Below are 509,457 nucleotides of genomic sequence, written 5' to 3'. Positions count from 1 at the left end.
CCAAGCAAACCTACTCCGGAACAGGTTTGGAATCCCTTATGGATTCTCGCTCAAATGCAACAAACGATTGAGTCGGAATCGGTTGTTGCCTTTGAGCTGGAACTCATAATGAATCCATTCAGAATTCCAAACCGATCCCGGAATGGGTTTGACTGGGCCATACTGAATCTATTCAGGATTCCGAAGCGGTTCCAGAATGATTTGACAGCGTAAAATTAATGCGTTTGTAGCCTGTTTTTAGAGAAAGGCCAATAAGTCAACGGCCAGTATTTACTTTGTGTGGTTCATTTGTACTGATGTGATCTGTTGTCAGCGAGTAATGGTTTGTTCTAAATTTGTCACCATGACAGTAGGCCTTTGGTTCCTATTAAAGAATAGGCATATTTTATATACAATAAAATTGGTTTTGATTCAATATTTGGTATGCATTGATTCAAATATTTGTTATGTTTAAAACAATAAAAGATATTATTTGATTTAACATAATTGTTTTTTGTATTGAACATTTGACATGCATTGATCCAAATATTTTATTAGTTTTATTCAACAAAACGAGCTCATTGATTCAACAAAGTTGTTTGTTGTTTCGATTGTTGTTATGATAAAATCAATAAAAAAAATTTTTGGTCCAACTATTTTCCATATTTGATCCAATAAATTCTTCAGAGTTATTTCAACAATTAATTTATTTATATAAACATGTATTTTTTATTGAACACAGAACAACTTGGTAAATTTATTATTTCAACCCTCATATTAGTTGACATTAAAAACTATTTTTCTGCGTGTACGTGGACTTTTCGTTATATTTTTGTCTTTTATAGAAAAGTAAATAAATTTGTATCGTCATTGATGTGAATGCTTACCTTCAATTTTTTTCAAGATTTTGATATAGTCAAAGCACTTATAACAGCATAGTGTGTGATGGTAATAATCATCAAAAAAAATCAGAGGAAATCGTGCGAAAAAATCCGAGAATAATTTTTCTATCTGAATCACTTGATTCAATCTTCTGTATCATAGTCAAATCTCACTAATTTTGGATTTGAAAGCTTTGAAATTATGGGCCAATTCAAGAATCCATAGGTTACTTCAATTTTATGTTGTAATGATGAATCTTTAAAACGTAAATATAAAAGATCATAATGTCGTCCAGAAAGGAGATATTTCCATGGAAATTTCACAAAAGACTAAAGAAGTGTATGATATTCGGTGGTTGAAGTTAGAACGATTTTCATTAAGTCCTTCTTCGCCAAAGTAGTTTAACACAGAAAATTTTTCTGAAAACCAATTTTTATGAAATTGTTTGAAAAAAAATTTGGAAAGTCCACGTGGACATCGTAAGGAGGGGGTAGGGGTTATTGGAATTGTCCACGCTTGTCCACGGAAGGGGGAGGGGGTTTAAAAAGAAGGATTTTCTGTCCACGTGGTATATGAACGGCCCCTAATTTTGCGAAAAAAAATTCGCATGTGTGTTAAATTATGTAAATTTTGAATATTATCATAGTATATGTAGCCTAATTTTCACGGCCTTATAAAGGGTTAAGTTTTATTGGTCAATATGTATAACTGTCAACCACACACTTAACGAGGTTCTGCCCTACTTTTTATATTTTGGCTTAAGATAAAATAATAGACACTAGAGTCTATCCCAGTAAAGTTCAGCCGGAATTCTGGCTGGTTCTAATTAGTTAGAATCGGTTGTGTCACTGAAGCCGGAACACTAACTAGGTTTTGGGTGACAGCTTTACTGCCTATAATCGCAAGTCAGTCCCATGTAGATATGGAATCCCATAGAGCATGGGACTGACTTGCGATTATGGGCAGTTTACAAAAAATAAGGAAACCTGCGTGAATGTGTTTCTATATGTGGCCATGTTTGTTTTTTTGTTTATCTGTGATGCTATTGCAAGAGAGACAAATTGCATTATCGTGACCGAACGATCCGGGTGCTCTGAATCATTTTTTGTAGATTTCCAGTTCACTCGTTCTTGGTTTGTAATACTCCATGCACATCGAACGTCCACCACACGCACTTCTTTCTCGATTGCACGCAGTTAACGATTATTTAGTTAACTACACCACTGAGAACTGACATACAAGTAGAGTTTTCAACTTGTGTAAGAAATTAAACTGTCGCTTTGAAATGACAACAGCAAATAGCAACTTGCCACCGGTCGGCGCTTAGATCGGCCAGCAATCGCTATACGGGATTTGTATGCAAACTTGGATACAACGGTGACTCACGCAAACCTGTATACGATGGTGATTTTCAACGCATTTTCATTTAAATTTTTACACAGGTTTTTCGGGAAAGTTTGTTCTAGCTTATATGTCTGTTCTCTGTGACTATTGTCGCGCTTATAATAAAATCTCACATTGCGGGCGTCTGAAAGGCGCATCAAATATAGCCGCAGTTGCTCCGCAAGCAGATTTCAGTGGAGCTTTATTTTTCTGCTAGCTGTGTGCTTTTCGAAAGCTTCAAGGAAAAAGCTGCCTATAAATTTATATAGGCGGCTGTCACGCGCCTATCTCAATTGAGCTTTCATATAATCGCATATCGAGCGATTATCCTGCAAGGCACAATACACTAACTGGAGAAAGTCTTATTCGCAGCCGCAACATGTAACTAATATCGCTATCATATGTGTCCCAAAATATTTGAATTCTTCGACAACTTCGTACCATACTCGATTTAAGATCCGTCCTAATGCAGAATAAGACCCTTAATAGTGTAGCCCTACGTCAATACTTCGTGCAACCACATAGGGTTATTCTTTGAAGTGTTACATTTCTTATAAAATAAATAATTGGAATCCGCTCAAACTTTCAATATCTGTCTCCGAGGCCCGGAGGGTCGCGTCCTTTATACCAATCGACTCAGCTCGACGATTTGGGACTATATCTATGTGTGTGTATGTATCTAGAAATAAGACCAAAAACATGCAATCATCGATTAACGCAAAAACGGCTAAGTTAAGGTCAATAGCATCTTCGGAGAGTTTATTGGATGTAATATACCTTTTCTTTTGATATTGCGTTTTCACAGATTAATCCCCCTATAAGTGAGATATTTTCATAAAATTTCTTTAATGTGGTTATATTGAGATGATGTCTTGAGCAAATTTATAGCTCTTTCTATTGCAAACATTTTAGCTAAAGACACCAAGTGTCTATTTGGTATGCCTTAAAAATTATAGCATGTTATTTATTATTCAATATAGTAATGATCCGTTTAAATATACCAGAAACCGGAAACGATTATTGCATTTACGCCGAAATTTTGGCACAGTTCCAAACCAAATCTCGTCTGGTTTCAACTGGGATATAGCTATATCAATCCGATTCCGGATCCAGTTGGGAAATCTGAATGGATTCAATACGGATTCCAGTTCAAATGGAACAACCGATTCCGACTCAATTGGTTTCGAAATCTGTTGTTGCATTTGAGCTGGAATCCATACTGAATCCATTCAGGATTCCAAACCGTTTCCGGATGGACTGCGCAATACCGATCAAGCATTTTTTTCAGGGATGGAGATACGTATGGATAGTCATCTAAAGAGTGAACATTATTGATGTGCACTTCCAGAATTGTTGTTCCATAAGATTCCTCTAGGAAGAAATGACATCGATAACTACGTCCATGCCAGTGATGTTTGCTTGTAATTCATGTTTGATATTGGTGGAACTTTGTATAGGAACCGAAGTTGGCACTTATTTCATTAGTACGGCATCTTGCCTGTAATGAATCGCGGAGTCTCGAGATTTTTTTCTGCCGTCGAATCCTTTGTAACAAATTTTGCACTACATTGCATATTTTTCTCTTGACAATGCTAATTCGTGTCCCGATGAAAATAATCCACATAGATTGCATTTCAGCTTTAGAATCACAAGTGACTTGACTGGTTTCAGCAACTCGTTACCCGTGCGCATCGCTGCAAAGAACACTTTTCATAGTCCACAGAGGCAATTATTTCTTATTCGATCATTTTTATTAAATTACATAATATGCAATAATTTTATTATTTTCGTTTGCCTCCTAATACTCTGGATACTTTTTTTTAAAAAAATATGTACAACAACCATTGAAAAAAACTTAAGCATGCTACCGAGCATGCTCAACAGTTTTTACCTTTTGCTCAACTTTCGCTGAGCATTTACTCAAGATTTATAGCTTTATTCATACGAAATGAGATGTTCGAAAAGCAAACACTCAAATTTAGAATGCAACTGTCAAAGCAAAGTTTTATTCATACCAACTTGAGTAAATGCTCAACGCAGCTGCTCGACTGCTCGAATCTCAAGAAGCTGAGCAAATGCTAGTTTTTATTCATACGGCTTATTAGTGTTGGGTAAATTTGGACTCCCTCTCTTTCGTTTTTCGTTGAATAAAGAAGATTGCGAAGATTTCAGATTACCTTCTGCTTCTGCTGGTAATGCAAGTTTTGTGTGTACACCAAACCGCCTGGTTGCAAAAACCAATAACAACCCAGTCAAAAAGGGTAAGTTGCTGGCTAACGGGGGGCTATTTGTCAACTCGGATGCGCTAATTGCCCTTCAATTTGCCAGCCAATTGCTGGCAATTAGGGGGCTTTTCAAATGCAACATTTGGGCGATTTGCCGCTGTCATTTTTTAACCGCTCTACCCGACCTTAAATCGCCCAGGGAACGCGCCATTTAATCGACCTTAATTGCCTAATATGAAAATTACAAATATTACTTATTTTCGGATTCATTATCTACTCACATAAACTTATCACTACACCAAGTAATCACCACCAAATTATAGGACGAATCAATGGTTAAATTGGCTTTGCTCACCAAAACTTACCACAATCTGACTTTTATTAACGGCCAATTTCTTCATTGGATGAAAACCGGTTTTCGTTAAAAACCAGTTTTCGGGTTGCTGGTGACCAATTAGCCGAAAACCGGTTTTCAACGAAAACCGGTTTTCATCCAGGTGAAGAAATTGGCCGTAAGAGTTTAGGTCAGATATCTTGTTCCACTATATTTACACACGGTTCTTCAATCTCCCACATTCGTTGACTAAATGAAGTGCACTAGACAAACAAAATACAAGCGAGAACACACCAATCATTTAAAAAAACTATTTTAAGTTTAAGCCAAACATGAACCGCTATGTTTGAAAAACGCAAATACAACCAAGTCCTTTTCAGCCGCCAGAAAATTTGTTGAAATTGCCTTTAAATCGCATTCGCAAATTGCATTTGTTCCTAGGGGCAATTAGCACAGGCGAGTTGAGTTAAACGTCAAACTGTTTAAATCGCCTGACCATGTTCGTCCGCCTTTTTTGACAGGGAAGCAAAATAATTTGGTAAACCGTGCAGCCAAATTTACTGTTTTCCTCTCCGTGTGTCTTTGTATTTGAAACATCATCTGTGGCCAACTACTCATTATCGCGCCATCTACACGTCGATTCGTACATGGATCTTTCAACGAAACCCAGATAAGCTCATCCGGAATTCTGGCTGGTTGTAATTCGTATTCCGGTTTCATTGACAAAACCGATTCTAGTTAGATTCGGTTGTGTCACTGAAGCCGGACCTGGAATACAATTAGTACCAGCCAGAATTCCGCCTCATTTTCGGAACAATTCGATCATGAATCGACCAAAGGGCCGAAGTCGCAATGATATCGAATCGAGAAAAATAACTTTGAAAATTCGGTTCAGAAAATTAAATCGTATTTTAACAGTGTTTGCATACTGCGCCTTCAAATGTATTGAAACACTTTGAAACAATACTAGTTTTCGGAAGCATAACTAAAATGTTTTATATAGTAACGTTTTCGTCGATAAAATTCAAAACAGATTATTTCGCCGAGTGTTGTTATGAAATGTTGATTAGGCCATTTTTGAGTCGCCCTCTTGTTTTGACGACTCTTAATTTCGCCCTGCAGTGTCGCCAAAAAACAAAAATCAAATGTGGCTTTCGCCGTGCTCGCTGGAGGGGAAAATTTGTTATTCCCCCTGGGCGTAACAAGCACTTGGTTTTTGTTTAGGGCGATTCTGTTTACGGACCTTGTAAACAATGATGCTGTCAATTTCGCCTGTATACACTACCATAGAAATGCAGAGGCGTAACCCGCCTGGCTTTTTGTTTACAGTTGAAAGTCGGATCCGCCGTTTTGTTTTTTATTGATTTTCATGAAGTGTGAAATATTTATAAATGAGTTTTTATATTTTTTATAAAGTATTTTTACTCCTCTTTCAGATATTAATCAAATCTCTGTTTGTGTATATTTGTTAGTTTCGCCCATTTGTCGGTTCACGATCGAATTGATCCTTACATTTGAAATGGGCTAGCTGCCAAAGGTAAACATTGAGAAAATTGCTAAACAAGTTAGTCAGTTTGGCCTCAATAATATAATATCTTTGCAAGGAAGTAATGTAAATAATCTAAGAGTAAATAATAGTAGTAACCGCGCTGGAAATTCTGTACAAACAATGGAAATCGCAAAGCAAGACATCAGTAAAACTATCAATTGTGAAGCGTTCATTTCAGATGCATTCAGTTCGAATTGTGGTCCAGAAAGTAAGAGCAGTCATCTTTTCAAAGATCCCAACTCAGAACCACCAATAATAATTATTGATCTTAGTAGTTGCAGCGAATCTAATCAAAGGTAAATATTACTGTATCGTATTAATAGCTCCAGTTCGCTAACGATTCCTATATTTTCAGTGAGAAAACATCGGGTGCCCTCCTCGCACAGGATGATGCACAACAAAATAGCAGTCAACCACATGAATGTGAAATTTGTGGCAAACGATACCTTCATAGGAGGAACCTTGTCCAACACGTCAGCGTACATCGCGGCGAGCGGCTGCTCAGTTGCGAATTCTGTGATAAGACTTTTATCAGAAATTCTAGCTTATGGGCTCATCGGTATACCCACACCAGGCCGTACAAGTGCACCGTATGCGGCAAAGATTTTTCGCAAAAAGTCACCCTAAATGAACATATGTCCATTCATACGCGAGACTATCGGCACAGCTGTGATGTGTGTGGAAAAGGATTTAATTTCGGTTCTCGTTTGAAGGAGCACAAACGTACGCATACTGGGGAGCCCGGGTGAGTCAGTTCCTATTCGAATGATAGTTGCATAATATATTTGGCATATTCTCAGCAAAAAGAAAGTGAAAACCGAACCAACAGGAAAAAACGCGCAGAACAACGGGGATTCATCTCTTAACCTGCCGAAAGCCTCTCGCATTTTAACCAACGATTCTAAATGGTTACACAAATGCAAGCTTTGCAACAAGCGGTTTCTACAGAGGGATCAATTTGCCGCACACGTCCAGACACATCTCGATAAACGGCCCCTCAGTTGTGACATCTGCGGTAAGACATTCTCCAGGAACTCAGCTTTATTGATTCATCGGTATTTACACACCGATGAGCGTCCGTTCAAGTGCACCATTTGTGGCAAAGATTTTAAACACAAAAGTAGACTAACTGTACATATGGCTTCCCATTCGGGTGAGTTTCCACACAAGTGCACTATATGCGGGAAAGCCTTTGTCTTGAAAAGTAACCTTTCCTCACATATGTCCCTTCATACGGGTGATCGGCCATTCAAGTGCCCCCTTTGCGGCAGAGATTTTGTTAAAAAATATCTCCTATCCTTGCACATGTCCGTTCATACGGGTGTCTATCGGTACAAATGTGATGGGTGTGGTAAAGGATTCAATACTAACTATCGTTTGAAGGAGCACCAGCGCATACACACTTGTGGGCAGCTGCACAGGTGAGTCGATTCATTTTTTATTTATATTGTCTACAATCTGCTAAACGTTGCCTATCTTTTCAGCGAGAACGTCCCTGTGGATGACCATGATATGGATGATAAGCAAAATAAGGGAAATCCACCCAACTCTCTGCAGCCAACATCTCAAGTCTCAACCGTCGATTCCACTCGACCATACAAGTGCGAATTTTGTGACAAACAATTCCATCGTAAGAGCAGTCTAGTTCAACACGTCCGGGTACATCGCGGCGAAAAACCATTCGGTTGCGATATCTGCGACAAGGCATTTTTCAGGAAGGACAGCTTATGGAGTCATCGACGAACACACAGCGGTGAGCGGCCGTTCAATTGCACGGTGTGTGGCAAAGATTTTGCTTTCAAAAATGTCCTCACCACACACATGTCCATTCATACGGGTGTCTATCGGCACAGGTGTGATCTGTGTGGCAAAGGAATACATTCCGTTTCTCGATTGGAGGAGCACATGCGTACTACGCATGGGAACGGGTGAGTTCCTATAATTACTGACTGAATGGTTTAATGATAGAATATGAATGAGTTAGCCTCAGTTTGCTCACATTCTCATATTTTCAGCGAAATGAATTTGCAAAGCAGCAAGAATTCACCCAACAATATGAAGGTAAAATCTCCTATCTTGCCACACGAATGCGAGCATTGTGGTAAACGATTTATTCGCAAAAGCCGCCTTGCTGAACACATCCGCTCACATACCGGTGAACGGCCGTTCAGTTGCGATGCATGCGATAAGACTTTCATTAATAGTTCAAGTCTTTATGCACATCAGAATTCACATAGCAGACCGTACAAGTGCAGCATATGCGATAAAGATTTTACCCAAAAAGTTAGCCTAACCACACATATGTCCCTTCATACCGGTAACTATCGGTACAGTTGTGACGTTTGTGGTAAAGGTTTTAATTTGGAATCTCGATTGAAGGAGCATTTGCTTTTGCACAAACATACTGGTGATGTAACGCATAGGTGAGTTTGTGTTTTGTTCTTTTATGTAGTTGCTGGCTAGATATTGCCAGATGACACATCTAGTTTGAAACCGGTTCCCGTATTTTCAGTGAGAATACAGTGGCAGAATACAACGCACAAGAAGACAAGCAGAGCAATGAGTATCCCCACAACATTGTAAAGGTAGAATCTCCCATTTTATCCATCGAATCCACACAAAGGTAAGAACGTTATTTGGTTGGTAGGGTGATGAGCCTATTTTCACCATACTAAGCAAGGTGCCTCACTAATTCGGCAATTTCTTGCCTTACAATCAATGGAATGCGTAAAAATTGACATCAACCGCTTTGCTTCGTAGTTAAGAACCAATATAGTAACACAAATGCGTTGAAAACAGTAAAATTCTCGAGTTTGAGCACAATGAAAACTCGAATCGAGTGCCCCTATTGTTGCGCTACCATTTGACTCAACGCGTTGAACAAAGATGGCAGACACTGCTCTAACCAACGGCTTCAAATGGGTAGGGTGATAATAGAAACATGGCGCGAATAGGCTCATCACCCTATCTGCTAAAAGTTTAATCGCTAGTCAGTGACTTTATCTGAAACATTATATAACTACGCAACATACATTTTTTTATAAAGGTTTCCATACTTTCAGCGAGGAAAATCTCTCAACAAACGATGCAAGTGACGACGTGCGAAACGACCAACAACCACCTAGCCCCCTGCATGAAGCATGCCCCATTCCATTTATCGATTCCAAACGGCCACATGAATGCAAACATTGCGCTAAACGATTTCTACAGAAGTGGCACCTGGTCGATCATCTTCAGACACATAGCGGCAAACGACCATTCAGCTGCGATGTATGCGGTAAGACATTCGTCAGAACTTCTACCTTGTCGATCCATCAGAAGACTCACACCGGTGAGCGAGCTTTCAATTGCACCGTATGTGGCAAAGATTTTACCTACAAATATAGTCTAACCGCACACATGCAGATTCACACGGGTGAGACACCGCACAAGTGTAACGTGTGCGGCCAAACTTTTGTCTACAAAAATGGTTTAATCGCGCATATGCCCATTCATACTGGTGAGTGGCTTTACAGGTGTACCGTGTGTGACAAAGGGTTTGCCATAAAAAGTGCCCTAACCGACCACATGGCTCTTCACACGGGTGTCTATCGGCACAAGTGTGATGTGTGTGGTAAAGGATTCCATGCCAGCACTCGTTTGAAGGTACACAAACGCAGGCATATTAATGATCCATCGTCCGGGTTGGTCAGTTAATTTCCTTTCGGGTAGTGATGTTAGGTGTATTATTTTTAGTTTGTTATCGATTCTTCCGCTTTCAGCGAAAAAATAGGTAGACCAAATACGGGACACAAGCTAATCTAAAAGATTCTACAATAATTGTTGTCAATTGACTGAGCCATGTGCAGTTGTGTTAGTGCGAGATTGAGGTTAAATCTGATGGAGAATCGTGCGCATCGCGTAAACATATATGTCTATACACATTGCAACTGTGTTGGTGTCCTAGACGTTAAATAAGTCAATGGTAATAATTTTAATACAATGTGAACTGAATTCTAGTACGAATAAGTTATCCCACTTTGTCAAATCCTATACCAATTATAACAATAAACGTAAATTTTAAAATCATGTTGCGTTTTCAATTTTTTAGTTGAATTTGTAAAATTGTGACGGTTTGTTAAAAAGGAGAGGAACAATAACAAATTTCGACTACTTTTTATGTAGCACAAATCTACAATTCGAACAAATTTCAGAGCTTTTTAATTTTGCTAAATTATGATTAATGGCTCGGCTAAATATACAGAATGTGTAGCAAAATCAACTTAAAACTTAGAGGCCCGGGGGCGGCTGCTTTTGTATTGAGCTTTTCCGGGAGATGTAAGGTAAATTGTTTACATACAAATAATATTTCGTTCGCGTATCACAAGGAAATATTCTTTTTCAACACTTATCACTTTACACATTCTATACACTGAATAACCTTCTGTGTGTATTTTTAGGTAGTCCCTTAGTGAATGCATCTGTGGGCTGATCGATACTTGGGATGATCTGTAGCTTCATTCTAGCTTCTTTAATGGGTTCTCTGAAAAATATCCATACCAAGGAAGGGTGACACTCCCCGTACAGCGAAAGACTTCCGGCCGATTAACCTGCTACCCTGCGTAGGAAAAACTATGGAGTGGATGGTCACCAAATCCATTTTGATCAGCGCCAATTCGCCTTTCGCAAGGGTGGAGGGACTGAAGCCCATCTTGAAGCTTTTGGAGAAATCGTTCGACAACTATACTGGACATCGCCAAGGTGTACAACACAGACTACCGCTTGAAGCTTCTCTGGCAACTAGCTGGCTGGAGAGTCAGCGGAAACCTTGGGAACTACATCAAGGACTACCTCAACAATCCTGTCTAAACTAATAATAATAAACATATATAAATTGGATGGCGGATCTTTTACAGTGTATTAAATCGCAGAATAAACAAGTGCAATATGTTTGAAAGACCATCCCGAAGAAAGTTAACCGGAATGAGAGAAAGTCCCCATGGCAATCCGTCGAGTTACGACAACTTAAAACAGCAAAGCGAGCCGCCGTGAGAAAATTCACGAAGTACCGAACTCTGTCACTCCGGAACTACTATGTGAGGCTCAATTTCGAGTACAAAAAGGTGAGCAAACATTGTCACTCACGTCACAAGCACAATATACAACGGAAACTCAAATCGCACCCGAAATCTCTATTGGAGGCATATAAGCGAACAACGCAAAGACTTTAGCTTTCAGTCGTTGATGACTCTGAATGGTAAAATGGCTACCAATAGCAATGAAATCTGTCGTCTCTTCTCCATCAGGTTCGCCAGTGTTTTTAGAGCAGAAGTATTAACTCCTGAGCATGATTTCGCCGCCGCCAGAAGCGTTCCTTTGTAAATACAGACTTTTGGTCAAATGGACGTGGATGATACGGTGATTACCCGAGCAGCCCGCCAGCTGAAGTCAACTCACAAACCGGGACCAGATGGAATACCGTGCGTTCTTTTGAAGCATCATATTGACCACTTGCTGTCTCAACTTCGTCACCTTTTCCAACTGTCCTTATCGAAATGGGGTTTCCCCTCGTGCTGGAAATATGCGCATGTTTCCTGTATATAAAAAAGGTAAAAGAAATGATGTTGATAACTACCGTGGCATCACATGACTATGTGCTATTTCAAAACTGTTTGAACTTGTCGTCATGGCGCCTCTTTTCACCCACTTCAAGCAATACCTCAGCGATGACCAATACGGTTTTATGCTTGGTCGACTACTACGAGTTTGCTATGCCTTGCACCTTGTACATCACTGCGAGCATGGCGGAACGGAATCAAACGGACGTTATTTACACTGATCTATCGGCAGCATTCGATAAGATTAACTACGATATAACTGTTGCAAAGCTGCGGAGACTAGGACTACATGGCTCACTCCTTAGGTAGTTCAACTGTTATCTTACCGACCGGTGGATAAGTGTCACTATAGGCGATTTCCAGTCAGATAGTTTCAATGCTACCTCCGGTATCCTACAGGGGCGTCACCTTGGTCCGATAACTTCTCTATTATTTTTCAACGATGTGAATTATGTTTTGAAAGGACCTCGCCTGTAATTTGTCACCCGTGTTAAAGATCTTGGAGTCATAGTGGATAACCAACTCACTTTTAAGCAGCTCGTCTCGTTCATCGTCGGTAAAGCATCACAAACGCTGGGCCTCATCATGTGTCTAGCTAGAGACTTCACCGACGTATAGTGCTTAACGTCGCTATTCTGCGCACTTGTACGCCCAATCATCGAGTTCAGCTCTACAGTGTGGAGTCTTATCTACTTGAACGATGCGGAAAGAATCGAATCATTGCGCGGCTACGAAAACTACGAAAGCCAGTGTTTACTCATCGACCTGGAAACCCTGTAAACCCGACGAGAGCTCCTGAAAGTGTTCTTCGTGGCAGACGTTCTACAGAATAGAATCGACTGCTCTGCCATTCTGCAGGAAATTTCAATTAATGTGCTCCCCAGGGCCCTGAGGAACAGGAATTTGTTGCGGTTGCACTTTCGTCGGACAAACTACGGGATGAACACAGCCATCAACGGTATCTAGAGAACTTTCAATAGAGTTGCTTCCGTCTTTGACTATCATCTCTCACGCACAAGGCTCCGTCGTTTGTTTGCAAGTGTGCTGTCAGCATCCTGATTCTGAAGAAAAGTGTTATCTTTATTTGTTATCATTTTGACCTTGTTATTTTTGTGTATTTTAATGTTATTTCAATAAAGGTTAATGCTGTTATTTATTTTAATTATCGAAACATCATTGGAGCTTCACAAGAGCCTGTTGATGTAAACAAACAATGAACAATAAACAACAATAAACGATATACTGTACCTTCTTCGATTTTTTCACCCCATCAGAATCGAGAAAATTAGATTGTGTACATTCGGCTAATCCTAGCAGGCGTTTCGTTAAGAGCTAAGAGGATCTCTCTCGCTCAAATAATTGCGACGTTGGCTTGATGCCCAGTTTACATTAGTGCTGGTTGCCATCTGCTGGTGCCAGCATGCTGGCAACCAGCACGCTAAAAGCATAATGTAAACGCTTGCCAGCAGCTGGCACCACGGATGGCATGCGTTTACATTAGGTTTTACACCAACCGACGTAACCCCACAAAATGAGCCGGATGAACTTCGTTTGACAATACTCGGTGGTTTGTTTACATGGAAGTTACGTGAGTTCGAATGTAATAGATGAGCACCCGTTGCACTCGCACTCACGCAACTGACAAGGTAAACAAACCACCGAGAATTGTCAAACATGAACTTTATTCACCGTGAGTTCATTCGTGTCGTCATCTTGTAGAACTCAATTATGCTGGTAGCATGCTGGTTGCCAGCATGCTGGCATCAGCAGATGGCAACCAGCACTAATTTCAACGCTACATGAAGCTAAATACCGAACAGACCAGTTTAATGACAAATTTGAAAGTGACAAGACGTATATAAAGAATTCTAGCATTGTTACAGTCACGATACCGACAAATCAAGGATTCCCGCACCGGATCTACACTGACACTTCCAAACTGCAAGAAAGAGTCGGAGTGGGGGTCTGCGGAATAGGAGTTGGTCTGGCCAATCGCCTCCCCACAAACTGGTCCTTTTCGGCAGAAGCTGCTGCCATCAGTCTCGTGATTGCAATGAGATCAGAAGGAATACTTTGTCAGTCTAATTCGAAGACTCGTTTCGCTTCTCAGCCACTGGTGATTTATTCTTTGGCCACTTGAAAACCTTTTTTGTTTACGTCCCAGTTAAACTCATTCCGGAACCGCTCGGATTTCTAAATGGAGTCATTATGGATTTCAAATCAAATGCAACAACCGATTCCGACTCAGAATCGGTTGTTGCATTTGCTTTGGAATCCATAATGACTCCATTCAGGATTCCGAATGGTTTGACCGGGGTGACGTGTCGTTTCAGCACATGACAACTTCCATCGCTTAGAGTAAGACTCCTATTATTCTCCCTCATGACTGTTACTGAGTAGGGGAGAAACGTGATTCTCCCTTTCCACGAGTTTGGTACTCTACTATCACCTGATTACCAGGTTTAACTCGACACGGGCGAGCACTACGACGTTTGTCTTCCCGTTTCTTGCTAGCCAACTTTGCTTCACGCTCCTGATTGATTCTTTTTGCTTTTGTGGTTTGGGTTTGGTTCGTTGTAAATGTCAAGTGAAAATACTGACAGGATCGCCGGTATTTTCACTTGAACTTCCGTGCCATAAGGAATCAACCCAGTGAAGCGGTTAGCAACACTCCTGACTGCGTCTTACCTGTTTAGCGCTAATGATCCAAATGTGACGAGTAATGGCGGTTCATCCTGTTCTCGAACAATGTTGCCATGCATGGTCGACTATGTTATGTCGACCACAAGTGTCATGGCACTTAATGAGAGGGAGAGGGAACGTCACACCACCATTTTATCCAGATTGTAGGGAATACGTTCGATCCGTTGGCCACGATATGCTGGGTTCCCGGTTACTGCGGATTCAAAGGGGAATGAACAAGCGAGCTCATTGTCAGCTTACGGAATGCAGGCCCAACAATTGCTGACGAAATAAGTCCCATCGACGGATTTAATCTGCCACTTCAAATCAAAACCCTTAGCTCACTTCATTAGCCACTGGAGGAACCAACTCGGTCGACTCCAAAAAATCAAGGCAGGACCGGAACGATGGGCCGACCGGGATAACGGAATCGAGTAGAGACCCCTCTCCCGGCTGCACTCAAGCTAACTCCCCCCGTATGCTTGGTATGCTAAACCAGGCTAACCGTGGAACATAATCTCCCATGTCTGAAATTGCTGCTAGTTTTTAAGATTACCGGGACCAGGAACCACTTATTTCGGATTTGTAACAGCACCCTTCAAGGGACACTCTCAGGCCTTTACGAGGAAGCTTAGGAGAGAAAGCTGATTTTCCTCTTTCGAAAATTTATAGGCACATTAAAAGATGTTCCCACAATGGGATGGTCAGACTCTCGATCTTTAGTCGTGGCGTAGCGCTGTTTTGCATTTCTTATCGAAGCGTTTCTTAAAAGAATGTTTCATTTTGTCTGCACATAATTTATATGCGGGATATGTCGAGTGATCATGCGGAGTCTCTCCACAGTAGAAAAACTTTTCATGATTCTCTTAACATTTACCACAGCGTGCCTTGCTTCTACAATAAGTCACTGCATGCCCAATTGTTTGCAACAACGGCAGTTCATGCCTCGCGGCACAAAAAGGCGAACAGGTAGACTAACCCCGTCCAAAAGATCAAAGTTTGAAAGAGCAGTTTGGGCGAAAGGTTCGAAAAGAGGCTGATGGAAAATAAGTTGTTTTCATATACTCCTTGATTTTTCCTGAACGCAATTGCTTGCGAACTAGAATTTTCACTGGCCGAAGCCAAGGGATCTTGAAGAATCGAACCCCATACTTTGCAATTAAGGCCTCTGTTGGAGACAACACCATCAATCTCTACTTCCCGGACGGGTACATAGACACGATACTTCTTCGTACACGGCCAAGTGGTATTTAGTTAAATCTCGCATATATTGATGGCGTTAAGGGGTTATATACAAAGTTGGAACTCAAAAAATGGGAAAAAAATTATTGAATATTCTGAAAGTACATACTTTTGAAAATATCTGTGCGAAATTTAATCTAGATCGGAGCGCCAGATTTCAAACTGCAGCCGTTCGCAGCGCGCAGGTTCTTCCGCGAATGAAATTAACACAAAACTTTAAATGCAATTATCTCGGAACTAAGTTTTTTTTGAAAAGTACCGTTGCGGTGAACGTGATATCTCAAAAACTATTCATCCGATCTTCATAAAAAAATTTTCAATAGGGATCTTTAATTTGGAAAAATTGTGCCAGTTTTTCATATGTATTGGTAGCGGGTATCCTTACCAGTACACTCATATCATTCTTAAACCCTTATTATTCTTTTATGATTTTTAAATTTAAAAAAAAAACAAATTAAACTCAACCAGCAAACTGACAGTTGTCCTACTAAATGACGTATCTGCAAATATCTCGTTCGCCTCATTGTTAACCGGGACAGCACCCCACACAGCATGATCTGGTACTTTGTCAATCCGCTAGCAACCTGCCATCCCAAGTTTCATCTGCAAACTATGGTAGATCTGATAAGGCAACCTATAGGGTCGTGCAAGTCGCATGGGTTTGGATGTGTTATTGTCCTAAAAGGAAACAAACTAAAAAATGTTTTTTTTCAATAGTTTCGGGCCAAAAAATTGAAAAAGGACTGAGATATTAACTCACGGTACTAATCTGCATCAGAATATGCCTTAACCCGCACACCCCTAAAGATCCCTATTGTTTGTTTTTATATTCTCGTGTACTTGAACGGTTCCTTGTTCAACCAAAAATTTTTGATTCTTCTCAATTTTTTGGTCAACTTGTTTTTTGCAGGAAATTTTTTTTTATTGGGAAACCGATCCGTTCAAGTACACCACAATACATTTTTCTTCAATAATCTTTTTACTTTTTTGATTTCTGTTGAGCGGTTTGGCTTGGAGAGCGTTCACCGCAAACCTCTGTCAAAAACACGCTTGAGGGGATAGGCCATAACTCCACCAACCATGAATATTTTTTTTTACTTCAACCTGTTTTTTCGAACTTCGATAGTACTACTAACGAGCTGTTTTCCCCTTTTTAAATAAAATTTGCATAAAGCACTTTAAAAAAATCACGAACTTGGCTCACTTTTTCGCCACAACTATGTATATAACCCTTTAAATAACTTATCTTTGTCCTCATTCAAGTTTGTTATGAATATATACTAAACTCGTTAGTGATACTTTTTGCATGTTTCAGGCAACTAGGCTCCCCTCATTTTCATAAAGTTGTGACCTAGTTTATGTACAGAGAATAGATTTGGTAATGGCATGACGGAAACCATGACACAAAATAAAAACAAATATCTCCTTTAATAAAACCGTTGTGTAGGCGTTATTAAAAGGAAATTGAACATAATTATAGAACACGGGATTTTTGTTCATGGTCCTGTTTTTGTAGCGTAAAAACGTGATCCAGAATGCATTGTACTTTATTCACGATTTCGGAAGCATTTTTTTCGTGTAATGGTACTATTTTAACGCAAAAAAAAAAAAACTAACAGGGCAGGGAATTTTGAAACAGTCGTTTTACAACATCGCGAGTATGAGTGTATGAAACTTCATTTATCCTTAATAGAATGAAATAATCTAAAATCATCGGCCAACTTAAATCAAAAAATATAAATGGTCTAAGATGACTGCCCTGTGGGATCCCTAAGCTCACAGTGAAAGATGAGGTCTTGAAATCTCCTATTTTCGCTATTTTCATATCCCTTCCAGTTAAGTATCTAGTGGATATCGATGAGGTGCATCCACTCACCGCAGTAGTAGTCTTTACTCAGGGTGGCGATTCCTAGAAAAAACCTGGAAAATCAGGGAATTTCAGGGAATCCTTGTTGATCTGGAAAAACCCTGGAATTTTCAGGGAATTTGTATTCAAATCAGGGAGAAATTTCGACCTGGTGTTAATAATTTTTTATAAATGCGACTGGAAAATATTGGCTCAAATATTCGGTTGAACGCACTTATTCCCTTCAACACATTTTATAGAAGGGAGAATTACTATATTACTATATTTACAACTTCTCACAACCATGGTTATATGGGTCATCCCCCGTCAGATTTACAACCAAAATTTGAATTCGTTCCAAAATTTTTTCTTGCATTCTTTAGCTAATAATAATTGACACGTATTTTTTGTTTTGGCTGAATATGATACTTTTTTCAAGTTATTAGATTTTTAACCTTTGAAGTTTATAAAAACGAACATTTTTGAATCACTGATAACTCGAAAAGTATTTGATGCATGGAAAAAAATATTATTTACAAAAAGTTGTTTTTGCATGAGCTTACCGAAAAAAACAAAAATAAATATTTTTGTTATATAACTTATGAAATCTGCAATTATTATAATTATTATAAATAAATTGATAAAATATCAAGAATCATGTTTAATCTTTTTTTTGTGAAAAAATCTGGAGTGGATATCAAAATACTATGCGAGATATTACAGTTATAAACTAAAGACAATCCAATTTTACACTAAACGACCAGTGACCTGTTATAATTGTATTATCTCGTAATGTAATGGAAGATCCATTCCGAATTTTTTACCTAATCTAAATGATTTTAAAAAATAATAAAATGCTTTTGGTTCAACTTAAAAAAAATTGCTTCTAGTATTTGCAGAATACATAAATTACATAGCAAAAACAAATATGCATTGCAAAAACAATTTCGATGAGCTCAAGCGAAAAGGCACTTTTAATATTTAATATTTTTTCTACAAATTGAATAGTTTCTGAGTAGAAGATTCTTTGATTCCAGTGGATACTGAGTAGGTGTAATTGCCTACGGGTCCGCTACCTCCCCCCCCCCTTTTGGCCTTTCATACAGTGGTACGCTGAATGCAGAATTGTAACGAATTTTGAGCGTACTGTTAAGTGGAGCCGCTGCAGAGCAAGACTCGAGCTAGGATGGTGGCTACCAACATACATACATACAAATTGAATAGTTTCTGAGTTATCAGTGATTAAAAAATGTTCAATTCAATAAAGTTAAAAGTTTTACAAACTAATAAATTGAAAAAAAAGAATCGTATTCATTAAAAACAAAATTTAGTGCGAAAAATTTTCAGCTAAAGATCGCAAAAAAAAATTGGTTGTAAATCTGACGTGGACTGACTCATATATAATATTTAATACGTATGCCAAATTGATTTATCGACGGCCTTGTTGTGATTCTTCTGAGTCTGTAAGGTAAATACATATAAGTACGCTTGGTGTGCACAGGCCGTTTACTTTGACACGGCTCAATGCATTAGCTTGGCCGAGCCGTGGGTATTTTTTTATGTTTACAAATTGTAGACGAAACAGATGGGTCAATAATGTGAGAGATACAGAGTGGTAGAGTAATTATTCCTATTAAATCGAACATACTGTTGATAATCTAGTTGCATTTCCAAAATAATAAAGCAATAAATTCTTTTAAAAAATGCCGATTCTTGAAATAAGTCTTCATGACCGTATAACAGTATATCGCACTGTAGCTGATCTCTTGTTTTGCGGCAGCTTATTTTTTGCTTATATGACCAATTTTGGGGTTTGTAATCAACTAATTCTCAACGGTGTAAACATGTTTTATTCAAGTTCTTTCAAGTACTAGCCATCGAGTTAATTCTAAGCGCAACTCAATTGCACTCGCGTTAAGTGCTAGTCCATAGCGGCATTAGGTAACGCACAGCTTTCATATCTGACAGACAGAATTATTAAGCAACTAAATAAAGTTGTGAAGACCGCTCCTGGGTCAAATTATCAGATAGATGACGATTGTTAACAATCTCTGCGACAAACCCAAGAATTTTGACATCCATATTGCAAAGATTCTTTGAAATTTACAAATAGTATTTCAAAGCTGGGACACACCTCCAGGACCGGTTGTCCGGAAACATGATCTCATATGATTCCTTATAGCAGGTTTAAAAAAGTAGATGACTTCCTGATTCCAAACCACCTACAAATATTTGAATATGTTTAAAATTATAATAGTAATGACCATTGCCCTGTCAGTCTGCTATGCGGTAGAAACGACCAAAAAGTTCCCATCAGGCCCATTTACTACATCTTCAATTTTATCTCACTAGAATTTATGCCTAGTGATGTACTATGATGTCATTAAGTTTCATGTTCTAGTTATGAAAAGCAAATTGTAATTTTAAATGAAATCTGGAAAGGTACTCGCGCACTATGTCGTTACCTAACGGTTAAACACTCAACTCCACTTAAAAATTCAACGTTTTCGATATGGGTTTCCGTATATAATAGAACTACCTGAGGATGACTTTCGCAAGCTCCAGTTTCAATATCGCCTTCCGCTAACAGACTGGCGGATACGACAATATTTAAAACCAAGAAATAGTGTATTTAACCGAAGTTTGCCTCCCTTTTGCTGCGAAGCTTCACTCATCTCACAACGTGCTGCTATTGCCAGATTGCATTAAAAATCGCTTTATTTATTTATTTGTTTGTGTTTATTATATTCCAAGATGGAATTTCCAACTGACCTTTTCACTGCCATTCAAAGCATAATTGTCTTATGTATAGAGGGAATCTCATAGAACATGGGAATACGAATACGATCTTAACGGCATTTTAGACGGTACTTAATTTCTGAAATGACGAATTGGTGGGAAATGGCAGGCAAATGAGAGACTAAAAAACTGTTTGTCTCAAATCACAAGTAATTTTTTCAAAAACCAGTTTCTATAATTTGTTCGCAGACCTGTCTGTTTTTTCTTGTGATTATTCGGCATTTTCTTGAATTATGCCCCTATTTTAAAGTTGTGAAAAAGTGCTGGATGATTTTGTATCAACAACGCAATCATTATTTACCCTCCGGAAGTCGCGGAAATGGCCCACTGAACGAGCAGTCGCTGGTGCGCTCAGACGATTTCGCTAAATTTTCAGAGCAGCGTGCACTCAGTGCACTAGCATGACTTCCGGAAGCTTCAAAAGAAGAATCCAAATCTAACCAGAACATAAAAAGCGGATTATAACTGCACAGAAGTGGTTAAACCGTTTCTGTAAACAATCTTCTTAGTACATATTCTGGGATACCTTCCTGTTGGTATGAAGTTTTTACTGGTTCACCCACTGTTGCAGAAGACCTGCTTAACCAATTATTTCTTGAGAAACTTAGACTTCTATATCGTTCAGAATTACTTTGATACTTCATTTCGCTACATGCCATGAAGCTTGGTTGAAGTCTTCTACGTCCAAGTTTTGTAATCCATTGCCACACAGGAAAAATTGGTAGAATATCCACGTTACAATTTTCGAAGAAGTGTTTAGCCCTCATATTCTGCCTATCACTATAATTCGAAGTAATCAATACCTTCAATGACTTCGTTCCTTGATGATGCTTCGAATTATGCACAAACACATTTGACGTTTTTATTTTATTATTATTTTATTAGTGTACGAACAGAATGTTTGTCTCACTATCGAATCCATTTGGTCGTTTCTTAAGATTGTATATTGCATTTCTTTTTTATGTAGCTGATCGCAATCGAAGTTTTGGAAACAGTGTGAACAGAGCTTGCTGATTAGCTATTAACTATTCCAATGAGATATCTTTTGATTTCCGTTTGGACCGCACATATTATTTCTAATACGCATTTCATTCGACCCATTTTTGAAAGCGCATTTAACATGTCAACGAATTATGTATTTTGAGATTAAAAAGACATACGTCCATATTTGTGAAAAATATTTCATTTTTGGTTGAATACATCAAGAGATCTATGTGTTTTTAGGTTTCCATATTTTGTCGCGAACAAACTTTACATTGAAAATTGATGTAAGAATGGGTTACGACCACCTTCAAGTGTATTTGGAATATGATAGAGTATGTTAAAACGGTGCCTACTTAACCCTCCGGAAGTCGCGCATATGGCCCACTGAATGAGCAGCCGCAGTTGCCCAAAGACAATTTACTAGCTTTTCAAAGCAGCGTGCACTCAGTGCACCAGCGCGACTGCCACAAGGTTAACGGAAGATCCCAGACTCATCACCATTTCCACGCAGACTAAAATACATAACACTATGAGAAAATTCATCCCTAAAATGTCAATCCGCTAATTTTTCCAGAGCACTAGCTCCTCCTTTTATGCACGGTCCCATACATTTGCTTGTCGGTCATCCCTCGGGCCTGGTAACAATTTTTCACTAGTGGTCTATCCTCAGCTTACTTGTGCATATGCCAGAGGCGGCCTTATCGCGAATACTATCACAGCCTCAACCAAAACTATATTTAAAATAACCGTTATATTAGACGAAGCATTGTTTTCGAGTGTTATGTCTGTTGGTCTGTGATTTCCATAAGCACCACGATGAGTATGCAATACATTGATTCAAGATTTGTCACAATCAGGCCTCTAGAAAACATAATTTTATTTAAAATTTTAGAGGATGTAACTTGTTTAGATTTAGAAATATTTAAATTACATGGCATTTAAAAAACCAAAAGTGGTTTGATTGAAATGGAAGATACAAAAGGTTTAAAACTAACTAAAAATGCAAAAATGGTGTAAGCTCAAACGATAGACATTGAAAAATGTGAATTTAATTTGATTTGTTTGAGCACTCTGGAAAATTTTTCATTTTCAGAAATGAGTCGACACCCTGTTACTGCCGAGTTCAGTCACAGAAGGTTGCTCTGTAGCTAAAAAGCTGATGGTCTGTTATACACGCAAGATGCTGATTCAAAAAAGTGACTCCGTTATGCGCAAAATTCCAGTGATTGCAATGATAATGTGAAAGCACAGACTAACAGACATAACACTCGAAAACAATGCTTCGTACGCTTTAACCAAATACAAATAATTTGTATTTGCTTTAACGGTCATTTCAAACATATTTGTAGTTGGTATTGTGATCGCATTTGATATTATAGCGCCGCTGACATATAAACAAACATATGGGTGAAAGAACATTAGTGAAAAATATTTCCTATGTCTAGTGTTCCGGGAAAATTGCCGTATCGATATTCTTAGCGGAATTCCCTCATAGTGTTATGTCTGTGTTTATAAGTTCAAAACACAGCAGAATTGGTTTCGGTCTTGATTGAAACGTCCCGGGCATAGTTATAGATGCCAGGCCTTCGTGAGACCTTAAAAAGTAAAGTCTGGAGGGGTTTGTTTTTGTAGATTTGTTTGTTGACGTTCCCAAATGTGAGGAAGACCTGAATCATTTGACCACGTCAGCAAAACTCTTGCCAGACAATGAATTTTTGGCTATCAAGTAAACTTTATATACGTATATTCCAAACCGTTCTTTTTTTGCTGAAAATAAATTGAATCGAAATGTTCAATCGATGCGTTTCCTGACGCTACTTCCTTCCGATTGTTGTCTGAAGCTCTTGCAGCATTTTGAGCACATGGAATACCAATCAATGTACGAACTGCTCTGCTAACAATGTCAATATACAGCCTTATACTACGTTCACACTACGAGTTAAAACGTGTTGTTTTAACGCTATCTTGATGGCGTTTTTCTTGTTGCCAATTATTAAAAAACATAGTATTATTCTGCATTACGGCGGATCAGATTTTCGAACGAATGTGGTTCGATCGAAGTAGGCTCCCATTTGGTTTGGCTGTCGTTCTTGAGAATACAAATCACATTCCTTCGAAAAAGCGATCCGCCGTAATGTAGAATAAGACTGATAAACTTGGCACCATAAACGACTTTTAATTCAAATTTTTGCCGTTTACTAACGCGCTTAAGAGTTACAAATATTTGAACGCCCCTATTTTTTTTCGAATACAGACTTTTGTATGTATCCCGGCGCTCTTGGCCCTGACCCCAAGGTAAATGTTTTTGGACTACTTCAATTGTATTATTCAATTCATTTTCCAAAATTTGTAGACACTTTAACATCCATCTATTGGGTGGAACACTGGCTGATATAAAATCATATGTCGGTTAAGAAAACTACTCATCAAAATAGTGTCTATTTCTTTATCCGGTTTTTACACTAGGTTTTTTAAGCGACTCTTCCGACTTTTTTTTTAACTCAATTGAAACATAGGTTGTAGTACCAATCAAATTTCGTTCGTATCCTCAATCTCGTTATAGGGGAAGGCATTTGTGGTCGAAGCAAACAAATCTCCATTTACTCCACTGCAAGGAAAAACAAGCGCAAGTGTGGGTGATACTTGGTATGAAAAAGATTTCCCTTCCTCAATGCCCAAAGAGAATATTTTACATAACCATGCAGTAGGTAGCAATTTACCTTTCCACATCGGTGAAGTACCCCATCCGAAATCCGGGTGGCCATTTTCTAACGGCTCTAAATGAAAAGCACTCGTTCGGTTTTCGAATGGCTCGAAATTCGTTACTGAAAGCACTGTTGTAGAAATACGGACACAAACCATGGGAACCTTTCGGATACGCACCGGCAGCAGGTTGATCGCGGCCACAGTTTCCCATGTTCCAATCTTGATGGCATTCCCGTCGAAACGTACCGATATCGCTGCTGGTGTGAATACACTGCACGTTGCGTGCAGCCTGTTGCGGATTTTGTACAGAGGTTGTCGTATCCGAATCGAAACCTGGACCGGCTGGTTCACACACTGGGGGAAATGATTAAACATTAGTATTTACATAAATCTGAATTTTCGCTATCTGTTAATACCATCTATCCGTTCAAGCCTTTTGGCTCCAAATCTACGACCTGCCTCCATAGCTGCTTGTGCGCCGAAACTGAATCCGAATAGAAACCCGTTCCTCGGATGAAATCCCTTGGAATCCAAGACGTGCAACTTTTGAACTAAATTCTCAACGATCAAGTTAAAGTGCGGTACCAGCCCGGTAAAATAATCGTCTGTAACGGAAAATATGCTATAATCCATACAGATGAGGCAGCCGCCTCGATGAGCCGTAAGATTGGACAGCATATCCACAATCCAATCGGTGCTGCAAGTCTCGTTCCAACCGTGCACTATTATTGCATACCTCTCGCCACTTTCGCAGTTGTAGTCTTCGAAAAATATGCTATCACTTGGCTTATCCTCGAATCTAGCAAATTATTGATGAAATTTTGATTAGTTACCATAAAATTTCAAAATTAAAGAACAGTTCACAACTTTCCACTACTAACTGCACTGAAAGCGTAGCCGGCTAAGGTCATGGCCAAAGCACAAACGATCCAGAATTTCGTATGCACCATCATCATCCAAGTTCACACACCGCTTACTGAACTGTCAACATGCGTGTTTCGAGTGTAATGGTCTTTATATAGTCCCATTTGTGGATGAAACCCTCCAAAAATGTTCTGTTTGACCCAAATCGGGTTCCACCTGGTGAGTGAAGTTTATCTCTCTTGAAAACTGGTTATAAAGTGTTTAAAGTGAAGAGCTGTGGTTTATTATCCAGCTCACGATTGTGGGAGTCTGCTCTGGAAGCACGTGTCGCATCGTTCGACCGCTTTTCTCGCTGTTAGTCTCGTGACTGTATTGTGATCTGGTATGCAATGCTGCAAAACGGAGTTCACTTGTTGGTAGGTATGTGATACGTTGAAAGTTTTATTGGGGGTACGTTTGTCGAATTGCCTTTTTCCTAGAAGAACATATTTAATCTAACTATACTTTGCTCACTCATTTGGCATATTTCTTCTTTAACCTGTCTGATGAAAGGAATGTATTACATAACCTGCATGGAAGAACGACGGTATCATATTGCCATATAGATATGGGACATTCCACACGAAGTAATCAAGGCACGTGTAATCGACCTTCACGGATTTGAACCAAATTTGGAGGAATTGTTCATCTAGGGCAAATATATTAAAAGTCAATGTTTTGTGTCAATTGAACCACCCCTCGGGTCATGGGAGCACCCCCCGTTTTGGCAAATTGCCAAAACCCTTGATTTTCTTTTGATCATATCTCAGGTTCTTTTTACTCTAGAATCAAACTGCAAGATGGCTTTTGAAGAAAATTGTTCAAGGAATCTAGAATAAATATTAATTTTTGGCGGTAGTGCTGCCAACTCTGCGATTTTTTCAGTTAAATATTAAAAGGTTATTTTTCTCTAAATACATATATTTTAATTTTGAAAATTCTAATGCCATCGTGTTCCTCAGACATATTTACATAAAAAACACATATAATCTCGATATAATTTGAGCGGATCCTGAGATACATCGTTTTGAAGCAAAAAACTCGCCATTTCCCATATAAAATCGTAAGCGCACAACACTAAAAAACCAACTTAAGTATTCTGAGTTCAAACATAATTTTTCGTGAAGACGATAAATGATGAAAAACTACGTGGATTGGTTCTAGTAGTTCAGGGTAGATTTTTATGACTGTTTGAAGATTTTCTCAATTTTGGCCAATAAAAATAGATTTTTATATGAGAAAATGCGAGTTCTTCCCTTCAAAACGGTATATCTCAGGATGTGCTTATATTATATTGAGATGATAAGTGTTCTTTATGTAAAAATGTCTGAGGAACACGATGGCATGAGAATTTCCAAAATTAAAATATATGTCTTGAGAGAAAAATCAACTTTCAATATTTAACTGAAAAAATCGCATAGGTGGCAGCACTGCCGCCAAAAATTAATATTTTTTCTAAATTCCTTGAACCATTTTCTTCAAAAGCCATCTTGTGGTTTGATTCTAGAGTAAATAGAACAGGAGATATGATCAAAAGAAAATCAAGGGTTTTGGAAATTTGCCGAAACGGGGGGTGCTCCCATGATTCGAGAGGTGGTTGCAATTGACACAAAAATTTGGGTTTTTATAGATTGGCCATAGATGAACAATTCCTCTAAATTTGGTTCAAATGCGTGAAGGTCGATTTCAAGTTTGCATCTTTTTTTGATCACTGTACATTTATACCTACCAGAGTAAAGTCAAACAGTAAAATTATAGCAAATAGAAATTATATTCTCATATCATCATCACATTAAAATTTTATTTTAATTTCAGTTTATATTGGTTAAATATGACATAACTTTGGTTTCATTTTGCTGTTTGTACATACTTTGTTTTTCTAAGATTTTTTGTTCATATTCCTATGGCAAAATTTCAAATTTAGGTTTTGGTTTGTGATCAACAAGAAATGAGTTTTGAATTCACTCTCATTGATAGCAGAAATACTTTGCTGCATGATCTCATAGCATAGTTTTTGTGCGCTCGCTTTTGATCTTTTAACCATTCAAATGATAGCAACCTGAGAGATCATTTACCTGCGACCAGTGATGGCATTTCACCCTAGTGATGCACTGGCGCGTTAGTGTGATGCCTACACAGAGGATACAATGATCACACACCACAGAAAAAAGCAGAACGCTCTTTCTTTCGGAGCTGTATAGACCGATTTCAAGTGTGCGCTGGTGTTGAGGTAGTTGGGTGCGAGATAACCGTGCTCTCTTGCTCTTTAAATTCTCTGTGGCGCGCTCAGATAAAGTCACCACCGCGCGCGCCCCAGAGTCGCTGTGGTGTATTCACTGGCGTGGTTTCACTGGCGTGTGATCTTTGGTTTGTTTTCGTCTTAAAAGCGGCATTGCGAGTGAGATTGATTTGATTTGCACAGATTGTTGCGTTGTGTTGTGTGAATGGTGGTGGCTTATTTCAAGCTTATATGATTTTCTACTGAAGATTTCATACAAGTTGCTTGGTAAAGCGAAGGAGTTTATAAAGTATTGTTACACTACCTACAAAACTAAAAGTACTCGGTCCTCGGAGCAAATTGGGAAAACTTTTTACGTATCATCGTATAGAGAGTTTTATAATGACCAGAGGCACCTGATATGCAAACTCGTGTTATAAGTATTAATAGTTTTATTATAACTTAATCCTACAAGTTTAAAACGAAATCTTAGATTTCGTCGACAGGCTTGACATATTCAGTAAAATTAGGTATACGCTTGTGACGATAATTAATTTACATACAACATCACAATTGAGCGTACACCCGTTATTCATTTGTTTATTTGTCTATTATTTTGCGTGGAAATCGTTTAAACAGCTGGCGAAAGCGAATGTTTCAAGAGCATGGGAGCTAGGACCGGGATTCTGCGCGTCAATGAGCGAAATAAATTGGCTCAGTTTCGGGGTCAAGAAAAAAGGCCACTAGTGTTCACGCTTATTTTAAATGAACAATGAATCTTGTGTTCCATAAAAGGATGTTATAAATGGGTCAGCAGCAACAATGTTTATTATACGTATTCTAGATTTTTGCGTCAGTTTGTATTTTAGACCGTAATTATAATGCACGGATTCATTGCACGTAATATCAACAGCAAAACAAAGTATTAGGTATCTGGTAGTATCTGTCGGAATCTCTGTCAATCTCTATGAAATTTTCGTATTTTCAAGTAACAAGTAAGGTGTTTCCTCAAGTTTAAACAAGCGATTTTTGTGTGATAAATTATTCCTCATTAAAACTTTCTTGAATGAGGTGTTTTATCAAAAAGGTAGTGCTGGGAAAATATCAAAATATCAATGTTCACAACAGAATCTTTTCATCGCCGATTTTCTAATAAAAAGTTGACTGATATAAAATATCGCTACGGAAAAAATCGTCAGTGAACTTCAAAAGTGCCGATGTTTGGGAACATTATTCGGTTCAAGCAAATATCGGAAGAAGAAAAGATCGCTTGCGAACTTTTATATGAACGAAAATATAGAAGAAAAATCGCCTTATGAAAACATCTTGCACGATCTTCGAACAGGGGATTTTCAAAGATTCCAAAAACCTGTAGATTAACATGATATAAAAAACTACGTTCTATAATATTACGGCGATAGCTCAATAGGATAAAGCGTCAGGCTACTTTAGTGTCAACGAAGCTTTCTTCAGAAGCCATCGTGTAAAAAAAAAATTCGTCAATCGACAGAATTAAAATGGGAAAGAATTAAAATGGTGCTTGATTTGGTATGTTGTCAAAATATATATATATATATATATATATATATATATATATATATATATATATATATATATATATATATATATATATATATATATATATATATATATATATATATATATATATATATATATATATATATATATATATATACATATATATATATATATACATATATATATATATATATATATATATATATATATATATATATATATATATATATATATATATATATATATATATATATATATATATATATATATATATATATATATATATATATATATATATATATATATATATATATATATATATATATATATATATATATATATATATATGGAAAAAAGCAAATTCTGGCATGGTGGCCGGTTCTTAACAACCAGTTGTTTGTAGGACCGAGTATGAAAGTTTTTTTTATTTCGATTATAGAGGTCAGAAAAATCTTTTGTGAAAAATTTCTAACCCTATGTGCGGGATCGGGACTCGAACACTGGTGCGCTGCGTATAAGGCAATCGATTTACCAATGCGCTACGCCCACCCCCTGTATGAAGGTTATATATAGTTGAGCTAATGTATCTATAGTTGCATGTCCCATAGGAGCCGTAATTAGCAATGGCTATATTAATGATACATGGTAGTGGTAATGGTACAAGAAGTTTCACATACATAAATTGGTTAATAAACAATCAACATTTTTTTATCATTTTTGGGATTAAATGCTTTCGTTTAATATATTAACATCGCCCATAGAACTTTTCATCGATTTTTTAGCAGAATTTTCACTCAAATATTTTAGTTCTTTGCACACATACCAAAGATACGTTGAACGATTTCCCATATTTGCAATTAAAATTCTAGGGCAGTTCATGAGACACGTAGAACAACTTTCAACATTCTGCTTTTATTGCACTATATTATTAGTCTAACTAATGCTATCGTTGTAATGCAGTACACGTGTAGATTTTAAAAAAAAATATATTAGAATTAGAACGAAATATTTTTTTGTATCGCTACGTCGCTCAAGAATAGCCAAAAAAGCGTAAAATATTTGGCTTTTACTGACCCAAGCATGACTAAAATGCGACTCACACATTAAGTGCGGAACTATAAAACTATTATGTATTTACTTTGTTAGCATTACTAGAGCATTCAAAATTGATAAATTTTGAGAAGAAAATGGAATATGTTGAGGATAATTAGTATTGTCTGATATAATATTACTAAATATCCATAAAAACTTATTTCATCAGGAATCAAATCCTATATTTCTGTTTATTAGAAAATTTGAATCACCTAATTGGACTAAGAATAAAAATCACGGAAGTGTACTCGATTCGAAGTGTATGCATGAATACTTACAGGTGAATTGACTAATATATGTATAGAATACGAAGTTTACGTTAATTTTTGGGATAAACGTAGATCGTATTCCTTTTTCGGATCGAAATGAAAACAAAAGCAAATCCTCACGTCACGAAATCAACTATAGGTTCAAGGTTTACACAAGAAGATTTTTATTCGGTGAGGTCATAAAATTCTTCTGATACATAAACTTAATATTATAAGTTTTACAAATTATAAAATCACGGTAAACAGATAAACGTTCTTTGGAACAATTTAGTATGTACTGCAAAGACGGTGGATTTGCCATTTTGAACTTCTTTGCTATACTCGAACCCGAACATGTTAGGGTCTAATTTTAATTCTCTCTCTTATTATTCCATCGCATGGAAATTCGAGAGAAAACCAGCTAATTTATTTAAATGATGGCACAGAAGAAAAATGCCGTCAAAAGAGTCCAGAACTAATTATTGAGGGGTTACACCACTATAGAGCACGAAAAATAGGCATATTTCGGGAATTTATCTTGACGCAATAATGAGATGAATCGAGATCTTGTTTAACTTTCCGGCAGTGCACGCTGCTCTGAAAATCTAGCGAACCCGTCTTAAAGCATCAGCGGCTGCTCGTTCAGTGGGCCATAAGCGCGACTTCCAGAGGGTTAATGAGATATATAACATTACATTATTGCAAAAAAAAAAATGATTTGTTCGAGTAATTTCGTCACAAGATGGCGGCTGTGCAGCACTTTCCCGTCGGGGAGTTTTTTTTGGAAGGGGTCCACGGCCGGAACTCTATGTCCCGTAATTTTTGATCCAGAGCCAAAAACCAAAGCTTTTTAAACTTCTTAGAACGACAGCAAGCAGCATACGTAAGATTTTTTCTATGTCTTGATTTTTCGGGAAATGGTACATTTTTAGTCGAAAAACGCTGAAAATGTGTTAAAAATCGACACAAAATTTGCTTATTAAAAAATTATGCAATGAAAGAATTAAATCCCACGTACATCGCTGGAGAAAGTTATCTTGAACATGCTGTAAAAATTTTAGGCTGATCAAAAATCATTTGTTCGAGTTACATTTCCGGCCAGATCAAACAAAATTATTTCGAGAAAAACACGGTTAACGTTTTTATACTCGAGGTATACATAAGAGGCGCTGCGAAAAAATATGAATATTTATTTATTGTTTTCGCGATTCATTTTTTGGAATATCATTTTCAGCATCCTAAAGCGCCAGTAAACAAAATTCAACCAATAAATAAAAATTAAATGTTTTAAAAAATCTACAGTGCTGTAACCCCTTGAAAACACTGTACCGGTCAAATAGAAGCGCTTCTAAATTGGCACGTCATTATTTTTAATAACGCGCTACAGAAAAAAAACAAGTAACAATGTGAATTCTCGTGAACGTTATCTTGTTTTATGTGGACTTTATCTCGGAAAAGTTGGACATCGGATAAGCCTCTTCTCGCGTGAGTGAGAGAGAGAATTACAATGCCTGCGTATGATAATAATCGAAAACGTGTGTAATACCAGGACATTACTTGTAATGGATCACTTTACTTTTTGGCGTCGCCAAATTCGCAATCAAAATAAGTTAACTTACCATTGAGTTATTCAGTCGAACAAAAATAGGCCATTCCTAATGTGGATGTACAAATCCCGTCTTACATCTGTTATACGATTAATCTGATACTACAGATCATTATAAAACTTTGTTTATACCAGCCGATACATTGATACGTGAAACGTTTTCCTTGTTTGCCCCTAGGCTCGAATACTTCAGGTTTCCCACGGGCCACGGTAGTGTAACAACACTCTATAAACTCGCCAGCTTTACCAAGCAACTATGAAATCTTCAGTAGAAAATCATATAAGCTTGAAATAAGCCACCGCCATCCACACAACACAACGCAACAACCTGTGCAAATTAAATCAATCTCACCCGCAATGCCGCTTGTAAGACGAAAACAAACCAGAACAACACGCCAGTGAATACACGCCAGTGAAACCACGCCAGTGAATACACCACAGCGACACTGGGGCGTGCGCGGTGGCGAATTTATCTGAGCGCGCCACAGAGAATTTCAAGAGCTCTTCTCCACACTCTAGATCGTTCCAGTGTTGGGTGTATAAAAATTTACCTCTGCCATCAACGTGCGCTTACACATATCAAATACGGTGGTGTATATGAACGAAAGAGAAGCGCTCTCGTTTTGCTTGCCAGAGTGTGGGGAGTAATTTCAATTTCTCTTTACTGCACAGAGGATAGGGACATCACTGCCTGCGACATCACAACATCAAGTTTTGTTTTTATTTTAATATCAAACTTTGTTCGGGAACGCCATCCCCAGAAATATACCATCTGAATATTTCGGCATAAAGCCGAAATTTTTTTATGAGAATTCTTTTTTCCAAACGTTCCTTTGATTACCACAACTTCTAGTGAAGTTGGAGTCAAAAAGATTTACATCTAATAAGATAGAATACCTCCTGTGTCCGGCAATATCACTACCGTCCCAACGATCGGTTTACGCGTAGCTGAGAGCTGTAAAATTATCACTTTACATTTCGCTAGTGTGCGTGTGTTTTCATCTGATAAAAATCGGTAAATGAGGTTGAGAATGATCCTCGCTTCCTCGTGTGTACATTCCCGCTAACGTCGTCGAGATTGGCGGTGTGGTAACCGAAGAATCTTTGACTATCGCTTATCTAAAAAATAAGGGGCCTTATTAAAATCCTTTCGCAGGTCGAAATGTTTTTAATCCGTTTTTCACTGAAAATACCGAGGCAGTAGATTGCATCTTCTACAAGAAGTGAGAATGAAACACGTCTAGTGGCCTGCTCTTCTGCTAGATATAGCAACACCAGCGCAATCCACTCTCCAGGGGATTTTCAATGAAAGACAGCATAAAATAACCAGTTGCATTCAGGTGATTTCACCCTTCGAAATCATTTCGGTTGGTTTCGATTTTCTGTTTGCATATATGTTCCTGAAGTCATGAGTTGCAGTAATTGTAAATAGCTTGGTCAACGAAAACCTACTGTTGCAACAAAATGAAGTGCTCAAAAGCAGTGACGCATGCAAAGATGACACATTTAGAAGCTTAAAATGTTACCTTTGCGGTGGTGATCACTTACGTGTAATTGTCCAAAATACAAGCAGCGTTCACATAAACTAAAGAATTCCTTAAAGCTACCCAAAGGCACTTTTGCAGAAATTCTGAAATTGTTAATCCGAATCGCATTCCGTTTTTCGATTTATCTGACTATGATATTCCTACTCTTATTGCCAAAAGGAAGAGAAGTGCTGCCTTCCTGGGCCGGATAAGATCAACATTTGCTGAAAAACTTGCCTGATGCAGAAAAGATACCTTTGTTGACTTTGTTCAACTGCTTTCTAGAGCAAAACATTATTCCGGAGAAAAGTTATCGTCCTTGTCAGCCAGAAGTCTGGTAAACCATTTCTCGTGTCGTCCGATTTCTCTATTATTGTGTACACGAAAATAGCTAAACTCTTCATCGATTAAATAACTGGACACTGCCAGCGCTCGCTTCGGCGATTGGTAATGCTTCATGTGATATCCGCTTCTTAGTGGTGAGCAATAATTAGGTTTACCTTCAGCCGCTTGCTGATCATTTCGTCTGCCTTCTCCCTCGCTTGTGTTTGTGTTCATGTCCTCGTCGCTAGAGCTTTGATTTTCGCTGTTACATGTTTGGTGCTTTTTTGTTTTCGAGTGACTCTGGTATAGCCGTCTTCTTGCTCGCTTATTTCCTTTCTAGGTATATTAACTATTCGTTTAGGGATAGCGTGGAGTAATGTTTGTCCGCCTTTTATTTTTTGGCCGGCGCTCTGTGGTGTATCAGCAGGCTTCGAAGTCTGTTTGATGGCGACTACCACGTGACGTAGTTTTCATCGTGCATTAAAAAACCTTCATGCCCCTCATTTTAAAGATGTATGTGTGCAGCATCATGCCTACTGTTTGATTTTGGCGTTTTTAGCTCTTCAGTTGTGAAAATGGCTTCGAAACAAGAGACCAAATTTTTTTTCGGGCATTGCGAGAATTCGAACTACTCACCCGTCAAATTGGCGAAATTGTTAAATGTGGCCAAATCAACCGTCGTAATAACAAAAAATGTTTGGAAAACATTTTTCGATAGCCAGAAAGACTGGATCAGGAACAAAACGAAAGCCGGAAGCCACAAAACAACGAAAACAGTGACCAACTGTTTTAAGCGTAACCCCAATTATCCCGTCTCAGATGTCGCGGGATGCTCGCAAAGAAATATCTCGCGTGACAGAATATCTGTTCCTGTGGCTTGAGGAGTGACATTTATATCGCAACCGGGATCATCAACCAGCATATGCATATGCAGGGGTGCCGTCTGTTGCCATTCCTCAAGCAAAACATTCGTTCCGTTTTGTTTTGGACAGATTTGGCATCTAGCCATTACGGAAAAAGGCAATGGAGTAGTATCCCGCGAACAACGAGCCAAACCTCCATCCAATAGAAAAATATTGGGCAATCGTCAAGCGAAACGTTAAGAAGACGCGAAAGCTAGTTGTTAGGAAGATGCAGTTCAAGACATACTGGCGTTCTGCGGCGAGGAAAGTGACCAACGAAGCTGTTCAAAACATGGTGGAAGAAGTCAAACGAAAGACTCGATAAATCGCATTCGCGGAAAGGAAGCTTGAGTGAATATTGTTCATTATTCTGTATGAATTGAACTGGCAAAAGAAACATGGTTTGATTTTTGAATGAAAAGTTTGACCGATTTACATGAGGGATTGGCAGCACTGCCGAATCGCTCGTGTTCATTCAATATTTTTTAAAGTTTAACAGTGAAATATAGTAAATTTAACAGAGAATCGAAATTAATCGCTTAGTAGGTCGTTTCTCCTGTTGTGTTAGGTGTTAGTAGGCAGAAATATCGCGAGTGTGGTGTGATTTGACGTAGTGATTTTATCGTCACATCCGAATTATTTTATTGTGCGTACATCAAGGCACCAAGAATACGCCCGCTTAGCTTCCACAGCGCTATCTGAACTTGACTAGATTACCCTGATTGTGGATGGAGGAGATTTCTTGGCCGAAATGCCATCAATTGGGTCATTAAGCTATATATAGTTTTCCGTTCCATTCGATAAATTTTAGGTCCAATATACATAATATAACATGATTTCAAAAAAAAATTCGTTGTAATACGTAAAAACGATTGTTTTGTTTTTTAAAATAAATCTAATGTAAACTTGGCAACCATACATAGGAAAACAGCGGTTGTTTACATCTGGCCTATCAGGACAACACCCAAAATGAAAAAAAACTATATGCAATGTATGGTGTTCATCTGGGACGGGACCTGCGGAAAGAAAAAAAACGCGTGTCAAATTGATCCAGCACGCAAATGTCAGATTGAACCGGCTGTCCTCAGAGTGATTAATATGGGGAGTATTTTATTTGAAATTGAGAAAATGCTAACTTTTTTTCAAATATATCTATAAATTAATCATTAGATCAGTAATGATAGTGGAGATGGTAGTGCTTTCATTAATTTCGAGATCGTCAATTCTTGTGAACTTCTCCCACTGTTCTCTCAAATCGGGATTCACCGGAAAATGGTGCAAAGTTATATCCGGATTTTTCGCTTTACTACGACCGCAATTTTCTACCTTGCACTTCATGATAATGGATTCACGAAAAAAATGAAAGTTCAATTCTTGTTTGTTCTTTAAAAAAGTCATGTCATTTCTTGAACTACACCAAGTATTAGTGTGTGTGAAACGAAGAAGTAAGATATAACAAACAAAAAGAAAGAATAAGAAAACACGAGTCCGCAGGTCCCGTCCCAGGTGTTCATGTCAAATAAAAATAACCCTGTGGAAAAACCGAGAAAACATGCCTTATTTTTTTCTGACAGGGCATCATTTGTCGTGAAATTCGATATGTCAAACCCTTCCTATAGTGTCAAATCCAGACTATCAACATATTTCTTTATTTTAAATTTTAATATTATTTTCACGTTTCCTGAGTTGGAAAAAATATTGTTGCAATCACGAAAATCAGCTTTATCGATGTAAGTAATAAAAAACGACTTTTTTTTCTCATTTAATGACCCAATTAACTAATTCAGAGCAACACGCTGGTGAGATCGTTTTGTGTTGTTCTTCAATGTTTAAATATTTTACCATATTGTAAATATATGCCAGAATTAAAAATATTGTTTTTCATTCAGGAAGTGCGAATATATTGCACATATCATATTGATACGTGGATGTATTCGCGCGGGGATTATTGTATATGAAGGCGGCCTCAGAATGTACGTGTATGAACAGGCATTCTAGAAATGGGGTCGTTGGATATACAGTATACTATCGCCTTTCATCTCCAGGGCTAAACATGTCTTCCATTAAACACTGCCGGTCAGTGGGGGATGGTTTGTATAAGCACACACACACATATTCATTGCATTTTGATTGAAAATTCCAAAATTCTCCAAACTTTTAACCTCTTTATGCCTATGTTGTTCATAAACAACATAGTTTTATAATGGCTGTATTAGTAATCTTTAGTTTAGACAAGATTTGCTCACAAAGACAGGTAAGTCTAATAATTGGGACTACAGTAAGGACCCGTTTTTATCAGCTCCTTGGTGAATTTTATGCTGATAAAACCGTGACATTGATAAAATCGGGACGTATATTTTTCATTCTTTTTAAGAAATCGAAGCTCTTAAAATATTCTTCTTTAGTCCCTAGATATAGCCTCATAACTTTTCTTGATTATTTAGCTTAAGCTTCCCTTAAGGGGATCTGACAGTGGAAAATATAAAACAAATTTTTTTTGCCCATTTCGGATCTCTAAGATAAGGAAAATATTCACAAGAAAGTATTTGCTCGAATTCAATTTGGTTCGTCTGCTAGAGCCCATCAAACTACCAACTATCAATTTTCATATGAAGCTGATAAAATCCGGTCAAAAAACTGATAAAATCGGGGGTAGCTAAAATCGGGTGCTGATAAAATCGGGTCTTCACTGTATTACCTTTCATATGAGTACTAACAGTTATAAGTAGTATTCGTAGAACTGAAGTTATTGTAATTAATCTGAGTGGCTTCCGCCACAGTAGTGCTGCCAGGGACATTTTCAGTAAACGGTGAACAATGGAATTTTGACAACATGTTCGGTTTCGGCTAACGTGTTAAAGGCGTATAGCCAGAAGATCTTAATCACTCATGCTAGGAATGGTGGGTATTAAATGGTGTAATGAATAAAGTACGTTGTGATGATTTAAAAGAAGGCGTTATCTTTCGGGACCAGGTTGTCTGCGTAATACGAGTATGGAATCCAAGTGCGGTTTTACACTCGTGGAACGTAAAACACTGTTGTATGAAACTAAATGGCTCACTAAGGTTGTCGGTTTGTGGACTGATTTACTACAGCGGGTATATGTTTTGGAGAGAGGACACAACAGAAGACATGGTTTAGAGATGAAATACACCACCGGGTAAATACAGTGTCACAGTGTGGGCAGAACAAGTTAGCAGCACTTCAAAGTCGAAGAAGAAACCCTGCGAGGGTGGCTGCTCAGACGATATTCGCCTGAGCAGGTTAATTATAGGTCTATTCCAGTACCAGGAGAAACTGGAAGTGCTCCGGAGAAAATCGTTCCTGTACTCTCTTCTTCTCTTTTTTCTTCTTCTGGTAGCAAACCGGAGTAAAAAAGGAGCAAAGATTTTTTGCTCCTGTTTACTCCGGAGTGACTTCCGTGTACTGGAATAAACCTTATGCTACTGGACAGCGAGTAATAAACATTACTCAGCTGTAGAGAAAAGTGTTTGTGTTCCTACTGTGGGGTAATTTTTGAATTTATCCTCTGTCAGTAATACATATTGTTGCTGACATATCTAGCCAAACATATCAAATGGTCCTAAGTGCAAATGCCAGTTTCTCTTTGTTTGCTTTCTCTTTCGCTAATAACTCGGCAGTTTATACGTTTGTTACTTATCTCTTAGCACAATAAGATAGTCGAAATCAGAGTTTTTCGATATATCCTGAAACAATATTGAAAAGTTTTATAATGACGCCGTAACATCGAAAGAGAAAGTAAACAAAGAGAGGCTCTCATTTGCACTTAGGACCATTTGACATGTTTGTCGAGATATGTATTGTAGAGACATCAAAAAGAATGGACTTGACATTTTACGGTTGTAACTGTCTGTTTCCTGGTAATGGAAAATGACAGGGATGCTGCTAGTGGGGTATCTGCCAACAGACTGCTGGAAAAATTCGATGTAGGTTGATGCCTTTGTACGACAACGTTTGGTTTGGGTTTGTTGCCTATGGCGATACAAGTAAATGTAACTTATTTTATTTCCCACAAAATAAAGTACAATACACTTTACATGAAGATATTCTGAAGAAAACCATTGTATTGTGAGGAAAGCATGAATAATGCATAGAATGCTAGTCTCGTACGTCTATGTTAACCAATTCGAAGGAAATTTATAAATTAAGTGGATATTTCATCCGCATTTACTCGGAGAAGCATTTGCTCGTTTTTAGTAGGGAGGTGCAAGTAAATTTATTTTTTTCTAATGGCTTTAAAATTTAGGATTTTTTTGGCAAAACTCGCTACCAAATAAGATTGCTTTTAACCAAGAAACTTAATTGGTGTTCGTGAGACCGGTCGACAAGAGCTCAATAATTTAGCACACCATGACCAATAGACATGGAAGTATTTTATTACAGTTCATCTTTGACAGGGGCAGATCCAGAAAAAAAAATCGGGAGAGGCCTGAAAATTCGATTTTAAAATGAACATTGTACAATTCATAATATACAATAATTTTATTTAATGAATATCAGTTTTGTTGGTCAAATTTGGGTTGGATTTTTTTTGAGTTTGAAACTAATATAAAATTGAAACTAATGTAAAATTTCTCAACAAACATAATATACTTGAAAATGTGATATAGTGTTCTTTTCGATGTAGTAATACCTTGGAAGACGAGCTAAGCTTATTTATTTACTCAAAATACTTTGTATTTCGATTCATTTTTATTTTACAGGAAGTTTGTCATATTTTCTTTCAACTGGTTTACTTAAATAGTCACATATTCTAGAGAATATTTTAGAAGATGCAGTATTTTTTACTCATTACTTTACTTTAGACTATACGATAGGGTTTTGTATTTTGTTACTTTTCTAATCTTACTTGTTTTATTACACTTTCTAACAAGAGTTTCTCTTTCGTTTCTTCTCGAAAACGAAAAAAATGCATCGCATTCAAATTTTCCATTTTGTACAAAAATATTAAATTCAACACATTCCATTCTAGCTTTCTTGTATAAAATAACTAACCTAGAAACAGTTGAATCAATGAAACAGCAGTAATAAAAATTATTTTCCTAGTCTCTGTCCGTAAACTTTGAACAACTTTAGGTTTAGGTGCTACTCGGTGTACGCATCCCTCGTGTTCTGCCCAGTCAATCGAATAAACATTTAAATATATAATATCTAGTTGGAACATTTCCGTTTCGTTGAACTGAAGCCCAATTGGCTGTGACCAAACCAACGCGCCAATATTCGTTAGCTATCTCTGTTTCAGTTTCTTTTTACTTATCTATATGTTTTAGTGTACACGCGATTCGGGTCCGCAGTAACCTTAGAGGTCTTACCGTAAAGATCGTGTTTTTCTTCTGTTTACTTCTTATTTTGGTCTGTACAAACTAGCTTACAAGATAATAAATAATGGGAAGCGTCTCCACCAGCTTCACTCTATAACTGCAGAAGCATGAGGGCAACACCGCCAACGGGCACCAGTGGGTAGTGCTATCTGTCCAGTAGGTGCTTCACCAGCAGGAAGAGCAGCTGCTTCAGGATGAACCTCAGGTCGACTGTTTCGAGCAGTGCTGAGAAGGCACACGATCGCTGATAAATTCCGTACGGATTGGCTGTGCCTGGAAATGAAGGAAGGGAAAACGATTTTAATTGTGAGGTTGTAAAAGGAAGTGCCCATAAAACAAAAATGTTATCTTTGAAAATGTAGTAGAAAATCCTCGAATGAGTTTTTTTATTTCGATTATAGAGGTTTTAACCTTATGGTCATTCGCCTCTTTTCGGGTTAGAAAAATCTCTTTAGAGAAATTTCTAACTATGTGTGGTGTACGAAATCGAACCAGGGTGAGCTGCGTACAAGGCAATCGATTTACCAACTACGCTATTCCATTCCTCGAATAAGTGTTTCTAATACATATTGACAAAAATGTGATGTGACCGTTCCTGAAAAAAATATATGGACAAATCAATATTTTTATTGTTACGAGGCATAACCATGCATTCGTGTTAGCTGTTTAGAACGTGCAATGCGTCTCCTCAAACAATAACACCGAAAAGGAATTATTTGTGAACCTTACACGGCTGGTGTACAGAATCAGTTTGTGTCGTTACGTGCTATCCAATTATTTTCATTTTTGATAGTTAGGGATAGAATAGCAACACAACGAAAACCCGGCTTCAAAAACACCCGATCCAAGCAATTTCGTGATTGGTTACGGCTATTTTTTCATGCAAAGAGCCGCAAATTTTGAACAGAAAGAATTGTGATTTTAGTCGGTTTCCATAAGTCAACCTTGTTGAATGGACGGAGACCACATTTCAACATCGGGAGAGAAGGTAATTATTAGGATTTAGCCGGCTCCTTGGACTGACTGTAATAATTAGTTTGTACTGCTCTATGCTAGTAACGAGGGCCAATCGGACCGAAAATTTCCCACTTAGAGAATATTTTCTTTGGAAAACAAATTAGCCCTTATTAGCGCTATCAAACCAACCGGTGAACCTTCACCAACTATTATTTTTACTTTCGACGGGAATTCACACATATGAAAAAAACCGATTTTAACTGAAGCTTTCATTCCTGATTGGTTCCCGCTAATAACATGTACCGAGCCGCAACTTTTCAACAGTTTTCGTCCGAAGCTCCACCTTTTTGATAATGGAAGTAGACTGATTTCATTCAATGGCCAGCCCATTTGGCTTCGACCGTAAACTGAACTGAGAGTAAAACTGGGGGTCGTATGCAAGTGCGGCATTATCATTCGTGCTGGCTACACCACACATACGCTCGTTATGTCTGGATGTGGGTAAAGTGGGAAAGGTGAAGGGAAAACCGCTCGTTTCGTGCCGGTCTCCAGTTTCCTGTCGCTCGAATGCACCGTCTGCTGAGAAAGGCATTGGAGCTGGCATGAAACGCAACCTGTGGAAACAAAAAGACCAGGATTGTCCCTCGTCAGCTGCAACTGGCGTTTCGAAATGGCGAAGAGCTGAATAAATTGCTCTCTCCTGCGTGACACACATCCACACATCCACACCATTCTGCTGCTAAAGCAGATCGAAAAAAATAAGATTTTCTTTGTTGGCAGATGAAATAAGAAATCAAGAAGTAAAATCGAACCTGCGACCATCGCATTCGCATGAAGAGTTTTGATTTGACATTTCTTTTCTCTTTCCTTGTCGAAATATAGTTGAATTAAACTACAACTTCCTTGAAAACCACACACCCCGAACATCTTCTCGCAACATATTTGTCTTCCCTGTATTTTTCGGGTTTGAATTGCAGAAATTCAATACTGTCGTTAAAAACATCAACTGTACTACTAATAAAAAATAGCTCAAATTGACCCCCTAGTTTTAAGAAATTAAAATGTACAAAATAGGAAATTAAAACCTTCAAGCTAACGCAAATGTGTCTTATCAAATAAATGAACCGAATAAAAAAGTAGGTACAATTGAGGCTCTGCCTTATTTCTTGAGAAATACACGGGAATCTCTGATTGCTGTGGTAGAGAAATCATATTACCTGACCATAGTGTGCGTTTCTGTTCATTCTTCAATTCCGGTAAACGAGAGAGTGGCTAAAACGGGTGCATTAAATGGTGACATTTTCGAACGGCCTATCACTTTTAATGATTCTTTCAGTGTGTCTCATCATAGAAACCTCAATAGTCGGAAAACCTCTTTGAACAATAGGGTCTGGTGTGATGGACACAATCCATTACCTCTGAGGTATCTAAGAAAGCATGGTTCTAGGGATTGGATGTTAGATTTCATTCGCATGATGTCCAGGCTCATCGCCCTTCATGCTGGATGATGATCTCTTTTATAATGGGCTAACTGATGGTAATCTTGGCGTTTGTGTCGGGTATTACCAAGACATCTAGCACGTTGTTTGGTCGTGTGCTGCATAGGTCATTTCAGAAAATAGACCTTTCTCGTCAAATTTTATATGATAGGATGCTTCCTTTTTTATCCCCAATTCGTTACTGCCTATTGCCCCGATGATTTGGTACCTCTAACTATTGAAAAAATCAAAAATAGTGCAAGCTGCTCATTTAACCCCATATTCTGAATACCTATCTTGCCTTGTTTCCCCATATTTTTACACCATTTGGATGAATTTCCTGTGGGGAATACTAAAAGGATGCCAGATCTGCATATATATTAGTAAATCTGCAGATTTTGCATTTTCACTGCAGATCTTTTGCAGATTACAAATATTTAGCAGAACAAAGCCTATGCCAGCCAATTTATACACCAGCCCTCAACATTTTTGATCATTTAAATTATATACATTTATTGAAGATTTTTGTAGCAATCGGCAGACTTTTATATTTTTACTGTAGGCTATTGTTTAAATAGACCTGGCATCACTGATGCTGAAATGATTCCTTCCTTTTCCCTATCAATAATATTGAGCATTGTATGAAAATGTATAACCGCACTTTTCTGACAGTTCGGTGTGCTTGTTTACACGGACTTTTAAAATTCACATTACTTGAATACTTTCGATGCTCTTTGAAAGAATATCAACTCAAGAGGGATGAGGATTGGAACAATGGTAACCTGGTTCATACATTGACCAATCGGCGCTGGATGTAAAACCCGGTGGCATATTCTGAATCGTAAGATCAAGCATTGGGCTATAAAACGATTGCTTTCTGGATGATGGATAAGGATTTGTACACATTAATTTGTTTGCTCGTGGGTTAATTCCTAACAAGATGATCCGATTGATTATTCATTTTTAGGTGGTGAAGTTTACCTGAACTTTATAGGTAACGAATTCGGTCGATGATAAGTTGTTGAAATGATTTTGATCGTTCAATGCCCATATCGAAGAGCGTTTCCATTGGTCAGAATGCCTACCAGCGTATGATAGCTGCAAACATGAGGACAACAAGGTTATCGCTTTCGAATGGAACAATTATTTATTATTCGTATTCAAGTTCCATTACAGCAAAAGTTTCGTCGATTATCGCATTGTCGTTGATTTGGCCGGCAAATGCAAAATAGCGCTCGGCACTGACGATAAGGAGTAAGAAGGATTTGATTGGAGTGATAATAATAATGCAGAGCATTATACATTCTGGTAGAATATCAGGGAGGAGAAATTATATGTAAATTTATATTATATCCCGAGTAGCCATCATTTTGGCACCGCAATAAAGCTATCTGCTATCTTGTTCAAATTGGCACGAAATAACTAGGCAGCGAATGATAAATTTCATAGTCAATTTATTTACTTTTTCGGAAGGATAAGTAATTAGTATGTTGTGAATATATGTGTCGCCGGTGCCGTGTGTTATGGTGGTACCGGACGGAACCGTTGGTCAGCAGACCGTCCTTGTCGTACTGGTCATAGATGCGAGGTTTTTTCTCATCTGATAGCACTTGACATGCTTCGGAGATCTGTCTTAACGCTCTCTACTTAGCGCAGGATACGCGAAACCGCTGCTAGCTTTCGAAAGAAAATTCCTAGCTGCTGCTACTCTCAGTCTCTCTCTCGACTGAGGACTACAATTTCGGTCGATTAAATTATGCTATGAAAATTGTACTTCCTGGAATTTAATCTAACGAGATCAATTCATTGTAAGGAATTTCGCTGCGTTCCAATATTGCTTGCCTCTGTAGGTGATGATGTGTGTGGATTCACTTCGACAGCCAGCTCTTATGTTTTGGGTAATTTTGCTATCTTATTCTGCTGAATAAATCATCTGCCTAAAGCCTCTACGTTATACTACGGTCACTTTAAAAACGCCCTGCTATTTAATCTTGTAGCTCTCGGCAAGTCAGTTCTGGCACTCTTCTCGACTATTCCTGGCATTATACCGCTGACGTCGCACTTATGACGGTGATCAAGCTTGGCGAGAGTGGCAGTGGTTTCGTCGGAATTATTCACTCGACAAGCAGTAAGTGCAAGGACTCTGCTATTTATGCCTGAGCTCCTCATTGAAACCTTCGTCCTGCCGGAGTGTTAGCTTCGTCCAATACCGGAGCGTATTGCTGAACCGAAGCAGTCTGCTACTGGTGCTTCGGAATCGCTGAATATTCCCGCTAGCCGAATGTCCAACGTGGCCGAAGGCAAACCGATTGCAGCAACACCACCAGCCGTAGCTGACCTTTTAGCGACAGACGAGTGCGGCGCAGGCTGGACCATCGGTTGACTCGGTGCCGGACGGGGCGAAACAGCTGCAACAGGAGCGGACCTAGTATGGGGTGTAAAGGTCATCAATTGCCATAGATCACCAAAATGCTCTGCGACTAACATTGTGAACAAAACAAACCAAATGAAATTGATCGCAACAACAATAAAATAATCTAAATTCTACCCAAACATTTGAAACATTTGAAAAGGGTCTAACTGCCAAACGTAAACCTTGAGAAAAAGGCAAAAGAAGTTTTGGTCGAATTCATTATAATTCTATTTAAAAATTTAATACTGTTTTATTTAGTTTGATTGCGCATATTGTTTACATGAGACACTCCCCTTATTCGTTGAGTACGTATTTCACTGCCTTTATAATCCTTTTGGAATCAGTTACAATAATCCTTTATAATCATTTTATAATAAGCGTATTGCTAGTTAGAACTTTTATATCAGCCGGGCCCTTTTATAATTTGTTATAAAATCATTATCTAAATTCTTCATAATCCATTGTTACGTTATATTTATGCACATGGCCATGCACAGTTTTTAACTGGGACGTGACGTGTGGATACGAAAAAACCTAATGTCAATTGCAGCCAGGGGGAGCTGTCAAATGCAGCCAAAGGGAACCGTCAAATGCAGTCAGGGGGAACTGTCAAATGTAGCCAGTCCATTTAAAATGTGTGAGGAAGAAAGAGTGGCTATGCAAGACAAGAGATCAAATGATCAGAAAAAAAGAAAAAAACATATATCCACAGGTTTTGTCCCAGGATTTTAATAGAGAACATGAAAATTCGATTTGTTTGCATTTGGCAGTGGGCCTTTTTCAAATGTTTGGCTAGAAATTCCTTACTTCTACAATGAATCATGTACAAGAAAAGTAAAAATGTTAAATTTAACGGAACAATGTATGATGCCGACATCAAATAAAAAATTACAGCTGAGCGACCTTGTTTGGAAAGTGTTAACATTTGGCAGCGAACCAAACCAAGTTTCTCATACTATGATCAAATCAACAAAAATTCCAAGACCATGTAAACAATCTCTCTGAACTGTCAAACAAGTGAGGTTAAACATTATCATGCAATGTTCTCCACCGAGAGGTTCACTTTAGTTTGTTTACATAACCAATGAACTTTGTACCGCGACTCACCACTTCATTTGCCGCGTTGCCAGGAACTCAAGCAAAAATATACAAAACAGTGTTGCCTAAACACACATTTTGAGTCCCACCATTCTTGCAAAGGTGAAAAAAATACTCAACATTCTTGCATTTTTCAAATTTCAAAAAATCATAAAAAAATCACGATAGCTCCAAATAGTCTCATTTCAACAGCAATATTCTTAAAAATGTGTAGTCTTTTGAATAAAAAAAAGAAAAAAGGGGGTTAGGTCGGACGAGAAAGGTCTATTCGCTACCCAACGTTCCAGTTCGTGACATTTTAGCAAATCGAGACCTCTCTTATCCGTTGTTGACCAAATTTAGAAATCCATAAATGTACAAGTTTGACTCTTTTTCTTTCTGCAATGCAATGGTTTTTTCTTTGATTTTTGAAGGCAAACAAATTTAACTTCCAACTATTGCAAATGGCCTTCAGCATTAACAACGCTTTGAGATTACCAGACATTGTACATTGAAGGTTTATTGGCAATTTTTATGTTAGTTTAGTTTTTTTACAAAATCAGCAAATCAAACCTGAACTGTCTGATTACATTTGGATTCTTCTACTTCCTGAACTCCAAAAATTGTTGAAAATTTCCCCGCTTATCCGAATCCTTCGAAATGGTTGGAAAAAAAAAGTTTCGCCATTAGCAGCATGTTTCGTTGTCGTTTCTCAACCATATTTCCGCAAGTATCTAAACTGCAGGAGAAAAGTTGCTTCCAAAATGGAACATGTAAGTGAGAAGAACCCTCTCATGTCGCTATGGCTGGTTTCGGCAAATGGACCAAGCACAGGCTAATGGACCAGGGGTGAAAGATTGTCAGAAGAAGCAAAACAAAAAAAAATAACGCTTCCTTGCGAAAGTGGCACGACATTCGGTTAGCTCTAACTTTTTCTCTTATGAAAACAACAACCGGATTAACACCAAAGCCAGTCCGGGCAGTGCAAGAAAGGAAACTTTTTCAATAGAAAAGTTTTAACTAGTGATTCCCGCTTTCGCACCACCGAGAGTGGAGCTACTGGCGAAAATATATATAGAGACGTTACATTGGAAAAGCTGAAAATTCATGGTGTTGCACACTGCTGGGACGTTGAAATACTTTCGAAGGATTTGTTGCGATAATCAACTGTGCCTTATAACTGGATGGGTTAGTTGTTTTTTACGATTGAGGATTACTCGCGTGGTCGTTATTGCTTTATCTAGTCGTTTCCAGACGGCTGTGACCATGCGACTGAGTCATTATTGGCTATTTCGATTGATCTCAGAATTGGTAACAAACGGATGGCTATTAAATAAAATTGTTATTTTAGTTTGTCTACTTCACTAGCGAAGCGACGGAGGCTTTCGGCTTTCGAATTAAAAAAACGCAGTTAGATATTGATGTTTATTTGTCGGAGAACTCAATGTTAAATTATCTTGCTTTAACCGAAGACTGCATATCAAGAAGACTGGTAACTCTGTCCAGAATCTGGAGACAGTAACAGCCACGCCACTTGCGGGTAAAGGTGGTACTTCCTATAGTGATGCGCACACACATATACACTTTTACATTAAGCTTCCTACCTTCCTCCAATAGAGGCGCTGTAACCTCTGTCGCTTCTCTTTTGTATGGGGGAAGGAAAGAGATATCAGTGTTCTTAATATGTAGTCTGCTTTAACATTAACGGTTACCACATCACAGCTCATACAGAGTACGAAATTACCATCTCGATCGCAGTGGTTAGATACCTATGATAATCATTCAAGGCTGGACGGCGTGGAATGCTCTTTTTTCTGAAAAGTCCAGTAGTTCTCAACAGAACTATTCCGGATGTGGAATCGTCATACGAATTAAAATTTTTCTCCCTAAGTGGAATTTTTTTGCAGGCAATCTCCATCATCCTCCCGCTCAAACGCCATCGATCTATATTTACCAGTTTCACACACTGGATGTAAGGAATGTTATTAGTAATTGCTACATCTGCACTGCCGGACCGTTCCTCTCACTGACTTAAAGACAACTGGATTGAGAGGGCCGTACGATCGGTCGTCTGTCTTTCCAACCCCGCACATAGGGTTAGAAATGTTTCTAAAAGAGACTTTTGTAACCCGAAAACGGGCGAATAGACCATTGCACGAAAATGTATAACCTCACTTTTATGACAGTTCACAGAGCTTGTTTACATGGACTTAGAAATCGAACCAAGCTTTTTGTACTGGGTGGAATCAAAAATTTTCTAACACCATGTAAACAAGCTCGCTGAACTGTCATTTTTTCGTGCATTTTTACTCATATGACGTCATCTTGCAATGTCCCATGCTAAGGGTTAAACCTCTATAAACGAAATAAAAAAAAACAAATAGTGTCTCCGTTTTCTGGAGCTAGCGTCAATCCGGCGCTAGCTTAGTCCTGTCACTGAGTTAGTGTCGGATTCTGATGAGACGAAATCGAAACGCAAATTCCATAACTAGTTCGAAAAAAATAGTATTTCTTTTGGGGTTGCTTTTTAACCCGTTTTCCCCAACTAGCAAAACATTGAACAATGATTGCGAAGGAAACACTTACCATTTAGAACGTGTACGGAGACGCTGTAGTGCTGATTCGGTCCAATCGAGCACGTGTAGCTGCCGGAGTCCTGTTTGTTCACTTTGGCCACGAACAGCGTAGAGTTGGCACCGACGGTGGTGAGATTCGTCTTGACGCTGCCAGTCGAATGGGAGAAAAGACAAAAAGTAGAAGCAAAAAAAAACATCAGTTAGGGGGTCGGTAATACATATTGCACTGGTCGGGTGGCAGTGCGGGGGTTTAAATGGCAATTGGAGCCTGAAATAAAAGGATATCGATAGTTTTCAGTCCGTTGTTGTGTTTTTTGGTTTGGATTGTGTTGTATACGTCTTGGCATTGGGCCAAGGAAAGCTGTGGAATGTTGTCGAAGTTCGGAAATTTACTAGCGAATCGGAGATGGTTGGTGAGGAAAATGCTTTAATGAAATGGTGCTAAAAGCGATTTTCTTTTCAATTTGAGCCGAGAAAGTGGGGTGATTTGGATAGCATTCAGTGCTGAGTCTGTTTTTTTCTCAGCTTGCTTGTCGTTATATCATAACCATTGTGAAGGGCACATGATTTGACCTAGGCTTCAGACTTGATGCCAGTACGAGTTGCATTGGCATTTTTCAATTGAAAGAATGCCAAACGTAGTTTCACTAATGATGCAGTAGTGACTTTCTGATATAGTAAAGAGCGATGTTGAATACTGCCCATAAAACCATTGTGTATCGTGGAAATCTTGAAAAGTATTGATAATATTAAATCTTTACACTAGAGCCGCCTAATATTTACATATTTCGATATGATATGTAGGGGACCGCGGGAACCTTCTCTCCCCTAAGGAAAAAAATTGGGTAAGCACCAAAATTTCTCCCTAGGGCGAAAATATTTGGTGAAACCACTGTTTGTACGTAAAGTTCACAAATCCTAACTTAATAAAGTCAAGGGTGCGTTTCGACTTCGTCTCATCAGAAGCCGACACTAATTTATCACAGAGAACAGACGTCCATCTTCAGCATTCAACTTGTGTAAAAATCTCTAACGGTTTCGAAGGTAGTTGGGATATTCAAACCAGGTGCGAAACTGTCGTCATGTTTTTTTTTGTGGCCAAGTTCAACTGAATTGACAGCGGTTATTCCTCTATCCAGTCAAACTAGTCCGGAACCGGTTCGGACTTCCAGTAGAATCCAGTGAATCCCAGCTCAAATGCATGAACCGATAGAGTCAGAATCGGTTGTTTTCTTTGAGCAAGATTCCATACTGAATCCAGTCAGGATTTCGAACCGGTTTCGGAATGGACTTGACGGATAGTTGGGATAAGTTGGTTTGGCGGCGCTAGTGTTTATCGTATATTAATTCAAATGTTTACACACGTTTTTTAAATATTTTTGTTCGATCATGGATGTCTGTTCTCTGTGAACTTATTATCGTAATAGATTAGGCGCACCCATGCCTTTGTTAAGTTAGGATCTGTGCCCTATACGTACAAAAAATGATTTCATCAAATATTTTGGCCCCTGGGCAGGAAATTTTGGAACTATGAAACTATAAAACTCAAAACCCATGAAGCTACTATTAACCAAACTACGTTATGCACCCACAAGGGGTAAACTCCTACGTGTAAGTATTGTAATCAGAGAGCGCACCGCGGACAACCTTGTGCGGAAGATACAGAGGAGAATGCATCTCTACCGATTGCCAACGCATCCACGACAAACCAACTCAAAAAAGAGTTTTCAATACCAACATCTGAACCACAAACGGTTGCCAAATTTGTGGCAGCTCTTCAGTCCATATTGACAACTGCCAAAGCAGCATCCAGCACCCCAAAAACCGCTGTAAGCAACATCGGTGAAGAAGATAATAACAATAATGACGGATTTACATTGGTCACCCGTAAGCGCAAGAAGCATGAAAGAACATCTGGTCACGAGCACCAAGGCACTTTTAACGATGATGACCTTGATGTGGAGGACAGGAGAGAATTAAATGGTCCCCATGACGCAGTAGGCGAGCCGCGAAAGAAGGTCTCCGCTCGCAATAATTTATTTTTTACATATTGTAAACAAATGAAAGATCAACGGCTCCGTTAAGCTACCGCTATGAGCCGTGTCAAATAAACTAAATATAAAAAAAATCACTCGGAGTGATCGGTTTTGTTTTACCCCTGGCTCTGTTCTTGGTTGAAGAAGCAAGTGCTTGCCCTAAGCCACCCTGACCTATTTCACGCTCGGTTTCAGCCACCGATAACCGATATGCATTCCCAACCCAACACTCCCGAAGTGAAACTACCCATGAATCCCTTCCTTATGAATAAATCCGTGGAGCAGGCAATAGGCGGTACAGCTCAAAACGCGGTTATAGCTATAAAAGAGGCCAGAGGAACGCTATATGTTTTACGCGTTTCTTCGGAAAAGATCCTCAATAAACTTCTTGCGATGAAAACTCTGATCGACGGCTAGCCATTCGAAAAGATGCTCCTTTTACGATTGTAAACATTGACAGCCAGCTACTGCAAATTGTTGCACGATTAGAAAGATTAGATTGCGTATAAACCGTGAAAACACATAATTCCACGCCGTTTGGAATTCCGCGCACTCTGAACTATTTGTCAAATTGCATAAGCAGGCTTGTTAACAAAACTCGGATATAGTGCTAAATATTGACTAGAATAAAGTTTATTATGACAAGCTTTTAAATTGAGCACTATTTGAATTTCTGTATAAGGCAAGAGCACTGCACGCTTAGTATATGTCGGTTTTGTAAAATGTCGGTTTTGTTGAGATAAGAGTACATTTACCCATGAATTAAACACATTCGTTTCTTATTATATCTTTTGCTAGAAGAAACAATTAAACACATTCGTTTCTTATTATATCTTTTTTATCTGAAGAAACCTACACAGTAGCAATAGGACAAAATGTCATGAATTTGTCTTCCAATCGGATGTCAATTCCTACTAAATCACATATTAGTCTATCAACCATAGAAGTATCCATCAATGATTGCTTCAATTTTTGCTCTTAGGTTAAGCCTCCAAAATGAACTTAACTAAGTTAGTGTCGGATTTTGATTAGACGAAATCGAAACGCAAATCCCATAATTAATTTATTCAATTTGAATTAAACTTAATTACCTAATCATATGAATTTTTTCGATCTATATTTGCCAAATAAAACTACCACTATAGCTTGAGCTTGTGCGACCGCCCCTGGCTGCTACTCCGTTGTCGTTCTGGACTAGCTGAAGTTGAACAGGGAATCAGTAGATATTTATGCTTGGGAATAGCGAAACATCTTTCAATGTGCAACTCCTGGTAATCCTAAAATGTTTTATTGGTCAATACCGGCGCCGGCAAGGCCCGAACGTAGATCGCGGAAGGAAACCGAGGGAATGTTAGTCCGATACTTGCTTTTGCTAGAGGCCGTATATACTACTGCGCACTCCACAAGTATCACGGGAGGAGGAGATATTTGTTAGTAAGTATAGAAGTTGGATTTTACATCTTCTTTACCGACGCCAGAGAGGTGACTTCACTATCTGGACTAAATATCGATACATCAACTCATGGACCGAGGATCAACGGCTTTATTTCCCTTCCGAAGGAAGCCGAAGGAAGACCATTCGCCTTAGAAAAATCTCAACGACCTCGGTTGGGATTGAACCCAGACTAACTGGAATGAGTGGCGGTCACTCAACCACCAGCGTCGTCGAACCGAATTTGAACCGAAAATAACTGAATAAATGCGCTGCTGCGAACTAATAAAGAACGATGATCCTAAAAAGATATTAACAAATGGGATGAGTTAGCAGTGGACATGAATCACATAAAAATAATAAGCACAATGAACACATGAACATTTATTTTTATATATGAAATCAAAATATCTACTCCAGATCAAAATCAAACAGATAATCTTCTCAAATGAATCACTGAATCGATTAAGAGTCGATTTTTTTTTCGAGTGAATCAGACACGATTCGCTCACTAAACTGAATCGTTTTGCCCATCTCTACTTTGCACAAATGTTTCAAATCTCAACGAAACTAGTAGACTAAAAAAGTTACTTTCGAAATCAAAAGACTTTCACGTCAGTTCGATTAGAACTGCTAATGGGGAATACTCGTCCGACAAAGATGTAGTAGTCAACTGTCTTTTTGACACACACACTTTCCAGGTTGTACGGAGGCATCACTGACGACTGCCCCTGAATTCTTTTCAGGTAGTTCTAATTCTTGGGCATTTACTCGTAGAATTGAGCGACCGAAAATAAAAGTCGCAAAGACAGAACATGCTTCGTAAAACCCGTATCAAGTATATTAGAATATAAAAACCGGATGTAAACTTCAAGCATAAAAATCAGACTGGGACATTCCTTTGTAAGAGTCGTATAAAAAAACCTACAGTAAAAAACCGGATAAAAACATATCCGACTCTTACAAAGTAGTTTTTATTAGCCGGCTTTTAATCTTGAACAACAAGATGCTCCTACGAGCGATTTATTTATTTTTAAACGATTTTTATACTGGAGGTTCATCCTTGCCGAGTTTTACGGGTGAGAACTTTTAAGAGATTCTTATGCTGAAGGATTTCTGTCCTATTTTAATGCTTGAAGTTTATTTCCGATTTTTATATTCTAATATGTTTGAAACGGGTTTTACGAAGCATGTTCTATCCTTGCGACTTTTATTTTCGGTCGCTCAATTGTGACAACCGAATCGTTCAAATGGCCGATTGAAAGTTTTTCCCCGTATAAGTCTCCGGGAAATGATGGAGTCATTTCAGTTCTACTACAAAGAGAGGGGCGAGCGTAGCGTAGTTGGTAAATCGATTGCCTTGTACGCAGCGCATCTGGGTTCGAGTCCCGACCCCGCACATAGGGTTAGAAATGTTTCATAAGAGATTTTTCTAACCCGAAGAGGCGAATGACCTTAAGGTTAAAACCTTTATAATCAAAATAATAAAAAAAATACTACAAAGAGGATATGAACACGTCAAGCGTATTTTGAAATTCTTACTTGTAAGCTTGCAATAGGATACATTCCATTAGCGTGGCGGGAAATAACTGTAAAACTCATTCCCAAAGATGGCCGTGTCAGTAACAAGGAGGCACAGAGCTCCTCCCTCAAATCAGTGGAACGTTTAATAGACCACTACATTCGAGATGTTAGCTTGGGCGAGCATCCGCTGCATGCAATGCAATATGCATATCAGCAGGGGAAGTCTACTGCCACCCTGTCACACAATGTTGTCTACAACATTTAAAAGGCTTTTCCACAAAAACAATCAAATTTAGAAATTTTTGTCGACATTGCAGATGTTTTGACAACGTGTCTTTAGAACCCATTTTGGAAGAAGCGAGAGGTCATAAAGTACATCGTTAAGACAAGTAGAGATAAGGAAACTGAATGTCTGTGGATATCCTCAAGGTGGTGTGCTGTCACCACTTTTATGGAACATTGTCACCGATGGCTTGTTTTGGAGACTTAATGAGCTTGGGTTCCCGCCATATGGTTTCGCCAATGAATATAATTTGATGATCACCGGTATTTACACACCAAAATTTGTTCGTCGATTTCAGCAAAATTTTGCTGAATTTTCATCAGCTGAAAGTTTCAGCAATGTAAGATGCCGAAAAATCGGCAATTTGAATTGAACCTTATTGACAGATTCGCTTTGCTGAAAATTCAGTAAGTCAAATTGTCAAATTGACAGCGCAATTACCGGATTTACAGCAATCTAGCCCGGAATACTGAGAATCCGGCAATTGCGCTGTCTATTTGACAATTTGAATTGCTGAATTTTCATCAAAACGAATCTGTCGAACAGGTTCAATGCAAATTGGTGATTTTTCGGCATCTTGTATTGCTGAAACATTCAGCTGATGAAAATTCAGCAAAATTTTGCTGGTATTCGGCGAAAAGAAATTGGTGTGTATGTTGTTGAGCAATGGTGTCTTCATGTTAGACTATCAGTTAATGGAAAAAAACATCAATGGTGCTTTTCACGCAACGAAGGATTACAACCGAAGCTCGTCCGTTGCAGTTCTTTGATTCTGAAAGTATTGTCGCAGATCGAGTTAAGTACGTTGGGCTAATTTTAGACCTAAAACTTAACTGAACAGCTCACATCGATTACTGAATTAAGAGAGCGTCTATGGACTTTGGCCAATGCAGATGAACTGTCGGAAAACCATGGGGCCTTAAACCCATGTATATTCATTGTATTTAGCGCGATTCTGTGTGGCATACAATTGGTACCTCTACAGGAAATTTAGCGCAAAACTCGAATGGAATAATTAAGCTTTTCAAATGCTATCTACCTTTAATGGATACCCAGTCATTCCGATATTACTTGAAATAAATGGGCGAATGAATATACTAGAGCGGGCGCTGCGACTGACTTTATTGGTCCAGAATTAAACTACTGTTGGATTCAGCGAGTAAAGGCGCTATAACTTAGGCTCATTAGCCAGGACAGGGCTAAACAATTCTGTCCCATCCCATCCTAGGAACCTAGGACCAAAGGAGTGACATTAACCCTCTTAGCCAAGTCACTCCCAACGATTTATCAAATCCCCATCAAATTGAAACGGTCGGTACGGTTGTCCACGTTTCTTCCTTATTCAAGGTTTGAAATAGTTCGTTGATTAAATTCTTCATTAAATGAATAATTTAATTGCCGTGTAATTTTAATTCATCTGTACGCTACACAGTTGGCCTGGCCGCTTTAATGATTGTGTCACATTTCATATGTACCACAAACAATAATATTGACAAGAAAAACTGTAGGCGAACGTCTGCAATTTTCCAGGATCCCTACATGTATTGACTGTGTATGTGTAGACTATACTAGACTAGAACTAAACAACTGTTGGATTGGCTCTTAGACTGCATCCGAACGATTGGCGTAGCTTGCAAGTTTGCGTTCAAACTAAAACTTTTCTGCCGGATATGAGTCCGAAAATGCTAAAACAGTGGGTTCAAACCTTTTTCGTTCCAAGTATTCGGAAAGGAATGTTGATTCCCGTGATATACCCCTTCCTGAAAATTGCTTACCATCATTACCCTGTCAGAAAAAAATGATTTTCTATTTGATGAAAAACCATGATTTTGCAATTGGCAACCTGTTCCTGGGCAATCTCAGTAAGCATCTTAATTTTTGATACACTAAACAATATGTAAAGACAAATATTGGACTGGGGCTGATTTCACCCCCGGTTGAAAACCACTGTGTTAAAGAATTTGTTGCATTTTTCCAAGTAAAATTTCAGTATTCTAGTCAGGGTTCTGACTGGATATTGCAAACTCAATCATCATATGGCTACTATTCAGCGTGCTGAGTATTATTCGTGTATTCTTTGTGAATCCGATTACGGAACTACCATTTGATATATATTTTCCCTGCATTAATGTAATTGCGTATGAAATGCTTTCCAAAATGTTCGATAAATTAGTCCTGTTAAATCCGAAGCGAAAGGATCTTTTGCTCGTTTTTATTGGTTGTTTAAAAATATCAATCTAAAAATGCAAAAATAAAATAAAATTTTATAGTTCAATACAACATTTATTTTGATTAAAAAGGCCAATCTTTGAAGTACTTGTTTTAAACGAAATAATGAAAGTACGATAGTAGAAATGGAACATTCAATTAAATGTCCTAAATATTAAAAAAAGAAATATTTGCAATCAGAACCGAAAGGCTGCGATAAGAAGCTCAACCACACAACAACAGTTTCAGATAATAGGAATTCAACAGCAGGATGCGCAATTAGGCGTCTATTTTCAGTAGCTATCATTTCGGCATCCCACGTAAACTCAATGATAAATCATTTATCATTCCTAAAATACAACCATAAACATTTCGATTAAAACCCTCCGATCGTAACATTCTTATCGCACTTGCTACCCCAATCCTGACTTGTGTACTCGCGTGCGCGTTCAATTTTCAAAAATAAAACGATCGAAGCCTTTTGTGGCGTTTCCGGGAAATGCCACCTCAGCTTTGCTTACCTGATGCCACCCCGCTGCACGTCATGATTCAGTATGTTCTCGTTGTGAATCCAGTAAACGGCGGATCGCAGCATCGACATGTGGCGTATTCGGCACATCAGCTTTATCGTCGACCCCACCTCGTAGTACTTGTCGTACAGCGGTTCACCCTCTTCGTCGACGATCAGAACCTCCGGTGCTGGAACGACAGAGAGAGAGAAAGGAAAACCATACAAATAAACATAAACATATGAGTGCTGTATGTATGGCGATGAGAGTGCCTTTCGGCGTACGCGGAAAAGCGTATCCTGGGCAGTTAGTGGTTGCGGTGGCAGCGGGGGTGACCACACAAAGGATGCCTCACAATACAATGGGGCGGTGCGGTCTAAAAGTCGGATGAGATACTGATAAGACGGGCGGGGGGAAAAAGCTGAGATGACGGATTTCTGCTCTGGTTCTCAACCGCTTCAGGCTTTTCACGACGTAGGTTGAATGAAAGGGGGAAAAAACTGGAGAAAATAGATATTGAAATCAGACCATAAAAATTCATCCTGCTTGGGTGAGTTTCTTGGTATCCTGCCGACAGCCGTTCTTCGTTCACAGATTTGGCGAAGGTTCTTCAATGGCGGACTAAGGATTGCGGGAGGAGCTGCTGCACCATGTTGCTATAAACTCATTTCCCTTTTTTTCGCCGTTAGGAATCCGAAGTGCTGTTTGTTTTATGATACACATTCTCAAGCACTCCCAGGAAGTCCATTCACGTTGGAGTGGAAAATTTGTTCGCATCAGTTAGAGGAGACTGATGGCTAAGATGAACTATATGTTGAAATGATTAATCATGGTTAAATTTTTGTGTGAAGCAGCAGAGTCAGTGATGTAGTCAGACATTTAGATTAAAAGGGGTTCGTTCTATTGTTTAATGGTTGTAATGTGAAATGTTTAACCATTGGGCTGAATGCTACCGATTCAGCGAAACTATAGCTATATTTGAATAGTAGAGGCTGAACTCGAAATCATTGCCCTACAGTAAATTTGCTATTGAATGTTGTGTATTTATTGAATGAAAACCATATTGCTTATCCTTTATTATTTAGTACCATATTTGCAGATCAGTTTTAGCCATGTTTTTAATACAGTTTACATATATGGGATCAATACTAAAATATTGATTGCTACAATTCTCAAAACTGTCGAATAATGCCATCCCTAAGAACTTGTATCCATCCGGACATTTTTTTGTATTTACTTCCTAAGAAGCTTTCTTTATGTAGTATTTGTTTGCGCCTACATCCAATCTAACACCGTCAAAATAATAGGGTTTCATTATATACATAGCAATCGGTATTCTCTTCAGTTCAGACTCATTGACTCTAGTTCTAGTGAGGATAATTTACCTTCCTGTCAGTAGTATATCGTCGCCGGGTTATGTTTCGGTATAGTTCACACCAGATCAGATACGTTAATTCTTTTATACGTGACATGTTAAATCGTCGCTTTGTTATTCTGTGCGTCGTGATAGTCAATACGTGGGTCCATTAGTCCGCCACTAATTTTGTCAGTCAGATCTAAACGGCGTTCGTATCGCTTAATAAACGGAAAAGTGTGAAAGTAGAATCCAACGAGCTTATCTCCACCGATAACACGAAATATCATCAACAAACCCGACAGAAACTTTGATGTGCGAAATCGTGTTGGTCCTTTGAACCGGATCGTCGATGTAAGATTTCAGAAATGTATTGGTTCACCGCTGTCGTGATACGAACAAGGATAAATCGGTCAGTAAAAAAGTGATAAATCGACCTTCATTGCCGTTCGCAATCGGTCGGCGAAAAGATATTTTTGTAACGACGCACGTCACCATAAACTTCTCTGTGTGTGATAATCTGCCTCGGCAAATGGTTTGCTGCAGTAATTCAGGAAAGCAGCGCAAACGCAAAAAAAGTTCTAACACACGGTGTGGGAAAAAACTGCTTTTTTCGTTCTCGATTTTTGTACTCTTGTTTGTCCCTCCTTAACATAATTACATACGCACCAGAAGTTACAAGAGGCAAAGCGGGTAAAATGTGTTAACTTATCAGTATGTGAACAGTTGCAATCGAATTTGCCCACCCGCAACATATATCGTCTTGACCCGTCTGCGGAGCGAAAGTCGGTACAGCAGAACAGCTGCCTAAAAAATGTCAAACGGTATCACTGAAAAACAACAGAAATTGGCTATCCCGCTCGGTCTGTGTAATTTGATCGAAATCGAGTGCATTTTGTATGTCAAACTTAATCAGATTGGGCATTTTATAATGCTGTGTTACAGTTAGGTTCAATCACTCGGAGCCATCTGTTGTCTTCAACACAAGCTTCGCATTTAGAAATCCAAACTTAGGCTTGGTCCACGCCACCGGCATATCTTCCGAAGGTCCGCCTTAGCCATCTGGTCAATACAGTCCCTGGTTTTCGCCAGGCCTGTCTTCGCGCCCATGAGTCGTCCTCAGTGCAAAGGTTACTCGATTTTTGGCGGCCCTTCTTTAAGTCGGACGTTGCCTGCGTACTTAAAGTCAGGTGACATAATCGATAGGCAACCATAGCATCAGGAGGTGAGTCCGATGCTCGACTGATAATAGCCCGTTCACGATTTTGAAATCGGTTCAGTGAGCACTACGATGGATCTAGCATTCCGCCATAGGTGGTTTCGGCCACGAAGGTCGACACAGGACAATTGATTTTACCGTTTCACAAACATTAACCACGGACTGTCCAAGCTAAACCTAAATACATCTGTCACTAACACTTCACTTTGCCGGTCCTAACCGGGGACGTTCCACCAAGTGGTGATGCTCCCCTGGCGGCTTCTAGTGTAAGAGACCCAACCTTTTCCCGGGTAAGCTCGTCATCTGGTACACTTAGTTCAGAACCGTCTGCTGTTTGTATATCTTCCGTAGGCATTTACAGCAACATCGTTGGAGGTTACGGGTACTTCCACCCCACTGCTTTGACGATAAAACGAACAACACTGGGACCAGACGGAACCCATCTGCTTGAAGCTGCAGGAGATGCACATATTAGATACGACGAATCCGGCATCATGGTTTGAAGACCGATACTCGTGGGATGCCACCATCGGAGATTACATCTACAGGACAGTGGGTCTAGCGATCCGGGTCGATGTGTCATCCCAACCGATATCTCTGGAAACCGAAATAATATCCGCCGCCCGCAGTATTGATTACCTAGGCCAGTGCAACGTAATTTCTCCGGCAGTACTCGGGATATGGGCTTCAAACTTCAGCGGATCATTGAGAAAGTTGAGACCCCATCATCATCATGGAGATGTACACGGACACCGCAAGATGTGGCTCACGTGTATGCAGCACGCGAGGAAAATATATCGTAGAAGTAGTTAAAAACAATGGCGCCATTGTTCTCAGCGATGGCAGTTCTACATTTCTCCGCGGACAATCGAAATTCGCCAACACTATCTGCTTGAGGTTATTCGCAGGATCTTGTCGGTGAGAGCTCTGCGGGAGAGTCAACGCCCTAAGCGGAAAGCGGCGACATAGTGGCTGCGCAATGGTCGTTAACGGGTTCACAACGATCGATCCCACAACCATCGGTAACGAGCTAGACAGGCACTTCGCCTCGCTGTCCGCAGATGCCACCCTCCCACATGTTTTCATGCGAAGTAATCAACCAGAGTAGGCCCATCCGTTTCGAACCGGGCTCAGAAATGGATATAACGACTAACTAGACCATTACTGGAAGTGATTTTTGTGCGCATTGGAATCGGTACGTGGTAAGTCTGCGGATTGGACGACGTTGACTATCCACTACTGTGACATTCTCCGATGGTAGCCAAGCGGGCGTATGATTCTCCTGCTTCGCTAAGACGACGAAGTGAATGGTGAACAGAGGACTGATGAAGGAGCGTAAATTCTCAGATCAACGACAGTTCGCATTCCGACATGGAGCAGGAACGGGGGCCTACCTCGTCAGCTTTGGAGAGGTGGTACGTCAATCCGTAACCGACGACCTGCACGACGATATCGCTATACTCGACGTGGTGAAGGATTGTAATACCATGTGACGTCACGAAGTACTGCAACAACTGGCCAACTGAAACATCACCGAAAACATGGGTTCCTTCTTGAGCGACTACTATCCAACCGCATCTTCCGGGTGGAGATCGGAGGTGCCGAAACTGACGCCTTTTCGGAGAACAACGGGGTCCCCCGGGGATCTATCCTCGCTGTCACACTGTTCCTTGTGTTCCTCTTTATTTGCCAACCTGTCGGGGATCTATCTACGTCTTCGTCTACGTTGATGATATCGTGCTGGTAGCGATGGGGAGGATCATCGGACGAACCCGTCGTAAGTGCGGTGAGCCGATGGGCAGTATCAGGCGGATTTAACATGTTACTCGCTAAAAGCATGATTGCGCACTGCTGCAGCACGAACCATTTCGCAACAATAAGCCCGATCCTGCTGGATGGGGCGATCGTTCCCTACTTCAGAGAACCAAAGATTCTCGGGATAACCATAGACCACCGCCTCACCTTCGCGTCACGCTTTCGACGGACCAAAGTCGACTGCCGGAGCCAGTTGCGACTAATTAAAACAGCTCCTGGCACAAGCGCTGCAATCGTCGTACTACACTGAACATTGGCTAGGTACTGGTTCACATTAGGGCTAGTACTGACGTCCTGCAATATAAGAGCTTTCATCCATTTTAAGCGCCCTATACCATGGAAAAATTCGCGCGTCTGCTCCTCAGCACGCCCGCTGAAGCGACCTGCGTGGAGGCAGGGATTCTCCCCCTTCGTTAGGCGGCTCGCTCACCATCGATAGAAGAGTACTGGGAGTTTTAGAGCGGACAGCCAGAGAGGACTGCTTCCTGTTACAAACAGTCAGCGAGACCCATCAGTTATACGCAGACGTGGATCTTCTCCCAATCGCTCGTCTGCGCCGAGTTCGTGATCGGGCCTTTCACAATCGCGGACACAATCTGGACGCAAGTCTGTGGACAGAGCTGAGGGCCGGCGTTGCCGGCAGTGAGGCCGAGCCTAAATATAACCAACAGGTATAAGAATCACGTGCAGATATTCATCTACGGCTTGGTGTTCTCTGCCGAGACGTCGACTATCGCGCTCGCTTTGATTCCGAAACCGGTAGATAGACCTGTCGTTGTACTGTCTGACTCTCTGGCGGCTATATCCGCTCTTGAGTCGGGAAAATACCGCCATCCTTTCATCCACGCTGCTATCGAGGGCCACAATTTGTTAGGTTCTCGGTAACGGCAGCATCGACGGCACCGAAAAGGACGACCGCCTGGCAGCCAGGGAGAGACACACCAGCCGACGTCTTACCTGACTTGTCCCGGCCGCAGATATCGTGGGCCAGCTGAAGTCCGTGATTACCGAAGCTTTCGTATGTCATTGGCGCGGCAGTACTGGACACCGTCAGCGCGTCAAATACTCGCCCGACCACTGGACAAACCGGACCGACAGAAGGGAACAACGTGTTCTGTCGCGGCTCTGAGTTGGGTACACGAAGGTCTCTCATGCCCACACCGTATCGCGTGTCCCCTACCATTATGCGTTACTTGTGGAACATATACTAGAGGACTGTACGGAGTTCGGTGACCTCCGGCAGCACTAGACACTATCGTTTTCCATTCACCAATGCAACGACCCCATCCGAGAAGAAGTGTTACCGTCCTTTCTCAAGAACGCGGGACTTTTATACCAGCTGTGACGGATTTGATTAAAGCGCTTCTCCAAGAACAACATACCAGAACAATAGTCGTATAGCAAACCAATAATGGCATTAGAATAACCATTTGAAAATTTCAGCAATTCGTTTTTGTTCTTTAATTCTCCCAATACGAATGACCTATGTGTTGAAGTTGTTACTGCCTGGCCCTTGGGGCTTTAATTGCTATATGATAAGAGAGCAAGTGAGAGCTCCACCATCGAAAATGGTGTTTCGTTCGCGGTATCGTGAGAAGACGCGGTGCGGCAGATCTTTTGTGCCGGGGCGGAATCCGGACAAACCATCTTGACGAACTTAAATATCCAGCGGTTTGCATATTCCACGTCCTCGCTAGTACTATTTCTGTTTTGCATACGTAGCATACCTCAAAGAGGCGCATCGATGTTTCTCTCTAGAAGCGCGTTCGCGTTTGTGTAGTATTTTCGAAAGATATTATTTGAGGTGATTCCTTAAAGGATACCTTCTGACCTTTACAATGAAATTTAGGAGAAGCAATGTTTCTTCTCTTTCTATTACTTCTAGCTACTCCAGTAGATGTTCCTTCTTGTGGGTAATCAGAGTCGTCCTCGTCAGTGAACAAGAGAGTAAAGAGGTGCGTTAAGAATGGTGGCGTAGCTTTCTTTAGCATTTCTGATCGCTTGGAACGTTCCTTGACGGATCGTTTAAGTTTATCCCCGCATAGCATGTACGCGGGGCATGTCGAGAGATCAGGCAGATTTTCCCATGATAACGCCTTCAACCTCTACCCTAACTGCTGGAATATACACATTGTAGTCTCGTGTAAACTGCTCGCAGCAAGCAATATCGTTTGTCTGTTTTGAGTTGGCTAACCATACCCTGACCTTGTCCGGGCAGACCTTTAATATTTCGGTCACAGCCAACAACCGTTCTGTCAGATCCTTAGAAATCTGCAAAAGGTTCAGCGATTTATTTTTCGACCGGAAGCAGACCACATAAATATTTTTAAAAAGATAAAAGTTAACCTAGCTTCAAATCGGTTTTCAACGGCGGGCTTCACACCAGCACGCAGAAATCGTTCCAAAACCGGCAATATCAATCACAGCAACGTGGCACTACTTGGACAATTGACATCCGGGAACGCTGCGCCTAATTGTTCACTGATGATTCACTGGCGAAATGAAGGCACCGAGTGTGAAAACAAGCTATTTTTTACAATTAAAATGCACAGCAGAAAACTGACAGCAAAAAAACTAAAGAAGTGTATGACATTCTCGGGTTGAAGATTGAACGATTTTCCTTCTGCATTATAGTAGTCTGTCACATTGAAAAAAAAAATTTGGAAACCCATTTTTTAAATTACCCGAATTTTTTTCGGAAAGTTCACGTGGATATCGCAGGGAGGGGGATAGGGGTACAGGAATTGTCCACGCTTGTCCACGGAGGGGTTCAAAATCGAAGGTTTTTTTGTGCACGTGGTATATGAACGGTCCCTTATTAGGGGGAAATACAAAGACTTCTGACGTGCCCCTGTCTGGAGCCGCTTGGGTCCCCAGTACTCTTAAAGAAATTTTATCTTTACAAAAAATTGTACAAAAAAAAATGAATTCACAGCAGTAACTCGAAAAGCACATAAGCAAATCAAAACAATAGTTCGTAATCAGTAGCGATGGTAGCAAATGCGTACTATACGACGCCCTAAGCAGTTTTGAAAGTTATTTTATTAGAAGACCCACTACCCCGTAAAAAAAACTCATTGAGTCGATTCAAACAAAAAAGAGCTTTCAGCTAAAATTTAAATTTATTCTGAGAACTTTAGAGTACTGAAACGGCTAATTCACACGATTTTTTTTCGAATAATTCATGCATTCATCCAAGCGATCGTCGTTTAATCCCTCGTGAGCGCCGTAATGTGTTTCTCCCTTACGCCGAAGACAGACGTTTCCAAGACCGTATAAAAATCTAGTAAACTAAGAATTTGTCCCGGAGCCAGTGACGAAGCAAGGATGTTAAAAAGAAAACCTCTTGACTCCGCACAGCTCGTGTGCATCGTGCTGCTGAAAGCCAAGTCCAGGGCCTTGATTATGAAAATGGCAGCAGTAGCATAAAATTTCTTTATTGTTTTCGCACGCAAGTATTTAATTACACTGTACTTCCTCGTCTGGGCTTCTCTCTGTTGGTCGGGGAACAGTGCGTGTATATGGCTGTGTCTGTGTTTGTGTCTGTATGTGTGTACGTGCGACTGACTTGTGCAATACACAGCAACGAGCGACTAATTGGTTGCAGGATGTAAATCTTATTTTCCCTTCGGGGATGGTGATGGTGTGAAAAAGTTTACCGTTTTCTGCTGATGAGCTCTCCTCTGCTTTCGAAGGCTCAGAGATGCCAGATTTGCAGACAAGTCTGCAAATTCGCAGACTTTTAATTTAAGCTGCAGATTTTTTCGATGACGCAGATATTTGCAGATTTTTTAGTTTGGCTGCAGATATTTGCAGATTTTTTAGTTTGGTTGCAGATATTTGCAGATTTTTGAATATAAAGGCTTTTGGTTACACTAGCTTTCCTGACATTTTTTGTTCTTCCCAGACTTTTAAAATTATTATTGCAGACATTTGAAAAAAGTACCTGGCATCTCTGCGAAGGCTTGGTGTGCTTGCTTAGCTCGAAGAACCATGAGCGCGGCATGTTGTTTACTCGTACACGAGCGAGAGGCAGCCCGGCCGGATGAAGTGCTATCAAGATTTACTACACTTGTAGGGGACAGATACGTAACTAGCGAAGTTTTATGAAAGCCACTGCTCAGTAGCATAATGAACGTGCTAACCATGGTATTTAGGCTGCCGCTGAAGAAGGCCATTCATATTTAATCTGATTAAGGGGGGTAACTAAGGGACTTACACATGCATATTCGGGGGAACTTTGGCGGCTGGGAATATGAATACATGATTGTCGGGAGTTCAACATCTATCTTGGTAAGGATTACAGCTGTTCGGCTTACTCCAAATAGGGCGGTTAGTTCCGTCGAATGTTGCATACTCGTATCGAGACGAAAAGCATACATGAAGCAAAATTTACTGCTATTTACTGTGGAGAAACTAATTGAAAATTATACCGGATAATAAATCTTCAATTAATTCGTATTCTCCGCATCCATTGCCAGTACAAACCGGCTCGCAATGCAGCTTCCAGGAAAGATAGCCACCAAACAGCCCAAAGTGAACCTTTTTCTCGCTCCAGTCATTCAGTAGACCGAGCCGAAAGACCTATATTATTTACAAATCCGTCTGAAGGAAAAAAAAATAGCTATGATTTATGACCTCCTGGGTACCGGATCTACTAAAGTGTCAAGAGGCACAGCAAGAGTTAGCAAACGAAACTGTCAGGATGGTATGATTCATTCAAGTAGAATTTTCTTCAGCTTTCTTGATTCTTAAACAGAAATGCTCTTAATAAGGGCAAATTAAAATATTCACTACATCTTTTGCGTTCGGTGTACACTTGGTTTTACACTTCCTAGTGCTCTGCTGTTGTTGCTACTACTCGCGGGTAGGAAATTGAGGAGGAAACGGGCGGACGGAAGGAACCACGATGATAAATCATCCGGAGGTTCAGCGAAACGTTTGCGACTCTAATTTAATTTTGCTCCGTTTCCGAGAAGTTTTGCTGCCTACCCTCATCAAGCAGCCAGCGCGGCAGGAAACGGGGCGTATTATGTATTGCTCGTTTGCCACAATTGGTAAGTTCAATCGTATTGTGATTGGAAAGTGGAGAGTTTGTTTGTTTCAACAGGTTGATTTATTACTATTCTATAGGGTATTTGGTTCATCAGGAATCTCTTGAGGGGTGACATTTAGCATTGTTTTGTTGTACACGTATGATGAAATTTCACTCAGTGTAGTATTATTGAACTAATCGGAAACATTTTGTTACAGCTTCCGGTGCTCATTTGCATCTAATCATTGTCGTTTGTTCACAGTGTTAGCGCAAAAGATCCATTTATTCATGTGGAGAAAGAAGAGAATTGCTAATAGAAATTCGGATCGGTAGGATGGATTCGCTTAATTCGTAAGCAACCCATTTTCCAAGATTCGTGTGAGATTGAGGTTAAATCGGGTGGAATTTTTACCAAATGAGGTTAAATCAGATGGAGAATCGTACACATCGCGTATACATTAATATCTATATGCATTACAACTGTGTTGGTGTCCTAGACGTCAAATAAGTCAATGTTATCCTCTAGTAAGATATATACGGAGACGTTATCTTGAGCCAGCGAAACTGTTTTGGGAGCACTGCTAGGTTTTAACAATGGAATTGAAGGTTGCCATTTTGTCTGCTTTTCTCTCCGCATATCTCTCACTGGAGGATAATTAGGCAATTCATGAGACGTTTCTGATCAGCTGATTATTTCTTGTTTACTTATTCTGACGTTACTCCGAGGGGTGCGACGTCCGACAATATCGTTGACTCGATCCAACATCAAACGAATCGGACTAACAAAGTTATTTGTCGGACGAGTTTTTCTGTTCGCAGGAGTAGACTTGTTGACAGAACCCACCGCTGAATTGTCAAACAAACGTCTAATGGATTGCCTAATTAGGGTAGTCTGAACTGCCATCTACCAGAAAAAAATATAAAAATAAATGCTTACTATCGGTACTATACCGTACCGTGAGAATTGAAGTCTTCTCGATGCCGACAGGAGTTCCGCAATATCACAAAGTTGCCGGTTCACAACCTAGGCCCAATCAGTCCTGCACTAAGTTGAATTTCTGGTTGAAATTTCTCATGAGATTTTTGGTGTTCCAGAAAGCGTTGAAAAATACTTGTTCCATCTCAAATTTCTAAGACCAAGAGCTGTTTACTTTATAGTTTTGAGGAGCAGTGAAAAATGTCCCACATGGGGATCATCAGAGTCATACTCTTCCTTACCTAAGACAGCATGGTGATTTGTCGTGGTGAGTGGCTAAGCTGTTTTATTAGCATTTTTGCAAAAGATTACTTGGAGCGTCGTGTAAGGCAAGTGTAGGCTCAATTTTTAGCATTTCCAATGCAAGAATCATTTTCATGATTCTCCACGCAACTGTCACTTCGAGCCTTATTACTATAAAGGCTCATTTGCTTGTAATTAGAACAATGCTGCAATGCGTGACACGCGGTACAATAACCGATGATGGCAGATGATCTTTGTCGAACAAGACGTAACTAAACGCAAGGTAGTCCCGCTTAAGGTTGGGTGATCATATCAGGTGAGTAAAAACCCAGGACAGTGGAAAGGGTGCTGTCTCCCACCGTTACCTTTCAATCAACTGTTCCTTCTCCACATGATTTCGGCAGTTTAAAAGCCCTAAGGTCTGGCAGGCAGAGCTTCGGCAGAAAAAAAGTTCTGGAGGTCTGAGAGGAAGAGTTCTACGAGAAATTCTTTCGTCGGAATTCGATCACCACTTTTTCGGATTTACACACACCAGCTCTAACTAAACCATCATCAGCGAAAGTCTCGTGCTGAGATTATCTGTACAGGTTCTTTGAGCAGTTTGCAGCACTAAATATATGTCATTGATGTAAAGCAGAAACTTCTACGGTCCCAAGTAGCTTCCCTGCGCTATACCTGGCAATCTCCAATGACAACCATTATCTCTCGATCTGAAAGCTAGGATCGAAACAGCCGCAAAACCTACCGTGGTTTCCAAATTTCTGCATTTTATCGTTTGTTATTGTATATCCACCGAATCTTGCGATTTGTTATTTGGCGTAAAGATCTTATTTCTTTTTGGAAATCCATTAACTGCATTGTCTGTTGTTGCTTGGGGATTACTTAGTTCGTTTTCTCTTGGTTTATCGTTTCGTTCATGCTATCCTTGCTTTATGAAACCTACGAGTCACGATCGTGTATCCGTGTTCTTTGTCATTTACTTTATTATTAGTAGTTGATTGGGAAGTAGTAGGCGCATCACAATGATCGGACTCGATGTGCGTAAGTTCCTTTTTCCAGCATTCTTTGGTGCCTGAGCTACAACTCCGGTTGTTTGTGATTTATTTGATGTTGATGAGGACTGTGTGATGGGTTTACTTGTTGTGGATAATGATTCGTTAGAGGTTTGTGTGCATAGTTTCTCGTAGTGTGTCTTCTTGTTACAGAACTGGCCCGTCGGGGACTGTTCTTCATATGTGTACAGCGTGATTTGGGATTTGGTTACAGCTTCTATTGAAAGTTCAGAAATGAAGGAATAGATTCCGTCACTCGCATTTTCACGACACGGAAACCGTTGGAAATATTTAGAAAAAAAAATCTCTAAGTTTCAAGCTAAACGGATACCACCCTTACGTGTTGCGACATGATGATTGTAATGAATTTATTGGTTGTACCCGGGTATAGGTCGTGCCGACGCATATCACTCTTATCATTGTCAATATTAACGGGTATCTTGATTCTAACATTTTCATGCTCAATGACTCCTTGCAGTTGTTTTCCATAGCATAGCTTTCCGCCATGGCCAAAGTTTTAAACGTTATGAGTACAGCATAACGAGTGTAGTGGAATTGTATGACGACGACTTCCGTAAGTCTAAACTGCATTTGCACCTTCAATAACTGGCGGAACAGACAGCTATTATATTGTACCGAAGATTGCTCAAATTTTGCTGCTGTGTTTCAAACATCTTGAAATAAACGATTGATCTCGCACCGACAAAAGTAACGGTGCTTTATTGTTCACACTGGCTTGGGACGACTTACGACGACAAGCAGAGCGACTGATTAGATACTGACCCTGAAGTGATTTCATAATCACCAGCTCGAGAGAGCGCTCAATGAAGATATTTCACGAAAGTTGTTGATGTTTCGCTATTTATCTTTTTATGGAGTGGATTTTAAGTAAGACGCAAAAGTGCCACTAGCAAGAGAACCCAACAAGGAGCAGAATCACCAAAACGTTGATGTGTCTTCTCAGAGGTACCGTAAACCGGGGTGACATTGATCACTTTTCGACGTAATCATTACATATTTTTAGACGCAACACATTTTCTTCAAGTTTAATCTTTTTAAACCATGTACTAATTTATGGAGAACAAGATTGGATGATTTCACCTAAAATTTTCCGCTTACAGCTATTTTTCCAAAAATGATTTCAAGTTGAAGTCCGTTTTCGTATTCCGGGGTGACTTTGATAACCTACATGTGCACCCACATTAAGTTATCGTTGTCAATGTTTTTCATTGATATGTTTGCTTAAACTGATTCTGGATAGATATTCATTGTTAAATAGATGTTAATTGGTATTATACAAAGTATTTAAATGTACTGTAAAATTCGAGTAACCGAAGAAATAAAATAAATAAAAGATTCTGAAAACCTTTAAAACTGCTAAAATTGTTTTATTTCAGTGCTTTATCGATGTACAACAAGTTTCATCCATTCGACCACGTTGGAATATTGAACAATAAAAAAAATGTTGCGAATTAAAATTATTTCAAATAATTGCCAACTAGTTTTACAAAAAAATGTATGTAAAATAAACAAGCTCTTAAAACTAAAGTTGGCACATCCCAATCTAAAGGAAAATAACAACACGCTTGTAATTTATTACTTTTGTTCAAATCTGAGATTTATTTGTTTTATAAAAAATAGACACTTTACGAAGCTTCGTAAAAATAAGGTAAAGTCAAATTTCGGTTTTTTGTAGTTTTTGTACCCAAAAACCAAACAATATACTCAACAAGTATAACAAATCAGTATTTTATAAGTTTAGAGTAAAAATCAGTTCAAATTAAAATGATTCGGTAGATTATTCTGGTTTAATAAGCGATCTACGAAAAAAATTTCGAGTGATCAAAGTCACCCCGCTGATCAAAGTCACCCCGGTTTACGGTACCAAAGGGAATTGTTCGGGTCCCAGATTGAAAGACGATTTAAGTCGAGAAGAAGCAGCCAGAGATTAATCTACAACTGGAATAGCCTCTTCTCTTTTCAATTTCCATGTAAGAAAAGGAAGTCGAAAAGAGAAATAACGAGGCACTCTTGACAGATTAAAAAACCATCGGAATGTACAATTGGGAAATTTGAGTGCATTAAGTTTTTTTTTCGGTCATAACTGCGATATGGAGCGCAGTAAATAAAGAGAAGATTTAATAAACAGAAATATATTATGTACTTCCCAGGACACTAGGACAGTCAATGAGAACCAGGACATGTCCTGGGAAACCAGGACTTATGGTCACCCTAGCTAAAGGTCACCCGACACGAGTTCGAAGGAGCATACCATTTTGTCCCATGCAGTGCGATTGTCGTTCAAAATCCTCTCTCAGTGAAGCGATAGGTCTTTGAAAAAGACTTCCCCCGTGCTTCAGTGGACTCACACAAGATAAATTACAATTGGTGACTACACCATCGATCTCAACTTCTTGAGTGGACATGTACACGCTGTAGCTCTTCATAACGTCGTTTGCTTGTTTTCGACAGAATTGCACAACGCCGAGCTTATTATGGGGAACTTTCTACACACGTCTTCCCTAGTCGGTCATAATAAATTAGTATACAAGATGCCTATTGAAATATTTAACAAAAAAAATCTGCTCCGACAAAAAAAATTGTACGCAAAGGAATATTGCAAAGAGCAGTTATTTCTACAGCGAGGATGGAACATGCATGAACATCAAGACGATATATGCACTTAGAAGCGATTGATTTCAATTTCGGATTTTTTTTTCAAGAAGCTTCACCAATCTGACACTTTTCACTGTATCTTAATAAAAAGTAATAAGAAGAGTTGCCAGACTTCTAACAAGTAGATTTCATAAGATTGGAACACTTCTCACTTCATATTCCTGCATTATGAACGAAATGAAAAGGTGGCAATATAGTTGCTACTGCCTTATGCAGGGTTAAAAATATTTACATTTCACAAGATACACATAAAAGGAGCGTCTCGCTTCACTTGAATTTACATTCAGAAACATGTAAAAGTATGCGTCGTCCACAATTCTCCAGCTTATTCAACCGAGTTATACATCAAATAAGACGCAGTATTTTATTTTGCGACATGTAACTACATTATCAGACGGAAAATTACGTCGCAATGTTGTTTACGTCAAATGTAATTTTCATTTTTTCTAAGTGTGTAGTTTTGTCCGACTATTGTTCAAAGACCCGTCACTGTGTATTGGGGAGAGTTTCGTCAACGCTAACGATGCCACACGATTTGATGAGCAAGTACGAGTAGAGTTTCTTGAGTCATGTTTTTGCTATGATTTATGATTTGGTCCTCAATTAATTCCCGAAACAAAATCTTGGCTATGGGCCTGGATCAGCCAGACCAGGGTCCTCCATTAATTCACTTTAATAAATTTTTATTTGCTGTAAGAATATCCCGGTCTATTAACACCGAAATACTTTCCAGTGAGGCAATAAACTGTGCTGGCTAGATTAGCTAATTTATCTAACGAATATCAAAACCCTACACCAAATTCTACTATTACGTCAGATTATAAATTCAAATTTTTTAAAAACTTCACATAACAATTGTGAACTTCTTACTGCACTGCAACCACCGGCTTTCTGTGGTCGCCAAACTGTCAAACAACGGTCTCGCTCCCATTTCCAGCCCGGCGAATTCATATTCAAACAAAGCGGGCACCAACTTTCAATTCAATTCTCGTATTCCGCAGAGCCAAATTCGATTGGCCATTCAGTTCAGATCGTCGTTGTTCGTTAAATCGTCTCTGACACAGATTAGACTGAACTTTTTAATTATTCTATTTCCCCATAAATTCACCGGCGCGTACAGTAGTGCACCGCACCAGGGAAGCGACGGCCGATCGACGGACCGACGGCACACTCACTTCGGAAAGCGAGAGAGAACCCTCCCGTCCGGGTGGACATTTCCCACAAAGGTCTACTTTAAGTGCTACATTTACGTCGGAAGTGGTTAGCAACAATTTATTTTATCCCTAACTGGAACAAACCGCACCGTGTTTTTGCTCCCTTCTGTTGGCCGTGGTCCATTTTTCTGCACTATGGGCGGTTAGTCAGCATACAGTTGACCAGTCAGGCAGGCTCGATGGTTCGAGAAGTGTCCTGATGGTGGCCCAGCCAGTGCCTCCGGACAATGGAAATGAAGAGAGCAAAAAAAAAAAAACACGAAACTTTTCAACTTATTTCTGTACCGTGAATGTAACTGGGGGCCTCTCGACATGTGCTTGTTCAGTTCTCCACGGGTGGATGTCAATTCTGGAAAAATCGATTTACGAGTGTAGAGCAAACATTAAAGTTCGGAGTGCAGTGGATGTTGACCGGATACTGGTGGTAGGTATATATGTGCATGGTGGGTGTGGGTCGGAAATATATACAGTTTGAGGCTGCTGCTACTTGATGGCTTTGAATAGTTGGTGGTATAGCTTCTTGCTATGCTTGCACTGTTGAAGAACAAGTTTGGCTTGAGTTCGCAAATCAACTTTCAAGGAGTGGCTATTGTCAGTGTCTGTTAGCAGGAGATTACGGAGATTTAGGAAAGACTATGTCTGGTCAAAATAGGAAAGCCCGAGAAGCTTTGTGCTTCCATTCCGGTTAGTTCTATCTATATAGATCAAAGCCAACTGCTGAGATTTGTTAACTTAAGGAACACATTGTCTAAATCAGCAGGATACGTCGCACTCTAAGCGAAATGATCATTTCTGAAATAGATCGACTTGTGCCCATTTTAAAACGAATCATTTGCGATAATGATAATCACGTCGGCTGTTTATTCCGGGGCGGAAACATTTAGCAAATGGATATGGAAATGATTTTCTTTAGTACATATTTACAGATGTTTTCTTCGACAACGACAAGATAATAAACTTTTATTACATGGTTTTGACTTTGGCTGCCCAAGCGGCAAATATTTCATGGACAGTGATTGCACCCTTAGTAAAATTAGATCTTTTACCGAAGAGCTGACCAACACAGTGCTTCTACTTTCATCGACATTCAAGCCTTAAACTACATACCACTCTTCATTCTATTCACAGTATCTCATTGAAAAGAGGGATTGAATTACAAACAAAAATAAAACATCACCAACAAGAAAACCGCAGAAAAAAAGATCCCATGTATCGAGAAAAAACAAGCCACTTGTTATTTTTTTTACGAACTCGACCCCACTTTCGCTGGCTGGCTGGAGGTAAAATGGGTGGAATCGAGGGAAAAAAGAACAACTTTTCAAGTGATGTTATAGTTGACAGACGGAAAACTTACTGCTGCGAAAATATGAGAACTCTCTCTAGAGAGGAAGGAAAAAAAAGGTGTTTTCAATACGCTGCAGAGGTGAGAGGCGAATCACACATTGAAGTGGTTTTTCGAGGAGTGAGAAAAGCTCTCGAATTCGGTACAATCTGAATGATGGAAATATCGATGGGATCTTTAATGTTCGCTCGATGTGAATTTGTTGAAAATGTGATGTTTTGTGTGTAGTTTGGATTATTAGCTTAACAGTTTACACTATTAAAATTATCATCCAGATTTTTCGAATCTCCAAACGATTTAATGTTGTTGTTGTCAATAAATATCATAATGGACTTACTTATTGTGAAACTTGAGGAAAATAGTACCATCTCTAGATTCGAGGTATTGTTTAAATCTTCCCATAACGTAACATGTGGGAATATACGCTTTGTTTCGGTCTCGATTTGTGCTTTCTTTCCTTGTGAGAATTTAGCACATTGTATAGTTCACACAGTGTAAGGTTTAAGAAATAGCCCACTGTATATGCTGAATCGGTGCATCGTTGGAAACCGAATTAAAGATTCGTTTCAGTTTTTCAATTTGTTTTCAAACAATTCTATAATTTCCTTCCTGTCTGTGTGGGCACTGAGGGTTTTTCCTGAAAAATCGAAGGAAGGATGGTCGTAGCAGATTGGAGCTCCAAGGCTCCGATTGACTCGGATTTATAAAGGTTCGCTCGGATGGACTCAAGGTCGTGATGATAAGTTTGAAACAGGCAAACGATATTGCTTGCTGCGAACTCCTCAAGAAGACGTATCGTGTCTACGTCTCAGCTCGCGATGTCGAAATTGACGGGGTGGTCACCAATGAGAGTTGGTGTCGGTTGCACTGATTCCTACCGGTCTATACTATGTTCAACGATTTTACGCAATTTAGGAGTGATTCTGCCCAAGAAAAAAGTGGTTGAAGACAAACAATTGTAGTTTTGATGGATGTATAATTGGTTCCTAATCGTGAGTAGTGTAAAGCATAATGTCTACAAAAGTTTTTTCGTGAAGCGTTTTTAATATACAAAATTTGGGCTTGTGTGAATATTTGATAGTGTGAATATGAACAACAAAATGACTATTAGTGATGATGTTGTCAAACAATATGAGTACAATATCAGTTATGTAGGTTCTTCGTGTGTATAAGTGCTTTAATGGTTCCTTAGATTTATAAAACAGGCAGTGCGACCAGATTAGACAACTGTTCATAAAAAATGGGGCGTGCTTCAGCATTACCAGATATACCGGTTTGTCGGTTTTGTACCGATCTCCATACTCAATACAAATGAAGCTTCTAATAATACTGATTCTTATACCAATATTTTTAATGATAAGAGTGTATGGTTATGAGAATAACCTCTTTCTTAAAGGAATCAGAAATCCGTCTTGATTCTGGCAGATTCCAGCTCAAGTGCAGAAGCTGATTCAGAAACTAAGTTGAGCTCACTGAATTTCTGATGCCTAGTAGAAAATGATTATAGTTAGCCACAAACAGTTTACATGAAACCCACGCATTTAACTCAGGTCAGGCGTTTTGCCTACTGCGCTATGCCCTCCCCTTTTATTATATATTTACAATTTTTAGCAGAACATTTTCTAAGAGGTAACACAAAGTATGCGAAGCTACTTCACCCAGTAAATTCCGAATCAAAGATGAAGATGTTGCAATTTATTTCCTCCTTTAGATTAATGGGTTTGATGGTATTAGAAACATCATCAAGCATATTTCGTGCATCAGTTTTAAGGAACCTCTGACAGACAATTGCTTTAAGATGATTATTAAATTATGCCTCGATAGTGGTGCATCGAGGAGACCGAGAAGATCGGGAAGGTTAGATTGGATAAATTAAGGTATATTATTAAGGATAAATTATCCATTCCCGGTCAGTATAGTATGAAAAAATTCTAATAGAATGCAATTGTCGTTAATGGTAAATAAAAATGATTTGCTGGCATTTAGACGAATTCAACTAGTTTGATTGCATGTGTTCTTTTCTTCTACTTCATTAGTTTGCTTTTGTTGTACTTCTATTAGTTTGCTTTTTCACAACTCATGTATACCAAAAATAATATCGGTCAATTTATACGCTTCTACTTAATCTTTTTGCATCTTTTTATCTTCATTCGGTATATTATTTTTCCTTTTTTTACAACATTTAAAATTATTTCTCGCTAACACTCACTAACATAATCATTTGCATATTTTCTCATATATACTCACATTTCCTCATTTCACACGTGCGAACGCTCGTGTCCTTCGCGATAACACAAGCTTAGCCACAAACGCGAACATGCAATTGCAATTATCCACACATTTTTACGTCCGCGATCTTGTCAATATTAAAACACAATTGTAATTAATTGAAAGTTTTGGCACTTACAAATTTACAAACGCGGTCTCAAACATTAGCCCACTGTTCGCACGATCATGAATCGGTCCTCGGTCCTAGAAGCCTACACTTATGCCTTCAGTTGGACCATTCAATAAAATATCTCCCATATCCACTAGAAAACACGCTACATGGCGACATGACTGGGACTCTAGTGGCATGAGGGGTGCTCTCTCCTAGTAAAGGAACCGAAAATGAATCATCAGCATCAAACCCACTAAACAGCACATTCCATGGCGACATGACCGGGAACTCTGATGATACGGGGCATCTTATTCTAGCATCTGAACCATACACTGCAAATTAAGTACCAGATTCACAGCCAAGAATACAGGCGAATATGCGAGTGGCATCATGGTTATAAAATCGAATTTATGCAAGCGTAGGTACATATACGCTAGCACACGCGACAAACATGTTAGCATACAAACGCTCGAGCCCTTCGCGATCATTCACCCACACCTGCGCCCGCGATCTCGCGAACAGGATAACACCCCGACGACTAAGTGAACGTTTTAGCCCTTATAAATTTACAAACGCTTCCCATGGCGACATGATTGGGAATGGTATGGGAGAACTCATTCCATTGTAACATCTGAACAATACGCTGAAAATTATGTATCAGATTCACGATCCGCGCAATCATTCAAGAACTTACACGAATATGCGAATGAACACACGGTTATAAAGTCGAATTTATCCTTGGCGAAGTTACACACTAGCATACAAGACAAACGAATGACCACGCGATCAAGACAAGACCACGTAGGTCAGATGAAAAATATTAAATAAGTAAAATAATTAATAAAATTATTTGATTTGGTAACAGTTTGCACATGTGGGATGAAACGCGAAATTTTTGCGACAGTTAATTCTATCAATGAAGACATTTATTTCAAAGAATGCTTGGAGAAACGCTTGTTGCATTTTTTGAAGAAAAACAATTGAATGGCACAACCCATATTTTTTCCGATATTGACGTTTTTGCATTTTCAATAGCTCAAAGTAATCCACGTGGATTGTCATATTAAAAATTTGAAAACAATTTTTTGATTTTTTGCTCTTAGCAGTTGACCATGAAGGTAATTCTAGTACTAACTAGCGTCTGAAAGGGGCTAACCCCAGCTTGCGTCTTATGGAATTTCAAGTTTTCTCGTTCGTTTTCCGAGGTTTTAAGAAAAAGCAGTCCATCGATTTGCAAATTTTATGTTGTAGCTCACATATAGGTAAACTCGATAAAAAACTATTTTTAGTTGGATTGCATTGTACGTTGACGTTTCGGCTCAAATAGTCGTTCCTGAAGGTGAGTGCCGCTCACGTACTTGCTATGTATGGCTATTTTCTATCTAATATATATTTCCTGCACGAATTTATATTGCTGAGTGTATTTTGTCGAAAATTCCAGTGATAGTGTACTGAATCTACATTGAAAGTAAACCGGACAATAAGGGATCAAGTGAAAAACGGCACATTGTTGCAGAAAATTAAAAAAAAATGGAATAAATTATTATCTTTCGTTATAGAGTTATGTGGTCTTCGGAAAAGTTGCTGAAAATTCATTTTCAAAAACTTTGGTGAGGTGAATTTTTAGCAAAATACATATTTTTTCAATTGTTGATAATGCTGACATTTATAAATTATATTATGAATCCTGGGTAATCAAACACTACCATGAATCCCCTTCAGATATATCATGAAAGATTTTTCATACCTCGGGGCAGAAAGGGGCATAACAAGACATTAATTTTCGAAAAGTACACTAATTTTCAAATGTCATTTAAAATAGCACAGGTTTGCATACAGTTTTCAGAATTGATCGTCTATTTAACCTTTAAAATGCTGTAAAAATATATATTTTGTCCTTTAGACTTAATATTTTGAAAAAACTCTAGTAGAAAATTGTTAACTCATGAAAAATTCAAAATAAAATTTTGAGGTTATGTCCGGCTAGGCGACACTGTGCAGCGTGATATTTTCGCAACGTGCTCTAGAAGGAGCACAAATCTAATACACAATGTCGTCGTATTTTCTTAATTAGACCAGTAGAAAAGAAAGACACCGAAAGTTATAGCTTCCCTAGCAAAACATGGTCCTTATAACAACCATCTAATTTCCCCTAAATTTCTACACTATCCGGACGTTTTCGTGTAGGTGCTAACTACGGCAGCACAGAGGAATTTAATCAAAAGTCACGAGATCTGAGCTAGTATCTTTGTGATTCGAGAGAACATTGCTTTGCGACCTACCGGTTTCAGACAAGCTTTAGGCTGGATCTTGTGCGGGGTTGCCAGATTGTGAATGGTAATTAATTTAGAATAAAGTAGACTGTCTCGAGGAAACGTGATTAGCGAAAAGATTTCTGTAGCCTACAGTCTGTCGGGGAGATAATTCTTCATTTATCTTATAAGTAAAGATGTTAAACTATTTTATTGAATATGTACAGCTTACAGGTTGTATCTAAATTGATTTTAATACCCTTGCTATGCTGCTTAAAATGATTTTGTAATAAAACTGCTATGAAAAATGTGCAGAATACCTACCAGTACCTGCGAAAGGAGGCTTCGAATCGAGTGGTCTTTATTTTTTTACTATCTTCTGAGCCAATATGTTGAACAGGGATAGCAAGTACTGCTCTAACTAATGGAATAAAAAGCTTAAGGGAGATGAGATGAATGTATGATATTCTAACACAGGGGTTTTCAATTCTCTTTGTGCCACGGGTCCGTTCGAAACCATCCTTGGTTGATGCGGAGCCTCTCGGTTTATGATACATTTTGTACACACTCAATTTATTCTGTTGAATCTTAGCATATTTCGTCTCGTCTGCCGAAATCCGCATAGCCTAGCACTCAGCGAGCATTTCTTTTGTTCAGTGAAAGTCACGTTTGTTTTACTGAGACTCGGAAAATATATCGCTGAAAATTAGTAATTATTTTCACTTTGTCTGAGGTATCAATTTTAAAATTTGCTGTTCCAATGTGCCGAAATCGCCAAACTGAATCAATTGTGATTGTAAATCATATATTATTCTCACGCAAAGCAACATGAAATTTCAATAGCCAATATTCAATAAAGCAAGGACTGATTTTAATCGCCGTTTCTTTTTAAATCGAAGTTATTAAATATTTCCATGCTGATAAGACAGCCTAAGAAAAGACTTTGAACACACAAAAATATCTGCGAACTTGAACTACAAATTTTTATTAGGCCCAAACGATGAATACATTACAATGGTGATAATAGCCCTATTTTTTTTCTGAATATCAAAAGTCTCATGAATAGGTTCCTAAAGAGAATCAACAATTTCGTTGAATTCAAATTACTTTTGGATAATGGTAATGCATTTACATAATTAACAATAAATTCGTAACGAACGTGATATCCATTATCCATTATCGCATTATCCGAAATAACGGTCACTGCGATTACTAATTTGTGCCCGAGAAAACACGACCTATTGATTGCACCCATTGATTAACAGTGCATCTCTAAATTCCACCCGACATAGTCTATTAACTCCGAAGCTCCGTCGAATAAATCAATGTATCGCACGACTTGTTACAAATGAGACAACAAACTCAATTACCCTACCCGTCCCTATTATATCGAAACATGATATATTAGTTCGATTGCGAAATTCCACACAAAAAGCATGCTTAGAACCCATTCATCATAATCTATTACTATCACCAATCCACTCGAGAGCTATTGACAAGTAGGTTTTAGTACACGATGCAAATTAATTACTCATGTTAAATACTAAATCGGACACCCTCGCATTGCTGGTAAAAAAGAGACTGTTTGGAATAGATTATTTTCACTATCTGTTTTTTTATTATTTTTAAAGGATCAAAGCAAGTCATTATCAAAGCCTGCTGCTCCTATCAATTGACAGTGTAGATGAAATGGTTGATGCCCAGAATAAATAACTCACAGGTCACAAAGCATCGTCGCACGGACTCGCTGTGCTCAGTGCAACAAATAATAAATCAAAGCCTTTGCTGAAGTAGTAGGTACCCATCTAGTCCACGTTCAAATTTGCCATCCATTTTACATAAAAGCTATAGCTGTGGGACGGTGCAAGCTGGTACTACTGGTAGTTATGTAGGTAGGTAAATTCAAACATTCACAACTTCAATCGGAATCAGAATCCGAACGAAGCAACATTCGGTACCTATCTGTTCCGCTAGAACCGTTGAATGTCACAGCCATGTTTTCGTTGCTTTCCGTGTACAGTACTGGTCCCGGACCATTCTCATTGACTTTGGAGAGGTGTGCGGGTTTTGTACCAACCTATCTTTTTCCTACGATAGTGGTCCAATTTTCACTCTATCATGCAAGCTAACACGCTTTGGACGGAAGTGATAGGCACTGCTCTTTCTCGGAGGTATCGATAACAACAGAAACATGACGAAATTGGGAGCATTGAGTATCGCTTAAATAATGGTTGAACCAAATTAAAAAAATAATTTTAATGGTATCGTGGATTATTTTCTTGATATTTGGACTATCCAAAAATCCTGCATTCGGTTTTAAAATGAGTGTCACTGAAAACTAACTGTACAACTCTTTCGTTGCGTTGAAATGCAACTTGCTGATAACTGACCTTTCAAGCCACAGGAGCAGACGGCCTGCAACACGAGATATTTCTTTGTGAGCTTCGACAGTTTAATGTATTTAATAATCTCTACCACCTTTCCGCTTCTAGTCCTGTTCAGAAAGCTGTTTAAAGTATGTCTTGGCCCAGGTACACACTAAATTATTGTTCAAAAGTCGAACTGACAAAAAAACTAATTTAAACAAGAAAGGTGCACAAAACTGGAACTCAACCAAATGTACCCGATAACCACGCTACGGCCCTGTCAGTCCCATTCAAATTTATTCACAATAATTGGTGTCGTTCTCGAATGTAAAAAGGATAAAAGAGTAAATAACGAACATACTTGAGTTGCGCGACACGAACATTTCAACTGAAAAAGATTTCAAATAAAAAAATATCAAAAATTATTGCACACTTTATCGTTTGTTTTCTCAGTTTCAAAAAAAAACATAAATGGGAGAGGTTACATTCAATGGCAATAAAGTAGGTCACCTCTTTAAAGGTTTAGCAAACATTGTGATCTAGATCTAGATCGATTATCATCGAGAAGACAACTCCATGCCGAACAGTAAGAATTCGATTCTTCTCGGGGCAGGGAGGAGTTCAGCATTTACACAAAGTTACCGTTACCTAACCTAGACCTAACCAATCCTGCACTAAGTTGAATCTTTGGTTGAAATATTAAACCACTTTAGATGTTTAGTGTTGGTGGAAGCGTTTGAACTCCTTGATTGATCTCAAATTTCTTATATCAGAGGCAGTTTTTTTCGGCTTTGTTTCAGCTGTATCTCGAGCTGTTGTACTTAATGGCTTCTCAAGGGAAAAAAATGAGTCTTTACAATAAATTTCATCAGCCTATAGTTTTTAGAAGCAGTTACAGTCCGCACAAGGGAATCATCAGGGCCGTACTCTTCCTGAGCCAAGCTAGCTAAACGATATATCGTGGCGAGTGGTGTAGCTCTCAACAGTATTTCTACAAAACAGTGCTTATAGTTTTATTTAAGAGAAGGCTTCAGATTCTCCAGGCGTTGTTTATACGCGGGGCATGGTAACAGATCATGTGAACTCTTCCCACAATATGCACATTTTTCAGCATTCAGCATTTCTGCGTCGAATCTTTCGCAACAAGTCTTTGATAACGCATCTTGTTCGACATTAATTTTATCACCAGCTGGATTTTATTAGAAGAATTTACATTTGCTAAGTTTTCAGTTGTCAGTGAGAATTCGGTCGAAACGAAAGAAATTCACCAATCCACCAACCTCAAGCGGTTAAGTAGTGATCGTGACCACCACTCACTCCATTGGATCTGGGTTGAGTTCCAGCCGAAGTCGGTAAGATTTTTTGAGGTGAAAAATATGTGGTCACGTTTTCCTTCGGAAGGGAAATAGAGTCGTTGGTCCTGGTCCATGTGTTGATGGGCCTATATATGGGGTCCAGATGATGGTGTCACCTCTCTGGCGTCGGTGATTGGCACTCAGTGCGGACAGAGGCCGACGGAAAAGAAAAACAAAAAAAAACAAAGACGCGCAAAACTGAGACTGGAAGACCACGCTACGGCTCTGCCTTTAGCACACAATCAAACTTCGTCAGCATCTTCATGTACAGTTCGTTCTCAGGTCGGCTTATTTGGCTTATCGTCACGATTTGAAGTCACCATCTTCTTATAAGTCAACAGTCCGGCTGGTTTTTTAGCTCGATGAATCGTTGTAGACGAAACTGCCAGCTTGCTTGCGCGACATGTCGGACGGAGAGGTTGGGGTTCCGCTTGAAACAATCGGCCACTCTTTCCGACGTTTTTGTGGCCTCCGGTTTTGTCCGATACAGTCTTTCTGGCTATCGAAAAAAAAAAACGATTTTCGAACACTTTTAAAATATTGGGCACAGTTAATTTGGCCACATTTAACAATTTCACCAACTTGGCGTGCGAGAAGATCGGATTTTCGCGATGAGCGAGCAACATTTTGCTCCTTTTGCTTCCGTGTCAATTTCACAACTGAAGAGCAAAAGTCACAATCAAACAGTAGGCCTAAGCTCGACCCTCATTAACAGAAGACAAAGATTAAGCCCGTACGATATTAAGCCTGTTCTAATGACCCTGCCACTTCTAGTTTTCCGATCTGTTTACTTCACATCCTTGCTCTCACTTGGCATAATGTTACACTTACATGTTTCAAATGAATTATGTGTAGTTTTTTCAATGAGAGATGAAAAATGCGTCAAGTTGAAGTTGACTAATGTTCGATCGCATCACCCTTTAAGATCGTTCTGAGTCTTAAAGATGGCAATAAGGCGCACATGAAGGTTATGTTGGATACACAGATAAAAATATTTTGTAATTTTAAGTTTATTTTCATGCACATATTGGGAGCATAAATATAAATGTAAAATTAAGTTTCACCACAAATACACATGACTTGTCGTGCTTTCTTCAACGAATTTTATTATAATTTTACACGTGGATTGAAAATTACAGTTTCTTCAAACGGAAAACGAATGCACTTCAATGTATTTTTACTCGAATATTGTTGTAAAATGAATGACATGTAATATTACATGAATGAAAGTGTAAAATTGTATGCTGTTTGATGCTCCAATTGATTTGAACGTAATTTTCAATCAAATTTTGGATTCAATCGCTGTATGTTTACATTCGTATTGATTAACATGTCGTGTAAATTTCATAATTTTTTGGTGTGTATAAATGCAGCCGCGTCAAATAAACTTAACTCAGAAATCCATCATTCATATTTACTTGCAAATAGCGCTTTTGACGCTTGTCTTAAATATAAGCTCACAACTCGTGATACCTGTACTGTTACAAGCAGTCCGTTTGTTAATAACATTTTTGCAAGATCAATCAGTAGTGATGACAATTAGAAAGGATTTGCACTATCTGTGACGAAAGATGTGTTAGATGTAACTTTCTGCTCCGACAATATTACATATGAGTAGACCAACTGGCTTGTATCTAATGAGTTTGATCCTTCGGTTTTTTCTTCATAGTTTGGATAAATATCGTCATATATCATGATTCCAAATCGAATAGTAGCGGCATACGAAGAGGCTTATCGAGCTTCAAGTTGATCGTGATTCGTTCCAGAAAAACCTATTGGTGGAAATTTCAACTAATAAAACTAGCGTTTGATAATAATAATAATAATGTTTTCAAAGCAAAAACATGAACAGTCGTACAGAACTGTGAAAGGCTGTTCAAAAGTAATTATCTCGTTAATTTTGTATTTTAGCTATGTGCAAGAAGGTTTGGACCAGACAAGTTCATGTTCCAGATTATTGTCTTGGTAAGATTTTAGAAAATAGCGCATCAAGAAACGTTGCTAAAGATTTTGAATTTTCCTATCATTAATAGAAGGTTTTTCGTGGAAAAATTCCAAAGGAGGTTTTATTAGACTTGGTCCAAATGTCATTCAATACATTAATACAAATATAGTTTCTTGATTTTTTTGTCAAATAGTTTTTTCATTGGACTTTTTTTTTTATTTCAGTTGAGCGGTTCGTCTGGTTATTATTTAATTCGATTATTTGGCACTGCTGATTGCGTTAGCTTAGCAGGGCCGTGGGTCCCTTGTATATTTACAATACATAAATAAGATAAACATATGCTTGTGGGATCCTAGACACGCGATTTGTTTTTTCGTGTTGACATCTTATTTCTCAGAGGGGACCCATTTTCAGAGCCGCTGCTTGCGGGTCAGTTTGTCCGCTTTCGTTGGATCTATCAAAGTCGCTGTCTTTGCTATGGATCTTTTGTAGTTCACTGTTGGGTGTTTTAGTTTGTCTATTGGCTTAACGGATCACGATAGTGGACGGCGTCGGTGGTTGAGTGGTAAGTGTGACCGCAACCCATTCCAGTTGTTCTGGACTCAATCCCAGCCCCCAGCCGAGGTCGCTGAGATTTTTCTGAGGTGAAAAAATCTGTGGTCACATCTTCCTTCGGAAGGGATGTAAAGCCGTTGGTCCCTGGTCAATGAGTTGATGGGTCGATATCTAGCCCAGATAGTGAATTCACCTCTCTGATGTCGGTCTTTGGCTTCGTAGCGGAATTAGGATGGTCTCTATACTTACTAACAAATATCCTTCTCCCGTGATACTTGTGGAGTGCGCAGTAGTATATGCGGCCTCTAGCAAAGGCAAGTTTCAGACTAACATTCCTTCCCTTCCCTTTCGCGATCTACATTCGGGCATGGCCGGCGCCGGTATTGTTCAAACATTTACAGGATTATCAGGAGTGTCACATTGAAAAATGTTTCGCTACTCAAAAGTATAATTATCTACTGATTCCCTGGTCCAGATCGATAACGCTAGTGATTCAGCTAGTCTAGATCGATAGCAGAGTAGCAGCCAAGGGTGGTAGCACAAGCTCACAAACTGGTTTTACGGGTCACGATCTTGTAATGGTCTTGTTAGATACCTGCTTGTTCGTTGCTGGTGTTGTTTGTCAGTTTAGTGGAACTATATACAGTCTCAGTTGAGTGAATGAATTCTGAATGAAATTTGTTTTCTGTACAGCAGTTAGGGTGCGAGCAATCATTTGTGATTAAGCTGATATTGATATTGAAGGTTACATTTGATTTTGCTGATTTTCCATGGTGTGCCGTCTGATTGCAGAACTGGCACGTAAGGATCTGACCTTGATGGGTCTGCGTAATTTAAGTTTCTTGCGCTTTGAATTGTATAGTCAAACAAGAACACCGTTGGGAACATCCGAGAAGAAGTGTAATGGATTTTTAGAATATTGACATGTTGTTGCAATTGGCTTTCGGAGGAAACGTGGAGCTAGATTGTAGCGTCGTACCTCTATTTTGTCACTTTCCATATACACGGGAATTATGCAACAAGGTCGACATGGGTAGGAGCACCTTCTACCTTCAACATTTCTACATATAATAATGTGCTATGGTTGGTGAATTAATTTATGATTTCGATGAACTAAAGGCATTCGAATGATTGTGAAACTTCAGTCAGCTTGGAAGTGAACGAATGAGGGAGGTGTTAAAACATAATTCTGGAGCCGCAATATTCAATCAAGTTGCAACGACTTTTATATACAAGCTTGTATACAATAAACCTTTCGTTTCGAGATGCGCAATATATACCCTGGTTTTTTGGAAAAATTCGCGTTGAAATAGGCAACTGAATTTGAGATATTGTATCACCGCTCGCAGCTCTGATTCGGGCAGAAGAAGAAAACAAACAGGGGGAAGCTTACTGGTTTTAGATTAGATGGGAATAATTAAATTTAAACAGTTATCGTTTTTAGCAAATGATAGACAAAGTCCATTCAATGAAGATCACTGAAAATGAGGACGTCACAATCAGGTACCCGGGATGGTTTTTCTTGGAATGGTAAAACATCTACTAATTGGGATCTGACTGTTTAGTTTAAGACCAAACAACATGCTCAATGTCTTGGAAACCCCCTCCACAAGCACAATGACCATCCTCTACAACTAAAAATTTGCAGAAATTAGTGTCCGTCGGATGATGATTGAACCGTGCCTTCGTTGAAAATTTAGGAGTTGAGTCCAGCCACCGTGCCAGATCTCCATTATTTAAAGATGTTTACTAACTGACAAGTGTCTTCTGTCAAGATCGTGCCTCAATTCAAGCTATATCATTTTCTCTCTCATTACACGGAATGAGCTTTGAAGTATGTGTTTTAGTGTTTCGCATAACATTTCAGTAACTAACAATAGCTTAATGCTAGTTGGATAAGACTAAATCTGCACCAAATTGGCACTAGACAGACACTAAAATCCAAAAAGTGAACGCTAAACAACTGACTTTTACCGAGTGATGTCTCGATAGTAAACACAGAGGATTTTAGTGTCTAACTAGCGCCAATTTGGTGCTGGTTTGGATTCATCTAACTAGCATTAAACTGGTGGTAGTTACTGACGAGGAGAATCCGAAACACTTAAAAATATACTTTACATCAGGTCTTGTGTCCTTAAGCACAAAAATTGGTCTTATCAAAACTTTTTCCCAATATGGAAAATTTGCATGAGTTTTGGGTCGGAAGTCACACTAAGGTCATTTGATTGAAAGCAGAGTAAATAAAAATAAATAAATAGAATATAATGATGCGTCTGACGGATCTTGTGTACGCGATTTGTTACTTCCCGTGATGGAGATCCATAACCTGCGTCACCTTGTGTTGTATGGAGTTCAATAGACCAGTTTTTACTCATGTTATCATTTTCGATGTTCGACGTTTTTGTTGATATTGTATAGGTTTCACGAGTGGATGACCTTGATAGTTTGTCGACCTATGGGTCACGTCGTATATCCATATTTTTCGTCATTTACTTCAGCGTTGGCGGTACTGGCTGTTGGTTCGGAGTAACTAGGCGCAGCACAGTGGCCGGAAACACTGTGCGGAGAATTTACTGTTCCGGCATACTTTTCCGCCAGACCAGCAGTATCGCTTGTTTGAGATTTAATGCCGGTGAAGGTTGTGTGTGACATTTCCTTAGTAATTTTGGTGCATTGTGTTGCGTTGTGTGTTGCCTTGTTACAGAGCTGGCACGTTAGGGTATGTACACAGTAGATTCAGTTGAGAAAGCATAGGTGTGGTAGCCTGCATTCCCACAATACTAACGCCGTTGTAAATAATTCTCCGTTAGGTCGATACCGTTGTTGACTAAAGCTGATAACGGTCCACAATTTTAAGAAATGTTTGGCACATTTAGCAGAGGAAAAAGTGTAAAATCACGGCCCCATATTGACCACGGGTGAATGGCCAGATCGAAAAACAACCTTAAGCAACGAATGAAGAAGTACCCAAACAAATCAGTGTCATAAGTATTTAGTGTCCAATAAAGTCGATAATTCGAAATACCGTATCCTCCATAGTGAATTACTCTAAAATTTCAAATCAAACACTGGCCAATCAAAACTGCCTCCTGAACGACCCAACAAGCGCTGCAACACTATAGCAACTAATAAATTTTCAAAACTCATCTTATCAACTGTAGAAGCTTGTAAGCCCAATTTAGCTTTCCCAAAAGATCAAAAAGTGAACCCGCTGCTACGCCGGAAGACTATCAACCCTCCTTTGTTGCAGGGACAGCAGAAACCGAAAAGTTTTCCTCGCTCAACACTTTCGAACGCCTTTCTGAAGTGTGAGACCAAGTGATGTTGCAGCCGGAAATACATCCGCATACAATAAAGGGCGAAAATTCACGCCACAACGACTTCAACTGTTTGTTGTGCTGTTACTGTTACTGTTGGTTGTTAGCCCGGCTGCTGTTGTTTTCTGTGTGTGCTAGCACGACGACGACGACGACGACAGCTCTGAAGTAAATTTTCGGAATTGCTCTAATTCTAGCTGGTGTGTCTAGGAAAGGACCATCCACGGAATTAACCAGTAGCCCGTCGCTCTGGTCTCTATTTTTTGTTTGGTTTTTTTTGTTGCTCCACTAACATACTTTTTGCACCACGGGAACAATAAAAACAAAGAGGGGAAGAATCCATCGTCAGCTTCGCGAGATGGATGGCAAAAGTGACGGATGGTGTTGTGTTTTAGAGTAAAAGGATAGAACAATAGAAACCTGACTAAATGATATAGGACAGAAATGCCTTCGGAAATTATTTTACTGTACATAGTGTCGTTGTTGGTCGTTGGTAAACTTTCAAACTGTTCACTTGAGAAACAGGAAAAAATGCATTACGCCAGCGAACTATGGCATACACGAGCAGATATAAAGCTATGAAACTGCGCTAGTTTTAAGCTCGCTCTGTTTGGGTGTGTGCGAGTGTATTGTGTGTCTTTTGTGATTACCGCATTCAACTTCTCCTTTCAGTCTGAATTAACAATTAGTTTTTAGAGTGTTGACTGTATTTTGACCGTATTCGTTGTATCATCATTCCCCATTTACGGCCGTTGGATGGGGCAGTATCGACCATCTTCGTTCTTCGCATTGACTCAAATGGCACTCGATTGGAGTTTTTCTTGCGTGTATTGGTGTTATTATAAGGAAGCAAAAATATTGCATATATAGGTACATTAATATACATACTAGCGATTGTAGACCGAGTAATACGGTCAAAATAATGCGACTTCCTAATGCGACCATCATAGGCTCATAACTCTACTATATTATTCGTTTGATGCTGTCATATGGATCATATGCATCAAATGGTTCCATAAACATAGTGTAATCTGTAAAGAAAATTTCGTTCCCAACGGACATATATACAGTCCAATTCAATGCCAGGAAACTAGTAGAAAACTATCTCGATGGCGTTGGAACTTTGTGGCCGCCAAAATAATTTGTAATACGTTGTCTGTTGTGATTAAGGTCATGGTAACTGGTATACAAGTGCAAAAATTATTTTTTTACAAAAACGTCGTTTTACGGAGGAGTAATAACTAACACAAAATATATAACACTTTTCTGGAATCAATTCCCGAGGTTCTATATTGTATGTCGTTTATCCCAGAAAAGAGACGGAAGGTTCCACTTTGAGCAATCATATCTCAGGAATGACTGCATCTTTTATAATAAAATTTACACAGTAGTTGTGTCTAAAAAGTATAACAACTATGATCAGTTTCAACGTTGGGAAATGTAAAGTTTTTCTTTCCACGCATAAAGATAAGCCGTACACAGGAGTAGTAGTATTTTATTACAATCAAAAGGTCTAAAAATAAAACTTTCTCATTTCTTTTTACGTCATAGTACAACATATCAGTACTGTTCACGAGCAAACTGTAAAGCCGTTAGTGAAAAAGCCGCCATGTGGCTGAATACGTGGCCGAAGTCCTTCCACGGATAAGATTTGACAGAAGCCCCCTTATAACCCATCGAATAGTAAGGGATACAGAAGAAGGCAAATAAATTGTTAACAATAAATTTGATTTACAAACTACGCCATTTCACAAATCAAGTTTTCGGCCGAGATTCGCTGGGCCCCCGCCCGAATGCTGCCGGGAGTTGCTGCTAACCTTTTATTGCCCATCTAAATGGATCTTTTCTGGATGGGTCGTTCGTTGTTGGGTTTCAGAGCGTTGCTCGGTGAAGGCGAAATGGCTCATCTCGGTGCAGACAGCTGTTTCTTTTTGTGAGTTTTTTTCCCCGCGATAGTCAGTACGTGGAAGATAGCTACTTCTAAGTAACTTTCGTTTTTTTTTGCTGGCACGCCTTTCCTCGTCGCTGTTATCTTCTGATTTAGTAATGGGAATTAGATGAAAAGTTTGTCTTCCTCTAGCTTTTTGATATGTTCGGGGACAACGGAGATAAACCGAGCAAGTTTATCGCATGGTATCAAGGGTATCGGATCACGATGGCACGGGTAATGCTGAAATATTGCCTCGTGTGTTTTACTTTAGGTCGTTATGGAGAAATGTGAGCAGTGGAGAGAAGGGTTTTGACGATTTTTGAGTGCCGTTGAAAGTGATAGACAGTTTCTGGATGTACTATATATTTTCAGCTTCTAAGATTCACAATAATAGCGAAGCATTTTTACATTTCTTACAGAATAAATTGAAGAATTTGAATTTGCTCAAACTTGAAGCTTCAAAACTGTGGCTCTGTATGGGATTCACTTTTGGGTCTAATCACTAAAATAACTTATTTTCCTTATACTTCTACCTATTTTTTGCCACAGAACGGCATTAAAGTATTGCTTCGTGAGGAGGCTTATTGTTCATCTTGGCATCTTTTTCTATTATTTATAAATTTTCCGCGGTTAACGAGAAACGGAGTTATTTGTATATTATTTTCTTAGTGCGCAATGGCTGGGCAATCAGTGTACTATATGCCTAGTACCTCCAAACCAACAGTCAGCTACACAAGCGAAAAAGCCTATACCTATGAAAACACAATAAAGTATTCTTTGCATTTCCTTTTGATTATGTCCATATGAGCCCTCCTGATTCACTCTAGAATACCAATCCGTCTTTCACTTTTCATATCTTTCGTTTCTTTTATTCATCAATTTACCGAAAATAGCCAACAAAATCGATAAATTATAATCATAGTCCGTGAGCGCAACAAGCAAACAAGAACATGCAGCCATGGTACGACGATGATGATATGGACGGTAAAGAAGGAAATAGCGGACTGAATGACCTCCTAATATTTAACCTCCAATACCGAAAATGATTTCCTTAGAAAAATTTGATTTATATACAGTGGAAAACTGCGTTCACTAGATCCAACGTCACAATTTAGTATTCTTTTCCTTTTTAATATTCACTAATAAAAAATATTCTTATACCAATTTTTCGTATATATTTAGCAATAATTTATTATTTATTATTTAATTGACTCAGGAGCCTTTCGGTTGTAATGGGTTAGGGTCAAGGTTAGGACATAAGACATAATATATTCAAGTACTGAATATAAACCAACAAAGCTGATAGTTTTGGGCGACTCGTAAGATCAAGATGGAACAGTAGCTGTAACAGTAACGAAAACTGGCAGATGGGATACTAGTGTAGACATATGTTGATCAAAAAATGTATTATTACGATGAACTACATTTTTAATCAAGAAATCACGAAGAGTAAAATACAAACACTTCTATTCAACCATCTTCTGACTGAATAGGGGGTACCTTCTCTAGAGTATCAAAATTATTCAATAGCCGGTTGACATTCGATCACAATGTCGAAAAATGTATCGAAATACTTTATTTAGCAGGCTGTCTGTACCTGTGGAAACAAAAAAATATTTTCGTGACAAAAGGCATAATCAATAGTAAAATTTATAAATTTTATAAAGCGTTTTGGGAGCAGCACAAAAAAGGAACTCTATTGTTGCCAGTACAAGCTTCATGTCCCTATTCTTCGAATGGTTTAAGTGGTACTATATGCACGTCCGTATCGTAGGGTTGGCCGTTCGCTCGTTTTCTCAGTTTCATAGAAACATAAGTGGGTCCGATATGTGGTCATTGGCGGTAAAGCAAAGCACCCTTAAAGCTGTAGCAAAGATCGTGGAGTAATCTAAAACAATTATCACTTAGAAGTCAACCCCGTCATGCCGTACGCTGAGGACTGAATTCCCCTCGATGCCGGGAAGAGCCCCGCAATATCACAAAGTTTCCGGCGCTCGACATAGACCCAACCAGTCGGAGATTCTTCGAGTTGTTATATTTGTTTCCATATGGAGATCATCAGGGTCACACTCTTCCTGTGCCCAGATTGATTTGTGGTGGTGAGTGGCGAATTTCTTTCTAGTATTTCTGCAAAAGAGTGCTGGATTCTCCTCACAATAGATGCTCTTTTCAACAATCCCGATGTCTCTGGTTCTCTGTGCAAATATCATATTGCTAAAATGGCACATTTTCTTGTAATTAGTGTAAATAAATAGAAATGTAAGATTCTACCGTGGCATAAGTAGTTTATCCCCCGCATCTATACTATTTAAAATAATTGTGAGAACTGTCGTATTTTCTTGCACAAGAAGCTACATTTTCACCGATCAACCTGGATTTATACTCGGACGATCTGTAAACACAAATCTTACCGATTTTACGCCATTCTACATTTCGTGGATGGAGTAAAAGGTACAAATTGATGCAGTGTACATAGATTTGCAGGATGCTTTTGACAATTACTCTTACCAATAATATCACGGCTTGGTGCATGGCGGAAGTTGTTGACTGGTTGTACTTACTTGTGTAAAACTTAGCGTGTGCATTTGCATTTCTTCTCGGTTTACGAACAAATCTGGAGTCCCTCAGGGTAGCAACATGAGACCACTGCTCTATCTGCTTTACTTCAATGATGCTTCTTTGTTGCTTGGTATTGCATGCAAACTGGTTTACGCAGATGATTTGAAGCTATACCTGGCACTTCGCTCTATCGATGACTGCGCCCGTCTTCAAGGGCTTTTGGATATATTCGTTGGCTGATGTTTGGTGGCATTTCGAAAAGTCATTTAATTACTTCCCACCACATGATTAATCCGATACATTGCGACTACAAAATCGACGAGTACAGGCTCAAAAGAGTAAATCACATTAGCAACCTCGGCGTTTTGTTAGATGCTAAGCTAACGTTCAATCGCTCAGCGTTAATCTCAAAAGTAACTCGACAGATCGGGTTTCTTTCAAAAATCAGTTAGGACTTTAAAGCTGAACGCACACGAGGCGACAGGATACACGTCACAACAAATATTCACTATGGATTTTGTTCTAGATATTTCAACGCGGCCACAGCAACGGCGTTGGAATAGATAGAAGAAAATGTATATTGAATATTTTTTGTGGCGTGGTGGTCTGTCACCTCGTATGCGACAGCTTAAGGATTCTCACCAGTGCAGCAAAAATTTAATTCATCCAATCGACACTGAATGAACACAGCCAATCAGTTGGCTACGGCAAGATTCAAATATATTTAACACATCGGTTGCTATTGAACTAATGTTCGGTTCCTGGCTCTTCATTCACCGTTGTTTTTAAATAACTCGCAGTTCATGTGCAACCTCTTTCGTTTGATCCTGTCATATGAAAAGATACCGCTGGGTCACACCAGTCAAATAAGATTCGGGCAAACAGTCGAACTTATCCAAAGTCCTAGGTGATAGGTAACGGAAATTGACGATGAAAGCCATTTTGGAATCCAAGGCTTTCGGTTACCACAAAACAGCGAAAACCACCGTCAATATGGGTGTCATGTGAAAGAGGTGGTCTAAAGATGTCGAAAATTGATGATTGAGGCCATTTCGAAATACAAAACGGCGGTTGCTGAAGTGATAACCATCATCAATATGAAAACAACTATCAATATGAATATCATTTGAAAGCGGGTGGTCAGCAGATGATGGAAACGAATGATTGAGACCATTTTGAATTCTATCACCTCAAACAGTGAAAACTTCAATATAGGTGTCATTTGAAAGGCAGCATATGCCGGAAATTGAGGATTAAGGCCATTTTGAAATCCAAGGCGGTTTCCGATAATCAAAAAAAACTGGAAATCATCATGAATATGGTTGTCGTTTGAAAGGAGCTGGTCAGCAGATGATGGAAATTAATGATTGAGGCGTAATTGAGTACCAATACGAGTTTGTAAGGACACACACACTGTTGTCCCGTGTAGTGCGAGTGCCATTCAAAATTATCGCTCAATGAAGCAAAGGTTACTTGAAACAGCGATCCCCATGATTCAGTAGATCCACAAACTCTAATCGATGACCACACCATCGATTTCAATGCTGTGAGCGGATACATAGACGCGGTATTCCTTCATAAAAGACTTGTTTGTCGCCATTTATGTCATTTGCATGCTTTAGACAAAATATTACCCGCTAAACCCTTCCTTCACCTGAGATTAATTCTCAACTCCGCATATAGATATTTTCAGAGGTATTGGATCATTTATTTGTACCTTTTATACTATACTCCCACCAACCCTAGTCTTAATACAAACTCAATTCGTCTTGAACTGTTTTACTAGTTTAAGTTGGTCTAATGATGTCCCTAAAATAAAAAAGAATAGTATGAAAATTGCTCCTTAGTTTATAAATGTAGCTTTCAAATAATTTCATATTGCTATCCTCTAGTTTTGAGAAACTTAAAATGTAACATGCAAATAAACAAAAAATCTGTGTTTCACTTGCATTGTCAAAAAGATGGGTGCGTAATATTTGGGTCAAAATCGGAATATTGTAACGGCACTTGGATTGGAGAATCTAATGATTTACACTGTAATCTAGAATCGTTCAAACTGTCTCCTCAGTATACTGGATCAAAGTGAAATTCAGTTTGAGTCAGTTGTATGTTATACAAATTTTGTTGTATTCATATGTCTTTGCCGAAACTTTTTAAACCTCCAAACAGGGACATTGCAGTATACATTGCTTACACCGGTTTGTTTGTCTTAAAGTGTTACAAGGCACAAAACGGAGTCTCAGTTAAGGGTACCAGAAGATTGTATGCAGCAAATTCGAAGCATTTTCTCCCCAAGAACATGAATCCTTTGATCCAAATTCCCACTTCATTATGGCCGACTAGGTATCGATTGGTCGTAGTTCAACTACGACCAATCGATACCTAGTCGGCCGTAAAGAAGTGGGAATTTAGAAATATCAGAAAAAAATGTTTTTAAAACTCTTAATAAAGTGGCATAAAATCTGGAGCAATCATGTTTTTACGTTACGGAAACAGGACCTTTAAAAAAATTCATATTATTTATAAATTGTTCATTTCCCCTTCAGTAACGTCACCATAACCATTTCATTCAAACATTTAGGAATATTCAGAGTCCGACTATTCGATATGTACTTATTCACGATTTATTACATCTTGAATATGATCTAGGTTTCGTGGCTGTGAATTAGTTCATAAAATCAAAACATGTTTTCTCGTGAAATATTTCACGATACTCATAATTTTATTTATGAATCCTTTCAATCATTGTGAACTAGTTCATGATTACTAACATATTAGTAACGATTCAATATCCGTGCTCGTGAAATAGTTCACAAAATATTTCTCATGTATACGTGAATTGATTCATCCTAGTGAATTAGTCACGACTCACCTTTCTTGCTCGTTCACAAAATAATAAAATATTATTCCGGTATTCGTTAATTGGTTCATGATTCCTAGAAAATTAGTCACAACTTACCATTCGTGCTGGTGAAATAGTTCACAATATGTTGAAATAATGTTTTCGTTAACTAGTTCATGATTCCTAGAGCAATAGTCACTGCTGATCATTTGTGCTCGTGAAATAGTTCACAAAACGATAAAATATTACTCATGTATTCGGGAACTGGTTCATGATTCCTAGTATATTAGTCATTACTCATCATTCGTGCTTGTAAAATAATGAAATGTTATTTTTTGGAAACGTGAACAGGTTCATGATTTCTAGAATAATAGTCACCATGAGTGCCCATGAAATCATTTACAAATTCATAAATGATTGTCCATGTATACGTTAACTGGTTTATGGTTACTAGTATAATATTCACGACTGATCATTCGTGCTCATGAAATAAAATATAACGATAAGGTGAATATAAATTAAGAAACTCGTGACCAAAGTTTTAAAAGCATGAATACCGTTGGTCAACTCATCAATTAAATATCACGGTAACAGCAACCTAGGAGGCCGTGAATAGGTTCTCGGGTCCGTGAAAATGAATATCTTTTCCAGTCGAATATTGAAATTGAAAGATTTTTCGCAACAATCAGATAATAATATATTGATAGCAACTAATATCGATTTTCCAAAACAGTATTAACATCTCTGGTTGAAGCTCAGTACCAGTAAATAAAAGTGCCTGTAAAGCGGGACAATATAATTTTGATTGTCTTTAAGTAAAATCTTTGATTTACAGTATATGATGTTGAACTGTTATTAAAAATAAAAACGAATCTTAATGTGAAGGAAGTGACATACATACAGTTACACCACGTGAGAAATTGTGCATAGATAACGTATAAAAGTTTAGATTGGGCAGAAAAAATCATTGTGAAGAACATAATGAGAGATGGCGTTTGCTCACGGGTTGCTTACATTAATATTTTATTGCGCCTATCACCAACGTTTCGAAGGCCTTCATCTTCAGGGCAAAAAAACACAAACAAGAATGCTCTGAAGATGAAGGCATAGACCTTCGAAAGGTTGGTGATAGGTGCAATAAAATATTAATGTAAGCAACCCGTGACCAAACGCCATCTCTCATTACTGAAAACAAAGTAGTCGTTCATCTTTCTATTGTGAAGATTAACATGCAACACGGTATTGTATACAAGGTGTTTGGTTCATGGTTAAGAACCTCTCGAGAGATGATTGACTGTCATATTTGGAGAAAAAAATCGTTCTACACATACCTTCAAATCTCAACCGTTACTAAGTCTTAAAATAGCTCTAATTCCAAAAATAAACTTTATATTTCAAATATTTTGGATCAATTGAATAGGTGAGAAAATTTTACATTGAAAAATGTTCTTAAATGTTTGAGCTAATGAGGTTAAGTAACTTTTTCACTGTAATTTATTTAAAATTTAACAATTTTGATCGATTTTTCGTTCATTTCGCGAAAATTCTAATAGTTAACATCACCGTTTCAATATTTCAAATTTTTAGTCTTGAAGAGTTGTATAATTTGTTTTTTGACATGATACACTTATCTTGTCTTGTTTTCATGTGTTTGGGTTACTGAACTTGGATATTTTTATCTCATATTCACTAATACTAGATCTTATTGAAAAAGTATGGCACTTATTGTACCTTTTCTTATTTTTATTCGAAAGTTAGGAAAACTTTGCAGAGAAAAATGTATTAATACCTTTCAGTTAAGTGAATTTAGTATTCTTTTAGAAGTTAATTAGTTTAAAGTTAGTGTTATTATTAGCATTTTCGTTATTTTCTTAAAATAGTAAATAATAAACTTCACCATTATTATCATGGAATTAATGCATCTCAGCAAGCTCTACAATTCTTCCTTTGACTCCATTCAATTATCTCTTTTAGTTTCGAAGCAAAATCATTTTTATCTTCTCGTTTCATATGCAAAAACAACGATTTCGAACCCACTGCATTTGTGATGAGGCCATGCTGTGTTAACTATTAAATTGCAGCGAAATGAAAAGCGATAGGGATAAAGTGTCAAATAATAAGTTGTAGAGAAAATTAAGGGGCAAAAAATGAATAATGTGACGATAAATTTAGTTGATTAATAATTAGAATAATTACAAAAATCACCAACAACGCAAATTTTGAGTTATTTTACTAGTAAAAAGTCATGTAGTACACTTAACTAAAAGATATCTGTGCATACATCGAAAGGAAATTTTCTCAGCTTTCCAATGAAGCCCTGGTAATAGCGATATAAAGCATATTTTTTAGATTAGAGTCTTTTAAGGACTTGCAAGTCAATTACAGGAAAAGTTTAGAAGTGAAATTACAAGGAAACGAGAAGAGATAGGAATATTATGTTGAAAAACAAATTATGAATCGCCCTCAAACCCAACTTTTGGATAATAGGTATTGCTATAATCATAATTCATTATTTTGAGAAAATTTACAAAAACCTCATCAAAAACACTAACTTTTAAATACTTTACAACTAAAAGGTAATTAAACTAATTATCTGAAAGATATGAGAACATTATTAAATAGAAAATTTTCTCACCTTTCCAATGGCACTAAAAGATTTAAAATACGAGATATATGTTTTGAGTTAGAGGTGTTTTAAGATAAACAAGTTTTTTTGCACGAAAAGTTCAACTCTGTAACGGTTGAGATTTGATGGTATGTATAGAACGATTTTTTCTCCAAATATGACAGTAAATCACCCCTCGAGAGATTCTTACTCATGAACCGAACACCCTGTATGAAAACATTAAAGCTAAGATCCTTAATATATGAATAACGATAAAACGTTGTTAAAATGCGTTTGGCAAATAACGCTGTTCACCTTGCCTGGCTAGATTCTTACGTGCTAGCTTTGTAACCAGACGGCACATTGTGGAAAACAATGCTTCGAAGTTATTAAGAAAAATCAACCTACTGCAACCAACACCAAAAGCAGTTTTCAACGGTTGATAAGACAATCAATTAATCAACGAATAATTGCTTTGTATATCGAAACTAACTTTCTGTTCCAACAACGAAAGAACAACGATTGGTCTAGTGTCTCCAAACCAACAAGCAGCACAATAAATGTCGATAAAGAGATATTTAAAACCCGACCCGATAAATAGCATAGATAAATAGCAAGAACTCCAAACATAATGAAAGTTGTACCGATCATGACATGAACGTGAATGATTACGCGAGAGAAGGCAAATAGGCTAGTTCCCAAGTTGTGTTGGATGACACAGGTAATGCATCACCACCACGAAAAAAGTTCTCACACACAAGACCCTCTGATCCGCAGTAACTTTGTGTTATTCTTTTAGTTTACATAATGTAAAAACATGAAAGCTCCACGGCTCAGTCATGCAAACGCATTGAGTCGTGTCAAATATAACAAAAATAAACATTGAAATTGATGTTACGCCGTAGGGTGTTGCGGATTTAACAGTGGTCGGTGATATGAAAAAGGTTGAGAACCGCTGATTTAGTCGATATACTTTCTGCGAATCAGTGTATCCTCAAATTATGAACAAGAACCATAACAAAAACTAGACATGTCCAGAGTAACCCAACCAAACATTGGAATGTAATGCCTTGTATATTTTTGGCGCAAACTAGTTTTTTGAAAACACAATCAGTTTCATGAATACAAGGTTTATTATCCATAATTTCAGGAACTTGGTCACGATTTTCGTAAATCATTCAGTTGACGAAATCGTGAATTTATGGACGGTTTTTTCCCGTGTAAGTGACGGATGCGACTGACATGCTTAGGAAGTGGATTAAAATTAAATAAAATAAATGAGAATGGCTTCCGACAGTACAAATTTTTATGGGTGGTGTGAAGTGAAGTACCAAGTACCAAGAATTGCACCAACCACTATTCAATAGTTGATCCAATATATGTAAGCTGTGCAAAATTCATGTATAAAACGGCTCTACGAGCTGCGTCTGTTCGATTGATACAGTACATTTACTGTGTTACAATAATTTCGTTTTCACCCTTTACCATTGACCAAGCTTCAAATTTATGCGTGACAATTCGGAACTAAATTCTGCATAGGTAGATACCATACCTAGTCATATTTCAAACGATAAAATCAGAAGGAAATCATTTCAGTCTTCCGAACGGCAGCCACAGACTCAGGTACTTTTGAGTTATGAACGAATATGTTTCACAACTTCCGTAGCTCGGGGCTGCATCCATTTCTTGATTCCTTCTTCTTGACGACAAAGCCACCAGTACCCATGACGTGGGGGTTGAATAAGTTAAAATAAGAACTTTCTTCCGACCTGTCGTCGTCATCACCAGCAACACCACCACCGTCACCAAACCAAACAACATCCGATAGAGAGAGAGAGAGCGAAAAAAAGACTGCAAACTATGCTAATTTCCAGCGGCTTTGTGAAGTGTCAAGAAAAATATCTCCGATATGTTAGCATGCCCTTTTTGCCGTTGCGCTCCGGATATTAGTCAAATTTCACTTTTACACACATGTATGTGATGCTTTCTGGCGCCAAAGGCGCTGGGTTCGAGCATGTGGCTTCCGATATGTGTGCAGGAATGGTCGTATCAGTGATTTATAGCATATTTGATGCATTTTGTGTACGTAATAAATATCCGGAAGGGGATTGGAAAGTCATGTGAATGTGACAGATGGGAAGATAGCAGAGCGCGTGAGTCTGGTTATTCAGTCACGATCGTTCTAATTCGCCCGTCGCTTCGGTGTAACTGGCGAAGCGTAACGGTGATGTGTTTGAGACAGAATTACCACAGCTACATTCTGGGAAATATGGTAAGGGCGTAAATTGAAGCAGTAATTGATTTGAACCGAGATGAACATTTTCGTGGAAATTGCTAAAATTACATTTAAAGGAAGGAACTCGATACCAGCTGGTTTGATTCTCATCAGCGATGAATTTGAACGGTAATACACTTCTTAGAAACATTTCCGCTACGGATTTGTGTTATATAGAATTTTTAAAATGGTTTCTGGATCTTATGATTCATTTAAAAAACTCACCATTCACGTGCAGATAGTAGATTATCACTTTGGGTGGATGGGTGGAAATCTGGCACTCGTAGACACCCTCGTCGTTTTTGTTGGCAGCCGCAATTTTCAAGCGCCAGTTGTTCGGATACTGGAACTCGATCGTGTACCTAGGATCACCCGAGTATGTCTGCTTCCCGACTGTCAACAGTTGTAGGTCTGTTTCGCCGTGTTTCCGTCGGACCCACGATACCTGTCGATAAGAAAAAAAAATTGAGAATGTCAGTACTTTTCGTCAGATTTCTGTGGTGTATGATGTGACAAAAAAAATTTATTGACTAACCGTTTTATCCTGAAGTAAACTTATCCTACAGCTAAGAAATAAATCATCGCCGTTCTGAACGGTAATGTTGGTCACGTTGTCCGTTTCGAAATGAGGGCCGTACCTGGAACAATAAATCAGAGACAACCAACGTTGAAGTGATCACATTCCGAATTAAATGAGCAATAACAAAGCATTTTATAAATGTCTGCAAAATTACATATCTTAGTTCTGATTTGGATTTTGTAGGCGCATGGTTTTACTTTTCTTATATATTGGCAGAGAAATAGATTTTTCAGGGCCTCCAATGGATGGAGGCTCCTCAGTTTGGGTGTTCTTTAGTTGGGCCGTAACTCTCTGGATATGCAAATATGAGCAAAAAATTGCTTGGACAATCACTCAAACAATTGTTAAAGATGAGAGCAGTTCCCCTTTGCAGTACTATCATCCCTTTTGGCAAGTTTTTGACATATTCATTCTATTAGTTCGGTATAATTAAGATAGCTGTTTGTATCACCACAACACATAACATTCATGAACACTAGGGCATTGCAAAATTTTTTTTTGAATTTTCAAAGGCCCCCCTCTTATATTGTGACAAATGTCCAAGTAAGGTCAGATGCCAAATTTCACATCATTTGGACAATTTTAGACCCCCACCCACTTCGCTTGAAATTTTTTGAAATTGGTGCTATGGGAAAATATGGAGGAAAAATACATTAAATGCTATAACTTTTGAAGTAGCAATCAGAAAATAATAGAGATATATGCACGAGAAAATGATGAAGTTTAATATGAATGACAAAAGGCCATATAACCCCAACCTCACGTATTCGGACAAAGGTCAAAAAGGCTCCGATCGATTTTTGAGATTTTTTCACATTAGAAAAACTACAAAATATGTATGATTTGCATCACGGAGCAGAAAAATCATTAAAAATAGGGGATTTTGGGCCCAAAATGACCCAGTACCCCACTTTTCCGTATTTTTCTAGAAACAATATCTCCATTCAAATACTAAGATTATTTCCTTTCAAAAGAGGTATAAATTGTAATTTTCTGATTGCTACTTCAATAGTTATAGCATTTAATGTATTTTTCCTCCATATTTTCCCATAGTACCAATTTCAAAAAATTTCAAGCGAAGTGGGCGGGGGTCTAAAAAATTGTCCAAATGATGTGAAATTTGGCATCTGAGCTTACTTTGACATTTGTCATAATATGAGTGGGGGGGCCTTCGAGAATACAAAAAAAAATTTTTGCAATACCCTAATGAACACATTACTAGCACATCTGATAGTTTTGGAAAAAAAACATTGTACTGGATTTCTTCACTTGCAACTACTCTTGCCTCATATCTGAGACAAAGTACGGATTTATGCCTGAAAAATCAACTTCTGCTAATCTTGTATCGTACACACCGTTAATCATCAAGTCCTTACAAGCACGGTAACAAGTTGATACTCTCTACACTGACTTCTCCACTGCTTTTGACAAGATCAACCACACAGATAGAAGTTACCAAGCTACACAGGCTTGGATTTAGTGGTTCCTTTCTTGATTTACTTCAGTCGTGCTTAACTGGAAGGGACATGAAAATAGCGACAATAGGAGACTACAAGACCTCTTCTTTCACTGTGAGCTTAGGGGTCCCACAGAGCAGTCATCTTAGACCATTTATATTTTTGCTTTATCTAAATGATCTGTTCATTGCAATGATTTAAGTTCGCCGATGATTTTAGATTATGTCACCCTATTAAGGATGAAGGAAGTTTCATACAGTCATACTCGCGATGTTGTAAAACGACTGTTTCAAAATTCCCTGCCCTGTTAGTAGTAATCCTAGTGTTTTTTTTGCGTGAAAATAGTTCCATAACACGAAAAAAAAATGTTTTCGAAATCGTGAATAAAGTACAATGAATTCTGGATCATACAAAAACAGGACCATGAACAAAAATCCCGTGTTTTATATTTATGTTCAATTTCCCTTCAATAACGTCCGCACAACGCTTTAATTAGAGGAGATATTTGTTTTTGCTTTGTGTACTTCAGTTATGTTTTCCACCATGCCATTACAAAATCTATTCTCTGTACATAAACTAGTTCACAATTTTATGAACACTACTCATAAAACAAATGGTTTACTCGTGATTTTATTCATAGATTTAGGAATATTATTCAGAGTCCGACTGTAGGATGTGAACTGATTCATGATTTATTTCATCTTGAACATGATCTGGTTTTCGTGGTTGTGAACTAGTTCACAAAATCAAAATATATTTTACCGTGATCCAGTTCACGACTCTTAATATATTGATCACGGTTCCATATCAATAATGGTCCCGACTCGTGAAATAGTTTGCTAAATCGGAAAATAGTGATGATGTATACGTTAACGGATTCATGATTCTTAGCAAATTAATCACGACTTACCATTCATACTCGTGAAATAGTTCACGAAATCGAAGAAAAGCACACAGATAATTGCACTGCGAATTTATATTTCAAATATTATATTTATATTATGGGGCCTTTCACATTGCGTGAGTGCTACCTCAATCTTCATTATCACACATTGCTTGACCATTGAACGAGACTGAGAATAATTTGGTGGGTTCAGCTCCTTTAGGATAAACTGTGCTCAATTGCCGTTGAACCATTGTCGCAAGTTCTTGCTACAATGGTGACTGGCTAGATCTGGCCAAAACGTAACTAGACCATCATGAGACTTAGTTATGGCCAAAATCTGTTCGTTATGGGACCCCATTCTTAACACTTAGTTTTATCTGTCACAAAAACTCTGTTTTTCTTGCCACAGAAACAGATCTCTTGCAGCACCATATTTTTTTATTTTTGTGAAAGTAAATTTGAATCTGACAGGAAACTTGCCGCTAGCAGAAGCCTTGTAAAATTTGAGTTCCAGGATTTCTTTAAAATTCGCTTCCGCATAAGGTTTATCGTCCTTCAAGACACATCCATTAGGCTTCATCACGACCGTTACCGGCATACGTGTTCGGATATTGACCGCTGTTTATTGATTGGGACTTCGGTTGGGTTGTTTATTTTTTGCTATTATTTCTGCCGTCTATCGTGGGCTTTCCGGTCTACGGGGGGATTTTTTTTCCTCGATGGGGAGTCATTGTCAGGTTTGCCCTCTGCTACTGGTTGACTGGTTTCGCCTGCTTTTTCCCTCGCTCGTCTTTGCGTTCATGTCGTCGTCGATAGAGCGTCTTTGGTTATAACTGATGTTTTCTCGGGTGACTACAGTATAGTTGTATTCTGTATTATTTAAAACTTATGTTACCTATTGGTATGAGGATACCGTGTAATATTGTTTGTCTGGCAACTACTTTCTGAACAGTTATTGTGTATCAACAGATGTTGAAGGTTGTTTTTTAGAGTTGGTTGTAGTAGATAAATTTGCTATACTTGTGTTGGCTTACCGCCTGGCTACAGTACTGGTATGTGGGTGTCTACCCAGAGTGTGTGCATAGCGTTCTTTGGATGTAGTTAATACCTTGAGATGCCCTCGAAAGTCAAGTAAGAAGGCCATTAGCATTACGTGCCATTTGAGCCAGTCGCTACCGATTCCTGAAGAAGGAATAGGTTTGTTCAGCCGCATTCGCACCCCCCGGAAACCGTTGAGTATCCAAGGGAAAACATTTCTTCATGTGCCGTTTGTGACAGATTCCCTCTTCTCCATAATTCAATCTTGAATCTATTAACCATTCAAATGGCTACATTGACTGATTAACCTGAGTCAAATGCGTCGTATTTACCTTAAAACAACAACTAACCAAAAGCGCCAATATCACTATAGCTATATTCTCCGTAAATATGCATTTGTTTGTTAAAAAAATTACTAATAAAAAAACTAACCATCAAACGTCTGATTCAAAATTTAAATTGCAAATTAGAGATGTAAGCAGGTATTGTACCGCAGGGGCCAACACAATATTCCACACACTTCACAAATCCCCAAACATTTATACTGGTTGCTACCAACACGTACGAATCAATCGGAACTAGTTCTGAGCACTAAACTTTATATTGGCCGCATCAGATCCAAAATCCGCAGTGCCTCGGAGCGTCGCCTCGACAGACGGACCAGGTAATAAAAGCCAGAACTGTCCAGAACTCGCATTCATTCCAGTAATTCCTGATTACTCCTTTGGTATAGCACCCAGCCACGCTGTCCCATAGTCAGCATCCAGACGGCGTCACTGCGGATTAATTATGGATTAAATATATTCTCCATACCGCGCACATTCCGATTCGTAACCCATATCGAGGCTGCGGAAGCTATCGAACCGTCTAAAAAGGTCATATATTCAGACCTCCGCATTGGCACGTGGTGGTGAAGATCACCTGAGGAGTCCCGGAGACCTGCGACTAACACCGACCGCCTTCATAACGCGGAACAGCAACGAGACAACACGGAGAACCCGCGATAGAGGATCGTGTCATCTTTACGGGCCCACACACGTAACACACACTACATGATAGGGTCAACGTGAGTAATCTTGTACATGCTAACCATAAAACTTAGGATAAGGATTTAGAACTAGGGAACTTAGATTAGAGATTTAGAATAAGTTCAATCAATGAATATATCAATATTAGGTTACTCGCATTCAATTTTGTTATTATTTCTCTCAATATTCACTATTTTCCCTGAGAAGATAAGTTATAGTGAAATCTAAAAATATATTAAATATCTATAACTATCAATCTTTTAATCTGTGCTAGTGCACAGTGCCAAATCGTGTAGGCTGATATCATATCATATCATCGTCCATATACATTGGATCTTAGTATTAACGTTTTCATATTCGATGTCGTGTTGCATGTTATTCTTCGCTACGAAGTTTTCTGCCTCGACTATAAAATTGAATCAGTAGTATACTCCTTGTATGATGTAATTGTATATGTGACACCTTTGTAAGCTCTATTTCACCTTTATCGACTGTTCCAGGTCGCGTACTGTTGATCTAAAACGAGTCTGTTTAACGTGAATCACTATTGTGTTATACCGCAATGAGCGCAATTTATTTTGTGATTCACTCATATCACTCACAGTATGGAGACAATTGGTCTTCGCTGTTTCTATAATTTACACCAGACTTCCCATGAACATCGACAATTTTGTACATGTGTACAAAATTTGTGCACGCGTTCAACCTCAAACATGCTTCGTACCGATGTACAGGTTCGCCTCGAACATCGAACCCAAGCGAACGGTGTACAAACTCTAGCTCAAACATCCGTGTACGCACACCGGGTGCGTACACGACAACGATTTGCACAAGACAAAAAGAGTCAACGCTAATGATGTTGAGAGTGAGAAAGAGAAAACTAGTGCCTCGAACCTACGTGTACGTACATGGGGCTCGGTTGTGCAGGCGAACAAGTGCACGTGTTTAGGTACAAAATATCGTGTTTGAGTTCGTACACGAAATGTGGGTATAATATGAGCGCAGAACCAGAGCGAACATTGTGTGCGATGTGCATATGGGAAGACTGATTTACACAAGACGGAGCGGCGCGGGTAGTTTTTGTTCCTTTGTCTACCGTTAACGGACAGTTTGCTTTCTGACTTCTATTTATTTATTTATTTCTTCGTCTTTGACTATTTGTGCCATACAGACTGTTTCTTAAACTAGTCTAACTCTGCTTGATTACAAATAATAATAAAACAAATAAAGAAACAACGCTACACAACATTAAGCAATATTTCATAGTAAAATTTATAACAAAATTCAGCGTTGCGGCGGCTCCCATATTTCGAATTTCTCGTAAAATTCTCGGAAACAGATTCCCTTTGGCCACGTCGATGGAGACAATGCAGCGTTTTTCAATCTCGCGTCGATTCCTACCTTGAATGAAATGTACGGCATCGATGACTGATCCTTCCATTCAGGCACTAGCTTTTTCACGATTGCATTATTTGTCCCAAGCGATTCGGCAACCAAGATTGAAATATCCCTTTCATTCGCTGTATTTTTGACGCGAGTGAAGAATAACCAGCAAAGATTGCTCGATTCCGAAGCATTAGTCATTTCACGAATAACCCTACACCCTTGTTGCAAACGAGTAGACGACATCTGCGGTATTGATTGGGCCAGTGGTGAAATTTCTTCAGCAAATAAAAATCTATCATCGCGCGAACGGGTCATTTCGGCAATCGATTCTTGAATAGCAGTTATTGCATATTTCATATTTGACACTTCTTCGATAAAACCAGCACTGGGTTTTTCTGTTTGAGTGTCTACATTAACAGACACAGTAGCAGCACTAGCAGGGGTAAGTGAAGCGGCATCGGCGATCGTTTCACGTTTATCTCGAAAAGTTTGAATCTTGCGAACATCGACCAGGATCGTTGTACAGGGGCTAACATCCACCAGATATTCCTGTGCTTATTGCAGCTTCTTACCTCTGCTATTGTTAGTGTAGCACATTTGGCATGATATTGATCCGAGCAGAATCCATCGCAGGCAATCATCTCGTCACCGGCCGCAATAGGCAGAGCACATTTACAACAAAACATCTTCAGCTAGCACGACTTGTCCAATACTAGGCGGGTGGCGACTTACGTTCTGTAGCGTCTAATTGTATCACCGTATAGATGTAGTAGTGTCAAATGGCAGTTCGTTTTACAACGCAGAAAATTTTTATCATCAAATACTACCGATGATGCAAATATTTGATCCGGAAAGAGTGCACTTCAACTGGAGTCAAGAAAAGATAACACTAAGTACAATGTAGAGAGCGATCACGCAATGATTTTAAACGATAATCGACAGCAGCTCAGATCACAAACAAGCAGGTCAGAGACACAACGCAAAAATGAATTCTGATTTGTGTGAGATGAAAAAGACGGCATAATCCGCTAGTTTTTTATTTGTATTATAGAGGTTTTAACCTCTATAACTCGCCTCTTTGGGTTAGAGAAATCTCTTTTGGAAAAATCTCTAACCATATGTGCGGGTTTGGGAATCGAACCCAGTCGAGCTGTGTACAAAGCAATCGATTTACCAACTACGCTACGCCCGTCCTTCAGTAGTTTCTTCTCATGCTCATTCGAGAACGGATGGAACAATTTCGTTGCTCGCAGGCATGGGAAATATCGCAACTCGAACCATTCGTCCGCCATTCACAAGTTTTCTTCGCTTCTCATGTATTCTCCTTACAGAGAAAATGAGGCAAGGCAACCTGGAGCAGGGGACGAAGCTGCGCTGAAGCTGCAACATCAAATAGGGAGGCCAATCCATTGTTTTTTGTTCTATCCCTTCCCAGCATGGATGGTGCTTCTCGATTGGCGCGTTCGCCTTGGATTTTCATCAAACATTTCCATTTTGATATTATTTTCCCACAATACAATAAATACTTGGATAATAATTTATCGTTTATTGGATAACCGATAATCGTAGAGGGGGCTGGTATCCACTTGGAGGATGATTTTACTTTTTTTTGCTCCGAATAAACCCATTCTAGAGGCCCTGTGAAATCCGGCTGCAGAAGCCATGAATTGATCCACTGTGTTTCTACTTTCCTGACGTACGAAGTGACAAAACAGGAATGTCTTCTTCATTTTCTACATCTTTCTACTTTTGTGAATTAAATTAGTAAGTTATCTCTGATCATACTTCTTATCTATTTGTAATAAACCTGCTTCCTTCTCATTATAGTTGTTAGAATAATAATGAACGACGCGCGCATGAAATTGCTAGTATGTCCGCCATGCAAAGTAAGATATTCACTAACAGTTATGCTTATTTTGGGCCGCTCAAAATTATTTCATATTGTCGTCGCGAAAACAATTGATGCCTAGTTGAATTGAATTATTGCGTTACCTTTTGCTTGCTGTCTTCTCTTCTTCTATTTGAATTAATTTGATATATATTCTGAGAATATTGGAAATAGTATATACAATTTATCGCTATTTGTCGTTATATTGCTAATCTCTATATTTAGGCACCTTATGAGTCTCCGAGTCCGGATTCCTACAGATTTTTTAAATCGAATACCTGACTCCCTCCTCTCAGACACCTGTGGAGTGAGCAGTAGTATATACGGCCTTTAGTAATAACATGTGTCGGACTAACATTCTTTCTCTTTCCTGCTGTGATCTATGTACGGGTTTGGTTGGCGCCGAATTCCTACTATGAGCTACCTCAAATGCACTGCGTTGCCATGTGAAGAACGTTTGCGATCGAATATTCTACGCTGCTCTTAGCAGTTCCAGCTTCATCGTTTATGCACAGTTTGCGCACCACTTTGACGCTTTTTTAATCCCTTTCACTTGGTATGTTATTTCTTCATTGTAGTCAAGGAGCACCTCCAAATGCATTCTGCTACCAGCATGGAAACAATCCTATACACTTCACAATACTGTCATCCCAGTATAGCCAGTACAAACCTGAAAAAGCTTTGTCACATTCAAACAGCTAGCTGAAAATGATGGTATTGACATATACCAAAACACGATATAAAATGCTTGAATATCTATTATTGGAAATAGCAAAAATCACATTCAAAAAGATTATTTGTAGTATCCTGGCAACGGGCCTGAACTTAGTCATCAGTCGCAAAATTTAAATTTTCCTCCATGATTACCGATTTTTGTCTGTTGTTTCATCACGTTGTGATATCAAAAGGTAATCGAACAGCGACTAAAGTGTTGCTACTAATTGCAACTTCAAGTGCCTCGTTAGAACATAGCATACAACCGAAGAATGAATGCATAAAGTTATATCAATAGTTCAATCCGTTGGATACTAAGCGTGAACGTATTTCAGAACGATAAAATCCTCGAAAATATGTCGATCGATGATTTATAAGCGTTCAAAAGTTACTATACTTTTGCGTAACCTACTTCTTTTCGTGGATTTGTGTAATGTACCTTTTTAAATTAGCTCATATTCGATAACAATCACGTACTACCTGTGCGCGCATAGTAGTATCAAGCGTAACCTTTTCCTGCCACTTACTGTATAATAGTGAACGAAGTAGTCTGCAAATGACACGGAAGCTGGTTTGCACCTGTGAACCCTTTCGTAAGCAATAACGAATAATCTTAAAGACATCTCCCCGCTTACCAACCGGCACTAAAAGAAAAACTTGCTCTAAAGGACACTTTTCACCTTGTAAGAAAGCCACTTGCCAAGCTAAAGCGCAGCCTATTTGAACTACTGTTACTTCCATTTTTTGCCGTTATGATTGTGTAATTGCATCCTTTGTCTAAATATTTAAGATAAAGCTTTGGTTGTTTAAACAATAACGAGATAGAGAGCGAGGGAGAGAGAAGATGAAGTAGAAAGGTCAGCACGCCTCTTCGACTGTGCGGCTGCTTTGCATACCGCACCGGAAAGCCTGCGGAAAGAAGGCACATTGAAAGAAAGGGTCGGCCATTTCGTTTTTATCAAAAGTCGTAAAATAAATTTTATGCTTATTTTCCAGCTGAGAAACCCTGCTCTCGGATGCAAAATGCAGACTCCTTCTGCGCTTGCCGTTTTGGCTTTCGGGAGGGGGGCGTGGGAACCGTGGGCGAAATCGGTGACCTGCAGGGTGAGTGTGTATCGTGCCGTGAAAAAGGCGGTAATTGGATGCCTCCTTCAGTGTGCACACTATTCGTCCGTGGTCCGAGAGTTATTATAATGAAATTTTAATGCTACGCTAAAGGGGTTTCCCACACAAGCACTGGGGCAGACTGGGCATCCTACTTCGTGCACGGGTAAGCTGGTCCAGCCGGCACCTTCGATGTGCTGCTCGAGCTGGCCGATGTAACAGTGATGTTGCACTGTAAAATTGGTGTTTGATCTAAACCTTCCATTGAGATCAATTGTTGTAAATGCAAAGGGTTACCAGGGCCGTTGGGGTTGAGGCATTTTATTCATGAGAATGAATTTTTTATTTTTTTTTGCAATATTATGTTGAATTTACAAACCGTGCGCGTGGAATTAATCGGACGCTAGGTCGTTGCTATTTGCCGTGCAACATAATCTAGTTAACCAAGCTTTTTGTGCTAAACAAGTCGTATATTTATTTTAGCACTATTACAATTACACCGGGCGACGTTGAAGTATGTTTTGCACCATTCGACCATCTAAACTGCAATTGGTTGATAAAACTGTGGTTTCCGGCTACGCGACGGAGAGAAATGGTGCACAAATCGCACAGGTAAATTTTTTATTTATTGCTCAGATTGATAGTATATACGAACATAAGTCAAAATTTACCATCACTGCATCAAAGTACTGAAAAAATGAAGACATCGGAGTGCCATAATCAATTAGGTTCCTTACTAACACAATTAACCTCACTTTTCTTGGCAGTTCACTGTTACATACTGTTACATGAACTTAGAAAAATTTTGTGAACGACTACATTCGCTCGAAGCAAAGAATTCTTCTAAGTCCATGTAAACAGTACAAGCGAACAGTCAAAAATGAACACACGAGTTCTGTTGTTACGTCAGCGTAAAGTATTCAATTTGAGTTCTACAAGATGACGACACGAATGAACTCATGATGAATGAAGTTCATGTTTGACAATTCTCGGTGCTTTGTTTAATTAGGTTTTACACCAACCGACATAACCCCGAAAAATGAGCCGGATGAACTTCGTTTGACAATTCTCGGTGGTTTGTTTGCATGGGAGTTACGTGAGTTCGAATGTAACAGATGAGCACCCGTTGCTCTCGCACTCACGCAATTGACAAAGTAAACAAACCACCGAGAATTGTCAAACGTGAACTTCATTCATCATGAGTTCATTAGTGTCGCCATCTTGTAGAACTCAATTCGTCTGTTGCGTGAGTACGAGTTCAACGGGTGCTCATCTGTTACATTCGAACTCACATAACTTCCATGTAAACAAACCACCGAGAATTGTCAAACAAAGTTTATCCGGCTCATTTTGCGGGGTTATGTCCGTTGGTGTAAAACCTAATAGTAATGCCCGGTTTGCTATGATTTTGTTCCACTGTGCAGTGATACGATTCCAAATGTTGCTCATGGGTTCCGTTGCGCTCCTGGCAGAGGTTTCGTATTGTTATACCTGCTGTACGGTCAGAAGGGTATTTAGTCCTCGTGGTTTTAGCTGAATCCAACATTAAAAGGATTCCGGAAATTGGAATCATTATGATGATGAACGGTGACGGTTTGACTGTGATTTGTGATGCACAGAAACAGTTCCATTTTCCCGAAAGTTTTCCAAATGGTTTAGTTATCAGTACGCGAGTTCTCTAAATTACGGGTTGGCAAGCGTGAGTAGCAAGAACTAGTCGTGAATTTGAATACCATCTAATCAGAAACTCGATTAATTTACGGAAAGTGGAAAATAAATCCCCAGCTACAACAATGTTTAGAGAAGTTCGTCTGCTGATGTTAATCTATTGATTGTCAAATTACGAAGGAAAAAAATAGTTTAGAAATGGCAATCTACTCGAAACATACTGCAACCAAAGATACTAGTTACAGTAAACTGGGAAATCGTACAATAATGATTTGCTTCGTACATGGTTTAGCTATTTTCGTCCGCATCCCTTATCACTTATGTTTATAAAGTGATTCATCAGCAGTGCTATCTTCGAAAATGAACCACCTCGGTTATGCAACTAATCTTTTCCGATCTAATTTAAATGCAAATAACTAAGCAGTCTTCATTTCGTTATATTCTAAATATTTTGTCGTATGTAATGTTCTTTGATTTGATGGCATTGTAAGGGGACACGTATCCGCCGGTTGATGTCAATCAAGCTGACATTTCTTTAGACTGAGCAAACTAATTTCTTTGTTTGTTTAGTGTTTATTTGACCAACAAGGAAAGTAATCCACTGGGTATTTATTGCGCTTGGGGAATACGCATGGTCTTGTCTGAGAAAATGTTGACTTTAGAATTATGTATGAGGGTTGAGCATTAACAATGCGCAAGACAAATTCAAAACCAGTTACCTATTTTCGGCTGTCACATCAGCACGAAGATCAAATGTTTTATCGTCCTATTCATTGGATTACATTTAGTCTATTAAATTATCAAAAAATTATATTAATTATTCTTATTGTATTGAGTACTTGCATATGCTTTGGAGTAGTACATGCACCACATTACTGTCACGGTAACTTCAGTTCTTCATGAGTATAACAATAATGTAGCTTGATTATTGACGCAAAATGTGACAAGCTGGTTTCTTTTCGTTCTTATTGTTTTCAATCTTGTTCTAGTAATTAGCGTTAAAACGCGCATATGTCATCATCACACGACACACAAAGTTAGTCGTTTCAGGTACGTCGGTAGGATTTACTTTATACCGTTTAAAACGTACCTTAGATAGCATAAATGCGCGCGAATAATTATAACATAAGAATCAATAACCCGCAGAGAAAAAAAGCCAATACATAGTTGTCATTAATAATAATAATAAAATTTATACGCGATAAATAATGCGTGTATTGCATAGATATATCGACAAATGTCTCGAGACACTATGAGTGATCGCTTTTCATTATATTGTATTGTTTTTGGATTGCCGTTTTTCGCCAGAATTGAGGAGCAAGGAATAAAAAAATGCCGTTCGATTCAATCAAATATATGCAATACTTCCGACTGTCAGCTGTCCGGAGCTGAAGTTGCTTTTTTTTACAAACCGAGCATTTCAAAATTAATTCAATAAACGAAAAATCTATCATAAATTCTCGGCAGCCGGCTACCCAGAGCAATACACACATGATAACACTACTGATAGTTGCATAGATCATATCACTCATCAAGGTGAATCCAGAATTGTGTAACTCTTTACCCCATCCTACTAACAAAAACTTTTTCTCGTGACAAACGTGGAGATGTATAACACCCGAGCAAAGTCGAACATCAAAATTACAACAAGTAGAAATCATATTTTGATAATAGCATCAAATAGAAATCTTATTTTGCTATTAGTTTTAGATTTTTAAAATATGATTTCAAATTTTGATCTCATTTTGCTATCCTTGTTTCTTAGAAGAATTTTCTATGTTTATTTTTCTTTGATGAAGCATCAAAGTGAATACATATTTTGCTATCAATTTTTTTTTCAATATCTCAATGAGCTTTCAATTTACTCTCACCTTATAGCAGAATTAGTTTTCTGTTTGATGTCATAGACAATATCAGGTTTAGTTTTCAGTTTGTTGCCAGACTCTGCTCGGGTACCCAGTGTGCTTTCTGATTCTGCTCGAGCAAGCGCAAAGCGAACGACAAAAACTATTACTTTTATATTGTAAGCGGTGTCGTAACAGCCGACAAAAACACTTAATTGAAGTTCTTGCCGCGGTGAATTATTTCTTGAATTAATGAGTCTCAGAAGCAATAAGTGAAGTTTGGGTTTTCGGATGTCGCCTTTATCGAGATCTGTCATATCAGACATTCAATGCTGATAACGTTAAATAAATTGGTCGATACAAAAACATTAACGTAAACCACGTGACCACGCTATAATAAAGATCTTCACATACATGGACGACGAGACACTCGGGGTTCGGCTATATAATCTGGCACCACTTACTTGCACAGAGGCGATCAAATGCATGTCATATTGAGGAGAAGTGGAATCCATTACTTTCCGATATTTTAAACGGTGTTTTGTGGTATGAATGTGGACAGACCCGTTACATTTTCTCGAGCCACTCAAGCACCGAACTGCTATTCCGAGCAAATCTAAGACAAGACGTGACAATCAGCTTCTTATTTTTCCTTCGGCATTCTTCTGTTCGCACATTTTCACCCTGCCGAAATCTTCCGAACAGTTGCTATTTTCATTATTGAAAATGGAGTCTTGTTAATTTATGTTATGCCGGCAATATTTTGTATCTTGTATCCACTATATTGACGAAGGGCACCGTTTTTCCATGTCATGGGTGTTTATTAAGGTTTGATGGAGCCATTTTCTGAAAAAAATTAGATTATGGTGTGGTTTCTATCTTATTTTTGTTAAAGTTAATCTACCAAGCATATGGTAAATGCATGATAAATACTATACAACACTGTCAAACATCATTTCGCTATCCCTGCAGTAACATTGCCTACGGTGCAAAAAGTCAGAATCAACCAATCAGGAGCTGGGCTATTCTGACGTAAAATTGGAAAAAAAACGGCCCCCTATTGTCATGTCTTGTCTTAGGAGCAGATGAAGAAACCCCTACTGTAGCCATGATCATAGTCCAAATTCACCCCCACTGCATGTGTTTGGAATGGGTGCAACCTTTGAAAACACTACCACCATGGTCTGAAAGATCCCATTTTAAAACTACATTGTGGTGCATTTCATGGTGTTTTGATAATTGTAAAATTTTGCGCGGACCATGTTCATGGTATTTAATGAGGTTGTATGGTGTTTGAACCCATGAGAAGCAGCATTTTAGTCGCTTTATGTGGTTAATATTTAATTCGGGAGTGACCGAATGAAGATTTATTAAATTTTAGGCTTTTGCTATCTGTTTCATTAGAACGGGTTATTCATACCGCCCGCCGTTTTGGCCACTGGTTACGGCCGACGCTCAAACGAAGAACGATACCTCATGTCCCTTTTAAAAGGCCCTAATCAGTGGCCGAAACGTCGGGCAATATAAATCATTCGTTCCAATCAAACAGACCGAAAAAACCGAACAACCAAAAAAGCTAATGTTTAATGTCCATGAGAGTTTGAGAACGACGTGACGATACAGCTAACCGACATCAAAAGGGAATCACGGAGAGCGGCTAAAATGTTGCGACTGGTTGAATCTATACGTTAATAAGCTGAGATTATTTTTTCAATTTCGTTGTTTGCACTATATGGCAGTCTCTATTTCTTGTTACATTTTTTATTCGTTAGAAAACAAAAAGATAGAGATGATCAGAACACAAAGAGAATGGAAAGAAAAAAATCTATCAATTGAAATCGATTTAAGAGCACCTCTTCAGTCTTTTCTATACACTTAATACGAGTGCATTCGGAATTTCTCTCATTTCGATTCGAATTAACCGACATTCTCGAAAGCACCCTACGTCTTCGCTTTGACACTTTAGGTGCAACAATTGAAACTGTTTTCCAAATTATGGTAGAACAAACCTGCAATCAAACCACCAGGAAAAACCGCCGTTGTCAAAAGTTTTGCAAAAGTTTCACAAGAATGAGATAAATTTCAGTAATTTAAAATCAGAGGTATATAAAAGAAAGGAGAAGCGAGAGCTATGTGCTTTCTTCCATCTGTCGAAAGTAAGTGATGTTGAAATTATTGAGCTCATCCATAGTTTCAAGTTATTTTGGTAGAGTCATTAATAATACATTTAACAAACTTTATGCAAATCAGAAGATATCAGCAATCAGTGTTGAGTGATTTTCTATCGATTAGTGTTCAATTTTTGTAAAAGTAAATCGATATTGTTATGCTTGAATTTTTCGTAATCAAGTTTAACACAGTGACCAAATAGTTCTCCTTGAACATTATACGACTGTTAAGATCTGACCAAATAAACGGTCACGATTCGAGTCTGCTTTCTCATCTCGTACAGATCAGAAGTCAAAAGCGCACCGCTTACGAGCAGTATACGAACGAAAAAATACTACCCGCGCCCACTTTAACGTGTATGTGGCTTTTCGCAGACCCGCATTAGATCTACAGTGCGTGTGGTGGAATGGTTGATCAAGTTGACAAGGGAACTTGTGGTTGCAGAAGTGTTACACATACAACTACATCATACGAGACAAGTAAAATTAAAAACGTTCAACTCCCTAGCCAAGACAGAAAGCTTCATAGCGAAGAACAACATGCAATGTGATATCGAATATGAAAACCAAGATCCTCGTGTAGAAAAATGTAGATGCGTTTTCTTTAGTTGTTTTGATGCATAACTTACCGTAGTGTGCCGTCTGATTACAGAACTGGCACGTTGGCGTCTGCCCAGGGTATGTGCATAGGATACTTTGTATGTAGTTAACACCTTGGGATGACCTGCCCTCGAAAGTCAAGTAAGACGGTATAGGTTGGTTCAACCGAATTCGCACTACTCGAACACCGTTTGCCAGGGTAAAAATTTCTCTAAGCGTCGTTTGTGACGGATTCCACTTCCTCATTTTTCGACATAAATCGTTCGATGTAATCCGTGCTAGCATGCCAAATCGTGTAGGCGAATTTCCGTCAAATCTAGGTTCACCAGGTTGGGGGCAGTTATGCGCATAAAGGCTGAATATGCAAGATATAAAAAAATAATTTTCCGAATCTCGTGGGCGCACGAAACATTTACTGCATCACTTACTGCAGCTGTCAGTTAATTTCTTTGGAAAACAAATAGCTTTTCCGTTCTGGATCTAGCGTCAATCTGGTGATAAGTCAGTAGAAGATTAATTGTTTTTTGATTAAAGTTATTTTAATATTTGATTCTATCCGCCTCTTTTTGTGTTTTGGGTTAGAAAAATCTCTCGCCCTATGTTCGAGAGTTGAGAATAGAACCCAGGGGAACTGTATATAAAGCAATCGATTTACCAACGACTTTATTCTTGTCCCATAAAGAGTGGATTCTGATGCAATGCAACCCATGAATATGGGTGTCAAAGCTCATCAGATTTTATCTTATTGTCCGACGACCGCTTTATGACCTAACCCCAGAGTAGTCATGGCAAAACTATTTTCTAGTTACTACTATGTTCCTATTCCGAATACAACTTATTTAGAACGACAAAATCCGAGGATTTGTTAGTTAGAAGGCCTCGGAATCGTATACAAACGACACTTTTTAGGACTTAAAAGATCATTCAGCAATTCCACAAAACAATTCCACAGATTTTCACACTCTTGCCTATGCCGACGCCAGGGGAAAACTCACACAGTTTGCCCCAATCGCATGTGTCATAGCTGTGGGAGAACGGAAAACATTTGACTCTGACTTTGTTCACGTTTGCCGAGCCCGATCTCTCCGAGTGGATGACGACCGATGATGTAGGTGTGCTCATCCATTCATGAATTATTTACGCTTTTTAGTAAATTTGAAGCCATTGTCTTCTCCTCACCGCGGACCGAACGTTGTGAGTTCAAAATGTTATCTACGCTGGATGTCAGTGCGGGAAAAGCAAGGTGTGCACACGAGCGTTGTTTGCTCATAAGCGAGGAATGTATCCCTGATGCTAGTGATTGATGAATGTTTATTTTATTCTTTGCCGTTCGTTAGTGTTGTTTTCCATCATAACGGTGCCCTCCTCCCATCCGGAAGACTGTTGCATGGATCACCCTCTAAAGTCCCGAACAGAGCGCTTCGTCGTCGATGTAGCGACAGAGTCTATTTTCAATGTTTCGAAGCTGTCGTTTGGTTCGATACAGATGGATAGAAATATTTTCAAAACAAAGCTTCGACGATCCCCCAGTGACGGTGCCTTCTGTCTAATGGCATAAAGATAGAAGTGTTCATGTTCAGTAGCTGACAAGCACCGTTTGTGCCATTTGACTGACTGTACAGGATTTGGCTTAATTTATCTTTTTTTCATTTTGCCACAAATGAGTTTTAAATGTTTATTAAAGATAATATTCATCACGCTGAGTGGAGTGGATTAATTCAACATCCCGTCTACTTCTGAGTTCCAGGAATTTATTGCGGGCCCTTGGGTACACATAAACACATATCCATCGTACAGATGTTCGGGCATGCGATGACATGTATGCAAATTCCCGTTTAGTGAAATTGAATGAATAAATTATTGGGGTACTGTTATTTTTTCTCTGCTTTTCCTGGAACGGTAAGCACTCGTGGACGGTGTTTTTTTTGCTCGAATGGCACCACGTAGTGACAGCAAGCCACCCGAAGGTGGAAAACGTGAACGCACAAAGTCATCGGAATAATTTCATTGAAATTTTAAATTTGATTATGCTTTATTTATGAATATTTGATGGATGCTGGTGGGATTCGCTCCGGTTCTCTGTGTCATGTAATGTCGCGTTCATTTTTGCTTTGTTATTGTAGATATTTTTCCGCAACTTTATCAGCCCGGAGGGAATCCTGGTTGGGTTCCATGTAGACTACATACATCATATGCTTCAGTAGCGTATATTTTACTGTGCGTCTGCGTTGTATGTCGGATGTCAGTTTTTTTCCCCATAAATTGTGCAAACAAGCAATATTTGTTGTGGCAGAAAATTAACCTTCGATAAATTGGATTCCGACGGCCGCTGTGAGTAAGTTGCAAAATACCCATCACTGGATTTAATTTTTTAAGGTCAAATGTAATATTTGCATTTTTTTACAAATTGTAAGTGAGCCTGAACAAGTGACAAGTATATGAACGTGAGTAAAGCCATGTCAAGTGATCCTCGAATTTTTCGCAAAATCACCGATCTTCATGAGGTATATTTTATTGTATAGGGATTATGGTGATTAGCTTTTGGTATAAATATTTCGTTACAATTCCTTTTTTTATTCAAGATATTAACCCTTAAACTTTATTGCATGATCAAATTGAAAATTTTATATCTCAAAGACTACTGAAGATAATTCAATGAATTTTTGCACAATTATGGAATGATATTTGCATTATCTTATAAAAATATTTTTACTTTATATTTGTGTGAATAACAGTACTTTTCATCTATTTAAAATTTTCAATTGTATTTTTTCTTGTGTTCTTCACGCTAAAAATTTTCAAAACGATTGTCAAATTATGCGAAAATTTTTCACCTTCAATAATCTGTGTTGATAATTTTTCATTTTTGTTCCTATCGAGAGTTATAGAGGATTTAGTAACAGTACGCTCTTTCAACGCACGGACCACTTTGATGCAACCCGCGAGAACGTACATATTGGCAACGCCGCACGTCGCAACGTCCTAATGCGCATTGCTTTGAAGGAGCGTATCTCATGTTCAAAATTGGCATCTCTGAGATTAAAGCAAAAAGACAAGCTTTTCTTTATGGATAATTGAAAGTGATGTTTTCTGAGTAATTTGCATGCTCTTTAGCGAGATTATATTGTTCAGGATCACTCAATACCTCGGATAAGCGGGCTCGGATGTTGCCAGCCGCTGAGTTGAGCAGTGGGCATGTTTTAACCTGCGTTGACATATTTTTCGCAAATTGACAAACTTCACCACTTTTTATTTTCAGTTGGTTCTGTCTGAGAGGTAGCACGGTATATTGCGAATCTTTTCTTAAATCCACATAGTGACTTTTAAGCCATGCACCATCGAGTCATGCGTTTGTTTTTGTTTCGATCGCACTTGGGTGTTTTCCATATAGAGACAACTCGGCGAAATGCTATATTATCTCAAGATAGACAATATTTGCTCAAAAAAACATTCGATTGTTTTATGTTATAAATATGGGTCGATCACACGAATGATGTTTTCCGTTTAAAAAATATATAAACATGTTCGTCGTATCATGGTTTTGTGGCATCCATGTGGAGTGATAAATTTAAAAATTATATTGGTCAACACATGTGTAGCATATGTCGTAATGGGCGCAAAAAATGCAACGAAAATAAATATGGACATGAACAAAACACAATTTTCGTTAAATTTTCAATTTTACATCCCATGTTTATAGTAATGAGTTCCTCTATAACACGTTTAACATATAGGAAAATTTACACGTTTAATTTTTCTTATAGTGTTTGCCAAAGTAATGGAACTGAAATATTGAATGACTCAACAGGTACATGCGGAAAACTGAAATTCGACAAAAATAAATAATATCTTACCAGAACTTGAAGAACCACCAATTAACAGAATTAACAAAAGCAATAGTGATAAAATATACTCCAACATCGATGCGATTGAACAACAGATTTTATGTAAACTTTTTTCAAAAGACACATCGTTGTTTAAAGGTAATATCACTCGGTGAAAATAAAAACGTGAAATAAAATGCTGTTGGCATAAGATTTTCCATTTTCATATATTAATGTTGAAGACTAGAAAAGAATTTGGATGTAACGTAGATGTAATTTGACTAACAAAAGTGGTTTTAAAGATGTTAATTGTTAGTAACGTTAAATTAGAATAATAAAAAATATATTAAACAACTAGAATTTTTGTTGTACACTGCGGTCAAAAAAATTCAACGCTTCTCAAAATATCCGGAAAAAATCACCTTCGAGAATCCGTATTGAAAAGTTTGCCCTTTTGCACTAATCGAGAGATGTGGTTTTTTTAGCCATGCGATGCGCACTTCCCACGCGATGCGGATTCTGACGTAGCGACGTGCGACATTGCCAATATGAAGGTCCTCGCGGACTGCATCAAACTGAGCCGTGCGTTGAAAGAGCGCACTGTTACTAAATCCTTCATAACTCTCGATAGAAACAAAAATGAAAAATTATCAATACAGATTATTGAAGGTGATAGATTGCCGCATAATTTGACATACGTTTTGGAAATTTTTAGCGTGAAGAACGCAAGAAAAAATACAATAGAAAATTTAAAATAGATGCAAAGTACCGTTATTCACACAATAATAAAGAAAAAATATTTTTACAATAACAAAGAAAAAATATTTTTATAAGATAATGCAAATATCATTCCATAATTGTGCAAAAATTCATTGAATTATCTTCAGTAGTTTTTGAGATATAAAATTTACAATTTTATCATGCAATAAAGTTTAAGGGTTAATATCTTAAAGAAAAAAAGGAATTTTAACGAAATATTTATACTAAAAGTTATTCACCATAATCCTTATACAATAAAATATACCTCATGAAGATCGGTGATTTTGCGAAAAATTCTAGGATCACTTGACATGGCTTTACTCACGTACGTATCGTCAGTTTGTGCGACAGCAGATAAGTGGAATTCGGTTAGACGAATCAAATCGCCATCCTTGGGTTACTAAGGTTTGATTGAAGAATTTGGCAAGAAGCTTCTTGTAAAGTTTTTTCCATTTTATGCTACGAAACATATCAATCTGCGATTTTTGCAAGTGCTTGTCATATAATTTTCTGTACTCGTTTTGCTGGCACCAATGGCCAATGCACTCTTGCACCTTTATCGATTTGACAGATGCAGCAAAGTAATTGTAATGCTGACAGACGAGAAAGTGCCCGAATTCGATTACATCTTGCAGGTTCTCTGCTGATCACTCTAGTGAATCTCTCTTCTACATGCCCAAAATCTGCCGTTTTATATCTGCCTTTCGACGACAACATGCTTGTATAATCCGTACAGCTCGTGGTTCATGCTTCAGCGGCATTTTCCATTTTCTTTCCTCCATCCGAGTATTGATAGCAGAATATTCCCTGACGAAATTTATATTTAGTCATCTGAGGGATTCCATGAGAAACCGGGCGACCACAAAATATGACTATCGTCGATACGAACGAAACTTTGAAGTTGTTTTCGGTTTATGAATCTTCGTCATTTTCTTTGACAATTGCAATATTTTGATACAAGATTCTCCATCAACAACAATAGGTTTTTCAAAAGGCCGCAAGTTCTCTTTTGATATCAAGGCGATATTATAACCATTTGAAAGCTACATGAAAACAACCAAAATATGATTTTTAATTAGTTTAATCATAAGACCCTATGGTTGAATAGTGTTGTATTTTGATTGTTTTCGTATTGCTATCAAATGTTTTACAATATCACCTTGATGTCAAAGGAAAAGTTACAAAATTTGCTATGGGCATTTTGAAATATATATTATTATTGGTAGAGCAACTCGAATAACTTCTGAGGTCGTAATAAAACAAAAGAATTGTGTTGTTAAAACAAAATCAGAAATATCTCGAGCACATTTCAGAAATTTTTTGTAATTATCATTTTGATTTTAAATAGCGTTTAGAATCATATTCTTCTCCATAATCCAAATACACTGAAAAGGTTTTTTTACGTCTGTAAAAAGATAAACATTAGTTTTTTGATATTTTATGATGGGGTAATGCGAATAACTTTAAAAAAGACATAATCACACGAATTAACTATTTTTGTTGGAACAAAATTCAAATTTCTCGAAAACTATCGCATTTTGGAAGATTTTTGTTAAATACATTTTGATTTAAAATGATACTTAGAATTATATTCTGTAATAAAATTACAGTTTTGTATGTCAATTAGTACGAAATTTTAAAATATGTATAAAGTTATTGTCAGAAAAACTTTTTTACCGATAAGCTCTCCATCATACAATTACATCCAAAGTGTTTCTTTTATCTTTGGGTTTTTGTTGACAAAATATAAAAAAAATAGAAAAAATGTTTTTTTGCAATTTAAATTTTTAACACAAATTTTTGTTTTTGTGAAAAATTGCACACGAACCAAAAAATTAAAACTATTGCACGTAGAAATGTTTACGCCCTTTTAAAAAAATTCTCTTGAGTCTGATTGTGGAAAATGTTTAGTCTTCCATGCCGATGAAACGTGTAATGTTCCATAGGAATACAAGATGGTCGGTCACGATTTTAAATATTTTCGGACGGATCTTCGTGGAATACCTCATCTGCGACTGATCTGTGATCGACGTAAAGTATTCCGAAGTTTTCCAAGAGGTCGACTGACAAAATATTCAATATCAATGGGCGTAAGCAGAACGTGGAAAAGTAGCGTATAAGCGATATTGAGTGGCGTTTTGTCTCGATAATTATCTTTCGATAAGTCACATGAGGCCACATTCGTCCTTTTTCTTCAGTTCCCGAATATTATTTTACACTTCCTCTAGCGTGCTAATCCAGCGTTTTTCAGTAGCTTTCAACTGACTACACTGTCCCGACATGTAACCACTGCGAGCAATAAGCTCCTAGCCTGTTTGAGCTCATCTGTCGCTCGTCTGCATTTCAGATCGAACCAGTTGAGGAATTCCACGAAGATTCGTTCGAAAATAATTAAAATCCTGGCCGACCATCTTAGATTCCTATGAAGTTTTACACATTTCATCGGCATGGAAGACTAAACATATCCCACAATCAGCAAGATTATTTTGAAACAAGAGCAATTTTTTAAAAGGGCGTAAACATTTCTACGCGCATTAATTTCAAAAAAATTATGTTCAGTTGCTGTATTTTATACAGCAAAACTTTCTGAGAGCGAGTTTCAGAGAATGAATATTTATGTACGAAAAAAATATACACTGAAAAAAATGCGTAATTTTCCACAAAAACAAAAATTTGCGTTAAAAATTCAAATTGTAAAAACACCCATTTTTTTATTATTTTTTTATATTTTGTCAATAAAAACCTCAAGAGTAAAGAAACATTTCTAATGTGAGTGTATGATGGAAAACTTATCGGTATATTTTACAGAATACAGAATATAATTTTAAGTCTCATTTTAAATCAAAATGTATTTAACCAAAAAGCTTCTCCATGAACCAAATACACTGAAAAAAATTCTTTTACGTCTTTAAAACGATAAACATTATATTTTTAACATTTTAGGATGAGGTAACGCGAATAACTTTAAAAAATGGCATAATCACACGAATTAACTGTTTTTGTTGGAACAAAATTCCAAATATCTTGAAAACTATCGCATTTTGGAAGATTTTTGTTAAATACACTTTGATTTAAAATGAGACTTAGAGTTATATTCTGTAATAAAATTACAGTTTTGTATGTCAATTAGTATGAAATTTAAAAACATGTATAAAGTTATTGTTAGAAAAATTAAGTTCGATAAGTTCTCCATCATACACTCACATTCAAAATGTTTCTTTTCTCTTGAGGTTTTTATTGACAAAATATAAAAAATAATAAAAAATGGGTATTTTTACAATTTAAATTTTTGACGCAAATTTTTGTTTTTGTGGAAAATTACGCAACATTTTTTTCAGTGTATATTTTTTTAGTACATAAATACTCATTCTCTGAAACTTGTTCTCAGAAAGTTTTGCTGTATAAAACACAGTAACCGAACAAATTTTTTTTTGAAATTATTGCGCGTTGAAATGTTTACGCCCTTTTGGAAAATTGCTCTCGTTTCGAAATATTGGTCATATTTTGTGGTCGGCCGGTTTCTCATGGAATCCCTCAGTTGTTCCACTGTTTTCTTCGTGCGTTATACAATACTCATGAGACTGATGTTACGACTGCCTGTTGAATTTTGTACGTCGTTGCACTCAGGGAATAGGTTGGTTGTTCGCCAACACATTTTTTTTTCTAAAGGTAGAGTTATTTTATATATAAAATAAGAAATTTAAACATGCATAATTGACGTTTATATTAAAATATATTTTTTATTTAAAATTTTCATCTTCCTGAATTTTTCCAAATGTTTCAAAAGCGATTATTTTTTTTCCAAAAACGAAACTTTTAGATCCAAAATATGGCTTATAAGTAAGGCAAATAACCCAATTGTTATGATAGCAGGTGACCACATAGAATGGTATTACTATAGTTACTTGCATACTATACATTATTTCTACGGTTAAGTAGAAATTTGATTTGTATTCTTGATATGGAGAGGTCAATTATTTTCTTGTAATTTCACATCATTCTATTGATGGGGTTATCTTTAGCATAGTTTGTCCTAAAATATTTTTCTTGAAATAATTCAACAGTTCTTAGAAGACGGCTAGGTACATAAAATTTTATTTTCAAAAATAATGATGCGGATTGTACATGTTAAGAAATGATGTCGTTAATAAACCAAAGCATGGCAAATTCGCGGCGTTCTTTGAGTGTTTGTATATTGGCGAGCATGCAACGTGCTTTATACGATGGAAGAGGGAATGTCGGCCAGTTTAGTTTACAGAATATGTATAAATGAAATTGTTTTTGGACTGATTCAATGCTTTCTTCGTACAGGACAGTGTATTGGTTCCATACTACGCTGCAATATTTCAAATTGACATATGTATTGTATGATGATTTGATTGTATAAGAGTTTTCAAAATTATAGCTGAAGCGTTTAATAAAGCCCAACATACTATTTCGTTTATTTATTATTGTATTGTAAAGTTCCACAAATGTATACTTGGACTCTAAGATTACACCTAGGTCTTGTAAAATTTTGCATTTTGCTGCAAGTTGGTTTCCTAAGTGTATGTCTATGGGTATATTTGAAGTTTTTATGCTGAAGGTTAACCTATTGAGTTACATTTGTTACGTAAAGTTGGAGTAGACTTTTGCTACACCATGTGTGGAATAGATTGATTTCATTTTGGAATGCTTCCGCGTCTTTGAAATTTATTTATTTCCAAGTTTCATGCCGTCTGAACATATAAGCACTTTTAGATGTATGAATATAAAGGTGATGTCATTTACGTACAAAATGAAAAGAATAGGTCCTAAGTGGGAATCCTGGGGTACGCCAGAGGTGATGGTTCAGAGAGTCTATTCTGAAAGCGAACCGTTTGTACGCGTTTCGTTAAATATGATTCAAGCGATTTCAAGAGTTTATTTTCCATGCCATATTTATGCAGTTTGAAGAGTAATCACGGTATGCAATACGATCGGATACTTTACTAAAGTCTGTGTAGATGATTTCCGCATGGTTCTAAAAGATTCGATGTTGTTGGACTACCTTTGCGGTTTCCTTGTGAGTACCGAAGAAAGTAGAATCAGTTGTTATACATTTTGCTTATTTGTTCATTTCTTGTATCTTCACCAATAGACCTCTTGGTCCCTATGGTGGTTGCTTAATCTAATTACATTTCAGGTTAACAAATATTTTAGCTTTCATCGAATTCCTCGTCAGGTTGACGTGAAAAGCCATCGCCGCACTGTTAGAAATACGCTGTAGTCCAGTAACAACGCTTTGGCGATCATAGTTGGTTCACCTGAACGGAGCTCGCAGGAGAGAGTTATTGCGTAGAACTCGAAAGCGGGCTTGAAGATCCAGTCGTCCGAGGATTGTAGGGCAATCCACCCCGGACAGACAGTAAGTCCAAGGAAAACAGGGCTCGAGAGCAGCGCCTCCGTATGCCTGAAGTGTCAAGCTGTATTAATTGACAACCGTTTTTGCAGATCGGCAGCTGAAATCTGTTTTACCAAGGAATATGTCGGAGGGCAAAGCGTTGAACGGCCGCCGTTCTGATAGTACGGATTCCAAGCAGTAGAATAATATTCTAGTATTGAGCGTACCAGTGCGCAATAGAGTGATTTTAAACAGTTTACGTCCCTAAAGTTTTGCGCTATTCAGAAGATGTGTCTTGGAATGCTCGAGTCGAAGAAATAACAGTTCCTGGTGGCGTTTCCGCGTGTACGTAACGATTGAGCATTTACTCGGGTTTAACCGTTGTGTGTCCGACGCGGTATCCGGGTACCTTTTTAAGTTTCAATTAATTAAATTCCAATGTTTTATCCATAGCTGGAAATTGAAACTTTGTGACATCTTAGAACTTCACTAAGTCAAGCTTTTGGGTTAATAATATTGTTGATATAGTAAGGGTGGGAATGAGGAGGGGCTCCTGAATTTTTTTACTACGTAACAGGCCGACGTGGGTACCCGGATACCCACAAAACTAAAATGCCCGTAACTAAGGTAATATCCAACCAATTTCGATACTTTTGGCCGTTTTGGATTCAGGAACTCATCCACTTTTGGACTTGGTAAAAATGAATCGGGTTACTTCATTCGGTTCCCAGGAATCCGGGTTTCCGGAAGCAGGTTCCAGTGCTGGGGTACTATTTGCGAACTTCAATGGAATACTAGGAATATGGCTATCAAAATTCCTGGAATTGCATTAGTAAGCTGTATCTCGTGGTTTTGGATCCATTTGGTGATTTGACCCCGGAACGGACATTCCTGAGCATGTTCCCGTGGGGCCGTGAGTGGCCATTCCATTCTAATTCCATTTTTCAAATTGCGATAGGGTCCCGTAACAATAAAAAACAGACTTCCGAGACAATTTGAAGAGTTTTGATACTCATATTGCTAGTACATTATTAAAATTTACAAATCATATCCTAGTACTGGAACAATACTCCGGAAAATCCGGATTACCAATAATCAGGTCCATTATTCCGTTTCTACTGTACAGAATCAAAAAGTGGACGAGTTCCTGAATCCAAAATATCTAAAAGTGTCCAAATCGGTTGAAGGAATCCATAGTTACGAGCATTTCAATTTGTGGGTACCCGGGTACCCTCGTTGGCCTGTTAAAGGTGTCTTTTTTGTTGGACACATAACTGTTAAAATTATTTTGCTTAGATCACACCACGTACTAAAGCTCTCCAGTTTACTCTGAAGAAACTCGGCATCGGTTTTATCCCGTATTTGTCGAAAAACTTTCATGTCGTCGGCGAAAGAAATAATATTGATGTCATTAAAGTAGAGGAGGAATATAACTTGACCAAGATGGCTTCCTTGTGGGATGCCGGATGTATCGAAGAATAGCGCAAATAGACACTCCTTAACGCTGATTTGAAGTTGCCTTCCATCATGGTTGGAACGAAACCAGCGCAGAAATTGTCCATGAATACTGAGTTTGTTCAGCCTCGCTATTGTGATATCATGTTTGATTTTGTCGAAGGCCGCATATAGATAATTATATAAATCTCATCGGTTTACAATCCGTCAGCGAATCCATCGAGTACATACGTTGTGTTATGAACGAGAGCCGGTTGATCGTTGTCGATCTTTTAGACATAAAACCGTGTTGGTCATCTGTAATGCAGTGTTTGCAGTGAAAGAAAATAAAGTCTAAAACAAACCAGCTCGAATAGTTTTGATTCGGCCCTTAAACACGCGATTACCCGATAATTATCGATATTCGATATCTAATCGTAGAAATCCATTAATTGCTCTAACATCACGTCAAGCCAGATAAGTTGAAGTGGCCCAGTATAATAATATCAGCAGACGGGGTGGCGATGAAAGAAACGGACGAAAGATGTACACCGTTCAGGCAGAAATTATGCAGGTGGAAAATACACGATACACAGGAACAGACTCCAATCGGAGTTTCACTGAATTCCACAAATGCACACAGTTCGTCCATCGATCATCATTGGTCACTTGGGCTTTTATTTCATGGCGCACAGCGATAAGCACTCCACCACCTGATGTCTTTTGGCTGTTGAATGCATTGCGGTCACAGCGGTAGACATCAAATATTGAACCAAACCCCTCGCGAGATAGAGTACGGTTGTCGAGCTACGTTTTAGTCAAGGCGCTGACATCATAGCAGCCCGTGATCGTGGGCAAATAGCCGTCCGTCGATGAGTTTAAGCCACCAACATTCTGGTAATAAACCTCGATGTTATTGGAGGATGGATCAGGTTCAGTAGAGAGCGAAGCCATGTTACCGTTTTGAGCGTGTAGGAAGATATTTTCGTCAATCGCACGAATAGTATCGGAACGGCTCACGGTCGCTTGGTAGACTATAGTTGGGGACCGTCGTTAGCGAGAGGAATAGTTGACATCTGGTCACAAGATGTCGGAGCATAGGGTTAATTACTGGAAGTGAAGAATATATCTGCGCTTGAACTCTTTGGATTAGATGTATACTTGCCATGTGTGCCGGGTTGGAAGACCCTTTCACCCATCCTATACACAGGACCGGGACTACTGATGATCGCTGGTTGCAATTGCTCGACTATGGCGGGAGGGATCGAGAGCTTCCATAGTGACAACAGTGGTGCGTTTTAGTATGCGTTGAACCCCGATAGTGAAGTGCGATGCGGGGAGTAGGAACGGGACTGTAGTAGCTTACGACGAGAATCGGACGATGAGCTAGAAGCGTGAACCGGTTCAACCGTTGAATCGCTACAATTTATGTATTACTAGCAGAGAAAGGCGGCTTAGAAGATCGATTCTCCTTCAACATATATAGGACCGGGACGAGCGCTGGCGGCAAGGGTTTGACTGCAGCGGGGGATCGAGGGCTTCCATAGTAACAACTTTGTTGCGTCCCAGTATGTGATCATTATCGATACTCCTTCACAATGGCGGTGTAACTTAGAATAGTGGCATTGCCAATCGTTGCGGATTTATCTGCAGAGTCGTTGATGGGCCGGGTTGCATTAGCGGAGCGGGCATCAAATGCTCTGGGTACGGTTAAATTCCCTGAACAGTATGCCTTGTGGCCATGTGTCAGGGTTAAGAGTTGCATCACGGTACTTTGAGTGAGCTTCAACTTTGAAGGATATGAAGTACAAAGTACAGAAGTCTATGCCTTTTTTAATAAGCAGAAAAACCTTTATTTCCTCGTTGCAATTTAGTGCTTCTTAGGACATTTCTTCAATGGATTTTTTGCTAACACTGGAATGAAAACGGGAAAGATACAACCAGAGCAACGGCGTAGGAGGTGGAACCGTGACAATGTTCCTACTATCGACTAGCTTTCCGCCAACAAGAATATTGCTCGGATCAGGGCCATTCTCGCAACGACAATTTCGAGGTGGTTGAGAGGTACTGGTATTTGGCCGGACTGGAGTAGCGAGAAATTTTGCTCGCCGTTTAGTTCAGCACAGACGTCATCCGTTTTCCCAGTGATAGCAACGATAAAACCTCCAAGCGAAGAAACGGTGTCGCGAAAGCGAGCATACTTCATCAGTTTGACACATTCATTGCACATACAAAATAAATTTGGGTTTTCCGCAAGTGTTTTTCTAGAACGGCTTGTTAAATTGTTTTCCATATTGCATATGCATATGAATTTTGTTTGTAACAAAATGTCTGAAATTTTTACTAAATACGAAAGAGAAGCACTTTAGTTGGCATCAAATAGGCGAAAGTGTGCATTGTTTTCTTTTGTTAACTGCTATTGCTGCTTGCTGATGACATATCAAGCAATTTTGACGTTGTCAAACTGACCGCCATCGATCGATGGAAATATGATGTTGCCTATTGTCAAACTCTGTATGTAGAGATAGGGATGTCAGTCGCCTGGCAAAAGCTCATGCACTTGCCATCTTGCCACAATACGTGCCGATCTGAGAATGCGAATAATGAAATATAGATGGCGCTGCGTTCGGTGGCAAGTTTTGGTGGTTGAGTCACAGAAGTTCACTTGATTGCGTTCTTCGCTGTTTTTTCGCAAACAAAAAAGCAAACAAGAGACACTTTTACACTGCATAATAACAATGATAAAACCAAAATTCCCTGTTGCTTGATACGATAAACAACGATAAAACTTCACAAATCTCGTCAAAAATTAAAAGTAGCTGGAGCGATTGATGTAAACAACTAATAGGGAAGAATACACTGAACCAAATGAATGACGAATTCAAATTCCAGATGTCGCAAAATTTGTCTCCAGCTCATGTTTGTTTTGAGCTAAATTCATGATTTATTGACTAGAAAATCAAGTTCAACCTGAAGTTATTCGCATTACGAAATATGGACTACGCTACTACATTAGCATTTCTAAAAATCCTACCCTTACAAATAACCACAGACAAATCAGTTATCTTGCAATCTGCTAATATAGGAATACCCTAGCTCTACTTTTCCAGGCTCATCCACAGCGCTTAGCCTTTCAAATACCCCAACAAGCTTTGCTCTGTCACCGCAGACCGTTTCATGGCCGTGTCAGTCCGAGACAGTCACGGTCAAAGTTTGGGAAGTACTTTGAAAGCCGAACAGCAGCAGACTCAAAAATGGAAATTGTTTTTGTTGAATTCAGAATCACTCTTCCGTGAATACCAAAAATAGCTCTGGCTTTCTTGTCACTGTCTGACTGTTTTTGTCGGCATCATCGCCAACAACACAACATCACCGGCGGTAGTAGACAGTTTAAGTAGTGACAGCGACAAAGCAAATAGCTATTTTTGATGGGCTTTGATGATTAGCAGACGCTTTGATGAAGTATAATTGAGTTTGAAAGGATGTTTTTTATGAATGTGGTAATCAAAATGCCCCTGGATTTGGCCGTCCCAATTTCTTTATGCATTCCATCCACTCGAAAACATAATATCACTACGTGGCAATGATCCAAAAAAGATTTATTCCGTCCGTTTTTTTATGAACGAGGACAGTTATTACTACAGCAGTAACAGAAACAAAAATACACGTAGGCAGGATTTCCTGGATATTTCAGTCAATCGTTCTAACCCCTGGAACCCCTGGAGGCAAGTACATCGTTGGAAAGTTGCCACCTTCCGCAGTTCCTAGTGTGTGGTGCTCTCATCCTACTCACCCGGATTGCGTCATCAGACGGGAAGCGACCGGATCAGCAACGCTGATTCATCACTGTCAGCCGATGATGCATGGGTTGGTGGCTGGCAGCCGATATTTGAGTTGTCGATTATGCTTCGATGAATAAATCGTATCAAATCGGAATGCCACTTTTCGAGTGTGTGGATCGGGTCGCGGCTCGCGCCAGCAGCGCAGTGGAAGAACATGTCTTTCGCCGTTTAGCTGGCTTGCTTGTTGCCCTACAGGATTAAGTTGATTCGGGTTAGAGTTGATCGGCGAGAGAGAGTGATGCGACATAGAAAAATGACATCCGCTGCTGATCGGCAGAACAATCGAGAAACCGGAAAATTAGAAGCAACATTGCTCTCGGGGACAATCTATTTCTGTTTTCCGATTGATTCGATGATGATTTTCTCACTGATATATGTACGGCATTTCACTCCTAGCAACGTTTCATCACTGAAAGCCATTCGATGAAGAAAATAACAAAACAAATTTTTGTTTTCCTAATTAGTTGATTTCAACAGAAAAATGAATAACGTAACTAAATTTTCTCTTAATTTTGAGAGATTCTCAAATAATAGTTATTGAAAATTATTATTGATTTTGATTCAAGACGCACATCATACGAAATGACAGCAAGTAGCTAAGATGCACACCTTACTGAAATACATCAAGGTAGCGACAGCAACTATGTTTATACACGCTGGGCATAACGGTTAAGCACGTAGGTAGTTGTCTCAGCTTGGAAAGCTTGTTTTATCCTGGACGCAACTACCTGAACCAGTACACAAAAAAAACAGAAATTCAACTGACCTCATTTTGGTTTTACCTAGTTTTTCTTTAAAAACATTTCAATAAAGGGATGATTTTTATTGACATTTTTTTCAGTACATGTGCACTGAAAATTGAAAGTATTGTCGAAAATTGTCAAAATCATTCTATTTCGGATTTAGTCGATTATATAATAACATTTCAATTATTAACCAATGTAATATGCAATATGATAATTATTTTTCATCGTTTGAGATTCCAAACTAGATGTGGAATAAGTATGAAGTTTTTTTTGTAGTGCTGGATAATGTTTGTGACTAAATAGAAAAAAAATATACCTTTATTCTAAAATTCAAATCAATCAATTTCCAACAATCCTTAAATACCTTTGGCTATTTCGTCTCATTTAAGATTGCAGTTTATAAAAAGATAACATTATGAGAAACATAACTCTGTATTATATTTACGTGTGAATTACTGACATACGGAATTTTTCAACAATTTAATTCCATACCTTTCATCCGTCGGTCGATGAAACAAAACGTTTGAAATATCCTATGTTGTATTTTACGATGAAGCAGTTTAATTCAACGATGAGATTAGTTGAATTCTAGTCGTTTGTGTCTTGGCTGAAAAGGTAGTGTAACGGCATATGCAATTGTGTCTGGACTAAAACAAGCGTTACAAGCTGAGACAAGCGTTTCAAGCTTTAGCTCATGTAGCTTTTCAAGTTTTGTGCTTTAGCTTTTTAAGTTTTGTGCTAGGATGAAACGTTCGTGTCCAGACTGAAACTGACAGCATCAAACCAACAACGTTGGATTATTGTTTTCAACAAAAATTTAGTTCGCCCAAATATTAACTAGACGAAACCAAAAACTCAACTAATTTTTTAGTTGAAATTGTGATGAATCGGTTTTCCGTGATTTGTTTTCTTGAGGACTCTGTGATAAGGACATTTGTTTCGTCGTATTTCCAACGCCAAGCATCAGCGCCAACATAAAATCAATTTGTTTCCCATCCCGTAAGGGGATCTCGTTCAAACGAATTGTCGTCTGTCAAGAAGATTGAAGTGTAAATGACTCTTCTGACATTCTCCAGACTAGATCACGAACTTTGGTACACAAAATAGACCACAATGGTGAATCCCAATTCCCATTTCGGTGCTTCTCTGAACACCCTTCTCATATGTACATTGTACCGAAGATTGATCCGTCGGTCGCTTTTCAAAGAACAAGAATCGACCAAGTGGCTCCATTATTGGGCTCTAATAGATTTTTCGAGAGAATCGATGTCTTGAAAGTATTCAACGTTTTGTGTTTGGACTCATCCATCAATGCGGGAGCAGTGTCAGCATTTTTATTTGCTTTTGTATGGTATTGGCTATAAAGGGTTAGGGGAAATCGACAGGGCTGGATTCAATCGTAAGTGTTTCAAATTCATTTTTATTGAAAATTTATTTTGAATTGAGAGGAACCAATATAAGTGTGAGCACACTAAAGTAATTTATGTAGTCCCACCCTACGCAGTTAAGTATGCTCTACAGACGTCCAATAACGCCATAGTCCCTCTATATATAGTCTCTTTAATCAGGACTTACATTGCTTGGTTCGTCCAGCCAAAGGTGTAGCTTGGTCAAAACAACATGTAGTTTATTAAGCTTGTTGTTTTCCTCATTCCGCTCGTAGCCAGTTTTACTTTGCAGATAATTATCAGCGGACAAGACAATTGCACGGATGGTACTTCTATTCGAATTAAACTAAAAAGGGATTTTTCGCTTCTATCATCAGTTAGGAAAAGGAAACTCAAAGTTTAGTAACCTAATATCGCAATATTTCACAACACAAAATCTCAAAAAAGATGCACTGTTCCATTGGATAACCAAAACTACTTCGATCGGTATTTGCTATAGTAGATTAATAGTCAACCGACCATGTCCATACTAACTTAGGATTTGGGCGAAAAAAATCAACTGTCAATATTCATTTTAAGTGAAAAATTCGAAAAATGTTGTGTGCTATTGTTTTATAATACTTACACGAAGAAAATTGATTGTCTTAAGTACACAGTGTGGTTTGAGACTACTCAAATCCAAGTTTCAGGGTAATGAAGGAAGGAAGGGGGTTATAGCACAATCTACGTTCAGGCCTGGTCGGGTCGATTTTTAGATTGCTGAATCTATAACTCTGAATTTTTGGATATGCCAATATTATTTGGAGCTTTTGAATCATTGGGATGATTTTTTATACAATTTGACTTTGGATCATTCTAAGTTTTCTTGGATCGTTAAATTTAATTTTTTTCTATCTTAGAAGCTTAGAAATGTTGAATAAGTAATAATAATCGCATCGACTAACAATCGGGCCACTATATGAAAGTAAAAAGCTAGTACTTTCAGTATGTTATGATGTTGTTTGCTCCTTTTTGCTCCTTAACGAATTATTTAAGGTGGAAGTTACCCCAAAAATATCGTAAAATTTGGAATATCTTTTTAAATTCAACAGATAGGAAGTAACTATGTTCGGCAAAAATATGTGTTTCAATACCACAAACAACTTTGTGGAAGATTCTAAGAAGATAGGAGAATGTCTAAAAAAATTATCATGAAAAAACTAATTTTAAGGGGTCTTCCATATAATATGTTCCATAAGTAATATTTGCTACAACTTTACCGAAGACACAAAGTCTCTATCTAAATTAGTTCGGAAAATAAATTTTGTATATCACTTATAGGTGACATAATCACTGAAAGTTATACTTCTGTGGATGCGCAATCATAAGAACAACAACTTCTCCGAACAAACTATACTTCTAAAGTCAACGGTTTAGACGCTATTAATTTTGAGCACGAAAACGACGTTATAAAACACTGTGCATTGCAATAATTTGTCTGTTTCGTGCGAGTTAGTAGCGAATGCACATATTGTAAAAATTCGTTGGTGGCGGATCGACTTGTCATTCCGTTTATATCAGCCCTTTTCGGGGTTCTAGCATAAAGTAAAGCATATTTTTGAATATTTTTCGTGGCCGATAGCAACAGTGAAAATTTGAATTGCATTCGATTGCAAAATGTTTGCTGGGCGAACAGTAGACAACCAAGGAAATCGCAGATATGGCTGCTTTACATCATCATATTAATCGTTATTTACGGTAATCGTATCCTCTACGGAATTGTTGAGAATAGGTCGTGCAAAAATCAATTTATTTCATTCAGCACAGCGGCAATAATTTACATTGTAAAACAACACGACTACTTCAGCCACCTAATATTTAGATACAGTACAAGTATTTTTCGAGAAGGAAATATTTTTCAAGCTGTACGCGGCTGGTGGATGAATCAGTTTGTGCCGTTATCTGCTATCCAATTATTTTAATTTCTGATAGTTAGAAAATAGCATACACAAAGAAAAACCGGATTTTCAAACACCCGACCGACGCCAGTTCGTGATTGATTACCGCTAATTTCATGCACCCAGCCGCAAACCTTGAACAGAAAGAATTGTGATTTTATTCGGTTTCTATTGATCGAGCTTGATGGAGGGAGACTACATTTAAACATCGGGATTGTTAGGATTCAGCCGGCTCCGTGGACTGACTATAATAATTATCTTGTACAGCTCCGTGCTAGCACAGAGAACAGGCGTCCATCGTCAGCATTCAACTTGTGTAAAATCTCTAACGGTTTCGAAGGTAGTTGGGATATCCAAACCAGGTGCGCTACTGTCATCATGTTTTTTGTGGCTGAGTTTAAAAGAATTGACAACGGTTATTCCTCTACCCAGTCAAACTAGTCCGGAACCGGTTCGGACTTTCAGCATGAATTCCAGCTCAAATGCATCAACCGATAGAGTCGGAATCAGTTGTTTTCTTTGAGCAAGATTCCACACTGAATCCATTCAGGATTTCGAGCCGGTTCCGGAATGGATTTGACGGATAGTTGGGATAGGTTGGTGTGGTGGCGCTAGTGCTTATCGTATATTAATTCAAATGTTTACACACGTTTTTTAAATATTTTTGTTCGATCATGGATGTTTGTTCTCTGTGGTGCTAGTAACCAGGAGCCAGTTGCAACAAAAAGCTCCCACCTAGCTATTAAAACGTCAACCAAGAAATCAATTTAAACGTATTTTCCTTCATTACCTATATTATTTTTATTTCTGACGAGTCGAAAATAGCATACACACACGGAAAACCCCCATTTTAACTACTCTGTCTGAAGCTCATTCCTGATTCTTTCCCGCTAATTACATGCATCGAACCGCAAATGATCAACAGTTTTTGTTCGAAGCTGCTCCTCGTTGACGATAGAAGTAAACTGATTTCATTCTACGGCCAGCCCATTTGGCTTCTAACGTAAAGTGAATCAAGTGCAAAATTGGGCTTCGTATGCGAGTGTGGCATCATTCGTGCGTAACACTTGTACTGTCAAAATGGCAAGGAAAAGAAAAAAAATCCCACTTGGCTCGTGCCGGTCTCTAGTTTCCTGCCCATCGTTTGCTGAGAAAGGGTCACTACGCCGACCGTGTCGGTGCCGAATAACAAGAAGATCAATGGAAAGCCTGCGCAACTCAAAAAGCTAAGCTTCTTTCTAAAAAAAGGATAAAATCGCACTTTTTTGGGCGACCATTTTTCTCGCATAAAGAATTAAAATGTTTTCACTACGGGCTACGGCGCGAATCATTCTTCGCTACAGCTGCTGATGCTGGCTGGTAAATCGCACTGTATACGAGTAGGGTTCGCTAAATACGACAGTCAAACGAATGATGAGAAAAACCGATTCACGCGAATACGCACTACTATCGCTCTCTCGCTCGTTTTCTTGCCATGTGCCTTTTCATTCCTTTCTGTTACTAATACTAGCATGACAAAAACGGTCCCAAAGCCGTATTTAGGAAGACAAAACTACACTATTCTACAATATTATGAAACAATTTATTTGAAGCAACCTTGCTGAACAATCTATATGACTATCTCCAAGGGTAATTGTAATTTGTTTATTGAGTGCTTTAACCAGATGGTCATTCGACCGTATCTTCAAGGGTTCATGTGTTATGTTTTTTTCAATATTTAAGGTTGGGTGGCTCTTGAAAAATAGGGTTTCTTTTAATATCTTTATGTGTTAATTTCTTGCAAATGTTTTGTTCTAGAGATTTGGAAATTCGACACAGATTTTTCATTAGGGCCTAAGTCGCAATGTACTCAAATGGAGAAAAATCAGTTTCAATATTCGGCGATGCTTTTCTAAATGTAGTTTTTATTGTTGGTATAAATTACTTTATGATCATGTTTTCCCTGAAGCATCTTTGGTTAAACCTTATGACAATATAACAAAGAATTTAATTCCTATGTGCTTTTAGTGGGTAGAAACTAAAAAAATGCTTACGCCCAATTTGCATTCCAGTCGTGATTTCGCTCTTCAGCAACCACCATTTGCGAAAGGGCTACACCGTGAACACAATTTTCAGAAGGGCGTGGTAAATGGGCTAAACTGACTTTATCTTGCTGGGTAGGGCTGGGTAAATGGGCGAGCTTGACAGTATACTTTTTAATAGGGCTCAGCAAATGGGCGCATATAAACCCAATGCAAATGAAAGGGCGCGCGCATCTTTTCTCCGAATTTCCTAAGAAAAGAGACGACAACAGGCTTCTTGCTCTTCTTAATTTTCTCGACTTGGCCCTGCCGTAAATCTGAAGACAACAAGCGTTAATCGTTGCCAGATTCCCTTTGAATGCTTCTTACAATTGCCGAAAATAATTGTACCTAAAAGATCGCACCTCTACCAAGAATTTACAATGCTAGCTGCATTTAAAAATTAAATTAAATATTTATTCATGTCTCTCTTAACAATACACGTAATTATATCGTCATTCAGGTCTTTTATTCAATTTGCACGAAATGTTGATGTGTGTGAAAAATAGCCAGAGTAGATTCAGCAGCACTGTTTTCCATCCCGATTGTAAATATAATGAGCGCTCATGACTGGCAAAATGACCAATCAGAAGCTGGTTCAATATTGAGGTTAGGACTGGATCAAATTAGCTACGCGATTGTCTTCTCTTCTTTTAGCGAATTTCATGAAAATATCGAAATATTCGAATGTACAATAACTATAGAGTAGACATGATCATAGTAGATATTGCTAATCATTTATATAATAGAACTGCCGTTTAAAGAATAATTTTGTGAATAATAACCATACGCCCCGGTTCTGTCTAAAAATGTAAGTTTAGCCTTTATATTCCATATGAGAAGAAGGGCCTAAGTCGAAATCTCGAAGAAAATGCATGTTTCGCCGTTTTGTTTTCTTTAATTATAAATGGAATTAAAAACCATTTTAACTAATTTTCACCTCAATCTTGTAGTATTTTTGTCGCATAATGTCATAATAGCGAAAACGCTGTTTGTTTACATTTGCGATTTAAGCCCTAATGAAAGATCTATGTCGAATTGTACATTTTTGTCGAAGCTCTTTTATTTTCACAGTTACAAGCAATTTTCAAAACAAAAATGGTTTTTTTTAAAATTATATATGTATCTACGAAGATTGCAAATAAATTTTCAATATCTGTCAATTTCATTTGAAAGATTAAAACTTTGTTAGTTTTCAGTGAGAGCCTTGTTTCTTTAATTGTTTTACCAATTTAAAAAATGGTATATTTTTCAACAAAAATCGTTCATAGCTTTTCGATTTGATGAGATAATGATTTTATTGCTTTAGAAAAAATGTACGCCATATAAAGTTCTGAAAGTATCGCGAACAATGTATTTACTATTAATTAATATATGAAATATGCAAATGAAAACTAGTGATTTTTAGGGATCACGTGCTCATCGTTAAATCTCTTATGGTAAATCTACTCAGAAATTGTCAATTTGTGTGATAACGCTGAAAGTAACCGGCAATTCTGTTGGATATGAGACACTTTTTGAAATAGCAGTCTAACGTACATCTAAATGTTAACAAGAATTTACAATAGTGTTAATAGCGAACTATTGTAATATAAGCTGTAAAGCAGCTTAGTATTCGCATTTCAGATGTTTCTTGCAGTATCTTGGCGTTTGTATGCTTAACTATTGTTAACCAGCATTCAAAAATCAATTTAAAAACATTTTGTTAGCAAACAGTATTTTGAATGCACAACACCAGTGAAAAATAATTTTATTGGTGGTGCACTAATGCTGTCGTATATTTTGCCAAAAGTGGCTTTTCAATAGCATTTGAAACTAGTTGGTGATCACGTCGTCGATCTCTACTTTGTGGGCGGGGATGCAGACATGGTGGTCCTTTATAAAATACTTTGCCTGTTCTAGGTAGGATAGCACAATACTGAGCTTATCTGGGCGCACTTTCGAAATACCGGCGCGGCTGAATATTTCTGTGTCAGTTCTTTGGAATGGGCCTTTTTCAAGTAAATTGATTTATTCACGATCCTTAAGCTCGATACAAAGTGAAAAGTTGAGGAGACAGAAATGACGAGAGATATAAGAAATTGGAAGACGAGTGAGGCGGTAGTACAGCAAAAATGTGGTCACCTTTCTTTTCTTGATGTATGGCTTTTTTTCTCGTGTGTAAAGATATTGGATGAGAGCATTTGATTTGAGTTTTTCGTCTCAAGTTGTATCACCTGACGAAGTGGAAGGAGATGCAACCTTGCATTTAATGCTTTCGATGGAGTACTTCGCATAGCACCGGTTATCGCTCCACAAGCAATCCTTCGAAGTTTGCCTAGCTTTTTTGAGATTATGTCTCTTTTGTTTTAGGCCACGTAACTAGCGAGACATAAGTTAGTCTTAGTTTGACTGAGACCCCATTTTTACAGCACACCCAAAGAGTTCTAGTTGCCTTGCCTATAACGTGCCCAATGTGTGCATTCCAGTTTAGTTTTGTGTATTTGGCATCAATCCCAGATACATTACCCTAGAAGATATTTCAATTACTATTCCGTTGAGCAAAATTGTTAATATGGAACATTTCCTTATTTGAGTAAATGGGATTATGATTGTTTTGGAGGGATTTATGCTCAGGTCCTCCTTTTTACATCACTTCGAAATTAACTTCAATGCAGATTACATTGTATTTGAGATAACATAGTCACATTTTCCCCTCAGGAGGAATATAACATCATCCGCAAAATCCAATCACTTCGTATCCCATTTCAGTTAATGATTCCAGTAGCTCGTCTACAACTAATGACCACAATAAAGGTGATAGAACTCCGCTTTGAGGACGTCCCGTATTTGTTTTCACAGTCAGTGTCGTATTTCTAAACGTGTTAATTATTTCACGGTTTATTAGCATTGAGTTGATCCAATTTATTTTGCAAATATCAAACCTATACTTTCTTATAGCATTCCGCATTGAACTATGATATGCTTTCTCGAAAGCTCCTTCTATGCCAAGAAAAGTCGCAAGTGAGATTTCTTTTGTTTCAATAGAATTATCCAGTTTTCCAACCAACATGTGTAATGCAAGTAATGTTGATTCGTTGCTTCGGTAGTCAAATTGAATTTGGCTCAGTGGAGATTATTTCATGTACTATTTCGTTAGCTTTGATACCAGTGTCATGTGAGTCAGGCTCTGCTTCAATTCGATTTTGGGGTCGTATATGTTTCTTGGGAATTTTTTTTTTAACTTCTATATGTTTATTACCTTCACCAACAAGCCCCTTGGCCCCAATGGTGGTTGCTTAAACTAATTACATTTTAAAATTGACAACATTTTCGCTTTTATAGCATTCCGCGTCCGGTTGAAGTCGAAGGCCGTCGCCACACTGTTAAAAATTCGTTGGAGTCCGGTTACAGCGCTCTGGCAACCATAGTTGGTTCTCCTGAACGGAACTCGCAGAAGGGAGTTATTACGTAGAGCTCGAACGCGGGCTTGAAGATCCAGACGTCCGAGGATTGTAGGGCAATCCACTCTGGCAGAGAGTAAGTCCGAGACGAACAGGGCTCGAGAGCAGTCCCTCCGAATGCTGAGTGTATCGAGGTGTATAAGCTGGCAACGGTTTTCATAGCTCGGCAGCTGAAATCTGTTTCGCCATGGGAGATGACGAAGGGCGAAGCGTATGAACCTGCGTTGGACAGCCTCGATTCTGTCAATCCCGTTCTGGTAGTACGGATTCCAAACAGCTGAACAATATTCTAACGTTGAGCGGACCAACGCGCAGTAAAGCGATTTAAGACAATATACGTCCCTGAAGTTTTTCGCTATTCGGAAGATGAACCCAAGCTGTCGTGATGCCTTATCCACGATGTATGACGTATGTGGTTTGAATGTTAATGCCGAATCCATGATGACTCCGAGATCTTTGATGTGAGAGTGTCTTGGAATGCTCGAGCCGAAGAAATGGTAGTTAAACTGAGTCGGTTGGCGTTTCCGCGTGAACGTAACGATTGAGCATTTGCTCGGGTTTAAAACCATTCTGTTTTGATCACACCACGTGCTAAAGCTGTCCAGATCCCTCTGAATTTATGGTGAAAGTTCCATCGTCCTTCTTCACACTACCTAATTCGCTTGTATGATCTTTTGAGAGAGTTTTTGTAGTCCTGCAATGACGACAGTTTATTCAACCCGCTCGCACATCAGCCTCCATCCCTTTCTTCGCGAATCCTAATTTCTACGTTATATGTCGAAAGAGATTTTATATACTCATCCCACTGTCCAGTCCTTTTATCCCGGTTGAACAGTTTGCTAAGAATTTTCCTGAGTTTTTCTAGAGTTTTGTTCCACTATGGTCCTTATTGGATGTACGCGTTTTAGCTGGACAGCTTGTATTGTAAGCGTCCATAAGTTTAGATGTTACAATATTTGACGAGATCTTTGATTCTTTTCTGGTTTGAATTTCTCCTGCAAAACATGCTTTTGCGCCCCGCTGTTGAGAGCAGAATGTATCCCAATTTGTGTTTTTAGGATTTCTGTAGACTTCTGTTAGGGTTTCACCCGCTTTATATTCGAAGAGTATGTTCGTGTGGTCTGATAAAGAAGTTTCACCATGCCAGTTTATGATGTTCTCAGAGAGTTTTGTACTTGAATTGTGATATTCTGTCTAAAGCAAGCAAATGACGTTAGTGTTGACAACGCTTGTATAAAGGACTACCGCGTCTACATATCCGCTTACAACGCCGAGATCGACGGTGAGGTCACCGATTCGAAATTGTGCGTGGATCCACTGAAACACGGGGTTTACTGTTTCACGGTCCCTTTGTTTCATTGAGTGAAGGAAATCGCACTGGATGGGACAAAATTGTGTGTCCCTTCAAACTCTAGGGTCCTAGGAAACTAAAGCGTTCCATTTAAAGACGATCTAAGAACTTTTGCAGAAAAAAACTAAAAAGAGCTACGCAACTCACCAACAATCATTATGCTTTTTTGGAAGAGTATCACTCTGATGATCCCCATGTGGAAACAGCAGTTGGAGTTAGAACCTGAATCAGTTTGTTCTCGAGCACAAATTGCATTAGTTTTGCAACCCTTTGGTGTTTGCATTCTCTTCTTTTTCTCTTGGAAATGGTACATTATCTTGACTTATATCATGGTATATCCACACAAAAATTAAAAAAGCCGGTTATGATTTCAGCGCCCCTCTGAGGCTGGCGCCCTTGACGGAGGCCAATCTGGTCAACCGGACGCCACGGATCTTCGGATTCCACCTGGTCTATAGCCTGTAATAGACTTATCAGTCTTCTAATGGATCACAGCCAACATGATAGGCTCGTTCGTACAAACCGAAATTTGATGACTGAAGCCCAGTAAAACTTCAGCGAACTTCAATCAACTGAAAATCTTTCCAAACCCCTAACCGTTGAAAACCCAGCAAAATTCTGCCAAACCTCTCGGAAAAAAAATCGATGCGTAGAGTGAACAGTCCACCACATCACTGACTTATAGTGTAAGTGGGGGTTTTTCCACTACTCTGGTTCTGATTGCCCGGCGGACCCTTCTTTTCAGGGCGGCCTAGGTGCTGCTAGCGGAATTTTGGATTTTCGTATATAAACAAACAAAAAGAGAAAAAAAAAACAAATAAATAAACTAAATTTACCAACTTTTACTCTCCGATTCTCCTTTGCTGCTGATGCTGTATGCTCTGCTGTCGCTGGCGGAATGGCGGATGGTCTCTGCGGCGTCCGACTGATTGGGAGCACAACGGCCAAGTTCCCTCCCTAGCCACGTGGCGAGTAATCGTCGGGTCCACTCACTTCCCGTGAATGGCCCAGGTATGCACCGCAGTAACATACCTCAGGGGGAACCTTTGTCCGCCCTGCTTCGTTCTTCTTGTCTATTAACTGTAAAGGAGAGCTAGGCTCTGATCCTCCACAGTGAGAACGGTACTGATGTCACTTGGGTCCTTTTTATTTAGCCAGGGAAACGAGTGGCTCCTTGGCGGTTAGCTTCCCGATTCGGCGACCCTACACCAGGACTTCCCACGAATACCCGGATCACACACCGGCATTTGTGATGGATTTAATTTGCCGTCGCGCACTGAACTTTTGTTACGGTGGCGGGAAACTGTCCGAAAAAAGAAACAAATTTGTGGACGTCTGTTCGTGGCAGTGGTCCGTCACTTTCTGTCCTATCACGATGGCCGCCTTCCGCACTCGATCAAAACAAACACCAACTACCTCGCCGCACAGCTATCATCGATCCGTAGCATTATCAGCACACATTTTGCAGCAAAAAGAGAGCAGTGGCCTATCTAATCCCTATGTTACTTATTCACAAACATAAAACAAAAATTATCTATACTAGCTGGACGAACAAAACCGTTTACATAGAGCATTGCATGAAAATAACATCTCTTTTCTGATAGTTCAGAGAGCTTGTTTACATGGACTTTTGACTTTTGAATTTTTGATCCCACCCAGTACAAGAAACTTGGTTCTAACACCATGTAAACAAGCTCGCTGAACTGTCATTTTTTCGAACATTTTGCTCTTATGACGTCATCTTGCAATGTCTTATATGCGAAAATGACAAAATTTACAAGAAAAAGTGAACGGTACCGAACAGCGGTGAGCATAATTTTATATGTCAACAAATACACTCTACGGGGTGTATACCCACAAATAGGTATATTTCCACCCAGTGCTAAATTATTAACCTGACGGGTTATGGTATAATGAAGGAAGGACTTCATACTGGGGAGTTCGCCTAGATACTTCCCCGGGCTCCGTTAGCGATTGAGAATACTCAAAAGTTCCTCAACCATTGAACCATAGCACGGGTCGCATGAAACTATGAAATTGGGGTTACCTGTTTGGTAGGTTTTACTACCGGAACAGGTGACCTGTAGTGCAATTCTTAGCCGGTTTTAACGACCGATACTACAGGGTTTGTCTAGGCTGTTCTAGGAAAGAAGCTGATATTGAGGGTCAGCTTCCATAGTCGACCGAACAACCAAAATTGGATTGTGCTTAAGTCAAAAAAGTATCGACCTCGCAAGGTCTTTTAGCATACATACAATTATGAGCGTTTGATTTCGTTTTACTCCAAATTTTATCGGGATTTGTCAGATGGTTCACAAGCTAGCCATATTTTTGAAACAGCCAAAATTCACGTCCTCCAAAAATTGGTAGCAAAAAAAATTGTCTAAATAAAAAAGTTGCATCTTATGTTCGGCTTTCCAACGTCTGTTGGTTCTTTCAATATTTTCATTCTGTAAAAAGTTACAGTTCCAAAACAAAACCCAGCTCACAACACAGCTCTCTCCCATATACAGGGTGTTTGGTTCATGGTTAAGAACCTCTCGGGGGGTGATAGACTGTCACATTTGGAGAAAAAAAATTGTTCTACACATACCACCAAATCTCAACCGTTACAGAGTTATTGAACTTTATGTGCAAAAAAACTTATTTGTCTTAAAATACCTCTAACTCAAAAAGTATACTTTGCATTTCAAATATTTTAGGTCCACTAGGAAGGTGAGAAAATTTCGCATTGAGTGATGAGTTTAAGTAGCTCTAATTGAAAAAGTATGGCACTTATTGTACTTTTTTTTTCTTTTTATTCGGAAGCCAGGAAAATTTTACAGAGAAAAATGTATTAATACCTTTCAGTTAAGTGAATTTAGTATTCTTTTAGAAGTAAATTAGTTTAAAGTTAGGGCTATTATTAGCATTTTCGTTAATTTTCTTAAAATAGTGAATAATAAACATCACCATTATTATCATGGAAATAATGCATCTCAGCAAGTTCTACAGTTCTTTCTTTGACTTCATTCAATTATCTCTTTTGGTTTCGGCGCAAAATCGTTTTTATCACATCGTTTCATATGCAAAAATAACGATTTCGAATCCACTACATTTGTGGCGAGGTCATGCTGTGTTAACTATTAAATAGCAGCAAAATGAAAAGAGATATAGACAAAGTGTCAAATAAAAAGTTATAGAGAACATTAAGGGGCATCAAATGAACAATAGTAACGATAAATTTTGTTGATTAATAATTAGAATAATTAAAAAACTCTCCAAAAACACAAATTTTGAGTTATTTCGTTAGTAAAAAATCATTTAGTACACTTAACTAAAAGATATTTGTACATACACTGATAGAACATTTTCTCAGCTTTCCAATAAAATCTTGTAAATAATGATATAAAGCATATTTTTCAGATTGGAGCCTTTTAAGCACTTGCAAGTCGGTTACAGGAAAAGTATAGTAATGAAATTACAAAGAAATGAGAAGAGATAGGAATATGTCGTCCAAGAACAAATTATGAATCGTCCTAAAACCCAATTTTTGGATAATGGATATTGCTATAATCATACTTCAATTTTTCGATAAAATTAGCAAAAACCTCCTCAAAAACACTAACTTTTAACTACTTTACAGCTAAAAGGTAATTAAAACTAATTAACTAAAAGATATGTGCACACCATTGAATAGGAAATTTTCTCACCTTTCGAATGGAACTAAAAGATTTAAAATACAAAGTATACTTTTAAAGTTTGAGGTATTTTGAGACAAATAAGTTTTTTACACAAAAAGTTCAATAATTCTGTATCGGTTGAGATTTGATGGTATGTGTAGAACAATTTTTTTCTCCAAATATGACAGTCTATCACCCCCTGAGAGGTTCTTAACCATGAACCAAACACCCTGTATATTTGGCCTAAGCTGGTTTTTTGAAAACACCCGTAGTTTTACATGTTACTACGTTTTAATTGCCGCAAGGTTGTATTGTATCATGTAATCATGATTTCAGAAACTTGGTCGCGATCTTCGTAAACCGTTTGTTTTTTTTCATGAAGATTTTTTCCGTGTGTAGACGTGAATAACATAATTTCAAATGAGGGTTAGAGTAGAGTGGGGTCAAATATATTCCGTTTTCTTTGGAGAGCTCGTGCGATGCTATTTGGGAAGTTTATACATCTGGCTAAATATTTTTCAAGTTAAAACCAATAAGGCGAAGGTACTTTTTTCAATATTTTATTAAATTTGGGGGTACGATAGGTACGATGAATATTCGAGGTTAAATAAAACAACGTACATACCTTGAAAATTATCGGTTCAACTTATATTTGAAGAGTATGAATACTGCAAATTATTTAAAAAATAATATCAAAAATAATAAATACAATCCATTGACGTCATTCAGGTAAGACAGGAAGTGGCAAATGATGTGAAAAATTATCGGATGGAAATATTGAAAAAAAACATGTTTTCTCAGCAGCTGCATCTGGCTTTGCACTTAAAAATGACTTCTGCGGTTTCCTCATCGTCGCCAGAGCGTGGAATTGTAGTTGTGCATTCCGGCTCACGTCGTTGCTTAGCTGTGTGAAGATCACGTTTGCGCTTCGGAGCATTTTTTTTGGATTCCTTATCCTTCTGTTTTTGTCGTTTATCCACTTCAACTACACCTTAAATTATTATATTGTTAACTCATGCGAAATATCTGACACGTTTTCATTGATGACGAGCACTTTCCTTTGACACGAGCACGTTATGTTTCGAACGAAACGTTCAATAATTCAAATTTACATTATAGTAGTGACCTATAGTGCCCCCAAGTGGCTGATCTATCATGCTCTCAAGCGTATGTTTCATGTTGATGTCCGTATTTTTTCAAAAACAAAAATATAGAAAAATCAACACACAACTTGTGTTCAGCATTAATATTTACGTAATACAACTCTCACTTGACTTTTTTACATTAATTAAATGTACTGTACTGAAAACAAAAGGCAATGCGTTTTCGCAGAAAAACACGCAAAACGATGCCGTAACTAATACAGCTGATCCACGGTAACAGCCGAAATGGCAGTCGTCAACGATGTTCTCTACCGTGTATCTAATTCACGCAACACGAGCGACCTCTGCAATAATATGGCAAAGATAACCCCCTATACCTTTTGTACCCCCATACCTATTTGACCCCATTCTACTCTACTTATAGCTCCACTAGAGGCTCTCGTATTCAGGTGCTGCCATTGTTACTCAGTTTCTGTGCATGAAACTTCCAGAAAGTTATATGCTTTCAGTTTCAAATTTTATTGAACGATACTAACATGAATAATTATTTTGCCCAAACCTTTTCTAAAGATTACGAGTTACTTTAAATTTGATGGTTTCTGTTATTATTTACGCTCACACCAAAATCTGAATCCGACACTGTACTGAATTTTTGATTCGATTTTTTTGTCTGCATTCTATCTCCTCCCAGAAAGGTCAAGGATGAAATTGAGAGTGTTCCAGCTGACGATGGGCGGTACCCGCTTCGTTTTTCATCCCACCTAAAACCGGCCAGCATATATCGATTATTTCGATTCGCATTAGTTTTCCTAAGTTTACAATTGAGCTATCCTCCCTAACATGGATTTAGTCGAGGTAACTTACTCACCAAGTGGATGCAAACCGAGGCTATCGTTTTGTCGGAGCCGGCGATCGATGTTGTGTGAAAGTAAACGTTTTAAACAGGATACTTTAAAGCATCCGCTTGCGCTCCACAATAATGTGCGGATGAACATAAATTTTCCGGGGTCTCGGGGATTAACTTGTATCACATGGTGTTCCCACACTTGCCGATCGTGTCGGTGGCGGCAGGCAGTGCGTTCTGTGGCGTACCATGGATGTGTGTGTGTGTGTGTTCGTGCGTGTGTGTGTAGGTCAGCGGTTTCGACAGATGGCTGTGCGGTTTTCGATACTGCCGGAAGCACGACTGGGTTCAACAGCGGCGTTCCGCAGATGAACATTGTAAATCTTCCGGATGATAATATTGAGAGCGCGGAAGAATAGCACGGATCGTCTGATTTAGGTGTACAGACATAAGACTGATGGGTGCGGCTGAGCCTGGTACTATCGATGGGTTACATCTTCTAGTTCGAGGCGGTAATATAAACCTAGAAGGGTTGTATTAGTTCTGATTAGGTATTAGCTCACAACGAAACATCACTTTGTGATTAATCTATGGGACATTTAACGAATACCTGTAATCATTTGAAGTATCCACGATATTTGAAAATAATTGTTTTACTATTCATTGGCATTCGCGATAGTAAAAACTAATCAAGCTTAAATTTGTTTCCGACAGGAACACTATGTCAAGTTCGTTAATTTGCCTTCCGATAACATCCTGGCAGCCTTGTCATTCACGCTTGTTGACCCCGGATGTGTTCTGTTATTTTGCGTATCGATAAAGTTAGACAAAAGCAAGAGTGTGAGCGGATGCATTTGGATGAGACCGAGTTGTTTTTTTTTGGACCTGCCCCCTCCTATCGTTCAGTGCTTTCGCTACGATTCACGTGTCACTATTGATTTTTTCACCATCGAGCAAACTCATATTTGCCGACTCGTGTTGTAGACCATCAACCGCACGCGGAAGCTGCCGGGCCATTTTAAGCCTGACGGTGATATATTTCTATTTTATTTCTATTTTTCTATAAAGTTCAACTGTTGCGAACGACCGCTTGATCCGTTTTCGGATGATTCAGCTACATAAATATAAATATGGAACGAAAAAAAAAACACTTCCACTTCCCATCGGTTCGGACTCGGTGACGAGACACGAAGAGAGTCCAATGTTTTTTTTTCTGTTGTCAGCTTTCATGCCTGGGAGGTGGAAAGCTTCCAGTAGTTGTTGGGATCGAAGTTTTTGTTCGTTAGAGGTTTCAGCCTGGTATCTGGATAAACTAGGAACTGTGCGGCAGTCATTACGTAGTCCATTCAAGCTTGAGCATGTTATCCCTGATGAAAGGTAGGTTTAATTAGGAGTTGGATTATGAACGTAGTCGCATTTTTTCCACAAGTTGGGTGCATATTATTTGAAGCTTGGGAATAAATAAAAGTTTTTTATTATCTCAACTCGTTTTTGACATAAAAATGCAGTGACGAATGTTATACATGTAGAATTGATTGGTTGACGAAGGACTCCGTCTTTTCCAACAATACCCCTGAAATGTATAAATAATGTTAAAAATCGAAAGAAATTCATCTCTAGAAACCCCCCCCCCCCCAGGGTGATACACCGGCCAACTATAAATACCATCATCTATCGTATCGCAGAAAAACCCCCCGAACTGAGTAATCGATGGCTTGTTCCGATCCGGACGAAGCAAAGGGGTATTATCAGAACAATGACAAACCGCGACCAGACTTACCGCACGTTGTAGTAGGTGGACTTGTAGTACGGTGGATGCGAATCGAAGACGTAGTTCAGGATGGGCCCGGTGCTCTTCAGCAGTTTCCGGTGCTCGTTGACCGGTTTCACCAGCATCGCCGGAGTGGTTGGATTAAGGTTCATCGAGTTGATCGTTCGATGTCGCTGTTGTTGTTGTTGTTGTTGTTGCTGTTGTTGTGGTAGTGGTTGGAACTGCGGTTGGCTTTGTTGTTGTTGTTGGGGTACTGGTACACCGGAGGGCAACAATAGCATCGTGTTGTCGATGAGCGACAAACTGACGTTGCCACCATTAGCAGCCATGCTCGGCACTGTTGGATTCATCCGGCCGGTAGTTTCGTCTTCGTTCAGTGCCGCTGCTTCTGCTGCCGCAACCGCCGAAAGGTTTCGTTGTGTCGTTGATGGATTTGTGTTCATTTCCAAATCCGCTGTGTACGATGGATTTTCGCTGTCGCTGAGCGAAGGTGACATGGGTGGTCCTGAAAGGAGATAAGGAAGAGAAGAATTGTTAGAGCCGTGGATAAAATGGGCTTTAAGTGGATGAATATAAACGTTGTGACTTAAGCCTCTAGTATGTGTGAGGAAGTAGGACGTAAAGGCTGTTAAAACGGTGGACACGTAGAATAATTTGCCAATTTTTTTCGCTCTTCTTTTTTGATAGTGTCCAAAAATATATTTAAAGCACTTCATTCCTTTTGAAAACAAAATACTAAAGTAAGGATTGCATTGGAAATAATCTATTCACATAAATATGCGTTGTACGTACGTATTGGTCATGATTTTAAAGTGATTATTACAGCATGCTGTGTGTTTGACTGTCATCTTTCATTTTTTTCTTTTTTGTTTAACTTATTTAAGGTTTAACAAGCCGTGCGGTGTCCGGCAGGCTAAAATTTGTTTGCACTATTTTAGCCAAGAATAGAACCACTGGGAACCTGCTCCCATATCTTAAGAGACGATTAACAACATACTAGGAGTTCCTAGGTCAAGGTATTGCTCCGTACCGAGAACTTAACCTGGACGGACCTTAAGGTTTTGCATCATAGCCAGCAGCATGTATTAATATACCGGCTCTTCCACGCCAAGGTATAATGTTCAAAGCTTTGGTTTAAAAACCTTATTTAAAAAACATTCAAGTAGGGAATTCTTTGAATTGGCCTAAGATGAAGCTGTCGAATTGCAGAAAATTTTGTGTGGCAAGCGATCTGTAGATGTGTCATAATAAGCCAGTTTTTTATTACATCTGGAACCATCTACGGACAAATCTACATTGTCGACTACCACCAAAAGTCATTTCTTGAGGTCTCATGATGGCCTGACACTAGTTTTTTTTATTACTTCTGCTTACCTAAACAGTGGTAAACATTCCAACACTCCAGAACTTTACTCTGTCATGCAGGGCTATTGGAAGCTAAAACTTCGTAAAGTCGCACTCCTGGTCGTTTCTTCAAAATCATTCCAGTTTGAACCGCTCATACTGTAGTCGATCTTTGCCAGTATTGCTCTTCTCCTATCCATTCTTCTTGTGGACCGCCGATGGATCAAGAGCCCTTGTCGTTGCGTTTATTAAATTTATTACGCATGATAAACACGTTGTTTGAAATTTGGCATTTAACCCAATTATGGAAACGTGTCTGATAGGGAGAGTGAAGATGCCAACTTGTCATTAACATTTCGCTGTGAATTTCTTCACGTTCGTTTGGGATATCTTTTATACTTTTTGAATGATTGCTTTACACTGCAATGAGAGGCGATACTCGCAATGGCCGGCTGTTCGGAGTCCAAGTTTCGAATTCTCGGAAATTGCATTATTCTGGGATCATATTGTCTATAGATGAATAGATGCCTCTACTATATTCTACGCGGCTTTGTCCTTTTATGTTTCGCCCGCGGAAGAATTATTATTAAAATGCCTATTCTAATGGCATTCAAATTTTTACTGAATTGTTCACAATCACAATTGTTTTGTATTGTCTTCGATTAAAAAAGTTACATCGCACAGACTTGGACTAAATACTAATTTAAACCCATTTTTAATTTAAAAGATTCTTTACTAATACTAAAATCAAACAAATGATAGACACTGTTAAAGAGTTGACAGCAAACATTCAAAGGATTATTCTGGCCGTATTGCGTGCGATATGTTGAGCGTCGGAAAAAATCAATTCTCCGGGAAGATCTTCCCGGAACGTTGAGGTCAAGTTTTGCTAGAAGCGCAGGAGAGTCTACGTTGTCTGTCAGAAGGCCGAAAATGGAAAGTCGTTGCAGAAAGATCCGTCTGTTTCGCAGCGTAGGGAGATTGATGAGGGTACAGAGGTCATTCACAAAGAGCACAAATAGAAGAGGTCCGAGATGACTCCCTTGAGAAACGCCCGATGAAATGTGGAAAATATCCAAGTCGCACCGAGGCGCTACGATTCGTAAGGTACGAGGAGATCCAATTAGTTCGGCCAGTCCAGCAGTCCAGTCCGCCTTAGCTTTTCCGCAGCAAGCTGATGAGGAACATGGTCGAAAGCTTTCGAGAAGTCGACGTACACCGCATCGATCTGCTGTCGTTTATCGAATTTATCAATCAGCGACGACACGTAGCTCATCAGATTTGTAGTTGACGAGCGCTTTTTTACAAAACCATGCTGGTCCAAAGTGATGATGTGTTTTAACGCGGGCTAGATAACATCTAACAACATACTCTCGAAGATTTTAGGAAGTCAGCTTAAGATTGAAATTCCTCTATAATTGGTGACATCATATACGTTGCCGGTTTTGTGGATTGGAGTTATCAAAGCCTCGTTCCACTTCCTGTGGAAAACATTTTTAGCACGGCAGCGATTGAATAATAGAGATGCTGGTAGCGCCAAAGATGAAGAGCAATTCTTGATGAACGATGGTTGTAGCTCGTCGGACCCTGGACACTTGGAACTGTCAATCCCCCGAAGATTAATATGTAACTGATATACGGTGAATGATGTTGCAGGCAAGTTCAGCGTGAACATTGGTAAACTACTCAAGTACGATTCAGACAAAGGTAGTGAGCTATTACTTAGCACGTTTTGAAAGAATGACGAGAATAGATTTGCTGACTCCGTTAGTGACGTTGAGTCCTGTCTCGATAGTTGACGCATTCCGGGATTCCACCCAAGCACGTTTTGTTCTGCAGGTAAGACCAAAACTACTTTGGGTTGTTCTTCATGCTGCATTCAATTCGGGAAACATATGAGCGAAAATATCTATCAAGATATATCGAGATTCATTTCTCTACCTACTAACACCAATCCTATCCTGCGACAATTGTGGATAATGCAGGGAATTCCTTTCCATCCCAAATTGCACGTTGAGTATGATGTACTACTCCCAAGAATTATACAATTGGTTCAATATGCAATTTCAACAGGCTTTGAACAGTCACGGGAAACTCACGGGCGATCAACGAAGCTAAGCTAAGCTAAATTTAACTTATTTAAATGGTTTAAGGTTTTGTATAGTAAGCATACTCAAGTGAGAGCAAGGATGTGAAATATACAGATCGGAAAATTAGAAATGGTAGGGTCTTTAGAAACAGGCTTAAAATCTTACTGACTAATATTTTGTCTTCTGCTGGTAGGAGTTGAGCTTAGGCAGCATTACTACGAATCTTTAAAGTTGATTGATTGATTGATTTTATTGGAGCGTTTTAACCTTATAGGAATCTTTAAAGTCTTACAGTCTGTCTCAATGGCAAAGACAGACTTATTCCTCTTTACCGTGAGAACCGACAAAGGAAAAGTCAAGTAAGATCACCACTGAAAACCTGTCGACGATTATAGCATGAATGAAATGCTACCTCAACTATTAATGCGGAAGTTTATCGATCTGAGTATCTACAGAAGATGTTGCGGCCTTTGCGTAGTAAGCATACTACCCTTCCACTGTTTTGACCGAATTTAGTGTCGACGCACTACTCCAAACACTTCGCAATTGGCTCACGGAAAATAGTATAGATCGTTAAGAAAGACATCAATCAATCTAATTGCCCTCGGCTTGGGTCGATTGAACGCGAAGAGGTTATTCAAATAGACTGGCAGATGACGCCGATAGTTGAGTGGTAAGAGTGACCGCATCTCGCCCCAGTGGGTCTCGATTTAATACCTGCCGAGGTCGCAAATTCTCATGGGTTCAGACACCATACAATCCCATAAAAAGACCATGAACATGGTCCGCGCCAAATTTTACAACCATTAAAACACCATGACATGGTCTCAAAGACCCATAAATACACCAGAATATGGTTTTTAGATGGGATCTTCCGGACCATGGTGATGGTGTTTTCATGAGTTGAACCCATTCCAAACACTATCAAAACGCCATCTAGTGGGGATGAATTTGGACCATGATCATGGGGGCATTATGGGCTTTTCGTTTCCTCGGGAAGCCGTTGGTCCTGGTTCATATGATGATGTAGCTGACGAGTACAAAAATGTGTACTTGACCAAGCATCTCGCTAGTGCTACGGTGTTTGGGTTGATAACGGGTGTTCAACAAAAAAATAAGAATTTTTTATTGTAGTCATGTAGTTAAAAAACAAACAAAAAAATTCAGTAATTTTTATTAAAAACATAATGTATTCTTCAAAAAAAAAACTTCAATGAATATTGGAGAAGGGGCTTTGGTCTGCCGTACAACGCAACTTAGTCGCGATGCTCTCACAAGAGCGCTAAACGGCACTGACGTTCATCTTCCGGGTACAATTCCGGATCCTGGTGGTCAACTGCTGCGGGTTCGCTATGATCGCTGCCTTGAGAGCGTTGTTTGGAACTCCATCCGGCCCTGGAGCTTTGTTCATTGCTAGGGATTTAGCCACTGCGAGTAGTTCTTCATTCGTCACTGGAGCCACCATTTCGGCCGTGCCCGCACTGTCTCGTAGTGCAGGTGGCCAGGGGCTTGTGGCTCGAGACGGGAAGAGTACTTCGATAATCGTTGCCAACCGGTCCAGAGACCGTTCTGGGAGTGAGGAGCCCCCTTTGGTCTTGGCCATCACAATCCTGTAGGTATCACCCCACGGATTCGCGTTGGCACTCTCACACAGGTTATCGAAACACGCTCTCTTGCTGCTTTTAATGGCCTTGTTAAGGGCCAATTTCGCAGCTCGAAACACTTCACGGCGGTTCTCTCTTGCATCCTCGGTGCGAGCTCTTTGCATCCTACGTCTAGCTCTGAGGCAGGCTGACCGTAGAGCTGCAATCTCGGCACTCCACCAGTATACCGGGCATCTGCCGTTTCTTGGCATCCCCGCTTAGACTGTCGGTGTTGGCCTCCAGTCCCAGGGCCGCGGTGAAAGCTTCGCTGTCGAAGTGATTGGGCTTCCACCCGCGTACCTGACAGGGATCTCTCGCCCTCGGATGCTGCACACCATAGTTCATCCTAAAGCGGATTGCTAAATGATCGCTAGTTGGCAAGTTGGTCTGGTTCCTTTTTTCCGCACGTACGGTATCCTTTTCTGCTCAAGATACTCCAGCGCCTTCTTGACGTAATGGGAAGACACCTTGTCCGGCCATCCGCATGATGCTCCTTTAAGAACGACAGAAGAATTTTTTTCCTCCTGGTACACTTGTGTACCTGAATGTACTCCTCCTGGTACGCTTGTTGATTGATGGCCAGACCGCTCGGCTTGAACCACGGTTTTGAAATCCCTGTGTCCGATATGATGATGCAGAGCATAACTTTTTTTCAAACTTATATTTTACTTCAGGGTGTGGCCGACTTGTCGCTGGAATAGTAGCTGTCATTTCCTGGAATGTGAGTCTTCGAGAGCGGAAAGTAACTTTCGTCGTCTAGCACGAACGACGTCCTGCGGTAGTTCTTCGTCATCCACCGACACTGCGATTTCCCGATCACAGTCTTCTTCCGACATATGATGTCCTCCATCTTGAGGGTTCGGTGAATCAAGGTGATAATTTCGGCCAGCGTCACGTAAACCCGTTCCGTCTTTGTTATCGAACAGATTTTTCAACGCTTCCTTCTTCTTCTTCCCCATTATTCTCGCCAGACGCCCGCTACCGTCTCGAAAGTGGTCTACCGTAAACTTTTTGCCACGATGACAATGCGTTTCGTAAAACCGCACAACACGCTCGCAGAGTGCTTGCTATTTCGACGCCATCTTCGATTGAACTGACAGCACCCGAGCGAAAAAAAACATGCCACCCATTTCTAGGGAGTCCAGAAAGCACTTTTCTTGGAGAGAAAAAAAAATTACGCTTTTTACTTTAATTACAAAAAGGTATTAAAATCATTCTCATTTTTTATTGAACGCCCGTTAGCTTCGGATGGTAAAAAATGGACCCGGTGTTTATTCCAAGAAGCGTTAAAGTGAACAAGGAGGTCTACACTCACAAAAGCGCCACCCGAGACAGGACACAACACTTATTGTCCTTACTAACTATAAAAAGGATAAAAAATTTACATTTTTGTCGACTGGTTTCGTGCGCGATGTTGCCCATCTACAGGGCGATGCCCGACTGAATATTAGGTAACACATACCATCATAGTGCGTGCAGTACTAGTAGAGAAGCGATTTAAAAATATTATGACTGAATTTTCGGATTTGTCAAGTTGAAGCGGGTGATGATATTGGCGCGTAGTACTCGTTCATAATCGGATATTCAGCATTGGTTATGTACATAGATTCCCACGCGTTCAGGTGCGCAACTTTCCGCACAAATTTCACGAGTGTCGCGCTGTCCCAGTCTATTGCGTGATTGAGAGCTATAGTGCGTGCTGCCACACTGAAGTCGTTGGCTCTTTCGTGGTCAACAGCATGTTTGTGATATCGAATACAAACTTTGAATTTTCGGTGGGTTTGGCCTATGTAAATTTCGTGGCAATCTTTGCAGAGGATTTGATAAATTTCCAATTTTTGTCCGATTGGAACCTTATCTTTAGGATTACACAAAACGTATTTCAGCGTGGTGTTTTGGGGTGGTTTGAACGGTTTCCAGGAAATGCCGTGATTTGTCGTTTCATCATTTCCTGACGGGAAAGATTAGGAAAGTAATAAGGAATAAGGAAAATAACGACACAGAGAACATAGACAATACGGAAGTATTCTTCACTTCCAAGGGAATAAAAGACATTTCGCAATGAGCGGATATAACAACACTCTCGAGGGGATATTAAGGTAACAGAACGACTACAGCCCCGAAGAGATATTGTCATTCAAAGACAGCTTAGACTACATCTCTTTACCACATTGGGTTAGAAACAATAGCATATTCTTGAGTTTCAACTCTCTGTTCATAGGTTTATTTATGTATGGAGAACCAAAAGCCCGGATACGCAATTTCATCATGGAAGGGGAATTACACATCAAATGATTTGAAGTCCCGTAATAGGATTCACAAAGATCACACCAATAATACTCAGCTTACTGAATAGTAGCCATGTGATAATTGAGCCTGCAATGTCCAGTTTAGACTAAACTGACTAGAATAGTGCAATTGTGCTTGGAAAAATGCATCAAATTCTTTGGCACGCAAGTTTGCAAGCAACGCCAATGGTTTCGGCATGTTCGGATGCACTGCAAGAGCGCTCTTGTGCTTTATCCAACTAACAAAGCCAGTCGCAGCGTCGTCCGCCCATTCATATCCAGTAATACTGAGTACCCATAGAAGATAGATAGTATTCGAAATGCTAAGTTCTTCAATTTGAGTACGACATTCGTTTCCTAACTTCGATCTCGAATCTGCCGAACTAAGTGCCTCCAGGGCAGCTTAACTGTCATAGCAAAAATAAATTCTTTTACAGCAAATTTCCTGTTGACGTGCCGATTGTACGCTACACCGAATCGCAAAGATTTTTGCTTTGACTACAGTATATTAGGGTAGACGCTTCCTTATTCATCTCATTGGTAGCACGTTTGGGGAAAAGTTTGATTATTCTGCAAAATATGAAAGTTTTAGGCAAACATAGCTTTCTACATATAGACACACGATCTATAAAACTTAAAAACTTTGACACCAATTTCACTTAAAAATGTTTTAAAGTTGTGTCTATCAATGCTCCTAGGAGTTTCTCTTACAGTCCCCAAATTCGGCTCAATTAATGAAGGTAAAAAAAGAATAAAAAACTCCCGGTCAAACCCAAATGGAATTTAAATCGGATTTTCGAATGACATTCGTCGAAATTCCAACTCAAATGAAGCGACCGATTCCGAGTAGGGATCGGTTGTGTCATTTGAGCAGGATTTCTGATAGAAACCAGCGAATCATATTCCGACTAACTTCAATCGGATGTACTGAGCTGCCGATACACATGTAAAAATCATCAGAATAATTTTCGAAAAGGCCTAATACAATATTTAGTTCCGCTGAGTGGAGAAATCTTGCAATTCATTCCCTTCAAATATGGGTCGCGATAGCGTTGTTCTTCGTCAGTTACGAGATCAATAGAAATAAAATTTAAAGTTAAATTCTCTTCTTTAGGTTTGATCTTTAACAAAATAATCGCAACTCTTTAAAATGATCATTGCGAACTGTTCAGCTATTTGGAGAATATATTCTCGAAGAAACATTACAGATCACAGTAAAATTGGTAGAAATATTTTCTCGTTTGAAAAATTTGTTCTATGAATGTGATGGTTTGTCCGTAATTTTCCATCAAAGTATTTTATTGCATTATTGGACTTTGAAGCCATGAATAGAACACCCGATTCGCAGGAGTGGAGTTACAATAATCGAACCCTTTTTGACGGCTGAAAATGAGCCTGATGTGATCCGTGGAGAATAGCAAAAAAATCAGTCAAAAATCCATGTGATTCATTCGATTTAATATCATACAATAATATTCATTTCACTATTTATATAGGTAAATGTTTTCAAGTGTTGGTAAACCATATAAAATAATAGTTATCATCGCATTCATTGTGCCAGGTAGTCTTCCCAGATCATACACAATGTTCGCTCTGGTTCAGTGCTCATATTAAACCCACCCTTTGTGTGCGAACTCGAACATGCTATTTCGTACCAAACCACGTGCACATGTTCGCTTGCACAACCGAACTCCATGTACGTAGACGGTGTGCGTACACCTCTCGTATACACAGCTTCGTGGCACCAGTTTACTCCTTCTCATTTTCATCTTTACTAGCGTTGATTCTTTTTGCCTTGTGTGAACCGTTGTCGTCTACGCACCCGGTGTACGCACACGGTTTTTTGCACTAGAGTTTGAACATCGTACGTCTGGGTTCGACGTTCGAGGCGAACATGTACGTACATCGAGACGAAGCATGTTTGAGGTTGAAACTCGTGCACGAAATTTTGTACACAGGCACAAATGTGTCGATGTTGGTCATGGGAAGTCTGGTGCCAGGGCCTACTTTGATGCGTTTGATTCGTTTCTAAACGTTCGCAATAATCGAAGATGAATGGAAACCTATATTGAATGAATAGGTAGTTTGTTCGTTTGACGTTTTCAGTTGCGTCACTGAATATTGAAAATTAATACGGCTGAATAAGTTCAGTTTTCATTAAATGAATTTGATTGTTCGCAACTCTGCGTAGGAGACATAGTTTTCGACTGATTTAAGATTAGGACTTAAAGTCAATTTCCGAAATTCACTGAAGAGGAAATACCGACGAACCCGAATAGAAACATACAAAAACCACGTTTTTACGGGAATAGCACAGTAATCTTTGTATATGTTACAGTACAATCAAACGTTATGGTACAATACAAAAGCAATAAAGTAACATTTTAACTGCTAATTTCATTGTAAAATCGGCGGAGGGTAACAAATCGATTGTGATCTTAGAAGCAGTAACATTCGATATTGATTCACGGTGTAACCACGCGACGATGAAATTTTTTGCTATCTTTAGTATTGTTGTAAATTTTCTTAAAGAACTCTGCGTCGAAAGATGTGGAAACATTAAAAACCACAACGTTCAACAATTGTTGGAAATATAATTGTTTGCTCATATACAGTAAATATAATTAAAAAGTTAACTAAACTGCGCTTGGTCTAAAACGTTTTCCCTGCAATTTCCCTTAAGGTGAAATGGCGTTTATGCCTAATTGTCGAGGGTTTATAACTAACTCATCATGACGCAGGTTTACTCTAATGCAAGCCAAATGAAGTGACATCCATCATGAAATGCAGATATTGTGAATTAACTTGAAAGCTGGATTTTAGCGGATACTTCTACGGCGTCTCAAAGCAGGCGTTTAAATACAGGGGATATGCGAATGGTGTATGCGATTTCGCACTGTATGGGGTATTCAATCTTTTCAAATTGCATATATGTCTGTCAAAAAAGTAGTACTTTCAAAATGCTAACAACGATGAAGACATATTTGGAATGTTTGCAAAACATAATTTACGTATGATTTATTACCTAGAAAATAATTCTTTTATTCATCATCCTTCCTCTTAATACGAGTATTGTGGCCCTCCGCCACAGTGGGACGAGTCCGGACTTAAGTCCGTATATGAAGGTTACGCGATATTCTCGCTAGTATTTTTCTCGTAGCAGCTGAGCCATCAGAATTTTTTTTGCGAAATTTTAGGTGATTTTGACCTAAAATGAATTTTTGACAGTTTTTTTGCATTATTTGAACATAGAAACAACATCACGTTATTTTGATTTATCAAAGAAACGGTTGATTTTATGCATTGCATTACTTCACCAAAATTATCCGTGTGATGAAATTGCATCGTAAAATCGCCAGAAATAGGTCACTAGTTGGTTTAGTTATTGTTTAGATAACTGTTTGTTATTAATTTTTATTGAATTGAAGCTTCTAATGCTGTAACAACAGCGATGCCCGTGGATGCCCGCGATCACACTATACTCATTCAAAAGCTTTTAATTTTCTCTTCAAAATAAGTCTATGCTAGTTTTGCGAAAACTTGCGATAAGCAAAAAAAATTAAAAAAAAAATTGTTTGTGGAGACGCATGGTTATTACTGATATTGAATTTGAATAATCATTTTACCAAATTTTCCTCCTTAGGGTGAAATATAGCATAATCATTTTATAGTTAGAATAATGACACGAATACATGCACAATTTTCAGACAGCATTGAGAACATGATCTACCAGGGTTTTACTAGTGATCAAGTGTAAGGAGTCGAGTAGGAAGTATGGTTTTTAGATGGTGAAGATATTCAGAATGTTAAAAATTCAGTAAATATGTTCAACCAATTGTAATGTGTCATTAAATGTTTCTGGAACTATTTCATGGTAACTGACGTAGTAAGGTCAAATTGAGTGAACACAGTTGAGTTCTAGTCATTTTGCAAGACTATTTTGATCCGAATTCGTATAACACTAATATATCTTAAGGGTACGCGATATTATTTAAATAAAATAAGACCATTTTTAAATTAATTTAAATTAATTTTTTAATATAAGATATGAAATAAGCAATCTAAGTAAATTGAAAAACACCTGCAAAAAAATCCTTAACCATCTTGTTGAATAGTGAATGTAACTAAAATTCCACTAAGGCACTCAAAATGTTTGTTTTGAACTGTATCTAGTCAGGCCTCTGAGACCCCTTGCCTTGTTGAGGGTAAAAGAAAATTTAGTTTTCATATCAAGTAACCCACTAATGAATTAAACGTTCCAAAAGTAGTCGAACACATCTTATTTGATCCGAAAAAACTAAATAATCGTTTCTGAAGCACCATAATGAGATATAAATCAATTCGTTTCAATATATAAAATATATTCAGCTTACCATAATTACTATTGAAAATATCATTATAAAAGACAATACTTACTTTTGAGCCACCGTAATAAGAAGTAAAGCTAATTTCTATTTTTATAACTAAAATAGGAATTGAGCGTACAAAAAGTTCTTTTAAAAACTTTTTGAACCTTCGCAACAAAGTAATTATTTTGAGCCACCCTAATATATAATGAAGGTTTTTTTACAAGGTTAATATGATAAACGACTTGGCACACGCAAATTAATATTCAAAAGTTTAAGAACAATTTCGATAAAATATATATTTTTGAGACACCCTAATGAATAGTAAATGTTTATTTTTAATATGTTTTAATACCAAAAACGAATTCAGCGTGCCAAAATTACATAAAACCGTCCTGTTTTAGTCGATACAGCAAAGTTTTGACTTTAGTCCACCTTTTGTTCGAAGTCGTGCCACCCCTGTCAAAAAAATGCGGACGAGCATGGTCAGGCGATTTAAACAGTTTGACGTTTAACTCAACTCGCCTGTGCTAATTGCCCCTAGGAACAAATGCAATTTGCGAATGCGATTAAAAGGCAATTTCAACACTTAGACAAATTTTCTGGCGGCTGAAAAGGACTTGGTTGTTTTTGCGTTTTTCAAACATGGCGGTTCATGTTTGGCTTAAGCTTAAAATAGTTTTTTTTTAAACGATTGGCGTGTTCTCGCTTGTATTTTGTTTGTCTAGTGTCATTTAGCCAACGAATGTGGGAAATTGTGGAATCGTGTGTAAATATAGTGGAACAAGATATCTGACCTAAACTCTCAATAAAAGTCATATTGTGGTAAGTTTTGGTGTGCAATGCCAATTTCACTATTGATTCTTCCTATAGTTTGGTAGTGATTACCTAGTGTAGTGATAAGTTTATGTGAGTAGTTAATGAATCCGAAAATAAGTAATATTTGTAATTTTCATATTAGGCAATTAAGGGCGATTAAATGGCGCGTTCCCTGGGCGATTTGGGGGCGATTTAAGGGCGAGTAGAGCGGCAAAAAAATGACGGCGGCAAATAGCCCAAATGTTGCATTTTAAATAGCCCTCTAATTGTCAGCAATTTGCTGAAGGGCAAATAGCGCATCCGAGTTGGCAAACTGCCCCCCGTTAGCCAGCAACTTGCCCTTTTTGACTGGGACTGTGCTCCGTGCGGTAGAAGTCAAACCAAAACGAATCATTATGCACTTGCTGTCTCTTGCTGTTTCATTCATTTGTTGGTGTTTTCAAGATTGATGGTGCAGTACGTACATATTTTCCTTCCATATTCCTCCATGTATGTGCTAACGCCGAATATGAAAATCGCAGACCAAAAAATGACAAGCGCTCCAAAATATCAGAACAGATCCAGCGACCTTTTTTTTTGGTTGACAAACGAAGATTTACTATCTAATCGATTATTAATCTTAGTCGATTATCTTGGTCGATTAATCAAATCAATTAATCAAGCTCTCTAAAATTACTCGATCAAAATGGCGAAAATATTGCATACTTTATCGCTTGTTTGCTCAGCTTCATAGAAATACAACGGGATAGATTCAGCTACTCTCCTTTAAGCTATAGCAAATATCGTGGAGTTAGCGTGATCAATTGTAATCGAGAAGATAACTCTACGGCGTACCGTGAAATTTGAAGCCTACTCGATGCCGGGAAGAGTTCCGCAATATCACAACGTTGTCGGTCATCAACGAGCTCTGCACTAAGTTGAATCTCTGGTTGATATGTCACATGAGATTTTTGGTGTTCCTGGATGCGCCGAAAACTCCTTTGATTTATTTCAAATTGCTAAGATCAAGAATTGTTTTCTTCGGATTTGTATCAAAGCTTGCTCGAGCTGGTATTTTACAAAATCATCAGAATCACACTCGTCAGCCAAAAGAGCATAATGATTTGTCGTGTTGAGTGGCGTAGCTCTTTTGAATATTTCTGCAAAAGAGTAATCAGAGCGCTTTTTAAGGGAATACTTAAGATTCCTCGGACGCTGTTTGTACACGTGGTAGGCCATGTTATGTGCAATCTCCTGTCAAAGGTTGCTTAACACAAGTTTGAAAGGATACACAATTTTGTCCCATCCAGTGCGATGGCCATTTAAAATCTTTGCTCGTTAGAGTAAGGGGTCCTTGAAATAACCAATTCCTTGCAATCCATGCATTACAAACTCGAATCGGTTACTGCACCATCGATCTTAACGTTGTGAGCGGGCAAATAAACACAAATTCATAACATTGATATGAAAATTTAAACAAAAAAATAGAATCGTACGCCAATTAAATTACAAACAATTGAATTGAAGTCTATTGAAAAAAATTTCAGCAATGGTAGTCACCGCAAACAAGTTTTTGGAAAAACATAATTTCCAGATATTCGCTTTCAAATCACATCACCGTACGATGAAAAATGCTATAACTTTGCTTCTACTGCTTGGATTTCTATAAAAATTTGGGATAAAATTTTTAAGATCCTGACCGACCTAAACACATACAACCGCTTATTTAACAAAGTCCTCAAGCCAGCAAAGACTAATTAGATTCTGGAAAGGAGCTACCACCTTCATAGATGACCGAGGACGGAATACATCATCCGCGTGTGCCTTGCTTTTCGACAACAATTGTGGGCTGAAATGAGTACCTCAGTCAATAAATGGTTTTCCATCCGTTGCGAAAACCTGTGGGTGTTCGAAGCAATCTGTTTCTTTTCCGTAGGAAGACAAAACCCATCCATTCTTTTTTTTTGTCCCTCACTCTATTCTGCTAACCAACCCATTACTCATTAGTATGCATTGTGTCCCTCTAACCCCTGCTAAACCATGCCCTCGACCTGTCTCTTTCGTTACGCAAACGTTCGTCATGGCGGAAATAATTCATCGGGACACTTCAATGCATCTCGCCGGTCAGTCAGCTTCGAGCAAAGCTGCTTTCGTCGGTGTGAGTTATGATTCGGAAGGAAAATCGGTACACCTCCTTCGAGCGAGTGTTAGCTTGTGAGTAATGAGCTCGTTTTCCAGCGACATTAATATTGAGAAATGGACACTATTCCGTCCGACTCATCCGATTCATTAATCAAATTTCTCCGTTTACTCATGTGCATATTTTCTATGTGGCTGTGTGATTTGAATCTTTTTTTTTCCACCGATTGCAGTCATTTTTTGCTGACAAGCGGAAATGAAATCCGGGCCACTCGTGTTTGAGTTTCACGACCGTAATTCTCCAACTAAGTTTTGCCTTTTTATATTGAAGGTTTGGCATTGAAAATTGAAGTTTTGGCACAGAATCGCACATCAGCTACCGCGGCATCTCGTGCTACATGGACCATTTGGATCGGTTCCAACTGGTACAAGTTTTTTTTCGCGAAGAGAAAAAAGAGCACTTTGTTTCACGTTCCAACTATAGTTATAGCAAAAAAAAAGTCATCTTCGTTTCGCAGCCGACGAAGTAACAGCAGGCCAATGGCAAAGTGCATCCAGATATGGCCAGTGCCGGTTTTAATTTATTTTCCAGCTAGAGTGCAACGGTGGACGGCCATGGTGCAATTCCGGAAGTGCTATCATAATTATTATTTATGAATGAATACTTGTTCACACTGCATATCATTGTAGTTACGCCAGTCGGTGCCCCTGGCAAAAGGCTACGATCCACCCGCAGCACCCCCTAAGAGCAGTGCTTTCGCCCGAGTGGACTGCCCGCTGCGCGAAGCAGCGGAAATGGTGTATATTTTCAAGTTTTTCCATGGAAATCGCGCTGCGGGGTAGTATGCGGATAAGCCTTCGGTTTGATTTATCGTCGGATTGAGTAGTGGCAAACAATGATAAAACAAGGGTTTGTACGCCGGACTTTTCTGTTTCTGTATGGCCCGGCATCCTTGTGAAGTGCTGCCGTCGTTTGCCGAGGCTCTATTTTAAAGTATGGGCTATGCAAATTGAAGCAATAATGTGGAAATGGTCAAGAGTACGCAACCACTGTTTTGGAACGCAATGAACCACTGAAACATAACCTATTTCATCTGTACAAAGGTGTTCCGCTATCTTCTATCTATCTATCTATTTTATATATATATAAAAGTCAAAGTTTGTATGTATATGATTTATAGACTCCTAAACGGCTGAACCGATTTCCATAAAAAAATTTACACAGTAGGCATTTGTTATGGAGCGTGTTTGTGAGCTATTGGTTGGCGATTATCTGCCCGCAAGATGGCGCTACGGAACAAATTGTGTTTTCCTCCTATTTCGATGAAAGTCGCAGCAACGCGCGATGGGTATTAGCTAGTATATAGATAAAAATCCGTTTACGTCTCTGAATCAAATAAAACCCAAAAAATCGGCTTTTGAATACACATCGGGCACCTAATCTACTGCAAAAGTTTCACTCGATGATGAGAACATATATTTTCAATTCACAAAGTAAAAGATTTTTCATTCAAAACTCAAACTGCCCAACACGGGTATTTGGAGCATTTTTCTTTTTTTTCGCCATTGAATATTTTAAAGTCCGCCAAAAATCGAATACCTATTCAATAGCTATATGATTTTCGACAGACTTTTAAATATTATGCTGCTGAAAAAGACTTCAGTCTAAGTCCGGCAATAGCTACAGGCCAGGTAACTACAACGACGATGATTTTTTTGTGTTTGACTATTTGGATTAGTTGGATGGCTTATTATGCCTTATCTTCCAGAAGGGCCACAAACTCGAGGGTAATAATTATCAAGGTATAACCAGGCATGGGAAAATTCGTTCCCTCGCGCGACTGTTGCTAACTGTGGATCACAAAGTAGTCAAAATTTTGTGCTCACTAATTAACCATAATCAACGCACGAAGGGAGAAGTCTAATAACTTCAGAGCAGGTCACTAGATGGGCAAACTGCGAATAAAAAGTGAAGCTTAAAAAATTTAAGAGCAGCGTCAATTCTTCGTTCGTGAATGTTTGTCACGTAGCTTCGCGAAGCTCACAAAGCTTTCTTCATGCATGATTAAAACATAGTACCTATTTTTGCACTGGATTTTTTGCTGACAGATCGCGTTATGGGTAGTTTTGTGATACACTACTAGCAATTTGATCTACTGAAGTTCCTTGCGGCCTATTTGTTAGCAGTGCATTGTTGCAAATTTTTAAAACCATTGATTATCAGCTAGTTTTAAAATGGTATAGGGTTTTCCAAGTATTAATTATATTGTGCGAATATTAAAATGAAATAAAACTGTATAATGAAAGTCCTATGCAAACCGCGAACCGCTCGAGAAGAGCTTCGCGAACGAAGCCATCCGCGTTGGGGAAGGAAAGAATTAAAACACAACTGATGTGCTTCTTCGTTGGTTGTTATAGCTTTGAATCGCATGTGTCCGTAACGATAGGTTGCTAGGTATCATTTTCGAAGCTAACAGAATGCATCACAACTGAAGAAAGCTTGCTTGCGAAGCGCGAACGATCGGTTCACTATGCGATTTTTCCCATGCTTGGGTATAACGATCCTCATTGCCGCCTCTCTCGTGTACTGTTTAGCAACCCGCAAACAAAATCGCGAGATCTCACATGTGTCTTGGTTTCGCGGATAAGCTCTGCCAAGGTTGTGTAGACTACCAACACTTCCTAAATTTTATCTATTCGAATGGCTGATACTCCCTGTTGCTGCGTTCAATACTCAGCGGCACAGTAGAAAATGGAGAAGGCGCAGACTCACGAACCGCGAGTTATACCAAGAATACAAACATGCTGACATTGGTAGGCTAATAAAACCCGGCAGAACATGTAGCGCGAATGCCGGAAGAGAGACCAGCTATAGTTATGCTCAGACTTCGGGGCAGACCCCGCACTCGCTGGCTATCTGTAATCGAGGAAGATGCGTGTGCGGCGGGCTGCCCACGATCGAGTAACTTGGAAATTTATAATACATCCGGACATGAGCTGAAGTACCTGGATAATGATGATGATGATGATTAGTAGAAGAGCATGGCAGGCATCGACCAACTTTACAGGTACCACTACTTAAATTCACTCCACTTCACTAGGGTAATAAGCCTATTTTCACTCTATTTTTTATCACTATCAATTCGAAGTGATTTTCTCTTTGCGAAAAACGATTCACGCGAATACGGTGATGTTTACAAAAATTATATTTTCTGAAATGTTTAATGATGATTTTGAAAGACCATCATTTTGGTAATATAGCTATAGGGGAGACTGAGGAGACTTGATCCCCTTTTTTATTTTTCAGTCCAACTCCGTGGAATGATAAAAAAAACTATGTATTTTTTGTAGTTTTCTATTGTTTCTAGTGATGACTAATAATCATAAAAAAATTACATGGAAATATTATACTGGACATGAGCTATGAGCATTTCTGGAAATCAACAAAAAAATGGAAAATTCTTAGATTAGTGGAGGCTCGATCCCTAATTTGGGGACACTTGATTCCTTTATGAAAACGTGTTTAAAAGAGCATGTAGGGTAATAAGCCTATTTTTGCCCTGTTTCTACTATCATCCTACCCATCTGAAGCCTTTGATTAGAGCAGCGTCTGCCATCTTTGCTCAACGCATTGACTTAAATGGTATTGCGATAATGGGGGTACTCGATTAGAGATTTTGCTGCGCTCAAACAGAAGATTTTCACCATTCTCAAGACAATTTTGTTATTATATTGGCTCTTAATAAGAGGCGAATGACCCTAACGTTAAAACCTCTATAATCGAAATAAAAAAATGGACCTTAATAACAAATCAAAGAAGCTGAAATAATAAAATTATTGTAGTAATAATGTGGTACCCTTCTTAATAGGGCAAAAAACGGGTACATTACCCCATTCAATTTTATAAATGGATTGTAGTATTGATTAAATTTGTTAATTTTGTTACTACATATTACGCATCTCTCACTTGATTTTTTTACGAATTCCCCAAATCTCCGTGCAATTATTTGAAAGCTGTCTTTTTTATGGTTGAGGAACGTCAAATGTGGGATGAATGGTTGCTACGTATACTGTAGTAAACAATTACAGTTATGTTTCTTTACGATGAAGCGTTCATTTTTGACATTTTTTTTATGACAACAATGACTTCAATTGTTCTGGTGTGAATTTGGTTATTTTCAGTGGTGTGTATGAAGTATGGCGAAGGGGATCACATCTCCACGAATTTGAAGGGATCAAGTGAACCCATAGCATCTATTTCAGTAAACTTTAGTAAAAATATATTTGAACAAAAGAGTCAGCTCAATCATAACGTATTCATATAATTGACATTCTCCTGTAATTTTGTATGCAAAAGTAGAGTATGTAATGGGTGATTTTATCAATTTTATAAAAGTTTGAAAATTTGAAAAATAAATCTTCTTCAGTTCATCTGAGACTTTTTTTTAAATCGGTAAAAATTCGGTTACACAAAAGTCCAATTTCTTTTTTCTGTGGTAATGAAATTTATGTTAAAGCTACGCAACTTTATAGTATATTCGATTAATGTATTCTGATCCGCCTTTGAGTTACAATGATGGGATCAAGTCTCTCCGGGAATCAAGTCTCCTCAGTCTCCCCTAGTGATTAATTTCCATTGAATTTTGCAGCATTTTTCGCCGTTCTCAAATAGAAAGGTTATACCTAATGCCAAGTGTCATATCCCATTCGACTCAGACTCAGAAAAAACTAAAAAATTGTACATAAACCATCGTCTCAGGGAAACGGGTTTGGGCTGCCACCCGACCCACTAAAACAACTGTTCTTATCTAGAACCTGATTCCTTCCTTGTGCTACCTTACGGCCTTACTTCGGGAAGGATTTTTTTATGTGCATAGTATCCACTCTATTCCAAACATTTAGTAGTTAGTTCCTTCAGTAGGGTTGCAGCACCACTCCTCGACGACACACCAGTTCCCGACCATCCACACAGGCTGGGAGTTTCTGCATGGCAGTCGGAATGCCAACTGTGGGTAGAGATTTAGTGATCTTCCCCTTCAAAGACAATCTCGGCGGCAAACTTCAGATTGTCTAATTTATCGAGCCCTTCGGTTCCCTTGTGCTATTCAGCACCACTACACGGCTATCTTGTGCCATGCAGGACCGCAACTCCCTTCTCGTACCATTCTGCACTACTTATTCGTCGAGCTTCCGACTTGTTCGTGAACTACTCGGTCTAGTCCCCGACGGCCTACTTCGACGAAGAATTCTCCAACGAAAGAAGCTCTCCCAAAACCGAACCAATCAACCCGGTGCCGAGGTCAGTTTGGCGATTCCAAAGGAGCAGGGCGTCCGGTTCGCTGGTATCACGACGATCCGCGACTTGTGGTGTCTCGTCGCGCTCTACTCAGACTAGTACCCGGCGGTAAATCTAGCTTACGCCGACGGAGAGTTCCCCGGCGCAAGAAGTTCTCCCGATACCGATTCTTTCTTCTGTCTCTCCTCCTTGTTCCTACACTCCGGGTACAACGGAGACGTTGCGTGCCCCAAACCGATGAAGATACTTCCTGAAGCAGCCGTGCCTCGACAGGAGCTGCGCAGGTGGAAAATCACCTATCTGTGCTTTCTACTGACCTACGTCGACAGGTTTGAAATGTGCCGGTAGGTCTCCCTTTTTCTTTTTCTGTACTGTCTTATTTCAGCTGGCACCTCGCAATCGAACCAATTCTCACCGTCTTCCTCACGTTTCTGGTGTTTCATCGATTATAACGCTCGATATCCTCTGTCAGGATGATGCAGATGGAGGTCATCCCGGCGATAACGCATACTGCCTTTGACGTTCTTGTTCTGTACGCACTCGCGACTCGTGCGGCCATTAGCCGGAGCGTCCTGTTCTGCTTTTCACGGTTCCGCTTGGTTTTGAGTGCCGCACCCCGGACAGGAACCCCATATGGCAGTATTGATGACGCAACACTATATAGCAGACGTCTCGTACTGCTTCTCGGACCGCCGACGTTTGGCATGATCCTCGTTATTCCGTTCATTGCTTTTGTTGACTTTTCGCAGGCGTAGTCGACGTGGTTGTTGAAGCTCAACCGGTCGTCAATTATCACTCCCAATTGCTTCAGTGCACTCTTCGATGCAATCACGTGCTCCCTGTGACATAGATCTGTTTCCGCTGAACCGCTTTGCAGTTGCTGACCAACAACACCTCCTTCTTGTGATGAGCTACCGCAGCTTGACCCGCCGTTCATCCAGTTATCGTTCGCATCTATTGACTCCGTCACCGACACCTTCACTTCTTCAAATCTCTCACCCATTACCGTTAGTGACACGTCATATACGAAACCCACGATTTTCTCTTTCCTATGCACTGTGGTCGAGACCCCTTTCCAAAGAGTTGGATGGGGCATGGAGCCCGCCCCTGAGGAACGCCTGCTTTGACTCGCATTGACTTCTGTCTGTCCTTCGGTTGTCTCGCAGTACGCAGCACGCTAGCTCTTCAGGATCTAGCACAGATATCAGGGACCCTCATTCTGTGCAGCTCTGCGGCGATAGCTCCCAAACTGGTGTTGATAAATGCATTCTTCACATCTATCGTGACCACAGCGCAGTATCGATCTCCTCGTCGTTTTCGTTTAGATGCCTTCTTCACGCTCTCGAGCATTGTCCATATTGCATCAACTGTCGATGTTCCTTTGCGGAATCTGAACTGAATCTTAGACAGTCCGGTCTCGCCCTCCATGCATTTCGTTAGACTGTTAAGGATGATCTTTTCCAGAAGTTTTCCAAGTGTATCCAGCAAACCTATAGGCCTATACGAGACCGGATCGCCCGGTGGTTTCCTTGGCTTTGGCAGACCAGCTTCTGTATCTGCCACATTTCGAGGAAATTGCCTTCATTCATCTAGACACTTCTGTATCACCATCTTGAAAATGTCCGAATATGCCAGGATAGCAGCTTTCAGCAACATGTTTGTTGTTCCATCCGAACCAGGGGTTTTCTTTGATTTCAGTCGCGAGCTCATCGTTTGTTACTTGCCGATCGTCTTTGTCTTAGTTGGATCGTGCTTCAGGAAAAGACCCTCAACAACTGATTCAGCTTACCCGGACATATTTCGGCTGGCGTTGAAGAGCCCTTCATTTTCGCAATCACAACTCGGTACGCGTCGCTCCAGGGGTTGGCGACTACTTCTCAGCACAGCTCCTTGTGTCAATTTGACTTGCTAAGTCTGATCTCCCGTTTAAAAGCGGCCCTAGCCTCCCGAAAAGCTGCATTGCGCTCCTCTCTATCTGGTTCCGATACTGCTTTTTGAGTTCGCCATTAGGTTCTAAGACAAACCTTAGCGTACTGGGCGTCTCGTACCACCAGTGAACTAGACGCCGTCTATTGCGTGTCTCCAGTTTTAGTGACTTTTTCTGGCGTCACAAGCCTGTTCTTGTTAGATCAGCCGAATCCACGTTATCGGTCCCGCCGTCCGGCAGAAATGTCTCAACGAAAACGTCTTTGTTGAAAACTTCCAATTGCATCCTTTTCCAAGCCGAAGCAGGGTTCCGTTGACCGATACGATAGTGAATCGCCTGGTGGTCGCTCGTATACTCTCTAATCCATGTTTGCCGTCATGCTCAGTTCACTGCTCCAGCATTAGGCTGAACTGCTTTACCGTCCACCTTGGAGGGGCGTAACACACGAAGACACCGTTGATTTTGGTGGTCACGAAGCCCTCGTATGAGCGTTCTACCACTTCTTGAATGGGGAATCTGCCCATAACTTGTATCGCAGCTGTTTCCGATCTACCCGCCACCCAGTTAACGTTATCAGGGGGACTTGATACGGCTTTGCAATCAAAGTGACATCGCACCTAGTTTCTGTTGTAGACTGCCACAACAGTTGCTGTGCGGTGTCACAGTGATTCAGATTGGCCTGCCTCTTGTAGGCAGGGCATTTAAAGCCACCCGTCTGTTGGTCGTTTCCGTCCGTTGGGGTGCAAAGTAAGCACTTCGGCCTTTGCGTGCAGTCTCTCGCAAGATAACCTGTCTCCCCTCATTTCCAGCAAATCCCGGATCTATCCGAACCTTTGCAAGCCCCTGCTAAATGTTCAAAACCCAAACACTTGAGGTATTTCTTCCCTTGTTTATTTACTCGTGGGGCGGCTCTCAATGGGCATCTCGGCCATCGAACCGTAACTTTGTCTACCTCCGGTGCCCTGTCTGTAGCCGTTACCGGAAAACGAATCATCGCTGTCTGAGTTCATCCGTATCCAGTTTTTTAACCGGATCGTCATGTGCACCTCGCCCAGTGTAACCTGGTTACACTAGGTTACACAGGGCGAGGTGCACATGACCATCAGCTCTCAGCTCGTCTTCCGTCGTGATTTCATCAAGGTCCTTGCATACAATCACCATCTCCGGGTTTCAGGCTTTAACTTCTGCCTCTTCATCCAGTGATTTGGTAGTAATCTCCTGCATAGTTGAGCTGTTAATTCTCCTTCAACTTTAAGAGCGTCTCACCTTTTTGGGTATGCCGGTTTCTTACCACCGAATCCCTCAGCTCCGAACCTTCTCTGATTTTCTTGAGGAGTGCTGCATACGTCGTCGCGTCATTGGCTTTGACGAGCACGGGTGCTCTCTTTGGTGCCTGACGTGCCGGATGTTTTCCTTTCCTCTTCTGCCTCATTTTTATCTCTTTCTTCCGCTTTTGGTGTTTCCCGTGTTTCTTCATCCGACCTATGTACAACGATAGCTTTTTCAGTCTATCTTCTGACCTCGCACAAAGCAGAAGCAAAAAAAAAAATCGCTACGCTATTGCAAGCTATAGGCACCAGTGAATCAAGCCAGCTTTTATTCTATATCAGTGCACAAACAAATTGTATCGTTGCCCCGGCAGCGGAGTGAAATGAGTTTGCCAAATGAAACAAAAGTGCCCGTGCTACGGGATAACACGATTTCGATCGACTTTAATAAAACTCGTGTTACACCCACAGTTCAGGAAGTGGAACAGTTAGTTAGGGTTGCCACCTCTGGAGAGGCTTTGACCCGGAGATTTTCACTGTCCTGGGGGGTGGTGGATTTTGAGTGGAACTAAACGGAAATCGGAATCAAAGCAATTGATCGGCATTTTAGAGCACTTTAATCGCTTTTTATTACTACGTTACAGTAAAGCTGTAAAATTTTCACATTTGAGAACGGTTTTGTCGGTTTAATCTGGTGTAGCATTTCACTTCCCCGACTAAGTGCCAAGAATACAAAAGCACCAGCTACTCTCGCTGTGGAGGATGAGTCGAACGAGCATTGCTCTCCTCCATAACTAACAGAAAAAGGAGAGCAAAAGAGGCTGCGGCATCACATGGGAAGCACTATGTGGTGTCGGTTATTCATCACCAGAGGTCGCAACAAAGGGGTAAAACTCACCTCCCTAGCCAACAGTTAAGGGTCGCTGCAGGAGTAGCAACAACACGGGAAGAACTCGTTTGACGTTTGTTGACCTAGTCAGTTGGATTAGAACAAATCTGCCATATCTTGGTGCAGCTGGTGATAAGCACCACTAACAGTGAAGTGATTTGGTAAAATTGCAGCAAAATGACTTTTTACATCATTTTGAGCGACTTAGTGGGATGCTACATTTCAATTGTAGCATATAGCGAAGTATTACTTTTCATAATTTGTATTTCATATTCATTGCTTTACGAAAGAAATCAGCAATATTTGGTGAACTCATCTTCGCCACCTTGAAATTATGTGTTAGTCGGGTAAAATAAATCTGAACCAGAGTAATAGTTAACTTAGACTTCATAAATATTTTGTAAAAGAACAATTAATTTACAAAAATGAAATTATTCTTCTTCCCGCCAAACCGGGAGAAATTGATGTGAAACCCGGAGGCCCGGAGATCGCTCCGGAAAAGCGGAGTCTTCGTGTCAAACCCGGAGGGGTGGCAACCCTACAGTTAGTTAAGGTTAAAACTGAGCTGAATTTCGCTGAAGTTACATACATTCAGCTGTTAAAAACTGTGTTTTGATTACGTTTAGAAGTTTAGCACAGGCAGAAAACTTCATTGCAAAGAACAACATGCAACACGAGGTCGAATTTAATAACACCAGAATCAAGATCCCCGTGCATATGGAAAACGACATGGTGGACGTGCGTGTCCATGATTTGGCCCCGCGCACCAGGGAAAATTACATCAAACGAATCATGTCGCAATATAGAGAAGTAGAATATATTACGAATGACACCTGGAGATTTTTTTTCACCGGCATTCCTAACGGCGTTCGTATTGTGAGGATGCAAGTGACTAAACGAATACCTTCTTACATGACTATCGATTGCAAATCGCAGAAGGATGGCGTGACCTATAAGCAAACAACGCTAATCACATATCCCGGGCAGATCCAAACATGCCAATTCTGTACTGTATTCCAACTCTAACAAGCTGCCACCGACGCTTACAGATAAACCAAAAACAACGATCCAAATACCCAATAATGCAGGTACAACGACCACGACAACCGCTCCTAAACACACAAATAGCATCGCCAACAAGGAAGCAAATTCAGATGAAGACGGATGTACAACAGCGACCCGTAAGAACAACAAAACAAATAAGAACATCTGATCATGAACAGCAAGAAAACAGTACCGATGATGACATGGACGGGAACGATAACGCGAGAGAAGGCAGACTGAATGACCCCCAATCGGCTTCGCCGCCAAGGAAAAGATCTGACATTCTTAGCATTTTTTTTTATTTTGACTTATTGTAAAAAAATTAATAGACCCACGGCGCAGTTGTGCTAACGTATTGAGCCGTTTCAAATAAATCTTTAGATTAAAAAAACGATAGCTTTCTCCCTGTTGAGTGGCGTTCTTCGCTTCGGCAGTAAGAGCGGGCTCGCGCGTCTGCCTGGTCTTCCGGCTCCTGGTGAGGTTCTTGCCCTCTTTGGAGTCACGAAAGTGGCGTGTTCTCCAATCTAACTAGCTTCTCCTTATGCAATATTAATTCACATAAGGGAAATTCGATTAAACCACTTTTTGCGTTAAGGGCACAAAACGAACAAACGAACGTTTTTCGAATTCATCTCGTCATCAACTAGCACCAACTGGGTGTCTAGTTAGACGATGTATCTAAACTAATACCCAAATTAGCACTAGTTAGACACACAAAAAATCCAAGCAGTTCACACGACACTTGTGAACGTTCAAAGCAACTGACTTGTCCCGAGTGATGTCCCAGGAAACAAGCACAGAGGCTCTTGTGTCTAACTGCCTTGCCCTGCTTCGGAAAAGGGGTTTGAAAGATGGTAGATTTAGTCGACGCCAATGTTCGCTCAGCTACATCAGCCCTCAGCGTTGCCGTGTCATACTCCTTAACGGCGAACACTAGCGCCTTTTGGATTCTGAGAACCATCTCCTTAATGTTCTTATGGACATAGCTTCTCACGTCCACAAGCTTGTGAAGTCCCGCGAGCTTAGGCAGCATAACTACGAATCAATCAAATCCACCAACATGCCTCTAGGTAAAGACAGACTTGTCCCTCTTTACCGTGAGAATTGACAAAAGAAAAGCCACGTAAGATCACCACTGAGAACCTGTCGACGATCATCAATGAAATTGCTGCTGTTCATCTCTGTTTGCCTTTCGAACATGTTGGTGGACAGGGCATTTTATTCAACTTTAAACCTTTCGTAACAGCTACGACCTGCACGTTGGAGGCTTGTATCACTTCAGTATTATCCTGCTCTACCGTATTATTTTAATAACTAATTTACGCTTGTTTTAAGTTGGAGCCCAATATTGAATATTCATAATTTAAAACTACAGGCTCAAGTGGCCCCTGATTGATGATATAAAAAAATGCAAAATCTTAACTGACAGCTTTATTAGAAATCTGATTAAAAGTTTAACCCCTTCTCTAACCTTATCAAATGTTGATGGATTGGTAAGCTTAGGCCCAAAAACTTTTCCTCGCACAAATATCGGTACGCTTTACTAATTAACAAGACTCGAAACGGTTCGAACCGCTTTATCCTTCCATGCCGAAGAATCAGATTGTCTATAAATATAACCCCTACCATCACAACCACTGTGGCAAAAGCTTTGTGAACCTGGAGCACACTGTTCCACTCGAAAAAGGGAAACTTATACCGCTTATGGTTTGACTTGTAACACTGACACCACTTGTCAGGACACGCTTCGATAACAAGTTTCCGCGTTGTGGCTGCGAGCAAAACAAGGATATTCTTCGCGGTTTTTTCCATGACCGCCTTTGAACTGGAAGTAAAAGCTGCCATGAAAATTTAATACCCACCGTGCTTTTAATCAGCGCACGTGTAGACACTGTTGGAAGAAAATAAATATATAAATAATAAATCGACGACCAAAACCATTGATGTAATCTTATTCATCCGTCTTATTTTAACTTACCCTCCAATGGCAGCTTGGAATCAAGTTAAAAAATCTCGTTACACCGAAAGGCCGAAACGACATCGATTACTGCGCGCAGGAAAATTTATGGGTTCAATGTCAACGTTGAAAAGTTATTCCTGATACTATAGGCACAATAGAGAGCTCTATACGTCCGAAAGTCACATCAACAACATGTTGAATAACATTGCCATATAAGCGGACGAAAATGGATCGATGCCTGTCAGTAGCAAGATTGAGCACATAATTCTTGTTTCAGTAGCAGCCTGCCTACCGAACGGATTTGCTCGTAGGGCCAATTTCAAATGTGAAGATACGTGATTGGAATTTAAAGCGAAGGGGAAATGGATGAAAAAATGAACACTTGTTAGCACATTCCGGTTCAGAAATTGACTCTTTTTTCCCTCCCTTTTACATGAAGGCAAATTGAGAATGGTACTGGCATGTTAAATTTCTGCGGTGAACGAATGTTTTTCAGCCGGATTGTTCTCTGATTAATGTGTGGGATTATCCGAAAAATCCACAGGATTTTCAGCACGTAAAATGTTTGGCACGAAATTCGCAAAACCGCAAAATTTAATGCACAACCACCACTACCAGATCCCAGGATGATTCCCAATTCCGTAAAAATAATGGTTGCACAATCATGATTGGACGACGGGGTATGCTCAAATTAATTGAATGCTTTTGATCAGCAGTCAAAATTCACTCAACGTGCCAATGGTCTAATAACGCAATCAAAATGCATCCCGTGGTGTGACATTAATTAGACTACCTGCCAGGCATTGCCGATTGCGTTTTCCGGTTGCAATAATTTTAAAAACTCACTACCTATATAGTCATAATCGAAACTGGTGGCTGGTGTGGAAAGCTGTTCAGCACCATCCATCCACTCCACTGCAGCTGCTTTCTGTGATCCATATTGAAATACTTTGTGACAATTTTCCGACCCGTCCGCACTCCGACGCCGCCCGTCGACCGTAAAAACCAAAATGCGTCGCATGCAGGCGCTTATTGCAGCTTTCCGAGCGAAGAGTGGGAAGTTAGGGGACGGTTCCATTGTGGCCACAAGTATTTGTGATTTTAATTTGATAACTTCGTTGCAAACAATTTGAACAATTCAATTGCAAACGCTGGGACGCAGCTGCCTGCCGATGTGACGCACGGTGGGAGTGAGAGTATGGGATAACGACACGGTATGGTTCTCTTAGCAGTAACCGATCTCAACGAGTGGGTGCATTGTTTGCAGGAGAGTATTTGTCATAATGCATAAACTTTGCAGGGTGTGTTTACAATGGAAATTGTTGTTGTTGCTGCATCCGGGGGCAGTATGCGATGGCAATACCTTATGTGTGATAATGTTTGCTTCATTCGGCAATGGACAAATTGAAACAGTGTTCAGTTTGTTTCAATTTTTTTTAAAAAGAGAAATGACGAATTTCGCGCTAAATCGTATTCAGAGTTGGCTGCACCCTCTCAGATTTTAATGAAGCTTTCTGTCCATGAGAACTTTGTCACAAAAAGCCACTTTGCATACTTTTTTTTACCAATTTTTTTCAAATGGCTGTAGTCTAAAAATGACAAAACCTACAAAAAAGTGTTGCTGAAGTGATTTGCACAAAATTAGTTAAATTTATGAATAAAAATATTGAAAAAATTCTTCATCGACTCCTACACTGAAAAACCTGATTTAATCCACCTAGCGGTGCAATTGTGTCTTTCTCAATCATGAACACGAGAATTTTTTAGTTGCTTATATTTATTAAAAGCTTTTAAATGTATACATTACAATTTTATTATACATGGCATGACAACTATATACAAGAAAAGAAATCATTATTCGAGTTCTAAAATTTTGCAAAAGAAAAAACAGCCACGGTAATATTGTATTGAAAAAAAAGGTGCGAAATCGGCAAAGTCCCAAAAAGTCGATTTTTATAAAAACAATTTTTTTCGAGATAACATAAAATCTCGACGTTTCATGCATTTTAAAGATGTTTGGCATCAAAAATACGAATTCGATTTCTGAAATTTCATGGGGTCCCCACCTTGAAAAAAAAATTGAGCTCCGGCTTATATGGGAATTTTATATGTGACCGGACGGCTTAGTCTATATTTCCGAAACCATATAAGCGATCCGTATGAAATTTTATAGACATCTGTGGGGATATTATAGCTGTCATTTGGGACTAAGTTTGTGAAAATCGACCCAACCATTTCCGGGAAACTGGTGTGAGTTCGTCAATTTTGAAAGATGGCCGCTTTTCCCGGGCACTTCCGGAACCGTTTATGGTGGTCAATGTAGTCAATGATGGTTTGGTTGGCCGTCGGTGACCTAGAACTGAAAATTTAAGTTGTTTGAGAAACATTTTAGCGAAATTTTTACCTTTTTTGCTTTCATCGGAGTATCGGTTTGAATCACAATTTGCTATGTGATCGCACGCCACAACCTGTAACTCCGGAACCGGAAGTCGGATCGGGATGAAATTAAATAGCCATTTACGGGGACGCAATACCTTTCATTTGAGGCCAAGTTTAGTCGAATCGGTCTAGCCATCTCCGAGAAACCGATGTGACTGTTATTCTGAATTTAGATACTTCCGCCGGGGCTTCCGGAACCGAGGATGGTGGCCAATGTGGCCAAATAGACTTTGAATGGATGTTAGTGACCTAATACTACAAATCGAAGCAGTTGTGGTCATATTTTGGAAAATTTTTCACCTTTATACATTCATTGCAGAATTTATTAAAATCGACATTTTCTGCGTGTTCGTACTTATCACCCTGTAATTCCGGAACCGGAAGTCGGATCCATTAGAAATTCAATAGCAGCCTATGGGAGCGTTGCACCTTTCATTTGAGACTAAGTTTGTCAAAATCGGTTCAGCCATCTCTGAGAAAAATGAGTGACATTTTTGGTCACATACACACACACATACACACACACATACATACATACACACATACATACACACACACAGACATTTGCCGAACTCGACGAACTGAATCGAATGGTATATGTCACTCGGCCCTCCGGGCCTCCGTTAAAAAGTCGGTTTTCAGAGCAATTGCAATACCTTTCTATTGAGAAAGGCAAAAAGGTGCGAAATCGGCAAAGTCCCAAAAAGTCGATTTTTATAAAAAAAATTTTTTTCGAGATAACATAAAATCTCGACGTTTCATGCATTTTAAAGATGTTTGGCATCAAAAATACGAATTCGATTTCTGAAATTTCATGAGGTCGAAATCGGCAAAGTCCCAAAAAGTCGATTTTTATAAAAACAATTTTTTTCGAGATAACATAAAATCTCGACGTTTCATGCATTTTAAAGATGTTTGGCATCAAAAATACGAATTCGATTTCTGAAATTTCATGAGGTCCCTTTGAAAAAAAATTTGAGTTCCGGCTTATATGGGAATTTCATATGTGACCGGACGGTTTAGTCTATATTTCCGGAACCATATAAGCGATCCGTACGAAATTTTATAGACATCTATGGGGATATTATAGCTATCATTTGGGACTAAGTTTGTGAAAATTGGCTTAACCATTTCCGGGAAACTGATGTGAGTTCGTAAATTTTGAAAGATGGCCGCTTTTCCCGGGCACTTCCGGAACCGTCTATGGTGGTTAATGTAGTCAACGAAAGTTTGGTTGGCCGTCGGTGACCTAGAACAGCAAATTTAAGTTGTTTGAGAGACATTTTAGCGAAATTTTTATCTTTTTTGCTTTCATCGGAGTATCGGTTTGAATCACAATTTGCTATGTGATCGCACGCCACAACCTGTAACTCCGGAACCGGAAGTCGGATCGGGATGAAATTAAATAGCCATTTACGGGGATGCAATACCTTTCATTTGAGGCCAAGTTTAGTCGAATCGGTCTAGCCATCTCCGAGAAACCGATGTGACTGTTATTCTGATTTTAGATACTTCCACCGGGGCTTCCGGAACCGAGGATGGTGGCCAATGTGGCCAAATAGACTTTGAATGGATGTTAGTGACCTAATACTACAAATCGAAGCAGTTGTGGTCATATTTTGGAAAATTTTTCACCTTTATACATTCATTGCAGAATTTATTAAAATCGACATTTTCTGCGTGTTCGTACTTATCACCCTGTAATTCCGGAACCGGAAGTCGGATCCATTAGAAATTCAATAGCAGCCTATGGGAACGTTGCACCTTTCATTTGAGACTAAGTTTGTCAAAATCGGTTCAGCCATCTCTGAGAAAAATGAGTGACATTTTTGGTCACATACACACACACACATACACACACACATACATACATACACACATACATACACACAGACATTTGCCGAACTCGACGAACTGAATCGAATGGTATATGTCACTCGGCCCTCCGGGCCTCCGTTAAAAAGTCGGTTTTCAGAGCAATTGCAATACCTTTCTATTGAGAAAGGCAAAAACGTTTTCGGGGGAAAAGACCATGACACCATTTTCCAATATTTCTTCAAAAACTAATGGTTGTTTTTTTCACTGAAAAATGTACTAGCAAAAAGCAATAACTTTGTTATAAATTCATTGCTACATACTTTAAAATAAAATCGAACTTTCCTAAATTTTTTCTCTCAAACAGGTAAGGTGTTCAACTTTAAGGTGTTGTTGAAATAGATAATCGAAAAAACATAAGCGAAAAAGACTAATTTGTTTGCTTTAGACAAAATATCACATTCCTGAGCTTATCTAAGCGAACTTTCGAGATATCAGGCACTGCTGAATTCTACTTCTTGCGGAATATTAGAATACTTCGCGGACTATATTTGATCTGGAAGAAGATCGGATACGGTTCAATATGTTTCATTTTAAATGGAAGTTCGGATCTTTGGTGACGCATCTTGTTCGATATACATTTTACAATCATTTGGGTCAATTGAGGAGTACACTTATACTATGTTCACACTACAGAGTTAAAAGATGTTATAATAATTGGCATCAAGAAAAACGTCATCAAGATAGCGTTAAAACACGTTTTAACTCGTAGTGTGAACGTAGTATTAATAGTAGAGTGCCAATATTTATGTTTTTCCTGAAATTTTAAATCGGACACATCTCAAAAGTATTAGTACCTCGAACATAGTCCCCATGCAAATTTTTAGCGCAATTAAAAAAGAATGTCATGAAGAATCGATATCTGGTATAATGTTGAAAAAATCTCTTTTGTGGTACAAGGGATATTTTTGGGACTTAAGTTTGGAAATGCAGCTTCTATTTTTTTTAAATCGATGGAATGTCGAAATCTGGTGTCAATTCGGTAAGAAACTAGTTTTTTGATTTTTATTTGAAAATCTTAGTTTGAAAATTGAAAATACCAGAGATACTCTTGTCAAAACAATTTTTTTAATGAAGATGCAAGATCCGTTATTTCATGCAGTTCTAAGACATTTGGCATAGAAAATAAATTAAAAGCAACCTTTTCAAACCGCAGTATCAACTTAAATGCAGAATTTTCCAAATTTCATAAAGGCTGTCTTAAAACAAAATTTAGGGTGGCAGTAGATCTCGACGTTTCATCACATCCTAAGCCTTTTAGCATAAAAAATTCGAATTCAATTTTAGAATATTCTAAGGGTCCTATTGTGTTTTTTCAGGGGTGGGCCGGAGTCCCAAGGGATGCAGGTCCGAGTCCCAAGGGATGCAGGTCCGAATCCTGTTTTCGATTTTTTTTTCGCATAATTATGCGAAACTCATCATTTGGATCTGTTTGGTGGATTCCACCAAAAAGTCATAGTTTCTACCTAGCGTGGTTCAGAGATTCAAAATTCATCAGCGTCAAATCGGGAATATAAGTCTCCGAGAAGGACACAAATGTTTCCGTATATGAAAATAACCCTATCAAAGTGTTAAACAGTGCTGACGAAACTCGACGGATCTGTCTTTATTGATGATGAAACGTATACGAAATCCGATAAGGCCCCTGATTGCGATAAGGTTCTTGGCAGATTCAAGTTTGTTCTCGCTGTTATGTTCGCAAAAAAATGTATGATTTGGCAAGGAATCTGTTCTTGCACCAAGAAACCCAGCGTTTTGTGGCGGATAGGACTATGAATTCGGAAATAATAAAAACGAAGTGCCTCAACAAACGGAGCCCAACGATAGTCTATTCAAGTTTTTGTCAGAGCTAGCCATCAACCTTTATAGCCAGGACGAGCTACAATAGAGTCCAGGTGATGAGCGGCATTAACGCGAGAATTACTTCAAAATAGGGACGAGTGATTTGTTCCAGTTATTTCCATGAAATCAAATGTTCAATCCTTCGAAAGTATTTCGATCGAAAAAAGTATAAAATTTATATACATTTGAGAGTGCCCCATTTCTAATTGACCTAGCTTTTTTGGGCAAAACCACGATCTCGCATAGTAGGTATAACTGAAGGTGATTTGAACATATTTTGAACTAAAAAAACTTAATTTTTCCATTACTTATACTAGTGGTACACACTTTGAAATAGAATAACTTGTAACTACTTTCAAACGAATAATGAAAAAAGCTGTTTTAATGCACCTAGTGCAATTGTGCCTTTCTCATTTGTCCAAACTACGACTTTTTACATTTCTTACAAAAGAAATGTATAGGATTCGCTCAAACTTTGACAACTTTTTCCGAGGCCCGGAGGGCCGAGTCTCATATACCAATCGACTCAGCTCGACAAATTGAGACAATGTCTGTATGTGTGTGTGAGTGTGTGTATGTGTGTATGTATGTATGTACAAAATGTCATGTAATTATCTCAGCAATGGCTGAACCGATCTTAATGAAATTAGTTTCAAATGAAAGGCCTAACCTTGCCATTTGACACTATTATTTTTGATTTTCGATATGTTGTTTACTTTCTGAGATATGGGCGATTTTGTTAAAACACAGCAGGTTTTTCGCGAATAATTTTCGAACAATACAGTATTGTGCCACAAACTGCACATAAATTGAAAGCTTGTAAAAATACCTTTCTAACAAGCCATAGATTGTCCAAATCCGTGCACGAGCGGCGGAGATATTGAACATTTTGTATTTTTAATCCTCGCTTACCAATTTCCACCAACTAAAAATGAGATTGTTTCATACAAAGTATTGCTGTACTGGTGTTTTAGGGGCAAAACTAAAGCGATTTTGAATATCGGGGTATGAAAACACATCTACGTGATTCAAGGAATTCGATGTTGAGAACATTTTGTGAATTACCTTTATAATAAATTAACTATTTCTCAAAAATCAATAAATAAGTTCACTTCAAAGACAAAATAATGTGTTGATAAAGAAACAGTGAGTTCTAGTATTTATTCCTTGGATTAGGCATTGCGTTCAATTATGAGGTAAATGTTGGATGGTATATCAATACACAGATCAACAAGTAATTCACCTAGTAGTGGGATAAAAGATTTCTAATATAATTATGCTTGTGGCGTCACCGAAAGCAACTGTATGTTTGAAGCCCAAAAATCTAGCGAAAATTTAGCTCTTTTGCAAGATTTAGATTATACTGGTTATGGCGCAAAAATTACTACTTACATTATTTATGATAAGAATGTAAGAATCAATATATCATAATAATATACCTATAAAAATAATGTCACTGCATTAACCATCATTTGTCATTCCTCACACAACCCCCCCCCCCCCTCCCATCTCTCTCTCTCTCTCTCTCTCTCTCTCTCTCTCTCTTTCTCTCTCTCTCTGTCTGTCTCTCTCTTCTATCGCATCTATCTAGCTATTTCTGTATCCATTTCTAAGTTGTGTGATAAGATCTTTTGCCAATCTGAAATATTTATTAATTGTAATTGCGAAGGTTTGAGAAAGCAAAACTATTTTTTGTCTGCTGCTACATCAACCCAACTTTAATTCAATTGACGTTTGACGATGAAAATTTCCAAAAGAGACATTCCACGTGCGATATTTAAACTATTCGTATCTCTATTGAATTTTTAATGAAATATATGCTCAAAGACTGAAAGCTGAAGCCAGCAGGATTGGACTTGGCATCAACGTTTCGAAGACAAAATACTTGAGAGGAATAGGTTCTAGAGACGACAATGTGAACCACCCGAGTTCGGATTGACGGTGAAGAAATCGAGATGGTCGACGAATTCATGTATCTGGGTTCAATGGTAACCGACAATGATAACAGCAGAGAAATTCAGAGACGGATCTTGGCGGGAAATCGTGCCTACTTTGGACTCCGGAGGACGCTCCGGTCGAACAAAATTCGCCGGCGCACGAAGCTGATTATCTACAAGACGCTGATTAGATCGGTAGTCCTCTACGGCCACGAGACCTGGACTATGCTCGTGGAGGACCAACGCGCCCTTGGAGTTTTCGAACGAAAGGTGTTGCGTACCATCTATGGTGGCGTGCAGATGGAAGACGGAACGTGGCACAGGCGAATAAACCATGAGTTGTATCAGCTGCACATTCGTTATATTGGTAGGAACTTTCATGAAAAATAACGGATCAAAGACCAAAAATATCCATAAATTAGATCCAGGAAAAGAAGTCTCCCAAAGTACCCACTCTCGATGGGGGATGCAACTACAATGTGTCTTCTAACTTATCGTCGTCCATATTTGGATATACTGAGTAGTTTGAACCATTTCTTTTTCACAGTATTGGTCTGTATAGGACTTCTTTATCCATATTTCCTGCACGAGAATTCCGAACGAAACAATACAAACACGGCTTTTATGCAATCGACATAGCCTAGACATTTCACACTATTTACTTCAAATAAAAACTTTGAAATATCTACCTGTCTCATTCACGAATCGTATTCTCCCTCTGTCGTTCTCTGTTCAAGGGGCTTGAAAGCACATGTGACCTTGTCTCACTTTACTATATTCAATTGCGCGTTAAAATACTGGACCAGTAAATTATGTTCTGCACATAAATCTTTTTTCGGGAATATGTGATCAAAAAGTAAACTTCGAATTCGTCAAGTAAAGAAGCATGAAAACAAAAAGAATAAAACCAAAAAAAGATGGAAGCCCTAGAAAGTCCATTGCATATTTATTAGCCTTTTCTCAGAAGATGGGATTTTCAAAAACATTTCATAACTTTCTGATGCAATGGTTTTCAAATTCGTACAATCCGGTTTATTCTTTTTCTTTATTCAAAAATGTTTTTGGCTTCAAATATATGACCATTTCATTTTAATTAATTAATTCATTCCGCATTTATTCATTTTGTCCATCTGCGTTCATTTTACTTATTTTATTCGTTTCATTCTTTGGATTCACTCTGATCAGTTTATTCTTTTTGTGCATTTTACTCATATCATTCATTGTTTTCATTGTATGCATTTTATTAATTTTTTCCAGTTTATTCATTTTGTTCAGTTTCTCCATTTTAATAATTTGACTACTTTTTCAGTTTTAATCATTTCATCCAAATAATTTATTTGATTCAATTTATTTCTTTATATTAATTTATAACCTTTTACTGTTGTTCAATTTTTCATTTTAATAAATGCATTTAATTCTGCTCATTTTCTTCTTTTTATTCATTTTATCACTTCAGCTCATTTTGTATATTAGATTCGTTTGTTTTATTTATGCATTTCATTTATTTTTTACTTTATTCATTTTGTTCATCCATTCTTTTTATTCATTTGATCCATTTCATTAATTTGATTCATTGTATTCACTGGATGAATTAAATCAATTTGATTCATTTAATTCATTTGATTCATTTAATTAATTTGATTCATGTGATTCATGTGATTCATTTGATTCATTTGATTTATTTGATTGATTTGATTCATTTGATTGATTTGATTCATCTCATTCATTTGATTCATTAGCTTCATTTGATTAATTTGATTCATTTGATTCATTTGATTCATTTGATTCATTTGATTCATTTGATTCATTTGATTCATTTGATTCATTTGATTCATTTGATTCATTTGATTCATTTGATTCATTTGATTTATCTGATTCATTTTATTCATATCTTTAATTTTATGCATTTCATGTTCAGTCATTCGTTTCATTTCATTCAATTTGTTAGTATGAGTCAATTTATTCTATTAATCTTATAACTATTTCTAAATATAATCTTAATTTTTATTTAATAACTTAATCTAATTTGATTCGTGTATATTATAATTTTGATTTCCATTAATTTTTCTACTCATTTTATGAATTTAAAAACCTATTGTTTCATTTTTTGCTTTACTTTTTTATTTCGGTCGTTTTGTTGATTTCTATAATTTATTCAGTTTATTCGAGATTTTATTCGTGCAAGACTAGAAACTGTTTTCATCCCACCTCTAATTGGGTGCCTACTTCTCGTGAGTTCTGCAAACTAATCCAATAGTGAAATGTGTAAGAAATGTCTCATCTCACTGCTAGGTGGATTAAATCGGTTTTTTGAATGTGAATCGATGACTGTTTTGAGCTCAAATAATATTTAAATTTTATTTATCCATCACATTCCCCACAATGGCTAGTTATGTTCAATACAATGGTGGAAATGTATATTACATATTCAGTGTGATTTGCACATACATACAATGGATCGACAGCCACGATCTTAAGATATTATGTGTTTACACTGAAACAGCGCGTGGAACCAGCGGTGGATCACGGAGGAAGATCCAGGGGGGGGTCTGGACCCTGCCGAAAATTTTCAACTTGTTATGAAATTTTAAACTAGTTTTCATTTTAAAGTAACAACCCCTCACTGCATACTCTTACCTAAGCCAATATAAGCCGCAATTTTTTTTTGGCCGGGATTAGTTGACGATTTTTAGAGTGATTGCATAACCTTTCTATATGAGAAAGGCAAAAACATTCGACTCAATGGAAGTTATATATGATAATGATTCTATTTTTACACTGCTTCTGGTGTAATCCGTTTAATAGTAATGAGTAATGAGATAATGCAGTCTTCTCGTGAATAGTACCAAAGTAGGTCCATTATATTTAATATCTTATACTAATTTTCTGTCGAAATTTCAGAATAGGATTTGGGTTTCGGGTGGCGAAACATACCAATTTTTCGGTAGTTTTAACTTGCCTACTGATTCTTAGATGAGCTGGACAAAACTACTGATATTTCAAATCGGGATTTTCAGTATTCAATCGCTCTTGTTACATAGATGTTTTTGGAACAAGCTACGGTTTATCGATACACTTTCAGTGAAACTACGGACATGAAATTCAATCTGAGCATCCTGTGTGACTCCCAATTTTGAAAAGACACTGTCTTCGTAAATATAAAATATAATAATTTGAAAAAGATTTGGGAATCTCCAATCCACATTTAGCCTACGCATAAAACTGCGAGTTTATTTGGGTTCATTCGCATTGCCAATCTCGTTTCCATAAATTGCTAAACTCCCATCACCCGCCCGAAACAAGCTGTCCATCCACTTTAATGCTCCTGAAAGACATCTGATTATCCGTTTGTCGTTTTTATGATGATAGCTTAGCCGATTGCTGCCCTCGTTCGTCGTCGTTGTCGTCGTTGTCGACGTTGCGTCTTTAATGGATGGAAGGATGGCTGGGCGGCGGGTGGCACCCAATCGTTTCGGTCTGGGTCTGAAAAGCACTCGGAAACCCAGACCCCGAGTCATCATTCGGATGTCGCTTGAAACGCAATCTATGGCGCGGAAAAAGCTCAGCATTTTCCGAAACGAAAGAATGACGCCTCCATCAACTTTCCCCTCCTCGAGTCCCATCACTTCGAAATCGACTTGGCTACCACGCCGAGTGGCGGCGGCGTTTTCGTCAGCGCACGTGTTTTTGGGTTTCTCGGGTATACATATTCGAGATAGCGGAAAATTGATCGTCATCGCAGCATATTTTTTTCCCACCCTCTGTCAGACCACCGGGACAGGTTGGCCCTGATGGAAAATGGCAAATTTCTGAATTTCGCTGTTGAGGGGGAAGATTTGCCATTTCTGATTAGATTCTGGAAGTACCATTATTTAATCTACTCAAACATTTGATTACAATGTGAACCTGATAACCGAAAGGAAAAAAAACACCCCACTGACCTGCTACTGTCCGATGCTTCGTCGAATGACTTTTCTCTTGCTCGCTCTCCAGCGAATTTCGGCTACCGGCTTGATTAGTCTTGTACTCTGTTCCTTCTCGTCTGCTTGCACTATCATAACTACTGCTACTTGCTTCCACGTCCGCCAACCGAACGGCGGCACTGGCCGGTGCTTCCAACAAATTTTCCGGATGGATACCGTGACTCCAAGTCCGGCTGTCATCTGCGGTCATCGTCGATTTGAGCGTGGAGGTGTAAACGACAAATGCCGTTGGTGCGGATGATTGATGCGTCGCCGCTGGTACAGAGTGAGCTATCATTAATGCAATTATGCAGCATTGATACATCATGGTGAGTAACATCAGAACGGCTACGGAGGCGTCGCTTGTTCCACATTAAGGTGTGCGACGGGGGTCGGGTTTGGTGTGAAGGACTGAAGCCAAGTTGGTTGTTTTTTCTTGATATTTTTTGGTTTTAACTAGATTAGGTAGTCGGTCGGTTGGCTTGTCCGAGTATTCAATGGTACAAGTCTGTGAATAATAGAAAAAAGCAGCAGGAAATTAGCATTGGGTTTTAGATTATGCGTGAAATGTGTAATGATACAGTGGTTTCGAACAGAACAGATGTGTTTGTGAAAATATCTTCGTTTGAAAATAACATTTTTACAGCTACGCGAAGTAGTGTAACTAGAACATAATCGATGCCTCGTCTGGAGGAACCCATGCCGACTCGAGCAGGACCAACCGGGGTCCTAGTACATAATTCTTCCTGATGAAGGCCACCCAGGTCTGTAATCTATGCCGTTGATCTCCCGATGCCTCAAACTGAAAGTTATTAATTTTCTCCCCGTATCATCTTTGTCCACCCTCCCTCCTCTGACTCTTATACACAGAAGTATCACCCCCTACCCCCTAAATATCTTTACGAAGCATTTTGCTCTTCCTGTCTCTTCCAGTTTTAATTGTTATATTGCATAATCTCGTTGAAAATGCCCAACTCTACTACTACTGATAAAAATAGCTCTAATGAATCTTTCCGAATCTTTACAAAATTCAATCACGCCCTCTAGTTTTTCCTAGTTTTAAGATGGTTGTAAAAAATGTCCCTTTAGTTAACAATTACACAGTGCTAAAGTGATTTTGTTCTTTTCTACAGGTTGTAGATCTCATCAAATGAAACACAAAGCAATGTATGAAAAATGGTGTATACCCTCAAAATCTTGATTCATAGCAAAAAAAAAAACATTTTTTCGAAACTATCTGCAATAAAAAAAATTCCGCTGTCATTTTCCAACCTATTTTTAATTTTTCCAATGGTATGCCATACTTTGTTATTTTGTTAAAAGTACTATGCGGTTATGGGACAACAATTCTGCTATTTTGTCATTAAAAATATAAAAATTGCTCAGCATTTTTATAGGGAAACCTCTTCGTTTTAATAAAAATTTAAAAGAACATTGATTTCCGCATTCAATGATCTATGCTTGAGCAAAATCGGTTGGAAAATGGCTGAGTTATTCATTTTTTCAACATTAGAAACCTCCTCGCATGAACTCTTAAGGGGTTAGTGAGGTATTGTCTCGCACTATAAGATGCTATAATTATATAATATATATTATATAATTTATATCTTCGGTTATTTTATCCAATTTAATGTTCAATGTTCACACACATACTTTTGAATGTATACGTAATCGAGCAAAAAAAATATTCATTTTCCTGTATATTTTATATGAGACCGTCTGTTAAAAAGTTGATGCGAGCAAGTTTCTAATTTGGGAAAAAATAATAACTCTGCCACTTTTCAACTGATGTTGATCATAATTTGGTCGTTGGATACGGAATTAAATGTTCTCCTTAAATTTTTATAAAAACAATGACGCTTCCTAATAAGAAGGTAGATTTTCATATTTTTAATGAAAAAATGGCAAAATAATGGTAACTTTCATATTGTTGTCACAAAACCGCATAGTACGTTTAAAAAAAGATCATAACATAGCATATCGTTGGAAAGATCATTTCTTCTTCTTTCCAAAACACTCAAAATTTAAAATCGGTTGAAAAATGACGGAAAAAAAATTTAGTGCCGTAAGTTCCGAAAAATCATTTTTTTGCTTTAAGTGAAGATTTTTGGGGTGTATTAAATTGATCAAACATAGTTTTGGTTGTTGACCTACAACCTTTACTATATCACTCAAAAAGTACATTCAATTAATTTTATTTTGTAGCACCGTGTTATTTACTCCAATAATCTCCCTGTTAAAAATGTCAAACCGTATTACCAATACAACTAAATGACCCCCTAATATTACTACAATTATATTACCCCCTCGTATATATGTATAAGATAGCCATACAGTCTCCTTACTTTCATTAAAAAACTCGATATGTAATCCCCTAGTTTCAATAAATTTAAAATGAAAAGCGAAAGAAATTGGCACCTTTAAGCTAATGCAAACGCTAAAAATTCGATGCCCAAGGCCTTAATCAAGAAGTTGTATGTTTCTCATTCGTGAACTGAAACTCTAGGATTCCATAGTCGGTTTTGTTTAACATAAATTTGAAAATATCTTTAACATTGTTATAGAAGTTGGCTATTTTGTTTATTTGTTTATAATTATAATATTATAAATTGTAGCGAAAAGTTTAAATAATGAATGCACGAAAATTTTAAATACAAATAAATGTTGGTATGCTTATTGGTCCTTTTCAAAACTACGCGAGAGCTGTATTTAACCGATACTAAGGGCTTTAGTACCGCCAAAAATTTTCGATCTGGTGAGAAATTTTGGTGTTTACCCATTTTTTCTCCTTAGAGGGAAATATAGCATAAACACCAACCCGCCTCGTCGCATAACTGTCATCGATGAGTAGCATAACCAGCGCACAAATGTCAAACAAAAATTACCACACCTATCTGCACAAAACAAAAACGTTCACAGGCGTGAAAATGAACAAAAATTTACAACTAAATGTGAACGGTACATAACAGCGGTGAACATCATGTTACCAAAACAAATACACTATACGGCAGTGGTTTTCAACCTTTTTCATTACATGTACCCCTTTCCGATTACAGATCCCCATGATGTACCCCTAAATTACCATCATTACCCACCTTGTCACAATCAAATGATTTTTAATTGGACGAAAACCATAACTTTCCAATAAAAAAACCTGTTCCTGAGCAGTCTCAGTAAACATCTCAATTCTTGATACACTGCAAGAACATATAGAGACAAATATCCGACAGGAATGTTAGAAGAAGTTTAAATTAAAATATCCTACATCATACACCCCCTACAATAGTCTAATATATCCCTGGGCCATGGGGGTGAATTCACTCCCGGTTGAAAACCACTGCTCTACGGAGTGTATAGTCAACATTAGGTATAATTTTGTGTGGTATAGGGTGAGAGCTGGCTCGAACACTTTGAAAACCTTTTTCAAGTGTCGGTCACTCCACCAATAACTGGGCATGATCCGCCAAGGGTTCGACGTATTACCCGCGTCATCACCGAAGATGCTCAAAGCTGACCCCGTAGTATCTGCACAACTGTTGCATCAATTATTCTACAGTATTTGGGACACCGCGACTTTTCCGGCCAACTTGATGAAAGGCGTCTTAGTGAAGGTACCCAAAAAGAGTGACCTGACTGTATGCGATAATTGGCGGGGCATCATGTTACTGTGTGTCGTTCTCAAAGTTCTCTGCAAAGTGATCCTGAACCGGATACAGGAGAAGATTGACGCAACTCTCCGACGGCATCAGGCAGGATTCCGTGCCGGACGATCCTGTGCGGACCATATTGTCACGTTCCGTATAATCCTGGAGCAAGTCAATGAATTCCAAGAGTATCTCTACTTAGTGTTCACCGACTACGAAAAAGCTTTCGACCGTCTCAATCACGAAAATATGTGGGGAGCCCTGAGATGCAAGGGAGTCCCTAAGAAAATCATCGGTCTAATTGAAGCACAGTACGAGGAAATTTTCGTGCAGAATATTGCACGATGGTGTCTTGTCTGACCCCATCCGGGTCGTGGCTGGAGTTAGGCAATCGTAATCGACGAGATCCTGGTAGGAGCGATTGACCGTGAACCAAATCGTGGGTTGCTGTGGCAACCTACTACTATGGAGCATCTGAATGACTTCGAATTGGCGTTGCTCTCCTAGCACAACGGCGCTCTAACATGCAGAGTAAGCTTGATGATCTTGCCGATCGCTCCTCAGCGGCAGGTCTCAAAATCAACGTCAACAAAACCAAATCGTTGGATATAAACACGGTCAACCATTTCAGTTTTACGGTAGCTGGGCAAGCAGTGGAGAATGCCGAAAGCTTCCAATATTTTTGTCGCCAAATGGCGTCTGATGGAGGAACCAAGATCGACATAGGAGCACGGATCAAGAAGGCGAGGGCTGCTTTTGCGATTTTAAGAAATATCTGGAAAACAATCAGAATAGTCGACGCACCAAAACCCGAATATTTAACTCGAACGTGAAATCTGTGCTACTATACGCCAGTGAAACCTGGTGCGTATCAGTGGAGAACACGCAACGGCTGCAGGTTTTCATCAATAGATGCCTGTGGTACATAATTCGTGTACGGTGGCCTCACAACTGGATCTCCAATGCTGAGCTCCATCGTCGATGCCATCAGAAGCCGATAGCGACAGAAATTCGAGAACGAAAGTGGAGGTGGGTCGGCCACACTCTGCGCAGGGGCGGAAACGAAATCTGCAAGCAAGCGTTAGACTGGAACCCAGCAGGACATCGCAGCAGAGGCAGACCCAGAGGCTCATGGCGGCGCAGCCTCAACAAGGAAATAAAAGAAGTCGACGAAAGTTTGACCTGGCAGCACGTCAAGGCGATGCATGGCGGGCAATCGCCCAGGATGGCGATCTTTCACGACGGCCCTTTGCACCACCAGGGATGCGCAGGAATAAAACAACACAGGGTGAGATACTCAGAAAACAGTTTAACGTATGCTGAATATTAAATATTAACCAGCCACCCTGTGCGGGTGCACCAATCCTGAGTGCCAGCTATAAGGGAATATTGGGAGACTTGACCAAGCGTAGAATTCTATTATTGGCTATCACGTGTTCCATTAGGTTCCCAAAAAAATTTCAAAAATATTTTTATAATTGTTTCGGTCCCTTAGGGCAATTTTAAAAGTTTGGAATGAAAAATCCTCTCCTTATTAAAAATATTCCGTGATTAAGAATTTTACCTTAAATGACGTAATTTTTTATTAAACTTTGAATGGACATATCTACTCGACTAATAATTACTTTCAAAGCACTCAGACATTATTTTATTCTCTATGAGCTAGTGAAATAATTTTACATAAATCGGAACATTGAAATAGTTATTACTTATTTGCACGACATTAAACGCAATAACTAATGTTAGGGAGACTTAACCAAGATTTTTGGGAAGACTTGACCAAATGGCAATAAGCTGAAGCAATATATTTTTTTTTGATATTTACTATGATGTGGTACCAATTGTTAATGTTAATCACGTTACGAAAAAAATACCACATCAAACATCAGTCTATATCTTATAGTACTGCACACAGAAAAAATAATTTGAAATTTTAAGTTTATTTTCATGCACATATTTGGAGCATGAATATAAATGTAAAATTAAGTTCCACCATAAATACAAACTTGCTGTGCTTTCTCAACGAATTTTATAACACGTTGATTGAAAATTACAGTTTCATTAAACGGGATACCAATAGACCTTAATGTATTTTTAATCCAACATTGGTGTAAAATAAATGGCATGTAATATTACAGGAACGAAAGTGTAAAATCATACGCTTTTTAATGCTCCCATTGAGTGCATCGAATTGAATTTAACTTTCAATCAAATTTTTGATTCAAGCTTTGTATGTTTACATTCGTATTGCAATATAAGCAGTACAAGGAAAAACAGGAAAAATGCATTAAACATATTAAACAGTCGATATTTATGAAATTTTATATTTTGTTCTGCTACCTAAGGATCTCGACAATATGGAAAAAACAGATTTAATCCACCTAGCAGTGAGATAAGACATTTCATATCACTGTTGGATAATTCATTAGTTTGCAGAACTCTTGCGAAGCAGGCATCCAACTAGAGATGGGATGAAAACAGTTTCTAGTCCTGCACGAATAAAATCTCGAATTAACTAAATAAATGATAGCAAATCATTAAAACGAACGAAATAATAAAATAAAGCAAAAAATGAAATAAAAGGTGTACAAATTCATAAAATGATTAATGTAAATCAATATTATAATACACACGAATCCAATTATATTAGCTTAATTGATGAAAATTTGGACTATATTTAAAAATAGTTATAAGAATTAATAGAATACATTGACTCAAACTAACAAATTAAATGCAATAAATAAAAGGAATGACTAAACATGAAATTAATAAAATTAAAGATATGAACCAAATGAATTTAATGAATCAAATGATTCAAATGAATCAAACGATTAAAATGAATCAAACGATTAAAATGAATCAGCTGAATCAAATGCATCACATGATTCAAATGAATCAAATAAATCAAATGAATCAAATGAATCAAATGAATCAAATGAATCAAATGAATCAAATGAATCAAATGAATCAAATGAATCAAATGAATCAAATGAATCAAATGAATCAAATGAATCAAATGAATCAAATGAATCAAATGAATCAAATGAATCAAATGAATCAAATGAATCAAATGAATCAAATGAATCAAATGAATCAAATGAATCAAATGAATCAAATGAATCAAATGAATCAAATGAATCAAATGAATCAAATGAATCAAATGAATCAAATGAATCAAATGAATCAAATGAATCAAATGAATCAAATGAATCAAATGAATCAAATGAATCAAATGAATCAAATGAATCAAATGAATCAAATGAATCAAATGAATCAAATGAATCAAATGAATCAAATGAATCAAATGAATCAAATGAATCAAATGAATCAAATGAATCAAATGAATCAAATGAATCAAATGAATCAAATGAATCAAATGAATCAAATGAATCAAATGAATCAAATGAATCAAATGAATCAAATGAATCAAATGAATCAAATGAATCAAATGAATCAAATGAATCAAATGAATCAAATGAATCAAATGAATCAAATGAATCAAATGAATCAAATGAATCAAATGAATCAAATGAATCAAATGAATCAAATGAATCAAATGAATCAAATGAATCAAATGAATCAAATGAATCAAATGAATCAAATGAATCAAATGAATCAAATGAATTAATTGAATCAAATGAATCAAATGAATCAAATGAATCAAATGAATCAAATGAATTAAATGAATCAAATGAATCCAATGAATGTAATGGATCAAATGAATAAAAAGAATGGAATGAACAAAGAAAATAAATTGTATAAAAAATATATGAAATAAATAAATAAAACAAGCGAATCAAATGAACAAAATTAGCTGAATTGATAAAATGAATAAAAAAGAAGAAAATGAGCAGACTAAAATGCATTGATTGAAATGAAAATTTAATGGATGTTGAAAGGTTATAAATTAATAGAAAAAAATGAATTGTGTCAAATAAATTATTTGGATGAAATGAATAAAACTGAAAAAATACTCAGATTAATAAAATGAAGAGAAAATGTATGAACTGGAAAAAATGAATAGAATGCATTGAATGAAAACAGGGAATAAAATAAGTTAAATGAATGATATGAGTAAAATGCACGAAAAGAATAAACTGATCAGAGTGAATCCAAATGATGAAAAGAATAAAGTAGATAAAATGAATGCAGATGGACAAAATGAATAAAAAGATGCTGAATGAAATATTTAATTAAAATGCAATGATCATTTAAAGTTTAAAATTAAAAAAAAAAACATTTTTTAAGATAGATAATAAATCTTGAATTTGAGAACCATTGCATCAGAAAGTTATGAAATGTTTTTTGAAAATCTTATCTTCTGAGAAAAGGCCAATTATTATACAATGGGCTTTCGGGCTTCCATCCGTTGTTTGTTTTATTCTTTTAGTTTTCACGCCTCTTTACTTGACGGCGTCGTTTTAAAATTATCTGGTGTTTCTACATTATTGATGGACTTTTATTAATTATCAGGAACATGGAACGTTCAATTAGCTTTGGAATTCAAAGTTTACTTTTTGGTCACATATTCCCGAAAAAAAATTGTGCTGAATAGAATTTGCTGGTCCAGTATTTTAAGGCACAATTGACTATAGTAAAGTGAGAGTCACATGTACTTTCAAGCCCCTTGAATAGAGAGCGAAAGAGGAAGAATGCGATTCGTAAAAGAGACAAGTAGATATTTCAAAGTTTTCATTTGTCCTATACAAACCAATACTGTGAAAAAGAAATGGTTTAAACTATCAGGATAGCAAAAATTTAGTCAGATCAACTACTGTCTAATGCATAAACTCTGATTGTAATCCTTGCTAATTGACTTGTACAATTTAAAAAACTCGAATGAAACGTGTGCTGAATTATCCAATGCCTTACTACTAATTGTGATTGCCATTGAAACATCAGTTGAAGTATACTCAGTATAGAGCAGATACGTTAGAAGACATATTGTACTTGCATCCCCCATCTAGAGTGGGGACTTTGGGAGACTTCTTTTCCCGGATCTAATTCGTGGATAGTTTTGCGCTTTGATCCGTTATTTTTCATGAAAGTTAATACCAATAAAACGTATGTGCATTTTCAATAATATCATCATGAAAAAGGTGTTCTTAGTTTTCACATGACATGTTTGAGCATATGTTTCATTCAAAATTCAATAGAGATACGAAGAGTTGAAATATCACACGTGAAATGTCTCTTTTGAAATTTTTCATCGTCAAACATCCATATTACCCAGTTGAGCCACATATTTTTCTGAGAAAGCTATGAATTTCCTTAATTATAGTGTATATACAAGCTTTGAATAGAACGGAATTTAATTTGAGTTGAGGTAGTTTTTGATGGTCACCTGTCTACCCATAGTGCAACGTTTCTCAGGACTGCAAATATTTTATTTGCCATGTAGGATGTATTACTAGACTTGTTTCCGCGAGTCCCTTTTACACTAAAATGCAAAGAAAATAATGGGTTAACAGCAGACAAAAAATAGTTTTGTTTTCTCAAACCTTCACATGAAATTAGCTTGAATATTAATAAAGATTAGCAGAGGATCTTATCACACAAGAGAAATAGCAAGATAGATGTGAGTCGTGACAGTTGCCACGAACACGAAGAGAGAGAGAGAGAGAGAGAGAGAGAAAGAGAGAGAGAGACAGAGAGAGTGAAAGTGAGATAGAAATGGGGGGGCATGTGAGGAATGGCAAATGATGGTTCATGCCGAGACCTTATTTTTATAGGTATATTATGCAATATATTGATTCCTTACATCCTTATTATAAATAAGTAGTAATTTTTGGCGCCATAACCAATATAACCTTGCAAAGGCTCAAATTTTCGCCAGAGTTTTGGGATTCAGATATCAGAAATCTTTTATCTCACTACTAGGTGAATTACTTGATAATCTGTTTATTAATATACCATCCGAAATTTATTTCACGATTAAACGCAACGTCTAATCCAAGGGATAAATACATGAACTCCAGAAAAAATTTCACTATGAATACATTATTTTGTTTTTGAAGTGAACTTACATATTGATTTTTGAGAAATAGTTCAGTTATTATAGAGGTAATTCACAATATGTTTTCAAAATCGAATTCCTTCAATCACGTAGATATGTTTTCATACCCTGATTTTCAAAATCGGTTTAGTTTTGCCCCTGAAACACTAGTAAACCAATACTCTGTATGAAGCGGTCTCTTTTTTAATTAGTGAAAATTGGTAAGCGAAAAATAAAAATACAAAATGTTTAATATCTCCGTCGCTCGTTAACGGAATTTGACAATATATAGCTTGTTCGAAAGGTATTTTCACAGGGGTATTTTTTTCTAATTATGTGCAGATAGTGGTGACTATATTGCTTTGTTCGAAAGTTATTTACTAAAAACCTGTAATGTTTTGACAAAATGACCCATATCTCAGAAAGTAAAAAAACATGTCGAAAAATAAAAATAATAGTGTCAAATAGCAACGTTAGGCCTTTCATTTGGAACTAGTTATATTCGGATCGGTTCAGCCATTGCTGAGATAATTACATGACATTTTGTACATACATACATACACACATACACACACATACAGACATTGTCTCAATTTGTCGAGCTGAATCGATTGGTATATGAAACTCGGCCCTCCGGTCCTCGAAAAGAGTTTTCAAAGTTTGAGCGAATTCTATACATTTCTTTTGTAAGAAATGTAAAAACCTGTTTTAATCCACCTAGTGGTGCGATTGTGCCTTTCTCATTTATCCAAACTATGATTCATGAGCTGGTTATGTTCAATATCATTGTGGAAATGTCTACTGCATTCTTATTATACTTTGCATGTATCCCACGACTGCCACGAAAGTCGACGCAAACACACTTTAAACCAGTGCTGGTTGGAGTGGAAATGGATTGGCAAAGGGAGGGGGAAAGGTTAGCAGAGTAAGTGTGGAGGATGCGTCAGAAAACCTTCATCTTATTTCGGTATACGTGGTGGATGAAGGGAATGCGGGTTTGAAGGTGGTCCAAGGGTGGGGGAGAGGTGATGAAGGAGGAGAGTGTAAGGGCAAGGGGGGAGGGTGGCGACGCAATACCCACCTGCATGTTTTGCCATGGTATGACGACGCAATATTCAACTGCATGTTTTGCCATGGTTTGAGGAAATTGGTTCAGTCATCACCGAAGAACTGATGTGCCTGTAATTGTGGAATATACCTGGAATCCGGAACTTCCGGAATCGTCGTTGGTGGACAATATATTCAAAAAATGTTTGATTGGAATTCAGTGATCTAGATGTGCGATTAGATGTAATTTGGTGACCATTTCAATAGATTTTAGTCTCTGTGGTATTACGATGGTAACGGTTTAAATGGGTAATTCCAGAGTAACATTACTAACCAACCTGTAACTCCGGAACCAAAAGTAAGAACCGAATGAAATTCATTGGTAGTCAATGGGATTTCTGTATCTTTCATTTGAAATCAAGTTTGTAAAAATCGGTCAAGAATTCGCTGGGGAATAGGTGTGATATTAGATTAGGAACTTGGCAAGTTCCCCGGAGGCATCATGAACCGTCATAGGTGGCCAATGTGGTTAAAGCTACTTTGATTGATCCTTAGTGATCTAGGCCCGCAAAATAGAGTAATGTTAAATCAATTTTAATATGTTTTAAGTCATTTGGACATCATGGTTGTTCCAGTTTATATGGGAATTTGCCGTGTGACCGCACTCTTCAACCCGTAACTCCGGAACCGGAAGTCGGATCAACTAAAAATTCAATAGTAGCTTATGGGAGCGTTAATGACACTAAGTTTGTGAATATCTGTTCAGCCATCTCTGAGAAAATTGTGTGAGTTTAATGACACACACACGCACATACACACAGACATTTGGCGATCTCGACGAACTGAATCGAAAGGTATATGACACTCGGCCGTCCGGGCCTCGGTTGAAAAGTCGATTCTTTGAGTGATTGCATAGCCTTTCTTTATACGAGAAAGGCAAAAATATGAAATGTCCGAGATTACTGTTCTGAGGTATTTCCGAGCTGGCAGCAAATTGTGATGTTGTGTAGTCTCCAATTTTCACTGCCATTTCACGTTCAGTTTGGTACGAGTAAAGCCAATTCAGAAAGGAGCGATTAAATCCAAGGCTACTTAATTTGGAAACAGTTATCTGGTGATTAATTTTTTTTTAAACGGCGCGGAGTAGTCGGTGTTTATTTTATCTACCTGTAGTCTTGCTCGGGAAAATATAAGTTCGATTGACTTGAAACAAAATCGTCTTTGACTTACGGTCATGTACCGTTGAACTATTACTAAAAATGAAATCGGATCTGAATCTCAAGGAAGTGACGTACATACAGTTACACCACGTGAGAAACTGTGCACAGAAAACGTTTAAAAGATTAGTCCGGGCAGAAAACTTCATTGTGAGGAACATTATGCAACACGGCGTCGAATATGACAACTTTAATGCTAATCCTGAATGTAAAGATGAGGATTACATTGAAGTGCGCCTACACGAGCTAGCACCGCGCGTTAGGCCAGAAAATATTAAAAGATTTATATCAAAATATAGGGAAGTTGAATCCGTTACAAACGATACTTGAGAAAACATTTTCAGTGGCATTCCCAACGGCGTTCGTCATGCTAGAATGCAGTTGGCAAATAACACTGTGTAGCTGATCAGATTCCTACGTACCAGTTTTGTAACCAGATGTCACATTTCGGAAAACAATGTTTCAAAGTTGCTAAGAAAAACTAACCTACTACAACCAATGCCAATAAATAAGTTTTCAACAGATTTTGATAAAGCACAATCAATGAGCCAATCAATAACTGATGCACTTTGTATATCTCACCTGTCTAGCTTCTCCAAACCAACAACCAGCACAATAAATGCCGATAAACACGGATTTACAACAACGACACGTAAGAGCAAGAAACAAATAAGAACTTGGGACTCATTTGTTTCTCCGTTTCGATTATTCGAACATAACGAAAGCTGTACCGATGATGACAAGGACATGTACCATAACGCGAGAGAAGGCAAGTGGACTGCTTCTCCAGTTGTAGTGGACAACGCAACGAATCCATTACACCCAAGAAAAAGGCTCTCAACACGCAGCAATTATTTTTTATTTTTACTTAATGTAAAAACATGAAAGCTTCCCGGCTAAGTTATACTAAGGCATTGAGTTGTGTGAAATATAGAAAAATAAATATAAAATCAATGTTAAGCCGTGGGGGTCCGCAACAATCCAGGGTGATTTAGAACGGATCCGTGATACGGAAAATGCTGAGAACCACTGTCTTACAGTATCTCTTTACCACGTGACATAGTTCCCGCATGACTTCACTCATCACAAATTCCACCGGTAGCACCGAGCAAAACACTCCAACCTATGCGAAAAGATCCTTATCGTCTTTCGGAACCAATTTTTGGTATCTCTGTCGAGCTTCCCTAAAAAGAACGAAAAAAACGACCTTCTAAAGAAATTACCAAGCGTCAACAAATTTCATTAAAAAGTTCTGTTCTACACGGGACATAACTCCATCCGGACAGTCTAGCGCGCGTGTGTGGCTGTGCTCCAAGCATGCTGAAAGGAAAGAAAATCCCCTCAAGTCCTATGTGCAACCCAACATGGTTTATGATTCCCGCAATACAATTTGACTTTGAAACTTCATGTTGCATTGGAAGGAGGAAAATGGGAATGGTTTCGTTTCCTAAGGCAACCGCGACCATCAATGACAATGTTAAATACTCACACCCTCTCGGAGATAGTTTTTACCCGAAACGGGGAAAACATTGACCTTTTCACTAATAGTTGTTTCCATCCTCCCAAATAAAAACTTTTTCTCGCTCAGAACTGCAGTGCCTATGAATTTTTATTTCATAACATAAACGCGACCGTTTTGCGGCATAGAATTTTCATCTTTCGGACCACTTTTTACTGCAATTGCATTTCTCGCTCAATTCGTTAAAGTCGTCGAAAAATTGTGTCGGCGGAAGGGTCGCACGGAGGAGGAGGAGGTGGAGGTTACACGAAACAAGTTTCAACAGCAAGACTTCCATTGGACTTGGAAAAGCACTTCCGCAGTGTTGTTAGCATTCTCAATTCCATTCAGCCTCGTCACAAACCCTCGAGCAGTTGGTGGCAGTCAGCATCGGTGCTGCATCAGGTCGGTCGCTCAGTAAGACTCTTCCGGAATCGATACGTCTCCAGTGGTGTTATGTTGAGTTGCTGGTTGCGCTGGAGTTCTGCCATTGACTCGCTATCCTCGTATTTTCCGAGGAATCGGATATCCTATTCAAGGCCCGTGTTCCTGCACCCGACTCGAGTGTAGTACATACATGCACCACCGTCGTTTGTGCAGTGCAATCACGTTTGGCCATATGACGGGAATTTCGCACACCGGACCCGGCTGAACGTGCCTCGTGCCGGAGCGGACTATTGCCGGTTCCGATGCAGCAGCAGGAGCAGCTGCAGCTGCAGTTGTACCGATGCGATGCTGCAATTGGATTGTTTCAGTTGAAAAATCGGACGAATTTGTGCTGAGCTTGTGGCTTCCCCATTCGAGAGGAAAATTGGCAGTCTGATTCGGGCTTGCCGGTTGCAGTGCTGTGTCCCGTGTGTGTGCTCTGCTGGGTGTCGGGGGGTTATTTCGCACTCAATGGCACACTGATTTAGTTCATAATTTTCTACGGGAAATTTGATTTAATGGGGATTTCAGCTTTGCCGGTTCTGTGCAGGAGGGGGGAAATTGACTCCGGGGACGAAAATGGGCTAAACAAGTTCACGGAATTTTCAATCCCATCAGATTTTAATTTGTTTCACTAAACACTTATTCCCTAACACTGCATTATAATAGCAATTGAGATTGGTGTTAAAAAATATGATTTGCAATTACTAAAACACATTTTCCTGCCTTTCGTATTAATTCCATGCATATAGTTTTGGGTAATAACATTCGCGGAACTCAGTATTACATCAAATAATTAAATGTTGCAGCAGTCCATAAACGAAAAACAAACATCAAGCTGACTTTGCTAATAGAATGAACCATTCGCCAATCAGATTTTAAATTTTTAATGTTCTTTTCGACTGAAACCGATTTCATTCATCATTTATCAATTACCAAATATATCACGTAACGGCAGCCTCCGCAAACGACCTTTTTCAATCAGCCTCGCTCCAATTTTGCTAGCGACGCTGGAAAATGTCACACATCAATTCAATTACTGAGCGGGCTCTATTTCGCTTGACTTGCTAGAAGACACCCCCACCTCAAGCATCGCATTCGCGCACAATCGCAGCAGGCACAATCATCCGCCCCGATTCGGTCAAGAAAAGTCAACATCCAAGGATAGCCAATATTGAAACAATAAACCCGGCTTCAATCAGCATAACATTTCTCGGCGTGCCCGTTCGATTCTGTCTAGTGGCTGTCGGGTGAATTTTATCTCAGAAGGACCAATATTGGACTCCAGAAGCCGGGCTTTGTTAAACTAATGGATCCGTATTTTTTTTTGTCGGCATCCCACCATCATCGGCTGAAGAAGCAAATGTAGGAATCAACCAATTTGCTGCAAACGAGGTGAGTACATTCGTTTGGTCCGACTTATGGAGCATTCGGGATCCTTTTCCGCCATTATCTGATTTGAAATATCAAAACATGAAACAACAGACAAAATTCAATTTCTTCAATGTTTCATTTTTTTCTGTTCAGTCGGCAACTTTTTTGGCCCTTTTTATCATTTCTCAAACGCCGGTTAGCTTTCCGTCGTGTAGTACCCGGAAGGCACATGTGCAAGCACACACATGAGTGTGGCTTGTTATCATACATATTTCGCATTTTATGTATTTCCACCGACAGAGGGCGTAAACTACAAAGTCAATTTGGTGAATAAGTTAATGCCCGGAGCGGTCTGGAAGAATTTGCTCTTTTCGAGTTTGTGTCGGAAGCTGTTTCTTCTTTTTTTTTGTTTGGTTGGTATTCTGCTACTACGCAAAGGCTGGAGAATGTGGCAAAGCTGTTTTCGGCGGAACGAAGCAAAACCGAATAGTACCTATTTCATTTATGCGTCCTGATATGAGGTCACTTTTTCATCCATTCGGTTTGGGCTTTGAAGCAGTTGGTGCCGGAATGAGCCGAGAGATTGTTAGAGTAATAAAATTCAAAAAAATATAGTTTCTAGGTCAGTTGAGATTGTGAGATCTGGTCAAATCTTTAGAGTCAATTTATTCAGCTTTTTGTTAGTTGGTTAGTGCTACAAGTTATATAAGGGTTGAACTGAAAATACTATGAAAATCAAAATCCGAGAAAAAGTTGTTCAAATACTTAGTTAAAATTTCTAAGAAAAACATCAGCTTGATCAGATAATTGTTGCAGTACAACTGATTATTTTTCATAAAAAATTGGCAAAAATTGTTAGAATAAAAAATATAAAAAAAATACCATGATTGACCCACTCAAAAGGCTCGATGGAAATGTTTATCTTGACGGGATTTTTCTCGGCTTGCCGTTTTTCAATATGCTTTTATGGGCAGTAGAACAGTAATATAGTGATTATACCTTTGGCTACGGGTACTTCCTCTTTTGTTAAGCTACCTTTATTACCAACTTATGCCATGGTCGAAATAATGTACAAAGTTGGTTTAGGGTCAAGTTCATACTGGAAGTGCCTTGGGCTTGACGATGAGCCCTGGTTTGAGGTTCTATTAACCTTGGAGTGTCCCATAAGAGGATTACCGAAGATGACAATATACTAATTGATCTTTGGAAGCCCTTCGCGATCATCCACCTATATGGGTACGCCCGCGATCTCCCAAACATGATAACACCCGACATCTAGCACTTATACATTTTCAAACGCGATTCCAGCCATGAGCCTACAGGTGCCCGTGTTCGCGCGATCGTGGATCGATCACAGGGCCGGCGGAATGCGTGGGTAGTATGGGTAGTACTACCCTCTCGAAAATTACCGAGGAGGGAATTACCCACTCGAAAGTTTGGAATAAATAAAAACCTGAGATTAACAACGTATGTGTTTTTTTCGCACAAAATTCTTGCGTTGGAAATCCTCGATGCATATTTTTATTCAGATACAAATTTCTTTGCTTTACAATCTAAATTTCTTGAGAATAATAAGGATTTGTTTGAAATTTGGAATTATTTATTATATTAATACTCATGGAAGTACATTTCGACACATCTACATCTTAAAACAATGAGTTCAGATCGATAGACAAAAATATTAATATACAATTTTATTCAGACTATGGGATGCAGTTGGAAATATTTTTAACGACAATATAAACAATTTGTAATTTTTTAACATGAATACACCCAGGTTTTTTTACGCGGTTTTTCTTTGCGCGGTTTTCTAAGTTTTTTTCGCGGATTTCCCAATTAACGCGGTTTTTTTTACGCGGATTTTCCAATTAACGCGGTTTTTGCAAAAATATTCTAAGTCCATTGCAGTGCAAAAGACTTAGACTTTTGTCTGAAAAAAATTTCTAAGTCCTTTTAAATGCAAAGAATTTAGAAAAATATTGGCAGATTTTATTTTGCGCGGTTTTCGCAATTGACACGGTTTTTGCAAAAAATATTCGAAGTCCTTTTGAATGCAAAAGACTTAGAAGATTTTCGGAAAGATGGAAGAGACGGGTCTGGCAGATTCCGTATAGCCCGAACCCCAACAATATGGGTATTTTCGGAATGGTCTTGAAGAGTTGGTCCCAGAAATTGATTTTGACGCCATTTTGTAATCAAAGATGGCGACTTCCGGTTTAGCGAAATTCGCTATAACCCAATCAATATGGGTATTTTTGGAATGGTCGTGACGAGTAGGATACAAAGATCGATGTTTGACGCCATTTAGAATTCCAAGATGGCGACTTCCGGGTTAGCCACATTCACTATAACCCAGTCAATGAGTATTTTTGAAATGATCTTAACGAGTAGGTTCCAAAAATTGATTTTTGATGCCATTTTTAAATCCAAGATGGCGATTTTCGATTTCGTGAAATTCGCTATAACCCAATCAATATTGGTATTTTTGGAAGTTGAAGTTGTAGTACAAATAGTTTTAATTAAACAGTTGAATTTACTTACTTACTTACTTACTTCAAACCCCCAACTCACTCCACGTCTCTTTCTTCTATCTCTTCCATTCTCACCGCACTCTTCTGGTTGAACACATAAAAATATTTTGCATTTTGCTGGTTTATGATTAGATCTTATATTTGACGGTGATTTAGATGATTGCCCAAATTTTTCATGCGGGAATTTCGGTAAACCGGAATTCGCCATCTAGAATTTTGAAATGACGCCAACCGTTTGTCTGCTACTCGTCAAAACCATTCCGAAAATACTCATATTGATTGATTTTTTGAGAATCTCGCTAAGCCGCAAGTCGCTATTTAGGATTTGAAAATGGCGCCAAGAATCATTTTTTCATAGAAAACCTTGCGGGGAAGGTGCAGATTTATTTATTTCTGGCACCTACTCTTCAAGACCATTCCGAAAATACTCATATTGATTGTGTTATAGCGAATTTCGCTAAATCGGAAGTCGCCATCTTTGAATTCAAAATGGCGTCAAAAATCAATTTCTGGCACCTACTCTTCAAGACCATTCCGAAAATACTCATATTGATTGAGTTATAGAGAATTTCGCTAAACAGGGAATCGCCATCTTTGATTTCAAAATGGCGTCAAAAATCAATTTCTGGCACCTACTTTTTAAGACCATTCCGAAAATACCCATATTGTTGGGGTGCGGGCCATAAGGAGTCTTCCAGACCCGTTTCTTCCATCTTTCCGAAAATCTTCTAAGTCTTTTGCATTCAAAAGGACTTCGAATATTTTTTGCAAAAATCTTGTTAATTGCGAAAACCGCGCAAAATAAAAACTGCCAAAATTCTTCTAAGTTCTTTGCATTTAAAAGGACTTAGAAATTTTTTTCAGACAAAAGTCGAAGTCTTTTGCATTCAAAAGGACTTAGAATATTTTTGCAAAACCCGCATTAATTGCGAAGTCCGTGCAAAAAAAACTTCCAAAAGTATTAAGTCTTTTGCTGAGTTTTTTTCACGCGGATTTTTGAATTAACGCGGTTTTTTACACGAATTTTCCAATTAACGCGTTTTTTCACACGGATTTTCCAATTAACGCGGTTTTTTACGCGGATTTTTCAATTAACGCGGTTTTACGCGGTTTTTTACGCCGTACGTATCCCCCGCTTAAAAAAACCTGGGTGTAAACATTTGATTAAAAAGCGATGAGAAACAATCACTAGACAATCAGTAGACTTTGTATAAGGAAGGCAAAAATTGTTGTTCCCAACATCAGTAGCAGAGACCGTATCAGAGAACAATCAGAGAAAAATGACAAGGAAGAAAAGAAATTAAACTTGTAGCTTTGTAGCAAACAGAAGATCACTATCAGGACATCATGAACCGGATCGCCAACTGGCCTCCTTGGATCCGCTTGGAACTCTTGGGATCACATTTGCAGGTACCTGTTAGTAAGTCAACCAAAAGAGTAGATATAAATAAATTTGGAGGATATCTAGCATATCTCGTACTAGAACCAGGCCGAAGGGATTCGTTTAACGCAGATCTGGCACTACACAACTAGAAAAAATCGTGTAAATTTACGTCTTTTGACCATGACTCTACGAGCATCAAAAATGAAATAGTTTTACATTTGATTTTAATTTAACATGCCGTTGAATTTTGCGAGTCACGTAATTTTACTCCACATATGGCGTTTGTTTAAAATGTGATGCGAAGATACGCATTCAACGTATAATGACACTAGTTTACAAAATAAAAATAAAAATCTAAACTTCAATATTCGAACACCATTTCTAATGTAAAATTGCGTTCTAAATCCGAAAATGAGGTCCAAAAAATTTACAGTAGAACAGTTTTCGAGTTACAGAGAAAAAATGAATTTTACCTTTAAAATTGAAAATACGTTCAGTAAAATCCAAATATCTTCGGTTGTAGTGCATCGACATGAAATATTATTATGTTGAATTAAAGGTAATTGAATGCGTTTTCGATCGTTAGAACATTTTGTTTTAAAGCGACTACTGGTTCTGACATTTTTTACGAATCTATTGAACTTTTTCTTAATTTTTCGTAATTTTTTAAAGTAAAATGAGTGTGTGATCAACATTTTCGGCAAGATAAAGCAATCCTAAAAATTATATTTTTATGGGAAATTAAAGCCTGCTAATAACCAATGAAAATTAGTACTTGTAAGTTTGAATCCGATGAAAATTGCGAAAGTCATTCAATTTTTTGTAAACTGCCAATTTTTGTGTTTCACTGGGTCAACTTATTGAACTGTCTCGATTCCAATTTTTTCTAGGGCTTTTTTCATAATATATGAGGGATTTCTGTCAGAATGCTGTTGAACATGTAAATGGAAGAATTTTGAAAAAAAAAAAAAAAATATGTGGAGTAATATTCAAACTCGTTTATCCATTAGATTAAAGACTTCTGATAACAATAATTTCAGGCTCAATGAAATTATAAGTCATCGAATGATTGGTATGGAATACTGCGTGTAATATTTACAAGTGTACACTCAAGTTTTTTTTTACGCGGTTTTTTTTTGCGCGGTATTTTTTTACGCGGTTTTTTTTCGCGGATTTTGAAATTTACGCGGTTTTCATTTACGCGGATTTTGAAATTTACGCGGTTTTCATTTACGCGGTTTTTGAAATTTACGCGGTTTTCATTTACGCGGATTTTGAAATTTACGCGGTATCCATCAATGAGGTTCCCTTTATCGCGGATTCTTAAATTTAAGTGGTCTTCATTTACGCGGATTTTGAAATTTACGCGGTTTTCATTTACGCGGATTTTGAAATTTACGCGGTTTTCATTTACGCGGATTTTGAAATTTACGCGGTTTTCATTTACGCGGATTTTGAAATTTACGCGGTTTTCATTTACGCGGATTTTGAAATTTACGCGGTTTTCATTTACGCGGTTTTCATTTACGCGGCTCGCATCCCCCGCGTAAAAAAAAACCTGAGTGTATTACATAAAATAACACTCTTATGATACAAAATTCCTTGTAAACTATACCCGCACACGTTATAAAATTCGTATTTTGAAACGCTAGCTGCTCAATTGGGTATTGTACAATGTTAATACAAACTATACGAATCCGTAGAGATATGTGATACAACATACGTCAACTATTATAAAATTAATAATATGTAAAACTTTTAATTTCTTTTCCTTCATAGAACAACTAGTAATTCGTGTTTTAAAATTATGGAGGACATCGAACAAGACTTATTTTAGGTTTAAAATCTCAAAATCTGATCTTCAGAATGATTTGAAGAACGTAGCATATTTTGTAATTGCAATTAGATGTTTTATGCATTATATTGTAGTATATTGAAGTTTTGTGAACCTGAACAGTAAAATCGATACATCGTGGAAGCCAATGTGAATCCAATATAATTTCAAATTATAAACTTCAAGATGTTTTAATAACGTAAAATAAACTGTTAGTAGAACAAAACGTGACGAAATCGGTGGATAAGTCATCATTTGTGAAGCTAGTCTCCGAATTTAACATTTTGCACCGTCATAAGCTTCCGATGTGTGTATCAAGGCGTTGTGGAGCGTGCAGTTTACAACGTATTTTGAGCATATACGATTTTGTATGACACATGTAAATATTATGCGTATTTCTTAATGCCAATTTTTTGATGACAATACTTTACTGAGCCTGTAAGTATTGTTATCAGAACTCTTGAATCATTTGGATAAACGAGTTCGAATATTACTCCACATTAAATTCTCTCAAAATTATTCAATTTACTTATTTAACAGAATTCTGACAGAGAGTCACTCATATATTATGAAACAAACCCTAGAAAAAATTGGAATCGAGACAATTGAACAACTTTCACAATATTCATCCGATTTAACCCAGTAAGCGCTTATTTCCATTGGTTATTGGCAGGCTTTAATTTTCCATAACAATACAATTTTTAGGATTGCTTTATCTTGCCCAAAATGTTGACCTAACGCTCATTTTTATTCAAAAAATGACGAAAAATTAAGAAAAAGTTTAATGAATTCGTAAATAACGCCAGATCCAGTAGCCGCACTGAAACAAAATGTTCTAGCGATCGAAAGTGCATTCAATTACAATTAATTCAACATTATAATATTTCATATCGATGCACTACAACCGAAGATATTTTGATTTTACTGAACGTATTTTTAATTATATAGATGAAATTAATTTGTTTACTGCAACTCGAACACTGTTCTACTGTAAATTTTTTGGACCTCATTTTCGGATTCAGCACACGATTTTACATTGAAAATGACCACCAGCTTATTTAGTTCAGAAATGCTGTAAACTAGTTGTAGCAGTAAGCAGTGAAATAAAACAATAAAAAAAAAATATATCTATATAAATACAAGCTATTCTAGAATCCTGAAAGATTGTTCCCAACGTATGCATATCCCGGTTCGTAATTGATTCTTCAGCCTTGTAAATCCACTTGAGAAAGCGTCGCCTACTGTCCCCAGCGATAACAAGTTGCCATTAGCAACAGCAGCAATCCATTGCCTCCCCACCAACTCTTGAACGTAAAGCACATGACCGCGCACCTATAAAGCTGTTTGTAACAGCGCGGAGAAAGCATTCCAACATCGAACGCCTTAGTGGACGGACAACCCAGCAGCAGCAGTACACCACCCAACCAACCCAGCAGCAGCAGAGGCGAAGCAGTACACCACCCAGCCAATCCAACAGAAGGCAAACGAACGGGCCGATTCGCGCGTAGCGAGCGCGTCAACGGGTTGCCCTTAGCAACGCGATACCTCACCCACCATCCCTCGAACGGCAAGCGCGAGTCCGCGCATGTATAAAGCTGTTTGTAACAGCGCGGAGAAAGCGATTCCAACATCGAACGCCTTAGTGGACGGACAACCCAGCAGCAGCAGTACACCACCCAACCAACCCAGCAGCAGCAGAGGCGAAGCAGTACACCACCCAGCCAATCCAACAGAAGGCAAGTGAACGGGCCGATTCGCGCGTAGCAAGCGCGTAAACGGGTTGCCACTAGCAACCACAGCGAAGCAGTACACCATCCAACCTACCCAGCAGCAGCAGAGGCGAAGCAGTACACCACCTAGCCAATCTAGCGGAAGGCGAGTGAACGAGCCGATTCGCGCGTAGTGTGCGCGTCAACTGGTTGCCACTACAGGAGGACCGAAAAAAGTACACCGTGCCCAGCGAGCGACCGGATTAGCGTGATCAATTGCTATGGAAGGCCAGCAATCTCGTGCTCCGCTTCCACCGCAGCAAATGGAACTAACCAGAAATCACGACAATGGCGCAGGCGGTACGAGAACCGAATCATCCCTCACCCGGTAAGTATAATATATCAGTTGAATTGAAAACATGCAATCGAGTAAATGGAACTGTAGTCGAGACAGTTTCCTAAACAAACGAAATGATGCCCTGGTAGTTGAGACAGGGTATTCAAGAATGCAAATGTGCTGAAATATGTGTTATAAGGACTCTGATAGTCGAGACAGAGTAACTGAACTGGTACATTTCTTTTTGTTCCAACAGAAAATCAAAAAGCAAAATCACAAGGAAGATGCTTTTGGAGGAGCTTTCGGCAGTCAAATCTGAATTGGCTAGAATGCGTTCCGAAAATGAGCAGATGCTCCACGAAGTTGAACTAAGCACAGCAGAAAACGATTATTTGAACTTCGAGTCCAATGAAGCCGGGCAACAGCAAACGACTTCAGCGGGAAACGAATCCTTGCTAACGACAATGAGCAATATGTCCCTTGGCTCCCTGAATATCCCAGAATGCAAACCCTCGGAGGGTGAGACGGAGGTAGATAAAAAAGCCTACGAACAATGGAAGGAAATACTAAACGCGTCATTCAATCTGGTCCGTGCAACCGATGAGCGAGCTAAAATGGACATATTTCGGATAAAGGCAGGTCCAAAATTACTGGATGTGATGCAAGGAACGTCATCTACATCAGATATGCCCGACGAACGCATTATGCCATATTCCAATGCCATTTCTCGATTGGATAATTATTTTGGATCACGTACTTACATTATTGGGCAACGTGCAAAACTAATGAACACCGTACAGCATAGCGGTGAATCAAATATTTCATTCGTGCGACGTGCGGCAGCTGCTGCAAAGCTTTGTGCTTACAAGAGCGAGGAAGAAATGGAAGCGTTAGTACGAACTATCGTCAAAGGGACCATCGATAGCCGTGTGAGAGTTTTGGCTCACAGAAACTGGGTTTCCCAAGGAGACATGAACAGCTTGATCGCATTGGTACGCGATCGGGAGATGGAGCTATTCAACGAGGAAGAATATCAAAAGCTAAACCGCCAGAACAACGTGACAATAGCTACTGTTTCAAAACGCCTGGATACACGAGATCAGTTTCGTCGGGGTACAGCATTTAGGTTGAGAGGCACCCAACGAGGAAGAGGAACACTTCGACGTGGACAAGTTCGCCCACAAGGACCCCTTCAGAACGCATGCTGGCGATGCGCTAGCATCTACCATGGTCCTGCTCGTTGTCCCAATCTAGACAAGGTGTGTCACAATTGTGGGCGGCGTGGGCATTTAGCTCGTGCTTGCATATCTGTGCCGCAGCATGGAGCTGGACAGAAGCGTCCGCATAACGAAACCAGAGATGAAGAACCCGAACCGAAAATTGCGGCAATAATGCAAAATGGCGAAGAAAATGAGGAAAAGGTAATGAATAATGACGACCTTGAATAAATTTCAATTGAATTGCAGCTTATCTTATCTAAGTTTCGTTGAATAAAGAAATTGGTTTTTATTAGAGTGCTTGGTACATTTTTTTAGAGAAAACATTCATATTCTTAATTGTATCGCTTGGATGTTGGTTTTCTTTTCGCTTCGTTTCTCAAAGTCCTGTATTTGAAATTTTATTCGTTGCTCTAGCTGGGATTCGGATGCACTTCACCCATCTTTTAGAACCTAATTCAACGTAGTTCAGCGAAAAAAAAGACAGTTTACATCGACAACAAGAGTAAATATATAGCGAGAAATAGTTCTTGTACTCAAAACTGTTTCAAGGAAAATTAGATAAGATAGCTTTTCTCTTGAAGAAACTTAAACAAGCTTAAGCTGAATGTACAAAACAAAACAAAACATTTTTTTCAGGCGATAGATGATTCATTGCTTGAATCTTCATCTACTGATTGTTTTACTGACCCGTTCATAAATGCAGTGCCTGATTATGATCCACCAACAGAGGAGGATGCTTTTGTTGTTGGACGCATAGCTGGTAAACGTGTAGTATTTTTCATTGACTCAATGGCTCAAGTAAATACCATCACGAAAAACACATTGAATGCGATACTCTCTGATAACTCTAAAGCTGGAAAGCTACATGATTTAAAGTATACATCTGATAAAACACTGCGCGCATATGCTTCACAAGGGGAGATCAGCGTTGTAGCGACGTTTTCGGCAAAATTGCACGTGTCTAAGGACAGGCCGACTTGCTTGGAAAAATTTTATGTTGTTGAAGAGAGTAGATCATTGTTGGGCTTCAACACAGCTGCTCGGTACAGTCTATTGGACGTAGGGTTGAGAGTACCTGTTGGAGGTCATGTCAACATTTGGAAATGCGAGCTGGCTATGATGAATTCAATTACAAGCTCACCAGTAGAGGAATTTCCGAAATTCAACGTACCACCCGTACTACTGCATTATGATAAAGAGATGCCTCCTGCTAGGAACGTATATACACACATACCAGCAGGCTTCAAAAGATTGGCACAACAAAAGCTTAGCGAGCTTTTAGCAACAGGGATCATCGAACCAGTTACTGAAGACATGGATCGCTCCTTCTGTTCTTCATTGCTAGTTGTACCGAAAGGTAAAAATGATATTCGTCTTGTTGTTGACTTGCGAGGCCCAAATAAATGTATCCACAGAACGCCATTTAAGATGCCTACTTTTGAAGCCATACTGATGGAACTGCATGGAGCAAGATGGTTTTCAACCATAGATCTTAAAAATGCCTTCTTTCACGTGGTACTTGATGAGCGATGTCGACATTTGACTAACTTTTTCTCTGGAGACGCACTATATAGATGCCGGAGACTCCCGTTTGGTCTATGTAATGCTCCCGATATATTTCAAGAGATTATGCAGTCAGTCATTCTCTTGGGATGTAAGGGTACTATCAATTACTTGGACGATGTGTTAGTATTCGGAACAACGAAGGCGGAACATGATGCAAACCTCAAGGAAGTATTCAGGCGATTAGAGGATCATAACGTCAGGATCAATGAAAACAAATGCTTGCTAAACCAGAAAGAAGTACCGTTTTTAGGGTTCCAGCTCTCTGCCGCTGGATGGAGTGTGGAAGATGAAAAAATTAGAGCCATCCAAAATTTTCGCAGACCACAGACTCAAGACGAAGTGAGAAGCTTTCTTGGTTTGATCAATTACATTGATCGATTTATCCACAATCGAGCTGACAAAACATGGCGTTTGAGAGAATTAGCTAGAGCAGATCATTTTTACTGGTCGAAAGATTTGGATCTAGAGTTTGAGCATCTGACATGCACTGCTTGGACGAAGATCAAGACTCTTGGTTATTACAATCCAGCAGACGAAACTGAGCTTTATGTTGATGCCTCACCGCATGGGCTAGGGGCAGTACTAGTCCAATTCGATAACAGTTCTAACCCAAGGGTAATCGCATGCGCTTCACGAGCATTGTCTTCGGCAGAACAGAAATATCCTCACACACAAAAAGAGGCTTTAGCAATGGTTTGGGGGGTTGAAAGATTTTCCAACTATCTGATGAGCAAGACATTTAAGATTCGAACAGATGCCAAATCAAATGAGTTTATTTTTGGCGGCATGCATCGAATCGGCAAAAGATCTGTTTCGAGAGCAGAAGCGTGGGCACTCCGTCTACAGTCGTACGATTTTTCCGTTGAAAGTATCCCAGGGAATATGAACATCGCGGATGCGCTTTCCAGATTGGTGATTGCCAGTGAACCGATCGAATCATTCGATGATTCCTCTGAAGGACATCTACTTTTCGTCTTGGATTCAGGAAATATGGGAATGAACTGGAATGAAATTGAGTTAGAAGCGGAAAAGGACAAGGAACAGAATGAGATTCGAGAATCTCTGAAGCAAGGAATATGGAAAGAAGAACTGAGGGCATACGAATGCCATGCCAAGTATTTCCGTTTAATGGGTGCTTTAATTTTCAAAGATGATCGGGTTTTATTACCACATAAATTGCGATCAAGAGCAATCGAACTAGCACATCAAGGTCACATGGGAGCAGCGTCAATGAAACGGATTTTGAGGAATCACTTCTGGTGGCCGCGATTAAACGCGGAGGTTCAGAAGTACATAGAATGCTGCGAAACATGTTTAAGACTTTCAAAGAAAAATGCTCCACTTCCGTTGACGACTAGAGAGTTACCGGAAGGCCCGTGGGAAATCCTACAAATAGATTTTTTCTCAGATAATGATTTTGGCTACGGAGAATTTCTGGTTGTAGTAGATACCTACTCAAGGTACATCCATGTTATTGAAGTAAAAAAGATCGACGCAGATACAACAAACGCTGCTCTGGCCAAAATATTTGAAGTTTGGGGGTACCCTCTTGCGATACAGAGTGACAACGGGCCACCATTCCAGAGCGACACATTCATTAAGACGTGGGAAAATAAGGGCATCAAGATTCGCAAATCCATACCCTTGAGTGCTCAATCCAATGGTGCGGTAGAAAGGCAGAATAGCGGCATTAAAAAGGCTTTGGCGGCTGCTCGATTGGACAATGTGCACTGGAGAACTGCGCTGAAGAATTATGTCCATGCACATAATAAAGTACGCCCCCTATCTCGTCTGGGAGTTACCCCATTTGAATTGTTAGTAGGCTGGAAATGTCGCGGTACCTTTCCTTGTCTTTGGGAAACTAAATCTTCCGACTCATTAGACCGCATCGACATTCGAGAAAAGGACGCGGTCTCGAAATTGCAAAGTAAGAAGTATGCCGACATACGTAGAGGAGCTAAGGATTCTCACATCAAAGCAGGGGACACGGTCTTAGTGGCAACACATAAGAAACATAAATCAGACCCAACATTTTCGGAGGAAAGATTCACAATACTGGCTAGAGATGGAGCCAAAGTTGTCGTTCGAAGCGAGCGTGGTGTTCAGTATTCCCGCAATGTCCAAGACGTTAAGAAAGTGCCTGAACATCTGGAAGAGTTTGCTGATAACATTACTCAAGGAGGACATGTTGTGAGAACAAATAACACTGAATTTGACGATGAGCTTGAGCATTCAGAAATCGAACTTGATAATGCTGTAAAAGTAGGGGATGATAAAATGAATCGCCCAAGACGTAAAATAAGGAAACCATGTAGGTTTGAAGATATGGTTCTTTATAGTATCTTCGAATAGGAGAGTTTCATTGCACAAGAACAGAACAAGCTGTAGTGTAAATATATTCTGGGAATTTAACTCAAGATGTGTGCATGATCAGCAAATGGAGATCAGGTAAACATATTATTATTTAATTAACCAAAAACTTCTATCATTATAGTAAAGTTATTCAACAGGTCCTTGTAGCTGACCGGAACAGAAAAGGATATCTATAGGAACCTCGGGGCACTCAAAAATCACACAGAAGTTGTCGCAGAATAGCAATTAAATGAATTGATATAAATATAGCCAAAAAAAATAAGAATATTAGAAAATATGTTGTGTGAAATATTGTATTAAGAGTAGTAGACAGGAGTATTGTAGCAGTAAGCAGTGAAATAAAACAATAAAAAAAAATATATCTATATAAATACAAGCTATTCTAGAATCCTGAAAGATTGTTCCCAACGTATGCATATCCCGGTTCGTAATTGATTCTTCAGCCTTGTAAATCCACTTGAGAAAGCGTCGCCTACTGTCCCCAGCGATAACAAGTTGCCATTAGCAACAGCAGCAATCCATTGCCTCCCCACCAACTCTTGAACGTAAAGCACATGACCGCGCACCTATAAAGCTGTTTGTAACAGCGCGGAGAAAGCATTCCAACATCGAACGCCTTAGTGGACGGACAACCCAGCAGCAGCAGTACACCACCCAACCAACCCAGCAGCAGCAGAGGCGAAGCAGTACACCACCCAGCCAATCCAACAGAAGGCAAGTGAACGGGCCGATTCGCGCGTAGCAAGCGCGTAAACGGGTTGCCACTAGCAACCACAGCGAAGCAGTACACCATCCAACCTACCCAGCAGCAGCAGAGGCGAAGCAGTACACCACCTAGCCAATCTAGCGGAAGGCGAGTGAACGAGCCGATTCGCGCGTAGTGTGCGCGTCAGCTGGTTGCCACTACAGGAGGACCGAAAAAAGTACACCGTGCCCAGCGAGCGACCGGATTAGCGTGATCAATTGCTATGGAAGGCCAGCAATCTCGTGCTCCGCTTCCACCGCAGCAAATGGAACTAACCAGAAATCACGACACTAGTGTTACCGGTCAATAATCTGAATTGTTAGTTTGAAACCTCAGCAACATTTTGGTACCATAACAGTTCATTTGCACCACTCCATGGTAGCGCTAGGCTACGATTTGCAAAAGTACGTTTTTAGATCCTTTTGCAATGTATAGGCAATTCAGACCATCGTTTTTCTTTTGTTTTTACACAATGGAATTAGGTTTATCCATGAAATATTATCTGGTTAGTCACAGCTGTCCATTTGCGCAACATGTATTTTCTTTGCTACGGCGTGTGCAATCGCGTGCGTAGCCGCATGTCGCTGAACAGTGGTTGATGGAATAGGGGGCCCGCATTTAGCACAGAGGTGGTTAGCGTCTTGAAAATATCTGTGTTTTCACCCAAACAAAAACCATTCCATAAAATAGGAGCACAAAGTTTCCCAAAACACTTACCTGGTATTTTGTTCACTTTTGTTTGTTGTTATAATCGCGGTTTCACCATTATGATTTTTGTTTTGAGGATGACAAAAAAATGAAACACGTTGTATCTCCTTCCTAAAAAACCCCAAGATTTAAATTCAGCTGTCAAAATTAATGCTTTGGAATAGCGGTTCCACGAATATATACAACAGTTAGAAAGTTTTATGATTTTCTGAGAAATCGAGGCGAATTAGGGCACTGCACAGTGGAATAAATCGGACCAAAAAAGCATTTAATTGGAAGCCGCAGAAAAAGTATAACAATATATACACCAAAAGTTGCGAAATTTTTTAGGAGATAAAATGCAATCAAATTTGTTCACCGCACGAAACTGTGGCCGGGGATATGGCGTTTTGAAGATCTAGAACATTATCGGTTTTCATCAAATCTGAGGCCTAATTCAGAAGCCGCAGAAAAAGTATGAAGAATTATACTCGTAAAGTTGCGGAAAACTTCTACAATCAACATGCAATCAAATTTGTTCCCCGCACGCACTTGTGACCGGAGATATGGAGCTTTGAAGATCCGGAACAGTACCGGTTATCACTAAATCAGAGGCTTAATTCAGAAGCCGCAGTAGAAGTACAAAGAATTATACCCTCAAAGTTGCGAAAAACTCCAGCAATCAAGACGCAATCAAATTTGTTCACCGCACGCACTTGTGAGCGGAGATATGGATCTTTGAAGATCCGGAACATTAACGGCTTTTCATCACACCTGGCGTAATAATTCCAGTGATAACGATGCAGTTAGTGAGATGCGAGGATTTTTTTTCGAAATTATTTTACCATGCGATCGAGGTATCTTTGATCTTAAATGAGATTTATTTTAATAAAAGTTCGATAAAAGCATTTCTAAAAAAATATTTAAACAAAGTACATTTTTATTCACTCACAATTATTTTGAATTTAATATTTGTACAATGGTACAATTTATCTGCATATTATTAATTGAAATAATCCTGTTTACATATATACATGTAATAATTCTTCTTTAATTAGACTGATCAATATTTTTTTAGCATCTACAAACATTTTTTCTCTAAAACGACGACGAAAAATCGATAATATTGTTGTTTGATGGTTAATTTCTACTGTTTACCCAAAAAAGACTGATAAAGGTCAACTTTCTCATGCACTTGATATTCTTCCAGGTCGTGATAAAGTTGAATTGTGAAATCGCAATAATAATAGCCTGAAACTAAAGAAGGGAAATTTACAACAAAAATACTTCAAAAATGCTCGAGAAACTTTACGAAAAGTGATATACGTTTCCTCGTTTTACAGTACAGCAAAATTTTCCACAATTAATTTTTCCAAAAGATTAACCCATTTTAAAATCTATGAATAGTCGCGTTAACCCGACAAACGCTCACTTATAACCAATATAATGATTTTTGTTTTAAGGATGGCAAAAAATGAAACACGTTGTATCTCCCTTCTAAAAAATCCAAGATTTAAATTCAGTTGTTTCGGAATAGCGGTTCCACGAATATGTACGAAAGTCAGAAAGTCTTGTTTTTTGCTTATTTTGCCTATATTTCAGCAAAAAAAATACCATTTTCAAACTACTGTAAAAGCAGTAATGGGGTTAATTGGGAATGTTTTTTGTTTTCGTGGAACGGGGAGAAGAGAGCCCAAATAATCATGTCCGACAATGCTCGACAAGGTACTTTTTCTACCACCAAATTTTTGAAAATTTTTAAAAAATTGCGCTTTTTGGTCCCAACTCAAAAAGGTAAAGAGATAACCAAAATAGGTCTCCTTTGGTCAAAGTTGTTGGTGTTTGTTACGAAAATTATGGTTTTGTACGAAATATGGACTTTGTATACTTAATTTTTGGGCAATATGAAAAATTGTGGAATAATGTAATTCAAAGTAAAAAAATCCGTTAAAAATGCGCAATTTTAAAATACTTACACACAAAATTCATCATTTGAAAAAGATATTTTTCTGAAGTAATTTATTAGGGTATGGTTTGAAAAAGAGTTTAGTCGGAAAAAATGGGCAAAAACACAAAAATTCATTTTTTTGCTATTTTGGCCAGGATTTGGTAGTAGTTACGCCCCTGTGCGTCGATTCGAACGAAACTTGGCAGTTATGTTCAGTTTATGAATCTCCATGATTTTCTCTGCAAATTGCAATATTTTGAAACAAGAACAATTTTTCAAAAGGGCGTAGCATTGATTTCACAATTTTTTTGTTCGATTTCTGTATTTTATACAGCAAAACTATCAGAAAACGAGTTACAGGGAATTAGTACTTCTGTACGAAAAAAAATATACGCTAAAAAAATGTTGTTATAAAAAATTTAAATTTTTTTTTGCAATTTAAATTTTTATTACTAATTTTTGTTTATGTGAAAAATGACAAAACTTTTTTTTCAGTGTATATTTTTTTCGTATAGAAGTATTCATTCCCTGTAACTTGTTCTCACACAGTTTTGCTGTATAAAACACAGAAATGGAACGAACAATTTTTGAAATTAATGCACATAGAAACGTTTACGCCCTTTTGAAAAATATCTCTTGAGACAACATAATCTTATTAAATGCGGAAAATGTTTAGTCTTCCATGCCGGTGAAACGTGACGGTCACGATTTTAATGATTTTCGGATGTTCGTGGAATTCTTCAGCACAAATAATTGATTTTCATAAACATTTAGCAAATTGCAAGAAAAGTAAATTTTTCCCTCTGAAAACCGATTTTTTGCCCCTCGGCATGATACTGTACCTTGAGGTAGTCCAGAGGCTTTTCCACTAAAGCAGTATTACAGTGATTATATCACTAGAAACTTTGGCTACGACTACTTCCTATTTAATTAAGTTGTGATCAAATTTAATTCTAAACTTGGTGCCCTTTGTTACCCACTTTTGCCATGGTCGAAATAATGTACAAAATGGGTTTAGGGTCAAGTTCACTCTGGAGGTGTCTTGGGCTTGGCGGCGAGCCCAGGTTTGGGGCTCCTTAACCTTGGAGTGTCTCATGCCAGGACTACTGAAGGTGACAATATATCAGTTTATTTTTGGTAGCTCTTCGCGATCATCCACGTATACCTACGCCCGCGATCTCCCAAACATGATAACACCCCGGTGATGAAGTTAACCTAGTCTAGCACATGTTTTCAAATGCGGTCCTAGGCGGAGCCTATAGGCGCCCGTGTTCGCACGATCATAGATCGGTCTCGTCCGGAGGTCCACACTCGATCCTAGCAACCTAGGTCTATATAATCAGTTGGAACAAAAAAACGCCTATATCCACTAAACAACACGTCCCATGGCATCATGATCAGTAACTATAGTGATACAGGAAATCAGGTGGTGGGCGTAGCGTAGTTGGTAAATCGATTGCCATGTACGCAGCGCACCTGGGTTCGAATCCCGACCCTGCACATAGGGTTAGAAATTTTTCATGAGAGATTTTTCTAACCCGAAGAGGCGAATTACCTTAAGGTTAAAACTTCTATAATCGAAATAAATAAAAAAAAAGATACAGGAAACACATTCTCTCATTCTTCTGAACAGCACATGAAAATTAAGTATCATGTTTACGGTTCGCGCAACCAACGACACGACTAGACACTGGAGTTCCAAAACTGCATCGCAAATCTGACTACCCCTCAGTGACTCAGGTAACTGGTACTGTCAAATATGGCTTTTGGTTAAAAAATGCATGAAATTCGCAACACTGAACAGTCTTGTTATTTTTCCAAATTGAGTTCTACAAGATGACGACACGAATGAACTCATGGTGAATGAAGTTCACGTTTGACAATTCTCGGTGGTTTGTTTACTTCGTCAGTTGCGTGAGTTCGAGTGCAACGGGTGTTCATCTATCACATTCGAACTCACGTAACTTCTATGTAAACAAACCACCGAGAATTGTCAAATGAAGTTCATTCGGCTCATTTTGTGAGGTTATGTCGGTTGGTGCAAAACCTAATAACCTGGTGTATCGCTTGGTTACGCAGAGAAAACAAATACACAATACAAATGCGTTGCGTTTGAAATAATAAGGGTAGGAAAAAATCACTTGGATTGGATCGAAAAAATCTCGGAAATTCTGTGACTAGTGCGTTAATGTTTTTACTATTTTCAGCGATACAACTTATGGATAGTCTAGAAGAATACACCACCGCCGCCCGTATCGTCAACCGGTCCGCTTCCAAAATCGTAAATTAATACGGTTGAAGCGATCGTAAAAATATGTACTCGATTTCTAGCTACCCCATAAAAAATCCTCCCGATTTTCCTCACGACGAAATCGGTTTTGGTCGGGTAAATCGGCCGACTTTGAAACCGACGAATTCATAGATTGTTGCACCGACTCTTATGAGAGTTTAACATGAGCATCTGTCAACACGTCATGCTACGAAATCGGTCGAGGTGAAACGACTAAATAGGTAGATTAGTCTATAGTTTAAATTTATTCAAACCGTGCTGTTCCGACGCAGAGAATTTCTGTAAATAGGTACGAACTACTTCATCATTCGTTAAAATACATTTTTATTGCTTTTTTCACTTAGTTGATCAAGATCCGACTATTGGTTGAAGAGGTGGCGAAATCATCTGGACTTCCTAACCGGGTTCAAAAGGATTTCACTGCAAAAAATGATCTTTAGTGATATCATTCAAACAAATCATCTATCTAAAACACAATTCAAGCTTGAATATATAATCAAACGATGGCCCAGACTCAGGATCTTTTGTTCATCCGTTAGCTACATCGTATGTTTTCGGTTTGATAAAGTTTGTCCTGTTCATACGAGATATTAATAGTCAAGCACAAAAATACCACAATCTTAAAGAGGCTTGCCCAAAATTATCCCAGTCTAGAATATTTCCATTTATTTCGTCCAATTCACTATATTTCGCAATAAAATTTTGATCAAAACGGCGTGAGACAACTGCTTTTGTCAACAATACGTAAACCGATTTCGTCTGCTAAACTATATGATGATTAAATCATGTCACTATTTTATCAACCGATCTTTCAATCGATTTAATCGGGTACCAGATCCGAACAGATTAAATCGGTCGATCAATATGTTGAAGAAATATCTCCATCGACGTAAACCAATTTAGTCGGCAAATGAATAGGACGATCTTAAAGGCACCCGATTTCGTCGGTCGAGTGAGCAATTTCGCAACTGTCAAATTTTCTATGGAGTATTCAAATCCTGGCTACCAAATACTCCAACCCTGCTTGCGATGATACCACTCGGATTGACAAACCCGGAAGAGTAGGATTTCGCTCCAATTGTGACTAAATAAATGCGGAATATATTGACGTTTCAGGTACTGATGAAGAAATGAACCAAATAAAAATGATTGATTGTTACCTACATTCAAAATCAGAACGAATATGTAATTAGGAAATTTTTTATTTTAATGAGCATACAGTAAGTAAGGGGCTTGTGGAATAATTGAAGAACCTTTGGACTGATAAATTCCAATTCCCTGAAAGCTTCTCCAACGGAAGCAACATGCCATCAGAAATCTGTGACAATGGCTCTAAAACACTCCGTGAGTTTAATGACTAACTCGGGCAGTGTCATATAAATGATCCAGTTAAAGGAAGACGTTGCTTTTAATTGAGTTGATGTACTGAAAATAAAACAAAAATCCATTAAATGCAGTGGCCGTTGGCAGCCAGTGCGACGTAAATTTCATTGAGGTTCAGTAAGAGCTGTTTTAAATTCTAATACAATACACTTTATGCTTTGTTTTGGACTCAACACGGTTTACCACTCCCGAAAACCAGGAGTCAGTTTATCAATACGCTATTCAACGCTACCGGATCTTCGTTGAACTCTCCTTTCTATCTGGTCAAACGATAACAAAAGTTGTTAATGCCATGTTACGAGTGCCGAAATTATAATGAAATTCAATAGAGTAAACCTACCTCAGATGGACGCAAATGCAACATTTGAGATATTGAAATACGCATTGAGGATAAGATAGGCGATAACTATCGCACTTCCGTCGATTTGTAACGAAACAAATGATAAATTTATACTATGTTAGTTAAAAACGTTTTAACTCTAACGTAGTATTAGTATTGGTATTAGTATTGAGCACCTATTTTGATACTGAATTTTTGTTTTTTTTAATTTGTAGTTTTATTGTGTACGAAAATCTTTTAGTTTACACTGTACATCAGGTCAAGGAAACTTTTAATTAATTGAAATTTAGGCAAATTAAATATGTTACTGTACATATTTTTGTTTGTTTACTTATTGTAATCTTATTCAATTTGTTAAATGTCCGGTATTACAGTTCTCGACAAATTTAATGGGATCGTATAAAAAAGATAAATGTTTAACCATGTTTTTTCACTTCATCTCAAGATTTTTCCATATGTTTTAAGATTGATATCTAGCTAAAACTACGCCATTTAGCTGATGGCTATACGGCTTCGATATATTCCAATGTGAGTTCGTGAACCGAATGAGTAGAATATATGAAGGCCAAATATTATAGCCAATCTTGCATTGAAGGCACAAAACTAGGGCAACGCAGCTCATCCATGTAATTCTTGTAGGGACCTCAGCAGTGGAGTACTAGCCCTTCTTGAACTCGGCACGCCAGCAGTTTATCAAAGACGACTTCGTGACCCTTTTTGCCGGGCTCCGTAACAAATCTAGGCATCGTACGCAAGATCGTTTCTCGCCCTGTATGTTCTGAGTATGAACGACCATCGCATCCTAACGTTAGATAATGCTGGTTCTTCGATGATAGCATTTCAAACATGGAATTATGCCTCTATTGTAGAACTATCTATTCTTTATCTGAAAATAGACATTGTTAAACTCTTTAATGCTATTACCTTTCGTTATCTCATTTTTTAAAACCATTTGGGTACGGTATTTACACCACAGTCAAACATTTTCACGGGAAGATGATGGCATGGTAACCACGCATAGTAATAAAATAAAATCAAAACAGTGTTGCTCAAGAAACTCATTTTTTATCTTTTCCGAGGGGTAGCCCAATGCACTGGTGACTAGCGGTAAATGACTCGGGCACTTTTTCTTTGAAATGTTTCATGAAGTTTCACGTCGTGTCGTTGGCGCAACTATCAAGAAAGCACGCGAATATACAGATGGTAACACGGTTACAGCTTCGAGTTTATACACGCGAAGTTGTATACGCGCTGGCACACACATCAAACACGTTAACATACAAACGCTTGAGACTTTCGCGGTCATCCACCCACACATCTACGCTCGCGGGGTCTCAAACACCCCAGTGATAAAGTCAACTTTTTAACACTTATAAATTTACATTACATGATCAAACAAAAAATGCAATGTTTTGATATCAAACCTTATGGAGGTTTTTTTTATATTTCTGAACAGATAACAGTAGTACTGTTCAATTCATCTTTTTATCACATTCCGCTGTGCAATTATTATTTAAGCCTACATCAATTCCTCAATCCTACCAAAAGCCAAACCCTGATCCTCTCCTATGGCGTTTTATAGTCTGCATGGACCATTCAGCCATTACCCCTCCTATCATCAGCCTTGATTTTTAGTCTAGACCCAAAGGATCCAGTCTCATATACTATTCCTACTGGTAGCTCCACGCACGTGCGGCCTTATTTAACCAGAAGGTAGAAGATATTACATTTCCTCTCTTTAATTTTTCGTGATTTCTTGGTCTTAGCTAGGATCCTATAAATAATCGACACGATATTAAGCTTGTTTGCTTAATGCTTTGCGTTTGTTTAATACTTCAATTAAAATGAAAGCAATTTTATTGGTTAAAATCAAACTTGGGAGCAAAAAAATGGAGTTTCGGTAAACAACAAGCAATGTTATTATTCTACATTCTGAAGTTGTAGATTAAGTAATGAAGTACTGATCTCCCAATTTCATCCATATTTCCCTTTTCAGTCAACTTTATTATTTATTATTTATTATTTATTATTTAATATTTATTATTTATTATTTATTATTTATTATTTATTATTTATTATTTATTATTTATTATTTATTATTTATTATTTATTATTTATTATTTATTATTTATTATTTATTATTTATTATTTATTATTTATTATTTATAATAAATTATAAATGTAAATTTTACAATTCACGAAATAAAAAAATCTCACGTGAAAGCATAGCCAACGTAATTATGATTATGAAAAATATCAATTTACTTATTACAGACTGTTTACTCATAAAAAGGCGGAATTATTCGTGAGATATGGTATTTTTTTATTTAAAATAAGTAAGAAACCCTTTATTGAAAATTTATCTCAAAAACTTGCCATAAGGGTTAGGTATTTTTAACATAGAATGTGCATTCAAAGTGTGAAAGAAATCGGTTAAGTAGTTTCGGAGTGGCAGGTAACACCGCAAATCATGTTTTCCAGAGAAGGTTGTTCGCGCGCGCAAGTCTGGATTCTTCGGACACTTCTAAACACTTTCAATTTTATAAACGAAAAAATACACTTTATTGCGCGAACTAAAAAACGTATTTTTTGGCGAACGAAAGACGTGTGTATCACGCGACGGTTTATTGGATCTGATTTGATCTTCTATGTACATGGTACAGCTGACCGGCTATCGTGAGAAGTACGAAGCAAAAGGCCTATTCGCACCTCTTCGAATTACTATCTGCTCTCGTGAAGCGAGACAGCCCAAGAATAACCGTGGTTAGGAATGAGATCGCACTGATCGCAGATTGTGGATCGTATTGGGGGTGTTCAAGATTCCCTGAGATTTTAATTCCTTTCTCGCTCGATCATATGCCGGCCGCCTTGGAATCTACTAGATTGCAATACTATAGCTATCCTATTCTGCCTACTTCTATATGAATTCAATATTATGGTTTGATAATTTTTGCTTACAACTAGTTCAAAGATAATATATAATGTGTTTGGTTCTGTTGATGTTTCTGGTACCGTCAACCTTGACCGAATTTCAACGTTCATTATATACTGCTGCTGCTGCTGAGGTCTGCATCTGACCTATATATGGTGATTTTGCTATTCTGCTTCCTGGATGACCTTGACACAGATAAACAGCTGATGTTGTGTCTGGCTGTCGATCGTGTGTTTTGACTGCTGGTCGCTAGTACTGGTTCGGCTGCTGCTACGTTGACAATGTGCATGTCTACTGGATTGGAACTGCTGCGTGTATTTGATCGCCGCTTGCTCGCGGGTAACAAACATCTTGGTGCATCATCGGTGGTGATTAACTGTGCTGGATTATCTCGTTGATCTGCTTTCAGGTATGATTGATGGACCGGTGGACTTGCAGGATGGACATCGGATTGAACAGCGGGTCTGAGCCGCCGACTGGCTGGTGGAATGATGTTGGTGGGCGTCTGATTCAGCAGGCCTGTGCCGCCGACTGGCTGACTGGTTGTCTTCGATGGTGGTGATATGCTGGAACATACATAGGGAACTTTTTAAGAGGAAAATGATTACAATAAAAAGACTTCCCTGGAACGGAGGCCCCTTGGCCTCCGCAATCGCCCTTTGGCGACGACGACCTGCATCTGTTTTTGTGATTTCTTCAGGTGACATTCCTTGGCATCTCTGAGATATACTAGGGTGCAGATCCATCTACGACGACTGCGACGAAGCCGCTACGTTGGTGAGACCGACTGGCGAGCTGGCCATGCCCGCTGACGATCGCGGCGTAGGGCGGGAAGGTTGAAGTGCGCACTTCCTCCTTCGAAAACGAATTTGATGATGTACCTCGAAATAGCCAAGCGTGTTTCTTGAATTAGAAGTTTGTTCGAACGAAGCGCGGCCGTGAGCACGCGCAGGCGCTGAGCGCCGATGTGGTTGACAGATCAACCGTACTGGAACTTTCTCGTACAAACAGATGCAGCATGCATGCAATATAAACCACCACCGAAACAACACAGTTACCTTAACTGATGATGAACAGCTTGAATAAGCGTTCGGAGCAACGGGAATACCGGAAGCTCAAGGATCAAGACGGAATGTGACTGGGAAAAAGACATTTCATTAGCTTTTTGAAATTCAAAGAAATACAAAACTTAACTGGTGTGCGGAGGCCTCCTGGCCTCCGCCGATGAAGGAGTCCTAGTCCTCCTCGGTTGGTAAAGAAATATTATCGCGGATGGGTAGCACGCATATCTTCGAGATTGCTCGTTGGTAGCTACCATCCTTTGTTCGTACTTTAACCACTCGTACATTCCCATCTGGACCAGTTTGAATCTCCGTCACACGCGCTAGGTGCCATTTCAACGGAGGTAAATTTTCTTCTTTGAGAACAACCATAGTGCCCACACGTATGTTGTCTCTTTGGCGTGTCCACTTCGTCCTATTGCGCAGATTCGACAAATACTGCGTCGACCATTTTTTCCACCGAACCTGTGTGAATCGCTGTGCCTTTTGCCAGGCGGACAGCCGATTTTCCGGGATCTCTCCAAGATCTGGTTCCGGAATTGCCATTAAGGGTCGCTGTATTAGAAAATGTCCTGGTGTCAGAGCTTCAAAATCGTCTGGGTCGTTGCTAACGGGGGTGAGCGGTCGTGAGTTCAGAATCGCCTCAATCTGACTCAAGACTGTCTGCATTTCGTCGTACACCAAGGTATGCAAGCCAATCGTACGTTTGAAGAGTGTCTTAAACGATTTGACAGCGGATTCCCATAGCCCGCCGAAGTTAGGAGAACGTGCTGGAATGAACCGAAACTCAATTCTGTCGTCTGCCGCCTCCTTTGCGACAGTGTTCTGGAACTGTTGGTTGTGAAACAGCTTGCGAAGTTCATCCAGCTCTCGTTTTGCACCAACAAAATTCTTTGCGTTGTCACACATTATCAGCTCGGGTTTTCCACGTCGAGCCGAGAAGCGCTTCAACGATGCTAGGAAGGCCTGCGTCGTAAGATCCGCGGCTATCTCTAAGTGTATCGCCTTGGTAGTAAGGCAAATGTAGACTGCGACGAAACATTTTACAGGCCGGCAACGACGATGTGGATAGACCACTGAAAATGGTCCGCAGTAATCAACTCCGACTCTTTGAAACGGCGAACAGGGAGTTACTCTTTCAGCCGGGAGATCAGCCATAATCTGGTCATGAACCTTTGGTCGAACTCGAAAACAAGCGACGCACTCGTGGATTACCTGTCGCACCAAGTTCCTGGTGTACACTGGCCAGAATCGCTCTCGCATTGCCGAAATTAACAGCTGCTGTCCCGCATGAAATAGTTTCCGATGGTAGTGAGTAACTACGATTTTCGTCAGCGGGTGATGTGGGTCGAGAATGTACGGATGCTTGCGATTCGGTGAAACTGATGCATGTCGTAACCGGCCGCCAACACACATCATGCCTTCATTGAGAATCGGCTTTAGTGACACAATGCGCGACGAGTCCCGCACGTGGGTTCGCTTGGACAAATCAGCAAGTTCTTGTGGAAAGCTTTCTTCTTGCGCAAGCCGAACCAATGCTCGCAGTGCATCGTCGAGCTCAGACGATGTGATCGGCCCATACCTTCTACAGTTGCGGTTGAAAGCTTGTGCGTTGAACCGGAAACGGCGAATAAAAGCCGTAATGCGAACTAACTCCGACAGTGACGATCGTAGGTTGAAGATCTCACTGGGAGTGCTTGACTGAAGGACTAACGTGATGGTTTTCTCCTCCAAGTCAGCTGATGCAATGTCTTCTTCTCTAATCTGGCGGGGCTGAGGGCGATAGGCTTCTTCCAATAGCAACCAGCGAGGTCCGTCAAACCAAACATATTGGTACTGAAGCTGTGCTGGGATCATCCCACGCGAGACTAAGTCTGCTGGATTTTCTACACCTGCGACGTGATTCCAGGTACCTTCCTTCGTGATATGCTGGATCTCGGAGACTCGATTAGCGACGAATTGCTTCCATCTTGATGGCGATGACGAAAGCCAGCACTTAACGATCATCGAGTCCGTCCAAAAGAATGATCTAACGGAGATGCGGAGACTTTGTACGACCTTTTCGTACAAGTGAGCGAGCAACAGTGCTGACGACAATTCCAAGCGAGGTATGGACTGCCTTTTCTTTTTCTTCTTCAGGTTTTCAAGTGGAGCAACCCGCGATTTGGATGTCAACAGCCGCACTGATACAGATCCAGTCTCTGTAACTGTCCTAATATAAATACAGGCTCCGTAAGCTGCTTCAGAGGCGTCACAAAACCCATGTAGCTCCTCTGCTACAATGTTGCTAGATATTCCAACCCACCGAGGAACAGAGAGGCTATCCAAACCAGCAAGGTTTCTCCGATACTCTTGCCAGTATTCCTGTAGCTCTGGCAGGAGAGGTTCATCCCAAGAACACTCTTGTTTCCATAAATCTTGGATGAATATTTTTGCTTGAATAATAACAGGCCCCACGATGCCTAATGGGTCAAACAGTCGGGAGACGTCTGAGAGCACTATTCGTTTGGTGATTACAGCCGCGGAGTTCCAGGTTGGAATAGTGAATCGAAAGCTGTCCGTACTGGGTTCCCACACAAGTCCTAGCGTTTTGATGGTTGAACTAGACGAATCTAACTCTAGGATCGACCGATCGTCCCTCAACTGCTCAAGCACGTTCTGTAGGAGCTCCTTACTGTTGGAATTCCACTTGCGAAGTGAAAATCCTGCTGACTGTAAAAGCTCGACCAGCTGTTGGATCAACTTCCTTCCATCCTTCACGTCGTCTACACCTGAGAGCATATCGTCCACGTAGAAGTCCTGCTTGAGCACCTTAGCAGCATCTGGATGCGTTTCTTCTCCTTCATCGGCTAAACTTTGCAGGCATTTTGTGGCCAGATAAGGCGCAGACGCGGTACCGTACGTAACGGTCGTCAATTCGAAAGTACGGATTGGCTCTTCGATAGAATCTCTCCACAAGATCCGTTGTAGCGGTTGATCCGTTTCCTGAACTCGAACCATTCGGTACATCTTGGCGATGTCGGCTACTATTGCAAATCGGTGGATACGGAAGCGTAACGTGATACTGAGGAGGTCTTCCTGAACAACGGGACCGACCATCAAGCCGTCGTTCAAAGAAATGCCCGTAGATGTTCGACAAGAGCCATCAAAAACTACTCGGAGTTTCGTGGTGGTACTGTCCGGCTTTAGAACAGCGTGGTGCGGTAAATAAAATGTCTTTCCTGCGGCGGTATCATCGATGACCTCTTTCATGTGGCCGAGAGTTTGGTATTCGTGTATAAACTGGGAATACAGCGTCTTCAGGTCTGGGTTAGCTGCAAATCGTCGTTCGAGTCCCATGAACCGTTTGAGAGCAGTTGCCCTTGAATCTCCCAATTTGCTGATAACGTATTCCTTCTTTGGCAGGGCCACAACAAATCTGCCATTCTCGTCTCTTACTGTAGTCTCCTTGAAAAACTGTTCGCAGGTGGTTTCTTCGACGGAATTGGTGCTGGCGGTTCGACAGGTCTCCAATTCCCAAAATCTGGTGAGCTGCTCTTCGAGTTCCGCCGTCGAGCACACGTGAACCAGTGAACATCGCTCGCTATTTGTACTGTTGGGAACTCTTCCCGAGACTATCCACCCAAACACCGTATTCTGCAGAGTCGGTCCTGATAGTGTAGCCTTTTGTCGTTCATCTTTCAGCAAGTCCATGTAATATTCAGCTCCGATAATCAAATCGACCGGACCAGGCTCGTGAAAACTGGGATCGGCTATCAACGTCGAATCCGGAAGATCCCACTCGGCCGGATTGCAACTCGTCGTCGGAAGTAACACAGTCAGCTTTGGCAGCACATGGAACTGCATCTCTTCAGTGAATGGCGAAATGATCCTAGACCTAGGACCGACCTCTGCACTAACTAATTTGGTGGAAACCGATCGAGCTGATCCAATCCCTTGAACCGACAAATACGTAGGAGTCTCACGGAACTGTAGCTTGCTCGCAAAACTGGCAGTCATTAGACAGTGCTGGGAACACGAGTCTAGCAGAGCTCGTGCCAGCGTCGCTCTACCAAAACGATCTTTGATTGTAACGAGAGCGGTAGACAGAAGTATGTTGTGTGTAGGTGTGATGGGGAGTGCGACATAATTTTGACTTGTGGTGGGCGTGTTGGTGGCTGGAGGTGTGTTGTTTGTGCGCTGCGAGCTGGCAGTGGTGGTGTGTGTGTGTTGGTTCGAATTGTGTTGCTTAGCCTTTGGCGGTCGCGATTGCTCGTCTTGTGTCGGAGGTTTCGGCTGCGAGTGTGGAACGGAGGATCTGGATAGTCCATGCAGCATGGAATGGTGCTTCTGTTGACAATGACGGCAGACCCCTCTTTCGCAGGAATTTGCGTAATGTCCTGGACGCAGACAGTTTCGACACAGTCTGTGTTTAGCGACAGCCTCGACACGATCTGGAACGTTCATTCGTTGAAATGCAGAACACTGGAAAGCAGGATGCCACGATTCACTGCAGAATGCGCATCTGTTTGACGTTTTCACCACTGTGTGACAGACAGCTGGTTTCGAGGAACGATGATCGACGAAGTTGGATTTAGCAGGAGCCACTGACTGGAGTACATCACAATGATTGCGCAAGAAACCGAGCATAGCAGTATACGTGGGTACATCCTTTGAATTGTGATGAGTTTCCCACTGCCGCAGCGTGGCGGAATCGAGCTTAGAACACAACATGTATGCGAGAATGGTGCTCCACTCGGAGGTGTTTTGCCCAATCTTGTCCAGCATCTGAAGGTTTTTCTCAAACTCGCTAATGAGACTGTTGAGTTTTTCATAGCTCTCTCTCTTGAGCCCTTCTGTAGCGAAAAGTGCGTCTAGATGAGCCTTCACAATCAACTTCTTGTTTTCATAACGATTCGCTAACATTTCCCACGCAACGTTGTAGTTTACGGCTGACAAGCCCACAGAACTAATCTCCTGCAATGCGTCTCCTGATAACGATGATCTCAAGTAGGTGAAACGGTCCATGTCGGTCAACTGAGGATTGTTGTGAATGAGGCTTTGAAAGGTGTCACGAAAGGTTACCCACTCGAAGATCTTACCACTGAACGACGGTAAACGGATTTCAGGTAGCTTCACTTTTGAAAATGTCGGCGTTGGGTGCACACCGAAAACATCATCTCCTGCAATTGACGAATGGGGACCTCTTTGTGATGGTGGCGTTGGTGGGGGTAGGAAATGTGGTAGCAAAGTCACAAGCGCCGCCTTCAGTGCGTAGAATCGATCACGAAATTCCTGCATAATACGATCATTTTCATCGTCCATATGTTCCAACGCCTCCTGCTTCAAGTCTGGGTCAGATTTAGCATGTTTCTGGACCTCAACATCTTCCAGCAGCAACTCAAGCTTACTCCGAACCACAAGAAAATCCTTAAAATCTTCCTCAAGTCCATGCAGCCGAAGGTTCACTTGCCCGCTATCAGTCTCCTGGTCGTATTTCTGGAGAAAATGTTGCACGCTGTCGAAAGCCTTCACTATCTGGTGCTCCCGCTTACGAAGAGATCTAAGTTCTGCCATTTTGAATCACTGCACTTGGCCTGCACTCACCACCCGTTCACAAAATTCAAACCGTTTAATTGAAACAGCCACTGCACTCTTTAAAAATAAATTGACTGATCGACTCGACGTTCCACACTATTAATTCGCGAAACCGAAAATTGACAGAAAAGCCAAACTGCAACAGAGGGAAACCAGACGGGAGGAAAGCAACAGGCGAAAAATCCAGCGGAACTTTCGAGACCAACTTTTATCAGGGACACACTTGCCAAAAACAAAATGCTCGCATAATCTTAATTATTTATTTTCCAGCCAACACAACATAACATGCGCCACCACACAAATATCATGCGCTATACTCCCTTTAATTCCGCTCGGAATCCCCGTCCGGGATAAATCTGCCGTTGCACGATGACCGCCTAATTGTTGTCGCCGCTGAATAGCTGCTGCAGAAACACGCGCTCCGATCCGCGATGGCGCCGAAGTCTTCTCACGATGGCATCAACTAGCGTCGAAAATGGTGATGCTCTTCTTCGCGCACTATCACCAGCCGCTTACCATGTCACTTGGCGGTCTTCGCATAGGGGTCAATGCCCGCTTGTAAAGTTCACTGACCGCACTTCAATCACGGAGATTGTCCACCGTTTCTAAACTGTCTTTTAGAAAGTGTCCGAGAACCACTTCACTGGATCGAAATCCGGCTCGAAGGACCAATGTTCGCGCGCGCAAGTCTGGATTCTTCGGACACTTCTAAACACTTTCAATTTTATAAACGAAAAAATACACTTTATTGCGCGAACTAAAAAACGTATTTTTTGGCGAACGAAAGACGTGTGTATCACGCGACGGTTTATTGGATCTGATTTGATCTTCTATGTACATGGTACAGCTGACCGGCTATCGTGAGAAGTACGAAGCAAAAGGCCTATTCGCACCTCTTCGAATTACTATCTGCTCTCGTGAAGCGAGACAGCCCAAGAATAACCGTGGTTAGGAATGAGATCGCACTGATCGCAGATTGTGGATCGTATTGGGGGTGTTCAAGATTCCCTGAGATTTTAATTCCTTTCTCGCTCGATCAAAGGTCTACAGAAAGCTTCGTCACCAAGTCGTTTGTCGATATTTTTGCAAAGAAAAATTACAGCATGTTATTGAAATGATATACTATAATGTACAAAAGTTTTTGTCAATTCGCTTCACACAAAGTTCTAAAACAATTCGCATAAAAAGTGTTTTTTTTTCGCGCTGAGACCCTAATCCCCCTCCTTGAGCCATACCAATGCAGTTTCAACATAGTTTCAAGGTCGCCAATGTTTTTTGGTATTCGCATTTAAAAATCAAAGCTTGTCGCTTCAAAAAATACTAATTACACATTTATTTAGTTGGATACTTTGCGAATGTCGGGGCCTCTTGCACTTTTCCGGCGCGCCCATTAGGGTTGTGACCGAAAATCCCAGGAATACTGAACAAAAACAAGTATGTACCAATATTTGCGGTACCATGAAAAACTTTGTATGAAGAACGTATAAAAAAAAGTTTGCCATGATGCTTCACTGTACAACTTTGTTCAAAACCATGCTGGCCCACCCTATAGGGACACAAACTGTGGATCCCAAATTAATCATTGAACAAAATATATTCATTCCAGGCCGAAAACAAGTGGCACTTTGCGGGAAACGATGTGGAAAATTGGAAGGAATCACTAAACAACCCGCCTTTCGGCCCCTATCCTATCCCATACATCGTAGTTACTAACCAGCAAAATTCCAAAAAGCAACGCCGGGCAGGAAATATGGTGAACGAAAGCGCTGCTGCGATAAGTACAGTGTGGCGCATAACAAAGTGCAAAAACCGTTACATGAAAACACCTCAGCGATTGAGTTAATGTTTTAGCACTTATAACCTTCAAAACTTTTAAACACGGCCTCAAGCGCGAGCATACAAATACCTGTGTTTGCACTATCATAAATCGGTCACGTACGAAATTTCCTTACCTTCGGCCCTAGTAGCATATATTCATGCTTTCAGTTAGGTCAATCGAAAAAATGACGTTCATATCCACCAAACATTACGTTCCATGGGGATATGACCTGGAATTTTAGTGATATGGGGAATTTCACTCTCTTCTAGCATGCAGCACGTTTACATACAAACGCTTAAGACCATCGCGATTATCCACGCACACCAAAGCTCGCGACTTCGCAAACATGAAAACACTCCGATGATTAAGTGATTTTTTTAGCACTAATAAACTTATAAATGTGGTTACAAGTGGAAATCTACAAACGCCTATGTTCGCGTGATAATGCATCGGTCACACCCGGAAATCCCTTCTTTCGGTCTTGGCATCCTTGGTCCATGCCTTCAGTTGGACGAAAAAAAAATGACGCTCATATTTACTAGACAACATGCGTCATAGTGACATGATCGGGATAGTGAGAAACTGACTCTTCTAGCATTTGCATCACACACCAAATGTTAAACATTAGATTCACGGCCCGCACGCGATAAGCACGTTAACATACAAACGCTTGGGCCTTTCGCGATCATCCACGCACACCTGCGCCCGCGATCTCACACACAGGATATCACCCTGGTGACTAAGTGAACGTTTTAAAACTTGAAAATTTACAAACGCGGTCCCAAGGGTGAACCTAAAAACGTCCGTGTTCGCGCTATCATGAATCGGCTACTTCCGGGAGTCCCTACTCTTTGCCTTAACAGTCTAGGTCCATGCCATCAGTTGGACCAATGAAAAATTATGTTTATATTCACGTTCTATGGCGTCATGACTGGGAACTCTAGTGATATGGAAGAATCCATTCTCTTCTAGCATCTGAACCGTGCACCGAAAATTAAGCATCAGATTCACGGTCTGCGCGCGACCATCTAAGAACACACGCGAATATGCGAGCGGACACACGGTTATAAAATCGAATCTATTCACGCGGAGTACTATACACGCTAGCACACGTGTCATGCTAACGCCCATACGATCGAACGCTTAAACGCATAAGCGCTCGAGCCCCTCGCGATGACACACGAGATCGTGAAATCTCTACGCCCGCACATATCTGAACCGTACAATGAATATCACACTCAGAATTGCGGCCCTCTTTAATTGGACTTAGGTAGTGTTTTAGTGGGTTACATTTCTTGTCTCGTCTGCAGCAATTGTAGTGAGTGATACTGGCGGGGAGCCCTGCCAAGACACTAGCACTATAGTTTCAGTAGGATCACTCTAAAAAACAACTTCTCTTAAGGAAGCTGGATTGATGTGTAGTCTTCGACAAAGTTGTAGGCAATAAAACTATCTTTCTTTTATTCACTTCTAGTGATAACCTGATACATACAGTGCCACCTAGCGGTGAAAATGTACCTTAATGCGCTTTCTTCATCTAAATTATCTAAAGATCCCTAACAATTTTTAAATATATTGGTCCGACTTGTTCGATTTGAGATTTCAGAAATTTGTGTTTTTTTTCTGGCAGTCTAGTGTAGAAGATTCCTCCGATGTCCAATACATATTGCACCGTATAATTGGGTTGGGGTTGGAGCATGACTCAGTTTCCGCATCCGGGCGGGAGCTGCATTAGTGAAGATCTGTGGGTCGTATGTTGACAGGAAAGGGGGACAAACGACGCACGCGTGGAACCTTTCATGTATCCGTCATATATGTGCTTTCGGTTCAGTTTTTGCTCATTTTGGCCGCTCAAAATTATTTCATATTTTCTTCATAAATAATATTGAAAAGATATCGATTTATTTTGTTTCAAGACATTTAATCGATCAAAATTACAAAACTAAAAAATCTGGAAATTACCATTGAAGTGTAAATAAGAAACAACACTCTCGATGGCCGGCTATCTGGAGTTCAAGCTGTTCGTTTAAAACTATCGAAAATTGATTGCGAGTAACTTTCATACATATTGCCAAGATCATATTGTCTACCAAGACATACCTTCTGATGTTTTCCCTTTCCTTCCTACAATTCCTTTCCCGTAGAGCTCATGGAGATGCGGAGGTAGTCTCGGTCTCTATCAACAGCGAGTGTTGAGCTAACATCCCTTTCCTTCCCCGGTAGAACAGCATTGGACGTAGCCGTCATCGTTATTGATCACGTTATAAAAATGTTGTGTTAGTGAAATATGCACGTGAGAATGATCTACCTCTCTCAAGTATCACTTTTTTGGTTTATTGTTCATTTTTGTCTGTCAATCATGAAGTGAAACTAAGGGCAATATATCTAAGCTAAGCTAGCATAAGTCCCGCATCGTATTGTTTAAATTCAGTTTGAAATGGGTTTTGCTCGTTGTTCCCGGTTTTCATCCAGCGCTTGGCTGCTGGTCCGCTGTCATCCGTTCCTGGAATCTTTGGAGAACCTTTGAGACGATAGAATGATTATATTTTCTTAAGGCGCAATGCATGAATCCAGGATTTTTTAAGTGAGAGAACAAAATCCCTTCGCGAACGGTTTGCTGATTTTCGTCCATCTCGACCGGAATCTTACTGACAACTGCACAGCTGAGTGGATGTAAACATCAAAGACGATGTAAGGACACGCGGAGAGAAAAACAGCAAATTTGGCTACGCGGTTTATCAAGTAATTTTGTCTGCCAGTTTTAACAACTAGGAATTTTGTGTAAACAGCAAGTGACTTGTAATTGTAGTGAATGCTTGATGAATTCCCTTTTCGAAATATTTCGCAAAATACTCAATCATGCAACTCGGAAACGCATTAATTTACGTTACTGAGCCTGTCTATATGTTTTTCGTTGCACTAGAGAGGATATATCGAGAACGCAGTTGATGAGTAATAGTAATATTACCGCACGGTTGGCTGCTTTGCTGATGCCATTCAAAATAATATGTTTTTGATGAATGCCACGATATTAGGAGAAAAGTAGTTGATAAGTTTATAATTTTCAGATTTCGCATCTACCAGCTCTATAAAATGAGGAACCAGGAAGCCAATCAATGCACAGTGCTCCAGAATGCAAATTTAGCAGAAATTTTGAAATTTTGCTGAAACTAAACAACTTAGCCTCATTAAGTCTTTAGAGAAGTTTTCGTAGTTTGTGAGCCCCTTCTTTTTGTTAAAACAACAGACAGGGTGGCTCTAACTGTACCAAGACCAAAAAATTAACTTTTTAATCATTCCAGCTAGAGCCAAACGACCTTCAGTGAAGTTTTAGAGCGACAAGTTTTGGAAAAGTTTGTTGAAGACATATAAGCTCTAGCTGTCATACTTTTCATTTTACAATAAATTTAAAATCGAAGGTTAGGGTGTTTCTTAGAAAAACTGTTTTATTCGAATAACTTTTGTGGTATTCATTTAAAACAGAAATAGTCTTCAGACAACGTTAAGATTGTTTAAAGACGAATAATTTGTTTCATGGGACCATATAACTATTTTCGTTGAAAAGTTATGAGCACTTTTTCGCCAAATATATGTTTTTTGGAATAACAATATAACTTATTGGGGCAAACAAAAGATAATTCTTTTTCAACAACAAAAAAGGTCATGATTAGAGTTATAATTGAGCAAAAAATGGGGAAGGCGATATTTTTTTAAATTTCATAAAATGGAGTTAAAGTAATCTATTTTTGATATATTAAGTGCTTATAATTTTTGAACGATAGAAGCTAGTGTTTCATTGTGTTAGAAGAAAATGTTCGTCTTCAAAAGCTTCGAAAAACATCAGAAGGATATGGTTTTTTGTTTTAGTGTTTCGGATTCTCCTCGTCAGTAACTAGCACCATCTGAGTATCCAGTTAGACTATGTATCTGAACTAGTACCCAAATTAGCACTAGTTAGACACTAAATTCCAAAAAGTCACACGTCTTGCGTGAACACTAAACCACTAGCTTATACCAAAAGATGTCTCGGTACTAAGCACAGAGATTCTGTTTGCCGACGAGGAATATGAACCGAAACTGTCTTTTGGTATAAGTACCAAACGCCTGGAGAATCCGAAACACTAAAACTTTTTCCCACTTGGGAATTTTGCATCAGAAGGATAGGTTGAAAAAAAATGAAAACTGAAAAAGTTGTGCTAAAAAATTGGTTTTTCATGAATTGACCCTTTCTAATATGTTTAAATTACTACAAAATAAATAATATAGTTTCGTTTTCATGATAAATTATTGCACTTTACAATACTTTTCTATTATTTTAAATAGTGGGCAGGATGGTTGTGAATTTATTAATTTCAGGTAATTAACTTTTTAATGGTTCGAAACAGAGTTTCGCTCTCTTCCAGAAAATGGAAGAAAATAAAATTTTAAAAAACTTTGTCGAAGACCCTGAAACTCTATGTCTTTTTCTTTTAATTTTATAAGAAATTTACCAAAAAAATCAGCGTTTCTTAAAAAATGGTTTTCTTTGTATAACTTTTGCAGTTTTGATTTTTCATTAAGGTTACTTTAGAAATACTTTCAGGCATTTTGAAGGAGAACAATTTGTCTTAATATACCGAACCTCTAGCTTCTCTCGTTAGAAAGTTATATATGCTTTTTGCTTTTTACTAAAAATAAACTATTTATTGAGTAAATATTTCAAGATATAAAAAATATCGAATTTGCAATTTTCTAGTGATCTACACTACAAAGCGTGCTATTTCATATGGCAGCAACGGTATTTAATATTAGGTGCCCTAATCTAAGATAATGATATTTGAAAAAGTTCTATTTTTTATATATATATAAGGTCTCATAACTTTGAAACGAAAACAGTTCAGTAGTTGGTGTTTTAAAGCAAACTATGTGCCCTAAAATAATCTTCAAGTTGTCCAAAGGGTACTTTAGTGTAAAATAAAATCTACAAAAGTTATAGAAATAAAACCGTTTTTTTAAGAAACACCCTAAAGCTAACATTCGGATTTCTCGTGCAATGGAAAGTATAAAGACTAGAGCTTACATGCCTTCAGCAAATTTGTCTAAAATGTGTTGCTTTACAGCTTCATCGAAGACAGTAAAGCTCTATCTCGTACCGTTTAAAAGTTCATTTTTAAATATTGCTAAAATTAGAACCACCCCAGTATCTGTTTAAACAAAAAAGGACCTTGCAAAGTACAACAACTTTGCCAAACATGTTGCAAGACTAAGTCATTTAATTTTAGTAAAAAGTTGAAATTCCTGCTAAATTCACATTCTGGACGACTGCACTATGGGTCACAAGGGTGGTTTTTCGGTACAAAAATCAATAACTTCCAAACCGTTCATTTTAGAGAAAGTATGTCCGAAAGAATTTTTTTGGAAATAAAATTAGCTTTATTTTAAAGTAAAATGTAACTAGGGTGGTTCTCTCGAACATTCTTTTCGAATTTTTTTCGAACTAAATGGTATAGGAAGGTTACTTCAGCAAAGTTGTAGAAAAATGTTTTGCAAGTAACATTTTCAAACGCATCAAAGTTATAGCACTACTGGTTTTCATGTAATAATTTTTTTTCTTTAACTTATGGTGTTTCTGAAAAAGTCAGTTCTTTAACTATAACTTTTTAAATAGTTAGTCTATCTTCATACTCCCTATGAAGCAAGTTAAAGAAGAAAAATAATTATTACATGAAAATCGATAGTGCTAAAACTTTGATGCGTTTGAAAATGTTACTTGAAAAACATTTTTCTACAACTTTGCTGAAGTAAGTACATTCCTATACCATTTAGTTCGGAAAATAATTTTTCGAAAAGAATATTTGAGAGGACCAACCTAGTTACATTTCGCTTAAAAAAAGTTAATTTAATTTCCATAAATATTCTCTCAGACATAATTTCTCTAAAATGAACGGTTTGGGAGTTATTGATTTTTGTACCGAAAAACCGCCCTTGTGACCCATAGCGCACTGTGCAATGGTTTTGTATTTTTAATGTGTTTAAATTTAATTGTATTTTATTTTGTACCATAAAAGTTATTTAGTATGTATGTATATAAAGTTTATACTCTTCGTATGTAAACATAATGACGTGCATTTCTTTTAATCTCAGTACTTCCCAAGCACTGTTCACTTCGTAAATCGGCCATATTTGTTTACATTGCTCATTTGGAACCGTTGTTTTGGGTTCGATTGGAACTTTCGGCTTTAGTCTTCGCGCATCTCTGTATAAACAACATCTCTGGTAAACAATACACGCTAATGGAAAACTGGGCAAAATTCGGTTAATTTCGGTCAAGTATGAAATTTTTTGAAAGTGTCGCAATAATTATCTACTCACCCTTAATTTGGTTTACATCACAGTGCCAAATCTGATGATATAAACAACACCCGATTCGACCTAAACTAAATTGTTGAAAATTTCGCATTTTTACGGGACTCTCTGTCCATAAACATTTGCTAGCGAGCTTTCTCGATAACCAGCAACCAGCGCAACAAAACACCCACGCAACAACTGTTGGAAGCTTGTTTCGAACGGAAATTGTTGGGAAAATATTTATTCTCGGTATCGTTGCTGGACAATGAAGAATTACTACCATATTTCAACGCGAACAAATGTGTGAACAATGGGGCGAGCAATTTTGCGGCTAGATTTTGGTGCGCTCAAAACATTTTCCAGGAATAGGTCCGGTTATCAGAATGGTTTTTTGAATGGAAAATTTTCTGAATTCGAGTGCAAATATTACACAGATTCGTATAAAATACAATTCATAATAGATACCGGCAGTCCCTTCGAAGCAAGATCAAACAAGCAGACGCAAAGTCATTCACAGAGGCTTAACATCTCAACGGTATCAGCTTGTCGAAAATGTATGAGTCGTAAAACGAAACATAAAATTACGGAGCATTTGCAATCGGGTTCAAAGTGAAATATCCCTACCGAATTCCGATGCCACAATTCCCCCAAATCACATAAATCATTTCGACTGCTGCTCTGCGGGCATGAACCCGCCCACTGTGCACGAGTTGAATCATTCCATCGTTAGCAGAGATAGCCTTTCGATGCTATCGGCAAACCGACGGGAACGTATGTATTTAGTTGCTTATTGTGTTATTCCTAATATACGTCGGCAAAACAAATAACCATGCGTTGGCATTTCACATTGTACTGCATAGTTTTTGCTCAAACTGTTGCCTTGTTACCCTTATCAGTCTGGTCAGTCTACAACACTTGCAGCAGCATCGTTTGTAGGGTGGTAACCCGTTGGATAAGCACGTTGAGCAAAAACACTAGAATATTAAGTGTGTTTTTTTATTTTCGAAAAGATTCAGAAAGCCTACAGATTGGTCAATAGTAACTTTTTCCTAGCATGGTGTCGTAAGCTTAAAAACAAGGAAAACCCTAGCAACCAACATGGCAGTACATAGATAGCCCTTTGAACCGTGAGATGAGCCGAAAAATAGCTTGCTTTGCTAGACGAGTTTTTCACCCGAACACACGGGGGCCACAGCTGGAGATGGGCAATCTCCGGAGACATAAATATTGTAGATAAAAGTGTGAAAATTTTTTCACATGTGTAACACATGTAGCTCGTGCTCCCACGATGTTGTGGAAAGGTTCACAGTCCCATTCCAACTTTCCATGACAACATTAGTGTTTAAAAAATACTTCACATGCAACATAACCTGACATCCCTCCCCGAACACTGAAATAAAACGAACGAATAAGTGTCCTGTTAGGTGTTGTCATGTTATTGGAATTGTATTTTGCAGCCCCTTGACCGGTTGTTCTATATCAACAAAAACAATAAAACTATACTTAATCTTTGAATCATCTATCAAATTGTCGGTAGCTAAGTTTCCCTTCTGTCATCCTTCTGCCATCGAGAACAGCCTGTGGTGTGGATATGGGGTTTTGTCCAAGTTTCAGGATAGTCGGGCACAGGGAAAAAACAAACTGGTTTTTCACCGTCACTTTTCTATCCCACATGCCAGCACGATGCGGCAAAAATTCAACTGCCGGATGGCAATGTGCCCTTCGAGGCTAGCGCCAAGCGGAGCCAACGGCGGAATGGCACAAAAGAATAGTTTCGCAATTAAAAATACTTTTGCCAGGGAAAGTCCTGCGGCATTCAGGGTGTCGTTTCTGTCAACTAAGATACGTATAGTCGCGCTTTCATAATCGAATTATTGGTTGATGGATTGTGAGGAAAAGTTTGTTGTTCTAGTTTTTTAAATGTCCTAAATGTCGAGTAGTACTTTTCGAATAGACGTAGGGGAACATGGGGAGACTTGGCCAAGCGCAGAATTCTATTATTGACCATGACGTCTTCTATAAGGTTTTTAAAAAAAATTCAAGAATATTTTTATACTTGTTTCGATCCCTTAAGGTAATTTTCAAAGTTTGGAATGAAAAATCTTTTTGTTATAGAAAATATTCCGTAATTTAAATTTGAGTTAAATTATGTAATTTTTTTTATCAAACTTTGTATGGACGTATCTACTCGACTAATAATTACTTAGTACTTATATTTCATCTTATTTCTTATGAAGTAGTGAAATGATTTTACATTAAACGGACCACTTGTTACTAAAATTTGCACAACATTGAACGTAAGAATTAATGTTGGGGAGACTTGTCCAAGACTTTATGGGGAGATTTGACCAAGTGTCAATAAGCTGAAGAAATATCCAAAACTTCTGATATTTACTATGCTGTGGTACCTACTATTAATGTTAATCACGTCGCACAAAAATCCCGCCTAAAACATCAGTCTTTATCTTTTAGTATTATTGGTCAAAGTTAGCAGTAATATGGCTAGTTTCGTAACGTGTGAACATGCAATGTAAGCAGTACAGATAATCCTTAAAATGTATTTCACATTTAAAAAATCAAAACTTATGAAATACAACCTTTTTATATTTTTTACTGATACCTAAGGATCTCGACAATATGGAAAAAAGGATTACAGAATATGTTATGTTATTATTTTTTGTCCTGATTTTTCAATATTCTCTTGGTCAAGTCTTCCCAGGTCTTTGTCAAGTCACCCCGCAGTGGGGAGACTTGACCAAAAAAATGTTCACAGAAAAACTTTTGTAACTTTTGCAAAAGCGAATTAAACATTCTGCCAAAAATCATGAACACGCACAACACCTTTGCACATCATATCTCAATGAGTTTTGATTTATTGAAAACGTTTTTAGATATTTATGCAGGTTTAGCTGAACACCTGGTGAAGTCTTCCCATGTTCCCCTATCTAACAATAAGAGATTCTCTTTATTTTCATTCTTTTCCGTTAAGAGGTTATAAACCTTTTTTTGTTTCTGAGAACGGGAAAGGGCAGTGCAGTCAAGTAAAAAATGCGTAGATTTTAGCTGATGTACACCGATGTTTCGATCCGTGGTTGGGATCTTCTTCAGGGTTATTGTTTATTGTGGATAGTAACTGTTCTATTACATGTTACAAGAAATAAACTTAAAAACATAATGTTCGTGAAATGCTACTCAGTATTGCATCGCACACCAACATCGTTTTGACCTAAAAAATTTTAAGCTTATCGATGCGAGCTTTAAATCCAGCGCACTCCCTATCTTGGAGATGTGTTACATCTTGACTACTCCCACCACTGTAAACCGCCGTGCAGACACCGACAACCTAAGCAGCGCCTACGCAGATATTCTAGAATCCATTAAAAATGGAAGAGATCGATACTCGAAACACGATCGCTCTACAACAAGTAGATACCATAAATACTTACCCAAAATAGATAGAAACCAGTACTACTGTATATAGTGACCAAGTACGAGGTATCAGAAAATTATATAATTCAATTTCGTATGAGCTCACACAAAATGTTGAATGGGAAGGCTACGCGAGTCCACACATGAGCTTATTCCGGAGAGAGAGAGTGCGGGTTCTTGACTGGCTTGATTTCAAGCTCGTACTAGACACATACCAGACGCGAACTCTCGCGGACGATCTCCCAACCACACACCTAGAAAAAACAGTGTAAATTTACGTCTCCTGACCCTGACATATACGAGCATCAAAAATGACTTAGTTTTATGTTTGATTTTAATTTTACATGACGTTTAATTTCGTAAATCATGTAATTTTACTCCACATACAGCGTTTGTTCTGAATGGTAGGAAGTGTAATTTTATGTTATTGCGCATGTAAAGTATATGTTTCATGTAAAATTAAACGGAACACGGTAATGTTCCGTCATTTCGTAAATTACGGTTTGTTGAATTGTGTCATGTTTGCAATTACGTCAACGATAAAATTCAGATTTTTTTGGAGTGCAGTGGTGGGACAAAGAGTGCTCCGACGTGTAAGCGGAGAAGGTCGCCGCGTACAAGATCTTCCGAAACGACCGGTTACCCGCTAGCTATCGACAGTACACGACGTTAGTAACGCGAATGGAGAGTTTGATGAAAACCAAGAAACGTAGTTATCGGCGCCAGTTCGTTAACGGATTAACGAGGGAAACGTCGATGAGCACTCTTTAGGGCACGGCCCGCTGGATATTTGATTTCGCCAAGAAGGTTTGTCCGGATGCTGCCCGAGCACAGAAGATCTAATGCTTCCGCGACCGAAACACCTTTTCCGATGCTTGCTCTTCTATCATGTAACAATAAAGCCCCAGGGCCAGGCATGAAATTCAATTTGATTTGATTTGGTTTGATTTGATTTATTTTATTCATGTAACGTAAGACATTTTGCCTTGTTTATTGTTACACTTTGGTGAAAGAATTCTAGCATATCAATTAATATTTATCAATACTTCTAAAGTTTAATTCCTACCCCAATTCTCAATTACTATGCACCTAATCTACGTTGTTGAGCTCTGACAAAAGCAATCGCTTGAAATTCGAATCGGACAAAGTTGATTTAATATTGGGTTGTAAGTTATTCCAATATGCGATGCCTCTCACAAACAGTGATTGACCATAGTATGCTGATCGATGATTAGGTATCTGAAAATTTCTGGTTCTTGTATTTCTTAATGGTGTCAGCTTCTCGAACAAATATTCTGGTTTTTTAATTCTAATAAGCCTAAAAATAGTAACGCATGATCGATACTAGAAATTATGAAAAGAACAACCAAAAAGATATTTTTGCAAATGTGAAATTCTATCAAATCTGGAAACATTGTACACGTATCTAGAACAGGCATTAGCAGCAACTCTCAATTTGTTCAATGAGCTAACAGATGCATTTGTGAAAAGAAAATCTCCATATATAAAGTGTGGAAATAGCAAACTTTTGAATATTTTCATTTTTGTTGGAATATCCAGGTATATTTAGCTGTTTCAATGAACCATGAATTTTTCCGACTTGAGCATTTATAAAAGGACTCCAATCTAGGTTCGATGTAAAAATTACACCCAAGATATTGGCACGTTCAACATACTGAATGATTTCCTGGCCTAAGAATAATTGTGGAGGAGTAGGAGGTGTTTTGATTTTGCTTATCATCATTGCTTTTGTTTTTGAAGGGTTTATAGGTAACAAATTATGCTGTGACCATTGAAGGATTTTTTGAAGATCATGGTTTATCGATCTAGATACTCTGAATGTATTAATATTTCCACTTGAACAAAAATAGATTTGAACGTCATCAGCGAAAAGATGAACCGAGCAAAACTGTAGAACAGAGGGTAGATCATTAATGAACAATGAAAACAGCAATGGTCCTAGAACAGAACCCTGAGGTACTCCAGAATCTATTCTGTGAAAAGAAGACATATCACCGTTGTACGAAACAGATTGACTGCGTTCGGACAAATAGGACCGTAATAAGGAGATTGCGCTTTGCGAAAATCCAAACTGTGTTACTAATTTGTTCAATAACAGTCGGTGTGAGACTCGGTCAAAAGCCTTAGCAAAATCGATGAGCAGTAAAATTGCCAATCCCTTTTTATCAATAGCCAAAGCGATGTCATTATGTACTTTGAGAAGAGCAGTTCCAGTACTATGATTTTTACGGAAACCAGACTGAAATTTGGTGAGATAATTCATTTCATTTATAAACATCGATATTTGTGATTTAACTAGCTTCTCAAATACCTTTGATAAGGCACAGAGTATACTAATTGGTCGAAAATTTGTAATGTCGTTCAAACGACAATTTTTCTTTATTGGTAAAACTTTTACGTGTTTCCAACATCGAGGAAATTTAGACGTCAACACAATGCTATTAAACAAATGGGTCAATAAAGGTAGGACTAGGGGGAGAATTAATTTAATAAATTTAATAGGTATGTTATCTAGTCCCATTGCATTAGATTTGATTGAATGAATTGCATTCACAATTTCATAATCTGCAAAAGTGCGAAAATAAAAACCATCGATGCCTGCTCGGTGTTGGATAAGCCCTTCGTCAGTAGTATAATTCGCAGAAAAGTATTCATTAATTTCGTTTGAAGAATATTCACAACTTTCTAAGGACGTTTCCCGGCTTGAGACACCAAGTTTTTTGATACTTCTCCAAAGTTGACCGCTTGACACATTTATGTTAATTTTGTTTTTGTTGTAATTGATTTTTGCATTTTTAATAAGAGAATTAACTCTGTTTCGCAATGTTTTAAAATGAGTTTCATTAGCTATAGTTTTTTCGTGCTTCCAGTTTCTGTAAGCAATTTCTCGATCTATAATAGCCTTTTCAATATCATCATTATACCATGGATTTTTCCGTGGTTTAATTACTCTAATAGGAATGAATTTATCGTGCAAATAACAAAGATGCTTATTCAGTAATTCAACTAAAAGATTGGGATCATCAATACTCAAATAAGGAACCCAATTAATACTATGAAATGCATCGTTTAGGGCTCTGCTATCAAAATTAACATAATCTCGATACCAGATACTCATTGTCTCTGAAACTGAGCAAAAATCAAGTGTACAGAAGATTAAATCATGTCCTGATATCCCTGGCATTGATATTTGGTTAAATCGTAGAACTTTATTTGGCGTGTCAGTTATAAACAGATCTAATAGAGAACAACCAGATCGAAAATAAAATGTTGGCTCATTACTCACGTTAGTGTATGACAAATTAGAAAGTGTTTCATTGAATAGTATAGATTTTCGGGTGTTTTTGCGTATGTCTGTGTTGAAATCTCCAATTAAAAAATTGTGTTTATACTTAACTCCGTATTCTTCAAAGTGTTTTAGTAGGAGCTCCGAGCAGTCTGTTCCAGGTGGATTGTAATAGACACCTAATGAAAGACAATCGTTACCGCATAGAACTTCAACTAAAATATACTCAGTTTTTTGTTGGGAACTACTTTCTTCCAGAGCAGATTTAGATATTATTCGACATTTCAGTTTTTTTGTAAAATAAATACAAATACCACCACCATGGCGGTTACGATCATTTCTGATCAACTCATAGCCATCGATGGCGATCATAGAATTTGTAATCGTGCTATTCATCCATGTTTCTGTCATGCATATTATGTCGGCTTTACTATTCGCAAATGTCATTTTTAACTCATCAAGCTTAGTGAAACTACGTGCACAAAGACTTTGTACATTGATGTGACAAATATTCAGTTTTTCTTCGGCGAATGCAGCATTTATTACTGCTTTCGAAATAATACTGTTTGTGGAGACACTATCTATTGGTAAACTAGCCATTTTCAATTATTGGAACAAACATTGAACGACCCCCTTCATCACAGCCCAAAACACCGATTGTGCACACAGTAATTGAGAATTTAAATTTTACCCTATACATATAAACTACTAGCGTATTCATTCATTCGTTACTTTAGTATCCACTATCGAACCAGCTTCAGCAAAATCAGCAAACAGCAGCAACTGCAGGAACAATTAACAGAATCAGCAGCAGTATCAGCAAAGAAGGATCTGCCAGACTTTGCAAGACACGCTTGTTGATTCTATTTAATAAGTTTCCATCGTCCCTCATGACCGGAGGCAAGTGAAGATCATCGCCCTCTAAAAATCAGGAAAACCAGCCTCCGATCACAACTGGTATTGACCGATTGAAATGCTGTCCTGTATCCGGAAGTTGTTTGAGAAAATCATCTTGTCTCGTTTCGACAATTGGGTCGAAGCAAAGCAAAGATACACAAATTGGCTTCCGCAAAGGCAAAGGGACTGGAATAATCAATCAACATTTAATCGCTTCTATCCAAAAAGAATACTTCTTCACGTTTAATAGGATTGATAATTCACCTATAAACGAATCGTACTCAACATTGTTTCGCTACCTGCCAAGAGCAAAAAAACATGTTTTGTCGCAAAGACAAACCGTTAGTAATCCCAGTCAATGAAAGGGGCACGGCGGGGTAAAATCAATCGACCGTACTCGTAGCACGATTATCCTTCGTAATGGATTGAACTTCTTCGAATTTCAACATGATTATTTTAACGATCTTTGAATTAGTACGCTGTGCTAAATTGCATAGACTTGCTTCGATTTTATCATGATACGAAGAGCTCGGTTGTCATATTGGACGTAGTGTTACATGTTTCTTTTCATAATTGAGATGTACTACATTACGTGTATGATGGAGTTGGATATAGAACACTTCCGCAAGTTTAAGCTTTATTTTCACCTTTTCTAACGGTTGTGTATCAAAAAAAAAAATCACGCCAGACCGACAACGGTAGCCCAGTACCCGCATATTGAAAAACTCATTACTATGCATATTTTCAGGATTCAGAAGCTCATTCTCTTTTAGAATCTGTGTAAATAAAGTGGATACATGCAATTGGTACCTAGTAATCCGGATTTGCGAATTTTAATAAAACCTTAGCAATATACTGGCAATGATCGCATATTTGTCCCATGGGCTATGCGGTCTGTTATCGATATGGAGCTGACTTGGTAGTATAAGAATCCAAATAATTGAAATTGTTTTAGAAGTCTACAATTTATTGTTACGTAACCATATCATAAATTGATCTCGGAGCGGCCACTCATGGCCGCACAGGAATCTGCTCTGGAATGTCCGTTTTGGAGTCAAATTACCAAATGATCCTCTGACCATAAGATGTAGTCTCTTGAGGTTATTCCTAGAATTTTTATACCCAGTATTTCGTTGAAATTAATGAAAAGGGTTCCCAATATTGCAGCATACAATTCGGGAACCAGAGAAATTCACCTTGTTCATTCTTGATTCTAAAACTTTCGAAAGTATCCAATTTGGTCTGAAAATGCAATAGCTATAAGTATTTCAGTTAATGGGTATCCTTGTCGGCCTATTGAGGTGTAATAAAGCAGAAAATCTTTCTCAGGTCCCCGTTAACGCATCGTAACTTTTATTTCCCAAAACAGCTAGGCTTGGTGATGTTCTAAGATATCTCTAAATATCAATTTCCAGCTTATAATGAACACTGAAATTTCATGGATTGAAATCTGAAAAGGTTGGACACGTAACGGTTAAGTGTTCCACTTCGCGTACTGTTGGTCGAATACGAGTTTGTGTAGAGTCAACCGTGATTGTATTTTTCCGTAGTGGGTAGCGAAGAGGTAGTGGGATTTGGCTGCTTCTACACCCTAAATGTAACAAAGCGGCATTGGTATGATGTGTTAGTTGGCTTTTAACTGGTCGAGCGTTTTCTAGCTTCTGGTCTGTACAACCATGTATAATTCAGACATTCACTAGCATCATATCGGGAGAGAATTTCGACGTGTTGGCATCTACTACGGTTATCTACTGACCACCCCCTTTCAAATAATACCCATATTTTTGATGATTTTCACTGTTTTATGGTAACCGGAAGCCGTAATATTGGTTTCCAAAGCGGCATCAATAATCAATTTCCATCACCTACTGACCACTCCCTTTCTAACGCCACTCCTATTGACCCCTAATGATTTTGAAAATAGCGTCAAGAATAAGATTCCACCATTCATTGATCACCCCCTTTTAAATGACACACATATTGATGATGGTTTTCGCTATTTTGGGGCGGTAATTGTTATCCTGGTTTTCGAAAATGGCGTCAATCATTAATTTCCGTCATATACTTTCAAATGACATCAATTATATATAATACTTTCAACTTCATACGCTTTCAAATGACATCCATGTTGATGACAGTTTGCGTTTTGTGGCAACCGAAAACCTTAAGTACCTTACCGTTCAGGCTAGAGCCTTGTTGTCTCTTGCTGTATGTAGAAGCCGCCTCCACTCAACTCGGTCCATTGCAGCTTGTCGCCAGCCTTCGAAGGGTCCGCAGGTCGTCCTCTATCTGGTCGATCCACCGTGCTCGCCGTGCGCCCCGTCTTCTTGTTCCTGTAGGGTCGCCCTCAAGAACCATCTTCACCGGGTCGTCGTCCGACATTTTTACGACGTGTCCAGCCCACCGCAAACATCCTATTTTTGCGGTATGCGCGATAGATGGTGCTTCCAGCAGCTGATGCAAATCATGGTTCATTCGCCTGCTCCACGTTCCGTCTTCCATCTGCACGACACCATAGAAGGTACGCAATACCTTTCGTTCGAAAACTCCAAGGGCGCGGTGGTCCTCCACGAACATAGTCCAGCGATCGTGGCCGTAGAGAACCACCGGTCTAATCAGTGTTTTGTAGATAATCAATTTCGTGCGGCGACGAATTTTGTTCGACCGGACCGTCCTCCGGAGTCCAAAGTAGGTACGATTTCCCGTCAAGATCCGTCCTCCAATTTCTCTGCTGGTATCATTGTCGGCGGTTACCAGTGAGCTCAAATACACGAATTCGTCGACCATCTCGATTTCGTCACCATCAATCCGAACTCGGGATGGGAGGATCACATTGTCGTCTCTAGAACCTCTTCCTCTCGTGTATTTTGTCCTTGAAACGTTGATGGCAAGTCCAATTCTGCTGGCTTCAGCTTTCAGTCTGATGTAGGTTGCCGACATCGCCTCAAAGTTCCGTGCCACTAATCATCAATTTCCGTCATCTACTTAACACCGCCTTTCAAATGACACCATACTGATTATGGCTTTAGCTACTTTGTGGCAACCGAAATCCTCCATCTTGTTTTTTAAAATGGTGTCACTATTAAATTTCAGTCTTCTACTGATACTCCCTTTCAAATGTCATCCATATTGTTGATAATTTTTATTGTTTTGTAACAATCGAAGGCCGTCATAATGGTTTTCAAATTGGCTTCAATTATTTATTTCCATCATCTACTTACTTCCCGCTCTTTCAAACGTCAACTATATTGATAAAGATTGCTAGAATTTTGTGGTGACGGGAAACTGCCATCTTGGTTTTCTAAATGGTATCAATAATGTTTTCTGTCATCTATTTACCACTCCCTTTCAAATGAGACCATATGGATTAGAGTTTTCACTACTTTGTGGCAACCGGAAGTCGCCTTCTTTGTTTTCAAAATGATATCAATAATCAAGTTTCGACATCTATTTTCCCTTTTAAATGACACTCATTTCGAAATGGAGTTAATAACAAATTTCCGTGATCTACTGATTACTCCCTTTCAAACGACACATTTATTGTTGATGGTTTTCACGGTGTTGTGGCTGAAAAAAGTTTCTTTCTTGGTTTTCAAAGTGACGTTAATCATCGATTTCCGTCATCTGCTTACCACCCTTATTCATATGACCCCATGTGGATGTTGGTTTTCACTGGTTTCGTGGCAACCGAAAGTCACCATTTTAGTTTTCAAAATGGCGTCAATCAACAAGTTATGTCATCTACTTACCACTAGTTTTCAAATGACACCCATATTGATGATGGTTTATCTGTTTTGTCGCTACCGCAAGCCGCCATTTTGGTTTTCAAAATGACCTCAATAACGAACTGTCATCATTCCTTGTCAAACGTCAAAGTTTCCATCTTGGTTTTTAAAATGGCATCAATAATCAATTTTTGTCATTTACTGATCATCCTTTTTCAAATGACACACACACATTGAAGACGGTTTACGCTGTTTAGTGGCGGAAATCGCCAACTTAGTTTTCAAAATTGCGTCGATCATCAATTAACGTCATCTAATTGTCACCACCTTTCAAATGACATCCCTATTGACAATGGTTTCAGTATTCTATGATAACTGGAAGCCGTCATCTTGATATTCAAAATGGTGTCAATAATAAACTTCTTTCATTTTCTGATCACCCCCTTTCAGATAACGCCTATATTAATGATAGGTTTCAGTATTTTGACCATAAGTCACCAACATGGTTTTCAAAATGGTGTCAATCATTAATGTTCGTCATCTACTTACCACCTCCTTTAAATGATGCCCATATTAATGATGGTTGTTGCTGTTTTGTGACAACCGAAAGCAGCCATTGTGGATTTAAAAATGGCGTCAGTAACAAATTTCCGTCATCACTCTCTGTCAAACGACACATATATTGACGAAGGAAATTTCTCTGTTTTATTGCAACTGAAAGTCTCCATCTTCGTTTACAAAATGGCATCAATAATCAATTTACGTCATTTGCTTATCACCCTCTTTCAAATGACACTTATTTTGCTGATATTTTTCACTGTCTTGTGGAAGAATCCGCCATCTTTGTTATCAAAATTGCGCCAGTCATCGATTTCCGTCATCTACCCTTTGATTTGACACCCATATCGATGTTGGTTTATCTGTTTTGTGGTAACCCTAAGCCGTCATGTTGGTTTTTAAAATAACGTCAATAACAAATTTCCGTCATCTACTGAACACTCCCTTTCCATCATCTAATTATCATCCCCTTTCACTTCCATATTGATGATGGTTTATCTGTTTTGTGGCAATCACTCCCTGCCAAACGGCAAAGTCTCCATTTTGGATTTTAAAATGGCATTAATAATCAATTTCCGTTATTTACTGATTACCCTTTTTCAAATGACACCCATATTGAAGATGGTTTACGCTGTTTTGTGGCGGAAATCATCGTCATAGTTTCCAAAATTGCGTCGATCATAATTTTCCGTCATCTAGTTATTACCCGCTTTTAAATCACGCCCATATCGATGATGATTTTTGCTGTTTTGTGGCAACCGAAAACCACCATCTTGCTTTTCAAAATTGCGTCTATCATAAATTTACGTAATTTACTGACTGTTTCATATCAAATGACATTCATATTGATGTTGGTTTTTGCTGTTTGTAAGAACCGAAAACTGCCATCTTGGGTTTCAAAATAACGTCAATCATCAATTTCCATCATCTACTAATAACCCTCTCTCATATGACATTGATGATAGTTTTCAGTATTTTATGGTGACTGGAAGATGCCATCTTGGTTTTCAAAATTGTGTCAATAATGTTTTTCGTCATTTCAGGAATCAGGAATCAGAATATATTGGCTCAAATGGCACGTTCCCCGTACATAGTCGGGGATTTGTGCCTTGCCGTGTGTTTTCATCATTTCCTGAGCGGAAGGAAAGGACAAGGAGGTGTGGGGAAGTAGACTTGGAAGGGTGGGAAAAACAGCACAAAACAAAAAATAAACAACAGGCAAATTAAACTCACAAGTAGTTCAACTTGCCTGCGAATAAGCCTAAAGCTCTTTACCACATTGGATAAGAAACTTTAGTATGTCTCTGAGTTTCAGTCGACCAAACATGGTTTCGTCTATATAAGGACGGCTGAAGACTCGTAATCGCAATTGCGCTAGCGCTGGGCAGTTGCATATCAGATGATATGAAGTTCCGTAGTCGGATTCACAAAGTTCACATGAAAAAGACTCAGCGCGCTGAATAGTTGCCATGTGATAATTGAGTTTGCAGTGGCCGGTTAAAGCCCTGGTCAGCATGCCGCAGTGGAGCTTCGAAAAATGTAAGAGATTTTTCGAAACCACTGGGCATGGTTGTTCTAGAAACGCCTTTGTTTGGCGACACGTTTGTAGATTTCTCCAATAATTGCGGTGCTCGGACGAAGCCCAGGACCGTATTTTTTCCCTTATCCAACTTGTCGAAATTGGCAGCGCGGGCTCAGGACCAACGAAGTCAATCGCTGAACCTGCCCTGGCCAATTCGTCAGCTCATTCATTTCCAGTAATACCGCAATGTCCGGGCACCCAGACAAGGTAGATAGTGTTGACAATGCTTAGTTCTTCGATTTGGGTTCGGCACGCGATCACTAGCTTGGACCGGGATTTGTCTGAGCTAAGGGCCTTGATTGCAGCCTGACTATCGGAGCAGAAGTTTATAACTCTGCCGGACAAACTCAGTTGAAGGGCCGATTGCACCCCGCACATAATCGCAAAGATTTCTGCTTGGAATACAGTACAGTATTTACCTAGTGAGTGAGATTGTTCCAATCTCATTTCACGACAGTAGACACCAGCACCAGCACGTCCCTCCATCAGAGAACCGTCAGTGTAACAAACCACTTGCGTTTGTTGTTGTCTTTCCATAAAGCCAGACAACCACTCCTCTCGAGAGGGAATCTTCACATGAAATGTCCTGTAAGGAAAACTACAAGTGAGTGTAATATCGCTGGGAGCAAGAATATCTTCACCCCATGTAACCATTTGTGACCACAATCGTGTATGACTGGTAGCAAGATCAACATGATTACTGTTCCAAAGCCCAGTAACCTGCAGTCTGTATGCACATGATAGTGCTTCTTGTTTTAAGTGTATGTGTAATGGTTTGATATTTAGAAGTGCCTCAAGAGCAGCAGTCGGAGTCGTGGTGAAAGCACCGGTCAACGCCATGAGCGCCATTCTTTGCAGATGGTTTAGCTTTGACTGGACTGTCACCACCTCTCCCCTCTGCCACCACACAAGGCATCCGTATGACAGTATTGGACGTACAATTGTCGTGTAAATCCAATAGATGTATTTAGGTTTGAGACCCCAGGTCTTTCCAAAAGTTCGTCTGCACTGCCCGAAGGCCATGCACGCTTTCTTGACTCTGAACTCAATGTGAGCAGACCAATTCAGTTTGGAATCCAATATGACTCCAACGTATTTGACTTGATCTGCACACAGCAGCTCAGAATCAAAGAACTGCAAGGGACGAACCCCGGTTGTTATTCGCTTCTTCGTGAAAAGAACCATTGAAGTTTTGCTTGGGTTAACTGATAGTTTAACTTGTCGACACCACTGTTCGACAGCTCTTAATGCCTGTTGCATCAAGTCAAAGATTGTTCCGATGCAAAATCCAGTAATTAGTATTTGGTAATCGTCAGCAAACCCGTAGGTTGGAAATCCAAGCTCATTGAGTTTCTTCAACAAGCCGTCAGCTACTAAGTTCCATAACAAAGGTGACAGAACGCCGCCCTGAGGACAACCGCAAATACTCAACTTCCGTATCTCAGCCTGTCGCAGTGACGAGCAAAGTATGCGGTTACTAAGCATTGCGTTTATCCAACCTGAGATACATGCAGGTATCCCATGACCGCGCGTCGCTTCCAGAATAGACTGGAAGGACACATTGTCAAAAGCACCTTCAATATCTAGAAATACACCCAAGCTAGATTGCTTGAGCGAGAAGGCTTTCTCAATATTGTAAACAACATCGTGAAGCAAAGTGATCGTGGATTTCCCACACTGATATGCATGTTGCATTTTGTGCAGTGGATATTCAACTAAACTAACGTTCCTGATGTGATGATCGATTATCCGTTCCAAAGCTTTCAGAAGAAAAGAACTTAAGCTGATAGGCCTAAAACTCTTGGCTTCTTCATAGCTTGAGCGCCCCCCTTTGGGAATAAATCTAACAGTTATTTCTCGCCATGCTTTCGGGATATACCCGGTAGCAAGACTGGAAAGCAAAATCTTTTTCAAGACATGTTTAAGAATATCAAATCCCTTTTGCAGTAGCACGGGAAGTATTCCATCTTTTCCGGGTGATTTGTATGGAGCAAAGCTGTCAACTGCCCACTTGACCGATTCAGTGGAAACCAATGTGCGTGCTAGCGCCCACGAGTCCGAATCACCAGAATGAGATCTGTGAACATTGATCAACTCCGGATCGATACAACCTGGAAAGTGTGTGTCGAAGAGACAATTAAGAACATCTTTTTCGTCTGTCACATAAACACCATCTCTGGTTTTCAAGGAGTTCATCTGAAAATCATTCGATTTGGAGAGAATTTTATTTAATCTGCTAGCCTCGTTCAGACTAGAGACATTAGTGCATAGGCTTTGCCAGCCAGCCCGTTCTGCAGATCTAAGACATTTCTTATATGCACTACGAGCTGACCTGAAAGCCCTGGAGTCATCACGCTGACGCCGGTTCCAAGCTCTTCTCATAACTTTCTTCATTCTATCAAGCTCAGCCCAGGCCCGTAGCCAGGATTTTGTTTCGGGAGGGGCTTAAAAATTATTGCATAAATGTATTAATTCTGATGACTTGAAACAATCACTGGAAACTGAACGTAATAATGAAAAGTTCTTAGTGAAAACAATTCCAAAAATAAGACAATTGACACTAAAAACTCTAATAATATGTTGCCTGTTACAAGAAAGGCTATAGTGCATCGACGAATTAAATTTGATTATTTTTGATTTACAAGTTAGAAATTTCTCTAGTTACAAAAATGAATAGTCAAGAGCTCAAAGTATTAAGGGCTGCTTGAAAATGCTACGCTGCTTGAAAATGCTACACATTCGATACACCTTTACAATTTGTAGAAGACGCTAAATTGGAATGAGTAGAAAAATATCCAAAAACCCGTCTCACGAAACTTTACACGCATTTGCTAATCAGAAGAACGAAACCAACGTCAAGGTTGTCCCCATGAATAGGAATATATCAGTGTGAAATCAAAGTTTACCGTTGCAAAGAATGTCCGAACAAAGTGAATGTCGAAATTTGCTTCAAATCTTCTGATAAGGCAGGCGATCTGTAGATGCAGAAAATAGGTTCAACTCCTATTTTCATGATCAGGTTTCTTTCTACTATTACTAGCTCTTTGACTTCATCCGAAGTTTGCGTTAACTCGACTTTATGAAATTTTCAATTTAAATGATACTGATCATGTCGTAATCGAAACAATCCTGAAAAAAACACATGTTTTTTTCATTTGACTCTCATAGGTAATGGATTAAAGACTATCTTCGACAACATTATCAGGCAACTCAGAATAACTATCTTTTTATCTATTTAAGTTGATTCTTTTTAGGTACTTTTTATATCATTGTACTTATGAATTAAAAATATCGTAGACTGATTTTCCTAGATCCCTACAACTATAGTAAAAGTCAAAATGTAAAGTGAGTGCAAAAACTGATTTCACTACAAAGCAAGAATGCCTTAGCTCTATTGACTTTTGACAATCTTGCAAAACCGTTGTAACTTGAGAAGATTACCTAGATTAAGTAAATATTATATTTGAACATTTTGGTTTTATTTATTTATTTGAAGGTTTTATTTCGGAATTCGTGGGGTTTTGGACAATGTCAAATATATATTTCAATGATTTAATCTACTAATGGAAACTACCCAGAATTTAATCTACTGAGCGAAACTGCTCAGAATCTATTCACAAATCGAAAGAAAATTACTTAGCACTGATTACTCAATGCTTCTAATTTACATAAAATTTGGTAAATATAACATTGATGACACCACCAAAATAACTAGAGACTATAAACATAGATAATAATTTCAGCATCACTTGCTTCCGACACATGGAAGAGAACACATCGCACTTGCACCTAATTTGCCGAGGCTTTCTTTTAGAGTTGTCTGTTTTAAATTACAGCAAATTATCCGTTTCCTGTAAAACTTTTGCAAAACTCTTTGCCAATTCATTAAACAAATATGAACACTAATCTGTTTAGTAATAGGTTTGTTTGTGAATAAAAATAATTAGCTCTTGATTTTTTTCAATCATCATCAAGATTGGAAGAGATGTATGATTTCTTGAAGAAAGTTGTAATGTTTGTCTGATTACATGTTTGTTTTATCACTATTTGGGAAAAAGTTTCAATTAAAGTTGTTGCACCTAACGCAACGAAGACGAAATGAGAAGATCAGAGCGCAATTCGGAAAGAACTCGTGTTGAGTGTATAGTAAAGATAGAAGAGTGATCTTGAGTCGATTTAGATTGGTTGATTTTTTCCTCTCTTTGCTCTCTTATTTTAGATTATCTCTCTCATTTTATTCTATGACGAGCAAAAACGGAACGAAAGACTGTCACATACTTAAGACATGAAATCGAAACTGTTATCCCAACTTATTGACTTATAGATTCAATCAGTCCCAACATTTTAGTCCCTCTTCGTGATTGCCTATTATTTTACCACTTTTTGCCCGGTCCACTTTTAAAAGAATTTTTTTTGCACGTTTGTCGAAGATATCACGGATTTACGGATTAACAGTGTATTAGTATGGAACGAATTACTCGTAACAATGAAATGAAGCGTTAATAAAAATGGTATTGCGTTAAAATGACGCGAAATGAAAATTCTATTCTCGGCTCAATCGTTCTCAGATAAATTGAAATACTTTTTGTGTAGCGCAGAGTAGTGTACAGAGAACAGAGTGTACAGTGTGCACTGACCTAATACAGAAATTCAAAATTGTGTGCAATTCAAAAACTTATCATTTAAATATAACAAACTGGGTCGTGGGTCTTTTATATATTTCCTTATGTAAACAATAAAAATAATATAACGAGTTTATGTGGTTGTCCTACAGATCTTGCGCAAGCGCTTAGCCATTGCACGTGGAAACCTGTTTACGAGGCGAGGAAATATTTTTTTCCTCACCAACTATGTCTTGGGGGGAGTAGTTCATTTCTATCTCGCTATTGTACATTTCCGTGTCATCATCGTAGTTGCTGCCTTTATGTTCGCGAATATCTTCCTTGCTTTTCGCCCTCAATAATTGCCCTTCCAAATAGATTCCATTTCTCCCAAATGTGACATTAATCTGCGAGTAAGCGGTATCCGATCTTGTAGCGGAACATTCATTTTCTCATAGTCCATATACAGAAGGATCTTAATTATAGCATTGTCACACACAACCTTGTGCTTTAAGTTGTGCGAAATGAATGGTTTCGTCTGCACTAATTTGTTGAGCGCTAAATGCCTGCCATGGTAGAACTGGATAGAGCCGGTTTCCGAAAGTCTAATCTCTATTTACACCTTCAGGATGCGAATGATCAATAATTTTATAATCACCGCATTTGGCTGGAGCACCAATTCTTGCTTCTGCTAATCACTAATCTCGACAGATTATTACAGCTACAATTAAAGTAACAGTCTCTTGTATTCTTCAGACAAGGCACACAATATAAAAGTTACTTTTTTGTTGTTCGCTTCAATAAAGCACACTGAATTTCGTGACCATTGCCTTCGGTGGTTAGAAATAGCCTTCTTTAACTTTTTCTCAATAATTTGTTCAAACCAAATAAGCAACAAGTTTTGTTAAAAGTCACCGGTTTTTTAAATTTATTTTTGAAAAATTTCGGGGGGGGCTTTAGCCCCCTAGCCCCCCCTCTGGCTACGTGCCTGGCTCAGCCCTCCACCAAGGGGTTCCCCTAGTCGATTTAACAGTACGAAGTGGACAAGCTTCTTCGTAGGATGCTAATATGAATGAGTTTGTCGTATCCACGACGTCATCTAAGTCGTCTAGTTGACTAATTGTTGGAAAATATCCATGAAATTTAGTCGCTAAGTTTTCCAAAAAGAGGTCCCAGTTTGTAGACTTAGGATTACGATATGTCACCACATTGAAGGTGACATCAAAATGCTCGAAAAATATATATTTATGATCGGATAGAGACGGTTCAGTTTCATTTGGAACCTGCCAATTTCCCAGTTCATGCAAAATTCTATCAGAGCAAAGTGTTATGTCTAACACCTCCTCCCTCCCAGACCTCGCAAAAGTTGGTCGGTTTCCCACATTCAGAATATGGAGATTTGTACTACTTATGTACTCCATCAGTTCAGAGCCTCTCAGATTGATGTCTGAGCTGCCCCAAATGATGTGATGAGCATTCGCATCACTGCCGATAATGCGCGGAAGCCCATTTCTGCTACAATATGATACAACGCTTTTGAAATCATCAGAAGGAGATGATTCGTTATGCGGTAGGTATGCTGAACAATATATATATTTTTTGTCTACGTTTCCGACAGTCAATGTAACTGTGACAACACAGATATCGCGAGTTGTGAGCTCCGATATGAGACACGCGTCAATAGCCTTATTTGCAAGAATGCAAGCACGAGGCATTTCACGTGGGTTAGTCATGCCTGTCTTGTTGTAAGCAATGAAGGCAGTGTTAAGTAACTTTCCAAAATAGAAGTTTCCTTTATGGAAATACGGTTCTTGAAACAATGCTATGGAAGGTTTACCTTCCTGCATGAGTCGAGATAAATTCATAGTTGCTGTACGTTTATGTTGGAGATTGACTTGTGCTATTCTAACCATTGTTGATTAGAGAACTGTACATTTCATTTTCAACATAAATTGCACAACAACTAGAGGACACCAAGCGAGTTGGGATGTTAACGCATTTAGCGAGCCATATCAGGTTTAAATGGGACATTATCATTTGATTCCCACGATTTGCGAAGAAAATAATGGTCCACTGTGTCAGAGATTCGCATAACACAGCAAGGGCAAAACCCAAAATGCTCCGTGCGCGACTGGCATATTTTAGACCCTCCAATCATTAAGTCCTCGGCACGGAACTACACCTTGACTTAGGGTCTCCTACTTTCAGTCGCCTCCTACGACATGGCAGCAGGACTCCAGTGGCTCAATTCTAGGCCGGATACCACACGGCCTCTGGGCAGGTTCATCTGTACACATCGAAATTTGATAATCGAGACTCAACAAAACTTCACCGAACTACCATCAGCCGAGAGTCTCTGCAAACCCCCAGCCAACAAAAATTCGGCAAAATTAAGTGGATCATCGGTGAAAAAAATCGGTGTGTAGAGTGAACGTTCCGCTGCGTAATGCAGCGTACTGGGGAGTTCGCCCGACTCTTCCCATGCTCCGTTCGCCATTGAGAATGTTTTAAACCCCCTCAACAATTTTACCCATAGCACGGGTCGCATGACACTATGGAGTTGGGGTTCCCTGTTTGGTAGATTTTTACCACTGAAACAGGTAGTCCGTAGTGTAATTCTTAGCCGGTTGAAACAACCACTACCGACACTACATGGCTTATCTAGGCTGTTCGGTGAAAGAAGCTGACATTGAAGAACAGCTTCCATATTTAGATGGGCGAACAGCCGTAGAAGGAAGGAAGGAAGGAAGGATAACGGGAGGAGAGGGATTTGGGCTAAGCGCTTATTTAAAGGCGGCACTGGCTCGCCTTGTCAGGGCTGCTTTAGGGCATGTGGTATTTAGGCCTAGGACGTATAGGGCCCACTACCTCGTCCTACCACACCCGCAGTCAGCCCCCGCTGCTGGTTCGGGTCGCGAATCACAACTAGTTGCCACCACCACGGGGCCCGGGTCATCTACTGAACACTCCCTTTCCATCATCTAATTATCATCCCCTTTCACTTCCATATTGATGATGGTTTATCTGTTTTGTGGCAATCACTCCCTGCCAAACGGCAAAGTCTCCATTTTGGATTTTAAAATGGCATTAATAATCAATTTCCGTTATTTACTGATTACCCTTTTTCAAATGACACCCATATTGAAGATGGTTTACGCTGTTTTGTGGCGGAAATCATCGTCATAGTTTCCAAAATTGCGTCGATCATAATTTTCCGTCATCTAGTTATTACCCGCTTTTAAATCACGCCCATATCGATGATGATTTTTGCTGTTTTGTGGCAACCGAAAACCACCATCTTGCTTTTCAAAATTGCGTCTATCATAAATTTACGTAATTTACTGACTGTTTCATATCAAATGACATTCATATTGATGTTGGTTTTTGCTGTTTGTAAGAACCGAAAACTGCCATCTTGGGTTTCAAAATAACGTCAATCATCAATTTCCATCATCTACTAATAACCCTCTCTCATATGACATTGATGATAGTTTTCAGTATTTTATGGTGACTGGAAGATGCCATCTTGGTTTTCAAAATTGTGTCAATAATGTTTTTCGTCATTTACTCACCACCACCTTTCTACTGTGTTTGCAAGCGCAAAAAGTGCCTGCTCGTGCATTTTGGTTTGCACCCGTCATTCTTTTACGTAGTTGAAGTTGGCGTAAACAATGTAATAATCTTCAATAACAATGAAATGAATATTTTTACATACAGTCCTCAACAATATTATATGGTTATAATACCTCCATATTTGTTTGAAGCATTGTTTGCACAATAAGTTACAGTGAAAAAAGTTAAAAAAAACTAAATTTAAGGGGTTACCATAGACAACGCTTTATAAATCGATAACCTTTAGTCATACAGGTTCGAGTACTTCAACCAAATTCTACATTGCGAGCATTTCTAAAGCTTTATCGAAGACACCAATTTTCTAGCTCGTCAGCATAATAAGTATTTTTTTAGTTCGATCGTAGTACGCCATGCCGAAATTCAATTTTTATTAGACTGTGCGGAAAATTCAGACCAACAATTCAAAGACACCATGTGAATATGGTCGATGGTTTGGCCTCTAGTGAATTAAATTCTCGTTTTTGGCGTTTCCGACCACTTTGCTTTCACATGACGCCTTATTGATTACGGATTTTCACTGATTTATGGCAACTGAAAGCGCAGTCCACTGGACCTAAAAATAGATAACGAGAGAGATTTGGCCCGATTGGTGAGAGGGAGAGGTGACGATCTGCTTATAGGAAACATTGGCGGTCGATGGGTCAATTAGGAGGTATTGGAGGTTGCAGCGGTGATCACAAAAACTGTTGGGAACATGTAATGGCATCATCACAGTTTCTCGATGGCGGAGTGGTTAACGCACCCAACTAGAGACTGGGAGATCGCAGGTTCGATTTCTGTTTTAAGACATATCTTTTCTCAGTGTTTCCAATAAAAGGTGAATTTTCATCGTTTCTTCATTCTCACCGTTCCGGTCATTCTTTCTATGTCTGTTTTCCAGTGAACACGTTCATAAAAAAAATTCTTAAGAAAGGAAAAAACAAAGACTCACGTCCAAACAAGGAACATATAAAACTGAAAGCCGCCATCGTGGTTTCAAAAATGGAGTCAATCATCAATTTCTGTCATCTATTTTCCACCTTCTTTCAATAGACACCCATATTGATGATCGTTTTCTTTCTTGTGTGGTAACCGGAAGCTGTCTTTTTGGTTTTCATTGTGGTGTCCACGATCAATTTCTACTATGTACTGACCTATACTGATCCCACACTCCAGGATATCTAGAGTGTCGACCGGGTTGTGTTGAATTACTGAAATATCATCACGTCTGAATAAAACATTGATTTTATTTCTAAGACCTGTCATGAATTCGCGTATTATTTCTTAGCGCAATAATGAGCTAATATACTACACATTTCTTGCTTTGAATATTTTGTCTAAGCAGTTTTGTACTAATTTAAATTTAACCTCCGAGGTTAAAATAAATAAACTATTTATAATCATGCAGAAATTTATGACTCACTTTGATTTTGAATCAATTTTTAACACTCTTTTGCATCAGCCTCTCATTTATTACTCTCAAAAGTAAAAAATGGCATTTAGTATAGCAATACAGCATTCTGATGGAATTTACATGCGTCATAAATTAACAATCAGCGTAAAGTTTAATTACTTTCATAAGCATGAAAAATCAAAACCCATACATTTAAATTTGTCGGAATGGTATTTAGGCGGCCTCGATTTCTTTGAATTATAATTTAGTTGATTCCAATTAGTTTAACCATCTGTTGATCCTTAACGAATCTAAAGACATATCATAGAAATTTATATGTTAATTTTGTTTCGATGAGCATACTAAAATAAACTGAATAAACTACTGGATCCAATTTGTTCATGGAACTACAAAACAACACAATAACAATACTATTCTTTTTCGAACTGGAAACATTTTTTATTTCTCATTCATGCTATCGACGTACTCACTCGTTGGCTTAGGATTTGCGGGAGAAACCAATCACCAGTCAACACTGTTATAACAATGCGTATGCACCCCGTACCATTAACAATGTTACTGAATGATGCTTATATTTAGTAAGAGCAACAATGAACGAAAGTAGCTGCCATTAAAGCAAGCAATTTTTATCGATTCATATGAAACGGGTAATGCAATATTTATTTTTAATGCTACATTTTACCGTTTCTAGAAAATGCTTATAACCGGATTTTTGCGACAGTAATCGTGTTTCACGTTGATGCGTTTAGTACCACTCTGTCCTAGCAATTTATCAAAGAAAGCACACGTATGTGTGTGTATATGCCAGATACAACCCTCATCAATAATTCAGTTGGATCGTTTTTGTCGCTACATTCAAGGGGCTACGTATAACGATAGATGAATGCCCTAATTAGTATATTCATACCGGTCTTTGCGGATTATGGCAAGCAATCAGCAGGGCTGCTCAATTGGCCGTATGTTGAATGTATTAGTATAATGAATATTGATTTTTTTTTGCGAGGATTATCCTACGTTTTGCTACTCCACTTATTTGCGTTTCAGGCAACCTAGAAAATTATACCCTCGAATCGAATTAATCTATGCTAAAACTTTGCGAAATACTTTCAAGCAGTCTTTGCCAAATGCTATTAATAGACGCATATTTTGTTTGATGTACATGTCCTGCCATGTGAGGCAATGACGATCCTTAGCTTTTTTGCCAAGAATATTTTTTCTTCTGTCCATTGCAAAGCCAAACCGAAAAAGTTGGAATGGGGAAAACTTTTCCAGAAATATTTTCCTTCCATTTTTTGCCATCCCCATTTCCACAGCAGTTAACGTCGATTATCATCATGACCAATTTACCGGGTAATGATTCACTCCGGGAACTGTCGTTATAGATAGCTGTAGGACACACTTTCTGGTACAGCCAACCGGGCTAGCCTGGGACAAGTGTCGTAAAATTTAAAGTTACACGCTCGCTTTTCTCCGTGGTTAAGTTAGTTCGATTGCGTATTACATGTTTCGTGTCGCGCGAAACGACTTCACTGACCTAAAATGTAATAGTGTTAGTTAGTAGTGGTGTAGCAGGTGGCTCAAGAAAGGATATGAAAAATAGTGACATTATATTAATGACAGTTTTACGACTGTTTCGCGCGATGAAAATTTTCAGAACGTGCCCGAATCGGCTGCTTAGTGGATGTTGTATAGCTGAATGGAGACATGTTAAACGTATATGTGCGGCGGGTGGCGGAGTGCCAAGGTCTGACTTTATTATCCGACGAAACTTTTGATAGATTTTCGACACGTGCCCGTTTTAATGCGAGTGAACATGATCCTATCTTATTGAAATATCGGTAAATTAGTCGTAAAACGTGGGATAATTCAGTTAAGTGAAATTGCTGCGGTTGCTTTGAGAAATAATGTAACTTAATTTCTAGCATTTAATGTTGAATAATAACTGAAATTCTGAAACGAATCCTCCGTGCCTAATCTGATGACAAAGATTGATTTATTTTTCCATCCAATGCTGAGAGGCATAGTAAACATAGTTCTCATAGTCATAAATAAATCTAAAACGTAAACCAATTTCATTCCTGTACTACGACCAAAGAGTCAAAGCAACAGATGCTACACTTTTGAAACGAAAATATCCTACCCCTCGAGGAAGATTGTTCGGAAGCAAAAGACAAATATATCGGTAAACATAAAGTACATACAACAGCACGTTCCCCAGATACCGACCGTTACTTCAGCAGCGCACCGGTCGGACAGTTGGTATCCAGCAGTACCGAGGCAGGCAATCGATTCAAAATAGTTTAAGTATTTACCCGTTTGCAAATCCTTCCGAAACTTGGACAGGCACGACCGAGAAGCGTGCTCCAGTGCCAGTTATTGTGTATGGTATCGTTTTTACTTTCTGGGCATCCGGCATCTGGCCATGCTGGCTGCAGGGGGAATCAAATTACTCGTTCAAGGTATCCTCTCGACTCGACCCGACTCGAGTCGAGCCGGCCACCGAACCGCGATGATATATTACTTATCCTTTTTTTTAATGTCCCCTCCGAATGGAGCACCTGTCTGAGGAAGCTTATTTACTGTGGGGTCCGTGCTGTTCATGTGTCATTTTAAATCCTTAAAGGCACAGCAATTATGTCTTAGTGCGATAAAATTTAACTCACCTACCGGAAAAAGACATTCGAAACTTATGATGCCAATCTAGCGGAGCTTCATACTTACAAAATTATTACGATTCAGGAAAACACCCCGAGGTCGGAGATTAATGAGGCCTGACATTATACGACCACAATTCTTTGCTGGAGCCGGTGTAATTTGAGTAGCGCTTAGATTTGCATAAAATAAAGCACCCGGTAATCCTTTTCCTGTGAATTGTTGACTGTTGAACGTTGATTAGTAGAAGGAAATTAGCGATGTGTCAGCGAATTAGACACTGTAGGGTAAGTTGTCTGTTTTGATCGTATTATAGCTGTCCACCGTTTGTTCATTGTTTCTAACAAAACTGGTGATAATTGATTAGTTATTCGTGTTTAAGGGAATATGATAGCAGACAATGTTTTAAGACACAATGTTTATATTTTCATTTGGGTCCGCCATATGAATTGGTTGATAGTGGGCTCAACACCCTACTGGGTTTTCCGACTTGGCAAAGAAGCTCGGTTGAAGAATGGAGTTTAGTGGGATTAGCGTTGGGGTGGCATACAATTGTTCGTTTAGTTTCAAAGAGAATGTCTTCCACTTCGAGCAGCATCTTGTCTTCCTTGGTAGGCAGGGGCTTGTTCCCATAGAGGAAAATGTGAAAAGTAGCTGTCAATGCAGTACATGGAACATTTTTTATCCCAAAATAGTGAATAAAGTGCCATGAATTCTGGAACAATCACGTTTTTACGTTGCTAAAACAAGACCATTAACAAAAATCATTTATTTGGTAATTATGTTCAATTTCCCTTCATTAGCGCCCACATAACGCTTTTATTAGTGAAATTATTCGTTTTTGTTTAGTGAACTTCGGTCACCGTTTCCACCATGTCATTACTAAATCGTATTTTCTGTAGGTGATCTAGTTCTCAGCTTTATGAACATTACTCACAAAACCAAAGGTTGACTCATAGATTTAGGGACATTAGTTAACAAAATAAAAAAAATTCTGAATATTTGCTCGTGAACTATTTCACGCAACAGGGAATTTTATTCATGAATCTATGGGACCATCCATAAATGACGTAGCATTTTTGAGTAGTTTTTAACACCCCCCTCCCCCATCGTAGCATTTTGTCACAAACCTCTAAATGCCCCTGGCAATTACGTAGCTTGACGGTAACTCTCCCCCCCCCCTTCCCGCAATTTTTTTTAAATAAAAATCGATGTTAGTTATTCCCCTTTAAAAAAGCTACGTAGCCTGACATGACACCCTACCCCCTCCCCGTCGTCACACATCATCACAAAATGCAAAACTCCCCCCTCCCCTATATAATGCTACGTCATTTATGGATGATCCCTATTCAATTCTCGTGATCTTATTCATGATTCCTAATCTATTGTTCACGTGAAACAGTCCACGATATCATAAAATATTATTGATGTATTTGCCAATTGGTTCATGATTCCTAACACATGATTTGCAATCCATTTTACGTGCCGGTGATCCTTTGAAGATATCCCTAATCATTTTCAGTTTCATACAAAATGGTTATGAAATTTTCAAGTGAACTATTTCACAAAATTTGAAGTATTAAACGTGAAATCATTTTTGTTCCACGCACTTTTTCACGGAATGTTCAGCAACTAACGACCAGTAATTGGTACGAGCAGTAGATGTAAGAAAACTATTAGGACCTCGAACATCGTTGTTAATTTGATAAGGTTCAGTGTGATGTCTGGTCAGAAATAAAAAAACTTTGCTGAGCACAACAAATCGTGCTCGTGATATAGTTCACAGAACAAGATACAGCGAATCAGTCACACTTTTATCATCCAGTTCATATTGTTACGTTACTCCGAGTAAAAAACAGATGGTAACCAAAAAATAACATATCGCGATAAGGCGAAAAAAATCACAAATACCATGATAAACCAGCTGATATAATGAACATGAGTCACATTACTGCACGTGTCTAACTCGAAGATAAGCTATAGAATAAAATCATGAACATAAATCACACAACTCGTGACAAAAATATCAAAAATCGTGACTGAGATCCTGAAATCATGAACATAAATGAACGTGAATGTCTACTCGTGAATAAAATATCACGATAACGTGAATGGAAATTATGAAAATCATGACTAAGTTCCTGAAATCATTAACAAAAATCACATTATTCGTGCTTAAAATATCAAAATCGTGACGAAGATACTGAAATCATTAACATGAACCATTCTACTCATGACTGAAATATCATGTTCGTAGAAATTACGAACAGCGCATGGTTCCCGAAATCATGAACATAAATCGCGCTAGTCTAACAGAGAAATCGGATAGTAAACTCTTAAATATAGTAGCACGGAAGCGTGATGAGAAATCACAAAAATCGCGAATAAGCTCCTGAAATCATGAACATCGTTTGACTGTCGGTTGTGTATGTATTCCCAAAGCATGACCAAGAATCAATCATAACAACAACTAAACATGTCCAGGGAACAACAAGAGTAACTAAATCAAACATTCGAATTGTATATATTCGGGACGAGCTAGTTTTTTGAAAGCTCATGTCGTTTCATGAATACGAGGTTAATTATTCATAATTTCAGGAACTTGGTTAAGGTTTTCGTAAATCGTTCAGTTCATGAGGAATTCCACGACGATCCGTCCGAGAATAATTAAAATCCTGATCGACCATCTTGGATTCCTATGAAACTTTACACATTTCATCGGCATGGAAGACTAAACATTTTCCACAATCAGTAAGATTATTTTGACTCAAGAGAAATTTAGTAAAAGGGCGTAAACATTTCTACGTGCATATGTTTCATTTTTTTGTTCGAATACTGTATTTTATACGGTAAAACTTTCTGAGGACGAGTTTGAGAGAATGAATATTTATGTGCGAAAAAAATATACACTGAAAAAAATTTTGTGTCATTTTTCACAAAAACAAAAATTTGCGTTAGAAATTTAAATTGTGAAAACCCATTTTTTCTAATTTTTTATATTTTGTCAACAAAAATCTCAAGAGAAAGGAATCATTTTGAATGTGATTGTATGATGGAGAACTTGACGGTAAAAAAGTTTTTCTAACAATAACTTTATACATGTTTTTAAATTTCATGCTAATTGACATACAAAACTGGAATTTTATTACAGAATATTTGGAATTTTGTTCCTACAAAACAGTTAATTCGTGTGATTATGCTCTTTTTAAAAGTAATTCGCGTTACCCAATTATTAATCGTCAAAAATTTAATGTCTATCGTTGTAAAGCCTTAAAAGAAAGTTTTTCAGTGTATTTGGATCAAAGAGAAGCTTTCAATAAAAAAAATTTCCTAACAACTTTTGACATATTTTTATAATTCCTTCTATTTGCAGTCAAAAATACAATTTTCCTTTTGAATATGATTCTAAACGCTGTTTTGAATCAAAATGTTAATAACAAAAAATTTCTGAAATGTAGTAGTTCTCGAGATATTTGAAATTTTGTTTTAGCAACACAATTCTTTTGTTTTATTACGACTTTTATCAGAAGTTATTCGCGTTTCTCCATCATCAATAATAACATTTTCAAAAGGCCCATAACATTTCCTGTAACTTTCTCTTTAACGTCACGGTAATATTGTAAACCATTTGAAAGCTATACGAAAACAATCAAAATACTATTCAACCATGTGGTCTTATGGTTAAACTAAATAGTTCGATCATATTTTGGTTGTTTTCGTATAACTTTCAAATGTTAATATCACCTTGATGTGAAAGAGAAAGTTACAGGAAAAGTTTATGGGCCTTTTGAAAAACTTATTATTGTTGATGGAGAAACGCGAATAACTTCTGAAAAGGTCGGAAGAAAACAAAAGAATTGTGTTATTAAAACGAAATTTGAAATATCTCGAGAACTACAACATTTCAGAAAATTTTTGTTATAAGCATTTTGATTTAAAATAGCGTTTAAAATCATATTTAAAAAGAAAATTGTTTTTTTACTGTAAATAGTATGAATTATAAAAATATGTCAAAAGTTGTTGTTAGGAAAGCTTTTTTATTGAAAGCTTCTCCATGATCCAAATACACTGAAAAGTTTCTTTTACGTCTTTAAAACGATAAGCATTAACATTTTATGGTGGGGTAACGCGAATTACTTTTAAAAAGGGCATAATCACACGAATTAACTGTTTTCATTGAAACAAAATTCCAAATATCTCGAAAACTATCGCATTTTGGAAGATTTTTGTTAAATACATTTTGATTTAAAATAAGACTAAGAATTATATTCTGAAATATAATTACAGTTTTGTATTTCAATTAGTATGAAATTTAAAAACATGTATAAAGTATTTGTTAGAAAAACTTTTTACCGATAAATTTTTGTTTCTAAAATATAAAAAATATAAAAAATGGTTTTTTTGCAATTTAAATTTTTAATACAAATTTTTGTTTATGTGAACAAAGACATAATTTTTTTTAGTGTATATTTTTTCGCACATAAATATTCATTCTCTAAAACTCGTTCTCAGAAAGTTTTGCTGTATAAAATACAGTAATCGGACAAAAAAAATTGAAATTAATGCACGTGGAAATGTTTACGCCCTGTTGAAAGATTGCTCTTGTATCAAAATACTGCAATTGTCAGAGAAAATAATGGAGATTCATAAACCGAACGCAATTTCGTTCGAATCGACGATGGTCATATTTTGTGGTCGGCCGGTTTCTCATAGAATCCCTCGAAATCGAGATTATGAATTATGAACGGATTTTTTCCGTGTAATGATGAAGAAACAGCCTATTCTGTTCTATTATATTCTAACCCTTACACAGCCAGTATTGAAAAGCATCCTGGAAAACACTGTAGTTATACTTTAGTGTTTTTCTTGTCTACATTAATATTTGAAGCATATTATAATATGTCGCAAATATTAAAACGGCCAGGCCTACTGTGCAGAGTTGGGTTTGAAGATGTTTCAATATTGTCCGGCAATTGAATTATTCATTTAATGAACAATCTAACCAACGTTTTTAAAACTTGAATGCGGATGAAACGAGGACAACCGTACCGACCGTTTCAGATTAGAGGGGGTTGGGTTAAATCGTTGGGAGTGACTTGGCTAAGAAGGTTAATGTCACTCCTTTGGTCCTTTTGGATGAAGAAACAGCCTAACAACAAAACTTGTGCACAAATGGTAAATCACAGTGTTTTAGAGCAATTCTAATGAAATTGCTCCAACATTTTAATGATCGTTACTAACTATTTTCGTTTTTACGAAAAAACTCTTATTATTAGTTGCTAAAGTAAAATTCGATTCCTACTACCTAGTGTGTGAAACGTGATCAAGCAATGAGTGACAATGCCAAGCCAGTTTATTACTCGGCTCAGGTTAAAGGTTAAGGTTAAACTGTGTTGCTGTTGACTTCTTGAAATATTCGGTAAGACCAATGATTCGTGTAGTGAAGCGTTTGTTGAAGGTGAATATGAAGCTCAACATAGCAGAAGTTAATGCTGTGCAATTCCACCATCGACGTCACGTACTAATCCCGTTGCTATCAAACAACTCATGTCAAAATGCGATGAAGTGGAAATCCTTACGGAATCGTGCTGCCGACAAAACCAATCCCCTCATATCTGACCATTCAATACAAATCACAAGGTGTTACATTTAATCAGCGAACATTGGTCACTCGCCCAGAGTAGATTCCCATATGTCAGATCAACCGCTACACCATGGGAAAACTTGCTCGAAGGCTGCCAAAGCAAGTCCATCTGTTACGACCAAGACCGGTAAACAGTCGTCGTATGCCAAATCACAACCGGATGTCAAACCAATGACTGCGGGCCGCGCATTAACAAACACTACCGCTACAAACAGCGAAATTACAACGAGTGCACCAAATGCTTCCAAACCAAGAAAGAATCAGATACAGATGAAGACAGATCTACAACAGCGACACGTAAGCACAAAAACAAATAAAAGCATCCGACCCATGAGTGATGACGACCCTCAAGCTATGGCAGACAACGCAGCAAATGCTTCACCGCCAAGGAAGAGGATCTCAATATGCAGCAACAATCGGCATCGACAAGACGCGATGAACAGGCATAGTGAAAATTAACTTATATTTTTAACATATTGTAAACATCAAAAAATACGCACGGCTCAGTTATGCTAACGCGTTGAGCCGTGTCAAATAAACAAAAGGAAAAAAAAACACTTTTCTCGGTATTTTATGTACCCTAAGATATTCTAATAATAAGGGTAACTCTTTGCGGCTGACTTCTCAATTCAATATTTATAGATTTGGTGACAGAATATTATTTTACAAATTAAGGGTTGTGTAGTACATATATGCATTTGATATAATTTTGATGAACAAAGTTTTTTTTGTAAGGATGTCTTTTCCAAAAGGTCAAGCTGACCTAGATCAAGTTTTATTTATCTAAATCACATTCCAAGTTCTCAAAATAATGGTCACTTCTACTTAAAAGATACTTTGTCAAAGACACCAAATATCCGGAGTAAATAACCAGAGTACTAAAGATTTGAGCGTGGAAAGCGACATCCTGCCCCATTGTACGACGTACGATGACTGAAAAATCGAGTGTTCCAGTACTGGCTGACCAAATAAAGATCGAATTAGAAACGACTTATAAGACTCTTTGACATAAGTACATACCTTTTTGCGTAAATTAAAGAAAGGTTGATTATTTTTAGTGGTATGTAAAAATTACTTCATTACATCAAAGTTATTGTTTTCTGTTAGTGCATTTTTCAGTGAAACCGTTTTAATCCACCTGGTGGTGCAATTGAGCCTTTCTCATTTATCCAAACTACAATTCCATGACTGGGTATGTTTAATATAATGGTAGAAATGTCTATTACATATTCAGTGCGATTTACACATACGTACAATGAATCAACAGCTTGAAACTTGAGTTGATATGTGTCGACGTTGAAACACTTGAAATCAGCGGCGGATCCAGGATTTTCAACTTGTTAAGAAATTTTAAATTAGTTTCTCAACTCAAAATCATTTCAAACCAAATTTTTCACTAGTTTTTCAGACCCACTAGGAAAATGTATTCTGGAGGAACTAGAAAATTGTATGCGGGTGGGAAGGTACATGATGAGGGAAGGTGGTGAGTAGAGTGACAGGAAAAAAATGACCCCTATCGGCCCACCCCTGATTCGGTTCCTAGTCCCACCAGGAGTACTTGCTCCAAATTTGAAGCAAATCGGACAAGCCTAGCTACCGGACCAACGTGCCTGATGTTTGTATGGGATTTTTCGACAATTTACATAGAGAAAACCCATTAACTCGCACTTTCGCCGCTAGGTGGCACTGTATGCATAGTATTATCACTGTAAGTGAAAATAAGAAAGATCATTCAATTGCCTACCACTTTGTCGAAGGCTGCTAGTGAATCCGGCTTTGTTAAAAGAAGTTATTAAACTTTTAACGAAGTGATGTCTGAGTCAGTTTTGCATGGGGCCTAGCAGTGCATGATTGTGTATCAGTACTTAATTCACACGAACTAAACATTTTTGTGAGATAATAATTAGGTTTAGGTCAATAGTATGTTCAGAAGATTTATAGTAAGTAATACGAGTCATGTTTTGGTTAGAAAATTTTAGTTCCACATTTTACCGCAAAGAGGGCGCTAACATTAACTTTTCAACGGAAAGAGATAGAGATTAGGTCTCTTCTACAAAGTTGTAGAACAAGCATTTTTAAATAATTTTTCCGAACATCTCGATATTCTATCTCTCTTCTATGAAAAGTTAGTGCTGGCGCCCTCTATGCGGTCACAGGTGGAACTAAAATTTTCTTACCAAAATATAACTCGTATTATGTACTACAATTCTTCTGAACATACTATTCAGCTAAATCTAACCATTAACTCACAAAATGTGTAGTTGGCGGGAATCGAGTACCGATACACAACCATGCACTGATAGGCCCCATGCAAAACTGACTCAGACATCACTTCATTAAAAGTTTAATAACTTATTTTAACAAAGCTGGATTGACTAGCAGTCTTCAACAAAGTTGTACACAATTAAATGATCTTTCTTATTTTCACTTACAATGCCAATACTATGCATACAGTGCCACCTAGCGGCGACAATGCGAGTTAGTGGGTTTTCTCCTTGTAAATTGTCGAAAAATCCCATACAAACTTCAGGCACGTTGGTCCGGTAGCTAGACTTGTCCGATTTGCTTCAAATTTGGAGCAAGTACTCCTGGTGGGACTAGAAATCGACTCAGGGGTGGGCCGATTAAGTTTTCAAAAATTCATCATTTTTCTGGGCACTCTAGTGGTGAGTGATGTGAGGGAGAGGAGGTACCCCTCACCGTATTCCCCCAATTACGCCCCTGTTAAAATACAAAAAACCTATACAAGTCAAAAAAAATTGCCGGGATTAAGTTGACGATATTCAGAAGAGTGATTACACAACCTTTCTATAGGCGAATGTGAATTTGTTGTGCGTCCGCACTCTTTAAGCTGTAACTCTGGAACCGGAAGTCAGAATTTAATGAAATTCAATAGCAGCCTATGGGAACATTTTATTTCATTTCATAATTCATTTGAGACTAAGTTTGAAAAAATCGGTTCAGCCATCTCTGAGTAACTGATGTGCTTATTTTGGTCACATACATACGCACATGCACACACACATACACACGCACAGATATTTGCCGAATTCGACGAACTAGTTTTAATTTTAAAGTACCCCTCACTGCATACTCCTACCTAAGCCTATATAAGTCAAAGTGGCCGGGATCAGGTTGACGATTTTTAGAGTGATTGCAAAAATGCGCCAAAGTCAAAAAATTCAACTTTTTGTATAATTTTTGCTAGATTACATAAAATCTCAACGTTTCATGCATTTTAAAGTCATTTGGCATCAAAAATACAAATTCGATTTTAAAATTTTCTCTTACTCCACCCTTTGAGAATTTTTCATTTTAGTTTATATGAGAATTTGCTGTGTGTTCGCACTCTTAAACCCGTAACTCCGGAACCGGAATTCCAATCAATAAAATATTCAATATGAACCGATGGGAAGGTTGTACCTGAGGAATTCCATGAGAAACCGGCCGACCGCAAAATATGACCATCGTCGATTTGAAGGAAACTTTACATTTGTGTTCGGTTTATGAATCTCCATGATTTTCTCTGACAATTGCAATATTCTGATACAAGGGAAATTTTTCAAAAGGGCGTAGACGTTTCTACGTGCAATAATTTCAATTTTTTTGCTCGATCACACTATTTTACAGTAAAACTATCCAAGAAAGAGTTACATGAATACTTCTACACGAAAAAAAATATGCGCTGAAAAAAATGTTGCGTCATTTTTCACAAAAAAAAAGAATTTATGATAAAAATTCAAATTGAAAAAAAAAACAATCTTTTTCAAATTTTTTATTTTTTTTCAACAAAAATCTAAGAGAAAAGAAACATTTTAAATGTGATTGCATGATGGAGAAATTATCAGCAAAAAAGTTTTTCTAACAATAACTTTATACATGTTTTTAAACTTCATACTAATTGACATACAAAACCATAATTTTATTACAGAATATAATTCTAAGTATCATTTTAAATCAAAATACATTTAACAAATATCTTCCAAAATGCGATAATTTTCGAGATATTTTGAATTTTTCTCCAACAAAAATAATTAATTCGTGTCCATATACCACGTGGACAATTTAGGGGAGGGTAGGGGTCATGAGAAAGTCCACGCTTGTCCATGGGGAGGGGGGGGCTGTATGGGGGTATTGCAAATGTCCACGTGGACTTTTCATTATATTTTTGTCTTTTATTAGAAAATGAAATAAATTTGCATTGTCAATTGTGTGAGCGCTCACCTTCAAATTTTTTGAAACGTAGATTATGAAATAGTCAAAGTGTACAGTGTGTGATGGCAATTATCATAAAAAAAACAGAGTAAATTGCGCGAAACAAAATCAGAGAAATTTTCTTTGTCTGAATTATTTGATTCAATCTTTTGTGATTTAGTCAAATATTTTGATTTGAAAGCTTGTGGTTGGAATTACAAGCTAATCATAGGATCTGATGATTAAACTATATAGTTGAATTATATTTTGGTTGTTTTCATGTTTCAATGTTTTCAAATGGTTTACAATATTGCCTTGATGTCAATGGGAAAGTTACAGGAAATATTATGGGTCTTACGAAAAACTAATTGTTGTTGATGGAGAAACGCGAATAACTTCTGAAAAGGTCGTAATAAAACAAAAGAATTGTTAAGATAAAATTTAAAATATCTCGAGAACTACCACATTTCAGAAAATTTTTGTTATAAGCATTTTGATTTAAAATGGCGCTTGGAATCATATTCAAAAATAAAATACTTTTGACTGCAAATAGTATGAATTATAAAAATTTGTCAAAAGTAGTTGTTAGGAAAACTTTTTTATTAAAAGCTTCTTCATAATCCAAATACACTGAAAAAGCTTCTTTTATGTCTTTAAAACGATAAACATTAGACTTTTGTCAATTTATGATGGGGTAACGCGAATAACTCTTGAAAGGACATAATCACATGAATTGATTGTTCTGGTTGGAGAAAAATTCCAAATATCTCGAATATTATCGCATTTTGGAAGATATTTGTTAAATTCGTTTTGATTAAAATGATACTTAGAGTTATATTCTACAATAAAATTACAATGTTGTATGTCAATTAGTATGAAATTTAAAAACATGTATAAAGTTATTGTTAGAAAACTTTTTGTCGATAATTTCTCCATCATGAAATCACATTCAAAATGTTTCTTTTCTCTTTAGGTTTTTGTTGACAAAATATAAAAAATGGATTTTTTGCAATTTGAATTTTTATCATAAATTTTTGTTTTTGTGAAAAATGACACAAATTTTTTTCAGCGCATATTTTTTTTCGTGCAGAAGTATGTAACCTGTAACTCGTTTTCAGATAGTTTTACTGTATAAAATAGTGTTTTCGAACAAAAAAATTGAAATTGTTGCACGTAGAAATGTCTACGCCCTTTTAAAAATTGCGCTTGTGTCAAAATAATCTTATTGACTGTGGAAAATGTTTGTTCTTCCATGCTTGTTAAGTTTAATTGAAATCAAAGGTCGGTCACGATTTCAGAGATTTTCGGACGGATCTTCGTGGAATTCCTCACCTTTCAGTTGAGACTAAGTTTGTGCAAATCGGTCCGGTCATCTCTGAGAACCAGAGGTGACATTTTTTTCAACATACGCACATACACATACATACATACATACATACATACATACATACATACACACACAGACATTTTTCGATCTCGACGAACTGAGTCGAATGGCATATGACATTCGGCCCTCCGGGCCAGGATTAGGTTAACCATTTTTAGAGTGATTGCATAACCTTTCTTTATTAGAAAGGCAAAAAATCCATAAATTTAATAATAAATGAACTGTTGTAATAAATACATTCGCTAATGCAGTGTTATATCCATTGAAAAAGCAAACCCACCAAAAATATCCGCTTACGACGAAGGATAGCAATAAAGCATTGGGATTTACACCGACAAAATATAATCATTGCAATACTCTAGACACCATTACTCAGCGAAGAAAGCAGAATTAATTGCCGTAGCGATGCCAGCTCGTTTAGAACCATTAAGAATAAATATTTAACTGCCAAGTCATAGACAGCTGTGTACTTTTTTCTCGTCTGTGCTTCCAAAGTAGAACTTGACTATAATTTGGCCACGAAATTTATTTAGTACTAGGTGTAAAAATCTTACACCAAAATTATTCCAACGAATTAAAAATCAAACTCGACGCCACTGTCACATTGACCCCCCAATGGGCCGACCTCGATGGAACGGAATTAGCCGCGCTCTGTTTTTAGCATCACAAATTTGTCCTGCCGCATCCATTTAGAATTGGTCGGATTTATTTAGCATTTATACACCGAAATGGTGCTTTCGCTAATAGTGGGGCCCCCCTTAGATTTATTTATCCTGTCCCCCTAACGGATTGACCAAGCTCTCAGTCTTTCTCCCGGTTGCTTCAGGTCAAATCGTGCGGAACGGTAAAAGCTGACCATTTAACTCAGGCAATGGGAAGCTGTGAGCTTTTATCGGCGAGAGCTCGCTGTTCGTTTTATGGGTTTTTCCCTTTCGCCGCATCGGCTGTTGCTTGCGTCTGCTGGATCGCCCCTCCAATCAACCCGCTCCTGGGCGTGGTTGGGTTTAAGATGTCCCGTTTCCCATGGCATGCCGGATGATACCGGGGCCGAGTGGCGGAAGGGCGTAGGAAATTTTTTACGGCGGTTTATTTGAATTTCAGCAGTTTTTAGCGCTATTTCCGAGAGTGTAAAACTTTGCTGAGTCGGTTGGCATGCTTGCAATCTTGGGTAATTTAGTTTGAACAGACGGGGATTTGCCAAAAGATTTGTGTTTGTTGTAGATACCTTTGCGATGGGTTGTTTTTTACCTTCGATGACATGGTACTGTAAGCGTGATGGTGTTCGCCGGAAACTCATCCACAGAATGAATTTAAACAAACTGTGCGTCCGCTTTTACCCCGCTTGAAGCTCCATCTGGAGAAGATCGTAAATTTTTATCTTAATGCAGTTTCACTTGACACACTTGACACACAGACACACTTATACTGGTTATAAGTAGGACTCCTTATTCTTGGAAAGGAAAAAGGGAAATGCCTTTTTGTTTCGAGAGCGCACTTCGTCGCAATATTTATTGTGAAAGTAGAGCGTAATTGACAGTGTGAAATACGACTGTTTTTAATCTTGAGATAGAAAGAAAAAAGCTATCATCTGGGAAAGAAAAGTGCGCCGTCTAGAGTGGTAAGGTCTTTGTCGGGAGGGAGCAAGCCATGGCATTCTTTTCTGTTATCGAAAGTGTGTTTAACGCGAGGCTTAACACAGGCATGGTGAGTAAGGTGGGCAGCTTCTGTACATTACGGATGCTAAAATAAATGCTTCATGCGACGAGCTATAAAAATTGAAATGTCAACATATAAAAACTTTTAAATTTATTTCGATGAAATTCTAAGGCCTTGATTAAAAAATTAAGCATTTTGATACAAATTACGATTAGTTGTGAAGAGCCCTGAACAACTTCCCCATGCACTTGTCTAATAAACATTCAATTCTTAGGTGTCGGGGCAAAAATATACAATGGCGATTGTTCCTTTCAAACCCAATCAGGAGAGTTTACCAAAATAAAATCAAGGAAGAAGCTGAATCGAAAATACTCTAGTGTGCCATTTGGCAGAGGCTGCCAAGCAAAGCAAAGAAAAGTTTTGGTGCTAGACTCTATTACGGCACTTGACTTTCAGCTTCGAAACTTTTCAGCCGATTCTTTGTATACAGGCTAGAGCTACCAGACCCTATTGAGAAGTAAGAACCCTTCCTGACTAGTGCAAGCTTCTTACACTCTAAATCGACTGACTATACCATTTTTCGAGCTGTTGAAGTAAATGTAATATGATTTATTCGTTACTCTATTTTAATGTGCTGAGAAATTCCGTATCAGTATCAAAACAAGATTGATCAAACGTGCTGTAGACAGAGCCATCTCCACATGTTCATTTAGACAAATTGTCAGTTGGACTTTTTATACAAATAAAAATACAAATACATAGAAATAATCCGACCATAAATTTATGAACAAAAAATCACGATTTCGTGAACTGAACGTTTTCCGAAAATCGTGATCAAGTTCCTGAAATTATGAATAATATACCTCGTATTCATGAAACTATGTGTGTTTTCGAAACTAGTTCGGGTAAAAATGTACATGGCGTTACATTGCAATTGTTGGTTGAGTTACTGTGATTGTTCCATGCACATGTTTAGTTTTTGTTCTGATTCTTGTTCATACTTTGGGGATACACTGTTTTGTAGTATAGCAACTAAATCGATGTTCATAATTTCAAGAGCTTAGTCCTGCTTTTCGTAATTTCTCCTCACGATACTATGACCTTTTATTCGTAGCTTTAATATCGGATTTTTCTGGCAGTCTAGCACGATTTATGTTCATGATTCCAGTGCTTTAGTCTCGATGTTTGAAATTTATGTTCACGTTTTCGTAATATTTTTCTCATGGGATTCGTGCTGAATTTTTCTGGCTGATTGGTGTGACTTATGTTCATGATTTCATGATCTCAGTCGTGATTTCCGCAATTTCTATTCACGTAATCGTATTTTAGTTACAAATAGAGGGACTTGTGTTCATGAGCAGTAGCAGAGCAGGCGCTCGACGGTTACCCGGGTGTTACATGAGGCGCACTCTGACGAGGACATTGGACACAATGTGAGTGTGGGTCACTCGGGTATGCCCCACACGTAGTCGGGAAAGTATTTTCTGTTCTCTCTGGTTCTCTCGGTCGGTCCAGATGTCAGTTGAACCCATGGCCTTTTGCCTGTGGTCTCGAGTCTCCGCCAGTGATTGGTGAATTCGTGCTTTAGACTAGTGTTGAATTCCCTTGAAAGATCCACTGTTGGGGTAACGGCTAAGAGCCGAGTTCGGGCTCGTCGGTGGGACGTTGGAGGTTCCGCTCTCGATATCCTTCAGGACCGAGAGCGAGTCGGTGAATATGACCGTCAATGTGTCGGAAGAGTTTTTGGCCCTTGCTACTGCAATAATAATGGCCGGTTCAGCTGTGAAAATTGAGCAGGTGAAGGGTAAGCGAAAGAAAAGCCCACTCCCTAAGCTATGGATTTCCGCGCCTACTCCGTCGTTAGCCTTGCAGCCGTCGGTTAAGCTTTGGTTGTGCTGTGTGCCTTCGGTGTACTATTTGTCGGACCTTTATCATTTTACTACTCGGGTGGTCGCCAACGTTTATTTTACGAGCAAGGCTGTCATCGATATTTCAAGTATGATTTTTGAAAACAACGTAACTAACAAATGGAAACAAACTGAGATTATCACTTCCCCGCATTCTACGCATCTTAATGTACATACTGACAATCGTTTCATTATTCGGCAATGCAGCTGATAAATGCGTAATTGAAATAATGACGAACAAACAACTGACACATCAACAGTGCATAAATACAGTTTTGTCATTTTAGTTACGTTAGGTTTGGTACTGCTGTAACACTTACGTTATTTTAATTCAATCGGTTTTTGTAACTAAATCGTTAAAATATACTTCAATCCTTGTACTAAAATGCTCAATATAGGTAAGAAGAACAAGAGCAAGCAGTTCCTCAATTCTGACCAATATTTTAGAAAAAATAGTACAAATTATGTTAATCTAAGCACCACTGATACACTTTCAGCACATTTTGACGTAGGACTACGTCTTTGTTTTCGATATGGGGGTGCACTCTGCAAATTCTACAAAAATGGTATGTGACGAAAAGTGGTCCAATTTTGAACGCATATAATTCAGCCATCTCACGATAAATTTTCAATTTTTTTGCACAAATCGCCCAGAAATACTTCTAAGAATAGATTCCAATAGATAAACCCAAAGATTTGTGATATCATAGCATTAAAAAATTAAATAATATACAACCTTGTCAAAATATCGCGCATTAACACACAGAAGATAGCGCTTCCCAAGCCCTGTACGACGGATTGGTGTACCTAGCGCGCAACGCTTCTATAAATGACGTCATCATCGACTATTTAAAGAACGGACTTGGTCAGACACGCTCAGTTCCCTGTTGAACGGCTGGCGAAGTAGATCACTGCGCTGTGTTTTTTACAGCCAGTGTAGCTGAGCTAGAAGTCCGTTACACTGGCTGTGGAGGGACGTTACCCTGTGTCGTCCAACAGGCGACCGCTCCAACTGCTTCCTAAATGCCGCTGTAATGTTGCCAGTAAATTTTTGGTTTAACTAGCACATGTATTTGCTATTTGCGCTTGAAATTAAGTAATGTAGTGGTAGTAATAAGCTTCCCATTTTGGTTTAAACGCAAGGACAGTTTTTAAAACAGGATTTGATTAATTAGTTTAGCTCATCTAAGCAATTTTATCAATTCTGTAATTTAAAAGGAATTTTACGGAACTTGGTGAATTTGGCCCCACTTGCAACTGCACAAAGTGTTGCATAACGCAGGGCTGTTTTTTGGCACAAAATGTGTTATCATTCAGCCCTTCGCTATGCAAAATCACGATATTATGACAGATGGGCTAAGCGCCCATCAATCGGGAAAGGCCGCGTGGAATTTTGGTGAAATGCGCTAATAGTGTCGTGGTGGTACTAGTCGTCTCTTTCGCTCTACCAATCATCATCAGCGTTGACTTATTTTGCATTGTACGCTTGAGTTCAATGTTTGGGGCGAATGTGTTGGTAGGTAGGAGAACTGGCGGTAAAATGAACACGTTAAGCAAAGTTATTATTTTCTAACTAATAAGTGAATGAGATATTACCATCACCTTATGCTTCTTGTTAGACATGTTTTGTACATATCTGGTAAAAATACTTTGTCATAAACACATTTTTTCAAACATGATTCTTGATTTCTAAACATGTCCAAAAATGAGACATGTTTATAGCGAGTGGGAAAAATGAACATGTGGCGGTGGTAAAATGAACAGCTTCTGGTGACCTGCAAAATGTCCTGTATGTATGCAATGCGCAGCGTTGGAAAGCATTTTCCGATCAATGCTAATATCCCAACAAATCATGAGCTTTGCATACACACAGGGTATTTTGCAGGCAAAAAAATTGTCACGGAAGAATTGAATTTTCCTGTGGCATCGAAACACATCTACAAACTTGGGATTATCCATGGGTGTTTTAACTTTTAGGATCTGTTTGAGAGCAACTAGAAAGCTTGGTCTATACATGAGATGTGAATATATTGTCTAAAATTTGATTTTTCTTCGCCGATCCGGGTGTTTTTCCCACACACTAAGTACTAAGAAAATAAATATTTTACATTAAGTAGTATAGTCCTACGTCTACAGTTCGTGCAACCCCATAGGGCTGCCCCTTGTGGTGTTTATTTTTGATTCTCTATATTTATCCTACAGTAGATCAAATCTAAATACTTGTGACAATGCGAGCCCAAATAAGCTACTAAAATCAACTAATTGAAAAATGTCGAAAGTGTTACAGTAGTGCTCAGAATATCCTAACCTTTATTTGTCTTCAATACACTGCTTAAAAGTGACAAACTACAAATGTTGGTTGTCCTCATCGGCATACTGCCTCGGTGGAACAGTTCAATCGTAGAATTAATTAAAAAATGATAAGATTAGTCACCATAATTGACGAAACTGAAATAACGTAAGTGCAACAAAGATAGCAAAACTAACGAAAGTAAAACGACGAAACTGTGAGCGTGATACTAATAACATCGTAACTTTAATTTTTCTTCATAACGCTCTTTTGAATGTCTAGATCGCGAATGTTCGTTCCATTTAATGAAAAGGCACCTTTGGTGAGCATTTTGGCTGAATAATTGGTGTTAAAATCGGCATGGTATTTAAATAACATTTAAAACAAAACTTCGAAAATGTCATCGCCGTTTTCTCTGTTTGGATCAAATGCGAGTTTCGCTGTTTTCAAAAATCATGCTTGATTTGGTCCCGAGTCTTGCCAGGTCCGCGATCTCACTCGGTGTAGCCGGGTGATGAGTGGAAGGGTGTTGCCGGTAAACTTCTGGTCTATGTTACTTGCGATGATGAGCAGAAAACATTCGTCGTTCGATGTCTTCTCCAGGAAACTAAGTACCTGTTTGAGAGCCACCCTGTCTGTTTCCCAGCGGCAGAGTAATACTCCGGCCTCCACATAGGCTGCTTCAGCAGGGGTACTCGGTAATAGCCTGGAGGCTAACCGCTCCGGTACGTGGTATACGGGCCCGAGGATGTTGGAGAGTTCATCTAGGTTTCAGCATGTCATCTCGATCCCGTAAAATATTTTATTGGGATCTTACGACGTTCGGTGCTACTTGGCGGTTGTTCTTAGGGTGGCGGAAGCAGATCATGTGGACCCGCTCTCACAGTCTTTTTTCAGTCGTCGGAATCATCATGTAACCATGATTTCAATCGAGGGTGATACGATGTTGTTGAGGCGTATTGGTTGGGTGATATGTGCTGCAGCAATGTGTTATAGCACACTTGTTTGCAGCGATGTTGAAGCCGGTTGCGAGTGGCCACCGGCCGACTGCGTTTGCGGCCGCCTGGAGGGATATCATTGTATGTGGGATGTTTCTGCCTAAGGTCACCAAGATGATGTCATCCACGTAAAGGAATGCTTAGATGCCTCCGGGTAGCGTGGCGAAGAGTGAGTTCATCCTCAAGAGAAATAGGGTCACAACTAGTAACGATCTTAGCGTTAACGGCACTCCGTTGGTCTCGCGGAACTCGTCGGAAAGTGTGCCGTTTATGCAGACCCGGAAGCGGTGATAGTGTTGTAGGTTTTTGCCACGTCCAGGATGGTGGTGTCGGCGTGGAGGTTTTCAGATCTTGCTTTGCCTAGTATTCCATCGAGTCCCTTCTGGAAAGCAAATTGGCGTAGGTGTACAGTTTATGGTCTTCCAGTCACGTGGTCAGTCGCCGATTGACTATCCTCTTCACGGTCTTCGATGTGCATGACAGTTGCCTGATTGGTCTGAATTCGCTGGGGGTACGAGTGCCCCTGGTATTTTTTGGGGCTGGGGACCACATGAGCCAGTTTTCATTCCTCTAGGAAACACCGGCCTTCCAAGATTGTGTTGAATGAAGTCTAGGAGGGTCCTTTTGTCTCCGGCGGTGAGGTGCTGAAACATCGGGTAGCTCACCCTTTAGGGATCGTCGGACTTTCATTGTGCATTGTTTATTGTAGGCGGCTGTGGAATCTGGTGTTAAGTTGGTAGGTGCGGCTTGGACTCTTCTTATTTGTTGGAAGAATGCGGCTAGTACGACTTCATCGGCGGATAGCGATTTAAAATGGCATCCTATTCTGTCCGTGATTTCTCCAGGATCTGTGATGGTGGTGTCATTTGCTGCTAGGGAGCAACCGTTAATCTGTCTCCACAGGGGAGTTCGGATGAATGCCGTCTACGAAATTGGTCGAGTTGGTTTCCTTCACCGCTTGGATTGTTTTCCTTGCTGCGTTCCTGAGCGTCCTTGATGGCGGAGGCAGTGTTACCGCGGATGCTGCCGTCATGTAGTATGGTAGCATCGACTTCTTCGATGAATTGAACGATCTTGTTGCCTTGGTGGCAGCACTTGTCCGAGCCCCAGGCCTGAAGTGCCCCAGGATGACGAATGGGGCTAGGATCTGGTTGATCAGGCTGATTATTTGATTCGTTATTTTGGTGACCCCCTGTGGGAGGTATACGATACGATTCAGTGTTGAGCGAGAGGTGAGTCGATAGGAATTCAACCTTTATGCCCAGGTCGATGATTTGATAGTTGTCATCCCCTCTCGCTAGTATCGGATCCCGATCCAAGGGGAGGGGTTGGTACAGTAGTGTAGGTACCTTTACAGGATAGCGAAGCAGAATGGCTCGAGGCGGGCGATGATGTTCTATGTGTCGTTTCTCTCAGCGTAATCACATTATAGTCTGAAGCGAGAAGCGCTAGGAATAGTGCGTTTGTTTGCGTACGCAACCCGCGAACGTTATGGTAGTCGACCGACACTGTAATAGCAGCAAGGTGTCGGATGGAGTAGTTCGCCGATATGAGTTTTTTGACTGATCGATGAACTTCCAAAAGAGCAGACCAGTAGGCCACGACGATCAGTTCAGTGCCTGATTCTTAACGTCAGGGTCAAGGCCGAAAATACGAACGATATGTGGCTGTAATCCTTTCCCTTAGTGACAAGCTGCACGATTTTTTGTGCATCATCATTCGTCACTAATGGAAGCAAACCCAAAAAATACAGCCAAAACTTTTCCGGTGCGACTGCTGCTGCTATGATAGGAACAGAGAAGTCGATGAGAACTATGGATTTTGTTCCACGGTTAGCAGCAATCTCTGTATTCGGCTTACGGCTCCAGTACAGAAAAAATTTGCAAACAAAATTCGACGGATCGACTTCTCAAACTATTTTAGCTCAATACCTACCGTACAGTTGGTAATAGAGTTGATGGAGACTGTCTAATAAATAATAAAAATCCGATTCTTGGTACCTAGCGTTGTGCTGAGTGGTAGTTGCGGTTGGGAGTGATCACGCTTTAGCGGCAGGGTACGTTTACGGTCGCCAATGCGATAATCATTTGTTCTTTCTGGGGCGTCATCATAGTCCAGGGATAGCATAAGGGGTTTTTTTTCTCTTTTTTAAACTGCCCAACACACTCCCCCACACCGAAAAACTCATACAAGAGCCCTCTGGTAGTGGACGCACCTTGTCTCAGCCCATAAACAATGGCAACAAAAACAAACAAAACAAATAAAACAATCCACATTATAAATTAAATTAAAGTTAAATACTGCTGACGGATGTTTACATTAAATTACAAAACAATATCATTAATTAAATATTTTGTTAAGCCTATGTTTAAAGTACTGTTTCAATCTAGCCTTGAAGATGGTACGATTGTCGATTCTCTGCATGTCAAGTGGAAGTGCATTAAATTTGGTAATGCCAATAAAAAGAATGCGTTTTTGGCCAAGGTTTGTGGCTGCTCGAATGCTTTGCAAGTTACTATTTCGACGTGTTGAACGAGAATGTGTTAATGTTGTAAAATGTATGTTATGCTGCGCGATGGAGTTATGTAGATTGTCGTGTATGAATAATTGGGTACTAGTCCCAAAGGTTTCAGGTTCGAATTCTGACTCTGGGGTGATTTTTTTCATTTAATTGTTTTCGTCTAACATACCCTTTCGATCTGTTTGATACATCCAAACAAGTCTTGTAAAAGAAAGAAATTAGAAATTAGGTCTCGTTTGTACGTAAAATAACAGAAAATTATAACAAGTAACAACACGAGATGTAGTATTGAAATTTTGTTGTTATGTGTTTCTGATCCGACCTATTTTGATAAAGGTAATGTACATCATTTAAATTAACTACAAATGTTTATATAAAATAACACACGGATGTCCGTTTCAGGCAAGCTTCCCCTACATCCTATTGCAATTTTTTTTCTTCCAGTTGCGATGAGATATCTTTTTGGGCCATTGAAATGAAAATGGAGTATGGAAAATGGGCAGATGAAGCTTTTAGCAATACGAGCTCACTAACGTTGCTTTGCGACTGTTGGACTTTCATCACATTGTGCATTGAACTTAGAATAAATTTTAAATTTCCACCAAAAATCTTTATAAAATTGTAACTGGAATTAATTTAAATTGTTTAAAGTAAAGTTCGCTCTTTGACCCAAAGTATACTGCCTAATGATAATCAAACTAACTTGAGTATTAAACAAAATATATTGAAACTATACAATGTCCTTATGCTTGATTCTTTGTTGGCAAAAGAAACCTAATCGTGAATACCGATTTTTGATTACTTTCGGATACCTTTCTGCCATATTAAAATATGCTTTGTATTAAAGAGTTTGAACGATATAATAGTATTTGGCTAGTGCTAGATACTTGCAATCGTGTCCAGAACAGCCACTATTTGGGACAAAAATTGTTGGATCAATCTTATGCAGAATAAAGCTGAATATTTGATCTCTTATTGACGAGTCCGGTAGGATTATTTGTAATCTCGGCACTGACCCGCTTCACTTATTTCATACAGCAAGCTTTTAAAAAAGATATTATCACCACCCACCACATCCGAAGAATGGATATGAGTTCTCTTCCGGGAATGCGTAACGCCCTTTCACATTCGGTTACTGTTAATGTAGTCCTAAATATTTCTATTTATTACGTACAAATCCCACGAAACACCCCCAACGCAGCGGGTTTCCATAAATGTGCCGGTATATAGCGTACCAAATTAGAAAACTCGACAGCCATTCCGGGAACACGGCCAACCGTCGTAGGTTCAAATATGCCCAAAAGTGGGTGCTTATTATCCTAATGAACTTTCGTGTGGCCTCGAGGGACTCCGGAACAGCAGGAAGGAAAAGCGTTTGCGCGTGTTTGCGAAATTTTTTGGCACTCCCCGTGCCTAGTACAGTGATTGGCTTGATTTTGGCTTCTCTCGATTGCGCCATTCTATTGCCTTCGACGAAAATTGATATTCATAAACTATAGGAATATTTAATTTAGTGTAGTTAAGAGCTATTTGCTTCTCTCTCTAAGGGTTGTTTGGGATTTTATATGCTTCGACAAAATCAAACAAGAGAGGATTTCTAATTTCTGAAAAAGATAGTAGTGATAGTATTAACACAACATATTTCTTGATATAATCCAAGGACATTAAAATAAAATCATACGAAAATAAGACTTATTTAAAGTAGTACAAACTTTTGTCAGTAATAAATTCACATTGGAGCTGATAATCGAGCCTTCACTGTAGAACAACGCACAACTGCGCCGCATTGCAGTTCGGTTGGATACGAACCGGTATTAAAGGCCACAAATTAGCGTATGTCCCATTCCGGAGAACAGAACACGGGTTGATGCTGTTCGTGTTCGAGCGGGTTTCAAAATTGAACGGGACGAAAATATAATGTGTCGTTACCGAAACGACGAAATTTGGGATAGATAAGCACCTGATATCTGTTGCTCGTTACGAGGGTGTATATTTGATGAGTTTTTGCACGGTTGGAGATTACGATGGGGTTTTAGGTTTTGCGAAAAACTGGGAAATCGGTTGGTTAGAGACGGTGTGAATGTAACTATGTTAAAACTATATTACTAATTTTGCAGGCTTGATGCTTTGAGATACTAAGGTTTTATCAATTTAGTTTCTTGAATTACTGCTTCAGGGACTTTATATGCCGATAAAAAAAAACAGAAATATTGGCCTTTACAGATAATATAAAAGAGTATTAGTGATGCTCTATTTAGCTGTATTAGCGAGTGGAAATTTGCGCAGATCGCCATAAGAATTTGAGTAGCCAATATTTAAAATATTCACTTCAATAATGTATTTTTTCCGATTTTTTGGTCAAGCAAAACATTAACATATAACCTCTTTAAGCATGATGTAAAATTGACAACAACAATCTAATTAGTAGAACTGAACTGGAATTGGGCAATAACAGATAATAAAACAAATTAAATTTTTCAAATAGGGTCAAAAGTTATCCAATCATAAATACTGTTCCATTATCTGTAACTGTTTGATCTATTCACACAACAGCAGCACGCAGTATAAAAATGATTGTTTCCCAGCAGCAGCACAACGGTGATTGTTGAGAAGCTCCATGTTTTAACTACAGTTATTTATGCACACAACCGGTCGGCAATAGAGCAGATAATAATAAAACTCATGGCCCGTTATTCCGATATGACTCGGAAAACCATAAACCATAAACCATAAACCACCCTGGCCCGTCCTTCCAACAGAAACACTGTGAGCCCACCACATTTTATGCTAACTTTTATTGACCCACAGCACTCATGATTGGGACCAAACGAAACTATATTCATATGCAACTTTATCTGCTGCATTTTCGGAGCCGAAACTGAACCGAGAGCGCATCGATTAGGTTCTGATGCAGACAAAATTTAGATTGCTCTCCTCATCCATCATTTCATTTGTATCCACCCCCACGCTGGACTGGTATATGTAGTCCCATTCCGAACGGGCTTCTGGCCATCTGGCAAGGACAAATTTTACATCCTATCCATCCTTGCTCTGAGCTGGCCCACAGATACTAACCCCGGAACAGCAAGTGCATGCAACGGCTGCAAGTAAGATCAGCTTCGGTGCATAATATTCATATTTTGGCTGTCAGTTTCGGGCCGTCTTCGATTTGTAGCAGTGGTACTGGTAATCGTGCTCGCTTTAGTGCTTTCGTCCAATTCTTGAATCCTGAATAACGACCGTAGGAAAATGAGCCGTAACTGTAGTAATCCTCAAGTAAAATACGACCGAGGATTATGACTCGTCATGCGAGACGGAATTATGGTTCTTCGTCCGCACAAAAAAAAATGTCGTCGTTGCTTTGACTTGTTTATTTACATATAACGATGAGTTGCAGCAATGGTCTAAAGTTAAGTTCTGTCGCTTTGATATCCCCTCAGAGCAAATCGAACGTGTGTGAGGAGCAAAGATGAGGGAAAAATGACGACTTACAAGTGAAGATTTACACTCCAATGTAGTGGGGACGGTTGGTGATGATGACGATAATGACGATGCTTTGAAGGAAATTTGCCCGAAAGGAGCGATTTCCTTCGCTCCTTGTATTGACGTGCGGGCAGAAGATGGGAACTTAAATGGAACGAAACGTCAAGTATATTATCTCAGCAAATATTTGGATTATAAAGAACATCGTAAATATTGTTGATGTTTCATGGTTCGGTGGGTGTATCTCGGAAATGGCTGAAGTTTGCTCATATTGGTAGCTTCGCAGTTGCTACATATGTGTACATGCGGCGGTAGATTATGGTGGGGCTATGGATGGTACGATCCGGAAACTGAGGTTTTGAAGGTTTGCTAAGATAAAGTGAAAAATAATAAGATCAATTACCGTAAATTGGGCGCTGAACTTGTATGGCGCGTTCGATATTCTCTTTCCTTCAGCATCCATTGCTAGGCTTGGGTTGTGAACCTAATTCAATTGAATTACTTTAACGAGCGTTCAAAGTTATACAACATGATACTGTGATATCCCAAAAACATGAAGAGACTGTTAGCTTAAATTAATCGCTTTAAGCTGTGGAGAACTTGAAGATATAGATAGTAAATAAGTGTCTTATATTTACTAAAATAGTGAGCACTATATCCCTTTTCGCGTGTATACTTTGCAGTATTCGCTTTTCTCTTTGAGTTTTCACAGAGGACATCATTTAAATCGTTTTTACCAAATTTTCCTTCTTAGGGTGAAATATAGCATGGATCATTAAAATGTTTTTCCCTGTGCATCTATAATTTTGCTTAGTCTTACACCAATCGAACAAAAAACAAATTCGAATTTATGAATAGGGGTAGCAGATTTACCACTGTGCCATTAATTTTCTTTCACACAAAGAAAAAAGATGGTGGGTTTTGCATCATATTTGTGCCTTGGTTCGGTTTGAACAAACATTCGTATTGTGGCTATCCTCAGCCGCTCGATGCTTCCTTGATGCCGGTGAAATAGTGAACGGAGTGGACGGAGATGTAGTTCGTCGTAACCAGGATGCGACAAGAAATCTGTATTCAACTGTTTTCGAATTTCAAAGAAAATCTAAAATCGGCTAAAGATTATATTGTTAAAGATAACCCAATCTCGTCTTTGAATCACTTACTCACACTTTGAAAACTTATATTTGTTAACCTTTAAAATGACTTACTTCAGTATCTGGATTTGAGTGTTATTCTTAGAAAAATTGGTAACATACGGTTTTTGCGCGGTTTTTTCACAAGGTTTTCTTTACGTGAATTCCGTGTAAAAAACGCTTTTAATCCACCTAACAGTGTGATGAGACATTTCTTATAACTCTTATCACTCTCTTCGGATATTATATCGTTTGAGAACATTTAGAACTTGATGCTTCGCGATGTTTTTGATAACACATACTACATGGGATTGTGGCAGGACACAGAGAATCGCTCAAATCAGCATAGGACAACATCAGTGCTAGAAATCTCAAACCAAATCAATGGGAAAGCGAAAAAGTGGCCATAAAATAGACATACAAACGAATTATTGCTAATGCTCTGTTAATAAAATATCTAAATTCCTCAATCAATGCATTGTGGTGGGAAAACTGATTTTTCCTAAAGGGGTTATGTATATTGTACTGAGCCAAAAAATCGAATTTTTTTTGAATCGGAATGAAGTTTATACTTTACTCAAATTTTCAACGCGACTGAGACCTAAATATCAACGCTTTTTCTGGAAAAAAGCGATACTAGCAGTGACACCATTCAAAGAAAATCAACAGTGAATATTTCCAGACTTGGTTTTATTTCCTATTTAAGAAATATTGTGTTTTTTACATCCTAGATTGCATGATTCAGTGATCGAAACCCAAAACTTCATGAAGTATTTGAAATTATTAAATTAAAATTTGTGTTTGCTATTGAAATTGACAAAATGATAGTATCGCCCCTTTGACGATTGTTTACTTTTTCGGTCCCACCTATCAGCATTGAAGTATCACCCTTACATTTTGTTTACAATACCAATTTTACAATTGGTGGGGGTTTGGTAAAAATCGATCTTACTGCCCAAACGGCATAATTCCGAAACCGTAATTTTTGAAGTTTTAAAATTATGCAGAATCAATTTTTCAAAAAATAGTAACAGAGTTCGTGTTTTTAGCGAATTTGTTGAGACTTTATTGTAGTCATGAATATTAACCTGAGAAAATTCACCATAAATACTTCTTGGACGATATACCGTCAAAATTATTTTATCAAATGATGCGCTGTTTAACGTTTGTAAAACTCATCGAAGATACTAACCCTCCGAAATTGGCGGTTTCAAAATGATGCTATCTTGACCTTAAATTACTGTTTTTGAATATTTTACCTATACATATAATTGGTCATACAACAAAAATCAAATGCTCATCAAAATCGATCAGAACCTGCTAGAGTCGAATGGAAATCGTAATTTTTCATAAATTTCTCTCTTCATTCGGAAAGTGTTATCCTCGTTATTAATCATATTACGTTTTCGTCTCAACTCGACGCATTCCCAAAATGAAAACCTGTTTTAATCCATCTAGTGGTGCAATAGTGCTTTTCTCATTTGTCCAGACTACGATTCCATGGCTGGTTATGTTCAATACAATGGTGGAATTAAATATTACATGTTCAGTTCGATTTGCACATACGTACAATGGATCGACAGCCACGATCTTGAGATACTGACCGCCGCTGGTTTCAAGCGATGTTTCAGTATCACATAGTAAGATCCGGGAGGTTCGGGTCCTGCCGAAAATTTTCAAGTTGTTAAGAAATTTTAAACTAGTTTTAATTTTAAAGTAGCAACCACTTACTGCATACTCCCTCCGGGCCGGTATGATTGACGATTTTTAGAGTGATTGGATAACCTTTCTATATGAGAAAGGCAAAAATGTCCCAAAAAAATCAATTTTTGTCAAACATTTTTTTTTCGAGTTTACATCAAATCTCGATGTTTCATGCATTATAAAGTCATTTGGCATCAAAAATACAAATTTGATTTTGAAAATTTTTCATTTCAGTTTATATGGGAATTTGCTGTGTGATTGCACTCTTCAACTCGTAACTCCGGAACCGGAAGTCCAATCAATAAAAAAAATCAATTGCAGCCGATGGTAAGGTTGTACCTTTCATTTGAGACTAACTTTGTGCAAATCGATCCAGCCATCTCTGATTAACAGAGGTCACATTTTTTTCCACATACACACATACACACACACATACATACATACACACACAGACATTTTCCGATCTCGACGAACTGAGTCGATTTGCATATGACACTCGGCCCTCCCGGTCGGGATTAGATTGACGAATTTTAGAGTGAATGAGAAAGGCAAAAACATTTTAGCAAATGTTGAAAGTTATGCATTTTTTTTGGCGAGCTGTTCTATGTTTCATAGACATTAAATCAATTTTAACTTCGCTTCCTATTAAATAAAGACCCTTATTACAGTACATCTCTACAAAAACGAGCTCAATTTGAAAAGAAATCTGAGGATTATGATTGATTACCCGATCATATCAAGAATATATCAAAATTATTTCTCGATTTGATATTTATATCAAATAATCATATAATTTTGACATAGGTCGTTTGGAACGAATTAAGATTAAATTAAAATTATATCATGTTTTGATTCGTCAATAATGATATCAAATAATATATCATATTTATATCAACCATATCGTGTCTTTTCAACAAAATATGTACAATAAAATATTATCTTTCCAAGACAGTTTGGCAGAGCTATAACAATGCCTCCAGTGATGGATCCTCCCAAGAACTGGCTCCAAATGGCATTACTAGTGGTCTTGTCTTGTAATATGTTTGAATGTAAATACATAAGAAAATGTACGTTTTGTAAAGTTACTCGCTGATTATAAATCACAACAGAGAAAATGTTTTGCTGGAGGGCCACGAAGCAACAAGTAGTTTTAAAGATTTGATTAGATGGGTTTCGGCATATGACAAGCCGAAAGAGCAACACTCGGTCAGCCTTGAAGAGGAATGGAAGCAAAACCTATATCAACTGCAGGTAAACCATTAAAGAAGATTAAAAGAGAGAAGAGCATACGAAAGAATAGAAACAGGCATTTTAAAACTGTACAGGATGTGATGTGAAAAACAGGAACACCTTCAGAAAAAAAACCAATGAAATTTTTTTTAAAATTATATGCTGAGCTAACTGCGAGTATCTAACAAGTAAATTCGATGGTAATAAAAAATAATAAAATTAGTAACACAGCGAATATAAATGCATACGTTCGGGATATAAATAAAAACATATTTTTGTCATAACTCTTGCTTATTGTTACATATTTCAAATCTGTAAAAAGTCTTCAGCTAAAAAATTCTTTATACACTGCTATCATTATCTCATTTTTTGATGTTTTGCGACTTAGTTCGGTCGAACTTAACACCGACCACTTGTACTAATAAGAATAATGAATTATTTTTCACAAGAAAATATTTGATTTATTAATTAAAAACAATTTAAAAAAACAGATTTTTGTGATATAATTCTGATATTTTCGGATATATTTACTCATTTAGATATAAAATATCTTAAATATCCGTCTGTGTGATACAATTATTTTATCAAACCAAGATATAACTAACATACTTTATACTAAAATAGATTGAGATATAATATGATATAACCGATACGTTTTCTTGGTATAAAAACTTGATATTTTAACAACTATCCAGCTATATTTTATATCAAACTTAGATATAGATTTTGCCGTGATATAATATCTTATTTTGATATAATTTTGATGTGAATTTCTGATCGGGTACAGAACTCTGGAATTTTCTATTGGAATGTTTTCAGGCAGGATTTTGATATTGATGCAATTAGACAACTGTGAAATCAAGACCAATAGATCAGTTACATATCAGGACCCCATTCCGACAATTTATCAAAAGTCCTCATGATGTTTACAACAAGAGGATATCAATGTACGGATCAGATAATTGTTATTGTAATATTGAATTGAATCAGTCTGCATCAATAAATTTTCAACTTCAATCCATTTTTTTTTTTGGGTGTGGTGGGGGGGGGGGGCGTTGTATGGTGTTAAACCCCAAAACCTTCTCTTGGCAACGCCATTGCTTGGAGTTATTTATTTCGCTTTTCATTTTCCGATGTGTTTCAGATCGATCCAAAGGTCATGAGTTAGAAAAATTGCAGTCAGAAGGTTCGCACAAATGAACATTTTTGCACTGATAAGTTATCAAGTTCCTTCCAGACAACTTGGAAGTGTTCGGTGATTATTTCTAGCGGTTGTAGATAGAAAAATGAAATACAAAATTCGTTTTATCGAAATAATGTTTGGCTTATTTCAATGGATTATTACTATATTGAACAATAAATAGGCGACAAAGAGTAATCCACAAACAAGAAGCCATAACTTTTAAAGTATTCAAAATAGATATTTGAAGTCTTCAGTAAAGTTATTCGCAAAAGTAAGAGCTACAAATTTGCTGAAGGCATCATTTCGATATAATCACTTCCAAGAAAATTTGTGAAAATATCTCACTCATAGGGGGATGAATCAGCAAAAGCACAATACCAAAAGAAAGGGCATAATGCCTTCATTAAATTCTCCGAAGATACTATTGACCTAAAATAAGCCGTTTTGGCGTTAAAAATAGATTACATGTTTTTGGTCATATTTCTGGCAATGGGAAATGATAAAAATCTTTCGTCCGCATTTAATGTTAAATATCTCTTTTGATAATAGTCCGATTTCAACAATCTATAGCTTGTTCGAAAGGTATTTGTTAAAGCTATCTAAAAACTTATAAATTGTTAATCTATATTGTCAACTTCGGCAAATAATTCCAAGAAACTGCAAAAAACGCCATTTTTACACATTCAAACATTCATATCTTGGAAACTAAACATCAGAATCAAAAACAAATTAATAGCGTTCATACTGTTTTTTAGTTCTTTCATTTAAAATTGGTTTGGATAAGATCGGTTCAGCCATTGCTGAGAAACACGAATGAGAATTTGTCCGTTACATACACACACACACACAGACACACACACACACAGACATTGTCCCAAATCGTCGAGCTGAGTCGATTGGTATATAAGACTCGGCCCTCCGGGCCTCGGAAAAAATCTTGAAAGTTTGAGCGAATTCTATACATTTCTTTTATAAGAAATGTAAAAACCGCACTGATTGGAAAATCTGCGTTAAAAACCCTCAGCAAAAGACAAAGTCCTTTTGAATGCAAAAGACTTAGAAGATTTTCGGGAAGATGGTAGAGACGGGTCTGGAAGACTTCTTACGGCCCGCACGGAATGGTCTACAACTCAATCAATGTGGGTATTTTTAGAACCTACCCATATTGAATGGGTTATAGCGAATTTCGTTAGACCGGGATTTCAAAATGGCGTCAAACATAAGTTTCTGGCACTTCTTCGTCAAATCTACTCCAAAAGTACTCATATTGTTGAGGTGCGGGCCATAAGGAATCTTTCAGACCCGTCTCTTCCATCTTTCCGAAAATCTTCTAAGTCTTTTGCATTCGAAAGAACTTACAATATTTTTGCTAAAACTGTGTTAATTGTGAAATCCGCACAAAAAACTGCCAAAATTCGTCTAAGTTCTTTGCATTTAAAAATACTTTTTCAGGAAAATATCTAAGGGCCGATTTCTTCATCCTAGCTCAATGTTTAAGGGGGTCCTCTACTCGCGAGGCCTACAATTGAGCAGCTTTTTAATCTTTTTTTTATTTTGAAGATACATGTTTTGACTTGTCAAGTTTACTTTTGAAGACGAAAAGAAAAATCTCACGCGATCTTGAAACTACATTGATGACATTGATGTTGAAACTGCATGGGTCCCGTTTAAGTAAAGTTGTGGCAAATTGACTAATCTGAAATCAGAAAACTCATATTTTTTTAACCAAAGTCACGATAGCTATGCTTTTCCGAGAGGGATTTTTTAACTTTATGATCTATAAAAGTTATGTAACGATTTGTGAAAATTTCCAATATTTTCATTATTTGTTGGTCTATTAGCGGCTATAAAATGGAACAAATTGACATTTTGAAAATACCCTCTCGGGAAAACATAGCGGTATGTTTTCTGAACAGTTGGAGAAAAAAATATTGAAATCGGGCCAGTACTTCTATGAAAAGTCTTACTTGACCACTTAAAAAACACTACCTTCGGGAAAACGCGATAAATGATAAAGTACGGTGTATAACTCAATTGTAGTACCTTACTAGTTAATCTGCTAAATCGGGACCGTGGAGCTCTGCTTCCTCATCATGAAAATGTTCTTGGTTGTCCACATTTTGCTCCCTCTGTTGAATTTGGGCCTGTTTTGCCGCGACACCCACTTTACGGGTAGAAAATCCTTATGGTTGAAGATGCTGAATGCCAAATAAGTCGAATCATTGACTGCCTGCCTGCCAGCATTTGTTTTGGCGCGATGCCCAGATGCCACTATTCAGAGACTCATTGTTGTTTTGGGTGTGAGTTCATAAGCATCTTTCTAATAAATCATTAGATGATAGACTTCCGTAGATGTGTTCCAATAATTTTACGATGGAAGAAGGATCCTGACATGTTCGAAAGTTCTTAAATTTCCTTCTGCTTCGGCCTGACGCAAATTGCACCTACTGTCTTTGCCGGGTGGACACTTTTAGTGTTAGGGATTCTCGTTCGATGACGAGTAGTGTTCGAGGGAAGCCCATATTACATTTCGCATATGTTCTACAGAATTCAAGTTTCTCCGAATTGCCAGCTCATAAAATTTTGTTAGCTCGCCGATTAATTTGTCCGTCAACTTTCCCTTTGCTTTACCACTGATGCCTTTGCTTTCTTTCTTCAGTTTTCGTAATCTTGTTCCCATACGCTTTTCAACATGTCCGACGCATTCTTTCTTCCGTACGATAATCTCGTCCTCCAAAAAAGAAAATAAAAAACCATTCAAAGACGCTAACATTTTCATAATCCGTCAAGAATGGACCGATGAATTCTTTAAACAATTATTTTTCCATAGACAAGCGCCATCGCGGCGGGCCGCGCTTAGTATCTCAGAAACGGCCGGAGATGGGAATGATGCCAAGGAATATGATTTTCACCAAATCCTTTCTGTGGCATATTCTCAGATACGTATATGTTGAAATTGATCAAAGAAAAAAAAATCGATTTTTTGAAACCGCGCGAGTAGAAGACCCCCTTAAGCGAGATTTAAACGTACTGGTGAATTTGGTTTAAAAGTAAAGCGAGGGCGAAGAAATTGACCCTAACTCTATTGCATTCAAAAGGAATATTTTCGCGCAAAAATAGTTTTTTGATGTGGGTTTTTATGGCGGATTTTCGAATTAACGCGGTCTTTTTTACGCGGTTTTTCCAATTAACGCGGTTTTTTACGAGGTACAAATCCCCCGCGTAAAAAGAAAAACCTGGGTGTAAAGCATTGAACAATTGCTTTTGTTGAAAAACAACCCAAAATTTCATCATTTGTTCTGTGACTCTCAGGCCGATAATTCGACCTTTCCAGTCCGTGCAGTGTAACGTTATAAAGAAAAGTGCTAATACGCTTTTATGGTTATCCTGCGCATTCTCCGCATCGTCGAGTTTTCAGCATTTTTTTCTCTTCTTTTGTGTGCGCGCATTTACCGTCTTTCGGCCAGCAGAGCAATAAAACAGCAGTGATTCTTTTGTAGTAAGCAGTCTTCCCATATGCACATCGCACACAATGTTTGCTCTGGTTCTGTGCTCATATTAAACTCACACTTCGTGTACGAACTCAAACACGCTATTTCGTACCTAAACATGTGCACATGTTCGCCTGCACAACTGAACCCCATGTACTTACACGGTGTGCGTACACATCGGTTCGTGGCACCAGTTTTCTCTTTCTCACTTTCATCGTCACTAGCACTGGCTCTTTTTGCCATGTGCGAATCGTCCTCGTATACGCAACCCGTGTACGTACACGGATGTTTAGCCCATTCATGCCCATGTTGTTTGTGGACAACAACGTTTTTAAACAGCTATAGCTATAGATTTGCTCACAAAACAAGTAAGGCTAATAAATGTGACTCTTGCCTTTCATTTAAGTATTAACAGATTCAAGGATCAGCTCTAGAACTGAAGTTATTGCAGTTAGTCCGATTGGATTCCGATGGAGCAGTGCTGCCAGGGACAGCTTACGTTGATGACGGAAAATGAATTTTTCATATATCTTCGTTGCGCTTCAATATAATTAAAAACTGATAAAACTTATCAATTTAGACTGACTTTTGCTACGGTTTCCACGAAAGTGAAGTATTGTAAATATTCTAGGAGAATTGTACTGAGCATTGGAAGGTAAAAGTTGAGCAGCTTCTAACACTGCGAGGGAAGCACTTATCTTTATAAAACAGGCTTTTCGTGCTTCTCGACCTCATCGTTTTCAAGGAAAAATTGTTTTGAAACCCTACCTGCACTAGAAAATAGCTGGGCTTGAAAGGGTTAAACTAGAGTTTGCACGTCGTTCGCTTGAGTTCGATGTTCGAGGCGAACTTGTACATCGAGACGAAGCATGTTTGAAGTTGAACGCGTGCACGAAATTTTGTACACAGGTACAAAATTGTCCATGTTCATGGGAAGTCTGGTAGTAAGCTGTCTGGATACCGTTATACAAGTTAAATAGCTCTGCATTGAGTAATAGGCCCATACAAAAATGATGCACTGATGAGGGGTCGGACATAGCGTACCCACACCCACACAAATGGTTATACATTTTTCCAAAGAGATTTTTCTATCCCGATAACAGAGACTAATGAGCCTAAAAAAATGATACCCTGATAAAGAATTTCTTCAAGGCGAAATGGATGTCGACATAAAATTGACTTTCCACCCTCCACAAACAGGCCATTCGGGATATTTTTCCGGGAATCATTTGCAGATTTCTCGAGTTCTGCTTTTATATCGGAAATATAAAAGGTTCACCTCGATAAGTTTCGGGTGGTCTTAAATAGTTTGAAGCAGGTAAATGGTAATGCTGGTAAAGGGCGTTTTACAAGTAAGTACAGAGTATATGTACCAGCTAATCGGGATGAAATTTGTGGGGTCGTATCCTATTTGTATTTGAATTACGCGGATCTGCTGAAACATGGGGTTGGCTGTTTTAGAGACACCATGCTTCAGTCAGTAAATATACTAGACTGCAAACGTTGGTATTCAGCATCAATAGCAGCTGATGAGAAGAGGCGATATGTCTAATCAGATTCTTATCAATTGATCTTCGCCGGGTCTGCTCCACCTAACTGCTTTCTCTGTGACAAGATTCGTCTACCTGAAAACAACTGGGACACACAGTCTCCCATTGTAGCAATAAGGTCCGTTGTGGGAAGTGCGGTGGGAGTCATGTGGATGATTCCTGTGGCACGGATGTTAAAAAGTATCTATACTGTGGCGGAAATTCACATTCCCGCATATAAACAGAGCGATAAGAAACTTAAGCGCTTTCTTCATGGACGATCAAAGCTATTTTTCGCAAAAATGCTTAGGATCCCTACGTCACCAGTTTCTACGAATATCTATACTAACTTGTCTACTGACGAAAGCGATTCTGGAGGAACATTTCCTCTCCTAAGCTTCTCTGTAACGGCCAGAAGGTATGCCTTCAAGGTTTTCCAAAAATTACCACTCGAGGTAGTACTAGTGCAAAACAGAAGCAAGCAAGTTCCAGAACTTAGGAAAGTTGAGCTCAGAAAAGGAGTTCCCTTAACCTTCTCTCTTACGGAAGAGTACTTCTGGGAATCAAAAAGTGCTATTCCTTCAATCGTTTCGACCTCCCCTTGACACCAGGCATTGAAGTTGCCGCTTGCCAAACCAGAATTAAAGACCTTTGCATTGCTTCCACCTACATCCGACGGCTTGGCGATATTGCGAAACTCTTCCCCGCCCCGAACTAGGCAGTTTATGTGATTTTAACCCACGGTGCGGCATAAGGTTTCCCCCAAGACGATAATCGAACTACCTCACTCCATGAGCCTTGCGACAACTTCGATATGATCATTTTAAAAACGGGTGAAATGACATTGATTCCTTCCCTCTGCTCGACATCGCTGCTGTTAGATTGCATCCCTAGAAACAATGGAGGTTTTATGGTACTCTTGAAGACTTTCTTAAAACTTAGAATGCACCTAGAATGTAATTACCATTGATAACGGTTCAGGACCACCGAATACAATTACTGTTTCGTATGACTTCACACGAAATATTGATTAGAAGAGCTACGCGTCTACGATATCCGGCAACATCGACTCCATATACGAGCTACCTCAGGAGGACGAGTACGGGTTCCTGGCGCTTCAAGCTCAGACAAAACGCGGCTAGACGCGAACTTTTGTGAACGAGCTCCCAACCCTTGGTGAGACAAAGAGATTTTAGACGTGTACGAGGAGAAGGCTGCCGTGTATAAGACCTTCCGGGACGACAGCTTACACGCTAGCTATCAGTAGTACGCGACGATAGAAACGCGAGTGAAGAGTTTGATGAAAGCCTAAAAAACGTAGTTACTGGCATCGATTCGTTGAAAGATTAATGAGAGAAACATCGGATGTTTGGGATACCGTTCGGCGTATGTGAAACATAAATAGTATCATTGTGATATCCTATTTCAAGCAAGCCAATGATGATACTGACGACAAGTATTTTATAATGGACTGCCGTGTCTGTATTCCCACCTACAAAGTACAGATTGACGGCGTGACCATCGACTAGTTTTAAGTGCTATTTAAAAGCAGCGTTTGCCAAATTATACGGCTACATAACTGCACTGCCATTAAAATTGTTTTTTGCTGCTGTAGTGTATTGAAAATTCTATTTACTAACAAGACGTTTTTAAATAGATTTTTGAATACTAATTAAAACCAGTCAAAATTATAATGTACCCTTTACAGAAACACTACACCATTCACTACCTCATAATCATCTCAGAATCCAATTTCCCAACTGCTAGTTGTCTGATACATGCAAAAAGTATTACTAACGAATTTGGTATTCGTTTGGCATATTACTCTGGTTACCTGTACCTTACCGGCATCAATCCTCATTTTCTTGATTCTGAACTCTAGAATCCGAACTCTAGACTCTGAAGTCTGGACTCTGAACTCTGGATTCTGGACTCTCCCCTCGGGAATCTGGGTTCTGGTCTCTGGACTTTGGACACTGAACTTTACATTCTAGACTCTTCACTCTCATCGCTGGATGATAGACTCTTGGTGCTGACCTCGAAATTCTGTTCTATGCCCTCTGGACTCTAAACAATGGGCTCTGGTATCCGGGGTCTTGATCCTTCTCTCTGAACTTTAGGCTCTGCACTCGGGTCTCTGGATTCTGGACTGTGGGCTCTTTCCGCGGAACTCTGGACTCTGGATTCTGGTCTCTGGGTTCTGAACTCGGGACACTGGGCTCAGTATTTTGGGTTTAGGACTTTGGTCTCTGGACTCTGAGCTCTAGATTCTGGACTTTTAACTCTTCACGCTGGGTTCTGGACTCTGGACGCTCGCCTTGATATTCTGTGTTATGGACTCTGGATTCTGGGTTCTGGGCTCTGTTTTCTGGAGTCTGAACTCTTGTCTCAGTATTTTGGGCTAAGTACTTCGGGCTCTGGATTTTAGTCTCAGAGTTCTGGACTCTGACACAGTAATTTGGGTTGAGGACTCTGAACTCTGGACTCAGAATTTCCGACTCTGTTCTCTGCACTCTGAACTCTGGACTTTGCATTCTTAACTCGGGATTCTGAGCTCTCGTCTCGAGATTCTGCGCTAGCGACTCTGGACTGTAGACTGTGGTCTCTGAACTGTGGGCTCTGAATCTTGATTCTGGGCTTTGGACTCTTAACTGTGGACTCTGGACTGTGCACTCTGAATTCTGGACTCCGGACTCTGGGCTCTCTCCTCGGGACTATCGGTTTTGGTCGCTGGGCTACGGAATCTTAACTATCGATTATCGAATCTGAACTCTGGACTCTGAGCTCTGGAATCTAGACTCTAAACTCAATTCTAACGATTTTTTTGGGCTCTGGGCGCTGGATTTTGTTCTGAGGACTCTGGGCTTAGTATTTTGGGATAAGAACTCTAGACTCTGGTTTCTGGTTTCTGGGCTCTGGACTCTAGGTTTTGGACTCTGGGCTCTAGCATCTGACCTCTGAACTCTGGGCTCTGAACTCTGCGCTCTGGACTCTGAACTCTGCACTCGGAACTCTGGATTCTGGGCTCTGAGCTCTCTCTCTGGAACTGCTGCGCTGTGGATTCCGGACTCTGCATTCTCGACACTGAACTCTGGATTCTGGACACTCGACTCGTCTCAGTATTTTGGGTTAAGGGCTCGCGACTCTGGATTCTGGTCTATCTCCCCGGGACTCTGGGCTATGGAATCTGGAGGCTGGGTTCTCTCCTCGAGATTCTGGTCTCTGGGCTATGGAACCAGAATAAAAATACACTGAAAAAAACTCAGTTTTGACAAGGAACAGTTTTTTTCAAACAACTTTTTTTCTTGAATGTGCCCAACTTGAATTTTTGGCGGTGGGTAGTAGAGTGGCTCGAAAATGACATTTTTCAGCACAGCACTTTTTGAGTTCCTTTTGCGGTCCCAAATGCCTGTGCAAAGTTTGGGAGCGGTCGATTGCTTCCCGGGTTTGCGCATTGCGTTTAAATGGGGGGAATGGAATTTTATATGGGGAAATAAATTATTTTGCATTTACTTTAATAAAGATCGCTATTTCATTGAATATGAAAAACCAGCTTTTTAAAACGATAATTCAAACCTTGGTTAACAACTTTTTTGAGAACGGTAACTAGCTACGAGTTTCCAAAAAATAGTTATAACGATTTTAAAACTAATTGTTTCTTCCAACACTGTCGGTACACCACGACACCGATACTTTTAAACTTGAATAAATGAGAATATATTCATCGCAGGGACTTGCATAGACGTAGTCAGAAAATGAAAAGACGAGGGAAGCAACAAATCGCTACCAAATTTTGCACAGGTATTTGGGACCACAAAAGGAACTCAAAAAGTGCTGTGCCCTCTAGTTTAAATCACTTTGAAGTTTTCCCATACAACCGCGAGCCACTCTAGTGGGTAGGGAACATAATTACATATCTTGGAAAATAATTTCATCCAAATCAAAAATTGTTTTTTTTTGTAAATCGATTTTAAAAATTTAATTAAAATCGATTTTTTTCAGTATAGGAGTCGATGAAGAATTTTTTCAATATTTTTGTTAAAAAATTGACTAATTTTGTGAAAACTACTACTACAACATTTTATTGTAGGATATGTCATTTTTAGAATATAGCCATTTGAAAAAAAATTGATAAAAAAGTTTGACCCTTTTCAAAAGACAGTCTAGATCATTTTTAGAAAAACACAGTATGCAAAGTGGCTTTTTGTGACACAGTCTTCATGTGCAGAACGTTTCATTTTTTTCAGAGAGGGTGCTGCCAACTTTGAATACGATTTAGCGCGAAATTCGTCGTATGCACCTTCATATACATGATCTATTCAAGTAAGTCCAGTGGTTCGCGTTTCGACTTAGTCTCCTCAGATTTTTGCACATAATCAAGGCACTAGGCTGACGCTAGTTTAATGTTGGAAACATTATTTGTGAACACATCTGAACGATGTCACGAAAGAGAAGAAGTTTTTTTGTTGGTCTGGTGCCTTGGTCAAGTACCAGATTCTGAGGAGACGTAAACCCCTGGATTTATATAGTAAAGTTTTGTACACTTTACGAATACAGTGGTTTTCACCAGGAATATTGCATATGCATTCAAGTGTTCTGAAACATGACCCTTAATGTTGAATTACCTTCTTGCATACAGGTAAATCACTTGTCACTTCTATTTGTCAGTACTATGCACTTCGTTTGTAGCTGTATAATGTTCCATACCTGAAATGACAAACAGAAAAGGTTATAATTGGATTATTTTTAAAATTTAGCATCAACAATTTAATGGAAAAGCTCATCACAATTCCTGGAAATTATCAATAGTAAATAAACCGGTACTTCATTATGAAAACAAACATATTAATTGCCTGCCTCCAAAATAATAACAATTATATTTTCCGCTGCAACACACGCACACGGAATCCATTCGGCTCCATTTATCTACTTTCGACCAAATGAGTCGGATACAGATCCATTGAATCTGCCTGCCGACATTGCAGCACGTGCGTGCCTACCACATCCATTTCCGCCACGGTATAGATTTGTAGTTCATTCTCATTTGCCTGAGCTGTTAGATCCGCTTGATATATGGTGAAAATTTTTGTGAATCGTACGGTACGACTGTGTACCGCACCGATAGTCTTTCCATTTTACCGTGTAATTTGTATTTCAACTTGCCTGAAACGGTTGTAGCCATCCTTTGGTAGCAGCAACTCGTTTCGATAGTCGCCATATTTCTGCTCTTCTCTATATACAGCGTGGGCGTACGGGCGCAGCCAGTGCCTATCCTGTCAGCAGAGTGAAGACACAATGATCTATAGGCCTACAGGGGAAGTCAAAAAAAGTTCTGTCCAACTTCAGGGTCGTTGGAATGGATTGAACGTAGTATTATACATCAAAAGGCGTAAAGTTTTGCCACGCTACCATCAGCGCGGCCGCCGCCACCAGCACGCAACGAGTGCGAACTAGTGAAAATGAAATCCAACACCGAGACAGCGTCGGTGATAAATGGCTCGTGATTTCGTGAAGTCGGAGCACGGTTTCAGCCATAGCGAAAATAATAAAAACGTATAAATGTAGGAATGTATTTCCGATCACGTCCCTGGTCTGCTGGGGACTGAGGTTTATCAGCAATAATGCCGGGCTGATTAATGGGGGGAGGGGGTGTTTGCTTTAATATAAGTGCCAACTTTCTTTCTAATTTCCGGGGTTTATCTTTAAGAATTTGATGAGTGGTTATAGAGTTCCAGTTTATAGACTAATGCCGTTGTTGTTTCAGACGTCACAAAGACAGAATCTAATTTCTGTCAAAATGTTTGTAGTCTGACTCAGTTTTAGGGTCAAGCAAAACCGATATAACAAACTCAACAAACAACGAACACCTATAAACCTTTATTACGAGGGAACAAGCTGAACAAGAACTGAATAAGCCATTATCCAGCATTATTGTTTGTTAGGGGAGATATAGAAAGTTACTGATTGATTGTTCCCTACTGTACCGACGGAATATGTTAAAGAACTTTCAATAGTGGCAAACTAATGGCGTTTTTTTCACTGTGCTAATGTAAAAAAAGACAAAGTCTGATTACACTGAAGTTTGAATGAGAGTAGTACCAACTATACCGGTGTAGATCAACATCAAAAACGCAAACGCCACAAAGTATAACCATCACAACCATCTCCATATTTCATCAAAGTCGATAGTCAGTCTGGAACCCAACAACTAACGAATAAAAGATTAAAGTCCTATCCCACCCAAACAGATGCAATAATAAAAATCAACCGCTCTTGAAACCACTTCAACTTCCATGACTGGCATAATGAAACTTTCCGAAATGACATTTTTGTTTCCGCATGCGTCGCTGGCTGCTGCGTCGTCATCGAGCGCTTTACAACATCATCAGAAGGGGACTAAGATTTTCATATCCTCCCACCCCGAACCTACTCAGCGACGAATGATCCGCTCGGGAGTTCTCCAGAAAAATGAGCGAAAGCACAAAAATATGCAAATCTCCGACGACAAGGAGGATGAAAATAACAGAAACTGACCACCGGCAATGACACCGGAGAATACTGGTGGTGGCCGGAACATGCAAGAACCCGGCTAAGCACAGAGAGCGTGGGGGGCAGGTGACTGAGTGCAAAGAAGATGTTACATTCAGCTTTTGCTTTCTGAGGTAAATGGGACAAGGGAAATGAGACCGGCACCGGTCGGGCGACTTCGTCCGGGTACAAATCCCAAGCTGCTGCCGGTTTCTCACGAATGGAAAATTGATATTGAATAGTCGAGGGAAATGAAAAATGCGAAAATTAAAGTAGCGGGAAAAAGTTTGAAGCTTGGGAAAGATTTTCTTTCGATTGCTGCTTAGCTTGGGGTTTGGTGGAACACTCAAGGGAGGGAAGCCATGGATGCTCTGCTCTGGTAGGCTTGAGGGGTTTAGCTGTGTACCTCAAGCTGTACGGTTAATTAGTCTGCTGGTAGTCAGTCAGTTAGGGTACGAGAAGAATTTTATAACTTTTTTCTCCAGCCGTTGTTAGGCTCTGAAATAAAGAACGGATTGATAATGGAATAATTTGATAATAGGATTCAGTCGGACTTTTTCAAAGTTAACATTAGTAATGAAGGTTGGACTTCGTTATCAGGAGAAATATTCTTCTAGAAAGGTTAATTTTGTCTTTTGTAATCAGAAAAAAGAATCGGCTTTCTTATCAAGATCAAGGTAGTGCCTAGCAGTGTCTTGACTCATTCCAAGACTGTAGTCTAGATTGCATGCTTTGCATTTTAATTTTTATAAGCCTTGACTGTTTGGCCCAAATAAATAAACTATGATATAAAACAAACCAAATGAATTTTCAACATACATAAAGTGCGTTGATGCAAATTCCGGTGATAGTTATATGATAATCATCGGCGAAACTATATGTCGGAAGCCTAAGCTCATTAGGTTTCCTCAACAAGCTATCGGCGACAAGGTTACATAGAATTGGTGACAGCACACCACCTTGCGGACATCCGTAGGCACTCAGTTTCCTGATCTGTGCTTGTCTAAACGATGAGCATAGATGTCAGTTGTTAAGTATTGCGTGTATCCAGTTCGTGATTAGGGTTGGGAAAGCCGGTATTTTCGGTATTGACAACGAAAAAACCGGTAAACCCGGTAACCAAAAATAGAGAAAAAAGCAAGTAGAATTTAAAATTCAGTCATATTCAATTCAGTTTGGTACCAGTTTATACTTTACTAACAAAGTTACTTTAGTATCCCTGATGTGATTCGGTAGCTTGTTTCTGATTCGTAACCGGAAAAGTGTGCATGTCGTCATGTTGTCTAACTCGCTTATTGGACCATGAAGCATACAGGATAGCTATATGTAATAAGTTTTCCGAGATTTTACAAACAATTGTTTCGAAAACAGATCTGAAGTTGCAATTTTCTGCTCATACAAATACTTCAATATGTACTAAACATTGTGTTGAACAGATATTCGAGTACAGTTACAGCGCATCACAATCGTTTTATTTATTTATTTATTTATATGCACTACGACCTGACCTGAAAGCCCTGGAGTCATAACGCTGACGCTCTTCTCATATCTTTTTTTTATTCTTTCTAGCTCGGCCCTCCACCAAGGGGTTTCCCTAGTCGATTTAACAGTACGAAGTTGACAAGCTTCTTCGTAGGATGCTACTATGAATGAGTATATCGTTCCCACGACGTAATCCAAGCATAGGCGTCTCCAGCTGGCTGATAAAGGAGGGGCACGCCTATTGCTTATAGACGATTTAAAAAAATACATTTAGAAGCGTAGATTCATTTCTCATTTCTTAACAGGGTTAATATTTGGGGATTGGCGAACTGGGACTGGTGAATCAAACACCATCTTTGAATGAAATCTTATATTTTTTATAATGCATTTATTCGATACTGCTCATAGAGGTGTCTCAACGGAGCCGAGGGTCTTTTATATATTTACAAAATATAACTAAAAACAAAATCAAATGTTATTGAGTGTCGTCGGATTTCTTGCGTGCTTCTTTCGCGGCGGGAAAACACTTGCCTGTCGCCTGCTGCATCTTGAGGTTCATTTACTTTTCTCTTATCATTCATGTAAAGATGGGAAATCCGTTCGCGAACAGTTCAAGATAACTGGTTCTTCAACTGGAAAGAGTGAAAGAGAGTTCCTTTTCCAAGCACAGTAGTACTTACTTAATTCGCTTAGAAACGAATTGGTCAGTTCACCTAAAGCAGGTCGCCAAACTCAAGGGACCATTTTTTGGGCAAACGGATGACAATAAGCAGACCCATCGTCCCACAAACTATCCTGGATGCTCTCTTTATTTGGAACTGGACGAAGATGGACATTCAAGAAGAATACAAAAATTCCTCTTACTCTCTTTCTGTAATTTCATCATAAACAACTGGCCACCTTTCAGCGAACCTGTGTGACAGTTCAGCTGGCAAACGTTCAACGAGAGTTTTCGCTTCGAAATTATACATGTGCATGTGTCTTCCGGCCTTTCCAAATAAGACTGTTTCGACAATCATTCGCTTCGACAATTAAAAATTCAACTAAACGAAAAAATGGTTCATGTGATCTAGTTCTTTTACAGCAATAGTTTACCCAGCTCAAATCGGGCTCTCGATCAGATGTTTTTCGTCGCCTTTTGCACTTATAGGTCACTAAACCCGCACTGAAGGTGCTAGCTGTTTATGTTGGGGTGCTTGATGCTGTGTTTTCAGTTCAACAGTTGCCGCAAATTTGGCAACCTTGTGTGGTTCAGGTGATGGTAGTTGGACTAATTTGCCATAGATGTTGTGGTGTATTCTCCTGACCATCTTCAAGGTTTTCCAGTATGTCCCGTCTAATTACAGTACTTGCACATGGGAATCTGCCCACCATGGATGCATAGCGTGGTTTGCTCAATTATAGTTTCGTTGTGTTTGATTTGTATAGTAAGGAGGGAGTAGATCTTTCGACCCACATTCTCACTACAAGAACATCATTAGACATATTCGCGAAAAAGTTTTTTCAAGTATCAGGTGAAACGGATGCTACATCTTCAAATTATGACGTGTATTTTGCATTTGGCTTACGGGGGTAAGCGTTGATAGCTCATATTACCTTACCTCTATACTGTCATTTTCTATATACACGGGAATCTTAATTACAATACTGTAACTTTCAGTCGCGTATTTTAAGTTGTTCTGCAAAACGAATATTTCTGCTTGGTCTAGTATTAGTAGCCTTTGCATTCCATTGATTATGGGCAGATTCCTCGGTCAACGGAATGCAGATTCGCGAATAATTGAAAAGTTTGAGCTCATCTCTGCAATAGGGTGTCTCAAAATGACATCATGTTAAAAAAGTCATCGGGCTCACTTCTTAAATGAAAGGTTAGGGTATTAGGAGCACTTTCTTCTTCGGAGTGAATTTGCTAAAATGCTCCCTACTGGTGGCGATTTTTGATTTTTTGAAAAATGGGCCGATTTTGGGTAAAATTTTAAATGCATGCCTCTTGAAGTGCTCCTGATCGACCTTAGATTTTTTTTCAGAATTTTTTTTATTTTCTGGAGGTCCTAATGGAGAAGTTTGGATAGTTAGTTTGTACAAATTTTGAATTGTTAGAGCGGCAGAGCCATTAAAACTTAGCAAAAAGTGAAATTTTTGATGTTTTTCAGTAGTTTTTCTTTAAAACTGGGTATCTACAAAATTTTAAAAGTATAGAAAACACTTTATTCAGTTGAGCCGAATACAGGGGTCTAATTTTGCAGAAGAAAGTGTATACCTACGGCCAATGGGGTAAGTTATTTAAGTTTTTGTTAAATAACCTTTTGACATTTTATGATATTCATCAAAAATAACACTGTTCTACAAAATAAAACAAGTTAAGTGTGCTTAGTCCGCATATTATTTTTCGGAAAATAGAAGGAAAATGATGAAAAATGGCGTTTTTGCTTATCTCTATTACATCAGAATCGGTTTTTATGAGCATTTGATGATTTTTTTTGTAAATTATTTTGTATATTAATAGCCACCTAGCGAGTTTGAAAATCACTAAAATTAAACAAATATGTCGAGTTAATTGCAAGTTATGGCGTATATTTGAAGGCTGAATTGATTGGCGTATTCACATTTTGTAAATAAGGTTCTATTTCCACGTTAGGAACTTTAAAGTGGAGAAAAATGCAGAAGAGTGAAATGAGTGTTGAAAAACTGATATTTACTGTTTAGAACACATAATTTCGAAATAGTCAAATTTTGGACAAATATCCTCGAAAAAGCTTTACAACAGAATACAGCGCAACATCTGACACAATTATGTTTTTGAAGATGCCTCCTAGAAGTAATTATGGAGAATTAACTCTTCAAAAAATAATTAGAGACTTGGCGTCCCTCGTCCCTCGTCCTGACATACTAAAGACGTACAGAAAACATCTTTTTTCATCATTTTCCTTCTATTTTCCGAAAAACAATGTGTGGTCTAAGCACATTTGAACTGATTTACTTTTTGGAACAGCATTATTTTTGATGAATTGCTAAAAATGTCAAAGGTTATCTAACAAAAACTTAAATAACTCATACCCCCCCAACTGTGTACAATTACTCGAAAAACCTTCATAGTCAACTCGGGAACTAACAATAATGTTAGATTATTCAGGAAGTTTGAGTGTTTAAAAAGTACAACGAATCTCTCACTACTGCCATCCATTCCTGTTAACTGTGGTTGAAGGTCATTCGGAAAATCAAACCTGATCTCAATACCTTGAATTATGGATGTGTCTAAAGCGACGATGGAGTGTATGGGAACTTCAAGCTTCTGCTCACGGAAAGGTTTCCAGAAGATGCAAGTTTGTTTTCGTGGGTAAGTTCACGAAAAAATGATTTGGACGTGTTACCAGGCCCGTGTGCAGAAAATTCTCAAGGGATTTGATTTTTTACATTTCTTATAAAAGAAAGATTCAGAAATTCTTAAACTTTGAAAACTGCTCCTGCTCTTTTTATTTTGTGTTAATCGTTTATGTTTTCCACATTACTACTTTTTCTAATCCTTCTTGGTGCAACTCGTTCCTATTAATATGCTAGCTGGTGATGAGAATTTCTCGGTGGCGGTATTTCTCCCAATATTGATGCCGTTTTCGTGAGCCATATAGCTCTCAACCACTCCAACGGAGATATCATCGGCAGTAAAATTTCTCCTGACAACGATATCCCGATTTTTTTTGGCTTCATGTGGTTCGTTCGTGTTTTTCCTATTCTTATTATCCCGTTGCTAGTTCACTGATCGACACTTACTGTGTCTACTCACAACTATTGCTAATATCACAACATGTCGAAACAGGATCCGATCCGGAGATGCCGACCAATTTGATTTACATCCCTTTCCAGCCACCTTCGCTATATTTTTTCCTCAACGGCTTGTTTCTAGAGTGTCAATTTCATCAACGGCTTGTTTCTAGAGTGTCTGAACTCAAATGTCATTTTATGTTTCAAACGGCTCGCAGTATTGTTTCCTGTTAATACATTTTGAAAGGTAATTATTCTAAATCCTCGCGAGTCTGAGCCCCCAAAAGCCTCTCCGTGCACACGGGCTGCGTGTTACAATTGTCCAAAAACATCGAAGTCATTTCATCTCAAACTAGCTGAATCCGCAAAATTGTTACCAGTTCCGTCCAATAGAAAAGTCTTGGGCGATAATGAAACTCTAACTGATGATGACAGTCACCAGACTGCTTTTTTCAGCAGCAGTCAGCAGTCACCAGACGGCGCACTGAGTTGGTTAGCCGGAGCAGTGACTAAAAGAAGGTGTGCACTGGCTGATGGTATTGAACAATGTGAGCATATTAAAAAAAACGAATTAATTGTTTCATGAAATAAGTTCTAATTATGTATCTATGTTCCAACCTTAGATAGGTTATTGATTGAAAGAAGGGTAAAATATACACGAATTTGAAAGTGTCCCATGTTGCTTGCACAAATTCGAAATTGCTTTTATTAGGGGAAAGTGTTCGGTTGCCGGCACCCCTATGTAGCTTTTGACAGAAAGCGGACATGGACATTCTGATAAATATTATTTGTATGTTACATTAACACGTTCTTTTTGTGCCGAAATGAATATTTACGAAGTGAATTCATTCTATTTTGTGATTCAACATTGAATGACACCGTTATGTTCGATACATTTTTTTGCTCAGTTTTCAAAAAGGTTACTAAAATCGGCTGTCGGCACACCATTTTTTGTGGTTAATTCTCTATAACCAAAACAATATGGGTATTTTCCGATCGGGCTTGGCGAGTAGCTGCCAGAGATCGATTTTTGACACTAGTTTGAAAACCATTATGGCGACCTCCAGTTTAGCGTTTTTGACAATTTACATGGTGAAAGCCCACCTGGTCGTGTTTTCACCATTGGGTAGCACTGTACACAACAGATTGTCACGACCAGGGAAACAACATTGTCGAAATTTTCCGCCTTAAATAGGAAAATATTGAATTTTTAACGAAGTGCTGTCTGATATCCTCAAACTTTTTTGTTTTACTAAAAAACGCTGAGGTTTAGCTAAATAGTATATATTTTTTTTCGAAAGATCCTAAAACTTAAAAATATTAGTTCCCAATTTTATCAAATGGAAGACACCACCACTAGCTTTTCAACGAAGATAGAAAAGACATTGACTTCTTCGACGAATAACTCTAAAAAGCATTTCATAATAGCTTTGTGGAAGTTACCAAATTTCTATCTCACTCTATTGAAAATATGGTGTTGGTGCGAATAATCTACTTTGTCATGAGAAACTAGTTTATACAATGCTACCTAGCGGCAAATACACGACCAGATTGTCTTTCTCCATGTAATCCATCAAAAAAGGCAACGCAAACTTCAAGCACGTTGGTACGGTACTTGGAATTGGTCGATTTCGCTTAAATTTGGAGCAGACACTCGTGGTGGGACTAGGAATTGACCTAAATCAATCAATCAGGCTGCCACGATTCAATTCTACAGTTCAAAAACCCTTACTATGTACGAATTTGACCAGTTTCCTTTATATTTTCGGAGCATAAGAACCTAATTCTGGCTAAGATTGAGGCATCATATCCTCTCGTTACTAGAATCGCGTACCATCTAACCTGTGTCGAGCACATGATTAGGAAGGATCGTTTTATACGTTGTTCGTTAACCATGGCAATTACACGTGATAAAGCACTGCCTTGTGGAGAGTTTTAATGATCCGTCTTTTATCAAATAAATTCTACATAATTTTCACGTCAATTTGTTCGATCATTTTCTAGGCTATCACTATACACGAAACTTTCGCCGAGATACGCGCTTGTTTGGAATTATTCGAATTTTTTTATTCGTCATTATTTATATTTTTTCAGAAAATTTGGTGGGGGGAGCGGGATTACTTCTTCGACCCCCCCCCCCGCTCCGGATATGGGTCAGCGAGGACTTTTGTCTGATTTATTTGAAGCTTTAGTCAAAAACTCAACTGACTGAAACTCACTCATTTGCAATGAATGCAGTGGCGTAGTCAGGGGGGGGGGGTTTGGGGGTTAAACCGCCCCCCCCAAACCAAAATTAATTGGATTGAAAAAAAATTGATACTGACGAATTTAATTTAATATTCCACAAAATATTTTTGGAAAAATATTCTCTGATCACTACCTTGAGAACTGTGTTTAAAGCGTCATGAGAACTTTTGGAAAATTGTGGGAAGGGGATCTTGTAACTCTTAGCCAAAATCCCATAGTTGTCAAATTACTTAAATGTAAAATAAAATAACTGTCTGAATTATTATGAGCTCATTTTTGGAAAGATGCTTCAAAATATGGATTAGAGACAATTTTTCGAATGGGAATCTAAATTTGAATAGGTTGATTGCATATAAAACATAAGCTTGTTTACCGAAAACTTGCATACATTTCAACATTTCCTGATAATGTATTTTTTTAGATTGTGTAGAGTTTAGACAATAATTCAATATAATTAACAACAAGAATAACATTTCAGAAACTAGTTGAAAGCTGATGTAATTTTGTCTCTAGCAGGTCAGGATCGGTTTTACGAGCATTGGGTTTTTGTTGTATTATCAACTATATGAATACTAGTACTGCAAGTTGTGAGGTTGACTAATGATGAAAAGTAAAATTAATGCTCGATAAATTTTTAACGGTCACGATCACATTCATTCGAAACTGCCAAATTTCGATGTTAAGTAACATTGAAGAATTTCAAAACGTAAACCGGTTCATCTGCTGATAGAATAATTTTGACGGTTAATCCTCCTAGAAGTAATTATAGAGAAGAATTACTCTTCAAGCAAATTTGAGTCGAGACTTAATGTCTCCAGCAAAGCTTTCGGAAGTGCTATTTCAAACAACTTTGTCAAAGACATAAATATCCCACATATTCAGAGTATCGAAATATAGTAGTAGAAAACCTTTACAACAAGCTATTCTGAAATTACTGTATTTGATAAATCACTTCTGCGGTAATTAAATAATAAATTCACATTGCGTTCAAGGTGCCTCAGAAGCTTACAAAAAAATAAGGGAACTGGATTTAAAACAAATAATTCCCAGGGATTAAAAGGATTCAAAAACACAAAGAGTGATTCCATTTTCAGGAGCTAGCATCAATTCGGCGCTGGCTTAGTCCGCCCACCAAGTTAGTGTCGGATTCTGATGAGATGAAGTCGAAACGCAAGTTTCAGTTCCATCCATCCATAATTTAGTTATAAGTTTTGTGTTCTCAACTCGCAATGATTGTTTCAAACAATTTTATCCGTAGCGCAGAAAAAAATAGTTTTCACCTAAATTTTTCTTCACTAAGGAGAAATATAGCAGGCCTAGTCCATTTAAATCCCTATATGTTGAATTCATGTAGCCTTCATATTTTCAACAAAATTGTTTGAAATGACATTATCAAAAACTTTGCTGAAGGCACCATGTCTCTTAATATTTTTGAAAAATTAATTCACCATAATTACCTCTATGAGAATTAATCACTAAAATTTCTATATCAAAGCAGGCGCTGTTTTATGTTGATAACTTCCCGAAGTTGTAAAACCTTCAAAGTCTAGGATTATTATATTAGGTGATCTTGAACGTTGAAATTTTTTTAGATCATTTATCCCACTTTAAAAGATCGCAATTTTTGACTTCGTTCACATTTTATACAAGAAAATAATCTATAGAGGTTTGAAAACTGTTCCATGCTGATCCTTCTTGTTTGTAGACTGGAATGACATCTGTTAGACTACTTATGTTTTTGAGTTTTCAATAATTTATCAAACTCATATTAAATTTTAGCATTTTTTCAAAAAATTTGCGATTCTCATCAAAACCCCCTCCAAACCAAATTTCTGGCTACGCCACTGAATGAATGCTATCCGTCAGTGCATTAGCAGTGTGTAATATTCGCACCAGGTTTTCACATATACAAATTGTGCTTCTGATGAAGAATTTCCTTTTCCCTTTGAATCCTGATGATTTTCATTCACATTTTTCCATTTTTGGTAAATTTTCTTAGGGTGCCAACAACCGACCACATTCCTGTAAATGGCAAAAAATTATTATTTTACTAAATTGTTAGTATAATTTTTTATGTTTACAGAATATACTAAAATCTTTTACCGGTTATCGGCTAAGGCTTCTAATTTTACATTGGTATACTTATATCCTTATATTGTGCAATTGGAGTAATGTTGTGAGTAAAAAACAAAAGTGTGCCGACAACCGACCACATTCCCCGACCAAATTTAATAAATTTGCTTTTACTTCGTTAAATAAAGTATTACAAACGAACCAAACTGATCACCTTGTTGATCACTTCTAGAATATTGACATATTTAAGTAGGTAAATGCAAATATCTTTTTACCAAAACAGTTTCTGGTCGAATAGGAGGGGGCACTTACCGCTACCTAGAGCCGCCAGTGCATCCAATTCATCTAGTTGACAAATTGTTGGAAAATATCCATGAAATTTAGTCGCCAAAAGGAGGTCCTAGTTTGTAGATTTAGGATAACGACATATTTTCACATTGAATGTGATATCAACATGATCGAAAAATATAGATTTATGATAGGATAGAGACGGTTCAGTTTCATTTGGAACCTACCATTTTCCCAGTAACTGTGACAGCACAGATATCGCGAGTTGTGAGCTCCGATATGAGGCACGCGTCAGGAATGCATGCACGAGGTATTTCACGTGGATGAGTGTTGCAAACATTTAATGCAGTGTTAAGTCACTTTCCAATATAGAAGTTTCCTTTATGGAAGTACGGTTCTTGAACCAATGCTATGGGAGCTTTATCTTCTTGCAGAAGTTGAGATAGACCCATAGTTATAATTGAAAAGTAATAAAAAATGAAAGGGTTGTGTACAGGACACGACCACGGTGACATTAAAAATATAGCTTTTTTATCTATCACACATATCGACACACGTTCTTGTTCACTCGCCTGTTTTCATATGTTACAATTTGCTATATACCCTCCCCATTAAAACATAATTTATTGAAGGTCTTTTAACGGTAATCTATTAATTAATCAAGTATCTCACTAGGTGATTGGCATTATTTGCCTGATCCATCTAGTAAAAATAGGCTGGTCTGTCCAGAAAATATATTCAAAAGAAAAGTTCCATATTGAGAGCTGTGATGAGGAAACCCACACCCGCCAACGGAAATATACAGATTCTGTATGAAATTTCATTTTCCATTTAAATTTTCAATAATGTACTAATGAACTTAAGTAAACAATCTTAAGTGTAAGTATTTCTTGATCGATTAGTGGTGGAAAAATGAAATTATTTGATAAATTACATTGTTATGCAACGTTCGCACTACCAGTTAAAACGGGTTTTTATGCTATCTTGGTGACATTTTTCTTGTTGCTAATTATTAAGACATGTTATAACTCTGTAGTGTAAACATTGTATTATTAAACCAATTCTGCAGCGTTTTATGTTATATAGGTGTTTTATGTGGTAATAGGACTGACATAATTATATCTTCAGTACAGCGGTTTGTTTCATAATTTAAAACAGATTTATTTTAAAATTTAAATTAGTATACCCAACCGTTCTATTTGTTGTATACCTTAAAACGCAATTAGAACTGTGTTTTAAATACATAGGGTAGGACAGATATTCTGACTGGTTAAACTGGGAAAACAATTTTAAGTCCAGTAACGCTTAAGACATGGCTTGAATTTGAATTGAAAAAGAACACCCGCTTCAACTGCTGCTGGGACGGTAAGTTCTGTTTTAAAATTTTCCGTTGTGTGCAGTACGAAACAAAGGTGTTTGAAATTAGAAAACAAAAAGTTCTGCTGGGAATGTGATTGTTTCCGATGCAATTACACTCAGATTTTTCACGCAGGGGATACAGGCCGTGTAAATGAAAACCGCGTAAATTTAAAAAAACGCGTTAATGAAAACCGCGTAAATTTCAAAATCCGCGTAAAAAACCTGAGTGTACTCTCCTATATAAAATACTACGCTGCTGAACAGTGCAATAACTACAGAAGCACGTTGTCAGATGCCTTACTGATAAAAAACATATAACCGAAATATGAAACATGAAAACCAATTGGCTCTTTACCCTACGCAGCTACAAAGCGCCGTAAACATGGATTAACAAGTTACAACGCACACGCATGCATAAAAATAAATATATTTTTTTCAAACGCAACACTCTTATGGCGATTTCGCTTGAACCTGAAACTGAGTCAGGTTCTAACCCCAACCGCTGTCAGTTCATACATTTTGACAGCAGTTGGGGTTAGGAACTGACTCAGTTTCGCCTCAAACGAAAACCACATTAAGCAGCACAAACCGTATTGAATTAAATCAAAACCACCCCGCCCACCCACTTTGCAAATCATTCTGTGACACCGTGCTGGTACCCGAAAAATCCGCACACGGCCACCGCTGCCGAAAATGCATAGCGTCTACCGCTTATTGTAGTGCCCAGACGCTGCAGCCATGATCTTACCCGTTCGACATAAGAACAAAAACTGATTCGAACGGGTACGCGTCATCTCTATTTATAAACTAACCGTATATGGTTTAGTCACTTAGGTGCGAGTGTGTGCAAATGCCAACGTTACCGAAAATCGATAGCGCTTATTGCATCGCCCGGAGACGACGTTGCTCGTGTGGGATAAGAGCAACAACTGATTTAAACGGACATGCGTTGCTTCTATTTATGACTTTTCGTGTTTCATTGAGCAACTAAGCTGCCCTCTTTTGACGGCTGTGTCTGAGAAATCTGCCTCACGAATGGTATTTTTCCCGTTTTTTGTGAACTTTTTAATTTTACCAATTTCCAAAAGTCTACTTTTATTGGGGAGATATTAAATTATTACCAATATTTAAGTTAGGTGTTTCTGAATCGGTTGGTGTATGAATGATTAAAATCCATCTAGTAATATCGGAGTTATAAGCGTGCAAACCTTACATAGTTTCGTTACATGGGAGATAGTTTAGATTTTAGAATGACACCTAGCCCCAGATAGTGGAGTAAGACATTTTTAATGTCAAAACTATCAATTTAAACTGTCTTCGGCTATGCTTTCCACGCAATTGGTCTATTGGAAAAATTCTAGGAGCATTGAACATTGAAGGGTAAAAATTTAGCAGTTTCTAGCACTGCGGGACAGCACCAATCTTTATGAAAATAAAAAAAAATCGCGTTTGTTGATGTCACTAGTTTTTAAGAACAATCGTTTTGAAACCCTATAAGCACTTGTAAAAATTGGGCATGCAAGGGTTAAAAACTGGTAGTTTACTTCAAAACTCTCGAACCGATTTTTTTTCCTGGCTACGTGCTTGTAGCCCACAGGAAAGTCTCATCCATATTGATGACGGATTTTCGACATTCTTCTAACCTATTAAATCAAACCCCGGAATTTTTCGTTACAGCGAAAAAATTCTAATCGCAAAACCAGTACAACCAAAAATATTGCAAAAGTACGGTCAACGTTATCGAACAATATACTGAATCCTTTCATTCTGCCTGAGCTTGATTTTATCACGAAATGATCCCTCTCGGATGACTGCGGATTGAGGTTAGGTTATAGGTACGTTATCTACATTCCATGACGATGAAAGTGAAAACATAAAATAGCGGAGGACAACCCCTCCCGATGCACGAGGGGAGAAGATCATAAATTTGACCTCAACACAGCTAAATAAAATTCAATGATTCGTATCGGTTGGACCCGAATCCGAGTGACGGACAATGGAATTCCTGGGTCAAACGATTGATAAGATCCTTCCTAGCCTCCCTATAGTTACTGACCACACTGTCTGTAGTGAATGAATGGAGCACTGAGAGGACCAGACAAGAAGAATTTGTGAACTATCATTACTGCTAGCATGACCAGGGTAATATACATAAATTTAGATTCCATTTGCGGGTTCTGCTATGCATGAATCAAAACACAGAAGAATGGAAAAGATTTGCTGAGCAACGCCCGAACGCGGCAATATACATACTGGCAGGGAGTCCTAATATTCCCCGCTCCAAAGCCACACTTTTGTTATCTCCTGCTGGAGCACTTTCCGTCCGGTGTGTCGCTCAGTTCACTGCCGGACGGGGCGGGAGGTAAGTCGTAAAATAAGCGATAGCTTCGTGTGCGCGCGCGACGGTAGTGAACGTTGTTCGCAAGTGACACAATTTTCTTTCCATTTATCATGGCGAAGAATGTAGATACCTACGCGCTGCGACAAGGGGATAGGTACGTAGTAACTTTAACTAAAAGCAGAATGTATGCACATCAACGAATAGCGACTTTCAAGTGAACAGAACCATCCTGCAGTCATCGTCATCGCTGTAAAGTCGCAAAAGTCAAACAGTCAGACAGAGATGGACTGTTTCCTTTCATGGTGTTCAAAGGACTTTTTTTCATTACATGCGGAATGGGAAAAGAACAACGCTGGCCGCGAGTGGCAACGTTTTGTCAGGAGGGAGCTTTTTCGAATTTTATGACGTACGTTTAAAGTGCACTCAGTGAGCCACTGAAGAGAAAAAGTGATTTGTTCTTTTTATGGTTAAGAACGACATTTGTTTTAGGAGATATGTCAAACTGGAAGTTTTCGCGTTGACAATTTTTTAGGAACGAAATTGCGAGTAACAACTTCAAACACATTGCAGAGGTGATTTGGCTGTGGAATGGAAGTTTAATGTTGAAGCTGTAACACAGTTGGTTTGATTGATTTTAACTAATCCAAACTTGTTATCTTAAATTGCTTCAAGGCTTTGTCAAACAGATTTTGGTGTGGGAAAAAAGTAATTTTTTTAGATGGCTCTCTTGCGATAGAAAACATCGAAACCGGAAACTAATGCTGATTTCGTTTTTAGCTACGAGTCGCTCTAGATTCTTATGTTTTTTCCCGGGCCCCGTGGTGGTGGAGGAACGCTACGTGGGAAGCTGAGCTGCAAGCAACCGGGCGGGTCATAGGTGGTGGATAATGCTTAATCGCGATAGCAACTAGTTGTGATTCGCGACCCGAACCAGCAGCGGGGGCTGACTGCGGGTGTGGTAGGACGAGGTAGTGGGCCCTATACGTCCTAGGCCTAAATACCACATGCCCTAAAGCAGCCCTGACAAGGCGAGCCAGTGCCGCCTTTAAATAAGCGCTTAGCCCAAATCCCTCTCCTCCCGTTATCCTTCCTTCCTTCTGCGGCTGTTCGCCCATCTAAATATGGAAGCTGTTCTTCAATGTCAGCTTCTTTCACCGAACAGCTTAGAGAAGCCATGTAGTGTCGGTAGTGGTTGTTTCAACCGGCTAAGAATTACACTACGGACTACCTGTTTCAGTGGTAAAAATCTACCAAGCAGGGAACCCCAATTCCATAGTGTCATGCGACCCGTGCTATGGGTAAAATTGTTGAGGGGGTTTAAAACATTCTCAATGGCGAACGGAGCATGGGAAGAGTCGGGCGAACTCCCCAGTACGCTGCATTACGCAGCGGAACGTTCACTCTACACACCGATTTTTTCACCGATGATCCACTTAATTTTGCCGAATTTTTGTTGGCTGGGGGTTTGCAGAGACTCTCGGCTGATGGTAGTTCGGTGAAGTTTTGTTGAGTCTCGATTATCAAATTTCGATGTGTACAGATGAACCTGCCCAGAGGCCGTGTGGTATCCGGCCTAGAATTGAGCCACTGGAGTCCTGCTGCCATGTCGTAGGAGGCGACTGAAAGTAGGAGACCCTAAGTCAAGGTGTAGTTCCGTGCCGAGGACTTAATGATTGGAGGGTCTAAAATATGCCAGTCGCGCACGGAGCATTTTGGGTTTTGCCCTTGCTGTGTTATGCGAATCTCTGACACAGTGGACCATTATTTTCTTCGCAAATCGTGGGAATCAAATGATCATGTCCCATTTAAACCTGATATGGCTCGCTAAATGCGTTAACATCCCAACTCGCTTGGTGTCCTCTAGTTGTTGTGCAATTTGTGTTGGAGATGAAATGTACAGTTCTCTAATCAACAATGGTTAGAATAGCACAAGTCAATCTCCAACATAAACGTACAGCAACTATGAATTTATCTCGACTCATGCAGGAAGGTAAAGCTTCCATAGCATTGGTTCAAGAACCGTATTTCCATAAAGGAAACTTCTATTTTGGAAAGTTACTTAACACTGCCTTCATTGCTTACAACAAGACAGGCATGACTAACCCACGTGAAATGCCTCGTGCTTGCATTCTTGCAAATAAGGCTATTGACGCGTGTCTCATATCGGAGCTCACAACTCGCGATATCTGTGTTGTCACAGTTACATTGACTGTCGGAAACGTAGACAAAAAATATATATATTGTTCAGCATACCTACCGCATAACGAATCATCTCCTTCTGATGATTTCAAAAGCGTTGTATCATATTGTAGCAGAAATGGGCTTCCGCTCATTATCGGCAGTGATGCGAATGCTCATCACATCATTTGGGGCAGCTCAGACATCAATCTGAGAGGCTCTGAACTGATGGAGTACATAAGTAGTACAAATCTCCATATTCTGAATGTGGGAAACCGACCAACTTTTGCGAGGTCTGGGAGGGAGGAGGTGTTAGACATAACACTTTGCTCTGATAGAATTTTGCATGAACTGGGAAATTGGCAGGTTCCAAATGAAACTGAACCGTCTCTATCCGATCATAAATATATATTTTTCGAGCATTTTGATGTCACCTTCAATGTGGTGACATATCGTAATCCTAAATCTACAAACTGGGACCTCTTTTTGGAAAACTTGGCGACTAAATTTCATGGATATTTTCCAACAATTAGTCAATTAGACGACTTAGATGACGTCGTGGATACGACAAACTCATTCATATTAGCATCCTACGAAGAAGCTTGTCCACTTCGTACTGTTAAATCGACTAGAGGAACCCCTTGGTGGAGGGCTGAGCTTGATAGAATGAAGAAAGTTATGAGAAGAGCTTGGAACCGGCGTCAGCGTGATGACTCCAGGGCTTTCAGGTCAGCTCGTAGTGCATATAAGAAATGTCTTAGATCTGCAGAACGGGCTGGCTGGCAAAGCCTATGCACTAATGTCTCTAGTCTGAACGAGGCTAGCAGATTAAATAAAATTCTCTCCAAATCGAATGATTTTCAGATGAACTCCTTGAAAACCAGAGATGGTGTTTATGTGACATTCGAAAAAGATGTTCTTAATTGTCTCTTCGACACACACTTTCCAGGTTGTATCGATCCGGAGTTGATCAATGTTCACAGATCTCATTCTGGTGATTCGGACTCGTGGGCGTTAGCACGCACATTGGTTTCCACTGAATCGGTCAAGTGGGCAGTTGACAGCTTTGCTCCATACAAATCACCCGGAAAAGATGGAATACTTCCCGTGCTACTGCAAAAGGGATTTGATATTCTTAAACATGTCTTGAAAAAGATTTTGCTTTCCAGTCTTGCTACCGGGTATATCCCGAAAGCATGGCGAGAAATAACTGTTAGATTCATTCCCAAAGGGGGGCGCTCAAGCTATGAAGAAGCCAAGAGTTTTAGGCCTATCAGCTTAAGTTCTTTTCTTCTGAAAGCTTTGGAACGGATAATCGATCATCACATCAGGAACGTTAGTTTAGTTGAATATCCACTGCACAAAATGCAACATGCATATCAGTGTGGGAAATCCACGATCACTCTGCTTCACGATGTTGTTTACAACATTGAGAAAGCCTTCTCGCTCAAGCAATCTAGCTTGGGTGTATTCCTAGATATTGAGGGTGCTTTTGACAATGTGTCCTTCCAGTCTATTCTGGAAGCGACGCGCGGTCATGGGATACCTGAATGTATCTCAGGTTGGATAAACGCAATGCTTAGTAACCGCATACTTTGCTCGTCACTGCGACAGGCTGAGATACGGAAGTTGAGTATTTGCGGTTGTCCTCAGGGCGGCGTTCTGTCACCTTTGTTATGGAACTTAGTAGCTGACGGCTTGTTGAAGAAACTCAATGAGCTTGGATTTCCAACCTACGGGTTTGCTGACGATTACCAAATACTAATTACTGGATTTTGCATCGGAACAATCTTTGACTTGATGCAACAGGCTTTAAGAGCTGTCGAACAGTGGTATCGACAAGTTAAACTATCAGTTAACCCAAGCAAAACTTCAATGGTTCTTTTCACGAAGAAGCGAATAACAACCGGGGTTCGTCCCTTGCAGTTCTTTGATTCTGAGCTGCTGTGTGCAGATCAAGTCAAATACGTTGGAGTCATATTGGATTCCAAACTGAATTGGTCTGCTCACATTGAGTTCAGAGTCAAGAAAGCGTGCATGGCCTTCGGGCAGTGCAGACGAACTTTTGGAAAGACCTGGGGTCTCAAACCTAAATACATCTATTGGATTTACACGACAATTGTACGTCCAATACTGTCATACGGATGCCTTGTGTGGTGGCAGAGGGGAGAGGTGGTGACAGTCCAGTCAAAGCTAAACCATCTGCAAAGAATGGCGCTCATGGCGTTGACTGGTGCTTTCACCACGACTCCGACTGCTGCTCTTGAGGCACTTCTAAATATCAAACCATTACACATACACTTAAAACAAGAAGCACTATCATGTGCATACAGACTACAGGTTACTGGGCTTTGGAACAGTAATCATGTTGATCTTGCTACCAGTCATACACGATTGTGGTCACAAATGGTTACATGGGGTGAAGATATTCTTGCTCCCAGCGATATTACACTCACTTGTAGTTTTCCTTACAGGACATTCCATGTTAAGATTCCCTCTCGAGAGGAGTGGTTGTCTGGCTTTATGGAAAGACAACAACAAACGCAAGTGGTTTGTTACACTGACGGTTCTCTGATGGAGGGACGTGCTGGTGCTGGTGTCTACTGTCGTGAAATGAGACTGGAACAATCTCACTCACTAGGTAGATACTGTACTGTATTCCAAGCAGAAATCTTTGCGATTATGTGCGGGGTGCAATCGGCCCTTCAACTGAGTTTGTCCGGCAGAGTTATAAACTTCTGCTCCGATAGTCAGGCTGCAATCAAGGCCCTTAGCTCAGACAAATCCCGGTCCAAGCTAGTGATCGCGTGCCGAACCCAAATCGAAGAACTAAGCATTGTCAACACTATCTACCTTGTCTGGGTGCCCGGACATTGCGGTATTACTGGAAATGAATGGGCTGACGAATTGGCCAGGGCAGGTTCAGCGATTGACTTCGTTGGTCCTGAGCCCGCGCTGCCAATTTCGACAAGTTGGATAAGGGAAAAAATACGGTCCTGGGCTTCGTCCGAGCACCGCAATTATTGGAGAAATCTACAAACGTGTCGCCAAACAAAGGCGTTTCTAGAACAACCATGCCCAGTGGTTTCGAAAAATCTCTTACATTTTTCGAAGCTCCACTGCGGCATGCTGACCAGGGCTTTAACCGGCCACTGCAAACTCAATTATCACATGGCAACTATTCAGCGCGCTGAGTCTTTTTTATGTGATCTTTGTGAATCCGACTACGGAACTTCATATCATCTGATATGCAACTGCCCAGCGCTAGCGCAATTGCGATTACGAGTCTTCAGCCGTCCTTATATAGACGAAACCATGTTTGGTCGACTGAAACTCAGAGACATACTAAAGTTTCTTATCCAATGTGGTAAAGAGCTTTAGGCTTATTCGCAGGCAAGTTGAACTACTTGTGAGTTTAATTTACCTGTTGTTTATTTTTTGTTTTGTGCTGTTTCTCCCACCCTTCCAAGTCTACTTCCCCACACCTCCTTGTCCTTTCCTTCCGCTCAGGAAATGATGAAAACACACGGCAAGGCACAAATCCCCGACTATGTACGGGGAACGTGCCATTTGAGCCAATATATTCTGATTCCTGAACACAGTTGGTTTGATTGATTTTAACTAATCCAAACTTGTTATCTTAAATTGCTTCAAGGCTTTGTCAAACAGATTTTGGTGTGGGAAAAAAGTAATTTTTTTAGATGGCTCTCTTGCGATAGAAAACATCGAAACCGGAAACTAATGCTGATTTCGTTTTTAGCTACGAGTCGCTCTAGATTCTTATGTTTACAAAATCCATCTAAAAATGATAGTTTCGGGCGAACTTAGAGCAACTCTGATATAAAACCGAAATAAGCATAGGTCGGTTACAACGAATCTATTTATTTCAGTCCCAACTTGGCTGCCTCTACCTTCAATTTAGAATTAATTATTTGTAAAACTGTCTTCAAATTTTACTATCCACTCGCCGTGGCCAATTTAACAAATTAAGCAACTTTACCTCCTAGCTTTGATTTCCGGAATAGTGATACCGCTGAAGATGGTGTTTGCTAACAATATCAACCCCAAAACCAGCAACTTTCATTGGCACAGTATCTCGTTGTCGAGGTCGAGGCCTGAGCGCAATCACGATATCGACGGAAATTACCGCTGCGGTTTCCGCCAGCTTGTTGAGACGAAAAAAAAAACACCAACTCGATTGCGCTATTGTTTTACGAACTTCTTCCACCCACTCACCCGATAAAGTTTGTTTTTGTTGCAGTACTGTAGCCTGGCTCGGTTCTACAATTTGTATCAGCTATTATAGTAGATACATTTTTTCTCGACAAGGCCTTCCCCGCGACTTTCCTTTGCGGTTTTTCATTCACTCTTTGCGAATAAATAAGGCTTCCAACACCTGCCAAGGTCGTTATCACACCCGTGAAAATTGCGCCAAGTGGGACTTGAATACACACTCTCCCCACTTTGCATTCCGTTCACGTTCGTAGCTGCTGAAAATATGACACGACCCAAGCTCTGTGTGTGTGTTCGCGCGGAAATTAATTACGCACGTCATATGTTGGGAAAATCGTAATATTCCCAGCAAACGCATGTACACTAGGTTGGTTCAGCTAGTCGAAAACAGCCTTATCTGGGTAGAGTGGATACTTCAAGCGCCATGAATTCGGCGGAAATCCTCACCAAACATAGAATAATCCGACAAAGAACAGTAAATATTTGCATACGAATAATGGATCGCACTAATAAATACTCCCAAGAAAGAAAAGTTCAAGTACAAACGAGGGTGAATAAATATAATTTACAACGAGTGATGTGGCGTTAATTTACATTCTGTCTCGGGAAACTTAATATTCTCAGAAGGTACAATCGGCACCTTCAGCGCTCTCTGTGCAAATATTGGAAGAAGTGTTGGGCTTGAACTGTTTCTGGTATTGAAAAACATGTTGGCTTCACTCTTCCTGAGGGGCTCGTACACAGTTGAAAAAGGGTTACCTATTGTGCATTGAATTGTTTTTCGAAACACGATTTTTGTTTAAAACGTAAGGATTATGAAATGTATGCTTATAAAATTGGCATTACTGTAATTGGTTCTTTAGATGTCAACTACATCATGCTTCATGCCAGGATTGTGTTGTGGTAGTCAGCCCCCTGGTTTGTAGGACTGTTGGGTACATTTACACACGGCGGTACGTACAAGCAGTTCACAGTGTAGGAAGAAGGAGGCAGAGATTGAACTGTCATTCGAAGTCCAGAAGTCTAATGTGGTTTTTTTTTAGGCGAAACTGAGTCAGTTCCTAACCCCAACTGCTGTCAAAATGTATGAACTGACAGCGGTTGGGGTTAGAATCTGACTCAGTTTCAGGTTCAAGCGAAATCGCCATAAATTACAAGCTATTTTTATCAAACTAAATCTAAAGTTTTCTCTTCTTAATCAAAATGAAATTACTGATTCGAACGCAGGTGTAGGAAGCGCAGAATTAAAACTTATAACTACTTATTAAAACGTTTGTTACCCAAACATGTAATATATTTACTTAAGCTAATATGAGAACAATATACAGGCGAAAGATTTTCCGGAACTGTTCCACGTGGTGTGCGTTGGTTTTCGGATCGCTAACAGAAAGTTATATGAGGTCAGTACAGAACAAATTTCCTAAATAGACAGCCATATATCAGACAAATTTCAAACAGCCGATCATCAGAAATCCGGCCAGAGTGTTTTGCGGACCGGTTGTAATAGCCTGTTGAGGGAACAAAGGGAGAAACAAAACAAATTTTCAATAAATTGTAATAATGAAACGAAAACTAATTGAAATAAAACATTTACGCTGCCAACTAGAAAAGGCAACACTAAGGATTGTTAATCCTCAGTTCCGAACAGATTGTGTTCGGGAACTTAGTTACTGTAGAAAAGCTCAATTTGAAATCATAGATCTCGAAAACGTTTAAATCAAGATCCTCCTTTTAATAAACGATAAAAAGTACTGGCAAGCCTACAAAATCTTTACCGTTGAGTTTGGTTTATAAATGTTACATTACGAAAAAGGGTTACAGTACGAAATATCACACCCTATTCCGTTCTTCGTGACCCTAACGTAAAACACTCACTACGCTCAGACTACACGTGGAACGAATAAAGAGCAGATCATCGTTTGTTAATGCTGTAAACGGTCTGCAAACTACAATATCTTTGCACATGTACCGGGACATATCAGACATCTTTTATTTTTCAATTAATCGATTAAACAATTGTCGAATATTTTTAGTGCTTCTCGATTAATTTGATTAATCAGCCTCTATTGATCGATTAAGCAATCATCTCGATTATTTGGCAACAGAAGACTATATTCATACATAATTAGTATTAGCAGCAGGTACGAGTATTTTAAAAGAGTTTTGTTATTCGAAATGATTTGTGTATGATATCCATTTAAATACGATTAGTGGAGTAGGTTAGCAACGTACTCTTATCAGTGGAATTCAAGCAAAAAAATTGGTCCCGATAAACGGTTTATCGTTTTGAGAACTAATTGACTAGTTTTCGATGTGGAGAAAGTCGGATTGGACTGTTTTTGCATGAAGGGCACAATATCTAACATTTTCTAGCGCTAAATCAGTGCCAGACACTGATGAAAGAAAGATGAAACGCTATTTCTTTCACTTAAGGGGGGGGGGGGAAGGGTGGTTATCAAGGGTTTCAGCGAAAAAAAACAAGGGTTTTTGCGAATTTTTGTATAACTTTGTGACGAAGCTTTTTGTACAACGTCTCTGCAAAAACATGATTTGCGATGTTACCTGTCATTCCAAAACTACTTAATAAATTTCTTTCAAACTTTGCATACACATTCTCTGTAAAAATACCTAACGTTGAGTTTTTAAGATAAATTTTCAATAAAGGGTTTTTTTACTCATTTTAAATTAAAATTACTTAAGCTAATAAAAATTCCGCCTGGGCTTCGTTTGAGCACCGCAATTATTGGAGAAATCTATAAACGTGCCGCCAAACAAAGGCGTTTTTAGAACAACCGGGCCCAGTGATTTCGATAAATCTCCTACATTTTTCGAAACTCCACTGCAGCATACTGGCTTTAACCGATCACTGCAAACTCAATTACTACATGGCAACTATTCAGCACGCTTAGTTTCTTTGTTGTGATCTTTGTGAATCTGACTATGAAAGCTCATATAAGATATGCAAGTGCCCGGTAGTAGTGCAGCTGCGGTTTCGAGTTTTCAGCCGCCCTTACATAGACGACACCGCCCTTATCCAGTGCGGTAAATAGCTTTAGGTTTTATTGGAAGCGTTTTGAACTACTTGTGAGTTTAACTTACCTGCTGTTTGTTTTTATGCTGTTATATTTTCCACCCTTCAAACTCTACTTTCTTCCTCCTCCTTCTTCTTTCCTTCCGATCAGGGAATGATGAGAAGACACGGCAACGGAACGTGCCATTCCAGCCAATATAGTCTGATTGCTGATTACTCCATAAAATGGATACTTTGTCTCAACTCCTAGATGTGTCGAGAATTTCTAAATGGAACGTGATAGGGAGAACCGCGGCGTGCGTAATTCGGTTCGTAGCAAATCTCCCCATGAAAGTTAAAGGTGTACCGATCGAGCTTGAGCTTGAGCTTGTTCGACCACTTCTGGCTGCTACTCCGTTATCGATCGGGACTAGCTGAAGTTGCACAGGGAATCAGTAGATAATTATGCTTGGGAGTAGCGAAACATCTTTCAATGTGCAACTCCTGGTAATCCTAAAGTGTTTTGATCAATACCGGCGCCGGCCAGGCCCGAACGCGTAAGGAAAGGGAAGGAATGGTTAGTCCGATACTTGCTTTTGCTAGAGGCCGTATATACTACTGCTCACTCCAGAAGTATCACGAGAGGAGAATATTTTTGTTAGTAAGAGTATAGAAGTTGGATCTACTTCTTCTTTACCGACGCCAGAGAGGTGATTCCAACTACCTGGACTAGATATTGATCCACCAATTTCATGGACCGGGGACCAACGGCTTTACTTACCTTCCGAAGGAAGACGTGACCACAGATTTTTTCACCTCAGAAAAATTTCAACGACCATAGCTGGAATTGAACTCAGGCCAACTGGAATGAGTGGCGGTCACGCTTACCACTCTACCACCGGCGCCGTCAGAAAGTGAAAGGTCTACCGATCGAAATAAAAAATGAATTAGAGAAAATCATTAAAATGAATGGATGAATAAAATGAATAAGCTGGATAAAATAGATAACATATTTAAAATACGGATAAAATGGATAAAATGGATAAAATTGATAAAATGGATTAAATGGTTATTATGGATAAAATGGATAATGGATAAAAAGGATAAAATGGATAAAATGGATAAAATGGATAAAATGGATAAAATACGGATAAAATACGGATAAAATACGGATAAAATACGGATAAAATAAGGATAAAATACGGATAAAATACGGATAAAATATGGATAAAATACGGATAAAACACGGATAAAATACGGATAAAATACGAATAAAATACGAATAAAATACGAATAAAATACGGATAAAATACGGATAAAATACGGATAAAATACGAATAAAATTCGGATAAAATGCGGATAAAATACGGATAAAATACGGATAAAATACGTATAAAATACGAATAAAACACGGATAAAATACGGCTAAAATACGAATAAAATACGAATAAAATATAAATAAAATACGGATAAAATACGGATAAAATACGGATAAAATACGGATAACATACGGATAAAATACGGATAAAATACGGATAAAATACGGATAAAATACGGATAAAATATGGATAAAATACGGATAAAACACGGATAAAATACGGATAAAATACGAATAAAATACGAATAAAATACGAAGAAAATACGGATAAAATACGGATAAAATACGGATAAAATATGGATAAAATACGGATAAAACACGGATAAAATATGGATAAAATACGGATAAAACACGGATAAAATACGGATAAAATACGGATAAAATACGGATAAAATACGAATAAAATACGAATAAAATACGGATAAAATACGGATAAAATACGGATAAAATACGGATAAAATACGAATAAAATTCGGATAAAATACGGATAAAATACGGATAAAGTACGGATAAAATACGGATAAAATACGAATAAAACACGAATAAAATACGGATAAAATACGAATAAAACACGGATAAAACACGGATAAAATACGGCTAAAATACGAATAAAATATGAATAAAATATAAATAAAATATGAATAAAATATAAATAAAATACGGATAAAATACGGATAAAATACGGAAAAAATACGGATAAAATACGGATAAAATACGGATAAAATACGGATAAAAAACGGGTAAAATACGGATAAAATACGGATAAAATACGGACAAAATACGAATAAAATACGAATAAAATACGATTAAAATACGGATAAAATACGACTAAAATACGAATAAAATACGATTAAAATACGGATAAAATACGAATAAAATACGATTAAAATACGGATAAAATACGGATAAAATACGGATAAAATACGGATAAAAACGGATAAAATACGGATAAAATGGATAAAAAGGATAAAATGGATAAAATGGATAAAAGGGATAAAATGGATAAAATGAATAAAATTGAAAAAAATGGATAAAATGGATAAAATGGATAAAATGGATAAAGTGGATAAAATGGATAAAATGGATAAAATGGATAAAATGGATAAAATGGATAAAATGGATAAAATGGATAAAATGGATAAAATGGATAAAATGGATAAAATGGATAAAATGGATAAAATGGATAAAATGGATAAAATGGATAAAATGGATAAAATGGATAAAATGGATAAAATGGATAAAATGGATAAAATGGATAAAATGGATAAAATGGATAAAATGGATAAAATAGATAAAATGGATAAAATGGATAAAATAGATAAAATGGATAAAATGGATAAAATGGATAAAATGGATAAAATGGATAAAATGGATAAAATGGATAAAATGGATAAAATGGATAAAATGAATAAAATTGGATAAAATGGATAAAATGGATGAAATGGATAAAATGGATAAAAATGATAAAATGGATAAAATGGATCAACTGGATAAAATGGATAAAATGGATAAAGTGGATAAAATGGATAAAATGGATAAAATGGATAAAATGGATAAAATGGATAAAATGGATAAAATTGATAAAATGGATAAAATGGATAAAACGGATAAAAATGATAAAATGGATAAAATGGATAAAATGGATAAAATGGATAAAATGGATAAAATGGATAAAATGGATAAAATGGATAAAATGGATAAAATGGATAAAATGGATAAAATGGATAAAATGGATAAAATGGATAAAATGGATAAAATGGATAAAATGGATAAAATGGATAAAATGGATAAAATGGATAAAATGGATAAAATGGATAAAATGGATAAAATGGATAAAATGGATAAAATGTATAAAATGTATAAAATGGATAAAATGGATAAAATGGATAAAATGGATAAAATGGATAAAATGGATAAAATGGATAAAATGGATAAAATGGATAAAATGGATAAAATGGATAAAATGGATAAAATGGATAAAATGGATAAAATGGATAAAATGGATAAAATGGATAAAATGGATAAAATGGTTAAAATGGATAAAATGGATAAAATGGATAAAATGGATAAAATGGATAAAATGGATAAAATGAATAAAATGAATAAAATGAATAAAATGGATAAAATGGATAAAATTGGATAAAATGGATAAAATGGATAAAATGGATAAAATGGATAAAATGGATAAAATGGATAAAATGGATAAAATGGATAAAATGGATAAAATGGATAAAATGGATGAAATCGATTAACTCTGCAACGCAGTGGGACGTATACGTCCCTCCTACTTCGCTTAAGTTGTAAGCCAATGGCTAGTTATGAATTCTTTCATTTAATCAACTCTTAGGGATATAAGGAGCACAATTAGGGACCATTCATAAAACACGTAGCATTTTTTGAGTAATTTTTAACACCACCCTCTCCCATCGTAGCATTTCGTCACAAACCTCTAAATATCCTCCTGGCAATTACGTAGTTTGACGGTAACTCTCCCCCTCTTTGTTCACCCAAAAAATTAAAAAAAATAAAAATCAATGTCGGGTAAGATTGACATGACATCAGGTCAACCACTATTTCCCCCTGTCGTCACACATCATCACAAAATACAAAACTCCCCCTCCCTCATATAATGCTACGTCATTTATGGATGTTCCCTTAGCACAAAAATATGTGAATTTGTTAATTACTTATTAGTTATAGTCCTAGAAATCTAAACATTTTTTGCAAGTATCTTAAACATTGAACCAAATAATAGATATTTTGCTGAATTATTCGCAGGCCTGTTTTTTCTAAAAAAAATATCAAAATATGCAAAAATAGAGTTTATTGTTATGTTGGTCTATAAAAGATTCTGAAAGACAGGGATAACTTCTCAACTAGCATGAAAATAGATTATGTGGTTTTTGAGGTCGCTGATTACCATTCCAATAATAGAAATTGAAAATTCAAAATGGCGGCTACACAATTTATTTTACGAATTCTTTTTTTACGAAATTTTGCGTATTTTGTTACAATGAACATAAAACTCGATTTACGAGCCAAAATTAAAAAAGCATAAAATTTTGCCGAACAAAGTCGCCATATTGGATCCGCTATCACGAAATGTGCAGTTATAACGTCACCATCATGATCAACGACCCCAAAAAAAACCCCTAGAAGACGTTATAGGTCATTATAAAAAACCTGAAATTTAGCCAAGCACAGTCGCCATATTGGAATTGATTTCCATTTTGAATTTTACATTTTTGACATCAAACTCAGAATAAGTGAACCCGAAAATCCCCTTGTAAGTCGTTTTAGGCCAATATAAAAAAACATGAAATTTAGCCAAGCACAGTCGTCATATTGGATCCGCCATTTCCAGTTTTACATTTACGACGTCAGAATCAGAATCAACGATCCCGAAAACCTATATAAAGCTAAAAATAACAATATTACCTATAAAAATTCGTGTCGCGAAGGGTTAAATGGGAAAAGGGATAAAAGGAACATATGAATCCAATTAATAAAAGAAATGAAATGATTGAAATGAACAAAACGAATGAAAAGATAAAAGCGCATGAAATATAATAAATGAATAAAATAACGAAATATATTAAATTTATGAAATAAATCTAATTAATAATATAGATTAAAATAATAAAATCAGTGTAATGTATAGTATGAATAAAATAAGATAGAATTGATGAAATGAATAAAGCGAAGAAAAATAAACAAAATAAAATGAAATAATAAAATAGAATGAAAAATTAAACAACATTAAAAAGTTTCAACAACTATGGATTAAATTAAATTGTCTAAAATTAATAATTTAGATGAATTGAATAAAACGAATGACTTAAGAAATTAAAAAAGATTATTAAAATGAAGAAACTGAATAAAACGCATGAACAAAAAACATAATGCAATGAATTAACCGAAGCGGGTGATAAAATAAGTTAAATGAATGATATGAATTAAATCCATAAATTGAATAAAATGATCGGAATTAACCCAATGCATGAAGCGAGTAAAATAGATTATATGAGTGGTGCCGTACATTTAGTTGATTACAATACAGTTTCTTTCAAGTTATTTTTTTAGCTTGAGAATTGAACTTTATTGGAATTAATATTTAGATTTTTTATCATATGCCTCCCCATAGTGCAACGTTTCGAAGGGAAATCGCTTCATCTTCAGGAAAAAGCAGGGTTTGAACATAAATTAGTTATAGTTTTCTCATAATTTTCACTCAATTTCAAATATTTTCTTTGTCAAGAAGTATGTAATATTAAATTTGTTTCTAAGTGTGGCTTTGTTCTACACTAAACTTAAAAGAATATTTTAATGTTACTATAATTAAATTGCCGCAAAGTTCTACTGCATCGATTTTGCTGGCTATTTTCGGCAAAATTAAGATTAAAAGAAACGAAAGCAATGCAATTGAAAGTCGGATAGGTATTCTAGAACGAATCAGCTATAAACTTAGAACTGAAAACTAGGATAGGCAAGTTCATATGAATATGATGAAAAGGAAATGTGAAAATCGTTTGCCTTCTGCTAAGTAGGAGCAGGGCGTTCCATCCATGACAATTTCATTGATTTCGCTTCTTTTAGTCTGAAATTTGGCGAAAATAGCCAACAAAATCGATACAGTAAAATCTCTTTTTTAGGGAAACAACAGACAAAATTAGTTGTCCCAATTTGTCGAGCTGAGTCAATTGGTATATGGGACTCGGCCGTCGGTACCTCGAAAAAAGTTTTCAAAGTTTGAAATGTAAAAAGCTTTTTTTTGTGATCCGAACTTTGTCTTTTTTGAAGAAACAGTTGTTTCGTGCCGTTTTGGCCTAGTTTCCTTTCGCTACGGAAAAAAGATCCATAAATAGTATAACAACGTTGGTTGGAAGAAATTTCTAGTTCAACACCCACAGATGTGTTTCCTTCTCTTATTGCTCTCAATGTTTCACCTCGTTTGAAAGTCAGAGTGAAACATACTCACAGGTAGACAAACATATACAGTAGAATAGTTCTGTTGTTTTCCATTGTCGATAGTAGGTGGGTGCGTCGAATCACGCCGGCGAATCGACGACTGTAAAACTTACGAGATATGTACTTGTTTACCGAGAAGCTTCGAATGGCTCATGATTCTCACGTCCAGTTAGGATATAAGCAAACTTTGCAGATTCAAGGCTCAGAATATATGAGCGATATATCAACTTAAATGTAAATGTGGTGTTTGAAAATTGTTTTCATCTGGGGCATTTATTTGAAGTCTCAAAAATATGTATACGTTATGGAAAATATTTGTTTAAGTAATTTGAATACATTTAGAAACGGGTTTAAAAAATGTAACATCGTGTTAAATAAAATAACGATATGCTCCGTTCAACAACGTATTGTGTATCAATGAAAAGTAATTTGCTTGATTTTTTTTTTTATTTATTTCGTTTATTTGATTTGCTTGATCTTACAATACTGAAACGCTCTTGTCCTTTATAATGTGATTGCAATGAAAAAGTTCCCGAACCGAACGACCATAAATTGCCACACGTAAATCTCGTTCAAAGTTGTATTTAAATCTTCACTAAAAATCCTCCCCAAAAGAACTGTCCAACAACCATCGCACCAGAGATGGAAAACTGCTAAGCCTCGAGGAAACTCTGCTACGGCATGCCGCATCAAATGATGGCACGTGACTGATTTCCCGCTTCCTCCAGCTAATTCCGGACACCTTCGCTTTGCAAAGCTGAATATTCTGTAGCTTCGGTGAGGTTTTTTTGTCGCTCACCTGGACGGCAATGTACGGCACGGCACGGCACAGCACGTTCCACCTGGGTTTAGTGGCTGTTGTTTTACCTACTTTCGATTCCCCGGCGACCATAGTCTGACGCATCCAACGAATTACGACATTCGGATGCAGCACACATTGCGGCTTGGAGACCATTTGCCATTTAGATATCAAGCAAATTTACCTTCGCCGGCGTTGGTTGTGTCCTAGTCGGTGGCTGAGTTGGTTGCTGGTGCCATCAGAATATTTCCACTTTCGCGCTTTTTGTCGCCAACTGCTGCTGTTTTTTTTTGTACCAAAGCAAAGAAAAAACCGGATATTCCCGGAGGGCTAACAGCAAACAGAACCGGAAAGTTTTATCTTCCTCCGTTATTCATTGATAAATTGTGGGAAATTTGTGGCACTTTGCCTATACATATATACACAAACACACACACATTAAAAGCGAATACTGCTTCCTCATTCACTGGCAAGCGGAGGGTGATTGTTCTTCGGTGGGTGGTAATGTCACCGAGAAGATATTGGAGGGCAAACGACTCTATCATCGACATAAGCGGAGCTCAATATCGGCGAGAGGTGGGACGAGAAAGCCGGTGCCAACGATGGCGCTACTGCTGCTGCTGCTGCTACTGCTGTTGTATCCATCCAGTTTGGCCATTACATGCAGATTTATGTATCGCTACCGGGCAGAACGAACGAAATTGACAGAGTTGTGATGTAGAATCTGGGATCCTTATACAAGGCAGTGTAAGACACGACAGCTGGAAGCTGGTGCTCTTGCAAGAAGAATCAGTCGGGCACGTTCCGTACTGGGAGGATGGTTTGTGCATTTAATATTGAATTTGCTTAGGGAAATGAAGGCGAGAAGCTGGGACTTGTAGCCGCCGGTAGTTTCGAATGAAAAAGTGAACTTTTATGAAAATGTATCTCTTACTGCGGGATAGTGTGCTATTTTGAGATCTTTTAGGAGTGTCGGGTAAGGGAGCCTAGGGGAAGCTTATATTAAGGTAAGTTGAATAAACATATAGTTTGCTGTGGAGTTATACTTTCTTTACAGTTTCGTCGCCATAGTTACCAACTATAACTTCTTATACAAACTTTTCCGATGTGCTAAATCACAACAGAAAGAAGCTCTTCTACCTTCCTGAAAAGTTTGAAAGGGTATACGCCTTCACAGTCCTCTGAGTTATCACATGTTATTGTTGCATTACAAATTGCTTATCTTGTTTGACTATTGGCTTGTCATGTTTGTGGTGACCCGAGGGAAGATTTTCTACATCTCAAACCAAGGCGTTCCAATCAGATTATGAACTATATTGCTTCAATGCATGTGGTTTGTCCGGATCAGATGCACTGCGAGACGCAACTTTGGAGATATCAAACTGATGACCCTCATTCTAATCTTTTTCCCATCTTGTAGGATAACACAGGAGATATAGTGTAACGCATGCATTAAAAAACCTGATTTAATCCACCTAGTGATGTAATAGTGCCTTTCTCATTTCTCCAAACTATGGTTCCATGGCTGGTTATGTTCGTTTCAATTGTGGAAATATCTAGTACATTCTGAAACACTCGAAACAAAAACAATATCATTCTTCATTAGCCTAATCAGCATTAATTCAATGTTATCTTCCTGCCAACTAATTTTTTCATGCGAGGTGTGTGAGAAGGGTGAAAAACCCTCGACCGAACCACTCTCCGGCTTAACTTGGGATGCCTCGTGATATATCGGTGGTAATAAAGATAATGGTGTTGAGAGGTTAGAGGGAGTATGAGCTATGGATGGGGTGGTGGTATGAGGGGGTACAATTAGGGGGATTCAAAGGGGGGGGGGGGGGTAGAGGGGGCGTAACCCCTATCCGTGTACTCTTAGCTACGCCTCTGTTAAAACCCAGAAACCTTATGCCAGTTGAAAAAAAATTTATTAGGTTGACGATTTTCAAAGTGATTGCATATCCTTTCTATATGAGAAAGGCAAAAAGAGACAAAGTTCACCGATTTTTCATGCGCCTATACTGCCACCTGGTGCTGGGTCTATTGGTAAATCGTCAGTGAGTATAAGTAGGCTATATACAGATAAAATTTGACAGCTCTAATAATTATATGATAACCACGGCGAAAGCAGTGGTGTCGGGCCATTAGGCCGAAAGCCGTTAGGCTGAATGCTGCAAGGCCGAACGCCACTAGGCCGAATGGGTCATAAAGCTGAATGGCATTAGGCCGAACGCCATTCGGCCGAATGGGTCATTGGGCCGAATGGGTCATTAGGCCGAATGGGTCATTAGGCCGAATGGGTCATTAGGCCGAATGGGTCATTAGGCCGAATGGGTCATTAGGCCGAATGGGTCATTAGGCCGAATGGGTCATTAGGCCGAATGGGTCATTAGGCCGAATGGGTCATTAGGCCGAATGGGTCATTAGGCCGAATGGGTCATTAGGCCGAATGGGTCATTAGGCCGAATGGGTCATTAGGCCGAATGGGTCATTAGGCCGAATGGGTCATTAGGCCGAATGGGTCATTAGGCCGAATGGGTCATTAGGCCGAATGGGTCATTAGGCCGAATGGGTCATTAGGCCGAATGAGTCATTAGGCCGAATGGGTCATTAGGCCGAATGGGTCGTAAGGCCGAATGGGTCATTAGGCCGAATGGGTCATTAGGCCGAATGGGTCATTAGGCCGAATGGGTCATTAGGCCGAATGGGTCATTAGGCCGAATGGGTCATTAGGCCGAATGGGTCATTAGGCCGAATGGGTCATTAGGCCGAATGGGTCATTAGGCCGAATGGGTCATTAGGCCGAATGGGTCATTAGGCCGAATGGGTCATTAGGCCGAATGGGTCATTAGGCCGAATGGGTCATTAGGCCGAATGGGTCATTAGGCCGAATGGGTCATTAGGCCGAATGGGTCATTAGGCCGAATGGGTCATTAGGCCGAATGGGTCATTAGGCCGAATGGGTCATTAGGCCGAATGGGTCATTAGGCCGAATGGGTCATTAGGCCGAATGGGTCATTAGGCCGAATGGGTCATTAGGCCGAATGGGTCATTAGGCCGAATGGGTCATTAGGCCGAATGGGTCATTAGGCCGAATGGGTCATTAGGCCGAATGGGTCATTAGGCCGAATGGGTCATTAGGCCGAATGGGTCATTAGGCCGAATGGGTCATTAGGCCGAATGAGTCATTAGGCCGAATGGGTCATTAGGCCGAATGGGTCATTAGGCCGAATGGGTCATTAGGCCGAATGGGTCATTAGGCCGAATGGGTCATTAGGCCGAATGGGTCATTAGGCCGAATGGGTCATTAGGCCGAATGGGTCATTAGGCCGAATGGGTCATTAGGCCGAATGAGTCATTAGGCCGAATGGGTCATTAGGCCGAATGGGTCATTAGGCCGAATGGGTCATTAGGCCGAATGAGTCATTAGGCCGAATGGGTCATTAGGCCGAATGGGTCATTAGGCCGAATGGGTAATTAGGCCGAATGGGTAATTAGGCCGAATGGGTCATTAGGCCGAATGGGTAATTAGGCCGAATGGGTAATTAGGCCGAATGGGTCATTAGGCCGAATGGGTCATTAGGCCGAATGGGTCATTAGGCCGAATGGGTCATTTGGCCGAATGGGTCATTAGGCCGAATGGGTCATTAGGCCGAATGGGTCATTAGGCCGAATGGGTCATTAGGCCGAATGGGTCATTAGGCCGAATGGGTCATTAGGCCGAATGGGTCATTAGGCCGAATGGGTCATTAGGCCGAATGGGTCATTAGGCCGAATGGGTCATTAGGCCGAATGGGTCATTAGGCCGAATGGGTCATTAGGCCGAATGGGTCATTAGGCCGAATGGGTCATTAGGCCGAATGGGTCATTAGGCCGAATGGGTAATTAGGCCGAATGGGTCATTAGGCCGAATGGGTAATTAGGCCGAATGGGTAATTAGGCCGAATGGGTCATTAGGCCGAATGGGTCATTAGGCCGAATGGGTCATTAGGCCGAATGGGTCATTTGGCCGAATGGGTCATTAGGCCGAATGGGTCATTAGGCCGAATGGGTCATTAGGCCGAATGGGTCATTAGGCCGAATGGGTCATTAGGCCGAATGGGTCATTAGGCCGAATGGGTCATTAGGCCGAATGGGTCATTAGGCCGAATGGGTCATTAGGCCGAATGGGTCATTAGGCCGAATGGGTCATTAGGCCGAATGGGTCATTAGGCCGAATGGGTCATTAGGCCGAATGGGTCATTAGGCCGAATGGGTCATTAGGCCGAATGGGTCATTAGGCCGAATGGGTCATTAGGCCGAATGGGTCATTAGGCCGAATGGGTCATTAGGCCGAATGGGTCATTAGGCCGAATGGGTCATTAGGCCGAATGGGTCATTAGGCCGAATGGGTCATTAGGCCGAATGGGTCATTAGGCCGAATGGGTCATTAGGCCGAATGGGTCATTTGGCCGAATGGGTCATTAGGCCGAATGGGTCATTAGGCCGAATGAGTCATTAGGCCGAATGGGTCATTAGGCCGAATGGGTCATTAGGCCGAATGGGTCATTAGGCCGAATGGGTTATTAGGCCGAATGGGTCATTAGGCCGAATGGGTCATTAGGCCGAATGGGTCATTAGGCCGAATGGGTCATTAGGCCGAATGGGTCATTAGGCCGAATGGGTCATTAGGCCGAATGGGTCATTAGGCCGAATGGGTCATTAGGCCGAATGGGTCATTAGGCCGAATGGGTCATTAGGCCGAATGGGTCATTAGGCCGAATGGGTCATTAGGCCGAATGGGTCATTAGGCCGAATGGGTCATTAGGCCGAATGGGTCATTAGGCCGAATGGGTCATTAGGCCGAATGGGTCATTAGGCCGAATGGGTCATTAGGCCGAATGGGTCATTAGGCCGAATGGGTCATTAGGCCGAATGGGTCATTAGGCCGAATGGGTCATTAGGCCGAATGGGTCATTAGGCCGAATGGATCATTAGGCCGAATGGGTCATTAGGCCGAATGGGTCATTAGGCCGAATGGGTCATTAGGCCGAATGGGTCATTAGGCCGAATGGGTCATTAGGCCGAATGGGTCATTAGGCCGAATGGGTCATTAGGCCGAATGGGTCATTAGGCCGAATGGGTCATTAGGCCGAATGGGTCATTAGGCCGAATGGGTCATTAGGCCGAATGGGTCATTAGGCCGAATGGGTCATTAGGCCGAATGGGTCATTAGGCCGAATGGGTCATTAGGCCGAATGGGTCATTAGGCCGAATGGGTCATTAGGCCGAATGGGTCATTAGGCCGAATGGGTCATTAGGCCGAATGGGTCATTAGGCCGAATGGGTCATTAGGCCGAATGAGTCATTAGGCCGAATGGGTCATTAGGCCGAATGGGTCATTAGGCCGAATGAGTCATTAGGCCGAATGGGTAATTAGGCCGAATGGGTAATTAGGCCGAATGGGTCATTAGGCCGAATGGGTCATTAGGCCGAATGGGTCATTAGGCCGAATGGGTCATTAGGCCGAATGGGTCATTAGGCCGAATGGGTCATTAGGCCGAATGGGTCATTAGGCCGAATGGGTCATTAGGCCGAATGGGTCATTAGGCCGAATGGGTCATTAGGCCGAATGGGTCATTAGGCCTAATGGGTCATTAGGCCGAATGGGTCATTAGGCCGAATGGGTCATTTGGCCGAATGGGTCATTAGGCCGAATGGGTCATTAGGCCGAATGGGTCATTGGGCCGAATGGGTTATTAGGCCGAATGGGTCATTAGGCCGAATGGGTCATTAGGCCGAATGGGTCGTTAGGCCGAATGGGTCGTTAGGCCGCATGGGTCATTAGACCGTATGTACCATTGCGCTGAATGTCATTTGATGAAAAGCAAAAAAGCGAGTGAGCTGTGGAATGTGCAATAATCAGGATTTTGAATGAATCTATCCATCCATCAAACTGGCACAAAAATCTCTCCTATCCACCAACAGCCTGCTTCGATCAACCAAAGACTTTGTACCGTCACTCCAACAGTCACGGGCCATCTACAGCATTCCGTGTGAGGGATGCCCAGTGGTTTACATTGAGATGACAAAGAACCCGTTAAAAATACGGCTCAATGGACACAAATCCAACATCAACAAAATATCCAGCACAGGATTCGATAGGACAAATATTCCAACAACACAGTCAGGCGAAAAAACAGCCCTTATTGATCACATCATACAGCAACAACATAACTTCGATCTGACCAAAACAAAAATTATTGATCGTAGCTATCGAACTACGGCTCTACCAACATTGAAGATGTGTCATATTACTAACACATCCAACACCGTAAACTACCGCAGAGATGTAGATGGCTTGAGTACTACTTACGCTAGAATACTCCACACAGCCAAAGCCTCAAAACCCGTCAGATTGCAGAGACAACACACAGACAAGCCGTCATCTCACTGCCCACTCCTAAACGTACTCAGCCAAAATTGATCTCACACTCATTACCATCTCACATTGCCCCAACCAACTTCTAAAGTGTCTTTGAGTCGTGCACAGTGGTTAAAAAAGACTGATGGGAAAATTGAACGATTCTACCCACCAGTAAGTTTAGCAAAATAATATTAATTTATTTCAATTTCAACCCACTAACTTTCATGCAATTGCTTAGTAACGGCATAGTTGAAGCTTATTTAAAAAAACCTCCGATCGTCGGCAAACGACGCTCAAATGAAGAATGATAACGTAGTGAGTAACAAATTGTATTTCCGTTTTTAAATATGTTATTTGTAACCGTGAATAAATTACTGTTTTCCTTGAAAAAGGCCATAACCAGTGGCCGAAACGTTGGGCAGTATAAATCACCCGTTCTGATTAATCAGACCGCAAAAGCCGAAAATCCTTAAATTAAAGTTTCAACCCGAATTGTTTCCGATTTTTACAACAAAAATATGTAAAAGTGCGTCATATGGCCTCTCTGGCACAACGACGCATATTCGTTATCAGTTTTAATGTTAGCAAGTGCCTCAAAACATCTTCTCATAAATTTTTTTACGAGTACAAGTGGAACCTCCCTTTAAGTATTTAATTCCCTCACGATTCACCAATCTTCTGATGATTTTCTTAGTCCATTTAAGAAGCTAGTTTCTCTCAATCAAAATCTTTACACATTTTTGCTCGTAGAAAATAACAGAAGCATGTAGCAATAATCCAAGAAACGAACTTAGCAACGAACAATAAACAATTGCTACCAACTTTACGAGCCTAATGGAATGTTCGATCATCAAATTTGTTTGTCAAGGTCGCCAAAACTGAAGGGACCGTTCGTTCTTCTTTACTTCAAAAGATCTAGTATACGATGTACCATGGAATTTGGAGTGCTTCTTCGTGAGTTTGTTGTCTCGATCGTTAGCTATTTAGTCTACGCAGCGCTGTCTTCCTATGTACCCTCCCTCTTTTTGATTTGTATATTCCAATGCACAGTGGTCCAGAATGCAAATTTAGCAGGAATTTTGAGATTTTACTAAAACTAAACAACTTAGCCTTATTAAGTCTTTGGAGAAGTTTTCGTAATTTATGAGCCCTATCTTTTTGTTAAAACTAATTTTCTAATTTTACCAAGATAAAAAAATTTACTTTTTAATCATTCTAGCTAGAGCCAAACGACCTTCAGCGAAGTTGTAGAACGACAAATTTTGGAAAAATTTGCTGAAGACATGTAAGCTCTATCTGTCATACTTTTTAGTTTACAACAAATTTAAAGTCGGAGCTTAGAGTGTTTCTTCGAAATACAGTTTTATCCCAATAACTTTTGCTGTATTCATTTGAAACTGAAGTAGTCTTCAGAAAACTTTAATATTGTTCCAAGGCGAATCATTTGTTTCATGGCAACATATATCTAAAAGATCATTCTTTTTAAACTATAAATAAGGTCATGATTAGAGTTATAATTGAGCAAAAAATGGCGAAAACGATATTTTTTTAAATTTCATAAAATTGATTTAAAAAAATCTTTTTTTGAAATATTAAGTCCTTATATCCTCTGAACAATAAAAGCTAGAGTTTTGATGTATTAGAAGAAAATATTCGTCTTCAAAAACGCTGAAAAGCATCTGAAGGATAGGTTTGGAAAAATGAAAACTGTAAAAGTTATATTAAAAATTTGGTTTGTCATGAATGGACTCTTTGTAATATGTTTAAATTACATTCACGGTGAAAAATATTAAAAAATTAGTTTCGTTTTCATGATAAAATATTGGACTTTACAATAATTTTCTGTTATTTTAAATAGTGGGTAGGGTGGTTCTATTTTTTTAAAATCAGAAAATTAACTTTTAAATGGTTCGAGATAGGCCATTTCGCTGTCTTCCAGTAATTTGAGGAAAATGAAATTTTAAAAAACTTTGTCGAAGACATTGAAACTCTATGTCTTTTCATTTTACAAGAAATTTACCAAAAAATTTAGGGTATTTCTTAAAAAATGGTTTTCTTTGTATAACTTATGTAGTTTTGATTTTTCATTAAGATCACTTTAGAAATATTTTCAGATATTTTGAGGGAGAATAATTTGTCTCAATATATTGAACCTCGTTAGAAAGTTATATATACTTTTTACTAAAAATAAATTATTTTCTGAGTAAATATTGCAATATATAAAAAAAAATCGTGTTTGCCATTTTTCTATACTACAAATCATGCTATTTCATATGAAAGCAACAGTATTCAATGCCCGAATCGAAGATAATTCTATTTGAAAAAGTTATATTTTTTATATAAAAGTTCTTATAACATTAAAACGAAAAAAGTTAAATAGTTGCCCTAAAATAATCTTCAAGTCGTCCAAAGGGTACTTTAGCGTAAAATAAAAACTTCAAAAGTTATAGAAATAAAACCGATTTTTTAAGTAACACCCTAAAGCTTACATTTGAATTTCCCGTGCAATGGAAAATATAAAAGCTAGAGCTTCCATGTCTTCAGCAAATTTGTCTAAAATGTGTTGCTCTACAACTTCATCGAAGATAGTAAAGCTCTATCTCAAACCATTAAAAAGTTCCATTTTAAATATTGCTGAAGTTAGAACCACCCTAGCATCGGTTTAAACAAAAAGAAGGACATTGTAAAGTACAACAACTTTGCCAAACATTGTAAGGCTAAGCCATTTAATTTTAGCAAAAAGTTAAAATTCTTGCTAATTTCGCTTTCTGGACCACTGTGCAATGTAGTGAATTACCGAGAACAACAAACCAGATCGAATCGTGGCATAGCCAGTTGTCGAAACTTGTTGGAACACCACATGTGGGAACATGGAAGACGATTGACGAACTTCGTTTGGAACAGAAAGCTGGTAGTGTGTGGGCGAATGTGTTCCTTGTTGGAGGAAGAGCCGCACAGAGGAATGAATACGCACAGAAGAATGAACGACTCCGCAACGTCGTTAAAAATTTTAATACCTATGCAATTAATGATTATATTATTGCTGTTGTAGCTATCATTCCCGAAATAAAATATTTCTTTTTACGATGTTAATTGCCATCAGATGAAGTGTAACGTGGTTATATAAGTTTCAGCTAAACATTCCATGGAAAAGTTAATGTCGAAGAGCTTTCCCTAGAAAATACAATTGTCAAACAAAACCATTCTGATTATAATATCAATATCCGGAAATAATTTCGCAGAGTGTGGAACCCATATTTTAAAATAAAATCCCATTAATAAAAAGCATAGGTAATAAAAGAAAATTAAAATAAAAAGGTCAGCGGCGGCCCCTCGCAAGCAAACCTGTGATCCACTCGTTTGCCCGGATTACTCAAACATAGGGGCTTAAATTAGTTTAAATCCGACGGAGCGGAGCGATGTCGGAAAGTAATTGACATAAAGCGATGTGGCGTAGCCACATCACACACCAAAAAATAATGAAATTTAAACGACATGTAAATCAATACGAATGTAAACATACTACGGTTGAATCCAAAATTTGATTGAAAATTACATTAAAATCAATTGGAGCATTAAACAGCATACAATTTCACACTTTCATTCGTGTAATATTACATATCATTCATTTTGAAGGGCGAACACGAAATTATTGCGACACATTCAACAGGGCATAACTTTTTGACGTAGGACTACGTCTTTGTTTTCGATATAGGGGTGCACGTTGCAAATTCTACAAAAATGGTGTGTAACGAAAAACGATAAATTTTCATTTTTATTGCGCATAGCGCCCTGAAATACTTCTAAGAATAGATTCCAATAGATAAACCCAAAGATTTTTGATTTCATGGCATTAAAAAATTAAATAATGAGCAACCTAATCAAAATATCGCGCATTTACACACAGAAGATAGCACTTCCCTAGTCTAGCACGACAGATTTGTGTACCTAGCGCGCTACGCTTCTATGAATGACGTCATCATCGACTATTTAAACGGACGGATTTCGCCAGAGCGGCTCAGTTGCCTGTTGAGCGGCAGACGAAGCAGGTCACTGCGTTGTGTGTTTTCACAGCCAGTGCAGCTGAGTTAGAAGTCCGTTACACTGCCTGTGGAGGTACGCTTGCCGTTCAAACACTATGTCGTGGTATTAGTTGTCTCTTTCGCTCTACCCATCATTATCAGCGTTGATTCATTTTGCTCTGTGCGCTTGGGTGTAATGTTTGAGGTGTATGTGTAGGTAGGTAGATCTAATTTGTTACTAAATTGCACAACGAAAGTTTATTATTTACATTCGATCAATTCATTGATTCATTTCCCATTCACTTGATTCATTTTCACTCATCCCATAGTATTTTGATTCTACTAATAGGTACAAAGCCTATGTATGAATGAATACACTGCCACTTGAAAAACCGTTGCAAAACGCATCTTGTCCATATATAAAATTGTTTTCGATTCTTGTATATTTATAGTTTCGATATATGATTAAGATCACTGCATTCACTATATTTGTATGCGTACTTCAGGCTTGGTCTATACATGAAATGTGATTATATTGTCTAAAATTTGATTTTTCTTCTGGGTCCGGGTTTTTTACCACACACAATCGAAAAGTTTTTATAAGCTAATCTTATGCTATAAAGATTTAGTTCCAGATATTAGTTCGGTCACAGTTTTCTATCTTCTTTCTTCAGATCTTCTTAAATAATTTTATTTGTTTTCGATCACCTACTACAAATGAAATGACCTGATAACCAAGAAGGTTTGGTTCAATATGTAACATTCGATGTTGATTAGTTGTGATTAAACCATACGTAAGAAATGTATTTGATTTATTATTACTATAAATGTACTAAGAAAATAAATATTTTACATTAAGTAGTATAGTCCTACGTCTACAGCTCGTGCAACCCCATAGGGCTGCCCCTTGTAGTTTTTACCATTGGGTAAAAATCAACCAAATTTTGCACACTTTCTCATTGATGTGTATTGTTTATATGCTGTCAAACTCGAAGTCGTGTTTTTCGATTCAACGAAAATGGAGGTGAACCAACGCGAGTCGAGAGAACAAATTCTTTCCAAACACCTGGAATTTCCTGACCTGTCGCACCGGCAGTTGGGAAAAATGTTGAACATTCACCATTCAACCTTCTTCAGAGTGTTGAAGCGGTTCCAGGAGCGGTTGACGTTGGACCACAGCAAAGGAGCTGGAAGGAAACCGGGACCGGAGAACAAAAAGACGGAGGGAAAGGTGAAGCGGATGATTAAAGCAAATCCCAACGTCTCAAACCGTGATTTGGCTAAAAAGATCGGCATGTCGCAGAGCAACGTCCAGAATGCAAAGAAGAGAGCTAGACTACATACATACAAGGTACAGAACTTCCCAAACCGCGATGAGCGGCAACAATCGACGGCTAAAACTCGGGCACGGAAGCTCTACGAGAAGATGCTGACAAAATATGGCTGCTGTGTGATGGACGACGAAAGGTATATAAAAACCGATTTTAAGCAAATTCCGGGGTTGGAGTTTTTCACCGGCAAGAGCAAGTTCTATGTGCACGATAAATTTAAGAAGAAGAAAATGTCGAAGTTCGCCTCCAAATATCTCATTTGCCAGCCCATCTGCTCTTGCGGACTGAGGAGTGAGCCTTTCGTGACAAACGGCGCAGTAAATGGCGAGATCTACAAAACTGAGTGCCTCGAGAAGCGCCTTTTGCAGCAGCACGACGAAGCTCAGATTTGGCCAAGATTTGGCATCATGCCACTATTCTAAAAGTGTCCTGGAGTGGTATGCCAATTCTGTCCATTTTGTTCCAAAGGACATGAATCCGCCAAACTGTCCGATGCTGCGCCCGGTGGAGCAGTACTGGGCAATGATGAAGCGGGAACTTCGGAAGAGCAAGAAGGCAGTCAAAGACGAAAAGGACATGTTAAGAAAATGGAAAAAAACTGAGAAACTGGTACCGGATGACACTGCAAAGGCTTTGATGGAGGGCATCAAGCGAAAATGCGTTCAATTTTACACTCAAGGCTCCATCGATTAACTTTTCTTTTGATTTTTGAAGTAAATATATGTATAAAATTACCCTAAAATTTAGGTTTGATTTTAAACATTATAAGAAAATTGGCAAGACATTTTCGGTGTCGCAATAATTTCGTGTTCGCCCTTTACAACAGTAAAAATACATTGATGTGCATTGCTTTTCCGTTTAAAGGAACTGTAATTTTCAATTCACGTGTAAAATTATAATAAAATTCGTTGAAGAAAGCACGACACGTCGCGTGTATTTGTGGTGGAACTTAATTTTACATTTATATTCATGCTCCAAATATGTGCATGAAAATAAACTTAAAATTACAAAATGTTTTTTTCTGTGTAGGTGTCGCCTTTATTTATTTGTTCCATTACAGCAACGAGAATGGTGTTGTAACTATTCTAAACATTATTATTGTAAGTTTTAAAAAATCGTAAAAAATCCCTTTTCATTGAAAGTTTTCAGTTACAACCGCTATACATATTTATCATTCTCTTTGGTCCATTCGTCCTAAATGACCAAGGCTGGAAACGTGACATTTTTTTATGAACGTCATAAGCATACAAACTTTCGCGCTGCTGCCCGAGCAGGAAAGTCATAGACGAATTTCATGGTTGGTGTACGTATGAATGTCGTTCAATGAATGTAATGTCTTTGGTGTGCGTGAATGCCGCCGCATAGACACCAGGACTGGAAGAAGTCATTTCGAATGTCATTTTAATGTGAAAGTTCGGGAAAAACCACTACGACAGCCCCGGTGCAAGTTTGACTTCGGCTGCTGTGTATGTAAACGGACGAGAGGAAAGCAAAAACGTTCGTGCTGCTGAGCGTGTCTGTTAAATGTTCGTGAATGTTCGGTTATTCGGCTTGGTGCCGTAGTTTCGTTTGGTTCACTGATAGTTGCAAATGCATGTGAATGGCCCGTGTGTCTAACTTTCATCATCCGTTGCGTTGGAACTGTTGCAAATAAATTTCATAGCAGCGGTTCAAAATGAATGTAGTGAACGACATTCACGGCTTATATTTGCAAGATGGGTATATGCATCAGTTCCTTTTTCGCTTGCTATAGTACTGCAGCAAAAGTACTGCAGCAAAATATTAGCGGTCATCTGGTATTGTTGAAGGAGAAGTTGTTGGCCATCCAAAATCAATAGTTTTGGACATTTACAATGTACAGGGGGGTCCACCGATGCGCCAAAATAGAATATTTTTTAATTTTTTGGTAATGAGTTTCATATTAAAGAAGAAGTTATTGGCCTTGAAAATCAATAGTTTTGGACATTTACAATGTGCAGGGGGTCCGTTAATGCGTCAAAATGGTTTTTTTTTGAAACTTTTAAGTAATGAGTTTTATATTGAAGGGGAAGTTGTGTGCCGTTGAAAATCTATAATTTTGGAGATTAACTATGAACACGGGGAACCGCCATTGTGACAAAATGAAAACTTTTTCATGCGGTAACAGCGTAATCAAGTTACAGAATGATGGTATTGTAAGACGGAATTTTCACAGTTTTTTTCTCTTTTATTCATGGAAATCAATTAATTACTAATATTTTTTCATTATTAAGATAGTGCTAATATATATGGAACAAATTTTTGTTGACAGGGTATTAAACGAACAAAATTATTCTTTTTTCATAATCCACCATTACATTTTGGCACAGTTTTCAAAGATAGTGGAAGTCTCAAAAGGAAATATGTTCAATAATTTGGAAGTCATCCTATGGAGCAGTTTTGCTTTCAAGGTCCCTGCACATAATTCCGTTTCCGGGTTTAAGGCTTTAACTTCTTCTTTTTCGCCCAGTGCTTTGGTCACAATCTTCTGTTAATCGTGGGATCCTCCTTCAACATCACCTTGTTGGGTACGCCTACCTCTCACCGCGTTTTCACCCAAATCCCTCAGCTTCGCGTTCTCCGGATTAGCTTTGACTAGCACGGCTTCTCATTTTGGCGCCATTTTTGCTCCTCTGCTCTCACAAACTCATGCCTAAAAGCAATGTTTTGAGCATGGAGCTATTCGCGCACAGTTTGAGGTATCAACAGCGCATATCTATGGGGTTCAACATTGTATTGCACAAGACTGAAATTAGTTGAACACTAAGGAGTCATTTAGGGGCCTTTTGCTCACAGATCAAAATCGAAAAAAAAGATGCATTTGCGCTCCCGATGATACGTTGTCGCGGCTGCTGGACGACTGGAAAGAAAACGCATGCATGGCGCTCGAAGCGCGACACAGGAATGCAATCACTGATCATCTCTAGTGGCACCACTACTTTCAGCACCTGATGATCATCGATGGGCCCTGCCAGTCGACGATTAGCATTGCACCTTAATTTGTACAGATTCGAAATAATTATAGTAAATGTATTTTCACTTCTATATTTATACCGCTTCCCTTCAGATCGTAAGTTGATTATTTAGGGATTATTGGAGAAGTCTTGGCATGCACATTTGTTGATATGTTTGTTATGATCCACTTGAGAAATACCTCGTAGTTTGTGATATCTTTATGAAAACCAAGCAACAGTACACTCAAGTTTTTTTTTACGCGGTTTTTTTTTGCGCGGTATTTTTTACGCGGTTTTTTTTACGCGGATTTTGAAATTTACGCGGTTTTCATTTACGCGGATTTTGAAATTTACGCGGTTTTCATTTACGCGGATTTTGAAATTTACGCGGTTTTCATTTACGCGGTTTTTGAAATTTACGCGGTTTTCATTTACGCGGATTTTGAAATTTACGCGGTATACATCAATGAGGTTCCCTTTATTGCGGATTCTTAAATTTAAGTGGTCTTCATTTACGCGGATTTTGAAATTTACGCGGTTTTCATTTACGCGGATTTTGAAATTTACGCGGTTTTCATTTACGCGGATTTTGAAATTTACGCGGTTTTCATTTACGCGGATTTTGAAATTTACGCGGTTTTCATTTACGCGGTTTTCATTTACGCGGTCTGTATCCCCCGCGTAAAAAAAAACCTGAGTGTACTGTACCAACACCAACGCCCCCGAATACGCTGATTAGGTTTTATGAAGAGTTAATCAACGAATAAACTGCCATTGATTTTTTTTTTTCAAATGTCAGGTTTACCAATCCTTAATCATACCTAAATGAAAGATCATATAATATTTTTTGGTCGTAACATCTCATGGGTTCTCGTTTTCATTCATATAATCGTTCTCATGTTTGTTTGCAGCATCAATCCCTTCCAGTCTTGGATGCTATCAAAAGTAACTATTTAGCTAACTCAGCCTTAGAACACCTATTATCAAAATCATCACCATATGTTTAATAATTCATCCAACAACCAGTTCTAACATATGAGCGGTGATTCTCGTTCCTAATAGACACCTCACAAAGATCTCTTTATAAAATATTCCCGCGTCGTCACGTCGAGAATTATTTTCGCCAATCTGACAGCACCCATCCAACTCAGTACGAACAGCAAAGCACCCCAATCAGCATTCCTTTGCTAATCGTAACAAATTATTCATGACACCTGAATTTCACATTTCGTAATCCCCGCCACTTTTTATACCACCCGCCTCCCCCGCAAGGACGACCACCGCGACGGTGCGGCTGTGACTATCACGGGGATCTCCAAACCATACACGTCTTCATACACAGAACGAGCGACGACGTGCCGAAAAGAACCCATTTCTCCATCTCACCCCCTTGACCCCTCCCCGTTCCCAGTCTTATATCCTCCTGCGTGGGCAAGGAAATATTTTCAAAGGTCGTGATTTTACACACACACAAAACCGGGACCGCGCATTAGATCGTCATCACCGTACCTAATACCGCTAATAAAAATGTCAAGTACCTCTCGGGGCACATTTCTGCTTGGAGCGATACTTTTGGGGGTGGTGGTCTGTTCCTGTTTTCATCCGACACCGGGAACCCCATGAATTGTATGCCCACTGCCTGCCTGCAGTCTGTTTTTCATTGCTGACGGGGACAGAATTATTTTTTTTTTTTGCTTGCTGCCGACCGACCCGGCCGAGCAAACTGGTCTGTCTGTGAGATACGAAAAGGTAAACAAAACCAAACATCATTTTCCCCGGAACCATGGAAGCGGGTGTTTGTTGGGAGGCGTGTGCGGTGCGGGAAAAACCGGGTCCGGACGAAAGGTATAGTGGTAAGGTGGTCTGACGTGAGCAGGAATAATTTTGCGGCTCTTTTGTGTCCTGCGATGCAAAAAGTTTTGTTGAATTGTGTGTTTGTGCGGTGTTGTTTGGAATCGCCGGGTATCTACAATGGTTTTTGGCTAGGCGAAAGGATTACCCTTTCGTTACAAATATAGCGGTTGCTTTAAGCTTGTGTCGAGGATAATCAGGTTCTAGGGAAAATTTCGTCCGGCGTTTAACTAGTCGATTAAGGAGACAGGTGTTTGTTTGGCAGATGACCCAACTGTAAATTACTTACTTTCACCAATTAGTTTGCTCTTAGGAATACAAAATTCGATAATTAATAGGAAATGACAGCTACCAAAAATTCAACATAATAACAGAACTTTGTGTTAATGATAGAAGAAATATTTACAATACAAAGGTCATTTTCATGATTCTCTGTGCTATTTTCGCACCGAGCCTTATTGCAAGAGAGGCCCATTTCAGTAGATTGGCGCACGAAAAACTCGAACCAATCACCATCGATCTCAACTTTGTGAGCGGGCATGTAGACGCGGTAGTCCTTCATAAAAGACTTGTCGTTAGCAACGTCATTTGCTTACTTTTGAAAGAATATCAAACTTCTGAGTTTATCTTGGGGAATTTTCAAGATATCTATCACAGTAGTATATTTATATGTCAGGTTTTTCGAAATCTTTCTAATTAACTTTGATTTTGGAATCAAAGTTAATTAGAAAGAATGTCAGATATGGTCCGAGCGAGTGCAATGCGTATGATTTTAAACGAGAAGTCGTCGAGTCTTTGGTGACGTATCTTATTTGCCGTCAGCTGAGTCCTCTAAGGAAAATTTATTTGCGCACGGCCCAGAGCTCGGAGCTAAATAAAACCTTCAGGGATACAAAAGACAAGTTAGAAGTGAAGGCAAATGTGTTCACCTATCTTCACTCGGTGTATGACTGGATACTATTGATTTTCTTAGAAACTGTCATGAAAAATTTGTAATAACTTTGATCAGCATTACATCATGAAAGCAATGATATGGGTACTATCTTGGACATAACCGAAATGTTGTGACGAAACTTGGACTGGAAGTTCAAATCTAATGCTATGAACTGTTGTTTATAACCCATCAACCAGGTTATAGCTCCTCCTTGTCTTCTCAATATACTGGTCTTGCTATACAGTGCCTTCCGTCGCCTTCAAACTTCCAGCGACAACTAATTTCACGAATATAGAGTTCAAGACTTCGGTCGCATCTTTCGCTAATCAAGTTTTTCGGTATTTTACAAGTTTTTTACCATCGAAAATAAACGTTGCGGTTGGTGAAGGAACAGATATTCAAATCAATTCTTCGGATTGTTGTATGATGGAGCCGGGTTGATTTCCCTTATAAATTGTCTATTTAATACACCGATCTGCATGTAATTCTCCTGGAACAACTGATTTCACAAAGTCTCCAGAAATAATAGAAAAAATACCCTGTCTGTTCACTGTAGACTTCTGACTTCCGCCAGCTTTAGGAGAGCGTTGAAATCTTGATCTGCTTTAAGAACCAATTTACCGTGTATCTATAGCGGAACGATTTTTAGTTTCTACTCTGGGCGAGATGAGAAGATAGACTGAGCTTAACTAACCGTTGAATAAAATGGTTATTTTTTATATTTTTGTACTGTTATAGCACGTACTACTATTTTCGCTTTTAAAATGCATTGTATTGAGATATAACGGTGATTTTGGGTCCCACCAAAGATGTGTGTGATGTCCATAAGAACCCAATTATAATGTGCGAAATAAAGAAATCAAATCAGTTCAGCTCATGCAACAGAAGCAGTGGTCAGTTGCCTACTGTGCTCACAGTTGTTTTATTTGCGTCTGATTACTGTGTTCTGTGTCTACATTGTAAATAGAAAATCTTTTTGATTTGATAATTTTAAACGAGAATTTTGAGCTGCATCTGCTGCCTTCTCATTTTGCTTACAACAAAAGCCAAAAACTCCACAGCTACCAGCAAATAAATCAATCCATGTGTCGCTTTGTCTGCCCAGTAGAAGTAAAATATTATGTTCCAAGCTACTGTGTCCAAAAAATGAGTGACGATTACAAGCAGAAAGTGGCCTATTGCGGTCAAAATATATTCCTATTTAATTTTCGAGACGTTCCTTAAGATCTATTGTTAAAAGTACAAATGGAGCTAAAGATGACCAATACAATTTCACCATGTTAGACATAGCGTGCTGATTATGTTCCAGACCATCAATGGAACAGAAGCGTTTGTTTAGCGAAACGAAATATATCCGCTCACTGTTAAAATACAAATTCTAAATTCCTCCGTGGGTTGGAAGTATTATTCCTGCTATTGTAGCACCAGCAGATCCTATTTTTCTTACCTCTACCCTTACCACTTCCCCAATCCTTCCCATCAGGGAAATGGTGAAAAAACGATTCTTGGCAAGGCACAATGTAGATCTCCGATCTACATGGGGAATGTGCCATTTGAGCCAGACGCTACTGATTCCTGAATACCCACAAATTAAAAACTATGGCAATTTTACCCTATTTGGATACCGCGGAATAAGAAGCTGTCGAAATTCGCCTGTCTGGCACGCTATCTGTAGATGTGGCAATATGAGTCAACCGGAGTCTAATAGCAACCACGGACTCACGAGTTTCCCATGGCTGAACTCATACTGCACTAGAGGACTTAGGTTTAAAAGGGCCCGGCAGTAATACAAGCTTTGGGGCCTGGCGCGGCTCTCGACGGCCCTGGGCACCAGAACGTGATCACAAATCAACCATGTTTTAATAGACAGTTGACATTTTCTGGTGTCAATCATATCATATGGTCATTATAACAGAGGTGCCAGATGATTTTATTGAAAACACTGTATCGTAGTGGCACAGATATCAGTATTTTTTTCTGTTTTCAACGAAGTAATAAAATTTTGATAATTAAAGCGCGTTTAGGAATATGAAGTATATTGTCTATTATAAGCGAGAAATCAAGCTAGAAGCCGAAAGCAGGTGAGCAAAACCAAGCTAGAAACCGAATGCTTGCAGTGGTTACACTTCAGAACTGGGAGCGATTTGGTTAGATAGAAACAATAGAGAAATACTTCATCGAGATAAGAAAAGTTAATACAGCGAATAGACAGTCGCATTTTGCCGGGAACGACGCTTGAATCTACTTTAGAACGATCAACAATATGTGGAGAAATGCACTCCGACATCGATGACGATCGACAACCGGGTCGGAAATCTGTTGACAGATTGTGTATAAGTGACTTCTAGATGGAGTCTTAAATAGATGAACGAGTGAAAAACGTACACAAAGAATACGGATTGAGGACGCTGGAGGCTCCCGGCAGTAACACTTTGAAGAGGAAGGGGGCATTTCAGTAGGAAATGTCGAACAATGCTTCTTTCTGTAAATCTTCGAAAGTTATTAAAATATTTAAATAGTACTTTGTAGCACTTATTATCGATGGTGGAAAAAAAATCTGTGAATCGTAGAGTCTTCCTTGGGGAAAACCCTGAGTTTTTTCTAGTGAAATTGAGCATGTTGTACTTACTCTAATGAAAACAAATCGTTTAGAAGGAGAGAGAGGTAGATAGAGAGTGGTAATAAATCGGTTAATAACTGAAGAACTGTCACTGAGATTTCAGTATAACAATGCTATCATGTACTACATCAAATTCCACGGGCCAATCTAAATAAGTAGCGTCCACCCATTTATCATCAGAGGGTACCATTAGAGCTTCTATCTCGGGAACTTTTTTACCGGGAATCCTGGGATTTTCATATTTCCTAATCCCAGTTTTTTTATTTCCTGGTTTCGGGAAACATGGGAAATAGACTTTAATTCGGGAATATGTCCGAGACCGGGACCAGACTTCCGGAAATGTCGATAGTGGACAATAACTTTAAAGAATCTTGGATTGGCCATCAGTGGTCTAGATCTACGAATCAAAGTAATTTGATGTCCATTGCAATAGATTTTTAGCCTCTGAGGTATTACGTTTGTAATGGTTTATATGGAAAATTCCTGTCTTACCGTACTAAGCAACCTGTAACTTCGGAACCAATAGTCAGATATGGATGATATTCAATAGAGATCACTTTCTCAAGAAATTTAACACCCAATTTCACACGGAGTTTTGCGCGGAATTTCACACGGAATTTCACGTGGATTTTCAGGCGGAATTATGCGGAAGTCTCAAACGGAAATTCACACAAATTTTCACGTGGAATTTTGCGCGGAATTTTACGTTGATTTTTTCGCGGAATTTTACCTGAAATTCCATGTGGAATATCACGCGGAATATTACACGAAATTTTATACGGAATTTCGCGTAGAATTTCACGCGGAATTGCGCGCGATATTTCACGCGAAATTTTATGAACAATTTCGCGCAGAATTTCGTGTAGAATAGAACTTCACGCGGAATTTCACGTGGAATTTCGCGTGGATTTTCGTGCGGTGTTCCAGACGAAAATTTATGCGGAATTTCGGGCAAAATTTCGAGCGGCGTTTTACGTGGAACTTTGCACGGAATTTCACGCGGAGCTTCGCGCGGAATTTTGCACGGAACATCACGTGGAACCAGGCATGTCCAAACACGCCACGGCACCGCGTGCTGCATTTCACCACCGCAACCGAGTGTATTGAAATGAGCACCCCATGCCAGTGCTCGATGCGAAGCACTGATGCACGATAAACGAAGCACCTGTGTCGGCGGCGGTGTTAAGTTTTCGATCCGGTGCTTAGATGCTTCGGAAAACACTCGGGCCGGGTGCTTTAAAATTTCTGAAGCACCGGAGCCGAGCGCTTTCAACTTCGGATAACACCTCGGAAACTCTTTGACTTTGCACCCGTATCAAAGCGAGAATGTTTAAGCCCGCTAGCATATTCACAAAAAGAAAGAAAAAAAGATTTTTCGGTGCGACGGAATAAAAGAGAACAGTAAATATACTTCTATTATCACGGCAGTTTGATTTTTAGTTAGATATGTAATTATAAAATATCCAAAGTCGATGCAAGTATAGATCGCGATTGGTGGATTTTTTTTTAATTTTGCGTCTTGGAAATACTAGTCAACGAAAATTCTATTTCTTTATCTTCTTGCAAATGTATATCTAATTGAAAGCAAAAGATATGAACCTTGCCATCGATAAACATCTTTTTATTTTTTATGATCCCAATATATACGGATAACGCACATATGGTGCTTAACTTCAATTTGAATCTATTCCTATTGCCGCCATTTGGGGCACACGTTTCGAATTTTCGATCAATCATTCACAAGTATTTTACAGTATTTGGATAATTTTTATTATACGAAACTTTGTTACCAATTTTTAGACATTCTATCTATTGCTGGTCGTAATCTGGGACGGGACATGCGAAGACGGTCTTCTTTTTCCCTCCCGATATTGATGTTATTTTGCAGGGTAAAATCCGCTTGCTAAACAATTTCAAGCAAATACCGATGATAGTGTTGTGCCGATGCGGCATAGATTTCCGCCGATGAGTTACAGATTTGTGCCGAAAATAATAGAGCTCATACATGACTTGAATTATGTTATCGTTTCACTGTACTATGTAAAACAACATTAACCATAACTGTTGAGCATAATAATAAAATTGCTCTTGCCGTCGTTGCATTTTTCATATTTGTTTCTGTGTATGTACATGCATCTAAGCAACATGTAAAATATATTTACTACAAACACCTTGTATATAGCCAGAATATTACGATACTACCCAGACACAGTTTATTACAAGTAAATGAAAATCATCAAGAAAGGCCCGGTTCGCAGTGACAGGCCGTTGCCGGTTCGCGGTGACAGTTACTTTATTTCACTTTGCGCGTCCCGTCCCAGGTCGTAATAATAAAGTATTGAGTCATTTCATGTCGCAAACTCTATTGCAATATTTACCTAAAATAGTGATGAACTGCCTCATAGTGCTTTTTAGGCTGATAAAATGGAGACACTGAAAAAATCTGTTTATCCGGTTACCAGGTTGTTTTGAAAAAAGAATTAATTTCAATTAGAATGTCAAATTACAGTACTAATTTTATCATTGCGGTTAATAAAACGTATTTTCAGAGGAGCTAATCTCATATAAAATAGTGGCCCTTCGCTAAAACAAGGTCATGTATAAGGTGGTCATATTTCGCTAATATTTTATATTCATTCCAAGCACCCCGTCCTGGTAAGTTAAAAGGGAGGGAGGCTTTGCTTTACTCTAATAGAACTGGAATTGTTCATATCATTTGTAGCAAGTTACCTACTGCAGAGAACTTCAATTTTCAAAATTACTTGAAACACGTTATCGTATGTAAAGGCGTTAGGGCACAATCGAGGTGCGCCCATACGATTTATTTCCGCTTTATACGTCATTACCAGTGCCATTACAAAACTTTTAGCACAGCACAATGCATAGAAATGAATTTTGGCCGGACTTCATTACATACCTAGCACATCCAACGGCGTTCGTGTGTTGACGTGTCTTTTGGTTCGCTGTACTATAGACTTATAGAGCATTAATTTAGAAAAAATCTACGTTATCATAAATATCGCTAGCTAGTGTCCTAGTCCTCATCAGTTCTTCGATAGTTGTACTATATAAGCTATATTCATTATTCCGCATGTAAACTCAATAAAACAAAGACAAATTTAGTTGACAAGATGGTAAGTGATCACCCAAACCACATTCTGAAGTGATGCAGTTTGAAATCTGAAGACTAGATTTTTGTCTTGCTATATTCTGCATTTTTAAGAATTGAACCGATACCTTGTCCTTTTTATATTTATTCTGCTTTAAGGTATAAAAAAGCCAGCTTCAAATGGGTTTTTACAATTTGATCGGCAAAATTTAATTTATGCATGCATTTTAGATAGGGTGACGTGCCTATTATGGCAGTAGAGCCTATTGTGACCCTATTTCGTACCCCTTGGTTTCGAACCAAGCATATGAGATAATGACACTTCCGATTTGGCTAAAACAGGTGAGAAAAAATAAGCTCAAGTTATATTCTTTATTTGTTGTGCACATATGTATTTAGAACTATCCTCTAAATCCAACTTTTAATTAAAACAAAATCACCTTATTGAAATATCTGCTAATCCGCCTCACTCACGTAGTGAACCGAAACTGGATGCAACGGCGCTTAGCAAAATAAACACTTATGAGCCAGCATTTACCGCCTCATATCTCGTTATTCCAGCACAAATATATTAAACATTGCACTGATACATACCTTTATTTTAGTTGGAGAACCTTTTTATGATAATTTCACTTTAAAATCACTCGTCAAACACTAGAATAGGCCTAGTGTTATAATAGGATAAAACTAAATACGGGGGTTCCTATTATTGGCATGTTTTGCTGATACACTACCACAATCAAAACTAACTTTTTGTATCCATCATGCAGAAAAGAATTATCAGTGCGGCCAAACCAAAACATGAACTTGTAAATATAATGTAATGCAATTTCAGGTATAAGTAATCAATTACTTCAAGTTATTCAACTAATTGTTGATTGCAGATATTTTATTTTCATCTGCACATACAATTCGGATTGCGAGAAAGCAATGTGTGATGTGAAACTTGTCATTCCAGTTGCTAACCTTCGAATGGTTTTTTTCTGCGTGTGCAATTCTGGGCGCTCTTCTACTAACAGCTGATGAGTTTCATTGATGTGCGTGATGTTTACGTTTGTTTTGATCGGCTGAAAAAAGCAGAATGATTCGTTTTACAAATCACATGTTGGCGTCCATGATCTGGATACCTAGTTAGAATCGACGCAAATGGAATATGAGGCATTGCGTTTCAACTAGATTGTTTTTCGATGAGGTGGAAATTGGCACACCCATGAGGCGATAATTGGATCGTTGAGGTGGGAATAGATGCTCAGAATGGAACATTTATTTGCATTTATGCTGAAAATTGAGGCAATTCTGCTAAGTAAGCATTATATAGATGTTTAAGTAACAGTACACTGATACTTTATTCTGAGAAAGGTTATAGATAATATGGCTTCTTTTAAAGTTGTTCAAAAAATAGTGCGACCCTCTCCCTAATGGTGCCAAAATAGGCTCATCACCCTACATAAAATTTTATTTGACTGTCTAAAGAGATTTCAATTCTTGCACAGTATAGTGGGTGTGTATGCTTACCAGTCATAGAGAGTATAACTGTACTGGAAACAGTGATCGATGTAAGGATATGCGATGATTTTTGCTGATACGGTCGGGCATCTATCATCGACATATCTTTTTATAGTCCGTCGGAGATGGCAAACATGAGTTGGAAAGTTTGTGAAAACTAAAAGCATACTGACCACCAGACCATCCAGTACAATATGAATCAATGAAGTTATGCTTTGTGTAAGCATTACGCACAGGAAGAGAATCCTCTCACTCAAACGTAAAGCATGTAACACCACAACACCAACGAAAAGCTCATTAATTTACATTATTTTTTAGTAGTTGAAAAATTAATTGACTTACACCAGAAAATCGAATAACAGACAAATGATTTCCCGGATAATGCGACCTGTAATGCATTAAATACACCTTAAGTTTGTTTGAGAATTCATGCACAAATAGCTATACAAAACTGAAATATATCATGAACCCGTTAACAATATATTATATAAATGAAAAGCAACTGATAAGACAAATCACACCTTGGAGTTTTACAAATTGAATAGAGCCAAATTGATACATTTACATTTAACATATTTTATTTTAGATTCGAACACCCGGGATAAGATTTTTAAAATCCCCGGATATTCGAATCTGACCTGTTTATTATTTGGAATAAATTTCCCTTATTCCACAGCAAAAAAAAATTATGTGTGTATACTTTGCATCTATAAGATGTGAACAACGTTCTTAAGAAATGATACTTGAATTTGGCTTGGTTCGTCAATAGACCATCGGTATAATTTGTGTTGGGCTTGTGTAAGTCATAGAAATTTAAACGCGTATGTAAATGATATGTTCCCACGCGAGTTGACTTTATTCGCTTGCGTATTATCATATGATAAGTTGTTTCTTTTTACTTTTACTGTAAATTTTGACAAATGAACAGTAAATTTGATTGAATTTATTAGAATGACAAAATAGGATGATTTGTATCGAACAAAAACCAAGATCCAGAAATTGCAATACAAACTAGTTGGACCCACTCACATTTGCCCGAAAGGTAGACTGAAAATATTGGTCCTAAAGTTTTTGTTTAATTCATACACGGCACTCATGAAGTCATTTGATGGTAGCTGAAGCCGCAACTTTAGAAATTTTACTAAAATACTACAATTTCATATTTGCGGAAACCAAAGAGAATTTTCACAGATTTTAAATATTGATCTTTCTACCTAGAGTTAAAAACTAAAATGTTTTCTCAATCAGTAACATATTCACTTTCCAGACTGATTGCTGGAAACATACTTTCTTTTTGAAGTTATGACTAAAGCTAAATACTTTACAGGATACTTAACGACCTTGACTTACACTACTTTTTCAGAAATCATATTTTTATTAATTTTATAATGACGGGACATTATTTTGAGCATTTCGAGACAAATGAAAAATACAACCGTCAAACTGGGAACTTGCAACACTTCTGACTTCCTCTGTTAATGTAAATTTAGCAACGGTAATAATAATTTTAACAATTTGGAGTCAAAAGTCTTAAAATTATGCAAAACATATGAAAGGCGTTGACCGAATAAAAATATTTAAAATCAACATTTTTTTCTATCACGTATTCCTATTTGCTTTTCAATTCAATTTAGGCGCATATGTATTTCCATACCTGAATAAAATTTTCAAACTGCTATTTAGTACTAAGTAGCGGAGAACTTTGACACTTTAGTCTTTCAATGATACTTTTAGTAATGCAAATGTGGAGGTTACAATCCAATCGCTATTAATCGTTAAATAGTTAGTCTCAATATTATATTTTTTAGTTTTTAGAAGAGAATTTTCTCATATTTTTAAAGTATACAAATGACCGGACGATATTTAAATTTCGAAGTGCAGAAGAATCTTTTTAATTTTGATACTGAATAAAGGTCAGTTATGGTCTTCAAACGTAATACTCGGACTGAGGTTGTTTGATGTAAGAGTTGGCTAAGATGTACAATTCGACTCCAGTACCAACGCCAATTTAAATCCATTCATTCATCTATTTATAATTCCTACTTGCATACCTACTTAATCCTTCCTTACTGTATAATGCATTACAGATTCTTCATCAAGTATCAAGTTCATGCATATGAACACACCAAATTGCTTTGAGCCACTTACCAAGCGACAGCAATAGCGCGGCGATAATAGCTACCGAAATATAAGCTGCCGTGTTTTACGAATTTAAAAACACTCGGTACGGTGCCTGCCGAAGTCAGAAACACTCGGGTCGGTGCTTTGCCGAAGCAACGAGCACTGTGGTTAAATATCATGCGCTGGCACCGACACCGGTGCCTTGGTATCGGCAACCGGTGTCTGCTGTTGAGCACCGGTACGGCGTGCCAACTTCAATGCTCTTGGTGGCGTGTTTATTGGTAGAAGTGCCCACCGTGCAGCACCGTTCGGTGCTTTTGCCATGCCTGCGTGGAACTTCATGCGGAATTTCGCGCGGAGGTTCGCACGGAACTTCGCTTGGTAATTCCAGTGAAATTTCGCGCGGTCTTCCACGTAGAGGTAAGCGCAGCGGCACTGCCGCCGCGGCAACGCTGCCGCGCCCCGCTGGCGATTGCAGGTAAAAATAGTAAGCACGCTGGCGTGACGCCGATTTTCACCTGAAATCGGCGGCGCGGCGCACACCTCTACTTCCACGCGGGAATTTCATGCGAAATTTCACGCAGAATTTTACGCGTAATTTCACGCGAAGCTTTGCATGGAATTTCGCGCGGAATCTCACACGCTATTGTGAAACTCACACGCTATTTCACACGGAGTTTTGCGCGAACTTTCGCGTGGAATTTCATGCGGAATTGCACGAGGAATATAATTTCGCGCGGAATTTCAGGTGGAATTTAGCGTGGAATTTCGCGCGGCGTTCCACTCGAAAATTTCGAGCGGTGTTTCACGTGGAATTTTACACGGAATTTCACTCGGAATTTTGCGTGAAATTTCGCGAGGTGTGAATTTTGCACGGAACGTCGCGAGAAATTTCGCACGGAACTTCGCGCGGAATTTCGCGTGGGATTTCGCGTGGAGTTCAACGCGGAGTTTCGCATGAAAATTCACGTGGAAGTTCCAATGAAATTTCGTGCGGTATTCCACGCGGATTTTTGCGGGGAATTTTACGCGGAATTTCGCGCGGAGCTTCACGCGAAATTTTACGCTGAGTTTCACATGCAATTTCACACGCAATTTCACACAGAGTTTTGCGTGGAATATTATGCGGAATTATGCGCGGTATTTTTCGTGGAATTTTCACGCAGAACTTTGTAACTTAAGGTTTACCCGACAAGCTTCAGCAGCACGTGACTCGGACTTAGCTGCAGGGTCGGCGCGCTACTGGCCAAACTGGAGGGATTTCGCGGATCTTATGCTATGAAAACACTCAACCTTCTTAACGTCTGTCTTTTATTGTACGATGTTCGTGTAATGTTATGGGTTTCACTGGTGGGTTCACTGGTACATACCGTACTCTATGGTTTGTTGGCAGCTAGATGAACCGGCGAGCGCTCGCTGATCGTCTTCGGGTCCGGTATTATTGGTATCGTGCAAGATGGTGATGACTGATCCTAGGGTTTAGGGTTCGATGCTGGGGTGGTGGGTAAAATGGCGGTCCAGAAAGGCGTTCTGGGCGAGGTGTCCAACAAGCGCTTCCTTCGTTGGCGAGATCGGTTGGCGACGGACGAGACCGACTTTTACCAGACCGGGAAGGGTTGCTCTCCTTGGTAATTAGGGCCTTTGCCCGAGAGTCTTTGTCCCTGGTTTTCGTTGGCGACCAGAGGGCTGAAGGCTGGCCCTTTACTGTTAGACGTAGGTGACCGTCAAGTCACCTAGGTCGATGCGTGTGCGGTGTGTCTCCGGGAGTTCGCAACTTCCTAAATTATGGTAGGTATCAAAAGGGTATCAAAAGGGTATCAAAAGGTCCTGAATGGCGATGACGCTTGGCTGCTCTATTTAAGTCACTCACTGATTTTTAATTAAAACGCGTCTTACGCACTCGCTCGCCTGTATGAAATTGACCAACGGTGACTAATTCATGGCGGTTCTTGCCCTGTTTCCGAGTGTTCGACCTTGATAGGCCTACTGACGATCCCCTTTCCAATCGGGCCTTTTCAGCAGCAAATCGCACCGGTGTGGTTTTGTGTATTTGGTATGTACGGTGTACTTGTTTTGTATATGTTTTGGGTATAAATTAAGCACCTTGAATGTTCTTTTGATTCATTGTAAATAGCGCCAAAAAATGTAGTTTGATTCCTGTAACGTTCGGTTACAACTTCGCGCGGAATTCTTCGCTGAATTTCACCTGGAATTTCATGTGGAATTTCACGCAGAATATCTCACATAATTTCACACGGAATTTCACGCGGAATTGCGCGCGGTATTTTACACGAAATTTTATGAGGAATTTCGCGCGGAATTTCGTCTAGAATAGAACTTTGCGCGGAAATTCATGCGGAATTTCACGTGGATTTTCGTGCGGTGTTCCACGCGAAAATATATGCGGAAGTTCGGGAAAAATTCAGCGCGGCGTTTTACGTGGAACTTTGCGCAGAATTGTACGCGGAGCTTCGCGCGGAATTCTGCACGGAACATCACGCGGAACTTCATGCAGAATTTCGTGTTGAATTTCGCGCGGACTTTCGCACTGAACTTCGCGTGGGAATTCCAGTGAAATTTCGCGCGGTCTTCCACGTAGAGGTGCGCGCCGCGCCCCGCCGGCGATTGCAAGTAAAAATAGTAATCACGCCGGCGTGGCGCCGATTTTTACCTGAAATCGGCGGCGCGGCGCACATCTCTACTTCCTCGCGGATTTTTGCGGGGAATTTCTTGCAAAATTTCACGCAGAATTTTACGCGTAATTTCACGAGGAGCTTTGCACGGAATTTCGCGCTGAATCTCATGCGGAATTTCACACGCAATTTCACAGGCTATTTCACACGGAGTTTTGCGCGAAAGTTCGCGTGGAATTTCATGCGGAATTGCGCGAGGAATATAATTTCGCGCGGAATTTCAGGTGGAATTTAGCGTGGAATTTCGCACGGCGTTCCACTGGAAAATGTCGAGCGGTGTTTCACGTGGAATTTTGCACGGAATTTCACTCGGAATTTTGCGTGAAATTTCGCGAGGTGTGAATTCTGCACGGAACGTCACGAGGAATTTCGCACGGAACTTCGCGCGGAGCTTCACGCGGAATTTCGCGTGGGATTTCGCGTGGAGTTCAACGCGGAGTTTCGCATGAAACTTCACGTGGAAGTTCCAATGAAATTTCGTGCGGTATTCCACGCGGATTTTTGCGGGGAATTTCACGCGGAGTTTCGCGCGGAGTTTCACGCAGAATTTTACGCTGAATTTCACATACAATTTCACACGCAATTTCACACGGAGTTTTACGCGGAATTTTGCGTAGAATATTATGCGAAATTGCGCGCGGTATTGTACGTGAAATTTTTAAGCGGAATTTCACGTGGAATTTTGCGCGGAATTTCACATGGAATTTAACGCAGAATTTTATGCGTAATTTTACGAGTAATGTCAAGTGGAATCTCACGCAGCATTTCACGCGGAATTCCACGCAGAACATTGCGCAAAATTTTTCGCTGAATTTCACCTGGAATTTCATGTAGAATTTCACGCACGGAATTTCTCACAGAATTTCACACGGAATTTTGTGCGGGATTTCGCGAGGAATTTTGCGTAGAATTTTGGGCGGAATTTCGTGCGGTGTTTCACGTGAAATTTTTCACGGAATTTTTTCGTGGAATTTTGCGTGGATTTTCGTATGATGTTCCTCGCGAAATTTTGAACGGAATTTCACGCGGAGCTTCGCGTGGAATTTAAAGCGTAATTTCGCGCGGGGTTTCACGTGGAATTTCGTGTGGTGTTCAACGCGGAGCTTTGCACGGAATTTCTTGCGGAATTTCACGTGGAATTTTGCGCGGAATTTTGAGTGGTATTTTGCACGGAATTTCGTGCGGAATTACACGTGGTATTTCGCGCGGTCCTTCACGCGTAAATGTACACGGAATTTCCCGCGGTGTTTCACGTGGAATTTTCATGGGTATTTCACGCGAAGTTTCGCGTGCAATTAAACGCGGAATTTTGCATGGAACTTCGCGCGGAATTTCACGTGGAATTTCGCGCGAAATTTCGTGCGGTTTTCCACGCGGAACTTTGCGGGGAATTTCTTGCGGAATTTCACCACTCAGTTCAACAGTGTATAGGGGCGGCGAGTAGTTTTAAGACGACTCAACCCGATGTATACTTTCAGTAGTACGACGCAACCTTCTACTTAACTGCGGAAACATGGGGGGACTAAGGTTGTATGATCAATTTCCATTGCATGTGAACTTGAAAATATGAGACGTACCCTGGCCATCGAGATTACGCGATTTAGATTTGTTCCATTAAGTCTATATTTACATTAAGAATGCTTTAACAACTAACCTCAGAATCTGTAATTTAAATAAAATTAAAAATATATCTAGTTACAGAAATATTACTAAACTTTAAATATAATTCAAAGCAAATACATCCGATAACGCTAATGTTGAATTTAACGATGTACGTTGATGATGACGATGAAATTAACGTGAAATTCAACGCCAGTAATGGCGCTGAATTCATCGTTATCGGCGGTAAAGTTGAATTTAACGTTAAAAATCCTGGTCAAATCTTTCATTTGAAATCAAAAATTCATTTGAAATGTAAAAGTAAAAAATTCGCTGAGAAATAGGTGAGACATTAACTTGGAAGTTGGCAAATTCCCCGGGCGCATCAAAGAACCATCATAGATGGCAAATGTAATCAAAACTACTTCGATAGGTCATTAGTGATCTAGACCCGCAAGTCCAAGTAATGTTGAACGCATTTTAATATCATTTGAACAATATCATGGTATTACCAGTTTATACGGGAATTCGCTGTGTGACCGCACTCTTCTACCCGTAACTCCGGAACCTAATTATGACATTCAATCCAACACATAAATGGGCACCTACCATATTTTTATTTATTTCGCTTAATTTTCAATCCTAGTCTGTAGCTATTGATAATGAAAAAAATCTTCAAATGCTCATAAAAACCGATCCTGTCTTACTAGAGACAAACACATTTTTTCATCATGTTCCCTATACGTTTTGAACTACAGTAGGCGGTCTCAGCACACTCAAGTTAGTGTTCTTTTTCTAACAGTGGTTTTAGGGGCGCCTCAAACCATTGGGTCCAGGCGCTCTAATAGACTAATAGATCTTAAGACAGCCCTCAACACTACGGAATTGAAAAAAGGCAAGCTAACTAGAAATTGATCTTTGAATTTATTTCTAGGTACTGAACAATTTTGTGGCATCTCATTAGGCATCTTAAAAATTGAATTTGAAGAGCTAGGAAAAAAATAATTATAAAAATCGTATTACCACCCGATAATCTGAAAGATTTAATTCGTCAAATAAAATAATAACCCGACATCTTCTTAGTATATCTAACAAGGACTTGAATACTGTCAGCGGCGTAGTCAGACGAACGATTTCATTCAGTAAAGCAATAAAATGTATGTACTTTCTTTAGTCAGTGAGAATCATTCAAATTAATGGTGATGAAACACCCTGAGGTGGCGTAGAATAAAAAGGGGTTTGCCACAACAAATCAAAGTGCTGGTTGCAATGAAAAATACACCTAACAAGAGAAAAAACAGCTAGAACCACAACTAAAGTTCACAACAAAAAACACATAATCTTATCAATGGTTGTCTCATTTTTATTATCAACTCAGCACTTTTCTTCACGTTATTTAATCGAATTCCTATGTTGAATCAGTCCTGATGAAGCCGTAACCCTGAATAAATTGGAAGCATACGAACCTATTTAGCTTTTTTTTTTTCAACGAAAGCCCATTGCTCTAAACAATGCTGAGGGGATACCGTGGGTTGAATCTATGATGTTATTATATCTCTTAGCAAAAAAAGGGTTTCCAAATTATCCTGTCGACGTTACCTTGCTAAAACTAGACAGTATCTCCCAAGCACTGCTGCGCGGATTCAAATTCAGCCCAGTTAACCCGGTCTGGGTAAGATCAGCAGATAACAAAACGGATAACCCCGGAATGTTGATGAAGAACCTACAGTCAGCCGCCCCCACCCTTAATGTAAACATAAAACATTCACATCTAGATTGAGCGGTTGATTATCTCGCTGGACCTGTCCCGAACTTTTCAAAATGGGCCGAAAAAAGAATATAAAATGTCGAAGAAAATAAATTCAATAAAGCCAAAACAAAGGGCTCTTCTTCCTTGCGGAGTCCGTGTGTCTGTGTATGCACAATTTTTCAACAAGTGCACATCGGAAGATAAACTGCCAACCGTATCCGGATTTCAGCTGGTCCGATTTCAAGCAACTATCTACTATCGTATGCATCCCACAGAATAACCTTCCGGGTTTGACTTCCGCTGTAGGATGTGGACTGTCTGGGAATTTAAGAACCCTTGGGGTTATTTTTCCGTCGCTTTTAGAATAATGCTTGCCAAAGAAAGGGAAGAAACGATTGAAACGTGTCTGGCGTTTCGGAAATTTGCAAGCAGAAGATGGTTGTCATTTCTGGTTACGTTTTCGACACTGATATTAGTACCTCATGGTAGGTAGATAATTTGTTTATAAAAAAAAATGTGAACATATTAAAAAGTACAAAGCTCCTAACGACCATTGGCATTAGTTATGTATGCAGGCAGGTATCGACCGTAAGCGAGCGTCAAATTTCGAACCGACCCGACGCGGTGCTGGCTGCTGCTGAACGTACAGCTCGCAGATTAATCAGTTCATAACTCAGCAAACTCAGGGGCAAACGCCAGCTCACGTTCCGCCAACGCTTCCTGCTTTCTTCAACGGGAATAACTAGAGCGCTGCATGAAAAATGGCTTCACATCATTAGGAAGGGAAGCAGATGAAAGGAAAGAATGAGTAATGCGGTTTTGATTACACACAATATCTTACGGAATGTTTCCACCGTACGCCACCCCCCCCCCCATTCGTCCTGCTTCCCCGGTTCGTCGAGGTTCGCTTTATTTGCGCCAAAGCGAAGTGCATGGGATTCCTTCCGGCGGCGGCGGCAGCATGGTGTACCGCCAATGCGGAAAATGCGGTGCTGGTGCAGAATGATGGGAAAAACTCCAACCTTCCTTTTGCGTGGTGCCAAGAGCTGAAAGCGATAAGAGATAGATATACCTTTCGCCAGTAGTGCCGCCGCCTTGGATAATGGACTACGGACAAGTTGATGACATATGCAATAAAGACGAGAGCCAGTTAAGCAAATATTACAGATAAATTACTGTCGGTAATATCGGTTTCCAGCGAGCTAGTTAGCTGGGAAAGTTTGTGTCTTCTTGTGTCACGTCTTCTTTCGGAGCATAATTTCGCTCCTCGCTCTACTCGTGCTGGTTTCGATATAGTGGCACGGTACCAGGAACGGATGAATGATTTATTGGATTTGTAGTACGAGCCGGAAAAGGCTGCAGTGCTGTATACCGGCGCCCTACTTATCGATATCGGTGGTTATCTTATATCGGGAAGTGTGCGATAACATGACGGGAAATTATTATGTCATTATAATGTTACAATCGGTGTTCGAATTTTGTGTATATCTTTATTAGTTGTATCATGCTAATTGGTTGAAATATTAAAACAATTATTAAACATTTCTCAAATTTAGTATTATTAACCCTACATCGGTTTCGTGACTTTTTCTATACGTAAACGGTTTTGTGGGGTACATTCGTACCCCAGAACTAAAATCGCTCTAATATATCTAATTTTTATTGAATTTATAATTAAAATGGATAGTTTTATTGCAAAATCATTCGTCAAGTAGCCCGTTCAAAAATATTCGTGTTTTGCGTATTTTATTATGTAATATTTTATTTTTTATGGAGCAAGTCTTTAAAATATATCAAAATTCCCTTTTTCGTTAATATTTTGCTATACCTCTGGTAGTTTCTAATTGATTTTGACCATCTATACGGCGTTGCAAAGATTACACTAGTTTACAGCATTTCTGAACTAAATAAGCTGGTGGTCATTTTCAATGTAAAATTTCGTGCTGAATCTGAAAATGAGGTCCAAAAAGTTTACAGTAGAACAGTTTTCGAGTTACAGTAAAAAAATGAATTTTACCTATAACATTAAAAGTACGTTCAGTAAAATCCAAATATCTTCGCTTGTAGTGCATCGATATGAAATATTATTATGTTGAATTAAAGGTAATTGAATTCACTTTTGATCGTTAGAACATTTTGTTTCAGTGCGACTACTGGTTCTGGCGTTATTTGCGAATTTATTGAACTTTTTCTTAATTTTTCGTCATTTTTTGAAGAAAGATGGGCGTTTGGTCAATATTTTGGGCAAGATATAGAAATCCTAAAAATTATATTTTTATGGGAAATTAAAGCCTGCTAATCACCAATGAAAATAAGCACTTATTGGGTTAAATCGGACGAAAATTGTGAAAGTTATTTAATTTTTTGTAGAATGGAGATTTTTGTGATTCCCTGGGTCAACTTATTGAACCGTCTTGATTCCAATTTTTTCCAGAGTTTGTTTAATAATATATGAGGGATTCTCTGTCAGAATATTGTTAAACAAGTAACTTGAAAATTTTTGAGAGAATTTAATGTTGGGTAATATTCGAACTCGTTTATCCAAAGATTCAAGACTTCTGACAATAATTACAGGCTCAGTGGAGTAATGTCATCAAAAATTTGGCATTAAAAATACGCATAATATTTACGTACATCATACAGATTCGTATATCCTCAAAATACGTTGTAAATATCATGCTCCACAACGCTTTGATACACACATCAAAGGTTATGACGGTGCAAAATGTTAGATTCAGACACTAGCTTCACGAATGATGATTTATTCGCTGATTTCGTCACGTTTTGTTCTACTAACAATTTATTTTACGTTATTAAAACGTCTTGAAGTTTATAATTCGAAATTATATTGTATTCACACTGGCTTCCACGATGTATCGATTTTACGGTACTGGTTCACAAAACTTCAATATACTACAATATATTGCGTAAAACAGCTAAGTGCAATTAAAAAATATTCTATGCTCTTCAAATCATTCTGAAGATCAGATTTTGAGATTTTAAATCTAAAATAAGTCTTGTTCGATGTCCTACATAATTTTAAAACACGAATTGCTAGTTATTCTATGAAGGAAAACAAATTTACATTTTACATATTATTAATTTTATAAAACTTGCCGTATGTAGTTGGTATCACATATATCTACGGATTCGTATAGTTTGTATTAACATTGTACAAAACCCAGTTGAGCAGTTAGCGGTTCAAAAAACGAAGTTTATGACATGTGAGGATTTAGTTTACAACGAAATTTATATCATAATTTTTTATTGTAACTCGAAAACTGTTCTACTAGAAATTTTTTCGACCTCATTTTCGGATTCAGCACGAAATTTGACATCAGAAATGGTGTTCGAATATTGAAGTTCAGTTTTTTATTTTGTAAGCTAGTGTTATTAAATTGCCTTTTGAACAAGTAGTAAATTATCGAAAAACCGCTCAAAAAGTGTATTTATCCCGATGCTTTTTTGAACACCAAACGCCAATACAAAATAGTAAAAATACAGCAATATGCAGTAACGGAGAAAAAACAGGAAGGCATAGCCGGTGCATTGTACGTGTATGTTCCAAAACTGGGGCTACAGAAGATGACGAATCGAGTGGTGCGTGATGCATACTATATACAAATCATATTCACGAATGCACGGTGTTCCTAAAACCGTTATTAACAAAAAAAATGACCATAAATTTGGCATACGGCATTCAAAAGATACAGTATCCAAGCATCTTCGCAGTGAATTTCAAAATGATCCATCGAGAGAATCGAGAGATATGGTAATTTGAAGTTTTATGATACGTTTCATAAGGCTACCAGAATATAAAATAGAGTTGTCTACATCAATTGATAGACAATATAATCGATCTCAACTATATGTATTATCATTATTTATTGTATATTTTTGTATTAAAAATAGCGATTTTTATATAGGGTAAGGTGGGGCAAATCCGACCTAGTAAATGGTTTGGGCTGTAAAATGCTCATTTTACATCGGATCAAGTCGTTTTATATACCAAATTAAAGACTAGACTTCTAAGCAACTTTTTATGTATAGCATTTGAATCGTAACTTGGGAAAATTTCGAGACGCAAGCGTTTTACGAAAACGTTCATTTTTGCTGTTTTAAAAAATGGTGGGGTAAGCCCGACCGCTTATGTTTTTGGTTGATTTAGTACAGATATTACCCAAATTTTATGGGTTTTCAATGATAAATCAATGAATGTTATGTTATTGAATTGTAACATAAGGAAAAAATTGAATTCAATGTCAACTTGGAATGTCAAAATCACGAGCACGTAACACGTAAAGATATTTCCATTTTTATCGGAGCAATTGCTCGACGAATACTATATTTATCCCATTTTTGTGTCTTTCGTTTGTAATTATAAACCAACGTGCAAAAAAATAATAAATAATGACAATAAAAATATATTTCAATTTGATAAATAAAAATTTTCTTAGCAAAAAAGCGGTCGGATTTACCCCAATATTTAGAGGTCGGATTTGCCCCACCGCGTCATTTTTCATTACGATGCAATTAAAGAAAATATGAGAAAAGTTGGACTAAATTCATCTATGCACTTTGTACGACTTTAATCAAAGAATTACATTTTTTATACAATCACTTTGACAATCAGAAATTTATTGTAGTCAATGATGCACAAAAATCAAATCAAAAGTTGTAAAAACCCACTTATTGTCGTTTGAGCATCTCAATGTAGACTAATAAAATGCTGTCATGCAACCATTATGATTATTTTCGATGCTCTACACGACAACAATGACAACAATTCGCGAAGTGCTTCCGATTTTCGATAACAGAGGGGGGTCGGGTTTACCCAACGGTCGGATTTGCCCCATCTTACCCTACTAGTTGATTGCAATTGCTGTATACTACAAATTGTGGATATATGAAATGTTAAAACTAACACAGTCGTGATTCGCTGGTCGCTTAATTTTTAACAGGGGGCCGCTCTAGTTGGTTCATTGTCGAACTAAAAACATCTGAATGTTAAATTCTTATGTTAAATTCAATTTGACAATAAAACTGACAATAATTAGAATTAGAGATATGAGTAGATGAACTTGTACTACCAACAAGTTCATCTACTCATACTACTTAATATACTCTTACTACTTAATATACTTCACCAAAATTTTGGCGACATACCAAAATTTTGGTGAAGTATATTAAGTAGTGAGTTTATTACATTCGACGACGTGTTTCATGTTGTTCTGGGAAGTTGACTAATGGTTTGAACAGAATCAGTACCGCATGACGTAAATAGTGGAATTGCACCGCATTAACTTCTGCTTCGATGAGCATCATGTTCACCTTCAATATTTGCTCCACTTCACGAATTGATGGTCTTACCGAACATTTCGAGTAGTCAACAGCAATACAGTTTGCCCGCAACGGGACATACTCTTGCTTTATATTGTCACTCATTGTTTGTTCACGTTTCACACACTAGGTGGAAGAAATCAATTTTTGCCTTTGCAAATAGACCAAGCGGCGCGCGGGTAAATTTAATTACTTGCCCTGCTATAGCAGCGGAGCGTCTGAACTGAGCAAGATGAGAAACCGAACTGAGAATTATTTGTTTAAAAAATATATGTTGTCAAATATCAATCCTAAAAGATCGGGTCAAAAATATACGAAAATTTTTTTTCGGTGATCGGAGATAAAATTGTGTGTCTAATGAAATATTCGTGCTACATTCAAACATAGTAAAATAACGAAACATTTCATTTCAGTCACGAAAAATAGTTTCGTATTCGATGATTGATTTCGAGCAACGTACACTAAGTAGAATTTTTTTTCTTTTGGTCGTCATTTATTCAGCTCTAAAATGAACAACACGAAGAATTTTCAATGGACGAGAATGCTTTGTTGCAGAAAATGACTAATGAATTCGTGCATTATAAAATCATTTGCATTCTATTTATGAATTTGTTTCATCAGTGGTCAGCTTATACACTGGAACCTCCATTTACGAACCAAAATGGGGGTTCGCAAATGGAACTTGGAAAGGGAATGAATGTTAGTCCGATACTTGCTTTTGCTTGAGGCCGCACTGCGCACTTCACAGGTATCACGGGAGGAGGATATCTGTTAGAAAATATAGAAGTTGGATTTTATTTCTTCTTTATCGACGCCAGAAAGGTGACTCCACCATCTGGAATAGATATCGACCCATCAACTCATGGACCGGGGATTAACAGATTTACTTCCATTCCCCGGGAAGATGAGGCCACACCACATTTTTTCACCTCAGAAAAATCTTAACTACCTCGGCTGGGATTGAACCCAGAACAACTGGGATGGGTAGCGGTCACGCTGAAAAGGAAAAAAAAATTTCTTAGGGGCGACATACCAAAATTTTGGTGAAGTATATGGTTAAGTTGGAAATGCAGAATGATAAAACTGAAAATACATGCTAAATTTTTTTCGCTGAATGCCAGCTAAATTTTGCTGAATTTTCATCAGCTAAAGGATTCAGCAATTTAAGATACTGATAGCTCAGCAATTCGAATTATGTCAATTCGACATATTCACTTTGCTGAAAATTAGAAATTGAAAGTTCAATTGCCGAATTCTCAGTATTTCGTATTGGATTACTAAAAATCCGGTAATTGCGCTGTCAATTTGACAATTTGAATTGCTGAATTTTCAGCAAAGCGAATTTGCCAAACTGGTTCAATTCAAATTACCGATCTTTTGGCATCTTGGATTGCTGAAACTTTCAACTGATGAAAATTCAGCAAATTTTTGCTGAAATCAGCAACCAAATTTTGGTGTGTAGAATATGGGTTTTCACCCCAGTTCACATCTGTTTGTTGACTGCAAAGGTCGATTATCATTTTCATTATCTAGGTATACATTCGATCGAGGGCAAGAACCCTTGTCTTTTTCTCAATAACTTCCGATGACAAAACATACATTTTCTACGATCAAAAACGCGGGAAATAATTGATCTAACGCAGATGTCATTTTGACAGAATTGTTATCTACGATGAAACAAATATTGCCCACAGTACCATTGAGATAAATTATTAGAAAGCCTGATAACCTGCAATCTATTTGCACATGATGGTGTTTCTTGTTTAAGGTGTTCGTGTAATGGTTTGGCATTTAGAAGGGTCGTCGTGAAAGCACCAGTCAAAGTCATGAGCGCCATTATTTGCAGATGGTTTAGCATTGACTGGACCGTCATTACCCTTTGCCACCACACAAGGCATCTTTATCAGAATTCAGTAACGACTGACTCAAATGGCACGTTCCCCTTGTTGATCGGAGATTTGTGCCTTACCGTGATTTGTCTTTTCACTATATCCTGATGGGAAGGATTGGAGAAGTGGTAAGGTTAGGGATAAGGAAAATAACGACATAGAGAACACAGACAATACGGAAGTATTCTTCACCCCTAAGGGAATAAAAGACACTTTTCGATGAACGGATATGTCAACACCCCCAAAGGGATATTGGCATTTAAATACGACTTAAACTATATATAGTTTCGTTTTCATGATAAAATTTTGCACTTTTTCAAGATCTTTCCATTATTTTAAATAGTGGGTTCCAAATTTATTAAAATCGGAAAATTAACTTTTTAATGGTTCGAGATAGAGTTTCGCAGTCTTTCAGAAAATTTTTGAAAATCTAATTTTGTAAAATTTAGTTGAAGGCACTGAAACTCTATGTCTTTTACTTTTCATTTTGCCTGAAATTTACCGAAAATGATATTTCTTAAGACAGCCACGGTATTTAATGTTTAGTGTCCCAATCGAATATAATGCTATTTGAAAAAGTTATATATTTTATACAAAAGTTTTCATAACATTGAAAATAAAAGTTTAGTAGTTAGCGCATGCAAACAAATTATGCGCCGTATAATAATCTTCAAGTTGTTCAAAGGATACTTTAGTGTAATATAAAAACTACAAAAGTTATAGAAATAAAACCCTTTTTTAAGGAATACCCTAAAGCTTACATTTAGATTTGTCGTGCAAATATAAAATATAAAAGATAAAACTTGTGCGTCTTCAGAATTTTTTTTTACAACTTCATCGAAGAAACTGTTAAAAAGTTCAATTTAAAATCTTGTTAAAATTAGAAATATCCTAACTCCTGTTTAAACAAAAAGAAAGGCCTTGCGAAGCACAACAACTTTCCTAAGCAAAGGCTAAGTTATTTAGTTTGAGCAAAAAGTTAAAATTTATGTCAAAGTTGCATTCTGATGCACTGTTTTGAGAAGGAAGAAGGTCAGACTGATCATTCTTAGCCTCCTCGTAAGTTACGCGACCACCTTTGGGATTAAATCTTACAGTTATTTCCCGCCACGCTAATGGAGTGGTGTATCCTGTAGCAAAACTACAAGTAAGAACATTTTTCAAAATATGGTAGAAGTGTTCATATCCTCTTTGAAGTAGAACTGAAACGATTCCATCTTTTCCTGGAGACCTTTACGGAGCAAAACTTGATCGATTCAGTTGTCAAAATTCTACGAGAAAATTCTCAATTATTAGAACTACCTGAAAAGAACTCAGGGGCGTCGGTGATGGCTCTGTAGAGCCTGTAGAGTGTGTGTCAAAAAGACAATTGACTACTATATCTTCGTCGGAGAACTGCTAATGGTGAATACTCATATGACGAAGATATAATACTCAATTGTCTTTTTGACACACACTTTTAAGGAACTTTCTAATGAAACTGACATAAAAAGTCTTACTATGTCGAAAGTAACTTATTTAATCTACTAGTCTCGTTTTAGACTTGAGATGCCTTTTCAAACATTTTTGTCAAAGGTTGAAGGACATTTTTGTGTGTTTTGCGAGCCAACCTAAATGCCCCCGTCCATCCCTGCATCTGCGATTCCAAGCTCTTCATAATAACTTATTGAGACGAATAAGTTCGGTATTTCAGCAAGGGATTCCTCTGGAAGCAAACATACCTCGAAGCGGACAAGCCTTTTGGTAAGCTGCCATTATGAGCGAGAGAAAATACCCATAAAACCAATCTTCGTAGAGGTCCCAATTCATAGATTTGGGATTACGATATGTGACAAATCTAGCGAGTCGTTTAAATAATCAAGGATTTATGACCAGATAACGACGGTTTGAGCTCATCGGGTGCGACCCAGTTTGCCAAATCGTACCGCCGGAGCAGAGAGTTACATCTAACACCTCTTCTGTGCCAGATCAGCGAAAGAATCCTACTTTCCTTTTTAAAATGAAAACAAAACTTCTGGTCAAAAATCGCCGTATGTAGGTTACCGGGTGTAGACCGCTTCGAAAAAAAATGATTATTTTGGTATGTAATACAGAAAATACATTGATAGCCATGATCCCAACCAATCGTTCAAGTATAATGCCATATGTTTTCTGATATGAACTAGTTTTAAGGAAACAAAGTTTCTTGAATGAATGGTTTATCATTCATGATTTCACGTGAAATCGCGATATTTTTTTCATGAACTTTCTTTTTTATAATGTCAAGCTGTGTGAACCTATCGAGCTGAATTTCGAGCACACTTTAGACACGCCTGTGATCTTTTGAATCGCAAACTGGATCAAAAGAAACGAGAAGCCAAGGGGAGGGGGCACCGTCAATAATCAACTAGTCATAAAAAGTTCACCCATCAATCCGTTCGGAACCGCCGATTCGCATATTTTTCGCGATCTTCCCGCCTCTCGGCTTACACCACCAGCTGATGAAGTGTAAATTTTGCAGTGCTTTCATGTTCATTGATTCCACATTATAAGTGAGATGAGGTTTGCATCGATATGCATATTTTCAAAGTAGGTAGGTACCTCTTCGAGAGCCCCGATCCACTTCGAAGTGAATGAATATTGATGAGGATGAGCTACGGATTAGAGTGCACTGGAAACAAACTGCACACCGCCACGCCGTGGCACGGTGCTTTCTGGCACGTTGGAGTGGTGTGTAGTGGGAGCGTGAAAATGCGGATGAAAAATTCTGCCCAATCAGCTGATGTTCGGGGCATAAACCAACCGCAGAAAACAGCCTGAACATTATATATGTGATCCAGATTCAGAACGAGAAGGGGTGGGGGGGAGGGGTGGCTTTGTGGATCGAAAAAAGGACACATTTTAGCATTTGAAGCGAATGCAAATCGGATGAAAATTTTATCATGCTCGGCTCGTTTCTCGATGGTGCTTAACGGTATGCGAAGGTCGAACCAGCATAATCATGTTTTACAGCTGAATGCCTCGGCTTCCCGATGATGTTTGCCTTATCAGACAGTTTGAACACGTACACGCAAAGTTACAGGAGCACGCTGCTGCACTTCCTTCCCAGTGCTGGGGTCTTGGTCTTTTTTAGTGAAGCGATGCTGAGAAAGTTGTAAGGCACTTGGTGTATGCGGGAGTGTTTATCTCGTTTAGTGAATAGCTGACCCGAGAGGTGTATCGATTTTATTATCTGGTGTACTGAGGGAGGTAGCGGTTTAAAGTTGGCTCTAATAGAGCAAATAGCTTGATTAGATTGTGGCAGATGTAAGGTTTGTGCAACGGGTTAGTAATATCAAGGTATTGCTTTTGCCACTTTTTGCAAGTGGAAAATTCTATAAAATAGAGTAGAGAGTGTATTGGTAGGCCAGCTTATCATAGTTTGTAACCACATTACTTGATTAGGTTCTGCTTGATATTTAAATTTTCTTGAAGCATAGGTACAGCAGTGAGTTTGTCTAATGAACTAGGGTTAGAAAAATTGAACGAAATTGTAGAAAATTCCCAATTTAAAAACATACATATAGAAAAATGTTTTATGACTATTGTTAAACCAAAAGTTTTACCTATGTCTTAAAAATCTTTCATACCGGGTGAATCAATTTTGAGCAGCTCTGTGGTTCATCATAGAAAATTTTCTCTAATCTTTCAGTCCGCAACTCAACCCTCTCCAGAATCTGGTTTCAGAAGATTTATTATCATTATTTTTTATTTTTGAAAACTTAACCATTACAATGAACAGAGGGGCGAATCATGCAACACCTAAAATCAACTGCTGCTGTGTTTCTTGGAAGCGTGTGAAAAATATGTTGAGTGTCTCACATATCTAAAGGTTGCATCACGGAAAAAAACACTGTGGAAAATTACCTAGTGGACCGATTCATTTCAAACTTTCAGGCAATATAATATAACCCATTAGTAAGTTTTTGACATATTTATATGATTGAACTTCAATACCATAACCGTACGCTCGCACCTTGCGCTTAATTCCACTCATTAGGCTCTGTACAACATCTGGTTGCAGCTTCTTCTGTACGGAAACGCGCTTTTTCTTCATGTCTTCCTCAGATTTGATTCTTGGGATGCTTCCGTAGTACCTGCTTCATAATTGCATAGTATTTGCACGTATGGCTCTCTGAACGAAAGATTTGGACAGATTCAACTTGTTTGGCCACATCTCTGGCTGAAGCATTGCGATTCTGCTTAAACGCTTTCACTACACGCTTGTGATCCTAGTCACAAATAGAACATCCATTCTACAGTGAGAAAAATTGACCCAAAACGCGATATTTTTTGAAAAGGCTGGATGACGTTTATCAGGAAAAGTGTTTTTATATGTAAAATGGTCTGAAATGGTCAGCTTGCTAGTACTTTGAACGACCCCACGGTACGCTACCGTGCCCGTTTTGTCCCAAATTCCCCCTTTCGTTTGAGTTTATGTTCCTGACTAAATACATAACTCGGAAGAAAGTTGAATACGGCTGACCAAAATTGGTCTTCCTCGAAACGTATACACCCATTTTAACCTAATTCTTCGCACAACTGTAGTGTGAAGTTAGTCTTGGCTTTATATTTCGGTGAAAGGCTATATGCGGCCGACAAAATTAGCAATTCTTTTGAATATAAGTCCAGATTATCGTTTGAATATAGTTAAAATAACCGCACGAAACATGTGTACCCATCTCACCCCAATTCTTCGCATATTTCAAGTGTGAAGTTAAACTTACTACTTTTCATCAACCACATTCAGCCTCGTTCCAAGAAGGACAGCCTTCTCGGAACGAGGCTCAATGCGATTGATGAAAAGTAGTAATTCGTATGTAAAAATTCCGAGAAATCGATTGAAGATACATTTAGAATGACCGCACGAAATGTATATACCCGTATGTACCCGTTGTACCCCAATTCTTATCATTATTGAAGCGTGAGCTTAAACCTGGCTGTGCTTTTCAGAAAGACGCTGAAAGTGGCTGATGAAGAGTTAAAATTCTTATGTTAAAAATTCAGGGGAATCTATTGAAAATAGTTAGAATGATCGCACAAAACGTGTGTATCCGTTTTACCCCACTTTTTACCATAACTCAAGTGGGAAGTTAAATTTGGCTGTGCTTCTCTAAAAGAGGATGAATGCGGTTTCCCAAAAATAGAAATTCTTGTACAAAAAAATCTGGGGAATCGATTGAAGATAGTTAAAAAGACCGTGCGAAACGTGTATACCGGCTTACTAAAGAGAGCATAACGATTCATCGTGGTGAGTGTCCAGGCTCTCTTTAGTATTTCTGTAAAATATGATTAGAGTGCTTTTAAGGGACATCATCCCTATGATTCTCTGCGCACTTACCACACCGATCCCTATTACTACAAAGGTCCATTTGCTCTCATTTAGTGCAAACCTTGTACAAGGAACGTCTGCCTGTTGGGATCTTTGTACCGCAAGGAGTGTCCCGTCTTAATTAGCTAAGCAGGTCACGCGATACAAATTTGAAGAGACATAATATTTTGTCCTCTTGTGCGATTTCAAACCCAAATGCTTCTTTAGTAGAGAGAAAGATCCTTGAAACAGCAAACCTCTTCACCACACGCATGATCAACTCGAATCGGTGACTACACCGTCGATCTCAACTATGTGAACGGACATGTAGACGCGGTAGTTCTTCATAAATCACTTGTTGTCAGTAATGTCATTTGCTTGCTTTAGACAGGATATCACATTTCTAAGTTTCTCTGGGCGAACTTTCGAGATATTCGATCACGGCTGAAAATTTCTGCCTTAGTTTTTTCGAAATCTAGCCGCTTTGAAAAACCTAATGTCACCTAATTTTACGAATATACAATATAAGAGTTGCGACTGAAATTTACACGAAATGAGCGATAGTCAAACACGAACGAGCTTTGATCGAATCATTTGGAAATCCGCTTTCTGATGTTTTTAAAAGTTTCTTATCCAGTTTACACCTAGCGTAAATTGATTTCACAAATAATCCGGCTAAAATGGTCCGTCAGTTGCCTTCAAACACCTAACTTCGAATGATATTGCAGACAAATCTACAGTGACCTTATTTTTTTAATTTCACAAAATTTTAGTGTTAGTGGAGAACTAACTGTTAATAATTTTGATTTTCTGTGTCACATTCAGAATATTTTCTCAAAACTAGTTTTATTGTAAAAGTTATGCAAGCCTAGAAATCAAAATTTGGTCAAAAAATTATGAGTAAATTTTCCATCGGTATATTTCGACTTCTGTGCACGCTGCGTAAAAAATAATACGCCCGGAGTACGTCTGCAAAGGACATTGAAATCTTGAGTTGATTTATATTCAAAGCAAAGATATAAGAAGTCAAAATAAGTGTAAGTACCATTTCCACTTAATTATTGTTCGAAAGTCGAACTGAAAATGAAAGCTAATGTAAACACCAAAGGGGCGCAAAATTGAAATTCCGCCAAGGGCGCCAGAAGTTCATGCTACTGCTCTGTTTGGTAGTAAGGGGGTTGTTTACGCCGGGATCTGGCCGATACTCAAGCCCGGGAAACAGTGAAACACAGGGCGGACGAACAGCACCAGAAACGAAAACAAACTTGGCTGGCCCCGCACAGGCCAGCAAAAGGGCGTTCTTTTCCGCCTTCTTCGGACCTTTCCAGTCCACACAACACCAGCTACTGTATATCATAACATTTATTTACACTATTTACAAGAATTTATATTTAAATTTCACTGTTTCGAATTTATCTAAGTCCCGGTCTGTGGGGAAGCGGTAGTGCAACGTATGCACGGCCATCGCGACGCACAGTCAGTTCTGCTGGACTGTCTTGATCGGCGATAAACTTTGTACTACCCGTCCGGTCCCACAGGCATGGTATGGGCTGACGGGTAAAAGATGATGATCGCCCCGAGTGTGTGCGATCCTCTTCAGTCGGTGCTACTACGGCAACGAATTTGCGTAGAAACCACCGGACTGCAAAAGTCATTGTTGGAAAGACCAGCAGCAATCAGCTGAACAGCAATGATATTAGCTTGCCTTCGTTTTACGTGTGTGCCAGCTGACCGAAATTGGAGAAGAAATTCATCTGTGGGAAATTATTCGATTTGGCACACTGTCAGCTGGTGTCGATTTTAGCGGTCAAAATAATTTTCCGATACTATGTTCACTTCGGCGTGAACAGGGGTCTTCTATTCGCGAGCCCTAAAATTGAGCACTTTTTTGAGGAATAAATTGTAAAGCATCTACTCAATGGATTTAGAAACTTTTTTTTATTTTGAAGATACATGTTTTGACTTTTCAATTTTACTTTTGAAGACGAAAAGAAAAATCTCTCGCGACCTTGAAACTTCTTTGATGACATGATGTTGAAACTGCATGGGTCCCGCTTGAGTAAAGTTGTGGCAAATTGGGGAATCTGTAATCAGAAAACTCATATTTTTTATAATCATAGATACGTTGGCTATGTTTAAACGAGAGGGATTTCTTTTATTTGATAATTTGCAAAAGTTATGTTACGATTTGTGAAAATTTTCAATATTTACGTTATTTTTTAGCCTATTGGGGGCCAAAAAAATGGAATAAATCGACATTTTGCAAATCCCTCTCGACCAAACATAGCGGTATATTTTCTGAACAATTGGAGAAAAACCTGTTTTAATCCACCTAGCGGTGCAATTGTGCCTTTCTCATTTCTCTAAACTATGGCACGGAGGCTTTTTATGTTCAACATAATTGTGGAAATGTCCATTACATTCTTAGTACACTTTGCACTTATACACAATGGCATGCCAGCCACGAACTTGATGAGCTACGTGTCGACGGTGAAATAAAAAAATATCATACTCCATTAGCCTAATCAGCATTAGATCAATGTTGTCTGCTTGCTAACTTATTTTGTCATGCGGGGATGGGTATGTGAGGAGGGCGAAAGTCCCATGAACGAACGACTCCCCAGCTTAAATTGGCATGCTTTGTAATATAGTGGTGGTTTAAAGATGATGGGGTTGAGAGGGAGGGGTATGAGGTGGTGGTCTGAGGGGTGATTTAAGGAGATTTTTAAAGGAGGGGAGTGAACAGTAGAGGGGGGGGGGGTGTAACCCCTCTCCGTAAACCATCAACTACGCCCCTGTTAAAATCCAGAAACCTTATGCGAGTCGAAAAAAAATTTAGGTTGACGTTTTTCAGAGTGATTGCATAACCTTTCTATATGAGAAAGGCAAAAATGTGCAAAATCCAAAAAAGTGAATCTTCGTCAAATTTTTTTCGTGTTTGCATCAAATCTCGACGTTTTATGCACCTTGAATACATTTAGCATCAAAAATAAAAATTCTATTTTTAATTTTTCCTATAGTTTTTATGAGAAATTTCTGTGTGGCCGCACTCTGAAACCCGTAATTCCGGAACCAGAATTCCGATCGATCCAAAATTCAATAGCAGCCGATGGGAAGGTTGCACCTTTCATTTGAGACTAAGTTTGGGAAAATCGGTCCAGCCATCTCTGAGAAAAATGAGTGACATTATTTGACACATACGCACATACATACACACACACATACACACACACATACACACACATACACACACATACATACACACATACACACACATACAGACTTTTTCCGATCTCGACGAACTGAGTCGAATGGGATATGACACTCGGCCCTCCGGGCCGGGATTAGGTTGACGTTTTTCAGAGTGATTGCAAACCTTTCTATATGAGAAAGGCAAAAATCATTGAAATCGGATCAGTACTTCTATGAAAAGTTTTACTTGAACGCTTAAAAACACCACTTTCGGGAAAACGCGTTTGAAGATAAAGTACGGTGTATAACTCGATAGTAGTAACTTACTAGATAATCTACTATACCGGGTCCGCAAAGCTCATCTTCCTCATCACGAAAATGTTCTTGGCTTTACACATTTTGCTCTCTCTGTTGAATTCGGGCCTGTTTTGCCGTGACACTCACTTTGCATTCAGAATGAGTTATATGTTCACTGTCGAGTCGAGTAGCACATCTTTCAGCTTCAGTTAATTCCTATCACCTCCATAACTTGTAAGATCGATTAAAAACCCTTGGTTAAAGATACTGACTGCCCAATAATTCACAACATTGACCACCAGCCTACCAGAATTTGTGCGTGTGTTTTGGCGCTGAGGAACAGATTCCACTATTCAGAGATACATTGATGTTTTGGGTGTGAGGTCCTATGCATCTTTCTAATACATCATTAGATGATAGACTTTCGTAGATCCTGACATGTTCGAAAGTTTCTAAAGTTCCTTTGACTTCAGTCTGACGCCACTTGCACCAACTGTCCTCGCTGGGTGAAATCTTTAAGTGTTGAGGATTTGCGTTCGATGGCGAGCAGTGTTCGATAGGGTGTCCCAAAAAGGCATCATGTTAAAAAAGTTATCGGGCTCACTTCTTAAATGAAAGGTTAAGGTATTTGGAGCACTTTTTTCTTCGCAGTGAATTTGCTAAAATGCTTCCTACTGGTGGCGAATTTAGATTTTTTGAAAAATGGGCCGATTTTAGGCAAAATTTCAAATGCATGCCTCTTGAAATGCTCCTGAACGACCTTAGATTTTTTCATGATTTTTTTATTTTCTGAAGGTCCAAATGGAGAAGTTTGCATAGTTATTTTGTTCAAATTTTGAATTATAAGAGCGGAAGAGCCATTAAAACTTAGTAAAAAGTGAAATTTTTGGTGTTTTTCAGTAGTTTTTCTTCAAAACTGGATATCTACAAAATTTTAAAAGTATAGAAAACACTTTACATAGTTGAGCCGAATACAGGTGCGTAATTTTGCTGAAGAAACTGTATAGCTACGGCCAACGGGGTTAAAGTTTTTGTTAAATAATATTTTATGATATTCATCAAAAATAACACTGTTCTACAAAATAAAACAACTTAAGTGTGCTTAGTCCGCATATTATTTTTCGGAAAACAGAAGGAAAATGATGACAAATGGCGTTTTTCGCTTGTCTCTAGTACATCAGAATCGGTTTTTATGAGCATTTGACGATTTTTTTAAAATTATTTTCTATACTAATAGCCACCTAGCGGGTTTGAAAATCACTAAAATTAAACAAATATGTCGAGTTAATGGCAAGTTATGGCATATATTTGAAGGCTGAACTGATTGGCGTATTCACATTTTTATATAAGGTCTTATTTCTATGTTAGGAACTTTAAAGTGGATAAAAATGAAGAGTGAGGTGAGTGTTGAAAAACTGATATTTACTGTTTAGATCACATAATTCCGAAAAAGTCAAATTTGGGGCAAATATCCTCGAAAAAGTTTTCCAACAGAATACAACGCATCTTTTGACACTATTATTTTGTTGAAGATGCCTTCTAGAAGTAATTATGGAGAATTAACTCTTCAAAAAATAATTAGTGACTTGGCGTCATTAGCAAAGTTATCATTATTTTTATAATTTAAGTTACAAAAAAATCATCAGATGCTCATTAAACCTCGTCCTGACATACCAATGACGTTTATAAAACGTCATTTTCATCATTTTCTTTCTATTTTCCGAAAACAATGTGTGGTCAAAGCATATTTGAACTGATTAATTATTTTGATGAATTGCTAAAAATATCAAAGGTTATCTAACAAAAACTTAAATAACTCATACCCCATCAGCCCTAGCTATACACTTTCTTCAACAAAATTACGCCCCTGTATACGGCTCAACTATATAAAGTGTTTTCTATACTTTTAAAATTTTGTAGATACCCAGTTTTGAAGAAAAACTACTGAAAAACACCAAAAATTTCACTTTCAACTAAGTTTTAATGACTCTGCCGCTCTTATAATTCAAAATATGTACAAGCTAACTATGCAAACTTCTCCATTTGGATCTACAGAAAAATAACAAAAATGCTGAAAAAATCTAAGACAGTTCAGGACCACTTCAACAGGCATGCATTTGAAATTTTGCCCAAAATCGGCCCATTTTTCAAAAAATCAAAATTCGCCACCAGTAGGAAGCGTTTTAACAAATTCACTCCGAAGAATAAAGTGATTCTAACACCCTAACCTTTCATTTAAGAAGTGAGCCCGATGACTTTTTTTCACATGATATCATTTTGGGACACCCTAGTGTTCGAGTGAAACCCAGATTGAATTTCGCATATGTTTTACAGAATTTAAGTTTTTTCGAATCGCCAGCCTATACAATTTTGACTTTTCCGTCATCTTTCGCTTTCCGTTTCCCACCGATACCATTGTTTTTTTCTTCAGTTTTCGTGATCTCCCTCCCATACGCTTCTCAACATGTCCGACGCATTTTTTTCCGTACGTGCGTTCCTCTCGTCCCACAAAAAAACAAGAAACCATTCACAAACGTTGACACAAACATAAATCGGTAGGAATTGACCGGTGAATTCTTTAAACCAATGTTTTTCAACCGGGGGTGAATTCACCCCCAGGGGTAGGTCAGATTTTGAATTATTCCGGGTAAATTTCAACTTGTTAGCCTAATATTTCCATCGAATTATTGACTCTATAATATAGAGAGAATAATTCGATGGAAATATTAGGATAATAAATTGAAATTTACCCGGACTAATTGATAATCTGACGTACCCCTGGGGGTGAATTCACCCCCATTGATTTTTCCATGGACAAGCGCCATCGCAGTGCGCCTCGCTTGTATCTCAGAAACGGCTGGAAATGGGTGCCTTTCGGTTACCAGAAACATGCCAAGGAATATGATTTTCGCCAAATCCATTCTGTGGTGTAATCTCAGATACATATAGATTGAAATTAAACATAGAAAAAAAATCGATTTTTTGAAACCATGACCCCCTGTTAAGTTGCTAAAATAATTGAAGCACCGATCGCATTTGATGAAAAAATCGAATAGATTATGGATGATCAATCGACTGCAAATATTACCCACTATTTGCAGTCTATGAGACTTTGTAATCAGCTAATTATTTATTGTTTATCTGTTCTGACGTTCGACGTGCAACAGAGTCGTCGAATGAAACCAACATTAATCGAATCGGATTAATGAAAACAGGATGTTTGTCGAACAGGTTTTTCTGTTCGCAGTAGCAAAGAAAATCATTGACTGACAAAACCCACTACTGAATGATTGTAGATTGCCTAATTTAAGAAATTAAGCTACTGTAAAAGTGTGGAAACGAATGGCGATACTTTCAAGCATAGATACTATGACTGCGATTATATAGAAAGTATCAGTACTTGCATTCGTTACCAGTATCGATTCTAAGTATCGACGTATTTTAATATCGCACCGTCCCTATCTATTTTGTGTGCTTGTGATATCTAGAATATATTTCTAATTATTTTCAATTTCATGCAGCATCGTATTACGCGTAATTAAATTTTCACGAGAACTTTTTCACAAAATTTGGAGTATTATAGATGGAATAAAATATGACGTTAACGGGATTAGGAATTGCGAAACGAGATACGAAGTTCCTGATATCATGAACATAAATCACATTACGCGAGTTTAAATTGTCAATAATCACGACTAAGATCCTGCAATCATGAACAAGAATCACTCTACTCGCGAGATTCGCGGCTAAGGTTCTGAAATCGTGATCATAAATCCCGCCAGTCTGACAGAAAAATCCGAGTGTAAACTCGTGAATATAATAGCAAGGTAACGTGATGAGAATTCAGAAAAATCGCGAATGAGCTCCTGAAATCATGAGCAACAGAATGTGACTTGCGGCTGTGTATTCTCAAATTATGAACAAGAATCATACCAAAAACTAAACATGTCCAGGGAATAACAACAGTAACCCAACTAAACATTCGAATGTGACCCCATGCCATTGGGGGTCGATGGGTCAATTAGCAGGCAGTGCAGTAAAATTTCATTTCATTCAATCGAAACTGAATGAACGCAGTCAATCGGTCGTCTGCAGTAGCATTTACATTCATTTAACGCATCAGTTGTTGTTAATCTGAAGCTGGGTTCATGGCACTTCACTCACCGCTGCTTTCAAATGAGTCGCAATTCATATTCAACCTCCTTCGTTTGATCCTCTCAAATGAATAGATCAGCTTTCAATTTCCCCAGTGAGCACCAGTCAAATGAGATCCGGGTAAACCTAAGACAAAAAGAGACAACTGGCTTCGTATTTTTGGTTATCATGCCATTCTTGTGCCAGATGACAGATGAGTGTATGCAGCTAGCGAGGTTGGCAGTGCAGCCAATTTCTTTGTCATATTTAGATATGTTGCTATAATACACATAATAATGACCGTTTTATTGACACACATTTCGCATTTATCTGGTACTAATCAATCCAACATTTTTATCACATACTACATGTTTCTAGCAAATTTGGCCAGCTTTGATTCATCAGAATCAAATTTGCAACAAAAATATTATAGAGATGAACGTACTACCAAATAACATTTTTCATTGCAACCAGTTTCAATAAGCTGTTATTAGTAGATTCATTATTTTCGTCTGAACTCTGCGAATTTAAGAAAATTTGAAAAAGAAATATGATAGCCGCAGTATGCTATCATAATTGTACGAAGCTGTCAAATTCATTGCTAAAATCAAATATGTAATTCAGCTATTTATTTGCACCTCTACCAATAGTTCCCTGTGTACAATTCCGATGACATGGTGAAGAGGTAAAACATTTCCACACTGGTTATATAGGAACACATTACGAGCACAGTCTATAGTCTACGAGAATCTTTTCTTTTTCAGAAAGAATTCGAAAAGGTTCTGCTCGATATGAATGCTATAAATAGGTCATATCGAAGGTGGGTTTATTGATTTGAGGTAACCAAAAGGCGCCATATTGGATTGATTGATTGCAAAATGTCCTCAATCATCAGTTTCCGTCATCTAGTGACCATCATTGCAAAAGCGATATAGATATATATTGATCATGGTTTTTACTGTGGTGGTTACCCGAAACCGCCATCTTTGTTTTCAAAATGGCCTAAATTAATAAATTACGGTATTTTATGATTATTTTAAATGATACCCATATTGATAGTTGTTTTCACAGTTTCTTGGTCACTATAGGCCGCAATCTTGGATTTCAAAATGGCCTAACCTCCTTTCAAATGGTATCCATGTTGCCCTCATCTCTGATTTAAAAATGACTTTAACCATCGAGCTTGAGCTTGAGCTTGACCTCGATCTAGACTAGCTGAAGTTGCACAGGGAATCAGTAGTAGTGCTTGGGATTAGGGAAACATCTTTCAATGTGCAACTCCTGGTAATCCTAAAGTATTTATTGAACAAAACCGGCGCCGGCCTGGCCCGAACGTAGATCGCAGAAGGAACGTTAGTTCGATACTTGCTTTTGCTAGGCAACGGCTTTACTTCCCCCCTGGCTGTCACGCTTACCACTCAACCAACTACGCCTTCATTTAAAATGACTAACCATCGATTTCCGTTATCTATCATCTTGGACCTTTAACGAGTTCGCCCGTTTACACCTAAGACAAGATAAAGCAACTAGTAATACGATTTCTTTATATTTCTGTATTTTGGTAGTACGTCCATCTCTATTTCAAAGTTTGTGGCAAATTTGATTCTGATGAATAGGCTGTTATGCTGACCAAATTTGCTAGAAACATGTAGTATATGATAAAAATCTTGGATTGATTAGTTCCAGATATATTTTGGCGAAATGTGAGTTAATAAAACAGTCATTATTATGTGTATTATAGCAACATATCTAAATATGACAAAGAAATTGGCTGCACTGCCAACCTAGCTAGTTGCATACAGTCATCTGTCAACAATTATTCACCAGGGCACAAGAAAGGAAAGAAAACTCTCCAAGAAGAAGAGAAAGAAAGGTTCGGAACATTTGTCATTTTTGAGTGCATTTGTTTTATGTTTGTTAAGCAGAAAAGCCCACTACGTCATTTGTTTTATTCTTTTCTTTTTCATATCCTCCTGATTTATCAGCTTCATCGAAAAAAATACAACCTTACTCATGCAGAGAAAAAATGCGCGTACCTGTATCCGTCTTGAGTTGCCTCGTCTTATCATAGCCTTTACCCTATATTATTTATTATCTTGGTCGGAGTTATTTTTATGTCAGTGAGTGTTCCTTCATATTCATTTGTGAGTGGTTCATTGGAATGGTTCACTTCCATTAGCTGAGACAGTGCTAATGTGAGGTTGGTGTTCAATAGAAACTAAACAGGCAAAAACGTCAAATGACTAGAACCTGTTATTCAATTGACAGTGAACTTTGAGTGACTCAAACGAAGACGGCAGCCGAACTCAACTGATATAGTGGTGGTATGTTTACAGTGAAAGGCTCGAAGTTTTACTTGAAACGATTATTTTCGTTTGAAATTGATATTTTACCGCACTGTTAGCAGGTATTGGAGACTGTGACGGTGATATGTGATGGCATCATCACAGTTCCTTGATGGCGGAGTGGTTAACGCACCCAACTAGTGACTAGGAGATCGCAGGTTCGATTCCTGCTTGAGGACATATCTTTTCTCAGTGTTTCTAACAAAAAGGTGAATTTTTACCCTTTCTTCATTCTCACCGTTCCGGTCATTCTTTCTCTGTCTGTTTTCCAGTAAACACGTTCATAAAAATCCTTGAAAAAGGAACAAACAAAGACTTCGCATCAAAACAAGGAATATACAGACATGCATATATTCGGAACGAACTAGTTTTTGTGGAAACAAAAATAGTATCATGAATACTAGGTTTATTATTCATAATTTTAGAACTTGGTCACGATTTTCGTAAATCATTTTTTTCATGAATTTAGGAATGGATTTTTTTCCGTGTAGGGTGGCAATGGATTGAGTTAAACACTAAAAGGTGCGAAATGTGTACGCTGCTTTTGGGTTTGCGTTAAGACAACCTTAATTTAAACTAATACTTCATTTTTTTGATTTTTGACTTAAGTGTCAATACCTTATTTGGGAGCGCTATCACGACATCGAGCACGTTGTCTGGGTATGCGCCGTGTATTTGGACGCCAGGTCTCAGTTAAAGGATTCCCTTCGTGCCCGAGGTAGACCACCCAATGCCCCAGTCCGAGATATGCTGGCAAATCGTGATTTCTCCTATATGTCCCTTTTTTATACTTTCATTAAAACGATAAATATTCCAATTTAGCCCCTCTCTTTTTATTTCTCGTTTTTAGAAGTTTCCTCCTGCCGTGTGGAACCGATCAGCTCAAGACTGCCACTATGTAACCGCTGTCGCCCTTACCACTACGGAAACTGAACCGAGAGCGACTCGAGGTCCGATGACTTTTGAAGGATTCCCCGCGGGTCCGAAGAATACCATCCGCCAATCCGACCTACTAGACTGAGGCGCTAATTGGTTTCGCTGATCTCCCGTTTGTCCGAAAGTTGCAAGTTTTGCTTTTCTCTGCCGGTCACCATCTACGCCTTCTCTCCCCTGTCCTTGATACAACTGCTTCTACACCGATTTTGGAAATAATCCCCCCTCTGAATATCTTGACCAAGCATAAGTCTCCGATAAAAAATCAAATTTGTATTCCATATTCCTAGTTTTGAGATATTTGTAATTTTATCTCTTTGTTAAAACTATTGTCCCCCATCTTGTAAATAGAATGGTATCCCTAGTTTTAAAACACCGGTGAAATTTTTCATAAATATTTGTTCCCCCTTTTGTGCACCAAACTATATTGTTAGTTTTAAGATAACTGTAAATATTTCCTAAAAAACTATTACTGTTGAATTCCTTGTTTTAAAATCTTTCATAAAAAATTTTTTTTGACCCCTCTCTTGTATATAGAATCTTATTTCTAGTCTTAAGATAGCTGTAAAATTTTTCTCTTTTATAAAAAAAATAGTTCAACATTGTAACCTCCTAGTTTTAAAATATCCAAAATGTAAAAACAAAAGAATTTGGCACCGCCAAGCTAACGCATTTGTGCCTATCAAATAAACGAAATGAATAAAAAAAAATACCTTATTTGGGGCTTGTGGTATCCAACGGGGAAAAGTGATCAAAAATGGTGAGTGAAGCTAAGCAATCATGTGAAAAGAATTCCCCCTAACCCTTATGCTGTCCCTGTGTATCTAACGGGGAAATTAAATAGATCAAATGTGTTGGAGTGGTCAGCTGCCGTTGTGTGTGATTCTTGCTTTGCAGGCAGGGTACGATCACCGTCGCCAGTGCGATAATCATATGTTCTTTCTGGGATGTGATCATACCCAGGGATAGCATAAGGGTTAGTGCATTGGACCGGAGTCTCACAGGTTGCGAGTTCGAATCTCGCCTCTGGGGGGAATATTTTTCACATGATCGCATAGCTCCACTCACCATTTTCGATCGCTTTTCCCCGTTGTATACCACCAGTCCTAAATTAAATTTATATTTATGTTTGTATGTGCGTTGGGTTGACAATACAGGGGAAGTTTTCGTGCCAAAATGTTTTCGGTGATTTGTAGGTATATAAGGTATATAAGCCTATTAGCACTCAGATTTGATAATTTGGATATACATGATGCGGTTTTTTAGTAGTAAGGAATCTGAAGACATGTTTCTGTAGATATTTAGAAAGCACAGATGGAGGCAACTGGGTTTGTGTCTACTGAAAGCGGGTGTTAATTGAAGATTTTAGTCGGTGAGCAGATTGAGTTACGTTAGAGCAGTTTCAGTTTTTTCAAAAAGTCAACCCAAAAGTTTCAATCCAGTTTTAAACGTGTCTTAAATTAAACAACAAATAGAACGGTGGTGTATACCAATTTAAATTTCAAAACGAACTATTCGAATCGATAAAAAAAAACGCTACACTGTAATTGCTGCAGTTCTAGTTCCCCGTTGAAATAATTATATAAAATAAAACGCACCAGAATATGCATCAAGTTCATTGTATTAGTTTCAAATTGGATACGGTTAAATTTTAAAATCGACAAATTTTCAGATTTGTACGATAATGACACTGTAATATATTCAATACATTAATTTGTTTAGCAATTAATTGATTCAGTAATACTTAATCTAAAGATTGTTTTACTAAGTTAATTAGCACATTATGGAAAGTGTAATTGGAAATTGAAATTACATATTTCGTGAAGAACTGAATATTTCCTTTGGTGAGCGCGGGCATCCTCATCACAGTCCTGAATATGGGTTTCTAGATTGATCAGCCCAATGATGCAATTTTCTCAGTTGATCAGTTTATAGCAAATAGATTATTTTTGTTTTAGTTGCCAATTGTAATCGATTAATGCTAAGAGATAATTTAGTAATTCAAATAATCGATTAGTTTAAATCTATAGAAGAGCATGCTGTTTAGAAGAGAAGTTTTGGAATTTCGTTATTGTTAAAGGATCATTACTAAATGATGTTTTAAGTGTATAGCAAAATTTTAACATATGAAAGGAGGACAGTTGGCAAAGAACGTGACGTAGCGTCTTTTAGCTAAGACTATATAGTGACCAACCCCAACATGAGTCGATAGATTTGATAGATGAAAATTCACTCGCGAATTATATTACCCACTTTTGAAAAAAGCTTCAGTTTTATTGTCACCGTGGTTATCTCCTGCATACAACCCTTTGCTTTTTTAAGCCGATGTCTGGCGCGCTTTTAGAATCAATTACCTACTTTTTGGTGGCGCTTATTTCTTCGCCTGTAGATACTACACGGTATATTTATTAGAACAATTTTATGCAAAAAAATTCAGCATCTCTGAAACTTCGGAATATGAAAGAATGGGCTTTCCCCTTTCATTCGAAACTAAGATCAAAATAATCCGTCGGGGGTCCAGAGCAACTTTTTTTTGAAGTTTTTTTCGTAACAATTTAAGTTTTACTACTGGAGATAGTTCATATTTCTGTCCCTAGATGGTGCTTTATACATTCGAACAACACTAAAAGTGAGAATTGTATAGAAAATTTAATTGTCTACAAGTTTGTTGACCACTAAAAATTGATCTGAAATCATCCGGAAAAGTTGTTTAAGATTTTAACATAGTTATATCTAAGATAGTTTCACACGAGGCCTAGTGGTTTGGAAATATGTTTTCTCGCACTTATTATATTACAAAATAAAAAATAATTGGGTTTAGTGGCATACAAATATTAGCCGGGATTCATTACGTTGACAATTCTAATTGAACTTCTGAAAAATAGGATGTTTGACAGAGTCAGAAAACTATTTGTGCTTTTGGTTTGTAATCTTTCCCGATAGGTTCGAAGGGACTACCATTCATCGGAAGGTATTGCTTGCTTACAAGGGTTTGCTTACATTTAGTTTTGTTACACGGGTGTTTTAGAAAGGACCATACATCGTATGATTTAGGTTATGATCGCTTAAGTCAGCTCTTATAATTCCGTTCACGACGAAATGTTGGGACACCGTTTCTAGTTTAACGCAAACCACAGCAGTAACTACTGTCCAAATTAGTGGCTAGTGTGAAATGATTTATTCAAATTTTCTCCGCAAAGCATATTGTGGCAGTTGGATTTTACGGCAATTTCCTATCAATTATGCGAGATATCGTTACTAAATTGATCCTAGATTATGCGATATGTATTACTTTTGCAAACAAAATAAGATTTGAGTACAACAATAACCTTATATACATAAAAGTCCTAGAATATATCCCAAAAAAAATTATCTTGATCCAAAAACTCAAAGTTTTTTGTTCACTGTTTGTCACATTGAGTTAATTTTGAAAACGGATAATCAGCGTTTTGAACCAAGCGTTGCAATGAAATCCGCGAAATATTGCAATGGTGCGTTAAAAGTTTCATTGAGTTTGTTCAAACATAAAGGTTGAAGTTCAGGACAAGTCAATTTTATACGAAGATGCTAACAGAGTAGGAGATTCATGTAAGAATAGTTATCAATCATCCCTGAGAACAATCGAAAAAATGAAAAAGATGGCATACTTAATTGAAAAGGCTGTTTCTGCGGGAGGAATCACTTACAATCATGAAAAAGAATATTAATATCATACTAGTTTGGTCAACACTTATCTAAAACTTCTCATCCCAAAAATATGAATGGTGCCCTGTATCAGGGAATTATAATTTTCAGCTAAAAGATGACTTTCCAAGCTCTCAAATTCCGCTGAATTATCATTGAACTAAACACAACTATTTGGCAAATAAAAAAAAGTGCTTGTGTGTGAATTGACAAACCACTAGGTCTTCTGTGAAACTAACTTAGACTTAGAATTCGTTAAAATATTAAACTACTTTTCTGGATAATTTCAAATCGGTTTTTAGTTGGTAACAAAGTTGTAGACAATTAAATGATCTATCAGCTTCTCACTTTTAGTATTGTTCGAATGTCTAAAACAGCATATACGGGCAGAAATACGAACTAGTTCCATTGTAAAATCTATGTTCTCACGAAAAAAAACTTAAAAAAAAGTTGCTCTAGACCCCCCGACGGATTATTTTGATTTTGGTTTCAAATGAAAAGGGAAAGGCCATTCTTTCATATCCTGAAGTTTCAGAGATGCTGAATTTTTTTGCATAAAGTTGTTAAAAAAAGACACCGTGACTATAAAACCCATTTTTAACAATAAATCAAATTCTCAGTTTGCCAAATTGGATTCTCACTTCTACCACATCTCGAGCACATTCAGCACAATTTACTGACCAGCGGCCTAATGCAACAGTACCGACTCTTTGCCTGTTTCTCTCTTTTGTACTTCGTGGCTCCTTGCTCTTATGTACACCACGTTTTGTGGCTGACTTGTCCCTTTTCATTCGTCGGCAAAAACGAAATCTCACCATTCGAAGTGAATCGTGCGGCTACCAATTCCAAAAAATTATGTTTCAAAGATCGTTTTTTATAGAAAGCCAAATACAGACGTGACTTGGGCCACAGCGAATAATGGGAATCAATCTGAACTCCGCTTATTGTACATTTTCAAACAAATTATGTTGTCGGTCATTTTCAAGTTTTGGCAAATAGTTTACCGCAAGATTGTTTTAACTATTTTCGACCAAATAGTTCAAATATTCCGTTCAGAACGATGGAAGATTATAACCGTTAAACATATAATGCCACCTTGCTGGTCAATATTTCGAAAAGGGTGCCAAAATTATATGCTTTGACAGAGGTGCAATAAAATTGCGTAAAGTTATTTTCCAGTTCGTGATATGGGATTTTGCAACTACATGCTACAAATGCATGTATTGAGAGTCTGGCAGCACACAGAACTGGAAAAACCGTTTCGATTCGCCATTTTCATAGTACGTAAAAGCATTCATTACATTTGCCGCATATAAGTTTGTTATCGTTTCAAAAACAAATTCAAATTTTTAAATCACTTCTATTCACCAGAAATGAATCATTCAGCATTAACTTTATTATTTTATTTGCTTTCCCTGCGTTTCACCTGTCCTTTTTTACACTGCATTTTCAAATTTACATTAAACTGAAACAATGACAGGAAACTCAACGCCTTCAAAAAAAAACTGCGCAACCTTATCCCATCACTCATTCAAAATCCTTTTCACAATTAAAGACCTCTTTCTGGTAACAAAACGCCAAAACGAAAACAACTCGTCCCAAAATACTTACCTCTCATCAACATCCACGAACTGACAGCCGAAAGGTGTCAAAAGAATAAGCAAACGGCGACAAGTTGAATGCCAATTTAATCCTTGCTTTCAGTCGAGTTTTTTTATACAATTCGCTTCTCGTTCCACATTGATTGCACTCCACAGACAAACAAATAAAGCGAGAAGCACCTTTTTTTGCAAACTGTTCGGTAAGCCCCAGGTTGATGAATGATCTCTTTTGTTTGAATATTTAGCACCGAGGTTTGACAGATGTCGCACTGTTTCGGTTGATTTCACCACCAACGAGATTTGAGCGAGCGCTGATTTGCTACAGCTGCTGGCTTCACCTTCAATCGCCGCGGAACCAGTAAAAAAGGTACCTGATTTCCCTGCGGGAACGAAAACAGTGTGGGACCACAATCTCGCTTCAGAAACGAATCGGTAGTTTGTTGTTTGCCTTTACCACATTCCACGTGACAAACGATTTTTCCCCGTGGGCGGTTTGCCAGATACATTCGCCCAAAAACGTTACACTTGTCAACACAATTCCCGAGAAAAAGCACGATTCTCGTTTACACACGGTCGGAACGGAGTGAAGATGATCTGCCAATGGAGACGCTTGGTAGGTTATGGCTCTGCTGAGTCGAATCAACTCCATGAACGAGAAAAAAACGATAAAAAATATTTTTCGCCTTGTTCAACACTGTCGAGGCCGAACCCGTAGTAATCTGGGTGAGTTCCGCACAATTTTTGGCACAGCACCAAACTTAGCACTATCGTACACAATATCTAAACATCGATTTTCCCTTAGGTCTTCTTCCAATTCTTCTTCCGCTATTCCTCCTCTCGCCAGTTGGGTCATTTGGCTCGCGTCAGAGTCTCCCGCCGGAATCGAACGCTGTGAGGAGAAATATCCATCAGAAATAATAACACTATTTCTTGTTTGCCATTCCAGCCCTTCGAGGACATCGCCCACTCCCACAAACACTATTTTTATTACTGTGGCTGTCCAGAACACAATTCCAGCAAAATTGCACTTTACGTCGGCAAGCAGTTCCGTTACATTGCTACACTTCTCTGTACCGTATAACAACCAATTTTCCGTCTTCTTCTTGTTATTATTTTTCTTGTTCCAGTCGGAACGACATTCAAGAAGTAGGATACGATGTAAAGAATAGCTATCCTGAATCCATTCACGTCATTGTCCGCTGATATATTGGTAAGGCCCACCAGCAGAGTTATACATCGACCGAAACATCCTTTCTTGATATGTTTGAATAATTAATATACGATCGCCCGCATTCTCTTCGGTTATGCTTCCCGCCCTCTCTTCAGTTTTCACCGACTAGTTGACACACTCATCAGGGGGTACGGTGAGGGTTAATTGTAATCATCGTAAACCTACTAATCACCTATCACTTTTCCATCGAGCTCGGCATGCTTCCAAAATGATTAATTTTCCTTACGCGACAATGGTCCTTCCAGTTTTCCCGAGAAGCAATCCACCGCGAAGGCGGAATTCGTCGTACGTCGTCGCGACGCGCAACAAGCGCTACAAAACGTCCAGATTGCCCCGAACCCGTCACGATACTGAAAGGCGGCCGCCACCACCTCCGAGAGCCAGCTGGCAGCAGTCAAGCAAGCAGTCAGTCGGCTGTTCGGTTTTAGTACCAGTGCTTGCTTCGAACAGTTGCGGAACGATGGGCGAAGCAGCCTTTTTCGAGCAGTTTTTTGTGCTGTGCTGTGTTGTTTACTGCGCAGGACGACCACGCGTTTTTCGCGTTCGGCTGGAACTCGATTGATTTGACGTGGTGAATGGAGTTCATTGCATTGCCGCTTTGAGAACTGGGTATGGTGCGTCTCCATTATGTTTACATTTTTTACCGCTTTGTGCGCTCGCCGTTCCGGCTGTTTGGATGAACCTTCGAACACGGGCTGTGACCTTGCCGGAAAAGTTAATCAATGGTGGGGGGGATGGTTCTTAGATGAGAACGCTTTTCAAGCAGGATTTTTAATTATTCGTTTAGATGGTAGAGGTACGGAGGTCATTGTGAGGTACTTCCGTCTCAGTCCTTTAATCGATTGTTAGGCACAGCCTATCTTAAAAATGACATTTGGAACAATATTGCATTGATTTTGATGTTTCATACAATCAAATGGAAGATTATTTTCTTCAAAGATTTTAGAAGATTATGAAAAGTTGTAAGATTTTAAGGATTTAAAAGATTTACTAGATTTACATTTTACGTTTACTCTTCGTTAATACTTAGCTAAATCTCTTTTTTTTAAATTTTTGCTATTATTCTACGGAAGATCTGTAATTTAAAAACAGTTCCTGTGGGTACGGAATCCTCTCAGATGAAAATGTCACGAGTAACCACTAGATGGATCAGAAGAAAAGTCAGAGTCAATTCTCATTCCTATCCGGAGTGTTTGGCCCAACTTCCAGCAAATTTGATCAAGTTTAGCTACCAGACCAACGTCCTTGAAGTTTGTTTGAGACTTTTAAATAATCTATATGCAGAAATGGGTCAAATATTAACCATTAGGTGGCACTCTAGGGATCTAACCATCGCCAGATTTAACATTCGGAGATTCGCAACTACTTCTAAAAAAGTCGTGCCTGTGTTAGTTTCGTACAGGGCCTAACAACGCGTCGTTTTAGTTCAGGTGTCAATGAAACGAACTTATTTGTTTGGTGAAAAAATAATTATGTTTAGTGGGATGGTATGCTCGAAAGAATTCTAGTAAATAGTAGTTCTAAATTTCATGCAAAGAGAAAGCCAAAGTTTATTTTTGAATTGAATGAGATAGAAAGTTGATGTTTTCTACAAAACTGTTTAATAGACATTTTGTTGAAATTCTCCGGAATGTGCTGACTTTATATCTCTCCCCGTTAATGGGGTGTTAATTCAGTAATAAGACAAATCTTTGCCTATCTCATATAACGAAAGACTTTTCAATCACTCTAAAAATCGGGTTTCCAACCCAGGCCCGAGAACCGAGTGTCTTATACCCTTTGACTCACTTCGTCGAAATCGCCAAGTTTCTATGTGCGTATGTATGTGTAGTTTAAACTTGCACAATTTTCTCAGAGATGGCTGAACCGATTTTAACAAATGAACGGTATAACGCTCCCATAGGTTGCTATTGATTTTTTGTCGATCGGAACTCCGGTTCCGGAGTTATGGGTTGAAGAGTGCGGTTACACAACAAATTTTCATGTTAACAGGTACCACCAGTAAAGGATTTTTCAGAAATTGAATTTGGATGTTTAGTACCAAAGAACTTCAAAATCGTCTAGAATTAATGAAATCTCGAAAAAACACCCTGTTTTAATCCACCTAGTGGTGCAATTGTGCCTTTCTCATTTGTCCAAACTACGATTCCATGGCTGGTTATGTTCAATACATTGATTTTTTTCGAGATTTCGTCAAATCTTAACGTTTCATACATTTTAAAGTCATTTTCCCTTACTCCCCCCCTTTGAGAATTTTTCATTTCAGTTTATATGGGAATTTGCTATGTGGTCTCACTCTTCAACCCGTAACTCCGGAAGTCCTACCAATAAAAAAAAATCAACGGCAGCCGATGGGAAGGTTGTACCTTTTATTTAAAACTTAGTTTGTGCACATCGGTCCAACCGTCTCTGATAAACAGAGGTGACATTTTATTCCACATATACACATACACACACATACATACACACAGACATTTTACGATTTCGTCGAACTGAGTCGAATGGCCCTCCTGGCCAGGATGAGTTTGACGATTTTTAGAGCGATTGCACGACCTTTCTATATGAGAAAGGCAAAAATTTCAAGAAGATCAAGATTTTTGCCGCTCTCATTTAGACATTTGCAAACCAACAATTTAAACCCAGGTTTTGGCTGAGATAGGTTTTTTGGACTTTCAACAGAAGTGTGGTAGAGAGTTCCCATTTATTTCCCCCTTCTTTACTCTCCTTACAATCCACCCTGCATCACGACCTCTCAGACCACCCATCACACCCGCATTCCCTACTAACATACCAAAATAAATAATGGGGTTTTCCCATGCAATCTCCTCTTCATACAAAGAACTCCCCCCTCCCCCCAAACATTCTAAAAGAAGTTAACATGAAGACAATATTGATCTAATACTCATTAAGCTTATCTAAAGTAGCCAGACGTCCCGGATTAGCCGGTACCGTCCTGATTTCTATTGCAAAATACTCATGTCGTACATATGTTTTGAACAAAATAATCATAAAATTTCACGGTATCTAAGGTAAGTCAGTTCACAAACCTTTTTGCAAAGTTTCTTAGACTTTCAAAAGTTTTGCTAATATATGGCATACGTTCATCTGGATTATGTTTGTTGAGCACGTCCCACATTCATCCTTAAAACATGTGGTCACTTTACTAATAATATATTTGATTTTTGGTTTCAAATAGGTGAGCGTCCTTCAATGTAGCACATCAGGTTCGTGACTGTCGTGCGCTTGTTGATACGTGCCAAATCTAAAAATAATATAATAGATATCTTCAGAAGTATATTGAACATAACCAGATATGGAATCATAGTTTGGATAGATGGGAAAGGAACAATTGCACTAATAGGTGGATTGGAAGATATTTTAAAATTTTATTTTGGGATACATAGAGCATTAGAATATTTATTCAATTTCCATATAATAACGCAACAATAGAACAATATTTTCTCAAATTTTAATTGCAAAATATTGAAATTTGTAAGTAGGGGTTTGCCTAATACTTGGGTTCTGATTGTACCTGCCCGGCAGGCTCTAGATGACAGGGCGGCCAAGGTGCTTCTACTAGAATTTCGGAATAAACAAATGAATATTTACTTTCACCGTTTTTATTCTCGTCCAGTCAGTGCACTGATTAGAATACAGAAATCGTGCGTGGAAAAATGCAGCAATTTTCGGGTCCACATCCGGCAGAAAAGTTTTTGCTTGAACGCACGTTTGAAAGCTACGCTAATGGTTGGCATGTTTGAATGCAACCCAAGAGCAAATCTTGCAGGGCCGGTGGATGACGAGGGTAGTATGGGTAAAACCATTCACTCGAATATTGAACAGTGTTATAATTTGAAAACTGTCATGCCCACATAAAGGTTCTCCGGAAAAAAATTACATCACTTTCAAATTGCTATAACTGTATTTTCTTTTGACATTTCGGGTGAAATTAGTTGAATGTCGAACTGTGAGTGTGTCGTATCGTCCACTGCTACTTCCTTAGTTGCTATCGGAGAAGTTTCTTCCATCAAAGAAAGTACCGTCTTTACGAATTGACGCACTGCGTTAGGGCAAGAGGCATCAGGATTTAGCAGGCCCCACGCTCAGGATAGACAAAAAGTCATCGAAAATGGATTACTTTGTAAGGGACCAATACAATATCATTTATTTGCAAATGATGCCTGATTCGGCCTTCTGTTAGCGAAGTGAATTGTTTATTGAGAAACAAAACGTGACTGGAAGTCATTTTTTCCAGTTACTTTACATCAGGAAGATTGCACTGCTCACATTCTTGTTCAGAATAATACTGTTAAAATTCGGTAGTCTTTTTTTATAATTCGTTTATTTGACACGGCTCATAGCGATAGCTTAACGGAGCCGTGGATCTTTTATATGTTTACAAATGTAAAAATAAAAATATAAACAAATATTATTATAATACTGGATCTCGTGCGCGCAACTTTTTATTGCGAGCGGAGACCTTCTTTCGCGGGGTTTGCTGGTAATCTGCATCTAGGGGGTCATTTAATTCTTTTTTGTTTTTCGCGTCCAGGACGAAGCCGTCTTGGTGTCCGCGATCAGATGTTTTTTCGCTGTTTCTTGCACTTATTGTTGACCAGCGTAAATCCGTCACTGTTATTGTTATCCTTGCTAATGTTGCTTACAGTTGATTTAGCGGTACTGGATGCTTCTTTTGTGGTTGTCATTATGGTCTGTACAATTGCTGCCACAAATTTGGCCACCGTTTGTGGTTCAGTTATTGGTATTGAAAACTCTGTTTTGGGTTGGTTTGCCGTAGATGAGTTGGCAGTCGGTTGAGATGCGTCTTCCTCTGCATTTTCCGCGCAAGGTTCTCCATGATAAGCTGTCTGATTACAATACTTGCACGTAGGAGTTTGCCCCTCATGGGTGCATAGCGTAGTTTGCATAATTGTAGTTCCGTGAGTTTTGAGTTTTATTGACAAGTAGGAGGGTATAGGCCTTTCAACTCGCATCCCCACTACAAAAACGCCGTTAGGAGTACCCGGGAAGAAGTTTCTCCAAGTATCAGGTGTAACGGATTCTACTTCTCCGTATTGCGACATGCATTTTGCAATTGGCTCAGGAGGGGTACGAGGTGATAGGTCATATAACCTTACATCTATATAATCATTCTCAATATATACGGGAATCTTAATTCCAACGTTGTCACTTTCAACCACGTGTTTTAAGTTGTTCATCAAAACGAAATGCTCAGCTTGTGATAACGTTTTGAATGATATTAACACTGCACTGCGAAGATGATGATACTGAAGGTACAACACTTCCGTAAGTCTAAGTTGCATTTTTACCGTCAGAAGGTATTCCACTTCACTAAAACTCGGTCGTTTTAAACAAAATTTAAAGTCAACGACCGCAGCGTTGGGTCGGAGTAGAGCTTTTTCGTCAACTTTACTCATGATGACAAGAATAATTTGATTTTTCCTTTGTTCTCGAGACAATGCACACTAAATCGAGCGGCCTGTTGTTCACTTGGCTCGATTGTACGTCTGACTGCGGCAGAAGTAGAAAGTAGACTGAATTCGGTAGTCTTAAAAATAGAGAACGATTCTTGTGATTGGTTAATTTTATTAGCATATTTTGACTAGATTTTCTATGATTCTTACTTCAAATTTCACCGCATACAGGGCACTAACTCTTACTGGCTGTGATACCAACTTAATTGTCATTAATCCGATTAAAACCCGTGGCACAAAACGGTAAACGTGTAGATGAGCCTTGTCAATGAGGAGATAGGTAAAGCAGACTCAGAGAAAGTCACTCGCTGTGAGGTTGAGCTGACATAGGTCTTTATTCCGATAGCCTTGACTGATGTTAAATACAATCGTTTACAGTCTTCACTGGTTGAAGTATAGGGTCCTTAAAACAGCCAACCCCGTGCTTCAGCAGATTCGCGCAATCCAGACTCGTCTCGGTGACCACACCGTCGATCTCTACTTCTTTTGTAGGTACTTACATGCGGTACACCTTCGAATACGAGTTGTCGCTAGTAATGTCGTTTGTTTTAGACTGGTTACTAAGAAGGGTTTATTGGGGCTTATTTATATATATTTCGATCACAGTCGAACATCGTTGTGTCAGCGCTTTTTTATTTCTTTTTTTTTCTTTGGCGAAGAAGCAAATCACAGAGGGCCCGATTGAGGATCATAGATATAATTTCAAGCCGAGGAATCGATTTTATTTCAACATCGGTGAGGGAAATCTTAGCTATGGAAAGTCATTTTTCAGTTGGCCTAGACAACAGAAACAGAAATGAAGGAATCAGAAGTAGGATTGAAAGAGGAGGGCGTTCAAAGCGCTTGAGCTGGTTTAGATGAAAAACCGGTTAGATCTTCTATTGTGTCATGTGGCTACAGAATAATATTTAGTTTTGTTTGAAATGCCCTAATTCAGTACACGGTTTTTAAACCCTTCGGAAGTCGCGCTTAGGACCCACTGAACGAGCTGCCGCTGGTACCCTAAGATCATTTCACTTGGTTTACACAGTAGCGTGCACTCAGTGCACTAGCGCGACTGCCGGAAGGTTAATATAATTTTACGTAAATTACCGCTTGGTTGTCCTGGTTGGATGGGTCTGAGAGTCCAGTACGCTGGTCGCACAAGTCACTCGTCCGGAAGGATTTTCGATGGTCGGAAGAATCGTAGCACCTCACCCAGTGTATCGGATTCCCTGTTTTGTAAGAGATCTTTTTAAATATATTTTGTACAAACTTGATCAAACCCGATATATTGTATTATCACGAGAATTTGTTGGCTCGATGATTTTTTTTAAAGGAACTTAAAGCACCATCGAATACAGCGAAAAAATCAGAACATATGCGCATTCAAAGCAGTTTTCAGTTCAACTCTAAAATGTCAAACTGATCTTACATGGAATGAAAAGATACAGCAATAAAACAAACTCAAGCATTTTTATGCGGTGGATTAAATAATAATATTGCAATGCTTTGGTAATTCCAACAACAAGTTTTGATTGTTCATGAAAAATCCCGATAAATTGGAGCAGTCGGACTAAATATCTTCGAAGATCCTGAAAGTACATAACGATAATTATTGAAATCAGTATATACAGTGGCGGATCCAAGGGGAGGGTCCTGGGGGTCCGGAACCCCCCCCAAATTTTTTATCTTCTTGAGAAATTTTAAAAAAGTTTCTAGATTTTTTTTTCATTCTAATTTCAAAATCATTCCAAACCAGATTCGACCACCAAAACTGATTTTAATTAAATGAGGGTATTGCATATTACGTATTGTACAATGAACATTTCAAATCGAAATTTCGGACCCCTCCGAAATTTTTTTCTGGATCCACTCCTAAGTATATATCAGACAGTTTTTAATGCTCTGAAAATATTCGTTTTCGCAATATGCAAGTTTATTATATGTACTTCTGATCAGATAACGACGGTTCGAGCTCGTTTGGTACGAGCCAATTTGCAAACTCATGCGTAGTACCGTCAGAGTAGAGAGTTACGACTCACACCTCTACTTTTCAAGTGCGTGTAAATGTTTACATTTAGTATGTGCAGATTTGTACTACTTAAATATTTTATCAATTCGGTACCTTTCAAATTGATATCTGAGCTGAGCTGCCCCAAATTATGTGGTGAGCGTTTGTATCACAGCCAAGTATGACGGAAAGCCCATTTCTGCCGCAGTGGGATACAACCATTTTAAAATCATCAGGTTCATTATGCGGTTAATATGCCGAACAATAAACGTATTTTTTATGAGGCCCTCCGTTGTCCCTTGGACTTTCTAGTCAAATTGTGTTTCATGAAATTCGAATTTACAACATCATAAGAGGTTATTATATTAAAATATAAAAAGTGAACAACGTGTGTTGGAATATATCATATTTACTAAGGCTAACGAATAGGGTTCCATATACTTGGTTCCTTAAGGGGAGGTTCTCATTCAAAATTTTCAAAAATTTGATTTTTTTACTTTGCATTTTTCCAAAATTCTGTCTACTATATTGGGCTTTCGATCGCACATCAAAAATTTTTCTACATGTCATTGTTCGAAGCGGTGTCCTGGCAACCATGGGATACTCGTCAACCGAAACGCGTACCTCAGGTAGAAACCTATTTATGGCATTATTCACTTTCTCAGAATGCTTCGCGTTGCACTGTATATATGTACAGATCTAGTGAACGGCTTGAACTGTAGAGGCATCGCAGACTAATCGTCAGTTATCAAATAACTACAGAATGCGGCGAAAAAGTAGATTGCCCCAATACGTGAAAGTTGACGTTTTTTACCCGTTCTTAGGTCATTACTCCAATATATTCTGTTTACTTTTGCTTTTTGTACCCTGCAACTGTTTCCATCTGTGTTTTTTCATTGACCCACAAAAATTCCAATATCTGTTATTTTTCCATGCAAAAATTTCGACAAGCGGAACTGCGGACTCTGGAAAAAACACGATTTGTTGTGTTAACGCCATCCAAAAACTACTCAATCGATTTATTTCAAACTTTGCATACGCATACGATATTCTAAAAAAATACCTAACCCCTACGTTTATTTTTTGAGATGATTTTTCATGTAAGGATATTTTTTACTCAGAAAATGGCAGATTTTTTCGTGAAAATGGCAATTTTTATTTGACATCAGTGAAAAACCCCCTTAATTTAAAAATTATCTCGAAAACTCAACGTAGGGGTTAGCTTTTTTTTACATAGAATGTCTGTGCAAAGTTTGAAATAAATCGGTAAAGAAGTTTTTGAATGGCAGTTAAAGCCGCAAATCGTGTTTTTCCAGAGACGTTCCACAAAAAGCTTCGCCACCGAGTCGCTTGGCAAAATTTTTGCATGAAAAAATTACAAAATGTTATTGAAATGATAAATTATAATTTACAAAAGTGTTGATCCCTTAACCCAAATTTTTAAAATGAATTCGCGAAAAAGTATTTTTCTTTTACGTTGAAACCTTTACCACCACCCTTAAGAAATAAAACATACTATACTTTATTTGTAATTAAAATATTTATCTCCAAATTAAGTAGCTAATAAAAAACTATTTTTTCCAAAATCAATCTGAACAATCAATTTTAATCATTTTCTTCGACTTACTTGTTATCATCAATTCATTTTTTTTTTTCATTTCATGCATTTTATTTTTTGTGCATTATTCTAATAATTTAATTTTGCTTCATTTATTTCAGCTTTAATCCTTATTTTTCGTTATTTGCAATTGTTTTATTAATCGTCTTTATTTTTTACCTTTTTATGTATATGTGCAAAAATAATATACAAATTTCATTTGTCTTACTATTTTTATTAATTTCATTCAATTGCCTTTTCTATTATTTTAATAAGACTAGGTGTTAATTCTGCTCATTTGATTTATTTTAGACATTTTCTTCTTATTACTAATAGTATTACTTTTATTTGTTGTGCTTGTGTAGCCCATTTGATTTTTTTTCATTTAATGTGATTCATAAATTTTAATGATTTTGCGATTTTTTTGAATTTATTCATTTCCCTCATTTTATATATGTCCCTCGTTTATTTCGTTTTATTCAACTTATTCATTTAGCTTATTTTTCTCATTTTATTGGACACTTTCACTTCATTAAATATATTTTTTTAAATTTTTTGTATTTCATTGCTTTTTTCATTTTATTTTGTTTGCTTTATTTATCACATTTATTTTATTTGTTTTACATTGAATTATATTAAAATAGGGCTTTCGACCAAATTGGAACATTTTTTCTTTCTATTTAATAAATTTGTCTGATGAGAATCTTTATGTTTGTTGATACGTTCTAGAAAAAGAAGGACACAAAAGTGACAAGTGATTCTCTAAAATTAAGTATTGTGAAAGCCTAGGACATATATTTTCTTTTTAGCACATTTGTAAATTGATAACCAAAACAGACACATGACATCACGCATATTCCACACCAGTTTTGCGATGAAATCAACTCGGAAATCAAATTGGCAGCGACCAATCCGATTTGAAACGGGAGCTCAAATTTCCGCCCAAAACGAAGTCATTCGTTCGTTCTGACGAAAGGGTTATCTTTTCCCGTTGCCCTTGCTCTTCTTTTTTTGTAAAGAATTCAAATTTCCGACATCGCTCCAACGTTACAAACTAGGACCAGCGGCAAAGATGCTAATTTTTTAGCTTGCCGGAGATAGTGGAGAATGAAAAACGACCAGTCGGATCCGGTGGTTCTGATTACACATCGTGTCGGTGACTGTTAAAGCAGTGATGGGATAGACGATAGTGAACCCGATTAGATTTTTTTCTTGTTAAAAGAAAGTTCTCCCTTTGTAAAGATGGCTTCTGACTCATTCGAATATTCAATTTGATCGAAAGTTTGCGTCATTTCGGCGAAAATGCTTTGTCTCGCTTCAATTGATATGTTAAGCGACGGTGATAGTGGGAGATTCTTTTTCAATGGTTCCAAAGTTCAACTTTCTCCGCGCGATAAAAGTCAAACGTCTGAACTGATCGGTAATCGGTTTTCCACTGTAAACTTTTCGCGTTGAATTTGATGCAATCTTCTAACTGAAAGTTTATTTTGTCGATGCGTTGGACAACAAAGCGGCACTAGATTGAATTTTCATTCAATTTCCGATTAGATCCGGTTATAGCTAGTAAAATGTAGAATTTAGTTGAATCATTTATGCGAGGAACATATTGAAATTGCGAACTTTATTCGAGATGAGGGTAAAAAGGAAAAAAGGCTTTCATTTTTTGCTTAAATCGGTTCGTGCTGAAAACAGCTTCATCGAGAAATTACGTTCTAGCCATGTCTGCCTCGACATTTGAATATTTTTTTATCGAAACTGTCAACACTATCACTGAACGCACCGAACCCTTATTGTTTCAACGAGTCAACTTCCAAGTCAATGAATTTCCATTTCATATACCGTAACCGTAACTCACAACCGCAGAGACAAACGCAAAAAAGGTTCTCCAGAAAATTGCGAATCATACCCGAAACGTTCATAATGAAGAAGAAAAAGCACTTAACCGAAATGATTACACGATCATCGCTCAAACAACTGATTTATAATGGCCATCAGCTGTTTCCGCGGGACCGCTAAGAGCAGGTAATTAAAGTCCATTTTCTACGGTGGGTCTAAAATCCCAAATAGTCTGGATATTGGGCATTTATCACACAGCTGGATGGTCGTAAAGGGAGTGGAAGGCAGGCACACAGCGATTTGCTTTGCTTTCTTGCGTGCACATAATGCAGAGAAGACTTCTTTCACTTCAAACTCGATTTGCAGGATCCCTGTTTTACAGAAGTTAACAGTTTTTTCGGATCTATCACACTTATTTGGAGATTATCTCAGTTCCGTTGTAAATACGTATTGACCTATTTTATTGGTAAGTAAACTGAACCAATTTAAATTTTTACAGTTTGCTTCTAACCTATGAATATAATGCATTCGAGGTACGACCGTACGACAACACATGCTATCTCTGGATACACCCAACGGCGCTAATCGAACATTTATTTCGCTATATGGCGAGGTTCTTTCCATTAAGAACGATAAATGGAGACATTTTTTCCAGACATTCTGAATGGGGTTCAAGTGGCAACAATGCGGTTTAAATATTCTATTTCTTTCTTCGTGACCCTGCAACCTAGCTCGGCATATTCTCATACTACTCTGTGTACTTACGACAATCAGTCTTCCACGTGCCAGTACTGTAAAAAATCTACACATTCCCTGCGCGATTGTACCCAAGCCACAAACACCAATCACAACAAAAACAAACTCAGAAACTTCAGCCTCTTCAGTTAAATCGCAAACTGTTGTTCAATCGATAACTTCTGATAAATCAACAGCGACTTCTAATTTAACTGGACAACTGGATCAATTATTGTTTTTTCTCATGCTTAGCTATTTTAGAAAATGGTAAATATTATATTTGCGTTCCAGTTTTTTTCTGATCCAATAGAATCTGTATTGCATGACAAAACAAGAAAGAGGAGAATCCCTATACAATACTGGTTCAGTCTGAATGTAAGCTACCAGTTCAGAATAAATAATGTTTGCTTCGAAAATTTGCATACAACAGGTGTACCTGGTTATGACCTGACACAACAAAAAAGCTCACTATGCGACAACCGTTTTTCGTTAATTAGCCCACGATTAATCACCGCAAATAAAGATCGGACTGCACTGTGAAAAATCCGAAGAAAATTACCTTTGCCGCTACGTTACCCTAATGCAGGTTGGAATTTGTTTCATCTTCTTTTCTTTTTTTTGGAACTGGAAGTGTAGTGTAGGTATGGTTGAGGAGTTGAATGTTCAGTGACCGAACAAAACAATTTGTCCTCCGACAGATACCGGTGGCAGCTAATATCACTTTGTTCCACGCATCCACCCACAACCGTGGGTTGGGATGGCGATGATTTCGTAATTCGTTTGGGACCAGACAATGACATTATTCATTTTAAAATTTCTCTTCTTAACGTAGATTTTGACTGAATCAATAAAAAGTTAGCTAGCTGTATGAAAAGATCAATTTCACAGCAAGTCGAAATCATATTGTGATGTCAGTATCGAATTGGAATGTTATTTCGATCTCAGTTTATGGTGGCAAAACATGAAAACAAATTTTAATTTTTGAGCCTTACATATTTTGCGTTTCTCAGTATTCATATAGAAAGGTTATGCAAAAATTCTGAAAATCGTTAATATAATTCCGCTAAGCTCTTACGTCGACCCAGCACACGTTCAGTAGCTAGACCATACTACCGATTTCGTCCATCGTGCGCCAGAGCAGGGGAACCTGGACAGAGAACATAACTCTGAACCCAACTCCTCTAAACTCCACCAATGATACCGACATTTGCCCGATCCCCTCATTTGAAATGATTACTTCTCGGGGAGGCGTTCTAATTCTTCGCTTGATTCCAGGTCTAGCTTGTCGTGCTAGATTTCGCTGGTCTCATAACCGCCATATCAGTCCTGCACGGCATGATTTTCTACATGCCCTTCTCTCTACATTGACCAGTAGGATGCCGTGGTCGATCCAGCTATTCCGATTGGAGGGTGACTTCCGGTTCACTGGTGCCCGACGTCCCTATACTGGTGGTTTGTCGACTACTCGGCGTAGACCCCGACGGTGGAGCTAGTCTACCTCGGCGGAGAGTTCCCCGACGAAAGAATGTTTCCCGCAACGGTTGATGACGGTGGAGGTCAGTCCAGCGAGTTCAGGTGAAGGATTGTGTCCGGTTCACAGGTGCCCCGACGATTCAAGCCGGCGATTCGCTGCTGACTACTCGGAATAGTCCCCGACGGTGGATCTTTCCTACATCGACGAAGAGTTCCCCGGCAGTGGAAGATCTTCCGAAACCGATGCTATCGGGGCAGATGCCGAGGTCGGTCTAGCGATTCTGGGTGGAGGGTGACTTCCAGTTCACAAGGGCCCAGACGACCATTTGCCGGTGCTAGTTCCCGATCTATTCGAACTAGTCCCCGGCGGTGGGCCTGGCCTACTCCGACGGAGAAACTTTCCGACACTGAAATTTCTCTCGAAACCATTATCTCGATGTTGGTCGGTTGGGTGCCGAGGTCAGTCCTGCGATTCCGGGAGGAGGATGACTTCCGGTTCTCAGGTGCTTCGACGACCTACCGTCGACGATACGTTCGCTAATTGGATAGTCCATTCTCTCCCTCTGTGTATGTTGTAAGCCTGTTAAGGATTACTCTTTCAAGCACCTTGCCGACTGTATCTAACAGGCATATCGGCCTGTAGGCTGAAGGATCTCCAGGGGGCTTGGCTGGCTTCGGCAACAGCACCAGCTTTTGTCGCTTCCAGATGTCGGGGAAGTCATCATCGTCGATGCACTTTTGCATCGCGTTCCTAAACATATCCGGGTTCGATAGGATTGCTGTTTTAAAGCCACGTTGGGGATACCGTCTGACCGCGAGGACTTTTTGGTTCTCAGGGCTTTTGCCACCACCATCACCTCACCTGCTCCAGGTCTGGTACCTCGCCGGTTTCCCGAGTTTCTTCTTCGTAGTCATACTGCGTCGCGTATGGAGTGGACGGCCAGGCCGTAGATTCATGCTGTGACTCTACTCTACTCGCTTCTACGATGGCTCTCATCCTACCCGGTGGTACTGCCGGTCCTCTTATCTTCGCCATGGCAACTCTATAGGCGACGCCCAACGGATTTGAATTGGCGTTGCGGTATAGCTCTTCTAGGCAGGTTTTCTTACTAAGCTTGATTTCCTTGTAAAGTGCGGCTCTTGCCGCCTTATACGCTGGTCTTAGAGCATTCCTTTCTGTGACGTTCCGGGCTCTCTGCATCTTCCTCCGGGCTCGGCGGCAGCATGCACGTAGGTCGCAATCGCCGAATTCTAGTAGAAAGCTGGGCAGCGATTGTACCTTGGTTTACTTTTACCTGGCATGGTTGCATCGTATGCTCTTGCTAATACCGTTGTCACTTCATCTGCACTGAAGTCAATGTGATTGCATTCACGCCTCAATGCTTCGACGAAGACTCCCTTGTCGAACTTGTTGTTTTCCACCTCCGTTCGTTTGGTTGGATCACAAGCGATTCCGACTGTCTATTGCTACCGATAGTGTACCGGATCGCTTGGTGGTCGCACACTTTCCAATTTAAACTTCCAACCAGCCCGGGGCTACAGAAGGTAACGTCAATAACTGAATGTCGACCTTCGCGGCGGTAGCTGCTGGTTGTACCATCGTTTGCAACTTCTACGTTCAGCTTTGCAAAGGCCTCGAGTAGACTACTCCCCCTTGAGTTGGTGAAGCGGCTGCCCCATTCTACTGCCCAAGCATTGAAATCGCCGGCTATTCAGCTAAATCTAACCATTAATCCACAAAAATGTTTAGTTTGTTAAAATCTAGTACTGATACACTATCATGCACTGCTAGGCCCCATGCAAAACAGATTCAGACATCACTTCGTTAAAAGTTTAATAACTTTTTCTATTCGAGTCGGATCGCTTTGCAGTCTTCAACAAAGTTGTATACAATAGAATTATCTTCTTAAGTTTCATTTTTGGTGATAATCTGATGTATACAGTGCCACCTAGCGGCGAAAATGTGAGCAAGAGAGTTTTCTCCATGTAAATTGTCGAAAAATCCCATACAAACTTCAAGCACGTTGGTCCGGTAGCTAGACTTGTTCAATTTGGCTCAAATTTGGAGCAGACACTCCTGGTGGGACTAGGAATCGACTCAGGGGTGGGCCGATGGGGGTCATTTTTTTCTGTCACTCTAGTGGATACGGATTGTGCGTCCTGGAGATCGTGCAGTGGCAGTAGAGAGAGTTCTTCTTGCGGGACTTCCGCAAGGACTTTGGAGCAATTGGATCCCAAATTCTTTTACGGAAGGCCAGCTGACATAAGCATGGTGGAAACTTCTTGGCGAAGGCGAATTGCAGATTGGATATGGTCAGCTCTCGATAAAAAGTAATCGACCTAAAAATGCGGCTTCACAGCATCTATGGAGGAGGGGTTTTGTCGGCTTCGTCTTATGCAACTTGTTGGAGGGTGCGAGTTGCCAAGAATGGCGCGGATGCAAAACCGTACGTAACGGTTTGGAGCTCGTACGTTATGAGCGAATCGTCACGGTTGGGACGCAGAGAATGCGCTGAAGCGGTCGGTCTTAGGGATCTACATCTTCTCGATGTCGGCTACGATGGCGATCGGGTGTGTGCGGAAGCTCATGATGACGGAAAATCCTGATGTCGTTTTACAAGACGCGTCGAAAATAACTCAGACCTTCGTGGTTGTGCTGGATTTTTTGAACACGGGATGGTGCGGGAGGTAGCAGTGCAGGTTCACATCGTCTACTGGATCGATGAGCTTCTTCATGTGCGCCATTCGTGCGTATTCATCCATGAGCTTGCAGTATGCATCCTTTGTGGGTGGATAACGCTCTAGTCGCTTCTCGAGGCTCACAAAACGACGTTCGGCGATGGATCTGGATTCGCCGAGGTTGACTTGCGGATCAAGGGTGGGTGGCAAACGAACGAGATAACCACCGGACGAATCGCAAGTGGTGGTAGTACCGTAAAGTTCTTCAAACTGTTTTTCTTCTACGGAGTACACAGAACACGGCTCGACAATTTCTAGCTCCCAAAGCTTTTGAAACGTTTGGTCTAAACTTCTATCGACAGTGGTTAGATGGCAGACGCTGGGAACTATGGGCTGATTGATGGATATCTTCCCGGAAACATTCCATTCCATTCGAACACCGTCTCTATTAGCAACGGTAATTCCTCTCCCAGAGAACGCTTGCAGCTAGGATGTAGCTCGTGGTACGCTTCACCGCCGACAACCATGTCAATGCCAGATGACATATGGAATCTGGGGTCTGCCAACGACAACTTGGGAAGATTCCACGCGGAAATGTCGACAGTCGAAAGGTTGACCGTCGAAACTCAAGATTGGTGGAATACGGCGTCGACTTCGACTTGATCATAGTAGACAATTGGCACTTCATCTGATTCAGGCATTGCATTTATCGCTTATATGAGTGAATGCGTCCGGATAATTTGCTACTGCGACAATAAAAACTCACATTTTCACCCGAAAAGTTATTGGCACTCACACAACTTCTCCGGATACAACGTGATATTTCTCCGGATAAATAAAACCACTGGAGAATGAGCGAATGAGTTTATCACGGTAACCTTTTTGCCTTGCTATCGCTATTCCAAAACACGAAAAAACAAATCTGTCTTACTTCTTTGCCGCTTTTCTTCAAAATTAAGTGTATGTTTTGATGCTTTCATCGATTTTCACGAAATTAAAATATTATCACCTTCTTTGGTGAGAAGGAAAAATAAAATAAATTTCATCCGGAAAATTATTCTCACGCTATTTGTGGAGACGGAGAATGTTGCGACTCATCTTATCTCGGAAATGTTGGACATCGGATAAGCCTCTTCTCGCGTGAGTGAGAGAGAATTACAATGCCTGATCTGCTTGGTGGATTCACCTATACCAGCTACTGCGATATCCACCTTGGTGCGATGAAGGTTCAGGGAATTTGCAAGCTTGTTGGTGATGAGGTTGCACATGGATCCGGAATCTAGAAGTGCGCGTGCGGGAATCTTCTTGTCATTCTAATCTACGAGGAAGAGGGAAACAGTTTATAGTAAAACTGTGTTGTGCTCAGCCTGAACCGATAGGCTTACTTGGCTATTCGGCTTCACCGAGCTGGAAGGGTCAGCGATGGCAGACGTCAAGGGAATCGGCTGACTTTCCTCGATAACAGGAGTCGATAGCATCTTCGGTAGTGCTGACTCGTGCAGCAGGTGGTGTTTTTTTGCGTCAGTAACGGCAAGAGAACTTGAAGGTACAGTTCCTTGCTTGGTGTCCAGTACGGAATCAATTCCAGCATGAGCGCTTTTGGGATATCAGCTCACGGCGCTAACAGACGGACACCTTGCAAAACGCTGGACATTGGAAGAGGAAATATTTCTCTGGACAAGGAAGGCACGATGGAGAACTGTACTTCGGTTCAACGGTAGCTACGTTGTACGCCACCTTGAACAATGGCTGTAACCGGTTGTTGTGACCGATATTGCAGGTCCATTACGACAGACGTCAGCATTCGGGCACGTTGGTAGAGGAACTCGATGAGCATATCGTAGGTAACGTCGTCGTTATTGCTGATTTTCTCGTCCTAATAACGTAGCGTAGTTGGATCCAGCTTGTAGGAAAGGAGGATGACCAACGGGGTGTCCCAATAATGGAGAGACTTGCCCAACTTTGCCAAAACCCGCACATGCCGGTGGAAATCGTCAGGCAATCCGTGGATTTCTTGGGAGCTTTGACCGGGGGAGGTCGTACAGCTCGGAAGAGTTGACGCTTCAGGAACCGCTTGTTGTCGTACCGCTTTAGCAATACTTCCCAAGTCGATGCGTAGTTGTCCGCTTCAATGTCCACGGACTCGAATGGTTTCCGGGCTTCTCTCTCCAGCGACGGCATATTCCACTTCGGAATATCTGCATTGCTGTGGATCATCGACGTATACGTATCAAGGAAATCACCGTTAACTAGGGTCTCCGGGATATGGTTTCGTCGATGATTATCACATAATTATCACCGGTATTTGCATTAACACACTTTTTCATTTGATGCTGCAAAACTTATGTGTTGTTGAGCACTGGTACCTTCATGTTGGATAATATCCAAATAAAACATCAATGGTGCTTTTCGCGCAACAAAGGGTTACAACGGGAGTTTGCCCGTCGCAGTTCTTTCACTCTAAAATTGTTGTCGCAGATCAATATAAATACGTTGGGGTAATTCTTGACTCAAAAAGGACTTAGTTCGGCAGAATGGAGATTAAAGCAATTAGCAATTGCACGTCGAACTCAAATTGATGAACTCAGTATGTTTGGAAACCGGTACTTTACCCCAAAGCGCGATCCAACTGCACAACACTGCCCATCTCTCTTAGCCTTGTGATATTCATCTACCCGTCGCTTACGGGCAGCTCTCTTTGCTGCCGCTCGATTCAATTTGCTCTCAACAGCTGGATTTCATCAGCTGGGGCAGATCCAACTCAACTGTGCAAGTGAACGGAGACTGTTTTTTGATTTTTATATCCGTCCAATAAAATTGTTTCGTGTAATCAGCATTGTGTAATCGTGTTTTGGAATAAATAAGTGTGAAATTGAACATTCGTGTGTGCCGTGTTGTAATCCGAAATTCGGTTAACACAGTATTTCAAATGCTGTCTATCTTTTATGGGTACCCGAACATTTCGGTGTTACTGAAAATGAATAGGCGAACGCATTAGCTAGAGCTGACGCTGGGATTAACTTCGTTGGTCTTCAGCCAGCTCTACCACTGTCGATAAGTTGGATAATGCACAAGTTTCGCTCTGGAGCTGCATCCGAACATGCAAACAATTGCAGTGTTCTAGTCAGGGTACTGACTACATATTGCAAACTAAATTACCAAATGGCTACTATTCAGCGTGCTGAGCATTATTCGTGTGATCTTTGTGATTCCAATTACCGAACTTCTCATCATTTAGTATGTAACTGCCCTGCAGTAATGTTTTCCATACAAAGATGAACCTAAAACTAAAACTGCTATTATGCCCAACACAGCGCGGTAAAGAGCTATAAAGCTTGCTGAGAAGCTCTGAGATCCATGTCGATTACAGTGAAAATACAGCAGTATTTTTGCAGTATCAACAATCTTTGGAATTTCTGTAAAAAGGGTTATAAATTAAGCTGCTGGCTCCAAAAAGTAATGGCGAACCCTTATAATCCTCGGTTGACGCCGTATTTGAATGACAATTCTATTCGGGGATTTTGTTGTTCAGTTATCTCGAAACCCTCGCAGGTATAGGGTTCGTCGCGGTGCGGATGTGGGCGGTAAATGGATTGTCCGCACCGCAACCGCAAAAAATATAAACCCGCATCGCTTACCGCAACCGCACTTTATTTACCGCACCGTACCGCGCGGTAATGCGGTATATGCGGTAAAATTTTTATATTTTTGAAAATTGTGTTGAAAAATTGTTCATTTGTATAATGTATATATAATAAAATGTTATTCTTATTTACACGAAATTTAACTTTAAGAGACTCCTCAGAATGTAATGTTCAAGAAAAAATCAACTTTTTCATTTTCTATTAATAAAATTCCGTACATTTTAAGGCAAACATTATACATTCAAAAACGTTCTACTGCAGTAATTGGAAAACTTATTTTAGCAACCCTTCAGTTAATTGAAAAAAAAATGGAATAATGGAATGGAATAAGAAATGAAAGACGGCGCTGGTGGTTGAGTGATAAGCGTGACCGCCACTCATTCCAGTTGGCCTGGGTTCAATTCCAGCCGAGGTCGTTGAGATTTATCTGAGGTGAAAAAATCTGTGGTCACGTCTTCCTTCAGAAGGGAAGTAAAGCCGTTGGTCCCCGGTCCATGAAATTGGTGGATCGATATCTGGTCCAGATAGTGGAATCACCTCTCCGGTGTCGGTAAAGAAGAAGTATATCCAACTTCTATACTCTACTAACAAAAATATCCTCCTCCCGTGATACTTGTGGAGTGCGCAGTAGTATATACGGCCTCTAGCAAAAGCAAGTATCGGACTAACAATTCCCTTTCCATCCGCGATCTATGTTCGGGCCTGGCCGGCGCCGGTATTGATCAGAAACACTTTAGGATTACCAGGAGTTGCACATTGAAAGATGGTTTCGCAAATCCTAAGCATAATTATCTACTGATTCCCTGTGCAACTTTAGCTAGTCCCGATCGATAACAGAGTAGCAGCCAGGGGTGGTCGCACAAGCTCAAGCTCAAGCTCATAATGAAATGGAATCCGAAATGAAGTATTTTTTTCTTTAAATTGTCATATTTTCAATATTTTTGACATATGAAAATGAAATGGATGATTTTCGCATTTACGTGGCAAAAACCACCTTTCATTCTTAAAGGAATTTCAACAAAAAAAAAAATTAAAGTCGAAATACCAGTACTTCTATATAGTAGCGCATGTATTCCAATACAATGAAATAAAAACATATTGCATTTCATCAATAAGAACGACGCCATATCTGACGAAAAAAAAATTGCTCTATACATTACATCTAATCAGGAGTCCGGTCTCAACCGGTACAGAATTATTGAACATTAGAAAAACTGCAAGAAGATTTGTAACATACTGCAGAAATGTTATTAAAAATAGGGGGTTTTATGGACAAAATATCCCAAAACTCTAACTTCCGCATTTTTCAAGAAACATATGTATTCTTATTCAGAAACTAAGATTGCTGCCTTTAAAAATGTATGATGTGTAATTTTCTAAAGGCTAGTTCGAAAGTTCTAGCATTTAATGTATTTTTCTCTAATATTTTCCCAAAGAGCCAATGGCAAAAACTTCAATTAAAGTGAACGGGAGTCAAACTATGTGTTATTTGGCATCTGAGCTAACTTGCACACTTGTCACAATATGAACGGGGGCTTTGAGAATTACAAAAAAATGCAATACCCTACACTATAAAAACACTAACTTCGAATAACTTTATCTCAAAAAAGCTACAAAAAGTCTTAACTGAAAAATATTAGGACTTAATTTGGTAGAAAACTATCGTAAATTTGAATGGAAGTACGCGAGAAAAAGTTATGTAACATACTTTTTGAGAAAGAGTCCAATAAAATTGACTGCAAAAAAATTCACATTGAATTTACACAGCAATCAAGGAAGATAGAAATACGATGTTAATGAACAAATGATAGAATAATCATCCTAATTTGGACCCCTCCTTATTTTGGATGCTTTCATACATTTGTATCCTTTAGTGCCAATTACTCCAAATTCGTTTGGTTTGATGAAAATAATTCTATTCTTTGGGTTGTGTTTAAGTCCCAGCATAATTAGTTCATCTTTAATTCTTTTAAATTAATCAAATATCACAGTTGAAAAATCGATACGATTTCAAACAGAAGTTATGCACTTTTAAATTGGATTTAAGAGTACAAATTTATTATTTTTAGATGATCTAATAATTTTGGCTCTATTTGGATCTTGCATTTTATGTGTTTAAAATGGTTAGTTTGTGAAGTTTTACTTAGAAGTATAAAATAACTAGTGTCCAAAATATGTCGTAAAAATAATAGCGTCAAAATATTTCGGACACAGCTAGATTTTCTTTCGTAATAGCAGTCTGTTTATCAATTTAGAATAACCAAAATTATCACTTTATCAATTATTTTTTTGCGGTACGGTTGCGGTAAAACCGCGCGGTAAAAGCTCTTTCCCGCACCGCATCTGCGGGAAAAAGTGCCTTACCGCACCGCAGATTTTGTGGTGCGGGTGCGGTAAATAACCGCGCGGTAATTACCGCAACCGCGACGAACCCTACACAGGTATGTTAATATAACCGCTCATCGCGAAGTGTCTTTTATTCCTTTGAGAGTGAAGAATACTTCCTTATTGCCTATGTTATCTGTGTCATTATTTCTTTTATCCCTAACCTTACCACTTCCCCAACCCTGCCCATTAGGAAATGATGAAAAGACAAATCCCGGCGAGGTAACGAACTCCGGTCAACATGGGGAACATGCCATTTGAGCCAGTCAATACTGATTCTTATTTCCGTCATCTGTCTATTTTAGTTGCTGGTGTATAACCTTATGGTTACCAGCATCACACAAAATGTGCGGGAAGATTATGCCGAGTAGCCCAATATTACCTACATTTTCTGCACCATAAACATTATTACATGCGTATTAAGACGTAGTTTATTACCCGAACATCCTTGCGAACTGGTACACGTGCACAAAATTCTCAAGCAAAAGCCTACACCATTCCGTTTATGCGTTCACATGTTGCATTGAAGCCCGATTTAATGTTTGAATCATTCAAGTATTCTCGTTCGGCACTTTTCACTGCTTTCTCGCGGTAATTTTACGACAGGCTTTTGATGTGCACGAACAAGCCCAGACAAAGCACGGCTGTTGCCTCATTTGCGACTGTTCATATTCCTACTCCAAGCGTAATTCCGTTCTTTTGCATATAATGACGACGTATAGAAGTTGCTCGTAAATCCGCGAATGATTTCGAGCGATGGTTTATTTTTCATCACTGGGATCCTCGTCTCATGGAAACCATTCGTGAGCATTAGGCGTTTCATGTGTACATATTTTGGTGTCATTAGTCCGGGTTTTAATTACTCTACATTCACTTTATTGTTTCCATATGTTACGCTAAAACTACACTTTATGCATTCCTGATTGGAGATTCTTTAATTTATCCAGATGAAATTGAACTAAAAAAACGAGTATTTAAAATTTAACTGTTCACGCACTCCAACATCATTAAGTGGAAAGTAGTGATCTGGGGCAACCCTCCAATGTTTTTAGTTCTTCGCTGGCAGAACCCGGCTACTATAAAAAGCGATTTCTTCTTCATTGGAAAATTAATATAAAAACCTTCCCAACAGCGCATAGCGTCTGCTTGAATTAAATGGCTTCAAACAATTCAGCATTACCGTACAACATCGGTGTACTGAAGAAAATGTTTTTCCTACGCATCATTAGCGTCGCTTAATACAAAGGGGAATGTTTTTTTCGCTCCCCACAATGTTCAGAACCGTTCAGCAGGAATAAACGCTCATTACCACTGGGTATCAGAAACAGTAAATTGAATTATATTTATGCTAAATGGTGTGCAAAGAACGGCTGATTTTCATAAACATATTAGGCACTTGTTGAAAGGAGGCAAGCACATCGACCAATTTGATTGATGAAAGAGAAAGCTTTTCGGAAGGTCGTCCTGTTTTCGATACATATTTTTAACCCATCCTTTTTTGTCTCGAGGGGCTTTTTCATTCAATAGATTTTTTATAATTTAATTGCAGTGAATAATTTAAACTAAGATGGGATGCTAGTATTTAGATTTTCGTTTCACTTGTTGTTTGTATTTAAGCTTGGGAACAAAATGTTAGAAGATCCTGTTCTACATTAATTATATTGAAACACTAATAAAATTCAATGAGATGGCTGAGTTTCGATTTTTTACTCGGCAGTATATATTTTTCCGAGTTTCATCGATTAGCTTATCATGCTTAAACGGATCATCAATATATAAGTTCGACTACTCATTGAACTAATTCATTGGAATAATAGTAAAAATTATGGATTCATCTGAATTGTAATTTAGCAGCATTCGATGAAATTTAATCCGCTTCGCTTGAATTCTTTTGGACAAACTTGCTGATGCTGTCTGAAAAGGCATCCCGCGGCAACGAACGGTGGATCCCTCCCAACACACACGCCCACTGACACAAAAGGGACTCCATTCACTCGACCACAGGAACCGCCAGGAAATGAATATTGAGAAATCCTTTCTCACCTCGAGTGGATTCCACTTGACAGACACCACACTAAGGAGCCATTGTTCATCTTGAGAGGCCCAGAAGGAGTCTACCGACGACGACGGCACCCTTCTAGTGGAAACTTGGTCTAATTGGTAATTCTTTTCGAGCTTGAATCTCTTCGGAGAAGGCGAATCACAACAGTTTGCTAATCAAGTTACATTCCTTACAATGCAAAGATACCTCAATCCTGGCAGGGCGGTGGAATATTAATGAGATGAATACATTTTCAGCATAAAGTGGTGAGGACAGTTTGATAGGATTAGTGTCGGTCCTGATGCTGTCTTCAAATAAGGTGGTGGTCACGAAGGATGTTCTTCGACAAATCGAAACTGTGAAACGACGAAAACCAAAGTGAGTAAGTTGTGGGAACTGTTGTAATAAAGCTAACAATGGATTGAAACCGCGAACCTATTTTATTCGAGAATTTATTGATAAAATTAGATGTAAATTGATTGTGTTGCGGATCAAAGATACTAAACCGAGTTCTGATAATAAACATGCAAATTGATATACTATCTAAATAGGAACCTATAACTTTAGCTTCAAATAAACATAATCTCAACTGTCAATAGCACTTTCTCCTTAGTTACTATGCCGATTCGGCTGACTATCCCTCTAACTACTTTCATTAATCAACAAAATTCATTGCATTGCACGCTATCTGTCATGGGCAAACATCCAATCCGCATGGAAATCGGAACCACCGGAGAGATCCTTCCAATTACGATTTCGTTAGACTAATTGTTTTCCTTGCTTTAGTAACGTGTACAGAGCAGTATATTTATCTTCCGCCCGTCGATGTGTCACCGGCAGGAACTCTATTATTATATGCTATTTTCTTAACCTACAAATTACCAATTCAACTAGAAACACCAGTAGAGGTTCGGTAAGGAACAGTAAACTGATTTAATTTCAGTTCAGAATCGGAATTCGATGCTTTCTGCACATATTTTGCTGATGCTGATGCTGCTGCTGGTGGTTGGGAAAGCACCATCGACATTTTCTCTGCTACATCAGCTGTCATCATTGCACTGGCACCTTTACTTCAGCGAACTCGTAGTAATGCAGTAAGGTGCAATCAAAACCGCATTATTCATTAGGGCTGCTAGTAACAGAACAATTTCCAATGCCGATTCGATTGCATCGTCAGGTACATCTGTGATGCTGGTGGAGTTTTCATCTTCTTCCGATGGGGAACTTGATACCCGGTGCTGTCTCTTCAACACCATAAAAATGTAATCGATAGGTGTGATGATAAGGTATGTAAACATGATATGTTGCATTATGCGAAAATATAGCCCCTCTCCTTATTATTATACTTAAATAGAAAAAATTAATCTTCACTTTACTTTAATCGAATTATTGTGCAATTTCTAAACAGATATTTTGTTTTGTTACTTATAGGAATATTTTATGTAGTTTTTTGTTTAGATAACCCCATTAAAACAAGACAGCGAAAACGTAAAATAAGCTAATTAATACCAAATACAGTGTAATCGTCAAATCGTGAAAAAACATTACATCGCAATTAAACAATAAGTAATGAATGTTCAAGGATTGCAAAAGTTGTGAAGTTCCGAGAAATTTTTCTGCTTTAATTGGATTGAGAATGATTTTAAAAATTGCATCGACTCAGATAAGAAAAGCAGAACAGACTCGGTAAATGTGTGTGTAAATGTGCATACTGTGAGAGCCATAGTAATGTATTTTTATCAAGTCGAAAGGGAAAATGGACTGTACCAATAGGCAAGTGCCGTGTCAGTGAAAAAAAGGTTAAATCTCTCTGAGCAACCAGCTGAGATTTTTGGTCAAACAAATGATAGAGCTATGACGATGGGTCTAATTATAAGGATGAAATAAAATCCCATGAGATGATGAGTATGTTCCAAGGCATTCTATTCAATGAGCCAGAAATTTAATTAACCACAAAATTGTAAATGAGAAGAAAAATTTATGATTAAAACGAAGACTGCTTATCAAGAAGACTGGCAACTCTGTCCACAATATGGAGATAGTAACAACAACGCCACTTGCGGGTAAAGGTAGTACTTCTCATGGTGATGCACACACATATACACTTTTACAGTGAGCTTTCTACCTTCCTCCAACACTGTAACCTCTGTCGCTTCTCGTTTGTATGAGGGAAGGAAAGGGATATCAGTCTTCTTAATAAGTAGCCTTCGACTAAAGAGCAATGCTTCGAAACAGGCATTGCATTTATCGCTCAGATGAGTAAATGCGCCCGGATAGTTTTCTACTGCGACAATAAAAACTCACATTTTCACACGGAAAGATATTGGCACTCACACAACTTCTCCGGATAAATAAAACAGCCGGAGAATGAAAGAATGAGTTTATCACGGTATCCTTTTTTCGCTCGCTGCTTTTCTGTCGTTATTCCAAAACACGAAAAAACAAGTCTATCATACTTCTTTGCCGCTTTTCTTTGTAATTAAGTGTATTTTTTGAAGTTTTTATTGCTTTCCACGAAGTTAAAATTTTATCACCTTCTCCGGTGAGAAGGAAAAAGTCAAATAAATTTTATCCAGAAAATCATTCTCACGCTATTTGTGGAGACGGAGAAGTTTGCAACTCAAATTTTTTGTGGACTATTAGCTATCAGTTAAGTGGTATTAAACCATACGAAGAAGCATTCAAAGCAGTGCCGGAAGCTTTACTAATTGATATGAACAATTATTTAGGTTGGAAAAAGGAAGAGAAAAATACGTTTCAAGTTAATACAGTTTTGTGGCGAGCTCTGGCAAATATGATAGGTAAGACATTTAAACAAAAGAAAAGGAATATCAAGCATTGATCCAGAGTGAATGGGAGCTCAGAGTGAATAAATTAAATTGTTTATCCATAAATATAACGGCGAGAAACAAGTAGACAGTATTGAAAACATGTTTGACAAAAGAGTAACTAGAAAAAAGAAGGCTACAGTTCAAAACCACCAAAACAGTTCGGATATTTTGAAACTGTCGTCACTTAACGTTAGAGAAAAGAACAAAGGGAGGAAATCGATGAAGAATTATATAATAATGGAATAACAATAGCAATTTTGCAGGAGGTAAATCAAAACTCAAAACTATGAATGGACTTTATCAGATAACAAAAAATACAAATAAATCTAGAGGACCAGCTATATTGAGGAATAAAAATACAAACATGTCATTAAATGCAACAATGAACATAATTGAAAATAAAATTAGTTATTGGATAAAATTAGTTTCGAGTTCCTCTCATCAGAATCCGACACTTAGTTAACGGACTAAGTTAGTGCCGGATTAACGCTAGCTCCAAAAAACGATAACACGATGTGTTTCTTAGCAAACCTCTAGTCCTACGAGATGTCCGGTAAGAAAAGAAATTCTGATTTATGCTGATGAGAGTTAACGAACGGAAACTTGGTTTGGCTTAGCAGGCCAATGCAATATGCACTATGCTCTATTCTCCTTGGTGGTTTTTTACTCAAATTTTTTTTCCACCAAGGAGAAATATAACAAAGTGAAAACAAAATTTTCTACATTGGTGAAAAGTGAGCATTAGACCGGCAACAATTTTGACTTTTTTTGGAACACTGCTAATTCAAATGGTAATTGGATGCACAGATCATATGCCAAATATGGGCTTTTCCCAATAGCCTTACTTTACCCACAAGAGGCTTCAAGTTTCTATAGTAATATATATGGAAACTCGGAAATAAAAACTTAAAATCCAATAAAAAGTTCCACAGTTATGCATACCTCAAAACTTATGGTCGCGTAGCTTGTTTTATAACGAACAGCTTTGTTGACGACTGCATATTCATTGGAAGTTCCCCGATAAAGTTATTTAACTTTGAAGACCAACTGAAGATTTTTTTGAAAATTCTTATTCTAAGAATGTGCGAGAAAGAGAGGCAACACATAACCTTATATGACAATATCTTTTTACTGCGAAATCGGATCAATTTGCAGTCTTCGGCAATATTGATCCTTATACCTTAAGCTATATATCTGCAAATTTTGGCACGCACAAGATGACACTGGTATTTTTACTGAATTTATTGTTTCTATTACCTAGTTTTCATATATTTTCACGTACAAACTTTAAAACTCTTGTGAGTGAACCAGAGTTTTCGGAAAAAGCTCATATTAGATAAATGCTATGTGATGTCAATTACCGTTTGATTTAGCAGTGTTCCGAAAAAAAAGTCAAAATTGTTGCCGGTCTAATGATGAACTGATTATAGTGAATGTGTATGCACCAAATGAACGAGCAAACAGTTTCTATGCTGATCTAGGTAGTTCTGTAAATGTGGCTCATAGTGCCCCTAGCTGGACAAAACCTTAAAATTTTATTTTGGATTTTTCATGATTTAACATTTTTCTCTATTTGTAAACAGATTGAGTAGAGTTTTCTCAAAATATTAAGTCTTGAGGACGGCAGATAATTTTTTTTACAGAACTTTAAAGGTGAAATTGACGATCAATTCTAAAAAAAACTGCATTCAAACCTGTGTCATGCAAAATAATATATATTTTTAGTTAAAATTCCGATTAGGATCGAACTGGTTTCTTTTGAAAGGTTATTCGCTGGACTTATACTTGCCATTTGATTTAGTCGATACAAACCTTTCTTCTCGCTCAGAAATGTAGTAAAAATAATAAATCGTGAATTAAATTAAAATTATAATGCTCAAAATGGTTGTACTTTTCATTGAAACAGTTCGGAAAGATCGCTTGTAGTTAATGACACTTGAAAATTAGCGTTGTACATCCGTTTCTGGTAAAATAAGGAAGTTAGAGTTTTGGGATATTTTATTCCAAAAATTCCCTATTTTTAATAACATTTCTATTGTATGCTGCAAATTATACACTTTTTACCGTTTTGCTAATGTTCAATGACTCAATACCGGTGGAGATTGGATGGATTCCTGATTAGATGCTATGGATAGAACGATATTTTTCCTGAAATATAACTTATCGTTGAAATTCAATATGATTTATAACACACTATTTTGAACGTGCCACGATTTATTTACAACGTACCTACACTTCCCATAAAAGCGTAAGAGACCCATATGGATTTTAGTCGAAAATAAGCTATCTGTTGGATTGTATTCTGTATCACTCTGGGTCTCACTATAAAAATGGAATTGAAGAACTAGGAAAATTCAATTGGCATTTGGAAAAATAATACTACTGCCCGACAATCTGAAAAATTTATCTCACCAAATAAAATAATATCTCAATGGCTGCTTAGTAATTCTAAAAAGGATTTAAGTACTTTCAGTGGTTTGGTAACAGGGCACTTCCCGAATAAATATTACCTCAAGCAGCTAGGCAAAATAGGCGATGATACCTGTCGCTTCTGTAACCTATAGGTGGGCTTGTAAAATGCTTTATTATTAGTCCCACGCACAGTGGCACCTGTTCATACACAGTTGGGACAAAATTATAAACATTGGTCTATGTGGCTAAAATTTGTGGTTTTAACTAATTTTGGGTCGCTGAATCTATTTCTGCTATCAGTTTTAAAATTCCATATTTTATTTTTTCGACTACTTTTATGTATACCCATTTGAATGCGTTGGTCGTTAAAGGGTTAATATATACATTAATCATAGTAGCAAATCATATAGGATAGCAGAAATGGGTGACAAAACTAGTAAAAATCACTAATTTTTCAGTACTATGTTGTTGTTTATGCAACCAATTTGTAAGGAGATTTATGAGCTACAGTGCGTCTCCATATCGGTATTTTCAAAAACATAGATATACCAACTTCGGCGCAAAGATGCGCAAGATGAGCCCTGTATATCTTGAAACTACACTAAATTTTGAGTCAGATTCATGATAAGTAACCCATGGGAGACTATCTCAAAAATTGGAAGACGTATAAAAATAAATTACTGATATGATTTGAAATTTTTCAATTGGGTTTTTTTTATTCAGAGCAAACGTAAATCAGTTTTGCACAAAAATCTCACATCTATAGTTTAGCATATTCATTCTTCATTTGGCTTAATATATTGTTGTTGCCAACAAAAATCTTGTTTTCCATCTTACAAATTTTTCAGAAAAATGCGCTCCGGTGCAACATTCGTCCCTAGAGCGAAAACTGAGAACCAACAAATTTTGTGAGATAGAACAGAGCTACATGACAGCCATGAAAATGACATATACGCTTTTCATAATATTACCATAGCTGAGAAACGGCTGCGGGTCCGAATTGCCCAACGGTCTGAATTGAGCCACTTCCCCCTAAATATCATGGAGTCCTCGTAAATCGTCAAGGGGACGTCATTTCATGCGCCACAGGATGGCAAGCTACAAAAATAATCATCAGTCAAGGGAACTGAATTCCGGAATATCTGAAATCATAGTTACATGTGCCTGCAGTATTTTCAATGTGATTCGAAGATCATATGATAGATGTAGTTTGATGAGCCACATTTCGAGAATGATAAAAAGAATCTGTAATCCGAAGAACCAAATTCTGGAGTTCCAGGAAGCGATTGTATCTGGTTGTCATCAAGTATGATTACATTTCACATGTTGGAACTCAAACATTTTCGTTCGACCCAGAGATTCAGATTCCGGAGTCCTGAGACCAGCCAACAATAGTAACATCAATAATATTAATTTAATTTTTTCTTGTTTCCAGTTGAAACTTACTGATCTTATATTATTTATAGAGGTAAATGATTGGTTTTAATTATGTACAATCATACGCATATGAAATTGGAATAAAAATCATTCTCCAACCTGAATAGAATGGTATCATACAATAACGTTACTAGGTTCGCAGTTCGATTTGTCTATTTTAAATGATTCAGTGGCCTGGCGACAATCGGAATTATCCCTTGTTTACAAGAATACATTCTAAAAAATCGATTAACCAATAGCCATTTCTGATATCAGGAGCGGATCTAGAAAAAAATTTCGGAGGGGGTCCAAAATTTCGACTTTGAGATGTTCATTGTACAATACGTAATATGTAATATCCTCATTCAATTAAAATCGGTTTTGTTTATAGAACCTGGGGTGACACTGCGCATCTCGAAACGAAAGGTTTGTTGTATGCAAGCTTGTATGAAAAAATCGATTCGAAATGGTTGCAAAATGTGGCCCCTGTTTTGGAATGATTTTGAACTTAGAATAAATTTAAAATGGAAACTATTTCAAAAATTTCTCAAGAGGTTAAAAAATTTCGGGGGGGGGGTCCGGACCCCCAAGACCCTCCCCCAAGACCCTCCCCCTGGATCCGCCACTGTCTGATATAATTCAGCTATGGTTTTCAAGATAAATACGAAGCTGATCAATACAATTTGAGTGTGCATATAAACCTGTGTTATCGACATTGTCGAATTCTTTATCGATAAAGCAGATTTTTATGCACACTCAAATTACCCTGAAAACCATAGCTGAACCATACCAGAAATGGTTGTTTAATAAATTTTTTACAATGTATGTTTTCTTGAAAGTTATGCAGAACTATACAAATGTCACCTTCATTTGTATAATACTTACTCATAGAAGAATGATTTGAATTGTATCGATTTACAGGAAGCGTTTAATTTGTTTGAACATCGTCTGCTAGAGAAGAAGCGAAGATGACATTATGGTACTGCCGCTTTATCCAATTGAGCTGTTATCGCGATCTAGCCAAACGCTTTTTTTGCATATTGATCTAAGATCATCCAGATTTTTTAAACGAAATAAACTGATATGATGTCAGCAAATATCGCCAAAACATCGAATTAAAATATCATTTCAATTCCAACCAATTTGCAATTTCAATTTGAATGAAATTTTCCGAAAATGTTGGCTCTATCTTAGCATGCCTTTTTCATTAAAATATGTTCACTTTTTTAAACAACTCCATTTTCATAACATTATAACATGAAATCCACTTCAATCACCAGAATATCAGTTTAGGTGTTGCTGCAAAGCAAAAGGTCTTTATAACCAAAGATTCCTTATACAAAATATTAGTGTTTGGTAAATCGTTTATTAAACTTTTCTACATACCTACTCGTAATGCAAGTTGTTGAGTATGATATAAACTCAAGTTTTCGTACGCTACATCCTTTTAATTTCTTAACCCCTTCATGCCTATGTTGTTTGTGGACAACAACATTTTTAAACAGCTGTAATTTTTGATTGAGGCAAGATTTGCTCTCAAAAACAAGTAAATGTGACTATTGCCTTTCATTTGAGTATTAACAGTTACAAGGATCAGGTCTAGATCTGAAGTTATTACAATTAGTCTGATTGGATTCCGATGGCGCAGTTGCAATATTATTGAAAACTGATAAAACTTAGCAATTTAGTCTTTGGCTACGTTTTCCACACAGTTGGACTATTTTAAAAATTCTAGAATTGTATTGAGCATTGGAAGGTAAAAATTGAGCAGCTTCCAGCACTGCGAGGGAAGCACCTATCTTTATGAAAAAAGGCATTTCGTGAATCTTGACCCCACAGTTTTCAACAAAAAACAGTATTGAAATCCTACATGAACTAGAAAAAAGTTGGGCATGAAAGGGTTAATTAAAATTTACTATTCCCAGGCAAAAATCATAAAAAAATATTGCGTCTCATGATTTATTTAAGCAAATTTTATCAAACCGGTTTCTTACATTTTTCGCTTATATTGTGTAAACTTCAATTCGTCAGTTATATAAATTGTTTAAAAGACACGTTGTAATAGTATAAAGAGTTTGTATGCAGTTACAATAGCAAACATTATTTTTGTATATTAATCATTATAAAATATGTATTATGAGTTTCAGAAGAATATTACTAATATACTGATGGTATACTCTTAATAACAAAATATTCTGATGCCTTAGTCTAAAATATATGGGGAATCTGTTTCTTATAAACGATTATTCGTCCATTATAACGGTAAACGCAACTATAACACAAATCATTTTAATAGTTGTTGATAATTTTTCTGTTCTGTTTTCGACAAGTCGTCGTCTTATACAATACTTATAAAATGAATGATAATTATATAATGTATAAATAACAAATGATAAAATAAATTGTAAAATATTTTACATTTACTATTCAGATTATCGTTACTTTAGTTCGTATAATCTACAAACTGTTATGTAAGATACCTCTATATTTTTTTTTAAATCGTTGTATAGTAAACGAATTGTAATTATGATAATTATGAAGGGGATGGAAAGGGGAGTGGGCGTAGCGTATTGGTAAATCGATTGCCTTGTACGCAGCGCACCTGGGTTCGAGTCCCGACCTCGCACATAGGGTTAGAAATTTTTCCTAAGAGATTTTTCTAACCCGAAGAGGCGAATGACCTTAAGGTTAAAACCTCTATAATTGAAATAAAAAAAAGGGGATGGAAAGTGTATTCTTTGATTTATACACAGTAAGATTTATTTCTATTCGGGAAGCCTTCAATGAAGTAGCCAATTGCTAACATGCTCATTGCCCAATTAGTACGTTTAAAGATTGTGCGTAACATAATGAATTTTTAAAATATAGAATTCATGCATAATCGAAGAGAAATTTGAACCTGAAACATAAATTTAAAAATATTTACGTTATATCAAGAAAAAATGTACTTTATTTCCTGTACTGATAGGGGAGAGTGTGTACGTTTTATCTCACTTTTGTTTTTTTTCTCATAACTTTTCAATGCAATAAAAATTTCAATCTTGTAGTAAATTCGAATTGCAAGAGCTATGAATAATAAGTAAATCCGAATACTATGGCCTGTTAGTAATATGAACAGTTTTGGAAATTATGCCAAACGAGGTTTTTGTAAAAACGTGTAGTGACTTGATCCCCCGCCTACTAGGGTTACATAGTACGTTATGAAAATGATGTTTTTATATTGCTACAAATTTCGAAAGTGTTTGAAAGAAGTAATGATAGGGATCAAGAATACCCAGTGTTACAGGAATCAAAGATGCCTGTTATATGAGGGGAACAAAATTTAATTTTTTTTGCTTGTGTAGTGAAACTTTGAAAGTTCGGAAATAATTATTCCGACAATCTCATACAACCGTTCAAAAAACTTGTGAAAAGATGTTCGAGATGGATTTAAACACATATTTTCTAAATCTAAAATATTATACAACTTTTCCAAACCAAATGTAATACATCTAGGTTTTTTTACGCGGGGGATACGCACCGCGTAAAAGAAAACCTCGTAATTGAAAAATCCGCGTAAAAACCACGTTAATTGGAAAATCCGAGTAAAAAAAAATTTTGAATGCAAAAGACTTAGACTTTCTTCTGATTTTTTTTTAAGTCCTTTTAAATGCAAAGAATTTTGGCAGTTTTTATTTTGCGCGGATTTTCAGAAAAGTCTTTTGCATTGAAATGGATTTTTTATTTTTTTATATTTTTGCAAAAACCGCGGTAATTGGAAATTCTCGTAAAAAACAACGTTAATTGGAAAATTCGCGTAAAAAAACCACGTTAATTGGAAAATCTGCGTTAAAAATCCTCGTAAAAAACCGCGCAGAAAACGCGTGAAAAAACCTGAGTGTACATCAGATTTGTTTTTTAAACATCATAAACGACCAAAGATAATACTTCATTTTCTTTTTGTATTGTGATTGTGTAGATTAGGAGATAAGGCCAAGGAATCAAATATCCCCAAGGATCAAGTTTCCTCACTCTCCCCGCTACAATATAAAAGTACCGGTGTTTCACATTCAATTTTTTTTAGTAAAATCTCTTTAAGAATGAAAGGTGATTTTTACTACGCAAATGTGGAAAATATGCATTTCATTTCCATGTGTAAAACTCATTGAAAATATGAAAACTCAAAGAAAAAAAATATGCAACTTCATTATTCATTACACTTTTATTCAACTTTTCAATTTACTGAAGGAAAGTTAAAATAAAAGTTTTAATATTAATTTCCGTGGAAGCATATTTTTGTATGTATAATATTTACGGTAATATTTAGAGAAATGGCAATAGTAATTGTCTTAAAATGTACGATATGTATTAATAATAATTGCAAAAGTTGATTTTTTGTTTCATAAACGTCAAAGTTAAATTTCGTGTTATTTTTTAAATGCATCAATTTTACCGCATTAGCGCGGTTCGGTAACACTAGAAAACACTAGGAACATTTATCGAAGACATCATATGTATTAAATTAACAGTTTGGACGAAAACAGTTTTGTCTTCCTAAATACGGCTTCTGGACCACAGTGCGATGGCAGCAAAATTCATCTTATGCAAACCTTATTAACCACATTAATTCAAACACCTACCAAAAGACCACCATATTTAGTAGGTGTATTGCTCCGCAATCACGATTCGGGTTATGAAACTTCGCAGTCAAAGTTGCCCAGCGAAAAACACCTCTTCAGTGAGCAGTGGGTTGGACAACTTTTGCTTCCAGTGACTTCAACCCCGTCCGTCAGTCGTCGTCCATCGACCGTTCTGGTGTGGCCCTAAGGTGGAATACTCCCAGCAGCACGGTTCCTCTAGGCTGTGGTTGCTCTTCCGCCTGAAAGCAGACACAAGTGCTCTACTTTGGTGGTGGACTAGCAAGTCCAACTTTCTCTCCGGTTAGTCCCTTTGGCTGGACGGATACGGCTGTAGTTTGTGTTGAGATGAAGGGATGAGTTGAGTTGAGGCCTATCTGGCGCTCAAGGGAATGTTAATTAGTTGACTTGTAGAAGAAGCCTACTTGTGGTCGAAAGGAAGAGATAGAGGAAGGGTGGGAGTTTGTATGTGTTTCTGACTGGAAAAGAGTCATGTTGTTTTGGGGCTTTATCTTCATGCTTTATACGGCACAGTTTTGTGGCATGCACCATTTGTGGGCTATTTTCATGTGAAGATTAAGATCAGCTACGAATGTGAATCATAGTAATATAAACAATTTCCCAAACAGTATAAAACAGTAGTTAGTTAAGTATGTGCGTGTGTGTTATTTACATTGTAACTGCTTAGCAGGTCTGCAAATAGTACGCGGATGGAAACGGAACGAACAGTGGCTCTTAATACTGGAATTGCCCCCCAGCCAACCGTAAACTGTGCATCCATTTGGCTAATTACCCAGACATGATTGCTTTGCCACACAAAAGCTATCAGTTTTTTTAGGATACACATTGAGACTACTGCTTCAATATGTCAAACTGCAAAACACAACGCGGAAACATACACTGAATGGATCTCTAGTGTTTGCGTTCATTGGCCGAAATCGGCCAGAAAAAAGCCCAATCATTGATCAAAGTTGCGACAGCACGACAAAGCAAAAAAAAAAAAAATCGAAATCGTAATCAAGCACTGTTGCTGTTATACCAATTTGCGCGCCCACCACTACCTACGAACGGCGAAAGGGACAATCGGAATGAGGATCCGGCTTTTATTGCACGGTCTCTTTCATGCTGAAAATTTTCAATTTCGGAGATTAAAGTGTATCCATATAGAATACGTACGCGCGTCCCTTCCTATCGTGTCATGCCGACAGGAGACAATTGAACAAGAGAAGTAATAGAACAAAAGTTTTTTTACCCCCCATCCCAACAGGCCATGAGCCATTTCGTACCGCTTGGAATCAAAAATCGATTGCCAGGTTAAACTAGTCGTGAAAAAAGAACAGAATAAAAAGGGCGAAAAACGAGTGGAAAAACAGTTTGCAGTAAATGGTTTCGAACGGAACAGTTTTTGTGTGCGGTAGGACCAATTGAAGAACTTTTCGAATAATATTTCCAATTAGTTTTCATTGCCCCAGATTGTTTTATAAATATTCACGAAAAATCGATCACCTTGAAGCTTTATCATCAACATTTAATGAATTTTAATGATGTATCCCTAATATCCGCGAACCGTGTCATTTATCACAAGCGAGCGCTGCAGTAGCAATCGCGAAACATACGATTGAAGGAAGGTAGTTTCGAAACGCTTTTTGACTTGTTTTTCATTACTTGTTCTGTCATTTTTCAATTTGCGGCAGCCAGCCAGTCAGTGGGCTAATACTCAGTAGTGTAACAATCTATCTACATTGATGCGCTACAACTGCAGTTAGCACGAGAGAAGTCGTCGATGTCGAATGAAAAAGTTTCGTCTCCGTGTTCGGTGACGGGAACAGTGTGGATGATAGCGAGCAGCGGTGAAACATCATTCCCACGGAACATACCCGGGTCTCATTCGGAAAATTGCATCTGGAAACATTGTCATACAATTTACATAATTTATTTACGCTCGCTTTGGTTTTTGATGGACCGGTTAATGCTGCTGCTGCTGTTGCTACGAGGTGGGTGCTCTAACGAACGAAACATTTGTAAACTACTTTCTATGACTTCTACTGACAACCGTGTTCTGCTTACCGGCAAATTATGCCGAATAGAGTGCGGTTCAGCTTGTGCCGTCTATAGTATGGTAATCCGGGAATTATAAATCAGCGCTGGCTCAAATTTGCTTCGTCGTTGGAAAATTGTTAAGTCACGATAAAGAAGCTGATGTCGCTTACCCCTACGTTGTGATTCTTTAATTTACTTCGTTGCCAGAATCTCTCCGGTGAGACAAGGGCAATTATCGGTCCAAGTACCCTACTTGTTGCAGCTCATAACACCTGGCGCAGGTAACTAAAATCGTCACTGGGCAGCAGCCTCACGACGATGGTTTTCACCACCTACCAACAGCTCGCAATGAAGGCGAGCGAAAACCTCACGAAAAGCACCAACAGCTAGCGAGATCTGCAATCGGCAGATGCACCGAATAAGCAGCAGTGGCGAAACTTAGCACGGAAATTCTTCAGCACGTAAGTATAGTGCACTTTCACGGTAAGTAGCAAACACTTTATTTCTTCTAACTATATTTCTTCTGCATACGACAAACAATTTTGCACTTAACTTTTTTAACTAGAGTTTTATTTTTTCAGGAGGAGCGATCTAACTCGGTTGCAGGTTTAATTTGGACTGAATTATCAGTATCATTCTCACAGTGTGAGTTAATGTTGGCTCACCACTTCATATCATCGCCCGGTTGCCAGAAGGGCTAGGAAAACCGGTATAACTGGTGCCCGGTAGCACCGATCCTCGCGTGAGAACGAAACATCTCACGCAGTGGGGCCAAAACTGATAGTGCGAACGAACATACTCGCCGCCTTGAACGAATATGTTCAACATAGAAAATGTAAACAAACAACATACAATCTTATAACTAGTGGACAATAAATTAGTTGCTCTTAATTTTAACAGTTTTTAGTGATTTTAGCCTAAATTACATCTAGTATCCGAACTCCGTTAGGTTGTCGGTGCGTTGCTGATCGTTGCTGGATGGTTTTCTGCTTCTGAGGCGTAAGGTAAAAGGCAAATTTTTGCGATGGGACGAGTGATGATGCCACGAGCAGTACGGAGCAAGACAACTCGAGTTAGTTGATCCGCACCGGGCATAATTGTTTCGATGCGAGCAAGGGGCCATCGAATTGGTGGCTGCATTTCGTCGACTACGATGACCATTCTCCCCGGAACTATTTCGTTGTTTCGCTTCCAGCCACGGGTGTCTTTCAGCAGCTCTTGTAGATATTCCTTTTTCCAGTGCGACCAAAATCGCTGCACATGCAGTTGCAGCTGTTGATAGTGGTCGAGTCTGTTGGCAGGTACGTTCATTAAGTCTGGGTCGGGCAGGGCATGCAGTGATGAACCGACGAGAAAGTGCGCTGGTGTCAATGCAGCTAGGTCGTTGGGGTCCTCCGAAAGTGGAAGCAATGGTCGGCTATTCATGATCGCTTCGATTTGTGTTAGTACGGTGCACATAGCCTCGAACGTAAGGCGAGATGAACCGAGCTGTCGGTACAAATGTTTTTTGGCTATTTTGATTGCTGCCTCCCACAGGCCGCCAAAGTGAGGTGCCTTGGGTGGTGTCAAATGCCATGTGATCCCTTCCTCGGCACACACAGAAGCAATTTCAGCCTGTTCAGCACGGTTATGAAATCTGGCAAACAGTTCAGCCAGTTCATTTTTTGCCCCCTCGAAATTTTTCCCGTTGTCTGAGTGGATGTGCGTGGGCCGTCCACGACGAGCGATAAATCGTCGCAGGGCACACAAAAATGCTTGAGTGGACAAATCACTGACTAATTCCAAATGCACTGCTTTGGTTGAAAAGCATACAAAGAGGCACAGGTAAGTCTTTGCAGGTGCGGCACGTTTGTGTATTGGACGAAGGTAGAGTGGGCCAGCATAGTCAACACCGGTGATGCTGAATGGACGACTTGGGATCACACGCTGGGCAGGTAACTGACCGATTTGTTGTTGGGCAAGTATTGGATTGAGGCGAGTACAACGGAAGCAATTTCGTACTACGCTTTGAACCAGTCTACGGCCGTGGGGTGGCCAAAATTCTTCGCGAATCGTAGTGAGCAGCAGGCGCCCGCCGCCGTGCAGCAGTTTGCGATGAAAATGTTCAGCGATTAGTCGAGTGAACGGATGGTTGGTGGGAATAAGCGCAGGGTGCTTTGCTTGATAGGGTAACTGGGCAAGATTTAAACGACCTCCCACTCTCAACACTCTCTCTGGGTCGAAAAATGGGCTCATTCGGCGAATGTGGGACTGCTTCGGCACGGTGTTTTCCTTCTCCAGCTGCTTTATTTCTGCGGCGTATCCATCCTGCTGGGCGAGTCGGACGAGAAACGTTTTGGCATTGGCTAGTTCTGCCACGGTAAGTGATTGGTCGACCGGAATGGGGGATGGCGAAGGTTGGGTTCGTGCTTTTGAACGGGTGTTGGTGACAAATCGCATACAATATCCGATGACGTGGAGTAATCGGCTGTAGGAAGACCAACGGAGAAACCAGGGATGAACGGTAGGAACTGCTTGGGTGAGTGCAACCGTAGTTTTTAACTCCAGCTCTTCTGCTGGCACGCCTGGGGGAATGAAGTTGGGCCAATCTTGTGGTGACAGTGACAACCAGCCTGGGGCACAGCTCCACAAGTTGCTTTGTAGAAATTCGTCGACTGACATGCCGCGCGAGACCAGGTCGGCAGGATTTTCAGCTCCGGGAACGTGTTTCCACTGACATCCGTTCGTGTACTGCTGTATTTCCGAGACTCTGTTTGCGACGAAGGTTGGCCAGACGTTCAGAGGTGATCGTAACCACTGTAGAGTGACGGCGGAATCTGACCAAAAGTACGATGCAGAAACGTTGACGTCGATGGCCTTTTTGATTCGCGCGTGTAGATGAGCGGCTAGCACGGCTGCGCATAATTCCAAACGGGCGATGGTGATTCGTTTCAGCGGGGCTACTCGGGATTTCGACGCTAGCAGTTGAATCCTCACCTTTCCTTGGACGTCTTCACATCGGGCGTACGTACAAGCTCCATATGCTGCCTGAGAAGCATCCGCGAAAGTGTGCAGCTGTATAACGGAACTCGGAAGAAATGCATATCTGTTGACATGGTGCTCAGATATTTTCACCAGCTCTTGGTGGTAGATTTCCCATCTCGATTTGATCGGTTCTGGAACAGGATCATCCCAACCGCAGGACAACAACCACAATTCCTGCATCAGGATTTTCGCACGTACGACGACGGGGGCAATGAGTCCAAGAGGGTCAAATAACTTGGCGATGTCAGAGAGGATAGACCGCTTCGTTGGAGGTTCACTGCTTGTTCGAATCTGAGAATGAAAACGGAGGTAATCTGCTTCAGGCTCCCAGCTAATTCCAAGTGCTTTGATGGTTTCGTGGGGACTAAAGTGCAACGCGGACTGCGTGCCGATCTGATCGTCGGAGAGACCTTGGAGGACTTCCAGACAGTTCGACGTCCATTTTCTGAGCTCGAATCCTCCTTTCTGCAGAAGTTCGCTCAGCTCTACTCGCATACGGATAGCTTCTTCAATTGTTTCAGCTCCACCGATGAAATCGTCGACGTAAAAACTCTTTTTCAATGCTGGACCGCCTACCGGGTACGCATCACCTTCATCCACCGCTAGTTGCTGGAGAGTTCGTGTCGCTAAGAACGATGATGGACCTAAGCCGTAAGTAACGGTCAGTAGTTCGTACGTCTGTACTGGAGAATGTTGGGAGAATCGCCACAGAATGCGTTGTAACGGTGTGTCGTCAGAGTGGACCTGTACCTGCCTGTACATTTTGGCAATATCTCCGACGAGAGCAACGGGAAAGGTTCGAAACCGCAAGATAATGTTCAGCAGATCGTCCTGCACCACGGGACCAACGCAAAGAGCTTCATTGAGGGAGAAGCCGGAAGAAGTTTTCGCAGAGCCATCAAACACGACCCGGACCTTGGTCGTCGTACTTGCTTCCTTAATTACGGGGTGGTGAGGTAGATAGTAGGTGGGAGAGTTGCGTTCGTCGTCCGCTTCGACCAGCCGCATGTGGCCGAGGGAGAGATACTCTCGCATGAACTGATGATATTCGTCCTTCAATTTCGAGTCTCGTTCCAGTCGTCTTTCCAGATATCCGAACCGTCGCTGTGCACTGCTTCTGGATTCGCCTAGCATCACATCAAAATCAGGTTTTCGGGGGTATCGTACAACATATCTGCCTTCGGAGTCCCTAGAAACGGTAGATTGGTACAGAGATTCGCAGCGCCGTTCTTCTATCGAATAATTATCGCTCGTTGTCAGCTCTTCGGTTTTCCAAAAACGCTCCAAGCAATCCTCTAGCGAAAGCATTGAAACAGTGACTGCATTGCAAGTGGTGGGCGTAGGAGCAGTCTGCTCGGGGGGGTTTGTGCTAGCCGAGCCTACGATAATCCAGCCGAAGACGCTGTCGACCAGAATCGGAAGATTTCTATCAAGCTGAATGCGTGCAGCGCTGGGGAAGAAGGAGTAGAAGTGCCGAGCACCCAAAACCATGTCGATCGGTTGACTTTCGTTGAAGGATGGATCAGCCAGAAGCAACCCCTTCGGAATCTTCCATCCCACAGTTGAAACACTTTGCGAAGGGAGATTTGCCGTCACTTTGTCCATCACCAAGAAGTTGACACCACACGAAAAGTCACCCGTCCTTGAATGTACCTGTGCAAACACCGATTCACGTACCGGCTTAGATAGCTTGCCGGCTCCCTGTACCGTAACATTCACGGGTTGTCTCCGCAATCGTAGAATTTGCGCCATGCGATTCGTGGTGAGATTCGGCTGCGATGCACTGTCCAGAAGTGCACGAGCTAGATGTTCCACACCGTAGGTGTCGATGACCTTCACAATGACAGTGAGAAGAAAGACGTCTTCGCGAGGATGTTGTAGAGCAGAACTAACTTCGACCATAGGAACATTCTCAGTAGCAGCCACCGTAGATTGCGTAGATGACTCGACCACAGAAGACCCATTAGATGGCGTAGTAGAAGCGGTTGCACGAGGACTAGAGGAAGCTCCTTCGCTAACGTTCTTTCGGGAACCGTCGCTCTGCCCGGAATGAAGAAGCGTATGGTGACGTCGATTGCGCTTCCGACAGCTGAAATTTGAAGGACAATTGCGGACAAAATGATCACCCTTCAAGCAGTTGTGACAAAGGCGTTTGGAATTCACAAGCTGCTGACGTTCACTCGGTGAAATCCGGTTGAATTTCTGACACTTCGTCACGGAATGCGACTGGTTGCAAGCGATGCACTTTTCACCCAAACTTGCAGTCGATGCACACGAAGTAAAGCGGAACTGAGAGTGGAGATGATTCTTCTTTGGTGGATGAGCTGAAATACCAGAAGTTGACGCTGATTCTACTGTATGATGGTTCACAGAGATGGATTCTAGCACTCGTGTTCTCCGCTGCAGAAACTCGATGAGACAGGCGTAGTCCGGATTCGCTACCGTCGACGCATGGTCCTCCCATGCCTTCAGTGAATCATCATGCAGGCGCGTACACAGCAGATGTTCCAATATAGTGCTCCAAGCGTCGGTTGGTTCTCCCAGTTGATGCAAGATTTTCGTATGCCGCTCGAACTCGTCAACCAACCCATGTAGTGATGCAGCTGACTCCTTCTTCATGCGCGGGATGTCGAAGAGTGCCTGCATATGCCGCTTCTTTAGCAAGTAGTCATTCGAATACCGATTCTCCAATGTCTGCCAAGCCAAAACGTAGTAAGCGGAACTGATACCAATCGACTCGATCAACTGAGCAGCTTCCCCCTTGACAGCTGCCCGCAAATAGTGAAATTTTTGAATATCCGGCACCTCCGGATTTAAATGAATGAGCGCCAAGAATGTATCATGGAAAGCAAGCCATTGCATGTAATCTCCATTAAATTCGGGCAAAGAAATCGTCGGCAACTTGATACCAGAGAGAGTGGAGGACACGTGTGGGGGAACAGGGCTCCGATTGTTAGGAATAGGAGGCAATTTTGAAATGAGACTGGCTTTTATTTCAAATAGCCGAGGTTCAAAGGATGCACGAGTGGCAGCGTGCTCTGCCCTACCTTCCTCGGTGGTCTCGTCGTCCTCAAGCTGCGCCTGCACCGTCTCCAGGTTGTTCCATACTCCGTTCAGGTACTCGAGCCTCAGCGTCACCTGCGTATGGTCTCGTTGAGCGTCGTATCCGGCAGCAAACGCCTCTGCCCGACCCAGAGCAGCAAGCAGTGTGTCCCGTCGTGCAAGCAGCTGACCTCGTGACTGCCCTTCCGCCATTTTGTTGCCGGACAATGGATCAGGAGCGCGTCGATGTCTGATGAACGACCTGCAGACCAAAGGACCAAAAGTAGACCCACAAAACGTGGTAAACAAACTTGGAAAGGTGCTCACCTGTTCCAAGGCAAAAAGTGCCTTGTATTCTATACAGCCAACAGGAACTCGTTGCAGTACCGACCGTACTGGATTACAATAAAACCTTCCGGAATTGCCAGACCACGCCAGCAGAAATCGCCGAAAAGCTCCAAAGAAGGTACTTCAATGCGCGTATGGCAGGAACAGTTGATAAAAGTGCACGATAGCAGCACCACAGCAGGGATTGCCAAGGCTAGGGACGCCACAGCAACAGCAGCAACCAGCAAAATCCACGACACGTGTTGCAACAGCTAGGGACGCTGTAAAGCAAGCAGCAAATGCCACGAACACAGCTCCAAAAACCAGCAAAAAACTAGGCACGGATTTCCACAGCTAACAATTTAGTGGTAAAGTCGTCGCAGCAGGATTTGCCACGATCCGGAATGCCACAGCAGGAACCAGCTAACAGCATACAACGATCAACGCAGCTAGGGACGCCACGAAGTACAATGGTCCAATTGTCCGATGGCAAAATGGCGCCTTGAAGCCAGCGACAATGCCACCAAGCCTTGCCGAATAGCAGCAATTGTCGACCAGGAACAAATGGAACCGTCGAAGTATGCAAAGAAATGCGAAGAAAATCTAGAGGGCACCTGCGATACCCGCAAAACAATTTGGACAGGTAATTACCTTGCGCCCGTTAAATCGAGCCTTGTAGTAATAATATGCAACAAGCAGCGGGTGATGAATCCGAAATCTCCTTCGTAGAACCTCCTTTCGTACCGGCTTCCAAAATGGCGATGCTCAATGGAAGGCACTGGACGCGGTCCGGACAGAAATCCTGGTCACGGCACCAAAAATTATGATGTCGCTTACCCCTACGTTGTGATTCTTTAATTTACTTCGTTGCCAGAATCTCTCCGGTGAGACAAGGGCAATTATCGGTCCAAGTACCCTACTTGTTGCAGCTCATAACACCTGGCGCAGGTAACTAAAATCGTCACTGGGCAGCAGCCTCACGACGATGGTTTTCACCACCTACCAACAGCTCGCAATGAAGGCGAGCGAAAACCTCACGAAAAGCACCAACAGCTAGCGAGATCTGCAATCGGCAGATGCACCGAATAAGCAGCAGTGGCGAAACTTAGCACGGAAATTCTTCAGCACGTAAGTATAGTGCACTTTCACGGTAAGTAGCAAACACTTTATTTCTTCTAACTATATTTCTTCTGCATACGACAAACAATTTTGCACTTAACTTTTTTAACTAGAGTTTTATTTTTTCAGGAGGAGCGATCTAACTCGGTTGCAGGTTTAATTTGGACTGAATTATCAGTATCATTCTCACAGTGTGAGTTAATGTTGGCTCACCACTTCATATCATCGCCCGGTTGCCAGAAGGGCTAGGAAAACCGGTATAACTGGTGCCCGGTAGCACCGATCCTCGCGTGAGAACGAAACATCTCACGCAGTGGGGCCAAAACTGATAGTGCGAACGAACAGAAGCTTTTTACCCTTATTAAAAAAAGTTTTATCGAATTTGTTAAAATCTCGTCGTTTTTCTATTACACACTTGGTTGGTAAATCTTAGCGATTTTCTTTGCAAACTCTCAAGAGACGAGCATCTTCAGAAACACGTGTTTCGACTTGTGGTTTTTTTTCAACATTTAGTTTTATACCAAACTAAAAACTGAACAATATCTTTATTTTGATTGTATCAATATCAACGTGGATCAGATATATTGGTTTATTTGATAAGTCACGTTTGCGTTAGCTCATTAATTTTTTTTTTTGTAATGAAACTAAGGAAATTTTACAGCTATCTTTTATATATATATACAAGAGGATATAATATTTTTTTATATATTATTTTCTATTTGATTATATTGTTTTGTTTGCATTACATTTCTAATTTAGTATATTGGGTGTTCAGCCACAAGTGGTGACTTTTCATCCCTATTGTTTTCATGATTCAGTTAATTAGTATTAAGAAATAATATGCTTTCGCAGTTAAGTATTTTTTTCAGTAGGGAGTTTTAAACCTACTTGTCTCGTGAATAAGGAGCTAAACAAATCATATAAACTAACTTATAAACTATAAAGAGAGCTAATCGTTGCGATTGAAGATTACAACGATTTTTTCGGAAGTCGCTTATAATATTGTTCGTCATAATTTCTAATGTTTCTATGTTTGCGAGTCTGTGCAACTCATTTGTCCTAAACCAGGAAGGACGCTGGAAAATTATTTTCAGAATTTTATTCTTAATCCTTTGAAGCGCTTTCTTCTTAGTAGCAAAACAACTTGCCCAAATTGGCACTGCATATAGCATTGACTGTCTAAACATTTGCTTATAAATTAATAGGCAGAGCCTAGAATTCCTATTTATAAGAGGGTATAAACATTTTATATATTTGTTGCATTTTGTTTGGATTCCTTCAATGTGTTCCTTAAAAGTATTTTTTTATCGTAAATCCCAATTGTTGATGGATTCCTTAAAGACGAACACCACGTAGGTCCATTCTAGGGTTATGGTACCGGTAATACCGGTACCGAAAATCCCGGGAATACCGACCCATTTTTGGTAGCGTAATACCGGTACTGACCAAAAGCCAGTACCGGTATTTTCAGTACCATACAATTTTTTATGAAAAATATGTGGACTCTCTAGGGAGATCTGTATCAAAATATCGGTCGGTAGCTTGACTTTTAATTATATTAATTACCTTCTAAATAAATCGTTGAGCTAACACCTTTGTGGGGAAATAAGTTAGGGCCATCATCATAATAATTCTAAAAGTTAACTAGCTCGCATTGTACTGAACGGTATGTTTAAATTCCTGCACTATTTTGCCGAAATTAAATTTTAACAATCTTTTTTTTTCAATTTGTTTATTTGATAAGGCACGTATGCGTTAGCTTAAAGGTGCCATTTTTTCATTGTTTTACATTTTGAATTTCTTAAAACTAGGGGGTTACACATTTCAATATTTTGTTTTATATAATGAAACTAAAAAAAAACTTTACAGCTAACTTATACATATAAAGGAGGGTATAATATAATATTCGTAAGATTTGGGGGACGGGTCATTTTGTGTGTTCTTTGTATAGTAATTCACTTTATGATTTTTAGAAGAGAGATTGTAGGAGAAATTAATTATTTACTAAGTGGAACATTTTACAAGCTTATTAACTAGAAATAACTAGAAAGAGTGGTTCAAGATTAAGGGGAATTAATTAGGACTATTTTAAAGTAGTGGTACTGTTGTGCATTTCTTAACGAGATTAAATATTGATCAACTAAAACTAGGAGATAGGGGGGCACATAAGTTTTGGGAAGATATTCAAGGGGAGAAGGGGGTGAAGTCATACATTTGTGTATCAGAGACATGGGAGGGAGAGTGGACAAGGCTGAAGGGGGCGGGGGGGGGGGGGGTGAGATATAAACTTTCAGTTTCCGGCATCAGGAATTAACGGCCAGGATTACAGATTCGAACGGATTGATCAACTAACACTAGAAGATAGGGGGGCACATAAGTTTTGGGAAGATATTCAAGGGGAGAAGGGGGTGAAGACATACATCTGTGTATCAGAGACATGGGAGAGAGGGTGGACAAGGCTGAAAGGGGGGGGGGGGGGTAGGGATATAAACTTTCAGTTTCCGGCATCAGGAATCAACGGCCAGGATTACAGATTCGAACGGATGCATCAAGTATTGGGACGCCGGGCGGTTTTCCTCGAGTCGGCAGGGGTTCCTCCAGACGATTTCGTAGTACGGCTCAGATACGGATCGGGAACACATCGCGTTGCGCGTGTGATGTTGTACTGTAGATCTCGTGTTGTTGGTTCATTCGACAGATATTTTGTCTCGTCTTGGAGTGGTATCAAACCATCGTTGGGGTACGGTAGTCGGAAGAGGGCACTTCTGGGAATAATAAGAGAAAAGATAGGGGCATTTAAATTCGGATATTGATGGTTTTGAGGAACGTGTATATAAGGGACATGTAGAGAATATCGCGGCTTGCTAGTACATCTCGAACCGGGACATTGGGTGATCTTCCTCGGGCCCGAAGGGAATCGAATAGTTGAGATCTGGCAGAACAGTACTCGGCGCATGCCCAGACAACATGTTCGATTTCGTGATAACCGTTACCACAAGCGCAGATACCGTTATCCACGAGCCCAATACGCCGAAGATGTGCGTCCAGCGTGTAGTGATTGGACATGAGCCGAGACATCACGCGAATGAAATCCCGACCCACATCCATCCCCCTGAACCAAGGTTTCGTCGATACCATAGGGATTATCGAATGTAGCCACCTTCCCAGTTCACCATTACTCCATGAAGTTTGCCAACTTTCGAGGGTTCTCTGATGAGTAATACTGAAAAATTCGTTGAAGCTAATTGGTCTTTCATATATGTCACCTTGTAAAGTGCCCGCCTTAGCTAAAGAGTCCGCTTCTTCATTACCTGGAATGGAGCAATGCGAGGGAACCCAAACTAAGGTAATCTTGTACGATCTTACAGATAAAGCACGCAGGCGCTCCCAGATTTTCCCCAGAAAATATGGAATGTGCTTTCTAGGTTTCATTGAACGGAGAGCCTCGATTGAGCTGAGGCTATCCGAGACAATAAAGTAATGATCGGTGGGCAAAGTATCAATGATCCCAAGGGTATACTGAATAGCAGCAAGTTCTGCGACGTAAACTGAAGCAGGATCATTGAGTTTGAATGAGGCGGTGAGGTTTTGATTGAATATACCGAAGCCAGTGGAGCCGTCGAGGCTTGACCCGTCGGTGTAAAACATCTTGTTGCAGTCGACTTCTCGAAATTTACTATGAAAGATGCTTGGGATCACTTGCGGACGTATGTGATCCGGGATTCCACGAATCTCGTCTTTCATGGATGTGTCGAAGAATACAGTTGAATCAGAAGCATGAAAGAGATTGACACGGTTGGGATAGTATGAAGAAGGATTGATGTTTTGTGCCATGTAATCGAAGTACAAGGACATAAATCGGGTTTGAGAATTCAGCTCGACAAGCCTTTCGAAATTTGCAATTACTAACGGGTTCAAGATATCGCATCGGATGAGCAATCGATATGAGAGTTCCCAAAATCGATTTTTCAGCGGAAGGACGCCCGCCAGCACTTCTAAACTCATCGTATGTGTCGAGTGCATGCAACCCAAAGCAATACGCAAACAACAATATTGGATTCGCTCTAGTTTGATGAAATGTATGTTCGCAGCGGAGCGGAAACAGAAACTCCCGTACTCCATCACCGACAATATTGTTGTTTGGTACAGCCTAATCAGGTCTCCTGGGTGGGCACCCCACCATGTTCCGGTTATTGTACGGAGAAAGTTGATCCTTTGCTGGCACTTCTGTTTCAGATACCTAATGTGACATCCCCAGGTTCCTTTAGAGTCGAACCAGACCCCGAGATATTTGAAAGTTGAAACCTGAGCAATAGTTTGACCCATTAATTGAAGCTGCAGTTGCGCTGGTTCACGCTTCCTTGAAAATACGACTAGCTCAGTTTTCTCCGTGGAGAACTCGATACCTAGCTGGAGGGCCCAAGCAGATAAATTGTCCAAGGTATCTTGCAATGGTCCTTGCAGATCGACGGCTTTGGGACCTGTAATAGAGACCACACCGTCATCTGCAAGCTGCCTTAGCGTGCAGGAATTGACAAGACGTTCGTCAATGTCATTCACGTAAAAGTTATAGAGTAGGGGGCTTAGACATGAGCCCTGGGGAAGACCCATGTAGCTAATTCGTGATGTCGATAAATCACCATGCGAAAAATGCATATGTTTTTCAGACAGCAAGTTTAGCAAAAAGTTGTTTAGAGTCGGTGAAAGACCATGCTGGTGCAGCTTCTCAGAAAGAATTTTGATAGAAACTGAGTCAAAAGCCCCCTTTATATTTAGGAAAACTGATGCCATCTGCTCTTTGCTAGCATAAGCCATTTGAATTTCTGTTGAGAGCAACGCAAGACAATCGTTCGTCCCTTTGCCTTTGCGGAAACTAAATTGTGTATCTGACAGTAAGCCATTTGCTTCAACCCAATTATCGAGGCGAAACAAGATCATTTTCTCGAACAACTTTCGGATACAGGACAGCATCGCAATCGGTCGATATGAGTTGTGGTCGGATGCTGGTTTTCCTGGTTTTTGAATGGCAATGACCTTCACTTGCCTCCAGTCATGAAGGACAATATTACCCTCAAGAAACTTATTAAATAAATTCAACAAGCGTCTCTTGGCAGAGTCTGGCAGATTCTTTAACAAGTTAAATTTGATTCTGTCTGGCCCTGGGGCTTTATTGTTACATGATAAGAGAGCAAGTGAGAACTCCACCATCGAAAACGGTGTTTCGTTCGCGTTATTGTGAGGGGACGCGGCGCGGTAGATCTTCTGTGCCGGGGCGGAATCCGGACAAACCTTCTTGGCAAAATCGAATATCCAACGGTTTGAATATTCCACGCTCTCATTGGTACTGTTTCGGTTTCGTAAGCGCCGGGCCGTACTCCAAAGAGTGCTCATCGATGTTTCTCTCGTTAGTCCGTCGACGAACCGGCGCCAGTAGCTACGTTTTTTGGCTTTTATTAAACTCTTCATGCGCGTTTCCGCCATCGCGTACTGTCGGTAGCTAGCTGGCAGCCCGTCGTCCCGGAAGGTCTTATACGCAGCGGCCTTCTCCGCGTACACGTCTGAGCACTCTTTGTCCCACCATGGATTGGGAGGACGCCCGCGTGAATTCGCGTCTGGTACGCGTTTAGTCTGAGCTTGAATCGCGGTATCGAGAATCAAGCCAGCCAGGAACCCGTACTCTTCCTCCGGAGGAAGCTCTTGTGTCGATTCTACTTTTTCGGATATCGCGGACGCGTAGCTCTTCCAATCAATATTTCGTGTGAGGTCATACGAAACATTGATTGTATTCGGTGGCCCTGAACCGTTAGCAATATTAATTACGATTGGCAGATGGTCGCTGCCGTGGGGATCAGAGACTACCTTCCACATGCAATCTAACTGCAGCGATGTCGAGCAGAGGGACAGGTCTAAGGCGCTCGGACGCGCTGGAGGGGCAGGAATCCGTGTCGTTTCACCCGTATTCAAAATAGTCATATTGAAGTTGTCGCAAAGCTCATGGAGTAGGGTAGATCGATTATCGTCATGAAGGCAACCCCATGCCGTGCCGTGGGAGTTGAAGTCACCTAAAACTAGCCTCGGTGCGGGGAGGAGTTCCGCAATATCGCAAAGCCGTCGGTGGCTAACTGAGGCTCTAGGGGGGATGTAGGTGGAAGCAATGCAAAGGTCTTTGCCTTTAATTCTGGTTTGGCAAGCGACAACTTCAATGCCTGGTGTCGAGGGGAGGTCGATCCGATTGAAAGAATAGCACTTTTTGATCCCCAAAAGTACTCCTCCGTAAGAGTCTTCTCGATCCAAGCGAATAATATTAAAATCGTGGAAGTGTAGGGTTATTTCTGAAGTGAGCCATGTCTCGCATAGGGCAAATGCATCGCATTTCAAATTATTTAGTAAGATTTTAAACGAATCGGTTTTCGGGATAATGCTTCTGCAATTCCACTGTAGAACAGTGATTAAATCCTTGACCTCTTTCGATGAATTAGCCATCGAAGGATACAATCGCTGAAAGAAGGGGCCATTTCGCAGTGAACTGCATCAAAAATGTTTTTACTGCGGGGAGAAAGCTTATCAAGATACTTTTAAGGGGGTCAGAAATGTTTAACGCTGTAAGAATACGGTCCACAATGTCAGAGAAATTTATTAAGCCAGCACTGTTTTCTTTCTCTGGCTGAGATATGGGAACACTTGGGGTTTTTGATGTTCCTGGAAGTGCTGGGAACTCCTTTTCTGAGCTCAGGTTACTGAGACCGGGAGCGACTTGCTTCGGTTTTGCACCAGTACTTCCTTGAGTAGTTATTTTAGGGGGACCATGAAGAGACACCTTCTGGCCTTTACGACGAAGCTTGGAAGAGGAAATGTTCTTCCTTTTTCTACTACTTCTAGGCACAGCAGAAGATGTTCCCTCCTGGGGTTCATCACAGTCGCCTTCGTCAGTAGACAAGTTGGTATAGATGTTCGTAGAGACAGGTGGCGTAGCTATCTTAAGCATTTCTGCAAAAGATCGCTTAGAGCGTCCCTGAAGGGAACGCTTAAGATTTTCCTCGCGCTGTTTGTACGCGGGACATGAAGGGAGATCATGTGGGTTTCCCCCACAGTAGAGGCACTTTTCGACATCTCTACCACAGGAATCATCCGCATGATTCCCACCGCATTTCCCACAGCGGGCTTTATTGCTACAATGGGAGGCTGTGTGTCCCAATTGTTTGCAATTAGTACAGTTCATGACCCGCGGCACAAAGAGGCGAACAGGTAGACGAACCTTGTCAAAGAGGAGGTAATTGGGCAGGGCAGAGCCGGCGAAGGTCACCCGATAAGAGTCTGAGTTGACGTATGTTTTCTTCCCGTCAGCTGCGACTGATGCTGAATGCAAACGTTTGCATTCCAGTATCTTCACTGGCTTAAGCATGGGGTCTTTGAAACAGCCAGTCCCATATTTTAGCAGGTCCTCGCAATTCAGACTCGAATCGGAAACGACCCCACTGACTTCAACCCTGCTAGCTGGAATATACACCCTGTACTCCCTCGTAAAGGGCTCGTATCCAGCAATATCGTTTGCCTGAGTTGAACTGTAAACCACCACCCGAAGTTTATCAGGGCGAATTTTCGATATTTCTGTCACGGCCGAATACCGATCCGTCAGAACTCGAGAAATCTGCAACAGATTCAAACACTTTTTTTCTTTGGTCCGAAAGAAGATCACAAATGGCCCGGTGGCCGAGCTCGGATATACCTTGAGCCGGGGAGCCGATTTTATTTCGACGTCCATCTCACCTTGAGATGAACCGCCGTCAGGGGAAGTCATTTTTGCACGGGCCTATTGCCCAGTGCACGTTATTAAGACAACCAAGAAGGGGAAACGAAAACTAATACTTAGCTTGTGTGTGTAACGGTATCCAGACGGCTTACTAGAAGAACACTGTTTCACTTCACTGACCGGCTAACGGTACTCAGAAACAGAAACACAAAAGAAGGGAAAAAATACTGAAACCTCAACTAGGCGCAGAGTGTGTAAATAACCTTGAACGCGGATTAACACTATTTGTCGCTATAGAGTGTACGGACCGATGACAAAAGACTTCTATCTCGACTGAGTGCTCGATAACGAATGAGCTCTAACTCATGTTTGTATACTTTGCATTTAAATTTTTTTAGATCTATTGGATAGGTGAGAAAATTTCCCATTGAGTGATGTCCTCACATGTTTCAGCTAATGGGGTTAAGTAAACATAGTAATTTGTTTTTCATTGTAATTTGTTTAAAATTTAACAATTTTGATCGATTTTTCGTTCATTTCGCGAAAATCTTTATAATTAATATCACCATTTTAATAATTCAGATTGTTAGTCTTGAAGAGCTACATAATTTATTCTCTGACATGATATACTTATCTTTTCTTGTTTTCATGTGTTTGGGTTATTGAACTTGGATATTTTTATCTCATTTTGACTAATACTAGCTCTTATTGAAAAAGTATGGCACTTATTGTACTTTTTCTTATTTTTATTCGAAAGCCAGAAAAATTTTGCAGAGAAAAATGTATTAATACCTTTCAATTAACTGAATTTAGTATTCTTTTAGTGGTTAATTAGTTTAAAGTTAGTGTTATTATTAGCATTTTTGTTATATTCTTAAAATAGTTAACAATAAACATCACCATTATTATCATGGAAATTATGCATCTCAGTAAGATCTATAATTCTTTCTTTGACTCCATTCAATTATCTCTTTTATTTTCGAAGTAAAATCTTTTTATCGCTTCGTTTCATATGCAAACACAACGATTTCATACCCGCTACATTAGTGGTGAAGTCATGCTGTGTTAACTATCATATTGCAGCGAAATGAAAAGAGATAAGGATAAAGAGTTTAATAACAAGTTATCGAGAATGTTAAGGGGCACCAAATGAACATTGGTAACGATAAGTTAAGTTGAATGGTAATTATAATAATTACAGAACTCTCTAAAACGCTCATTTTGAGTTATTTTACTATTAAAAAGTCATTTAGTACACTTAACCAAAAGATATTTGTACATACATCGAAAGGAAATTTTCTCAGTTTTCTAATGAAGCCTTGAAAATAACGATATAAAGCATACTTCTTAGACTAGAGTATTTTAAGCACTTGCAGGTCGATTACGGGAAAAGTTTAGTGATGAAATTACTAAAAAACGAGAAGAGATAGGAATATGATGTTGAAGAACAAACTATGAGTCGTCATAAAACCCAACTTTTGGATAATAGATATTGCTTTGATCATAATTCATTATTTTGAGAAAATTAACGAAAACCTCATCAAAAACACCTTAAAAGTTGGTACTTTACAACTAAAAGGTAATTAAAACTAATTAACTGAAAGACATGAGAGCACTATTCAATAGGATTTTTTTCACCTTTACAATGAAACTAAAAGATTTAAAATACGAAGTATACTTTTCCAGTTAGAGGTATTTTAGGATAAATAAGTTTTTTACACAAAAATATCAATAACCCTGTAACGGTTGTGATTTGATGATATGTGTAGAACGATTTTTTTTCTCCAAATATGACAGTCAATCACCCCTCGAGAGGTTCTTAATCACGAACCAAACACCCTGTATACAAGAGGGGATAATATAATATTCGTAAGATTAGGTGGGTTATTTAGTGTTATTTTTTCTGTAATACACTTTAGGATTTTCTAACAGGAAGATATTTGGAGCAATCAATTATTCAATAATTGGAATAACTAGAGGGAGTGATTGGATTTTATTAAAGAGGCAGGCTTTAATCTTAATAAAGCCTATTTTTATAAGTAGCATTTGGGTATTTTTAACGAAATCATGTATATAACAACTAAAACTAGAAAAGACAGGGGAGGGAAGATATTAAGGGGGGTTAATTTCTACAGTAATAAGAGATGGCGTTTGGTCACGGATTTCTTACAATGATATTTTATTGCGTCTATCACCAACGTTTCGAAGGTCTTCATCTTCTGGGCAAAAAACACGAACAATATTATCTTAGTCAAGTTGGTTTGAACATTTAAACCCAACTTTTGGATCACTAGCAGACTGAGCTGTTTTTTGCCCAGAAGATGAAGGTAACGTTGGTGATAGACGCAATAAAATATTATTGTAAGAAATCCGTGACCAAACGCCATCTCTTATTACTGAAAACAAAGTGGTCGTTCATCTTTCTATTGTTAATTTCTACATCTGGGTATCAAAGACAATAGAGAGACCGACAGAGGAACGAAAGATATAAACTCTCAGTTTCCTGCACTGGAGAATCAACGGTAACGATTACAGACCCGGACGGTCTTTATCAGGAAGCATCATTATTGCGATACCGGGCGGTCTTCCTCGACCCGATTGGGGTTTCTCCTGACGATTTCGTAGTACGGCTCAGATGTGGATCGGCAACACACCGCGTTGTGTATGTGTCATTTTGGTGCCGTAGATCCTGCCGTGTTTGTTGGCTCAGTCGACAGAGATGTTTTGTGTCAACTTGAAATCGCATTAAACCATCGTTGGTGTACGGTACAGGCGCAGCACATCGACGTTTTTAAACTGCTAAAGGGCACTTCTGAAAATGATATGTAAAACAAAAATAAAGGGTTGTTCTTGAGAAGGCGCATACGACGGACTCGGTCACGGCTTACCAGTACAGCTCGAACCGGCACATTGGGTTATCTTCCTCGGGCCCGAAGGGAATCCAATAAGTGAAAGCAGGCAGAAGAGTACCCGGAGCATGCCCAGACAATATGTTCGATATCGCGATAACCGAGAGAAATGGGTAAACCGATGATTTACCCCTTTCTCTCGCCTAGCTCAGTACCTAAGGGTAATAGTGTAGTGGAATCAGATTTCGAGCCTTTATCTAAAACAACGTTTACTTTGTAATACTTTAAAACAGCCAACCTTATGCATCAGTAGATCCGAGCAATTCAAACGCGAATCGGAGACGACCCTTTAGATTTCAACCCGATTAGCTGCTACATATACTCTGTACTCCTTCGTAATAGGCCGGTAACCAGCATTCGTCTGGTTCACACTATTTACCATCACCCAATGCTAATTCGTTCGATATTCTTGTCACGGTCGAATATCGTTCCGTCAGAACTCGAGAATGGCCCGGTTGAGAAGGGTGGGTACAATTTCAGTCGGGGAGTCGATTTTAACAATATCCATCTCACCTAGAGGCGAATCATTGTGAGGGGAGACATTTTTGCACGGGCCTATTGCCCAGTGCGGAATGGTATTGGAGACGATAATGGAAATGTAATATTATATCAGCACTTAACTTGTCAATTTAACGGTATCCAGGCGGCTTATACGAATAACAAATCACTACTGCTCCCAAGTAACAAATGAAGTTTTATAACAAGCTACAAGTGCAATTTAAGTTTTATTAGTGGCTATAAACTATCATAAAACCACAATTGTTACCAGGACTACACTGCTTTGCTGGCCGCATAACGGTTAACACGCATACACGAAAGAAGAAAGCTGATTAAATGTTTTCAAAATAGATTCGAAAGATGCAATGTCAAAAGAACCTTCAATATCAAGAAAAACTCCTAAACAATCTGCGAAAAAGCTTTTTCAATGTTGTACACCTTACACATGTATCTTTTTCATTTCTATTATTTATTTTATTTACATTATTTCTTTTATTTATTTAATTTATTTTATTCATATTATTAATTTCATTTATCTTTTCATTTTATTCATTTATTCAATCCATTAATGTAATTCATTTCAGCAATTTTCTCATTTCTTTATTTATTTATTTGTAATCCTTTTAAAACTATTATTATTCTTTTCAAAATCTATATGTATGCTTGGAAATATTACAATCAAACAATGAAAAAGTTTCGTTAAATCTACATCTTTCCAGTGGATTATTACGGTGTCTAGGGTTCCACAATAGAGCGGGGTCACGAAGAACACGGGAAGGCGCATTCAAATTAATGTCCGTGTGGAAATCTAGACTGTCGATATTACCTGACAGTAAGTCGAAAGCAATAACTCTTTGCAGGAAGATACGACGAGTCTCCAGCGTCTGCAGACTGAGTAGCATACATCTATCGGCGTATGGAGGCAATGTAACAGGATCATTCCTGAGATCGAATCGCACGAAATATCTTCTTATACGTTCTAGTTAGTCACTTAGAACAGCATGGTATGGTGCCCAGACTTGCACAGCGTTCCCCGGACATTTCTGATCAAGGCACATTAAAGTGATTTTAGTGCATAGAAATCATCGAAGTCCGCGGTGTTCCGCTTTAAGAAGCCCAGCACTCCGAAAGCCTTAGCAGTTCTCGCTAGGACATGGTCGGAAAAGCTCAAGAGCACTCCCAAGTCACTTTCAATAGTTCTTCCCTGTGGGCTGTATGCATAACGACCTGGAGTAAGCAATCGTCGTGCATTTATTGAGGGGATCTTCTCCTGGATTTGGCGGAAAATCAAGCAATATTTGAGATTTTTTGTGGAAAAATGAAAAGACATACGAGCTTCTGCTTTTGATCTTTTATTCGTTATCAATAATTACAAAATGATTTTTTTTAAATTCAAAATGACTGCTTCAAAATGGCGACTTCAAAATGGCGGCTTCAAAATGGCGGATCTTTTCGGCCTCTGCGCGCTACACATTCCTACTTTGTCAAGTACAGGGCCTCTCGTAGTTACTGAAATGAGAAATGGAAATAATTTATTAAAATAGATAAAAATTTCCTATGACTTATACCTAATGTCCATAAAATTTTATGAAAAAAAACCAATTTTATAGGCGTTAAAGAAAAAAGTGAAATTTGTATTTCTCGTTTAAAAATTATAAATGAATAGTGCAATGTTAGGTATCAATCAGACAAAAAAGGCTATACTTCCAAACATTTTTTGAATACAGGAAATCAGATCAATAGAACAATTGCTGGCGTTAGAAGGAACAATACCTATTGTTAGCAGCGAAGGTCATCGTAGCTAAGCCGGGCACATTCGGTTTCCAAAAATTCTTTCTGAAATCCGACTTCTCTTCGAACTCACAACTGGCTATGTAAACGCCTTCATAGCCTTATCTTTGAGATCCGTGGGCATGCCAACTTTGTAGGAGACCAAATTCAGCGTCCTAGGATCTCTACCACAAGGGATCAACTTAACGACAGTAATGTCCAAATTTCCGAGTTTGTCCGCCGCTAGCTTGGTGACACTTTCATCAGAAACATCGGGTGATATTCCTGACAGATACAACCAAAGCTTTTTATCTTCACGATTCATAGCGATGGACGATGTTAATGAACGGCAGGGAAAATTGGACTAAACCGTTTTGCGCGTTAAGGGCACAAGACCTAATTTTAATTAAGTCTTTTTTTGTGTTTCGACACCCAAATGGTGCTAGTTACTGACGAGATGAATTCGAAACACAAAAAAGGGGAAAAAAAGAAAGCTTAATTAAAATTAGGTCTTGTGCCCTTAACACGCAACACGGTTTAGTACAATTTTCCCTTTTGGGAATTTATTGCATATTACTACGCGTTTGGTTTCTTCAACCAAAAGCCAAGAGTTCGTTTTCGCTTTCTCGTCAGCAAACCAGAACTATATTTGCCTCCCGGGACATCACTCGGGACATGTGACTTTAAGCGTTCACATATGTCGTGTGAACTGCTTGGATTTTTTTTGTGCCTAACTAGTGCTAATTTGGGTACTAGTTTAGATACATCGTCTAACTAGACACCCAGATGGTGCTAGTTACTGACGAGATGTATTCGAAACAAAAAAAACAGAACTTAATTATAAGTTTATGAAAAATTAATAGAAATTGGGGGAGTTATGCTGTTTTCTCCGAAAACATTTTTTTATTTAAGAAGCTAGCGGTGAACACGATGGAAGTCCAGCAGATCAATTAAAATCTTAAAACTCAACAATTTCAATTAATATAGAAGTATTCTTCGTACCTTAAGGATAAACCATAATTTTCCTTTATATCGGAACGTTTTTTTCCAAAATATCTATTTTGAGCACTAAAAATTGTATTAAAAAACTCTTATCTGCAAAATGAAAATTTATGCATGAAAATGAAATCGTTAAGGTACGAGAAAAATTAATTACTAACAATTGAAAAAAAATGAAGATCGGTTAAGTAGTTTTTCGGCAATCGTGATCACGGAAAAGTCATTTTTGGAAAACACCATTTCGAGATAATCGAGTTTGAAGCTTTAAGCTATCACTGCTCTTGGTAGACGAGGTGCGCTTCGAAGCGCTCTCACTTTCGATCTATTGCACGAATCTCCATAAAAATTTGAGAAAATATTCTCAATGAGCTGTACTGTCAGGTAAAGTAAAATAATTTTTTCATTTTTTTCAATAAAATGGTATGTAAACCCTTAAAAATACCACGAAGGAATTTCTATAACATGATTCAAATATCGTAAAAAATCATAGGAGTATCATTGAAAGCAAAAAAATGCCATAAAATACTATTAAAGCAGCATGTCATATGAAATCCTACAAAATTACAACAAACTTATCAAAAATATCGCAAAAGTTACACAAATACTATGGATGTACAGTCGGGTCTCCTACTACGCGGATTCCTACAACGCGGCTTCCTACTGCGCGGTACCCGCGTTGTAGGATACCCATGGCTTATGGGATTTCGACTAATTGGGGCTGTGGCCGATTATTTCGTCCGCGTCAACATGTGGCGCCATACTTTCTTTAACAAAGTTGTTGTACTTACTTGGGCCTACAACTTAGAGTAATTGGGTATCCAATTAGTTGAGAACTATGCCGCCAGGGGTGCTATGAAAAAAGAGTAAATAAATCGAGCTTCTCGTCGTAAATTCGACTATCATCAAATGGATTCAATCTCAAATATATCAAGACCCTGATTATTTTGAAAGGTGGTGTCTTCGGGGGATTTGTAAAAGAAGTCCAGACCTACTAGATGGCAGAAAAAATAACTCGCAATTGCTCCACCAGGCGGCGCTAGTGCTAATGCAAATATTCAACACATGTTAAAATAATTCTATATCTCAACATCGTGATTAGATGGAGTAGTAACGTCTTTAGCAAAGTTGCTCGAGAGGGCGAGGACCACCCAACGGTAACAGATTAGTTAGGATTACTCTCACTATGTGGCGCTAGTGAGCGTAGAAGCTTTCAGCACATTGTAGATTATGATATATCTCAAAAGTCTAATAACTTGGAACAATGGTGTTTTCGGCAAAGTGCTTGCGGCGCTAGTGAGCATTTTTTTACACAGCATGTATCTCGAGATCATGATCATTTGGAATGGTGGTGTCTTTGGCAATATTCATAGGCAGGTCGAGCTCTGTCCTACGGCGAACAAATTAGTTCAAAACTCGCCCACTAGATGGCGCTAATGAGAATGAAACTTTCTCTACATTATAGATATATTTCTAAAGTCTGATAATTTAGGTAAACGCTGGTTTTGGTAAAGTTCTTCAGGGGAACAAGTTCTGTTTGCAAATGTATAGAAAAATTTCGATTTTACTCGCTAGGTGACGCTAGTGAGCACGAATTTTTCCTTTCAATTTCTGCATCTCGATTTAAAGGCAGTTTAGAAGGATGGTGTCTTCAACAAAGTTGCTCGAGAGGTCGAGGACTACCCAACGGTAACAGATTAGTTTAGAATATTCTCACTATGTGGCGCTAGTGAGCGTAGATGCTTTCAGCATGTAGTAGATAATGATATATCTCAAAAGTCTAATACCTTGGAAAGATGATGTTTTCGGCAAAGTTCTTGAGGAGGTCAAAGGCTACTCGATTATGGATAGATTAAAGTTGAATGATACTGCTAGTTGGCGCTAGTGCGCATTATTTTTCATATCCAGTATCTCGATATTATGATCATTTGGGAGGGTGGTGTATTTGGCAATATTCATAGACAGGTCGAGCTCTGTCTTAAGGCGAACAAATTACTTCAGTATTCGCCAACTAGATGGCGCTAATGCGAATGAGACTTTCTCAACATTATAGATATATTTCTAAAGTCTGATAATTTAGGGAAACGCTGGTTTTGGTAAAGTTCTCCAGGGGGACAAGTGTTGTTTGATATGTATGGGAAAATTTTGATTTTACCCGCTAAGTGACACTAGTGAGCACGCATTTTTCTTTTCAATTTCTGCATCTCAACATAAAGGCAGTTTATAATAGTGGTATCTTCAACAAAGTTGCTTGAGAGGTCGAGGACTACCCAACGGTAACAGATTAGTTTAGAATACTGTCACTATGCGGCGCTAGTGAGCGCAGAAACTTTTGGGACCTGGTAAATTATGATACATCTCTAACTTAGAAAGATTGTATTTTCGGCAAAGTTCTTGAGGAAATCAAGGGCTGTTCGATTATAGACAGACTGAATTGGAATGGCGGCGCTAGTGAGCAAGCAATTTTTTTCCAATTTTTATTTCTCGGGATTAGGATAATTTGGATGAGTAGTATCTTTGGCAAAATTCATCGACAGGTTGTTGTTCAGAACTCACTCAGTGCAAGGGAGAATACAACTTCTACTGCATAGTAGATTAAGTCAAAAGTTCGATAATTCATGAAAATGGTTGTTGTTGTTGTTGCTTATTTATGACACTTTACACCGAAGAGCGGTGCACACAAATGTCGATGAAAATGGTGTTATCAGATTAACGTGAAAAAAAGAAGAAAGGAGGAGGAGAAAATGGTGTTATCAGATTACGTGGATTTTAGTTTACAAATTTCACTACCTCAAAATCATGACAGTATAGAAGAAGACTCTCTTAGGTGAAATTCATCGGTAGATCTAGAGCTGTCTGATGATGGCAGCTTGGTTTTGAATATTCTCATTATGTGCCAGAGAATGGGTTGATGAATTTATCCTCTTGTCCGTTTCGAGACTACTTCAAAAATTTAGATGAAATTAACAAGAATCAGAGCAGTAAATAATCTATTCATAATCGAGTAGCCCTTATTCTTTCTCAAAAACTTTTCCGACAACACCATCTGTCTAATTTAGTAGACTTCTGAGATAACTCATAATCTACCATATGCTGAAAGCTTCCACACCCACAAACGCCGCATAGTGAGAGTATACCAAACTAATCTGTTACCGTTGGGTAATCCTCGACCACTCGAGCAACTTTGTTGAAGACACAACCCTTCTAAGCTGCCTTAATGTTGTGATACAGAAATTGAAAAGAAAAATGCGTGCTCACTAGTGTCACCTAGGGGGTAAAATCGAAATTTTGCTATACATTGTCAAACAGCAACTTGTCATTCTTATTAGCGACGCCTACTAGACAAGTTCCATAATCGAGTAGCCTTTGACCTCTTCAAGAACTTTACCGAAAACATCATCTTTCCAAGTTATTAGACTTTTGAGATATATCATTATCTACTACATGCTGAAATCATCTACGCTCACTAGCGCCGCATAGTGAGAATATTCTAAACTAATCTGTTACCGTTGGGTAGTCCTCGACCTCTCGAGCAACTTTGTTGAAGACACCATCCTTCTAAATTGCCTTTATATCGAGATGCAGAAATTGAAAGGAAAAATTCGTGCTCACTAGCGTCATCTAGCGGGTAAAATCGAAATTTTTCTATCATTGTCAAACAGCACTTGTCCCCCTGAAGAACTTTACCAAAAACAGCGTTTACCTAAATTATTAGACTTTAGAAATATATCAATAATGTAGAGAAAATTTCATTCGCATTCATGGCGCTCCATCTTGTGAGCGAGTTCTGAACTAATTTGTTCGCCGTAGGACAGAGCTCGACCTGCCTATGAATATTGCCAAAGACACCACCCTTCCAAATGATCAAGATCTCGAGATATATGCTTTGAAAAATAATGCTCACTAGCGCCGCCTGGCGGGTCTATTCCAGTTTAATCTATCCATAATCGAGTAGCCTTTGACCTCCTCAAGGACTTTGCCGAAAACACCATTGTTCCAAGTTATTAGACTTTTGAGATATATCATAATCTACAATGTGCTGAAAGCTTCTACGCTCACTAGCGCCACATAGTGAGAGTAATCCTAACTAATCTGTTACCGTTGGGTGGTCCTCGCCCTCTCGAGCAACTTTGCTAAAGACAGTACTACTCCATCTAATCACGATGTTGAGATATAGAATTATTTTAACATGTGTTGAATATTTGCATTAGCACTAGCGCCGCCTGGTGGAGCAATTGCGAGTTATTTTTTCTGCCATCTAGTAGGTCTGGACTTCTTTTACAAATCCCCCGAAGACACCACCTTTCAAAATAATCAGGGTCTTGATATATTTGAGATTGAATCCATTTGATGATAGTCGAATTTACGACGAGAAGCTCGATTTATTTACTCTTTTTTCATAGCACCCCTGGCGGCATAGTTCTCAACTAATTGGATACCCAATTACTCTAAGTTGTAGGCCCAAGTAAGTACAACAACTTTGTTAAAGAAAGTATGGCGCTACATGATGACGCGGACGAAATAATCGGCCACAGCCCCAATTAGTCGAAATCTCATAAGCTATGGGTATCCTACTGCGCTGATTCCTTTTTCACGCCCCCAGTTAACCGCGCAGTAGGAGAACCGACTGTATTATAATAATACCGCTAATATCATAAAATACTAAAAGAATCATAAAAGTACCAAGGCAATACCACAATAATAACAAATTGTAATGAAAATACCATATAAATACAATTAAAGAAAAAAAAAGCTGTCATAGAAATGCCTATAAAAGTTAATCTCTATAACAATTTAAACTTACTATAAAATACTATAAAGATTCAATTAAATTTCCAAAATGTCATGAGAACATAACATAAAAATACAATGAAGCTTTTAAAAATTTAGAGGTACCATTGAAACACCAGAAAAGTTTTACAGAAACACCAAAAATATCTTAAAAGTTGACAAAAGTGTTGTAAATTTATACTTATATATTTTTCAATATTCGTTAGATTCTCTAGCTAGGCAGAATGTTTTCCCTGAAAATGTATTTTAATTACAAATGTATTTATGTAATTCAACACCTCGTTAAGCAAGTAAAAGGCAACTCATTGATAAACTGAACGTTGAAGGAAATACATAGAATATTTTGAAGCTCATTAATATAGCCTCTCGTGTACACTTTCCATTTTACCCATTCCACACAATGAACAACTTTATCTAATTATCTGCTAAATTACTCGCCTTCCTTTCCAACGCGTATGCTTCACGGCCCACCCATGATCAACCGACGAGTCATCGATAATTTAATCCCTCTCTCTCTCACACATTCTATAATCGTTTACCTGCCATGAAGTACGGCTCCGGTCCCGCGTCGGTTTTCCACTCAAGCAAACACAAAATAAATTAGATTTCACTCCATCAATTCGGTCTGCCTTTGGCTTCACCATTAAATGCCACGGGGTCCACGCGAAAAAAAATGCTCGGTAATTTTTACTGATTAGACTAATATTTTTTTTTTCGACGATAAGCGACGCCACCCCATGGAACTTGTTTAATTTTTGCGCTCCTCTGACGTGCAAAATCACTGTGTTGTGCAAATCATTTCCTGCCTAAATGTTTGACGAAAACAATTTTCGACGACTAGCTGTTTGCAAACGACAGGTCGACTGATGGTGGTAGTCAGCAAGGCTTGATTCACCGCTCGATTCACTTAAACGCGATGAGAGCTGAAGTTAGCTTAAAATAATATTTCATCAGTGAAAATTTGAGATTTATGTTTACACTGGAGATACAATATTCATCATGTCATTCGATGTTTAACCTTGCGTCTCCACCAGGCTTCTACCTTATGAACTATTGAGGAGGCGCCTGGTCCATCTTCAATGTGAATAAACTAGCGCCTCCTCAGAAGCATATATCACACCCGTCTGGTGGAGACGCAAGGTTAATTGTCAAGCCACTTACTGAATAGACAATCTCCATTGTGAACATCAATCTCAACTTTTCACTTCAATAACTCTCTGCCAGCCAACCGTACATCTGTCTCGCTTTGCCACGCTGCTGGCAGAGCAGCGTGTTTGTTTACCTAACCTAGAAACACGACATTAACGGAATTAATAATTCATTAGAGCTATTTTTCAGGGTAGATGCTCTAGCCTCAAGCGAAACCCATTCAGGCTCATATCTGAGCCCCGGTCTGAGATGGCATAGTCGTCGCACCTTGAGAAATTACCGGAATCAGAAGCTGAGCAGTGAGAGTAATGCGATTAGGCTTGTGAATCCATTTAATTTCCCTGTTTGCCATGCTGAAAGGTGTTGTGCTCGTTTCTGTTCATTTGCATAATTCGATTCTGTTTAGGTTGATGTCGACGGCGGTAGCGGTTGAAGTGATGTACGGGAATTTATAAATGGGTGTAATTGAGATAATTGATAGAAATGAGAAGGCTGCATAGCTATTTGAAGTTAATTAGATTTTGGAATCCAAATCAGAGTTCGCTTCATCGTTGAATTAAGTTCAGTGTTGAAATCCCGTTGCGTAGTAAATTTAATTCAAGCAGAAGGAAAAACCTCAATCGAAATATGTAAACAAAAACTCATTCCATTATCCTGACACCTGCTTGCAATGCATTAAATGTCGTCTTATAATTCATTGTGACACCCCATTCAGCATCACATAAACACCAGAGGAATGCTACATTCAGGTACTGTTGCTAGAAGACTGAAGACACATGTGTGTAGCTGCTGCACAAGAAGAGTTCGTTTCCTAATAAAAATGTATGGTTTTCACCAGAGCCAGAGAAAGAGAGAGCGAGGAAAGCTTTTGCAAAACGACCTTTTCATGCAGTTTTTATATTTTCTTTGTAAACAGTATCTGCTTCTCTGCTAAAGCGGAGCCCTTTCACCAAAGGAGCCAGCCGAACGAGGTAAGCGCGCTCACCGTGCTGGCTGCAAACATAAACTCCTCATACATAATAGACACAGAAGCACTTCGTTTTTTTTGTTCTCCTCCTCAAATTGGACCAACTTGAAATGCCATCAGTGTACCTAGCAGTAAAAGAACACACATTCACACACTGCGATACGGCGGAGAGAGGCTGGGCTAAGGAACAATCCTTTCCTTCATGGGTGGAACTTCCTCCGATTGTCTTCAAAGGGTTTTTTCATTCACTTCCCTGCATGGTTCTCCTCATCGTGGCAGAATCAGCAGGAGTTGCTGGTGTCGATTTTCAGCTCGTAAATAATTTCAACATAAGTGCTGTTTCACTTAAAATCAAGGAACGAGTCTGTTTTATTTTGCTACTATCGGAATGTGAGAGCATTTCGCGCACTACCTGTTGATTGCTGATTGATTCGAGAAATAAATATGTTCTATTTGCTTCAAATAAAAATTTAAGTAGTCATTAGGGTAGAGAAACTGACAGATAACAACTTTACGTTAAAAAGCGGGTAGATATTAAAAAAGTAATGTTGCTACAACATTTTGCCAAAGAGGATATTAAGGTAAACGGAACTCAAATTCGATTTGAAGGTGTAATCTGATATCCGATGATAATTTTCTTATTGCTTATCGGCAACTGCGAACAATCAAACAAATTCCGTACGAATCCATGGCAGTGAAATGAATGAATATTTCGAGAATAAACAATAGCTATTCAATTTAGCACTCTAGTATCCACTATAAATCAACAATTTAACGAAAAAGTCTTCATATCTTCCAGAATATCACAAAATTTGACAAGAGTGTTTCTTACCGAAAAATATTAGACCAGTATTTTTATTTTTTTTTAAACTGGTTCTTTCAGCATTGGTCCAACAATAGTGAAAATTTTGAAAGCACCAATTGTCTCATTATTTTTTCGTCCAAAATCCAATATATATTTTAAAGTGTGTGATGCAAATGCACATCACGTAATTGGGGCAGCTCAGTTATTATTTTAGGAGCCACGGAATTGATCGAATACCTGGTAAAATCTGATTAAACTGAATGGAGGAAATCGACCAACATTTACACGATGTGACAGGAAAGAGGTGTTTGATGTAACTCACTGCTCTGACAGTATTACGCATGAATTGGCCAACTGGCTTTCGATGGTATTTTCTGACGATTGAAAACTTGGATGTGGTCATCGTCGAAACAAAATCACTCATAGTAGCAGCATCCCAAGAGGCTTATCCGCTTCGAGTTATGCGTACTTCTAGAAGAATCTGTTGATGGAAAAAACGAACTTATTCGACTCAAAAAGTAGTGTAGAAGAGCGTGGTATCACAGACGCAGGGATTGGTTGAATACATTTAAATTGGCTCACAATGCATTCAGCAATGTCCTTCGATCCTCTAAGCGAAGTGGTTAAAAAAGCCTCTCCACAAATGTGTCAAGCTTCAACGAGACTAGTGGATGAAGAAGTTACTTCTGAAATCGAAAGACAGTATGTCAGTTCGATTAGAACTGCTAATGATGAATACTCATCTCAAGACGATAAAATACTTAATTGTCTTTTTGACACACAATTTCCAGGCTGTATGGAATCATCCCCAACGGGTGCCTCTGAGTTTTTCCAGGTAGTTCTGATTTTTGGGAATTTGCTCGTACAATTGTGACAACTGGATCGATCAATTGAAAATCAATTGAAAATCGATTGAAAGCTTTGCTCTATATAAGTCTCCAGAAAAGGATGGAATCATTCCAGTTCAACTCCAAAGAGGATATGAACATATCCTCTTTGTAGCAGTAGGATATATTGAAAAAGATGTATTTTGTATTCTTGCGGCATTCTATTCTCATGAAGTAATTGTAAAATTCATTCCCGAAGGATGTCGCATTGCCTATGAGGAGGCAAAGAGCTATAGACCGCTTAGTCTGACCTCCTTTCTTTCTCAAATCAGTGGAACATATCAGCGAGGGAAGTCTACTACCACTCTGATCCGCAATTTTTCTTGATATTGAAAGTGATTTTGACAACGTGTCTTTCGAATTTATTTTGGAAGCAGCACGAGGTCAGGGAATACCCCTATATATCAGCAACTGCATACACGCAATGCTTAGCAACCGACATTTGTGCTCATCGGTAAGACCCGTAAGGATGAACAAACTAAGTGCCAGCGAATGTACTCAAGGTGGTGTGTTGTCACCATTTCTATGGAATCTTGTCGCCGATGGTTTGTTGAGGAAACTTAATGAGCTTGGGTTCCCGCCGTATGGTTTCGCCGATGATTATCATATAATGATCACCGGTATTTGCATACAACACTTTTTGATTTAATACATATGTGAGAAACCTAGTGGGATGCATTCTCCGCTGACTCTTTCGGATATAGTTGTCCATGGCATGCTGTCTAATTGTAGTACATTCACATAGAAGTTTGCTTTCATGGGTTCATATCATGGTTTGTTTAATGTTAGTTCCATTATATTTGAATTTATTTATTTATTTGCAGTTATTTAAAAAAAATGTTTATATTATACTACGCGGGATGTGAAAGTCAAATCTGGATGAAACTCTGTTAAATGTCCGCTGCAAACCAATGACGGAACCGTTGGCTCCATAGTTAGTCCGGCGAAGAGGTAGTCGGAGGAATAAATTATTGCGGAGAGCACGAGGGCGAGCGTTCATATTTATCGCACTAAGAAGCTCGGGGCAGTCAATTTGATCGTTAAGAATATCCGAAATCGTCATAGCACGGGACAGGTGCCGCCGCATTTGCCATGTACCTAGTCCGATAAGCTATCCGCGACTTTCGTAACTTGGCAGCTGGTGTGGGTTGCTCCAATGCAACCGGCGGAGGGCAAACCGTACAAACCTGCGCTGTACTGATTCAATTCGGTGGACACCGTTGAGGTTCCACACAACAGCGCAATATTCCAATGCTGATCGAACGAGTGAGCAATAAAGTGACTTCAAGCTGTAAATATCTGAAAAGTTCTTAGATATTCTCATTATGAACCCCAAACAGCGTGCGACAACATAGCTCTTGTTTGTTCATCGAGAAAAACTCCGAGATCTTTGACACAATTTGCTCTGTCAATCGTGGATTCTATTAGACAGTATTTGAATCGAATTGGCGTTTTTTTCTCGAAAACGTAATGATCGTGCATTTTTAAGGATTTAGGGTCATTCGGTTGATTTCACACCAATCCGCAAAGTTTACTAATTGACGTTGAAGAAAAACTGCGTCGTTAGTATTCCGCATTTTGTGGTATAACTTAAGGTCATCAGCGAATGACAACCGTAGTCCTTCTAAGAAAAAGTTAACGTTGTTGAAATATAGGAGAAAAATCAAAAGGACCGAGCAGACTGCCTTGCGGAATACCAGATGTAGCGAAGAATTCTTCGGATACACAACCACCTATATTGACAGCCAGAAGACGATTACTGAGATACGATTGCATCCAACGAAGTACATTGGTACCTAAGCCAAGCCTATCCAATTTTGCCACTGCAATAGCGTGATTAATCTTGTCGAAAGCAGCTGAAAGGTCCGTATAGACTACGTCAGTTTGAAAGCCATTAGACATGGCATCTGTCACATAGGACTTTAACGACAGAAGATTGTATAGTTAAGTAGGAGGGAATCACTCTTCCGAATCGCATTCTCACCACAAGAACACCGTTAGAAATACCCGGGAAGCAATTTCTCCAAGTATCATAGGTAACGGGTTTTGCTGCTCCGTATTGAGCCACGCATTTTGCAATTAGCTTAGGAGGGGTACGTTATGATGGCACATGTACCCTTAACTCTATATTGTTATTTTCCATATACACGGTAATCTTAATTCTAACGTTGTAACTTTCAACCAGGTTTTCCAGATCGTTCTATAAAGCAAATATTTCTGCTTCGCCTATCGTGTTAAATGATATCAGTGCTACATAACGAAGATGATGATACCGAAGATAGACGACTTCCGTAAGTCGAAACTCCATTGTCGCCTTCAGGAATAATTCCATTTCACAAAATAGGGTCATATAGAACAAAATTTAAAGCTGTTGGGTCGGAGAAGCGCTTTTCGTCACCTTTCGATTTCATCGCTGACCTAGGATTTTCACCGGAGGTAATCGGGTTTCGAACCCGGTCTTTTTGAGCTTGTCAAGAAAAGACGGTCACCTAGCTCGCTGAACCGGCAATTGCGGGTTTAAACAAAATTGATCATGCGCATGTCAAAATGAAAATGGGTACTCACACTACTATGATTTTGCGTGGGTCGCTCGAAGATCCAGTCCGCTGGAGATGCTGTTCCGGTTGCCACAAACGATATGCCCGGTTTGTGAGTCTGACCTGATGAAGGCCACTGATCCATGTTTTCACACGTGGGTTGATGGATTGTCGGCGCCCAGCCAAAAAGACGAGTGCTGGAAACGACGGTGCTCTCTAGTTAGCGCGAGTTTGACGGTTGTCGCTCTTCCGGATGGTTCACCGGAAACTTTGTAGCTAGATGGTGGGGTCAGAAGCGATTGCTGACGGATGATGAACGGTGTGCACGCACTGCACTGTCCGCTATTTGCACGTTACCGGAATACCGACTCTCTAGACTATTGCTTCGATTTGCGGGAAGCCACTTAACTTATACGAGTTAGAACTGCGAAGAGAAACTAATTAATGGCAAAACTAATATAGAGAATCTCACGATTTTAATCTGCCGAATGCGATATGCTAGGAATAGATAGTTGTGTAAAATGTCTTATTGTCATTCTACTATCTTCGGTAGTAAAATTATATCAAAAAGTTATTATTTTGTTTGAATTACAGAGGTTTTGATCTTAGAGTCATTTGCCTCTTTTATTGAGAAAGAAAAATTTCTAACTCTTTGTGCGGGATTGAGACTAACATTGCATTGCGCATCTCTTAAAACGATTTAATGTTCTTTTCCTTAAAACAGTGAACTCTGTTCCGGCTTTGTGGACCCTTTCGATTTCAGCTCTATACCGTGGACGATGACACGACGTATGCGTTACGAAGGAGGCCGACCGGTATCGACCTCGTTATTGAATAAAAATCGTCACGCCGATACTTTGTTGCCAAACAATGATATATCTTTCCACATATTAAAACCTCGTTTTTCTATGGAGACACAAGCCGCTCCTTCATATATTACACGCATGTTTACGGTACTATACGGACAAAACTTTCCAAATTAATGGCCAAACTTTCGATCAGGAAACTGCTTCTTAAAGAAATATCCCTCGCCCAGCGGGGGGATTGTATCACTTCGGTCTCATCTCTGCCATATTTAAGATGTGGTCCAGCAACACCACACACATCGTTTGTCTAACATCGGAAGAAAGATGTATAATTCAGCCACAAACACATTCACCAACCGGAACCAACAGGCCTAGGAAGCACAAATGACTTTCAAGTTTCCGGTTCCGGTCCGAACAAAGGGGGGACAGTAGAAAAAGTGGCACAACAATGAAACGACATACCACAACTTGGTGGTTTAAGTTTAATATATATTCTACAGCCAAACCGGTGCTTTAGGAAGAGAATATTAATAGATAATGGAATCGTTTGATGCTATCGAGGGGCTCGTTGGTAAGTTAAGAATTGAATTTCAAAATGAGTTCAATTTATTAAATATTAGAAAAGAAATCCTGTTGAACGAAAACTAGTGTAGAAACTAAAATTTTTGCGAGACGAATTTCGAAACATGCCCCAGTTGGCAATTGATTCTGCGGTAAAACAGTTGGAAGCTTGAATCACAATTTGTTCTCCAAATGAATCAAGCATTCCATCGACCCATTGATCACAGAAGTACTTCCTGGTGGTCTAATAAAACATCGCCGCGGTGTCGTAAATATTTATGTTTCCCATTTACTAGAGTACCTATGTAGTTGTTGTCTCCACAGGGGACTTTGGTTTCGGTGGGTTGTCTCGTTGTTTGTAGTACGCGTTGTATGGCTTAGAGGATATTTGTTCAGCTGACCGAGACAACCAGCTGGAAGTGGCGAGGGGGTGTATAAATAAAGACAACTTCTAGCGTGTAGCATCAATGTTATTGTATCTACAATTATGGATTATCGGATGGTAATCCGATTTGAATGATATGAATCAACGATTTATATAACGTTTAAAATAAACTTTTTTATTTTGGTTATTTTTTTTTAATTCGTCACAATGATCGATGCGTGAGTTTAACGGACCCTTTTAAATATTTCAAATATTTAAAAAAAGAATGAAACAATCAGTAACATCGAAATCAATCAAATCGTTCGTCTATCCAATTCTTTTACGTGCAATATGCCATTGCATGCGGGACTTCTTTTTTCGCGATAGTGGGAAGTACTAAAAGGTTGACATAGAAGATAAATAAAAATTCTCAAGATATCGAAATCGTACATTTTTATACCCATCAGTTTGATGTGTATGATAGTTGTTAGATATTTGTTTTGATCTTTGAGATATTCTGGAGTTTAGATTGATTTTTTTTCGGCTAAACTTTATTCGCGAGTTTAAAAGCCAATGAATGAGCAAGATTTTAAAAAGTCCACAGACAATTCTTTCAATTGCTATGGACTACGGACCATCAATCTTCTCTAATTCGAAGTAAAAATGGATTCTAGTTAGTTCATGGAATAGTTTGAATAGCTTTTCATAAACCCTTTTGAGACGGGAGTCTTCTGTTTAATACCACTATAATAATAATAATAATGAAAAGCAGTTGCATTTCATCATCAAACAACAGATTCTAGTATTTCGACAACGACGTATAATGTTATTCGGTGTTTAAGACTATATGTCGTATTCGAAGATTATTGTTTAATGATGAAATGCAACTGGTTTTCAATATTATTATAGCGGAATTAAACGGAAAACATTTGTCTTAAGAGAATGATTTGTGGCATTCCACTAAGTTGCTCAAACAAATTTTGAATCAATTTTATTTGATTTAGAAAAAGTTTCTCGTGTACAGTTAAAGCCATTTAGGTTTAACTAACCTTAAATCAACTAAGCTAATCAGATTCTTGAACGAAATGCTTTTTATCAATCTAAAACAATTATAAGTACAACAATAATAATTATTGTGAGGAAAAAGTTTCAGATTGCCTATCTCATAACCGCGATCCAAATTTAAAAGTATCTTAAGATATATATATATATATATATATATATATATATATATATATATATATATATATATATATGTATATATATATATATATATATATATATATATATATATATATATATATATATATATATATATATATATATATATATATATATATATATATATATATATATATATATATATATATATATATATATATATATATATATATATATATATATATATATATATATATATATATATATATATATATATATTAAGCACCTAATTAAAGATACACAGCCATGCGATGTAGGTTTTCTCGCTTTAAATCGGCAAACTCGCTTTATTCGCAAGAATTAACTACATACATTTTTTTTCAACTTATTCACAGCATCCGCGTTGAAGGTCGTTCTTTCTCGTTCCTCGTTGCGATTCATAACGCGATTTATTTCACTTCATCATCAGAAGCATCTCACCATCACTATAATTATCAGCATCATCATCATCATCATCATCATCTTCGTTGTCGTCGTCGCACCACATCACTCGGAGCTACTTTACGCAATGGCCACGGAAGTAGTAGTGAGGTGGGGAGCAGGGATGGCGGACGAGAGTTGGGTGCCAGTAATGTTAATTAGAATGTGATTGGACTTTTAAAAACTTTATACAGTTGCTTTGCTCTATAACATTTGGTTTACATATAAATATCCTATATCTTACATGCGTATGCAAGTCAGCGAGAAATACAGTGGGTCAGTGATAATGCTAACTGCACAATAAGGAGTAAAGATGAAGAGAATAGAAATAAATAAAGATCAGTAAACCAGTAAAATGAGTATAAATTGAATAAATGGAAAGATAAAACGTGTAAGAGTTAGTAAAGCAAAAAAGTTTTTCTTATTTTTTTACTCTAGAGACAAAAAAGAAAGGAAAGAAAATACAGAAATAAAGAAGAAAACAATGAAAATGATTCATTATGTGGAAGATATGCTGATCAATTGATTTTTTTTCTATTTAATCTATTAATAGTTATATTGGCTGCGACAACACAAACTTCGCAAGTTGTGAGATTGGGGCAGTCCTAAGTTTGCGCCGCTAAAACAACAAAAATGATCCATAAAAAATTGAAAAACGATCCATAAAAAAGTTGTTCATGTTCCGTAAAACAAATCTGAAAATCCCTAAAACAGTGTGAATGATCCATAAAAAAGGGTGATTTGATCCATAGATTATGTAAAATTGAACCATAATATAGTCGCAAAAGAGCACTAAATAGTACTAAAAGAGCAATTAAAATCAACCAATGCCCCATAAAAATATTGGACATGTTCCATAAAATGATTCATTTTGCGCCATAAATTAACTGACATTGATCCATAGAATATTAACGACGTACATTAAAACACGTCGATATGTTCCATAATATCGACAAATATGTTCCACGGTATTACAAAATGGAGCAATAAAATATTAGAAAAAGTTCCATAAATTTGATGAAAATGTTTGCTAAATAATTTTACATGCAGATGCATTTCACGTGGGTTTGACAAGCCATTTTTGTTGTAAGCTAGGAAAATGGGGTTAAGTAGCTTTCCAACATCGAAGTTTCCTTTATGGAAATACGGTTCTAGAACCAAAGCTATGGAAGCATTTCTTCCTGCATGATGTATGAAAGACACGTGAGCGAAGTTTTGCACAGTTGTTGAAAAAGCTTTACAGAGAACATCTTATTTTTAGAAGGTCAAGCAAAGAAGGAAGGAAAGGGGGGAACATTTGTGCAAATTTTATGGTGATTGCTCAACAATTGCACCTTGTAAAGTGCGAACACGAAATTATTGCGACACATTCAACAGGGCATAACTTTTTTATTATTGGGTAAAAATCAACCAAATTCTGCACACTTTCTCATTGGTGTGTATTGTTTACATGCTGTCAAACTCGAAGTCGTGTTTTTCGATTCAACGAAAATGGAGGTGAACCAACGCGAGCCTAGATAACAAATTCTTTCGAAACACCTGGAATTTCCTGACCTGTCGCACCGGCAGTTGGGAAAAATGTTGAACATTTACCATTCAACCGTTTCCAGAGTGTTGAAGCGGTTCCAGGAGCGGTTGACATTGGACCACGGCAAAGGAGCTGGAAGAAAACCGAGACCGGAGAACAAAAAGACGGAGGGAAAGGTGAAGCGGATGATTAAAGCAAATCCCAACGTCTCAAGCCGTAATTTGGCTAAAAAGATCGGCATGTCGCAGTGCTACGTCCAGAATGCAAAGAAGAGAGCTGGACTACATACATAAAAGGCACAGAACTTCCCAAACCGCGCTGAGCGGCAACAATCGACGGCTACAACTCGAGCAGGGAAGCTCTACGAGAAGATGCTGACAAAATATGGCTGCTGTGTGATGGACGACGAAACGTATATAAAAGCCGGTTTTAAGCAAATTTCGGGGTTGGAGTTTTTCACCGGCAAGAGCAAGTTCAATGTGGACGACAAATTTAAGAAGAAGAAAATGTCGAAGTTCGCCTCCAAATATCTCATTTGGCAGGCCATCTGCTCTTGCGGACTGAGGAGTGAGCCTTTCGTGACAAAGGGCACAGTGAATGGCGAGATCTACAAATCTGAGTGCCTCGAGAAGCACCTTTTGCCTTAAGCAATTATTAATAAATAACGTATCCTTTATAGTAGTAGTTCCTTTAGATACAAATAATATGCATCTAATACAACCGGCCCCCAAAGAAAAACTATTTAACATCATCGATATATGCATGATCTAACTAAATAACATACCTCACAGCCATTGCCTTACACAATGTAGCAAACCCGCCACGACTGTAAGAACAGTGACAATAGTCTAATAAAAATCTATCCCGGCATGCAAAAGGCATACAGAGATGAACAGCAGCAATCATCATTCAGATTGATGCTAATCGTCGACAGGTTTTCAGTGGTGATCTTGCGTGGCTTAATTTTTGCCGGTTGTCACGGTAAAGATAGATACGTCTACCTTTATCAAGGACACATGATAGTGAACTCGGGTGATTCGTAGTTATTCTGCCTAAGCTCGACCCTCATTATCAGAAGGCAAAAATTAAGCCCGCACGATATTAAGCCTGTTCTAATGACCCTGCCACTTCTAGTTTTCCGATCTGTTTACTTCACATCCTTGCTCTCACTTGAGTACTATGGCTCTAAGTTTCATAACTTTCCCTACCCAGTAATCTCTAGCTAATTGAATGTCGTTAAAACGTAAATAACTAAATAACAATCGGTCGTGTACGAAGAAGTATCTTGTCTGCGTACCCGCCCGTGAAGTAGAGATTGATGGTGTAGTCTCCAACAGGAGCCTTAGTTACGAAGTATGGGGTTTGCTCCTTTAAGAACCTTGTGCTTCAATCAGTGAAAATTCTAGTTTGGAAGCAACTGCGTTCAATAAAATTCGTAGAATATAAGAAAACAACTTATTTTCCATCAGCCTCATTTCGAGCCTCTCGCCGGATCTGCTCTTCCAAACTTTATTTTTTTGACAAGGGCTCATCTGTTCGCTTTTATGAGCCCCGGGCCGTCCCTTCTAACAATTGGGCCTACAGTTACGTATTGTAGGAACCAAGCACGGTGTGAAAATGCGAAGAGGTCACGGAAAATCTACCAACTATGGAGATTCCGCATGATCTCTCGATCTCTTAAATTATATGAGGAAAAATTGAAGCGCTCTTTTAAGAAACGCTCCTAGAAAAAATTTAAAGAATGCTACCCCAAGTAACAATTGAAGTTTTATAGCACACTACAAGTGCAATCTAAGTTTTATCATTGGCTATAAAACTATCATAAAACCACATTTGTTACTAGGGACGCCATCAGCTACAACTAATTGCATTCTTGTCCACTAAAGAGCGAGAGTCTGACCATCCCATTGTGGAAACCTCTGTGCCGCATAAAGTGTGCTGCTACAAAACCGAAGTAAGTGGTTCCTGGTCTCAGAAATCTTAAAAACTAGCAGGAAATCCCACATGGGACAACTAAAACCCCACATGTGAGTCCCTATATTTTTCCCCAGGTTTTACATTATACATTTGCATTGTATAAAACCTGGCTAATTTCCGAAGTATCAATTTTAACATTATTCGCTAAGGTCGAGTATACATTATGGAGGAGTGTCGTTTGTCAAGTCCGAATCACTTGCAAAGATTTATTAGCATTGTTTCTATAAACATCGCACCTCAGCTGGTTCTAGAAGACCTCGATGATAACCGATCTATCTTACTGCGTGATATTTGCAATAATTTCAATATGACCATCTTGAAAACGGTAATAATGACACGAATTCCCACTCCATCAGCGCGGCTAAGCGCGTAAGATTTTCATTGTACTGGACCTCGTTACAATTATCGTGCCAATTAAGAGATGAGCTACACGTCAACTATATCCGAAACAATCGAATCAAAACAAGGAATTCTTCCGGTAGAAGCGTACAAGGTTTTGGCTGGCTTGATTCTCGACACTCGTAATTAAAAGTCAAACGAAACGAGTACCAGGCACTCCGTGGTGGACAGAGATTGCACAGAAATGTGCGCGAAAGGGTCCTATAAGAAGTTTTTGAACGTCTGACCGCTCTATTTTTTCAGAATATACGCGACGCTAGCAGCGCAAATGAAAAACTTGATGAAAGCTGAAAAACGCGGATATTGGCACCGGTTCGTCGACGGATTAATGAAAGAAACAATGTTTTGTCTGGTGGTTATGGCCTATTTTGTGCTTCAACCTTTGATCGAAATGCATGGAACCAAGCATTCTATCAGCAGCTTTGCATGTAGATCTACATTCCTACAATAGACGTTTCCGCGATGAAATGATAATGATATATAAACGTAATGATTATTCTTTAAACACACAAATTTATCAGACAGCAAGGATGCTCGCGCTAAACATTGTAGTGCGCATATCACCGTAACGTTCGTCAGATGATGACAGCTCGTCGCTGTTGTGCTATCTTATGACAAGCGCCATTTAGCACATTTCGAGAAAAACGATTTTTAAAGTTTGAGATTGAATATCTTGAAACTTATAAATGGTTAAATCAATTCAAAGAAGACAATTAATGCTTCTATCTATTCTGTATTAAATTCTCAAATACCACGAAGTTCGGTTGACTATGTTGCGAGTTTTCACTATAAATGTAAACAAAAGTCGCACTCACACGTGTCGTAGGCGTGTATTGATGACAAAATTTGTATGGCGTGTCATAATTGTGCATGGAAAATTTTCCATAGAAAAAAAGCATCATTTATTAACTTTTATTAATATCTTCGGCTTTATTCGGCCTAGAAACAATCGATGAGATGCATTTTGAAGGAAATCGAGCAAGCAATCTAGAAAAAATAGTAATTTTTAACTACAGTGTTGCCAAACATGAAATATTGCCAATTTAAACGTAAAACTGCATATTTCTCGCAATACATGTATTTTTATTTTGAAAATTTTTACGCCATTATGTTCCTCAGATATTTTTACATATAAAAACATCTAAAACTTCTACATTACTTAAGCGAATCCCAAGATACAGTGATTTAAAGCAAAAAACTGGCAATCTCTCATCACTTTTTTCGCTATACCTCAGTAACCAAGCAAAATTTCAAAATTCTGAAAACGCCATTTTGTAGAGAATTATCAGATTAGTAATGTTGCATATCTAACTCAGTTTACCCCAAAATGGCGTTTGTCATAAGATAGCACAACAGCGACGAGCTATGCATCACTTCTTTGCTAATTATTATGACAGTAGTGGTGAGGGCATACATAAAATGATATCCCACATCTTTTGAAACAGTTCACGTGAAAATTTCATTACCATGTTACATGAAATTGAAAATGATTAGGAATATATCACAATGTTACATGCGCACAAATCATGTACTAGGAATCATGAACTAGTTCACGAGTCCATGAATAATATTTCATGATTTTGTGAACTGTTTCATGATAAGGAATGGTAAATCGTGACTATTATACTAGCTCACGAATACATGGAAAATATGGACATTGGTTCGTGAATAATATATTAGGAATAATGAATGACGGACGGACGGACGGTTCCGACAGCATGAAGTAACAAGTTACTTTACGCTTGTCCTGACATGCCGTAGACTCAGGTGATTCGCATTTCTAATGCCAAAGGATCCTGACTCCTACGGTAGCAGACAAAAAGTTAAGTCGCCGGTGAGCTCTAAGCTTGCATATATGATCCTTCCACGCTTTTCTAAAATTTCTCCCTTCAACTCCTTGCTCTTCCTTGAGTACTATAGCTCTTAATATTGAAAAATATACTTCACCTGCTAGTCCCTTGCTAATTAAATGTCTTAAAAACAGTTGATAATAAAATATATTTAACATTAAAAACAAGAAATATTTAAAGTAATAGAAAAAGTGAATAAAAAGTAAGAACGTATAAAATTAGTGGAATAGATTTAAAAGACAAAAATAAAACAACCATGGTAAAATTAAAAAAATGGACGGGTCGAAAAAATTTGAAAATTGCAATGATGAAAAAAACGAAAAAATGAAGAGATTTGGAAGGTATGGATTAAACAAAAACGGAGCAAACGGACAAAATGGAAAACAAAAAATAGTAGAGAAACCAAAATGGTATACTATAGAAACACAAAACATGAAGAAAATAAGCAGAAGAAATTAAAAAAAATTAAATTATTTAAAGAATGAAAAAAACACAAGAAGAAAACATTAGAAATGAAATTTCAAATAAATTCAAACAACGAACTAAATGTAAAACGAAGCAAAAATGCACATAACGGCAAAAAAGATAAATCAAATGTTTTTTTTAGGAAAATCATAAGAAAATAAGTAAACGTCTAAGAAAATGGTCCACAGAACAAGTGCTTTTTAAAAAATTGTTTAAATGGAAAAAATGAAGAAATAACAATAATGAACAATATGAAAGTATAAGAAAGATGTGTACAAATTAAATTAAATTAACAAGAGAAAAAAATAAAATAACAGAAAAAGGAAAGCTAAAAACTAGAATGGAACAATATTCGAGAGAGATAAATAATAGAGCAATAAGACAAATTGGAATGAATTAAAAAAAGTAAAAATGCATGTAGAAATGTAAAAAATATGGAGAAGAAAAGGAAATAGAAAAGGGGTATGTTAAGAATAAATGGAGCAAATAGACAAATTTTAAAAATTGGATGGAATGACAAAAAGAAACAAATAAAAAAGCAGGATATTAAAATATGATACAATACAAAAAATAAAATAATGAAGGAGCAATTTCCTCGAAAATTGTTTATAAAATGGAATAGCAGAGGTGTGACTATAAATCAAAGCAAGTGGTAGTGATAAAAATAAACAAGTACAAAAAAGAAGAACGTGAAAAGATGGACAAAATAAAAATAACATTGGAAATATGTAAAAAAGGCGGAATGTAGAAATTGCAAAAATGCAATAAAAAATCTATAAAAAAAGATTAATAAAATTTTAACAAAATTAAAAAAATCCATGTAAAATTTAAAAAATGGAAAAAATTGGAAGCGAAACATGGATCGAATTTCAAATAAGGCTTGCGGTTAAATTTTGCGCTGTGCTAGTTTCGAAAACTTCCATAATCCTATAAAACCGGGTTATATATTGAAAGGAGGGGTAATCTTGTTATATATTGAAAGGTTAAATGTACCAGCTCTTTCATAACGAGATATGTTATGGCTCTATTTGGACTCAGCGAACGGGATCATTCTTTACAATTTTTTATGGATGTATTTCCAACTTTTGAACTCTCAATTATTTTCAAGATTTCGTATGACTGATTAACCGGTTTCGCCAAGTACTCAAAACAAATGTTTTAATTTTTTTTTCAATATTAGCTATGTTATTATTATTATTTGTACATCAATCGATTACAAATAATGACAGCTACCATAAATGAAAGCCTAAAATTTTCTGTTTTCTAAAAATAAAAAGATTGTCTCGTATATGAATACGATTTTTTTTTATTGATTTTGTATCATTGAACAACAAACCATGAATTTTAATTTTCATTAGATCTTTGGAGTTATTTCAGATTTGTTTAAGTATATCAAGTTTTTTGGATAACCCTTTCGACCAATTGAGCCCTCAAATAGAGGTAGGGTTGCCGCCTGTAGTGGTACTTTGACCAGGAGAATTATACTAACCAGGGGATAGACTTCAAGAGAGACATGGGTATGCGCGGAAATCAATTAGAATTTCGAATTGAAAGGATTTGTCGACAGCTTCCATTGTTTTTCATTATATAAGTGCTTATAAACAAATAAATATGCTCTGTTTTATTTCTTATGTAGCAGTATGTATGTTGAAGGAAAAATATCATATTTTCTTCACATTCACCGTAGAGTGTAATGTTTTGGTTAAGCACACCTCTTTTCTGTGCCGTTCACATTTAGGTGTATTTTTCGTATTTATGAAGAGTTTTGTTGATTTAGCTGGGCTTAGTGCTTCGCTCCTTCAGATATTTACAAAAAAACACCAAAAGCACCAGCCACTCTCGCTGTGAAGGATCACTCAAGATTTGCTTTGCTCCACAACAAACAAACACGGGGCCTGAAATAACACTTCAGTGTTATTCTGAACCAAAATTGTGGTGAACACATTTTAAATATATTGACCAACGCCGGGAGAGGCACTCCCTATCGATTGGGGCCTGCAACCCGATGATGATGTTTATGATGACTGTGTGCTGGACAATTTATAAATGATGCTGAGAGTTCCCGGTGAAGAAAAAGGCCATGCAAAATTGCAAAACAATGAAACTGGTGGTGGAGAAGTTTTTTTGTCTTCCTAATAATTACATTCGATAATAATCCGGCGGTTGCAAAAACAGGAAATTCAGTTGATCAAATCGATTTCATATCAAATTTGAAGACAAACTCATGATTTCTAATTAAACCATTCATTTTTTAACCCTAACAAATCTGATCTTATTTTTGTTTCGATTATAGAAATTTTGACCTTAGAGTCATTCGCTTCTTCATTCAGGTTGGAAAATTTTCTATAAAAAATCAGGGTTGGGAATTGAACCTAGGTGAGCTGCGTACATGGCAATCGATGTACCAACTACGCTATTCCCGCCCGGGTCTGATCTTCTGATTGAGTACAAATATATATTTGAATCAAATTTGTAGTAGTTTAGAATTTTCGCTATTCTAATTACATCATACACAAGATATTGAATTTTGTAATTGCTTTTTTAAATAAATTTTTGTCGAAAAAGTATTTCTCAAAATTTTTGTTTATGTTAAAAATTTGGGCCCGGGGGAAAACACCCAGTGTGTCAAAATGTATTCCCCTTAATATTAATACAAAAATGTGCATCGAGAATTTCAGGCGAATGAATTTTGTGCGCGTTTTACGTACATGATAATTCTCAGGTCTTGCTTTGTTCCAAAATTTCGAGAGGATAATTCCCCCTCGGTTATTTTCGAGTGGGTAGTACTACGTAATACTTTGCATTTTACTTTTATGATTCGATGCGCCATGCGAAACCAATATTCCACTACGACAGCAAATCTGGCAACGCGATAGAAAGTAACCTTCAAGTACATGCGAATAAAAACTGCATTTTTCCCTCAAAGTGGTTACTATTCACCATGGTTCGAGATTAAACTTTTTTCTTCTTTTTAAGCAAACGCTGTTTATAACACCACACTCTATACGGCTGCTACCATCTCGCTTACGACACTCGGTGCACTGTTATTTGCCTACATGATGCATGAGCTTTATTTAAGTCTTAGAGAACAGCGGCACCAAACATGGTTTCGCAGGGAAAATGAAGCAGGCTGCGCAGTGGTTTGGGAAGGAGCACGAAATGAAAGTTAATTTACTCACTTGCAGTTAGCAACCGACACAGTACTGGGAAGTAGCGGGCAGGGCGAAGAATCTGTTTGCTGTGTGTGTGCGTGGGTGGGTGCAATTTTGTGTCAGAACGGTGTTGATGATGCTCCTTTAATGCTTCATTTTATTTTTTTATCGGTGTGGTAATGTCTTGCAGTTGGCACCTATTCGCAACAAGATTTTTATTATGAGAAGATATTCTTTTTCGGTTCTTTGAAGTGGGGTTTTCTCTGCCAGCGTATTTTATTTTTTTAGCTGAGAGTCGTCTATTGAAAATGTAGGAAAATGAACAAAGAAATATCTTTACTCATTGTTGGTTAGTGTTCAAATGCTATCCCAGCACAAGGAAAACTATTGATTAATTCAAAAGACTACACCATTTTCAATTGGATAATAATTATTTCTTGTCGAAAAAATTCGTATACGAATTGAGATAAATCCAATTTGAAACAACCCTTCTTCCCACTTCATTTTCGTAGGAGACAGCGAAAAATCTTTTCCGAAACCTAATATCATCCCTTTGGTCACATTGAGTTGCTGTTCTTTTCCGAGGTATCATAAACTACGGGCGGACAGTATCGACTGACAAAGAAAGTACTAGTTTCGCACACAAGTTCTTGTATAGGTCATCAAGAAATAATATTCTTTTCCTTGACAATGCGAATAGGTTGACCAGTACGTGTAACGAAAAATGAATGCTGGCTGCAACAACGACGACAGAAGCTGTATTGGACTAATGCCAAGATAACTTTTTCATGTGGTATCTGCTCAACAGTGGATATCAGTTTGCTACAGACTGGGTGGACTACAGCATACCAAACATTGTGACATATAACAATTTTTATGACCCAAGCAGAAAATTGAAAAGAAATGATGTGTGGGGATTTGGAACAATTCCCCTCGATATGACGAATAGTCGCAGAAAGTTTCAGATATTTGATTACAATAATTGATTTATTTTAATGCTACTTGGGTATGTGTTGATCAAGGTCAAACAGTCAAGAATTGGCATCAAGATTTGCAAACCCACCATTAAAATGATTCCATTGCGTTGGATTCTAGCCACCACAAACAACCATCGGTCCACTTTCTGTGGAACGATGATGGTCAACATAAAAAGGGATTATCTATTTCGAGTTCCTACATCATTCGATATCAAATGGAATCCTAGCTTTTCGATTTCTGTCGAAGCAGCACCACCGAACACCGACGCTCGACGAATCCAATTCGGCTACAAGAATTTGACATGCGACTCTCGTGGCCATCCTGCTTTTATCTCGGCTCGGTCCGCTTGGGATGAAATCAACGTTGGCGAATCTTCTCGCCAGCTTTTTTTTTGTCTGATCTCTCCGACTTCCTTCACATATGCCCTTTCGATCCTGTCCTGTTTTTTGCCCCTTTTTATTGAGTAGCGCAATGAGCCGACCGGTCCAAAAGCCGACGAGCAATGAAGTGAATGATTGCCTAACAGGCAATCAATAGCTTTTCTACGTAGCTACCCTTCCCGAGCCGACGTCTGATGATGTTCTGCTTTACTCTACTACACTGTAACGAACAGGGGTTTAAAAGTTGCCTTTTCCGATGGGAAGGTTTATCTTTCTCTGATTTATTGATTGATAAAACAACCACACGGATTAGGTGGTTTGGAATCACTGCCACGGTAAATTCCAATTTCCTTTACGCATCTGCGAATGGCATTTATTAGTCCGAATTTTCTTTTCCTTTTTTCGGGTCGGGTTTTATGGTTAGTCTCCCGGAATGGGGCTGTTTGTTTTCTCTAATCACTTATTTGTGTACAATAACATGGTAATATCACTAACGACCCAATGGAAAGCCTTGGGTGGACATTTGTTGTTCTCAAAGTATTAAAATAGTTTCTGTTTTCAAAAAGCATATAGAGTAGCTGAATCAATAGATATGGTAGAGGGGTAAATTTTTGTTTAATTTGCTTTAGCACAAGCGACTATAAAACTTTCATCATCAGTCTGCTACCAACTACCGAAGACAACGGTCACGTAAGGTTTATGCAGTGTTCGAATCCAAAATATTTTTTTGTGGTGATTCTACAATATTTCTTCTCCCTAATATTTCAAATACTATGGGGTGGTTGTCATTTGAAGGAATATATTGATTTAAAATAAATTGAACAAAACAACTTTATTTAGGTTAGGAATCGGCGTTTCAGTCTGTTGTTTAATAAAGAACTCCTGTATGTTCTCTTCATACAGGAGTTCCTTATTAAACAACAGACTGAAACGCCGATTCCTAACCTGAAGAAATAAAACAAAAACAGTCGAAAACACAGCGAACAAAACAACTTAAAGGTATACGAGAATTACCTATGATTAATTTAATTCTCAAAGAACTTTTTTGTTCACGACCCAATAATGAACTACATTTTCCTCTTACTAATAACGACATTCGATTGGCTTGAGTCAAAAGGAATGCTTTTTGTTAAAGAAGAAGCCTATGCGTAGGCAGGTTCCCAAGAAAACGTTATAGCTGGTACCAGCACGGGTTGATATTGCAATTCATATTTTTTCCGTTTAGAAATTCGCCCAGAAACTGTTGCTCTGGCAAAGAATTTGTAGTTGCGTATTCAAAACCCAACTTGCCGACCTAACCAATAAGCATTAAAACAGAGGGTGTCCCAAAATGACATAATGTTAAAAAAGTCATCGGGCTCACTTCTTAAATGAAAGGTTAGGGTATTGGGAACACTTTCTTCTTCGGAGCGAGTTTGCTAAAACGCTTCCTACTGGTGGCGACTTTTGATTTTTTGAAAAATGGGCCGATTTTGGATAAAATTTCAAATTTATGCCTGTTGAAGTGGTCCTGAACTGTCTTAGATTTTTTTCTGCATTTTTTATTTTTCTGAAGATCCAAACGGAGAAGTTTGGTTAGTTAGTTTGTACAAATTTGGAATTATGAGAGCGGCAGGGCCATTAAAACTTAGTAAAAAGTGAAATTTTTGGTGATTTTCAGTACTTTTTCTTCAAAACTGGGTATCTACAAAATTTTAAAAGTACAGAAAACACTTTATATAGTTGAGCCGAATTCAGGGGCGTAATTTTGCTGAAGAAAGTGTATAGCTATGGCTAATGGGGTATGAGTTATTTAAGGTTTTGTTAGATAACCTTTGACATTTTTAGCAATTTATCAAAAATAATGCTGTTCCAAAAAGTAAATCAGTTCAAATGTGCTTTGACCACACATTGTTTTTCGAAAAATAGAAGGTAAATCATGAAAAATGACGTTTTCTGTAAGTCTTTAGTATGTCAGGACGAGGTTTAATGAGCATCTGATGATTTTTTTTGTAACTTAAAATATAAAAATAATAACTTTGCTAATGACGCCAAGTCTCTAATTATTTTTTGAAGAGTTAATTCTCTATAATTAATTCTGGGAGGCATCTTCAACAAAACGGTTGTGTCAGAAGATGCGCTGTATTCTGTTGTAAAACTTTTTCGAGGATATTTGCCCCAAATTTGACTATTTCGGAATTATGTGATCTACCTAGGAGTGTTTTTGTGCATCACAGTTGCTCGAGAGCGAGAGAACACTCTAATGAGTATGGGAACAGTTGCAAGCGCCCGAAGCTCGAATCGGTAATGGCGTGCCCATGGATGTGTGGGTGATTATCCAACATGTATGGATAGATGCGCAAAAATTTTTAGCGTCGTACTTCATTCATTTGACGACATTTCCCGCGAAAGGATGCAATCTGCATGAAAAACTCGCACCGAACTTCCGAAATTCACGACACAAGGCTTCACTATTTTGCCTATCTTTCGCTATTTTTGATTATTGTTTGATGAATTAGTTATAGAATACATATGTGTTTCGATTTCGTCTCATTAGAATCCTACACTTAGTGGTAGAACTAAGCTAGCGTCGGTTCGTAGACACAATTTGTGTTCTTAAGCAAAACCCTAGTAAAGTGTGCAAGAAAAGACCTCATTTAAAGTGGACGCAAACTTTTTAAATCGAAGCATTTGGTTTGGCTTAGCAAGCCAATGCTAGATGCGCTATGCCTCTCTTTGTGGAGAACAATTTAAGTAAAAGATATTTTTTCTCCACGCTTGACTAGGGGTTTGCTCAGGAGCACAAATTGTGTCTTCGTTTTTTGGAGCTAGCGTCAATCCGACGCTAGCTTAGTCTTGTCACTAAAGTTAGTGTCGGATTCTATTGAGACCAAGTCGAAATGTAAATTCCATAACTAGTTTTGTTATAGGTTTTGTGCTTTACGCACAAAGATGGCTTAAACCCTTTATAAGGCGGTGGCAAATATATTGCCACCTTTTCGTTTCGTTCATAACGTAGGAATATGAAGTGAGAAGTGTTCCAATATAATGAAATCTACTTGTTAGTAGTCTGGCAACTCTTCTTATTACTTTTTGTGAGATACAGTGAAAAGCGGCAGATTGATGAAGAGTTATTTTTTAAAAAAATGCGGCGATTTCCTTTTGGACAATAAAACTAGCTCGATTTAAAAAAATACACTAGATGACGCAAATTTATAAAAACAACTATTTTTAATCCGAAAATTTGATTTATGAGTGGTAAAAATTGCAAAGAAAAAAATAAAATGAATAAATGAACGTCTGTGATCTGTGGTCTCATTTTCAACTTATTCTCAAAATCCATGGTTTGTTTACTGTTAATCAGGTAATAACCAGTAATTCACCTTTATTTCTTTCTGAATTTCTGATCCAGCTCGATTTATATTTATATTTACACCAATCCCATTGGAAATATATCAAACTTTACGAAGAGTGGCGTTTTCTAACGGTAGTAAGTATATTTTCAAAACGTTTTTTATTACGAAATATATGTAAATATATTCTAAACTAAGTGAAAGCACCGTGTTTATATTAATATAACATTCATTAATAGCCCAAAACTCTGGGCCTTATAAAGGGTTAAACAATTTTCTCCTTAATGGACAAAAACACTTTTTACCTAAATTCTCCTTAGAGAAGAAATGTAACATAGTGTCTTTTTCAATGTTTTTTAATTTTTTTCGCTTTCCGAAATTTTGCATTTCATTTCTAAAAAGCAATTTGTCTTGTTCTCTACTAATAATCTATTTGCTTTTCTTAATTTTTTCGTTATCGTCACTTTCATTGTTTGTTTTGGCTTTTATATATTTCTATTTTTCCAATTTTAGGATTAAAGTTTTTTAATATTTATTTTAAATTGGTTCTTTTGAAATATTTTTAATTTTACTGCATTTAACCAACTATTTCCTTTAATTAGTTCATTTACTATTTCCTTTAATTAGTTCATTTACTCATTTACTATTTCCTTTAATTAGTTCATTTACTCAATTTTCCCCTCTTTTAAAATTATTCAATCAATACTTTTTTATATAATTCCATCATGCATTTTTCTTCATTTTTCAAATTTCCTACCTTTTATTTGTGCTTTTTTGAATAATTTTATTTTCATCATTTTGTTTTTTTGTCTACTTTTTTACATTTATGGCCTTTGTTGTTTTTCCCATTCTACATTATCCTATTGAAGTAATATCATCCATTTTACTATGCGCTTTTTCTTGGTATGTTATTCAATTATCACATTTACTTATTTCCTATGAAATTAATTTTTAATTTTTTTTTACTTTGCAAGTTTGGAAGTTTCAAATTTTTTGAGGTTTGCATCTATTTCCATGTCCCATTTTTTACGGCGGCTGTTAGCTATTTTCTTTAGCGTTACGAATTCTCCTCGTCAGTAACTTACACAAAATTGGTGCTAGTTAGTCACTAAAATCCAAAAAAGTCACACGTTTTGCGTGACCTGACTTATACCGAGTGATTTCTCGATAGTAAGCACAGCTGAGGTTCTGTTTTCCGACGAGAACTAGCATTAAGTTGGTGTAAGTTACTGACGAGGAGAATCCGAAACACTACAAAACCAAAGTTTTACGTAGGGTGTTGTGTCCTTAAGCCCAAAAAAATTGGTCTTGTCCGAAAAATCCCGGTTGGGAAGTCCATAAATCCAACTTAATTTTATGTTTGGTCTTGTGCACTTAATGCACAAATTGGTTCAGTTGAATTTTCCTTTTTGTAAATAAATATTGCGTAAACTAATTAGGTTGACTTTGATTTTAAGATCAATTTTTTTGATTTGCAATTTTTGTTCTTTTTAAGGTGTGTGATTAGGTTTAATTATAGTAAGAAACCATTGTAGTCAGGTGTGAAAGATACTAAAAGATGATGATATTCTATTGCTTCTGAAGCCAATCCTGAAATAGGCTTATCCCATTGAATAGCATTTGAAATAAACTAACTGAGGTCAGATGAAAAATAAGAATGAATAAGAAAATAGATAAATAAATAAATAAATAAATAAATAAATAAATAAATAAATAAATAAATAAATAAATAAATAAATAAATAAATAAATAAATAAATAAATAAATAAATAAATAAATAAATAAATAAATAAATAAATAAATAAATAAATAAATAAATAAGTAAATAAATAAATAAATAAATAAATAAATAAGTGAATAATTAAATAACTAAATAACTAAATGAATAAATAATTAAATAAGGGTCATTCCACGCGAAGTGATCAAGGCACATGTAATCGACCTTCACGGATTTGAATCAAATTTGGAGGAATTGTTCATTTAGAGCCAATATACAAAACCCAATTTTTTGTCAATCGAATCGCCCCTCGGGCCATGGGAGCACTCCCCGTTTCGACAAATTGCCAAAACCCTTGATTTTGTTTGTTTGTTTTGATCATATCTCCGGTTCTATGCATTTTCTTCAAAGCCATCTAGGGGTTTGATTCTAGAGTGAATAGAACCGGAGATATAATCAAAAGAAAATCAAAACCCTTGGCAATTTGTTAAAACAGGGGGTGCTCCCATGGAACGAGGGTTGGTTCGATTGACACAAAAATTTGGGTTTTCATATATTGAACCTAGATGAACAATTCTTCCAAATCTGGTTCAAATTCGTGAAGGTCGATTTCAAGTTTGCATCTTGTTTTGATCACTTCGCGTGGAATGACCCATAAATAAATAAATAAATAAAGAAAAAAATAAATGAATAAACAAATTAATAACTTAATATAAAAATAAATAAATATATAATTAATGGAAGAGCGGCAAGCAAGCTGGGTAAATATTTATTCCTCCTATAACTTGGAATTCAAAGCGATGTTTCTACATCGATCGATTGCAATTACTGCAGACTACAGAACGAAAGATATTGGCTGAATAAGTAAAAATTCATAATTTCTTCGTATTACTATGATTTTTGCCTTTCTCCTATAGAAAGGTTATGCAATCACTCTGAACATCGTCAACCTAATCCCGGCCCGGAGGGCCGTCTGTCATATACCATTCGACTCAGTTCGTCGAATTCGGCAAATGTCTGTGTGTGCGCGTATGTATGTGAGTATGGATGTATGTATGTATGTATGTATGTATGTATGTATGTATGTATGTATGTATGTATGTATGTGACCAAAAATATGCACATCGGTTACTCGGAGATGGCTGAACCGATTTCATCAAACTTAGTCTCAAATGAAACTTTCCCATAGGCTGCTATTGAATTTCATTAAATTCCGAGTTCCGGAGTTACAGGTTTAAGAGTACGGACACACAGCAAATTCATATTTGGGATCATCCATAAATGACGTAGCATTATATGGGGGAGGGCGGAGTTTTGTATTTTGTGATGATGTGTGACGATAGGGGGTAGGGGGTCATGTCATACTACGTAGCTTTTTAAAAGGGGAATAACTAACATCGTCAACTTCATTTTTTAAATTTTACGGGGACAAGGTGGGGGGTGAATTACCGCCAAGCTACGTAATTACCAGGGGGCATTTAGAGGTTTGTGACGAAATGCTACGATAAGGGAGGGGGGGGGGGTGTTAAAAATCACTCAAAAAATGCTACGTCATTTATGGATCGTCCCTTTTCCTCTTTCTTCTATAGAAAGGTTATGCAATCACTCTGAACATCGTCAACTTAATGCCCCCTCTCCCAATTTTTTTTGACTGACATTGGTTTTCTGTATTTTAACAGGGTCGTAGTTAGGGGATACGGTGACCCCTCCTCCCCTTCCCCCACTTCACTCTCCACCCTTCCCAAAACCGCCCTTCCCTCATCAAGTACCCCTCTACGCGAATAAAATCTTCTAATTCCTCTAGAATAAATTTTCCTAGTGGGTCTGAAAAACCAGGGCAAAATTTGGTTTGAAATGATTTTGAGATGAGAAACTAATTTAAAATTTCTTAACAAGTTGAAAATTTTTGGCGGGGTCCAAATCCCCGAACCCTCCTCCTGGATTCGCCGCTGGTTTCAAGTGTTTCAGCGTCGACATATAGCGACTCTAGTTCGTAGCTGTCGATTCATTGTACGTATGTGTAAATCGCACTGAATATTTAATAAACATTTTCACCATTATATTAAACATAACCAGCCACGGAATCGTAGTTTGGATAAATAAGAAAGGCACAATTGCACCACTAGGTGGATTAAAACGGGTTTTTTAAATGTTTTCTATGGTTTTCAAAACACTTTCTCATAAATTTCACCCTACATTAATTACAGTCGATTGATGTATAAATATGTATATGATATCGGTATTGACTGATCTTATTTGGCGCCTGTATTGCAGCGCATCTGGGTTCGAGTCCTGACCCCGCACATAGGGTTAGAAATTTTTCTTAAGAGATTTTTCTAACCCGAAGAGGCGAATGACCTTGAGGTTAAAACCTCTATAATCGAAAAAAAAATTGACGCGCTTCTTTCTATTTACGTTTCAAAATACGACAAAGGCTTCGACCGCCATCTTAGTCTATGCGGGTTTGCGGCAACGTACAGAGAAGTAACTGGAGGAGAATACTGACCAAAATTATTTACTTCTGCTATTGCTGATATTATGCCAATAATATGAGCTAAAAATTGATAATAGCTAGTTTTGGAATAATGCGGTGTCTATCCACCTACCAGTGCAGAAGGCTCGATTTTCTTTAGGTGAACCCGGGGCTTTTCGGAACTACCGAAGCAAATCGTCCTTTTAGGTGGATAGATGTGGAAGAATTTATCGGTCAAAGGTCCCAATTGTTAGTTTAAAACATCAACTTATATTTGCTTTAGAAGCTCATTTACACCACTCCATGGCAGCGCTAGGCGACGATTTGCAAAACTCTACGTTTTTTCCATTCTTTTACAATGTGGGGGTGATTCGGACCTCCCTAACTCAGGCCGTCAATTTAAAAAAAAATTACAATGGAATTATCTTTACCTATGAAATCTTTATTGGAAAAACTCCTTACGAAGCAAAAAAAAAAATTTGCTAAAAAAATTAATTTGGGCGGATCATGTATTTTCTTTGCTGTGGTGTGTGCAATCGCGTGCGTCGACGCAAGCCGCTGAACGGTGGTTGATGGAATAGGGGATCCGAATAGCCCCGTTTGCTCAATTCGTCCAAAAGTGGTGAAAATATCTTGAAAATATCTGCATTTTCACCCAAACAAAAATCATTCCATAAAATAGAAGCTTTAAACTTTCCAAAACACTTACCTGTTACTTTTTTTACTTTTATTTGTTGATTATTTGATTATATTTGATTTAATCACGGTTTTTCCATTGTAATGATTTTTGTTCTGAGGGTGGCGAAAAAATGAAACACGTTGCATCCCCTTTCTAAAAAAACTAAGGGATTGGATGCAGCTGCCAAAATTAATGTTTTAGAATAGCGGTTGCACGAATATGCACGACAGTCAGAAAGACGATTTTCTGAGAAATCGAGGGGGTCCGAATTAGCCACATGGTCCTAATAGCCCCGGGTCCCTCTATCCTTTCAAATACTGGTAATTTCGAAGTTATCTCTGTGAATATATTTGATTTTCCAGTTGCAAAGATAGATGATCAATGGAAAAGGGAGAAGGAAAGGGGCCCATGTGTTTATTTATATTTTTCCAAACATAGTATTTGTCCCTACCGCAAAAATTAGCAAAAGTTGTAATATTTTCAATTCATTTAAATTTCAAAATGTGTCAAAATGGTTCAGCAGGGACACAATCGTATAAAGGTATTCAGCTTAAAAAATAACTTGGAAACCGATCGTTAGTTGTGATACTTCCATTTCTGATCAGCACTAAATTTAATGTTCTTTACTCTCTGGAGGAAAAAAAAATAAAGTGATGTCATCACTCGCGACCAACCTGTTGTTTTAGACATTCACATATGTTTTGTGAATCGCTTGGATTTAGTGTTTAACTGGCGTTAATTTACTGTCAGTTCCCGATCAGAAATTCATAACAGGAATATTCCAAAACTATATCTCGCATTGTTACTTGTTATAAATTTCTGTTATTTTAACTACTAACGAGACCTAGTTTATACCACAATATGTTACAAAAAATGTGTTCTGTTATAATCTTGTTATTTCATAGTGATCGGGTTACTGACGAAATGAAGTCAAAATTCTGAAATCCGACCTCTGTGTAAAAAAGAAATAGTTTCATGATAAACGCGTTTAAAGTTTCCCTTAAAAGCAGTTCTGAATGATAATTAAGTACTCTTTACTCGGTAAATTTGTTACCCTGATTAGCTGTATGTATCAAACAACTTCGACGGTATTAGCTTTGACTGCAAAAAACTCCTCTCCTCAATCGATATCTCGCTCGGTGACCAAGTCCATCACGCGAACCGAGCAAAGAGGATATCAAATAAGCAATTAATTAATTATCGAAACTTTTTCATCTAGGTACGTACTTTACCTTCCACTCTTGTCTGGTTTGGTTTTCTGGATACATAGCAGCAGTTCACCACCAAAGCGAGATCCTCACCCGGACCAGATGATAGGTCTAGATAGGATATGTATACATGTTTAGTGGTTTTCTGGAAGGTTGACAGACCGACAGAGAGGAGCCGTTTTACTAGCAGAGAATAGCTCTGCTGTGGCTTTAATTGGTAGAGTATCACACAGACGGCAGCGATGGGTGGGGGTTCGAGCAGCTATCGACCACAATTACATTAAACTGCTGGGATGCGAATGGGGTTCGTGGAAGCAAAACAGATTTCCGCTTGTTTTGTACGTTCCGATTGGTTCTGCATAATTAGTACTCACCAATTCGGTTACCTATTACTGAAACGGAGCTGTTTTCGTCGTTCTAGCTGAAACAATTTTCGTTTCAAGGTCAACTGAAATTGCCGTCAGCGCCATTTCGTTCGTTACAAGGCCGTCTCTGCCTCGTTGGGGTGACCTATTTAGAGAGTGACGCCACGCATTGTTTAGGATGTGCGCTCTATTAGCATAGCATCACGCCTCGTGGAATTATTCTAGCAGCAGGAAAATCGAACAAAAGGGTAGTTTTGAAGTGCAGCTCAAATTTGCTATTAAAATTTGGCTACAAACAAAGGCGTAATCCGATGTAATTTATACACTGTATATTGCTCCAAACATTTACAAGAGTGAAGACGGTCGGAAAACATTTCCCTAACACCTACCATCTACGCAACAAAGCTATGAAAAGATTAAAGGGTTAGAACCTATGCAACAAGTTAATGGATTTCAAACATTTATAGATTATTTAGAAACACATGGTTAAAAGTTAACAATTCTTCAACGCTAACGAACGCTCACCATTACAAATAGTAAAGCTTGCATTGGAAAAAGAGACAATTGTCGGATGGACGAAAAAATCTTGTAGGGTGAAGTGCCTATTTTCACCTTACTAAGGAGGGCGCCTCACTGATTCATTAATTATTCGGCCTACAAACAATGGAATGCGTACAAATTGGCATCAACAGCTTTGCTTCGTTGTTAAGTACCAAGATAATAACATACATGCGCTGAAAACAGTGAAATTCTCGTGTTTGAGCGCAACGAAAACACGAATCGAGTGCCCCTATTGTTGCGCTATCATTTGACTCAATGCGTTAAACAGAGATGGCAGACACTGCTCTAACCAACGGCTTCAAATGGGTAGCGTGATAATAGAAACATAGCGATAATGGGCTCATCACCCTATATGGGGCTCGACTGCATCCGAGCGGCACAAAGTACGCCACGATGACGAACTTCTTCATGCTCCGGGGTAGAGCAGGCGGTAATGACAAATCATCGATCGTAGTTGCTTCGCTGCTTTCGCCATGGCTTCCATACACGAGCTGATAGAACTGTCATATTTTCGGTATGTACACGCAAAAATAAAACAACCCACAGAATAAGTTCTTTTAACTTAAATTTAGGTACTTTTGAGTTGTGCGTCGCTTTCGCACTTATTAGTGTTGTCAAAACAAAACAAGACATTCGACTCAGTCGAGGTCTTCCGTGCAGTAAGGTACTTTTGTGTTGTTTGGCGTATACTCCAAATTAGGTAAATTCAACTTAAATTTAAGTAAATTAAAGTCAAGGTTGAGTTATGATTTTTGCCGTAGTTAAATGGAAACTACCTTCAACACGGTTTACCTAATTTTACCTTCCTGCACGATATCACGAAATTGAGTCAAAAGTACTCAATTTTAGGTAGTTTTTCGGTGGCGTGTAGCCTACTTATATTTATTGGCGATTTACCGGTGGATCCACCATCAGTTGGCAGTCTCTTTTTAGTTCAGATCTAGGATAGGATCCGCCAGCTGGCTTCTTCTTATATTTTACTAATCCCTATTGAAAACGACATACCCCCACTCGACCAATGTTGCCAAAATATTGGTTTTGTTTCGGTCGTATATTTGTTCTGATTAAAATCTCGACAAACATATGATTACGGCCTAAAAGCCAACTGTCAAAATCCACTTTGAATGTAAATTCCAGACAAACCGTTACTAGTCGAACACAGTTCACAACAGTTTATGAAAGAGAAAACTTTTCTCTTTCGTTTACTACCAACATCTGTGATTGGCGTGTAACGGTTTGTCCGGAATTTCCATTCAAAGTGGATTTTGACAGTTGGCTTTTAGGCCGTAATCATATGTTTGTCGAGAAATATTCTATATTATGTACCAATTTCATGCTTCTGGAAAAATCAAAGATTTAGTCTTTATATCCGCATTTAAACGATCATAACGTTTTTTTCCATCGGAATACAGCAAAACAAAATAAGGCCATTACAAATCTTTTTTAAAAATTATGTCCAAGCACAAATTTTTTTCTGAAGGGGGGGGGGGGGCAAACAAAAAATAAATATTTATTTTAATAAACATATTTTTTTTTCTTTTTACATTTTCTTTCGATTGTTCTCGTGGACGTTTCCGCAGGTTGATTTCGTGTAGCGAGGTTGCTGTTTGTTTTACTTGAAAAATTCAAGCAAATATTACTGAATCAATCAAAAGTTCATATAAGAAAGGGATGCTAAAGTTTTCGTTTTAATAAATTTTCCGAACAGTGCAATTTCTGAATTCCCAATAAAAGCTTGAAAGTTCTCTAAGAACTTAATGTAAACATTTAAGAGTACTTTAAGGTATTAACTTTTGGTTCCTTGAATAGTTTTCGTTCCGTCGTGGCGGCACATGGACCGACTTTAAACACAAGGCATGAAAATCGGTCAAAGATGACCCTGCTTGATAACAATGTACAGAAACAGGATTGCAACATTTCATTTATGGACTTTTGGAAAACATTCTGGAATGAATCCAAAGGTAAAGTGTGCGTCAATGGATTTATTTATCTCAGATATGGTTTTCTCTTACATTTTTTCTATTGCGTATTTCGTATACAGTAGCCTGGCGAACGTACATCCTGTACATACTATAATTTTTCGAACTCTAGTGGAAACATCAGCTTTGGTTTATCGCTTGTGCTTGAAGATTTGTTTGTTTGGTACATAATAGTAATTCGGCTCGGTTCCGTGTACATCTTCAAAATCTTTGCATTTTCTCCATCTTGTTGCGCAGTAGGTAGCCACATCAGAGAAATTCATTTTACAATCGTACGGATTTATGAAATGTATAGCAATTATCAGTTCATTTAAGGAAGACTGTGCAATCACTCTGAAACTCGACTTTTTAAGCTACACCCGGAGTGTCGAGTGTCATATACCACTAGATTCAGTTCGTCGATATCTGAAAATGTCTGTATGTTTTATAGTATGGTTAAATAGCTTCAAAAGTACATTGGCCCTAGGTTCGACTCACTTTTGTGCCTAACCACTACTAACAGTTCCTACTTTTCTTCCTTCCTTTTGTTCCACGAGACTGCATCGAAGCGTTATATCGTGGAGAGGCTGATTCAGTCTTAAGACAAAATGATACATTAGAGCGGTTTAGCTCCGAACACATATCCGGCTAATCGCAGTGATGAACTTCCGTTAGCCATTTGACTCCCGTTTCTGTAAACCATTTAGTTCCTGTTTTCGCGAGCCATCTCAATTCCTCGTCGGAAGTTCTCCCGATACCGATGCATCCTACTCAAAGGGCCAACCAGTACTTGGCGAGGACGGTTCGGCGATACCGGATGGAGCGTAGCTTCTGGTTCGCTGCTTCTGGTTCGTTGAAAACTCGATGACCCACCGCTGGTGCTTCACTCGACCTACTCGATCTTGTCCCTGACGGTGAAACTAGTCTGCTCACATGCTTCGGTCCGGCGATTCCAGCTGGTTCGTGGTGCCAAGTACACTGGCGCCTCAAGCAAAGCTGTGGTTGCTCTCGCAGCCTTCCCCTTAACATAATCGTCATGACTTTAAAAGTTCAAGTCGATGATATATTCTCCGACCGCGATTTTCGCCTGTTGCTGTCTTTCGGCTGCTAGTCATCACCAACTCTGCTTTATGATGAGCAATCGTCTCCGTGTCGAGTGTCTCCTCTTCTAGCGATTGTCCGATTACTTGGAACACCACATCATACGTGAAGCCGAAAATCGTTATATCTCTGGGAAGGTTCAGCTTCAATACTCCATCGTACACTGAGTTCCACAGCGTCGAGTCGAGGAACGTCAGTTGTAGTTGTGATTCTCCTTTGTCTGTCTCGTAGATCAGTGTTCGGTACTGAAAGTAGCTCTATAATATCCTGCAGGGTTTCTCATGCTGTACAGCGAATGGGCGATTGCTTCCCAGCTAGTACTATTGAAGCATTCTTCACGCCTAAGGTAACCACCACGCAATAACGATATCCTTATCTCTGCTGTCTCCACAGCTCCCACAACCGTTTGGATGGTATTCACTGTAGACCTGCCTATAAGCGAAGACTGCATATCAAGAAGACTGGCAACTCTGTCCAGAATCTGGAGACAGTAACAGTAACGCCACTTGCGGGTAAAGGTGGTACTTTCCATAGTGATGCACACACACATATACACTTTTACATTAAGCTTCCTACCTTCCTCCAGTAGAGGCGCTGGAACCTCTGTCGCTCTTCGTTTGTATGGAGGAAGGAAAGAGATATCAGTCTTCTTAATATGGAGTCTTTGCTATAAGGAAGCCGAATTGCATGACATGCCGTTCTCACGGTCCGCGTACTTCGTTAGCTTGTTCAGGATTACTCTCTCTCTCTCTCTCTCTCTCTCTCTCTAACATTACCAAGGTATATATTGACTACGCTGAAAGATCTCCATGTTTTCCCGGCATCGAAAGCAACATCAGCTTTTGTCGCTTCCAATTATCGGATCGCTTTGAACATATCCGGGCTCTCATGTATCGCTTCACTTTTATGGCTTTCGACATCTCGATCAGCTGTTTGTTGGTAAATCGATCTTCATCTTTGTGATCATCCTCCTCACTGTACGGCGAAAATAGATTCATGTTGTGGGGAAAACCTTTCGATGGTGACCTCCATCTTCTCCGGGCACCTTTCAGGTGGTGCAGTTGAGCCTTTTACCTTGGTTATGCCAACTTTGTAGGTGTCTCCTATGGAAATTCGCGTTGGCTTTGTGGCAATGCTTTCTTGTTCAGCTTGACTGCTTTGTTGAGAGCGGTTCTGAGCCGTGGAGCGCACCTTTGGGGTCATTTGGTCCGACTTCTCTCGCGTTTTCGTTTACGTCCATGTCGTCATCGGTACTGCATTCATCTTGCTCATCGTCGGATGTTCTTATTTGTTGTTTGTGCTTACGGGTCGCTATTGTAAATCCTTCTTCATCGGAATTAGATTCCTTATTGGTGGTGTTGGTTGTTGGTTTGGAAACATTTGCTGTAATCGTTGTTACTTCGATGTTGGTAATGGCAGTTGGTTTAGTGGTACTGGGTCCGATCATTGTTGAGCTGGGGTTTGTGAATGCCCGGTCTGCAGTCGTTGGTTTACCAACTGGTTGTGGTTGTGATGCTATACCGGCTTTGGTCGTATCAGGTGGAATTTCTTTAGAAGTCGCAAGGTTTCCCGTGGTATAGCGGATGATCACAATATTGACAGGTGAGTGACTAGTGTTCGTTGAGAATATTCAACACCATGAGGTGATTTGCATGTGAAAGTCAAGTAAGAGGGAATAGGTTTTGTAGGACGCATTCTCACTACACGAACGCCGTTGTGGAGTCTTGGGAAGAAGTTCCTCCAAGTATCCTCCTTAACACTATCCACTTCTCCGTATTTTGACATGATTTGTTTGATAGTGGAGGAACTAGTACGTGGTGCCAGGTCATGTATATTTATTTCAATACTGTCAACATCTATATACGTTGGGATACTGTATAAAATGTCATTACATTCGATGACGTGTTTCATGTTGTTCTGGGAAGCGAATGATTCTGCTTGACTAATGTTTTTTAACATAATCAGTACCGCATGACGTAAATGGTGGAATTGCACCGCATAAAGTACCGAAAGCTACGTTGAACTTCAAGTTCACCTTCAACATTTGCTCCACTTCACGTATTGATGGTCTTACCGGACATTTCGAGTAGTCAACAGCAACACAGTTTGCCCGCACCGTCATATACACTAGGTAGAAGGAATCAATTTTTGCCTTTGCAAATAGACCAAGCGTCGAGTAAATTTGATTACTTGCCCTGCTATAGCAGCGGAGCGATTTCTAGCTTCTGAACTGAGCGAGATGAGAAACCGAAGTGATCTCCGACTTCTTCTCCAAGCTCGGAGGCAACTTTTTTTTATTTCGATTATAGAGGGTTTTAACCTTAAGGTCATTCGCCTCCTCGGGTTAGAAAAATCTCTTATGAAAAATTTCTAACCCTATGTGCGGGCTCGATAATCGTCGTATTGCACCCGGGGACCGTTTCTCGGTTTTCCATCCCTTGGTATGGTCGCAATACACGCCCTTGTTAGTAGTGCCGTGAATTCATTCGCATTTAGGTTGAAGAGGATACCCTCAAATTCAAGTTCCTCGACGGACACCATCCTGTGAAAGATCGGTGTTTTCCAACTTCACTCGTTTATATATCTCCCACATATTCAAACCGTGTCCTGTTATCAATGCTATACCAGATCGCTTGGAGGTCGCTGTGGATATATCCTCGCACACTTTTCAGTCCATCTTTCCGGTTACTCCAAGGCTACAAAAATTGACAACGATAATGGATTCTCGGCTCTCCCTGCGGTAAGTTCCGATAATACCATTATTTGTAAGATCTATATTTAGCTTTGCTAGAGCATTCTTGATCGCTGATGGCCAGGCAAAGTCCTTTTTGGAATATTTCAGAATTAAAGTCTCTTCGGCTTCTTGGAAAACGTCTTATTCGATTTTCACAAGCTTAGTCTTAAATGGAAGGTTTAATAGCAGATTTTGATCTGGTCAAGTTCATATGAATCGCACATATGGCTGCGGAAATACGGTATGAACGATCCCATATGAAATCTTTAAATGTCAAAAACCTTTCGGTAAAGCTCATGTATATTGAATATTGAACCACATATAAAACGCCAGGAGTCTGATTTGAATTCAGATTGTTTCCGTATCGAAATTATTTTCGAATGCAACGATCGATTCTGTTTCTATCGACTGTTGCGTTTAAAATGGAATCGATTCAGAAGTCGGTCAGTATTAGCCTTTCCATGAGATATTTGTTTGATAATACACTGGCGGGTCCTTCCTTCCGCGACCAGCAAACGTTTCATTTGATGTTGGACTGGATTGACGGATTCATTTAAACTTCATATTTACCCGAGAATGGTCAAAATAAAAATTATCATGGGAAGGTAATTTCTAATACTACCATAATAGTTTTCAGTGACGAAAAGCAAAACTCTATGGAAGCTGTTGTTGTTCTATAAAACGTTAAAAATTTCTGAATTCTGATTATTTAAAAAAAAATTATTTGCCCCCTGATTTTTTTCAGCGATTTTGAAGGGGGGGGGGGGTGACATAATTTTTAAAAAAGATTTGTAATGGCCTAATATATATTCGTTGTTGGACATTACGAAAAATATCTTCATGACTCTTCATTGTTGTAAGTTGCTTTCTGAGTCAAGCAACCTCTGTCACAAGAATAATCTTCTCTGTTCGGATTTATTTTAAATATTCTAAAACTACTTTTCTGCAAGGTTTAATTTTTGTTTTGGAGCAATGTATAGGTTTGTTCCAGTACTACATGTGATCGTTTCGGAGAAAACAGCAGTAGAAAATACACGCTCCTATTTACACCGATGATCGATTCAGTTGAAAACTGTAAAATTCAACTGTATCGATAGTACCAAAGGAAGAACAAGAAGCGACTTCCGGGATAACTTTCTCCCTGTTTGCTCAGTACTTACAATTTACTCGGTACTGGAACAGACAATTTTTACATGAAGTTCAAAATATTTTCATACTTACGCTACACAGCCTGTTGATTTCGAAGAGGCATTTCCGCATTATTCCGCACACATAACAGAATCCACGATAACCGCGCTACCGGATCTCTCGGGAACTTCAGTTCTGGATAATATGTTTGATTTCGTCTGCCAAATAATGCCCGCACTTCATAATTACAGACGGATGTTATAGAAAGAAAGCGGTATCTTGAAAAAACAAAAAAATCATCATAGTTAACAATCGTCGTTTTATGTTTGATATCACAATATGACAACACTTCCAAGCAGCCCTTTAGTACTTTTAGTTTCCAAGCCGAAGGTTTGCCTATGTCACTTTCGTCCAATCACGAGCTGGTTCAGAATTGGTTCAAAAACAGGGGACAGAGCTGGCGGATCCTATCCTAGGTTCAGATTGAATCCTGTCCAGAAAATGAAAAAAAGGTTGATTATTTCCTTTGTTAATTTCTCTCTCTCAATATCGTTATTTTAGAAACCTCCAAATAGACACCATTGACACACACTAGTCAAACTTTGTTGTTTCATGGTGGGAAATATGCGTTCCTCTCCGCAAACAGAATTTCCTCCGTACCGGCATCGGCAAAGAGGATTGAAACTTTCGGCGCAGATAGGTGCTTGAAAAATGGTTTATGTATTGCATGCAGCCTCCACCGTGTGTCTGTCTGTCTGTCTCTCTTCCATTGTTATACGCGTGGGGCCCACGGAAAAGTTTCACCGCAGTTTTGTTCAACAGTTTTGTACACCTCGAAGGGGGGAAAACGTGACACATGTGTCGCGTATATTGCCAACCAATAAGCATATCAGCACCACTCGACTTGGCTACGTGAGTTAATATGGTGCGGTGAAAATGGGATGGGAATTTTCTCGCTTGTGTGCCAGCCCAGAAGCGGTATTTTCAGCTGTTTCGAGGGAGACGAGGTGGATTTATTTTTGTTCGCAAAGTTTGACATGTACCTGACGAGCTTAGCAGGTGTTAGTCTGATTCGGACACTTTTGCTGAGTTCCGGTGAAAGGATTATTTTTTACTGGAGAAAATTAAACTTTTGACAGATGATCATTTTCTCAAGGAAAGAAATAGTCAACACAGTTCAAGCGCTTTCATTATACTTGTTGACAGGACCTATGCTCAAAAGTCGGTGGTTCATTTGAAACTGGCAGACTATTCCATCGGAAGTAAAAAATAGAGTGTTAATTTCCCTTTATGTTGCGCTTTTGTTGTTCACACTTATTCATAACCAATTCCACTCTTCCATGATAATTTTTTTTGCAGAATTTATAACCTGGATATACGCACTCGACAATGTGATAAAGTGAATCCTCAACGAAATATTATCTTAACCGAAAACAGCCGTTCGATGCTTGTGGGACAATAAGGAACTGAACCGATCATAGATGGAGAAAAATTGTAACGTACACACATTACCCGCTATAAATTTTTTTTTCGGAGGGTTGTCCTACTGGAGCTGTTGAGCTGAGCTCTCGAAATAAGAATGTAAGAATCACTTACTACAATTGCAGACGAGACGGGAAATGTCACCTACTACAACATTGCTTAGGCCAATTGCAGCGTGTCGTGATTCTGTTTGTGATATAAAGTGTATGGTTGAAATATGCGGGCGTAGGGACTTTACGATCGCGAGGGAATAAGCGTTTATTTGTGCGCCACCAGAAAAAAGTGACCAAAGAACCCTGAGAAGGAAAAAATTAAACGCGAGACAATAAATTACACACTATTCAATTATATATGTCAGTTCTGCATCCATTCCCTGATCCAGCTGTCACAAATACTCAGCAGAACAAATACACAGACAGACATACGTCTACCATAAAACTATTGCACACTAGTACTAAAAACTAAAATTATGCCTACAGTAACACTAATAGGCTTCTACTTTTACATTTTTTAATGGTTGATCGGTAGTTTGGGATGGTGCAAAGTATGAAAAAAAATAAAACATAGAAATGGCCCATAAGCCCTCTCGGTCTCCTCGATTCTCCAATATCGAGGTGCAAAGTATCTTTAAGCAATTGTCTGTCAGAGGTTCTTTAAAGCTGATGCATGAAATATGCTCCATCAACCTAGGGGAGTGCTTTTTATTTTAGGTAGAGTAGAATGAGGTCAAATAGGTGTGCGGTATTATCTTTGCTACGTTATTGCAAAGGTCGCTCATGTTGCGCGAATTAGATACACAGTAGAGAACATCGTCGACAACTGTCACTTTGGCTGTAGTGGATCAGCTGCCTTAGTTATGGCGTTGTTTATGTTGTCGAGTGTTGTTCTGCGAAAACGAATTGTCTTTCGTACTCAGTACAGTACATCTAATCAATGTAAAAAAATGTCAAGTGAGTTAAGTTGACGTTTTTTAAGTTTTTCAGTTTTCTACTTCGAATTTTTTCAAATGTTTTAAAAACGTTTGTTTTCTAAAAACGAAGTTTTTGGTTTCAAACTATGGTTTATATGCTAGGGCAAATAACCCAATAGTTATGGTAGCAGGTTGGTCTCCATGGTGTAACAATGTAAAATGTATTGTTTTAACAAAACATACAAACTCCAAACCGAAAAAAAAAACTTTTTTTAAGATACTTTCCATATGCTTTTTTTTAAATTAGTGAAGAGTTCTTCCATCCTCGGCAAATTTTATGAAATGAGTCCTTTTTCAACTTTTTACATTTCTTACAAAGGAAATGTATGGGATTCGTTTAAATTTTGAAAACTTTTTCCGAGGACCGGAGGGCCACGTCTCATATGTATGTATGTATGTATGTATGTGTGTGTTAGACCGGTAACTTTTTTGAACTTTTTTTCGGAACAGAGCTAAGTGAAGTGGTAATTAGCTCTACAATCCGTATATGCCAAATATGAGCGTTTTTCCTATAGCTCTATAGTTCACTCACAAGAGTTTGGAAATGACTATGGTGAGATATATGGATAATCGGAAATAAAAAATCAAAATACCTTGAAACTTCAGGCAGTGTAGCTTTTTTAATAATGAACAACTTTGTTGGAAGTTGCATAATGATTGGTTGTTAACGGACAAAGTTATTTAACTTCGAAGACCACAATAATTTTTGAAAATGTCCTATTCTAAGCATGTGTGAGAAAGAAAGGCGGCATATAACATTATATTTGAAAATCTTTTTACCACAAATTCGGATAAATTTGCAATCTTCTGCAATGTTGATCCACTTATCTTCAGCTGTAGGTACATCTGAGGACTTTAGTATACATAAGTTGATGCTGGCATTTTTTCACTGAATTTTTTGATTACATTGCCGATATTTCATATATTTTTACATACAAACTTAAAAATTCTTGTGAGTCAACCAGAAGCATCAGAACCAAGTTTGTATTTAGAATGGGGCTTCTGTCATGTAATGGTATAGCATCTTTGTTATATAGTGTATTTTGGTGATCGGAGTGAACTTACATGTAGCTCTAGAAAGGATTTCATTGTAAACTCTGTCCTGGTCTGTGCTGTGAAAACCTACGAAGTTATTAGTGTAAGAAGCTGTGCTATTATTCGAGCCGAACGGTGATAGTACATTTGCAAGCGACGGTACATAAACTTAAATACATTTGCCTCGATTGTCGTAAAAAGCAGATGGCATCTACTTCTGAAAGGAAGTGCATTAACGATCGGGTGATAGAAATACCACCAGCTGTAGACACCGCTTCGGAGTCAGTGAATGTCTTACAGCCTGGTAGATCTTTTGCTAGCGTGACCAGGTCTGGTAAAAATACCGAACGCAAAGCTCCAGATTTCCCAAACGGCGAAAGTGTGAAGTGTTATCTAACCCCTTCTGAAAACTGCGGTATATTGAGGTCGGGTGAGAGGCGCAAGATGGTTACTCAGAAGGATATCGATGTAAACACCCAGTCATGTAACAAAAATCTTTCGCTTGCACCAAGTGCTCCCATTAGTTCAGGAAAAAATAGCACAATATTGAAAATGAAGCAAACTGGTTTGTTCAAGCCGAAAATATCTCAACCGGTAACGAAACGTAACCGTAACGTAACGAAAAAGCAAATCCGTCGCAAAATAGTTGTCGTTAAAGAAGTCCAGTATCGTAGAAGCGGTAAGGTCAGTGTACGCTGCGAAATGACAGAACTTGCGTTGAAATTGAGTGAAAACGAGAAACTGTTAACTGACAATTACGACATCGATATTTTTGCTGAAATCGGATGAGCCAGTTGATACTCCTACGCACCCTCAAAGTAAACTTCATTTACAGTCTTCTATTGCTGTTTTAGACTCGTTGATGGACAGGGGACACCACTCGGCTGATGGATACAACATTTTCAACCGCTTTCAAAACAATCATCTGCCCGCCAGTCAACTCCAATACCAACCAGAAAATCAAGATGACATCACTTATGTTTCCTCAGGTAAGACTAAGAAGCATATATGCCCTATGCTATTCAAGGTACTGCGCACCTTCAAAGTTACAAACAACCGACACACACGAATTTCGAGATGGCAACGAGGTATCCTTCAACACACCAGGCAACCCGAAGCGCATGGAGGATTTGTTACTGTTCCATCAGGTAAACTGCCGTTCTACGCATAATTGTCCCATGTTGCTTTTTGGTCATTTTCACTTTTTTTAATCAAACAGTCCTTTTTGATGTATATTTTCAGAAACCACATCCAAATCATAAAGTTTGTTCGAAGACTTCGTGAAAAAATACCAAGTCTGTTTGTCCCATTGTTGATATTCTACGCATAATTGTCCCACTAACAAAAATCCCAAAAAAAGTGCGCAATAAAAAAATAATTACGTAGCGTATAGTTAAGAAGTACATTACGCTAGATGTTGGGCACTGAAAAAATTGATGGAAAAATACAGGATCATTAAAATAGAGATGGCACTGGCAATATTAATCACAGCAGTGAGAACAATCCTGTAAAGCTCTTCATTACAATCGTCGCTTGCATAACATGGCGAACGCATCTAGGATAATGAGCCTATTTTCGCAATGTTTATATTATCACGCTACCCATTTGAAGCCGTTGATTAGTTCAGCGTTTGATATCCTTGTTCAACAAATTGGATCAAATGGTAGGGCGACAATTGGGGCACTCGATTGGAACTTTAGTTGCGATCAAACACTAGCATTTCATCGTTTTCAGGTCATTTGTGTTATTAGATTGGTTCTTAAGAACGAAGCAAGGTTATGAATGCCAAATTAATGCACTCCATCGAGTGTATTTGCACATGCAAATTCGATTTTGAAATTTTCCCTTACTCCCCCCTTTGAGAATTTTTCATTTAATTTATATGGGAATTTGCTGTGTAGATGCACTCTTCAACTCGTAACTCTGGAACCGGAAGTCCAATCAATAAAAAATTCAATAGCAGATGGGAAAGTTGTACCTTTCATTTGAGACTAAGTTTGTGCAAATCAGTCCAGCTATCTCTGAGAAACAGAGATGACATTTTTTCCACATACACACATACACACATAGGCACACACACATACATACACACAGACATTTTCCGATCTCGACGAACTGAGTCGAATGACATATGACATTCGGCCTTCCGGGCCGGGATTAGTTTGACGATTTTTAGAGTGATTGCATAACCATTCTATATGAGAAAGGCAAAAACGGGGTGGGGGTGTGCTCATTGCTGTATCCAATCGATTATAATCCGAACGAAACATCGGTAATGCCTGCAATCTCGAACAGCTTTGGGTAAACATACGTATACATAATACTGGAATATGTGTGAGTGTTGTTTATCTTCCCCCCGACTCAGACGACGACATAAGCGTTATTCAGAAGCACATTTACGCACTTCACATCGCAAGCTCTCTTGATCACCAGGCTGTTCATTTTCTATTTGGAGACTACAATCAATCCGGCTTTGTTTGGAGAGACACTCACTTAGGGTATACTGTCCCCGACCCTTCTGAATCGACCTTCTCGAGGTCTAACGTAGCCTTATAGGACGGGATGTCTTTGTTAAACATGCAATAAATGTCAACTGTTACTAACCATCGTAATCGAACACTGGATCTTCTGTTTGTTAACGAGGAAGCTTCATGAGCAAAATGGATTTTTTTCCTGGAAAATGGTGCACAGGTGGACTCCTCATATACTGATCTAAAAGCGGTTATTGATTGTATTGACCATTCTTTGTTGTTGGCAAAAATTGAGCGGCTAGGAGCATCGCCTAATTTCATCGAATGGCTTGAATCGTACCTCAGAAACCGTTCCCTTTATGTGAAATTAGGCAACAATGAGTCATCTTGGGCTTTTGCTGTTTATCTTGTTCTTCAATGACGTTTGCTTTGTTGTTCCGGCAGGGTGCAAACTTGTCTACGCTGACGACCTCAAACTGTTTCTCATTATACGATCTACAACCGTCTGTATTTAGCTGCAGAGACAACTAGATGTCTTCTAAAACTGGTGTACTAGAAAGTTATTGACTATCAGTGTCTCTAAATGCTCTGTGATTTCCTTCACCCGAGAAGAAGCCTTATCTTATGAAAATACATCATCAATGGGGAATCGCCCCAAAAAAGAGTGTTACTTGTCAGAGATCTTGGTATTCAGCTGTATTCTCAACTATCTTTTTGAGATCACTATTCCCACATTATAGCACAGGCTAACCGAAACCTTGGTTTCATTGTGCGA

General features: G+C 38.7%; 7 protein-coding genes and 1 non-coding gene across 12 annotated transcripts; 4 read left to right on the top strand and 4 right to left on the bottom strand.

Moving 5' to 3' along the window:
• The first annotated feature begins 5,917 nt into the window (after positions 1-5,917).
• Positions 5,918-10,398, top strand: LOC131690935 (zinc finger protein 665-like). 2 transcript variants are annotated; one of them, XM_058977019.1, is made up of 8 exons: positions 5,918-6,177; positions 6,240-6,648; positions 6,708-7,097; positions 7,153-7,773; positions 7,837-8,280; positions 8,368-8,775; positions 8,865-8,975; positions 9,415-10,398. In XM_058977019.1, the coding sequence occupies exons 2-8, from the start codon at positions 6,473-6,475 to the stop codon at positions 10,046-10,048; spliced, it is 2,784 nt and encodes a 927-aa protein (XP_058833002.1). In that variant the 5' UTR covers positions 5,918-6,177; positions 6,240-6,472; the 3' UTR covers positions 10,049-10,398. The 2 variants fall into 2 exon arrangements, with proteins under 2 accessions (XP_058833002.1, XP_058833001.1); XM_058977018.1 differs by having other exon boundaries at positions 5,918-6,648.
• Positions 10,399-23,977: 13,579 nt separating this feature from the next.
• LOC131686889 (pancreatic lipase-related protein 2-like) lies at positions 23,978-25,119 on the bottom strand. Its single transcript, XM_058970893.1, has 4 exons — positions 25,076-25,119; positions 24,625-25,007; positions 24,223-24,562; positions 23,978-24,110 (listed from the first exon to the last, which is right to left on the bottom strand). The coding sequence occupies exons 1-4, from the start codon at positions 25,117-25,119 to the stop codon at positions 24,032-24,034; spliced, it is 846 nt and encodes a 281-aa protein (XP_058826876.1). The 3' UTR covers positions 23,978-24,031.
• A 14,099-nt stretch (positions 25,120-39,218) lies between these two features.
• Positions 39,219-401,939, bottom strand: LOC131690863 (uncharacterized). Of its 4 annotated transcripts, XM_058976933.1 has the most exons (10): positions 400,383-401,939; positions 377,918-377,964; positions 306,700-306,781; positions 188,663-189,191; positions 149,606-150,101; positions 100,245-100,347; positions 99,935-100,154; positions 56,415-56,592; positions 48,421-48,557; positions 39,219-40,182 (listed from the first exon to the last, which is right to left on the bottom strand). In XM_058976933.1, the coding sequence occupies exons 4-10, from the start codon at positions 189,021-189,023 to the stop codon at positions 40,055-40,057; spliced, it is 1,623 nt and encodes a 540-aa protein (XP_058832916.1). In that variant the 5' UTR covers positions 189,024-189,191; positions 306,700-306,781; positions 377,918-377,964; positions 400,383-401,939; the 3' UTR covers positions 39,219-40,054. The 4 variants fall into 4 exon arrangements, with proteins under 4 accessions (XP_058832916.1, XP_058832918.1, XP_058832917.1 ...); XM_058976935.1 differs by lacking the exon at positions 306,700-306,781; XM_058976934.1 differs by lacking the exon at positions 377,918-377,964.
• On the top strand, positions 210,785-213,127 carry LOC131686885 (uncharacterized). The gene is made up of 2 exons (XM_058970888.1): positions 210,785-211,730; positions 211,936-213,127. The coding sequence occupies exons 1-2, from the start codon at positions 211,624-211,626 to the stop codon at positions 213,125-213,127; spliced, it is 1,299 nt and encodes a 432-aa protein (XP_058826871.1). The 5' UTR covers positions 210,785-211,623.
• Positions 215,348-216,817, top strand: LOC131686884 (uncharacterized protein K02A2.6-like). The gene has a single exon (XM_058970887.1). The coding sequence runs from the start codon at positions 215,348-215,350 to the stop codon at positions 216,815-216,817; it is 1,470 nt and encodes a 489-aa protein (XP_058826870.1).
• LOC131686883 (uncharacterized) lies at positions 228,399-233,780 on the bottom strand. The gene has a single exon (XM_058970886.1). The coding sequence runs from the start codon at positions 233,778-233,780 to the stop codon at positions 228,399-228,401; it is 5,382 nt and encodes a 1,793-aa protein (XP_058826869.1).
• Trnat-agu (transfer RNA threonine (anticodon AGU)) lies at positions 394,261-394,333 on the top strand. Its single transcript has one exon. It is a non-coding gene; the product is annotated as a tRNA-Thr (tRNA).
• A 37,802-nt stretch (positions 401,940-439,741) lies between the features above and the next one.
• Positions 439,742-445,075, bottom strand: LOC131686882 (uncharacterized). Its single transcript, XM_058970885.1, has one exon. The coding sequence runs from the start codon at positions 445,073-445,075 to the stop codon at positions 439,742-439,744; it is 5,334 nt and encodes a 1,777-aa protein (XP_058826868.1).
• Positions 445,076-509,457: the final 64,382 nt, after the last annotated feature.

The sequence above is a fragment of the Topomyia yanbarensis genome, chromosome 3, assembly GCF_030247195.1.
Source record: "Topomyia yanbarensis strain Yona2022 chromosome 3, ASM3024719v1, whole genome shotgun sequence".
Taxonomy (NCBI): Eukaryota; Metazoa; Arthropoda; class Insecta; order Diptera; family Culicidae; genus Topomyia; species Topomyia yanbarensis.
This window is presented reverse-complemented; position numbering and strand designations above follow the sequence as displayed.

Coding starts and splice junctions, on each gene's coding strand:
- LOC131686889 (XM_058970893.1), bottom strand. CDS start 25,119: ATGACCTTAGCCGGCTACGCTTTCAGTGCAGTTAGTAGTGGAAA. Junction 24,563..24,624: donor AAGGCTTGAACGGATAGATG/GTATTAACAGAT, acceptor CATTTCCCCCAG/TGTGTGAACCAGCCGGTCCA. Junction 24,111..24,222: donor TACTTCACCGATGTGGAAAG/GTAAATTGCTAC, acceptor TTTTCCTTGCAG/TGGAGTAAATGGAGATTTGT.
- LOC131686885 (XM_058970888.1), top strand. CDS start 211,624: ATGGAAGGCCAGCAATCTCGTGCTCCGCTTCCACCGCAGCAAATGGAA. Junction 211,731..211,935: donor ACCGAATCATCCCTCACCCG/GTAAGTATAATA, acceptor TTGTTCCAACAG/AAAATCAAAAAGCAAAATCA.
- LOC131690935 (XM_058977019.1), top strand. CDS start 6,473: ATGGAAATCGCAAAGCAAGACATCAGTAAAACTATCAATTGTGAAGCG. Junction 8,776..8,864: donor ACTGGTGATGTAACGCATAG/GTGAGTTTGTGT, acceptor CCGTATTTTCAG/TGAGAATACAGTGGCAGAAT. Junction 8,976..9,414: donor TCCATCGAATCCACACAAAG/GTAAGAACGTTA, acceptor CCATACTTTCAG/CGAGGAAAATCTCTCAACAA.
- LOC131686882 (XM_058970885.1), bottom strand. CDS start 445,075: ATGGCGGAAGGGCAGTCACGAGGTCAGCTGCTTGCACGACGGGACACA.
- LOC131690863 (XM_058976933.1), bottom strand. CDS start 189,023: ATGTTACTCACCATGATGTATCAATGCTGCATAATTGCATTAATGATA. Junction 100,155..100,244: donor GTTTACTTCAGGATAAAACG/GTTAGTCAATAA, acceptor TCTTATCGACAG/GTATCGTGGGTCCGACGGAA. Junction 40,183..48,420: donor CTCCGTACACGTTCTAAATG/GTAAGTGTTTCC, acceptor CTTCATTTCCAG/GCACAGCCAATCCGTACGGA.
- LOC131686883 (XM_058970886.1), bottom strand. CDS start 233,780: ATGGCAGAACTTAGATCTCTTCGTAAGCGGGAGCACCAGATAGTGAAG.
- LOC131686884 (XM_058970887.1), top strand. CDS start 215,348: ATGAACATCGCGGATGCGCTTTCCAGATTGGTGATTGCCAGTGAACCG.